Source organism: Aphelocoma coerulescens, chromosome 2 (genome assembly GCF_041296385.1).
Source record: "Aphelocoma coerulescens isolate FSJ_1873_10779 chromosome 2, UR_Acoe_1.0, whole genome shotgun sequence".
NCBI classification, from domain to species: domain Eukaryota; kingdom Metazoa; phylum Chordata; class Aves; order Passeriformes; family Corvidae; genus Aphelocoma; species Aphelocoma coerulescens.
In genome coordinates, this window is record NC_091015.1 from 112,891,104 (window position 1) to 113,359,719 (window position 468,616).

General features: G+C 40.1%; 4 protein-coding genes and 1 long non-coding RNA gene across 16 annotated transcripts; 1 reads left to right on the top strand and 4 right to left on the bottom strand.

The window, feature by feature from the left end:
* Positions 1–21,782: 21,782 nt before the first annotated feature.
* On the bottom strand, positions 21,783–36,886 carry RNMT (RNA guanine-7 methyltransferase). Of its 2 annotated transcripts, none has more exons than XM_069004373.1 (11): positions 36,813–36,886; positions 35,163–35,426; positions 32,822–32,954; positions 31,279–31,401; positions 30,139–30,254; positions 28,371–28,552; positions 27,632–27,796; positions 26,388–26,505; positions 24,629–24,730; positions 23,165–23,198; positions 21,783–21,921 (listed from the first exon to the last, which is right to left on the bottom strand). In XM_069004373.1, the coding sequence occupies exons 2-11, from the start codon at positions 35,394–35,396 to the stop codon at positions 21,884–21,886; spliced, it is 1,245 nt and encodes a 414-aa protein (XP_068860474.1). In that variant the 5' UTR covers positions 35,397–35,426; positions 36,813–36,886; the 3' UTR covers positions 21,783–21,883. The 2 variants fall into 2 exon arrangements, with proteins under 2 accessions (XP_068860474.1, XP_068860475.1); XM_069004374.1 differs by lacking the exon at positions 36,813–36,886 and adding an exon at positions 36,221–36,534.
* A 14-nt stretch (positions 36,887–36,900) lies between these two features.
* FAM210A (family with sequence similarity 210 member A) lies at positions 36,901–56,925 on the top strand. Of its 6 annotated transcripts, none has more exons than XM_069004383.1 (5): positions 36,901–36,978; positions 49,904–50,008; positions 51,227–51,699; positions 53,829–53,940; positions 54,985–56,925. In XM_069004383.1, exons 3-5 carry the CDS (start codon positions 51,251–51,253, stop codon positions 55,282–55,284), a joined length of 861 nt encoding a protein of 286 aa, XP_068860484.1. In that variant the 5' UTR covers positions 36,901–36,978; positions 49,904–50,008; positions 51,227–51,250; the 3' UTR covers positions 55,285–56,925. The 6 variants fall into 6 exon arrangements, with proteins under 6 accessions (XP_068860484.1, XP_068860483.1, XP_068860488.1 ...); XM_069004382.1 differs by having other exon boundaries at positions 36,906–36,978; positions 49,901–50,008; XM_069004387.1 differs by lacking the exon at positions 36,901–36,978 and adding an exon at positions 37,435–37,456 and having other exon boundaries at positions 49,901–50,008.
* Positions 56,926–76,620: 19,695 nt separating this feature from the next.
* Positions 76,621–353,190, bottom strand: LDLRAD4 (low density lipoprotein receptor class A domain containing 4). Of its 6 annotated transcripts, XM_069004375.1 has the most exons (7): positions 353,131–353,178; positions 306,943–307,073; positions 248,787–249,244; positions 215,545–215,685; positions 89,552–89,706; positions 79,551–79,604; positions 76,621–78,276 (listed from the first exon to the last, which is right to left on the bottom strand). In XM_069004375.1, exons 3-7 carry the CDS (start codon positions 248,824–248,826, stop codon positions 77,734–77,736), a joined length of 933 nt encoding a protein of 310 aa, XP_068860476.1. In that variant the 5' UTR covers positions 248,827–249,244; positions 306,943–307,073; positions 353,131–353,178; the 3' UTR covers positions 76,621–77,733. The 6 variants fall into 6 exon arrangements, with proteins under 6 accessions (XP_068860476.1, XP_068860477.1, XP_068860481.1 ...); XM_069004376.1 differs by lacking the exon at positions 79,551–79,604 and having other exon boundaries at positions 353,131–353,190; XM_069004380.1 differs by lacking the exons at positions 215,545–215,685; positions 248,787–249,244; positions 306,943–307,073; positions 353,131–353,178 and adding an exon at positions 147,694–147,712.
* Positions 353,191–368,100: 14,910 nt separating this feature from the next.
* On the bottom strand, positions 368,101–372,457 carry LOC138105873 (uncharacterized). The gene is made up of 3 exons (XR_011148756.1): positions 372,106–372,457; positions 368,575–368,719; positions 368,101–368,339 (listed from the first exon to the last, which is right to left on the bottom strand). It is a non-coding gene; the product is annotated as an uncharacterized lncRNA (long non-coding RNA).
* Positions 372,458–377,782: 5,325 nt separating this feature from the next.
* On the bottom strand, positions 377,783–448,763 carry CEP192 (centrosomal protein 192). Its single transcript, XM_069004980.1, has 54 exons — positions 448,611–448,763; positions 446,808–446,858; positions 445,638–445,784; positions 445,004–445,215; positions 444,233–444,331; positions 443,049–443,189; positions 442,604–442,761; positions 441,779–441,929; positions 438,069–438,252; positions 437,089–437,181; positions 434,331–434,698; positions 433,768–434,001; positions 432,843–432,965; positions 431,152–431,306; positions 429,622–429,668; positions 428,163–428,295; positions 426,930–427,084; positions 425,667–425,807; positions 425,078–425,414; positions 424,565–424,705; positions 421,698–421,762; positions 421,427–421,618; positions 419,752–419,875; positions 419,493–419,623; positions 416,859–417,882; positions 416,629–416,752; positions 415,354–415,525; positions 413,146–414,046; positions 411,915–412,063; positions 410,112–410,342; positions 408,528–408,653; positions 407,395–407,529; positions 407,128–407,191; positions 406,323–406,462; positions 406,103–406,195; positions 405,169–405,284; positions 403,471–403,647; positions 401,536–401,626; positions 400,647–400,823; positions 399,862–400,122; positions 399,540–399,649; positions 397,399–397,508; positions 396,056–396,197; positions 395,303–395,475; positions 394,873–394,996; positions 393,042–393,147; positions 391,468–391,672; positions 390,142–390,221; positions 389,181–389,276; positions 387,595–387,714; positions 383,691–383,812; positions 382,977–383,100; positions 382,520–382,578; positions 377,783–377,921 (listed from the first exon to the last, which is right to left on the bottom strand). Exons 1-54 carry the CDS (start codon positions 448,719–448,721, stop codon positions 377,783–377,785), a joined length of 9,384 nt encoding a protein of 3,127 aa, XP_068861081.1. The 5' UTR covers positions 448,722–448,763.
* Between the last annotated feature and the right edge of the window lie 19,853 nt (positions 448,764–468,616).

Below are 468,616 nucleotides of genomic sequence, written 5' to 3' on the forward strand. Positions count from 1 at the left end.
CTGATTTCCACAGCTCATGAGGATGGTAATAGAATACACTGCAACCCAGGACACTCTTTGAGCATGTTCAGTTAATTTGAGGTTTTCAATAACCTCAAATGTGATTTGGTAGATACAAAAAGCATTTGCTATGCATCTGTATTCCTGCAAACATGTAGTTTGTTAGCCAACACATCATCAACTAAGTGATGCTTTTGATGCTGAGTTAAAATTGTTACTAGTGCAGTGATCGCAGCCATGAGAAAACAAAACAGTAGCACATAGTCTTCTTTTTCAGATTTACAAAAGTCTATTTTCAGCAGACTAAGCAAGACTAGGAAAAAAATTGCAGTGCTTCTCAGTTATAAATAATACAAGTAATTAAAATACAAAGGCAAATGAAATTTTACTATTACAGAATTTATAAGAGAGATAATTTAATCAACTAATGAAATTTCCACCTCATCTTCATTAGTCCTTCTTAAAGGTAATAAATTTATCAGTAACTAGATGCAAGAAGAGTCTCTTTAAATTATTTTGAAATTATCACAGCAGGTTCATGAGGTGCCAGGGAATAACAAGAAGGCCATGGGAATTGTTTGAGAAGCAATATCCTCTACAAGTTAGAGGATGCAGTGAGAAGTTCAGGACTCCTGATTCTGTAGAAGAGATATATTTTTTTTTATCCTGATGGTTTGTGCTGGATTTAACACAGAGTGTAGAGTTTATGCCCTACAACTGGATGATCAGTGCCTGCCCTGTCACAGAGTTAGAATGGGGTGGACAAGCAATAAGCACTGCCCTAAAGCATGACACTGTCAGTTAAGCTATCAAAATTGTTTAGAGAAATTTGAACCAGCTGAATGAGCCTTATTGCATCAGAGCTTTGCATCACAGCCCGATTCCTAACAGAGGATCAGAACATTAACTTTACTGCCATTTCCAGCTGCAGCTCCTACATCCTTTCCAGCTGAGATTCTTGCCAATTTTAATGTTGCAGGCTAATGTGCCAACTACTTATAATTGTGTTAATAAGGCTTTTTCATGTGAATATGTGTTCACTACTCACAGCCAATAAAACCAAAATACACTGGATCTTTATCTTTTAGCCCTGTCCCAAATTTTTTTTCTATTCTGCAAGACCATTTTTTATTTTATTCTTAACTTTTGATTATTTGTGTGTCTTGAAGTGGACCTACAAAACCATTGAGGTTTTTTTTTCCAAATGATGCTTCAGAACAGATTTTCTTTAACAGTAGAATGATTATTAATTTTGAGATTTAGGACACATGTTTGGGTCATTAAGTATTGACTTAATGGCTAACTCCACCAAAGGAAATCTCTGCCAAACCACATCCTTAGACACCAAAACTACTCTGCTACCTTAAATGCTTCTCACAAACAAATAAAATGAATACAATTGACCTTACTTGATGATGTGTTGGCTAACAAACAACATGTTTGCAGGAATGCAGATGCATAGGAAATGCTTTTTGTATCTACCAAAGCACAGCCCGTTAATAAGGGAGAGCTCACTCAGACTAGCTGAGGGAGCCAATTAGCAGATGAGGACAATGAGGTGACAACCCCCAACAGAAGGATGACAATGATACCTGCATTCCTCCTCTCCTGACCCGGAACAAATCACAGCAGTTAGCTGCCTGAAAGACCATATACTTATTTAAGAGGAAGAAGAGTTGAGTGGTCTGAGGTTTGTTGCTGTTTCTAATCCAGTGCTGATAAAACACGTGGTCCAGGGAAGAAGGCCAATAATACCAGCTTCTCCCATCTCACAGGAGGGTCCTAATGACTGGCTGCTATTAAGAGATCATGACTTACACTTGTTTGATCCTCTTCCCTATCCAGAGAGCTCACTTTGGTGTAGCCTCAACTAAATAGCATCTCCTACAGCAGTCTCTTGGATGAACAACTCTTATTCCTTAGAAAGTGGGAGGCTTGGAGTTGAAGCTCCTGATTCCAAGGGAGCCTGCAATGGAGGCCCTAAGTGAGAGCTTGGGCCCCAAGGCAGTTCAGTGAGTGGTAGGCTTCTCCTTCACTGCTCAAGGCCATGTTTACAGGGCTCAAATGCAGCCTGATGCTGTATTTATTCTACTTACAATCCCAAACTCAGTGTAACCATGATAGAAAGCTTGTCAGACGGAGCACAAAGGTTAAAGAGACCAGCTCTAGCTTCTCTCCCTGTCCCAGGACACTTGCCAAGTAAGCAAAGCTGGCAGAGCAGGAGCGAGAGCTGGAACACCAAGCTGTAAATAATATTCCAAAGCCTTGAAGGCTGGGAATGCACACAGTCATGACAGGAAGATCAAATTCCATTTCAGCTTCCATCATCTATTTTAGAACTGAAATATCAATTAGAGATGTGACATCTTTCCAGGACAGTTTCACCTGGCACACCTAGTTGTACTTGAGCTGGTAGAGATGTTTCTGTGTATAATATCTGTCTTTCTGCATCTGTAAATGGTCTGAGCAGTACAACTACACCTCCAGCAAGAAGCTGTACCACTGTCATGTAACTGATGGCACAAACTGATGGATAAACATGTGTGTAAATGTAAGCCCAGGGTGAAATTGAGCACTTGGATCCTCACACACAGCCTCTTAGAGGAGAAATGACAGCAGACTTTTTTTATTTGCTGCCTCAAAAAAAAAGCAGGGCAATTATGTCAGCAAGACATTCTCTGCCCTTGTTGGGGGCTACAGAAACCTTCTTTTAGGACTGGTGCTGAAGTTTTTTTGCCTTTTTAGAAAAGGTGTGCTCTGGTATTTCCCCCTGAAAACAACAGTTACATATAAATACCTTTTCGTGTGAACTTTTTTCTTTTAGTACTAATGGTGCTTGGCTTATTTGCCCAAAAAAACCCCAATATTGTTATAAATTAATGCTTCTTTGAAGTACCTCATGCTGGCAGCCAAAGGGTTTGCTTATTCACATGAGATTAGGTTGCTATGTGAGACATGCAGGAGGTGAAGCCGAGGGAGGAGTCGATTTTCATGTCAGTGCCTGTCGAAAAACAGGACAGGGCAGAGGTGCAGCCAGGTTATATCACCCACTATAGCATCCAGTGCTGTGGGTGAGAAAGTGAGCATCAGTCTGTGGTTCTAGAGCAGAGGGGAAGAGCTGTGGCGAAAAAGTTTCTGCTACAATACAGTGCAGGCTTGCATCTGGGGAAAAAAAATTTCAAAAACAAACAAACATTACCACTGAATTTGAAAGTCAGAGTTCTGGAGTTAATGACAACAGCTTTTCACTAGGGCCTGACTGCTGCTACAGTAACTTTTTTCTATTTTTTTCAATTTATGCACCATATGTGAGTTGATACGAGGTAAAGTATTGTATCTATGCCAGGAGCAGACACATATGTTGAGGACTGATTATTGCAGGGGGCTGGAGAAAGTGCTCAGACAGTGGAACTGGAGCAGAAGGCAGGAAACCCCAGGTAGTACACAGTAAATAAAATGTTGCCTACCTTTCTCTGTCAGGGGTGAGAAGTTAAAGGAACCCATAGAAATACATTCCACTGCCCCCAGATTTCTTTTATTAGTCCAAGTTAAAATGTTACTTCATTAATTGTTTCTGTTTCAATTAGCATTTGGGAAGCCAGTACTCTCTGCTTGATCCACAAGATGTGTGGGTTTGTTTCTTAGTAATAGCATCAATAAACTAATAGTATTTTGGAAATTCCAGGTTTCCTATTAGATGAAATTCTCCTATTTGCTTTCAGTCAGGAGAAAAGTTTAAGTATACAAGATTGAAGTAATTTGTTACCTTTTAAAATCACAAAAGTCACACTGGGATTTTACTATTAAAATCCAATAAAAATATTTAGAAGATTTTAAGACAAAAATTTCTGAGCAATGGAAGATAGACATACCTCTTAACACATCTGCTTTAAGTTGGGAATTATTAGCATGTCTAGTTCAACTATTAGTGGCAGAGAAACCACAGTGATCTATCTTCACACACAGAAATACTGACCGATTTCAGAGAAAGCAGTGGGTGCTCTCAGAATATCAGCAAGGCACAGCTTTAATGAAAACTCCATCTTTCAGCTTTCATGGGAGCATTCTGCCCAATCTTTAAAGCAATAATGGTAAATTTGGCCATAAGTAGTTCAAGCCAATTTGTTTTCTAATATGACTTTTTCTCTTCAAGGGCATTTTGACCACAGATTAGGAAACAATAAGTTTCACGGAACAGATTCAAACAGATGGAAGCCAAATATTGCACTGAACAGGTTGCTGTGACTTTCAGGTCTGAGCAAAGCCTTGTCCAGAAATTCACCCCATTTGCCTCTCTCTGTTTCTTCACCATTATTAAAGGTCACCACAGCAGTATTTTACCCACAGAAGGTACTGGAAGTTGCCTTGGAAAAAGTCATGGAAAGTTACTCAAAACCAGAAGTTTTAGGTAAGGTTTGATATCCTTGAGTAAGTGTGGCTGCCATTATTACAGTGTAGAATTATACAATCAATTTTTCTCTTCAATTGTTGTTTGTTTTACTGGTGTTGAAGACGCAATACAGAACTACTTCCTCATCTTCATTTTAGATTATACAATTTTTGGGGTTTGGCTCCAGTTGGCCACTAAGCATCACACAGCTGCTTGCTCCCAGCAGGACGGGGAGAGAACCAAGAGAGTAAAAGTGAGAAAACTCATGGGTTGAGATAAAGACAGTTTAATAGGGAAAGCAAAATACACACACACAAGCAAAGCAGAACAAGGAATTCATTCACCACTTCCCAAGGTCATTCACCACATCCCTTTGGTCAGCTGTGGTCAGCTTTCCCAGCTGTGTCCCCTTACAGGTCCTTTTCCCCCCCATCCTCCTTGCTGGCAAGGTGGTCGGAGAAGCAGAAAAGGCCTTGACCCCATGCAAGTGCTGCTCAGCAACAATGAAAATGTCCCTGAGTTACCAGACTGTTTCAACATACATTCAAAACATGTCCCCATGCCTGCTACTATGAAGAAAATTAACTCTATTCCAGCCAAAACCAACACAACAATGCAGTGATTTTCTGCTCAGCAACTTCTGGTGAATATATAAATGTAAAAGAATACATAATTGGCTACTTCTTTTTTCTCTTAGTTGTCTTTGTTTCTTTCTGAACATGTAATAAAAAGTGATCCCAGTCTGGTCAAAAAACTGCTTCTTACAAAGTCAGCAGGGAAAAAAAGTCTATTCCTGAAGTTGGAACAGCAATGAGTAAAGAGGTATCATGGACAAATTTGCTACAGAACTGCCTACATCACTGAAGTTAGCATTGAACCTACATTACCAAACTGCCGAAAACACAATCTAGGTTCTTCTCTAAACTTACCAAAGGCGAGAAACTAAGTGGTACATTTCAGACAGCTACAGTAATTAGCACCTTTCCCATCCACTGTTAATTGCCTCCACAAAAACAAGAGTCATAATCATGCTGCGCTCCAACTTGTCACTTCATTACACTAATTGCACAGCCACCAAATTTTGAAACTTAAAGTAATGCACTTGTAAACAGAATCTTCACTATATGCCACAAGTGTTTAATTGGGTCTCCAGGAGGCAAAATCTTCTGCTGTGTAGCTGTGATGAAGTAGATCACTGTAATTATTACACATACTTGAGAGGAGACTGCAGAAGCTGTGAAAAGTCACGTATTACTACTCAGTGAGTGGAGCGCAAACACATAATATAAAGCTAGCCACCAGAAATCTCTTAGCTTTGTAACTTACAGACTTCCAGACTTGCTCAGCTTGCTATCAGGTTACTCTTGCTTCGTGGTAAACACTGCTGTTCAAATATCCATGTGCACAAATAAATTTAGCAGCTAACGGAAGTGGCTTTATATACTCATTATTTCTTGCAGGATTTTAAGAGGGTCCAATTTTCAAGGACTGCCGAATAGGTCATCTTTCAAAAATCAGACCTGTTAATACTCTTTTTAGTAAGGTGCCTTAAAACATCGTTTCTAAACTTAGTAACTTCTTAAAATTCAGTTTTGTTGTACTGTGGCGGGTTGGGCCTGACTAGCAACCAAAAATCCAGCCTGACACTTGCACTACACCCCTGTGCTGTGGTACGTGGACAAAATATCAGGAAGGTTAAAAGATTGGTTGATCAAGATAATGACATTTTAATAAGAAAAGAGAGAGTGTTGCCCACAGGCAAAGCAAAAAGAAGAATTCATTCATCACTCCCCATTGGCAGCCAGATGTTCAGCCCCTCACAGGAAAGGTGGGTCCCAGCATCCATGATGATTATTTGGGAAGTTAAGCACCATAATGATCAGGACAACCACAAATGTCTTCCTTTCTTCCTCCTTTCCCCCAGCTTGTACTGTCGAGCATGATATCGTATGGCATGGGACATCCCTTCGGTCAGCTGGGGTCAGCTCTCCCAGCTGTGTCCCCTCATACCCCTTGCCTATCCCCAGCCTACTGGCCTTTGCAGGAGTGGTTTGGAAAGAAAGCCCTGGTGCTGGGATAGCACTGCTCAGCTGTGGCCAGAACAATGGTGTATTATCAACACTGGTTTTGTCACAAGTGCAAAGCACAGCCTCACTGATATGAGCTCCATCCCAGTGTGACAGCAATGAAAGATGCTGAAGCATTTTTTTTGTCTCACACACACACACACACCCACAACCCCCCACACCCTTGCTGTCTCTGTCTCTGGTGGGCAGTGTGATGCCTCCTAAGAACATCAAGTGAGAAGGAACTGTCTGGATGGTTGCATAATGAAGGCATTCATTATGCATGGGGAGAGCATAAGGAATGAGAGATGGGGGAGCTGTGAGGATGGTGATTGACTTTGGTACACATCTGCCTGCAGATGTTATAAAGTGCTACTGGACACTGGGACAACTGGACAAACTGGTCTCCCAAGGTTGCAGGCAGCTTCTGGTGGATATTTCCCTCGACAGGGATGTCTGCAGGGTACATCCAGCCTGAAGGTGGGGAACACTCACTTTTGGATGAGTGAGTAAAAGTTCTGAGATCTGATCACATACAGAAAGAAAATCCTACAGTATCTCCATAGGTGCTTTGTTTGTGCATTCTGCAAGGCCAAAGACTGTAAAACTGTACATTTCCAGCCAAACCTGCTTATATTATAATCCTCTAGACCTGCTTGTATTAGATACTGCACTGAAGGTATTTAAATACTGTATTAGCAATAAACCTAATCATAATCATCCACATAATCAGCGTCATATTTCTCACACCTGACCAAGAGTCTTCCAGTCTGTCAAACCCACCAAGACCCTGTAAAAGTACTTTTCATATTTGATTTCTTCAGAATTCCTGTAGAATTTGGCAGTACTGATGTGTCTAGGTACTCTTTGTGCTATTCCATCTCTTATTTTGGCATGTATGCTGATTGCAAGCCCACTGGGCAATGCAACTAACTCTTTTATAATAAGTAGTAAGATAATGCCCTCTGAGTTCAGCCTGTGTAGAAGAGAGATTATAGTAAAATAATTTAGAATATTTAAAGCATTACAGCATTTACTTAGAAATACCCTCATCCAAACCTAGAATATGTATTATAATGCTTTAATACCACAGCCTAATTGTACAACCAGACACTGAATTTCTACCTTTAAGAAAAACCTGAACTATAAGGTTTTAGTACACTTTAATTAATCCTTTGTCCACCTTTCTCTATCATCTTTCAGGATAATAGCAACTCCATCCCAGCCAGACCCCATACCTGCACTTTCTCTTTCCTCTTTCTGGTAGCAAGGGACAGTTATACTTTTAAAGCTGTTCCTCAGCACTATTCAGTTTTAAGAGTGAGACTGCAGATGTCTAAAACTCTGTATTTGATTATGTAGTCAGCATCATAAAACACACACCTTCAGTTTTTTTAAAAAGTCCAATAAAAATATCAATTTCTGTGAATAATAGAGTGCCTAAATTTTACTAGGATAGGCATTACCAGCTCACAAGGCTACACACAGGTCACAAAGGACTTTTTCTCCCTCACTTAATAAACAATCTTGGAAAAGTATGCTCCACCTGTTAGTGCTCCAGATTGCTCAGTAGTTTTTGTGAGGGTGATCCTGGACACAAGAAAAAAATTACCCTGTCCTAGCAGAATGCAGCCTTGGATTCGAACTGTGTGGAACTCTGATGCAAAGCTGCTATGAGGAAACCTGGCCCTGGTCTTGGGCCGACAAAGAGGAGACTGAATGAAAAGAATACCTTATATCCTGGTGCCCCCATAACATCCTGATGCCCCCAAGTTAAGCATCACTGGTTTTTATCTCCACACATCTACAGACATGTGATACCACTTGGCAAAGAGACAAAGGTAAGTGCCAAAAGAGGACAAATTGTGTGTTCAACATTCACATCTGTGTAACCACCAGAATTAATGTGACCATATGATGAGCCTGCATTCGGATTACATCCCATCTGTGCAAAATCAACACTAAGGAACAAGTTGAACTGTGAACTAGCTTGATGGAATAATTGTGCAGGCTGATGGAAAAAAAACCCACAGTTACAAACCACTTCCTTGGATTGTTAACCTCCCTCCTGAAAGAAGGTATAGTGACTCCACCAACAAGCCAAACATACAGAGAGTAGCAAAAGTAGGCCACCTCCAGCGCAAGAAGTTGTGATTGCAGCAGTGTTTCACACGGGTTTCTTTGGTAGCATCAAAGACTGGAAAGGGCAATGATACCTCTAAACACAGCATACAATGAGTCCCAGTTGCCATCTACTCCTGCTTCCCAGAGGTCTGTAACAAAACTTTACTCTCTTCACAGTATTTTCCACCCTGGACCCTACTGAAAACAGTCAGAAGTCAAAATTTTAAAAGGAGCCTAGAAAGTCTAGAGACAAAAAAATCATCATTTCTTTTGAACCAAAGGCTCTCTGTAGCATCCTTGGAAATTCCCAGCCCCTGCTATTTTGGGAGGTGAAGACTGGTGTTAAAAAAGATAAGTATTCTTGCCTTAAAGAGTCTTTACGTTATTAGTTTTAAAACTACTCAACTCACAACACAACAGAGTAGACAAGCACAGCCTAAGTACACAGTACTCACAGTGCTGCTGTTGCTATGAAAGGGAAAGGGAAAACTCCAAATATGAGGCTCTGAAGCCTTTTGAGTTAAATATCCTCCTGAACAGAGGTTATATGATATACAGACCACCCTGATGATTTACACTTGAAAAATTATTAAAAGTTTTCAAGTAATGAGGGTCCACAAAAATAATTGTATCACCAGATGAGGATTGTTAATGCAAAAAGCAGAGTTTAAAGACATATTGTGCATGATTTTAAGGGCTGCAACAGCCTAATATGTCTTTTCCTAATAAAACCTTCTACCATGTTGTTATTGTGTCCTTCCAGTTGCATCAGCATTCTGATTTAAGGAAATATCTGTTATTTTATGCTTGACTCATTTTCCTCTGTCAGACTGTAATTTGTCTGTGTCACTAATGGGTTTATCTGTGAATAACAGCTCCTGGCAAATTCTGCTTCTGAATTTGCCTGAAATTCCCACATGATTCACGGAAACTGTTTCCAAGTGTTGAGGTATCATCTGGTTTCTAGCAATGGCAAGGAAAGTTAGTGTTGAAATCAGCAAGGCAAGAGACAAACTGACTTCTGAAAGAGGACAGCTAACAGTATAAAATGAACTTTCCAAAGTGTATGTTTTTAGTTTGGAATCAGGCACAGTGCACCCAATTGGACATATCCAGGTTCTCCTGCATAGCAAAATAGGGGCAAGTTATAGAACATCATTGGAAAACTCCCTCTGACTGCAGTGGAGGTCACACTGAAGCTTGGTCTTCGTTTCATGTGGCTTTTCATCCCAGCAGCATGTGCTAGACAAAGGTCTTCAGCAAGTGTGAGGGAGCTCAAGCTTAAACAGGCTCACGAAGTTTGGGAAAAGTAAGTTGTTGACAGATGTCACACTTTCAGAACTAAAAATAAATTGACTTCTATTTTGGCATAGATCTACTGCAAAAATACCTACAGGCTTACAGGCTCTTTCCCTCAATAAAACTGTAGCTTGACTACAATTTTCCATGGTGCTGAGTACTAGGCACAACAGTGACACTGAGCACGATGCCTTGAGGTGGAAACCTAAAACACAGAGACTAGACAAGAATAAGAGAATAAAGGTAGGTATTTATTTGAAGGACCTTCAGAGGTACACTCTGGGCAGTCAAAAAGGCTACACCCAAGATGGAACCTGGGTCATGGGTTCTTCACACTTTTATAAGTTTGATTCATTTGTGTATCAGGGTTAATTCTCCAATTATTACCTCAGTTCATTATGTAATTACCCCAAGTTTGCCCCTCCTTCAGAGCTTTTTAGTTTACACGTTTTGGGGCCTGGTGTCCTTGGAGAGCAAACCTAGAGAGGTTTGTTATGTCTAAGCAGCATGAGAAAACAGCAGCAAACAGGCCACACGGAACTTTAGAGTTACATACTAGGCAGTACAGGATTTGAAAAATATAAAATTTAAAACCTAAGGTATCAAGGACATTTATTTCAGCTCCACACAACTCTCATGATTGTCACTACTTGGCATAGGAAATGCTGCCTTCGAGCCTGAGACTACAGAAAAAGTCACATACCAAATCCTGTTGCCTTCACTTCTGCCATTTAAAGATGTCTTGCCTAAGTAAGGGAGTGTCTTTCTGAGTACCAGCAAGCCTGCAGCCAGAGAAGACTGCCCTGTTGCAGTTACTCCACTTTTCAGTACCAAGCTGGAGATCTGTGTATAAGCTTCAGCTGCAGACAAAGTAACTCGTGCTCCCTGAAGCATCTCTCCTGGATTTATTTTTTCCCAAGTAAAGTAAAAATTATAAATACCTTAAGTCTTTCATTTAATAAAATGTTCATCAACTAAATAATGATTCATAATTCATAACAAAATGTCATTTAAAATTACTGCTCATTTCCTCTTTGCTTTTCTGGCCTCTGGAAACAAATGAAAGGACTTAAGAAAAGGATTGAAAATAAAATTTTGTGAAAGTATGAAATAAATTTTTGGTGACTTCATTTCTCCCTTTCCCACCCTGCTCCTGTTTCTGACTATCAACAGAGAACATGGTTTGCCAGCACTTTTTAATGCAAGGAAGGCTCTGGTCAAAGGCTACAACATTTGGGCTGAAGAATGGCTCTCTTGGCCTGGCTCTCTGTACAGACATTGTCCAAAGAACTAAGTCAGAAACCTATGGCCTTGGGAAAATGAGAACAATGACATGCTGCAACTATATTCCATGGAGAACTGGATCTGAGAGAAACTCATAGCAAAGTAAGAGGAAATTTTAGAGATGCTATCAGATCAGTACTGTATATGAATGCAATTGATGCATAGGAATAGGACAGAAAGACAAGAAGCAACCTGGACTTACCAATGAGACAGTAACACCTACAGGCAGCAAAAAAATGTTATGTTATAAAAACATGTTTCCTGCTTTATGGTGCAGGCAGAAAAAAATGTTATGTTATATGCATAAAAGCCAACAACCAGCAGTTAAAGCTGAATCAAATGTCTTTTGAGTGATTCTCTGACAGTGCTAAAACACTGCAGAGTAGCCCTGTTGCTTTCTACAAACTCGTTTCTGGCTAAATCAGTAATCTTGGCAGGAAAGCAGAAATATTTTTGTGTGCAACACCACACAGAGCCTTTGCTGAGTCACTTTTTTCTGTCTCTATCAGCATATCAATAGATACCAGAATTCAATTACTTATTCATGTAGTTGTATTAACTCAGGATTTCCCAGACTCCTGAGCTCTTGCTGGTGGTCTGTATGTCTACCCTGCATTCATTCTGCTGCCTGCCATACGTCATTTTACAAATTGGTATAATTGCCCAGCAGAGCATTGCCTGGCATGTCTCATTAGTATTCTTCAATTACAGCAGGACTGAATGGCATGTCATTTACTTGTAAAAACTATTCACTGTATAATACAAAAGTGATTATAAGCTGATCTCTAAGCTCTGGCTTCCACTTGGACCTGACATTTTTATAGACATCTATACCTCTTTCTGGTAGTTCATTACAACATATCCCCTTGACAAAGCTGTTGCCTGTTAATAAGCAATTTGTTCTAATTCTCTATCTCACACTTTATTAAGCATAGGTAAACAAGGAGCTGGGAAATTCTTTTATTGCTTATTTGACTAGTAAGTAAATGCTCATGCTAATTTGAGCTACTCTCTTAGTTCCTACTTTCTGATTCCAATGACTAAAAGGAAGTTTGTATTTCAGCTGGAGTTAGGTAAGTTTTGTAGTACAAATAGAAACTAACATGTTCTGCCTCAGTGTTGGCCCCTTTACCCGAGCTCTCTTGCTGTCCCTTCTCCTTGCAGAAAGTGATGGCAATGAAGTAACTAAAAAAAAAAAAAATACTCTTTTAGACTATACTCACTCTGCTCAACATAGTCTGAGTAAACCCATGGGATCAGGCTTCTCAAGGAGTCAGCCACGGAAGGGGTAAAATTTGGGGAAAGCAAGAAAAATGGGAGAATTAAAAACAAGGAAGGGATTTCTATAAGAATTTGGAGTCTGCTGAGGAGGCGTGTGGGAATCAGAGCTTCAAATCCAAATACTTAGAACTCCTCCTCTGTCCAGTTTTAGATTTCTAAAACTTCTGTATTACCTGCCATTTGTATAATCCTGTGCCAAGCCAGCCAGATAACAGAACAAAGTTTTGCCTCACAGCACAAGGCTAAGTTGCAGAAACTCTTATTGGTCTCAGTGACTGATCTTCAAGCAACCCTGTCACTGCTGTCTACATAAATGTCACCACCTCACTTGATCAAAGCAAATTGTGTTTTTAGATCTAACATGCTTAAGTCTAAAAAGAGTTTCAAGGTGACAGAAGTAAAACAAATATTTTACTGTGTAAGTGCAAAGTCGAGATTAGCCAGGTTGGTTTGTTACTGAAAGAAAGAAAAATGACTACATCCTCCTGGGAATAAATGGCATTTTCCATTTAGTCTGAGGAGAAATGTGGTTAGCCCCACCAGCTGAATACAGAAATCCAGACTAGGAATTAGTTTTTCTCCACCACAGTGAGTACAGCCATCTTTATACTGGACAAAGTGGGCAACATTAACACCCTCAATCAGGATTTGGCTTCATGCCCACATAGGAAGTTCAGCACACCAAATGGCTGAAAGGTGACCTTGTGAAAGATTCTTTTCTTCTTTTTCTTTTTTTCTTTGTAAGCCATACTTTAGTGTATAACTGCTAGATTGCATCTAGAAAAGGCAGCTGTTAGAAGAGAAAAGATGATAAGCAAAATCACAGATACTGTCTGGAGAGAAATGCATCTTCAAGAAGGGAGGAAAGATAATATTCACCTGATTTAAGATGTTAATCTAAAGGGAAAATTACTACTCAAAGCACAATGAGGTAATGTTCTCTGTGCCATTAACTGCCTCTGGCCTTGAATCTGCAAGCAGAATGTCATATTTTTCCCACTGTAGGCAATTTATGGAAAATTCCTTGCCTGCTAGACCAAGAAGGTTTACATTGCTTTGTAATGCATATTCCCATCAATACCTTATTTGTACTGGAGGATCCATGGTACTTTCCCACATGAATTAGATGCATTTCATAAATAGTAATTGATTACTTAAGGCAGTGGCCAGCAAAGACTGAAACTCATTTCAAGGAAAACAGGAAATGGGCACTGGTTTTTGTGCATTACAATTTGAAGGAACTCCTGCAAAGCTGGAAAATGCATTTTATTAATAAATGTTTTTCTCCCCAAAATATTCTCACTGTAAATGTCTTAGTTACAATAATTAAACTGATCAATTCACAAAGGAAACTTGAAAAACATTCTTTCAGCATAGCACTTGAAAGAAGAATAGGGAACAATGCAGAAAAAGGAAACACAAAAAATTTCGAAAGAAGAAATTCTTTTTTGCTGCTCTTCAGTTTATTGTAAGGTGTACTTCCCTATCCTGCACAAGCCATTTTTAGGGCAAAACCTAATGAAAATAGTTGCTGAGACAAAAAAGTTCTACAGCAGGCTCCAGCTATGACTCATGCACAGGTGCATAGACACTGGGGATGTTCTTCATCAGTGCACCTAAGTCATCTTTGAAGTTAGCTAAAATTGACAACAGCAACAATGACTAAAATTAAAAGTTGTACTACAAAAGTAATGTTAGAATAGAAGAAAACTGTTTAAGACACTGACTTCTTCTGTCAGGCTGGTTGTAGATGAAAGTCAGCTAAGACACCAACATTTTGGACAGTTTTTTAAAAGTGGCATTGCTATCAAACTCCATTGTTTTTCCTTGAGATTCCTAAATAATGCCACAAGAAGGACAAGTTACAGTGCTGCAGAATTAAAGGACTTCTACCAGCAGGACATTCTTCCCTCTCTTCTCTTCACTCCTTAGAAAAGAGGGGCACAAAAATGCTTGGCATATGAAAATACTGGAGGCAGTGGACAAATTGCACATTTCATTCCCATTTATCTCAGGAGCTGACAGAGACCTGTGAAAAGGAAAACACAAAACTTGCTCTTTTTGCATTTTTTTTAATACATGTCTAGTGATCAGTAAAACAGCAACCCCATCTTCATCAGCAGAATAATTTCAAAAAGCAATGGTAATTTTTAATTTGTATTTCCATATATCCCTATTACCCTTCCCCCTGTACTGCTGGAGGGGAAGAGGTAGAGAATTCAGGAGTGAAGTTGAGCCCAGGAAGAAGGAAAGCGTTGAAGTTATTTAAAGATTCAGTTTTGCTCATTATCTGACACTGATTTCATTGATAATAAATTCAGTTAACTTCCTCAAGTCAAGTCTGGTTTGCCCATGAGTAACTGGTGACTGATCTCTCCCTGCACTTACCTTGAACCATAAGCCTTTCCCTGCATTTTCTCTCCCCTGCCCAGCTGAGGAGGGGGGTGATAGCAAGGCTTTGGTGGGTACCTGGCATCCAGTCAGGATCAACTCACCACAAACATACAATAAAATCTTGCTGCTTTGCTTGAAATCCTTTAGCCTGGAGAAGAGAATGCTCCAGGGAGATATTATTAGGTCTTTCAGTACTTAAACAGGGCTTACAAAATAGGTGGAATGAGTTTTTTATCAGGGCCTGTAGTGAAAGGACAAGGTGTAACAGTTTTAAACTAAAAGAGGGTAGGTTTGAATTAGGTGTAAGGAAGAAATTTTTTACTGTGGGGGTGGTAAGGCACTGGAAAAGGTTGTCCAGAGAAGTTGTGGATGTCACATGTCTGGGAGTATTCAAGACCTGGCTGGATGGGGCTTTGAGCAACCTGGTCAAGTGGAAGGTGTCCCTGCCCACAGCAGGAAGGTTGGACTAGGTGATCTTTATTGGTCCCTTCTAACATGAACCGATCTATGTATCTATGAAATAGCCAAAATATTCTCACAGAATTAAAACATCAATTCATCTTTATTCAGGCACAAAATCATAGTACTAGTGAAGGCAATGTCCATCCAGGAAGGGCAACATAGAAAAACATCATCTTCTGATTTAAGGACTGGTCTTCAGAGGATAATCCATTCTTCCACCTGTCTGTAAAGCATCAAACATGCAAGTGTTATCACACCACAAGCTAGTGATACAACTCACAAGCAAAAAAAACATATTTAATTTAATAATTGAGAGGCATTTAGGGCAGCTTAGGACTGTCTTCTCAAGTTGTGCTACATTTTGTATAAACCTTACCTCAAACGGGCATTAGAGGTTCCGTGGTTTTGCCTACAAGCCTCCTGTGGACTCAGACTCTTGGTAGCCAGCCCAGATCCCCCAGTTTGTACGAGATCCAACAGTACACCATTTTACTGAAGGTGCAGGGTGCCCTACACACTCGTACAGCAGCCCATTTCTTCCTTGAGGCTGTTGTTAAGAGGATGCAGTGATTTGCTTCTAGCTGAAGAAATACTTAATTAAATCTTTTATAAATTATACAAGAAAGCCAACAATTTCCAACCCTGTAATTATTGTTATTTGTTCAGCTCACAGCTCTTTTATAAAGAAGCAGGCTTCAGTTCCAGCTGTCTGTTGCAGAGATGTACACTGCAGGTGTCAAAGTGAACTAAAGAAAGAAAAGGACTACTTGAACCAAAGAATTCAGAATAATTCTGTTACCAGAAGATTACCGCTCCACAGAGAAGTTTCCTTGGACTATAAAAATTAAGAGACTCAAAAGCTGCATTTTATATATAAACAAAGACTTTCTTTGTGCTTATTTTTTCATGTACTTTTTTGTAGTTTAAAACCTACAAAGACTAGCCATGTGTCTAAAGTCAGAACAATTCCATCGCTGTCCAGTTAGAAGTGACTGCAAACTGAGAAGGAAGCTGTTACTAGTTGGGAGCTAGTAAGTCACCAGCTGAGTAGTCTTATTCCAAGACTGTGAAAGAGCCATAAAAGTGAAGAGCAAAGTGAGAAAGGACTCCAGTAATGTCAACCTTGTTACTCTAAATCCCATGGTGATGTTCATGCCACTACTAAGAGCAGTAAGTTTCTAGTTTAATCACAGTTAGTGATTAAAGCAGACTGTCAGAAACACAGCTTCAGTGAATTCATACAGGAGAGACCAACCCTTATGAAGCTGCCCATGGAAACAATATGGCCTATGAACTAAAATAGTATCCTTTCCTCAGGCTTAAACTAATAACAGCACAGATCAGTCGGGCCTTAAATGTTCAAACACCTTATCCTGCAAATGGACCTCATTTGCTGAAAGACACATTAACCCAAATAAAAAGACAGCAATGCTGAGAAGCAACTTTAATGAAATGAAGAAAGGATGACAGCTTCCATTAAAATGGCATTGGAAAACCTTCCAAACATAGCAAAGCCTAATTGATCAAGCTAACTTTGTTCTGCCTTACATCTGTTCTCTAAGTAGCAGAAACATTGAAGGCAGTACATAAATTTACGATGCGGTATGCTGTAAGGGAGGTTAGGGAAAGCCATTTCACCAGGACTAGGACATCCATGTAAATGAAGCTGCAAAAATCTGAACTGTACTAACAGTTGTTAGTTCGGTACATGGCATTCATAATGTCATCAGCACAAGGATTTCAGGCTCTTTTCTTTAAATCTCAAGTGAGGCTTCTTGTTCGAAAACCGCTGCAACGCTTGTCTTCGTCTTTTGGTACCTAAACAACCTGATTTTTGCACTTGAAACGCCTGAAAAATCGGGACACTTGTTTGCATTGACAAGTAACAATATAGATGTCCATTTCCTCACTTCCATATAGACAGAGGTTCTAATTTGTGGTGTACAAGGAACACTAGGGACTGAGATTACAAGATTACTATTAATCCTGCTTGATATTAGATATTAGATATAATCCTGCTGCCTCTAGAAGCATTATTACTTTGGCAATAAGTGGATTGCAAAAGTGGATTTATTATTAGCCCCTTGATTACCCTACAGATGTTTTAAACTTGTTGCTCACCAGCTTAATGTTCCCAAAATTAACAGTTTTCAAAGTCTTTAAAAATGCAGTTTAGCAATTAGAACACAGCATATAATTACTTTTCCATAAAAATAGATATTATACAAGTGAGCACTTTATTAAATAGACTGTGACTCAAAAGGAAAACACTCATAGTCAAAGGACTGAGATGTTCATTATGTAAATCAAACTACTCAAGTGTTGTAACAAGAGAACATGTGAGATTTGCAGCAGACATGAAGGATGGGATGCCATCCAGAGGAATCTGGAGAAGCTTGAGAAGTGGGCCCATGAGAAGCTCATGAAATTCAAGACCCAGTGCAAGGTCCTGCATCTGGGTCAGGATAAGCCCCAGTATCAATACAGACTGGGAGATGAACAAATCGAGAGCAGCCCTGCCAAGAAGGACTTAGGGATTCTGCTGGATGAGGGGTTCGGCATGAGCCAGCAATGTGCGCTTGGAGCCCAGAAAGCCAGTTGTGTCCTGGGATGCATCCAAACTGGTGTGGCCAGCAAGGCAAGGGAGGGGATTCTGTCCCTCTGCTCTGCTCTGGTGAGACCCCACCTGGAGTGCTGCATCCAGCTCTGGGATTCCCAGCACAGGAAGGACATGGACCTGTTGGAGTGAGTCCAGAGGAGAGCCACCAAGTTGACCACAGGGATGAAGAACCTCTCCTATGAGGAAAGGCTGAGAGAATTGGGATTGTTCAGCCTGGAAAAGAGGCTTTGGTGTGACCTCAGAGCAGCCTTCCAGTACCCAAAAGAAGCCTACAAGAAGGATGGAGAGGACTTTTTACAAGGGCATGTAGTGACATAACAAGGGGAAATGCCTTCAAACTGAGAGCAGATTTGAATTAGGTATTAGGAAGATATTCTTTACTTTGAGGGTGATGAGACACTGGAACAGGCTGCCCAAAGCATTTGTGGATGCCTCATCCCTGGAAGTGTTCAAGGCCACTTTGGATGGAGGTCTAAACAACCTGTTCTAGTGAAAGGTGTCCCTGCCCAGAGCAGGGGGGTTAGAACTAGATGATTTTTAAGGTCCCTTCCAACCCAAACCATTCTCTAAGTCTAGCTTCTTAAGTCAATCAAATACCTTTCACCAGGCAACACACTTCCTTAGGCATTTGCTTGAAACTTAAGCATGAAACACAGCACCTGCTTAAGTGTTTTGCAGCAATTTCTACCACGCTGGTGTGTAAGTCACAAAAACAAACTTCTACAAATACAGCACTGATATAACAGTAACATACAGAAGCACAACACATTTCCTCCACAAATACAATATCTCATTTCATTGGTTTTGCTGTAAGGTTGCAGAACACCTAAACAAGGAACAATTACCTCTTCTTTAATACAGGATTTTCATACACACACTTTCATGGCAAACTGAGGTGTTTCCTGTGGCAAGGAATCTACTCAACCTAAGCACAAAACAGTTTTCCAGCTCTGCTGGCTCCCCCCCAGCAACTACATGCTGAACCACTCAGTTCCACCACAGTTCTCAACTGTTTGCCATCATGGAAGAAACTAGAGGAAAAGGTTACATGTTTTCTAGCTCCTATTCCCAACTCATACATCTCACCACCTAACTGAGGGAGGACAAAATGACCCACAAAGTTCAGTTGCCATTTCTGATTTCCTTTATTGTGTAAAGTGAATTTGAAAATTGAACCATTTAATTGGTGCAGCACCAGGTATCACTTCCTCCATCCTTTCTTAATTCAGGGGATTATCAAAACTCCGTCCATTGCAAAAAAATCATCCAGCTCAGCTGACCTTAGCACTCCCCCATCTTCAAATTCTCATCGGCAGTCCTGAGAACCTAAATGCTCTGTTCACCTTTAATTGCTTTTCTAAAGTCACCCAGTTCTACTGGGAAGACATGTATTTATCAGGAAATATTGTAGGGCTATGATCTGGATGGGATCATGGAGAAATGGTGAGATGACCTGCATGACTGGAGAGCTGCAATGAAGAGATTGGATTCATCACATGGAAGTTGTGCTTAACCAACAGTACAAACTTCTGTGAGAAAATAAATGTCTGGCTTGATAGATGATGGAAAAGCAGTAGATAGTCTATTTTGATGTCAGAAAGGGTTTTTAACACCATCTTGGATGCAGAGGGAGGGGGCATTGCAAACTGGCTGAGTAGGCAATCCCAGAGAGAGGTGATCAGTGAAACAAAGTCTAGTTGGACGTCACCAACAGTGTATGCCACGAGTTGATACTGGGTCCAATTGCATTCAAAATCCTGGAAGATCTCTCGTACAAGGAAAGGCTGGGAGAGCTGGAGCCTGGAGAAGGCTCAGGGCAGTAATCTTACCAATGCATACAAATACCCAAAGGGAGCTTGTAAAGACAGGGCCAGGGTCTTTTCTGTGTGCCCAGTGACAGGGAAAGAGGCAATGGGCACACACTGAAACACAGGAAGCTCCCTCTGAACATAAGGAAGCATTTACTGTGAGAGTGACCAAGCACTGGCACAGGTTGCCCAATGAGATTGTGGAGTCCCCACTGTTGGAGCAGTTCAAAAGCTGCCTGAACAAGGTCCTGGGAACCAGCTCTGGGTGAACATGCTTGAGCAGAGGTGGGGGTTGGACCAAATGAGCTCCAGAGGTCCCTTCCAAACTCAACCATTATGTGATTATGTGACTGATATGTTAAGATCCACTTAAAAGAGGAAAGACACTCCACTGTATTCCCTCTTTTTATTATTATTTCTTCCAAAAATAGCATAACAATGTATTTTCGAATGAAATTTGATACAAGAAATCTAACAAAACTAGCCTTGACACACACAAATCTCAAAGAAACATTTCAGCACTTCTGAAGTGTCATCATTTTTAGCTAGTTCATGAGTACTAATTCTAGCAGACGAGAACATCTTGTTTTCATTTTAGCAGCAGACCTGATAGATTCTACTGCTTCAGTGAAGTTTACAGGTGTTCTTCTAGTCAATAAAAAAAATAGGAGTCATGGAGAAAAGACTATGACCTATTTATAGGGGGAAAGCAATACAACTACAAACTCATAAAATTTGAACATTTAAGTCTTAACAGAAATGTCCTCTTCTAGGTTTACTATACCTTTTCAAAATATTCATGTACCATCATCATTTCATCTCTATGTAAAATCTATTAGCCAACAGCAGCCATCAGCTATTGCTAGCCCAAGAATGGAGAGAAAAAACATGAAATATTTAGGCCTTCTCAGTAATGAGTGGCTACAAGCATGTGGAAAGTTGAGCAAACACCATCCCAGAAATCCCTAAGCCAGCTCTAAGAGACTAACAAGCAGTTATGATGGTAGTTAGGCACAGTTCTGCATATTGGTATCATTTGATTACATTCCCAAACAATATTTGACTCTAATTTGGGGATTGTTACCCATAGGTACCAGAGTGTGTATGCACATACACAGCCCTCTCTTCCAGAGGGAACTGCTGGTATCCTCAAATGTTACCCAGGCTCCCCTTTTGGTTTATGACCCATGACATGACCATGTTTTTAATGCCTTAAGACTGCAGTGAGGTCCCCATCACCACCAACAGCTCATCCTATTGCTGAGCCCATTTGGAATTTTATGAAACAAGAAAGAAAGGCATCCTCAGATCTGTCTAATAAGTTTCAAGAAACACTAAAACTATTGAAAAGTCAGGAGAGTCTTTAATACAATAAAAAATATTCAGTAATCGAAATTAAGCAGCTGCTAACGATTACTGCATAGCCATATTTGGAAAACAAAGCAGAGACTCAAAACATTAGAAATGGAGTACTTTTAGAGCAGTTTTGTACAGAACAAACTCATTTAATCTTGAAAGCACCATGAAGTGACACTACATATCAGCAAGCAGGAAAAACAAGAACATTGTGGGATTTTACCATGTAAACTACACCATGAACACCACTAAGGTAGATTTACACTGCAGGCTTGAGCACAGCACAGAGGTTCTCAAACTGACTCAGGTATTCTTTGCTCTGCATGCAATGTAGACATACCCTCTATGTCTGAATAGATCTTGTTATGAATTAACTGAGCTCTGCAGAACAGTATTTAGGCCCTCATTCTGCATTAGTGAAGTCAACAGTCATTCTTCCATCAACTTCAGAAAGTGCAGGGTCAGGCTCATAATCACAAGCATACTTCCACTAACAAAACATTTGTTTCTAACAAAGTTGTGTCAGTTCAAACACAGGTTTTGAGACCATGCAGATTGCTTACAAATGCTTAAAAAGACTGGTTCAGAATCTTTCTTATATATACACACACAAGTCCATCTGTCACAGACAGGCAATGTAATTCTGAATCATGAGCTTGCTCTAGTTTTTGGTAGTGTCCTGCACACGTCTGATAATTAAAAAATAAAAAATAAAAAAATAGTTGCCACAATGGATTTCTGATCATTCCAACTTGCACATGGATATGATCTCTTCTTGCTGCATCCAGTATGTGAAGTTTTACGGTTGCTTCTCAAATGCAAATACCAAGTAAATACCTAAAAAAGAAAATGGGAGTATTTAAAGTTTCAGCCTTCTTGGTGACTCAATTAAGTTTTCAAAATGTAACCAGTTTGATATTATGCCCAAACAACCTGTTAGCAGATTATTGAAATTACAAAAGATTTTACGATTTTCCAGTGAGCAACTCTAGCATTCTACTCCAGCATAGTTTTACATGTTTTCAGAAACGTGAATGAAATTCATAAATTACTGTGCCATTCTACATGTAATGAACATTCACTAGTGCATAAAAAGCCACATGCAAGTTAAGTTTAAAGACTCCTTCACACATGCAGTAATGGACAATCAGGGTTGAAATTATAAACTTCATTTTTATTTGAATAGTGAATGAACTCCTGATACTTATTACCAATTTTGCTCTTTTAAATTTTGATGGACAAAGAAGAAATTACAACATTTTTTCAGTCCAGAACAGTTCTATTAATGGATACTCATACAGTCCACACAGCACCCTTGGAAAACTCTTAGCTGGCATATAATCAATACCAGATGTTCCTGTGCTCCATACCAGACAGGTATGTTAAACCAGTTACTTGAGATCATGGGTCTAATTAAACATTTATGGATTTCCACTTTAATTCAATGTTTATTTTAATGAATGAGGTGCATAGCTACTGGCAAATTTTTCAAGACAAGCTTATCAGACATTCCTCAGCAACAATGCAAAGTTCCATGTAAGGAACAAGATGTGATTAGCCTCTTCTCAGAAGCTCAATTCTCCAAATGTTTCTGGAAAAAGAGACTACTTTGGAAACACAGTAACCACTGAACTTTTAAAGGTATAAAGCTTTTTTTAGGTATAAAAAGGTATAAAATAGTATAAAAAGCCCCTCTCAGATAATTGAGATAGTACTTCTAGATTGCTGGAATTGATGTCTACATTATAATTCATACATTCAAAAATTAGATCATAATTTAAGAAAGCAGAGTGAAGATGTTTCTCACCTGTGAAGTAAACAGCTTTTTTTTTTTAAACTACTAACACAACCAGGATAATGGCCTGCAAAAATGCAAATCCTGGTTGGCTACACTTAGGCATTTCCCTCCCAATTTCTTGAGATGTGCACACTACATAATCTACACACAGACATTTGAATTGCACAAAAAACAACATCTTATTATATTCAAAATCTGGATTTTCTTCCATGACTAACAGGCTATTTTATACACTTTCCAAAGCAGTCATTCAGGCAATATGTTTTCAAAACCATTACTTACTTGTTGCTTCCCATTCAGATTTACTCAAGGTTCCCTAGAAGGGGACAAAAAAACCCACAGTTTCAACAAAAATACGGAAACAGTAAAACACTGATTTAACTCCATCTTTCACTGACCAACATCTAACCACCCACACCAACTGGCTATTTAGGGGCAAGAAAGCATTACTTTAAACCACAGGCACTTAAAACTTCACTAACTATGATGGTAGGGAATTGGAAGACCCAGATAATGGAACACACCTAAATGAAACAGGTACAGAAGAATGGGCCAAGTCTCCAGGTCTGGATGCCTCTGCAATGCAGAGCATGCCTGGGTCCATCAGCACACCCCAGTGTGACCTGACCTGGCTCCAGCTGCTGTTCAGATCAAGATGCCCAACACTTGTGCAGAAGTCAAGAAAAGGCACCATAGTGAAGAAAAGGCCCTACACCATTGTGCTGCCACCTTCCTCAGGAACACTGCCTGCCTCCACCCAGCAACACCCCACAGCCCACAGAAACTCTATTTGCAAGAGACTAATTCTCAGCCTCACTCACGTATTCTGGAAAAACAGCCTGCTTTCCAGCCTAGGAAACTCCCAGCTCAGGTGATTAGATGAAAGCAGGGCAAGGAAAAAGCTGTTGCCATCTACCCCACCAATTAAGAAACATAAGGCGGCAACAACAACAAGCTGATTTTCTGCTCTGCCCATTCCATCCCCTTCCAAGGAGTCCTCACTGGGGCCATGATTTAGTCCATATGCTACCCACCAACCAAACCTGACCAAACGGTTCACCTTTTAAAACAGCACTTGGCAACAGAGGTCTGACTTGGACATTCTCATGTTCTTATGTCTATTTCTTAAAACAAGCATTTTCTTTTAAAATTTTTAGATTTCAAGTGTGGAGAGTAGGTTTCTTTTCCCTCTTGATTTATATATACAGTAAGAGGACTACACCTTCAAGAATTCAGAATGTAAACAGTAGATGAATCAATGATTAAAAGAAAAACCCAAACAACAGAACCAAGTGGAAAAACTTCAAGCTGACCACCCTCATGCTGTATTGATGAAAATGAAAAGAATGATTTCAAATATATACAGTATTATGAAGAAAGCTTTGAACTCTTCCATCAGAGGATTGGAAGTAACACTTTAAATCAGCAGTGTGAAGATTTGGAAACATAAGATTCCTCAAACTAAGAACAGGTAGAAAGAACAGCTGTCAAGTAAGATGGAAAAAACATCCTTTCCCTTCTGTATTATTACACATTTCTTAACAGCTACCAAATTAAGTGAATTCAGTTCTTTGAGTATGGGATATAGATTAGATGAACCTCTCAGCCCTGCAGCTCTACAACTTTTCACATGCAAAGAGAGACTCATGCCAACTTCAGCTGAAATGAAGAAGGCACCACAGTTTGAAATATCAGGACCTCAATTTTAAGACACCATTTGCTCTAGTGAAGTATGAAGGAACTTACCAGTGGTAATTTTGCCTTGCCATCTTTGATAAACTCTTTTGCATGCTCATAATCATCGGGTTTATCAGAAACAAGCCTGGAATCACCAAGTGTAGAATATGGCTGGAGAACATAGAAAAAAAATCATTGAGTAGTGAGACACAATTATCACATCAAGGGTTTGCCACAACACAGTCCAGGACAGAGGTCACTAATTCTTAAGAGGATTTTAAATTTAGGTCTATCCTTTACAGCACCCTCAGGAACAGGTTTGATGTTCCCTACATACCAGAAAATCTGACACCCCAGATTTATAAATTTTTATCCTTATGTCTCTAAAGCAGGGGAAACAGAATAACTATAAACACTCTCCTTCATGTACAGCTCATTATGAGCATTGCACAGATATACCTTCTTTTAGAACAGCAACCAAACAAACCAGTATCTCTTCAGCAGAAGTACTAAAAAATGGGCAACTAGAGTTTCAAGCCGAACAATTAAAATGCTTCAAGAGCACACAAGCTGTAACACAAGTATGCAATATATTCTTCAAAACTAAGATATACTTATTAAGGATCCCAGCTACTAATGATCTGTATGTAACAATTCAATCCTCAGTTGTTAAGTGGCCACTACCTTAGGACAACTCTCATTTTCCTAAGAAGGAAGATGGTAAGTCAAAGGCTGTGTCTCTGTGCTACTGCCGGTGTGAGCCCATACACAGCACCATCACTTTTAGAGTCAGCGAGGGCAGTCAAACTGCAGCCCACGTGACTCAGCCGAGTAAGTCACAGATACTTGACTTGGTTAAGTGCTGAAGGATTCTACTGTTTGAGGGAGGAGGGAGGCACAGAGAACTTCGGGTAAAACCAAAGCCTCAGAGGTGGCATGGAAAAGCTTCTCTGAAGCTGCTAAAGTTATCCAGGGTAAAAGCCTGAGGATAAAAAAAAATGTAAAAACATTGGGCAAAACCATAAGCTCAGTTACAGTTAAGTGCCATTTTCTTCTACAAACACAGCCTGTCCTTTTATTCCTACAAAGATTCCTTTATGTCTTTTTGCTCAATATTTCTTGTGCAAAGATCCAGCTTTCAGTCTCTGCTGAGGAAGAAATGGATTACAGTCACCACTATCTGACACTTGGCATGATTCTTGGGCTCCTGTTTCCTACTTCACATGAATGAAAATTTGCCTCAAAATTGAAATATTATCTTCAAAACTTGAATCATCTATTGGGTGGGACCTGTGCTGGACGAAGGGAAGAGTGTGAGGAGGAAGGAGGGGCAAAGTGTTACAGACTGCCCACAATCCCCATTCCCCTGCAGAGGAAGGGAGAGGAGGTCAGGAGCGAACAAGTGAAGCTGAGCCTGGGAACAAGCAGTGGTTGGGACAAAGATGGTTTTAGTTTGCATGCGTTTCTCATCTTTCTACTACTTTTTTTCAATAAATTAAATTAACCTTCTCCAGGTTCAGTCTGTTTTGTCTGTGACAGTAATTGCTAAGCAATCTCCTTGAATTTTATCTTGACCCACAAGTTTTCTTTCCTATTTTCTCCCCCCATCTTGTTGGGAAGAGGGAACAGGAGAGCAGGTCAGTGGGTGTCTGGCAGCCAGTCACGGTCAACAAACCAGAGTCACACTTTCAGCCCCAGGAACTAAATATTTTCTATTAGTAGCCCTTAATTAATTGCAAAATGTTCACAAAGGGAATTTCAATTATTGCACAAAAATTAACAAGACGTAAAATGCTATTAAAATTAAACAAGTCAACTCCAAATTTACCTCCAAGGCCTGCATTCTCCTTAACAGCATTTTATGCTCCTCGTTCTTGATTTTTTCTTCATAGAATTCCCGAAATGTCATTTTGTAGACTAATTTCATACCATGCTTCTTTGCCATTCTGTCAAAATAACAAGCTTAATTATGGAAGCTGCAAAATTGTTGTAGCTTTATTTTCAAAGGAACGACTTTAAGCCACAGTGACATCTTATGGTGTTCACTAGGATTACACGTTTTTTTGATTTTTTTTCTTAGTAAAGATATTTAGATGAAAAAAGCTGCAGTACCACCACAAACTGCACTTTTTAAAAAAAATTAAGACAACAAAAATCTACACAGAAGTAATTTACAAACATTTTAATAGAAAAAGTCTCTTCTCCCAAAACATAGAAGTTCCATGTGAACTTCCAGACAGACTACACTTTTCCCTGCAGTATCTATCATGTCAGATACTATAAATATATTTAGAGAACTTCTTTCTATTGTATTTAGTGCCTTACATCTCAATTATATGTAGACACTGTGGACATGCAACACTGAAGTTACAGCTGTCAGTGACAGATGCTGTTATTTTTCACAGACAACTACAAACGAAGTTCTTGAACAGACTCAACAGGAAAGCTTAACACTGTTTAATCATACTGAGCTTGAATGGCAGGAAAATACCCAGTATGGAAACATTTGTCTGTACCTCAGGATACAGCTGGGAAAAGCAAATCTGAGGTCACACAGAGAGAACAGCAAAATGCATGCTTACAGGTGAAGACCATATAGAGGAAAAAAAAATTAGACACAGCAAAAATCCTACGAACATCTAAAGAAAGGTGGAGAAGACAAGAAGGAGGTACTATGATGAAGAAGATATGCAACAAAGCTTGCTGAAAGACTAGAAAAGGGGGAGAAAGAAACCCCTCAAAAGGTTACAATTAGAGAAGAAAAAGCTGACAGTTCTAAAGGTTTGCTGACAGATCCAACATATCAGATACAGATGTTCTCTCGTGAGACACAGTTTAAGTTCTCACAGCTTCTGATCAGAGCACCTTCAACAGAGTCCAATGGACAGGTTATAGCTGTGGATGGAAATGCAAGAAACCTCTGAAGCAACAACAAAAATTCAGAACTGAAAAATACAGTAAGAAAGACAAAACGTAATTTTCTGCAAGCATTATGCAGTGACACATAAACTAAACAAACGTTTATTATGTTCTACAGCTTTCACTGTATCATGAATTTAGAAGTTAACTTACTCTTCCAGTAATGGAAAGTAAACCAAAAACTCAGGGACATCAACCACTTCTTCCAAGTGGAAATCATACTTGCAGCCAAATAAGGGATAGTCTCCCTTCTTTTCAAATTTTACGTTGTACACATCATTCCCAAATGAATTTGTTTCTGAAGCTTCGAGTCTCTTTCTATAAAATGAGATATAAACAAACATTTACTGACCAGTATTTAACAGGCAGAGAAAACTACACATAAGAGGCCTGAAAGTGTTTCTCCCAGTAATACTCAGTGATTTCTCTGGTTTCCCACTTCCCATATCTAATACAGCAATGAAACGAAGCAGCATACTGGATTTTAACAGTTTATCACTCCTATACAACATACCAAGGACTAAATGGACCTAGAAGATGAACTTTTAGTCCAGACACATGGACAATCTACATTGACAAAACAGGCTTCTTGAAGAAACAGCCACAAAACTCTGACAGTTTTTCCCCAGGCTGTGGCCATTTTGCCACTATTTAAGTCACAACAGAGGGCTGAAGTGTATGAAGATCTATATACCAGAAGAGCCATGAGGACAAGAGACAAGGGTTAGTATTGATTTACCTGTTTGAATCAAGTTCATGAGTGAGATTTTTTTTGACTAGAATCCAAAACTGTTGCAAAAAATTTGCTTTTGTTTGCACAGCACTGCAAGAACATCTATCACTTAACAATGCTCTTCTTTTTGGAACACTAATAGGACACAGAAGTACTTACACAAGTTCAAAGCTATTTGGAGTTGTGCCAATGAAATAACCTCCAGGAGAGAGGTTCCCACAAGCATTTTTGAGCATCATGTCAGCCTGCTCATACGTCTCAAATGAATAGTGGTAAACAAATTGACAACTGCAAATGTCAAAGCGCATATCTGGATCGCTGTACTTGGAAGACAAGAGATCCTGCAACAGATAAAAAGAAACAAAAACTACAGAAACAAGCACGATTCACTTAAATCTTCTAACAAATGCACTACTTCCATAATTCTTTGAATTCTCTGAAGTTTCTCCTTTCAGCCCCCGCTCCTTTGCAAGTTCAACAAAGACAAGATGAAAAAGGTAAGAGTATGAAAAAACTCTCCTGCACAGAAAACCATACACAACATTTAAAAACAACAAGAATACACACACATTTCAAAGTTCTAATGTCCTCAAATTCTTTTCAGTAACACTGCTACACCTGAAAGACTGAAACCCAAGGCTAGGTACCTTAATGGTTTCCAGAAGTACTTTATTGCTGGAGTTTTATCACTGGCCACAGTTTAGCCAGAAAAAAATACTGTAGAAAAATGAATTTCAGTTTACTAAGTCTCTGTAACGAGAACTTACCCATTAAACATGCACTTGAGAGAAGGGGTTGTTTTAAATATGGTAGTTTTCCCTGCCCAACGAGTTGTATTTGTCTGTATTCTCACCCATGTTCATCACCAATGTACTCCTCCCCATCCCAGACCAACTAACTAAAATCTGAAGAACTTGGAGCCCTTGAACTTTGTCAGGTTAAAGCTTGCTTTGACCCTGTACTCAGCAGACACAGAGAAAGACATAGAAAAATGAGAAACAGAGGTGGGAAGAATTAGACAAGCTGTGAGAATCCGATTTTTCAGGATATATAACATTCATGATAGAGATCCAAAGTCAGGGAAATTAACTTTTGTGTGCAAGGATAGACAGAACAAAGCATGCAACAGAAAATATGGATGCATCTAAGACTGAGCTGTAATAGCAACGTGAAAATAATCCCTTTCTTTCCTGGCCAAGTCTCTCTTCTCTCTCTCTCCCCCGACTGTAAGTTTGAGTTGAGAGAGAGGCCGTGAACCTGCAACAGGCTATTTCTCCAAAGAAGGAAAGGCAACCAAGAATTCAAGGAAACAACCTTTTACTCAAGGCTGAGAACAGATTCAGCTTATCCACAGATATGAGGATATGAGGTTCTGCCTCTCAGCCTCCATCAGCAGGGCACTCTCAGCCTGCCCTTCTAGGAAGCAAAAGCAGTTCTGGTTACAAGACTGTCTCCTAAGCCTCAGCCATGCATTCACCACTGCCTCCAGATAGTTTAAGAAACCTGCTCTACCACACAAGTTTTAAAGGTACAAATTATAGTAACCAAAACGCCACTAGAAAGAAAAAAATTAAAATAAAGTGTACAAGTCAAACCAGAAAACGTTCCTTATTTATTCCAGCATTCACTGAGACAGTTTTCCACACCTCATGCTGTCTCACAGAACTCCAAAGTTAAACAATCATTCCATTCCCCTTGTCAAGTAAAAGCCAGTGAAAGCACCAGATTTATTATCTGGAAAAGACATTCAGGCTTCAGGAATGCTACACTATACAACAGCAGCAAAATGCACCTTCTGCTAATCCCTGTGGCTGATTCTCCTGGTAGTACAATAATCCAACCTTAAAAGTACATATACCCCAAATGTTACAGCACTACCATAAAGGGCGTTAAATCTCCAAAATATTGCAAAGCATATGAACTGTACCTTGCTACTATCTGCTTGTATGAATTCTGCATCAAAAATACGTTCATTATACCGACATCGGGATTTCATTTCTTCATAGCGGTGCTTGCACTGCTGCACAGAAATGTCAGCAATGTCTAGATATGGAAACATAATAAAAATAATAAGTAAAATTTTTTTAAGTGTGAAAACTGCTCCCCAGACAAGAAAACTGAAATGAATACTGGAACACAGAAGGTACAATATGGCAGGATAAAAAACTGATCTTCCGTTCTGTTAAAACAACGCAGCTCCCTGGGATTCTTCATATTCTTAAAAATATAAAAGATGTTGAAATGCAATTATTTCTGATATGTCACATCATGGGAATTTTTTTAAATTCTAAGACTGTTTCTTTCTCAGTCATCAAGTTTCTGACAATATGAAATAAATTTACCTGAGAACTTTGTAAGTAATGAATTAAGTGTATTTGAGTACTACCCACTGAATAATGCAAGAAAGAACCGTAAAATGTGAAGTACCCAAAATAATTCCCTCTGAAATAATTTTAGTATTTAATTAAATTTAGAGTTAAGTAATACTTCCTCTGATTATCCTTGGGATACTTTTTGAGAAAAGGGAAGATGTATCTTCCTCCCAACATCTAAGCCAATTATTCAAATGAGATTTTTTTCACCATCCTTCAACTCTTCCCCCTTTCTGAGTATAAAAATCTTTAGTTGATTGTAACACCCAAGACCATTTTTTGTCACAACATTGGGGGGTTTATTTGGTTTTTTAAATGCAACTCTTCTGTATGTGCTTCAGAACAATTAAAAATACTACAAGAGATTAGATGTGGGAGAAAAGACTTAAAATACAAAACGTCAGTCTTTTCCCCAGGGCCACATTTTGCCTAAGGCAACCTGTGGCAATGGTGGTTTTCTTTATTTAGGAGTTGAACTGAAAGCTAAATACACAGAAAACCAGTGATTCTTATATTTCTTCTGGCAATCAAGTTGTATTTTCAGGTTAAAAGACAAAATACAATTTTTTGCACAAAAGGTGCTCATTACATTCTTTGACTTAGTGGAAAAAAAGAAATAATAAAATACTGGAAATGTGCTTGGTTTCCCATAAAAACTGATGTACTTTCCCTAGAAAGTTATCATGTCTTCTTACCAGTACAGACGAGTTTTTTAATTCTGCCTTTTTTCCATTTCAGTAAGTCTCCACCTTTTCCACATCCTAGATCCAAAACAGTTATATCACTCTTCTTCTGTCGTACCCGGTCTATAAATTCACCTAGAGAAATAAAAACAGGGAGCATATATACACATCTCTGCATTTCATTTGTATTGCACATAAAAGCCTAAAGAACCAAAAAGGTTTGGAATTTTAAAACATCTCAGACCTTACTTTGCCTGTAAGTTTTCTTAATATTACAAACTTACTCTTTTTTTTTTTTCCTAGAAGGATAAAAGGAACCACAAACTTTTAAAACTGCATGTAACTTGACTGAAGCTCTGAACTATTTCCCTGGCTAAGGCAAAAGTGCACATGGCTAAACAGTCCTGTACATGAGGAGGGAAACAGGGTTCCCTTTCATTAGCATGATAATGAAGGCAGAAGTTATTTGAAAGTATGAGAAAGCCTTTTCCAGAACGTAAAACCCAATTAAATGCATCAGCCACAACATCTCCTCCCCGTCACCTTACAAAAATGCATAATGTTTTCCACTCACTCTCCCAGGCCTTGCAATAACAGTAGCTTTGCTGTCTTTCTACCCTACATACACCAAGTACATTTTTTCTTCTCTCTGCACCCTGTCTAGATTCTCTCTGCTCTGACTGACGTTGGCGTATTATGTAAAACATATCAGCATGCTAGCAACTTTTCTTCACAGTAGGTGACATGAAATATGTTTTGATACAACTGCTATAAAGCCACACTGCTGAAATTCTTTATGACAGAAAGGCTTCAACACAGGCTTCAGGAACAGCTTTATAGAAATCTAAATATTGCTTTTAACTGCTCTGATACAACACAACAAAAAGCAGCATGCTAACACAAATGGTGCCAACATCTCCTGGCACAGATCCCTCTTCATGAACCTGTGGGGCTGTGCTGATGATTCTTTTCTTTGTTGGCAGATATCTGATGGTTTTGTTTCCTCAATTTGGAATTAATTTGTGGAACAGCAGACTTTGCCTTTTAATAAAAACCTGCTGATGCTTAAAAGAACTACATCCTTTAGCTTTCCATCTTTTAAACTGCTGACTATGGGTAATATAGAAAATATTTATGTGTTCAAGCTTCCTGCAGAATTGCTTAACCAGGATCTGAGCACAGACTGCTTTGGGAAAATGCCTAAGAAATTATTTGAGATAGATTGAGCTGTTCTTGTTTGAATCTAAGAACACTTAGATTCTTTATGATTTAAAGCTGTGTTTTTCTCTTTAAAAATGTCATGGAGAACAGTTTCCAGTATGAACTTTTTAAATCTTTAAAACCTAAGCATATGCTTGGCACTCCAACAATACAAAACACTGGTGCAGAGATTTGAATTAAATATAAACATAAGACATTTTATTGCAGTTGAAAAACTTACTATGTATTATGAGACAAAGTGTCACATGCAACATCAAAAAACAGAAAAGTACCTTTTGATACAAAAACTAGTTACATTTTAATCATGTCTGAGCAAGCAGTTAAGGAAGCTTACCAATGAGGACACTCTTTGTCCAATTATTAAAGTTTCGGAGGTAGAATATGCGAGACTGGCTCCGTTTGTCCAACCCAACTTCTTGAAGTTCATTATAATGTGCAGCTACTGCTTGCCCGTGGCCAATCACACGCTGCAGGAAGGAAATCACACCACAGAAGGAACAGACTCAAACAGGGAATTCTTTTTATTACTTGTCCATTTAATCAAAAGACACATGTGGTCACTTCAAGGATTTAAGAAAGCAAACAAGCAACACTATGAAGAGCACCATCATTATAAAGAGATTTCCCATATCTATCCTGATACTGATGTCAGTACTTCAATTATCAGATCAACACTCACAAATTTAATCCCCTTTGAAGTTGATTCAAGCAATTTTTGGATGACAGATATTGCCCAGCATCTTTCCTTCAGAGAAATACTTAACGTTCAGTTCTCTAATACTCTCACCACTCTCAAAGAACACATTTCATTTCTCTTAAGCATAGGACAGAAGAAGAGGATGTTCCTTCTCAAGGAACTTTCAGCCTCTTCAAGGAGCCTGTTTCAGAAATTCAGTGTTTTCATCTGACAGAAGTGTATAAACTGCCAGTTTAACCAAAATGCCAGCTAGCTGATGTCACATAAAGGCCCAAGTGGACAACCCCACTGCCAGAGCTTTAAACAGACCATGGTAAAGGAATGAGAGGAATCCAACATATTCCATCTAATACTTAAGAGTTACCTGTAGAAATGTCTCTGATTTAGCCTTAACTCAAAATACTCCAAGAGATTTCTCTGCAGCCTTAGCTTTAAGTACTACAAGACATTTCTGTCCCCTGTTACACAGAGAAGCAGTCTAGATCCAGATATTATGCTCCCAACATTTCTTCACCTTGAAAATAATCTTCAACTATGTACATGAAGTGAAAATAAATTGTAAATAAAATCCAAAGTGACAGAACACAGACAACCAACATGAATTCTGTGAGGTACAAAAGTACTTGAAATCACAGTACTAACCAGAATTAAGCCATTAAAAGCATTCCCAGCAGTTCACTACAGAAGTCAATATCCCTGCATCTCACTATTCAAATAGCAGTCCCTCAAGGGAAAAGAAGGTTTGGCTGATACATGTGAAATATGTGAATTCTTCAGTGTTTCATACACTTTTGGTAACATTCAGAATGAACACAGACTTACTTGTCTGAAATCTCTATAACCTCATCATCTGTTTATCACCACCCTGGGCTGACTGATACTAACAAATATTTTGACCACTTCTATTCTTTTTCAGGGTAAGCACAGATGGCTCTCTGAATGGCCACTGAAGGTGACAGAAGCTAGAACAGCTGACTCAGGCAAGTGTGGGGGACATACTCATACAAACCATTAACACATCTCAGCTGCAAAAAGCCATCAGCAACAACATCTAGAGGCTCGCAGCTATGTTCAATCATCTCTCTACACCCTTAAGCTACACGAACCCAGTGTGGTTCTTGTTCATCTAAGCCTCACCCCACCTTATTAAAAAGAGGAAAGGGTTAATAGTGTTTTTACCACAACAAAGGGAACCCTTTATTTTGCCAGACTGCTAAGCCATATATTAACATCCTGGGACAATTCTGGGCAGAGAAAGAAAACATTAGGTCAAAGATATTTTCAAATTATACTTAAACATCCGCAAAAGGATGAACTGGACTGGTATTAAAGCATCAGTTTCTACAAGCTCATACATAATAAAGGACAGCACCATGTAAAACATTACCCTTTTCAACCTCCCAGGTGGGCATATAAGAGGACATATATTTTCTGCTACTATTGTAGTCTTAAAAAAAAAACCAAACCACCTGTAAGTCTTTCACTACTTCGCTTTGCCAACAAATCATACTGAACTTCTATCACAGAGGATGCAGTCTGTAGAGTTTTGTAAACTATACAATACCTTACCAAGGAAATGAAAGGACAAAATTACCTTATGGAAGAACTTCCCAAGCACAGGTAACTACACTAACACACAGATAAACAACATACATGAGACCTGAGTTCAAGATATTGGACTTGGACTAATGCCAGTAAACCTTACACTACACTACCAGATTGCTACCACATGGATGATGGAACAACAGTATTAGAATTGGACTAACTATGTGCTGAGATTATCATTCTAATTACCAGTCCTCTTTCTCCTCTGTGAAGCCCAACATCACTTGTGCACCTGTTATTTCCCTAGGAAATATTTTGATATTTGGTGTTTTGTGCTGGCTCACACATGTCTAGCATAAATATTTTTAATCTTTTCTTGAGCTGAGGCTTCGAAACAAGGATTTGAAAACGGCTCAAAATAAATGATACTCACTACTTTCTTAGAAGGTTCATCTTCAGAATCTAAATTCTTCCTCTGTGCTCTGCCATCCTGATCACCACTATCAACCTCTTTTTCATTTTCAGTGGACTGCTCTGTACCTGAAGCAGAACTATTGCCTTCACACCCAAGACCTGAAGCTGACTCTAAAGCATGAGGTGTTTTCTCTGCTTCTTCATCCAAACTCTTCTCTACTTCCTCTTCTTCTGTCTTGGTTACATCAGCCATTTTGACTGGTCCACTGATTAGAATGGAAATCTATAGAGGGAAAAGAAACAAACCACCAATGATTTTCAGCACTGAATTTCATTTACTCGTGGTTATGACCATGACTTTCAAACATAACATTGGCATTTCACCCCAGGCAACATACAGACTTCAAATTTGGCCACCTATTTAATAAAGACAGCACAATAAAATATGTGGAACTTAAAAGTAATCATTAAATAGGATCAAATTAAGACAAATTGTTACTTTTCATTTTAGTCTTTCCTATGTATCTTTATTGATTCAACTTCGACATGTTACTGTTTTTTAAACTGTAATCTCCCTCTTTCCCTCCCCATAAAAGGTAACCTACAAATCACTCTATGTTTAGAAACACAGACAGGTTCTCTCAAATTAATAAACTTGTTATTTAAACTGATATGCTTTGAAATTGATGTCTTCAAATAAAATATCAAGATGGGTTTTTATGAGCAAATTTTCTTATCTGTTGTGGATTTTCCAGTTTGCCAAGAATATCCACTATATTTAGAGCTTAACTAAGGTGTGGAATATTCAGCTGCACCTGCATTTCCACACCTGCACTTCACAAATATCTACACAGGCTGCAGGACGGGAAACTACTGCCACAAAGCTCGTTTGGTCTCCAGCACAACCCAGCTTTCTTTACACCACCAGTGGGAAGCAGGGCATGTACGTTTTAATAAGCCACGGGAGAGAGCAATTTGGCAACTCCTTTTCTGAAACAGTGGTGTAAATCAGCAAAAAAAAAAAAAAAAAAAACCATACTCAAAAATCCTGTTCAAGTCCACCGTATCCAGGCTCACCTCCTAATGCGGGCCAGATCACATCCACTGAGCGGGCCACTACACAGAGACATCAGAGCAGCTTTCCTCAAAACAAATGGCCTCAAAATACGACTTATAAAAATAATTCTTCCACTACGACGCAGCACCTGACTTGGCTTGCGAAGCAGAAGCAGCAGCCTCTTCCTTACCCTCACCCAGCTATTCCAAGCAGATGTTGTGAAGGCCTACATTGTGAAACGGTACGACTTTCATAACTAGCGATGGCAACCAAGTGCCCAGAGGGAGCTGCAGCTCCTTCAGCCGGAGAGCTCAAAGCGCCTGGAGTGATGGGGGAATGAGCCCGCCGGCCTCGGGACGCGCCCGCCGGCCCCTTCCTTCCTTCCCTCCCTCCTTCCTTCCTTCCCTCCCTCCCGCCGTGACGCGGCTGGGAGGCCTCAGGGCCTGCTCTCCCGTTAACCGGGCGGCAGCGCCCGTCGCTTCTTTGCGGCCCCCCCGGCCCCGTCGCCCAGCGAGGCCGAGGGCCCCGGGCGCCCCCGCCGCCACCGGCCCGTCCGGGGGCAGGGAGGGAGGCAGGGAGGGCGGCCCAGCGCTGACCCGGCCCGGCACTCACCCGGCTCAGCGCTCCGCCATCCCTGTTTGCGGAAGTGACGGATCCCACAGCGGGCGTCACGTCCTGGGGATGGAGCGCAGGGAAAGAGGGCGGAGGGAAAACACGGCAGCGGGAGCGGGTAGTGCGTTGTGAGGAATACAGGTCTTGTGAGGAGCGGCTGAAGCAGGTGGGGTTGTTTAGCCTGGAGAAGAGGAGGCTCGGGGGGACCTCGTCGCTCTCTGCTACTGCCTGACAGGAGGTTGCAGTGAGCTGGAACCAGTTGCTTCCACCGTGCCTGTACTGAGAGGACCGGAGGAAATGGCCTTAACCTGAGGGGAGATTCAGATTAGATACTAGAACAACTTTTTCACTGTCAGAATGGTCGGGCGTTGGAATAGGTTGCCCAGGGAGATGGTGGAGACTCCCTCCCTAGAGTTGTTTAAGAGGTGTCTGGATCTGGCGCTGGGTGATTTGGTTTAGGGGTCACAGTGGTAGTGTCGGATTGACGATTGATCAGGGTGGTCATAAAGGTCACTTCCAACCTTGGTTCTATGAAAGGTGGCGGAGCCCGCGCCGGGGCAGAGAGACTACGAGTCCCAGGGGGCCGTGCGAGAAGGGGGCGGGGCTCGCGCCTGCGCAGGCGGTGGGCGCCGCCGGGCTTGAAGGTGATTGTGGGGACGGGCGCCGCCGCACGTTGCGCGGGGCGGGCGGGGAGGGGGCGGAAGGGGGAGCGGGAGCGGCCGAGACGGGAGCGGCCGCCGGTGACACCGGCGCGTGCCCGAGGCTCGCGGGGCCCCTGGGGAGCGGCGCGGGCCCTGCACGAGGTACCCGCGCGGCGGGGGCGGGAGCGGGGCGGGAGGGAGCGGAGGGACCCGCGGGATCGGGACGGATCTCCCACCGCCCCGGCTCGTGGGGGAATTCGGCTGCCCGCGCCTTCCTCCCGGCTGCCTTCCCTGTGGCGAGTCCGCCTTGTTCGGCGTTGAGGGATGTCGGCCGCGACACAAGAAAGTGCGGTGGGAGACTCGTTTCTTGGTGGGAGGATGAAGCTAGGTGGGCCTGGGTGTTCCGTGGAGGATTGCTGCTGCAGCATCTGGGTGAAAAGGAAGGGATTTGGGGATGGGATCTCAGGCTGTGGCTTCCTCACGAAGGGCAGCGCCGATCCCGGCTCTCTGGTGCCCAGTGGCAGACCCAAGGGAACGGCACGAAGCTGTGTCAGAGGAAGTTTAGGCTGGATATTAGGAAAAGGTTCTTCTCCCTGAGGGTGATTGGGCACTAGAATATGCTCCCCAGGGAAGTGGGAAGCCTGACAGAGCTCAAGAAGCGTTTGGCAATACTCTCAATCACAAGGTGTGATTCCTGGGGTGTCCTGTGCAGAGCCAGGAGTTGGACTCGGTGATCCTGATGGATCCCTTCCAAGTCAGGATATTGCATGGTTCTGTGTTACCACTGAAGGACTACGGGTGGCTTATGTTCCTTAAGGGGGTTCTCTCCCAGGACCTGCCTGTGTCTTGTCTTTTTAGAATGCCTGAAGTGGCTGTCCAAGTATTTTATTGTCTAATGTTATGTTTCTCATTAGTAATCTGCTCCTGTTAAGTATATCCAGAGAGTCAGACAGAGAAGTCATCAGAATTTTTGTTAAGGCTGTTAAAGTGAAACATGGGTCTGTGTCGGGTATTACAAACTATAGTTCTGCCTCACTAATGTCTATTTCTGAACCCCCCTCTACAAACTGTCCTGAAAGAGAAAACATTACTTTGGACTGTAGTACATAAAGTTTCCTAGAATTCCTTACCAAAGCCAGTTCTTAAACTGAAAGCGTTCCTCAGTTTACCTAATCCCAAGATGTCACTGCTGTTACAAGTATAAATGTAAAACCGTTTGCCAAAGTTTTGCTGCTTTGGGAAAAGATATGGAGCAGGTTCCTCATTTGGAATGTGTTTTGCTGCCTGTGCTTATTTGACTTGCAGCTGCTTCAGTGTGGGGATTGCATGTACAGAGGATAGTATGTCCCCACCATCCATCTCCTATGGGGGTGACAGCAGGTGTTTATCTCCTTTTCTGCTCAATGGCTGTTTGAGGTTAAGAGGGTATGACTGACCTCTATGGCAGCGTTATTGAATTGCACTCACTGCCTAAGAGGCACTTCCATGGGGGAATGAAAAAAAAAATCGTTTGATGATTTGGGTAGGTGGATATCAGGTGGCTTGCACATGGCAAAAACTGAGTAGGTAAATTCAGAATGTTAAGGAGAAGGTAAGGCATGTAAGAAGTTAAAGATTTGTCTAGTGTGACTGTCGCAGGTCTGCTTCACAGGCTGTAGCAGCTGTAAGAAAAGTTTTGATCTGGTTAGGTTTTTAAAAGATTCTGTGTAATTCTCCTGCTGTAGATGGTCTTTTCTCCAGGTAAACTGGCCCAGCTCTGTGTGTATGCTCGTAGGTATCACTTAGAAACTGAAGTCTGTTTTTGCAAGACAGGGAGTTCTTGATGTCCCCTAATCTCTGATAAGAGACCTCAGTTTGCATCTTGGCACATTTCTGGATCTGTAGGGCGTCTTGTCTAGTCTTGAAGAAAGGGCATGAGAAATTCAACAACAAGAGCAAGAAGGACACTGATTTTTTAAAAAATGTAAAACTGCTAATTGAATCCCAAAAAATTCCTTGTCGTCAATTTAGTCCTGCAGATTGGAAAGACAATTTAACACAGTTCTTTTTGGTGTTGAATCCAGATAGTTGAAGATGAACTTATTTTGAAAATTAGATGCTGAAGCAAATTCATCACCATCATCAATATTTCAATATTAGGAATGGAATAAAATCACTGAAAGGACTGAGACCTGGACCCAAAACCTTATTGAAATCTTCCTGGACAACCGGGTGTCATCAGAATAGATCATAAGGATTTTACCTTGATATTCTGATGGGTAATTACCTAGTTCCATCACTTTAGATCAAGGCTCAAACTCAGAGTCAGAGATTCTTAATGACCATTATATACCCCCAGTAGATTTTTTGACTTGGGATGAATGGATTGTGCAGTATGACAATAACAACAACAAAAAAGAGCTAATTTTTAAGTCTTGAATCATGACACCTCTAAAAAACACAGATTATTCATGTCACTGTTGCTATAATTAAATTTCAGTAAGAGGAAAGTATTATTATTCAATTAACAAATCCTTATGATCTATTGTGAGTCTGTTTTCCTAAATTTAGTTGAATCTTGAAGGTATCAGTACAGGTGTGCTAAGTCCAACATATTTTGTCCATATTAAATTTTGTCCAGAATATTATGATTTAAGCAGGTGCTGGCAGGCCAGAGTGGTGTGCCAACTTAGGACTTTTTGTCTGGTAAGGACAGAAGCCACATCTTGTTTTAGGCATTGGTGTTGTACAATAGGGTTTACTCTGGTTGGAATTTTGTGCTTTCTCTAAAAATCTCCAACCGTAACCCAGTGCCTCCCATCACTCAGTTTTCCTGTCATCCTCTTCAAACTAGCCACGTATTTTGTTATGTTTCCAGACATGTTATGTTTCCAGCCACATATTTTGTTATGTTTCCTGCCCCTTCTAAACAAATTCATCTGAATGGTAAAGCTCTGTGCACATCAGAAAATGAAAGTGACACTTAGCTGAGCTATGAATTTTAATTCCCTAGCTCTACTATTTTATCTTGTCCTAAGAACTGAACTTGACCCTGTGTAGCAGTTCTTGCGTAAACAAAACAAGAAGTTGTGTGGCTGTGATTGTGGCTTTGTAGAACGTTGCAGCAGATGATCCCCTGCAGCTCTTTAGGACTTGCCTAGTTTGTCCTTGAGGAGAGGGATGAGGGAAGGGAATGGTGGTTAATACACTCAGGTGCTCATGAACAAATTATAAAACAAATCATTAGCTTTTTTTCCAGTGGATGAATTTTATTGGTTGTTAATAAAAATACACAAGTGGCTTCACAAGAGTTCAGTGAATCTCTTCCAAGAGTGGTTGGTGAAAGACTTTAGTAAAACCTGACAGCACTTACCTTTAACTGCAGTGGTAGTGCTTAGCCCCAGCATGTTCTAGGCAGTTAACTATTCACTCTTTGTGGATTTAAAAACTGCCTTTGCTGATGTTAAAATTAGATAGCATCTTTTGCTTCCTGCTGTCTCAGGCCATAGGATCGTACTTTCTGATTAGGGGTGTTTCTGTGCTGAACCACAAGCCTTGGGCCTTGTTGATGACATCTGGCAGAAAGCAGTGTGCTTCCAAAGGTTGCAGTGTTGCAGTCACAGGATTCCTTTCTCAGTCTGAATACAGCAGTGTTGTAACACTGCTGCTTCAGACTGTGAATAGGAATGTTATTAGGGTTCTGATACTGAAGTCTCATCAGAGCTCCTTCTGGTGTAGGCACAGCTCTCTGAATCCAATGCACTTTCAGACACTTGTAGGTGGTGTCATTTTGTTGTTTGCATGTCCTCTGTGCAAAAGATGCTATGTAAGGCAGTAAATTCAACAGTGGGCAAGAAGGTTTAGCCACTCAGGTATTGAGACCTTAATAAAAATAATACTTCTTTTGTAAGAACTGTTCACATTTATTTGTAGAGATGTTGGGAATAGCATTTGCTGAAAATTAGATGAAGACTGTGGTTTTGAGTGTGTGTGTGTTCTGTAAATGTTATGATCAGCTTCTTCACACATAATTTTTCAAGATATTCTGATTGATACTGCACATATTTCTCCATATGGAGAAATTTGAATTCACAACAGAGAATTCAGCACTTACTTTGAATATTTAGAAAAGATTTGTACTGGAAGTGAATGTCTGCCAACAGTAATTCTGCTGAAAGATGAACGTTCTGTATTTTTTTCTGGGAAAAATGACAGCTTTTCAGTGTTTGAAAATGTGAAATAACTGTGGTAAGAGAATAAAAGAAAAAAATCTTGAACCCAATGCTTCCACTGTGAATTCTGTTCTTATGGAAGCTGGGATATTTTTTTTCCAGTTTCATGCTGCTTTACTTTTATTCCTACTTTGTTTCTAATTGTAAGGCTTCAGACTTCTTCCTTGAGAATGTTTTTTTGGACATCTTAGAAGCATTTTGAGTAAAGTTGATGAGCAAAAGACTTGGTACTTCAGGGTTGTTGTTTTAAGTGTTTTATAAAATGATTACATCATATATTTTGCACTTAATACATTATTAGAGATGGTACTGTTGATTGCTGTTGGGTTATGGAGAGAAGAAACACGAGACAAGACCTGTAAAGATAAAATGTGGCAAAAATGGCATTTTTCAGGGCTAGAAAGAAAACAGGTTTGGTAGTCACTGTGGAAGGTGAGGCAGAAGGCTGTATAAAGCTGATTCTAAGATCTAAGTTTAAGCGTATTCCTAATAAATGCCTTTTGTAATTAGTCACGATAAAGTATTTCAATACCTAGGCTCTAACTGTGGTTTGGTGTGGTGGTTTGACTCTGGCTGGATATCAGGTGCCCACGAAAGCTGCAGTATCCCTCCCCTCCTCAGCTGGTCAGGGAAGAGAAAATACAATGAAAGGCTCTTGAGTTGAGGTAAGGGCAGGGAGGGATCAGTCACCAACTGCTGTCATGGGCAAAACAGACTCAGTGTGGGGAAATTAATTGAATTTATTACCAATCAAATCAGAATATGGAAATGAGAGGTAAAACAAATCTTAGAAATATCTTCCTGACACTCCTTCCTCCTTACCAGGCTTAACTGTACTCCCAATTCTGTCCCTACTCTTCCTCTCAGTGGCGCAGGAGTTACAGTCAGTTCATCACACATTGTCTCTGCCACTGCTTCTTCCGCAGGGGGAGGACTCCTTCCCCTGCTGCAGCATGGGGTCCCTTCCATGGCAGGCAGTCTTCCACAAACTTCTCCAACATGAATCCTTCCCATGGGTTGCAGTTCTTCATGAACTGCTTCAGCATGGGTCCTTTTCCACTGGGTGCAGTCCTTCAGGAACAGCCTGCTCCAGCATGGATCCCCTATGGAATCACAAGTCCTCCCAGCAAACCTGCTGTAGCATGGACTCCTCTTGCCCCAAGTCCTTACAAGACCACCTCCAGTGTGGGCTTCCTACAAGGTCACAGCCTCCTCCTGGCATCTACCTGCTCTGGCATGGGGTCCTCCACAGGCTGCAGGTGGACCTCCATGGGCTGCAGGGACACAGCTGCCTCACCATGGTCTACACCACGGGCTGCTGGGTTGTCTCAGCTCCTGTGCCTGGAGCAGCTCCTGCCCCTCCTTAGTGACCTTGGTGTCTGCAGGGCCATTCCTCTCACATGTTTTCACTCTGCTCTTCCCTGGCCTCAATTGCATCTGTGCAACAATTTTTTTTCCTTCTTATCCCAGAGGCACTACCACCATCACTGATGGTCTTGGCCTTGGCCAGTGGTGTCTCTCTCTTGGAGCTGGCTGGCACTGGCTCTGTTAAACATGGGGGAAGCTTATGGCAGCTTCAAAAAGAAACCACCCCTACAGCCCACCCTCCACCAGAACCTTGCTGCACAAACCCAGTGCATCTGGGCAAAAAGGCTGAACGTTATTTGAGTTAGCACCATCTGTTTAAGTAAAAGTCACTGTGTCTGCAGTGTGTCTCTAATTATTAGTTTCATTACATTTTTCATTAATAAATATTTTATTATCATTTCAGAAACTTTTAAAATTAATTATTATAATCCACATTGTATATATCAGTGAAGTGCTGAGTGACTAGAAAAATTATGAATTAAAAAATGAGCTTGGCTACTAGACTGCAAGTTATGAGTAGCAGGAAGTCATGAGCAAAAGTTCAGGTTTTGGCAGCAACCTTTTGACTTTCATTGATGGCTCTATTAGTGAAAAGAGGTGTTCATTGCAGCTCTGAATTTCATCATGAAAGAAATATCTGAACTCTGAACATAGAATTAGTAACCATATTTCTAATGTGTTTCAGAATGTGTTAAAGTCTAGAATCAGAACGCTTGAGATGCTCAGTGAAAAGTTGAAAGAGGTGAGAAATTTGTCAAATAAAATACAGTGTACTATTAAGAGGGAAGATCCTAAGAGATTCTCAAACACTGTCTTGGTGAAGTGTAGAAAACTGATCTATGTATTTGTTTGTTCATGTTTTAGCATCTAACCCCTCATCAGTTCAGTTGTGGGTTGCTTTTTTTTCTGAGGGAGTTCAGAGTCATATGGAGGAAACTGCAGACCTGAAGCTTGCTTATGTGAAGTCCTTTTGCAGCCCCTTTTAGTTATTCAGCAGAAGCTTTCCACTGCTTTGTAAAACACACCACTACACACATGCCCCCACACCTGCCTGTCAAGGGCCCTGTGATTGAAAACCCTCTGACAGAAGTGTTTTGGGAGAAATGAACTAATGATACCTTGGGAGATACAAGGACAAAAGAAGCTGTTAGGATTCAGAAGGTTATTACCTAAGTGGACTAGAAAGAGATATCTTTTTGATCATTAGCCTAAAGTGGAAGGTAGTGTGAAGAAGCAGATTAATACAGTCCCTGCTTTGAACTAGCATAAGGCTTTTTTGACCTTTTTTTAGCATAGATATATAATATGCCTATTTTTAAGCTTAGTTAAAGTCTGTAGGCATAACTTCTCTACCTTGCTTATTGAAGACATGTCTACAGAGTGACAAATGGACAAAAAAACCACAGATAGCACTTTAAGAGCCAAATTTTTCCTTGATGCAAGCCTATAATCCGAGAGCCTCTGGAACTAATATAGAAGATGATCCAGCAGCACTTGTTGGAAGGAATCAGAGAGAGCAGAAACCTTTTGTAGTACTAGTATGAGTTGTACTTATGTAAAAATTCAGTAGAGGGCAGAACGAAACTGGTGAAAGAAGGAACCAGCGCTAACAGATGGAATAGCACCAGTTATTAAAAACAGTTCTGAAGAGCAGAATGCGCTACAACTGATTGTGATCCTTTCTTTTAGAAGCATTTGAGAGAGAACATTTACATTTTCATATAATGGTCAGCTACATGCAATCTTAAGATCCAGTACTTTCCATCACAGAGGAAAACGGAGTTACCATGGGCATATCGACTCTGTGCAGATCAGCTGTGAAGGCTCCTGTTTAGCATTCCAGATGTATAATTCAGTACACAGGCATTGCATTACCTTCTCCTGCTTTATTTGTCTTCTGAATCCAGTGTGGAGACTTTTTACATGTCTACAAGATCTTTTATTCTTCCTAAAGCTACTTCTTGTTGTCCTTTTTAATATTTGAGTATCAGAAGATTGTAGTAGTGAAAATTGCTCAGTGTATAAGGACCCTGGGAGAGTTTGTTTTACTTTCTTGATTTTGCTCAGGGTGTTTTAGCAAGAACAAGTGTAGTTTAGATAAAATAAGGGTAACAAAGTTGTTGGTTTATCTCCACTTAGCAGTATTGAATTGTAGTAATATGATCAATTTAAAAAATTATAGCATAGCATTTACTAAGTGAAGATAGTGTAGAGGTTAGATGTGATGGAGGTAGGGTTGTTTGTCTGCGAGGGTTTAGTCTTTCATTTGTTTTAACATGATTTTACCAAGTTTTAAATAAATTCCACTATGATTTATTTTGCATTACTCCCTTTAACCGAAATTGTAATGTTATATTTTTAGACAGTTCTGAATGGTAAACAAAACTACAAAGCTAATGATGCCCAAACTTCAAATTATAAGCAAGTTTCTTAATTTAGAATGAATAACAGATAGTTTGAGTGATGCTGCAAAAGTAGTAAAGGTCAAAATAGAAATTCTAAATTCATTCATGCACTCAAAGTATTAATACAAAGCATAAAAATTCCCTATGCACTGCCACTTTCCTATCTGTGGTTAGTGACTCCATGCTGTGCCAACCCTTTGCAGTTACCAAGAGGTTTATAGTTTTATTTTACATTGAATTTAAGAAAAACAATGCTTTGCATGTATTGCACCAGTCTTAACAATGATTTTAAAATGTGTTCCCAGATTTTTAGGCAACCTATATATGTTTTCAGTTCAGTTGTGTTTTTCTTATTCTCTTGTTTTGGTTTATAATCTTGGCAAAATCCTTTTTTTTTTTTTTAATACTGTCAATTAGTTCTTTAAAAGAACAATTTAAATCTGAAAACAAGCTTTGGGGTTTTTTTATTATATTTAGTAAAAATGTAAGCAATATGATGGTGTTATTTATTAAACTGAGCTGCTTGGATGAGATCTCGATATTTGCTTTTTATGCAATCTAAAAGATGAGTTGAAAAGGATTTCTGAAAAGTTGGTTTCAGAAACCTTTCAAAATTTTTCTCTGTCTGCCACACACAACCTTCAAAGTTTTCTTGATTTTACACTAAATATGACAAGAATGTAAATTAATTCTCTTTTTTTCATAGAAAGGTGCCTTGGGAGTGGAAAAAGCTCATGGATTTTCATTGGGAACTCTCCTGTGGTATAATTAATGTTCTTTTTTTAAACAGTAACAGAACAAGTGAAAATATTTTAAAGTCATCCATATTTACATATTATGTCCAGAATGTTTCTGCTATAACTGGGAAAATAAACCAGTGTTCTCTACATATACCATACCCTCAGTTCCCTCAGATGCTTTCTGACCTCTTTTACAAAAGAACACTAAAGGTTTTGCCATCTTATATCCACCCCCCCTTCTCATGTTTTAATTTCTCTGGTAACTCAAAAAACATTACTTGTAACAGGGTAACCATTTTTAAACAAATTATCCTGGCAAAAGTTTCATGTGACAGCATCTCTGGCATGTTTTCTCTTTCCAACAGCAAATATCCACAGCAGCCTTTGCCATACCTATATTGGCCAGGCTTGTTACTTCTGTGTTTTCCAGAAGAATTCTCTGGGGTCTTTTGGCATAGAATGTTAGCACACATCCAAAGCCAATGACTTTGTGGTAGTCACATAAACCAGCTCTGTGACATTTAAAATTCCTGAGCTTTTGCTGTCCTCAGGAACAAACAGCAAATCTAATACTTACTTCCTAATTATCACTGGAAAGTAGAGCGAATGCAAGAGCTAGGATGCTCCTGCAGTATATCAGATTTATGCCAAAGCTGATCTGAATTGTAACACAAGTACAGAAGTTTCCTAAACAAAAACTCCAGCACTGTAATGAGAAGCTGATCTATACTTTTCCTTAAGAGGCCCCTAGAGCACTCCCTTTATGTCAGAGGCCTTGTTAACAGCTCACCATGGCACCAGGGGTGCCTTCAGGAATTAAATGGATCTCCAGGAATCCCAACCAGGAGTTTGTCCTGAACAGCCAAGATCTCTACAGCTCAGTTTACAATCAGCTGGAGATACTACTAGTTAGCTGGGATGTGACCGTGCTGAAGAGACCTTATCACACGTGTTTGTATAGCATTTCATGGTTTGTGTAGCTAGTATCTATTCAGTCACTGACCACATGGGATTCTTGGAGCAGAGAACTTGGAGCTTTATTTGTCCTTAGACATAATCTTTTTTTTTTTCTGGGGCATTTTTAAGAGAAAACTAATATAGAAATCTAAGATGCTTTAAAACACTTTTCTCCTTACTCCCACCCACAGACAAGCTTTCCCACCTTGGTATCTGGAGCTTGTACCTTCTTGTCCAATGCAACAGCAGGAAAAAAAATGAAACACATTAAAATGAAGAAGCAACTTTCCAAAAGTCACTAGGTGAAATTTTGGGTAACATTCAGGTTACTGTCCCGACTTCCTTAGAATCTGAGTGGTTTTAACAACCTTAAGTTACAGAGACAATTGTATAACTTGTATAGCTCCAGTAATTTCTTTGAGAAGTATTATGCTTAGAGAAGAAAATTGTGTCTCAAGTCCATAGGCTGACACACTTCCAGCTGCCTGTTGAGTGCATAGGTACTAGGAGCTTCCTTTCACTAACTGTGAATTAAAGGACAAGTTTCTCTATATTCATCTTCTGTTTTAGAGAGATGAAACAATTAGTTTCATATTTATTTGGACCCCCAATTATAATTATTGTGCACTTTATCTGTCCTGTTAAAGATTTGTTTGCATTGTTGAGCCAAGTAACTAAAATACTACAACTGAGCAGCTGCACCCATCATCACTTTAAGAATATGTTTATTTAAAATGAATTTACAAAGTATATGCTGTATTAATCTGTTACTTTATTCATGTGCCCTTCCTACATCATGCTGTAACTGCTATAATACTTCCCTCGTCCCAGTGCTTCTGGATAGCAGTGTAATCCTCAATGTACCAATGCTTCAAAAGGTCTCTCCTTTGTTCATTTAGATAAGCAAAGCATGTGCCTGTGACAAACACTAAGGTCACTAGGAAAATTTGAAAACCTTGTTTCAAAAAACATGTTCTCTTTCATTCTCTCAAACATAAGCACTATCATATCTTAGTCTTTCCTTATATACCAAGCTATTGTGCTTCTCCACATTTTGAAGTGGAGAAAGAAAAAGTAAGCAGTTGTGCAGAATATTAGCTAGAACCATACTATCTGCTTACAAGGTGCAAAACCTTTTCAGGATCTACTGTAGATGTTTAGGGAACATTCCTTTTGACCTGCCAGGTCGTGCATCATGGAAAAAAAAGCCTTTAATTAATGACTTTCAGGTCCATCTGAGAATATAGGAACAAAGAGTGGCATGGCATGTCTTGTAGTAGCTCCAGAAATTACTCTGCTTTAAAGCCATTGGTGACATTCTCTTTTTAAGTCTTACATGGTGCATGCAACTCAGTGAGCAAAGACCTTGAAACTCATTTACTGATCACAGCGGTGTTATTGTGCTGCCGGATGACCATTGGACACAGTGGTGACCCACACTCAGGAGAATGGAGCTGTTTCCTGCCTCCGTGTTCTGCAGCCACTGCAGTGGGTCAGAGGTGTTTGGACAGTGCTGGAATGCAAAACATGGAGGTGGTGCTCTGAGAAGTGCCACTGTGTATGCATTACAAGAAATGGAAAAATTCAGAAATGCTTGTTCAGTTTCTTAGTCCTGCACCAAAGAATGATCTCTCCAAGACTGCTGGAATGCAGTGTCCTGCTAATAACATTAATGACTCAAAATCAGAGTGCTCACCATGGTTTCCCTCATGCTGTATGGTGGCAATTTGCAAAGCTTGTTTGGAACAAGTATTTTTCAGTAGGCTACTGGTGAACAGTAAAAGTCTGACTCAAGAGCTCCCAGATTCCCATAGATGGATGCCTTTTACCGCATCTGCTGGCTGGATATTGAGAAAATCTACTTATGGCAGATGCTCAATCTTATGTACTATTAGTGAAAGGGGAAAACAGTTCTCTGTGGAGAGTGTTATCCCTCAGGAAAGAACAGTAATTGGCAACAGGCAAGGAATGCAGTTGTCATGTTCCAAGTTTGTTGTTACAATTTCTATAAATCAGTTAAGTAGTTGGCATATGACAGAGTGCCATCTGAACACTTGAGTTTTTCTGAGTGTTTTCACTACTTCTTGTTTTGAGAAACAATTGCATTTGGATTTCAGAAAGCAGCAAGAATCTTGCTTCTTGTAAAACTAGAGAAACCACAAGCAGTTGCTGCTTCCAGTGAAGTCTTACAGAAAACTGAGTTGTGGAGAGCCACTACCTGTAGCTGATTTACTGCTCCATGAGCAGCAGCAGCACTTCTTGACTCCATCTGAGTTCATAACTCAATAGGATGGAGTAACTGCTTCCTTATATAGAGACACAAGTTCCTTTTTTCCCTGCTGATGCAGTACCTCCTGTTACTAGGAGTTTAGCAAAAGTGTATGTCTGTGCTTCACAATGTAGAGGTTCCCAGGGAGTCTGAAACCATTACTCTTTTCCCCACATCAAACACTGTAATTCTAGTAATTGCCAGTAATTCAAACACAACCATAGCATAAAACTACCTAGAAAACATACAGGCAGGAATGTTCCAACAGATGCATTTGGATTATGAAACTTTCCTCTCTTGAAGCAAAAAGTAATTCACAGTTGAGGAACTTCAAAAAATTACACAGGAAAAAAATCTCCCATAAGCATGTCAGTATTGGAAAGGGAATTTGCGCCAATAACTTCTTCAGTAGCAAGGTTTCAGGCTGCCCAAAAATCTTCATAGGATTAGTCTCCTGTTGTTGCTATTTCTCTAAATGTGCCTTTTTTTCACTTCAGCAGAGTCATCAATGTGTTCAAGATACATATTTGAAAGGTGGGGAACTAGTGGAAGAGTTGCAACTTTTTGAAGATACAAACCTTACCATATCTAGAAAGGAATAAAGGGTATGTATGGTTTCACTTTTTTTTTAACTTCTGCATATGTTAGGAAGTATTGATCATTTTCTGCAGCCTAGATAAATTCACTACTAAAGCATCTGACTGAAATATATCTAAGGCTGCAGATGAAGGGAAAGCAAAAATGAAGCTTCAATTAAATTTGAATGATTTCTAGTTTGGATAAAGAATTGTTATGACAATTAAAAATAGAAAAGCATTAGGAATATACAAAACTTGTAACTAACTTAAGTGGCATTTGTTACATCAATTTGCATCACCTTTTTTTTCCTTTCTGGAGGTAAGGAATATTAGTTCTGTAACTTGCAGGCATTGAATAAAGGAAAGGAGAGAGTATTTCATTCACAATTTCAAAGCATACATTGGGGGGGGGGAAATTATTTCTTGATGTCTATGCATGCAAAACAAAATTCCTTTCTTCTTTGTGGGGAAACTCTCAATAGTTATTTCAAACTTTCAGGAGTAACTGGTAAGTATTCAAAATCATAAAGTTAACTGGGTTATTCCACTGTTATAAAATATTCTTTGCATTGCAATATTTGGAAAATTGCAGTTCAGTTTTGCTCATGTTAATACATGACATTAAACAGTACCTTCCCCCTTCCTGACAGATGTTACTGGCAGGCTGCTACAGTTAGGTTTGTTACTATTTAGGCTATTGCTTGATTATTAATAATTATTTCTATTGGGTTTTTTTCAGTTGTATGAACTTTTACTGAAAATAGTATGGAACATGAAAAATTTTACCAAAACTAAGAATGCACTGACACCAGAAATACATTTTAATTGTATTTACTTCAGTGAATTTATAATGCATTTATGTAGGCTCAAAGTATCACTCAAACTATCAGTTGCTACTATAAGTGAAGGGTAGCTTTTCAGTGGCTGTGCCAGGTTGTGTAGATAAAAGCAGTAGATAGTACTAAACTCTTAAGGGTGTTTTTAGGGAGTAGAGTGATCATTTAGCAGTGAGGAGCAGAGTATGTTAAATGAAGGGGCTATTTTAGTTCAGAATACTGAAGAAATTAGATGGAAAATTATTTCCTTAATTCTAGAAGGTAACAATTTCTGCAAAGAAAGGTAAGGAAAACTTTTTTAAAGTAGAATAGAAAGCTGTTTTAAATTTGAGAATTTCAAGTGGCATTGGAGCAAATAGAAATCACATCATTAAAATGCAGTTTGTTTACTCTTGTTTCTTCTCTACAGAAACTTCATCCACACTTCATCAAAATGCAGCGGAGTCTGTTACATTCTGCATCTCAGCTGGCGCACGGGACGTGTTGGTTCTTCCCTCGCACCGGTGTCTTTCAGTGCTTAAAAGGACAGTCTGTGTTGTCTAATGTGGGATGCAAAGTGATTCTGGCACTGGACCCTCCTAAACGATGTCTTCATGCAGGTGCAGCTCACTTTGCCTCAGAGAAAACTGCTTTTTCATCACAACCAGCAGACTCTTCTCACAAAGTACCAGCAGAGAGAAATCCTTTGCATTCGGCCACTGATGCGCCCAAGCAGAGCCCTGCAGAGTCAGATTCTTCAGAACCCGATCCATTACAAGACAAATCCATTAGTCTCGTTCAGAGGTTCAAGAAAACTTTTAAGCAGTATGGAAAAGTCATGATTCCAGTGCACCTTCTGACTTCCACTGTATGGTTTGGATCCTTTTACTATGCAGCCATGAAGTAAGTTGTTATTTTGTTGCAGTGCTCAATACCGTAGTTGAATTGAGGCCTACTTTCACTAGTGAAAGGACATATAAATTATTATTGCATGTTAAAAAGTGCCTTTATATGTAAAAGAGAAATGTGGCTACATTTTTGACTAAAGCATAAGATTAATATGGAAAGCATATAGGATTCATGAGACTGTCATGTACATACTATTATCATGCAGTTATTGCTGTGTACCAGGTATGTTGCTAACATTTAAAGGAATGCTCATCTCCCCAAAACGATGCATGGATGTAAACAGCATTGAAATTATTAGTAACTTCTCAAAAGGTAAAGATAGGGATTTGGAATCCTGATTATGAATGGCCAGCTGAGATCTTTTATAGACCTTTTCTTCTTTTTTTGCCCTTGGACTTAAAGGTATTTTACCACTTCCTTTCCTCTTCATCCCCACTCCTCCCCCATAACTGGATTTTCATTTCATGGATTTACCTCACTTAGCTGTTCACGACCTATGTGTACCCTTTCCTTTTTTGTTTCTGTTTCCTGTCTTTCCTGCCATCCACTGAAAAAATTGCTTCTGTAGACCACACTTTTAATTGGAAATTAAATATTTGTGTGGTTAAAAAAAAGAGAGATAAACTAAGTATTCTAATTTTAGTTTATTTTAGTTATAGCATGTGCTAGATACCATTCTGGAAAATGGCACTTATTAGAAAAAAACTACGACATCAATTATGAGCTGCTAGTTTGCTAGTTCAGATGAAAGAGGCTTTATTTATCTGGAAATAGTTTGCTAAATATGAGCAAATGTTTATCTCTGGACTGCTGGTGTTGTATATTTAATAATAGAAAGCATGAAACAACGATGGTTTGTGGTAACAAGGATGGAACTCTGACATCAGAATGCCTTACTGCACAAGTGTTTGTTTTAGTTACTCTAACCAGCTGGCATAATTGGCCTTTCTGGGAGCTATAGATCCAAATGTCATTCTAAATTTAGCTCATGTCAGAGGAATAAAGGTCTTGAGCTATAAAAATATTTTGCTTTGGATGAATTCAGGTTGATGCTTACATCCAGACATTTCAGATTGAGTGAAGATTACTTTTCTTGAAACTCTAAAGCCTGCTGCTAAAGTAGGTATTTGGCAGAAAACAACTGAAATATTCAACCAGAAACTAATTATAACAAAGCTTCAGTTTGTTATGCCACAGGAGCAGCACCCTCCTGAAGTGGAAAAAAAACTTTCAGAATGACTGTTCATACGAGACTAAACAGTGGTGGTTTATGAAACAGCACAGTTAGCGTTGTCTTTCAGCTCTTACTAGGTCTCCATTTCCTACTCTGGTAACAGGCCCTCAGACTGTAGGTTCTAATAACTGTTGGTAGATTACTGCCTCTTCCTGTTCATTTAGATGCTAAAGTGATTGCATGCTCAGAAGAATGCTTAAAATACTAGATAGAAATGGATAACGGTACTAATAATACAAAATCTCTAAATATTGGAAACTCAGGTCTTCTATAACTGTGTGTAGCTTTCTCCTATAATATAAAGATGAGCTTTCTTTTCTCCTTCGGTGCTTCCCTGGATTTCAAATAGAAAGAAATTGTGATTGGAGCTCCCTCCACCCATCTTGACACCTTATATTGACACAGTAGAGCAACTGAGCACAAAGCCCCTGAAGTCTTGTCCATGTAACATGTTGCTTCCTTTTCTTTTGCCACATTCCATTTGTTTGATATATTTTAAAGTGAATAAAGAACATTGTCTGAAATTTTAAAAAGAAAAAATAGGTAATTTTGGGCAAAACAGAACATGAAATCAAATGTGCACCGCTGGAGCCTGAGTAGCTGTCTTACCACCATTAAATCTACTTACCTTCAAACATAAACTGGGACACAGGTAAGTTAGAAGCTATTCCCACCCAACAGGGATAATATAAATGGGTCACCTTTTGAAATGCTGAAAAGAACATTAATTTTCCTGTGGTCAGAAACATAAATCCTGCAAGTATATTGCTTAGATAAAAAAAAACATTTTGTTCTCAAATTACAAAGTTTGTGTAATATAGAATAAAAATAATACTCTAAATTTCTTTCAAATTCCAATTCAAGTTACCAATGTTTTTCTCTTTTATAGTGGAGTAAATGTTGTTCCATTCCTAGAGTTGATTGGCTTACCAGACAGCGTAGTAGACATCCTGAAAAATTCCCAGAGTGGAAATGCACTAACTGCATATGCATTGTATAAAGTAAGTATAATTATAGTTTGTAAATAAGCTCTAAGTCTTGCCTGGTGAACTAAACAGGGTTTACTTGTTTACAGCAGAAAGAATTAATTAGCTTTCTTCGATAGTTACATGTACTTGAGCATTCATTTTTGTGGTAAAAATAGTCCCATGCAAGTTGGTATGTGTTCTGTGTTCCTTCAAGGAGTCTATCTGTATTTCTAAAATAACTTCTTTGCTGCAGAACTATTGCAGCCCTCTGAGATTTAATGACAGTTAAGTTATTCTTCTGTATCCCTGACATAATTAGCAGGGACAAAGAGGTAAAGTCTAAACACCACACTGAATTCCAGCTAAAAGTACTGTTATTTTTATCCTAGATGATTTTTTTGTCTTCCCCTTAGCTGTCCATCACTCGCAAGCATTTTCATTGTCCATTTGAATCAGTTACTTACATTCAGATTTGGGCTTCCTTTTATTGCTTTATATGGGCAAAGTCTGTGTTTGGGAAACTTGAAACATGTCCGACCATGCAAAAACAAGGTACCGTATTTGCTGTACATGCCACTCATTTGTTTTGTTTCCAAATGTGATGTGCTTCCTGCCTGTTATTCAAAGGGGTTATTTTCCCAAACAAAATGTGAAAGTACCACTCTTTCCAATTTTTCCTGTGCCTGAAAGAGACGAATAAATAAATGTGGTTAAACATAAAGATGTTGTTATAGCTGAGAGATCTGGCAGTGTTGGAAGGAACTCAGTTTTCACATGCAGTCTGTTCTGAATTGTATTGAGATGCCTAATGCTTGTCCTACAGGCTGCACAGGGAGAGTTTGTGTGATGATCATTTTTTTTAAGGGAAATCTAAGGCCCTTGCTGGCTCTGACAAAATGATACTTTTAAGTTAAAGGTATGTATTTCTAAACTGGTAAACTGGCTTATTTCCTTATAAATTGAAGATACCTTTAGAATCTGAAACTGGTCAAAATAAATTTTCAACATTAAAAATACCTTTTGCTGGATGTTATTGTCCTGTTTTATTTATGTGGTATGTTCTCTGGTTTCTTTAAGATTGCAACTCCTGCCAGATACACTGTGACTTTGGGAGGAACATCCGTCACTGTTAAATATCTACGTAAGCATGGCTACATGTCCACACCACCACCAGTAAAGGAATACCTACAAGACAGGATGGAGGAAACAAAGGATAAAATTACGGAGAAGATGGAGGAAACAAAGGATAAAATTACGGAGAAGATGGAGGAAACAAAGGATAAAATAACGGAGAAGATGGAGGAAACAAAGGATAAAATTACAGGGAAGATACAAGAAACCAAAGATAAAGTTTCATTTAAAAAAATAAAGGAGTAGGAGAGATGCTTAATTTTTGGATATATCAAACTTAGCACTTTAACCCTTTCTGAGGCAGGATATGCAAAGTGCACTTCTGAGCTTCTTTTCTTTTTTTCTTTCTTTTCTTTTTCTTTGCCCCTTGTCTGGAGACTACAATTGCTGTGTGGATTTAAAGGTTGAAGTTCCCTGAGGTAGAGGTTGTGACTATGTTTCAATATACAGAAGGAAAAGTGAATCTCAGATTAGAAGTTAACATGTCCCTTGGTAATAATGTTAACAATTACTCTTCCCTCTTTTTTTTTCCACACCCTCCTCCTCAAAATGAAGGTGATTTCTGCAAAAAGCCACTACTCTGTTCTTCTTCCATCATAGTGCACAGCCATTGTTCCACTAAACCGAGCCTTCCATTAAATGAGAATGACAATTTCTCTGTTGGGAAGGGCAATGTGTAGGTTTTTAGAGTATGTGGACCCAAGCCTCTTCAACTGTGATCATCTCTCAACTTGGAGCAGACCATTGTCACTGATATTGCACATGAAGGAATTGATGGATCAGCTACTCAGCAGGAATTAATTACAATGGCTTCCTTGGCTTCAGCCAGGCTGCAGTGGTTTACAGGTTGAAACTATGAATCTTTCTTGAACACTGCATCTCTTCAGAAATCTCAACTGAAAGCTATAGGAAGATGAGTTAATCACAGTAGCCATACTGTCAACTATACTTTGTTTCCTGAAGTTCATTTACAGTAGAATGTCATTAAATGAAATTAATCAATAATTGTATATTAAACACTAGGATTTTTTTATTATGTTAAAGTTTACAAACCTGCTCTGTTTCATTTTTAAAACAAAAAAAATTTGAAAGAGAGGTTTTTTTGAGAAATTGCTATACTAAGGGGCTTTTTAAACACATGGAAAGTTAAACCCCAAAGTTCCTCCTGCTATTCAGAAATCCCTCAGACTTCAGTAGAACAATTTGACTAAAATAAGCATGATTTCTGAGACAGTGATCACAGTCTACCAAACTTTTTTTCCTCTAGATATTCTTAAGTCAAGCAAACACTTATTCATACCTGAAGGCTGAAATGCCGTCTCAGATGTCATAAAGGACTAAAGTTGAAACTGTTCTATTTGACTGGGCAGGCAAACTTCTCTCAGTTTTACTAAAATGTAGGCTAAATTGAAGTGTGTTTTTCCTATTTCTACTACAGATCTCACCTTGTAGCAACTCAGCATGTGTAAGTTGTTTAACAAAGGTGCTTTTTTGCAGGGGGATATGGGGAAAACAGAGTGAGACCCTGAGCATTGCAATTGACTGGAGTGAAAAAATATAGCTGATGAAGTATCAGCTCTGCCCCACTGTCCTGTTTACATTCAAGTCATTGGGGGCCTCTTGGTGTTTGAGTTGAACTTCATTAACCTAATTGTGCAGAATTGATTACATACTTCTCTGCCTCTGTCCACATGTAAAATAGTAACTGCAATCTAATGCCTACCTCACAGGGATGTTGTGAGGAATAATCATTGTATATTCAGTGACCTGAAGATGTAAAGTGCCATGTTTCTGATAAATATTATTAAAAAAAATATTTCTGTGAACTCTTATACTGCTAAGTACTACTGTAGGACTGAAGTTAATAGATGCTATTTTGTTTTTCTATTTTAGTGTGCTTTTCCTTACTGTCCCCATGCACACATTCTCCTGATGTTGGCATTTGTTCTGGTCATCCACTTTTGGGGGCAGTGTTACCCACATCCTGCATCACCTTGCAAAGCCCAAAGTGTGCCCCAGTAATATTGCATGTTCACTCTCAGTCTGGGGCCACATGTGAGACCCTTTCAATGCAACTCACAGGATCCATCTCTTTACACATGGCAGGGATTGCACAGGGGCACATTGGTGTCCTAGGATGAGTTCTTAGCCTTTACACACTTTAGAACTTGTTCATTACACCACCTCTTCTTGCCCTTTCCCTTGTCCAGCTGGCCTGTGACCACTCCAGTGTTTATATGATCCATCTCTACTACTGCTAAGTACAAAAGCTGTTTGATACGTTGACTGTCCTGTGTGATCATTTCTGCAGCTGCAGGAACAGCTCATAGTAATTCTCAGCAAGTGCCTACTCTGTGCCGTCAAGTTTGCAGCATGGAGACACTTGAGTTTCTGGGGCAGCCACATCCTCCATGCAGCATTTCAATTAACAAAGCACAGTTATGTGGATCTATTTGTACAAAGTGACGGGGAATCTTCAAGACTTTGGAAGTCTGACCTTGAGAGCTCTTGTGACAATCAGTTACATGGTTGTACTGGTGACTTAGGCCAGTTTGAGACACATATGGAACCAGGGTGCAGAGACCTCATTAGTGCAGAGACCACTTGGGGAGTTTCCTGGGCCATCCAGGGAATGAATGTAAGTCCACTGGGTGCCCAGTGGGTACCCAGCTACGCTGCAACTTCAATGAGGCTGAAGTTGACTTTCATCCTGTATCTCACTTACATGCGGTGCAGTTCTTGTCACTGTAGTGACAGTCAGACTTTGCATGAGTCTGCATGGCTGGAAGCCAGGGGCCACCACCCTTTGGAGAGGCAGTGTGCCCGCACTGTGCTGGCAGGCTGGGGCAAGCAAGGGGCACCTGGGGACAGCAAAGGGTCTCCTTTTGGTACCCAAGCCAGCACAGTTGGCACACTCATGTGGCAGCAGTGTCCCTTAAGGTGGAGCAGCATCAGTGAGTGCCTTCAGCAGCAGAGAAGGAATAGGGGAGCAGGTGCCCTGGCCTGGGAAAGCAGACAGTTTGGCCACAGCACCAAGAGCTGGCCCTGAGGCAGCCCACAAGTGACCCAAGCAAGGGAGTGCCCAGTGAGTGCCAGGAGTCCTTGGTGAGATGCAAAGCCCAGACAGAAGCTCAGCAGCACCTTCCATTGCCCGCAGGATTGTTCAGTCAGTGCTAACAGGGCTTGCCTTCTTACCCCTGGCAGCTCAGCATCCTCGTGGAAAAGGGCTGTCCCTTGAGCCCTTAGAGGGTTGCTGGGGGTGTGGGTCCCTTGACCTCAGCAGAGCTTCAGAAATCTCGTGAGACCAGGACTCAGACATCCGTCACTACGTGTATAGCAGGGAAATTGCTGCTTCGGCAACTTCCCCCACTCCTCTCTGCTCCCTGCCTCACACATAACACCACTGCACAGCATCACCTTGGCTGCCTCTGCTCTAGGCACAGGCACAAAGGCACTGAGTGTCTGCCAGGGCAGAAGCTGAAAACAAAGGCACAGTCCAAGTAGAAGCTGAAGTAGTGCCCAAGCAGGACCTGGAACCAAAGTTACAGCCTGAGAATTGACCAAGTCACAATCTGCGATGGGGCTGGACCTGAAACTGGGACAGTGTTCATCTGTAAGTCTGAGCAGGCTGGGCCTGCAATTAGGCAGCCCAAGATGAGTCCAGAGTACAGGCTGTGATCAAAGCAGGGAATCAGTGTCAAAACTGGGGCCCCAGGATGGAACTGGAGTAGATGTCCAGGTCCAAACGGGGCAGACCTGAAACCGCATCCCAAAATGGGACTGGAGCTGAAGTTGCAAACCAATGCAGAGCCAGAGCCAACATCACAACTCGCTACTTGACTGGAGCCTGAGCTGTGCCTCAGGATAGGGAAGAGACAAAATCAAAGCCCAAGCACTGTCCAGAGCCAAAATTGCAGCTGAAGGTGGGCCCAGAGTCAAGATAACATCCCTACAGGGACTGGAACAGAAATCATGGCCCAGTATAAGGCCAAAACAGCAGTCACCACCTGAGGTAGTGCCAGAGCCAAAAAATTCATAACCCAAGATGGGCTGGAACCAAAGCCATGGCCAGAGATGGTGCCAGAGCCTATATTGCTGCCCAGACTGCTGTGGCACTCACTGCCTGAGCATGAACCAGAGCCAAATTTGAGTTGGAGGCAAGTAGTGGCCCAAGATGGGGCAGGAACTGAAGTCACAGACAAGTATTGGGCCAGAGCTGAAATGATGCCCAGAAATGCCACTGAGATGAAGCCACAGACCAATGTGGGGCTACAGCCACAGCCACAACCTGCTATCCAGCCCTAGCCACAGTCTCAAACCAAACAGGCACTGAAGTAGCGATCTGCTATTAGGCCAGACCTGTCTCAAAGGCCCAAGATGTGTCTGGAGCTGAAATTGCAATGGAGCTAGAGTCACATCTACAGATGGGGCCAGAGCTGAAGCTATGGCCCGAGATTTCCTCTAGAGGCAAAGTAACAGCCCCAGGATATGACAAGGGACAAATTTGCAACCCAAATAGGGGCCAGAGCCACAGACATGTTCTGCAATTGAGCAAGAGCCAAAGATGTAGCAAAAACAGCACTGCCACTGATGTGACAGCTCAGGATGGGGTTGGAGCTGAAATCACAGCCTGATATGGGGCTGGAGCCAAACTTGTGCCTTGAAATGGGGCCAGAGCCAAAGTCACAGCTCAATATTGGACTGGAGCTGAAGTCATGATCCTTATAGGGGCTGGAGCAGGGACCACAGTCGAAGCCCTGATCCAAAAACTGAGCCAAAGTCATGGCCTCACACTGGACAGGAGCTGAAGGCGTGGCTCAAAAATAGCCACCACTCATTGAGCAGGGAACAGGGCTGAAATCACTGCCTGAGAAGCAAAAGTTGCAGCCTCTAAGGGGCTAAAGCAGAAGTCATGAACCAAGGAGGACCAAAGCCAAAGTTGCAACTGAGTATCAAAGCAAAGACAAAGATGTGGATGGCAAGGTGGCCAGAGTCAAAGTCATAGCTTGACACAGGACTGAAGCTGAAGCAGCCCAAATAAGAGCTGTAATAGCCTCCCAGTCAGGGCCAGAGCCAAAGCTGTGATCTGCTATCAAGCTGTTGGCAAAGCATCTGGACAGTATCAGACCAGAGATTAAGTCACAGCTTAACACCAATCCAGAACCAAAATTGCAATCAGAGATCAGGATGGAGCCAAAGCAGGAGCCCAAGATGGAAATGAAGCCAAATTTGTGGCCTGAGCAGTAGCTAGAGCCAAAGCTGCAGATGAAGATGTGGCTGGAGACAAAGTCACAAGCCAAGATGGGGCCAGAGCCAAAGGCATGGCCCAAACAGTGCCCAAGTCACAGCAGCCTCCTGAAGAGGGGTCAGACCCAAAGCCTGAGCAGACCCAAAGAAGCCACGTGAACAGTGGCCAGAGCAAAAGTTATGGCCGAAGATGGGGCTGAAGCCAAGTTTCAGTCCAAGATGAGGCCAAGCAAAAATCTTGGCCCAGTATTGAGCCAGAGCTGCAGTAGCAGCCTGAGGTGAGCCAGAGCTCAAATTGCTGCCATAGATGGGGCAGGAGATAAAGTCTCACTCCAGTATCTCTACAAAGCTCTAACAGTTCAATTCGGCACCTTGCTGAAGTCACAGCCCAAGCAGGGACCAGAGCCAAAGTTGCTGCCCAATATCAGGCAGGACCCAAAGTCACAGACTGAGAAAGGCAGAGCAGAGTCAAAGACCAAGCAGGGGCAGGGTAGACATGAGAGCCTGGGCCAGAGTTAGAGCCCTGTATCAGGCTGGGGACAAGTTCATGACCCAAGATGGGGCCAGAATCAAAGCTGTGGCTCAGGATGGGTCCTGGAGATGTGATCATTGCCAAAGATGGGGCTGGAGACATGATAGAGGCCCAAGATGGCTCCTGATCTCTACTCACAGCCTGAACAGAGGTCAGACCTGCAGTCACAGCCTGAAATGGGACCAGAACCAAAATCACAGCCCAGCCAGAAGCCAGAGCTGAAGTGACAGCCTGATACCAAGTTGGAGCTGAAGAGACAGAGCCAAGGAGCAGGGGCTGGAGCCCAACTCAAAGAGTGATACACAGCCAGAGCCAAACCTGTGATCAACGCTGGGCTGGCACCCAAGTATCCACCCTGAAACAGGCAGGATCCAAAGCTGCAGACCAAGATGGAGCTGAATGGAAACAGCAGCTCAATACTGGGCCAAAGCTGACTTTACAACCTGAGCAGGACCCAGAGTCAAAATCATGGCCCAAGATGGGCCCAGAACCCAAGTCAGAGGCTGCCAGGGGAATGGCTGAAGTCTCAGCCCAAAAGGAGCTGAAATCTTGGCCTGAGCAATGACTGGAGCTGAAGCAATAGTGAAAATGAGGCCAGTCAAAATAATGGCCTGAACAAGGACCAGAGCCAGTCACAATTGAAATTAGTGCCCAAGCTGAAGGTGCAGCCGAGCGTTCTGAGCAGGGCTGGAACCAAAGCTGTGACCTGGTAACAGGACAGAGCAAAAGTAGTGACCCAAGATGGTGCTGGAGCCAAAGTTGAAACAAATTCCTCTGATTGTGTCCCCTTCAGGGTGTCAGCTTAGGGCATTGCACCACATTAATCCTTGTTCACCACTTACCATCAGCAACAAAATAATTAGAGAATTGTAATTATCCCCTGGCAATTAGCTGCCTATTTTTATGATCTTCTTAAGTAGAAAGAATACATCTTGATTTCAAAAGCCCACAGGGTAACATGTAGTGTTAAGTTTGGGCTTGAGTTTGATGAATTGATTGGACAATCACAGGGGAGGGAACACAGGGGAGGATATTGAAGAATAAAAGGAAAATTCAGGAATAAAAAGAAAAAAAGAAAAGAAAAAACCCAACCAACCCAAACTTAATACAACAGGGGCACAGTTTCATAAAGAGATGTCATAAAGGAAGATTTCTAGCTGCTTCTGGGTCTGACCAAGTGGCCAGACTAAACTGCATGCAGAGGAGACCCTACCTCAATTCAATTCTCCAGCACTGTTTAAGAAAGTTCTTTAAAGTTTGTTTGGTTTGTGGGTTTTAAGGAACTGTTAAAAAAAAAAAAAAAAAAGTCTGAAAATCTGCTACTTTTTCTGTGCTGAATTGGTATAACTGAAACTTCTCTGTCTTGTTTGCTGCTGCCAGATAGAGGAGGGAGACATCCTCGTGACATGTCATGAGCTCCCCTGAGCTTTGTGATGCTCAGAGAGCGATTGCTCCTTACAGACACAGCAGCAAGTGCAGCTCTCACTGCCCAAGGACAGTGGTGGTTGTGACAATGGCCACCTCTGAAAGTGGAGCCCCACTCCTCTGAACCTTGTCCATTACCATTAAAGAAGAGTCCAATACAGGAAAATAAAGGTTCAGGCCATCCTGTGTCCCAGTGCTCTGAGAAAATGGTGCTGATGATGTCAGGGAGATATGGGTGATGCTGGCAAGATCTCATTTGCAACTTCATTGCAAGCATTCCCTAGGATAGATCAGGCTACGTAGGGAAGTGGTGGAGTCACCATTTCTGGAGGTATTTAAATGATGTGTAGATGTGGCCCTTAGGGACATGGTTTAGTGGTGGACTTGGCAGTGTTAGGTTAACAGTTGGACTTGATGACCCTAGAGGTCTTTTCCAAACTAAAGGATTCCACAATTCTGGGAGTAACGCAGAAATGGGCAGTGGTACTGCTGTGTTGGGTGGCTGGATGAGCTGAAGGGCTGGACTGCTGCCAAAACTGTCTTGATAATGTCGTCCTTTCTCCATTGGGTAAATCCAGTTTTAGCACACTTAGTACCAGATTACTCGTGCCATGGCTTCCTAACATGGACGATGCAATATGGCCTCATAATGCCCAAACACGCTACAGTTCCTGAGTCAACTCCATTGCCAGTCCGACTCATTACAGTATCAAATAGCCTGTGTCCTCCTCCCAAGCTCATGCTGAATCAAGAAGAATCTTATGTACTTTTGCAATCAGAATAAAGTCATAAAACTGATGTAATTTCCACTTGAGATGCTATGCTGAATCCACCAGAAATTTACTTGGGATTCTACATATAATATGAATCAAAACTATTCTGCTGGGGGGCTAGTACTGGAACAGATCCAGCACTCGTAATTTCAGTGGGCTGCCTTGGTGACCTAAAGCAGGCCCAGAGAGACAGCACAGGCTCCTTGTGAACACTGCCTTGACCTGGCCTTTGTGCTTACTGATGACCTCCCATCTGGGGTCACAAAGCAGGTGGGGACAAAATCCAGCTCCACCATTATGTTCTGAATACATAAGATGCAAGTTTAGCACACATCTCTTTTTTTGTTATAATTTCATATTGATTTGTTCATAGGTGCAAAAAGAATTGCCAGACCTGGTAAAGATGTGGATCCGAGAGAACATAAAAGAAGTTAGAGATGAGAAGTGGTGGTGTACTTGCCCTTCAGCTGAATAGACTCTGCGGTAAGTGGTGCCAAATACCTTCAGCTGGCACTGACAAGCATTTCCACCAGTGCATTTGCACCAACTCTTTATCCAGGCACTGCCTGAGAGCTGCCTTGGAGCACCTTTCCCCCAAAAACAGGTGCCTGCACACAGCCGTGGCCTCCAGCTACCACCCAGATGTGGCAGCTGTGTTTTAATGTGGAAGGAGACCTTTGGACGAATTTTAGTAGAGGAAGGGAAATTTCACAGCCTAGGCTGACTGATGACTGATTATATGGTCAGCCAAATACCTGAATTTAGTTTTTATCCTGGATTAGAAAAGCCATGAAAATAAAGATAACACAGTGTCATTTTATACAAGGAGTACTCAAAGTTCTGCCTAATGTACTAACAGCGTATTTTCTATTGCTGGATTGCTGTGCACTAGCCCTCTGTTTAAGCAGTTCACACACCTCTGCACAGCATGTACCCACATACAGCCAGTCTCCTTCAAAAAAAAGAAGTCAAAGTGCCAGTGCCCAAGCAGCACTCAAGCTACAGCTACACAGTTTACTCTCGAGTACAGTTTTACTGCAGACAGGCACTTTACTTCTGTGTCACTGTCAGATGGCGATTTCAGTGTACCTGATGCCATTTCCCTGACAGAGCACAATTTTATAGTAAAGTGCCTGTTTGCCCTAGCATATGGCTGGAGATAGCACACATATTATCTTATCTACAGGTGTAATATACAGCATGACTGTAGAAGGTGAGAGGGCTTGCATGCTGAGTAGTTAATGCAGTTATCACTCTGCCACAGGCCTTTTCATGTTTGCCAATGCACCTCTCACTGAAAAGCTGTGACACCCAGTACTGCCCCAGTAACCTCCCAAAACAAATACAGTCAGTCACTATCAGCACCTCTGATCTGCAGAAGGAGGGGGGTCAAAGAAAGCAGACTGACTCTGCAGTCCCTCAGTCAAGCCTTACCTGTTAGGCTTTTCCTGACAACACAGCAGTTGAAGTTACCAACTCATCAGCTTTTTCCCCAAGAGCTATAAAGTTTGCAGCATAAGCAAATTTTATACCATTTACAATCCTAACCCCATTGTCAGGAAAGGACTAGCTCCTATTCCTTTTGCTGTTGCCACAAACCCTGCTGAATGGCTATGCAAGCACATTTGTGCTTTTATATTTGACTTACATGTCTTCTTCACCAAGTAAAGCCAACCAGGGCAAGCTTGGCTCAGCTCATGAAATATTCACAGCACTCTAACACAATTACATGTGTATGCATATACACAGGGACGTGTAATAAGTGGGAATGTTCTCACTGCTTTGAGATGAAAACGACTTTTTTTCTTTTCCCCTAAGAGTTTCTTGCTGCCCAGGGTTAAATGTAGGTCAAGCTGTCTGAGCCCATGTCTGTGGCACACAGAGCAGGATTAAACTGGAATTTTCCACTCAACTCGACTGTCAATCACTGTAATGTCTGCAAATGTTAAATTAAGCTGGAATGATCTGGTGTTGGCATTGATGGGAGTTTCTGGGGCTCAAGGATGGCATTTTGGCCTCCATGAAAAAGATGGCCTCTTTCTCTGAACAAGGGGTGGCTATGTCCTGGCTGCTTGCTCAAAGCCCTGCCAAGCAGAGAAAATAGCTCTGTACAAGACAGTGGGATGTGCTGGAAGTGAGCAGAGGGGGACTATACCTCGCAAGTGGAGGGACTGGGAATGGTGGTGAGGGAAAGGTTATTCGAGCATTGCCATAGGCTGCGCTGAGACCTAGCACATACTTCATGTGTGTTTCCTCATCTTTAAAATACTTCTAGCACCTTTCTGCTGCTGTTCTACAACACACTTCATAGGGGAAACCATTAAAGGATACAAAATATTTTATCTGGTTTATAGATCAGCCCCCTTTATTAAGGAGAGCCAGCCTTTAAATGTCCCCCTCTAGCCATAGCAGAGCATCCACTGGCTGAGCATGTGGCAGCTATCCCTGGGATGGATCATGCAGTCCTGCCAAAATAAATTATGTATTTAAGGCAACTTGGAACACCTAAGGCAAGCAGAAATTTGCAGTTAAATAGTCGCAACTACAGCATACAGCTTCCCCCTTATGTCCCCATTCTGGGGACAAGTAGGGTCACTGACTATACAGGACACTGAGAAACTCAGCTCATCAATTTTACCACATGTAAAGAATTCAGTGTTTCAGCTCTAATCCCCATTCTCAGGCACTCAGGAGCAATCATTTGGCAGCCAGTCTGGAAGAAAATGTAGAAAACAGGCAAAAAAAAATCATGCCATTTTTTAGTTTTCTTAGTCAATGCTAGAGTTCTGCAAAAGCAGCACAATGCAAACTGCACAAAAAGCAGGGCATTGCTGCAGTAGAAGCGAGCTATTAGAAGAGGATTCAGCAGTAAGGGTTTTAAAATGTGCATTTTAATTAGAACTCATTTAAAGCACAACCGATCAAAACAGTGATAATGAGAGAAGCCTAATTAATTTTTGTCTAAGTAACGAAGTCTCATTACAGAGGGGTCTTTGGAAGAAAAGGGCTTGGGATGTTAAAAACAGGGTGTTTGTAATGAGACACAATACTGCTGGGAGCCTGGAAGCCAGACCTAGAGGTTTCACAGAACTGCTGCAGCCACTATATTAATCTTTTAGCAGAATAAAAGTAACCCTACTGAGATGAGACATCCCATTTATAGCTGAGCTCTGAGTTGCAACCATTGGCAGTGATATTAAAACACAATCAAACAGAATGGCATATTATAAACCAAATATAAATACAATTAAAACCAGATTAAGTAAAAGATCAAAGCAGGCTCAAAAAATGCAGTTTCCAGGGAGTTCAGGGTTCAGACAGTAGAGGAGGAGCAGAAGCTTGGAGATTTAGAGCACTTCTAAGGACTAAGGAACTAGCAATTTTCTGAAGAAAAATTAAAATGCTATAGATAGAGGAGAACAAACTCAGGGTGGTTATAGGAAAAAAATATGGTTACTTTTGACCCAAAAATAAGTACTGTAACATTTAAAGAACTAAGGTATTTGAAAAGAACAGCAGCAAGCAGAAACCGCGCAGTTGCTCTCTGAGTGGAATATAAAGGCAGCTCCATAGCAGGGTGTCAGAAGTGGGCTGGACCATGGCTCCCACAGCAGACCTCTTTCTGGAAAAGACCTGCAAGGTTTGAAGTACTCCTACTCAGCATCACATTGCAGCAACACAGACATCAAACTCCAGCAAGCACAGGTATAAAATACAAACCAAGATAACTATGTTATTATAATCATGCCAAATAAAGCATCACTTTATACACTTACGAACAGAAATTACCTGTTCTTTCCCAGTTTTGTTAAGCTTTATTATGGCAAAGTGGCAGGTACCAGCCAGGGATAATTCGATCTATGTTGCAAAGATCTGTATTACCAAAGACAAGTCTTTTGAGTGTTTCACAGGACCCTTTCATCCGGTTTCTTACTAACAGTATCATTCCTCTCTTCACCCCATTACTGGACCACAACTGCTCTCATCTTAAGCACTAGCCAAAGCATGTCCCAGCTTTCTTAAACCAGGCTGTGAATCCCCCTCCCACAAGCTATATTTTGCATCTTCATTTTTTAATGAATTTTTGCTACTCAACGCTTTGGGGTCACTGGTTATCCCCCAGCTGGTCAGTCAGCATTGCTGTGCCAGAGGCTGCCACCAACAGCCAGGGCTTTAAATGAGATTGAGGTGGGGTTGTTAATTTAAAGGAATTGGAATCACGAGCTGGCTTATATTAAATGCCTAGACTTAACTACAGCGGGTGACAGGCTGTCTCCTGCTACCGCCCATCCCATGGCAGAGGCAGGGCAGAATCGCCCAAAACCAACCCAGTGTTAATCACCAGAGTGTGAGGATCAGAACGCTGCTCTTAAACCCTCATCAGACATCCACTTCCCGGGGCCCTCACATGATGCTTCAAGGACTGAGTCCTCTCTGATTCCCTAATGATCTGCTACCTGGTTGCTAGCAGCTAACCAGCAAGGGAAAAAGACAAGTACTTATTTTACCAAGGCCACTCTACTGTTTCAAGCTTTTTTGGTTTTTTCACTTCAAAGGGAAAATAAATCCAACAGGAGACAAATGCATTTAATAATTTTTAATAATTTTGTGCCATGGTTTAACCACAGCATATTAAGAACAAGCATAAAATCTGTATTTAAAACTAACAACAGCACTTAGAGCAACATCTTCCTTTAAAAGTATTGCAATAAACAGACCTTAGGTCTAAAAACTAGGACATCACCATTTGCTCAATTAAAAGAGTCAGATACACAACAGTTGAAATCTTTTTCTGTATATAACTGGGAGTTACGGTGGAAAATAAGCAACAAATTAATTGTGTTAAACAGAAAATAAAATTTAAAAAAAAATAAAGCAAGCCAGGTTTGTCACAGCATCACATGAACAGCTATTGAGAAATTCCAATACAGTTGTAAAAAGACTTGTTTTTAATAGCTTTGTTTTACAACAATAAAATTTAAAAGAAAGATTAAATATTGTTGATAGTGCTGTACATATTTCAGAATAGCTTGAAAGAAAATGGACAAAAATAAGAGATGTGTTGAAAACGTGATCTTGAAAGCCACAATGTTGGAAATACAAAAAAAATATTAAAAATCCATACAGCAATAAAGCATTTTACACTGTAAATTAACTAGCAAGAAACAACAAAGAAAGGGTAACACTCTAAAACCAGGCATTTGATGGTTAATTTTGAGTGTAACAGCCTGACTGATGTACATACCATTGTGAAATGCTCTGAGCACAGCAGCATTGGGCAGTTGAGAGTTATACAAAGATAAAACCCTATCGACGCTTATGTAGTCTTTATACTATAAGTAGAAAAGCTTTGTTAAAGAATATTAAAGTGATTTTTAAAAAATTATTATTTTTGCTGTCCAGGTCTATGATGCCTGAGGCTCTCGTAACTTCTGCTTATAGTCCTTTTAAAATCTTGGCTGCCTGCTGTGCTTTGTGGTAAATGGAAAAGCATGAACACAGCTGTGAATACACTTAATAGATAGTCTGGTCTTTCCACTGCAGCTTCAAAGCAAATTAGTGCCTCTAAAAGGAGACATGCTCGTGTTTGGTCCACTCAATATGCATGTTTTGTTACGATAAATCCTACTCTAGATTCCTCCAGCAGGAGGTTTACTCTGTAGTCTTCCTAGTCAAGGCCCGGGGATTTTTGTTTGCTTTTCTTCTTTCATGCACAGAAGTGGTACTGCAGTGCAAACAGAAACGTGAAGGTGGCCAGGCAAGGCACACTTCCAAAACAATTACTCCATGCCTTGACAAACAAGAAATGAATTAACAAGTGACAATCACGAAATACACATATTTACCTATGGTACATGCTTACTGACAGAACAGCTCAACATATTGAAGGATGTGATGACACAAGCTATCTGTAAGGGTTTGATGATGCAGAACTGGCCATAAAAAACTTAACACACTTCTTTAAAACAAAAAAAAAACCCAAAACAACCATGATCAACATTCAGATAGATGACTCCTGTGAGGGCTTTTGAAAGATATTTACAGACAAAGGTGTAGATGATGCTTCAGGCTGACAGAGAAGCAGTGAAGGACCGTGCCCCAAGGCACCATCCTCCAGTGTGACGGACTGGGTTGAAAGCCCACTCAAACCAGAGGAAGCCCCACCACTAACTTCACTGGCCCCGGGTAAGGCCCCCTGAGTTTCAGCGCAGCGCTTTGCAAATCATCTGAAAAACCAAACCAAAACGCCATCCCAAACGTCTCCCAACACCTTGCTACCTTACATCTGTGGTTAAAGCCTGGCAAGTATAAAAAAGCTACATACAGACATGAGTATCTATGAAAGATTAGTCGGCATCCATCTGCGAGAGGACGAGCCTGTCTCGGACCGATAAACTTTTATGTCACCTACTGTCCTCAGATAGTTAGAACAAACAGTTTAGAAAAATAAGTACAGCATCTGCAAGTCCCTACACTAGAACTTCATGTTGAGTTTTCCTGAGGTATTTGCTTTACCGAAGAGCGTGCAGGGGCACAGGGATGGAGAGCCAAATGCAGGGAGACGCCGGGGGAGAACCAAACTGCCAAGGGAGCCTGGCAGGAAGCTGAAGTGTCAAATTACTTCCCACACCACTTCCCAGGTTGGGTCTGAACAGGTCTAAGCATTTCTCTGTAATCTTAAATATGAACCTGGGTTAAGCCATTGCTGTCAGAGGCCAACACAGCAGCAGAGCTGCCAACTCAAAGCTCCCACTCAAACCCTGCATTCAGCTCGCTACCAGCTGCGGCTGTTCTTGTCCACCCTGCAAGAGCACAGGTCACCAGTGAGTCCATCCACACCCCAAGCCCAAGGACAGTCTGTAGTGGCAGCATGGCACACCAGTTGTGGGCACAGAGCAAGGGCTGGCTGTTGTCACAGAACTCTCATTGGCCTAGTTTTGACTTTGCAGGGATGGTTTGGGTCAGCTCCCACTTGTCTGAGCTTCACTTCACATCGAGGATGTGATTAAAAAGGTTCAAAAAGTTCTAGCCCATTTTTAATTAAAAAAAAAAAAGGTAATCAAGGATAGTAATAAATAACGTATCTGCTGGAGAAGTAGTAACTAATACTGGTCCAACTCAGCAATAGCAAGGCAACAACCAATACGAGAAGCATCTAGTTGCAAGGTTAAAGCTGTGGAGGTTTTGTTTGTTTTGTTTTTTTCCTTTCTTTTTAAAGTGACACATTTAAAAAAAAAAAAAAGAAGGAATCTTCACAGCAAAGATGCATCAAACGACTAATTGCTATACACAGACAAGTCAAAAAGGATTTGTTTAACCTTTTTCCCTTATGATATTATATTGATATTTAATAGGAAAATAAAATACATAGACTTTTTGTCATTTGTATGCATTCATTTGCAAACTTTCTTACAAAAAAAGGACCAAGCACAGATTGGCATTCACAAAGTCTATGCCATTTTTTTGTGTTAAAATTGGTATAATCTGTACATTATCTTACAGTATTAACAACATCTATTTGTTTTTGTATGTTTGTTTGTTCTACCCATTGGGTAGGATATGTGCATAATATATTCAAGTTATACACAGCACCATACAAAGAAAAAAAAACAAACCAGAAAAAAAGACAAACAACTGAAAAAGCACCATTTTAAGTGAGGCACAACAAAGGTGGGAGTGTAAGGCCTGATGCAAAGCCCTCTGAAGTTGGCAAGAGTCTTCCTACCAACTTCAGCAGGCTTTGGATCAGGCCCTCTTGAGTGCAAGGGGATTCCTATCTGCTCAGACCTGGACATGAGGCACCTTAGTTGCTTACAAACTATGGACATGCAAACCTCCTCAAAATTATATCTAATAAGGATGTGTTTAATTTATTAACAAACCTACCACAGCAGACAGACAAGCACAAACCAAGGAGAGAAAGGAAGAAGAAAAGAGACAGCTTCATCACCCACGAGATCCTACACACACCATGTTGTTTCAGAAAGCTCACACACCAAACCACTTAAAACAGCAGCAGCAGCAACAGCAACATAGCAAAGAAATGACAGTGTCATCTCTGGCAGTAAATCACACGGCTGTCAGAGGGAAGGGGAAGTGCATCTAGGTTATGGTTTTGTTTTTTTATTGTTAATCAACATAAAAAGGTAAGCTCTTTTATAGCAAGAAAGCAATGCTAGCAATACCCAGGTTGCTTGTGTTCAGTCTGAAAACAGAAGAGACACCAGCAAGGCAGAAGTAAGAGCCAGGAGAGTTTGTGACACTTCTCAATACAAAATTGTCCTTGGTCTTCCCTTTCAAAAGCAGGAGAACTGTACTGGGTGGTTACAAAAACAGCATTAGCAGCCCTAAAATACATTTAATGCCAATGACAATTTCAAGGAAACATCAGTAGGCTCCTCCACTGCATGTCTGTGGGACTAAATAGTGTGGCAAAGCACTTCATTGAAACACCTACACTTCAGTTTGCTGGGAAGAGGCAGTGCAGGTCTGATGTTGGTTTTGGAGGATGAACTTAGTGGTGCAGCTTCTGTTAATTCCCCAGAGCTGTACCAAGAAAACTACTCTTTTTTTTGCTGGTGCAAGTGTGCATTGTTAGGGCTGGCAAAAGCCCCATTGGGCAATCAGAGGTGGGTCGAAAGGTAATTTTCATCCCTGATTACTGAGAACAGGCTGGCAAACAACATATTAACTATGAAAAAAATCTTACCAACATTTTCAGTCAGGACACTCTCAAACATTTAACTTGAATTTTGTAACAAAACATACAGAACAGTTTTTGGATGGGAAACCTCTCTAAGTTCAACACATCCCCACAAGGGACTTCTCCATGTTCTAAAAGGCATCAACAGGTCTGACAACTCAGTAAGACTGCCTCTTTCCAGGGATTGAAATGATTGACACATTTGGGGCTAGTGTAGGAGAAAAGTTATAATTGCACTGGTTGGCAAACAGGAAACACAGTGCAGGGAAAGACCAGATATGTGTAATTAAATTATGTGCAACAGCCTTTATCTAAAAAGCAAAGATGTAATCAAAAGCCAGCCCTCATCTGAACCCACTGCACAGAAGGATCACTTGGTTCTCATCATCAGCTAGGTCTGGAAAAACACGCTTATGAGATTTAGACTACACTAAGTGTATTTCCTTCCTGTACATCAATACATGAGGTCTGCATTGCAGTTATCCCAAAGCGCAAAGACTTTTCAAAGCTCACTCAAAAGGAGAGAGAGCTGTTGGATGGAAGATGCACAAGCATACCAGGTGACAGGCAAGAACTGGGGCAGCAAGAAACCCCCCTACTAATAAAAACATAGGTCATGACATTTACAGGACTGAGAAGCAAATATTCCTCAAGCTTCCAAATGACCTGCCATTGTTCCTGAGAGCACAACACACAGCCATTTAGCACTTCTGGAAGGTGATCATGGAATAGCAACTAGCACAGAGATAATCAAGGGGACAAGTTTGCATGCAGGTCTGTATGTGCACGGACATGACTTAACGGTAATGACCAGAGAGAACCTGTGAATAATCCTAAATACTTTCAAATGTGCCAGCAAGCCTTTTCTTTATCCTTGGGAAAAAAAAAAGGCAAAGAAAAATATTGACGTGTATCTGTTTTTCACCAGCATACTATTTTTTCTTTGCCTACGAAATCAGGTTACCTTAGCTACCATGAGGGTTCAGGGATAGAGTCAGAGAAAGGTTAGCAATCAATCTTCTCCACAACAGTCAACATTCCTTACAGATCAGAGCACCAGTTTTAAGGTCCAATATCTCACTACCTGGCAGGGTTAGAAACAACCGCCTCTGACAGCACTTTTCCAGACACGGGGCTCCCCAGCAGGACAAGGACTTCTTCTCTATTGCAAAGAAATGCATTCTTTAATAAGCAATGTAATTTTGCTCCTTACCCTTTCGTGCACCCCATTCACAGAAGAAAAAAAGAACTCTCAATGACACTTTTTAAAAAAATATATCTGCAACAAGAACATTCAGAGATTGGGCATAACTAAAGCAGCTTCCAGTTCGGACAAACTGGTAGAAGAAGTGGGCAAGCAGTAATAAAAAGCCAAAGGAAGCACAGCTTAACCCATGGTTCCTGCAGATTCCACAACTGCAGGAATGCAAACATCTTCCTCACTAGCTATCAAGAACTTGTACACGGGGCACATGCTTGAGTTTTCATACTTACAAGGGAAAATCATGCTGTAATAAAGTCCCATCAGCCCGAGACTGGGCTAAGTGCAGAGTTCATCAGTGACAAGACCAGGAGTAGCCTAATTAGATCCTCCATGATGAAAACATCATATTATGCAAAGTCCTGTGAATTCTGCACGTGCCACACATGCCAGGAAAGGGATCTGAACACTGCACTGTTGGCTGGGTAGCCCTCTTCTCATCCCTCATTCACATCTTTTAAGCAGCATCACACTCAGCCTGCTTGTCCAGCACTGAGAGGAGCCCAACAACTGTGCTAGACGTAGGTACAAAATTAGAGCTAAGTGCCAAGTGCTCCATTGGTAAACTGGGAGAGAAACCTTTTTTTTCTGTTGCTAAACCCACTGCCTTTTCTAGCCCTGAAAGATATGAAAACACCACAGATGGGGCATATTTAGCATCAAGAAGGGAGCCATGCCAAGCCACATAAGGGAAAAATTAATCTTTGCAGTAGGACAGAGGTCACAAAGCTTTATTTCATAAAGGACATTTAAAAGAAAAAATAATCTTTTAACCTGAAAATTTCTAAAGTAGGGACATCTCTATACTGAATTTTGGGAACACAGGTTACTGGGAAAAGTCAGAAGATGCAACGAGAATTCAGGCAAATATGATCCATCACATACGAAACACCATACACGTATGTGGGTTTTGTGCATGAGACACATAAACCAGAACACCAGTATGAAGGTAAAATCTACACAATTAATGCTACAATGTTTGCAGAAATCTTTTATAATTTATACAAAGTTTCATGGAGTGGCTCTGGAATACAATCTATCAGGTCTGGATATTTTCAAAGCTCATCTTCCATAAACGCTTCATAGAATTACCTATCTTCAGAGCTCACCAATTTCTAAGCCTGTAAAGACTGGTATGTTGGTATTTCTTTTACCATTCTGTTCTGCTATCAAGAGCAGATTCTCTACCACTTCAACAGAAGAAAAAACAGAAAAACAGTGTTTCAGCGTTACACTCTTGGCTGCCTTCCCATTGGAGAGCACTAATATCTGCCTGAAAATAGCCTATTTACTGCTAAAAGAGCCCCCAAAAGAGAAGGAGCAGATTGCAAGCTCACCTGTAGCAAGTAAACTAGTCACTGCACTCCCAGAGCTGAGAGGTTCTGTCTGCACATTACATTTGGAAAAGCAGAGAATGACATTAAGCCATTGGAGAGTGTCCAAAGGAGGGCCATGATGATGATGAAGGGCCCCAAGAGGAAACTGTATGAGGAGTGGATCAGGTTATTTTGTTTGTCCAGCCTGGAGGAGGCTGAGGGGAGATCTCATTGCAGTTACAACTTCCTCATGGGGGAAGGATGAGGGGCAGCTACCCATCTCCTCACTCTGGTGACCAGTGACAGGACCCAAGGAAATGGCTGGAAGCTGTGCCAGGGGAGGTTTAGGGTGGGTATTAGAAAAAGATTCTTTACCCAGAGCGTGGCTGGGCACTGGAACAGGCTCTCCAGGGAAGTGGTCACAGCAGCAAGCCTGAGAGAGTTCAAGAAGCGTTTGGACAATGCTCTCAGGCACATGGTGTGACTCCTGGGGGCAGTTCTGTGCAGGCCCATGAGTTGGACTCAAAGATCCTGATGGGACCCTTCCAACTCAGCACATTCTATGATTCTAGGATGAGAAGATGAAGATGCAAGAGGAGATGCAACTACCAGGTGAGCAAATACTAAGTTATTTTTAAACAAATCTTTCCTAATGAACTGGAAAAGGCTACATTTTCCATGCAGAAAAATTTTTCTCAGCCAAGGAAATTTAGGAGACAGCATAGTGGACAATGTTAATGGGAAGTGCATAAATCCACCAGCATGCAGGGAGGGCAAAAGATAGCAAAGGGCTGTTTTTAAAGTACATTCCCAAGAGGTGACTTTGAAGGCAACTTCAAGGCTCACTTTGCTGAGATCTGCACATGGGGAAAGTTGGTCTTCAACCAGCCCAAGCCAAGGGCCCAATCCAGGTGTGCTCTGCCATGACAACTGAGCTCCAGCTCTTCTCACCTGAAGGCTTCTCGGCTAACCAATCCTCATTTAGGCAACAGCACAATATCTGTGTAAGCACACACGTTCTCTGGCTTAAAGGCTCACTCCTGAAGAGACAAAAGTCACTGAAGACCAAAACCAACATTTGCTGGCTTTGTCTTCTGGTTGCGTTTTGGTTGTTTGTTGTTTTTAACTAAGAATTATGTTCATAGGTTGTTTGCAAAAATCTGATTTCACAGCTTTTATTCCCAGGAATCAGACAGTGATGAGAACCCCAGCTGACTGAAAGCCACCTAGTCATCTTCTAAACACCTGTCCTGTGGGTCTGAGAGTAAAAAAACCCAAGTGAATCCCACCACACAATCTCTATCTCTCTCTTCCAATTAATACATACGATAAAAGGCAGCTTTACTCTGCATTACCAGCATGACTCAGATCAAAGTAACAATTACAGAGACAAATGGGGCTGTGTATTCAGAGTAACAGTTATACAAAAGTTTTCTAAACTAGAATAAAATCAAACTACCTTATGAAGAAAACAAATCTACACTGAGGCCCAAAAGACACACACACACGAAGACACACACACACACACAGTTTTGGCATTAAAACTCTGCATAGATCAAAGATGCACTTCAGTTATCAGAGCCCCCCGTGTACAGAAGTCCTGCAGAAATCCAGCCTCTAGCCATGGGACCAGGGCATTGGTGCCCTTGGGGCACTCAGCGGCTGCTGCCCGCAACCAAGCACAAGGCTCAGGAAAATAGAAAAAAGTGAAAGATCTTAAAGGGTCTATGACACACTCATACACCTATATATTAGAAACTATCCAAGCTAAGACTCTAAAGATTCTTAAGTCCATTTCCAAAATGCATTTTAAGTGCAATTTGTGCTTTTTCATGTGCTTGTGATGCCACTATCACCCTTTGTCAACTGAGTTCCGGCACTGCGTGTGCTTCCACACAGGAACAGCCAGTGAAGAAACACCCCACATGCCACGACACAGGCAGATCACTTTGCAGCTACTCTCCAGGCCAGTATAGCAAAAGTCAGGGCTTACAGACGCTTGGTTAATACGCGAGCCACCTTTACCCATGAGCGCAGTCCCGCCGGCGTCACGCAGATGTCACTGCACCCACAAGGGTTTCCGCAACAGGGCCCAGAGCAAAAGGGTTTGCGGGGAGAATTCCCGGTGCTCCCACGTCCCTGCCAGGGATGCAGCAGGAGCCGGCACCACTGCCACAAGAGCTCTCAGTACTGCTGCAGAAACACCACGGGGGGGGTTTAGCCACAAGGGCCCCCTTTACTTCAACAGGATGGACCTCCAGGACTGAACTTCAGCATCTGAAAGGATGAAATGGAGAGCGAAAACCACAACAGTCTCACGTATCTGAACAGCGGTGCAGGGGAAAAAAATCCCACCCTGCATTTCCAAACAATTTATTGCATAACGTCATGATATGTGACTAAATACATTTCAGGCTACAGCGAGGACAAAAATCTCTGGAACGGTAAGTACTGGTGATACTGCATTATGAAAAGGAAAAGAATGGCAGCACTTAGAATTGATACAAATCAATACATCTGGGAATTTTTGTTTTGCCATTTATGAAAGAAATAGTCTATACTGCAAAACAGCTAAACTTTAAGTGATGGAAAATGCTGGGATTTCATATTTGCCTTCTTCCAGCCAAAAGTCTCCAAGACATTTCATTGATACACTGTTATCTGAATGCAAATTATTGCAAAGACAAGTGTCCCTGTATTTCTTGAATTGTAAAAGTCAAGAGATGTTAGGCTAAGTCCTGTCCCCATCTTCTAGCAAACCCGGGGGGAGGGGGCAAACTCCTCCAGATTACTTCTGGGGCTCTATCATTATTCCACAGGTGAAACGACAACATATAGAAGAACTTCACATAAAACAGTTCCCTCATATATATTTTTTTAAAACATTAAGATAGTGCAACTTTTTAAAACACATTTATCACAACACAAATTAATTCCTTGCATTCATCTAAGTTCTCAACTTTATACCTTGGCACACAGAACAGGAATTTTGTTTCATATTAAAAAAAAACTCACACCCTGGGAGAAAAAAAAAAGCAAACTGGCCAATTCTTCCCCCATTTATGTAGCAAAACCACCTTCTTCCTTCTGCCATTCAGTGAGTATAAAACAGGCTGCACAAGCCTCATTTCTGTGCTAAGTTAACTTTTAGAATTAAATAATTGAAATAGTTTATTAAAAAAAAATAATATATCCCCCCCCTCTCCCCTGAAACACTGCTCGTAGACAAACTGAATGGAAGTTTGTGTTTCTTTCAATTTGCTTTGCATGCAATTCCCCTGAAAGGAATCAGAAACAAAGAACTGGTTTGCACGTTTGGTTTTACTCAGTTGTACCACGTGAAACGTAACAACACTGTGCACCGGAGCACGGGGGTCTTCCTCCGCCGCCCTGCTTGGATCTCCCGTCTTCAGTCCAAATGCACCTGGGCAGGTAACTTAGACCAGGTTTCCTGGTTTCCGGTCTTGGCCTTTGCTGGGGACTATTGTGCTCTCTGAATTGTTCTGCTGAAACTGAAGTCTGCTCCCCCTCTGCGAGGAAGGAGGCATGTTGCTGTGCTGGTGATGGAAAAAAGAGGAGCCTGGGTAATGCCCCATGACCTCGCTGTACGTCGGGGGTGGTCCTTCCATCCTTCCATTACTGCTATAGTTGGTTGCACTTATGCCCGAATTGCTGCTGGGTGGGCAGGGACCCCCATTGTACATCGAGATGTCTATCAAGTCGCTATCAAAAATGGTTCGGTTGGGCGGCGCCCTGACGGATTCCCGGTTGAGCTCCATTTGCTGCTCGGGGTCCCGGAGCTGCAGGGTGCACGGGCCCTGGTACGGCGGTGGCTCTTCCCCGTCGGAGAGGGAGATGGTGGGAGGAAGGTCAATCTCATGCTGCATGTAAGGGTAAGTGGGCTGGAAGCGACTGAAACGGTCCCGCTGCATAAAAGATGGGGTGGTAAACCTGTCTCTGGACCTTGGGGCATACATGATCTGAAACGGGAAGAGAGACACGCGTGACTCCACATCTGCACAAAGCACTGTGGGTGCTCTGTATTTACAACAAACTCATAAAACATGGAATGCTGCTTTTTGCCACCTCTCTGAAGGGTAAACCCAGCAGATACCATGCACACGTGCTGCCGCATGCCTGCAACGTGAAGAGGCACGAGGTGCAGGAAGGATCCAGCACACCTGAGAACAGCTTCACAAAGGAAGACCAAGACCCCACACAGCTCCTTCTGACATTACAACATTCTGAGCAAAAGCAAATGATTCTGTTTCTGAAACCAGGAAACTAACTCTCTCTAGTCTCAGTAACTGACTAGCTCTACAACAGTGTCCCAATACTGAATTTCAGCTGCAGTCTGAGCTTCTCCCTCCTACTCAGAGCTAATGCATCGCCCAAGAATTCAGATGGTCATTTTAGTACATTTTGTAAAGGCTCGGCATATCTCACGCCTTCACTATCAGAGTGTATCAGGTGTCCTCCTCCCCCTCAGTTCTCAGCCAGAACTCAGCCTCGGGGGAGAACCTACAAAGCTTCTGCATTGTGATGGAAAATATGTCCCTGGTAAATTAAACCCTGGAGAAGGCCAGGCTTTAAAAAAGGAAGGGTTCAAGATACTCCGTGAGGTGCTACTGCTCCTCACTTGGTCTATCCCAGATCTGGACAGACACAGCAGCTTCTCAGACCTAGACTGATCGAACTGCTCTTCTCTTTTTTGGATCCCTGCAGGGTCTTCAACCCCTGACATTCACAAATACAAGGCCAACCACCTGGAAGTTCTGCTGCTTGTCACAGGACAGCTGGATCACTCAGAGCAATACACCCATAAATTATTACACAGACAAAGAGATGTGTGCTAGCTGGAAGATGAGAGACACTGGTGATAGGATACATGTTGTAAATCCAAGAAAAATTCAGAGACAAGAGGAACTGGTCTCCCAGCTTCCAATGAATACTCAAATTACTGAGCCACTGCATAAGAGACACACCTCCACCACTTACTTGTGAATGCCTACTATAACACAGGGAGTTGCTGATGGAGATGAGGTGTCAGGTAGGCAGAATTTCATTCTTTTAATGAAAAGGTCTCAGGCATTTATGAAATGCACATTAAGGCAGGCTTAGATGACCATGTGAACTACACTGAGAAAGCTTTCTTTACAAAAAATAGATGCATGTTTTTGAAAGGAACCAAATATAATAATTACAGGAAAAAAAAGAAAGCACTTGGTGAAGATAGTCAGAAATCTGTCAGTACCTCTGAAGCACCCTGGCGCGAAACTGAGCTTTCTGAAGGCCACAAGCACCCCTCCTGAAATGTGGAAGAAACAACAAAATAGAAAAAAATTAATAAATCTCATCACCATTCTGCCTCATTATTACAGCTCTTACCAGCAATCATCTTCTAAGGACTGGCTGTCTCCAGGAGCTAAACAAGCAACATCCCACCCCCTTCTTTCCAAAACACAAGCAAAGAGCAGCTCTGCTCCCCAAGCAAGTCAAGCTTGGTCCGTTTTGCAAGCGCCAAAATGTCATCCACAGCACCCAGCCCCACAGGCCATAAGGATACAGCAAGCTGGTGGTGGCTACGGGAGTGTGGCAACACGTGGAGATGACAGGAGACACCTGTGTGCTGAGCAGGTACCTGTCACCTCCCAAACCAGCAAGGGTGGAAGGTCTGACAAAGCTGCCAGTGAGGATCCCAATTAACACACCATGGGCAAAACAGTTCACAACAAAACCTGGTGGCTGTAATCTCAGTGAAGTGACAGACACGCTAAACCCAGGGATAATCTGGTCAAAACTGTCAGTTGCCCAATTCCCACCATAAACAGTAGTTAAAGCAGCTGAGGTTTCACTTCTCCAACCACCTTCTCAGGCTGAAATATTTCCCACGCCTTGAAATGCTGTTCTGACATTGTACCAGCACTCAGGGCAGAATAAAAGGGCGAAGAACAGTATGTCAATAAGAGAAAATAGCTTAAGGTGTACCATTATTTTCTCCTCAATTAATTGTTTAGAGTAGCAGTAACTCCCACAATGAACTTATTTCATTGGAAAATTGTGAAGCTGAAAAGGACATATCAGAGCAGATATAAAGCACAGAACTTCAATCTTGGTGCACAAAGAAAAAATCAAAATACTGTATGGTCATGACCATTTTCTTGATACTAATTCAAGTTTTACAGACATAAGAAATTTCAGGAACTGGAAGGAAAATGCATACTGTCCCCAAAAGCATTACCATGTATAGACTGCTTCCAAATCTTACTGTACTGCTTCTTCTCACCATAGCATCTTTCAGCATATTTCAGATGTAAAAATAGACCCAACTAGATGTTCATCATGACACTCAGAGACCAAAAGCCGTCTGTGATCCTGTCAGGAGAGTCCACCGCAGAGGAAAGCTGCTCTAAGAGTACTCTCCCACAGGATTCAGCTGCTAAGGGAAATGCTTTGAATAGCAAAGCTGGTACACTTCTCTTCTGTAGCTTTAGAGAGCAAAGACAGAGAGAGGCTGACAATTGCAATTATTTACAACTACCCCAAGTATTCCCCTTTGCAAAGGCATGAAAAACGAATCTTATAAAGATTCATGTATTTCAGTGCCTAGATAAAGTTCTGTCAATTGAAGGAATTGTAACTGTGTAACCGTACACATACATTTATGCACATACTTGTACACATATTCCTTTCCATTCCTTCAGCACCCAGGTGCCCTCATTTTGAAATATCTGAGGGGATGTTTGCACAATTAAAGGCAATCAGGTTATCCGCAGTTGACCCAACAGGCTCCAAACACATTACAACTGTTTGTAAAACATATTAGTCGAAGCTAAAGTTCTCAATTAACTGCCCCTGAGTTACAGGCTCAGAAGAGAAGAAAAAAGGCAAAACCAACAACACAACCCAGATAGGAATAAAATCTACCCCCACCACTCATATTACTTAAAACTCCCTTATGAAAGGGTGTTGATGACATGGAAGTGGAAACGACTCCCATCCTAGGGCCCATCTCCCCAAAAGCAAGAGAGTGAGATGAGCTCAGGAAGATGGTGCAGCATATGGAGAAAAATTTCCTGCATGGAGATGGAATGGGACCTGCTCACTAAGCCAAGACTCCCAGATCTGGTACCAGCCAGGCCTAACAGAAATAACATGTTAGAAGAGAGGAGTTGCCTGTTACTTCTACTGCTGATGCCTGAATCCCAGAAAAGTAAAAAGCCCTGCCTGGAGGTACCGCAGTTGCTACAGGGATCCCACCGAGTGTAACCAGGGCATTGGGATAGCCACACCAAGATAAAGCCAAAGGAGCCCAAGCCTCTCCCCACTCTGGGATAACTACTTGAGAAGGTAAACATCTTGGATGCAGTTGAACTCTGAGGCTGTGAGATCCTTAGGATGCAAGGATATGTAACAATACCGTTCCTGTGACAGTATGTCCTACAGTTTACCTGTAGCTCCTCCCTTTCCTGAGATTTCCCCCAGAGAGAGCAGCAGACTGAATAAATGATTTGGCAGCAGCCAACCCCCAGCAAGATCTCTATCCCAGGAGCCAGAAGAACTCCCCAAGCAGATGGCTGGGTAACATGTGCCCAGCATGCCCACACTTGGAAAATACCAGGCTCACACACGTGCAGACCAGCCTCACCATGGCTGGTCCAGTGACACAGCACAGAATTCTCCCCTCACCAAGTCCAGACTAACTGACCCAACATAGGAATTTGTGTCCTCCTGAAATCACTGCATCTACCACAGGAGATTTATTACCTACCTTTCTTGAGTCTTTACTTAAGGGAAGTTCTCCCTTCCCTGCACTGGGTAGATACAACCTAACCCAAGGGTTGGTTCCCACAGACTCCACTGCTCTTGCGGTGACAGTGAGGGCTTTAGACGCAAAGAAAGTGTTGCAGAAGAAAAATATCCCCATGACTACACCCCTCCACCCCGAGAGATACAGATTTAGGAAATAATGTGCTGGGACCACTGTGACCAATCCAAAGTGACTTACACTGAGGGAAAGTGTTATGTCTTGCTCTCTGCTTGTCCCTGTGCTTACAGACCTTCCTTTGAAAGCTCAAATGCTTCCCCTGTGCTCATATCAGTGAAAATCAGATGAGAACTGACAGCATTTGTATTTATATTAGGGATTTGTACAAGTAGTTATCAGGTATGTGCAAACAAGGCAAAACCTGAGCAAATGCAATGTACCCATATTTTGATGAGGGTAGTATCTCATTTACCTGCTTCTTATAGATTGTCAATAGCTAGGCCACCTCAACTTGCTCCTTGTTCAAGAGACTTCAGACACAAGCTTCAATACTTAAAAGTAACAGGGAGAGAAAGCTTATGCATTCACTCCCTATAGTGAGTTTTTAACATTGTTAGGCTTTGGAATGAAAATCCTAGCACCTACCCATAACACCAAGCAAGAAAAAATGTTAGGGATCCACCTATGTCTTTTGCTGACCATTGCCAGTTTTGAGTTTCACCATAATTTCCAGAAATTACTTCTGTGATTAGGTTTTGAAATAGCAGCATCATTTAATAAACCCAGCTCAGTGATTACTTAATTATCTCATGGTGATGATTATTTAACTCATTATTTAGAGCTTAGGAGACACCATAAGCCTAGGATAATTTGCTATTTCATACTTTACAAAGCTGTAGAGCCTCTAGAACTAAACAGTGTAGGAAGATGGCTTTTTGAGGACATTTTTAAAACACTGGAGCACACACTGTCATGCAACTGCCTCAGCTGAGCATCAGCCCATTGACAGCCAGCAGGAAAGACATTGACCAGAAGAACGATTTTTAACTCAGGAGAGATTATAGGCAAAAATCTACAGTCAGTAAAAAATTTTCCTCAAACTGTTAAAAAGCAAAAGGATCCCTGTGCTTGTTGTAGCTGGGATATAGTTAATTTTCTTCATAGTAGCAAGTATGGGACTATGTTTTGGATTTGTGAGGAAAACAGGGTTGATGACCCAGGGATATTCTCATTATCGGTGAGATACACAGAGTCATGGCCTTTTCTGCTCCTCACCTCACCTCACCAGTGAGGAGGCTGGGGATGCACAAGGAGCTGGGAGGGGACACAGCCAGGACAGCTGACCCCACTGACCAAAGGGACATTCCAGACCATACGGCATCACAGTCAGTATATAGAGCAAGGGGAAGAAGAAGGAAAGGGGGACTTTGGGAGCAAGAGCATTTGTCTTCGCAAGTCACTGTTACACACCATGGAGCAGCAATGTCCTGGAAATGGATGGACTCTTGCCTGTCCCTGGGAAGTGGTGAATGAATTCCTTGTTTTGCTTTTCCCTATTAAACTGTCTTGATCTCAGCCCATGAGTTCTCACTTTTTACCCTCTTGATTCTCTCCCCAGCCTGCTGGGAGCAAGTGGCTGTGGGGTGCTAAATTGCCAGCTGGGGTTAAACCATGACAATCCCATATAATCCAAACTTTTCTTTTTTTGCTGACTGTTAAGGAGATTTACAGGCTTTCTCCACTATTAAGTTTCTGCAAAATAAAACTCTGCCTGAAATGATGTTTTCTGAGAAACAAAAGCCAGTTTTTCACTTTCTAAAATGCATTACAATTATTAAGAAGGTCCCTCTTTTCCCCTTAACATAGGTTTTTATTTTATTTTTATACAAAAATGTACACAAGCATACACAAATATACACACTTCTTTTGCAAGTGAAATGTTCCAGATAGCAGTGTAGTTTCTGATTTTGGCCCTAGGTGGTACATTACACCACATTAGTGGCTTGCAGAAAACACTCCAGGAAGGCACAGGGGCTCATTCCTCCCGTCTCTTCCTGGGTGTTACAGATCACCATAGCTTTGAAGACAGCAAAACAAGCAAAACAAACTATTGTGTTGTCCCCAACAGAATGATGAATATACCAGCAGGACTGCTCATGCCTTTAAAAGCTATTCCTCAAGGGCAGGAAAGGTGACTGTCTAACAGAGCAGTGCATGATACCAAGGAGAAGTACTAGAGAATCATGGAGAGTGCCAGATCTCTCACATATAATCTGCCTCCCTACACTTACTGCAATTATTCCTGTTACTTAATGCTTTAAAACTTTTACTTCCCCAACTTCAGAGCACTTCATCACTTTAAGTAATCTTCATTTCATTCAGCTGAAGGGAGTAAGTACTATTATCCTTTCTCTTTTGTTTGGAGATGAAGCAAGTTGCCCAAGGTGACACACTGAGTCAGATGCCACCCAAAGCCAGCACTCCTTGCTTCTAGTCCTACCTGCAGATTTCCTGGACAATCCTGCCCTTATTAAAGATATAATGACTTTACTGTGGTAGACTTCAAAGAGCAGCAGCCATGCTCTCTGTCCCTCTTGGCAGCACTCCCTGAGGAGAGGCGAGCCCATGTCCCTCATGGAGACAGCAGGAGAATACAGTGCACATCAGCCCCTGCCAAATGATGACTGGTACAAACAAAAAGATTTGGCAAAGCAGGGTGGTCTACAGCACTCACACTCTCTCCTGTCTGTAGACCGGGTTCTTGTTCCCAGTGGGATTTTCTTTCTTTTGCATATGTCAGTAAGAAAATGAGAATGAGTGGCCCAGGGACACCAGCAGGGAACAGACAGAATAATGCCAATGCTAGTAGGAAATAATTTAAAAGACCAGCAGGAAAGACTAACATTTGAAATTACTGACAAATCCCTGAGCTGTCAATATTATTGAGTATTTTCTGCCATCTTCCTGACATTCCCCTTTTATTCTGAAATAGCTGGTACAGAGCAGAGGGGAGTAATTTTTACAGCTGTGCTCCGGGAGCTTGGCATCCAAAACTGGCATTACCAACACAGCTTCTAATGCAAGCTGACGAGCCCAAGCAGCAATGCTGCCCTCAGTGGTAGGAGGCACGGGCTGGTCAGTGTGAGCATCTTGTGTGATAGATGCAAGGATTTGCTGCCAGGAGTAGGCCTAGGGTGGTCCAAGAGTTCAGCACTCCTTCAACATCTACTTTATACAAGAAGACAACGTAAAGACATCAGGATGAGGAAAAGGAATGAAATTAGGAACATCAGAAGCTCATTAAGTACCTCCCTGTAAGTCACTTAGTTAATCTCTTTCCCCCCAATGTCCCCATGGAAATAACTGGTGATGACATTAGGAGTTAATCATCAGGAAACAAGATTTATCTTTGTTTTGTCCCAGCAAACAGCAGAGTGCCCCAGCTGCAGCTACCTACATTGCAGCAGGATGCTTTTGGTTACCAGCAATAGTGCCCTCCCAATACAAGGTCAACGCTTCAAAGGCACAGCCAGCAATGCTGTGACACGGATCTCCCCTTGGATATCAGACACACATACCCTGTGCACAGATGCGCCTTTCCAAGGCTGCCATGTGCCTCTGCCCCAAAATCCCCCAGCACTGCCAGTATCATCACTTGCTCCTATACAAGAGGTTCTGTTGTTTCAAAATGAAGCAGCCCTGGGCATGCTCCTGGTGTACTCTACACCCTATGGCTTTTGTGTCCCTCTCAGGTGTTCTGCAACCCTTGCCTTGCTCCCAGCTGTGAAGCCCAACACTGCTGATGGATAAGCCAGCAACAGGAAATGTTCAGTATTTTATCCATTGTGATGCAGACACTGTTCAGTACCTTGCAAGCTCACTCCAGGCTGCTGTTCATGCCAACATGGCTGTCACTCAGGATCACTCCACCTCTCACAATTATGACCCCATTAAAACATGGTTGTAATGTTTAATAGCCTCGCTAGGAGAAAGCAGGACTTGCCATGGGAGGGCAGGCAGCATCCTCAGCACTGCTGCAGAAGCACCCACTGCTCCTGAGCACTCAGTGTTTGTCGTGCCCATGGCTGTGATCTGCTTAAGGCCTTGGCCCAATAACCAAGGTAATAAAATCCCAAAGACTGGGGAAAGACTGGAAGATGATACTCCAAAGGGAAGAAAAGAAGAAAAAGAAAGAAAAAAGATGCCAAGAGATGAACTGGTGGTCACACAGAAAAGTGTATTTACAGAAGAGGCACATAACAACAACTCTTCAGTGTGCACTTGTTAGAGAGCAACCATTTTTTCCCCTCTATGACTGGTCTCTTTTCTGCCCTTCAAACATTACTTCAAATGTTAACACTTGTGATTGCAGTGAGTACATCTTTTTAATATTCTAATTTCCAGCTTGGCCTGGAAGTTGAAATTCTCATTATCATCCTATTTTATTTTTGTTTGTTTTATTTGAGGGTGTTTGTTTGGGGGGGTTTTTTTGTGGGTTGTTTGTTTGTCCAAACATGAAAAAGTTTAACCAGAAAAATAAATCCACTAGTATCTTTCATTTTCTTATTTCTGATGCCTGACCCATGAGTTTTAGAGGTGTGAGGCTGGTAATAAAGGCAGTAGATAATTTACCTGATCACTCCTATTACACTCTCTAGAAGAACCAGAGTGAGAGAGATCACTTGATCAGTAGTTGGTCTTTATGAGGCCAGAAACCTGGGCAGTTCAGCCACCACTTAGTTGGTGGAAGGCATGATTATCTAGAAATAGGATAGGCTTGAAGAAAAAGAAAACTGAAGGTAATAAAAGGACAAAAAAAAAAAAAAAGCCCCATTTGAACAGGAAGGGCTAGATTCTACATCTTGATATATCTCAGCTACATGAAAGGGTGTTCACTTCAGAGCTCACTACAGTACTAGCCAATAGTCAAATAATTTGCTTTACCATTTTCTTCCAAGAAACATGTCTGAATTTCCTCTATTTCCATTCACTATTTTTCTACCAAAAGAAGACTTGAGTCACAATAATATTTTCTTCAGGCATCAGCGGTTAATGAACATTAATATCCGTTTTCAGAGTCTATGTACCATTAAAAAAATACTCCCTTGCAAGAAAAATCTACTTGGATAGCAAGTGAACACAAAACAAGGCCTGCCTGGTACAAAAAATGAATTTTAGAAGTGTATAACCTGCATCTCATGACTCACTATCTATCATCTCATGTAACTCACTCCACTGTGGACAGCAAAAACAGACTGGTCATTTGCAGCTTCTCACCACAGAGCACTTACTTTGGTTTTCTGACCCTCATGCTCTGCACACTGCTTTTAAGGGTTGCACTGCACAGTCAGTTTCTATCAGAATTTCCTTCTAACACCTGAGACACAGGAAAATTCAAAGTTTTTGATATCTGAACTTGGAGACCTCTAAATCCCCCTTCCCCGCAAGTATGACCTTCTTGTAAGAAGAGCTGCAGCTTATCAGAAATTCAGATGAGTAATAGTGATGACAAACCCATACCAAAGGCTTTCAGAAGAATTAGTAACTGGTTCTTGCCATCCCATCATAAATTTCCATGAAGTGCTCACTTGGCTGTGATTATTGTTACTTATAATGGTGACAATCAAAGTGAAACTGAGTCTGTTTTAAAAATTATTTAAGATCAGTTCTGGGTAGTAAAGCAGCTCCCAAGCACCTGCTGCTAAACTGCATCTTCTTCTTCATGTGAAGGTGAAGTTTTCTCCCTTGTGCCCAAGAGAAAAAAAAAAAATACCATTGCCTCTGATAACAGACAATAGTAATGAACCATACAAAGGAAATAATGGGTTATTTCATGCATTTGACAGCTTACTACAATTTAAAAAGATTTGTGAAGATGAAAATACATTTCATTTATCTCAAACTATTTCATTTTAGGCATTTGTAGCAATTAAAGCTAACATTTTTCAGACAGAATTGTGGTTCTTGAATTACAGTGTCCATTTCAAAGCAACATTCAAATTAATCTAGTCAAGTTTTCCAGTCCTCAAGTCCACAAGGTTAAGGTTTGACAAGCTCCAGTTTCATCTGTAAGCAAATTAGAGCTAAGCATTCCTACACTACTGAAGTGCCAGGCAATGAGGCAGCCTCTCCTTGAGGAGGCAGCTCCTTTCCTCCCCCTGCAGCCTCCAAGGGAAGAGCAATGCCCCCCAGCAAGAGGGCCCAGGTGATGTACTAGGAGAGAGCTTTGGGAGCCCTGCACAGTCACACTGTACAGCTGACTTTCAGGAAGGAGCTGCCAATTACCAGGATTAACAGGGATGCAGCTCCACAGCACCCACAGTGGCATCTCTGCCTCCTTCCCTGTCAGTGCTGCCGCCCCTGCTGAAATCTAACTGTAAAAAAACAAGCAAAAGCAAGAAGCAAGCAATTAGTGTTCAGCCAGAGCAGTCCCCTGAGGCCTCTCACCATGACCTTGGCAGCTCCCTAAGGAGCACAAAGAGGGAAGAAATGTAAGACTGGGATGGATAAAAAGGTGAGACTGTGGAGTTAGAACTGGTGTAAACCATTATGAGATCACATCTCTCAGTTACAATCAGACGTTTTTTGACAGCAAAATGAAGCTGTGAACTCAACACTGTTACCAGGAATTCACTGCATCAAAAGACAACTTTACAAATGGCCACTTGGGCATCGCTGTCAGCAGCCAAGGGCACCACTCTGGGACACTGAAAAGCACATCAGAAGAAAGGACCTCCCTGCAACAACACAGGCCACTGCATGGCTTGTGGGGGATATCCCAAGGTCAGGGACACACTGTGGTTAACCCTCACAGGGGAGCAGAGCATCCCACCCAGCAAACTCCTCACAAGGCAAATTAGGTGCCCATTTACTGTTGGGTTGACTGAACACAGTCTTAACAAGTACTAAGATTACATCTTAAACCTTTGAATCTGTAACAACACCTCTTGAGCACTCCTTGGAGAGATCCTTTTTCTAGTCTCTTCTTGCTGTTTTAGTGAAACAAACGTTACATTTTCCTAGGCCCTTACTGGGACAGTGGTTTTGATCCAGCAAACAGCCATGGCAGCTTCACAAAACAGTAACAGAGATAAAACTCCAGGGTATCAGACAATATATGGAAAGTCATAACAACATGTATTTCAAATTTTTGTAACCCAGCTACTCTCCATTCACTCCCCTTCCACTCCCCTCTCAAATTACAGCAGCAGCAAACAATGTCACATCTAAGCCTCCAAATGCAAAATGAATATAAACTACATAAAACATAGCAGAATCTAAAAATAATCAAAGACCATGTATCTTAAATTCATGTTCCAAATTTGTTTTCTACTGATAAATACAACTTTGGCAAAAGACCTAATTATACAAGTATTAAAAATGGTATCAGAAGTTTTTCCAGCAGCTACCTGTACCAGATCTCTTTGGGAAGCTTTGCTGCAGACCTGTACAGGAAAAGGAGTTTGGTGTCAGGGGGTCACACTCACCGTCTGCAGAGTTTCTTCCTGTCTTCTGCTTTGGCTCTGTCGGTTGATAAAGGAGCGTGTCGAGAGTTTGTAATGGTTCAACAAGCAGATGATCACTACCACCATAACAGTTATAACCACGATTATAATGATGATTTGAACAAACTCCAGTTCAGCTAAAACAAAGAAAAAAAGAGGAAAACGTGTCATCAACACACAGAAGGTTAACCATCAAAGCAATAACCTGAAAAGGCCCTCAGTATTTCACTGAGATTGATCCAGCAAGAGATACTACTGCTGTCCATTCTGCAAAGTTGCATGAAGAAAACTATTCTAAAAAGCATGAAAATTATTTAATTTTTGTCAGAGTAAATCGATCAGCGTGAGTGGCTGCAGGTCAAAACTAAGTAGCTTCTTGGTGATGCTTCTTTGCAGCCTTCACAGGTAATAAACTCTTCAACATAAACACCACAGATGAGCCTTCTGGACAATATAACTTCACCGTGGGGGTAGGGGGGAAGAAAAAATTGAACAAAAAGCTGAAGGAACCACATACACACAAACCCCATTCTATTTTAATAGCCACCTGCAACACTAAGGGAGTCCAGAGGGCTCCATATGCTTCAAAGCCTGAGAGGAATCAGGACACTTTATCTAGTACACAACCCTTAATTTTTTATCAAGTAAATAGCATGAAAGCTATTTAACTAGAGTGGAAAACTTATCCTGCTGAATCTACAGGCAGTGTCTTTTTCAATTACTACCTTCTCTCCAACTAGTGTACTAGTTAACTTTTCTAGGACTTTCCCAGTCAGGTAAAAATCTAAAAAGAGATCTGGTACTCTAAAACAAGGTATGTTCCATCACGATTAAAAATGAAACCAGGGTCTTTCTTGTTGCAAGAGATACAATTACAATGAACTCTGTCAGAGCCCATCATCTTATCTGAAGCCCTGCCTATACCACAAATATTAAGTATAGTTAGAAATGAATCACTCTTGCACCCTTTTGGCTATACTGGAGCAGCAAGGATGAGCAATATAAGGGGAAAAATTGCCCTTTGGAGTTACCAAGTTGATGATATTTCTATGGAAACTGCATCGCTCACAGGGGATGCTCTCATCTTGAAAGACAACTCCAGTTAATGGGAGGAGGTCTTTGGTTGCTAGGCTGGTAGAAAAAGCAAAGAAGCAGCTCAAGTTGCTCAGTTTCAGTACTCTCCAAAAAGGGCACTACTTTTTGGATGGAAAAACATGAACTTTGTGGAACTGATATTAAATTTCTGTTTTATAAAGCTAATGAGGAAAGAGAGATGACATAGGAAAATGAAAGGACAGAATAAATATTAGAGAATAAGCCCCCTTCGCCCCCACCTCTAATTTGTAGCCACCTTCAGCCTTCTGTGTGACAGCAGTACACTTGTGCAGACACAACATAGCTGCGAAGCAGAGCTAGAAAAATGCCACTCACACAAAATCCAAGATGAACCTGCAGTGGAACTAAAGGAAACCCAAGGCTGTTTCATTATTCTAAGATCTCTTGTGAACAAAACGTCAGACTACAGGAGCTGCAAGTGTGCTGGTGTCCAGTGGAGGCTGGTGACAAGGTCCAGCTGTCAGTCACAAGCTACGGGCAGGCACAGCCGCACCACCAAAGTGCTGAGGGTCTACAATCGTGTCCTGAGGATTAACTAAGCCTACTTAAGACTAAGGAAAGAGTAAAGGGCAAAAATATGTCTATCACTTTATCACTCTTTGCTGTTAAGTACCTTCCACTCATCATTAAGACCAGCAACATTTTCAAAGAATTTGATTAGTCAGTGCTTTGTGCTCTGCTTTCGCTATCAATCCCACATGCAGGGCAGCAATCTTTCTTTTTCCCCTCTCTTGTGTCACTGGAAGCTAACAATGTCGGCACCAAAAGATCAAAAAGCAGGAAGCACAGAATTAATTAAAAAATAAACCCACCCAAACCACATTTAAGTTAAAAGTCAGTTTTTCTTGGCTCAGAAACACAGACTACAGACTTTACACAGTTGACAACTTCTGCAATTCACATTTTGTGGCTACTGAAGTACTAAAGTGTTTCTTCATCCAAACTTTTTTTGGGTCCATGTCACACTTTAGACTGGAAATTGAGAGACTGTTGCTAAAGGGCAACATGCAAAACAAGCAACGTTGATTTAGGCTTTCCTAGAATGCAGAGATCACTAGAATGACATGTTACTTCTCTATCTGCCAAGGGCAGAGTCTTCTAAATTTACCAAGGCCCCTGCATTTCAGTGGTAAGGGACAGTACCTCTCCCTTAGAGATGAGTGATTTGGTCTGTGAGCACTTCCCATGGGAGGGAATAATTTAAAAATTTTTGATTAAAACATGGCCATACAATAAAGAAAATAAAAACCACAGCACACGGGATTTCCTAAGTCCAGTTTACATTGTAAACACCAAACTGCAACAAAACACCTTACTGATGTTCAAGAGGATCTCCTCAACGGAAAGCACGGGGGAAAGAAAGATAATTTTAAATCTCTTCCTTCTGAGTGACATTCCTGCTACCCATTAGGTTATTAGCGGTAAAAAGCAAAGACAGACTGCAGCAGCAGTCTGTTCTGCTGGCACTGATCAAGGCCATTTAAATAGTTCCTAGCGGCTGCTGACAGGCACTGGGTCACCCCGGTCCCCACCACGTCCCCTGCCCAACACCTGCCAGCCGTGAAGGGCCACCGCCTTCCAGACAGGGATCTCCTCCTGCCCACTTTTCCTCTCAATTTACTGGGAAAGAGACCGGGGAGAGCTTCAGGAAGAGAAATGCTATGGTTTTACTACCCTGAGTCTGTCACACTCACATATACCCGTTTCTTTACGCGCAAGAAACAACATTTCTAATAAAAATTCTCCAGGTGAAAAAAACCCTAAAACCAAACACAACGTTTCATGGTAAACGCCCAACACGGAAAAGGCAACTAACTACATATTGAATTAAATCACCTTCTCAGAAGAGCTTGAAAAGAGAGACGTATTTTATAACCCTATCAGCAATGACACAAGACTGTCACCCCGAACCTCCCCCCGCACGCAGACCCCGCAGGCCGGGGGGAACCTGCCCGCGGCTCCGCCGGCGAGCGCTCCCGGCGGGCCGGGCTGTGCGGTGCCCGGGCCGCATCGCGCGGTTCCTGCCCCTGCCGACGCGCCGGTACCTCTTTCCAACAACAGGTCTTTTAACCGCGCATCCTTCACCGCTGTCTTGTTAAGCCGCTCACTGGACATGCTCGCCTCCGCCGGGCGGGGGGCTCAAGCCGCTCCGCCAGCCCCCGCGGAGGGCACCGCATCCCCGGTAGCCCCGGGCTCCATCCAGCGAGGGGACACGGTCAGGGAGGCTGCCAGGGAGCCTCCCGTCCGCGCCTCTGCCTGCGCTCGGAGCGCGGCTGCCGCCCCGCCGCCGCCGGAGCGGGCGGGCACGGCCGGCACCGGCCGCTCCCGCCCCGCCGTGCCCCGGCCGCGCGTGTGCGCGCACGCACGGACACCAGGGTCCCGCCGGGCTCCGCGCCCGGGGCGAAACAGATTAAAAAAAAAAAAAAAAAAAGAAAGAAAAAAAACCAACAAAACCACAACAGCAACAAAAAGAAAAAAACACCCAAAAAAAAAAAATTAAAAAAAACAGTCGACCGGCGAGAACAAAAAGAACGGAAAGGCGCTGCCCCGCTGCTGGGCGAGCCCCGCACGGAGGCCCGGAGCGCGGACAGGGAGAGAAGGAGGGATGGAGGAAGGTCCGTACCTGACCCGCGCCGCCGCCGCTCTTTAAGCCCGGCCCGGCGCGGCGCGCTCGGGGCGCCCCGGCTCCTCCGCCTGCCCCGGCCCGCCCGCGCCTGCGCCGCCGCCCGCGCCGCCCCCGCGCACGTGCCCGCGCCCCGCCCCGCCCCGCCCGCCGGAGCCGCGCGGGGCCCGCCGCGCTCCCGGCCCGGGGCGCCTCGGAGGGCAGCGGCGAGCGCGTCTCGTCCCCAGCGCCGCACCGCAGCGAGAGCGAGCCAGGGAGCCTGCCAGCTGCGCGGCCGCGGGTTCCTTATCCAGAGTTTCACGGGGAGCCGTGTATGTGCTTGTGCGTAAAATATTGGGGGGTCGCATCCTGGAGCTATACTGTGAAACCATAACCATCAGAAGGAACAACGCCTGTAACCTCAAGTTAAAAAAAAGACCAACAAAAACCTAAAGAAAGAGGGAAAAGAACACCGGGGATTTTGAGATGTTGGCTCCAGCCACATGTGTGTTCCTCTGGCAGAACTCCCAGCTCCAGCAGTGCCTTTCTTCCCCTGAAGCCCTATGCCTGCCAGTGAACCCCTCTGCTGTCCCTGAAGCCCTGTGCCTGCCCCTAAAACCGTCTGGCCCTCCTAAACCCCTATGCCTGCCCCAGCCCTGCCACTGAGCCAGCCTTTCTGATGCTTTTCTGGCTGATGAACACTGCCAGAGGGGTTCCTCATCCCAGTCTCCACCTGTATTCCCACTCAGAGCACCAGAGTGGAAGCCAGCAGCAGGGACTTCGGGCTGCCCGTGCTGCCACTGGGCATAGGAGCAGCACAGTCCCACAGTGTCTCTGCCATGTTAGGAAGCACCATCAGCACCATGACCCTCAGCTCCCAGGATGTTCCTCCTTTACTGGCTTCACCATCATGGCCAAGACTCTTCCCGTTCCTAGTTACTTCTCTGAATTATGGTGGCATCCCCAAAGCCTGAATAAGATCAGTGTGTGTCTATGTGAACAAGAAAAGACTGCTCACCCTCTGGCCCACACTTGGCCAGGGCCTTGGAGCTCCTGAAAGCAGAGAAGATGGGCTGCAGCACTAGTGAGGCTCCATGCCCCTCTCCCAGCAGGCTGTGGCTGGCTCAGCTCAGCTTCACACCAGCACTGCTCTCCCCTACACACCCCAGAACACTCTGGCACTGACCATGGAGGCAGACCCACTGCTGCCCATGCCTTTCATCTTTGTAAATCCCATGGACCAGCCTCAAATAATAAGATGCCCTAACTCAAAGTCAAAGAGCAAAAGCCAGGAGGGGAAAGAGGCTGAGAGGAGTGGGCCTGCTTGCAGTCACCTATCAAGCTAGCACTATGAAGAGCCAGGGGGTTAAAAATATTAGGGAGACATATCCTGCTATATATATGTGCACAGCAGGGCCCCTCTCCTGGTTACAGGCTATCCCCACTGTCTGGATTTATTAAACTCTTGTTGACATTTAGCTTGATACTGCAAGGTCTAAGGCCTCAATCCAAACACAACAGTCAGGCGGGGGGACAGTGATTGTGGACTGTAAATAAATATCCTTTGAGAGTTCCTAGAAGAGCAGAATGAGTTTAAATTATATGTCAATGAAATGCTTTTGTGCAAGTGGAGTATTAACCAAGTACAGCACTATTACCAGCAGAGAGAAGTAATTCAGTACAGATAGCAGCTGTGGAGCACCTTCAAAACTACAATCTGACTGTCCTTAAACTACTTTGAAAACAATTAATTCAACAGACCAGCCTTCTAAACATGGCTGTGGTGTGGGCATACCCACTCAATGTGTACAGAGCTACTGCTGAGGCCAATTACCTTCCTGTTGCAAACTCTTTGTTTTCAAGAACTTTGTAAGACAAAATTTCTGAGCCAAAGACTGACCTACATACATCATACCCCAACCTCATGTTTAAAATGAGAAGTTGAAAGAATGTTTCAGATGAGTGCAGTTTAAAGACTACAAAGAAAGCAGAAAACAAAACAAATTAATATATTGGTATTAATGCTTCTCCTTTACTTTGGTCTCCTAAAATTGAAGTGTGGATGTTTAGAGTCTTCAGTTCCTGAAGAGCGTTAACCTATGACATAAAACAATTGCTTTGGCAAGACTGGGGATTCGGCATATAGACTGATAACTAACACACTTTACTCCCTCTCTAGCCCAATACCCCCTTAGGCACCAAATAGTATTGTACAAGTGCAGGCACAATGACTGCAAAATGGTTACAGACTTCTGTATCCATAAGTAGTGCACCTGATAAGCATCCTCAAGAACGTCCTCAGAACAATATTTGGCTCATCACCTATCTATTAAGAATTTATCACAAACCTTTTAATGTGAATCAAGCCCTGTGCCAGAGGGCCCATATAAGCTTCTCTGTGAACAAGGATGGGGGCCCAGCTTTCTGCTAAAATTCCAAGTAGCAAGTTCCACCATGACCTCTGAGCAGGACGGCTGCTCTGGCATCAGGGTTGAAGCTCCTTAAGCAGGTTCTAGCACAGAGTCATAATGCTTCTCCACAGGCCATTACAAGTCTAGCATATTAATGATAAAACCAAGGGCTAGTTAAACTTGGTTACAGGTGAAATTTTATGAAGGACGTGTTCACTGATCTGTCTTCTCAGATCATTACTGGGAAAACAAAAGACTCATTCTGGAACCCACAAGAACAAATCTGAATTTTTTTTTTTTTTACTATTAGTAAAGATGTTAATCTCAAGTGTAAAGAAACAGTCATGCTTTGGTGACCAAAACTGGACTGATGCTGCTTTCTCAATATGAGTTTTGCATTTCTGCTACTTCTTCCTTTTTTTCTCTGATTCTCTAAAGACATTAGTGACTGTGGGCAGGTTCTTGGCCAGTCCTTACTTTGAAGAGTAAGAGAAAACCCATAGTCTTGAAACTGGACAGTAAGGGGGTGTTTCCTCCTGCCTGCAGCCAGCCTCTTGGGGTTACTCATTTGGGGAACCTGGACAGTGGGTGTGTGTGTGGAGGTGCTTCCCCCTCCCTGCACTGCTGGCCAGCCAGGCTGGGGGGCCCACACAGTAGCCCTGTGGGTCTTTGGGACAACCTGGACAATCGCTGCCTGATCCAGTCCCAGCCCTGTGTCAGGCTAGCAGATGGCCCCAGCTCCTTCTGACGCCCGTCTTGTGCCAGCCTAAGTGACATGAAAAAAGCAACCAGCTGAAGCACAGATGAGCCAGACCAGGCCTCTGCTCACAGGGGAAGAAGTCAAATTGCCTACTGGGTGAACACTGATGCCAACACAGAAAAAAAGGATGGGGGTAATGGTCAGGGAGGGGCACAGCAGGACACTGGGACCATCTCCATTTCTGGACCTGAATGGGCTTCAAGCAACTGCAGATGCACCCACTGAATGCCCCTTGACCCCACCTCTCAAACTGCCACCACCTGGGGGAAATTTTCACCTTTTTGGATAAATTCAGAGTTTATAGGTAAAGTTTGTCAGAAAAAGATACAGAGGAACGGTACCAACCGAGGGAAAGGAAAAGTGCATTTCTCATAGACAGTGAATTCAAGTAACTGATTTGCCAGCAGTACATATCCAGATGTATTATGTTGTGTTTAACGTGATTAGGTGCAAGGAACAAGCAGATGGGAGCACTGTGGAGAGATTAGCAACACAACCCAAAAGAAGTAAAGTTGGTGGAGAGAAGACAGTATTTAAGGCCTCTAAATTAACTCCCTGTTAAAGCTGTTCTTTACTCTGCAGGAATAGGAAGGATTAGGAAATTCAAGCAGTCCTTCACATGCATAGTCAGTTGCACAGCCTGAGTGGTCCCTGTGCTGACCACACGTGCGGTGGTTTGTTTTCCCATACTGGAAGGAGGGTTCAATCAGGGACACTGCATTATAACATGCTGATTTAAAAGTAATCACTGTTTCAGACCTGACTAGCACTGTCTCTGTTTACACTGGCGAGTGAGACAATCTACTTATGAATTATCCCTACTGCAGTTCTATTAGTCCTTGCATGTTGGCTCAACGTAGGCAATTTACAGTCGTCTCCTCCAGCAGGGTTAAATGGTACAGTGAGCATAATACCCTGGCCCTGTTTACCCTGGAGATTACACTGCTGGTAACTTCGATGCTCCCCTGCCACTGCTGAAAAACAGGTACAGGATTTCCTGGTGCTGATCCTTGAAGAATGAGAAACTCTGGGCAGGGTAAGGCAGCTGTAAATATGATAAAGATAATCAACCTGGGCTATTCAGACCAGGAAAACATCCCTAAGGGGACGAAGTAACCGGGTGTCTGAGAACCAAAATTTCCCACCATGAGGGTGAATATTGTGATACAGTGGCTTCCATGGGTTTTAGTTGTTGGCTACTTCAATCCTCCATTTAGTTGTTTCCAAAACTAGTTAACAAAATCAGCTGTCCTGAAAATACTGCACCTCCTTCTATCCTTAATTTTGATCACATTCCACAGCTTTTGTCACATTTTGAGCTCAAATCTACCAAGTGTAAAAATGAGCTATTTAAGTAAGAGAAAAGGCAAGAAAGGATCACAATATTGTTTGTTTGGGGTTCTTTTTATTCGGCTGTTATTCAGAGCTCTCCCAGCAGTACTTGCAATTAGTACCTGGTACTGGATTCTGTGGAGTCTCTGGTTGCAGCATGACTACCCTGCCTAAGCTCCCTGTGGTTTCCAGGCAATTCCCAGCAAGTACAGGAAAGAATCATCCCTCATTATTAATTTCTTTTTTCCTGTTCAAGCAGGAGCTAGAAGAGATGCACTAAGGACCACATTAAAAAGCTGAGAGATCACATCATGCATTATCCTGCCATAGGAATGGATGAAAGTTAAATGAGGGATAGAATTAGCATGGATGCTAGAATTATGCATATGTAAGAATCCACCTCCAGCACAAAACTGAAAGCCCTGTTGTAGAAGTATAGGTTGCTAAATAAGCTATTAGTGGTATTTTACACACACAAAGAACGTTCATTCTTCCACTAAAGAACGTACTTCAGTTACAGAGAGTCTCCTGCCAGGTGGATTATTCGCTCCATAAATCTCAATTGCCAACAAACTCCCTGGCAGCCAGGAAAACAAAACAACAGGCACTCGACTGCAGGTTAACAGACTATCAAATATTTTAGTACTTTGTGACTAAGGTGTATGCAAAGACTTCAAAAAGCTGGACAGTGCAGAAAGATCACAAGGAAACCCAGCAACCCTGGTCTAAAAAAAAAATCTAAGGGCAAGACAGAACAGAGATAAGAAGGGAAAGCAGAACCAGGATTACAATACTGTACTAAAAATACAAGTAGAATGTGAAGAGCTGTATTTTATTTCTGACATTAATATAATCAGCTAGTTTAGAGATACAAAGCTCTGCCTCACTGATGGTGCTGTCTTGTACCTGAAAGTAAGGGATGAAAAGAGAACCTGGAAAAAGTATCTGAAGAGATATGGGGAACAAAGAGAAACAACAGAATGCAGAATTTGGGGCCAGTGATGACATAAAGATAATCCTTTTAAAGAACTACAATGCCAATATAAGCTAGTATGAACATTTAAAAGTGAGCAAGGGAAAGACTTCAGTACTGGTAAATGGATCTACATGCAAAACAAAGGAATTTGTTTTCTTTCATCCTGCAGTTTTCTTATCATTTGTCTTGCAGCATTTACATACATGCTGTCTGGATGTGTAATCATAAGGGAAATTAACCCTGGATAACCCCATGCTGCAGCACGTTTACAGAAATTGCTCTAGAGAAAACAACTCTAGGAGTAAAATGAGGGATGTTCAAACCATTGGAAATCAAGTGAGTCACAGACACGATAGGTCTGAAGGATGGGAAAAATCTCTTTATGAGAACATGCCATTAAACATTACAATCAAGCATAAAATTGCTCTGCCACAGTATTTTGTTTTATTTGCATTGTTAAATTTCTTCTCCTAACAATAATGGATAGTTTATAGCACTAATGATTTATACAAAAGGAGCTGTGTAAATGCATCCCAAATGGGCGCCTTCTTTCTTAAGAACCAGAGACTCAGTTTCCTTCAGCTTGATCGCAAATCGGTGACTCACACAAATTTCACATCTGCCTCAGGATACAATGGCGCAGCTTCTAACGAGGATTCATGATGGATTAAGCTCCTATGGTGCAAGAGAGGTGTAAAAACTTATGCCAGCTTAAAAAAAGCACACTGCATTTCCACAAATTGCCATGGTGCAAGAACTATAGAGGCTCTGCCATTAACAACTGTTATCACATTACTAAGTTCATTACTTCTGACTTCTGCAGGCCCACTTAAAATAAAATACATGGCTTGCATACAATTCATGTATGTCCATGGACAGAAACGCAAATTTCCCCCAATAAACCAATGTAACTGATCTGGAGATGGGGACCACAGTGTACAAGTATTTAAATGTGTCTGCAAAACACATTCACCTCACTTGCAGTGCACCCCCAAAAGAGGTGAGGATTGAGATTTTTGATGGCCAAAATGATATAGATTTGCTATAGTTTATAACCCGCTTTATGATATAACAGAGTAATCTATTCCCAATCCATAGCATTCCAAAACTGTGTAGTCAGGCTCCCTCAAATCAGAAATCAGAAGAGTGACATAAAATAACCCTGTGGAATACACACAGACCTTACCCTCCCAGAGTGTCCTCAACCTTTCTGTCAAAATGAAGGTATAATTCATGCTTGATTCCAGCAGCTGAAGCATTAAGAAAATCACTTATTTTAAGGCAAAATCATGAGAAAGGACAACACTGGGAATAAGAACCAGAATCTAGTCAAGATTTCTTAGGCCAACAAGAATGAGAATAACTGCAGGTAAAAAGTACTCAGGTCATGGGGAAGTATCAGGAAGTTTGTAATGCACTTCTTTTCTGACTAATGGCCTAAGTGAGTGTGTGGACAATAATCCTCACACAGGAGATGTGAGGAGGAAATAGGAGAAAAAGTCCACAGGGAATGTCAGTTGTCAGATGCTTCCTGCAGGTTTTCCATAACCACTTATCGGGAGCCAGTTTTAACACATCATCACAGGCATTCCTCAGCAAGCAGCAGCGTTTCTGTCACTTCCTTCAGACTGGAAAAGGAGTAAGACTTCCCAAAAATACATCTTCTAGAAAAGAGGAAATTAGGCGAGCAAGCTCAGCACTCAATGGGAATGGGATACCTCACTGCTACTTGTGAAAAGCAGACCTCTGAGTAAACCACCAGCAAAACGACAACCACATTGCAGAAGCTACCAGGCTATTTTTACTAAAGCAGAATATGTTATCTTTTCATTTTGTAGAAAGGCAATAAAAATTCATAAGATTCATGCTCTGCATTTAAAGAGAAAAGCTTGGTAATACAGCATTCAGACCACATGGTTTTTAACATTACCATGAATGGTCTAAGTTCTTAAGTCTTCTGACATGTTCACAGGGATGGTGTTTACACTGACTTGTTCATAGTACATCATATCACATTTTAATGATTCAGTTTGCTCTGACAAAAGGAAACATCTGCCATAATTTTTTTCTTTCGTGAACTTTATCACAATTAAAAATCTGACGTTTCACCAGCCTGTGTGCCAACTGAGAAGAACGCCAAGTTCGGCACTTCCCGATACATACAAATGAGCGCGGCATGAACAGCTAGTACCAACAGCACCAAGCCATCACTGACTTGTCAGTTCTCACCACAAAAGAGAAGAAAGATCACAGTTTGTGGGCAATAATTTTATAATCTTGATCTGGTTTCCATATGACAGAGTGCAAGAGAGAGAAAGCAAAAAAAAAAAAAAAAAAACCATAAAAAGAACGCTTGGCAGCTCTGTGTGATGACAACATAAGATTTCTATGTCTTGCCCTATTGCAGCCAGAAAAATATTAAACCAGCATGTCAAAACTGGCATAGCTTCTAAAAAAATGATTTCCAAACATTGCTTGATGGACAGCACCCTAGCAACTTGATACAAAGCTTAAATCTACATCTATTTTACATAAAATGAGACCAATCCCACCCAATGCAAGGACAGTATTCTTGTTTTCAGCAGAATTAATTGTACCTACAAACTCAAGCCACTTCTGAGACACTACGCATGACAGTAAGGCAGCTTGATTATTTACCATGAAGATCACCAACCTCTTGTACTTTATGTAAGGCCAGGCTAACTTTTGTATTTCTAGGCAGTTTAAATGACACTGTCATTTCAGGGTGGAAGCCAAAAGCCAGGAACAAAACCAGCAGCCAAATGATACAGGCAATGCAGTGCTACGTGGAGCAGCAGAGTCCCACTCTACTCTGATGTTACTGAGCTCAGGCAGTCAGAGGGATGAATATTTCTGAACAGAATCCAGGACAGAGCTGGGGTCTCAGTAATGGCTGAGAGGTGTTTTCTAACACTGCTCCACAATCCATGTTTCCCCTGTAGCCTTAGCATAATACTGGATCAGGTAGGATACAATTAAACTTGAAGTGTCTCATAGGAGGATTTCAGGTACCAAGAAAGGGAAAATGACCCTGCATACAGAATATACAAGACTGCATACAAGGTATGGCACAGATGCTTAAGGAGATGCATGATCTACTAGCTACGAGATCAAACTGAGATTGAGCTTCTCCCCTTAGCTCTGTCACAGACCTGTTAAGTGACCTAAGGAAAGTCACTTCAGCTCTTTCTGCCTCTCATCTCCATTCTTCTCGCTTTCGGTACCAAAGGAACAGGTACACAGTGCTTCCACAGAGCATGGCCCCACTCACTTCAGCCTTCACACTCTGTCCACTACCAGCACCATATGTCATTTGGACTGCTAAGCTGCTTTTGAAGATGACATGTGAGCACCTAAATCACAAAGATGCGTTTTCAAAATCTGCCCAGTGGTAAGTGGATGGGTGCCTTTTCCCAATGAGCAAAAGGCTGGTCCCAAGGGGCTGCAATGGTATTTTCCTGTGTGTGACAGCAAAAAACCAAAATTTGCTTGAAATCTCACCAGACACACTGGGAAATGATAGCTAATGCATCTTACAGTTGGTTGGCTGGTATTTTTGGATGGGAGGCTGCATTTCAAACTACTTCATCCTGTATTCCCACTCTGTACAACTGCACATCCCATATTGTACTGATTCACTGGTAGAATTTTTGTGCAGCCCACTGAAGAGGTACCACTACACCCCATTTGGGTGGGGCAAGGCTTTCTGGGTGAACTGACTTGTTGGAGAGGAAGTTTTGAGAGTAAGATACTTGTTTTCAGGGTCAGAGAGAAACCGTGATCTCCTGTGCGTGCATGCAGAGCAGGAAAAACACATCCACTCCCTCTCACTTCTCCATGTTACCCCATTGGGGCAGCAAAACTACTGATGCTTCACATTTGGTGCAGTCCTAATTTTTAATATAAAACGTGGTTTTTCATTAGGATAAAGGGTAAAGGGTTAGGGTAAGGGTTAGGTTAGGTAAAGGGTTAAAACTAAATAAATCCAAGTTCTTATGCACCTCCAGGGAGAGGTCTAAGCTTTGTGCCCAGCCTAGGGGGGGACGCTGCCCACACAGCACACCTTCCAGACTGCCTCCAGGCAAACCCAGGGCAGACAAAGCCTTCTGGAGAAGCAAAGGGCAGAGAGATCTCTCCATCATCCCTTCCAGTCTGGGATCAGGGGTCTCTGCCACACTTCTGATCCGCTGAGTTTTAAGTCAAAGCTGCAGAGAATCAGCCTGAGCCAGGCAAGTGTTTTGCAGTGCTGCTCTGTGATCCCCTGCCACCGGCGCCGCTTCACGCATTCGTGCAATGATTGCAGAAACAGCCTTGACTGCTCACCCATTAACTGTGGGGTGTGAGGCAGGTTTGCACTGCTGGGAGACAGGCTATTTTTACCACACTTAGGATGTGCTGTCACAACGTTAAATCCCAGCTGCAGATTTACCAAAAGCGCTAAGGGGATTTGTCCGGGATTTCAGGATGCCGGCATCCTGATCTGCATACCAGCTCAGACCAGGCTTTCTGCCATTCATAAGTCCCAGACAAATGACTCGTGAGAGTGTGCAGCTTGCCAGCACAGTGCATATCCAGACAGCACGCGGGCTCTGGGATGCGTCTGACACCGGAGGCATGTGCTGGCCACCTGCACACGGCATCCCAGCCTGCCCCACACGCTGCGTGCCAGGCTTCACCGAACACCTGTGTGCATGTGTGCACCCTCCCTTCCGTGCACAATGCCTGGGCACACCACACCACAAGGACCACACATGTGGCATGTGGGAAAGGCCTGGCCACACAGTCCGGGCCCTCCAGCAGGGCAATATATATTCCCTGAACATCCCACGCCATTCCTGCTTTCTGTAGTCTCAACCAAGTGCAGCGCAAACTTGCAACTGCTTCCTTTATAAAGCTTACACCCTACAGCAAGAGCTTCCCAGCCACCTCTGCCCTCAGGGATCCAATCCCCTGGCTGTGGTAGGTACACAAAAGGGTCTCATGGGAGAGATTTCAGCGGACCTATCATTGATGGCTCATGGATAAAGTCCAAGAAATATTGCTGTATGACACTCAGGATGGTGAGGCTGAGGTGCTGCCAAGACCTTACCTGCCATATTTCCTGCCTTGAAAGCTGCATGTCATCATATTAGCACAGTTTTGCTAAATGAATTAGAAAAGGCACACCCTTTCCAGAAATTATCCTGGATTTTTTTTAGACACACTGAATACCTTGCTGTCAATGCATCTGGTTTCTGGTTTACACACCTAAGGCAGGAAGAAGGGAATTGCTCAAGCCAAGGTTGTGCATATAAGGAGCATGAATCTGTCATACAACCCAAACTGGCTCTCAGCTTGAATCTATCCTTTTTTGGGCAGAAACAGCTTAGACATTTTGAATTTAAAGAGACTCTGGTAATTTTTCCTTTATGTCTTCTTGTGTTTCTTGCTCTGAAAGCTCAGACTAAGACTTTTTGTTCATTGTAGGTGCCTTACCCAAAGCCAACTTAAACCTGAACACCTCTAAAAATTTTCAAGAAGGTGGTTTTCTATTTTGCTTTGGGGTTTTTTGTTGTTTTGCTTTCGGGGTTTGGGGGTTTTTTTAACTCTTAGAGTTAACACTTGTGGTTCCCAGTATTAGAGGTAAGAGTTGTGGTTCCCAGTGTTAAATCACAAAATTTTGAGGGTCTGTTCTTCTGCTAAAAAAAGAAAAAATTTTCTCTTTTTTCTTTCTGTTAGCACAGTGTGAATTTTTGTCACATAAAGAACTGAGTCCCAGTTTCCAAAATGTTCATATTTTATCTTTTCTGCTATATTCCGCTGTTTCTTCAGTTAATACTTTAACATCCTGCCTGAAACTGAAGCAGTTTTAGGTTCTCCATTGCCTACACATTTTGTCATTTCTAACACGACAGTTCTGTAACCCATTTGTTTTCTCAGTGCGTCTTTGAGCATCGCTTGTACTTCACAGTGCAGATGTCTAATGCAGATCAAGGCGGGCGCTGCAGCATATTCTGTTCCAAAAGATATCCCCACCTCCTCATTTGTTTTGCAACATGGCTATCAAAGCACTAAATAAATAACATAATAGTTAGCATATATCCATTGTCTTACATATTCTGTGTGGTTCATACATGATACCTAATTTCTTTACTCCTGTGGAATAGATACAGAGGTGATCTCTTTCTATAAATTGTGAATACAAAACAAGTTAATAGCTAAACTAAATAATCAGATCAAAGCCCTTTCTCAAATTTCTGAGGCTAAAATAAATCCCATTTATTAGTAAAAACACCAAAAAAAAATGTAGATCACCTCTTGCAAACAAATGAAATGTAGGCTAAAGTTCGATTGCAGCTTTTTCTCTGTGAGCCTCTAGCCCAAATCCAAAACCTGAGTTCTCTCCCTTAAAGCTCACACCCAGAGGCATGGCTCACTGGTCAATGCAATCTTCAAAGTTTCCCATCTTGAACAATTTATTTTCAGGAACAAAGCCTGGAAGAGATCCAAACCCCCAGTGTGGATTGGCAGCAGCTCAGGATGCTGTCTAGGTGTGTCTGGCTTGCCCAACTAACAACTCTTTCCAGTTCCTCCATGCAGAGCACACTTGTGTTTCACCATACTGCAAAAAGCCACCCATTAACTTCTATTCCCTCTTTTCTAAAAAGGACACCAGTTTCTCCCACTAGATCCCCAGCTTTTTGGGTCATCAGACACTTTGGGGTTTAGCTGGTGGCTTAGAATTCAACAGCAAATTTACAGTTTAGAATTTACAGCTGGGAAAACAATTTCCCAAAATATCTGTATGAATGCAATGCAGAAATATGCCACATTATAACAGTGAGTATTCTTTCTCAAAATGGAAGTGTTAAATTTCAAGCACAGCCCTATGCCTGAGATGAGCCAAGGAACTTCTGAAATGAGTAGCAGGCCATGCGCAGCACCGTGTGTGCAAAGCAGCCTCTTCCTTCCTGCTCCTCTTGCCCCTCCAGGTAACCCTGGCACAGCAGAGCAAAATTTCTCAGCTGTCCTGTTAAGCCAAACTCCCCTCAACATTGATGTCAGGACAGTGTTTCCCAGCTGCTACCATCAAACTGTTAAATCCTGAAATGGGTCCATCTGAAGGTTATTTGTATCATAGAATCATTTAGGTTTGAAAAGACCTTTAAGATTATTGATTCCAAACACAAACTAATTTTTCATGTGTAGAAACACACAGGGAAACAAACACTAATATTAATCTATTCAAACAGCAAGAAACCCTCCCCCTCTCCCCCCTGCCATGTGTAAAGCTGCAAAAATTAAATCCATAAGGGCATTTGCAAAGAATATCTTATTTTGGGGAGAAAACAAAAGTGACTGACACAGTTATTTGTCACCCCTGGTAAATAAATTTGCACGGCTTACAATGTTTACCCTGGAGTACAGCCGAAAGATCCATTTGTGCTGCATTAGAAACCCGCCTCAATGACAAACTTCAGCTCCCCGCTCTAGCAAAGCTGATGTATTGACTAGACAGGTAGATATTAGGTGCTCCGACTGTCTGGATGCTATGGAAATCATGCCGCATGCATCTGACCGTTGTCAGAGGCAGAAGACAAGCGCCGGCCTCATTCTTATTCTAGCCAGGAAAAAGGCCTCGTCTGCATTAGCCTTTTTACTGAAAGGCTGCCATATTTGTCAGTTCAGACGCATGTAAGATAAGCTCTTTCCCCGTTATCTAATATTTCACCAGGCAGTGGAAACGAAGGATAAGCAGAACCTAATAGTCTATGTGGGTAGGAGATCTTGAATGCTGTCAAGCTCAGCACAAGGCCTGGATGGCCTAGACAAGGGGAAGTTTACAGCAGAAGTTAATCACTTCATTTTGAAGAAAAACTCACAGGGATTTGGAGAAATGGCTAGGACTTATCCTGGCTATGCAGCAAGCAAGGAGACAAGCATAAAACCCTTAGTGCAGCATTATACTCAGTGCCACTCCCCTCTTGTAACATAGGTACTGCTTGGCTGAAATTCCAGCCCAGTCAAAGGGGATTAAAGAAGGCAGCTGGAAAACCGCTGCTTTTCCTAAGCAGGTGGACAAAACAGAAGGACAGGCAGGGAGAAGCAAAATGAAAAATGAAACTCTGCATTCTTGAAATGCACTGGGCTGATCAGTCTCTTGTACGACAGCTAACAAAGATCCCAAAAGTACTACTGCAGTCTGGTTTACCTGTACTTCTACACTCCAAAACTGCCCAAATCCCATGCAGAGTTGGCAGCAACCTGGCAAAGAGATCAGAACGGCTCTTGCTCAGTTGCAGGACTCCCTGGCAAGCACATATCTTAGCAGGCTTTCCTGCTGCATAATGTGAATACAACAGTGCTAACTGAATTCCGAATAAAATTAAGATAGCCTGTTTCAGAGCTCACAGAGTAAGTCTAGTTTTAACAGCATGTCTTCTTAAGAAATACACCATTTCAAAAAGTAGTGACTGTATGGTCACACTGCTCCCTTTTAATGCCCTGACATGAGAATCCAACCATATTTGGTGCAGCCCCAAGTATAAGCTTTACATATTGTTCTGGCCCACCCTGAATGGCCAAGCTATGCCCAAACATTTTGGTTTGTTTTTTTTTTTTTCTGGCAAAAGTGAATTTTTTGGGCATAACTGTTCAGAGGTGCCCTGCCAAAGCGTAAGCGACAGCCTTTAAAGGAAGGGTTACAACATGCATGTGGGATGTGGTATCCACCATCCCTCTGCTGCCTGTTCCAATCCACTGCCTACACTTTAAACCACCACATAAGCGACACGGTGAGTTGTGTTCTGTGCATGGACTCCTAACGTCAGCCCTGCACTTAATACCTCATGTGGTCACCAATAATAATTTTGACCCTCCCTGCAGTCAGCAACGCTTTGGCTGTCAACAGCAACAGTCCCAGGATAGCTGCTGTCAGCAGCGCCACACCGCGTGTGCCTGCACGTGACAGCAGCTCTGCTGTGTCGCCCACCTGCTCCCACCGTGTGATGATGGGGACTACACAAAGTCACAAGAAACCTATTCCCAGGGAGTCAAGTGCTCCTTGGCGTCAGCACTTGCCGTCCTCATGGAGCTGGCCAACTGGGGGAAGACACATGTGGCATGTGAGCCTGCAAGGAAAACAAAGCCTAGCCTGCGTCTAATTTTAGGCTTGGCAGGATGTTCTGGGCTGTCTTTATCTTTGGCTTTTCCAACTCCTCTTCCTTTAAGGTCATACTCTTAAAAGCTGTTGTGCTGCTTCTTGCCCCAGGTCTCTTTGCTTCCGCACATGAGCCCCATCAGAAGGTGCAGCAGCATGAAAGCCCTGACCTCCTGGAAAGCCTTCCTTTCAGCGAGCTGGCAGGACAGCCATCCAGGAAAAACCTTCCAGCCTGCTGGCTCATCTGGGATAGAGAAGGGACAATCCCTTGTGCTTTATTTCATCACCAGCTGGCTGCAAGGCTTTCTGAATCGCCCTTGTCCTCAAGTCAATCAAGAGTTTCTCTGCCTTTTCTAACGTGAACCTTGCAGTGTATTTTTTTGTTTTTCATTCAAGCACATTAGGCACTTCATTTAAGATGAATGAATCCCAGTTTCACATTAATGGGGAAGAAAAGGGAATGGGAAGGTACCAGGAGCTGATGCCACACGGCCAAGCTCCATTTCCCTTGGACTCCGTCAAACCCCAAAGCCTGTCCCACAGGACTCAGATTCACCCATTCCTCAGACAGGAGCAAGATGCCATAGGTTAGCTCTTTGCAGAAATTGCCAGGAGGTACAGGCTCGATAAAACCAAGTATTCTCCTGCTCTTTGCAAGCCACAAGCTCCTTGCTACAGCACACTGGGGGAGGAAAGTGATGCTGGACCACTGTCCCCACATGGAAAAAAGCTGCTCATCCCCCAGATGCCTCAGCCCAAGACTGATTCCACAATCTAGGCATGGGCCTGCTCCAAATGCCAGCTGCAAGGAGCATGCACACAGCAGCAATGCTGCCAAACCTGCACTGACAGCCCCAACATCCAGCAAAGCAGCGCTCCGTGTTTAGGGAGTCCAGAAATGCAAAACAGAGAAAAAGGCTAAGGTGCCTTTCCAAAATATTTTTTTTCACTCTTAATTCCCTAAAATTTAAAACCTGGAAGAAAAATATAATAGCCTAAAAGTAGCCCTTTATCCTTTACAGCACTCCACCTCTGGTGGTGTTTTCCACTTATGCCCAGAGAATGCAGCAGGTTACCCATCACGACACCAGCGCTGGGTCCCAGCCTCAGGGGCACTGTACAACCTCTGGTGGGGCTGAACAAAAATACCAGCTTCTGGAGGAAAGTGTCTATTGTGCAGCCATACACCATGACCTCTTACTTCACATTCCAGCTGCCACTCCAAAGCTTGCACAGAAATGAATAATCTTATTTTCTCTGCTTTTTTTTTTTTTTTCCAGAGGGAAAGGGGAAACCTTGATTAGATAGATGCGGCTACTTAAAAAGCAGTCTCTAGCAAGTCCACTCTCTGCTGAAACAACTGGGGCAGAATGGCTCTCTGTTAATGTTACATTTAGTCATTAAAAATGTGCATTTGTGATTCTAAAAGCTGCTAGAGGCAAAACACAAGAGAGAGATACATACTCAGATTTACATTCAGTTTCCAGCTGGGGAGACTCAGTGAAACTAAAATTAACATCTCTACCTTTCATATGCATTTCTGGACAAACATACATTGAGTAATAACCACCACTTCTGTACACATTTGAATCCTCTTTCAGCAAAGGCATAAATGCCTTTTGAAAAATCTAAATAATTTAGCATTGTGATAGTGTGAAGTGTGTTAAGACACTTTTATATACGACTGCATCTAGCTCTGGGGTACGGCACAGGAGATGTCATCTTAAAGGAGCAACACACAATGGCTTTGGGCAGAAAAACAGCTAACAGATAAAAGGAACAAAAATACTTGCACTGGATGGGGAAACATCACGCAGGAATAACAGATAATCAAATAAAAATAGTAACAGAACATAATACAAACTATACAGTGGAATCTTTAATTATGAGTCACTACAAAGACTTTGGTTTCACATTTCGCCCGTGCTGGTTAAACAACATCTTGGTAAAACCAGTGCATTTTCACCATTTATTTGTATTACAGGAAGATCCTTCAATCAAGAATCACAACTTCAGTGGCCTGAGCACTGCACAATTAAAAAAAAGAAAGCCCTAGGATTTTGAGTTCTGGAACTATGACAAGGAAGATGAATTGCTTATGAAAAAGGATGTGAGATTAAGGCGTAAAATGCTCACCTCAACTATAAAAAATTCTGGGTATTCTTAGCTCAACAGCTGCCTAGCCAAAAAACCCCTCAAAAGTGAGAAAAAACACTCCAAGGAAAGCCTTTGTAGGATTTTGACAACAAATAGTCTTTCCCATGGATCAGGGTAGGGGGCCATTTACTGAATCACCAAGACAGTTTTTTGTTGCACTGGGACAATCTCCCACGAAGCCACATGCAGTAAATGCACAGCCAGACTAAGGGCAGTAGAAGGTGAAATTGGCAACCATTGTATTTCTGTATTCCAAATGCTTTCTAATCTCTTTTTTTCTGAGCAGTAAAAGAAACTGTAAAAACAAGGTCCAGATACTACCCGAAATAAAGCTGTTTCCTATTGTCCTAATACCTAACTTTTAATAGTATTGCTGTCTCAAAAAAACAACACACACTAGGAAATAAGTGAAGGTTTAAAAAACCCGAAAAGACCAACTAAAAGTAAATTAACTAGATGGACACACAGTTCAAATTCTGCGGTGACAGGCTTTCCTTCACCACCAGCAACTGGAAAAAACAAATCTTAAAGTTGTTGCATTTTTGTTCTATCACCCAAATTTTGCTTTGTTTCTAGGTGATGGAGATCAGAAACAGAAAACTATACCTGGTTTTCCTGTAACAGAAAACTATACCTGCTTTTCCTGTAACAGTTTGTGAATTTCACAGCCCATTTCAAATAACTTCTGGCAGATTTTTTTTCCCCCCAGAGCTCCTTGGAGCAGGGAACCTTTAATAATTTGCTCATGCAGTGCCAAGCAGAATATGAAGATGAAAAAAGAAAGGAAAAAAAAAAAAAAGAAAAGAATCACCAACAAAGTAAGCTTCAATGTTAAACATAGGAAAAATAAATTAAGGTGAGGGACTATATGAAGGTAAGAGGGTGAGATGAAACCCGCACAGGTGCTCAGAAGCGATGATCCAACGGTCTCCCTCTGAGTTCACAGTTCAGGAGCTCCTGGCACACCACTGCCCTATCTGCAGCATCTCCATGCTGGAAAGAAAAGTCTCCATCTACAACTCATTTATTAAAAAGTGGCTCTTTAGGCTATCATAATACAATAATTTACAGTGCCTAGGTTTACTCTGTGCTTTGTTGCTGAGGAGAGCAGAAACAAACTTACTGTTCTTCTTCTTCTACAGTGGTTTAAAAGCACAGCGCAATTTCAAGGGCAGATCAAAGTTAGACTAATTATTTCCTTTCTGCATATCCCATAACTAAATGTAACAGGTCACCAGGGAAGGGTGAAACAAAAGATGAATGTATTTGCAACACACTAACAGCAAACACCAAGAAACAAGGACATTATTTATATAATAAAAAGATGCATAAGGGAAAACATCAAAGCCTGTATTAAATATACAAACCCACAAATATATCACCAATGGTGCCTAAATAACTAGGGAAATGAACTGGCTTCTCTCTTCTCCACACTTCACATTAAACATAACTGCTGAGATGGTTATATCCTTCAAGAGCCTTTAGCACTACTGATGAGGAAGGTTTGATAATTCTAGTATTGCCCACTTGATGTTAATCCCAAGCCTAAAAAAATACATTTCCATTGTTTTCTGTTGTTTAGAAACATTTGAGCTTGCTCAGGCCATACCCAAAAGACTTGAGCTGCAGTCAGGAAGACTAGCAACACGCTTTACTGTATTTTTTTTAATGAGACTTGACACTCTTATTATACAGTTCCAGGAATCAGAGTTTTAAAATACTCCAGCTATCATGAGAACTGAAGAGTGGTCAAGAATATAATTTGCCTGTAGAAACTTGCAGAAGCAAATAGCTTCTGCTCTGCACTAATTCCTCTCTAGGAAACTTTAACATGCATATTCTGCTTATGTCACTGTTCCTTTGTCCTTTTCCCAGGTTACTTCATCTGCTAGTTGAGAAATTGCAATCTTTGAGGCAAAAAACCCCAGTATGTAACTCCAGTGTTTTGTCTACTTGTCATCGACTGCAAAAGCAGTCTCCACGGCCTATCCTTAGCATTCCTACTTCCACCACAGCTTCAAAGTACCAAAAAAAGGCATGATGACCCCAGCATACAGTGATTCCTCCAGAAAGGACACAATACACAGTGGCATCTGTCAGGGGTCAGGCCACTGTCCAACTTCTGTAAAGACCCATTAAACTTTCCATGATTCAGGACAGCTTTTGGTATAGGAGCAGTACTGCTCCTTGTTTTGAGATCTTCCCATGAAAACCATGTTTTTAGACAGTATGTTTTTCAATGCTCAACAGGTGGAAGAGGTTCACTGGAATAGGAGGAGAAAATGATACAGGCCTTTTCAAGGCACGGAACTGGGGCTCTTCAGGGAAAGCTGTCTTGAACTGAAAGGTGGCACATAGGGAAGGTCCCTGAGCCAGACAGAGGTATGGTCACAGCTGCATGGAGCACAGGGCCGCCACCAGCAGAGAAGTGGCAGTGTGCAGTCCTGGAGGAATAGTACTTTGATATTTCTTGTTCTTTCCCTCCTGGAGCATCAGGAAAGTTGTTGCCTGACTCACCTTCAGAGAAGGTTGCATGGATCAGGCCAAATGCAGGCAGAGGACTACAGCCTGGTAACACAGAGGTCTGAGCGGCACACCTAAGTTTCTACAGTTGAAACCAGGAGCAACCCCGGACTCCTCCATCTCTACACACAAATAAAGGGCCTTTTATTTGCTTGACAGTGCTCATTATTTTTTCAGTGTGTGCCCTTTACTGTTCTTTGACTAAGAGTACAGATACAGGCATTTCTCACCCACACAGTACTCAAATGACTTTCAAACCTTTGTGTTAGCTTGTCGTTTTTTTGGTAGCTTTCACACCCCTATTGAAACAAAGCTTAGACAAACCCTGAAAACTAAGGATCTCGCCAGACATGTCTAGACTCTCAGTTCAACCAGGCACAATATTTCTGAACTCTCTAACCTTTATGGGAGGTGACCAAAGCCAGCTCAGACAGACTAAACTGACACACTGCCAGCTAATACCCTGAACACCTTAAAATGCAAATAGCTCTAATCTTATTAGAAATGATGCAATTCACCCTACTGCAACAGCAACAGGGGGCAGGGAAGCAAAAATACCATTCTTAGCACAGGCTACAGTCCTCATCAGACAAACAAAATGGTAAAATTTATGAATTACAGCCATTTGCAGTTAAAGGAGCCGAAGAATTAGGATTTATTTTTTTTTAAATCCATATCGAGCCTGGTAAAAGACTATATCTAGGCTACGTGTGGGAGGTGAAGAACTGCCACCATCTCCCAAAGACATGACTAATACAAGATTTGGTAAGTCAGGATGACAATGCCAAGTCTTTCCTCATACTGTACAACTTGGATGAAAGCAAGTATGTAGGAAGGTAGCTAGAACATGCCAGAGGAGGCTCATGCTGTACCCAGCCGCTATAAGACAGGTATCTCACTAACTCAGATGGAGCAAACAACGTACCAACAGCAAAAAAAGTATCTCTTTGCAAGGCAGAGCAGTCATGCTCTCCTCCCTCCTACCTCCATTGTGGGACAGCAGGAAACCTGCAGCATATAATGGAGGAGCTGGGCAGCTGTGAGTCAGTTCTACTTGGAAAGACGGATTATGCCACTGATGTGGTGAGCCTTGCACACCATGTGATTCAAATTGCCTAAACCCTGCTCATTTACAATCTGTTAAAGCACAGTCTTGATTTCTGAACATAAGGTAAATGACGATTGGTGAAAAGTTCCTTTTTCTGATGGGCTACTTGTATTCAGTACCCTGGAAAAGTAATGCTGCCTTGGATTTCCACATGCTCTTCCAGCAAAGAATTTCCAGATTTCTCCCAAAGACGTACAAGTCTTGAATCTCTCCCTCAGTGGAAATGCCTCAAGTGAGGCTGCCCAACTTCAAGTTCATGATGGATCACATTTTCAGATATTGAATTTACTCTTTTTCCAGGAGCAGAAATGTATGACCAGCCAGGACTATTAAAGTATCAAAAAGGACACTGATAATAAACTGGTTTCTATCATGCTGTATCAGCCGACAAGCTGTGCTGCAGAGCACAAAAGCTTTCAGCCATTCTAACAAGCAAAGGCACATGGGAGAAAGGACTGCTGGAGTTTTGGAAGCTATTTGCTGCGGTAATCTGCAACTGGTGTAGAGCAGCATCTACAGAAGGAGAGTGGCAACTTGACAGAAAGCAAGCAGCAAGCTGCTTCTCTTTTATTGAGGCTTTGCTCAGCTGGGTTGCCTTATGCAACCACCACAGGAGCAAATTCACCATGGGAGGCAAGAGGAAAAAGATTGATTTATCTTAAGCCCTGTAGAGCTTCATTCTCAGTTTTGCAAAGAGTGCAGCCCCAAAGCACAGATCCTATCACATGAAAGACCCGCCAAAAATAAAAAGCCTAATAATTCTATAAACTCTAGGGCATCATCAAACATCGTTTGTCTCCAGATCATGGATTACTGTTAAATTAGGACAAATCTCTTTTCAAGTGACAGCTCGAAGTAAAACAAAACAAGCCACACCACCGAAACCCACATGAACAGAAAGCCCTACAGCCTCCTCTTGCAACCATATGCATATATATCCATGTTTCTGTTCTGGATCATAAGAACCTAACTATGAACCTATTTGCAGACAAGCATTCCCACGGCATTAAAAAATTTGCTAACCAGTCTTCCCTACTGAAAATCCTGGTTTAATTCAGGTCACAGAAGAAAGGATGGAACAGTCTTTGTAAGCGAGCTGGATTTTGCTACTCCTTTGATGGATTTGAGATTAGGGATCTGGTGACAGTCTGGCAGTCATCAAATGAAAGGCCAGCAGGAATGTCAGCAATTAAGGGAGACCTGTGAGGAGCAGGCAGGATCTAGAAAAAATCCTCAGGAATGAGAGTAAAGTTTGCCTGTTCCATGCTAGCTGAAAAGCAGCTCTGTGTAGTGGCTGGTGATCTTGTAAAGGGAGTTTCAAAAACTGTGGACAGGACAACAAGCACTCTCTCTCAAGTTGCACTGGATCACAAAACTGATCAGTACCATTTAAGAGAAATGAAATTATGCCAATGTGAGGCACTTGGAGCAAACCCTACTCAATGGTTTATTATTCCTGCTTACATAAGGGTCCAGCTAACCAGAACTGCAGCTCTGCAGAGAACTTTGCATGGCTACTGCTAGTTCAGTGCTAGCAATCTCAGACTTCCATAGTCTCCAAATTACTGCTGAGTGTCATTGAAGTCCCAAAATAAGCCATCGTTCCTATTACCATTTGAATTGCTAAACTTTTTCCTACAGGATCTGAGCACTGACATGGAACATTTTGGGTCTCTGTGTTGGTTTCAGTCTCAGAATGAGCTGGCAAACAAAATGTGAAATCTGAGCAAACAGTGGATCACCGGGACAGCAAGACAGGAGTTCCAGGATTTTCTTCACAGCCTTGCAGACTCCACAGAATTCAAACCTGACTCAAATGGCAACAGTGTTGGAATAGGATAGCATAAAAGAGACGGGCAGGAGGGCTTCCAGTTACAAGCCCCACCTTCAAATTGCTAGAAAGACTTAGGTCAGTCATTCCAAGTCAATAACCTAAGACCCCTAGTGCAGAGCTTCTCCCAAGGAAAGCATTTTGCTCACGTCTTTGCTCCTGTTCTTTGGCTCTGGCCCCAGTACAGCGCTGCTGACTGTCTAACTCCCATAATCTGGCATGTAGAGACAGGAAATTGGAGAGGCACCACACTATTGGGAACAGAAGTGGTGCCAGCACAGCGACAAAGAAGTAGGAGATGAGAGATCTCTTCTGTAATGCCCCGTGACCATGCTCAGCAAATCCATGCAGACTAATACCTCTGTGCCACAGAGAAGGAAAAAATATCACCAAAAAAAAAAAAAAATCTGAACACTGAAAGAGGAATTGGGAAATTTTGTACCATTTTCCTTCATGCTGCTAGCCCATTGAGGTTCCTGAGTGCCAGGGAGGGATCAATCACAACTGTTCTGCATGGCATGCATTGCTGCATGTTAAAGACACAGCATCAGAAAACCAAGAGGAACCATAACAACCCTTAAGAACTTAACAGTGCTTCTACTGCTAGACCTCCACATTTGAAACCTGCCAGGGAAGGCAAAATGCAGAGGAACTGCAGTGATCACAACATGAAGCAGAAGAGAGATAGAGGCACTCAGAAAGCATCTGTGATACAAAATAACTTTTTTCATCCATTCAGGCAATTTTCTTGGCTCACCTTGCCAGCACCTATGAAAGCTATGTAAGTCATTCTGATGCGTACAGCACACACTGCAGCATTCACTGCCCCTGAACTGGCACAGCCCTGCCCAGAGCCACTGAATCCTTCAGGCTGAGGTGGCCCTGGGAGGTGCCTCATATGATGCTATGCCCAAAGCCAGGTCAGCACTAGTGTCCAGGCCAGGTTGCAATTTATATTCTGCTGATCAGATTGACTGTTAAAAACTACCCTTTAACTCCTCAGGACAAGAAGGGAACTCCACTAACTTAAATGAATTCACTTCTAAAAAGGCATTAAATTGGTATTGTTTGGGTCTAAGTAAGGCTGGCAAGGGTTTCTGAAAACAGGACATCTTGGTCGCTGAAAATACCTCTAGCATGAGGGCACTTTGACAGAGTTCATAAAGTTATGTGGGTAACTGTCTCTTACCCTTACAAAGACTACATGTGCAAAGAAGCCCTCAGACAGTACACTTTAGACCTGTCTCTTGGAAGGAACAAGCTACACCAGCAGAAATTTTTTTTTAAATAATTTCATTTATCTTCCAGTTTCTGCTGGCACAGCTGAATGTGCTAGGAGAGTGATTTACGCACAACCCTTGCTGATACACCATTTTCTAGTGCAGACTAAGCTGCAGTCATTAACTAAGAGAGAACTTCTGAGTACAAGTTTAAAGGAGCTTCCCAACCAGTTCAGAAAGACATGCCAAGCAATTAATTTTTAGAAGTATAGCAAACAAGTCACTGATAAACACACAGTGTGGGTATTATGACTACAAGCTGATGTGATACCTTAAAAACTCTCCAGGTAATATAAATGCATGTTTTCAAAGTGCCAGTGCTGTAACAGCTCTGCTTACAGCCCACAAGCTTCCAAAGCAGTAAATAAGAAAATTTTCTCTTAATTTAATTTAAACAGAAAAGTTCTGAAATCAGCCAATGAGTTATGTTTGTGCTACCAAGGTAAGTGACTCTCCAAACACACTAGGTTCAAAGCTGCAACTTCCTCCTACATGTGGGATTCCTGAAACCTCAGTGGAGTACTACATTTTTTTAGGAAATAATTACATATGCTTTCATTATTTTACTTACTCTGCTCTGTGTTCTGATTCCAGAGGGTTTGTTTTCCCTTGCCCTGAATGATCCATTGCCACTTACACAAGTTAAAATTACACATAGTTGGCACATACACTGAGAAATATGAAGAATAATTTTTAGAGTGATTTGCTTTTAAAGGCAAACCCACAGTTACTAATCGGTTGACCTATTTCTACTCTAATTTACCACACTTAAAACACACAACCCAAAAAACCTTCTACAGAAACCCAAAAAACCATCTCAAAACTTAACTGGGCTAGAGAAAGAGGTAAAGATGCCATTACCTACTAAATTCCCTGGGGGAAAGAAAATTGGTATTTAAAAATAAGATTAACTATAATAATGAAGAAGAAAATAAAAGCTTAGGGAAAAGATCCAGGTCACGAGGATGGTATTTCCAATTTTTTTAAAGCTGCAATGCAACATTCCCAAGCTGAGAAAAACATGCTCCCTGCCCTCATGGCAACCCCACCACAGAAATGCCAGTGGCCATCTATCTTCTGTTCCAGTTCTTCGTGTCCCACACCTTCAAACCCAGGGACTGACTCCTCCAACCAAGCACAAAGCTTCCCACATGTCTGAAGGAAGACTGGCAGGACCAAAGACATTGCTTACATAATATGTCCCCATGCGTATTAGCCAAAGAGTCTATTTTACTGGTATCATTTATTTTCACCTATTTGTGCCTTTCCTTCTGTTTGATTTTTTAAAAAATTCTTCCTCCTTGAGTAGGCCAAAGAAAAAGCCTGATCAGTTTCCCCCTTCTTTGCTGGCACAGATCTTGGTCCCAGTGCCAGGGCTGGCGAGATGCCTGTTCCTTTCAGTGGGAAGAGGATCAGGCCCAGTCCTGCAGATGTTACTCATGCAAGTACTCAGCTCCACCCTTCATTTCTCATATCTCCATGCTCTATTACTTAAAAAACAGGGACAAACTGGCCTCTTATGCCTTCTTGTCATTGTTATGTGATGCCCTTCAAAGCTCTCTGTCACTGCTGGTAACACCCAGCATTTCACACCTGGGACTGCCAACGTGAGGCCATTTGCAAGCAGATCTTGGTGGGAGCCGCGCACCATCATCTTTATTTGTCAAGGACCGTTGCTCTTCGGGTCTGTGGGGAAGTCAAAAGTCAAGAAAACCATCTCGAATACCGGGGCGTTTGCTCTTTCTTTTAGAAGTCCCAGTCCTGCAGTCGTGTTTCTTCTTGAGAAACTTGGCTTTCTTTTAAAAACTAAACATTCCGGGTTCCCATAATTGCAGAGAATAGCCTGAAAATCTGGCTTCAGAGTTTCCCAAGAGAAAATAAAAAGCCAGTAAACAAATAAAAAGAACTGGAAGTTTCTCTTGGTCAAATGTAATTTGTTGATTTTTCTCAACATCACTATTTTAAGCAATTCTCTTTTTTTTTTTTTATGTCTTGGCAAATTATTTTTGAACGCTTTAGAATGGCAATTTGCTCTGTATTAAATCCTGATTTAGACTGTCATCACTGAATAGTAAAAAAAAATGTTTCTTCCCCTGTTCGTCAGCATTATCCAACATTAATTAATTATATTTTATATATATTCTCTTATAGTAATGCTTTAAACTGCTTTATTGGATTAGAGACATACTTGGGAAACAAAGTCCATTCCCAATCTAGAAAACCCTCAAGGCAACTAAGAGACTTGGATCTTATTTTATGCTTATGAAGCTGGTGTAGGAATTGTAAATATATACCTGTGAGACACTCTAGATTGGGAAAGAAAAGCTGACTGCCGCCCCTTCACAATTGGACAGTCTACAAATCACTATGTAATTGGGCTTTAGTTGCTGACTTGTGAAATGTGCATTATTTCAGTATATCCAACTCAAATAAAATTATGCTCATTAGAAAAATGTTCAGTTTGCATTATTTCAATACTCGAAACTGCTCTTCCCTAAGCAGAACAAAAAAGCAAACAGGGATATATTTTATTTTCATGTATATGTTTACACATACAAGCAGGGATTTTTTTTACTAACCATACTTTGTGCCTTAGGAGAGCAAGAAATGCAGCTTGGACAACTGCAGATGTCTAAGAAACTCTTACAATGTGTAAAGAAAAGGAAAGAAAGAAGCTAATTGTATTTGCTTAATGTCTACGTATTTTATGCACGTGGGTGCAAGAACACATTAGCTGTAACCCCCACTTTGCATTGTTGACCTAAAAAAAAAAGAAAAATACAAAGAGAAGAATGAGACTTTCAGTGCAGCTGGGTCAGCCTGTACCATGGGACCCATATCTGGCACTGGCATGGCCCAGCTGCACAGAGTATCTCATGCCAGTGTCACAACCCAGCTGCTACAAACGAGGGCTGTTGTGCAGCGGTCGCAGTCTCGAGCAACAGCCTGTCGGGGCTGGAAACGCAGCTCTGTCCTGTCCCCGCCACCTGGAACCATGCCTGGCTGAGAAAACTTCCTGCTCGCAGACTGGCACCGACTAAAATGTCAATGCTCCCAGAATTTATGACCCTCTACACTCTGTCTGCTTACAGCAACCTTCCTCACACAGCAGCCCAAGAGGTGCTAGGCTGTCTGTGCTGGGCTCACCAGGGCAGAAATGCTTCCCCCACCCCTCAATAGAAACCCTCTGTGTTTTCTCCCGTATCCAGTCCTGACAGCCATCCTTCTCCATGACCCACCATCAAAAAACAAGCTGCCTCTCAAGAAATATTCACAAGGAGCTATTTCATATGATTTTTGTTTTTATCAGAATCTGAGCCTGGGGTTCCCAAAACACACCCATGAAGGTCTCTGGATTGGCCTCTTAACAAAGGATATCACCATAGCAAAATGAAAATGCCACTGATTTAATTTTTTGATGTCAGAAGTGAGAAGCAGGAGGTTGCAGAAAATATTTTCATCAGCAAGGAATTAAACAAAATAACAAAAAACACTAATAACAGTGCAGTAAGCTTTGAGACAACTTAAATATAACACATTTGACTCCAGACCTAGTCCTGTCAGGCAAACAGGAAAACTTGAAGCTACACTGGGAAAGTCAGGCTTGAAAAACTAAGCTGGACTGTTCTGTCCACCAAGCCTTCTGGGTTTTTGCTGTAACTCTCCATATTTTAAGGACAAAGTTAGGAAGTTGTTATCCTGGACCTTTACGCGAAAAGTAGTGATGCCTGAAGAAAACATACTTTGGCTTCGGTGTACACACAAGTGAGTGAGACTCAAGGACATATTTCTGAGAAAAATAATAGCAATGTGCACTGCTCTAGCCCATCAGGTGATGGAAAAAACAGCCAAGCGAGTTTAAGGAACTGCCACTGCCATGAAAATAATAAGCTGTTGCAGACAGGGGAAAAGATGGGACAAGATAAAAGTACCAGGAGAACATGGTGCTTTCAGGACTGACTCCAAGTTTCTACACCTGCAAAACATTCTCATGGATTAACACTAACACAGAGACTTTTATTTAGAGCAGGCAAACTCAAGAATAAGTCACGTAGAAAATAAAAGTTACCAAGGCCTTTCCTTCTCAATTCTCCCCCAGAGACTTCAGGTCTAATTTAAGCATAAAAGACATTTAATGCATTGAGAGTATTTCTTAATGGTGAACTGTAATTTGGGGGCAAAACAAAGACATTTGATTCTTCTGGAAAACACCTATTCCCTTTTAAAATGGCAGCAAAAGGCGCCTGTTTGGAGTGTGCACAGACTCAGAATACTGCTTGTGTTTACAGTGCAAAAAAGTAACATATCAATCCATGCTGAGATGTCAGGAACTGTCAATTGACCTCACCATGACTGCACATGGAGTATTTTTCCAAAGAAAAACTTCAAAGAATTTTCAGATACTGCATGTAAGGTGTAGTTTTGGATGGGTTTTTTGTCCGGGAAGATCCAAATTATCTTTTCTGGTTTGTTCCTGAATTTTAAATGAGATCAGTAAAAAAAAAAAATCAGTCATTTCTTCCCTTCCCACAGAGGACTTTTTTTAATGGGTTCTCTGAAAAATGCTTACATTTAATCAAGTGTAGCCTTTCAACCAAACAGTTCCTAGGATTAGGCCAGTATTTAAAACTACAGAGAGAAAATTTTGCAGTGCATACAAATCCTTCCTCCACTAAACTGCTCAGCCTTCAGTAGTAACAGTCTTGAGGAACTGCACAACTGTGCAGTTCTGTAAAAACCAGCAAAAAGCCCCAACCAAACACATGGTAAACTCTTTAAACCCATTCCCACATTTTGTTTTTCTCCTGTTATACATGTATGTTTCATACTATCTGAATTTTTTTATGCAGAGAAATCTGAGTGTGTTATTCCACACTTCCATATCTTCTTTCAGAATTTTTTTTTCTGCTTCTCTATCTTTTTCTGGGAATATCGGCTAAGGAGAGGAGAACTCTTTACATCCACATGGAAATTAGACTCCAATTTTGGTTTCTCCCATAATGGTTGGAATCAACGACAAGCTCAGTGAAAACAACTGAGTTATTCTGGTGGAAACTTCAGCAAAAAAAAAAAAAAAAGAACTAGGCTATTGCTTCACTACAGAAATAGATCAGTGATGTGTGCTTATGCAGTGGCATTTTTCAACCATGAACTAATAAGAACATTCAGCTTGAATATTCCACAAATTCCTTAAGATCCTGCTGCCTCTTCCTGGCACTAGCTCTTTGTTAAATTTAGTGACTCCTTAAAAGAGAAAAGAGAAAATGTCCATACCACCTGCTAGCATGAGTGAAAGCTACCTAGGTAGACCCGGTCAAAAAAATTATACTGGAAACTTCCATACATTCAGTGGGATAATGAGTATTTTCTTGCACACACGGGGAAAAAAAAAAAACCCAACCTGTTTAAAGACAAATTCCTGTCTTCTCCTTATAATCATCCCAACCCCCACCCCAACCCGAAAATGTGATTTACCAGAAGGAGCTCACAATGCTGCTCTGGCTGAGAAAGTACACTGAGAACTTCACAGGAAGCCCAAAATAGCCTGAAAAGAGGAAATGGGTGGGGGTGAGGTTCTTTCTTCTGCTCACAAAGGACTTCGCCAGCCGATATAGATCAAGTAAAAACAGTCCTGACATGCGGAGCACACTTGGTGACAGTCCTCCCCTCTTTTCCCAGTCTGGTCTATTTTAAGATCACATCACAGGAAACTTGGCAGCTACATGTTTCCGAAAGTTGCCCCTGCCACTTCCACACGTTCAAATCGTTTGTAAGGCCACAGCTCACAGCACAGAACATTCTGAGGGGACACAAAAGGTACTGTCGAGCTACCGAAGGCAGGTCATTCAAAGAAAGAAGGTAACAAATGACAATTAAATGAAGCTGCAAACACCCTTGCTTTTCTGTCCTGTATTACTGGTTTTCAAAGAGATACAACATTTACATGAGCCATCCAAGTGCCGGCAGTACTTGTGATGGATACTGTGTGTGTCTGTTCAAAGAAAGAAGTCCTCTGTATCAAGACATTCAGTTGTGTGGGCTGTGTCCCTGTCATTTTGTTAAGGACTTTCTCTCACCTTCTTATTGTTCTTCCAGAAAATTTTAACACTCTTAGTTGCAAATTTAAAAAGGACATGTGTGCGTATGTGTGTGCGAGTTACACATGGAGACACAGAACCAAAAACAAAGAACAATACGGTTGTTTCATGTCAAACTTCAAATCTGATTCCCATTAAGCATCGAGTAGGGGGAATGTTAATGGCATGGTCTGGTTGGAGAAACTGATGATAATTAAAATACTAACAAAAAATGTAAAAGCACATAAACATTGCCAGTGCCTTTACCCTACATGATAAAATCGTCCATATGTACAAAAGCAGCAATGGTAGATTTTCTGAAACTAGGAAAATGAACAGCAATTATAACTAATAATAAGCTCCTATGTGTCTATTGTTTTATAACCATACTTTTTACAAATACCAAAGTTTCCCAGTCACCCTTGTTCAGAGAGCTAAGTTTCTGAGTAAACAGAGCTTTAAAAAACTGTGGGAAAAAAATATTCTTCAGAAAAAGATATATTACTTAAGCTCAATGGGTTAAAAGAGTCAAATTGATGTTTATCTCCATTTCTCAAAGTAATTTATTTCTGGTTATGGGAAGAGCATTCTTATCCCCAAAAGTCAATTTTAAGATATCTGTAAATATAAAATACAGGTTCTCAAGTTCAGTCTGTACACTAACATTTGGAACACCATAAATCTTGAGTGGCAATCGAAATCTATTTTTTAAAAAAACCCTAATATCATCTATGAAGAAAGAGAACAAGCCCTTGCTGCTTTATGATGTGTAAGCTTACACAAAAGCTTTCAGGGAATTTCATGTGGTTGGTACTTTGTCTTTTAGTGACATCTGCTTCAAAAGGAAGGCCACCAGAGGACAGGAGTATTAGATCTCTTCTTGCAAAGCTCACTCACTGCTCCCATGCTGAATATCACTGCCCCCTCATGCGAGGGCTCTCTGCTCAGCTTCCACACACAGACAGATTAGCTTAAATTGCTGCAAATAACTCCTACTTGCTATTCTTGAGCCCTTTATTCCAGGCTACTCTATATTCTTAAACTGTACCTGAGTCACCTTCATGTGTTATCCTTGTTGCTCTGGGAAACTCGGGGTTTAGTAAACAAGTCAAGCAAATGAAAAGACTAGTCAGTATTGTGCTTCAAATGGATGCAAGATGAGATTACACTGAAAGCAAGTATATCAACAAAATTAACAAAGAAAGTTTTCTAGAATCTTTGCACTCATCTAAATAGCATGTACTGCACAAAAAGAAACCACCCACAAGTTTTATGCTTAAGCCTTCTTGACCCTGGTTTTGAAGACCATTACCAAACCTGCCAGCTTACGGCAAACTGGGATCTTTGGTTGCTATACAGACTAGATGACATGGGCGCTATGAGTTCCCTGTGATTGAAATGAAACAAATTGGAAGGAACTGAGATTAAGGTGGCAACTAGCTGATAATATTATTTATGGAAGACAGAATAGCACAGTGTACTTACATTTACTCCTCACCATGTGTTAATGTGTGTCGCTACATCAAACAGCATGAAATTCAATATACTGAAGTCCTCTTCACTAAACAAAAGAAGAGCTAAGGCAAGTTAAAGCAAGCTCATTTAAGAATGAATACTGACATTTAAGAAAGGCTTGAATTAACACTTCCTCATTCATTTTTTAGGTTTCCCTCCCCTCAAGCAAACACGCTAATGACACTAGGGCACGACAAGCCACCACCAGTTCAAACTCAAAGCTTACCAGGGACAAAAACATTAGGTGGGAAGCAACATGATCCAACCAGTATGGCAATGGACAGGAAATCTAGAGAGGCTTGGAAGCAATCCAGTCTCTTCCATTTTTCTCTGTACCTCTGTCACAATAAGTCCAACCCTCACATCTCCATCTTCCACTGGCCATGAGACAGGCCATAATAGTTATTTATCTATAAAAGCACTTTATAGACACTGTAGAAAAATTCTAAACAAGAGCTTTGTATTCTTATGTCCTAAAAATAACTCTTCACATGAGATGGCTTTACAGTCTTAGTTTCCCCATGTTATATGGTCTCTCAGCATGAACACATTCAGGTTCTCGTAATTACACCATCATCTCTATAAAGGGATCATCCATCATCTTGAACTGCTAACAAATCAGCATCCTCAAAATTGAGAAGGGCAAAGGAAAGGATAGAATGATTTCTCCCCTGAAAATTACCTGTTCTGAACAACAGAGAAAACAGCTTGGATGTGAAGCTGATCAAGCAGAACATAAACTGGCTAAGTTTTCAGACTGAGGAACTGCAAACTGACAGGAAATGTTTGGTGCCAATAACGCAGCCCTCTTAACAGCTTTCTGATGCAGTCCTTCAGCTGTGAGATAAGGTGACTATTACAATCACTCTTTACATATGCAGAACCCACACAGAGCTGAAGAAGGTTTTCCAATTCAGTGATATCAAAGAAAGGAAACCCCCACACTGACACCACTGCATGTAGCAGCACTGCACCCACGAGTCGCTGCGGTGCCACATGCAGCCCACGCACGTCGTGCGGCCATAACTAATTACAGTTTCGGTGGGTGATAAAGGCAAAGGCTAAGTTGAGAAATAGGCACAGCAAGATGAACCCACTGTCCCAAGCACCAGCTAAAGGCATATGGCAAAGCCAAGGAAAAAAAAATGGCCATGTCTATATAGTCGTAAAATCTGACTTGTGGAGAAGCCATAAGCATGACTCATTCCCTGCCTTCAATATACAACTCTCACTCCTTGTTTGTCCTTACTCCCATGCCATGCAGAACACCATCTTATCTTCTCAGTTATCTGGACTGACGCCTTTTTTTTTTTAAATGACATACAGTAATTTCATATAGCGGGCCATTTTCAGAAGTTCTCAGCATCCAGAAATGTTGAGCTTTAAAAGTGCTCAGCACACACGTTTTCTGAATATGTAATGACATATCTACAGATCTGTCTTATTCAAAAATCTAACCTTGGTAACCTCTCTGGAGATTACATCAATACACAATAAGAAGAGTTGCTGAAACACACACACACACACATATACACACACCCCCGTTAAAAAAGGAAAAAAAGAAGTTTAAAATTGTGTTCTGGTTTTTAATAACAACTAAAAGTTAAAACCCAAATCTCTCCTGGAACTCAACTGCCCCTTCACAGCAAATGCCAGTGAAATTCTTGCAGGGATGCCACCAGCTCTGTATAACAACTTTTATGGTGCCTCTAACCTTTTGAGCCTCTTGGTTAGCTCGAGGCACAGTTACAGCCATGTACCCTACCAGTCTAGTGTTCACACATGTATACTCATTTCTTAAAATAACTATTTTTCTATAGCACAAGGTTGCTTTTCAGAGATGCCCATCACTCTGTTACCTCTTAGCTACTCAAGAAACAGTGGATCCTCATAATCTCCAAAAACTAGGCCATAGAGACTTCAGCGCTGAGCCGATGCTCACTGGGGTGACATCTTCTGCTCAGTTACAAAAGTCAAAGTCTTCCAAAATGAAAGAATGGAACAGGGAAAGAACAGTTCTCAATGTTAAAACTGTGTAGACAGAGGTACCGTGTCTCCACAAAAACATTAAAACACAAAAAATCCTAAAAATCTGGCTAGTTTTAATATATTGGCAGTCGCATTTTAAAATGTGGCCTATCAGAGATATGTCTCAATGAAGTGAAGTATCTGTTCTGCAGCCAGGAAGGGTTTGTCAAGAAGAAAACAAGCCACCGTGGTAAATGCTAAGGAATGTAGCATTTGTCCCACTGGCTCAGCCCCAGGTGTGTTGGCAGGCTCAACAGAGGGGCTGTCAGCTGGGGAGGGGTGCCTGGGGCACCACTGAGAGAGGGGTAAACGCAGGTCCTGGGGGACACCTGCATGAGGAGTTCTTGGAAGGGATGAGAAGGTGCTCCAGGCAACCTTGTGAGCTGGAATTCACCACGCTGAGCAGGGACTGAAATGGTGACACATGATGCCAGCAGACAAGGAGTGAAGCAGAAAATCTGGCAAGCTAGGATAGATACCACCGGCATTTCAGATAGGTGACGTCTGTCCACTCCTCTTTAGCCTCCCCTGTTTGGATTACAGGATGTCCGTCTCCTGCTGACGGAAAATGGTTGGTGAAATCGGCTCCTCACTGCAGGCTCCACAGCTGGGGGCTTTCTCTACCATTTCCCCTCAAGTTCTCAGGGGGTGGGGGGGAGGAGCATGTCGGTTTAGACGGCTTTGAGGAGCTGGTCGAGAGCCTTCAAATGGGGTGGGACGGGGGGCAGAGACAGGGACTAAACAACCGTTTAGTTATGAAAGATCTACGTTTCAATCAAATTATTAATTATGAAGTAGTACGAGGAATTTGATTTATGCTTATTTATTGCCAATAGGTGACGGTTGAGGCTCGCCCCCCATCTCTTTCCCAGATCTCGGAAAACTGCTGTACTGCTTCCCGGCTGGATGAGGAGGGAGGGAGCCGAGGCGGGCCGGGGCGCGGGAGCCCCGCGGTGGCGAGAGCCGCTCCCGGCCGGCGCCGGGGACACCTGCCGGGCACGGGCAGCGCCCCGCAGCCCCGGGGCCGGCTTTTTCTGGAAACATGACAGCCGGCCTCTGGGAGCCGGGAAAGGGAGGGGGACGGGGCTGCCCGGCAGGACGCGAAGGCGCGACGTGGCGACGGTCGCTAAGGGAGTGACAACAGAGCGATCAACAGAGGGGCTGGAGCTCGGGGAGGCGCAGCCCCGGGCTCTGACAGCCCCGCGCTGTCCGCCAGCCCTGCGAGCCGGCCCCGCACGGAAATAGCTGTGCCCGGCGAACGCGGCCCCTCCGCTGGCAGCCCACCGCGCACGGGCTATTTTTGATCGGCCTGAGCAGGATAAAACTTGAATCGGGGAAGCGCGGCTGATTTACAGCCGCTTCAAGAGCTGCGCGCTTGGCTGCGGAGGAGTGAAAAGGCTCCCCAGCCTGCGCAGGAACACCTCCCCCGACGCCGCTGCCGGCAGAGGGGAGCGGGGTCTGGCTGCCCACCCGCCCGTCCCGGCCGCAGAGCAGCCCCGGCCATGCCCCGAGCTGGCCGTGAGTTTTTGCCCCACGGCCACGCTCTATCCCACAGCCTGCGCGGCCACCACGGCTTGCCAGCCCTCTTATGAGAGGAGCAGGTAGGCGTCTTGGGCCACAAAACTGGCTTTGGGATTTCCGTCCTCCCTCCTGCAATTCAGCGCTGCATCTGCTCCAAAAGCTGCTGAGCCTGTTCGAATCTAAGCCTCTGTACCTGGACAGTGGGGATGCGCAACTAAGCCCAGCTTGCTTAAGCTCATACTGCCGCACGGTACCTTAGAAAACAAGGAAGATGTGGAATCCTCTCATCACAAAATTAATGTTCTGAACTGCAGCAAATGCCTTGACAATCGAAGTTATGTTACAGCAAAGCGCTAACAATAATCTCCTACGCTGCTGTGGCAAGGCCCTGAGTCATGTTACATATACCTTTTTTTTTTTTTTTCCGTGTTGAAAAGGAGAGAAAATAATTAGGCTCATTTACTAAGCTTCCAGAAGTGCAAAAGATTAGGTACCTTTAAAAACTAACAGTATTTCAATGCAAATATAAACTTATCACAAGCTTCCTGAAGCACATGCAGCATTAAAGGCAGTATCACTGCAGCAAAGGTATCTGCTTTCAAGGGGATTTGCATTCTCATTGAATGCTGGACTAGGTCCAGACCAGCCGGAGGATAACCACCCTCTAACCTCCCTGCGGAGACTTACAGAGACGAGACTGAAGCAGTATCATTTCTGACAGAAATCAAATCCTGGCTACTGCACTGCTGGGAACACTACAGACAGGAAGAAAAAAAAAAATAGAGAGGAATTGGAATTAAAACAATTCTGTGAAGCTCATTTAGGTAATACCTTGTCAAAGGACCTGATATGGGAACACACTGCATATATTTACTGAATGAATGCAGAAGTTAAGTGTCTGCTAGCACAAAATACAATTTTAACAAATGGAACATACAAATGTTAAAGCTGACCAGTTATAGAACGCAAGCTCAGTTACATGCCTAGGTTAACCAAGCTAAATAATACATCTAGTTAAATCATACATGAAACCACAGAGAGCATTCAAAAACCACAATTTGTTCAAATTCCCATCAGTTCATATTGCAGCACTAGTATTTCAGGGGACAGGATAACTCCTAGTAATGTGTTTCCAAAGATTCAAAAACAAGTGACCTTAATGGAAGCTTAGGAATATGGAACCTTAATATGAATGTTAGGATATTGCACTACGGGTGCTGGGCACATATTCAGTACTTCCTTCTTGATGTAATGCACCCAGAGACATAGATAAGAAAATCCCAGGACAGACTGATAAGCAGCTTCCAGGTATTCCCTATCTTGCTGTACTCATTCTGATGTAGTGGTAAAAATCTTTGAGCAGCCACACAACAAACTGCATCATAAAAATGGTAAGCAATTTTGGAGTGCCAGCAAAACACAGGAGGCAGCACAGGAATGGGAGCAAATGACTGCACAAGGCAGCAAGCACTCAGTTCTGCCAATCTGGCCAATAAATGAGTAATTTTCATGTATTGTGTTCAGGGCCAGTGAGCTCGAAGATTGTCCCAAAAGAAGCAACATCTGAATTATATTAGACCTGCAGAGACCCTTAACTGTGGCTGGGCTGTCTGTGAAAATATGTCTAGACTACAAGAAAATGTAACGTTTTAGAATGTCCTAGCTGGCTTGTTTAAGCTGTAATGCTGGCAACCCAAATTATACATATGCCAAACCCAAAAGACAGATACAAAATCATTACAAAAACATTAGGTGCAATTTCTTTTTCAACTGATACTTAAATTTGCACTTCTTTAAGTCACAGTTTAAAATACTTCCCATTAGAATCTTGGTTTTTCAGTTTTATAGTATTTGTAGCAGAAATACTAATATTGATCTGAAGAATGCATGAACAGAAACATCCCTTAGTAAAAGCAACAGGAAGGGCAATAGAGCAAAATCATGGAAAAAAACCCAAGACATTTTGAGAACCATGGACACACCGACAGCAATCAAACAGAGAAGCACTGGAATGTGGTGTTTGCATCACCAGGAAGGTTGTGCCCTAGGAAGCCCACAGCATGGATTAGCAGAAGACCTCTGCCCTGACAGGAGGAGGAGACCAGTGAAGTTGCACCATGCTCTATGTGTCCCTTATTTTCCTGTTCACACAAAAGGGAAGATGACTGTACCCAGGAAGACACCCACAGCAGGCAAACCCAGGAAACAGCCTGCAAACTGATTCACCTAGGGTGAGGTAAGCAAGACTAAGAGGTGAAAGGACGGACCATATTAGTGTGCTTGATTACCAATGGGTAGAGCAGGCCTACACAAAAAACAAGGCATCACAGATGCACAAGTCAAGCAACGAGAACTTGGTGGGTGTCCCCCAGGGACACAACTGATCCCGGCCACATCAATTCTTGGGCACACATCTCTTAACCCCCTTCTTAAAAGCATGGGGGTTGTGAGAGTGGGAATGAAAATGGTAAGAAACAAGTGTGGGACAAACCAGTTTTGTTTAGAACAGATACCACCTTCTCTTTCCATAACGTGTCTCTGAGGGTTTTTTTGCATCACTTTTTTTGTGTTAACAAGTAACATGAGCTTCTCAGATAATCATTAGAACCTCAGAGTTGAAACCTGCAGAAAACTGTGGAATATACAATAAAATCACAAGAACTAGCGGGCAATACTGCAAACATTTTAACACACTAGCACATAAAAAGGGCAAGTGATGGAGAACCCCACTGTTGTTTATTTTACCTAGTTAATGATTTTTAAAGTACAATTGGCTCTATCAAAGTGTTTAAAGAATGTTTGCTTAGAAATACCTCCCTTTCATCCCTGTTTTTAAATCTCTCCTGGCACATTTAAATGGACTCCATGAAAACCTCCATCAGCAGTGCAAGTTAGACAAGGTTTAGGGTCTGACTGTATGTTAATTATTTGCATAGGGACAACGTTTTCTGAAGAGACAGGGGAAGGAATATAGAGTAATTGTGGCCTGCCTCTAAAAATGGGACAGATTTACCAGAGGGGACAGTACTTATAACATCAAGAGACCTGTCAGTGTTAGTGCTTTGCCATCACATGTCTGTGTGGGTTCTTTCTCTGCCTCCACATCCACAAAAATCTGGGTATGTTTGCCCAGGGAAAGCAGCTCTTCATCTGATACAGAATTAAGGAGCTAATGCAGTTTGCTATTACTATTTGAGCCAACCATAAGAAAGGCAAAAGAAAAATAGAAAGGATCAGGGCAGTCTTGTAGGAGAGAAAACCTGGAGCTATTCTAGATTAACAATTTCCTCACAGAATTAAAGCTGAGACTTACCTGAAAATAAATTGACTTTTATGCTGAAATTAATTGTTCTCACAGCTCTGGGAGGGGAGGGAGGGTGGGGAGGGTGAGTGCAACATCAATATAGCTACAGCTGGGTAACCACTTGAGTAACCACTCTGCTAATGCTGTAGTGCAGATCCTTACAGTACAAACTAGCTTTAAGAACTGGTCTCTTGTTTTCTGCACAAGAACACTTGGTTCATTTACAGGTGTGAGTCCTACCTAAACAGTTTACACCAACACACCAATAATACAGACACCTCTACAGTTGTATAGAAGTTTCTCTGTGATGCTGTACCTATTTCCATATGGGAATACTCTGATAGTGGACAGAGAGAATCAGTACAGAAATCAAACTCTTTCACATTATTTTCAAAACAATTCGGTGCTGCAGTGCTGCAGAGTACCTGCTTTCAGATGCTGGTTGCTCTTCAAGCATCAGCTGCTGTTTTCTGGGATTTATGACTGAAAGAATTAAAACCAAAGAAAACTAAAATAGATCTCCAAAGGACACTAATAGTTCCTTCAAGCTCTGCCCCATTCTAGATCTTATTATTATATTAAAATATTCTTAAGGTAGTAGATACGGCTTTCTAAATTTAAACATTTTTTACCAAAAAGTAAATTCTACCATATCCCAAACACAAGGATCCATGCAAATGATAACTAGGGGATCATTTGGCCCATTTGTACATATTTAAAGAGCAGCTGAAAATTTGGGCCATTGTAAATGTATGTGCATGCCATTGTTTTGCAAACATAGGACTAATGCCCTGGAAACTTTCAAATGCCCAGTGGCATCAGTGAGAATTGAGGGATTTCAGCATATGGCAGAACTGAGCCTTTTCTACATATGGGTATAAACACATTTGCTTGCACATAGAGAGGTTTTGAATGAAACGCAGATGGGGGACAATAATTTCCTATTTGTCTGGACATTCTTGGAGATGACATTCCTGACTATAGTTTTAGCGTTATAAATTAAGATTTGGTAGTTCCTTTAAACATAGTTCATTTCTTTTCTAAGGATTCTGGATTGTGGTTCTCAGCAAATCAAGAAAACATATTTCCAGCCAGCAGACCAATCATAATATTAACTCTCTCACGCTTGCCGATAACGCTTAAGGAAGCTCTACCTATTTATATCACAGCCATGAAAACATCCAAGAGGCACATTAATTAATAGTGATAATAAAAAATAAAGCCTTCAGTCATGTGTTCCACTCAGTCACTTGCACCCATATATTTTTAAAATGAACAAAATACATTCACAGTTTGACAGGGAATTATTTTAAGGCCCTAGTATCCCTTAGAATCTCTTCTCACGTCTTTAGATGTCTGCCTCTCGCTCGCGCGGGCAGAAATGTCTAGACATCCAAATTAAGGAGTGACCAATCACTGACAGCCTGATCTCTCTGCGTACAAGGTCAGCGCTACAGAGGCACACACGCGCACACGCACACATGCTGGCAGCAGGCCCCGCGCAGGAGACCTTTATTTGTGCACAGAAATATTGATGTTGCTAAGTGATACGCAGGCAGGCACCGGCCGTAAGTCTTTGTGTTTGTTTGTTTATCGCTGTGCCTTCTTTCCCGAGTAAACAATGCAACGGTGATGGAAGAACCCGTCTAAATTAAAACAGCCGTGGAACCTAATTTATTATGTCTGCATGGTATCAACCTATTGCTTCTTTTTTTAAAAAATTTATTTTATTTTGTTCTTTTAAGTCAGAAGGAAAAAATTTAAGAGGAACTTGAAAGGACACGTCCCGAATGGCCCCAATCATCCCACTTTTCTTCAGTTAAACAATGAAAACAACTTATTTGTAAAGGTCCCTCTGCATCTTAAGCTTGCTGACCAGACTTAAGGAAAATTTTTGATATTAAAATAAACGTCCTGTATTAAATTCATATGTATAGTCACTGGAATAAGGGGCAACCTGACAATAGTATCTCATCACACCACATAATGTGTGGGTATACTTTCCTTATCTAAAAATTCAGTCCAGTTCCATTCGATTCAATCCCCCCAAAACAAACACACAAAACTGTCTTGAGTGTTTTTCAAAACAAATTTGAAAAACTTTATCTTTTGTGGTACTAGGAGTACGTTTCTGGAAGCACAGCTGTCCATGACAGGGGTGCTGTTGAGAGTTTCCAAAATAAGTTGGGTTTCTTTACTTCAGGGGAGTCAGAGTAGGGAGAAGCTGGGTTTCCTTAATCACCTCCCCTGGCTGGCTTTCAAGGCTTCTGGGGTGCCCCAGCAGTGCTGCAGACCCCCAAGCTTGTGAGCCCCCTCATCCAAAGGGGAGGTGCCCAGGTAAGATCCTGGGGAGCTCTGCAAATGCCGGTCCCAGACTTCACTGCACTGTCTGCAAGCATGCTGGGAAGGAATTGGCCCAGTCTCTTGCTGGAAGTTTCCAGATTCCCAGGAATTTTTACAGTCAACATGGTAGACCATTAGATTGCAAATCCTTTTTCTCAACAGAAAAATATTTCACAGAGTTTTGCCATAACAGCAACACCACTGAAGTGAGGCCACTCTCCCTCTCACCTACAGGCAGTGCTTCAGACACCTGGAACTACACAGAATGTATTAGGAAAACAGTGAGTGTATTTTGACTCTGATTTTATTTTAGCAGCAAGTTACAAGGATGACTACCAATGGCAATTGGTTGTGGGAAGCACACCTTGAGGAACATTTCAAAACCTTTTACACCCTACTGGAACAGCAAAAGCCTGCCCAGCAATATAAAGATGAAAATGAGCCAAGAACTAACATAAAACAGTAATTCAGGTAACTCAGTTTGGTTTCACTCTAGGTCCCTACAAGTCCTGTAATAAATCACAAGACAGGCGTAAACTTCTGGGTTTAATTGTCGTGCACATACCAGTTCCTCCCAAACTCTCTTTCCCTCTCTCCCACTAAAGCAACAGCCAGTTCACAAACCCAGTATTCTGCCAAGTGACTACATTTTGGATGTCTTGATACATAACCATACCCAAAGCAGTGCTGCTCCAAACCATTCTTCCATTCAGCCAGCCAAACCAGACATGGCAGCCATCAGTCCAGCAGGGACAGGACAGCTCAGTCCCTTCTTCCCTACAATGGTAATTTCCCAGATGAGTCATCAGCCCTTCTCTGCCCCAGTTTGTCCATCTGTACAATATTAATTGTAACAATACCTTCCAAGCAAAAAGCACTGCTTTAGATTCCAGAGATCAAAGACCAGAAATGTCCCTGTTCTGGACAAAAGTAATTCTTTGCCTTATTCTTGAGCTGCTTGCATGGCCAGCACTGGGAGCAGACCATTCCTTCAGTAATCACGAGGTAAGTGTACTAATCCTTATTCAACCAATCAATACTTTCCATTAAAACATTATTTCTGAAGATGTATGCTGGACAAATACTTCAGTGGTGGGGTGACAAAAGAAGACGGAAATGAGGGGAATAAATAAAACATATTTTCCTCAGAAAAGCTGTATGTTAATTAGAAATGTTGTTTTCTAACAGACTTCTATTTGTGGGAAGAATGAGATGCTGCATAGAGCAGGCATTGAAGGATCTGACTTTCCTTCAACTACAACATGACCACTCAGGCAATCAACACAGACTGTGAAGAGCACATAATCACATATGAACTTATTTATGTTGCTCTTCTTCCTCTTTTCTCAAAAAGCGTTTTATGTCTCACTAAAATTCTAACTGTCCTACTGAAAGCTCATGCTTCTGATTTCGTGCAGAGGAGAAAGCTTATTCACAAATAAATCTTTCAGGTTGGAAAAGTGACAAGGAAGAAAAGATCAAGTCAGACAAGTATAACTGGAAACTCAGATGTAAAGATTTCAAATATTTCAAAAGATGTCTTGATAGGTATATTCCCACCTCATTCCAAGCAAATAAGATTAGCATGTATTACTGAGAATTTTATGCCTCAGTAGAAGGCCCTAATTATATTTCACACTGCTCTGAAGATTCCTGTAATATACACACATCTTTAATGTGGAATTTTATACCCTATTTATAGCATATAGGCTCTTTTTTATATTATTACTTTTCTATGAAAGTTCCTTTGAAGTCAGGTAATTACCTTAAGCGAAATATTTAGCCTGTTGTGAGAACTGAACCATAAGATTTGTGTAGAACAAGTAAGTCATCGTGTAGCTAAATATAAAGGTTTCTGAGCCACAAATGGGGATGGAAACATTAATTACGAAGACAAAGCCAAGCACGCATTTTAAAAGTAATTTAAAGTGAAAGCTGATAAATCTGTATGGTGCTGCACCGTGTTTCATTCATGTCCCTAAAAACTATTTGAGCTAAGCACTAAAGAGAGTAAAATCATTTTATTACTGGTTACTATCCTTAGTAAAGTCACAGACCTGGCCAGAGTCAGGCTGTAACTATGAAGAGCTCAGGAGGAGTGGCTAAGATGGCTAATAATGATCTGCAGGATCTTATCCCTAACCAGAAATGGTGCATCATTAAAGACTTGTAAATCTGGATTCTTCCATACTAGATGGACGTGTGTCTTTTCTCTGCAAAGCTATGAATCTCTTAATTGGGATAAATCATAGAATCAAATTACGTATGGCTACCATATATCAATACACAAAGTTATGTCATTTTTATATTGCATTTGATCTAGGACTGAACCATGACCATTTTTATTTGATAGCAGTGTTCTAAAGAAACGTCACTTGCAGTGAGAAGTCACCAGCAGATTTCCCTCTTCACCTCCTCAGGCACAGTTCCTTGAATATACCTAAAAGTACAGGATGCTAAAAAACGATGCCATATGGATCTGCAATTTGTCATGCAAACGTTGTCCCTCATAAGCAATGCATAGCATAACACATGATACCAAAACTTCAAGATGTAACAGAGCCATACGTACTGTGCATATACTCACACACACACACACACAAAAGACCAGTCAGGCAATGCAGGACCACAAAAACAATTTATTATCATTTTTCACAGAGGGAACAAATTCACCTAATCTACTGCATCCAGACAGGTTCTCCCAACTGCATGCACTTCAGTAATCTGAGAATTAAATCTGCTGTTTCTCTTATATTTTTTGCCTAAGCAAAAGTCTAGCTTCATATTAAGAATGCTTAATAAAACCAACACACATTAAAAACAGTCAGCAGGGAGTGCTGCAATTAGATGCTTGCACAGTGCTTCCCTCTGTGCCTACATGCAAATAATTTTCATCTTATATGGACTTTCAGAAACTTCATGCTGCAGGAAGAGAGACCTCCTCCCTTTTTGTTCATGTGAGAAGTAAATACAAAGCATTGATTGCTTATCACCATTAGTTTATAGAATAAAACAAAATTACTTGTAAATTGGCTAAAAATATAAAGCTCCCCACTCCACGTGGGATCGTATTATAGTCTAACTGAAGACACTGATACTGCTGTTTCATCCCCCAAAACTTAGGGGTGGAAGAAAGACTGGGACTAAAAAGGCAGATGAGATACGGGCCCATAAGGATACAAAATGCTGGAAGAAACATTTAAGATGACAGAAGTATCTACCTAGATTATATTAAACATCTGCCTTTACGGAATATAAAAATGCTATTGAGTATGTTCTTTTGGGGGGCTGGGAAGGGAATGTTTGGACTAATAAGGGCAATCATAAGGAAGACAGGTGTAGAATATCCTCTCTATTGAGTTAGTCAAATGCAAAATTCACTCTGATTGCTGTGGGATTCTCTATATAAAGCCAGAGTCTACTGAGCAAACAGAATGCTTCATGTGCTCAGCGTAATTCCTTCCATCTGAGCGAACAACACTCAGCATTTTATAGGAGGCACTCTTCCATCGTGTAAAATTGGCTGCACATAACTTGGTTACAACATCTGCAATTCTCTGTATTCATATTCTTCCTTCCCAGAGTAACCATCTGAAGGGACTGCAGCGTGTACATGAAAGAAACCAAACTGTCAGGAGGAAACTTTAGGAGGGAATAGGAGAAAGGCTCTGAACCGCAGGCTCAAGAAGAGTTGAGGGAAGGAGGGACCTCTGGAAGTCATCTTGTCCAACCTGCCCCTGCTCAAGTAGGGCCACCCAGAGCCAGTTACTCACAGCTGTGTCTGGCTTCTTCCAGCCTTGCTTTGGCAAATGAGAGGCTCACTCTGAGGAGAATAATTGCAGCTGTCTCACCTCACCCCAGGGATGCTACAGGACATAATCCTTTCCTAAACCACTTCCACACTGTATCTTTTGTGAAAAGTTCAACCTTTCTTTAAAAGCTTCCAGTCAGAGCCTGGTGGCATTTGACATCAGCTTTTCTGATGCCACAGTCTGACAAGGAGAATTCCATTTTGTCAGAGCTTTGTTCCCACTACCGTATCCTAGCCTGCAAACATAGCAAAATGTCTCTACCAGAAGAGAGTATGCAAACAAACAAGAAAATGCCGCAAAAATATTCAGTGTGAAGGAAAGCCACACCCACCATCTAGGTCTGTCCAAGTCCATCTTTTCAATATATTTATATCCTCACGTTGCAGGTTTGAGGGTTTATTAATTGAAAATTTGTCTGTGAGAGTCTCTTGCACATTCGTTACAGTCTTTATAAAGATATTCCTTGCAAATGCCTCGAGGTCACACTTAAAACCGTGGTGTGAACTATGCCAGACATCGAATTTGTGAAGGAGCTTCTCCCAGGCCCATGTGTGCTGTCTGCCTCTCTGCGCAGAGCAGTTCCGAGGGGAGGAGCAGCTACAGCAGGCCTTTCCCTGACGCCAAGCAGCCGCCGCGTCTCCTCTCGGTCACGGCTGATTCCCACGAGATGGCACGGCACAATTTAATCTGAGTTTAATCTGAGATTTTAAATGATGACTCCTTTACTGACGCAAAAGTCTGCCAGCACCCTGCCTCGCTGCACATCTCTCACAATTCACTTCTCTCACAGAGTGTCTCTGCAATTTTCCCTGGATCAAAACATTGCCGGTCTCTCCCTGCTGACAGCAGAGCACCTGTTTCTGTAGAGCTCTTCTGCAAAACAAACTTGCAGGAACTTGGAAATAAAGGTAGTTTTAGGTTGTGTGATCTACCTGAAACACCACTCAGGCAGTGAAACACTGAAATGGTAAGGAGTTGGAAATAAAAGGAAAAGAAAAAAAAAAGACATAAATGAAGAGTGTGATTTGGGTTTGGTTTAAGGTTTTTCAGCTTTGATTCTTGTCAGTGCTACTAGTGCTTTGATTTAGATCAGTTTTGAAACAGCCTTGAAATCTTTAGTAAGAAATTTAAACCGAAATGGAAAATTAACACTGGCTCGTCAGTACAGCCCCTCAGTTACACAAAATCTCCAATAACAAGTTGGAAAAAGAAGAATACAATGACATTTCTTGTAGCCATGCATGAAGTTGGAGAGGAAAACAACCTTTTGCCAAAAGCTAAGTAATGGTTTCCCCTTCTTTTCACTATCTTTATGGTTTCTGCCACCTTTTCTGCCTGAGCCAATATTTCAGCTGGCTATCCGGGAGCATTCTGCAGAGAAGCTCCCATGCTGCTGGATGTGTCCCTGCCTGTCCATGGCTGGGGAGAAAACAGTTAAGTTCAGCAGCAAAGTGACAAGAGAGGCAGCAGCCTCCGGCAGCCATGGGAACAACAATTTCTACAGACTAGAGGCTGAAATTTCAGAGGGAAATAATTCCAACTGTCACAGCCAGGTCAGAGAGCAGGGCCCCAATGGCACTGGCTTGAGTTTTAAGGCAAAATGTTACTGGAGACATGTGTGGACCTGACTTTACCACCCTCTGAAGGGCCATAATAATGACATCCACATACCTGCAAGAGGTAATAAAACAAAGAAGGAATTTTGCCTGCACAAAATGTAAACATCAAAACAGATGGCGCAGTTATGTTAATCAGTTAATGTTTGCAGAGCACTTTGAAGATGCAAAGCACTGTAAAGGTACTAAATACTTACAGTCTTGTCTAGACATCATCAAGCTCATTTTTAGATTGCAACCTTTTCAGGCCAAACAGAGCCTCTGTATATGGTTGCACTGTTCCTTCTGTAGCAGGCTCCAATCTCAGGATATATTTGCAAGAGAGGAATAACAGAAGAGCAGCTCCTGGAGATGGAAAGCTCAAGCCAACAGCTCCTGCTAAAGCAACATGAAGTAGCACAGCAGAGAGTAGGGCTAAATATCATCAGGGAATCAGATGGAAGTCAAAATGTACCAGATTTCACCAGACAAACAGGTAAAGGTTGAAGGCTGTCACAACAGATAATCCCTTAAAAACCAGTTTGCCATGCTGGTAAGAACTATTTACTTCCACTAACAAGTCCTGATGAGAAAAATCCATCTTTGACAGAAAAAACTATGTATTTAGACTTAACAGAGCTGTGAGAAGTGCAGTCTTCATCACCCATAGTCCAGGTATGGAATTTAACAAAATGAGTTATGAACAATGAGATCACAGATTTTGTTGAGGTTTGAGGAAAATCCATCTAAACCATTTCAAAACTCACACTTTTTATTTGCTCTAAGGAATGTGGAATGCAAATAAAATTCAACTCCAGGGACTTACTCTGCAATAAGCAAGCCTTCTGTGTCAGATTGCCTTGCAACCTAACCCAAACCTTACTGTTCTGACACTAAGAAACCACAGATCTCAGAAACCTTTTCCACTCACATTTCCTCATCAGCTCAGACTTTAAATGGGGAAAGAAGTCTGGTGTCACACAAAAGGTGCAGACAGCTGAAACACGTAATCCTTATTCATACCCTAAAAATAGACCCAAACTGACCACCCAGTGCATTATAACCAGTGCTACTGAGCATGGAATTGGAGATTTCAGTTCAGCTGGCAGTGTGGAGCTGGCATGTGCAGCCAACTTCCAGTCCCTCAGAAGCAGCCCCACTGACCCATTCTGAGGCAAAATGTATCAGACCCACAGGGAAATAGCACCCCTTTGCCTTGAACAGAAGCTCAGCTCTGGCCAGGGGTCTTGGAGTCAGGATAGAAAAGACTGAAGGAAGAAAGGTGTGTTTGTGTTTAGGAAATGGATCTTTTTTACCCTAAAAATAAAACTATTTTTTCTTTGTTTTTTTTTCCAGACTGGGAGAAAAGATGGCTTTATTTTTGTTTTTGGACCATCCCCCAAAATCTACCTTCTTACTGTGCTGGGAGAGCATGCCAGGGGTCTGCAACTAACTCACTATTCCCACAAACAGCTATATAACAAAGGTCCTGTGCTGTAGACTTGCTTGAATACTAATAACAGGTAAGGTTATTTTGCTGCTTTTGAGGTTTTTTCTTATTTCCCAGCCTCTTTACTTCAGTTGTTAAACATTAATTTCTAAGCAGAAGAAAAGCCTTAATATCATTACAGCTCTTATTTCTCAATTTGTTCTCAAATAATTTCTGTCACCTTCCCAAAAAGAAAACTTTAATTGGAAAAGGATTAAAATAATAAAAAAAACCCCTTGAGTCCTTTGTAGTGGCAGAGCACATTAAAGAGCAATGCCAACACCATATTGAATTCTTTCTTTCCAGGGAAAACATTGCCTCTCCCTCTTTGTTTCAAACAGCGTGTATAAATCACAAGTCAAATTTTCAGTCTCATCTTAACTGGGTTACCAACTTTCCTTGCCCGTAATTTTGTATATGCTCACATAATTATGTCCTGAAATTTGCAAATACAATTACTTGCTGACACACTTTGTTATCTGAATGATAAAATATTTGATTGTATCCAATGAAAATAATATTAAGATGGGGAAGCAAACGTGTTTTAGCAAACTTAATGCACTAACTTAAGCTTTTGTTTTTTTATGGAAACATGATCCTCTAACAGCCTGTCTACACCCTGCAGAGAAGTATTGTCTAGAGACCTTACATTAAAAGCAGGAAAGCCACATCGCTGCATTACCACGTTTGCACTTGCCTGGTAAGAAATACAGCTACTCAGGAACAATCACCTTTTCATTTTTTTAAAGCAGGGAAGTTGGCTTGCATAAAAATCATCAAGTTCATAATGGTATATTAATGGAGTCACAAAACAACTAACAAAAAGGTGCTGCCAAGTTAAACTAGTTTAGCATTCATATTGCATCTTGATATTTGTAGGTTCACTACATGTAATAGGACTTCTTGATTTCTCTCCCAAAGAGAAAATTTGCAGAAGTGTTAAATAACTCCTGATCAGAAGAGCAACTGTCAAGATACTGAGCTACAGTTGAGCAGAACTAAGAGGTTTTTGACTGAGTTTAGTTAGATTTGTCAGTAACTTCTGAAGCTACATTTATTTCTCGTTAGTTCAAATTTAGTAAATCTTCTATTATCGAAATTGAATAGGAAATCCTTAAAACTGCACATTGGGTCTCTTTGTGGCTGGTCCTCTCTCCCCACAGCTTCACAGAGTTCTCGTTGGATTTCCTAGCGCTCACCATAAATGCAAACAAGTAACTGGAAAATCCAGATGGGGTTCAACTGTATTTCAAGAACAGTTATGACATAAGACTTTCTTGATACAGAGCACAGATGTGATGGGGAGATTACACTAACAACTCATTTTGGTTAGCAACTTACAGGAGAGACTGCGAGGTAGGGGTAAGCAGCCTGTCAATTACATTTAAAGATATAATTAATAAAATCTGAGTAATTTCAAAGAAAAAATTACCAGTGTATTTACAGGCTTTATCAGTAAGATCATGAAGAAAAAAATTTTCATTAACAAGATTATTTTCTGTGTTTAAACATACTGTCATCAATGGAAAAAAATACTCGGAGCCTGGAGTCATTTGTTTTAGGTCTTGAAACTGGCACTGAATAAAAACACAGCCAAACACATAGAGAGATATTTAACAAATTAGTATTATATGGAATCAATCAACATAACATGAGTTAGCACTTCAAACTATTCAGAAATTATGGCACCACTTATATCAGGAGAGCTTAAATATTCTTTTTTCTTTAATTTTATCTCGTTTCAAAGCCTTCAGGGATCATGTGTTTAAGCTTTTCTTTGCAACTGAGAGAGCTGGAAATTAACCTTTTTTATAGTGAGACCAAAATTCTTAAGTATTTCTATAATCAGTAGCCTTGGAAGGCAGGTTTTGAAGAAAATGGCAGTCAATGTGCAACTGCAGAGGAAGGCTGTAACTATAATCCAGCAATGACAACGCACCATAAATAGGATATTAACTTCAGGAAGACTCAAAGGGCGAAATTTCAGTGAAGTCTTGAACAGTGTCAGCTTCCAGCTGTAATCCAGAGTGTCTGCACCATGCCAGCCAAACCATAGACAAAGCATCATAGCAGTGCATAGTTAGAGGACAGATAGCCACTGGAAGCAGCTCAGTATTTACAGCTGCATTTGAAACCACTGTTAATATAAGAGGGTCAACCTGACTGCTTTGCGTACCAAAACCCCTCGGTGACTGTACTCAGTCATCCACATCTAAATGCTCCAGCAGCTCAGGAGGAAGCCTACACTTCATCAGACCCATTCACAGGACACATCCTACCAGCACGCAGTCCTTGACACCAGGGACAAGCACAACACACTTCCCCATGGGCTGCCAAGTGTTGCTCCTAAAACCAACCTGAACTCGTGTTTGTATTCCAGACTTTTGTTCCCATTGCAGCTATGCAGGATCAAAAGCTGCTTACTCCTTTGCCTTAGTAGGTTCTACACCAACGGGATTTCAGGAAAATGTGCCAAGACCGCCAATCAGGGCTTTCATGCTGCCATTAGAGCCTAAGAAGGGATGACACAGTGTGTTTACAGCTCATGTGGCTCTGAACTCTCCAGTTCCCTGGGCAGAAGAAAGACAGCAATGATCACAGTCCCCTGATTATGGCTTGAATTTTGGAAATGTTCAAATCTTTGCAACCTTTCCATAGTATTCAATGCATTTTGACCGAAAACTGCTCCAGAGTGCAAAAACAGTTGGGAAAATATTAAGCCTCTCCTTATGCAGTGAGAATAAAAATAAGAAAGTACAGGCAACATTCAATATAATAAATGTCTAAGAAATTCCTCTCAGAGTTGATACTTTGACTCTACTAACTACATTCACAGGGGACAAATTATTTTGGCACATAGCGATAAAAAATTGTGTCAGCTCAAGTTAATGTTGTACCACAATTATCAGAAAATGTTATTTTGACCTTTAAAAAAAATACAGTATTTTCAGACTTTCACCCACTCTTAAAACTTAATTCTAATGGCTGTACAAAAGTTCTTGCAAGTTAGACAAATATTTTTATTTTGCAGACATGGAAACAAGATAAAAATTGTAAGTGACTTCTCCAAACCATTATTAGACCTTAGAAGAAAATTTCAGAAGACTTGATCCTGTGTCTTGTATTGTCCATTAATCAACATTCCTGACAGAGTATGTAAGTATAAACTATCACCCCTATAAATGTTTACATTATATCTACTGAATGGCTACATAAGTTGAATAAACTGCAGTAAACTAATCTCTTACTGGGTTGCTTTCCTGTTGGGTCAGCATTGCAGTCTAGGTCACCACACAGCTGTAGGAGAACTGTCACAAGGAAGTGGGCAAGAACATGTGGCCGGAGGTAGAGAGCAAGACCAAGCACAGACAGAGATAAAATTAGACACAGAGAACAGACAGTGATCTAACAAAGTCCTCTGGCTTAGCTACAGGGTGCTGTAGGGTTTTCTTATTCATGCATAAAAACATAGAAATATGGAGCTGAAGAATTCACATATTAACTAGCCCAACCCTTCTACTCTAAGGTAAGAACAAGCGCATGCACACTGCCCATGGCTGATGATTGTCTAAGCTGTTCTCAGTTCTTGCGAGGATACTGCATTGAGTAACCCTCAGGTAGCCACTGATGTTTTATCATCTCAGCAACGTAAAGATCTTACAGAATTTTAGCCGAAATCACCCCTGTGGCACATTAAATTGATTTCTTTGCTTCCTCTGGAAATTATGGCAAACCACTGATTACCGACACTTAAATACTGACATTTTGCATATCAAAGACTTATGTCCCTTCTGGTCTCCTATTTTCCAATCTTTTCTCTGTGGTTACCTATTTGAAATCTCTTATAATTCAGAACTTTCTCCAATTCAGTTTTGTCTCTTGAAGGGAGGGAACTAAAACCAAACACACTGGCCCGCTGATGAGGATCAGTACCAAACACTGCAGGAAAAGACTTCCATTGTCTGACAGTTGATTTATCCTTACATGCAACAGTAAATGCCAAGTGAATTCCAACAATATATTTTTATGTGGAGAATAAAATTAAACATGATGCAAGGAAAGTCCCTGCTCAACTTTTGAAACAACATAATTACACACACATTCTCACACACATTATAATCTGGCTAGCTGCTTGTATGACCTTCAAATTTCATTTCTTGTTATGTACTTTTATTTATTCAACATTCTTCATTGTTCAGAAATGTTGTGTGCCATGATTTTGTCACTACAGTCAGAAGACTGAGTAGGAACATCCTGGATGAGACAAAAGTTGCACTTGTCAATAACTGCAAGGACTGGCCTTTCAGATGTCGCCTCTCCAGCCACTTCAGAGGAAAGAAATGAAAAAGGAGAGCAAGGCTCCCAGCAGCACGGCTTCCAGTGAACAGAAAAGATGTGGACCAAGTGCCAAAGATTCACTGCTGCCATGAGCTAACATAAGCAGGTGTTTGGGAGCAGGTCTTTCTATTTTCATAGGGCTTCCCATACTGCACACTGCCAGTGGTCAGAGGGACTTGCATACACAGGATTTTTGCCAACTTCACCTCTTTCTGTCAAAGATGAACCTGAAAGAACTGAGAACCGCAAGCTGTCAGAAAAACAGGAATCTGGAGAAGTGTCTGCTTAAACTACTGGGTATGTGGACTGATCAGTACTGGCTCTAAAGCTCTTTGCTTTTTTCCCCAAATTATTTTTCTGCCAAATAAGTTCCCGGAAGTACTTCACAGTAGTGGAAAACACCTGCATTTGTGCAGCTCAGGACAGGAAAGAGTGGCTGGACAGCACGAGTCGAAGTCACCACCACTGACTCAAATGTGAAACCAGAGTCTTCAGTCCCTTTGGCCAGGCCTGAGAAATCCCAAAGAAAATCAAGAAATCAGTTCAAACAAAACTATTTTTATATCTTAAGAACCTGCAGATCAATTCATATTGATTATCTGAATATTGCAAACTACATGTTTTCTCATGACATTCTTAGGGCTTCACTCAAATTGCCTCTCACACCTCATCATAGCACAAGCAATCCATAATGTTTTTGCAGATCAAGGCAATGGATTTCCTTTAATTTTAACCAGCAGCTGTTGAAGCAGACCAATAAACAACAATAACGCAGTTCCCACTGAGCTCCAAAAAAAAGGCTGCAAATACATTTAACAACCTGCAGCATAAACACATCTTCTGCTTTTAACCACCACTGAGTACCTTTCAGAAAGTGTTTTTGTTACTTGTGTATTTGAAGAGGAGAAAGGCTTTAAAGGACACAACTGAAATGCCTCTTTTTCCAATGGACATATCCACACTCCCTGCTGCATTGCATCTCCCAAATGAATCAGCAATCCACAAATACCAGCAGCTAACCAACTTTCTGAAAATGAATTCAGTAATCAGTCTGATTAATTTAACATTTACATATTTTAACATGGAAACTTTAACTTGGGGAATATGTGACAACTGGTAGAAGTCACAGAAGCCTGTAATTGTGTCTTGGTTGGCTTAAGGTATTTCCATAACACACTCCCACTGTTAGTACTTAAACTAACTCAGATGTCTGAGCAGTGTGTGGCGTTTGACAGATTGCTGGCTATGGCACTGAGCTGAGGTTTAAAGGGTACCACTCACGTGGACTCACACCACAGCTAGCCACCACAACTCTTTGTGCCACCATCCTACAAAGCATCGTTGAGTTGATCCAGAATAACAATATCCAGCATGTTTTTTCCTGTAGAGTTGTTTTTCCACACAGATCTCTCCAGCAATGGCTCAGCAGTTTGGCCTTGCCAGCAGTGTCTTACTGCCAAACCCTCAGTGGTGGCAGGCAGATGCAGAGCCAGAAGGCTCTTGCACTGACTCCGCCAAGGAAGCCACTGTCTTACTGAGTTACGCTCTCAGGAGGCAGCAACCTCTAAAACTCCCCTTGAGCTTAGCTAAGAAATGCCACCACAGTAGCATATATAACATGCTGAGGCAGCTTCCAACTTAAAAAGCATACAAATAAAAAAAGACACAGAAAAATCAACCTGAAATATTTTAAAAGAATGAAACTTGAATTAAAAATTAAATTGTGTTTCGTTATGGTACTGAGGTACCTGGTGCTTCACCAAACTTGCAATTCATCCAAGTAGCACGGAATTTGTATAAAATGAAACCAATCTTTACTAAAAGTGATGGGCTTCAGTAAACCATAACCCGCTGCTAGGAAGAGTCCTTAAGGAGACATCTCTAGCCAAGAGGTGCAAGCTGAGAGCTGGTGATGCAAGCCCCACTGCCTCCTTGCCCCTGAGACCAGTCTATCGCAAAGTCTGGTTAAATTAAATCAAAGCCAAACCTTCCTCGTTGCTGGTGCAAAATGTCTCACATTCATCCCAAGTGACAACTGTGCCTTAGATTAAATCCCTGAAAAAACAGGATATGCCAGGGAAGAGCTGGTGTACATCTGCCTGCCATTTCAACTCCACCTCCAGCTAGGGTAAGCAGGAATCACTGGGAAGGTATTAACACTGTACTTCAGCCAGGACCATCCCACCAAAGATACATAAGAAATGACTAACAAAGGAGACATCTGTTTATGCGGTGTGGAATGTCACGGGGAGAATCATCGTTTTGGCTATGTACAAATCCACTTTTCAGTGTAAGTTTGCAGATCTTGGCATGGTGCTGGACTCGGGGCAGGGTTAAAGTCAGTGGTTAGATCAGGTGGGGTGATTCAGGCATCAATGGTCAGGCAGTTTGTGAGAAACTCAATTTGCTTTCTATCTCTGTTTCCCTCCCTCACTCTGTTCCTTGTGTTCTATTTTTGCTTTTGTTTTTTTTTTTTTCTATTTTCATTTCAACTCATTGAGGCAAAGATTGAAGACTTCTGTGCAGCTGTACAGCACACAGGTTCCCTGGCCATTTTATGATTTGTTTTCTGTTCTGCCTTGTCTGATTTCACAGTTTTTACTAGTGCACAGTACTCTAGAGTTTATGTCCCTGTTTCTAATTGCAGTGTATGTAAAGGTGCTAAGTTTTCAGTAAGAACAATAAATTACTATCAGACCCAGAAAAAAGAATTTGAAAATGTTTTTCCTTTAAGCAGAAATTAAATTATTCAAGTTTAATTGAAATGGGGGGGGGGGGGGGGGGGAGCAAGGAAAGGTTGATCAGAGAAAGCTTACAAAATGCCTTCCAGAACAGAGAGCACTTACCTGGGTAAGGAAAACTGCCTCTGCTGGCTCTAAAGAAAGCACTTGACCGTGGGCCTCCCCAAGCATCCCTGTCAGGCTAAAGAAGGGTCTCTGCTCACCTCTTCTGACACCTGCAAGTACCTGCTCAAAGTGGAAACTCCACCAAGCAAGAACAAGACATGCGATTTGAAGCAAGCAGTGACTCCTCATGTGAGGCTCTGCTGGAGTATGTAGGAGATTCAAGGAACTAGGAATAACCCAATTCATCTCCAGTTCCACCTCCATCTACGAAAAGATCTTCAGGTAGAGGCACTGCACTGCAACTCTTATGTTTCCTTGGTTTTCCTAAGAGCTTTCTGTAGGTTCAACTACCCTTGACTCCAACCCAGTCCACGGAAAGCACATGGTAACGAACCACAGCAGAATACCTTGTTCTATTGTAAATGTTTAACGTAGTCAGAAAACACCATGCAAAGAGTAATGAATCGTGCAGTCACTATTGTTACAGTGCAACTTGGAAAGGGAAAGATAGCTGGAAAGAAAGGATTTTACAACAGTTTGATAAGGGCAATGAGAAGTGCCTTAAAACAAGGCAGCATGATTTGAAATTGTATTTGTGCAGTAACTAACACTATTTGCAATGCAAGCGAGTGGAAACACAACCATGCTCAGCTGCAAAAAAAAAAAAAAAATAGTAATATGCTTTGCTGCTGTCAGAAAACCTTCAAGCAAAATCTTTGTACACTAGCAGGGAAGTCCTTTGGTTCTGCTTCAGTCAAAGGAAAAAGTCAGTTCTACACTGTGGAACAGCCCAAATTATTGCTCCTAAAGCAGTGACAGAAGGGAACATGGGGGGGGGGGGGGGGGAATGAGTTTGTGACAGTTTCTTGATTTTATTACCTTAGGCATTCAGCTTCTGGAAAAGATGTACAAATTACTATCTACAGTGGCATTACCTCAGCTACATATTTGTTAGAGAAGCAGAGCAGCAGAGTCTGGGAAAGTGTGAACTATTTCTCAAAGTAACCTCTTGTCCGTCTGGCACATTTCAGGGGACAGAATGTCTGGGTCACATAGGAAAGAAGCTGGAGTCTCTGTGAACCTTGACAGAGCCATGTTGCAAGCTGCATGAACTGCTTCAAATGAGGCAGCTGGGGGGGGAGGGGGAGTGCCACTCTAAATATCTCACAAAAGCAATTAAAATACTGTAAAGCTTCTAGAATAAGAGACTCAGCATTGCCAATCCTTGAAATTTTATTGCAAGTCTCATGATGCTCTATTTAAAGTCATAACTTTTGAAAACAACTGATTACCTTGGAATCAGCTGCCATTAAAGAAGGCCTCCAGCAGAGCTTACACAGAAGAGCCTGAAAAGCCTGAGTAGGCTGCAAAGCCTTAAGAAAATAACCTGTTTATTAAAGGCTCGTGATCTTTAAGCTGATCATGATTTTGACAGACTGGCTCATGACTTTAACAGTTGGTGTAAGCCATATCAGAGAGGTGAAAAAGCCCCAACAAACCCTGCCTAAAAACTAAGCCTAAATGAATTCCTCAACAGCATGAGAAAATTGGCAGCAAGAATGGAAAGCTATCTCTGCATTGGCTTGCCTTTGAATGTCTCTCAACCAAACAAAAGAACATAAATCTCATACTTCTCTAAATCAAAGGGTAATAACCAAAATCAGCAGAACTCCAGAACTACGTTGGGTTTATGGAGCCATTCCCAGAAGGAAAGGTAATAAAAACTGGGAGAGAATCTCTGGCTTGTTGATTCCAGCACGATAGCTGGAGCCTGGCAGTCAGCTGCCAAATAGGTGCAACAACTTCAGAAACAGGAGATGTGGGAGCTGGTGGAAAACAGATGGATGGTTTGCCTACTATGCCAGGGAAGGTTATTTTTTGCTGCTTCTACTTCCATCCACACAAATTATAATATACATCCTGTGGATGTTGACTGTGAGGGAAGTGGGGCGAGAGGATCAGGCTGCGGCCACAGCAGTGGGAGAGAACTATCAACACTCATCAAAGGAACCTGGTTGGGAAAAAAAACAGTCTTCAAGTAGGCCAGATCAAGATAACAGGGATGTAACGCCATGAATAAACTATCACTTCCACCTTTGCTACATTTATCTCTTCCTTCATCGTTATTTCTCCACTCCCCCCCACCACTCCTTCAGATTTCCAAGTAAGACAGAACATTGAGATGTGCACTTTAATTTAAAAGGGAAGGCAAAGAGGAAGACACAAAGAGATTAAAGCGATCAGACTTCTCACTTGAAAGTTTTGTTTTCACAAAAGGGAGGAGGCTGGTCTGATTTAAGTCAACAGTGTTTTGTCAAGGTATCATTGCCACAAGCACTGGAGCACATCTAGCCAAGAACAGCTGAGCCTGCTGGCGAGAGCCACACCAGAGACGAGAGCAAACAGGGCAGGGAAGTTCTTCCCATCCAGCCCATTTGGCAGATCACCACGGAAGAATAAGAACGGTGCTTTTCCCGCAGGAAAAGGATCTGTTTATCTCTATTAGACACAGATAGGTATATCCTTTTCATAGTCCTCCTCTCTGTAAAGCTGCTATCATGCCAAAATACAAAATAACAATAAAAAGCACTTTTTTTTCTAAGATGGAAATTAAAAATAGTTACAATCATACAAAGAATTCCTGGCAACTCTCAATGCCTGTTAGGTCTATCCCTGCTAAACTTTCTGCATGGAAATAATTTAGAGATGGAAAGCCAGCCAGGCAACTCACAGGCGACCTGTAGTCCATATTTTTCTAGATTTTGGTCAATGTCTTATTTCCCATTTGTTTTTAATATACCCAGGATTCCTCCCAGACCTGCTAAGCTCTGCACCGCGTTTGTTCATTCAGTTTAAAATCTGTTCCACAGATACCAGAAAGAAACAAACAGAAAAAAGCTTTGGGGAATGGAGCACAGCTGCCATTAAAACTGCATTAAGCTTTCCCAAAGCCAGTTTCCCTGGTCCAACACACCTCAAGATAATGACCACAAAGCAGAAGGTTAGCAAGCCTGGTCTTCCTCGTTTAAGTGACTGTGCATTTAAATGGTTAAAGGGAAACACAGATGTCCGTAAAATGAGCCCATGGACACATGTCAGCCCTGCACCCAACAGCAGGGCCCAGCTTCAGCAGGGAGAAGAGACTAGGAAGGAGCAGTGGGATCCAGTCCAACCTTTCATCCACCTGTTCTGCAATGAGCAAACCAGAGTGGCTCAGCTAAGAAGGGCTTGTGCCCCTACAAAAGCTGTGTGAGGCAACTACTGCCTTGTACTGGTGTTGATAACCTTTTGTGAAGCTCCGGCAGATGTTTTTACTTTGAACCATCCTTGTCACAGGTCCTGCCCCATCACCATCTGAGAGCTGAGCTGGTCAGGGCTGGAAGAAAGGATGCAGTGGTTTCCAGCAGCAGCTTCTGCAGCGCTGCCAGTTGGTTTGCCCCAGCTGCAGAGACAAGTCTGCTGTTCAAGCACAGCCTGGCAAAGCTTTTCAAAGATGTTTTTGCTTCACTAGCAACTGTTTGAGTCAGTCGCTGATCAGGCACAGAGAACTTTCCACTGTGGAGACACAAGATAAACTGTTAGTTTACTGGACCCTGTAACCATTTGGAAGAACTGGGATGGTGCCATTCCCAAGCTCCGAAGTCAGGCTGATGTGTTGCTTGCATAGTGTATGCTCATGAAATAACTCTGTATAGACTGATAAATCACTGCATGGAATCTATTTATATGTGCCTGGTGAGATATATACTACTAGGTCGAAGCCTCACATACAAATGTAAATATTTAACAGCAAAATGGGTAAGATCGTGCCTGTATCAAAATATTTTTCGCTCCAGGCCTTTACATAAAACTTATAACAGGCCAAATAAATGCTACTCCCTGCTTTACAGAATCTGCGGTCTGTTGGTGATTAGTATTTGTTTACTGAAAGACTCTATGTGCTATTTGAAGCTGACAGTTATCAACAACTCTCTCTACACAACAGTCCTCAGAGGAATGTGCTACCCTCTTTAATATTTCCTGAAGAGTCCCAGCTCTGCCCTGAGCTACAGAAGAGTGAAGACAAGGCAGAGGTAGGACAGAACATGGCGCTGTCACACACAGTACATACAGACATGTCATGCCCTACCGAGAACTGATAAGGCCAAAAACAATTTTCATGTAAGTAGCTCAATACTACAGATAAAAGTACACAAACGCATGTGTTGCATAAAACTTTTCAAAGACTGTGTGTAGCTAGATATGAAATCACATTAATGGCCAACATGATATTGTGTAAGAGTAATTATCAAGATGATGGGAGGTATTAAGATAATTGAAGGAATAGTAACAGGTTCGTAAATCTTGCCAGATATATTTATCAGATTGGAATATTTTGAAAACCTCACCAAACAAGCTCTGACTTTAGAAAGAGGAAGATTAGACTCTGTTGTTGCACATCTACAAAAACAAAACAGAAAGGTCAAAGCAGTGTGCCTGACATAAATTGCACTTGGAAATTTCATTACGGATTGGCACGCACTCTATTCACAGCATCACCTAAAGTTACCTTCAGCGAGGAAAACGAAAGATAAAAGCTTCCTCAATATTCAAGAAGTATCAGAAAAGGAAAACAGTATCTCAAGTGTAAAGCTGTCCAAAATGCTCAGTAGAACATGTTCTATCTATGAAAATTAGGCTCTAGTCAAAGGAATATTTAAGAACTATTCTGCTTTCTAGCCTTCCCACAGGACCCAGCCATGCTTCCCAGGCACAGATTGTGTCCCAACTCAGCACACAGCTTTAGCTCTAATAACACAACTGCAATTCCTTTTAGCCTGAGCTACACCAACAAAATTAAGCATGCCATAATTTAAGATTTAACAGTTTCAAATTAATTCTTTAGCATAATTGTAACTGTCGTTGATATGAGATTCAATTTTGTCCATAAAGTACCAAAGGAATTTTGGCATATCTTGGGCAATGATTCAATCACCTAGTAAGAAGAGAGCTTATGTCATGTATAGTTTAGGTTAACATCCAGACATACCATACTAGGACCTCTCTGATGTAACTGATTTTATTCCATTCCATGCTATGCTGTCAACAAAAATGTTTCAAGGCTTATTGTTTACAACATTTTAAGCCAAAAATAACTAAGTGCGTCATAATTGCTACAGAATCATGGAAGTTAGGAGGAATATCTACACCAATGCTTTTCTCCTCTAACAAAGCTGAAGAATGTGCCTTCTTCTGTGCTGATTAATGGGAAACAATAGGATGTCCATAACATCTTAAGTGTAACTTCTGCAGTCAGGGTTAGGGGCTTTCTCTTGATTTTATTTGTTGAATCAATTTTACTTCCAACCATGCACTTTTTTCTTATCTAAGATACTCCATAGATCACTAATAATTTTAGAAACAATCCTCTGTGCAATAGCTTAAGTCAGGTTTTTCACATGGTTTTAAAGAGTCCTCTGATTTGAAATCTGGCCACACCATTTAACAGACCACCAACTCTAGCTGAAAGGTGGAACTCTCTTCCAGGTTCTGCGAATTCCCCCCGCCCTTCCTCAGCTTCACAGATTCAAAACAGATGCCTTTCCATATGTTGTGAGGATTGGTATTTGTTTGCTATTTTGGGCATAAAAAATACCATAAAGCATGTGTCTTTATCCTAGGTGACAGAGCCATTCCAGGGCTCTGCAATCTCTACAAAGCCTGACACTTGGCAATCTACAACTTGATCAAATCTAAACTAAAACAAGGCTTATTGAGAAATACTATTGACCACTTTCATGAAAGGAAACACTTTTCCCTGCAATATGCTAATGATGGTAAAATTGGCTGATGAAGGCTGCTGAGGGTAAGAATTTCACAAAGTGTATGATGACATCTGTACAGATCAAAAGCCTGTCCAGAGTTGCAACAGTTAAAAATTCAGCAAGAATATTAAGTGTCTGACTTCTGGGTTTAAGCCAATCATGATGAGAAATCAAGCTGAAGCTCAATATGGAACATTTGTCTTTTTTTTTTTTTTTCCCCCTTAAACATTCCTCTAAAACCATAATGATTCACTTATGGACAATTAAGGGGGATTTTCATTAGAGGGGATTTTTATTCTCATCCAGCTGTTTTATTGAGCCAAGGGTGTTCCAGGAAGAGCATTCATCTCTGTAAGACCAATGCAGGACCAGTCCCAGCCATACTGAAGGAAAGCATGACAAGTTCTCAGTGGGAATATGACACCCTGTGGCCCTGGCACCCAATAAGGAGCCTCCCACTAATAGTGGGAAAAGGTGGAGCACAGCACACGGATCATGCTGGGCTGTCAGGGCTTATCAGCTCCTGCTCAGTGTAAGCTCTTTGGGACACTATGGTGCAAACTGAGGGAAAGGGCAGCCCGGTTCAGGCACAGAGGCCAGCCCTGAGCTGAGCTATCTGTGCCTTATGGCACCTAAGGCAGCAGAGCTTGAGGAGGTCAGTGCACTAACACCCATGTTCTTCTGCAAGGAGTCAGCCCAGTGGCCACCAGGCTGTACCTAGCTCAGTGCTGACGACAAGTGATGGCATTGCTGGAATAATCTGGAAAAGAGTTCAGCTAAAGAAATCCTTTCAGCCAGAAGGGGCTCTGCAGGGGGAAAAGGCTCTATTATTCCTCATTCCTCTTAATCTGCCACACAGGTACTTGAGATTGACTATCTGCGTGCAGGATTCCAGTGTTCCTTGTCCATAACCTATTCACTCTGCCTCGCCTCATAACATCTCCTCCTGCATCCACTGACTCTACTGTGCGCTGAAATCTCCATCTTTTGTCTTTCTTTATGCGCTCGTGAAAGAGCTGTACACAAGCAGTGCACTAAATGATTTACATGACTCACCAGGGATGAAGAGGGATTTGCAAGTAAAAAAGTATCATCAAACTAGGCAGATGGCTGTACTGCAGGGGTTATGGCTAAGGAAGAGGCTGCAGAGACTGATCAGAAAAGGGAGGTCCAGACCAACAAATTGCCAAGCACAGGCTTGGCAGGGACTGCTGGACTGGGGCAAGATTTATGTAGGAGGCCATCCAGGTAATTTTAAGGCTGGATCCCTAGGCAAATGCACAGGCAAAGGATTGGAGAGGCTGCTTGTTAGATAAGGGTTAAGTATGCCAGTTTTGCCAGTATGCAAAGTCTGATGAATAAGCCTTGTTGCAGAGAGGGTTGCGAGCAAAAACTCCTTTCTCCAGCTGCATGAGCCCTGCAGTCTCTGAGAAAGCATAAGATGAACATTAAAAGAGAGCAAGAGTGCAAGGAAACCATCCAGTGATGTCAATCAGAACATACCCTAACCTCATCACTGCCACGTTTCTGCAGACACAATGGCAAGGGAGACTTCTGAGAAGGATCCTGTGAGTGCCCAGAGGATGTGTCCCCAGAAAGGGGCTTTCAAGAAAGAGCACTGGTGCTGAAAGGGCAAACCTAAGAAAAGTTTGCTTATGTCACTCTTCTTCTAACCCTTCCACCAGTTCCTCTTCCTCCATAACAAAAACTCTAGCACCTAAATTGCTTGCTTTTGCTTTCAAGACCTATTCATTTCCTACCTATCACATCTCATTTCTCACTGAAATATCAGCTCCTGTCTCTGATCAACCAGTGATGCCAACATTCATCACCAACTTCAGTGACAAGCTGGGACAACAATCTTTGCAGGAGCATTTGCCATAGATGTGAGCAAGACTCTGTTTGTCAGGGCAAGAGAAAAGTACACAGCAGTAGTTGAAACATGAAAGTGAATTTTAGTTAGATGAGAAAGTGGATAGAAACAGAAAATGTTTTGAGAAAATTCTAATTTGTCTGAGACTCTTCTCAGAGTCTTCCTGCAGCTGTAATTCCACACACTATTTCAAAACCAAAACAAGGTTGTGTTCTGAGATTCTCATTACTTCTGCAGTCTTTCCTTGCTTTTGCCTTAATGCAAAAGAATTCCATTGTTTTCTAAAGGAAGACTCACCTATCCAATCAATTATAATGAAAGGCAGCAAAACAATCATAGACAAAACAGAGGCAGTAAAATTACTGCAGTAAATGCAGTACTGAATGAGCTATGGACAGACTGCATGGAAACAAACACCAGAAGACTTGTAGCTTTGGACTAAATTTCAGGTTTAAGTCCCAGCTTGAGTTGGAACTTGACAAATACTTGAGACATCCAGAGAGCATTTAATGTTAAAAAAGACAGGTGTCAAGTGCACTGCTGTAGCACTCTGCAAGGACTAAGTATTAATCTATCCTTTTTGCCAGAAAGTTCTAATTTACACTAAGAAGAGATAGTGTGAGGAGCAAGCAAAAAAATTATCATTGGCTCAGCACAAACCACACCAGGCCAACAAAAGTATTTCACTTGAAGATGAGAAATTATTTGCAGAAATTCTTCATACAGTTAGCACTTGACAGGGTTTTTTTTTGCCCCCGAAATCGTACACATCCGATGATAATTAATCTGCCAGCAGATCTGCCAGAATGGGCCTGACATAGCAGCTATTTCCAATGAAGTGCAAAGCCTTTTACAAGATGAGAACCAGCAAAGCTAACACGTCCTTCAGGACTGGCAAGAGGCCAGGTGATGATGAGTTGCCACCTAAGTACTGTGCAGCCCACCAAGACCATGTAGGTCCAATCTAACAGGCAGCATTTCAGCAAATAGAGCAAAATAAACTTTTGCAATCCATCTCATTAAAATATCAGTTCTTTGACGGGCAGAGACCCTCAGACAGGCAATGAGGTGCCAAGGATAATGGACACAATGCAAGAATTCAAGCAGACTAATCACTGCAAGAATGATCATCTAATTTTATAACCCAGTCTGTATTTGAGCACTGTGTTGAAGCACAAGAGAAGGCTTTAATACCACATTAACTGCAAGAAAGTAAATGTAAATGCAAAATAATGTCTTCTTTGGCAGAGGAAGTAGGGGATCTGTTCCACATCATGGAAGAGTTGCTGGTTACCAAAAGGGCTTTTGACTGTGTGGAGTGAAAGAACTTTTCAAAACTCCTGAAGGATATACACTCTTATTTAGCTGCGAGTATGCTTTTCTTCTGGATATACACATTTTTAAAAAAAAATCTTTTTGTGGCATAGTTCTATTTCTCTACCATTTGAAGTACTTGAAAATATTGCTCACTCTACTATTTCAACTTGAAATTTCTCCTGGGAGCAAATGAGAAGAACTATACAAAAAAAAAAAAAAAAAAAAGGCAGTAACATGAGCAATCAAGTCTATAAAAATTATACGATGCTGAAAGAATGCTGCAGCCCCTCCAACATTCTGTTATTGATATTTAGAGGTTGGTTTGCTGAATCGTAAGATATTCAAATTAACCAAGTATTTAATGTCACTACTCTGCATTCCTGGGTTAACCAAATCTGAATGATAATTTAAAGTGAACAAAATAAAGCATGACCTGATTAGGTAATGGATGATGAGGTACAATTAATGTCACTATTTAAAATAATGGTTCAGGTTCTCTTTGCTGTAGAATTTCTGCTTGGTTCAGCAGGAAGGAGCGTTAGAAAAACATTTACAGCTCCCTACTTATTTGTCCAGCCTTGAAACACAGACAAGCCTCAAGTTCGCTTTAACATGCAGCAGAAAGAAAAACCCAAAACATCCTCTCTAAGCTAAAGTGAGCTGAAGTACTTTAAACACAGCTTCTCCCTGTCTCTACCACGCTGCCTGAAAATACCCATGTCCTAGGATATGGTGAGGATGGCATCAAGACTAACTGCCTTAGAGCAAATCTCCAAGATGTATCTGGGCAGTGCCCAGTATAGGTAGCTGTGAGGACAGGTAAGATGAACAAATAGAAAAAATATAATGCATTACATAGACAAAAGCTATATTAACAGAAATAACTGGATTTTGTGGTGCTGCAACTACATTGCAGTGCAGCAGCAAAAAAAAAACCTGAAAGAAATATACAGAGATTAATAGGAAATAAAAATCCAAGTAGTTTAAATTTAATACAAAGTAAGTAGCTGCCTGAGAAAATATTAAAAGCAGGATTAAAAACATGAAACTGAAAGCTTTTATATATTTTGTCCTTTTTCTGCTTCCAAAACCAGACAGCATTACCCTTACAGAAAAGACAGACACATTAGGATAGAAGTATGCATTGCACCAGACAAAGTTCAGCTCTGGCTGCTAAATCAAAGAGGGCTCAACAGCCCATGGACAGGTAACACAGACCTGTGCTCCTTTCTTTCTCAACAGGTCTCCATATACCACCAGAATAGTTTTATCTGCTAAGCAACAAAACCCAAGATGTAGCTTTAATAAATCTTTTTCTGGTGTTTTTTTTTTTTTTTTCTTTCTCTCAGATATCAAACAAGCAGTGCCTTGCTTCTCAGTGATCTAATACAATGTACTGGGTACTTCTAATTTGTAAAGACAGCTTGTTTAAATGGAAGAAAAAATAATTAATACACACACACAAAGCTACTTTAGACTTCTTTTGGGAGTCTCTATTTGTACAGTAGAAAACATACAAGATAACATCTTGAAAAAAATCAAAGAAGACTACACAACCTGCATTTGAATAAGGTTTAGACTTTCAAAGCAGAGCATTTTGTAAATTATTGTAATGACATATATACACACACATTTTGCCCCTCTTCCTCTCCCTACCATTTAGCTTTCATGATATATACATCAGACACACTTCAAATATAGCACCATTGTCCAAACAAAAGGAAGGCATTTGACTTAGAGCTATGGTTGAGAGAACATAACCACAGTTTAGGAGAAGGAAAAAAAAAAGGATTCTGAGGCATTGTAAAAAGAAGCAGCTTGAGAAAGTAGTAAAATTCAGAGACCAAGCTTGACATGAAATCTGTGTTTAAAGTCTGGGGAGATGCACAGCTTACAGAATAGAAACACCTTAGCTCTGTTCTGTAGGGATGTCATTTATCCACCCCTTTCCCCTCTAAAAATCCCTACAGAAAGCATAACAACCTCAAGAAATTGTTACGGAGGGTGGAAGGTGGTAAAGCTACTTAATTCCTAGTAAATTCATGAAATTCTTTATAGGAAGAGGGCATATCAAGAAGGAAGTCACAAAAGTGGTCAAAAAACTGTTTGATGCTATCCCACTCCCCCTACTTTTAAAAAGCTGAGGCTCAATACCATATATAAGTAAGAGGTGGTAAAGTGTTGACCAGATGAGTACTTTGGTATCTACTGTTTTAGATGACAGAAAATAAATTGTGCCAATTATTTGCATTCATTCTCGGTACAGAGCTTCCCCTTACCAAAGACTCCACCTCAGAATTAAAGGTGGAGACATAAGATGCTGCAATTGCCACTCCTTCATACTTTCTTAGAGTACCCATTTTTAACACAAATGGTCTGTATGACACTGGAAAGCCATGAGGTTTTTTTAAAAAAAAAGTTTATCAGGCAGGATAACTGGGTAGAACTGCACTTCAATTACCTTCTTAGGGAGCAGTTAAAACCAAAAACAGGAAATCAACATTCCAAGAAATGTTTTGCATGCCCCAACTTAATACCGAACATTTTATTTGCTTACTAACAGGCACCATCTGAACAAAGCTGCAGTGCAGTAAGTTACAGGGGAAGCTTGATGAAGGTCAGGAGATTGCTTGATATTTCATTTATACTTGGCTATAACCAGAAGCTGCCTGGCTGCTCCTGGAAAAAAGTGCCCTGGAAGGGAACTCAGTGCTGAACTTCTTCTCAGCTTCCCCCGTTAATTTATACCTGAAAGGTCTTAACCAGTAGTTACTGAATTGTTCCTGATGTAATTTACTCCATTTCTCTTTTCTCAAATTTGTTTCCAGCACTATAATGAAGAATTTCAGCCCTTGATTTGATAACAGGAACTTGTACCTTTAAGGATTCACATATTAAGAACAATTCCAAAGAAAATCAACAAATATATTTCTAAACAACTCATCCATATCATACTGCGTATGGATGTAGATTTGCAAGTGCCTGTAACTCAGCAGGAATTTCAAATGCACAGGAACCAAGAGTGTTCCCATCAGCCTGCTGGTACCTACATATGTTGCTTCGGAAGAAGCTGATCATCCTGAACTGGCATCAAACACTTTTCTGGCAAAGAGCTATCATCCACGACATCAAATACCACCAACCATCCAGAGCTGCCTCATCATCACTCCTTACAGGAAATGTCTGGTCTCAGAAAAGGCCAGCAAGGCACTGGCACTACCCCTGCAGTGACTCAGGAGCGGTTATCAGCTGCTGGCTCCTTCGGAGGGACTTAATACAGCCTGAGCCATTCATCTGTAAATAACATTGATGTATATCAGTACCACCATCACGTAATTTCAAAATTTCATTTTGATGACTGTTTTTACTATCGTGTTCTCAGCAAATAAATAATTAACTAATAATTTTTTAAAAAATCAGGAAGATCCAGACACTGTTTATTTATGTGAAGAAACATTTCAAGCAAGAAAATCTCAGAAGAAATGTTTAGTCTTATCTGCTGTTTATAGACTCACATCTTGCCCTCTCTCTCCTGCTTTACTAATCTCCAGTGCACGTGCCACACCTCTGGACATGTGGTAACATGATCCTGACAATAATATGAACCTCTCTAAAGTCACGTGTCTTACTATGACTCAAAACCTGTTAGAACTACAAAATCTGGCAACAAAATTCCTTTCAGAGGCATTCTGTTCCCTTTCCTTCTGAGAAGAGAAACCCTTCCAGTCAGTCAGCAACAAAAGCACCTGAAATCGTCTCCACCATTCCCATTGCATCTAGCCCTCCTGGATTGCTTTCAGTGCTCAGGTGCTTTTTGCCCAGCCTGTAGTGATGGCAGAGATTGCATCATAGTGAGCAAAATGATGCATCACAGATTCCATGGGGACTGCAGACTAGTATGTGTGACACTGTGCCCAAGTGACGCAATCTTTGTGCAGTATTGCTTTGATAAGCAAATAAAAGAAAAAGACATAGGATATAAAGGTCTGCTAAACAATTTCAATCATGCCCTGGAACTTCAGCAATAAAGATAATTCACCATTTTACTGCTTTAGTCATCAAATTTTATTACACTTTTGCTAGCATGAATGTTTTCTTCTCTCTAACACTCTGGCACTCAGTGATTTGTAAGGTCTCCATGTTCAGCTTTGAGCAAAAAAAAGGTGCAAATGTTAATACCTGTTACAGTCATTTCTCTCTACTCCCTCTTTCCCTGTGCCTGAGACTTTCAGAGCCTAAAATACATTCAACAAACTGAAGAAAAAGCATTTGCAAAGCATGGGGTGCTCTGAACAGTCACACGCTAGAAACATCACATACATAAACTTGGAGCTACAGTCTCAACACTTTGCCTCTACAGTAATGGCACCAGTTTTCTGTTTTCAGAAACAGAGTATTTGTCTTTGGGGTTCATGTCCCTCCCCCGTCTGATGCTTCTTCTACTTGCACTTGAGTGGATACTTTCTTGCAGGTTTTTTGGTTTGTTTGTTTGTTTTTTTCCAGGAGACTTTTTTCACTTCCAGACAGCATCAGAAGAGGCATAAGATCTGGTATTCAAACCTGAAATTACTGAAGTGAAGGCAGTGTGAACTCAATTGCATACCCAGCCACACATTTTTAATTTTATATGTATGATCACACACCACTGTCTTTGTATAAAGCAGAGCACAGACATTTTGAGAGTAAATTTAAGATGTGGCCCTTCAGTTAAGTAGATGTGCCAAGCCAAAAGTCAGGTTGGAAAGTAGCGGGCCAATGTGATGTGACATTTCACCTTTCCCTCTATGCAATCTTCCCCTATTCATGCATTAAAGGTTTATGTAACTGGATTTCAACATTACATAACACATATGAACACATAATTCAGTGTTCACAGCTGAATCAAGTAAGTGCATGCACTACCAATGGTCTAACAGTAATTTTCAAATCATTTTAGATTTAAAAGCTCTGGAGTCCAACTTTAATGATGATTACCTGCAGAACACAGGAAAACACAACCTCTTTATGTGTCACTCCATCTGCCATTTAAAAAAGGGGGAGTGAAATGATGTCAACCCCACTTTAAGTGTTTTCATGGCAGTTAAATTGCTATTTGTGAATTATATTAAGAGCTTCAAGATAAGACCTTTCAATTAAACTTGTTAAACAGCCATATTCAACACATTATCATTTGTCTGTATATCTGCTCTGTTACTCATCCAAAGAGCAGTGATTTGCACAAGTTCACAGTGCATAAAAGCTCTTGGCATGAGATCCAAAAAACCTCAGAAGGCTGGAAGTGACTCTTGTTCAAGATACACCAAGTCTCAGGTGTGTATGACCACCAAAATACATCAAGCACATAGGTGTATCTATTCACATGTGCTTTTTACTACATTCCTAGCATCACACAAGCTCTCTTACCTACTCTCAAACACTGCACGATGCATAAAAAAATTACTACAGGAAGCAGCTTCATCTTCAACTGATGCTAAACTGTATCACCCTGGTCTTAGGGGAATTCATTAAATCTTGTTGTAAGCAAACACTGTTTTATTTGAGCAAGGGTAGTGATGGAGGGCATCCCACACACAGCTGTGTGTACATGGAGACAGATACACACTGTGAGTAGAGTGAGATCTGTGAACACTTTTAAGATTCTGAAAATTATTACTTATTAATTTTCCATAGATCAGAAGACTTTATGAAAAGTATGTTCTTCTCCTTAGCTAACCTCCTACTCAACATTCACCTCTTAATTCAATTTATACTCTTTTTAAGCATCTCTCAAGATACATTCCATGACATCTTGAAAGATCAGAAAATATAGACTAAATAATGTAATGAATCAACGGATTTGAAACAAGTCACTGAGAAAAACAAAATTTGGGGCAGCCTGCTAGCAAGGAAAGTTCCCTAAGGCTGATGCCTGTTCTTTCATACCACATTCTTACCACTTCTGAAAAATATTGCCCACCTTTGGTTACAGCCAAGGCTAACTCCTGTTTCAGTAACTAAACTGGGTTTTCAGAACTCTCTAATATGGCAACTAAAAAGAAAAACAGGTCCTAACCCCCCCCTAAATTCTTACTAACAACACCATCTTAATGATTAGTAAAAGCTAAAGTATTTAGTATCTATTTTTTGTCTCCTCTTTAGTCCATCTAAGTACATAGGATATTGCAAAACCATTTAAATTAAACTCTAGTTTCACTACCATAATATAATTTATTTAGCCATCCTTTCTGCCAATTTTTAAAGCTTAAGAAAAAGCTCCACTAATAAAACTTTAACCTATTGTCCTTCAGTATTTGAGATACTTAAAAATCCAATCTCTGTATTTAACTACAAGATAGAGAAATGTGAACAAAAAGAAAAACCTACAGTATATTTTGTGAATTGAAAACTAGTTAATCAGAGATGCACCTGAAGTGCGTAAGAAAAAAGGACCCTGGGACTCTCATATCACTCCCCCCTCCTTCTGCCTCCAAACCCAAAGTGGCCAGAACACAGTCTTCTGCTCCTAAATTGCCAATTCAAATCCATCTTTAATTGGTAATACCTGAAATGAACTGTCATCTTGAAGGCTTTTTTAGATTATGAAAAAGAAATCTGAGGTCCGGGACTAGCTCCTGGAGCAAAGGTGACCACAACATGCCCCTTGACAACTGATTCAACTTGGCAAGTTCCTTTCCTGGCTGATTCACAAATACAAGAATAAATGGATATGGAAGGAAAAGCACCTTCAAGCTTTTGCAGGCAGCAGCCACTGTGCGTTGCTGAAGAGCTCTGATGAAATGTGCAGGCAAGGCATGTAGGCTGTTACTCAAACTCCTTTGCTACTGGTGAACATGCAGCTCTGGAGATACCAACATGGCAATATTCATTCACCCTATGTGCTCTTCAAAAGAGATGTTAAAATCACACATGGGTCTGTGAACAGCTGAACTAATGACATCTGATTTGAGCCACAGCTTTCTAGTTCAGTAAGATGCAAGCACTAAAAAAGAATTCTTCCAGTTGCTGAAGCATCCATGGCATCCCCTTCTTGCCAACACTCTGGTGCTGATTAGGCATGGGGCTCTTCCTGCAGCTTTTCATTCAAGGGGCTCACTAGTAAGGACTCTCTTTCACCAGCTTCTCACTTTTGAAGAAACCACTCCATCTCTAAGACCTGTTCCTCTTTCAGGGAATTCTTGATTCCAAAATTGTTGTGAAGGGTGCAAAGCAGGCAAACACACAGGTAAATGAATGTCTACATAAGCATACACACGTGTGTACATATGCACACAGTGTTCACAGACTGTCACCAAAGCCTTATTTCTTTGGGAATTTAAAACAGTGAAGAAATGTTTTGCAGTGGGCTTAGTACATAATTTTCATTGACTTTTAAGTGTCTGGAACATTATCAGAAGAAAATATCCAGAGCTTAGCAGCATCTGCTAAACACCACACTGCATTAAAAAAGCAGTTTGAACTTTGTGAAGAGTGAAAGTCAGCCAGAGCTCCTGTCTCAGTGGAGATGAGTGTTCAGTTTCCCTATCCCCCAGGAGAGCAGCTGAGCATCTTTCCGTGCAGCTGCAGGAGCCTTCTGACACTTGCTCCCTGTCCACAGACAACACTGCTGAGCACAGAGTGCACCTTCCCACCACAACACCAAGACTGCAGCAGCTGTGAATCAGCTGAAAATTTAGGATGTTGAGGATACTGTCTCTTCCCACGCAGCCCTCTGAGAGGTCTGAATGCCACTGATAGAGTATGGTAAACAAAGACTCAATAGGCTCTTCTCAGATCTGGGCTCTGCCTATTCCACTTCTGTCTGCAAAACACATGACAGTATTTAAATTCCTGTCATTCAACTTTATGCAAAAAACCTCTTCTCTTACAAAAGGCGTGAAGGAAACTCTTTAGTTTTGTGTTCTAGTGCAGTGGGCCAAGAGTCTGTTTATTTGGAGTTGCAATTTTACCACTAAAACAATAAGGAACTGGCAAAATCAGATTATCAATATCCAAAGTAGTGTATGATCTGAACTGCTGATAAGTGGATGAAAACAGTAAGCTAAGGAATTGAAGTTACATTGCATATCCATTTGACAACTGCTAACAACACTGCTATTAGAAAAAAAATTAAGCTCTGTGTTTTATTTATTTGTTCCTTACTTATTGATTGATTGATTGACTGTATTTAACCTGTTTATGTAAGTTCAACAGGATAGGTGTTTTAATGGCATGATAGCCTAGGGTAAATATCACTACAGAATAAGCTCATAGCATTTGTAAGGAAGTGGTAAAATTAAACATTTAAGTCAAGAAAATGTAGGGAGATCACAGTTCAGGGTGGGGGTGGAGGCTCATGAGTTTATAATCATCAGGTGAAAGGATCCATCTGCTTAATGCAAAGATGCCACCATCCATTCAATGAATCTAGGAGTCCAAGGCCACGAAGGATACATATTGAAGAGGAAGTAACTTTATTTGCCACCAGGTATCCAGTGCCAGCCCTGTTTTGTCATATTGACGCAGGCAGAGATTGCTGATAACCATGCCATACTGTTGGCAACCTGCTACGTCTCCAATTTAGATGAAGATGTAAATTGTCAGGTCAAAAGATAAGCCACAGGACAACTTCTACACGCATCGAGTTTTTGAGTAGAAGCAAAAGTGCTTGCCAAAAAGAAATGTGTAACCAGTGCCTCACACATTTTTTTGTCTGAGCCCTGAAACTGAAAAGGAAACTTTCATTTGGATCATACCGAAAAAAAAATTTGTTCACTTTTGGACAATTGCTGGCCAAAAAGCAGCACAGGTTGTGCTGGCATTGCACATCACTACTGAAACAACATAATATTTTCTGTCACATCTTAAGCAATGGTGTTCTTTCTTTTGCCTTGAGTGAGGAAATATTCTGGAAAAAACCTAAGATTATGTTCCGCCTCTGTTTTCCCCTGAGAAAGATTTAGAGAGCAGTGTCATAACTCAATGTCCATTCTTCTGATCTGCAGATGACAAAATGGAAAATGCCACTTTACTTCAGAAATAAGCTACTTTTTTTGTCTTCTGTTAGTCATTCCTGCCTGCAGGCACAAGGGTTGTGGAAATGATGCCTTCAAACTCGTGTTTAGAGTACTACCGCTTTTCCCATCTGAAAAGATAATGCTTGTATACTTTGATAACATAGGCAGCTCAATCTTCCAACAAACTAGCTGGCCCCAATGCTGTGGAAGATTTAATTCTTAAATCAAGAAGCCAAATAACTTTTATAATTTAGGTACAAACTAACATCCAGAAATATCTTTGCAGCCTACTTGTACTTTCATAAAGAGGACAGTGTGACTTTGCCCATCTTTTACCACTTCAATAACCTCTCTGAAACGTGTTCGAGGTCTTCTGCCGACAACAAACTAGTTCAAATCACTAGTAACAGAAGAGTGCCCTTTGTTTGACTCTGAAGTATTGGAAATACAGGAATGATACAGACTTTGATTATCTTTCATATTGCAGAGGAAAGAAAAAAACAATTACATCAGAAACCTCCCTCAGATATTTTGGTGAAATGCAGAGCTTTGACATAATTTACTGAGATCAAGCAAACATCTTTTTCCTTCTCTGCTCCAGAGGGCTATAACCTCCCACTGTTCTCTTGAGGAATGTCAGGGCACAGCTCCCCTTTTGCTGATGGCATGTCCTTTATGCTGTCGCCTCTTAAACCCTCACTATAAGATGGTGCTGTTGTGTCAAGATGCTTAATGAAAACAATAACAAAATCCTCATAACCAAGGTTGAACATTTGGTTCCCTATTCTTTTGTGAGCTTTCTTTAATATTTCTGACAGAAATCTTAAATGCTGCTTAACCAAAATGATAGCATTACAAATTAAAACACTCAGCTTTACCAATAATTAGAGAGTGCAGAACCAGTGTCCACTTCGGTGTTTTTGTAGTGTTTTTAACCCTACAGTTGAAATACAAAGGATTTTTTTTTTAGGGTTTTTCTCCTCCTTTAAGACACTCAAGAGACAGCAACTTGCTGCTGTTTACCAACAAACTCCCCTCCTGAAAAACAACTTAGCCATTACATAGGCCTATTGGTCCTGGACTGTACACCTCCAGTCCCCATGCCATTTCCAGGAGAGTAATGCATGTTTTGGCATACAGTTTCTCAGAATTAGGGCTAGTAAGTGTGAAGGGGAAAGTTACTTCCAGAGTTTGGCCACCCAGTAGAGCAGGTCCAGGAGACGCCACGTGTTTTGGCAGGACAGAAGAAGGTAGAAGAGGCAAATCAGCCCAGGCCTTTTCTCCCTTAGGTAGTTCCTCATCATTTTCAACAGCTGAGTGGACTGAAATTTAGAAATACATCCAAAACAGATAAGCAATCTACTGTATAAATACTACCCTTGTGTGGAATGACTTCAGATTTATGAACATCAAACCAGAAGAACAAGAGGCTTTATTTCACTGTGACTTTGCTGCATGCTTTCTTGATAATGCAAGCAATGGAGCCAAGTGAAGAAAAAGCACAAAGGTAGTGGGGTGTCCAGCTTCACACAGGTTTGAAATGGAAATACAGGTATACATGGGAAAATACTAGCATGCCAACACCAAGGTAGAGGAGTGACCTATGGACATCTGCAGCTCTTGAATTCACAAAGGCATTACTGTGAGGACTTTGACAAATCAGTAACAGTGATACTGTATCCCAGAGTCCTTGAACCTTGCTATGGAAAAAAGGGTAGCAGTAGCCAAGCAGGTGGATGCAAGAGTATGATGCTCTTTTAAAGGTGTTGCAACAAAAGCAACTGTTGTTTTTGCTGGAGGTTTTTTATACTCCACTTCATTTTTTTCCTATTACTATTTTTATTACTACCTGTCAGACTACTTGTCTGAAATACATTATGAGGCTTAATTTTTTAAGGAATATACAGCATGCTGGGAGTCTGCGATAGAAGACACTCTACACAGGCCAACTATCATAATTATGCTATGATTTTACACCCAGCAGGAAACTTATGATTTACCACCCAGGAACAAAGCTGAAGAAATGATCTAAGGTAGCCAATTAAAGTTTTCATAAAGAAACCCTCATCTATTCTCAAAACCCCAAAATCTCCTTTTATAGCACAATCCTCTTAGCACTTATCTCTCTCTTCCTCATTAATCCAGTTTCACCTAGCTGGCACCGACACATGCAGAGACAGGGAGGGAGATACACACACACATATATACACACTTTTTTCCTTCTGTTCTTCTTGACCTTTCTGATTTGGTTCAGCATTTATACTAGCCCACCTGTCTGGCCAATCTCCCCTGCAATGTGCCCTTCAAGATGAAAAACATAGTTTGATAAGGCATGGTGACAAACCTTGCAGAGAGCAAGCATGCGAGCAAAAGGGAGAGAAAGCACTGAGGGAAATCGCTTCTAACCAGGATCTGCTGCTGCACAGCTAATCAGGCAGGTATTCAGTTGTTCACTCCTGCAGACTTGCTTAGCATAGAAATAGGCTGTCTGCCCAGGAAGATGAGGTAATGTCTAGGTTTAATGCCAATCTCTGTAACTGGCAGGACACATCGGGTAAATATTTCTGCTGCAGGAGACCACATTAATTTGATTTCGCTACCAATTTTCATTATTGTTATTATTTCTATTGCTATGAATATGCATGAGTTTACCTGCTAACGCAGAGGATGGAGGGGCACGGGGCTTCAGGTGAGGCAGCCTTCATGCTGCAGCACTGTTCTCCTTCCTCACACTCCTCCCCACACTCCTCTGAACACTGCTGAACACTTTGTCCTTTCATCTTCTTTATGAAGGACCAGGCATTTGTCTGCTCAGTTATCTCCTTTAGTCCGTTTATGTAGTATTAGATCCCCTTTTCCACTCAGAGCACATGTTTTTTCCCTCCTTATTGTACCACAGAACCCACCTTCCATTCAGTACTGCAATACTGTGGTCATCCACAAGTGCTTCTGATGCCGGCACTGCTCTACCTGCATATTAACACAGCCAGCTCTTCTCTCAAACTGTCAAAATGAACAAAAACCTCCATCAAACAAAACTTCTCACAGAAAACTGCCCAGCAAATAGGCAGAAAGATCTTTGCACCCTCTTTGCTCTCTTCCCAAGCAGAAAAGATGTTGACAGTTTAAAGTGAAAATATGAACAAGAAGTGAGGGTCAGTCTGTCCATCCCAGAGCTTCACAACATAGTCAGAGATCTCAAGAGATGTTTCAAGTAAGTCAGGAGCATGAAAGCCTGCAAACAGTAGCAAGAGAGAAGTGGAGCAGTCCTGCAGAAACAACATGAATGGATTCTCCATGACGTGGTGGCTCCAAAACGAGCAAAGAGTTCTGGGGGAAAGGTTTCATGATAAAGAGAACATCAACTTATGGTCTGAGCAGAGGGTTGCAAACTAAGAATTGCCCAAAGTGACTCATTCTTGGCCTTAATCATGCTCTCATTTCACTATCAGATAGACCAAAACCAACTATCTGTGCCTTAAAAAAATAAATTCTCCCAAACTCAATATATCCCAATATACCACATTTTCCATTTCTAGATCATTTGCTTTTGAGCTCTACAGTCTACTTGAAAACAATATCCTGAGGATACAACAGTGTATAGGCTCATATTTTCTTAGAAACAGAGACAAGGGCAAAAGTTTGGTTTTGGAAAATATAAAAATATTCAAAGTCTTAATGTTGCCTTTATTCAATTGTAAAAGCCTCAAATATAAATACAAGCAGGTATTTTCCTCCCTTTTCATGAGGTCTCTCCAGAGGAGCAAATTCCAACCACCTAAATACTCTCCATATCAATCTTAAATCAGCTTTGTCAGCATGATGGGTATGATCACAGTTTTGAAGCTATCACACTCCAAGACAGTTCCATGCAAACTTGGTCCAGCCTGGAGAGACTGTGACAGCATGGAGCTCAGGCAGAACACCCCTCTCCTCTAAGGGGGTCTGTCAGCCCTGGCTGCAGGACACACTCGCATTGTGTCCAGCTCCCTGGTCAGAACCAGTCTGCAAGTCCCCAGTTCAGACCCACCATGCAGACAGTTGCATCCCGCCTTTCAAAATACTCAGCTATGTTTGTATTTATAGTAATTGTTGTGCACAATTATATGAATGTTGGGTAAAATCAAACATGGTTATTTTCTTCTGTTCAGAAGTTAACTTTGTTTAGAACAATCTTCTCAGTATTAAAACTGACCAAAATCTTTGAAAACTGCTAGCAAATGTCTTGCATTAAAACTTCATTTTTCCCTTGTCCCACCTTTCATCTCTTGAATGTCAGCACATATTTTAAATCATATAACATCAAAGAAGGCTAGGATATGTTTGAGTTCATTCTTTTACCTTTGATACCTGTATATAGATGAGTGTTTCAGTTTAAAATCTGTTACCACTTGTGATCAGCATCCACATACTGAAAACAGTCCTCCAGCTCTTCCCTCCATTCCTTTGTGCTTCAGGACATGCCCTCTTTTCAAACCATGCTGTTCCATTTGGTTCTACCATAACCACTCCTTGCACCAGATTTTATTTAAAAATACATGCTCTACCAGATGAAAAGTAATATACTTGCTTCCTTGGGGTTCAGCCCATCTAGGGCAGATATAACAGAGCCTTACTCACTTTTACTGTATATACATATTTCAAACAAGTTCTTTGTAGCTTCTGCTGAAGAAACTGCTCAGGCATCACACTTGTATTACAAATTTATTTCTGGTTCATCACTACCAGCGATACAAAAACATGAACATTTTATGTAGAGAAAGACTAAAATGTGCATGAAGAGGAGAGGCAGGAAGTGTCACCATTTCTTCCAGACAACTTTTTGTGGCAAACAGCAAGGAGAACCGAAATGGAGGAAACTTAGGGAAATTGTCTGACCAAAGTGAGGCGTGTGTTCTTTCCTCTCACGTGTGCCAGATACCAGAGATATTTGCCAAACCTGAGACAGAGAATGAACCAGGGACCTTTGTCAGAACTAGAAAGGAATGTGACTCTGGCAAGAATGTGGTGACTATTCCCAAGCTGACTACAAGCCAGAGCATGAAGAAAGAAGCCCATTTTCAGCATTAGGGATGGGCAGACATAGAAATCCAGCTTGAAGGGAAAAATGTCTCCCCTCACTATGAAGCATAGCTAAAATGAAATCTGCAGGCTTGATGGTACTGGGACTAAGAGTCTTTGCCCAGCAAGCCTCAGCTACTTGAGCTGACAAGACAAAGGTAAAAGATGTGCCCTGCACTATTGCTTTTCCTGATAGGAATATGTTTTCATATTGCATATTCAACTGAGGCCATGCCCTGGGAAAAAAAAAAGACCAGCACGGATTTGACAGGTGACACATTAAAATAAATTTTCAATACTTTGTAGCAGAAAAATGTGTCTGTTTAGAGAAAGGCTGGATATGCTGGCTGCAAAACAGTAATGGTATCCAAGTTTTGGACATTACCAGATTGCACTGTACACCAAAGTGCTAACACACGTCCTCGCCTGCTTCTATTTGCTGCCAAAAACCCAACAAAATAGGCTCTCATCTCTAGGTCCCCCAAGGTAGCATGTTTTATATGGGACAATTTCATTTTAAAATACTGGAATTATTTTCCGCAACTCCAGTTTTAAGACATGATGTCACTGATAGACAGTAATCAAGGACAGCTGCTTTTGAGTGCCAGTACCCTGACAGGTTGATGATACCTCAGTTTTATGATGCCCTTAAGTCCCTCATTCTCTCCTTCTGTATGAAAGCTCCCTCAAGAGGTTCTTAGCAGAGATTTAGCCCCTTTCAGTTCCTATGCTAGAGACAAACTCCCATGATAAGATAAAAAAGAAGACACAAGTCTGACAAGATTCCTGTTGCAATACTTGGCCTTCCCAAGGATGCCCAGGCTCAATAAATTTTCATAATTATGTCAACAAGAAGAGCACGTTTCTATGAGTATTTCTGAATTTATTCTTTAATAAAATGATTGCAGCTTTGTACCACTTAAAAAAAAACCCAAAAAACAAGGAGAAAGCTGGAAAAATGAGTGTCCCAGCCAGAAACCAGCTCTGTGGTAAGTTAAAACTATGCACTGGAACAGGCCAGGTTTGAGACAAAACCCTGCCCCTGGGATGTCCTGCCAAGCCAAGGAAAGGGAGCAGGGCAGATCAGTGGGCATGACACATTCTCCATGACATTTTGTGGGTGCAAGAAGCCGGAGCAGGAAAGCCATGGTCAGGTCTCTGTGATCACTGGGGCAGCTGTGACAATCAGATGAGGTGGCAGACACCAGGGTACCTTTAGGATGTACCTAAAAAAACAAAAAGGGTCTCTTCTTTGGCACTACATGGGAACTCACAGCAGAGCTCCACAGCTGGAAAGTGGGGATTGGGCAACTTTACTGAGCAAAGGTTTTGATAACTGGAAAAGGAGGTATGGTGGATACAACAGGGGCACAAGGAGAATTTAGTCTATAAAAAAACCCCAAACAAACCAGAATCAAGAGGATTTTGATAACAGGGTGTACTAAGGGCATCTACCACCAAAGTAACTCAACAAATCTCACACATACCTCTAGGCTGATGTGAACTTTACACTCTTCCCTCCAATCTGCTGAAGAAATTCTCCCAAACCCCCTCAAGTGGTGACAAGTACTCTTATTCCTGCTGGCTGCCAAACTTCCTTCCTCCCCCAGCCTGTTAGAGTAGCAATGCAGGAAGAAGATAGAAGGGGAGGAAATAAAAGAGCCTCTAACATGGCTTTTCTGAATCAAAATCACTGAAGACCAGGTGGATGGATTTTTCCTGAGAAGCTTCTTATTTGCCATATTCTAATTGTGCATCATAACCATGGGACTACAAAAAATATTCAGCTTCCTTCAACTCAAACAGAAACCAGGCAGCTGAGGATAGTGAATTAAGTAAATAACAAACAAACAAAACAAGCTTTTTTTATTTAGTATTTAAATCTTTTCCAACATATGTTGTCTTGTAAAAAATATGTGAAATTTAAAACATAAAACCATTCTGAAATGAAACATTTTGACAACTTAAAAATTGAAATACTGGAATATTTCCCTAAAAAAATTATTTACCAAGTGTGGCAGAAATTTTTTACAGGATTGAGTTAGCTCTAAACTGTTTTTCTCAGCAAGCTTACACCTCACCTGTTCTGTGCTTGACACTCCTGTACAGTTTAGCTTCTCAGTCCATCTTCAAGAGCAATTTTGAACCAGCAGGTCAGACTACATAAAAGTCCGGAGATCCATGAGAAAACTTGTATTGAGATTGGCCTGTTGCCTTTCAGAGCATTAAGACATCATTCAATTCCCACTGGTGTTAGCACAAAAAGTTCAAAATTCACATTTTTTCTTAATTTGTTAACTAACTTTGTGACAATGTCCAATACCAAATACAAGATATTTCCTAAGTACTCCCTTCACATAAAGCCACACATTTTGTTTAATGCTGAGGTTTTGTGAAAGCAATCAAATGTTTTTCTACCCTTCTTAAAAATCCTACTATACCTGATCTATCACCACATATCCTTGATGACAAACTTGTGAGGGGGTTTCTCTGAGATGCCCCTGAATCAGGAGCAAGATTCTGATTTGAGAAGGCTTCTTCACATGTCTCTACCATGTGGATTTTCAGGACTTTCAGAATTACACATTACTTCTTTAAAAAAAAGCCTTGATTGCTTCCTTGCCTTGTACTCCCAGCCCCCCTTTTGTGTCCCTCTGTTGTACCCTCTGGGTAGCAGACAAGTAAGAAAAAGTATTGCAGACATTTTCACATAGCTAATCTTTATGAACCATCAGTGTTTCTGACAAGCCATTACCTACAAACTATGGCTATTACCAGAGGAAAGACATTTTTCAACTACTTATAAGAATACAGCAACAGCTTAAAAAAACCCTGACAAGAACATTTTATGCATCACTCCAAAACTTTACACAAGCTTGTATCATCCCCCAGCAATCTTAAATCTCTGGGGAATAATTTTTCTTTTTGTTCTGCATAAAGTCTTCTGGTTTGCACACAGGCGGTAAAACCAGGTTCTTGCCAGAAGGTGAACAAGTTAATTCATTGGAAGTAGCAAACCTGAAGTTGTTAGGCTGATGAATACAAGATATTTTTCTGAAACCAGTGAAAAACAGTAATTTTTTGTCAACATGGAGCTCTAATTTTCAAAAGGACGTTGATGGCTAGACCTCAAATTAATTATCTTTGCGCTAATGAATTAACTTAAAAGGTGTGATAGAAATGAATACTAGATTATTTTAGCCCTTTCTCCAATTCCTCTTGTCTTCCACTGATCTGTGTGCACCCCCTTGCCCACTGCCTGCAGGTAACATATGTAGCAAAGGATGGCCGCAGTGATGAGTTACCACCAGGAAAATAATGGCTTCAGGAGAACCAGCTCTGATTTGGCACCATTTCAGCTCAGAGAAGATCATATGAAGAAAAAAATGTGAATGATGATTTCAACCACCCACCCATGCCCACTCGTGACACTGTTTGCTCACACTACCCACGCCGCAGTGCGCGGATCGGTTCCAAATTACCACCTCTGAGACAGAGCGCCAAGTGGAAAGTTCCCCAACTGTTCCAGAGCAGTGTGGTTTAGCATCAAAATACCTCCGCATACAACAGTACCTTCCTCATTGCTGACCACATTTGTTTCCTATACGGTTATAGACTATCACATTTTATACTTCTATTTTCCATAACAGCTCATGATACCATGCCTTGTCTAGAGTCTTTAGTGGAACTCAGCATTTGACATGGGGATCACAGAGATCTGCTGCATTATGGCCTAACTGAGCCTCGTGAAGTTATTGCCACTGAGCTGAAATGGCTAAAGCAAAGTCAGGCTTTCATCTGGTGGAAATGCACCAAAATTTACTCTTTAAATACAGCACATTGTAGGCTGCTGTTAAGTCTCAGGTCTTTCACTACTACATTATCTGTTTGTTAAAACCATTTTTTAACACGGCGAGCTCATCAAAGTTTTCATTTAAAATAAAATGGTTTCCACTGAGAACAATCTACCGTGTATTCTTGACACTCAAACTGCTGTAGCCCTTAGGACCAGAATGGAAGTCTCTTCAGCCTCTCAGATTTGGAAGGCTACATCTGCAACATCCCCAAATATCAGATCACTGTTGTTGGGGGTTTTATTTCACTTTTAGATATCCAGGAAAACACAGATAAGGGGTTTTATTTCCCATTTTCACTGAATATACATTTTTGTGTCAGCCAAAGTGAAAGCTAACACAATTGGAATATACTAAATGTCAATATTTAATCTGGCCTTTCCTTTCCAATTTTTTAAACCACAATGCATCATCTCAGCATGATTAATAACAACTCTTCTGTTGCTTTCCCCGAACCAACCTGAGGCATTTTTGTTGCTAGGTAATGTTTTGTTGTGAGCTGTCCTCCCAACTGTAGGAAAGATTAAGAGATCTCAGATGGAACCAAAGACAGCATGCCAGTAATCACAGCTGAAAGGTGCTTGCACTTGACATCGTGAGATGGGAACAACATGTCTATTGTTTAGAGCCATCAGTCCTTTGCTATAATGCATGACAGACAAAACCACTTACCTTGTCAAGAATTGGGAACCTTGTCAAGAAGTCATTTGTACTGATTGGATAAACAAAAGGGGAATCTGGAGAAGCAGGCTCATAAAAGAAACAGAATGTCCTAGAAATGGCCCATATTCACCGTTACATTCCAGAGAATAAAGGAGCTCTCCATCTACTTTAACTGGTCCCAGGAGGATCCAATACTCATAACGAAATCTTGCATTGGCCTCAAGCTTCCACAGCAGCTTTTATAAGAATACAATGCTTTGCTGCCAAGGGAGTGGGTTTACCCAGAGAAAAGAGAGTTTTGGCCAAGACATTCCTCCATCTGACTAATCCTTGGCTTTCCAAGAGCCTGTTAGAGGCACTGGCAGCTGATTCAAAAAGCCTAACACCTTTTTAGTCCTAACCTATATGAGATAATATTTCAGCAGCTCCAAATCGGACAAACATGCAGTCATGCTGCATGCTTCCTCCAGACTTTAACTATTTCTTTGCCTTCAACTATTCCTTTACTCTAAAACACTTTTTTTTTTTTCAAGGATCAACATTCTTATTAGCATATTTACAAAAATACATAGTCATATCTCCGAGTTTCCCAGCAATACCCTTGGCAGAAATAAAGGAAGCCAGACTGATAGAAGAGTTATACTCCAAAATTACCGTGCCATATTCTTTGCCAAAGGGTAATTTGTCAATGCAGTTGACAAATTGAAAAAGGTGAGCATTTTTTGTGCCAGCCCCAGAAAACAGCAGAAGCGAAAAACAATGCTCAATCCCTCAGAAAATATCACCATATAGCCTATAAGAAAAGGAATGGAAATATAAGGGAAGGAATGACTGCACTGAGGAGCCAAATTCCCTAATCTTATATTCTTTAAGACTATCCAAGTGAAGAGAAACAGTTTGCTTTTTCCCAGTTAACAAGCTATTTGTGCATTCTGGTGGCACCAAGGCTCCCATCAGAGATCCTTTGTACTAGGCAATGTAAAAACACTTACTAAAAGGACAGACAGCCCCAATGGCTTTATTATCTAGAATAAATAAATTACCATGACTTACAAACTAATTTTCTAGTGGGGTAGGTAATTAAAACCTGAAACAGATTGCCAGGTGATACTCACCATCACACAGAGTCTTGAAGATTGTATTTCTCTCTAAAAAATATGCTTTCAACTAACTTACAGGAAAAGCGAAATGCTTATCTCTTAACAGGGAAGGTCAAGCTGAATAATTACAGAGATCAGTTCTGCCCCTTGAACCCATGAACCCCCAGATTCAATCTCTTACTGTATTGCAGCAAAGGCAGATAATTAATAGTACCACACTCAGCTGCTACTTACCCACTATTCTGCATAAGGCAACAATGACAAACACAGTTCAGACCTTTGGCCACCAGGCAGGAGATTCCCTCTGGGTGTGCATCCCAGTTTTATTTTCTTCTGCAAACTGGAGCAGTCCTCCAAAGTGCAATGCCACAGCAGGAGTTACTGGGTAGGATGGAACAATATTCCACAGTAACACAGATAATTTTACTTCTTTGGTGCTTAGTCTCATGGGTGTTATGGCTATACCTGGTTATGTTGGCAGCATCTCCCCAGATCTGGAACACTACAGGAATTTTCCTGCAGTGGTCTAATGACACGTTCATTTCCTTTTTTAGCAAAGTCTGTGAATCACTGGGTTCAAGCCTGTATCTCAACTTATCCAGATGGGCATATGAAAGTTTTGATGTGATCTCTGTTCTGACTTGTTTTCTGAGTGTAACACCTCTGGTGTCAATATTATGAACACCATATACATGAAATTTCACAGCCTTCTACATCCTCAAACTAGTCAATCTAGTGTAGTCCTTCTGGCTCTAAACTATGTGAGGTCAATAAAAGGGCTTCTCCATGGGCAAAGACCACCAAACCCATTCTCTTCTACCATACATAACTCTTACTTTCAGTTTAATTAATACTAAACCACTTAATCTTCATTATATATCTCACTGCGTCTATGCAACTGCCTTGGCTACTTGGAAGCGTTAAGCTACTTGTCCCCAGTGGCTTCTTAATGAACTGCATTCTCCTACTGCACGTCTGAGGACTTCTCTCCCTTTATTCTCTCCCTTTATTATTTACAGACCCGCATGCACAGGTGGTCATAAACAATGTGCTACATCTAAACATTATTCAAATGATGACACCATATTAACCAAACTCATAAATGCAGAGCAGCCTTAAAATAAAATGGATTTCTTCAAAACAGTGTTCTCATGAATTAATACAAATCTCTGTGAGACATTTCACTCCCTTAGGCCCCCAAAACATTCCTGGACCATAGAAGAGGAAAAGCTGCAATGTGACCTTCAAGATTATGCTGGGTTTTGTTATTGCAGCTTTAAGAAAGCTGGCAGACTTGCTTGCCACATCCCACACCCTTCCCACATCCCTGCCAGTTGTCTTGAAGAGTGAAGTCAAATTAACCTTAAAAACCTGAAACCTGAAGTAGTTGGCCAGCAGCTGTGGAAATACTAAAAACAAGGAATGGTTGAGCCAGCCAAATCACTTCATTTCCTCAGGCAACAGCGAAGAGAAAATGGAATAGGTAAAAAACCTTTTGGACCCGGGGACTTTGCGTATATATGTTTGTGCTCGAGGGTGAAGTACTCCCTTCCTGAATCAGAGAAGGGAAACAGATAAGAGAAGTTGGTGTTTCAGGTTCAAAGAACGTCAAAACCCCAAGAAAACCCACCACACTCAAAATTCAGCAGTTTTTCCTTCTTTGCTTCAAAGTCATTGACTGAGTATGACTTTTATTATGTTCCTATTCTAGTTTGATTTCCAGACACAATACAAAGCACAGAGGGAACAAACTCACTCCCCTCAAAGAAAAACAAAACCAAAACCTGACAATTCACATAACCACCACCTTTTAAAACAGATATGCTTATAAAACATTAAGAGAAGAATCATTTGTGTCCAAATGCCAGTTGAACTGGCATCACCACCCAGAAACACTGCCCAGTATAATCAATGAGACAGATTCTAACCTTCAGGGATACTTTAATCATCACAACCATCCACAGTTATCAGCTCAAATTATGTGTCCACCCCTAAAACGTTCTTTGAGGAGAGTTCAGTGCTCTGGCACTAGTTTTAGGGCATGTATTTTATGACATAACAAGTAAATACAAGTCTAAGAGGACCACATTACCAAAATGGCATAAGCATGCCACTCTCCTATAAAATATAATAAAAATCTACATCAGATCAGTGCAGGGGCTGAAGTTTTATGCAGAGCAGACATCTGCTGGCAATCACCATCAGCACAGATCCTGGTTGAACACTGCAGCAGGAACATCTTAGGTGCTATTTGTCCAACAGAGTTTATGCTGGTTTCAAGCCTGAGTAAGCTCCATCAGGGCAAATAGGCAGCTCTCCCTCAAAACCAAAAAACCAACCCAAACCAGTCCACCCTACAGTGTTGCTCAGGACATCTACACCTGAGTTATTCAGCCTCCCTCGCTGGTCCAGAGAGAAGGAGCAAGACCAGACAGCTCTAGAGAGGGAATGTTCAGGACAGCCCAGGCACTCTCTACAGGAGAGTGCAATTATCCAGATCTGACTCATCTCATGTCTGCACCTCAGCCGCTTGCACTGCACTTTACTGTAACTGCCATCTTAAAAAAACCCACCAAACCAAACCAAACCAAACCAACCCCCTTTCAGCTGCAGATAGGCATCATCTGCTTAATATAATCATATCACTCCTTTCCAAACTCTAGAGATGAAAAGCTTCTCTTTCCAAAAGCTGTGAGACAGCAAATTAAACACTGTGATAAAAGAAGTTTCCGATCAGCAGGTGCCTCCTGTGCTGGCAGCAGGCAAAGATACTCCTGTCTGTCAGCAAACACGGCGGCCCCCAGACAATGAGGGCTCCCACCTTGGGGCCTCTGCCAGAAACACTATCACTGCCAGCATCAAGTAGCTGACAGCACACAGTGTTATGTGTGCACAGATTGCCCAAAGGTCACCTAACATTTACCTCATGGTTAAAAGCCAAAATGAGATTATCCCCATGGATGCCACCTAATAAACACACACCCCAAGCTGTAAGGGATGCCAACGTGTCTGGAGCGATAACCACCCACAGTGCTTGCATAGGCTGGCAGGAGGGAAGCACAAAAGAAGAAGCCTGCCATGCCTGCACAGCCCCCTTTGGGAGGAACTCTAGACACCCCCACTGCACACTTTATGGCCCATGCATTGTGCTTTGCTTTTTAAAGCCTTGCCCTGTGCACAGGCCAAGGGGCATTGCCTGAACTGTCTCAGTGTACCCGAAGCAGTGCTGCTGCGTCTCAGCAGGAACTTTGTTAGGGGTGTATTTCAGCCGAGGTCTACAGATTGGCACAAGAGTTATTACACAGAAAACCTATGCAGCAGACACCTAAAATGTGGGCAGTCCTCAAAAAACAACTCTGCTGTCAGAATGAGCACTGCAGAAAAGCTCACTTCGCACAGGCTCCAAAGGTATTTTTTTTTAAAAATAAAGAGAAAGGAAAAAATAGTTGATCAAACTAAGAGGTAGAGCATACAGAAACTATGGAGAAAGGGCTGAAATGAGATTGTTTGGCATTTTTTTTATTTTGCATTTGCAAATATAATTTCTACAATGATGCATGTATGTAAATAAATAAAAAGTGGATGCCATGCCAGGAAGAGATATTACTTCACAGAAATTCAATAAGTTACTGTCATAGGCAAAACTATCCAGCACGGATCAGGTGCTCAAAAAGTCCAGATCACAAAATCTCCCAATTTCTGAATAAAGCACCATTTTGTCCTGAAACCTCTTCTGCCATCCCAGTGTGTTGACAACTGAAATTCACAGGTAGCTCCACTGCCTACAAGGAGCAGAGTTTACAGCTTGCCCTCTGCCAGCTCCTCTCACTGCCCCTTCCCATCTCCTCAGGAATGGCCGACACTGGCACCCCCATCTGCTGCATCCCTGTTGGTAGGTGGGACCCCAGCAGCACACATCGCACACATCTAACAACTTCTACAGCCAGTCTGGGGAAGCACTGCCAGAAATATAAATAATCCTGCTCTGGGAGCTCAGGATCAGGTCAGTTAAACATGTCAAACTGCCCCTGGGAAACGCTCTCTCTCTGAATTATTGAGAGGTAGGTTCTGAGTTGTCTAAATAATTTTAGGTGCAGCCTCTCAGGTTCTCAGCAGCAATCAAAGGCAGACAGTACTGGTCAAAAAAAAAAAAGGCTAAAACTTTTTAGGATCATGCCCACACTATTAGCAAATGCCTTTTTAAAACAATTGGCAGTTTGAGTTTGTTGCCTCACAACATCAGGAAAACAAACGTCACACCTCACACCACCTAATAATGAGCTGACTTCACCTAGTCAGTGGACAGACATTTGTGTGGTCCCAGGAATATCCCACTGTTCACCCTACACCAGCAAAAAGCACCATATGGCCTACTATATTGGTGTCATATCTAATTTCTGAAATTATGTAGGGCACTCTTTCAGAGAAGTAGGTCGCTGTGATATTTTGGATGCAAAGGTCTTCCACTCTTGGAGACCTGAATCAAACTTTCATGTAAGCACAGTGCTTGTTGCTATGACATAATTGCAGGCTTGTTTATGTTATGAATACTGTGTAATGAAGTCTGCATGCAGTCTCCTCTATTCTTGGATTGAAAGTACTTTGACTTATGAATTATGGCAAACATTTTCAGTCTGGGTATCTGCTGTCACAGGAACTATTTAGAAGGCAGTGGGGCAGAAAGGCGTGCACAAGGGGAAGGTGCTCAAGGACGTGATCAAAGGAACAAGAGTACTACTCAAAAAGCAAACCCACCAAAATAAAAAAGTGCATGAGGTAGTATGTTCCTTACATTCCTCTCTGCTTAAGCCAGGGCTATTCCTAGTAGCCCCCTGCCCCTCTCCAAACTAAACTGCCTTAGAGTTACTGATCTGACTCAGTGCATATATCAGTCTCTGAATACACATTAATTTAATCTGAGACAATACACCAAGTCATCACTATTACTTCCCTTCCCTACAGCTGGCACAGCCCTCTAGTCCTCCCAAAGGAGCGGGGTATTACCAGAAAAGGAAACATTGGCATAACCTTTCACAGTTAATTTGCTCTTAGACCTCAGTGCAGGAAAGAAATATTTAGGCACATATCATAACCATAATTTCCCCACCTGAGGTGGCAAAGGGAGCAGCTCTGCTCTACGCAAATGCTTTAGAGTACTGATTTGAAGCTTAGAGACATTAAGATAGGTTAACATTTTCTTTTCCAATTTGCATGCTCCCATTCCCAGAACATATACGTGGAAAAGCGTAATTGTCCTTTTCCAGCTGACTCCCTCACAAGGGCAGCAAATACGTCAACAGGGTAGCTTCACCTGCAGAGTCATGAGGGAGTCTTGGCACTGTCAGTATCTTCCTCTGGCCAAGCCAGTATTTTTACTCTTCACAGAGATGTCTGCAACTTTATTTTAAATGAAGTTTCAAAAATTGTGAACTATTTCAAGTGAGTAATGGAGAAAAGGGAAAAAAAAAAGGAAAAAAAGAGACAGACCAAGATAAAGGCTATTTAAATATCATTCTATAGCTTTAAGAAATAATTCTTCAGGAACATGGAAAGAACATCACTTTGGAGTGGAGTATTCAACATCACAGCATTTATTGCTCTGCCTGAGAGCATAAAAAATAATTTAGCCAGACTTCTGCTCTCAGAGCGGAGCCAAAAAAATTGATTTCGTAAAACTGAGCCATGGTAAAAATTTCTTTTCACAAGGAAAAAGTACTAATTTTCTTTTCCTCCAGAGCTTCAGAAAGGAATTTTTTTTCCTCATATTTTCCCTGAGTTTTTAATAAAAGGCAGTGGAACTAAATATCTAGTCTGTCTAGGAAAAAAAGCCAGGTGTCGGAAAGGCCACAAAACTATATAAAATAATTTTCAAAAAGGAAGTTACAAAGAGATTAACTACATGACGTGGTCTAGTAGGGAAAAATAATGGAGGGATTAAAGCTACATTGAACGAGGAAAGAAAAAAAAAGTCAGAATATCTAAGGGCAATCCATCACTCAGACGTACTTCAGGGTTTGGAAACCAGATTCAAACACTGCTAAAGGACTCTTTCCCAGGTGCAGACAACACCACTGAACAGCCAAACTCCAGTCACTACTTTCTCTCTCACATTACACACAACCACACATGTCCCAGCACTGCCTGCATCTCCGTAAGCCAACCTTCCCAAGGACGCTTTTTCAGGAGAAACCTGTCTGTGCTTCTGGGCATTTAAAGGAGGGAGCCAAAATGCTGGGAAGGCTTTGAAGGACCATTGACTCTCAAGTTACTCGGCTGGTGTCCCCACAGCAAGGTGGCTATAATACAGGCCTTGGTGAACAGGAGCCGAGCTCTTGGCTCTCAACCCTGCCTCCAAGAAATTAGTCCGCCTGAGGACAAAGCACCAACAAACTACATCGAGAAAATTTTATGCATAGATAAGAGCAAAGCTAAGGGCAACACCCCAGAAACCAAGTTAAGCCAGAACATGGAGTGCTGAAGAGCTTGCATCCAAATCAAAAGGAAAAAACATTTCCTCCTGCTATTCACATTTTTATAGCAGAAATAAACACACAGAGCACCTTTAACAATAGCTCCAAAATCAAGAGAGAATTGTTATGAGAGGCTGAGTAAACCAGAAAGCACTCACTGGCAGAGATTTGCATTCAGCCGGAGGAAAATCAAAACAAAATGTAGGTGCAGGGTAAGTTGAGCGCTAGAGAGGTGCCAGAGGTCCCCATAAGGTACTGAGGTACACTGACTGAAGTACTTAAGAGGATACCACGAGCTTAACATTACACTATCACACTTTTTCAAAGTCAAACTAGAAAGCTACCTTACAGAAGAATTTATCTTCATGAACAAGACTCTGTGCCACATCTAGTGATTTGCATATTGTCTGCATTGTTTGCCAAATGCCATCAACAACCTCTCAAGGCCATTTAAAATTGGTAACTTGCTATATCTGTTTAAAATTAGCTGTGCAGGTGTATATGGGTTCTTTGGAAAAGTGGTTCAGCTTAACGGGGAAGAGTAAAACCTTTAGTAAAGTCGTAATAAGTGGAAGATAGACATGCATTTGAAAAAAACACCAAAGCTAGAGAATGACCTCGAGCTACAAGTCAGAGCAAGCTAAGTAAAAAAAGCACCAAAGTGCATTTTGCTGTCAGCCTCTGTGGGCCAAATCATGAGAGGTACTGTAGCGAGTGTTTATTTGCCAGGGACAGCAGTTACACAAGGCCCCCTTCCTCTCCTGCTGCCTTACGTAAGCTTCCCTGTCTAGACACAAGCTTGACTTTGACAGAACATGCTGGTCCTACATTTTTCCCGGGACTTTCCTCACCATCTGGAAGCTACAGGGGAACAACAATGCACTCAACAGCTACTCTGCCTCTCCTCAGCTGTTATATAAAAAGTCCGGGCTTTTAAAGCACTCAGTGGAGGATGGAGAGAGTAAAAATCTAACTGCTTGGATTTAATCTCTTACTTCAGTGATATTTCTAAGAGGTTGAGCTGTTATGCCAACATAGACAAGAATCAATATTGCTCAGTTACTTCTGCAAATAAAAAACAAAGTCTGGATCAGCCTAGAAACACAGAGCAAGGGAAAAAAGGAAAAGAGGGGTAATAAAGGACAAGGAAACTACACATAAGCAGTTTATATATAAGCTGTTTTATATAAAACACCTTCTATACCCCACACACTTTTTCAGTGCTTCCTGGCAATAACAAATGGCATTTTGTTCTCTGGAAAATAACATAGCCTAAATCAATGACATGTTGAACTCTAATACAAGAATGCACTGAATGTAACATACAGGTTTGGTTGAGGTCACAATAATACCTTTGCTATACAAGCTAAAATACCATCTTTTACTGCAGTTCTGAGAGAATCTGGCATCTTAATAACTCTTAAGGCAAAATAGGGGCAGAAGAGCATCTATTAGACATCAGGCATTGGTAGGAGTTCATGTCCCAAGTTCTGTTTTCCTTTGGCACAGATAGACAAAAACAAAAAACGGCACAGCCAATGTTCACAGCCACTGAAAATTTGTCTTCTGATAGAAAACAAACAAGAACAAAGGATAACAAAGTTGATCTCTTAGTTGAAAACACTTGGGCATCCATTCAACTTTTGTCTGGGCATTGTTTGACCAATATTTGCCCATCTTGGTCCAGTGGTCTGACATGAGCTAGCCTGTGCTCAAACAGGTGCAGCAGGACTACCAATAGAAGACACAACTTTACATACCTTAACATATTTCTAGATGCTAGCCAAAAACTCAAATCCAAATAGGATTCTGGAAATTATCCTCTGGAGCCTGTGCAAAGCAAGGCAAATATCACTTGAGACAGGTGATAAAATAAAATTTAAAAATAAATAAATAAATAATTTTTTAAAAGCTGTGGTTGTAAGTGTCTTGTTAGTGGAGTTCAGCAGCAATGAGGAATTGATCAAGTTGGCTGTCACCAGTGGGAACCACTATAAAGGTTTTTGGCAAAGGGACTAGGATGGGATGATGAAGTATTTGCTCAACAAAGGAAAAAAAAATAGTAATGTTTAATAAAATATATATTAGAAGATATTCACAAACATGATTCATGGCAACCCTATAAACTGAAGAATTTTCTGCTGTGACACAGGAAGACTGAAGGAGCTGATGAAAGGTGGAACAAAATGCATTTTATTCTTATGCATATAGAATAAATAACACCCTTGGCTTTTGTAAGAAGCCAGTTAAAAATTGTTTGGCATCTCCCAAGATTCCTCTTCTTTGATCTCTCTGCCAACATGATCCATACTAAATGAAGAAGCAGAACTTACACTATATATCTGTCAGTAAGATTCAGGAGAGGCGTTGGGAGAGGCATGAGGAAGGCACATCATGACATTTTCACCTATGTCATTTTTGCAAATTAAGGCAGAGCTTGCTATGCAAGGAAGAGGAGGACAAAAAGCCATCACCTCTGTGAAAGAGCTGTTAAGTAATGAATGAATAATGCAGAACAACACGACTAAACAAAATACCATTGTTCACTACATATGTGGAAGAAGAGGGTATATACACACATGAACACATTTATGCAACTGTCTTTGTTACCAAGAAAAAGAAAAGGGTGAAAGTGCTTTGACTGCCAACATGAAACTTCCATCATCCACCTCAAACTGACAGTGTTCATATCAGATATGATTCTGGGTTCTTATACCCCATCCATTAAAGACAGAGTCATAGTCTCAGCACAGCAGTCTCAGGAGAATAAGGAAATCAAGGAAAGAAAAGTACAAGGGACCCTATAACATGGAATGTAAACCAGCCAGCTGTGGACACACTGGCCCATTTATTCTCACTGGCAACTTCACAGCTCTACAGTGGACAGGGACAGTCGGTACCTGCTACCATAAGGAAATATAGAGAAACTTATTTAAGGAAAAACAAAACTGAAGTTAAATAAATGATGGACAGACCTTAATTATTCTGCATATAGCCAAAGAAAACGTCTGGCCATATAGCTGTTAAAAAAAAAGTGATGAACTAGCGAGATCTGAATGTTCATAAGAATTAGGAGAAGGAAGTGAAAAGCCAAATATATCCTGTATCAGCATCAGCTTGAACAGTGTTAAAATTGTTGCAAGAGGATAGCTTTTGAACAGCCTGCATGAGATCTCACCTCTCCATGTATTGTACAAGTGTCCACACTACAAAGCCATCAGCCCAGCTGGCACTCTGACTGTTACAGCAAAGAAGTCAATAGTTCTACCTGACCCAAAGACCAAAGACATAAAAGGTATTTGCTGCTGAAACACTAATGCTGGGCGAGCTCATAGTAGCAGTGTCCATATGTTCTACCCATTGAAGTACTGCCAGAAACAAATACTCAAGAATATGAGTCAGATGCCATAAAATTTCACATTTGGCATAAAACCAGACATTTCTTTTAACAAATAATGGACTTCAACATTTTACTTCCTTCTAATTTCTGAGCACTTACAGCTTCTAAGCATTTTTTAGGAATGTTAGGAATGCGCTCTTCAAATGCAAGAGCTGAAATCTTCCTGAAATCCCAGAATGCTAGCAGACAGGCTTTCCAATAGAAAAGGAACATAGACCATGAGACGAGATCAAAATCAGAAAGTTAGCAACACTTTTGCATAAGCAACATCAAGATCATCATCCACAAAAAGTCAAAAAAGACAGGAATGTATATCCTTCTTGCCCAGAGTCCAGAGCCAATAACCCATTTTAAGTAAGGCTATTTCAGTTCTTGTACAAGAAGTGATTTACTTGCACTTCTTGAACAGTATGTGATTTTGACACTAAAATTTCACATTGCCATTGCAGGTTTAGAAGGAGGATTGCAGTTCTGCATGCAATCACACAAGTGAGTTAGACTTACCGGCTCTCACTGAGCGAAAAGGTGTTTTTGTTTTCAAGGGAACTGTAGCTCAAACAGACTTTTAGTTTTGGAAACACATTTCTTATGAAAGCACTAAATGATCAGAAAGCAGCATACCACAGTCAGGTGAGCATCACAGTCTGGGATCAGCAGATCTCTCTCTGCCAGCCCCACTGCAGAAACCCCAGCTTTCCTTGGTGGACCAAAAGCAGTTCATTCTTCACTCTCAACACTTCCTCAGTCTGACAAACTCAAAACATGTAAAACTCAATTAACTAGCCTGTTATTGCAGAGAGCTGATGTCTCTCCTGAAGTGAAGATGTGCTACGACTCGGCTACCTTAGATCTCTGTGACTCAGCGTTGAGAAATCTGCAGCTTCACAGGGTAGTGTCCCTTTAAATAACTGTTTTTCTCGGTTTCATTAAGTCGTGTATTTACTTTAAGGAACATTTCTTCACTTCATAGTCAACAGAATACTGTGAATTATTCCTCAGTGATTTCTCATCATACAGTCAGAAGTGCTTCCACGAAGAGGCAGTGGGTGGGCAGCAAGTCATAACCCAGCTGATTATCACCCTCCCGCGGGAGCTGCTCTCCTGAAAGCTCCCCGCCCAGCAGAGCGGACACTGAGGACCTCCCAAGCAGTGACCCAGGGGCTCTCTGTTGCTCAACTGTTGATGCCACCGACTTAATTCACAAAGAGATTCACTGAGACAGAACAATTTAGTTCTCATCCTTTTATGAGCAGTGTTAGCACTGTGTAGTGAACAAAAGCCAAACTATGATTATGTCTGATCAGTTATTAGCAAGTCCACTTCTCCCCTCCTCTCCTCGCCCAACACAAGCTATTTCCTCTATTATTCATTACCCTCATTCTCTGTGATCAGGCCCAGACACAGAAGAGACAGAAGGAGAGAATAAACAAACTTGGAGAAAAGCAATGGTAAGAATGGTCACTTGTGGACTATATAAAAGCCTGAGGGGCTGGCAGGGTCCAGCTACTCTGTGCTTGCTGCCTCTTAAAGATCACCTTGAGGGCACTTCCCATTCACCACCATGAGCTTCCCCCCTAGTGCTGCCCACCTCAGCACCCACCAGCTGCAGGAGCATGAACATCCTGAGCCTTCTCTGGTGGCCAGCTACCCCTGGCAGCTTGGGATCTGCAGTGATGGCTACGGGTGTGACCGCAGCACACCCTTGCAAGCTGCAACCCCATGGATCTGAGCTTTAACATGACTGCAGCCACAGAAATAGGTCTGAGTCTGAGCTGGATTCACATCTTCAAGCAGCTGGGCTGAAGCTCAGCTTCTCCAATCTCCTCTTCTTCCAGAGCCTCAGCCCACGCAGGTATCTCTGTGCCCGTCGCAATTAGAACTCCAAATTGCCAGGCAGGCATCGCAGTGACAAATCTCTCTCCGTGCCTTTACACTCCCCTCAGCCTTTGCCAGATCCAGCAGAGCCTGTGAGATGCAAATGCTTTCACACCTACGTGTTTTGTTTAATCAACCACAGATGCTCAGATTGATTGAGCAGTGATTTGCATAGATTAGCGTGATGTCAGTATTTATAATACAGCAGCAGTATCATGCCAAAATCCACCCCTGAGGAGGTATCTACTCACAAACTAAACTAACAATTGGATGGAGTTTATATCAGAAAAAGAGACCAAAATTAAAAACTGGGGATCTTCAAGGCAGATTGATCCAATTTCCTCAATCTTCTTCCCTCTTGTGGGTTTCTCTCTTGTCTGTCTGGTGACACTGGAGATTTTCCTCCACACCTTCCCTAGAACAATTACAACAGCTGTCAAGGTTGTCACTGTGACCAGATCTACCTTAAGTAAAGCAGATATACAGTGCAAAGTAGGTGTTTCGACACTTTGTAATTAGTACCTTCCTGGAAGCTAGTTGTGGGTGAAGATCATAATTTTTCCTATTAAAGTCTTCATGTTTTAACAAGAGTGAAAAATAAAGTGGAAATTATTTCCAAAATTCAGTTTAAAATCAGCAAGAATTGTCCAGAAGAGGTCTCAAATCTGTAAGAGTTTTTTGCAAATAAAAACTCAGTTTTTAAACAAGATTTAATTAAAAAATAATAGAAATTGTTAGCACTTCTAAGTAGCACTAATAATTTTTCTCCTTGCCTAAAATACAGACAGCTACAAGATTCACTTCTTTATTTCAGTAATTTGCATGGTAACTACCTTTATTTAAAAAAAAAAAAATACCCAGAATATATAACTCAAGAGGATGAACAGGAGAATTAGATTAAGTGCTGCATGCTTTTCTGGCATTCAAGTTACACATTTTGTTGAAATATAGTGATAACAGCGAGTACAGATTACTCTAGACAGGTGATAATCCCCATTTTGTCATATAAGAAATTAATATCTATTTAACAGCCAGCCCTAGTAAACATCTATCAAAACAGCAGGGTAGAGAACTCCACAACGAACTTTGCAATGTGAAGCAGTTACCATGACCAAAGGAGGCAAGTATAATCAGCTGTCAGGAGATGCAAGTTCTACAAACAACAACACGAACCCCAGGTACTTCAAAGAATAAATCAGGTGTCTTTTTGCAGAGCTTCAGAGCAACTGGCAACATTACTACCACTGTACTGACATAGAAGACTAAATGGTTTTGTTCCCCCCAGAGTTTCAAAATAAGATTTGGCACTGACTTATCTATTTTACTGCCAGTTGCCAATGACCAATCTATTTTTTTTTTTCATTCTCACACCCCCACCCGCAAAGGACAGTCCAGGAGCACGTTCCAAGCATCATATCACCAAAATCCAGAACCACACAGTGTAGCTCAGGCATTACTGTCATGGCACATTACCTACAATTTCTTTTCATCCTTGGTTTACCTTCTCAGAGGATGACAAATGGTTTCCAGAACACTGAAAACTAGCTTGGGGTTGAAAAACCCATGTAACTTGTTTTGAAACCCAAATGTAACCTGTCTTCTGGTAAGGCTGAACAGGATTCTTGATTTTGCATCTGAAGGTTCTTGTAACACTAAGAGTAATACAGAGACATTTTGTTTTCTAAACTGTTCTTTCTTTTATGTATTTTAACTGGTAAACATAGTGAATCAAGAGTTAATTCAGAGTGTATTTTAATCTACGCCTATTTGGGTTTTACGGGAAGAAGCTGCCCAGTTCAGTGCCCTAGCACTCACCTAACCTAACCATTCCTGGCAGTAACAGATATTACTGACTGATTTTATTGCCCTTTTGCAGAGGCTTTGTGCCAAGATGTTTGTTTTTCCCTTGCTTTTACACAAAAATTGTAATATTTCTAAGAGTAGCAAATTTTTAAAATGTGATTTTAGCTGGCAATTCAAATGTACCTTTTGCTCCCATTAATTTTCAGGGAGCATCTGCATGCATTGATGAATCTCCCCATACTTCCACTAAAGAAAGCAAAATTATTAATCAACTAAAAGTGAAGGATATATGACCAAAAAAAATTAAAATTAAAAAAAAATCCCCAAATACACACACCTGTCCCCAAACATCAGGATAACATTTAGAAGGTGCACAAATTCTTGAGGAAAACAGCCAGGGTAGGAAAGCACTCTGAGTACAATGATGCCAGCACAAAAAGCATGCATTCACTCACTGTTTCTAAAGTACATGAATATGCACTTTCCTGTCTATAAATTGACCAATTTACCATTTGGAAAAAAGTGCAAAGTGATAATTAATGTACAAGGTTAAAGAGGAAGGAAAAGAAAAACTCTTTCAAGAATGCAGCAAGAGAATTTTCCGCCTGCGGCTACATTAGCCAAAATAAGAACGTCCACTGTACAAGATCTCATTTCATGCATGAATGCAGCTCTGGGTCACAGCTCTATGCTCTCTCCCTCTGAAGCTTCCCCTTTCACGCCTCTACCCCAGCCTAAAATACTGCTATTTATAAATTGCTTGGAAAACTGGTATCCCATCAGCCTCATAGGTTTTATAAACAAATGTGTCTGTCTAATCTGATACTGAATTTGTAACATTTTTCAACCAGGAGCAGTAAACAAGATGATGCAGAAGGCCATTACTTCCAAATTCAGGCAGAATGTTATTGACAGATGAAAAATTGCTCCTATTTTTGCCTGCAGAATTAAGAACTCTGCTGGAACAAAATGAAAACTCCTTTCAATTTCCATTAACTTTTTTTTTTTCCTTTAATGACAGAACTCAGGTTCATTTTTGGGAAACCATCCTCCTCAAGGCCAATTAAGATATGTTTTATCACAACAAACAGTGTTATTTTTTCTATTTCTGTTTCAGAATAGCAAAATTTTTCAAATACACCCTACATTACATCCAGGGGGGTTGAAGTCTGTTGAAATAAAATGAGGGCAGATACCAAACTCCAAAACAACAACTTTAGTGCTGACTTACACAGGACAGCATAGTAACATACATGAGCAGTTAATTACCTTGGACATTTTATCCACATTAGCACAGCATTTTCCTACACTAATGCAATTATGCTTCTGATACTCAACAAGTTTTCTGAGGTATCTCAGCAATCTTGACTGTGTCCACATGGACACATCTTCTGATGTTAGGTTGTATAAACACACTGATTCACAAGTTTCAGCCATCAGTGGACAGTCTGCATATGCAAATCAGGCACAAGCCAAGAGGGAAGGCAAAATAAATCCAGTATGAACTTGCTCTATGCACCTGTGGAATTGCTATGACAGCAAGTCAGATAAGCTGCAAATAACAGTTTTATCTGTCTAGACTAAAGGTTTAGATTGGCTTGCAATCAACTGCTTCAAATAAGGCAAATCTTTGGAAAAGAAAGATGAAAAAGAAGAGAGTAAAATTAGTATACAAGAACTCCTTTAAAGATATGGCATAGCTGCATGGAATCACAGAATGGCTGAGGTTGGAAGCAACCTCTGGAGGTCTTCTGGTCCAAACTACCCTGTTAAGCATGGCCACCCAGAGCTAGTGGCCTGGGCTGTATCCAGGCAGCTTCTGAATAATCCCAAAGACAGGAACTCCCCAGCCTCCCCAGACAGCCTGTGCCAGTGCTCAGTCACAGTGAAAAAATGCATTTTTTACTGTTCAGGGGGAATCTCCTTTGTTTCAGCGTGTGCCCACTGCTTCTGGTCCTGTCACTGGGAAGCTCTGGAAAGAGCCTGACTGCATCTCCTGTACACCCTTCCTTCAATGTATTAATATAGATGCCTTGAGAGGCCTCCTAGAAACAGAGACTAGACAGGAGTAAGGGAATAAGGTAGGTATTTATTTGAAAGGCCTTCAAAGGTACCCCCTGGGGAGCCAGAGGCTATTGCCAAGATGGACCCCAAGATCACAAGTTCTTCACACTTTTATAGGTTTGGTTCATTTGCATATCAGGGTTAATTCTCCAATTAAAGCTTCAGTTTCATGATGTAATTCCCCTTAGCTTGCTCCTCTCTCAAAGGCTTTTGGTTTATACTTTTTGGGCCTAGGATGGTCTGAGTGTCCTTGAAGAGCAGGCCTGGAGAGGCTTTGTTATGTCTACCTAGCACAAGAGAGCAGAAGTTACCAGGCTACAAGAAACTTCAGAGTTACACACTGAGCAGTACAGGATTTGAAAAATATAAAAGTTAAAACCTAAGGCATCAATATACACTGATGACACCCCCTGAGCCTTCTCCTCTCCAGGCTGAGCAGTCCCAGCTCTCCCAGACTTTCCTCATAGGAGAGATGCTCATCGTCATCTGCACCGTCCTTGGCTGGATTCTGCCTGGTAGCTCCAGATCTCTCTTCTGCTGGGGACCACTAAAAGACACTTCCCAAAAGAGACTTTTTCCTAAAGACACTTTTCTCAAAAGACATTTCTTTCAGCCTGAAAGTAGTAGATTTCTCCAAATTCAAACCAGCAAAGAGAAAAGATTCTTTCACTTTCTCTCCCAAAGATACTAAGCGTTTTTGTTTTAAGGGGTCAGTACTACTATTAGACCTACAAAAGCCACAGAAGACTCTAAACAAAACTGTTGATGCATACCAGAGACATAATTTATACATATCTTTTTCACACAATTTATAGCTGTCTTCTAGAAAAGGCTTGAAAATGACTAAAAAGGAAAGTTTATTAAATTGTTTACTGTTCAAATACATTCTGAGGCAAAAATAAATGCCTTGCCAGCTGGTGTTCCTGTGCTCTGTGCAAAGAAGCAGTGTTCAACACTTATCTCATAGGACCCAAAATTCTTCTTTCTGACTTTTTTCCCCCTATACTGTCAGTTGTTTTTTCCTTACATTTCCTCTTTTAAAAAGCAAGATCAATAAATAAATTCTTGATGTAGCTGTTTGCATAATGCCATCAGCATTCTGCAAGAGCACAAAGTGATCCTTGAACTTGGGCTGGGAGCAGTGCCACGGGAGGGAGCAGACCATTGCAGGGCGCTGCTCAGTGACCCTGCTCTGTCCCAGACCTGAAGCCTTAGGTGCCCAATCTCTTTAAATGGGAAGCTTCCCTAACCCTTCAAAAGTCCTGATTTCTGAAGCTTGAAAGGAGAGGGGAAATAGAAGGAAAACCACATATGCTTGAGTCCTCTATCTGAAAGGAAGTAACTTGATAAAGGATTGTTCAAAAACCAACATTTTAATGAAACCACAGACAGGATATCAACTTTTAAACTACTCCCGTGCACAAACTTTTCCAGTCTATGTTGGGGAAAAGTAACAGCAAGAACATGCTAATCTTGTTCTGGCTTACTAGGAAGTTATTTATAACACACTTCAAAATTTTGGAAGGTTATGTTATGGAGCAGGAGTTGTATTGTCTATTGTTTTACAAGCAGGTGCAGGAAACTCAAGTAGAGCCAACATGCTTACTAAAAAAACTCAGAACAACCAAAAACCAGAAACCTGTGGATTGCTGAACTTGCTTTTTGTACTTATTCTCACATATTTAGCAAATGTAGATATGCCATAAATTAATATTTACTAAGCATAAATGGAGACACCATTCCATTACCCTTATGTTTGTTGGGAAACTCCAAACTTACCTGAAAATTGTTCTTTCTAGATGATTTAAGATGATTGAAGATGCGTAATTTAAAGCAACTTTGACAGGCAAGGGCAGGTTTTTTTGCAATAGTCTGGTCTCTATACATCAAAGCAGAGACCAGAAGTCTTCTTGACTTTCTGAACAGACAAGCAATAGAAAATTGTGGGCGTTCTTTTTTTCTTACTCGCTTCTTGCTACCCAGAAATAGGAGTCACCTATTGAACACACCTCATCTCACTGGGGAGGGTATTCCCCAGGTCTTATAAAGCAGAGAAATCCAAGCACAAACAATCCAACAGTACAAACACTATGAACAAGAAAGGAGTCTGTATTTTAGTCTAGGTGAGAAAACACTGACTTCAACAAACAGATGCTCAACAACCACAACATAATTATCAGACAGCTGCCAATTCTGAATGGGATGCTTTTCTGATCTTGCACTCTAACAGCCAAAAATTTGCTTAATTTTAGCTTTAGGTCAGGTAGTCCAACACAAAGCCTGTCTGGAGAAGCTATATTTATGCACCACTTATCTGTTCTTCCCCTCAGAAAATTCATTACCCAGTCTTCCTTCCTGCTTAACCTTAACCTCGACTTCCAAAAAAGTACCAAATTCCGCTTACACAGTGCTCTTTATAATTAGACACAAATTGTTGAAGACACTCAATTATAACATTTTCTGCTCTAGCATCTAAAAATGCTGGATATTAATAAAAGCTTTAATCATCCTGAAAAAAATACTATGCTATCACAATTCTATTCTGTTTTTTAAATTCCTCTGAGCAGACAGAAATATAAAGACCGATATATTAATTATTACTACTCACATAGCCATCATTCTGTGAATTTTAGAAGTTGGATTACAACAGTCTTACAATGTTTAGAATAAGTTTTCATCTATGATGTTGGATACAGTGAAGCTTATTTTACAATATACTATTTTTATATAATTTTATATATTAATTAAAAAATTAAATAGTTATAACTATATTGCATTATTTTATGTTGATATTACTTTTTTGTACACATATATTATGAAACACAATACAATAAACACATGCATATGTGAATGTACACACCATCCCAGTGAAGTTCCTTAAACTATCCAGCCTAAGTGTTTAGGTACCAGGCTGACAACAACATATTGCAGCACAAATATACCAATTACCACGTAAAGCTAAAACAACCTACCAAACCACTGGCTGTGGCTGGCAGAGATTGTAAGACATGCAAAGTGTCCCAAAACTGTTCTTTAATTTCTGAAGATTTTTTCATATTAATATACATTTTCAACCCAATATAGGCATTGAGGGAGTTTGTTACCTTTATGTTTCAAGTACACGTTGTCTTGGTTTTCTCTCTCTATTGTCTCAAACCTCTCTCCCCTAATTCTGCTCTCTGCCAGCAGATCAGCCTCCCAATCTCATTTTCCACATTTTACGTATTTCCTTCTTTGGTCATTCACTGGCACTCATCAACAAAATTTACCCACTAACCTGCTTGCTGATGTTGACCTTTTCCAGGAATATGTGTGTCCATGTACAAGGAACTTAAATAAAATGGAAAAAAAAAAAAGCAGATTTCCTGGAAGATGCTAAATTAGTAAGTCCCTTATGCAAAGCCCCTTCAGTTACACAAAGACTGGGCACCCAGGGTAAAGTCCTGCCAGATAAATGCAACCTCTGCCCTTTACTCTTTCACATCAAGTGGCTTTTTCCCTCACCAGCTTCTGTTTCCACAGGCCTGGGCTTGGGAGCTATCTATGGCGCTGATGGTATTCAGGAGGATGTTTTGGTTTGGTAAGCAGTTATGATGGGTAAATACAGGAATGGATCACTGTATGATGGAGAACCCTCTTCTTCCCTATTAAGGGAAGCCTTGCTCCCTGTTTTTTTTTAAATTTACTTCAGGAGCTTCTGGGTTTTTTCCTCTTTTATTTCTCTTCTGAACAGCTGGCTCTGATCATTAACAAGGGTGGACAGTAGCAGCTGTTCAAGAGCCACCTATGTTTTCCTGCTTTTCAACATACCTCTCTGTAATTTTCCTCCTACCTATGTATTTTAGGTTGGAGAAAACTGTTTTCATGATGGCTTCCCTAGGAGACTATTCCAACCCTAAACCAGAAGGTTTCTAATTGAAGATATGCTCTTTGATTCCTTTCAATGGGAAAAAAAAAAGGTTTTAGACCTACAACTGGACAGTCACTGGTGGATGAGGGGTAGGATATTCACAGATCCAGGAGACTGAAGGCCACTTTCCCAGGCACGAAGAACATCACACCCAATCTGAAGATACTCAGTGTTTCTGAAAATAGTTGGAACACATGCATGACCCAATGAAAATGAGGGGTACAGTGACATCATGTGACTGGACACACTTCTACTTCCAGCAAAGAACTTTACATTCCAACTAGCACTGTTGCACTCACTCTACAGATCATAATCACATCTCCAACATGAAAACATTTTCACTGCTATGTGATGAACATATCAGAATTTACCATTTCAGATAATTTGGATATTTTTATGTAAATACAGGCTTCAAAATTTCAATCAAAAAGTTTTTAGTCTCCCTGTTTAGCTCAGAATACATACAGATTTAAAAACAACAAGCCAACAAGAATTTTGGGGCACTTCACATGGAAGGCTCTTTGGGAGAAGATGAGTTTCATTATAATCATTCTTTGTTCCAAATGCGCTTTTTTTTTTTTCCCCAGTACTCTTGTACACAAATAGTTTTGTTCTAAAGTGTAAAATTAGCCTTCTTAAAGTCAGTAATGAAAAATAAAACAACAAAACCAAAACAAACCCACAGAAGAAAATATAACCTGTAAATACTGAAGTGCAGCTATACCAGCAAGAGGTGAAAGATGACACTTTTCTCAGGCAGCAAAACTAGTCTGTGCTAAGTCGACTTAGCAAAAAAATACTTTGCCATATCTCCTGCTAATCAGCTGAAGGAGGCAGATCTAAAGAGATAACTGAAATCCAAACAACACAGATGCAATGGAGTTTTCCAAGAAAAAAAAAAAAAAGAGAGGAAGAAATCGACTGTGCTCATTTTATTGAAAAAAATCAAGAAGTATTCAAAGAAGCCAATTCCCAGGTTGTTTTTTGTCTGGACTGAATGACTAAAACTACCAAACAGGAACACTCTGATGGGGGCATGGTGTAGACAGTATAAACCCACTTCTTCACGAGCAATGAGGAGGACCTAAATCCAATCACACTTAATTTTAATTAAAATTAGTTTATTCATTTGTTTATAGTAGTATTTAGTTTATCTTGATTGCGTTGTCCTTTTGTGAAAATGAACTTCATCTGACATGCTCTAAATTTTTTTTATTACTCTTTTCCTGTCGTGCCCTTTTCAACTTAGCCATTTAGTTAATATCTATTTCTAGGAATAAGTGCCATCTTTGAGAATTTAACTAAACCTACTGAATGAAGCCTGTTTCTGAGAAGATCTTTAACAATACACCAAGCTTCAGTGGAGTTTCATTTCCCAGAGTACAAATCTCTCCTTGAGGTTGCTGTAACATCTGACTTATCACTGGGAAGGTACAAAGTTTACATTATGTTTTGTGGAAAAAAATATAGAACTCAGCTGAAGGTAATATAGACCCAAATTACCTCCTCAAAAAAAAAAAACAACTTCTTAAGCTTCCAGAAAATAGCTCTTTGTGATGAACTGGGTATTTTTTCAGCAGATTCTAGCTCTGTAGAGACTTTCAGTAAACACTGAACACTCTGCAGTCCCTTCCAGCACACTGTGGAGACTACCTCTTACTAAGGACATAGTATACATGAGTTTAAATAACATAAATATATTTATAAATAAGATATAAATCTTTAAAAGTTGGAACTGCTCATTAGACAGTGGCAAATTCATGCAAAGCACCCCTGTGATCAGACATGGGTCTATGAAATCCAGATTTTGATCCTGAACTGGTTTCTGAAAACTGCTCCTACAGCAGTCATGTGGGATGATTTTGAAGAACAGGACAGTGGAAAAGGAAGAAAGAAAGGAGAATGGAGAAGGGAGCCAAACTCACAGATCATTTTTTTCATTAAAATCCACATGGTTCAAAAACCTGTTGTACAACACAGGACAGGATTACAATTCAGTAGATACAGTATGAATACTTCTTTGTTCGCTTCATTCTTATATATTTTGCCCCAAAGAACAGAAGCAATACTGTTAGACTGGAATATGTCACCACACTTGATTCTTTCATCTGAAACTGAAGTCTAAATGACTCCTTTTATCTTCCTTGCTGCCTCCAAGTGCCTGAATGAAAGCAAGGAAGCTCAAAGCTGTCAGTGGACACTGTAACACCCACACTTTGACCAGGAGGAGGTGGATTGATTTGGCAAAAAGGATTTTAGGAGGCAAAACATCAAAGGATGGCAGGATGCAAGAAGGAGAGCAGATCACTGGCCAGTTCCATCCTTGGCATCAACTGAATCAAAGGGAGACGAAGCCAGATTTAATGAGCCCCTTTCACTGCTTTCCTCAGCAACGGGCAGCTGAAAAAAGTAGGTATGATTCAGTGAAAGGAAGCATTTGACTTAAGTTTAGTATTTTTACTTACAAGCATGAATTCAAGTCCTCATGACCAGTACCACCATACTATGTACCACCATACTATGTACCACCATACATGTTTTCTACATGTTTGTTTTCAGCATCAGTTCAAGTTGGCAGTGTATCTGTTCACTAAGAGAATCATTGTCCTACAATCAGCAAGTCCTCACACCCTTTTCTTCCAACCCAGAATTTGCTGAAGCTTACCCAAGATATAAATTTCCTGTGACATGGATTAACTACATCAAGAAACACTTCAAAATATCCCCCTCTGCCACCAGGTTCCAATTTTGCTACTCTGTATGTCCATATTAAATAGGCCTCCCAGGATGTGTTCTGTGTGTCTAGCTCCCAACTTCCTTTGAAATTAAAATGAAAAAGTAGTAAGCCCTTGTACTATATTTGCTGAAGTAACTGAAGACATGAAGGAATTTACACTACAAACACAAATACTATTAAAACACATCTTCCTCCACATTCATGCTATTTAACCTTCCTCACCACCAATGGTGGCAACCTCAAATTTTGTCTTTCTCCTAACCCTTAGGCCCATCAGTTTGGTCAAAGGAACTGCAGCTAAACCAGAGTCATGCACACACTGCCAGGTCCCTGGTATTTAATGTTCCAGTTATCCATAGGTCTGAAATACATTCAACACTTGAAACATTTAAATTTTTTTCTTTTCTTTTTTAATTTAAGCATATTTACAGCATTTAGTACATATGAAATTAACAGACAGGATGAATCATTAGCTATCCAGCAGAGCTAAATTAACCAAGCTTCTTTCAATGCGAGGTTCTTCCTACCCAGCCCTATCAAAGGGCTCCAGACAACTCCAGTTTAGATCTTTTTAATCACTGCCTAATTTAGGAGTGAAAGGAACAATGCCATGTAAGAAAGAACAAGGTCTATTTTCACCACTAACCGAAGCTGAGACACTATATATGAGCAATTAGGACCCTAATCCTGTAGCATTTAATTTCCCAATTGCTTTTACAGGGCGTTTAAAATGATGGATTATTGCTTCTTGTTTTCTTCATGAAACACAGACAGTACAATTAGGTGTTCCAAATGCCCTGTATCTGAACAACTGAGGATTTGCAGTGCTCCACCTGAAGCAATATCCTCACTACCAACACTCTCCTACAGAGCAGCTGACTGCAAACACAGGACCGTGAGCCCCAGAGCTGCCTGCTAGGGTTCCTGCAGAAGCAGTAGGAACCAAAAACCCAGGGAGTTACAATAAATTGACTTCAGGACAAGCAGCAGGAAGGGCAGCTGGCACACGTGCACACACAGTGAGTTTCGGATGGCAATAGCTACGCAAGGCAGGGCGATGTCTTTGGGAACTCCAGCAACTTTTTCTTCCCACAACCTGCCACACCTCCTGCTTTCTTCCCACCTACTGACTCGTCAGGCAGCCTCACTCTGCCTACCACGAGTTATCCATCTTCTGGTCTCCCTACCAAATCTCACCCAATCTGTTCACTCTCAGGCTAGTACTGTCCCTGTTTCTCCATCCTTCATGGACACACCTAGAAAGCCCAGGTGTTTTTTTCTAAGGATTGTCACTGCTTGAACACATCAATGTAGCATTTTGTAGACGTCTCAGCTCTTTTAAGGGACCTCCTCCAGGCAATGTACACTACAGACATGTAATGTAACAAATTAAAAGCTCTTTCAGAATACAATTACTCCTATAAGCAGTGGAAATACTGTGCAAAACTGCAGTGCATAGTAAGGGCTTCATATCCATGAAACATGTTTTATCCATGCCTAACTTCAACACAATGCCAAGGGCCAGCAATTAGCCTGTGAAATCAAATGGAGGCTACAAAGTCAAGGTGGGGCTTAAATTCCTGTTGAAAACATAAAATATTGACATGATTCAAAGGCCAGCAGTAGGATTTAGAGACCAGGGGTGATACCTTCAGGAGAGCAAGTGATTCAGTCACATAGAAAACAAACACCTCTGCAAGTGAAAGGATTAGATGCTTGCTCCTATTTGTATTCAAGAACCTTTAAAAGACTGTCTTCTACCCCAGCCCTCTACCAAAGACAGCAAAAAGTCTCAAAGCACTATTCTACCATCTTCAAACACTTGTGTATTTGTAGCTGTTTTCGTTTCTATTTCCCAGTGATTGTGGTCAGCCAGCTCTCACTCAAAAACACTGTACTTCATCAGAGAGTGAGGCACTGTTGGCAAGGAAATATTATACCATGTGAAATAGAAGGGGTTTTTATAAAGATTAACAATTTAGGAATGCAAGTGATGTGGTATCATCACCACTACCTGTCCATTTGGAACTAGCACTTTAAACCCTGGTTTCCAACACACAGTGCCCTGCCTTCACCTCATTTCCCTCAGAGTAATGTTCAATCACTGTGGATCATGCATAGATGCAGCTTCCTGCACAACATGAGGCAGAAAAACTGAAGTATTTTTCCGACATTTTCTTTTAAGTAGATCACTAAGAAAATCCCAATAACTGCATTTCTTTTTCAGATTCACGTGATGATCATAGATTTTTAAACCTCAAAAACCTATTTCACATCTGCAGATTTCTAGCAGTTGGTGGACCCACTCTGGAATCAGATTTTCTCTGGAAAATCACCTCTGGAGTTGGTTTTTTTTTTCCTCCCCCACTGGTCTACAGCTATAATTAATTAGAAGAGAGGTGAGTGTGTGTCTGTCTGTCTGTCTGAATAATGGAATGAGACACAGCTGGTAAAACTAGCAAAGCATAAATGTAATGTCTTGACCACTTGTCGCTATTACAAAATCCTATGGCATTTTTCCCTTGTGTATTAGTCTTGCAATGGGGATAATTACATTCTGTCTGCTTAAATCCTTAGCTTAAATAGCTGCTATGGTCACATATAGAACACATTTGTGTGCCTAGCTCCTACTTAAATGACTTAACTGCCGTTGAAATCAGAAACAAATACACCTTTTGACTGTGGCTTACATATGACATAATTAAAGAAAATAATTTCTATAAAAAGCCTATGAAGTCTGCAGTTTACTAATGTAGTTTTTCTATTTAGCTAAAAAAAAACCCAAAACAACACATTCCCTGTAATAACCAGTTATCCATCTAGCTAAAAATATGCTATAAAGACTGTGATTGCTCTTTTTCAGTCAGAGACCACCAGTGTAATGAAAACATGCTGTGAGCAAGATTTTGATATTGAAATAATACTTCACCTTCTTCACTAGAGAGGCCAAAAATTAGAAATATTTTTAAAAAAGAAAATCTAACTGGTATGCTTCAAAGCACGAAGTTCAGTTAGCCCCGCGGAATGGAGAAAGAAACCCTATTTATTATTACTATCACTGAATCCAGCTCAGTATATTGAAAAGTACTGCAAAATTTTGTATCTGTGGGTGCAGTTCACTGGAATCCATTTTTATTGTCCATAAACATTTTTGTACACAATTATTAGCTTGACAAATGATGTCTTTACAGAATCCATACCAGAAAGTGTGGCCAAGTATATAACTGAAGTGTTCCAGGCAATATGGAGAAACAGTTGTGCTCACATAGAAATTAGGCTCTCCAACAGAGATCTCTAAAGCCCCATTTGTACTTGAAAGACATGTCTCTTGTTTCACTTTATTCTTTGCTAGCCAACAAATATCTCATCTGTATTCTGCAAAATACACCTTTCAACTGTGGGAGGAAAAACAATGTTTTATCCTTCTGTGGGGAGGGAAGATAAGCAGGGGGAGAAGGGGAGGAGGGAAAGAGGGATTATTTCCCCAGTTACCTGGAAGATTAGAAGCACTCTTCTAATTCACAGGCTTTTTCACGTGGATAAAGAAGGAAGTTGTTCCAGGAAAGCGTGAGAAACATTTTACAAATGCAGAAACTGGATCAGAGAAAAATCACCTCTGCATTTATGTTCTGGCATCAAATTCAGAGTCGGTCTTTCTGATCTATAGATGTGCCTTTTACCTGGAATACAGCACAGTATAGAGCAGTAGATAATTTATAACCCCAGTGTGACAACACCAATTGTGCTGTCTGCTACTGCCTGTACCTATAATGATGTGCAGGACTGAAATGCATCACAGATCTGGACTTCACAAAAGAAAGAAGTCTGTTCTAAGAATATATGCTCATGGGTGTGCATGCATGCATGCTTTTTTTAGGATGTATAGCAATTGGAAATACTAATACTTTGAATCAAAATTCTTAGAGATAATACAGCGAAATGCAAACTTTAGATAAATTGGAATATTTTTCCTAAGGAGACGCTTGTCATACAGGTAAAATTATCATGTAATTCCCCCAGCTATGGCAGCTCAGAAATTGGCTTCTCTTTGCTGACTTGTCGCTGAAAGAGGTACAGTGAGAATCACCAAGGGGGTAGTTTAAAGTTGAGATGGCACACACTGGGTTCATTAGTATGACAAGAAGCAAAATGGATGAGTCAGATTTCCTCTCCAGTGTTAACCCAAATGCTGGCCCTTCAAGGGTACAGAAAGCTGATGGCCCTATACTTACAGCAGTCTACACCAAGAAATTAATCTGTTGCAACAAGGAAGTTCTAGATACATCACTTTCAAAACAATTTTAATTGAAGCAGTTCCTTACGGTACTGTGTAGCAATTGAGACAAGTGTGAAAACCAGATGCAGGACTGCACTCAAGCAATCTCACAAACACCAACATTATTGAACATTCCAGGCACTAATTAGCAGGTGGATGGTATCTGAGTAATAGCTGGCTGGTGCATATATGACCACACATCTGTTTCCCACCTCTCTGCATCACTCTGCATGTTCACAGCCTACACACATTTCTCTCTGAAAGTCCTAATTAATTGAGAGCTTGTGTTGCAATAGGCAAAGAAACTGTTATCACCTCCTACAAGAAGAGAAGATGTACAAGTGCTGTCCACTACTGTTGGGTATTTACATATGAAGTTCAGTACATCATGTTTAAGGAGTAGACATTTCTGAAGTTGACTAACTACATGAGTTGAATCGACAGAAGAGCTGCAGAAAACTTCAAAGAATCAAACACCAATCCATATTGCAACACATTTAATTCTAATCTTTGCTTGCTTAAACTGGCTTCCTTTGCAATTCCTAGCAAACTTTTCCCGTCAGCATGCTCTCCTGTGCTGGAGATGTGCTCAACACCCCTCCCAGGGCTACAGCATGGTGTGCAATAGGTAATCCAGCACGGGCTGGCAGAGATACCACAGTTTTCACTTGTTGAGCAACTCAGTGTACCAGCCTCACTAGTTAACCACCTTCTATGAAAGACATATACAAGACAGTCCAGATTTCTGCTTTGTAAGATATGACAGAGGGTTGTTGCATGCAATATCAGTAATTACTTAAGCCAGGGAAACTGCACATAAGGACTTTGATCATAGCTACCATGAGCAGTATTACAAGCCACTTACTATGGGCTTCAGTTTCACGCCACACTTAGGAACCCACGTGCAGTCTTCCTGGATAAGGATGTTCAGTTCTCCAGAAGAATGAGAAAATGTCCTCCCAAGCTCTCAACATGATCTTGTAGCTAGAAATTAATGGAATGCCTGAAACTTCAGCCTTATACATTTCTTAACTACTACCCTCTGGACAGATTACACACAAGTGGACTCAGTGTTGAGAGGCTTCCTTTCTTTAAGTATTGCTAAATCCTGGCCTCAAAAGCATTGCATGGTAATGACGTACACAACCTAAAGACAGAAAGGGTGAAAAAATTTCTTTTGTATCAGCTTTGGACTGTATGGAGTGATCTTCTAATCTTACCACACAACCTAAGTGCCTGAGCCACCTCTGTTCCACGCCCATAGCTCTGTGTACCTTTTTATTTCCCCATCCTTTACCTAGACTCAAAAGCAAATGATTCCAAACTTTTTGGGCTCTATACATATCCAGGTCTGTTCACAGCTTCTTTCCTCATTTTTGCTATGTTTTCTACACATACAGTATGTTTCTCTGCTGCAGCAACACAGCATTCTAAATAAAGGTTACATGTTGATTTATGTAGCAGCATCATAACATTTCACATCCTATTTTTATTGACTCAAAATACTTTATCTGACCACAACTTAATTCTCTAAAGAGGTCTTCATTCAGTCTTTCATAGTGATGCTTTTTAGTGGTCCTTTTCCTTAAATTACACAATTAATTAGGACCTAATAAAATGTATTAATACTTTGCCCTCTAGTATGAATTACTTGCATTAATCAAGACTGAATTTCATCCATCATTCTGTTGACTGCTGACCTCCTTTGATTAAATCCTTCCAAAGTTCTTTTCCAAACTTCACTAGCACACCACCAAGCATCATTACATTGCATCACATTCACCACGTTGTAGGATACTCTGCTTCAATTGTGAAAGTATAGTTGACTGCTGAAACTCTCTCCTCTTGTCTCTACTCACACTTTAATGCAAATTATGTATCCACTTTTTATATACCTACTTAGAAACTATCTAGCATATCAGTTTCCTTGTTGACATACAAGTGAAAAATTAAATATACTTGTATTACTATTGGATGGTACTTGTATTAACGTGTACATTAATGTACAACACAAAGCACATACTTTCAGGTTTTTTTAATTCTCTCTGCCAGTTTATAACTGCACTTTTTTCCAGAGCATAATACCCATTCCCTGAGATTATTACAGTTTAACATCCCTTTTCATGTTTTTCAGCCACATAAAAATTTCATCTTCTTTTATTATTTGCAAAGCAGAAGAACATCATTATCTCCATTTTTTAAATAAGGAAATTAAGAAAGAAAACAAAGAATTATCTCATCAGGATTGCATAGGAAGTTGGTGGCAGAAACATCAAGCAAACTTGGAACTGGTGGCAAGACCTATTCACTAATAGACAAATCTTCCGTTCCTCACATAATTTCAGTCCTTCCTTTAGCTTTGTAACATCAGTGAAATTTATTTTCTTTGCACATTATCTAAGATGTTTGTCAAAAGGGGACATGGCTTGAAACCTGTGTTCTATAGCGCAGCCAATTTATTTGCTGGAGGAGCACCACCAGCCCCAAATACTCAGGGCCAAGTTGACTGATCACCTACATTGTAACAGCCTATCAAAAGTGACAGGTATTCACAGTGAGAGCTGCAGCTTATTACAAACAAAAGCCACATGCACTTCTCCTGCTGCTAATTAAAACAAACAACCCAGTACCTTTGTTAGGGAGAGTCAAAAAAAAAAGGAGAGGTTTGCAACGTAAATGATCACCATCAATGTCTAGCAAATCTCTGACAGGTACAAAAGGTAATTTCTTCAGGAATATCCGAATCTGCTGGAAGTAAGTCAAGATCATTTCCTATTGAAAGAGCTGAAAGGTTCCACGAGATAGCAGTATCATTCTCGGCATTAGCTGCAAAGCACTGAACACAAAGGAAGAGTGTGACCATGTGAAATGCCATGAGGTTGGTGGTTAGGCTGAGGCACTGGAGTGGAATACAGGCCATTGTGACTGTTCTCCAGGAGACTACTGACTCTTCTCTGGAAAAGACAGGGATTTGAGCTTTATGTCAGACCATGGCTCTACAGATTCTTAAAGCAAATGGTTTATCTGCTGGCCAGATGAGCTCCATTTTGAAACCAACAACAATAAAACTATCTGAAATTTAGTAGGAGATGTGGAGCATGAACTATCCAAGAACTGGAACACCAATCCCCATCACCAAACAGAGCAGTACACGGATTCTTACAGAATCCCTATTTGAATAAAGATAGCCCTAGCCCAACCAGCCTTAGTCATACCAATTTGTTTATACATTTGTTATCTTAGACCACAGAAAAGAACATTCTAACTCTTAGTAAAATATCAAAGAAAGGAAGATTGTTTTGGAGGACTGTGCTGCCAAGAACACAATAACATCACCATCAGCCCCCCCACCCCCCCATGTTTGTTATTGCATTCAGCACAAGTGCTGGATGAACATCTGCACTGTAAAAATTAAGCCCATTAGCTCCTTCAGCTTGTTAGCATATTTTAATACTGTGATCACAGCTTTCTATTTCTATCAAGGTGCTACTAGGTGTCAGACTCAGTATTCACGTAGTGCGTCACTATTATCTCTACCCCCCCAGATCCTTCGTGTGTCTTGCTTTCATGAAACTACCACAGTGGTGCTGAACAGAAGGAATGAAGGAGAAAACTGAGAAGGAAGGAAGGAAGAAGCTATCAGTGTAGCAATACTGCTGGAAAGATAAGTAGACCTGGGATCTTATCATGTATGGTTGGACAATGCTGTGTTCGATACATCTGTGGCCCCTTGGACTGTATCGTTAAGTTAGAAAAGTCATCTAACACACGAAACACAATTGATTTAACAACTCACTGTCCTGATCTGTTTTCTGTTTGCTCCTAACAGTAACTCAGTATGAAAACTTGGTTCCACTGTCTCATTTGTGTCTAAGTAGAATGTGAAATACTGGTTTAGTCTTGATTTTAAGCCTTAACCTGTAATTAAAAGAACAGTTGTTTTTAAACAAAGATAGAAATACCAATTTGTGTTTTCATAGAAGCTGAGTATAGATATTTCTATATTGCTGGTATTTTACTTAACTCTAACCAGTCTGTATTCACTCCTTAGGTTTGCATACAACATGCATGAATATAAAACAAAAATAAGCACAAGTCTGCTCTAAGATACACACGTACTCCCACGGTATCTGATGCCTGTGTGCTAACACAGTCACAGGTGACAACTGTGTTTTCTACGTGCAGTAGGCTTTGTGAGTGCATTTGTTTTCTTAAACAGCCAAGACAAATTCAAGCCTGCAAGGTGAATTTGGTTCACCATTAAATATAAAGCTGTCACACAGTCCACAAATCCTGACTAAAAACCCACAACATCACTCAGAAAAAAACAGTAAACTTGGAGAAATTAAAAATCCCTGTTCCTCACAAAGTAAGTCAAAAGACCCAGGCAAATAGTCTTTCCAGCTGACATGAATTCAGCACCTTCTAGCTCGTGTCCTACATTCAGAATGCCTCAACATGAAAAGTATGTGCTGCATATAGAAGAGCCAACAGTGCCCACACATCTACTGGTTAGTGAAGGGTTGGTGGATCTTCGCTCATTCTCACACTTCTGAAATGAGGCGTTTTCTCTTTAACCCAATTCCTGCCCTTTCTAAATGCTAAATTCTCTCCAGGGGACATAAACCCCGTGCTCTCTGTGCAAAGCAGTGCAGCATTCCTCCAAGGAATCAGGTTTACTGGGAAAAGCAGAACTATTTATCTAATTTGCTTTTACTCTTTCACTCAGCATCTGCAGCTGGCTAGTGCTAGATGTGATACTGAGCTAGCTGGGCCTTTGATCTGACCCAGGAGAGCTGTTCCTATGTAGTAATTTAACTAGCTGACATAATTCCAACAAAGCCCCATGACTTAAGCCAAACTGGACTTGGTTATCAAAATGGTATATTACATTGTACTAGCCTGGGTTCAGTACAAAAGAACCCAAGCCCATGGATGGTCCCGAGACACCCATTCTGATGCTTCACCCTTCTGTTTCAATTTGCTATTACAAAAAGTGACGGATAATGAGATTTTCAGAATTAGGGAAAAGGGGCAAAGTAACTGTTAGTTCTTAATTCCCAAAATCTTATGTATTCAGGGAAAGGTCTATTAGCATATACTTTAGAGAGGCAGGGACTAAGGCACAGAAACCTTAAACCAGTCAATGATAAGCCACCACTGAACAGAGACACTTGTACGTCCCTCTGCTTTTGCACAGGCACAAGAGTTTGCACAGTTGAGCTGAGAACAGAATCAAGGACATGACACTGGCCTAAACAAAGTGGACGTTTCCAAGAGTTCATCAGAACCAGACCAGTCTCCACCCCAGCTCCTATGTGCCTGCACAAACACTTGCACAGGAGCAAGTGAGGGAGCAACCACAACAGGCAACAGTGGCTTGAGCCAGTCTCAAGCACTCGCAAAACTGTGAAGAGCATAAGGGTTTCTCAGGCTTTCCAGTCTGAGAAAAATAGCTACACACTAATGACCAAAGCAACGTGCTTTGGTTAAACACTACATGATATGGAAAAACATCATTTCACTCACAATACAGACAACTACAGAGATCACCGAAAAGCATGGATTTCTTTGAGCATGAGCATGATGCTGTATGTTAATCTACACAAAAACTTCAGAAAGAAAAATTTCAGTGTGCATGTCTTCATACCAGAACTTACAAGCAAACCCCCAATTCCCCTTCAGTTGTTATTTTAAAGCAGAAGTAGAAGATGAGACTGCTTAAGAAAAATTAAGGTGGTTCATTTCATCAGGGAGATGAAGTGGTTTTGGAAATAAATGGTCAGAAACACATCTGCAGAATGAAAAGCAATCAAACATCACAGTCTGCAGCATTCTTAGAGAAGGAAGGTGATCTAGTCTGACTTTATGTCCCTTTCTTGTGAGGATTTTTTAAAACATTTTTTATTAAACCCTCACAAAACATTTTAAACTATAAGAAAATATAAGTTATCTTCATACTGCCTAAGCACCTGAACAGCTTCCAATGCTGTACAGAAGAAATAGTTCCCAATGGCTCCTCCAGGCTTATAGCAGCCAAGTGCAAACAGTACAATGCAGTGCTCCTCCTAATGAGTATTTACCATCAATAACCAACATGAATTGAATGAATGATGGTGAAAGTTGTGGCTGTAAAATTCACACAGCAGGATTTCAGAACTGCACCTAAAACTTACAGAGATTTAGCTATGCCGTGTCCTAGTGCACAGTACAGTGTGACCCCTGCAAATGAAAATGTAGTGAGGAAGGGCAGCACTGGACAATATTTACTAATATGGGCTGAAAAGAAAAGTTGCAAAAGTTGCTCAGTTACATTCTATATGATTTCTGATGTCACGTTCAAGCACCTGTTAGGTGTGTGTGAAATAAGGTCTGAAAACAATTGTCTCACAGTTTATTCTCTTCCTCTGTCCAAGGGGAGGATCTTGCCTGTGGTATGAGACTGCACTGTGGTTTTCATACTTGAGTTTTACGCCTGCATTGATGAAATGTTTATGCTACTGTGCACTTCTGGTAGAGAAACGGTGTGTACAAAGGGTGCCCTCAGAGTCTGTGGGAGGTCATTTCCCTGCCTCACATTGGTCCAGGAAGAGCTCTGGTGTCTTGAGGGGGCCAAGTATAGCTGTAAGATACAAAGTCCCATTGTGCCTGGTAGTACTGCTCTGAGATTTCCAACCTGAAGATTAATCACTTTCTAAGATACATAAAAATCAGTCTTTGAATGAAGATTTTATTCCACAGCACACCTGGAGCACTTCAAATTCCCTTTTGCATCTGTAAGAAATCAGTAGCCAAAAAAGGGAACAGGAGCAAGCACAAAGATTACCCAACATAATCGGACTGAGCAGCAACATTTAGTATTGGATGAAGTTTCCTGAAAGTTAACAGGAATTGAAGGAAGGATGAATGAAATGTGTATGAAGAGCAAACACAAACAGATGTAAGGAACATTTTTTCTAGATCTTGATTACATGTGATACAACTGACTTACATACTTTGAGAATTAATAAAATAGCATTTCACAGCTACTGAGATTCCAGCATTTTCATCTGCACAGTATTGTGAGTTTTTCTTTCTTTTCTCATTAACCGTAAATATATGATTAATGTTCAGCTGGAGACTTTGTGAAATGGAAATTCCTTACCAGGAGCCAAGTTCAGCCCTGTTTGTAAGCAGATGCAAATACCTAATTTTGTACCAGCACATTTCGTGGTTGTTATTGGCCACATACATGTGTCTGGCTTGTCCATGTCACTCATAGCATAAGGCTCCAGAAGAAGAATAGGTGAACTCTAGCATTACTGAATTCCATTGCCGTGTTGTTAGAGCATTCATGGGACCAGGATTCCATTTCATTTATTAAAAGCCAGGGAATAAAGTATTTTTTAAAAATATGTACAAAGTTTTAAGAAAAAAATATACAAAAATCACTTTAATGTTTTGTTTCTTTTTCAAATTTTCAAGATCATGTTAATTGCTAACATTCCATAATGTGCTTTAAAAAACTGCAAAGATTAAATTATTTCAAAACAAAGCACAGAACCTGATTATAGCACTTCAAGAAATGACTCCACTATAGGCTGAAAGCCAACTGGATTTTCTAAATAAAAATAGCTATCTAGTATTTAGTTACATATACACAGAACTAAAATCCAGTGTGCTATGGTTTATTCTGTAATCTGAACCCCAGAGAACTTCCTGCGTTTTAAATAAGTTAGCATATGTATCAAATTGAGTTTTTGTTAAAACTCCACCGGTCAAAAAATACTTATTGCTCCATCTACAGTAGAAACTTCCTTATCATTAATTGTGCTTAGTGACAGAGAAGGGACAAGTAACAGCATGAGAGATCACTAAATAGCACAAGATCTGCCCTAGGCTATAGGTCTCACCTGGTTACCACAGCTTCTCCTTTCCAAAGGCAGCCTCATGTGACCTCAACAGCCGGGGACATAGGGAGCCCCGGGTAGGGAAACAGGTGAATCCTTCTGAACAAGTGGCCAAATAAAGAAAACATAAGCCAGTAAGTAAGTATTTTCCAGCATATACTGTGACTAAAGCAACTGATAAATACAGGTGAGTGCGTAGTTTTTTAAAGCATGTGCTTTATGGCCAGATGATGACTCTCCCAATCCACCCCCTCCCGCGATCTATATTCCCAGCTAAATCACCCCACAGTCCCTGGGCAGATGCAGCTGAAATCAATACTGTCGTTACAACATCCCTCTCCTTTCCCCCCCAAAGCCCCATAATAGCCAAGTTTCAGCTAAGCTCGGTATTGACCGGCTCCCAGCACCGCCGGGCAGGATCAGCCCGGATCGCTATCTGGTGAGAGGGGAGCACGTCCTGACTTTCCCCAGTCACTTAAGCCGGCGTCTCACTGCTTGTCCTTAGAGACCACAGCTCCACTCAGGCAGAGAGCGTCTAGACAGTATTCATGATCCATCTGTCTGGCACAGCCAGGCTGATGACAAACTCTATTAGAGCCGAAACAATTTTTTTTTTTCTGCTCTTCCCTCCTCCCATCTCCCTTTTCCTCCGAGAAGCAGTAATCTGACACTGAAAATTACTATCATTGTTGCAATGCTCAAAATAGCAGTGCCAGACTTTCATTAACATCAACGCTAGACTGCTAAATATTTAAAGAAATGGATAAATTTCACCTGAAGTGGGACAGCCCGGCACACATGAAAGCAGAAGCACAATCAAAATGTAAATCTAAGCGGTTGTTTTTATCTGCACAAATTCGGTGTCACAGTCAGAGGGGGATGCCAAAGGTCTCTTTAAACAAAATATTTTCCTTTGATTGAGCTTTTTGTTTTTAAAACAGAATCATTCTCCAACCCCCTGCAGATCCCTACAAAGCTCAGAGCTGACAGCAGTAGGTGGGGGTGGTGAAAGGGAGAGCTATATATTTGATTTGTTTGGGTTTTTTACCTTGCAGAGGAAAATGAACTCCTACAGCAAACTCTTCTATGCCAAAACAGCCATGACACATCACCTCCATCAATGCTGACAGCTTGAAATTTGATGTAGACATAATTTGCACATGACAAGAAGGATTTGTTCTCACTTATTTTATTCTTCTGTAAATTCTCAAGCATGTCAATATTTGTGTTTGAAATGCCCACAAACACATACAGATCACAGAAAAGTCAACTACCTGTAATGTTTTCCACCAAACAATTAAAAAAACCTAAAATCTCCACCACCACAACCCTTCTTAGTAAGATGTAACTTGGACGCTGCAGTCTGCAGACAACAGACTACACTTCCCATTTCAAAATCTAATTTACTTTTAGCAGGACAAGGCAGGCTGATCGTTTGTTGTGAAACAAAGGGAAATGCTCAAACAAATGAACTGTGTCCTTCTAGAGGCAGGCACATTGTTCTTTGGAGTCCGAATTCTCCAGGTCACATGAAGTGGCAAGCTGCTACCAAGGCCAAGTCTGCAATGTTTAAAATCCTACTTTTTCCTTTATTTTTCCTATCATGGCTTTGTGCTGTTAAATACACCCATGACCTCCAAGTAGTCTTAAAAGAACAGTCATCTCCAATATCTCAATCAATAAGTCTTTACAGCTGATGAAAACAAAAACAAGTAGCCCTACTGAAAGCTGACGTGGGCTATGCACAAGGCGACCTGCAGGGAGAGATGCAGTAGCACTGGGGTGTCCTCACCGAGGAGGGGAAGTGTGCTTCAACATGCATCATCAAATCTGCATCCCAGTGTAAACCAAGCAAACTGTTACTTTAACATGTTCAATTTCAATGCCTTAGCATGTATTTTGACCAACTTGCTGGACTGCAGCTTGTGTCATCTAAAATCAGACTCTAACACACCTTGGATTTTCCCAGCTGCCCTCCTATTTCTCTGTGCTACAGAGTGAACTGCCCATGCAGCAGCATAAGGCAGACCTACCTATAAGTCAGCAAAGGAAAATTAATACAACCAAAGGGCTGCAGAGATACACATTTTGTTTTCCTTCACACATGTGAGACACTGAGTTCAGTAGCAACATTTTTACAAGGACATGTAATGATAGCGCAAGGGGGAATGGCCTGAAAGAGAATAGGTTTAGATCAGGTAGTAGGAAGAAATCTTTTACTGTGAGAGTGGTAAGACACTGGAAAAGGTTGCCCTGAGAAATTGTGGGTGCCTCATCCATAGGAGTGTTCAAGGCCAGGTTGGATGGGGCTTTAAAGCAACCTGTTCTAGTGGAAGGTGTCCCTGCCCACAGCAGGGGGATTGGAACTAGATGATCTTCAGGGTCCCTTCCAACCCCAACCATTCTATGATTTAAAAGACTGAATTAACAATTAGCACACTGGAGCCATATAAAAATGGCAAGGAGAGAGGAACACCAGATCTGGGAGATGTGAACTCCTCTAACATAGGAATATCTGTGTTAAGGAAGGATCTCTTATAATTACGAGATCCAGGGAGCAGGTCACCCACAAAAAAAATCTTTCTATGCCATTGCCCATGGAACTTAACTAAACTGAACGAGAAGCTCCAACAAGACATTCTGAATTTGGCTGCTGGCAAGAACACAAATGAGAAATGTTTCAGCAGCTGGGGAATATGGGCTACCACTATTATGGCACATACTGCTTAAATAAACTAAAGTAGAACTTTTGTATGAAAATTTATTTATTTAGACATTGTTTGGGGGCAGTCTGTGTATAACTCTGAAATAAGATTAATATTTTTTCCATCACAGAAGGATAGAAGGTTTGAATACAGCATGAAAAAGGGATTCTTTAAACAAACAGCAGAGGGGAAGGCATACTGTTGTAGTGACAATGTGCTGTAGGTAAAGATAAGGACAGTCCCAGGGAGAAACAGGACACCGTGCTTGAATGTAGACCAGCACAAACTAATAAGTGGCTCCTTTCAACACTTTCCTTCCCATTCATCAACTGCACACAAACAAGAAGATGCAAGAACAGAGCTGATATGCAACGCTGACCAGAAAGAAATACCTGGTTTAAGATTCCTCAAGTGATTTTTTTTTTTTTTTTTTAATAGGCATTTTCTTCTTATTGAGCTGTATTACTGTCTTGTTACTAATCAGAGGGCAATGAATGTATGTACTTCTGTGTTGAAAGGCAGCCTGCTCAGCTGGGACATTTCAAGAGCATACTCTCTGGTGTACTCTGGTAGGGATCCCTATTAAAATCATTGAGCAAAAGCAAGCATACATTTCTTAATTCAATGTGTCATCCCTCTAAGGCCTGGGGACCTCACTTCAGCAAGTACTCTAAAAACATTTTTTCAAAGCTGGAATAAGCCAACACAACTAACTGACATGTCCATAACAGTGTTGTTTCCTATTACCAACTGGCACTGATTTCTACCATGTAGTAGTCCGTTTAATGGACAGAACATGATAAATACAATTTAAATACAGTTTATGGTTGTATTCCTTCTCTGTCTTTGATATTTTTTTTCTAAAGCCAAGGTTATGGGCAAACGTGACCTTTTGGTTTAGACACATCACCAAAGCCTATGTCTTGTCCTCAGACTCGGGAGAGAGTTCCACTCAAAACCAAACAAATTTAAAAAAAAATAAATAAAAATGAAATAGCCTAAAAGAATATATAGGTCATTATTATTTCAAAGCCACTGAAATCACTGCAGAGGTACCAAAGTAATACAAAGCACAAGATTTAAACGATTTAGAGTATAGCACTTAGGAACATGTTCACTTAGAGGTTAGAGGGTAGAAGAGGACAGGTGTATAACCAACACCTGACTTCAACCTCTGTCCTGCTTATAGCCCCATTCATTAATCACAAAAATTACAGATACGTGCTGCTCATAGTTACTATTACTAATAACATCATAACAAAACAGATAATCCTAAGACATAGTCACAATCAGAAGTTAAATAGAATACTGAGGGATGTCACTATGGGCAGAACCAAACCATTTGGAAAGCAGAAGTAACATAATATGACTTCTATTGTACCTGTATCTCAGCAACCTTATCGGAAATTTTATCCCCCATCCAGAAAGCTGAATTGTGATTTAAAAATAAATTATTGCAGAACAAACAAAAGCAAAAGCAGAGTTTGATATCAGTGTATATCACTGAGGGCAAAGCACTAAGAAAGCAATTCTAGTGATAAACTCTGGCACTGTGTGTGCAATATTTATGCACCAAAGAATAGCAACTAAAGCTATTTTAAATATATACCTACAAAGGTCAGTAACCTACCAAATGATGCTGATCTCAGCACCAATAAACCTAATAGGAATGATTAATAGAAAGATTATAATTTTCTTGATACTCTTATTAGCATATAAAGACTCTTACACAGACAGAGCATAGAATATTTTGTAGAACCTTTGTAGAACAAATATTTAATTACACTTTCTCAGAGGCCCCATATGATCCATATGATTATAACCTCAATGTCCATAGGACAAACTCCCTTTGAATAACTACAAATGTTCATGTTTAGAATCCTAGGGAAAATGTGTCACACATCCCTTCTAGTTCAGAGAAAAGTAGTATTTACTTCCTCTGTCTCATAATCCCTTGATCTCATACTGCAGACCAAGTTTCCAAAAAGACTGATTTCTGAGGTAAACAGACATATCTGACATACATACATGGATGCACACAAGGAGCCAATACTCACAGCTAAAGATGCCTGGAGGTGGATGCTCTGTTACAAGCAGGCAGTTCTCTTCATCACTGTTATCCCCACAGTCATTCTGTTGGTTACAAATCAGTGAACCAAGATACAAGCATTTACCACTGGCGCAGGTGAATTTGCACTCTGAAAGGCAAAAAAGAAACCAAATCAAAAATTTGTGAGAAAATTGATGCCTACCCTTCTTCAGGGCTAAAATGACAATATATTTCAAGTAGATGCTGTAATGGTGGATGGCTCTTTGGCATTCCAACACCAAAACAAACAATACTGTACTTACAGCATTGCACGTATAAATACATATGTGACACATTCCTGATCACCAGAATGAAACCACTAGAAAACCAGATTTGCCATCTGGGAAAATTCACCTTTTTTAATAATAAGCAGTATTTTTTGCAGTTCATGTTGATTATAGCTCACTTCGGACAAAGACCATGTTCTCATACATGTTTGTGTGGCACCTTGCATATTTGGGGCAAGACAGCACTATTAATAAAAATAATAATTGTCCCACATTAAAAAAAGTCTTGCATCAGCTGTAAGGCAACAGTATAGTTTGTAACCAGGAACAATCCTGTCCAGACACAGACAATTATTCCTTAACTACCTTCCCAAAGCCAATTTGCCAGTCTCCCACCTAATTACAATCAGGCAGTTGGTGTCTGCACATCAAAATCCCACATGCTAGTGTTCTCTAAAAGTTAGTAAACTTCTAAAACTCCTATAAGGTGTCTGAATGCTAAATGCAGGCATGCTGTAGTTTTTACATTTTGTTTTTACCAAAAAAAAAGGGGACAGTTTCCCCTAAATATGATTCTGTCATGAGAACAATGCCTATGAGACCACGTATACTTTATAGCAAGTACTGGAGATGTAATTATGAAATGTTCACAAAAATATACACACAATTACAAAAAGCTTTCTCACTAGGCTTGTTACAAAGTTAAATGCACTACACATATAGAACAGAGAACACATTATATCTAGACAAATTAAAATTTAATGATTACACTACCAGCATGTTGACAAATTCGGGTGATTGTCATTCACAAGCAGAGGCAAACCAGACGGAATTAGAAACACTCACAAGTAGTTTATTAAAGGAGTGCCATTTCCCTGAACCCTGGGCTTCCCTAAGCCTGCAGTATGGGTTGGCTGATTCTGCTTCTGAGAGATGATTTCTGATCCTTCCCAGCAAAGAGACATAATTTGTTCATCTTCAACAGTATCAGCAAAAGACTTTGCTTTAATCTCAACTTACTCTGAACTGAGACAACAGGACCTCCAATTCTAAAAAGTCCCTAAATCAGTTACCGAGGTGGGACTCTTACTCTCGTGTGTCTGTTGTGTAAAGCAAGAGTGGTAATAGCAAAGGAGAGGAAAAAGAAATTGAGAAAGGGAGCAAATTAATTTTCATTTTTCATTTGCTTTATAGATAAAGCAATTTGAAGACTTCACTCCAAACACTTTCCAAGAGTATTAATGATATTTTGGTACACGTACCAGCAAGAACCTGCTGCAACAAAAATTTGTATGCATCAATATGTGTAACATATAAAATGTTACTTAGGAATATAGACAGAAGGCATGATATGCAAGGAGAGCAAGCATTTCCTGTGGGGAAAACAATGGGATCTATTTCACTTGGTGAAAGTGCACTTATAAAATTAGTATTTGCCTAAATGAGGTCTGAAGTTTAGGCTTTTTCAGTCCAACCCTGCAGTCCCTGACCTATTAAAATTGTAGAATAAAATACTGTACAAACAAATTATTCTGTTTGTTGCCTTGTCCTTCTCTGCTACAACAAAGAACTGAAGACGCATTGAAGGGCTTAGATTTTTTTTGAGTATAGACTATTAAAAAAATCATAACCAAATGAAGTAAGCCTTTGAAACCCCTGGAATTGAAAAGGTCATTAACAATTACTTTTGGAAAGGAGGCTCAGTATTAGCAATCTGATAATTACAATGCTTTAGGACTCTCTCCATAATTTCATGAAGAAATTGGAACAAGAAATGAACAAAGCTGTCTTGGAAGTTGCCTTGACAGGACTCAAACTTTCCAGATACCTTAAATGAAGACTGTAACACAGCATTAAATTAGAGTGGTAAAGAACATAATGCTTCTACTATTAGAAAGAATCAATCACCATATTGCTTCCAGTTAGAATATGTGGCATGCTACATTGGCTAACCATTTACTGCTTTCCTGTGCCTTTGTGTTGAGTCCTAATGTAATGCTTTCCGTGCTTCCCTCATGGCTCATATGAAATGCTCAAGCAAGATGTCAAGTCAAAAGCAGTTAAAGCTAAGAACAAGATTATTCCTAGACAAAGCATTACACTTTTTGTAGCTGTATTAAAGTTCTGGGGTTTAACTAACATTATCATAAGACGACTAACCAGAAGAAAGAATTTTTGATTTAAGGTGTGGGGTTTTTTTGTCATAGGTAACAGACCACATTGAAATTTGGAATCAAAAAGAAGACTCAATCAACTTTTCTTGTAAAATATTATGGCTACTTCCTCATTCCCTCACACACATGAAAATTGCCATTGTGAAGGTGCATTAAAAAAAAGTCATCAGCCCTCTTGTCCTCTTTTTGATGTGCCCACATTAACTGGAAGGTTGCTCAAAATACCACAGGAATTCTGTGTTGATTTGAAAATGGGACGTGTTGTCAAAAATCATGTTGCCTTCTGGTCTCCCACCAAATCTATTTGCCAAGGAAGCAGTCATCCTCTACTGGGCCTGGCTGGGATAGAGTTAAGTTCCTTCACAAGAGACTCTGTGGTGGCTATTTGGATTTATGGTCCAAATAGCCAGTGCTGGACAGTGCTGTAGGACAGTGTTGATGTCACACCAGTGTTTTGGTTAATGCTGAGCAGTGCCTGCATAGCATTGAAGCTTCTTCTTTTTCTCACACATGCATGAGTAAAAGTAAGGTCTAAATCTAACAAAATGTAATATCAAATGGAGGATACAAAATTGCAAAACTTAGTCCACATAATTCACATTCTGGTGAAGTCTCAGGGAAATACTTGAAGGAAAAATGGATTGTAGGAACAGAATAAATTAATTAAACAGATTATTTAATGAATGTACAGATACTTCTGAACATAGAATATACTTAGGATCTGGTATTTGCAACTTGTGAACAAAAATTCAGTACTTTAATTAGTTTGCTTAGTGAATGCATTTAAACAGTGCATGCTTTTACTGAAACTAGCAAAGAACCCTTTCTTGTAAAGCAAGATGGATCAAAGTCAGGTTGACAGGGGTAGTAGAAAGCAAATATTAGAGTATTGTGAAACTGAAACAAACCTGCAGAAGTCTGTACCAAAATACAAGCAGTGACCTCAAAACACACTGGCCAGGGAATCCAGACCAGTCCAGACGAGATCAATAAGCCTAATGACACACCAGAGAGCCCTTTTCAGTACAAAGTCTTGTACTTGGCCTGTCTAGACGAGACAGGAGGAAAAGATCCTGTTCTGAAAACAAGCCAACATGATCCTTCTTTCATGAATAATGTTCCAAAGCTAGACAGTTTCCCTTTCCATTTTCAAGTGGCAATTAGTGAAACATCAGTAGGTTGGTCAGCAAGGCTCTGAGTAGAGTTAAACCTGAAGCAAGATGACAGCTACTGGAGGTTGAAAAATATCAACCCTTCTTATAATTATGCTTTACTATGTTCATAATTATGTCTGGAGCATAATTTTTAAAACTATCTTTATGATACAGTGGTTCTTCAACATAAAATTTTAATGAACATACTTCCAGGTAGAACTTGACTGTCTTGAAAAAAAAGGAATACTAAGAATACTGTTATGAACGTTTTCTATTTTTAGAAACTGAGTGCTAGTAGTACAAATAAGTATACTGCACACATGTTCAAGGTAGATGCTTGTATGCATAAAACTCTCTACAATTACCAATTAATGCACAACTGCATTTCAAATAGTTCCAAATAGTTAATTGAAGGTTATGTTTCTGTTGCTACAGCAAAGTATGGATTTGCCTCATGATACAAAAAACCTACCCTGATCAGATTTTTTGCTGTTAAATGCAAGATCTGATGTATTGGGTAGGCTTATTTTATACTTTCTGTGCCTAGCCAACACGATAATTTTATCCTTGCATTCAACTTAATTCTTTTAGACTTCATTTACACTTGACTTCATCCATATGAACAGCATTCCCATTGTTTTGTCATCCCACTTACCGTAGGGCATTTTTAATTATAGCTAAGTGCTGTTTGTTTTTCTAATGTAAGCCCATCCACAGGCCAAGGAAAAAAAGCAACAAAGTGTCATATTGAAAAAATATGGTGGTTTAGGCCACTGTTATGATGCATGTCACAGCTACTTATTTAACAGGTCTGAGATGATTATCTGACCCAGGGGCAGAATTCTCTTCCATCCATTCAAATAAAAAATAAAAACCCATATACGCAGCCAGTGATTTCAAACTGTTGTGACTAAACTGCAGTAACACGGTCCAAATGCACAAAATGAAATCCTAAGTGATGTCTGGGACTTAACCGGAGCGGAAAGGCACTAGCCCAAAATCCAACAGACTGGCAGCTGCCTGGGCAGCTCAGCCAGCAGAGGGTGATCAAATACCCTACCGAAGTCATGCAAGTGGAAGGTAAGAATCTCTTTGCCTCCAGGTGGGCAGATCTAGACCTCCAGAATAAAGGCCTAATTTCTAATTTCTTACATAAAGACGCCATTTTAAGTACATCATCATACTTCTTCATACTCCTGCTCATATTGCAGCACATAACAGCCTGAAAGAAAATGTGTTTAAAGGGCATCATCACCTGTTATAAGGATAATAACAGGCAGAAGCAGTAAATTGGGGAGGGTGGGAGGAACCACACTTCACTAGAGATTAAAGAAATATAAACCACAAATACCAGAGTCAGTACAATAAAACCCTGTTCAGCCTCTCATAAACATCTGTCTGTGTATTATTTTTAATATTGAAGATTGTAGCTTTATAATGGGAAGTAAATCATAAACAGGAGACATGCACACAAGGAGCATGTTTATTTGGGAAAAAGCTTGGTTAATAAGGAAGATGGCAGGCTGCCATGCGATCTAATAAACCTCCACTGGAGCAGGGAAGGGAGGGATAAGTAGGTCTCTACAAAACAAAAAAGCACTTCACGAAAAGAATGCCAAGCAGAATACCAACAAAAATGAAAGCGGATCAGCTTATGCAGGGTAAGAAGCAGAGCTGTAAGCCACAGTCAAAGGCCTGTCCTCAGTGCCCACGGCCTCACGAGGGACCAAGAAGCGAGGCTGCTCTCGGAGCCACGCAACGTGGAGACAGAGACCTTCTCTGCCCAGGGGAGATTACAGCCTTAAAACCAGGCTGATTGAAAGAAGATTGCTACTGGTTCACAACCAGTCTCATTTGCTCTTACAGTGCCCCATGCTCGCTTGCTTATCCAGCAATTATCTTTTCATCTACTTCTTAAGGCAAAGCCTGGAGCTATGCCCTTTAACAAGTTACTATTTATGTCAGTAGCTAAAAGAAGCAAACACAATATTCTTGCACACAGGTAGCAAAATCCACTGCTCAGTTCACCACTTTGGGGCATTAGGACATTTCACCAAGCTTACCTTAATTAACAGCCTGAATGAAATTACCCCAGACATCGTGGGGGCAACCGAAAGAGCTCCTTTATTTTGAGATTGGCCAGTGAGGTTAGTTTTTCCCTGTGATCTTTCTTTACCATATATATTTCTCTGGTGTGAAAAGAAAGAGAAAAATCTCTTCCTCAGGGGCACTGGGGCACTAAAAAAAGAGTTTTCATCAACACTGGGAATTAAATTCAGGAGATTCGCTATCACTGAGCCACCATCCTGCCCACACAGCAAGTCTCCTCAGCTTCACATTGGGGACCAGCAGCAACCCTGAGCATGTCTCCTCAGGTACGAGACAACAGCTCCCACCACAGCACTCATCACTAATGGACAAGCCTCTCCAAGGTGATCTCAAAAACCGTCAGGCTCACTCAAATTGCCAGTTTTGCCAGCATAGAGAAAGGCCAATAAAGGAAAACCTCTTCTACTGCCAACTTCATAAATGATTTGTTCTATTTATCACTTACCTTCCCATAAAACAGCAAGGTAGTATAAGTACGGGGGTCCATTTTCTGCCCTTCTACCCATTTGCTTTTCCTGGCCTGGCAGTGCCCAAAGAGAACTGGAATGCCAGGACTTCTCAACAAAAGTCAAGAACTGTGTCTCCTTCTCCTTGTTCACGTGAAGATCCTTCACACCCCCACTAAAGCACCCTGACACCTTCTCCAGCCACGAAGCGTCTGCAGAAACATCTTTCCAGCAGCGTGTGCCTGGTGATCCCCAGCACAGGGACTTGGGTCTGTGCCAACAACTCAACAAAGTCACAGTCTTGACACTGACCCGGGGATTCAGTTGGTTCAGAGCCCACAGAGAGAAGGATACAGCACCATGGCAGACCCTCACTCCATCTTATGGGAAGAAACGACCTGTGAGGAGGGATGGGTTTCCAGGAGCCATGGGAAGGCCTCGTGTCTGCCCTGACAGACCCCACAGGAGCCCCTCTGCTCCCATACATTTCTATACATACTAGCAAATTTTTCCAAGACAAGTATGGGGAAGGGGGGAAAGAGCACTGGTGACTCAACTAATAACACTCTCATTTTCAGTTGAAAAATTACATAAGGAGACGATTAAAGATACGTTAAGCGCGTACCTTATAATTTTTGTCAAGCAAAATGTCATTATCATGGGCAAGTGCAGGTAAGAAGGGTATGTGCAAATGAGATCTTTTTAACATCTCATTCTCCTTAATCATAATTCAAAGAATTCTTGAATTATGGTAAATATTTTAAAATTATCTTAGTTGGTGTTCATCTTAAGAAATCTTTAATAATCACAAGCAGTGCCACTTACCAGGTTTGTAGAGTACTGCATATGTAGAGGAATATAAAATTTAAAAATCACATTACTGTAGCAGTTTCTTGTTTTTTCTTTGGAATATTGTTTACTTAACAAACAGCTCAAGACAAGATCATTTTAGCAGGCAAAATCATAACCTTTGAATCCAGAGAAATACAAACTAAACCATGTCCCTTCACAGATGCCTTGCTAAGTTTTGACTGCAGGCCAGATGAGGACACAACAGTTACTGCAACACCCAAGGGTTATCTGGGGTTGGGGAATATGGGTTGATTGGTGGGGAAAGGTACTGTCTTTATGTTTTCTGATGTTAAATTAGGTCAGATTAAGACTGTGACCCTTGTAGGGCAGGAACTGTTTCAACCTAGCTCTCCTAGGAGTTACTGAAGTACAGAACAAATACCATTCTCATCTGAAATGGTGTAATGGCACTGAAGCAAGAAAGGGTCTGAGAATAGACCCAAGAAGTGGACTTTTCATAAAAGTAATGTATAATGCAGGTAAGAGTATACTGTGTTTCAGGTGGCTGTTCAGATGTCAGCCTAATACTGATGACAGTACTTTATTTTTCATACATCTTCCTGAGCACAATGTGCAGAAAATGTAAGAGAAATTAATGTATTTACTATGTGTCAGGATGCAGGACAGATATGGAGCTTCCACTGCAACGTGAGTTCCAGATTTCAATGGACAACAGCGTTCTTGTTTCATTTCTCGATGGCATTTAAATTGTGCAATGCACACTAATGTGAGTAATGAAAAGTCTGTTATCATCTGGATCATGTTCTCTGATCCACACCTGCAAAGATTTGCATGTTCCTGCAGTAAATACCTTGTCACTGTTAGATTTTGTACTTTAAGAGCAATTTCACGTTAAGTCCAATTATCTAAGAAGTGTCTAACTCAGTTCACTGTGCCTCAGCGTTCACATAAAAAATATTATTAAATAATACCTAGCTTACAGGGAAACAGATTGCTCTCAGTGGTTTGCACCATACAGCATAGACAAAGTTTTTACAAACTAGTACTGTCTTGTAGTAATTGTTACTAAACTCTCTTATTCATCTCTATCTAAAAAACGAGTCACACATTCTCTTCACCTTAGTATCTTTGCCAGAAGGCTGGGGGTTTTTGGGTAAGCCTTTTGAACAAAATAAACAAAATAATTCCTTTCTACCTTTCTTCAATTCTTCCTTTCTAACAGTTTCCATGAACACTTCCTCTCAGGTATATGTTGCACTGCAAATGTATACAGAGTCCCACATATATACATTTCGAAATAGTGGAGCTGGTGGTCATTTGGTTTGACTAATATTTTCCACTACAAACACCTTGGAGAATCCCTTCCATGTTTGCTGCATGCCGCAGGTCTGTGATGTTGAGCTGGCAGAACACCCACAGCCTACAGAAGTGCCTCTTCTATGTCCCAAGAAATTCTCTTCTGCTTTTATGGAAATAAAAACTGTTTTAAAAAAAAAGCAGCTATCTTCCCATTGTCTGCATCAGGGGAGTCTCTGGCAGCCCTCCCAAATAACTAAAAGGCGCAGACACTGCAAGGCTCCAGCAATACCACTGGCAGAGCAGCAGCCCAAGCCATACTGGGACAGGGGAAGAGGCAGATTAACTGCAGTGGGGGAAGGAGGTGAGCTCTGCTTCCCCTCACTTTCACACAAGATTTCCATTTCACTTCCAGGTACTGCCAAGTACAGCCATTACTACAACCACCAGGTGCTCCTCTTCTGTCCACAAGTGCTCCCAGCACCAAATGCATGAGACATACAGGCACAAAGAAGAAATGTGAACACAGAGCCAGTATTTTATGCATTGAGAATGCCTCATTTAGCAACCTAAGCAGCATAGTTTCAATAAAGATTATTTCAAACTACAATTATACGATTTTTTTAAGCATCAGCAACATATTTGACCATGTAGCAGGTATTTAACCAAGATTATTTAACTATTTCCATGGCCAAAGTGCTTACAAAGCAGACTGTGCAGAAAACACTGATACGGGCATCCCAAGGAAATCTCTACCACTTAGATCTTTCTGTTGTTGCAACAGTATCATTTAAAAATGGACAGTGTGTTTAGGACTGTGCATTTCAGGCTGTGAACATGAACATACTACTAACAAGATGCTCGACGGTGCTGAGTCTATGCTTGCACTATGCATTATCTTGGGAAACTTTATGGTAGAGAAAACCAAAGTAAATTACTTCCCTTCCCCAATCCACACTCAACTTTACAGATATACTGAGTGTTAAAGTGAAGAAGTACCTAAGAAGTAGGCACAAGCCTAACACAATGCAAAACTTGAGTATAAACAGAGCCTCTAGTTCACAAGCTCAGGCCATGATTACTCTGCATGTGAGAACCAACAAAAACAAAAACAAGGCAGAGCACTGTGTCCCCGTAAGTGAGCGCTTTTGGCTGGCACTGCTGCCCAGGGACAGCTGGCTGGGGCATGGCACAGCCTTCCTCTGACATCAGCTGCAGTTCACATCCATGTGCAGCCGCTCCTCCAGAAAGAGACAGAGAAACTAAGGAGGTTTTTGACAGGTCTGCTTGAATCAGAGGGACCATCTGACCCAAGCTAAGTGTTGGGGTGGTGAGGATGAAAAGATCAGAGTGGGGCATTGAGGGAGGCTTGATGGTGCCTGGGTGTCCAGGTGTGATGGTAAGGGCTTGTCTTCACAGGTCACATCTAGATATCTGACTTGGGTGAAGCCACACAGCCTGGCACCCTCCTGGCAAAGCTGGCTTTGAGAAGTTAACCATGCTTGTCCTTTCCTAAACACAGTTTTGCAAAAGGAGATCAGTCTAGTGGCCACCTGGTGTGCACTGTACCAACACACCTGAGCAGTGCCCACCTGCCAGGCACACATCCAGGTGACCTGGGCTTGAGGTACCACTGATGGTCGAAGCCGGCTTTTCTGACAAAATCTGCTTTGCGTTTGAGACCCAAGTCGCACTCAATCTACAAACCACACCCCAAAACCCTGACACATTACCTCATGCCTACAGCTGTTCTGGACATGATTTTTGTCTGTGGTTTATCTTAATACGCTGGACTGGAAACTACTGTGGCTGACATACAGATCAGTCATGCCAGCCTTGAGACAGCAACGTCTGTCAGAGAGGCAGTATAGGCAGCCAACAGCAAAAACTATTTCAGACATCTAATTTAAACCTGCCACTGTATATCTGTCAAAAGCCTCACAGAATTTTTTGGGTGGGCACAAGAGAGGGGACTAGGATAAATCTCCAGTTACAGCTCAAGCTATCAGTGTATCGATGACAAGTTAAAGCACATTAAAAATTGTAAAAATTATGTGCTGAACAGTGAGAACCTCCCAAAATCCTGCCAGTCATCAAAGGAATAAACAGCCAGAGCATTGGAAACTCAAAAGCAACTAATTGTGGTTTAGGCAAGCTGGTTTGTACCAGCTCATTATTAATAATCTGTTCAAAGATGGTGATAATTTTCTGCATTTTTATAAGTCAAGATAATTGAATGGAGGTCAATTTTATAGCACTGGTCCCTCCTCAGAATACTTCAAATAGGAAGCTCATAGTAAAGCAAAAATCCAGTTAATACACCATGCTGCTCATTTTCAAGCAAAAACAAAGGAACAAAGCATTTGTTAGAGCTTCCTAATAACCCTCTAATTTAGGGTCCTTATGCTTAAAAAATTATTGAGACACTAAGAAACACCATCTAAATAGATTCATTTTCCTTGTCACTAGGTTGTATTTCTTTAAAACATATCTTACTATTGAATGTTACATTAACATATAGAAAATACTTCTCCAGAGAAGAAATCAGTCTAAAATCCAGGATGCAGATGAAGAATATTTTATAATTTGCAGGCACTGTGTTCAGATAAATGAATATAAAAAGAATGATCCTCAAGAAAGAAAATAGAAGTCCAACAGGTACCAATACTAAGTAAGGAGCAATCTAGCACACGAATCCTCAGAAATCAAATTCAAAGGTGGGTGAAATTCTACAGCAGTGTAATATAGGACTCCCTGATTTTTTTCTTAGCCCAGTTCTCAGCTACTTACTAAGACATAAGAAAGGCTACAATTAAATTAACACTGTGAAGACATTTGTACATTCTAATGTTTGTGCATTGAATCTGTTGTTTGTAAGGTCTGATCTGAGATGTGGCTTCCAGTGTGCAAACATCATCTATCCTATGCAATATTAAACAAAAAGCATTCACCTGAAGTACTTCAGCAATATCTTAAGCAAACCTTTTGTACTTTGTGTTACAGTGAATTAGGAACAAACTACCTAGAGAAGTTGTAATTAACAACAGTGAAGAAATAACTGAAATAATGTCTTTTTATACTTCATGCAATAACTGAGTTGACAGTAAATTATTTAAAGGTGCTCTCCTACCTAAGAGACATAAGCAGTGATGGCAGGACAACAAATCCTGATAAAAGGTCATTTGAAAGAGTAGGAAGTCCCCTTCATAATGGATCAGGGTTATAAAAAATGTAAGAAAAATTTCCTGAAATGACCTATGTGTAAAGTGATTTTGTGAAGTTTACCTATTTTAAATAGCAAACACACACTTTAATACTTATTGATATATGGTATGCAGTCATCAAAGCCTTCAAAATGGGATTAACCATTTTAAAAAGATGAGCATGTTTGTAACAGATATGCATGGGTAACAGTAATAACTTACAGTCTTCAGAACATATTGCTGTTGTTAAACTCATAGCTGAAATGGTAGCACGTTTGAGAGAAGGATACAGTTTGGGTTTAGAGTTCCAAATATGACCTCACACACTCAGTTTTATTTTTGTCAAAGCTTTAAATATTGAATGAAAAAACCTTATTCTGCAAGCACGTACTAAGCAGACCATTAATAAAAGAAAAATTAGATTCTCTTGTAACTAAAACATCAACATTCACATGATATCACATGGCAGAGTACCTAACTACTTTTCTTCAAAGGCAAAATTCTGGCAGAGCTGCTGGTAGCTGAGATGGATGCCATTTGCTTTGAGGAACACTGTTCCTCAATGCTATTCCTCAGGATGCTATTTTTTATTTCCATGGCAATTTCTTGGGAATACAGCTGTAGGGTGTTGTTTTTTGAAGAACTTAAATAACTAAGTTAGGGCAAACATCCTAAATGCTAGGTGTTTGAGAGACACTCACAAAAGAATAGCTGAGGAAAAGAATTCACTCTATTTCAGATTTCCGAATAGAACATCAGGGTCTTTCAGAGAATCACCAGCCTACAGCTTTCTAGAAGCGTAATTCCATCAGACAAAAATTGGGTAAAAATTAATTCTATTTGATGACATCAATGATGGAAGGAATTCACATACCTAGCCTGTCTACAAAGCTAGCATTAAAACTGTAAGCATCAAAGAAATGGGCAGTGGATATGGAAGGCTAGGCATCTGTCTAATAATATGCTGATGTTTAGTAGCTCTGTCTCATTTTGACATTTTGGGGGCTAATCACATGTATTTTAATGATAACTCACTTCACTGCATTCAACTCCTAAACATGTATTTTAAATAACTTGCTCACTATTTTCTTTGACACTAAAGGTGGCCTATATATATTAAGATTGTGGAAAGATACTGTGAATATAGAGAGAGAGGTATAGGAACATGGAAAAGGAAGACTAAAAAAAGAGAGGAATGTTTTGCCCCTTCTTATTTTTTTTTGAACATTAATTATTTCATTCTCTCATATTACAAGTACCTAAAGATGAGAGAGGACTACTCCTTAAATCACTTTAAAACTCTCTAGATAATATCTTCAACCTTAATGGGGCTTCACATATTTATTTCACTTAAAGCTCATTTATATCACATGCCTAGCAATCAGCAGCCTACATCTTGTCTTTTGCATAAAGATTTCTCCAAGTGTCTTCTAAATATTTTTTCTCTCTCAAGCCACATATCAACAGCAAAACAAGGAAAGAATAACCTGATTTTAAAAATAATCTTACCAGTGTTCTTTTCTTATAAAATAATTTCTTTTTTACAACATATAGGCAAGTATCTTGCAAAGAAATAAAATCAAAGAACAAAAAAATCCAATCTTTCCATATTTTTTCCTTACGAAGTTGAACTTTGATTCATGTGCCATTACATAAAGAGACATGTAATTTCACATGAATATATCTAACAGCAAACACAAAGCATAGGCATTGCAGGCCAAGGTTTGAAACTAAATCTGGCCTAAGATGTATTGACCCAGGGACTCCTTCACAAAGTACTCAGCCTGTGAATTATTTCATACTTCTTAAACACAAGGACAACGCAGAGTTCAAAATCTCAATGCAGAAACATCATAAAAAAGCATTGGCTTGTTTTATATGGAAATTTCCACGAGTCAATAGGAAACACATTTTTTATTTTAAACACAGTATCATGTGATTTAGAATCCATGTATCAACAATATATTATATAACGTATGATGTGATTAAACAATGCAGGTTGCAAAAGCACATTCCAAAAACACATGGAATAGTCCTGCCAGACTGTACTTCAATTTTCCAGCTTCCGTTTTAATACTTGATGTCTGCATACAAAACCAGCAGGCCAAACAAGAAGACTGGCCTGAATTATTTTCATATAATATTCAGGAGAAAAGAGATTTGCTGGCTGCTGTACAAGGGAGCTGCCTGCAGTACTGCACTATTACATTTGCAAAGTATGCAAGACTTAAGTCCTGTAAAGAACACAACATGGAGCAGCAGGAAAGGAATGCATAACGTTGTGTACCAAAAGATCCAGGGGGAAAAGCTATTATGCTGTCTTAAGTAATAGCTCTAGAAAATTTCCTTCCAGGAAAGTCACAGAAGGTTTTGTAAGATCTTGAAACAAAACTATTACAATTCTTTTCTTAGCTGCAGTTCTCCCACAGTCTATATGATGCTGGGCAAGCTATTTGGATCTTCCCAGCATACCTAGAGCTGTAACAATAACAATAACAATAATAATAATAATAATAATAATAATAATAATGATGCCACTACTGCTGCTCTGCTGCTGTGAAATGATGTAGACACGTAAAGCTCATGATGACTGTAAGAAGGAAGGTATTGAGGCAAACTGAGCAACACTACCATGTATCCCAGTGCAAAGGAGAACCTCTATTGATTAATAATTTTAACAATTTTCTAGTTCTATTCGTTTTTTTAAATCTCATCAACTATTAATTCATGTCTGTTATCTGCACAGATTTTCTCAATGGAAACTGTGTTTCAACTGGGCCACCCAGACAGCTATCAGATGAGATATAATGCTCTTGCTCACTTCCATTTAATCCAAAAATTTATCTCTAAAGAAAAAGTAAACCCAAACAGGTTTATGTCTCATCTTGCATAACAAGCCCCTTTTTATTGTTCAGACATGGTTTCAAGTGTCTCTTTTCAGCCATCTACAGAGAACAATTAAATCAGTACATAACTAGCACTGCTGCAGTGGTCAGTGGAGCTTTACCTTGTTTATCTTTCATTTCCTGAGGCAGATACATCACCTGAAGAAGAAACCCTGAGCAATATTCTCTTAGAAGACTAATCCATATTCTTGCTTCCCAGAACCTAATCTCTGTTGTCAGTGAAGTCAGTAATAAAGAGGATCTTTACTACAAGATTGAAAAGATCAGGACTTCAAGGAAAATCCTGAGGAAGAATGATTATAAATTTCTTGCACCGATATACAATGATGTCTTTGTCCCTGATGACACTTCCCCTAAATATTTCAAATTAAAGTAGTCAGAAATATGAAAATGCTTTATCTCTGTATGAAGGAAAAGAATACTAGCAGGGTATATGAGGCATCCTAAGGATGGAAAGCTGCCATGAGCTCTGTCTAAAATACTATGCATCACGGTCCATGTCAATTGTCCATGACCCTGTCACCTCTCCACCCTGAAGGCCATGAAATTGGGCCTGTCTGAGACAGCCATCATTTCATGATGGCTCTGGGACAGTTCAGAACATAAAAAATTATTGCAACGTTAAATTACTAATTTATGAGAAAGGTGTGAAGGTTTGAAAAAACTGCTCAGAGATTTCTGCTGAACCTGAGAAAGGTTTTGAAGAGGAATAAAAATAAAAGCACAATTAGTGGATGACTGAATCTAGCTACACATTGCCTTTGGTTTATTATTCCACTCCCCACTATGTTAGAGAAGGATAATTTTAAGAAGAACTACACATGAACAGAGACCAGTAACTCTTGTCTTAACTGCTACTAAAACCTGAACAGCCATTTTATTTTATTGCCAGTTCAGCCACTAGTACCAATGGGTCAAGGGCTCAAGTTCACTTCCCTTTGACACTGTGTCTTCAGTCACAAACTCAGTCATGATAATATGTCTCTCAAGAGTCCAATTTCAATTGGACCACAATAGGATCATAAGAGGAACTTCTACAGGATATAGGGCTACACCTCAAAACAGGGACCATGCTTTTCTGTGACTGCATGCAGCCTTACACCCCACTGATGCTCCCCAACTCCAGTGAACAAGCAGTGCCCAATGCTGATGGAAAGGAGTCTCCTCTGCAATAGCAGTCATAATTGTGCAGATGTACTTGCAGCACATGACAGATCCAGGTGCTCCTCCCAGTTCTGCTATTCCAGAAAAATGAACAGCATAATTAAGCATGTTTGGATTTACTGAGCTGGCAGATTTAGTACTGAAGGAGAACACCTTGTGCAGTAAGCACAGTCCTGATGCATGCTACATTACCTGCAGGGTAAAAGGAGACAGCTTTATTTGCATGTCAGCTTCCCCTCCATCTTGCATGAAGTGATTTCCCTGCTTTCTCCTGCCATGCAGAAAATATCCTTATAATAAACAAGTTTTCAGTCCAAACTAATACTGATAAGCTCACAGTTTTCCTGGCAATGCCAGTTAGCTTCTGAAAGTGAGCTTCATGTATGCTTTTTTCCTTCTTTCTTACCACAGACAGCCAACAGACACTGGTCCTCCAGAATTAAAACTAATTCAATCTTTAAAATATTCACAACTGGTTTTTTAAGGAATCACATGCACACACAGATTAGTGCCAAACGTAATGAAAAGGGGAAAGTCAGAAGATTTTGTGAGCTGTGGAACTGCCATAGCCGTTTATTTGCCATGATAAAAATAATGCATGTTACATACAAATGTCATAGAGAAATTGCCTCTGCTGCACTCAGTGTGAAAAGCAAACATTTTAAAAATTGATGAAAAGTCTATCATTGATACTAACATATTATTTGACAATGTCATAAATTATTAGATATAAAATTACACAGAAAGTTGAATTTTAAGTTTCTTAGAAGTCCTCACTCTAGCTGCACTTAGCACCTTAGCTGTATCTTCCTTATAATTGATATTTCTAGATTTTTCATAGGTATCTCCTTCCTTCCTCATGAAATGTGCAATTTGCCATATGCTTGCTGAAAACTCTTGTTTCAGAAAATTTTCCAAGGTTTTAGGCTACTGCTTCAATAACAAACGAAAAAAATTACTACAGAAACAAAAAAAAAAGCTATTTTAGCATTAAAAATTTCTTTCTTAGAAAAATTTACAGTTTTATGGGGCAGTAGTGAGAAAATTTTAAATGCCAAATGTGCTTAAGTAGTTGCAAAAAGCTATCACCAACAAAACCCTCTTACATGATGGTTCGTGCAAGTTCTTCATGTACTCTTTATAAAAAAAAAAAAAAATTAAATTAAAGAGTAACACATGATGTCAAAGCCCAGAATCTAGGATTTCAAGAACCACAGCCCATTTCTGCTCCTACTGGTGCTAAGTTTTCATCACTTTACACATATTTGAATCACAAATACTTGCATACCTTGCTGCTACACAAGGAAAAGTGTTAGGTGGCATAAGCAGAGCCCGTTTAGACTGTCTGATGGCAGTAAGTTTCTAACTAAAGCTTATAAATTCCAATTTTGTAATAAGGCTCCTTACACATGATCATCTCTCCTGGAGGAAGAGAAACAGTGGTCTTAAAAAAATATAAAAATTTTGCTCTTCTTCAAAATGTATGTAACTCAAAACACACACACACACACACACACACACACACACATATCCCCCACACACACCAGTCCATGCACTGCTAGAAAGGATCTCTCAGTCACTTACTCCTTAGCATAGCTCATCCCCAGAAACCACTACAGTTGGCTTGGTCAGGTCTTGGCAGGACCACTGAAGCCAGCAGAAGCCAATCTCTCTGGCTGTAAGCTGGAACAAGAGGGTCGTGACAGCTTCCAGGGCAGCCTCCTGTTTGACCGCTGCTCCCTCTCCATGGGGAAGAGGGAAAAACCCACACAGTCCAGCTCCCAAGCTACCAGCTGGACCACAACCCCTGAGAGGAGATGGTGAGTCTTATACAAAGGCTCTTTTCTTTTAGAGTGATCACCAGCAAGAGGTGAGAAACGTGGCACATGCACAGGTCAGCTGCCAGGAAACTTGTGGTCCATGTATTGAATTCATTGTGTGCACTGCTGTTGGTCCCAAAAAGCCTCCTGTGGCAAATTTACAAGTGGAGCAGAGCTCGAGAGGAGCCGGGGATCAGAAAGTAGGAGGAACATTCAAACTGACAGAAAACTGCAAATGCTACAAAGAAGAAAGTGACTTACCTGCTCTAGGAAAATTCCCCTTGCAAGGATAAAAAGCTGTGTGGTCTGTCCCTGAAGCCAAGGTGATTTGACTGAGGAACATGAAACCATGCTTTAAATAGATTGCTTGCATCACATATGACAGGCCACAAAATAAATACTTTGGCTACCAATAAGGTTGGTAGTGAAGTCTCAGGAATGGGAACAACATAAAAAACTGAAAAGCAAATCACAGGCTCAGCTGCTTCATCGGGTTTTTAGCACAACTTGATTTGAGCTTAGGTAGAAGAGTCAGCCCTCCTGGCTACACCCAGAGTGGGAAAATGTGAAGGGAGAACAAAGCGAAATGGCTGAAAGTAACTTTAATTCAGGCACTTCAAAGAAAATAAGGATATGTGTGTCCTGAATGTCAAAGGCTGAAATTACTAAGCTGTGGTTTATTGTAGACATGGCAGTTTAATCAAGGTAAGCTTTATAAAGAGACAGGTTATCTTTTAATTGATCAACAGATACAAGTGGAAAAAACAGGCAATGTTTGGAGCATGCAGACCTGTCATTCAGGATCTTTCTCAAAAACCAGAAGAAGGAGTTGCAATGCAAACAGATTGTCTATTTTCTCCAACTAAATCAGATGGTCTAATAAAAGAAACTACCACCTCCTATAATTTATGCCTTGTAGAAAGTACTGATACAGGGATGTATAGCTCCTCCTGACATATTTCACAGCAAATAGAACAGCTCTTCTCAGTAACAAGAGTACCCATGAGATCATCAGACTTGCAATGTCTTCCAAAGTCAGCATAAGTCATTAAGGGGAAACTGAGTCTCCAGATATCTAACAATAAAGTCCAGCAGAATAAATCTAAGGATAAATCTAAGAATAAATCTAAGGATGAACATTCATTTGACACACTATGCAGCCACACACCTGCTAATATCAATATCTAAACTCTAAACCATATGCAGTTTACTCTTTTTGACATCTACAACAGTTGGTCAGGAGAAGACATGGCCTTTAAAGAAGTAACCATTGCAAATTTCAATTACACTATCATAGGACATAAAAAGCAGTCACCTTTTTTTCCCAGAGATTCATACTGAAACAAAGCAACTGTTATTACTACTGAGAAACAAAAACCGAAGTTACATCCTGTCTTTAGTATGACAATTGTCATAGCTTTTCCGATCACCTTTATTTTAGCCTTTGTTCCTTCAATTTTTATTCTTTTCATTTCTTGTTCGAATAGAAAACTATTTGCTATTTTAAGGATGTGGTTTCAGTTCTCCATAATTCTTTCTAATATAAAAACTCAGCTAAACTTGGCTGATTGTTACATGTTTAGAATACAGAAATCTAGTAAGAAGGATTACAACCCAAATAACTTCTTGTGGAGACTGCTTCTGCTGTAGAACTTGACAGAAGAAAAAAAAAAAATCCTAACACTATTACTTTCAACCAAGCTGCAGAACAAACTGAAAGTAGGGAGAGAAGGGAAGAGTTATTGTCTCACTTCACACTAAACTATTTAGTCATTCTTAATCAACAACAGTAACAGCGGCATCTAACATATTCTCAATATGTTAGAACATCTGCACAATGATGAGAGAATGCATTTCCACAGTGGACCAGAGCAGTAATGTCTCTTCCTCTATATATTTGAATCTTTTTAATATTATGAGACTTGAAATACTCCTTTCTAAATGGACACATTATTCAATTTTGTCCCTTCTGGTAGATAAATTTAGAAAAACTAATTGTTCTTAACAACTGTTCAAGTGTTATTAAAATGAGATCTCTTGTACTGTTTACACAAAGACTACCTTGTTCTTTATTTCATTTCTAGTTTCCAAAGAACGGTCTTGAAAGATTCAAGTAAAATAAAGGCACGATGGTCTGCAGATATTCTACACACTACCCTCAAAGTTCAAGTTGCACTTCTGAAACCTCGTAACAGTCATAAGAAATTGACAATATTACATAACACTGATCAGTAAAAGAATTCACTTTGGAATGCCTTTGTAAAATTATTTCTATTTTTATATCTCAAGGATTACTGCTCCACTCCATTTAATGATTCATTAATACCACAAGAGTAAAATGAATATGTGAGGTTAACACTATAGCTATTAGCTGTAACCTAACCAGTGTTATACTGCATAATCAATCTATTTTCTTCAAGAATAATATTCAGGAAAAGGGAATTACTACTACCATCTCTATAAAAAGTACAGAAAGCCTGGGGCAAGTGCGTGGGATAATAGCAAAGACAAGAGAAAGGAAAATGGGAGCGCACCAAGAGTTTATTTATAAATATCTGGGAACTCATTGCTTGGCATCGTGTAATGTCTACACAGTCTCACATTGATCTAACTTTTAGACTGTGGCTCTATATTTAAGAACATAAAAACTAAGAATGAGCACACTAGACTTCTGACACTCTTCCCAAAAATGAACGTAGCTCTTTCCCAGTTGAAACTGTTTCAAGACTGTCACTACAGGGATAAGATTTCCAGAGTTTGTTCCCTGTACAAGTATTTTTCTAATCCAGTGTTGGCAGAACTTCAGTGTGGTTGAAATGACAGCAATCACTGTTAAAAAATCGTGTTAACCACTGTATGCACATCTAATTTTTTCTTCAGCTTTACCCTCTGCAACCATCACAAGTCAGGCTTTGATGTTCTCCTGTCTCTCCAGGAACACTCTATCCAGGTGGCAGGCTCAAGCACATATTTCTTTCAGGATGCAATTCCACAAGTCCAGCTCAGTTTTAGATATTGTCCCTAGGTCTCATTTCTCTTTCCTTCTATTTTGCATTAACATATCCAGCATCCCATGGCCTCTTCATTTGGTCACAGGTACTGAACAGCTGGGAAAAAGCAATTTCACTTTCTCTAACCTCCTGTTAGCAGGAGGCTACTAGCTACTCTGGTAACAACAAATCTATCTTGTGACCTGAACCACAGTGCCATGAATGGGGACAACTGGGGGATTTTGTTCACAACCACAATAGTAATTGAAAGCAAAATGCTAATATGGCAACAGCCAATTTTACTTGCATGAGAATTTTCTTCTTGTTGGTTGTCCAGGTCTGGTTTCAATGCTGTTTTGCTTAAGTAGCAGAAGATGGCCCTTAGCAAACTGAAGAATCTTGACTACTTATTTAGAGATTTCCTGGAGATGAAGAGCTCATATGCCTGAATACTTGTGGGATTTGGCATCTTGTTTGTTTGCCTTCCAAACAGACCACTAGTTATAGTATGAAATAGGATCTTTCCACAAAACTTGCTTTATCTGAAGGACAAAAAGGCAAGTCACATAAAACCCAGGACTTCCTGAAGCTCTTCAAATTATGTCTTAAGATACCACATCAAGTCTGATCCATACGTGTATAAAGCAACAAACCCATGAGCCTGCCTGCATTACATTAATGAAATTATATTTTGCATTTAAAGACCTTTGAAGAAGAAGTGACACTAATATGGACACCCTTATTTGTATTCATCTCACTAAATTTTGTTCTCACAAATTTCAATAATCCTTCTCTGTAGCTGGCAATTCAATGACAGATTTTTTTCAAGCCTTTAAGTAATACCCCATATCCTTTGAGCAGTCTGGTATCCCAGCACCCCCTTCTTCCAAAAGCACAATTAATACTTGCAGATGAGAAGGGTTGTTTGTGTCACATATTTCATGGGCAGCTGTAATTCTTCTCCAGAGAAATTCTTTCCAGCACTGCTGGGTTAAAGGAAGCCTGCAGTTTCCACAAGAAATCCTACTGACTTACCTTTTCTCCTCATGGCAGCAAGTAAAAAGTACAAAGATACAACAGAGAAAATATAATAAAATAGTGCATTAGGTACATCACTACTTCTGGTTATAACCTCACCCTTCACACTGGGTTTAAGTTCAGAGGCTGTAGCTTTAGTCCTCAGGTCTGCCAAGCTCCCAACTCACTCCACATCAATACTCCATCTGTGTCTCAGTTACCTATCTGTAAACACTGGAAAGCAATACTTTTCTTTTCTGCTTCTAGTTTGTCTTTTTTAGATGCTGGTGTTTTAAATGGAGCTCTCCTTCACTGTTTTGGCACAGCAGGGTCCTCATCTCAGTTGAAGGTTCTCTGGTGCAACACTGATCACTATGAGCAGGAGTCATATGCCTGAGAGAACATTATCTTGTTTATATCAAACAGTAGAATAGCATGGTTTTAAAGCAGTGACATACTTGAAAGATTGTACAAAAGCCAATAAGTAAATGCTATGACACTTTTTTCATGCATACACTAGAGAAGCCATTGAATAAAAACATCTTCAAGAACCATACTTGTTGCCTTTCTTGTTTGGGCTTATCCCTATTTCTTTTATTACACAGAAACTCTCCAAAAATTTGTATTTTTGGTTTGGGCACAAAGGTTATGATGGCTACAGAAAAGAAAGGAGAAGTATCTTCAGTTTACAGATGTCACCTACTTCCTGAGTTAAGAAGAGTGAGGCTTTTCTGAACTTACTCTTGCATTGTCATGGCAGGTCATGTGTCTCTTCAAATTCTTGCTCTGAGTAACTGGAAGCAGATATTATCCTGAAAGTATTTCTTTTGAGATAAACAAATCAAGAATAATAAAGATCAGAAAAAGGAAAAATGGAGACTCATGCCCAAATTCCAATTTTTTCGTTTAAATCAAGGACTGACTGAGTGCACAGCCAGGCTGTGAATCCATCTTCAGCCAGTATAAATTACTGGTTTGTATAGTCTGAGCCTCCAGGATAAACAGACAATTGTTGAACAATTCATACACAAGCCAGTCTTCCAGGCTTTTCTGAAGCCATTACCTTGTCCTGAGTTTACCCACCACCACCTCAGCATATGTACACCTGTAACACAGGCATCCAGCACTGTCAGCTATCAAACAGCACTGAATGAAGTTATTTCACCCACTAGCAACAGAGACAAATTTATCCTCAGAGGCATGGATTGAAGGTGCTGCTTAGATGCTGGCTGTGGAGTAGGATTCTTTTGGGGTGTTTTCATCATGAAAACTCTTCATTGTTAACTCCTCACTCCTCAAACAAAGCTTCCTCTATTCTTGCCCTTAAATCAGAAGGGAGGGGCTTTCTATTGAAGAAAGAAAGCAAGCTAAGAACACAACAGGATGGAAATTGTTAAGAAAAAAAATCAAACCCCACAATATATGAAAGACATCCTGCTCAGTCTGTTCTCCATTGCTAACAGATTGTTAATCCTGGCAGGAGAGAGCATGGAGATAGATCTGTGGCTGTGAAGAACAGGGAGAGTGTCCCAGCTTGCCATCCATGCACCAATACATCTGCTTAAACCCCTGGGAAACTCATCTTCATGGCTTTCAAAGTTTAAGGATTCAGCAGGCCAATCTACTGGGTAAGTTTTATAGGCAAATGATAGTGGGATGATCATAATAAATTATAGTGGAAAGGATTCAAACATGATACAGAGGAATTCTGGTTTGCTATCAAACTCCAAGTCTCTGGGCTCCAGATACTGTCAAAGCCTACCTGCTTGAAGCCCTCTTGGTTGAGAAATCAGCACAAGCACAGCCTTGGAAAAGATGGGTCTCAGAAAGCAGTAGTGTTGTTACATCTATATGAGAGTGTTGTGACATATTCTCATGGGAAAAGAGTGTCTTTGGGTGTTTGTAAGGGGCTGGAAGGGCTTGAAGGCTACACCATCTTAGCAAGAAATGATCTTACTAGAAACTGAACATTATGGTTATTCACTGTTGCCAAGGGCTGAGTAGAAATTAAAAAGGGTGTGAATATCCCTCTAGAAAGGGTTTGGAGCAGAGGCTGGGCAGCCTCCAGGGAGAAAACCTGGGAGGGGCATGGCGTGGGGTGCATGCCTGGGTGGATCCGTATTGCTCCCTAATGAAGTGCTTCTGTTAAGAAAGCCAAGCCCCAGGATGAGAGCTGTAGCCAATACAGGCACCGGAACACACACGTTCATAGAAAGGCTCAGAGGAAGGACTGTGTCCACCCATAAAACCCAAACCAAACAGCAACAAAAAAGGGCTTAGCAACTTAGCTAATACCCATGCCTCCTGGCCTCTTTTGCTAAAAAGCAAAAGGTTGTAAATATCAGAGAAGTAAATGGAGCCTTTAATCTGTATATATGGTATTACCTTCTCCTCAGTAACTTTTAGGCTTTTCCATCACATTTATCCTATAATGTCAAATACTTTCACTTCTCTGTTTACCCAGACTGTAGTCTCTGATTTGTAAAGGCATCACATAGAGCAAAGAAACATAACATTAATCCATACTATTTATTTTATGGTAAAAGAAAATTGAGAGAATATCAAGTCAAATGGGCCTGTCTGACATTATAGAAAAACCAAACAGCAAAACATTAGACCAAAACTTCACCTTACCTCAAGACAAGTGCATGGGAATATCCTGCATCATTTTTACATGAATAAAATTAGGTTTTTTCTAACAACACTTATGTTTCTACTTGGCCACTGTACCTCTTCAGCTACCAAAAGGGCCCAGTCAAGTGCTTCAGTAGCTTTGCATTGATTTGGGATTTAGGTTTCCTCTTTTAGCACTTTTAAGTTCGTAACAAAATGCATTTCCAGTCTGCCTCACACTGGTGCTCCAACACGAAGCAGCCCCCTCCCACTGCAAAAGGTAAATGGCCTTTTCAGGAGTAAAACTACCCTCAGCCACCCATGGGCACAGACAGACTGCCTATTTTCCCTTTAAAACAAACCAAACAGACAAACAAACAAACAACAAAAAAAAAAAGACAAAACAAAACCAGGCAGCCCACCAAATTAATTAGAAGGAATTAACAGAAAGCATATACTGCCAATTTAACAATCAATTTTCACCACTTTTTATTTTCTGAGTTTTACTTGAGGGATTATGCATGCATTTTGTCCTTTCAAAAGGTCTGCCTTTTTATTATGATTAAACACTGAAACATAGCATATTTACAGCTAAATTTATTGTCATTGTCAGTCTGAAATTGGCCATTTGGCTGATTAAGTTGTACCACGCAAAGGCACCGTGACATGTACTATTAAGACATGAGAAATGGCAGATGGGCATTTCCAAAGAACCGTCAGCTTTGCAAATGGCAATGTTACAGCTGAATATCATCTGTTAAAAATTATTATCAAAGGTGAGAATCCAGGCTTAACATCCTCTCTGAACATGCTGGAGCATTTCCTCCCACTTTGGGAAGAAGTTTGCCATTTGCAGCAACACACTACTTCATAAAATAATTTTAATAGCAGTGGCCATGATGTTTCTCTCAATTCTCTCAATTTGAACCTTCTTTTGCCCTGGTGTGCCCAATCCACTGCTTTTCATTTGATTCCAAAGATTTCATTTGATTTTCAGAAGAACAAGCAGCCACACACATGTACCCAAAACTACACCTAGACTGAAAATTAAAGGACGTCTAAATGGAATTTAAATTAAATCACATATGAACGAAAATTTAATTTAAAATAATTTCAAAAAGTATTCCCAGATCAGAGTAAGAAGGATGTTGCTTGATATGAATGGTGTTATATGATGCAGTAGTCTGCAATTCCAGGTCTGCGGAGGATCCTTTTCCAAGTCCAGTGACCCTCAAGTTGCTTCAGAGGGCACCACACCACTGCATTTCCTCAGGAGTCTTATCAGCTTCTTTTCTGCCTTTCTTTGACTGCCATTCATTGGGCTCCAGGTGTCTTCACATGGCAAAGCCATCTTCTGGTAGTGACTGCCACCCAAACCGTTCCCCTTAGCAAGTGGAAAAGGATGTAGTACTTCACTGAAACAAGCAAACAGGGAAGGAGGTCTTGCACCCCAGTTAAATATAAATTTGAAAGGAGAAGCATTTAAAATGTGAAATCCTTGGCCTGTGTGACATGCCCCTCTATTTCCATAAGTACTGCCACAGTTCAAGCAGCAAAGGCAGTACCCGGCCAGTTGCAGGTTAAACAGTCCTCCAACCATTTTGAGGAGAACTACCCATTTTCTTGAGGTGAAAGGAAACAAAGAAGAAAACACAATGTCTCACCTACATAAAGTTAGGGATCAAAACTTAAAAGCCAACCTTCTAGGTTTGAAGAAAAAACCTAAACCAGAAAGCATTCTTGTTCTAATCACTGATTGTGAGGACAAGGGAAGAACTAGGTTGTGACCAAGAGCTATCAATCTCAGGTGGCAACAGTGCTCTCAAATTCATTTTCACACTTTCACACTCTTCTGTAATTCTATTAAAGTTTTTAACCCTGAAGAGGAGACTTCCAATCAATGCAATACTATACTTAAAACAGTACTGCTGAATGCTACTGAATGTAACATATTTAGATAGCAAACTCTTTAGAGACTAAGGTTATATCTTCTTCCATGTATTTTTGCTGAGAATACTGTCTGTACTCCAAAAATTGCTTACTCTAAATAAAATATCTGAGGAATACAATGGAATGTGATCTGTTACTATCTGTGTGCTGAGTAAGGGGCATTGCAAAAACCAATCTGTTTCTCCCAAGAACTAAGAGACAGTCAGAGTTGTCTGCCAGTGACACAGTAACCTTGAAAATTCATAAAACAAGAATGCAATTCTTAAGAAAAGTGCAGAGATTTTAGTAAGGCCAGACCAGTTTCATGAAGCAGATGAAAACAAAACTGGAACAGAGGGGGGTGAGAATTCTCTGCTACATATTCAAGCTGCATTTTTAAATGAAATGTTTATCTGTACTTGAAAATCATGCTAATAATGACAGCAGCAATGTGGGAGATCTGTATTAATGTATAAATTAATTTTCAACTGTTTTCAATATTAATTACACTACAGACTTAATAGAAGACATTTCAAACCTGTTTTTCTATTTTACATTGAGCCTCAATTATAATTCTGAGGAAGAAGGCTACCTTCAGCAGCAGATATACCAGTTACATATCAGTTTTGCTCACAATAAAGAAAACAACCTCAGGGGATTGTTGATTTGGCTTTGCCCTATTTTTGGCTATTCTTAAAAATTACCTTTTGAATATGCTTACTATCTAAGAGTGGCAAAAGTGTTTCTTAAAATACTTGCATACTGTGAAACAGAAGAATGGATGCAGTATTTCTGTAACATTAAAATATTTCTATACAAGTTGCACAGACATAGAAACATGTCACACCTCCCCAAAATAAGATGTCTAAAGAAGGCCAAGCTATAATGAAAGCAAGAGAGTACTACTCCAGCAAAATGAGAGTTAATACTTTAAACACCCACGACTCCTAATCTATTTTTTATCAATTATTCCAAGAGCTCAACAGAATCTACTTAAACACTGAGATGAGAGAGTGGACAGGTGGGTTACTAACTTTAAAAATGTACATTTATTATCCAGGGAACCAGCAATAATAGCATCACAGAAAAGTAAGGCTGGAAGTGCTCACATGAAGTCCATTCCCCTGCCCCAGGGCAAAATCAACTATACATAAACCATTCCTGACAGATATTTGTCTAACTTGTTCTTAAAAACCTTCAGTGACAGAGACTTTGCAACCTCCCTAGGCAATTGGCTGCAGTCCTTAACTATCCTTACCATTACAAAGATTTTCCTAATGTCTAACCTCAATCTCTCCACTACAGTAAGCTTGACTTCATGCTCTATCCCCAGCAGAACTGGAAAACAGTTTCTATTACTTTACTCTTTACATGAAATTTCCATGTATTTTTAAATGGTTATCACATCTTCCCTCACTCTCCCCATTCTGTAAATGCATAATGGCCAACTAGGTCATATGCAACCTGCTGGAGCAATTTATCTGGTCTCCCTGTAATCCCCTCAAGGAGCCTCCCTATTCGGGCACTACCACCTCTGTACCAGAGACATCTCCACCCAAAATGCCAGCAGTTAAGCAAAACAAGGTGCAGAGAGAGAAGCCAAACTGGATGGCAGCCTCTCAGATTGCCTTCCTGCAAAGAAAGGTCTCACACAAACCAGCAGAAGCCACTGTGGAAGATGTGTGAAGTGGGGAAATCTACTCACCGCAGAGAAGGGCAGAGGAAGAGACAAAGGGTCAACTCTAGAAAAGAGGGGGACAGGCTCTTACACAACCTGGAATTAGGTTGCAGTTAGTTGGTCTGGAAGTGGGAGACGTCTGGAAACAAAGTAAGGTGAAGGAAAGCAGTGAAAAGAAGGAAGATTATCAGAAGGGTAGGGAATTTGGAAGGGAAGTGAAACCAAATGTACAAATGGGGAGGGATGAAGGAGCCTCAATACAGAGAGAGTGGATGTGGGCACTGATGGGAGAAGAGCCAAAGAGAGGTTGTGACAGCATGAAACGCAGGACAAGAAATGCAGCAGAAGTTCTGCATGCCAGGAAATATTGCACAGAGGTGGGGACACTGGAGAAGCTCCACCAAGTTGTGTTTCTATGAGCATGAGGATCTTCTAACAGATGAATTCTGTTTCCCTGCTAAAGCAGGGCCTGTGGGAGTACCAGCCAAGCTGAGGAGTTGCTCCTTGGGAGGAACCTGGTCTCTCTGGATATGGCCCAAGGTCAAGCTTCAGTGACAATGACTTTCAGACATAAGGTTGCGAGGGATTATGGAAAGATTTGAGGGTGCCATCACTTTCACAGGGAAAGGTGTGAAGGATAAGATATACAGCTATGACAGAATGAGATCAGGAGATGACAGGAAAAGACGGAGGGGCAGGGGCCCACTGCACAGAGTAACCTCTTACTATTTATTCTAGTTTCTGTAGTGCCAGAGCTAATAACCCCTCTAGCAGTGCTGAGGGTCACAGGGCAGGAACGCCTCTGAGTCAGTCCAGGTCTGACAGAGCTTGTGCTGAGACGGAGTTAATAAAATGCTGATAAACCTAAGCTGACCTTGCAAGGTCAGGAGACTTCATACACTGATCCTAATCCATCCCATAGTGTTCTCCTTATCCTTTGATCATCCTGGATGTCCCTGTGCCACACACTCCCCAGTGATGGAGAGCTGACTTCAGAATCACACTGTTCTCCTAAACCAGCACTCAAAACACTAGTGAAGGAAGTGGCTGATTTTAAAAACAGGCCTTGGCTGTCCAGAATCCCCACCACTGTTATCCCAGCACTGGCATGGCACTGAGTGGCCCATGCAGAAGGTGGAGAACTTCATGTGCAAGCGAGGAGGTCCTTCTGACCATCACACCAAAGCACTGCTGCATCACGGCCACATCTTGTCCTGTAGCTCAGTGCAGCAGACATGCCCTGACACAAATCTGCACTGCTTCTGGGAACCTAGGAAAAAAAATCTTTAGAAAGTTTGAGAGTTACTGCTCTGCTCTGAAAAAGACCCTTTTTTCAGTTCCCAAGGGTCACGTTGTCTAGACCTCTGGCCATCCATTCTGCTCTTCTCTGGACGCTTCCAATGGGCCCACTGAGCGCTGCCCAGAGCAGAAATAGTACACCAGCCACACAAATGCCAAGTAGAGTGGAAAAATTATTTTACAGGCAGACTCCTGTCCATATATTCTAGCATAATATTCATGGCATAGTATTGTTGATTCATAGCCATTTTCTGAACCCCTGCAACTGCCCATCTGTTTTCTGCAGACCTGGTGTCTCACCAGTTATTCTGCATTTTGATTTGCACAGCTGATTATTCCTGTCAAACCACAATTTAGAACTTGTCCTTGACGAACTGCATCATATTTACTTCAGATCAGTTCTCCAATATACCACATTAATTTGGAATTCTAATCCTGTGCTCAGAGGGTTTACATCCTTCCCCTGGTTGGTGTCATCTGGAAATTTTGCATGCAGATTCTCACATCTAAATCATTAATTAAAATATTGAATATTTTCTGGCAATCCAGGGCAGAATCCCACTTGACAGATCCTTCTAGTTTGACTGTGAATCACTAGTAATTATTCTGAGAACAGCTTTCCAGCCAACTGTGTACCCACCTTGTAGCCCATTGTACCACCTTGTTTATGCAAAGGTGAAAGATTTCCAAAAATCAAAATATATTATTTCTCTACTTACAGGAAAATTAAGCTCCACTGACAAGGTACCTTCCGGGAAAAAAAACCCATGCAAATTCATTTATCATATTATTATCTACAGGCTAGTTATTAAAAAATTCAGTTGACTATTTGATTCAAACTTTTTTCCCCAAGAATTTAAGATAAGATAGCTACTCCAAAGGGGACAGGGAAGGACCCAGGAAAGTTTACATGTAGGTGCAGCATTCACCCTTTCACAGATCTTGTGAACCTAAACTGTCCTCCAAATGTTCTCCAGGGTAGCCACTAATTGTTCAGGCATAGCTTCAGCTATTTCACCCTATGTTGAAGAGAAAATTTAATAAGTTCTAAAACACCCATTATCCTATCTCATTAGTTTATAATCTGTTCTTTTCCTGCTCTAGTTGGAATTCTTACTGTTCTCAAGGTGGCAGTTCTTTTCCTGCCAGTTGATTATAGATCCCCCTTTTAGGCAAAGAATTATGCAAAAAATTACATTAATTACTCGATGCTCTCTGCACCATCAGATCATGACTTTTGCAATTCCCTCTCAACTAGTAGCCTGGAAACTCGGTCTTCCTCTTATTACTACTGAGAACATAGTATGCTTCTTTGTTACCATTCCCTTCATTAGTTGTACCTTGTTCTGTGAACTGGCCTACCTGATTTTACCCTTGCATTTTTCTCGTCTTCTTTTATGCTCATCTCCAGTACCACATCGAGCTTCCACCTTCTGTATGAGTCCTCAGTTATCAGATCATACAATTTTGTCTCTTCTCATGCTTTTTTTACCGGAATGCCTTTCACTTGGGATTTTAATACTCTTTATTGTGACTGGGAAAAAGTTATTCCCTTTAAAAATTGCCAGAATTTCTCAGGTTTGTATCCCAAGAAATATTACCTATCAGTTCTATGAGCTCAATGCAATCTACTTTCTTGCATTCTATTGCTTTTATTCTTCAGTTCTCTCTTCTCACCTTCTGAAGAATGACAGGCTCACTCTTTCCTGATTGCTACCACTCAAATTGCATTTTACCATCATAGGTTCAGCCATCTCTTTCATAATCAAGCCTAGGAGCACCTCCCTTCCACTGCTCTTTCTACATTCTGTAATCATGAACTTATTATACTCACATGATCTACGGAATTTAGTATTTAGTCCATAAAGTGAAAAGACGCTAAACATTTGCTATTGTTTGGTAATACATGATAAAATGATTGGGTGAGCCCATCTCTTGGGACAAGAGCCATCTGCAAAAAAGGGAATCTTTGGCATCAGTGCCAGTAAAATGAGCGTACAGACAGGATCAAAATATCTCCTAGCCATAATTGTAAGCCTTTCCAGGTCACAGCAGTTAGCAAAGTGGAAAGGAGGTTTAGGAAATACTCTGAGAGTGGCTACACAGAGGCACTGTCCTCCCAGGCTTCTTTTGCCAGCATTCTGGTTAGCTGTAAATTGAAATGATTTCTATGATTGTTGCAATAGCTGCAATCCCTTAACATGTCTAGATTCAGTGTTGACACCACACAGGCTTCAGATATCAAGCCTTTTTTGTACAAATTAGCTCCCTTCTCATGTGGCCATGCCCCCTCTGCTGCTAGCAGATATTGTTCTCTCCTACAGCTAAACTGGCACTCCAATAAAACAAAAGGAGCACTACAGCAAGGATCAGAGGAGCGACCATATGCACCTGCCATTACGCTTTTATTGCTACTCTTGAATTAGCATAACACAGTCCAACGGATTTCTCTGAGAAATACACACTGTTTATTATTGCTGAGTGCATCATATAAATCTAACAAGGAACAAGAAAGATCTCCACAAAGCGAATATGGATATCACTTTGATACAAGTTGGAAGTTTTCTCCTCATTCAAAGAAAATATAATTCAACCTGTTTCCTTAACGAGTCTCCTGAACGCATGGTGCACCTTAATGTTTAATAATTCTTTAGTACAGCTGCCAAGATTTGAGTATGTTTATTAACAACTTTACCTAAGGGCAATGCCAAAGGAATATAAGAATTTCTTACAGGAGACCAAGCAACCTTCATGCCATTAAGTCTCCAGAATAGGTCTGAATCTGCTGGGTTGCCATCACAGTCTGACTGTTGTCCTGGGCTTCCAGGGACCCCAGATTCATCTCTCTGAATTTAATGCAGTACTATTTGCCAGGTCTTTTCCATCCAGCAGCAGTCATGAGGTTACCAGCTTTCTGACACACCCCTGCCCAAGCACCCTGATCACAGTGCCAACTTGTGGGCTCTAAGGCATAGCAGACACAGGGGCAGAAGAGTAAAAATGGACAGAAAATAATGTTATATTGCAAGGGTATTAGAAGTAATAGGGTTTCCAGCAAAGGAGAGAGCCTGGGTAAGGAAGAAAGCAGATATCCTCACAGTTGGAATTTTGGTGGAAAGCAAAAGAGTGACAAAAACTCCTAGGAAAGAGCTGAGGACTGGCGGAGAGCAGCGAGGACAAACAGGACAAGAACAGCAGTGGGGAGCTTTAGGAGTGTGCTGCTGGCTAGACAGAGGAGGGAGAGCCCTGCAGCTGTCCCAGACTTCCCATCGCCCATCAGCACTGGCGCACATGTGGAGGAGAGCTTCCTGTTTCCTCTCCTTCAGGACGCGTCTCACTGACACGCACAGAAACCATGCTGTAAATCAAAGCAGCGCAAGGCAACAGAGACAGTTCAGAGCTGCACTACCACTCCAAACTGCTGTGCTGGTGCAGACAGCTGGACACAGAATCACACCCCACTGCAGCCAAAACTCCTTCTAAAGGCAAACATTTTATATTAGAAAAATAAATGTTTTGCACATCACCAGTTTACACTGTGATACTAATCCATTCTCTAGACGTATCAAAACAAGAGCACTATCCAGTTGATTTTCTTTGCATTTCTTGCTGCATTGCAGCTGGCTGGCAGACATGGAAACAAAGCAGCAGGATCTGCTGTTTTCCCCCTCCTGCCTCTCAAATCAGAAACCATCCCAGACAGGGAAAGCACTGTATGAACTCCAGCAGACTTTACACTAGAGGGAGCTTTCCTCAGAAAGTCACACCACTGTGGCATCCTCTTTCTCATTACATTATTTTCAGTCCATCTACACAGAAATACACCAGACTGAGGTGAAACAGTCTGCCATTTAAACCCTCCAGTTTAGCCAGTTCAAGCATTGCAGCAGGTCAGTGGTGCAGGGGGGAGTACAAAGAGAGGGTACCTGGCAAGTTCTGCCCAGAGATGTGGTCCGGCGAACGAGATAAGGCTCAACACTGACATGTTGCTGAGAAGCCTCCTCATACGAACCATGTATGCAGCCTCACCAAACTCCTGTGTTGAGCACAGGAGCAACTTTACAGACTATATTTTATACTGACCCAAGAGACCACTCATGGTTAAGCTGTTAATGAGTACTTTAACGAGGAAAGCTGAGATCAACGTTCCCCAAGGTTCGTGGGCATCCATTTCTGAAGGCTGAAACATGGATAACTGTGTTCCTCACTGCCAATACAAGTGTTGAACTGGTCTTCAAGTGAATTATTTTAAAATACTATTTAAACTCAAAGAACTACAAGATTGACAACAGTCAGGACTAATTCAATTTATTTTCTGAACTCCAGTAAACTGTCCCAAGACTATGAGTGGAACTAGAACAGAAATTCTTACCTGTGAAAGCATTTGTGGCCTGAAAACCAGCTTCCTGCATACTGCTCTTCCAGAGAAGCTTGAGATTCCTGTCTCAACCTGTCCTTACTGGAGACAACTGCTGAGCTTGTTGCTGTCAAGTCACTTCCATCTTAGCTCGTCAGAGTCCATTTCTCTTTCCATTCCTGTATTTGGCACCATCCAGTTCCCACCTGTTCCCAGGTCTTTTAATGTGTAGGCAGAAGGGATCTGCACTGAATCTAAGCAGAAGTGTTGGACAGTCCCATCAACCAGCCAGCCAGAGGATTTGTGCCATGATGAATGTGAAAATGAAGCAAATTGCCTGTCAAGACCTCCTTTCTCTTTTACAATTAAGTTCTAATCCTGCGTTCATCCAGCACCATTTTTTCAGGTCTCGGCCAATGGTGATGTTCAATTGTCTCTCCTCTCTTGTGTTCCTCTCCCTTCAGGCACGCTCACTGAGAAATTAAAGAAGAAGAGATTATGTTTCCTGATGACCTGTAGCAACACTAAAATTAACAGACTCCAGGGAACAAAAAACCCAAAATACATTATCAGGGATTGATTGTACACATTAAAGGAGATCTTCAGAAGGCAAATCTTGCAATTTTGCTGAGATGCAAAGTGTGACCACACAGCTCTTTGAAGTGCAAAGAGGAACAGTGCTGAGGGTGTCATATGCATCTTTGAGAACATGATATGATTTACATTTCAAAAGCCATATTTAGCAGAGATGGGGGCAGCAATACAATAACAAAATTGCAGTTAAAAGAGAAAAGGAAAAATACTCAAGGCTCTCAAGTCTAGTCTATTCAAAAACATAGTGAAATTATTCGCATTTCATCTAGCTGCTTCCCTCCTTCTCTGGAGTGTGCCAGCACTATATATGCCATTCTTACAGTCTTCTGTGGTTAAAAACCTTTGTATTTCTTCCTGTTGATTACCAAACTTTGTATGTCTTGCTGTTGATTAACACAGACGACGCAATTCAGATGCCTTCAGACATGTGGTGAGGTTAAAAACACCCACAGGCTACACAACAGAAAGGTGGTTACATTTTTCTTGATACTGCTACTTCTACATAGCATGGATACTTGCAGCTCACTGAAAACCACAGTTGTTCCAAGTCCAGCTTTTAAAAACTAGGATACAATTACTTTGATGGGGTGAAGGCAAACAGTAGACAGGCACATGTTTAAGGAGAAGACTATTTTAGAAAACAAGGAAGAAAGAAAAGAGGACTTGGAGGAGAACCCACTCACTCCCCAGCCATCCTGTTCCCTCATGTAATGATGCTTGGCTCACTATCTCCCAGCTCAGCAGCATAGGCAGGTTGAAACTCTATCTGTGATGATCTTATGACCTACTAATGGATTTTAGATGATGAATCCAGCCAGGGCTTGCAGTACTGGATTGGACCCAAGGTCCACCTGCTGGAGCAGCCCATACCAGAGTATGGCAGTCCCAGCAGCCGCTGCTCTGGAGAACAGTGCAAGACCCAGCTCAGGGAGCAGGCAGGAATAACGCACCGCTTGCTCCGCTGCTCCACTTCACCCTGACCTGCAAGATCTAGAGATGAGCTTACACCTGAAGCACAAGTCTGAATATCCCAGATAGTCCAAAACTGCAGAGAAGATTCTCATGCTGCTTGGTGTACAGTCAGCCAGGCCTTTAGGGTTTCATTTGGGACCCACCTTGGGGGACAAAAAGGATCTCAAGTGTGCCACTGAAACCAAGTGAGCCTGACACCTGATGAATATCATTTTCCTTGGAACACAGTGAATGAAAGCTAGCTGCTGGCAAAGATGAATTTTAGTGGTATTGCTTTTTTTTCCCCTGATTTTGTTATGCCACTATTACTGAAGAACACGTTTTTGTCTCAACACACAGCACAGGAATGACTGATTAGTTACTTGTATTCAAATCTAATAATTTGCATTCAAATCAAATAAGGTTACAGAACAGAATTAAGATGCTTTCCCCATTTCTTACCCAAACATCTCAACCTAATAGAGAAGAAAGTGGAAATTAAAAGGGAGAAAGAAAAAAAAAATATGTGTAGTATCTTTTATCAGAAAATGCTGCATACAAGATTTTAGAATAGTGTTTAAAAAGCCATTATTCCTGAATATTATATAGGTCCCTGAGATGCTTTTTCAACCCTTTGAAGTGCTCTATGCAACTAATAACCATTTCATATGAGGTTATTTTATTCTAAAATATATACTACTGAGCAAGTATAACATATATATACACAGCAGCACATAGTTCTTTTGGGTCTTAATGTTGTGCTAATTATCCTGTAATGACTATAGGTGGATGCTGCACTCATTTCCCAAGCTTTTTCTCTAGAGGCCTGAGTTTCCTCTATATTTATAAGAGCGGGTCCATATTTGCATTCACATTTTCAGTCTTATAACTTTGGATTTTGGTTTATAAATCCAAAATTTTAATGCCTCTATTTTCAAAATTTTTATTTCTCATCTTAGAGTTGCTCAAGAGATGTGCAGTAATACCCTAGCATCCAGGGAAATTTTCCTATTGTTATATCTATGTATTAGATATTATAAACTTCTAATTCTTAAAAGAATAAAATATTTTCACTTTACTGAAAATTAATATTTTATTAAAAGAATAATTATTCTCCACATCTTCAGCGGTTCTGCTGAACTAGTTAAGAACACAATAGTGCTGAAGAAATGCTACAACACAGGCACTTTCAGTAACCACTGCTTCTTCAGATAGAAAGATGTAATTTTAACAACATTACAGACACTGAAACATTTAGAGAGCTCATTCAGACCTTAACATTTAAAGGATAGTGCACTGCATCAGGTTGAAGTCCTTCCGTAAGGACTCGTGAGAAAGTACATGCTGGCATCTCTTGATTGCCCTCAGTGAGCATTTTCTGTCACTGCAAAAGTGCTCATCTCCCATGCCAGATAACGAACTTGGAGGTGGCTGGCAGGATGTAAGGAACTGGAGCAGGCTGTTGGGGCAAGACTGCGCAGTCCTCAGCGCCTGCTGGGCCTTGTCACAATTCAAAACCAAGTTCAGTACTTATAAAACGCTTCTAGGGTACAGCTACATGGGCTATTAATGATCATTTTCATTAGGCAGACTTTAATTAGTCACATTTGCACCATTTCAGGTTTCTCAGATTACAAATTCATCCAAGTGAAGATGACAAAGCAGCTCAAATGATACCACAGCAAATCAGGAAAACTGCAAATTCCACTTAAAACAGCATGTAGAGCTATGACCTTTCTATTGTACTTCACATTATCCAGAAATTTTCCATTAAAGCTGAGCCTGTGTTTAAAAGGAGGAGGTTGGTGTTTGTTTCCCAACAGACTGGCATGTTTGCATGCATGGAAAGGGTCAGGACCTCTGCTGACACGTTTCAGTATGGCTCAGCCAACTCCAGTGAAGACATGTGTTTATCCTTTTGTACCAGCATGGTGCAGAAATGCTGAACCAACCTGCTGAAGGGCCCAAAGAGTGAAAATGCGTATCTGAAAAAGAGAGTAGAAAATAAACAATACTGATAGAACTATAAGAAGGTGTGATCTTTGATGTAATTTTTTCACAACCTGCAGAGACCCCAATGGGAACCGATTAGATGGCAAGAGAAAATGTGGACTAGAAAGACTAGAGATTTTCTCTTTGCTCCTTCTGTTGCCTCCTTTCCAACAGCAACAAGAACTCTGCTTCCACTTCTGCTTTCATTCATCTACTGCAGTGTTGAGTCTCAGAAGCAAACCAGAGCAAACCATTGTGTTGTATAAATATGTAGCTGTGCTATAAAGATTTTCAGCTACCATGCACTTACACGATGGAATACCTGGCAGAAAAATCAAATCCATTTGTTTTCATCCTCTCCGCTTTTCTCAGATTTGGTCCTGGGAAAGACACCATCATACGAGCCTCACATAAATTGCAAACAGAAAGTATTTTGACTATTTAACACCTTATGTGACTCGCATGTTCTCACAGTATATTTAGCTAGTAAACATGTTATTTCCCTTTTCTAAACATTCGAAGATGCAAAAGGGTCACTGTAAAAAAGAATCTGAGAGAGAAAAGTAAGCAAAGAGTATAATTAAATTCTGCATTAATATCTACATTTTATGCAGTATTATGCAATCATCAGCCAGGACAAGACTGGAGGAACTTGTTCTGAAAGAAGAAGTGAAATACTGCTTTTTCCAAGACTGATATTTCTGTAACATCTTGAAAAACTCAAAAGCACTGGCTGACATGTAAATGCTGCAAATTGGTTTTTTTGTTTGGAGGGGGGATTTTTCCATTTCCTTTCACTATATAAAGTCTGCTTCTCTGGCCCCATGCTTTGGTTCCCACACAGGCATTAAGAACTCACTCAATATGTCGCCAGAAGGGCTACGGCCATGGGAAGCATTTCCTGTGATAGCTCTCGGCATCCTTTAGGAAGCTAAAGGACAGCATTGCACTAAGGTGTATAACACATTTCCTAACAGGAATATCTGTACAGGAAGCCCACACATTTACATTTTTAAGAAAGTTGCTGAACAGCTTGTGAGCTGTGCTTTAAATTAAATTAATCAAGGGAGGACTCATGCTTGGATTTCTTGCTTTCAGGTGAACAAGTGTAAAAGGGGAGAGAGCTGAGGCTACCCTGCCCTGCTCTCACTGTGGTCCCTGCGGGCGCCGACAGGGGCAGACGCCAGCGGGAGCTCGGATGTTGCCGGCACTGACCCGCTCCATGGATGAAAGGAGGAGAGAAGCACGGCGGGCTGAGCTGGCAGCAGGACTCCAGCACAACGGGAGATTTAAGCACATCTCCAAGGAAAAAAGTCTTCTGACTGAAACCCAGACAAGTACTGAACCAGCCACATACTTAAACACTTGGCTGAAGTAAGGCCCATACTTCCCTTACGTTAAGGCAGCATAGACTTGGATATATTTTTAAGAAGCTTCTTAAAACACTTCCAACATTTTGTTTTTATAAAATTGAGTTTTTCAAAATACCTTTTCAATTTTGCTAAAGCCATTTAAAACGAGGCTTTTGTGCACACATATAGCTCACCTCTCCAGCTCCTTTTGGATTTATCATGTCTTCCAGGCTTTGGTTTTGCTTCTCATAGATTCTAAACTAGATAAATTAATACCTACCAATTTTACCCAATCTTTTTCAGTGGAAAGGCCCGTGTTTTACTCTGTGATCCTCATTTATTTTATTTCCTCCTAACTATAATTTGTCTTCCTTCTAAGATATCATTGTACCAGTGCTAAGTGAATCCTGGTTCTTGGAAAATACTGTGCTCCACAACTCAAAGACCACTTAAAAAACTCAAGGGGACTCTCACAGGAGACCATACACAAATCAAACAGAAACCCAGATGTTCAAAATATGTTTATCTAAGTAAATCTTTCTCTCACATGCATACATACATATAATTTGTTTTTACTTTCAGTCTTCAATATTTGCATAGGTCAGCTGTGACTTTTTAAACAGCTGCTGTATTTTACTTTTTTTGGTGCATTTCAGTGACATACAATATGAGTTTGTATGTTAAGTTACATTATACACATTTATATTCCTACAGATATTTTCAGATACTCTTAATCTTTTCAGGAAATTGTGTCCAAGCTTCTTTACTTCGTTTTTGTTACAGCACTCCCTGAATTGGGGCAGATGGAGGACAACTAAAGTAAGGTGTGGTCTTTCTTTATTAGCTTAAGCAGGAAACAGGTCTTGAGAAAAGGGCACATGGCCAAACCCCAGCAGTGTTTTTTCTAGCCTGCTAAGAAAATGTTCTGTAAAGCAAAATATATCCCAAACATCAGCACACACTGCAAAAAATCACTGTAGACAAGATCCAGTTTAAAAGAAAAAGGATGAGCATTTCAGTACAGACATCCTTTCCTCCTCTTCCTCCTCCTGTTTATTTCTTTCTGGAGTGAAGCAACAAACTGAAGCAAGTAAAAAATTGGTCTGTCTGGTAGCTTCATGCCAAAGTAAATAGCCTCTGGTAACCATATAGAAAGTAGTATTTCACAGAATCACAGAATATGCCAAGTTGGAGGAAGAATTATCAAGTCTAACTCATAGCCCTGCACAGCACCATCCCCAAGAGTCACACCATGTGTCCAAGAGCATTGTCCAAACACTTCTTGAACTCAGGCAGGCTTGGTGCTGTGACCACTTCCCTGGGAAGCCCTTTCACATAGAAATCCTATAAATAACTGATAACACAAATGAACATGCCACATTCCCTTCCATTAATTTTGTTAAATGAAAGAATTAATTTGGGTCCTCTATTTTATATCTCTGCAAACAAACAAAGGAGCCATACATTTTACCATAGCTCTGCTAACAGAATGCAGTCAGTGGAAAACTTTACTAAGATCTCCATGACAAGCTACTGGATTTGGATGAGATAATTATTGGGAGAAATTGTACAAGCTGTGTTACGCAGTCCAAGTAAGAAGATTGCATTATTTTTGGAACTTAATAAAACTATAATTACCAGAATCTGTCAAGAGAAATCATTAATCATGCTGCTCTATTAACCTGACCAGTCAAAGAAAAACCTGAGCTCTGAATTTTATTTGCCAAAATAACAAAAAGGTTGCAAGTAAAGCAAAAATTACACTAGGCAGAATGAAAAAAAGATGACAAGTTTTTGACTGGTTTTTCTGTGACTTGAGAAATGAGCAGTAGACAGAAACCATGGGAATTCTGCATATCTCAAGACTTGTGAGTATCCAGCATCCAGCTACAATCCAAAGAGCATTTAGCAACCCTGCACACCACTGGAAAAACTGTTGCTGTGAGTCACAGCTGCAGAACCTCACCACCCTGACAAGCAGCAGCAGGAGAGGGAAGTTACTCATTTAACCTTGCTGTGCCACAATGGATGTGTGAGCAAGGAGGGGACACCTTAGGAGAACACAACATGGCCACTGCTGATCTGCTGTTAGACCATCATCAATGTGGAGCTGAGCATAAGATGAGACACATTTCTCTCCTTCTCCACTCCAACAGAGTCCCACTGCTGCTTCCACAAAATGTCTCTTCTGGCTCCCTTTCACCTCATCCTGAGAACCCACCACATAGACACACATTCTGTATGTTGTTTACAAGCTCTCCATTTCCCAGGTTCCTGGCTTTTCTCATCAGCCAACACAAGCTGCCCAAGCTCTTTATCTAGGTTTTTAGGTATAACAGGAGCACATGGTTATTTGCCATCTCCGTGCATTTCTCTTGCATAACAAAAGCAAACAGGCAGTGCTTCTCTTCTGGAGCAAATTACAATTATATACATGCTCATCATCCACAGAAGATCCAATGGCAGGCTGCCCCTCTCCACTGACAGCATCTTCTGGGCAAGGGGATCACATCCACCGAAGAAAGGGTGCACAGATGATACCAGCTTCTCCCACTGCATTGATTAGAGCAGCCAAAACTCCTATTATACACAATAAAGATACAGACACACATACCTACTTGGCTTAGAAAAGTCAAGCTTGTGTGGGTCTAGCCAAGCTGCACTATGTTTCTGAAGGCAGAAATATCTGCACTCTGACTGTTCTGGAAAGAAAATGTAGAAAACAGCATCTCTCAGGTGAAAATCTCAAGCATCTTATTGACACAGACTGGCAGAGTCCTCCCACAGTACAGGTGACCATAGAAGTAAACATATACAGGACTCTAAACATTCAGGGGTTAATAGGAGTTACCCCAAATTATTCCAATTTCTGTCAAAACACTTGGTACAATCGAAAAAGCACAAAACAGTGCTCATTTTGACAAATACAAAATGCAGAGGAGAAAATACAATGAAAAAATGAACTGATGCTGAAGAGACGCTCAAGGGGCAAGGAAGCTGCTGGAGAATGAAACAACTGTCTTGGAGTATAAGACTGCCACCTGCACAGCACCTCAGCTTGCTATGCACAACTCTGGGAAGTGAGTGTGCTCAGCCAGTCTCAAGATGGACATGGCCTCATGTGCACCTGGGCCATGACCAAAGAAAATCCTCTTCTGCTAAAGAGTAAAACATTAATTATACAATTGAATTAGCATAAACTGACACCATATTATTTGAAGAAGCACTGATATGAATGTCCTAACTTTCTGGAATGCTGCATCAGTCAGTGCAATTAATGCCCATCTGCTGTGAGCAGCAGCTGCTCAGGAGAGCAAGGAAAGTAAGAGAAAAGTCCACTAGCATTTTATGCACATTGCTACGCAAAGCTAGTTCCAGCTTCCTGTGAATCAAGCCACACCACAAACTGCATTTGGTTTATTGACAGTGTCTCAGGAGCCAACATGGTCTGCATGCTGCGTGAAGAAAAGCAAATGGAACATTATCCAGACAAGAAAAACCCAGTTTGAAGAAAATGTTAACAGCACTGAGCACATCAGCTGCAGGGTGTTCCTAGCACTACTTGGAGCAGCACAGCAGACACAGGCATTCTGCAATTTAACTGCAGTCTGTGCAATGCAGTCTCGTGTGTATGCCTAGATAAGGTGTGCAACTATTTCTGACTGCACAGATGCACTTTACTTCCAGTACCATAGAAAACTTAAAAAGATATATGACTATATCTGGAAGGGATCCTTGTTATAACAGATACCTAAAACTTCTCCTATAGAATGGCACCAGATTTTAGATAACTGAAAAATCCTGAGGTTTGCTGATGCATACTTTACCAGTTTTGATTTTCACACTAAACTGCAACAATCTACATGAAGTAATAAGAGTTTTAAAATCCTGTTTGCCTCCACTGAGACCAGGTCTCCATTTTGACCAATTTCTAACAAAACTGGTATGTTTAAATTGCATCTCCATCATTATATTATGGCTGAGCTCTGAACTCAATGGAAGAATCCAGAGATGCAAACCATTGCTTCAACATGGTCTCCCACTGCTCTGCTTTCCAGACCATCCACTTGAATGCTATCCTCTGAATCACACTAGATAACAACAAGATTAATATGTAACAGAACCATATCCAAGCAAAACTTTCTCCTACGTCCATGGTGGTTTTGTCCATGCCAGACTAAGGAAAATGAACTCTGCCTTATTATTCAATAATCCAGATAATACTGAAGGAAGTGCTCTCTCTGCATTTAAACGTGTGCTTTTGAGCCCCACAGTCAACAGGGCATAAGTACTTGCCTCAGCAAGTCTTAGCTACAACTAATGACACAATTTTACTCCAACTTTCAACATATAAATGAGAAAAGGAACAAAATAATGAGTTAACATTTCTTGTATTTTTCTTGGACTTGGTACATTGGACTTCATATTTCTGGGCATGTTATCTGATCTCTCTGGGCTTTGGATCCAGTCACTAAAGTACATATAACTTCTACCTGTGGATTAAGGAGCTATAAAATGCTTAGGGAACAGAAGTGCTGCTGGTAAAACAGACAGAAAATGCTAAAGCAAAACTTTGATTAATTTGGTTTTGTTCTCAGAAGAGTGTATCATTCTGCCAAGATCCAAACCAACTCTATTAGCACTGTAAAATCACGCCAAACAAACACTTTTAACTAAGTTAGAGGTCAATGATTCTTTATTTCCAGGTAATACCAACAATACATACTCTGCTTTAAGTCTGGCCTCCTTCAAAAAATCTATTGGAAAGCTGCTCACAAAACACACAAAAATTCACGTGAAAAGCACATCTGGGAAGCAGTATCCTGAGGTGATCAGCTAAATCTCATGTCCCAGAAACGCACATTCTCTCCAATACTTCATTACTCAACATACAAAAAGCAAAGAAGTTATTTTTTCCTGTGCTTGAAGAACAGCTTTTTACATAAACAAACTGCATAAAGGCATGGGAAGCAATGCTGTTAGCAGTTAAATCTGTGACACTTCCCAAGTTGAGAAGTTCTTGCTTAGCACAAATATAAGAGAATTTCAACTCACTCACTTAGCTCCAATTCATGAAGCATTCCTAATCCTAACTGGCAAAACCAGACAACTCATTAAGAACACCATACTTGTGTTTGTGTAAGCTAGTGCCCTACCTATTTTCTACCAATGTTTTTTAATAATAGATACAATTTAACGTACCCTTGTTGTACTTTAAAATCATTCTCGCTATGTTCATGTACAGTGTCTGGATGCAACTGAGGCCTGAAACTGCATGGAAATGAAGAAGTATGTTACTAACACAACACTGGCAGCACCTTCTTTAATAAGAGGGAGGGAAGGTTGACCAAGCAACTCAAAAATTGGTATTTTTATGAAGGAAAATTGGGCTGATTTGTTTTTCTCAAGCAAACATCCCATTTATCTGTTCTCATACTATCCATGCATACCATACCTTAGCTTTGAGCTTTACAATATCCTTTTAAGTATAAACCCACAACTTTTACTTTCAAATGTCCATGAGATTACACGTGTAGTATTTCAAGCCTACCTGCCAGTCCTCTCCCCCACCACCACAACCCTCTGCAATAAAGACAGATTCCTATAGGAAGGGCCTACAGTCGTAATTTATAAATAATTACATACTGTAATTAAAGCTTCACAGCCACAAACGGAAACACTGCAATCTCATATTAGAAGAAAATAATGATCTCTGCAGATGAACAATCATTATCTTCCTTGTTCAGTCATGGAGTTGCAGCTTTGCTTTCCCAGCTGTTAACCTATCATCAGTCTTACCATAAAAACAAAGAATACTTTTTGCCTTTCTACCCCACCACCACCCCCCCTTTAAAACAAGTGGAAAATGTAATGAGAGTCTTTGTGCCTTTGATAATTAAGCTTCCAATATCATGGAATTTGCTCTAACAGGAGCATCTGCTTGCTGCATTGCAGCCCTACAGCTAAGAAAGCACTGGACTTATTAATAAAATACAATAAAGAACTGAACATCTGGGCGGGAAAGATTCACAGAAAGGGAGAAGCTTGTTTTCCTCTCAAAATATTCAGGAGATAGCAAAACTCATCCAAATAAAATGTAATTTTTCTGTTGAGGAAGCAGCTGGAATCAATGATGCTGGTTATTCTTATTGCACTATATCCTGCTGTAAGAAACAAACCCATTTAGAGGAAACAGAGGGGAAAGCAGGAAAATCCCTCCTATAATAATCTACCACATAGTTAAAAGCTCCTGATAGTGCAACCCATTCCCATGCCCAAGGAACAGGCAGATGGGTATACATAAGTTCTTTCTGCTAACAGCGCTGGCAGAAAAGGGCTTCGTATCAACACTTCAAATACTGAAAAGAGAAAACAGGACAAAAATAAAACAAGAAACACTAAGATCCCAGAAGAGTTAAATAGCTAGAATTTTGGATCAACAATTTGAGCATCTTATATAACACAGTTCATCATATGGTACCCAGTCACTCATGCATCAAGAGCAGAAACTGGGTTAACTACAAAATTTCTCAGAAACAAATTGAAACCTTGATTTTAAAACACTTCTAAATGTGCCAGATACTTCAGTACACTGTTCAGAGTTAATTACCATCAAACTAAATATCTGTGCTTCACATTCTTTTTAAATGCAAAATCCGTGGGGCTGTATGCAGATCCTGCAAATGGCACTTGATTTCTGTAAGGCTATACAGCATTTCTTCACACCCCTGAGCTAAGGAAACATAAAGGGGTCAAAAAACGTTTCTGAAGGAGGATGGTCATCCTAAAACCTGCAGGTAAACCAGAATCTTCCATTCGGCAATGACACACAGGCTTGACTGCATCACCCCACCTCTGGCTGAAAGGGACGCACCCCATGGCCTGGGGACCCCTGCCTGCCCTCCTATCTTCTGGGACAACAGACAAACATTAAAGGCTACTGTCACTGCAGGGACAACCCCAGAGGATCTGCATCAGGTCGGCCTTCCTATGATCTACTTAAGAAGATTTACTTACTTCTGAGTCCCATTTTTTGGAAGGAGTAGGTTGCTACCCGATACATGCATAAGCTAGCAAGACTGATCCTGATTTATCTAGATGTTTTTCTGACTCTTCTTATCTCTTCTAGCTTAAAACTCCTTGTCTTGTGTTTGTTGGTGTTCTTTGTTCTTAAACAAGATGCAAGAAAAAGCAACCAAAATGATGTGTAATATCTGCTCCCTACCACGATGACAGAACTAAAACCAAACCGACCGACCCTGGTATGTTAATTCAGTACACATTATGTATTGGTGAAGGGCCATTTTTAGTCACATATATCTTCACAATTTTAAAAGTCAAAGGTTTTGCTACTGTTTGCATCATGTTATACACCAAAACACGTCGACGTAAACCCTATTTTCTATCTGTTGAGACTTCATGATATGACTGAAGCTCCACATTTATTTTAGAGTTCAAAAAAGGCTCCGGGCTTTTTTTTATTAAAATCATACAGAACTCACAAGGAAAAAAATTTATCAAATATGCATTTGCAGAGAGAGCTATGTGGATTTTTAACAAATAACCAAACAAAATTTACACTGTAGCCAGAAGCAAACATCAAAAACTCCAGTTCAGAGGGGTACTTTTTTAGTAACACAATCACTTCGGGAAACTATTAAAATAGCACAAACTTAAAAGCAGCATTGGCAAAAACTGAATGTAGTTCAATTCCAGTTTCCAACTCAATGCCTTTTTTGCACACATATGCTTTGCCTTCCATACTCAGCTGCATAATATAAACCACCAAACTGCACTTATAACAAATCTGAACTGACAATGCCAAATTTTAATTGAAACAAACGAGAGAAGTTGGGCAACGCATAAGCATTTTATAGGGAAGTTAGCAGCACTCACAGCTGGCATAAACCTCCACCCCTACAAGTGAGAAAGGGATCTAGTTTCCTCCTTTTATTTTAATCCTTCCTTCAAAAAACCAGACAAATCTGCTAAATTAAAAAAGCAAAAAACACTGCAAATGAACAGTCTGACAAGTGGTGACTTCAGGAAAAAAAGTTATTTTCTCCCTCTTAATGAATGAAAATGCATTCCGTCTCCCAATTCAGAGGAGCTTTCTTGCAGCCTTTTTTTATGTCAGCAACTTGCAGCAACCTCTCGTCATTGTAAGTGCTATGTAAAATGTCTCTGAAAATTGTCAGTGTATTTGTGTTGTCACACTTGTTTGTAAATTTCTTTGTACAAAGCCCTAGATGCAAGCCATGTTGCAGTAAATGCTCTTTTAGAGCACTTCATGGCATCAATGCTATCATTTTTCTGCTTAAAGAGAAAACTAATTCACACTAAAAGAAAAGATCACCTCACAGGGATATGAGGCAGCACTCCTCCAGGTGGTTTTGCTGCAATTAATAAATCAATTTTGTCATGAAAGTGAATGAAATAGAGGCAAAAGAGACCTAAAAAAATATCAGGAAATAAACACACAGCATTCAAATTAAAATCTATTAGCAGTATCTCAAATCTAACTTATAAAATCCAGACTTTTCTCTGTTATTCCAGTCAGCTGGATAAAAAATTCCCTACTTCACTGTTACACCTGTTCCTTAGGAATGCATGGCCATGGATGTTAAGGCTGGGTGGAGACAGCACAAGGCTGTCAGCCACACTACTGTCAAAAACTGTTTACTTATACTTGGTTTTGGGAAAGCAAAAAGATCATCTGGGATGGAGGAGGGTAAATCTGTCTCTATTTCCAACTGGTTCTTGACTCCTTATATGAGCTCATCAGTAAAAAATCACTACTTATAATAGTCATGCAGTCCACAGAGAACTACATTATGATTATGGATGTCACTAAAAAGTCACAGCCCTAAACTATTTTTCAAATGTATTATGCAAATGTAAGTAAATGTATTTATTTCTGCAACCAGCTGAATCATAGCAGAAGTAAACTTCCAGTTTTGTTTCCTTACTGAAGTTTTTAACTTCAAGTCTTGCTTACAATCTATGAAGTACACCATAATACAGCTGCACAAAAACATACCTCTGTGACAGTGAAACCGTAAAATGTAAGTGTTGCACCTATTCCCCTTGGGAATGCTGAAGATGCTGGGCAAATGCCCTCTGTTCACATCATTAAAACAAACAAAGCCATCGTCATGAAATCATTCACTGTGCAGAAACTTTATAAGCTCTTCTATTATCCTTTATAGCTTAATTTGAGCACTAAGAATCTCTAGAGTGCTTTGCAGCACATTAATAAGAGACACTTGCTTTATAAAGTTTATCATTATTACTGTATTGCCTACATCAGCTCATTACATTCAAGTTTGAGGGTTTTGTTTTTAAAAATTTTCCTCAGTCCAGAACTTGACTTTTTCAGTGAATGATAAAGGTGGTGGTAGTTCTTGAGGTCTCTTTCACAGAACTGCTGCTAGTTAATTTTCCATAGCGCTTTAAGAGCCCATTATTAATAAAGCTGCTGAAAGAATCTCCTCTGAAGTCATGAGGCACCAGAGCTTGACTGCACTACTATTTCCCCCACTAAAATCAGGGGCTACTAGAAGTGCTATTAGAAACTAAGAAAACAATACTGGAAGTGGCAGCTGGCAAACAAGGAAACGTTTCAGCTTTTAAACAAACTCCAGTGTTTCATACAGTACTCTGGCTACTTAAATACTTTAGAGCTTATATCAATCTTTGTCTTTATCTTTATCCCGACTGGATTCAGTCATTTGAGGAGTTTGAAGACAGACATGGAGGAACACACAGGCAGCAGAGGCCAGACCAGTACCAGCAGCTTTCACTGGCACCACAACAATCCTTCAGGGTACGGTCCCTTTCCACTTCTCTAATAAAATCTCTGTGCAGGTGAGTGCACTAACACAGCAGTAACAGTGTAAAGGTCCACAACTGGGATGCCTTGGACCACTTTGCCTGGAGTCAATTCCGTGTCGGCTTTCCCAAGGCCGGTGCAGCTAGGCTGTACTAGTGAGCCCTTCCTGGGCCTCAGTGCCCACATGGGAAACACAGATGAGACCCAGTGTTGGGTCCCCAACTGCACCCAGCTCCCACCGGGAAGGACCCATGGGGGTGTCATCAGTGGGGACCTGGTGTTTCTGGAGCCCTCCCCAAAGATGTCCACCTAGATGTGGAGCACAACCTGTAATACAGCACAAGGCACTTAGTCAAGCCCTCACGTGATGGCGACAGCACTTCAGAAGCAACACTGCAATGCTTTTGGCAGAATTTTCCCAGTGTCTGATGCTGTGCATGGGTGGTGCTCCTGTAGGATGCCCAACAGTCAGATCTTGGCCTAAATCTGCAAACAAACTGTTTCAAGTAAATCAAGCACACAAAGCGTTTTTCAAATCATGCTTCATTTTTTTAACAAATACTGGCTGTCCACAATCTTCCATGGGTTTTTTTTTTTTTTTCCCCCTTAATGCTGCATCCGAACATATTAACCACATTGGATTTCTCCCAAAATGGGTACAAGAAGGGACAGAAAGCACATGCAGGTTTGCTGGACCATCAAAGGCATATAACATTTTTCATTTATCTTGGACAGTAAAAAGCATCATTTAAACTTCCATTTCTTCATAGAACTTCTTTGAACAGAATTTATTTACTCAATTAGTTCTAAAACCCAACTCCCTAAGCAAATAAATGATTGCTTAAGTATGATTATGTGTAATTAATATTCTCCATTTAGTTGCCAGAATATTAACTCCTTTATAACTATAAAATCTCACTAAATCATTTTAGAGATAGACAAATGCAAAGAAATTATCCCTCTATTTCTACAGAGATCCTTGCATACTCAAGAGTGCAGTTTAATTTATCTAAAATGTGACTAAAAATAATACACACACAATCAAGAAATACAAACAAAAGCTAAAAAGGTTGTCTTTTTCTAGTTTGAGTCTAATAAGGCTTGCAAAATTTCTCCATGGGCTCAGATACTCTCAAACAGTAGAGTCACATCAGTCTCATGTTGATAAAAACGTGATGAAATATTTCTCTTTCTGACCAAATTTTTGAAGGCACAGTACAGAGAACATTATTAAGATGTTCAAATCATGTTCCTAAAAATGATCATGTCGTCCCCAGTCTATTTGGGAACATGCACTAAGCTAATCAAACTGACAGGTGTTGCAACAGAATTCAAGACAACCCAAGTCCTGCTGTTCCTGGAGCCCAGCAGTCCAGGAGCTCAGACCTCTTCATATTGACTATGTCTTCCCAGTACTCCCCAGCACAGCATTTATTTTATGCAATTTTTGCTTTTCTCAGAGTCCAGGATAAAAATGCTTTCAGAAATGAAATATGAGTGTCTGATATCGCTCTTTTTCCTCGTCCTCAGAATACAGCCTCAATCTTAGTTAACAACTCTGTTCAAATCCTGCTTTGACAGGAGAACCATGTACCCCCTTAGGAGCTTTTAATAGAGTTCTTTATTGCATCAGTTAGATGTGGGTACACTTAGGTGAGACAACGAACACTTTACTAGTATGTATTGGTAGCACTGGAAAGTTAAGAAGCAAAAATCAAATTTCTGCCCAATTTCTAAATAAGCAAGGGCCATAAGCTCCTCAAGAAAAGTTTGCTAGAGTATTTCCTTTCCTCAAATGCAAAACATGCTTTATATTAATCCCATTATTGTAAACCATGAAGCCATTTTGACTAAAATAAAACACACCGGAATGCAAGCAGCATGGAAAACTTCAGTCCCAAAGTTAAAGACATGTGAAATGATACACAGCTGAAAACAATCATACAATAGCAAATATTTAATAAAGAGCAGTAGTTAGATTACACACAGTTGTTTTACAGTATGTGCATGTGTATAGTTCACACACATTCCCTTCTCATTTTTGGAAGCCTGAAGATTAGCAAAGCTTTCCTGGAAAACTTCTACAAGATATATTTCCCCTAATAGCTAAAACTTTCATTAATAATACAGAAAAAGGAATGCCAAGAATATGAGTGTAAATCCTCAGGCAGTAAGCAAGGTAGTTACCAAGACATTATTCTTATATGAACACACACAACCCATCCAAACACGCAGCGAGAGTCCATGATCTGTTTACAATTAAATCTGATGCATTTCCTTGTACGTGTAAAATATGTATGTGAAAGACCTGGAATCTCCGAGTTTAAAAGCCTGTTCCTGTCTAGTTGGGACAGTCAAGGAGATCTTCAAATCTCAGAGGAGGAGGCTTCCCCAAAGATGCTTCCCAGAAAAAAAAAAGCCATACAAGGAACAACACTAACATATTGTAACACTAACGTAATCTATTACAGGGCTATGCAAAAGAATTTTAAAAACTAATTTAATGTGCTAAGAGCATAGTTCTTTGCTCCCAATGGATGTGGATGTAAAACAATCTCTAGAGTACCCTCAGAGCACTTTCAGGAGCTATCACCAATACCACCATGGTTACCAACCACCTTGCAAGCACTTCCACTCTCCCAGAACAGGAGTAGGAGACAATGGAGGCTTGACAGCTTCTGCCTGCTTGTAGGGTGAAGGCAGACATAGATGTTGTCATGATTCCATGGTGTCGGCATGACAACAAAATTACTGCAGAGTCCATTAACCAAAGACAACAAATTTTAAAATTTCAGCATGTGAATTCATTCTAGCTAGAAAAAGTGGGGGGACAGGATCCTCCGCAGCTTGTCAAAAGAAAGGGCAAATACTTTTCTGTCTCCTCAAGCTGTCTTCTCACAAGGTTAGTCATAAGAGAGCTCTGCTATAGCAGACAGAATTTCACCTAAAGAACAGGTGAAAAACCGACCAAAGCCAGTCACCTACAGTGACTCTGCCTTGTATTGCACTGCCCACTCCAGCCAAACCAGGAGAAGGGAGTGTGGGCAGGACACGGGCTGGAGCAAAAGTATTTCTTAAACCTCTTATGGTCTGCCAGAAACACAAAATAGGAGGACGCTGAAATGCAGAAGTTGCCTTGCTAGCCCTCTTTGCTCCTAACACAAGTCCAAAAATAAATTTTAGGATACAGAAACAAAAATCACAATCTTATTAGGCATATTTTTAATGGATTGATCAGGCTTTTAGAATTCATAGCTAAGCAATTCTTAGCAAATGTGAGGAATAAAAACTAAAGAATCCTAAACAAATCAATTTATCAACCAGGAAAGTCATAACCCAAACATTCAATAGCAGACTGCACTAAGTCCAGTTGCCAACTACTTAATGCTACCACCTAAATTTGACTTGTTCATCGTGCCCTTCTTGTTTTAAACCAGAGGTCTGATTAACAGCTTTCAGGTTAGTGTTTAAGCTCACAACATTAAGTCAAATGAAGTTAATGGAGCAAGTTCCTTCTTGTTAAGGGGGATGAGAATATTTTTCTTACAGAAGGTACAGCCTCGGGCTATCTCCAAATTATAGCAAAACTACAAATAACAAAATAAAACATACTAGTGAGTATGTTACTAAAGATCCAGTAGAGACAATGTGAAATCGCCTAGAGGAAAAATGCTTAACTAAAAATACTTGCTGAGGTGAAACAAGCCATCTTTGCTCCAAATGTAAAACCACCTCCTGACAGCTCTCCAGGCAGAGTAGGAGAGTTAAGAAATACAATTCAGCTTTGAAGGGTATGATCTCTCAGGGTTTGTGAAAAGCTGTTTTAGATCAATTATGAAAGAAATGAGTAGTAGAGATGAAGGTAAGGCAAGAATAGAGAGAAAGAACCAAGCCAAAATGGTTTGTAACAGCCAAGGAAAATGCCATTTATCAAAAACTACAGGACAGTCCCCAGTAAGAACTACTTCCCCAAGCAGCGATGAACAGCAGAAATGATCGTAATGAGCACTGCTTCCTAACCTTGTTAGCTGACCAAGCTGCTGCATTTTCCTCAGAAAGCTTCAGCCTCTCTAGTTTCTCCTTACAGGATGATAAATGGTTTTAAGCCTTTCATTGAGAAGACAGAGGGAAAATCTGTGCAGACTTTTCTTGCCCTGCCCTCGCAGCAGCTGTGCACTCAGCAGAGGGGACAGGGAGTCAGGGCCTCATTCCACCCCCACCATCCACAGAGTGGGTTTGTGCCCTTCACTCCTCTTCATGGACTCACACAGGTATCTCTGCAGATTTGGTCCAGATACCACTGGGACCACTTTTGGGACAGTAGCTCCTTTCCCCAGCATGTGTTCCAGCTGTACTAGTAACTGAGTCCCAGCTGGACACAGCACTCCCCACTGCTCTGTCGTCCTTAAGAGCAATAAGGATTAATGATTCTCAGCTCGAAGCACGTCTCCCTCAGGTAGTGGTGACTGTGAAGGTGAAGGTCCCACAAGCAAACTACTCCTCCCTGCCTTGCCAGGGCCAACTGGTGGCAGGGCTTGCATTTTGTCCCAGGGAGTGTTTAAGTCCAGAGCTTAGGAACAAGCTGTAAGGGATTTCTTCCAGTGCTGCAGTCTTAATGACAGGTTGGGTTACACTCCTCGATAACCCCTCTATACAAAGTATGAGAGCTGATAGCTCTGCCTTCATCAAAACAAGAAAACAACGAAGGCAGCACCTCCACTTTGGTTTTAAAAGTCTTTTTATGAGTCACCATATAGCATGAACTAAAACCAAAAATCTATGTTGCCAAGTCACCTCAAGACTAAACACAAGAAAGGCCTTTGTTTTACAAAATGTGGTTACTTGAATGTGGATAATATGAAGAGCTCATCTATTTAGGATTAACACTCTTAATACTTTGTGCCAAGAGACTGATTATATCCTTTTAAAGGAAAAGTAAATGGACATAGAAAGGTTGTCAAACTGGAGGGGTGTTTATTAGTGCATCATCAATAAAAACAATTGATAATTGAACACAGTGAGCATTCACTTCTATAAAACTCACTCTGATTTAACTTAGTATTGTCTGAAGAGAGATGTGACTTAGTTTGAAGAAGGGTAAATACATTTTACTTCAATAAGGATGCAAAGTTTACAAGAGAGACATACTATATACTTTTCAAATATTAATATGGGGTTTGGTTTATTTTTTAACCTTGCACTGGATTTTAGGTGTCCCGTGTGTCAGTGAAATTCTGCCCTCACCTCATTCAATGGGAATTTTACTAATAACTTCACTCTGAGCAGAATTTTACCTAGGGGACCCACATTCATTTCACAATTTTATAGGTAAACCCAAGAGCATTATGCCTTATACAATGAGGACAGAGCTTGAAGAAATCAGTAGATCTTCCATTTTATGCATTTTCCAAGCACAGATACTTAAATACACTAAGACTTAGGGTAGCACTATGTATATTTACTTTAGTTTTCAGCCAAGGATCACAACGAACTCCTAAGCTTTACTTTCTCATAATCAAATGCAAACCTTTCTAAAACATTTGGTATGTTTCATCTGAGCATAAAAAGGTTTGCACAACTATATTACCTCAAACTCCTATCACAAATTACAACTTCATATTCACTATGGAAAGAGACTTCAAGTTCACTTGAGAAATAACTAAGTCATGAGGATTTAACTCCCCTTGCTGTTCATTAAAAATAATTATTCGCTGCATAAAGGCTTGGTGCTGAGCGAGTGAATGGTCAGGCTGCAGAATTCCCTTTAGCCGTGGAACAGACATCTCAGATGCACCAAAGATGCCTTTCCTCACGCAGCCCCCTTTACTGCTCAGCTGAAAAGACTATCTGTAGAATAAGATGAGACTTCAGACACCCATTTAGTTCCCCACTCCTATATTGGCTTTTCCGACAGGGGCACTGATTACCGGTAGACAATAATGATTTTTGTAATGCGAACATCTGTGCAACAGAAAACAGACTGAGATCAAATTAATGGCATGTATCTCACTATTAAGCAGGTACCAAATAGTAAAGATTCTTTTAATTGCCAGTAACCCTGAATTCTTACTAAAGATTTAGCAAATAGAAACACTAAAACCTTTATAAATCCACAAGTGAGGTGCTCTTCAATACCACTCTGAAATAGAAGAAAAACTTTTTTTTAAAATTAAATAATCTAACTACTCTTAAGCAAAGCTCTAACTAAGGTCTGAACATATAGAACTCCAAATTATGTTAGTTATTGGTCTCACTGCAACAATAACTCAGCCATATTGCCCACAAGCAGCAATTAATTAAATTTAATAAGGAATGCTACGAGTTGTTCCTGTTTTTAAAATCCCAGCCAGGGCCCTAAACAATGCTGCCTTTCTTATTCCAATTTTCAAATGTTTAAAAATCCAATTGAACAAAATCATCTTCAATGTTGGAGAAAATCCCAATGCATAAAAAGTCACTTAAGTGCTCTATTAAACAAACCAACCAAATCTACGTGGCAGAGGAAATGTCAGTTTTTAACAGGCTACTGAATACCTCCTTCCTAGGAACAGAAATATAATTTATCTTTAATAATGCACACAGAAGTTTTTTCCCATCACTAAACTCTGAATCGGGAATTCACTGAGGATTAAAAAGCAAACATTAGAAAATATGAACTTGGTGTGCTGAAAATTCTCTATTCACTTTTATGCATGCAGAAGATTTTCCCTTTCTCTTTCCAGTGAACAGGAGGGTGATCTTAAAAAGCCTCGAATTATTTTCCTCTCTTTAGTATTTGAATATGAAACATCATCATACAACAGAAAGCCAAGGAAAAAAATCAAGCATAATACAAGTCCATAGTACCCATCTAATTTCCTGGCAACTACAGCACAAGTGATAAATGGGAAACTAGCAAAAATTTTCCAACTGCCTTTTAGAAAACCACATTACCTGAAAAGACATTACAAAAAATAGTGCCAAATGCTCTCAGAAAACGAGATGAGAGACAACCTTTAAAGGAGTAACATTACAAATTACTGCCTCCTGAGTAAAAAGGTAACAAGTAACTGATCTGTAAAACTGTAAAACTACCAAGACAGGGACCAGGGTATCCCACCTACATGTGGAAGACAGGTTAATGCAATCAGCACAAAAAATCCATCACACTGGAAAACCATTTGATTAATCCAGTGTATTACATGTTTACATTGTGATTTCTATAACCTGATGCTTTAAAACTCTCATCTGCTTCCTCATTTATGCTTATTATCAATGCCATCAACATTATGCTAAGACAGAAAAGTTTAATTAGCTTTGCAGAATTAGTACAGAAAGCACTATAGCAGCATAAATTCCATTGGTCTACTCCAGATTGGGAAAAAAAATCAGAAATAAATGGGAAAAAATGGCAAACAACAAGCACTTTGAGAGCTGGATTTGTAAGTACTGACAACTATTTCTCCTGAGCAATTTCTGGGTTTGCTACAAATTGGGCCCAAATCCTGAGGATTTTCAAGCCATATTCCACCAGGAAATTCTACACTAGATTGAGTCTCTTTTTCAAATTCCAGGTCCAGCTTTAGCACTTTTTACTTGTTCTTTGAGGAAAAATGTCTACAATGCTGGCTAGGACCTATATTTCCAAAATCTGCTTATGAAGGCAATCATTCCTATTCAAGACTATGGCAGAGTTCCAGATCCTTGGAGTATAAAACAGGGACTCCACCGAAATGGAAGGTCAACGAGCCCTGCATTCCCACCAGGAACCAAACACTGGAAGGGCTTTATAGCAGCAAGTACCTCAGGAAGGATGCTCTTGCTGTCAAATGCCTTTGCACATGCCCTTGGTGAACTCCTCTTCTCCCAGCACTGTCAAGGGCCACAGGTTCCTTGAGACTCTGAGTTCCCCTGCCACACCACCAAACAAGGATGCTTACCCTAAAGGAATTACTTGTTAAAGAAAGCACCTCATACACAATCTCTTCCAACCAGAAAGGCTGAGAAGCAAGAGAAAGAAGGCAGATGAGTATTTCTCGGCCATTTTTCCCTTTGTTGGAAGCCTGTGTGCTCCCCTCAGTGCAGACCCTCTCTTGCCTATTCAGCTTGGGGATCAGCATGCCAGCAGCAATCAGTAAATAAAAAAAACTGACTCCAAACTGCACATGTTATTTGCAGCTCAATAAAAAATAATGCTGGGTCTTTGACATGTGTTTATATAACACCTAATATAAAAGGCTTGTTTCTCATGAATAAATATGTGGTGCAGGCCAAAGTCTGGAAGCATTTTCTAAGTAAGAAAATAAAATCTGTGAAGTCTAAACTCCAATTCAAATTTCTCCTAAGGTTTTTAGACCTAGGGTTCAAGTTTGAGACCATATGCAATTAAAACGAAGTAGACTTGCCAAAATAAAGCATGTTTTGTGATGCAGTGGTCTTGACTAATTGGGTTTGTTTACTTATGCTTACACAGAATTTGGTAAACTGCGACAAGTGTCTCAGCTAATGCAAGACAGATTCATCCACCTGGAAACAAAAAGTATTTTAGTATATATTAATGAAAATGCTCTAACAGTAAACAGTAGCATTTCCTACTGGTTGCACTAGTTATTGAAGAGCTTTATAAGGCTTAATCTCATCATGCAGCTTCTTCTTATCACATACTACAGTGCTTACACTTGGAAAATTAATATTATAGCACTTTGTTTTCTTTATTATTCTCTACAGTTTGGAGCGACCTGTCTCTTCAACTTTATAAATAACCCAAATACTCTGTACACTTAATTTGCAATCACCATAGTAATTTTTTCAAAGGATGACTCAAATTCTTACACCAAAATTAAATGCATTTTTTCAATCAAGTCTCTTCTTGCGGCACTAAAGCACTGGACAAAGTTTTTATTCAAAAATTCCTTTCTTCTTCATGAAAACATCATTACAGCAATCATAATAATCCTTTCTTTAACATGAAACACTAAGTCTTATATAAGGTGTGTTTACAACATTTACTACCTTGTTAATTCTTTTGTTCATGGAGCAGGCATTTGCTATGACACAGAGTCTGTCATTCTCATGAACTCAGTGATTCATCTGCCTTTCCTACACTTATCTTCCAACCTGTCTTTCCTAATTTTTTGTTTAGCTTATCACTGTTTTGGTACTGCCCTCCCCCTTTAGGTTCTGAACCAGGCTTTTTCCTTTTTAGTATATAAGGTCTAATGTTTGAAAAGCTTTTGAGCACTGCCATTTGTGGTACTGTGACTCATTTCTGTAATGACTACTGTTTCATACAAAAGAAAACTAGTGTTACTTGTCAAATAATCATAAAGAGTTAATTTATCCAGGTGTTAGAATGTAGGATGCAGGGAAACAGACACATAGGAGCAGTGGTTAGCACTTATGGGAAGGCAGGGTAGTCTCTGGTGCCCGTGTCATGCTCTGCTGCTTTCCTTACAACCAGCAAAAATACCCAGTCAAGAATTGCAACAAATATTTTTTCAGATGGATAAAGGCACATCCTTGAAGATCCAGTCATGAAAGACTCACACCATGCAGCCCCCAGGATGTCTGTGCTAATGTGGGTTTTGGCAGGACTAACAGGCATGTAAAATCCTGTTCAGCTGGCTTCTGTCTTTTCAGGACAACATCCTGTCTCGGAAGAAGTTGCTTGGGTCACTGTAGTCACTGGAAGTCACAGCTACCAAGGCAAAGATACATGCAACTAAAACCCAGGTCTGGAACAGGGTGAATTCCCTGATACAAGGGAAGGAACTCTAGAAAGTTAAGTTACATCTGACCTCATCCTGAACATTTTAGACAAACACCAATACACTGGTTTAATTAACCATCCTTATACAGGCTACCCGGTGTTTGCTTTGTTCAGCTGCTAGACGCTCTCTATAATAAACATTCCTTCTTTTACAGAAATTTGGATTTTTTCATGGTTGCTATTCTTACATGAGATCAAAATGGAGAGCTGTAGAAGCCACATTATTTTCTTTCTTCTCCCCTTCACAGACATTGATGAACTTCCAACATTCATAAACTACTGTAATAATGAGTTTCCAGTCTCAAATTAATTTTCACGTGCTAACATAAAAACAATACCATGCCACTGCTCTCACTCTGCCATTGTGTATGGTCCCATTTTTTTTTAGTTTTAAATTAAAAGATCTCTGACAGACAACACCCATAGCTCTAAGTTTTCAAACCCCAAAACACTTTAGAAACATTTCCCACGTGGCTGGCTAGCACTCCTGATCCATGTGGCAAACTGATGATTGCACAAAAAGTCAGTTGCAGGACACTTTATTTTTCTTTAAAATAATCCTGGCATCACAGAATCTCACACCCTTCAGACATATTTGACATCCAAAACCCAATGGACAAGCATACACTCCCTTCAGCTTCATTACTTTTTCAATTTGAAATGCAGGCTCACAGACATACTTAACTAAAGACACTGCTGCAGATTATCTCATTAAAAGTAATACTATACTTATTTTATCTTACCCTTTTTTATTGAGACAATTTATCTACAAGACTATCTTTGCTTTATCAAACAGTATTTTTTAGAAGTTCAGAATCAGTTCACTAGGATTCTGTCTTGCACTGAATTCACTCAATTTATGTCTGCTCAAAAAACTACTGTCAGAAAACAGAGCAGTTACTTGCAGAGCATCTACTCTGTCAACCACAGAACAATCCAGGCTCTATCCCAGAAACACAAGCACCTTCACACAGTTAAGTTTTACTGCACTAAACCCCCATCTAATACTCACTAAATTCCCAGGGCTAAGGTCAATCAGAGAACTACAGAGGAACTGAAGTCTCAAGACTTTTAGAGAACATCACAGTGGTTTGCATCACTTTTTACTAGCCATCATGAAATCAGAAGAGACTTTCTACTTTCCACACAGACAAGTGCTACTAGATTTTCAACTGTATTATGGATTACAAAGCAATGAATCTTGACACTTTTGAAGTTAAATTTCAAAGATAACAGTTAAAATACCAAAGATAATTGTTTGCATCTTTGATACTTTCAATAAACATTTTGCAAAGAAAGCTATGAGCACTGAATCCTCTGAACATGTTACTACTTTTTTCCTTTCTAATATTAAAGCTATTGAAAGAGTTGGGAGTGAGGAAGAAAACAAAAAATACATCTCTGTTTCATAAATTGTGGCTAAAACAGACCTTAGGAGGATACAGTCTTGGCACAATATAAAAATGATTGGAGAGCTCAGGAGAAAAGTCAAAATTATCCAAATGCCTGAGGCTGTAAGGTGCTCTGCAGTAGAAGTAATACCATCAAAAGCCACAACTAATATTACCTTGGTAGTCACAGAAGATTTTTTGCTATTCTTTTGTCTCCTGAAATGACAACTGAGAGCCACAAACTTTCTGGCAAAGAACACAACAGAGATAACTGTAACAACATGAGAAGAGCTTCAGAAGGCAGATGAAAAGAAGGAACAGATGTAGAGCAGGTGTCTGCTCCCCGCTTATAAAATGATGGCTTTTGGGGGTCAGCACTGAAATAACAGAAACCTGAAGCAGAATGCAAATCCTGAGAAGGTCCCCCTCAAGCTTTCAGACATCAAATTTAAGATTTCAAGCATTCACTGTTACTAGGTAAAGCCCAAGGGCCAATGATTTTCTTACTAATTCAGGGAATGACCAAAAATAGAAGACCGCTTGTGGCATTCTTGTCAGAGCCGACCTATGGAGATCACAAATCCCAAGAAGGGTTGTTGCTTCTTCTCTCACTGAAGAGTGTCTGATGTGACAATTCCCTACAACTCCTACCAGGCACCACAATCCCATGAAAGACCACCACCAAACTCTGAGCCATAGGCTGTCCTGACTCAGATGTGCTCAGTAACAATTGTACTGATTAGAAACTAACAGGGATTGAGCCACCTGACACATCTTCATCACAAAATCTTGGTTCAACACCTTCACGTGCCCATTAATGATTTGCCTCATATTTGAGTTTCTCTAAACCACGAGGTGCTTTATGCTGCATGAGAGGACAAGCGAAGAAGCAGAATGGCCCTTGTTCCCATCAACTCTGCAAAGACATTCCCTTCAGATGAAGTTTGTGTCATGAAAGCAACTGTTCTGAGGGTCTGGGATCTAATTTAGACATTATGTTAATGACTCTGTCTCTGGTCTGTCCAAGAAAGCTGGTAGAGTTCCATCTCCTGAAGAAACACAGACCATCTACTGGCACCCTGCACCTATCACTAAGTGTTGCAGTTGATGCACCTCTTGACTAGCTACACAGTGCAGGACAAAAAACATCACAGCTGTGGCTGTAATGCTTGCCCCATCGCCCAGGGTCATGAGATGTTGTAACATGTTATTAGATGCTGCCTAGTCTTGAAATGAAAATACTGGGGCTAACGCAGTCATTGTACACTGACCCATAGAAACATCACATGGTCCTGCTAGAAACCTTTTTTTTTAACATTAGTTTTTCTGATAGGTCATCTCTAAATGTACATGCATAAATCCACTTATTCTTCAACTTTCTTCAGCTGATATGCAAGAAGGAAACCTCCAGCACCCCTGGCAGAAGTTGCCAAGCAGAGAATCCCCACAAGCTTTTAGCAGCCTCTTTAACCTGCTGAAAAGATCGTTTCCTCCCTGAACTGACACCAGGCTACCAGAGGACAAAAATCTTTAAAGTCTTCAACAGCTGCTTTTCACTGTAAGTCAACAGGGGAAATTTATAAACAAGGGAGAGAGTTTTTAAAAGAAATTGATACTATTTTATGATACTTTGCAGTCAGTGGTGGTAAGAATGACTAACAACTTCCCGACGCTTAAACAAAACCTATGTTTCACCTGGATTTTCCCCAGCACTAAGTTGTGTTCTTACACACATGGCAGAAGTGCATGGTGAGATCCTGAGCTCTGATGACTAAGAACAACAATACCCCAGTCAAGGAGCAGAGAAGTATTTTTTGGAGCTGAAAGCTTATGCAGAGAAGTTTCAGCAGCTCAGCAACTTCCTAGTAGCTGGCCTGCCTCACTGAGCACAGCAAGATAAATCACCCTGTTCTGCAGAAGAGATCTTTATCCCCTCCACAGACAAGATTAAGACCTTTCTCTAGATAAGTCTTTTTTAGAGGAATGTGTTGTGTGGCAATATAGAGCTGGCTGCCTGTAACTTTACACAACTACTATTGGCAAAAAGGGAGAATCACTTGTATCAATGTACAAGTGGCATAGAAACACATGCATAGAATGATATCCACTAGCAAATATGCCTACAGAATCATAGTATCAGAGAATATCCTGAGTTGGAAGGGACCCAAAAGAATCATCCAGTCCAACTCCTAGCCCTGCACAGGACAGCCCCAAAAATCACACTATAAGCCTGAAAGCATGATATATCTTGGCTGTGAAAGGTATTCTTAAAGGCAGTCATAAAACATTCATCTCTGCAAATATTTCTGCATAAAAAACTTGTGGATACCTATGGGTGATGTGATTAAAGGGTTTCAAGAGAAGTTGTTTGTGAGCAGAAAATCATCACAGCCAACATCTAACCAGCCAACTGCTTGAATAACACTGACCTCAAACACTCATGCAACCACATACAGCAATACCTAATTTTCCACGTTTCCTCCTGTTATTTTTCTCCCTGCTAAAACATCAGCTCTATTCCTGCAGCAAACAGCAAGAGCAAACAACTGGCCTCTTCATCAAAACACAACAGTGCCAGGTAAGTAAAAGCACCCACATTTCACATTTTCAGACTGCAATAATAAAACTGTACTTGACTGTTACCTGCTGTCAGAATTCAAGCTTACAACACAACACACAGTCACATACCCATTAGTTTAAGCACAGAACATGCTTTTTTCTTTTAATCTTGCTATCTATTTGCTAGTAATGTCCCCACTTCCCAGGTCATGTCTCCTTATCATGACTACAACAACAAAAAAAGCTGGCAGCAAACAAGTACAAAGATTTTAAAGCTAAAACAGACTATGGGAAGTGCAAGCTTCCTGCAGCTGCTTAAATAAGGTTTTGTTTCACAGTGTGGTCTTAACGGGACACTGTCATCTCAACTCTGCTAAATCCAGTAATTTGAAGTCGATTTTTTTGGTCTCTTTGTTTTAAAAGCCACCCCCAGTCCAACTAATTTTCAGTTGTAACTTGTCAGGAACAAAGAGTTTAGTCACATGTGAATGGAAAAGCATCTAGCAACTGAGAACAAATCAACCTATTTCCAACTGTGCCTAAGTTGTATTACTTCATTTTCATAGAAAATCTCTACAATAAGCACAGAAATCCCAGTAACATTTACGGCAGGGATGGGAGAACAGAAGTGGGTAAAGGTTTTACATCACTTGGCTGCTGTGCTTAGGTAGGTTGACATCAACAATTTCCAGGACAGGTGAGCAGGCAGTTAATTCCTAACAGTGAGCAGAAATGTTGTGTGCAGAGGAAAATAGTTTCATACACTTGGAGGACTGACATTTGAAATATCTACCTTTCCCTTGAGAATAACATAGCTGGGTTTTGCTGGCATTGCAACTTCCTTGAGCAATTATCTGATCAGGGATTAACAAAGAAAAAAATTAAGCAGGCTGATCAGTCGCTGCTCTCCATTACCTTGTAATGGAAACAGTTGCATTCAGCTTCATGAAAGTATCATCCACTTCATAGGTGTACCGTGGAAGTACATCAGCTGTCCTGTGAACTCAGTAACCCTGAGTTATTCCTCCCTTATGATAGAAACAATTTATTAGTGATACATTGGCATTAACATGTAATCATGGCTACAAAATTATCCATGTTTTGTAAGTGTTTTTCCTCCTTATTTTTCAAATGCTAACTTGGGTTGAATAAACGAGACCAAAAAAAAAAAAAAAGAAAGGCAGTAAATTTAAGAAACCCATGTATGAAAAACAGTATTTAAAGATTACTGTTAGTCTGGAAAGCATTAAAAAGGGGGACATAAACGTTTAGTTCAGGTCTGGTTAAAAGATTTCCTGGCTTGTCATTAAAGAAGAGATTTTCTGAGAGGACCAAGAAGACAGTCTTGAAAGTTAAGCACAAAACAGGGCATTCAGACAAGTCTTTTTCTTGCCTGATTCTGGGTGGGTTCTTTTGACCTCTGGCAGCCCATATAAGTCAGTTTATCAAAAAGAGTAACTAAATTGGGGTACTCGGTCTGAAAGATTTAAAGCCTGACAGAGGTGCTGAATCCTGTAGTTCAAACCTGAGTGAGCACAAGGTAAGAGCACAGGATTTCTCTTTAAGTCAAAGCCTCTCTCTGAAGCTTGGCACCCAGAGCTGATGCCCAAAATAGCTTCTGTGAAAAATGTTAGCCTGAATTTCCCTTTCCCTCAGCCTGAGATCTTCAAACTGTCATCTGATGTGAAGTAAAAACGAAAATTATAAAGTGTATTATTAAATACTTTAGATGTTGCTTGGAAAGAAGGAAGTTTTATTTTTTGAAAAGCTATAGCTCCTATACCAGTGTGGCTGCAGAGGCTGGATAGTTAAATGAAGCAAAAAATAAACTGACTTTCCGCAGAAACAGAAGTAGGGGAACATCCTGACCATTTGCACTGGGGTCCATCTATTCCGGAAGAGATAGACAGACAGACAGCTTTTCACCACTGTATGATATGTCTGGTAAGTTGAATGTGCCAATAATGTTTATTAGGGGAGTCAGGCAACAATGTAGAGAATCATCTAAACCAAGCCATTTTTCTTTTGTTTACTTCCCTTTACATTCTTGCTCAAAACAAATTGAGAACAAATTAATGATTCCTACTTTTAATAAGGAATTTTCATTTTTCCTTATAGCATGGGTTCTCAATTCAGACAATAACTTCACTAAATCAGTGGTCATTCAGAAATGGTACAAATAGCTCTGAGTACTAACACGCGGCTTAAGAATAACTCCACACGAATTTAAAAAAACTGTATTGCCATATTCATACACGTTCAAGATAATTCAACTTTACAGTTTTGACATCTGTAGCTTATTAGTCTCTTAAGTATGTAAAAACACCATTGGCATTTTTCATATTGCAAGTGTCTGGAGATAATGGCCGTGCAGATTTTATACAGAACGGTGCAAGTAAACTTGCCAAACTTTCATCATCACTCCTTCGGAAACTCTGAGGGGGCCGATTAAATTGGCATTTTGTTTGACATGTACACAGAATGTGCTTAGCATGCAGAACAAGTATGGCAATAAACCTTGTCTTAACAGCTGTGTTATTTTAGCTAATGATAAACATGTATCTAAAGCCACATATCACCACAACTTAAATTGGTGAGAGAAGCTTAGTCACCCCATGGAAAGAGAGGCCATCACAACAGAGGAAGTTGTTTATTTATTCCTTACTATGCAATTAATTGTCTCACCAATAAACACAAACAAATACACAAACAGTTGTTCTAAGCTGAGTAAAATTCATTATCATTGTAGCTTATATTCTGTCTCAGACCTTGCTACATCTATTCTTTACCGACTCGCTCCTACCCACAGGCACATGTGTGCAATCACCACCAATCTCAGTGGAAGCTGTGATTGCATAACTGAGCAAAGTTTATTTTCTGGAAAGTTTCCTTACAGTCAGAGGGTTTTGGAGGGCCAAAAGGCTCTTTTTGCAATCATTGTGGCTCATTCCAGTGTGACTGCATTCAAAATGCAAAGTATCTTGACACGCAAAATGCGGATGTTACCGAGCAAGACAGCGTATTGATTTGGTTAAGGCATTTAATCCTGACAAACTGCCAAAACAACAATAAAAGAATGGCAAACGTGAAATATTGGAGATTTCAGCAGCAGCCTATAATGAACAGGGAGACAATGAGTCCCCAGCAACCTCTAGGAAGGGATCAATGCTCTCCATGGAACTGCAGTGACTGGGAATTTCAGAGAGTACCCTTCGATTTTCTCTGAAATCTTATCTTTACAAAGTAAACAAACAGGAGATAATAACCTTTAAACTTTCCACAGCCATTCATAAGGGGATTCGTTACTACAGAGCAGCAGCAGACATTCAACATCAGCCTCTGTTCAATACATGGTACCCCATGTATCACAAAACTCTATCTTTTAAAAGGCACAGGTTGCAATTCCCAAAATCATGACACTTAAGAAAATAATAAAATTAGCAGAGGGCCTCAGAATCATTTTCCAGCTTTTCTCTGGATCAGCAAGGCTGTACACACCCCACCTTTCCAGAGAAAACTAAATTTATCATATAACGCACTGAGTCTGCAAGTTGAAGTCTTAAAAAAACACTAAATACTACCGAAAACACTGCAAAAAACAATATCTAAGTTTTGAAATGGGAAAAATTACCATTATTTTCATGATTTTTTGTGAAAAAAACCCTAAACTTGGATCAAATTTTAATGTACTTTATTTTTTAATTGCAATCAATCTAATTTTGGTTCCTGTGTTCATAAATACCTAAAGCAAACTATGACACAGCTTTTAAAGCACATGTGCTGAAACATTACTGGCCTCTATATTCATCTTCACAGAATCAGAAAAAAAAAAGATATTTTACTTTAAAGGTTTGGCAAATGGCTTCTAATTCCTTGGAAATAACAGCATTTAGACTATATTATCTCCATATCTTCTTCAATCAAAATCATATAATTTTATTACACTGGATATAGAAAAAGACTAAGAGGTAAAAGAGGTAAGTGCTGCTACATTACTCCCTGTATTATTTTTAACAGCAATTTGCAGGACATCAAGAGTAAACACAGCACTTTACAAACCACATAAGAAAGGTCATTACTCCAGAGAGCTTACGACTACAGCAAACAAATCAAGTACAACAACCTTTCCATTCAAAGGAGATATGAGGACATTCCTCTTTAACATACTAGTGTATCATCATTAAAGGGATCCCCAAGTCAAGCAGCACCAAAACAGCACCCAAAGTTGACAAAAAGGGGCACATTTTTCTCCTTGCCCTTCCTTAATGACAATGTGGATCTTGTAAACAGCAGGCAGTTGCACATTAACTCTCTTCTCCATCACAGGCACAGAAGGGAAGGCATGAAAACACATTGTGCCAGAGACACAAGGGACACCTGTCAAAAAAAGTCCTTTTTTTAAAATTTCTTTGATTAAAAACGTCTAGTCCTTAATGCTCTCTGCTGAGGTGTGCACTCCTTTCAGTTGAAAGAATCTGTGCCTCCGTAACCCAGGAAATTTCCTTTCTGGCTTATGCAGCATCATCAAACTCTTCCTGCTACTTTTGAGTGAGATGCTTCATAAATCCATCACCTGCTACTGTCTACATGTTACCAGAACTTCCCCCACATCTAAGAAAGCAAGGAAGCTTGAAAAAAACTGTGAGGGGACAAATACAACTTTCCGTAGGTAGGACATATTTAAACCTCTAGGTGTGAGTGGTAGCTGAGAGGTCAGTGGTGAAGGGTGGTCAGGGAAGTTGTCTTGGCCTCAAGCAGAGCCCTCCAGGAAGAAAAAGGATGGGAAAAGTAGGTGCAGCAGAGTAGGTGCAGCAGCTTAACATGAGACAAAATAATGTTCAGTCTAGAAATAAAATACCTCCTCAAAATTATGTTTCTTTCCACCACCACCCCCAATCTCAACCCTACTTTCCACCCAAAAAACCACTGGAGAAGTCTACAATTTAGCTAAGAGAGAAAAAGGAAAAAGGGGAAAAAAAAGGCAGAGCAAACACCAGTAAAGGGAAGGTAAAAATGGTCAATTCCCAACAGTAAGGTTTAGGAAAAAATTATTACTCAAAGAGATGTTCCTTTCAGAAATTATTTCTAGAGATCACTGTCAGACTTACCAAATATTAAGGTTTCATTTATAATTCATTAACATAGATAATCTCTTTCTATACCCACTGCAGACAATTAATTTTGCCTTACTAATCATTATGAACCAAAGGTGTCTATCAATTAGCATGGTGTTTTCCTTGACAGATGTACAGCTGATAATTAACAAGGTATCAGTACAACAAGGTATCAATTGTAACTGCCAATTGCTAGCCCATTCACTAAAAAATCATTCCTGTGTTACTTGTGCATGACTATAAACCTGAATATAAAGTGGCACATTATTGTCTGACCTTCTGCCGATCCAACTGCCCAGCCTGCACTGCTAGAAGAAAATTACTGAAGATGTTTTCTGTGGCTAACTCAGAAAAATGTCTGGAAAAGTTAATACTGAGGTTGGCTTTTGTTTAACAAAAGCAAATAGAGATGTACTGCATTTCCCTAGCAACTCCAAATCCTGATGCTTAGAGAAGAGGGAAGATAATTTACCAGGTGTGCACATAGTCTTTGCTGAATTACAAAAACACTGGAATGGAAAGAGGAATCTGCTGAAATGCCAGGGAAAAAAATCAACCCACACATCGGTGAAAGAATCAAATAGCTTAGCTTGATAGTATGGCAGACCAATTAAGAGCCTGGATCAGTCAATTACTGGAGGAGTAAAGTTTTGCTGGACTACATTCAAGCTGGCCAAATGGTCTATGCTAGGTAGAAGTGTCTTACTTTCAGTACACCCAAATATTCTTTTTTGGACTTGCTATCTAGTCAAGTGGACACCCATCACAGTAACTTCACTTCATATTTACCCACACTACTTTAGATTTTATTTGCAATTTACTTCTGTAAATTCAAACCATTTTCAGAATCCTTGTCCTATTATTAAGTCTGTACTACTCTTGTGAGTTTTTTTGGGTTTAAATCAAATTTATTCCCATTAGACAGCATTCTTCAAACACTGAGCAAGTGAAACAAAGTGGCATGGTTTATTGAGTTTTCCAGTGAAGCATTTAACAAGAATTTCAGAACAAAATTTTATACCTAGCCACACTGGATACTGTTAGGAAGATACTTTATTTACTTTTACTACAAACCAATGCCAGGTTTTATTTTGCTGCTGTCCTAAATTTGTAAATATTTTTAAATGTCATGTTTAACAAATTGTCATGTGATTAAAATCTATGGTCAAACATAGTCATGTGTGATACACCATTCTTGGTGTACCAAGCAATGAGTAATGTGAATTATCTGTCTTTATGTATCAATGCACTCAATGAGACATATAGTCCTAGGAGAAAGAGGGGGTTTGGTTCTATTTGATCCTTAAGTTGTATTCTTACACAAAAAAAGAAAATTTGAAAAGCTGACAAAATCAAGCCTTTCCCTTGGCTTCAGAGTCTGGACCCTTCAGAAAGGTTGAGGCTGGATGATGCCCAAGCCATCCATAACCCAGCATTGCTCACAACACATGCCAGAGAACAGACATTTCAGAGCAGTGGAAAATGAGAGCACTGGAGATGCTGGTGGCTCTTCCACTGGGTTTTCTAATAACAGAAGACTTCAAAGAGATTTCAGGGAGCATGAAAGTGCATTGGAAACAACATTTGGCAGCTGAAGCTAGACAAATCTCATAGGAATGACCTTGTGTAGCACAGACATAACAGAACTGCAAGGTGCTGCAAGGTTAAGCAGTTGCACCAGAGAAGGTTTCAATTGGGTATTAGGAAAAATTTCTTCCCTGAAAGGGTGGCCAGGCACTGGAACAGGCTCCCCAGGGAAGTGGCTGTATCACCATCCCAGGAAGTATTCAAAGAACGTGTAGATGTGGTGCTTAGGGATATGGTTTAGTGGGGGACTTGTCAGTGCTGGGTTAATGGTTGAATTAGATGATCTTAGAGGTCTTTCCCAACCTTAACAAGTCTCTTCTATGGAGGGAGATCCCTACACTTTATTTACACACACAAGGAAGGACTGTCCTATAGGAAGCCAGGCACCTTGCAGTTTGCACAGTACCTAAATCATCCAGTACCTTCTTTCTGTGTGTTTGAGAATAAACTTACTTTCAACAGTGAAGCAGCAGCAGTGACCGCAACCAGAGCGCCTCAAAGAGAAACAGACAAGAAAATGTAAAGGTAAGATGCCAAACTTGGAATTATCCAAGTCTTCAACAGACATCAGGAATGGAAAAAATCAAAGCCAAACAAAACACTCTGACACTGGGCAGTGGCTTTCCTAACTTAAATAAGCAACAACCGTGGTGCATAGAAACAACCAGCGAAGTATTTGCTTAACAGATGAGCTCTCATCTATCCTTTAAATGCTTAGCAATGAGAACACTGGTTGAACAAAAGAACAAACATTACTTAAACATACTCATAAAAGCAGACTCAGAATGCTTTTCCTTTTTAAGCAAACATTTAGAGAACAGACCGTTCTGGTGAAATAGAACTTCTAAACTAACCAAGTGGGGTGAAGGAAAGTTATCATGGAGAATTAAAATAGGAAACAAAAGGGGGAAGAGCATTTCCTCTTTGCAGAGCTCCAGTTCAGACTTGCAGTCCCATAACTATCTCTTGGTGAAGAGACAAACCTTTTCCTCACTAATTAGGAAACATCTCTTCCTCACAGTAGAAAAATGCCAGATTATCTAGAATTCAGAGATTTAGGTCTGAAATGACACAGTCTGCATGATGTACACATGCTTTTGTAAACAATTAAGTCCAGGATGAGAGGTTATCTATGAACACAAATGTCCTGCAAGACACTAGAAATAGTTGACAAGTCTGATATATTGCATTATGGCTAAAAGTTATTTGAAGATTTTTTTTAAGCGATAGTAACACGTGTAAGAGTTACATATACATGTTTTATGGGAAGTGTTTAAGAATAACCAGGTCCCAAATAAAATTGCAAGAGCATAATTGAAATTATACTTTTGTTGTACCTGTTTTATTATTTAATGTTACGTACACAAATTATACACCACGCTCACAGTATTTTATGAATCATATTAAATATTAGAAGCCTTAGAGGAAAAAAAGGCATGAAGCTTTAAATAGGAGGGGAGAGTAAAATGCTACTGTAAAATATAATATTAAAAAAAATTATAAGGTAGCTGTTTTTTTGTTTTGTTTTTAATGTGTTCATCCACTAGTGAGAATAACTACTAAATTTGCTTGGCAAATGGTCCTATGTAACTACCAGGAATCATTGCAAGTAGAAGAGTTTTTCTCATTAGAAGGTAAAGAAACACAGGAAGCCTGGAAATGAGAATAAGGCAATTCCCAGAACAGGTAACACACTTTGCAGTAGGCAAGACTTGAAATCAGACAACCATCCTAACTCAAAGAGCCAGTTAAGTAAGGCTTTAAAGCTTTCAATATTTGCTTTTCTCTCCCAATGTCTAATTTATGACACTTTATCAGCCCTATTGATTCTACCCATTAAGCTGTGGATTTTGAGACTGCAAAGAACAGCAGAACTTTTCAGAGTGGACTCAAGCCCCATGCAAGAAGGACACAGTAGCTAACTTCAGCAGACATGACCTTTACAAAGCAGTATTATTCACCCTCTGCTCGCGGGCGCTTTGACACATTAGCACTTTGCGAGATCTCCAGGCGGTATTTTATCAGCAGGGCCCATCCAGGCATGATGTGCACTTTCACAGTGCATTAGCATATCCAGAGGAGGAACATTGCAGACTGCAATGGCCTTTCCTTGTAGGACAGAGTTGAAGTGTGGAACAACATTACCAACATTCTCACTGACACCCAGGAGCTCCTCTGCATATCCAAAATTCATAAGCGTGTAAAACCTAGCACTGTATAGGGAAGAGACTAATTTCTAGAGAAGCTTACCTGTTAGTACATTAATCTTTGACCTGCTCATAGTCTTATACTCTGAAGAGTTCACCATCTTAACTTTTTCTTACCTTGCAAGTTAAGAAAATACTGGTCTATATTCTACGTACAAGCTGAATGCTGAAATTTTAAAAGAAATCTAATGTCTTTGACAATGTAAACAGAAACCTTGCTTCTCACCTTACATCTGTACTGACCAGAAGTAACCCCAGTGAAATAAGTCAGCACAGGTATAAAAAGAGAGGGAATCTGGTCCAAAGAGTAACATAACCCTTTGCACACAGACACAACCCAGCAAAGAAAGAGTCAATGAACTGATCTGAGGTCACACAGAAAGATGGCAGAGCAGTCAGTAAGAGATTTCTGTTCCTTAATCAATGACCAGTTCTGCACTCAATGTTTCTGGTGGCCACTGAATCCTGGTCACCTGAGCAGGGGATTCCCACAATGCAAAAATTCCCCACATTGCTCAAATCGCAAACAGCAATCTACAGTTACTCTAAACCACTTGGTAGCACAAGAGCTTGGGGTGTAAAACTAGACTCAGATCTAGCTCATCATTATTAAAAACATTTCAAGCTGCTTCAAAAAACAACTTTCAAATTTTTGTAATGAAAAATTGTCTTTTCTCTTTCCTATTTGAGGAAACACAGCAAATGAGCAGAAACTTGGGCCACAAGCCCTTGGATCTGAGCACTTTTGCCAATGTCTGACTGCCTTCACCACTTTCTGAAACACACTGGAGGCACTCCTGAGGAAAGACTGGTTTTGACTTCACTGGCACACTTTTATTAACTCCAAGATACAACACAGCTCACTGCTTGAAAAGGCAGGACAATGGGCATTCTTTAAAGTACTAGGATAAGAAATTTGGTTTAACGGTTACGATATTGAGACACACTCTTTTGGATCTGGATGTGACTATTTCAGGAATATGCATTAGTAGCAACCCAAGAGGTTCTTCTTAAATAATAGATGCTAAACAAGGCAGAAGAATTTCATTTACAAACAGAGGCAAACTGACTGTATCCCAAGTTAACTCTGCTTCCCAAAGGATTTGCACCAAGACTTTACCTTTTTAGTTGAACATTTTTATAACCAACCCTCCTATTAAAAAATCTAACTTTTCTTAAAAGGCATTTATATCACCATATCCCAGTATGATACATTTCACTCAATTCTGCAGTCATAAAGAATCATCTTGATATTATAAAATTTTGGCTTATGTTACACAGAGAAACCAACTTTAATCTGCATAAATCAATTTCAAAATAAATATTGCAAGCTAATGTTCCATTTTCTTTGTTCTGCATCTTTGTCTTTAGGCTTGAGCACTAAGTGATGGAGAAGTTTATCTCATACATAAGACATGCCACTAACACTAATCTACTCCCTCCCGAAAACATCAAAAAAAGGAGCTATGAGTCATTGAGCCAAAAAATTAAATGCTGAAATGTACATCCAACATTATTAACCTTCACTAGCAGATATCCTGTGGAGAAAAAAAGTCAAACAAATACAATTCAAATGTCTAGCCAAAAGAAAACATTCAGAAAAGAACAAGCTGAAATTCAGTCCCACTCTTCAGAAGGAAAGGTATCTTGTTACAGCTCCAAATCTTCCATATCGTCTGCTTAAGCACAGCTAGAACATGTGGAGAAAATTTATGGTATTTTATCATGGTTGGCTTGGGGGAAGGAAGAGGTTTCTCTGCGAGGTCAGGCACAGGAAATTATTAGCTTTTCTCCTTCAGCTTTTCAACACACATTCTCTTCTGCTGCTAACAGGGCAGTCATTTTGCCCATAGAACACTAACTGGCCAAAGCAGTACTAAATTAAGGTTAGCCCACACTATAAAAAGGCTTCCACTTCAGTGAAAGGTACACTATTTTCCACTCAAATTCCAGTCCATATTTGAGCTGTAGGTTTGCATCTGATGAACTTCAAGCACCATATATACGAGAAAGTGCTGTAGTCTAAAGAAAAATTACATTTACAAATATTTTGTCTGTGTTACCCCCTACTACTATTTTACTTTACAGGCCCTCTCCTTAAGCGGGAGAGGGGAGACTGGGACACAGAGGAAAAAGCCTAATCAAATAATATAAAAATAAATAATTCTTCCAATCAAATTCATTATGATTTTATCAATGGAGAAGAGATAGAATTTTAAAAATATGTATTTTCTAAAAGCTGTGTCTGCAGTGTTCTCAGTTCAGCAGTTATTCATCCAGCAACTCAAGTCAAAGCTCAAGACAGCAAGCTAAGAACAGGACATCACCAACCTCACAGGAAAATAGGATTGGAAAACATTTTGAGGAAACATTGGGGAAAAAAAAAATAACACTTACTAACTAAAATGAAAACAGAAAGATCAAACACAGCCATCATATAGTCCATCCTTTTCTAAGCCCAATGGGAATTTGAAAGAATTTAAAAGAATTCCTTCATACTGAACTGGCCAAAACTGTGAGCAACTTCATCCTAGTTTGAAGTGGATTTAGGATAATTGCTGTTAAGAAAGTTGATAGTTGGAATGGCTCTAAGCACAAAACCCCAAGTGTCCTGTAGTCATTGAATAGGAAAGAGCTGGAAAACATCACATGACATTTCAGGTAGCTACAGAGAACGAGAGGAAAAATATATACAAATGCTTGTAACTAAAATACATTTACTAAAAAAAATATATATATCCAGGCCTGGAGTCATTAACAGGATGCATTAATGAGAATATTTATAATATATTAAAACGACTTTCAGGTAATGCACTGAAGAAGACCAGAGAACAATAATCAAGGAACGATGAAAGAAAACACACATATACTCAGCATCATTTAAATAGCTATGATAAATGAAATAAAATTTAGCTAGGCAATACTGCAAGATATGGTATCAAACTTACAGTTCTACCACCCAAGCTGGAATATTTTTAATCACTAGAAGGACAAATCCTGGGCACAACATAGGAAAAGAGAAAGCAGAAGATTCAACATTTGAAATGAAAAAAATTTTATCATCCAGTCTGTTTTCTTAATTAGTATTTCAATATCTTAAGTTCAGACTGGAGACAAGCCATTCTCGTTGCCTGCCCTCCAAGAGCATCAGATCTGTACATTCCCTTTTCTAAGAATTCCCTTTTAAATATAAATTCCTTGTGATATATTTCTCCTAGTACATAGTAATATAGCAATGTGCTTCTATACACTGTCTTTGATCTACAAGTTAGACATGAATTCTTTAAATTAGAGTAGTATTTTAGAAAAAAAAAAACAGCTTTGAAAGATGCATCATTTTTCCAGAGAATTCCAACAGATACAAACTTTGGACCTCATGATGAACAAGACCAAACTTCAGCTGTATTAGGATGAAATCCAAACCTAGTATTTCACATTTCATCAAGAAGATGGAACGGAAGAGGACCACTAGAAACAACCCTCTGCATGTATGAAAGCCACCCCACCACCACTACCAATCTCCTTTGGTCACCTTACTACTGCCAAACACCCCACACACACACAAAATCCAAGCCAGACTGATCTCAGTTTACTAGAATTTTTCAGAGGACAAGGTCTTTGGCAGCAGTCTGTCATAGCTCATACAAATACTTCCATTTTCCAAAAGAAAAGGAAAATGAAGCATCTCTCTGGCAATTAGTAAACAGTTTAATATAAAATATTAATGCACCATCAGAATTATTCAGAATTCTTCTTTGTAAGCACTTTGAAATTTGAAGTTCATTTTTCACTAAATGTGCTTATTTCAGTTTAAGCAAGAAGACTGGTTATAAGCCAGCAACAGAAATGTTAAATGAAATTAAACCAAAAAATTGTAATAAATTTTTTTTAAGTCCTATATTTTAAGGGTCTCTCTCTCTCACTCTCTTTAATTGAATCCTCAATATTATAATTGGAAATTTTAGAACAAAGACCTTGTGCTGAAACACAAATTCTTCATCTTCCAAGGTTGTTCCTTGGCGTCACTTTTTATAAATACTGTTAGTGTCACACACTGTCAGTGCATGGCAAAGGCTGCTATTACAGCCTGGAACACTTCACCAGTGAGTGCAAACCCAGTGAGCCCCCAAGAACTGCCCAGTAGCTATGGTTTAATAAAACAAGATTCATGCCCTGATGACCAAGGCTTCACTTAAGAAACAGTAAAACACACGAGCATGAGTTTCTCTGAGTTTTGGGTTAAGGGAAAAAAACAAACTCTTTCTTTTGAAAAGCAAGTAAGTCTAAAGCACAAATAAAAACTAGAAAGTTGGCAACAGAGTAAGTTTTTATAACAGAAGTGTAGAATTAAAGCAAGAGCATTCAAATTTACCTACATCTCCAAGAGCCTCCTCAGAACCATGAAAACTCTATCAAGTGATAATTTGTTGAGTGTGCTTTAGCACTGCAATTTGTATTTAATTACAGTTCCACAGTTATTCCTTATTTAAGCTGTAATGCTCTCTAGGCAGAATGCATCTCACAAGGTTTATTGCATACCAAGGGAAGAAAACCTTGCTTCTTCAATCACCAGAAGGGCAGCAAAATTTCCCATGCAGTCACTACTACATTACAGAAATGGCATTTTTAAATATTACTTTCATATACTTCGGCTGAAATTCATACATCACATAAAATCAATGAAGATTTAATCAAAAGTTCAATTTGCATCCAGAGTCTAAGACTGCAATAATAATTTAATATCACTGAAAATGTAATCAATTTCATAGGTGATAAACAAGGGGGCAAAGGGTAACATTATCATAAAAACAGGGCAACTGCCGTATTCAATCCTTCAGGACTCTTTAGATCCTGCTATCCTAGACACTTATGGCTTATTTAATCAAATAACTTCAGACAACAGCCATAACTGTATGTTTCAGAAACAAATTAAAGCCCATCAGTCTGCACATGTATAAAAACTTTCCCCACTTCACTGATCTGTGTCTTAGGCATTTGTTAAGCCTTGAAGCACAAGATTTTGCGTCTCTTCCAATGAAAACTCTCAGCATTTTTGCAGTAATTGACATTATTGTTAATATTTCCTATTCCAATGAAGTTTCTTATTTGTTAGTAAGGAGAACATGATCCACACAGCAGGTACGGAAGATACACAGTGTTCACACAAACACATTCTACTGGTGAGCTGCCCAAAAATTAAAACAACTATTAACAATGAGGAAAAGTTCCAAGTTGAGAAAAATCTCAAATTACATTTTTCAGTTCTGCAAGACTGCAATTCCTTCCAAATAACAAAAAATGCTAATGAATATGCACTGAGCTGAATTTAACACAAAACCACCACTCTGAACTTAGGAAGTGAAGCACATCTTCAGTAATACAGAGAAAAACAGACAGATAAAACCAAGAAAAATTAGGGAAAGCATAAGGTCTCCTAACAACACAGGAGAAATATCCCCTGTTCCTTCACCACACTTCCTTTACAAGGCCACATCAGTCCTTCCTGCTCTAAACCAAACCCCATTTCAAACTAAACTTTTCTATCATTAGTCTATTGTCAGTCAAGCTGTGCTCTGCTACAAAGAGCACTGTGTTTAAAAAAAATTGAAGCCAAAATACCAGGTCCTGTGGATTTTCTTAAGAAAGGAGAACAAACTCATGAGGTCTTAACAAAGCCACATCACCAAACAAAACAAAACCTAAAACAGGTGAAAGAGACAACTAGTTCATGAGAGAATAATAAATTACTAAAAGCACACTAGGTGCAGATCTGTGCCTGTAAATAGGTGACGGCTACAGGATTTCCATTTAGTCCTGAAGTTCCAAACAGAACTTCGCTGATCTGTGTGCCAAGTTGTAGAGGAAAGCCAGAAAGCTTTGGCTGTCTCTAATATACATCTGCCATAACTAAAAATTTATGCTGCCAAAATATTACAGATGCCACAACGAAGTTGTTTTTCATGCGTAGGCAGTGAGGGTCTAGCCATGTTGATACCTCTACCCACCTGCATTTGGGAGACCTCTTAGCATTCCTAGAGGAGATGCCATCATGCCTAACATTCAGGCTATATGGATGGCCTTGGACAGGTCTAATCACTGTGTTGGCTGTATGGTTGAGGAGCTGTAAAATGAGGTCAAAATTAAAGGTAAACAGGATAGATTTACTATTCTTTCATATTTAAAGTGATTTTTTTAAACTGAAGTCTTTGTAAGATTTGGCTGCTAAGCCTCAAAAATCTCACCACTCCATGACACTGCTGACCCACTGTGGAACCAGTTCAAATATGTCCAACCACTTATGTAAGAAATCCTTCCTTTTACCACGTTTTGGATATTGGCTTTCCTCACATGTGTGTAAACACATGTTCTTCTGAATTAGCTTAGACAAAAAGGCAGACCAGCTTGCAAGTGAAGGAATCTAAGGGGTGCTGAATTTTTCACATTTCAAATGCAAATTATTTATCCAACTACACAATGCCAAGTCATTAAAAAAAAAAACCCTACAAAACACATTCCCACAGCTAACCCTTTAGCAAGTACAGAATGGAGCAACTAAATTAAAAGGCTACCTAAAAATGTTATTCTCTTAGTACTGAAGGCAAGTAAAATAAGGTTTATAAAAGGTCCTTCACATAATAAATACAAAACCAGTATTAAATAGCAATAGTTTATTCTAAAATGGTTTGTGACGCCTCTTCTTCTGATTCAATGAACAGCATACAAATACATGCACATAATTCTAAAGTTATAAAGTCCTAAACACTTTTTCCATCACAATAGTCTCCATAATTCTGCTAAACTATTAAGACATTTATGAAGCAATAATAATACATACAGAACCTGTGCTTATCTATATTTTCTAAGCTTTTATATTAAGATTTGACCGAAAACTTACATCAATTAAGACAATAGATATTTAAATGCTTACTATAAACAACAAAAGCAGCGTCACGTCCAGATTTTGGAAAGAAAACAGAAATTATCATTATGTAGGAGAGACAAGCTGGATGCAGTAGTCTAACACACACCTTCAATAAACAGTAGAGAGGAGGAGACTAGAACATCCCAAATTATCACAGCCTATCTGAAAATATTATATAGCTTTTGCTTTATATAGCCATTGCTTTATAAGCAAATAAACTGCATTTCCAAAGACAGAACAAAACCTACACAAACTTTATCAGAAGTTATTAAATGACAACACAACACAGTGAGTTAGTTAAGCTTCGTGACATCATGAATCTTCAGTATTTTGTCCCTGCTGCTTTTCCTCTCCCCAGAACCAAGCTGAGAAATGTGTGGATATGAATGAATAGTTCATGTTTTCATATCTGTTACCTGAGGACCAAATATTCAAGAGCGCCTGCAATTTGCTGGGACAACTGCAGGAAATGGTTTTTTTCAGCCACCCATATTCAAACCACTACTTACTTTATAAACATTAAATAGAAGTGTTGATGCTTCTAAGACCTTTGCACAAAAAATTACAAGCTGACAGCAATAGCAAAAGGTCTAGCCAGATATATGGCTATACAGAGGTATGGCTGGTATTAGAAACATGGATGTGAATTTGATTTTTCAAGATGATCCTTTGTGAAAAGCCAATTTCAGTTTTGCAATCCAGCAGGGAACATCAGACCTCATACCAAATGCAGGGGATAAGCTCTGCAATACAGCTAAACAACATTTGTCTTCCGTAATCATGATGCCTTGTGCTTTTAAGATTTACACTAATTAAACCAGAAAAGGTCACACAACTGAAAATGTTCACAATTTGGGCAAGACTTAATAACAAAATCTTTCCTGTCTATCACTAATCTTTTATACACAATAACTGTCACTTTGACAAAGTGTGTCTGTCAGCTTGCTTGTGATTATACACAAGAAGCTTCAGCCTTTATCCACTAGAAGAGTTCATGAGCTTTTTCTTGCAAACCTCAGTGAGACAGAGCCACAAAAGAGCGGAAGAGGAAGCAAAACCCAGCATTCCTCAGGATTACTCTGTCATCTGTTCAGGAAACAATTTCTTTGTGGATTAAGAACTTCAGATTTAACTTAAGAATTTCAGTATTGAAATTCCAGAATAAAAATATGTCTATATTTACACATATAGGAAAAAGAGGAGACAGAAAAAAACACCTTAGTTCTAATCCCAATCTTTGAAGATTATCTGCAGTTCTTAAGACTCTCTTTCCTCATGGGTTATCTGATAACATTGTTATTCTTCCAATTTTGGAAACCTTAAGACCCATTATAAAGGGTCTACTCCTTCCTCATCCTATATAGCACCTCAAAAAAAATGGGACCAGAAAGCATTAATTATGTCTTCAGACTCTGACAATAGCCAGTGAAACAGCCCTTCAAATGCTTCCACATTTATAGATAATTGATGAGAAATTGATCTGTCTTTAGTTTAGTTAGGAATTTGAAAAGATGTTGAGGTTGTTTTGAAGTGTTTCCTGAATCTGAATAATCCTCCAGGCATAACCTAGAAAGCTGCTCCCTCTTTGAATCTCTTCTTCTCCAACTTTTCTTATTAGGTAGAAAACCTTTTCCCCCAACAGCCTGCTTTCTCTCAGGTATTTATTGGGTGATTTGAAAGAAATAAAAGGATGAGGAGAAAAAGGTTCCTTCCCTTCACATCACAGTGACTGCACAGGATCAGGAGGAAAGCTCACATTGCAGCACAATTCTATCAAACCTTTGGGCCTTTCAAAGGCTGCAGTAATGCCTAGCTATTGGAGGAGGTGAAAAAAAAAATAATAAAAATCACACAATCTAACCAGTCTGAGAACAATGGGCTTAAGAGTAAATGTTCATTCAGCAAAGATTCTGACAGATCAGGTGAAAATAAAATGCTTTCAGAACCTTTCACAATCTATTTCTGGATCAAGTTCTCAGCTTCATATGGTTTTCTGCCACTTTGAACTACACCTTAATGTAGCTACCTCTTCAAACAGCATTCAATATAGCAGACACAAACTACAGAAAGTATCCAAAAAAACCCCACAACTACATATGAACCCAAGTACATGTGTTGTTGCCATTCAGCCCAGACCCAGGAAGTTTTTCCCATGGAAACAAACTTTAACTTAAACAGCTCTTACCTGCTGCACAATGTAAACAGGAAACCCTCACAATCTAGCACCTTGTGTAAGGAAATCATATCCAAAAGTGAAGTAACTAAGAGACATACATCAGTATATACCAGAAATCTCCAATAAACTCACTTCCAAGACAGCCCTGCCATAGCTCTCTTTCAACAAAACCCAACAATCAGACTCAGCTACATTCATTTCCCTTCTCATATGCAGGCTTTCAGGATATATTCCTCTTTTGTCCCAATCCTCATCTTTTCCTTTTTCCATTAGGACACTACAGATTGCAAAGGCTAAGAGGAAGCATGCCTGAGCCAAAAGAATTTTCAGTCTGAAGAAAACTGGTACAAAATGAACTTCAGAAGTGCAAGTTAAGAGGAAGCTGGTCAAATTCAGTCTTCAGAAAATAGAGCATAAGCTTTTCTGTGGGAAAGCTTCTCCATAGTAACTAAAACTGCAATCTGAGCATTGACTCCCTGTCAAAAATACCCTCAACATAAAAACAAAGTACAAAAGCTTCTCAAAAGAAGAGATTTCAATGACCCAAAAAAGAGGACAAGACGAGGATCCTCTAAGTATATACAACTTCTCTGCTGCTGATCTATTTTACTAGTAAGGAAATATAAGGACAAAAATATAACAAAATATTAAACAGCTATTTAACATGTACCAGGTAGCATTATTATGGCAATTAGTAAATTGTTTCTCCAGCAAGAGGTAGGATCAATGCAGCTGACTCTCAGCATTACAATTAAGAATGAAAGAACTGTTCATCCCTTAAAACTGCTAAGCTTTAAAAACTGGTCTGTATTTTTTCATGCTGAGTCTCTGCCTTGTCTTAATTTTTAAAGTATTTTAACTTCAGTCAGAACAACTCAGTTGTTTCACGAAGGAAGAAAGAAAAATATCTTGTTCAGTCCATGTTAAAAAGACAGACTTTATAAGAAAAGTTTCAAAGACCAGTGTTTCCTAGAAGGGGACTGTGGTCGTTTGGGATAAAGAAAATACCTTCTGTGACCCTCAGGATAATTTCTAAATACATCTCACACACCTTTCCAAAGACACAGATTGCTCATATTCTTTAAAACACAGCTGAGTTCCCAAGAGGTCTGATCTGACCAAACATTCCTTCTTTCCCACACCACAAGGAAGAACCACTAACGAAACACAGACCACCACAGAGGGCAAAGTAGTCCAAGGAAGCAGTCATTGTCACAACTATGGCTGTCTCCCATAAGCATCAGGACAAGGTATCATTAGAACTTAAATTTTTGCAAATATACATAGTAAGGAATCTGCTTTTAAAGAAGGTGAGAGTGTTCCTAACACTGGAGACCAAAATTCTAGTTGAACAATATTTCAAAGATTTATGTGTGCGAACAGTTTCAGGCACTGAAGCCTTGTACCCTGATATCAAGAGTGATCACATTTGCAGCTTTTCTGAGGATTCACAGCATAAAAGAAACACCACACATGTGCCAGTCACCAGGCCACCACAAGAATAAGAGGCACAGCCACTACCAATAACCTGGCACATCCTACAGAACACTGCACAGTAACAAGGACAGTAGGGAGAGTAAGCTTACTGCACCTCCAGCTTGCCTTTGCCTCCCTTCTGTAGGGAGTCGATAAGCATGAAAAACCATGTGACTGTCATTTTCCCTACCATAAAAACCATAGTAAAAAGCATAGCAAATGATAGGGACAGAGGGACTATGGCCAAGAACACTCCATTAAGTCAGCACTCTGAAAGTCTCGTGGTTTCCTTTTGCTTAATATTTTGTACATTACAGAAAGTTTCCTTAATAACATACAGCTCACATTCCCCCATTTCCAACGGCTTATTAAATTAGCACAGGTAAATGTGAACATTTTCCTATGGAATAAAAGACAAATATTCAGAATCACAAGTGAAAATAAAATAACATCTGACCCAGTACTTAAAATACAAGGTATAATAATCTTGATTAATTTATATCACTGAAAAATAAATTGGATGCTCATAAATTAGATATCTCCTGAACAATCAGGAATTTTCATCCAAAACATTGGGGGATAATGTGGAAAGAAATTCTTTCCATTTATTATGAAATTGAAAACAAGCAAAAAAAAAAAAACCAAACCCCCCACACCACAGGCCACTGTATTTTTCCCAAGATCATTAAATACAATCTTGAAACAAGTACTCAGCCTTCAAAGAATTTCTCTACCCTAGCTGAAACCAGGACAGAAACTTTCCTATTTTTTCTTGAAGTAATTTTTGCAACTTATTTCTTTTGGAAACTTCCTAATTGAAAACATTAGTGGAGCCAAGACGAAAATGTGATGCAGCATAAAATCATGCAAAATCAATTAAATTGCATGTAATTGTCACACATCCATTTTTGAACAATAATCTTCCCCATATCCATAAACTACAAAATAAAACCTTGATGAATTTTCCTTCAAAATCCATGATCTTTTCCTGCTCTGTACAATTTGTAATAAATTATCCTCAGCTTCAAAATAGTTCGTTCTTGTGAGACTGGTTTCAGTTTCAGGATTGCAACTGTGTGGTAACTGCTTCTCTTTCTGTTGTTTTCCATTTCTAAACGTAGGCTTTGATCCCCTCGATCTTGCTGGTAGAGCAGTCACCTCACACACACAGTCTCTCTTTGAAGCCTTCCAACAGTGCCAAGAAAGAAGCAGGCTATGGCAGCAGGCTCTGTATTCTCTGGTTATGCAACAGATTAGATCATTATCAACAAAACTGGATGCCTCCAGCAGAGAACAGAAATGGGGAATTTGAGAGCAAGGTTTTCTTTACTTTTTGAATTAAGGATGGTCAGTTTGAAAGCAGGAAAAAGTTACCTGCAATTAAGAGCTGGTCATATCAGAGAAGATTACACGTCAGTGAAAAGCTCCATAATAAATATTCTTGTCACATTTATCATTCAGTTCTATTCCTTCCTTGGCACAAAAGTTTTCCCATTTGTTGTGTAATGTGAAAGAAATATTTGGCTCAAACTAACACCAATAATTTAAGAAGTCTGATTGAGTCACATGGATTTCATTCCCCAAAGATGAATGACCATGTGCCAACAGGACGCAGGAGAAGAGTCTGGATTCTCACGTACCTGCCGAGAGAATCTGCGCTTCTTACCTACAGTATATTCATTTGCCCACAGACTGTGCATGTGAATATCCTACACATCTGTCACATTTCTGTCTTCTCTAGTTGCTCCAACAACCTTTAAGTCATCAATTAAAGATATTTCAGTTCAGAATTCCACTCCACTCAAAGGATAAAGTACCTACTGATTGGGCACAGAGTGAAGGTAGGGATTTTCAGTCTTCATATACAGCAGAAAAGTACATACTTTAATTTCTTAAGGGAATGCCTTGCATAGCTTCATCTTACAGATAATTTGGGGAAGAAGTGCTACACTGCATGAAACAAATCCCTCAAGTCAAGTTCTGACAATGAATATATAGTGAGGAAGAGAGATTAGAGAATATCGAACAGATTAAACAATTTACTGTTTGTATGTAAGAATTCAGACACTGAAGCTAACAAATGCATGCAAATAAAACCAAAAAGGCTTTGAGAATCCTAACTAAAAGCTTTTATAGTTTCTACAAAAGACATTAAGACTATTTAGATATTGGTTACAGGAAAAAAGTAAGTACAAAGCAGTTTGATATAGAAAACAACTATATAGTTGTTCTTAATAAGAGAGAATATTCTTATTGTGTTTCAATGTGTTAAGTCTAGATTACTATAAACTTGTAAACTTAGAAAGCACTACAGAAGGTGAGTTTTGCTTTTCAAATTCCCACAAAATTAGCACTGGAAGTATTGTGCGTCTGGTTATATTACAAGATGAATGTAACACCAAAAATAACATTACCAATAAAAGAAGAATTATTAAGAATGGCAGAAGTTACATGACCAGTGAAATCTGCATACTATCATGAGATCATCAGTAGCTTAAAGAAAATCTAAAAATCAAAAGCTCTGTGTTTTGGGCTTTATTTGCAGGAGATACTTTCCAGACAAGACATGAGATTACTTTTTTTTTTAATATATCTTATACATCTGGAAAATATTAGGTCAAAGAAATTATGAGCATAATAATGAGCTTTTAGTACTCACTTGTTACTGTTCTTGTTTGATATTAACACTGAAGAATCAGAAAGCTGCGCCCCCCTGTCTCTCTTAAGCGATCATATAATACTTTCTTATATGACAGGACTCTTTAGAAGTACAGACCTAAATAAAATCAGGTGTTTAGCTGGACTGTCTTCAGCTCTATTTTTATCCCACAGTCAATAATAATTAAAAACTACATATGAAAAAAATAACTGGCATTCCCCCCAAATCATGCCTGAAGAAAAATCACTGATGAGTCAAGCTCGTCTGTAAGTGGGACAGAAAGTATGATTCATAAGTCATTGCTTCGGGTTTAATTCTTGCGAGAGAAAAAGCTCCATCAATAATATAAGACAGAAACTCAAACTCTCATTACAAAAGCATAACATTAAATTCCCTGTGTCTCTTCATTCTGAGTATTTCTGTTGTGTGTGCTCACCACAAGGGTTTGAAGCCACAACCAGTAACCTTCAGCAGCTCCTGCAGGCAGTGAAATCTTGCAGAGGACAGTGAATGTGTTGGGATGCATTCCTGAGTTGTCTTCTACACAGCTGCGAGGCACAAGCTCTGTGTCCACCACTGGGGCAAAGGGAACAGGACCTTTCTGACTGAAACCACAACAGAAGACTAACTGGGGCTTAACTTGGTCATTGCCAGCATCAAATTTATCAAAGCAGACGATATTCAATAAAGCTGCTTAATTTGCCCCTTTTTTTCTTGAAATGTAATATTTAGATAAACTGCACTACAACACTATAAAAAGACGAGTCCAATGAGAGGAACCAAGGCAGAGGAACCAAGAGGAGCAAGAAGGATCACCACTACTACTTTCAGTCAACAGATCAGATACTAAGCACTATGTCAAAAATGACCTCTGGGCCACAGCTTTTGTAGCAAATTGGGTTTTCAAGGGCATTCCTCCTCCTCTGCACTGCATATTTATCTCATGTCTCCCTTTCCAGCCCACATCCAAAAACAGTGGCTTTGTGCAGTAATTCCATTTTAGGCCCAAAGGACATTTACAAGAATATTTTTAATACTTAAAGTATAGTAGAAAAAACACCTATAAAATAGTAGAAAAAACCTATAAAGAAACAAAAAATAAAGACCAGGGAACCCTTTTCATTAAGGAGGTAATAAAATAGTAAAAAGATGTAAAAAAACCCTCTTTCAAAACCCTGTATGACCTTGCTCTTCACTCACATCCTTCAAGCTGACCACTGAAGGAAATATAAAGGAATATTCATTTTCCCACATGTTCATTGCAGTCCAAACGACAGCTCTGACACTGGAAACAGACTGGCAAAATACTTCATTTATCTTTAACCTCAGCTATGAAAAATGTGAGAAATAATAAAAAAAAAATTTTAAAAAGCCATGCTGCCGTTGCACATTTCACAATTTAATCATACATCATACCTGGACTGCAGAAAACATGCAACAAGACTAAACTTCTAAAATGTAGCTGGATTTAAATGTATGCTGCTTCCCCTATACTGTCAGTTAGCAGGCATTTAAAGGAAGATTATCAAAGGCACTCCAGTCACTGTGATGTGAAGACAGAATAAGTGAGCATGACCTTGAGTTCTCCCTTCGTATTTCATGGCGTTTTTTCTTTAGTATTTTTACATCATCCAAACAGTAAGTACTAGCATGGACTCTACTGAATACACATGCTTTTGAACAGGATGATGAAAATTACTTGAATGAATGTCTTTTGGCTTATGTGCTCATTTACATTCCCCTCAGGAATAATATCTTAGCAATGTCACTGCTATGAACAAGTAGGTGACATATCAATAACTACCATTTATTAATAAATACTTCACTCATTCCATGAGGTTAATCTTTATATGCACCCACGAGGCAGGAAATTATAGTCAGTATTTCCCATGGGGAAGCTAAAGTCATGTTATAGACTGTCCTAGTCCATGCAGTGATTCAGGTGTCAAAGCCATAGGTAACAAACTGTCAGAGACCTTGCCTCCTAATCCTCCTTTCTAATCACTGAATTTTGCCCATCTGATGAAGGAAACTATAAGAATCATGCTGCCTCATCATAACCGAAATGTAAAATTGAGATTTATTAAAAGCTGCTGGAAGCTTAAAGATAAACTTGCCATTAAAAGGGGAAACAATAAAACCCCCATGATTTATCAGCTGGTCTCTCCTTCATCTTCCAAGGACGTATGTGTGATAACTGCTACATAGTTACTGCTCCCTCAGATTAATGCATTATTTGGAATAAATGTCTTTTATAAGGAACTTGAGAATGTTGTATCTGTCTAAATTTATTTATTGACTTCTCTTTACCTGGCTCGTAGTCCTCAGATACTCCCTGGAATGTGAACAGAGCACTTATGATATGAGATACTACTACTGCTGCCAAGAAAAGCAGGAGAAATACTGAGTTAAAAAAAAAGAGAGAAATGTTCTGCTGCACAACACAAATTCACTGCTCGTTTCCCTAGTTTGTTTCTAATAAAATTAATAAAGCAATGAGTAGGTAGGCACTCCACTACTTCTACAAGAGTGTAGTGATTGCCTTCAGAAAGGGAAAGTTGCAAGAGCATTATGAAAGATTCTACCCATATGTTAAATCCTTATTTCCAGCACACCTGTCTTAGCTCAGTAAATGTTCTTAAGCTCACCAGGACACTGACTTGGAGAACTCCCTATAAAACTAGTAGGAACTGTATGAACAAATCCCTTAGCAAGCCTTCAGATCTCTACCCATGACTGAAAAGAAAAATTAGGTTGCAAATCATGCAAGATTTCAAGGAATCTGGAATTTCACTTGTCCAAAACCCCCCATAACATCTACCTTTAATGTGTGCGGCAATGCTTTTCTGTTATCACCCAGAATCCAGGAGGTGAGAATGTGAGAAATAGTGAAGTTCTAATGAATTTTTAAAAATTGGTTAAGAGTTCAGCATGGAGATTTGAATGGGTTCAGGGGGTTCTGAAGATTTCTTTCATCTCAGTTGTCAACTGCTCACTCGTGTTCAACGTACTGATGAGGAAATCCTCAGAGCATGCAGCAGCAGCCCACTGCAGGGACGTCATTAGGAATGTTCCAAATAAATCTGTGGTGCCTGAAGAGTTCTTTCCTTTCCACAAGTTCCTTAAGATAAAAGGAAATTAATGTGACAGCTTCTGATAAGCACAGACAATGAGACCTTTCTGTATTACCTCACCCACGAACACCCATTTGCTCATTTCTCAGCTGACTGAAGACCAGCTTCTTCTAGTACAGCTGTTTCCTCCTACAGGGAACACTCACTTCCACTGTTGCTCTAACAATTAGAAGACAATACTAATCACTGCAAGTACTGCAGGCCTATATACCACAGCACGAACACACCAAACACTGCTCATTTCTACCATGAATTTCCAGCTTAAAGGGGAGTAGAGAGATCAATTTTCACAAAGTCTTGAACACAGCTTTCACAGTATATTCTTCCATGAGAGCTGGGCCAATACAAATGTTATTAAAAGCAAAGGGAAGGGGCTGGATTAGCAATGGAATCATATAAGTTATGAAAACATACAAGCAAATGTCAGTCTTGAAACAAAATACTAATTTAACTGTCCTCCATGTAGGCAAAAAAGCAACAAGTAACACATTCCTTGAGGAAAAACACTCCTTGCAAGCCTGAAAGCAAGACTAAACTGAAAATACAAGATTAAGCACTTCACCTTGTTTTGTGGGGAGTTTCAGTGACCACAACAGGAATATTCCTGTGTGCTTTATGCAAGGGTGTTTACAGGACAAGACTGAATTGCTGAGCCATTATTTTACTTGCGGCTCAGGAATCATTCCAAAGCAAACACGGGAGAGAATACAGCAACACATATTTTCAAAATTAATCAAATGCATAATAAAGTTTAAGCAATGAAATTTTGAACTTCATTGAAGTCACCGAAGTTCAACTCTAGCCCTTCAGTTGATCACCAAGATTTACTACTGCCTCTCTACTGGTCAGTCCTGCCAGACAGGTAACCTCAAAGTCACTATCACACAGCTCAAGAGCTAAATGCTTCTTCCAAAAGTAAATATTTCCAGAACGAAAACAAAATTCAGTATATTGCTGATAGTACAAATAAGCAAACAATACAGGAAGTCCATGCTTTTCTGTTCTAAATACATTTTTCCAAAAAGGGATACGTTTGCTCATATGTGAGAAAGGAGTATGAAAGTAGAGGTCCCTTATCTCTATTTCCACTGGGTACCACATGGTGGTAGCCAATCCAGTGTATACGACAAAATAGGATCCAACAAATCTTATCTCCTAAAGTGAATGTTCTGGAATCTCACATTCATTCCCTTATCTCAGGATTCAAAATTATTTTTATTTTCTAAGCAAAAAATTATTCTATGCTTATGAGTGCGCACAACACTTTTTTAAGACTGTGTCTCCTCATCTTTTAAATTCTTGCTTAAAAACTACCTCTTAAAATTTTCAATAGTACTTCTTGCTATGTAAATAAACAATTTCTCTTGTGTCAATGTCAATAGGGCATTTTTTCTATTACTTTCCCCAAAAATCAGCCAATCACAAAAAACTATATAATATTTACAAGATGCATGTATTCATGATGCTTTATCTTTGCTTCATTTATGAGAAATTCTGAAATTTGAGCCATCCACTATAAGAAAAGAAACAACCTCCAACAACAAGAATTTAATCCACCCAACATCCTCCTCGAGGGTCTCTGGAGAACCAGAACAACCCAGTGTTTCATGGCACAGACTCCAAACCACTGAAGCAAGCACAAGCTAGATCGGAAGAGTTAAATAAAGCAGCTAAAATTCAGCAGCATCGCAGGCTATTCCAGACTACAGTTACTATAACCTACACTGGGTGTCCTCTGCATAAGCACCAGTGTGACTTTGCGGACTGCTGAGACTCAGTCTGTTGCAACTGGCATAAGTTGCCACAGGCGAGCAATCACAAGAAACTGACCTTGGCAAAAGCACATTTTACACTTCACTGCTGTTCAACTGTGTTATACTAAAGAGAGAGCAAGTGAGCACAAGCAGAAGGGGGAGGGAGAGAGAACAAAGGGGGATAGACAGCATAAAAGTGAATGTAGCCATTTTCAGCTTTACCTGCTTTTAAGATTTTAAGAGGTACATCACACCTCCAATGCACATCACAACCTACACACAGTTATATCAATCCTGCATGGTATCATTTTTAAACCATCAGGGTCTGAGGAGATTTTTTGGGGGGGAGGAGAAAGAAAGGAGACTAAGTACTAAATTAGAAATTAATATCTAAAAAAAATTTCTCCCAACAAAAAGGAGAGCAAGTATAGAAGAAAATTACAACTTTGCATTTTCCTACCACTGGATTAATGCATAAATGAGGATTTTTAAATTGTTCTTTCCTCCTGTTTGGCTACACTTGTTGAGAGTACATTTCTGAATCAGCTGCAGCTAATAAAGCCTAAAGTATTCCATGAGGTCTGCAGCAAGATATCTTAGTCCTAATTTTTAATGTTTCAGCTCAACCTTAACTTCAGCTCTCAACAACCTGGCAGCAATTTGCAGGAGCTAGTATGGTAAAATCCCCACTGCTGCACATACAGTTGTGTCTGCTGCTTTTCTCAACCATCTTTGGTCTCTGATGGCTTGAATCAGTTATTTCCTGTCAAATAATTTTCTTAGTTTCTGCATTACTTTTCTTTGGTATTGATTACTGTATCTCCAAAGAAATAGGACCTGGCAGACCAAGATGGCACAGGATCCCATCATTAGTGCTAACCCACATCCTGCCCAAATTTTACCGCCAGTTTAACACAAGGATCTAACCTTGAGGGTATGCTGGGTTTCCAGGACATTCACTGGTTGAAGCAAAACATGCAGAAGCTTTGTATGAGTTCCAAAATACCAAATCGCTCTCCACTTGGGAAGAGTACAAAGTATGCAAGTCTAGACAAAATAAAACAAGACCACATGCATTTTGTATCTGCTTCCTTACCACTCTCAGGTCAGTGACCTAAGGACTTGATGCCGCTTCTCTTCCAGATCTTGAAGTCTACTTTTCCTGTGTAGACAGTTTCTCTATTCCTTATCTGGTTCCACAAATAACTCAAAACCCTGCTACAAAAGCCAGCCTTTGTTCCTCTCAAACATGCAAACCCTTCACACCTCTGTCTTCACAAAGTCTCCATTCCTCTATTAAAACTCCTCATTCTCCACCTCAGTCCTCTAAATGTCATTTACGCAGAAGTGGCTTTTATTTTGGACACAGCCATGGTGTTACCTTGAACCATTCCCATCTGACAGAGTCTTGTCATGGTATAATGACCTCCCCTGTCACTGGCCAGGGAGATACAAGACTCAGCCCTGACAGCAGATGGCTGATTCACACACATTGACGCTCAGCGACTCAACAATGATATGATCACACTTAGCCTATAAATTATGAAAACAGCAATTCTATGAAGCGTGACCTAAAATTTCAAGGGACTGAAGTATTTCCAAGTCTGAACTTCAGATCTGGGTAAAAAAGGTGTCAGCTATGGATATGCAAAATTTTAAACATCTCATTGGACTGTAGCTCTCTCTCTCACAGATATATGGTGTTTGTAAGGCCCACAGGCCTGCTTCCTGACACTGAGGCAGGACTCAGAGGGCTGGATGGGCCACAAAAATATTCACTGCTTCTGTGAAGTGTGTGAGAAACTCTTGTAGGGTCAAGACATAGAGTAAATTGATGTCTGTCATATTTTTCTGACTGTGTGCTTGGGCCTAAAATAGACTTATTAAAATTTTTATTTATTTAGTCCTATAGTAATTGGTTATAGTAGATAAAAAAGATAAAATGGAAAGAGCACACTAGTTCTGCAACAATTACTGTGGGCCTTCAGGCTTGGCTATCTATGGTCAGCATTTGTCACAATGACACGCAGCAAAAGAAAGAAAAGGGTGACAAAAAATACCTGACAGGTATTCAAACCCACAGGAAGAGCAAATCTTTGTCTATACTAGCCCAAAAGTAAGCAGATCTTTATATTACACAAGAGCACCCTCAGCTCAGTAAGGATTTGATATCTCTTACTTCTTCAATGCATATCCTAAACAACAGGTTATTGAATTGGTCTCTCCCTTTGCAGCTCCCTCTGGGTCTCTCAAACCACACCATATTTTAAATGTATGTGTCAATCAATGCTGCTTGAGTCATTTGACTTTATAGTTCACTAGCTAGGATCTCATTTTCAAGTAATTTTACTCATTAGGCAGAACAAAAACATTAACTGGGTCTTCCACATCCATGCAAGTAATTACCAATATGCTGTCTACTGTGGGAATCTCCCTTCTATTTCCTCTTCCTTCCCCACCTCTTTCACCTGAAAACTAGTACATTTCCACGAAATATACAAGGGCTGACAAATCAAAATCTTTTAACATCTAAAAATTACTAGTAAGGTTTAGCTATAGAAATATATATGGATATGTATCTATACAAACACATCAACACCTAAAATACGTATCCAAAAGATGACGATGTGGTGCAGTATGGTTGAAATGTTACCAGAATGTGATTCATTTGACCAACCTATTCCTTGACTGGAAAAAGATTGGTTTGTTTGAATTACATTTACCTTTCTCAAAGTGTTTTAGAAAGAAGTCTTGTCTAGCTTAAGCTCATCCAATACAACATGATGATATCCTTGAAGTCCAGAGAGTCAGAAGAGTCTTCCTTTTCCTCCCAGTTGTGAATGTTGAATGCGATCTACAAGAAAAAGAAAGTGGGGGGAAAAACGCTTGGCAGGCAATCCTTTATCTTCTCAATGGGTCAGTATTTTCAAAGTCCTTAAAGAAAACGGCCCTGACTCCAGAAGTTCAATCAATCAAGCAAGCAAGCAAATAATTGCTACTTGGCAGATTTCTTTTTCTACATCAAATATTCTGTCTCTCTCTTCACTGTCTTAAACATGAAGATATTAGAGTGAAAGGCATGATTTCCTCTCCTTATTTAAAAAAAACCAAAAATACTTGCAATGTACAGTTTGCATTTTCTGGTATAAATTTAAACTCACCATCAGGGAATTTGTAACTTTTTGTTAGAACCTACCAAAAAGAAAGGTTACAGTTTCTCTGCTATGAAGTGCTAATACACTTCACAAAGACAGCAGCAACTCCTGAAACAGAACTAAAACCACAAAAAACATAAAATACCCTTTTCTCCTACTAGACACTTCAACTAATCAACAGCTATTGGTGAGTAAGTTCTCAGCAGCTTTGTTGAATAACCATGTTTTTGTCTAGAAAGAGCTGTGAGCAGTTCACCAAATTTTATTCTCTGCATTGTTCTGCTATCTCTGGAGTTGCCACTTTTCTAGGGAACATCACTTTTTCTGGATAGCATATTGAGGCCATAATTTTGCAGATACTCGTTGGGTATAGTATCAGCCCAATCTTTCTAGTTCTTCCAGTAACAGCAAGCAAACTCACAAAAGCTTTGCCTCAGATTTCACAGGCATGTGTGTGCCTCTCTCTCAGTACCCAGGCCGACGTGCCAATATGTAGGATTAAACTTTTTCCAAGGTTGAATAAGCCACCATCTGTCTATCTTGTGTGGTGCTGTGCGCCATCCGGGAGACTTGTCCCTTAGAGCATGTTTCTACCATATGTCACTCCTGAGTGATCAGTTATGCCAAGACATTTGGGAAAAAATGACTAAGTCGAGCTGGAAAACCCTTTCCGAATTCCAGAGGAGGTTTGCCAAGCCTGTATTTGCAAATAACTTTGCATCCATTGGTTTTTGCATATTACTGTAAGTAACAATAAATAATAACCTTTACCCAAACAGACATGAGGTACCTGCCCTCCATCATCCAGAACTCACAGACTTTTTAATAAGCCAAGAGATTCAAGTATGACACATCTCCAGGAAAAATACAAGAAACTTTTACAGCGACTTTTACAATCGCTAACTTAATAAAGGAAAAAAAAGCCGGATGTAAAGAACACCTTTCAAGAAAGACTCCGCTTGTTATTTTAAAACCACAACAAACCAGTAATTTCTTTCAGAATACTCAACTAAAAATACCTAAGGCAACTGAATCAAGGCTTTTTCCTAATAGTAACCATCTAACAATGACCATCTAAAGTGCTCACCTGCACACAAAGTGATCACCTAAACTAAATGTTAAACTGCTGATACAGTTCATGCAATTAGAATTTGTCTAATAAAGAATATGACTCTATCCTATTTTAGATTTAAAGAACCATTTTATGTTCCAATTCCTCAATTATTAAATTAAAACTCAAGCCAACATCATTCTTATGGCCAGCTCAAGGCTGCTCATTTACATAACTGACTTTCAAGGGCACTTCGTTACCCAGCAATTAATACCAGCAAAAAATCTACCAGACCTGCTACCTAATGTTAAGGAAGACATTCTTGAGAACATTAAAAGAAGACAGAAATTAGGAAATCGTGATTACAGCCTCCCTGAGTAAGATTAACATTGAAAGGAAATCTATTCCTAAGGGCAACAGGAGAAATACTAACTACCAGAAGACAAATTATAGGAATTATTACATTTAGTGACAAAAGTGAAATGAGGAGCAGTACTGAAGTCCAAGAGAGAACATGGCCTTTGTGTTTTGCCTTCAGAATTTGGACAATCATTGAAAAAAAGAGATGTGAAACAAGGATTCACTACAGCCCACTGAGATTTGTAGAACAAAATGAAAAAAAAAAAAAAAAGCATTAAAAGCTTATAAGTTCATAACCTTACTGAAAAAATACTATTATTAATGGAAAATGAGGTAAATTATCACGTCAGAATTTATTATGGGGTTTTTTTTAATGTATCTAATTTAAACTGTCTACTTATGCACAAAGAGTGGAACTTGCAAAGGTGAGGATGTTGGTAACAAATTAGACTATGAAGGAAAGAAAGCCTCCTACTGCAACATGGACTTGCTGAATGGAAAGAAGAGAGGAAAATAAATACAGAACAGCTAGGCAAATCTGGACTACTTGCCTACGTAACACACCTAATGATTTTGAAGCCAGCATATTTTTTTAAAGGCTCAGCTCCTTCCTGGCCCACTCCGACAGCCTGAGGCATTCACACTCTTCAGACAAGAGAGACTGGAGATGCTGGTTCTACAGCAGCAACTTTCTGCTAACCCTTCTTATTCCAACGAGAAATCTTTAGGGTAATATGCACCTGCTCTAATGTCCTCCTTGCTTCTTGCATCCACTCACAGGCCCAAATAATCTTCCCGTCAGGATGAAACATGATTTAGGTATAAGACTGACCTCAGAGGGTTGCAAATGGCAACAAGAGGGGAGGAGGGAAATTCATCAAAGCTGCCAATTAAGAAAATTCTTATTCTGGATAAGAATTTGCGCTATGAAGCTGGTCAACAGCTTCCTCACAGAAGAAGCAGCCATGCAGCTTCTGCACTGTCATCTCTTGCCAGAACTACAGCAGAAACAAGAGTTTCTCCTACAACAGGCATCATGGAGATCCATGCATATCTGTAAGGAAAAACTATGGAGCAACATAAAGGGAGAAATCATTGAAACACGGAGAAAGATTAAAATTTTTCTTTTCCTTTATGTTCAGCTTGAGGAGGCTCAGGATCCATCACCCATTTGTCCCACACCAGTGCAGATATACAAACAGGAATCTTATCAATCTTTGGAAATATGATGCTTTTTAAATTGGTTTAATCACTAGGAGTTCCATGGAAATTCTTGGCACACACAGGCAGTTTTCTTTTGTGTTCCACTTCAAGCATGTACTACGCCTCAACACTCTCTGTTGTTCTCACAAACTTTTTAGGGAACTCTCAATTTCCCTGGAATTCAAAAGCTCAGGATTCCAACAATCACATGCAAACCCATTCCTCTAGGAATAAATTCAGTCTGTGGCACAACTAAATTTTCTGTTTCATAAATGCAAAACTAAATTGAAACTTCTGCTGATAAATACAAGACTAGGACACCTCAAAGGCAGAACAGTGAAATTTATTTCCACAGGAAACCTCACTTAGAGGGTATGACTACAGAGACAGTGTTTAAAGATAAGAAGGGCTCTTCAAGCACAAGGCCAAACCCAAAGAGTTGTTATGTCCTCTGAGCCACCCATCTGCAGGGTATTTCATACATTCCCACAATTCATTCCCCAGTGGAGACTGGGCCCTACTTGGCAAGACTATTTTTTTTCAGAGCCCACAACATAAGGGAGAAAATACAGGTTGATGGGAAGCTATGAAATGTCACTAAAAAGCAGCCTCCTCTAATACAGCGTCCTCTAATATAAAGACCATTCTGCAAGGGCTATGATACTGCAACATAAAACAAGTTTGTTTTTCAAAAATGTTAATGCAATATTAAAACAATACACAGTCTCTTTTCCTATGAATAATCAGTACTCATGAAGTAACTCAAACAAAGAGAATCTCTACATGCCATGTGAAAGTAGCTTGGAGTTACCTTTGCTAGGGGTGCAAAAAGAGGGATTGTTAAGGTGGGGATAAGGCTTGCTTTTTCCAATCACAGAGATAAAGCAGTTTTCCTCACGTAGCTTTCCTCTTCCTCACTTCCCCCCTCCTCCACACAAAACCCAAGAAAAGCTGCCGTTCCTTTAGGTCAAAGGAAAAACAGGCCCAGCTGCCGTAAGCCAAACAACGTACAGGTTTGCTATCACCCCTGCTGTTTTGGCTCGAGCTCTTCAGACTGGAAAATTCAGAAGCACGATCTCCCAAGCTCTATAAATGCCAGAACCATCTAAGAGGAAAATAGGACAAGGCCACCCCCAGGCAAGTTTGTACTAAAATCTGCTGGCTGCAAGGCAAAAATACAGTAAACATCGCATAGGGACAGACTGCTCCTCAGAAAATATTCCACAAGAACAATATAGCTTCCAAAGAAAGGCTGCGCTAAGGGGACTTCTGGAGGGAAAAAAAATGCAATGTTTTAAAATCCTTGTGAGGAGTTAGCAAGCTAATGGCACACTCAACGACAAATTGTTTGACAGGCAATATGCTTTTGACATTAATCCAATGAAGAAATGTAAAAGCGACATTGAATGTTCTCTACAAAGTGGCAACAAATTCGGTATCCTAGAATAGTTCTACAGTTCACTAAGGAAATTTTGCTTCTGTCTTAACAATTGATTACATGGAATAAAACAAGTAATAATAAGCAATTAATCATCAGTATCACCACTCTGTCTGTTCAGGAAGGACAATTTAAGTTAAATTTTTGCAGTCCTTGAGAGCTGAACTTTGCAACTGAATACAGTATGTTTTAACGTGCTCTACACTGACTCAACCTTGAAAAACAAGCCAAAAACAGAAGTTGAAACATCCTTTTTCCTGTGTAGCTCCAATTTGCAGTAGCAAGAAGCTAAACAACATGCTCTCCACCAGATGGCTGAAATAAAAAGAACACTCCTTCTGATTAATTAGGAAACAAATGAATCTGCTGTTAGCACAACAAGTTACCATCAGGAAACCTGGGTTCCCATTAAACTTTGATATTTGTGATTTCTCTTCAACTGTGTTCGAGACCAACCTCAGATTTGTCTCTCATTTCAGAAGCAAAACATTACACACCAGCCCATCATGCACAGGTACCACACCAGCCACTGCACAACCAAAAGGGGTACTGGCCCTTTTCACAGACAAATAACACCACAGTTTTTCTAAAAGAGAGAGCATCCATCACAGTAGAAACAAATTAAGGTCTCCTAGTGTTGTGAGAAAATTTGATGGGTAAAACCACACGTCCCTTGTCAGGGTTCAGTGAGCAGTGGAGGCTCATGCATGCACACCCAAGCTCTCCAGCTGGTCCAGGAAATGGAGATCCCCAGAGCAGATATAGTACAAGGAGTAAGGATGTGACAGCCCAAGCAGCAGAGGCCAGCCCATGGTTCCCTGCCAAGGGAGGCTGCCAAGGATGACTGTCAGCATCTCAAGTGAAGGGGTTCAGGATACAGTGCAGGCACTGGGGATGGAGCGGGGTGAAGGCATAAAATACATGGAACTTGCACAAAAGGTGTGCAAGTGCATGCACTGAGAACAAAAATAAACATTTGCTGCCACTGAGATGAGTGACTTTGGGAAGAAGGAAACAGAGCTTACCTGACCCAGGAAGGTGCAGGTAAAAGCTCTTTGTATTGTCATTATTCCTCTGCTTCCTTTGCAGGAACAACTGCTTTATTGCACCAAACCTTAAAGAAGGACCATTTCAGAAGCTGGCTATGGGAAAGAATCCACAATGTTTGAGGTATAAAGGACAATTTTGCCTTCTTTACTGACAACATGTGTGCCTAAAGAGCCTTAGTGAGAATCCAGAACTGCCAACTAACCCACACCTCTGTAATTTAGCGTATTCTTCCTATGTGCACAACTGAAGTTCTCAAACATGTTGAGAGAGTTATTTTCTAAGGCTAAAGGGAATGGTGGAGACATTTTTTAAAAACTAAATCTAAGACTCCTTTTTAAAATCCAAGTAATGGTACTATATCTTATTAAGTAATTAAGAAAGCTCGAAGACTTGAATAAGAAAACCCAAAAAAACTTCCCCACACATTAAAAAAGGGTTTCATAAATTTTATGTGTATGGGAAGGCCATTTAATTCAGCTAAATGAATGTATCTCACTTCTCCTTAAAGGATGGTGATAGGTAAGTACTGTAGGAAATAAAAGCACAAAACTGCAAAACTACAAAAAACCTAATATTTCTAACACTAATATTTCAAAGTGCACCTATCCATTACCTCACGCATACAATTATAGGTGGGAAAATTACTATTTTTTTGAGCCTTTACAGCCAGAAAATGAACCCATGTAAAATTTCAGCAATACAATATTTTTTGTCACTCTGTTTTTAGAAGACCCACTTTTGTTTGCTACTTGATGCCTCCTCTAAGACTCACGTTGGAAGAGACAGCGAACAATTAAACCTGTGTACCCTCTCCCCACCACTCACAACACTGAAGACCACAAGAATATCCTCCGAGGTCTCTTCTTCTCAGGATAAAGAATCCCTGTTTCCTGTGGACATAAGCCTTTCCACATCTCTTAAAAATGATGCTTTTCCCAAATTTTCCTCATCCTGCTATATTGTTTCTGAGCTGAGGGACCTGAACTGCACATGATACAAGATGCTGGTGAGCCATGAACATACACAGTGGCAACAAGGACGCCATCTCTTTAATTCTCTATTCCTTTATTAATATGTCCTAGTATTTGATTTGCTTTTCTGATCAGTGTAGAGTAGTGAGCTCCTGTTTTACACTGCTGTTTGTCATAACCTGGTAACTGACTCACACATGGTAACAGTCAGGTCATAACTCACCATTTTTAGTGGAATCACAGTTATTTTTTCCTTATGTAGACCACTTTTCATTTATCTGCACTGAATTTTACCTGCATTTGCACTACTCAGTCACACAGCCATGTCAGACACTCCTCCAGTTCTTTATGGTTCACGTCAACCTTACTACTATGAGCAAGTTACTACCATCAGCACACTTTCTCACTTCATCAACAAGCTCCTTTCCAGTGTATAATTTATGGGTTGAATGCATCAACCAGTCCAACTACCCTGGTGACTGAGAACCACTTATTCCTACCTTATTCCTCCCATCTTCTACCCACGTATCAGTCCATGACATGACCCTCCTTTATGCACTGCTGCTGGCTTCCATCTGGCACAGAACATTGTCAAATACCTCTGAATGCCATCCAGATCTTTCTTATTCACCCCCTCAGAGGGCTTCAGTTACTTTGAAAGGTGGTATTTCCCTTCACAAAAGAAAAGTTGACTCTTCCCACAGAGCTGGTATTCATCTTGGTAACATGTTTGTAAATACTGCATTATGAAGGAGATAGTGTCCTTATTATTGACAAATTCTACATCTTTCCAGACAAGATGTAAGGGAACAGAGTAATGTCATTTTCTGCCTCTTGATTTAAAAAAAGAAAAAAATCCATAAGCATTTGCTTATTTTGAACCCAAATATCCAGGGAATTTAAAGTAACACCTATCTCTCTCTCCATTATACATGGCTATGACTAAGAAGTGGCACAAGCACAACAACAGCAATTTCTCCTCTTGTAACTCTTCAGCGAAGACAAGACTTGATTCAATTTTCTAACAATTTTTAACCTGAGGATCAAAAAGAAAGCAAATAATTAAAATATTTCCCCGCTGTCTGCCAGATGCGTAGGACTGCCAGCAACTGTATAGCAACAGAAAATTTTCGGAGTCAGCAATTTACAGCTTCTCCCAAGTTTTTCCTTGATCTTACACAAATTGCTACTATTCTTTAGTAGATTAATTGACTAATATTCATCCCCCTATTGGCCCATTTTTGCTGATCATTAAGTTAATGGTGCAGGGAATAGTGTCTTTCCAGACTCCCAACCCGGCTGTTTCCTGCTAGCCTACCACAGAGGGCATAGGTACACCCACCTGAATTCTGAAAAGCTATGACAATGATTTGTAGGAGTTAGCCATGGGAAACTGATTCCACTTACTCCTATGTGTTCCTGCATTAACAGCAGCCCTTACATTAACAGCCCTTACATTAACAGCCCAACCCTTACTTAAATTATTGTCTGAAACCTGCAATGACTCCTCTCATAAAAGTTCTCTCCTAACATTTATCCTAGCACTATTTGTGACAGCCTCAGCTTCTTTGATATCATCAATTCCAGACCCTTTGTACCTGGCTCGTTAGTGTGAAGAGTGTCCAGAAGCTCTGAAGAGCACAGGACACAGGATGGGTGCTGGGACCCTCAATTTACATTACACCTCACACCAAATAATTATGTCATCACCAAGCTAAAAAGACCAAGAAAACAGCACAATGGAAAATTTCAACAAAGTGTGGCTTCATCATTAAAATCTCTATTTGAGCTTTTTTGTTGGTTTCATTAGACAGAGAGCTAGAGAGCTCTGTAAACAGATTTGCTTAGTTTCCGTGTCTGTTGCCAAATTTCCATCCTGCGGAACCAATTTTAAATAGAAAAAAGTGTCTCCTTCCCATCCTCTGCTCCTTGGTGTCATTCTTATTAAGGATACAGGGTAAAAAATGAATGGAAATGAACTAGTCACAGTGGGGTTCAAATCCAAATGTTAACTTTTTTAATTGCCAAAAAAAATTCAGATCACTTTGATCCGTAAGTCTGTCTTTCTTGCAGCTATGGAAAGTTTTTAAACGGAAGGCTGCCAACAATGACTTTGTTATAAACTAGAGTTCACAGTTATTTTTATGGAATTTTGTCTCAGTAACTTTTAGCTCAGCAGTTCTCATGAAAATATTTCCAAACCACCAACTTGGCTAAATATTTCCAGTAAAGCAAAATAATCCCTTGCTCCTAAATACAACTCTACTTCTTTTTTTAACTTCACTTTATCCTTCAGAAAACTAGTACAACTTTAAAAATGGGAATGACAGGGGAGAAAGGAGACAAAAAAATCTAAGAACTTCAAGCAGCCTCTCATATCTCTGGGTCATAGCAGATGCAGAATTGGAAATGGAGATGAGATATCGGAAATAATGTCCCACATATACCCAGGTATTAATAGCAATAGCGAATAAAACCAGAATGAACACTGCAATTTGAAATAGTGCAGTATTTGCCTAGCAGAAAGCTCTCAAATAGATTCAGCCATTGTTAGCCCATGCTCACTGCCCAAATTTCCACACTAACATAAAGAACATCATAAATGGGAAAGAAAATCTGATGGGCTTTGTTTACCATTTTGTTTAGCTTTTTTGAAGAGGGAGTGTAAAGGAATCATTTATTATACCCCTTTTTGAATCTGTCAGATGTTGCATGTTTTATGTAACTATAACACATTTGGCAAACTCTTCCTACCTACCCATATGCTAGGGAAAAACTCAAACTGTGCAAGAGAAACCTTTCTTCACAAAGTAAATTTCCTTGTAGAGAGGAACTGTGAGTAAGACCCGAGGCTCCAAGATCTCTAGGCCCTCCTCTCTCCACAAGGACTGATACTTCCACACAACTTAGAACTCGCGTATCTGCCTCCCTGGGAAGCAGAACTATCCGTCCTGTGCTCTACTCATGCCAAACAGTGGCTGCACTGGATCATTCCACGCACCAGGCCACAACACAGCTGCAGTACAACCAAGGCAAGCCCTCATCCAAGCCCCTACAATGGCTCTTTCAGAATGCAAGTGCCAGATGTGTTGGCACAACTGGCCAGTGCCTTCCAACACCAGTGCCCATTCCCCAAAGCAGAATAAAAGGACCCTGACACCCACGACTCCACCACAGACTCCAGGCCAGCCAGCTGGACATGAGAGTTGACCCCAGGGGCCAGTCCACATGGGATGCACTGCTCTGCATGCGACAACTCTTGGTCTTTCACCTCAAGCACAAGAGGCCCCTACCTCTGATTGAGTAGAATTGAACTGTTGAACTCAAACCTCATTCATCATATGTATGAGACCAAAATTTGCAAGCTCCATGGGTAGTCCTGAAACTGGTATCTTCCAGCTTTTTCTTGCAGTACGTAGGGAAAATGGCAGCAGCTGTGATGAGTGGGAGCTGCCACCAGAATATCCCAGCAGAGGAAGGAGAGGAGTGTATGGAGAACATGTAGGAAGCTATGGAGAAACAGAAGAGAGTATGCCACAAAGCACTTACAGCACAACTTGAGAGAAAAACAAACCATCCTCAAACAATGGGGATAAAAAAAGAAATAACAGTGAGGAAGAAGATGATTAGAAGAGTCCAGGTGCAGAAGAATGGGAGAGGCTGTTCCAGACAACCAAAATAGATCTTGCTTCTTGGTTCATCCTTAAAACATATTTAAAATTCAGAATTTTAGAAACAGATTTGTGGAGCAAATTGATAATGCATTTCACTCATCTGAGCTTTCACCTGCAATCTATCTACGCAATTTAAAAATGTTTTCAACTAAAAACATTTGCTAATTAAATACTTCACACAAATGTCAAACAGTTGTATTATCTTGGCAAATATGTGCCACAAAAAAGCAACCTCACTATAAGATTTACATTCTTTACTAGGTTCAACAGCAAGACTAAGCAGGAAATACCCTTTGCCTTCAAACTTGCGTGGGACTTTTCAAACTGCAGATAGATCAATTACTTTATCTACTAGGATCATCCAGTCAAGCTTTGTTGCTGGCGTTGTTTGGAAAGCTGCTTCACTATCCTTTAGAGACTCTTGAGTTGCTGAAAAAAAGTCTGTAACTCAAACATACAGACACAGTTTGAAACTGTGATGCACTTGTGTTAACAAGAAGTCAGGCAGCCTTTGATTGCAGCAATCATGGCAGGGTTTCTGCAAGAGAAGAGGCAAAATTGAGCTGTCAAGTGACCAAAGAGGGAGGCTGCAACAGGGTGTTTCACTGCATCTGTAGGAAATAGTGCTAAGCCCATCTATTAAACAAGAACAGAAAAGGGATTTAAGAGATTAAAAGATATAGCACTTGTTTCTTAATCTAGAAAATGAACCCTGCAAGGAAGTATGATAGAAGCAGGGTGGGACAGACAGAAGGGTAAGACTAGGCTGCACAAGAGACCTGCAGGACACAAGTTGCCCTGACTGAATAGGTTTTGACCAGTCTTACCAGTGCCTTACATTGTCACTGCAAAGCAAATGGGAAGCAAATCCTTGTACCATCCCGTCTGGCCCACCTGAATGGAGCTGCAGCACTAGATCTGAACCTGATGGGCAAAAGAAATCTTCTGTGGACAGGACAGGGAGTAATACATTCATTTGTCCAGTAAAAAAGGACTGCAAGTGCCTATTACCTTGAACTCTTGCCTGCTATTTCTAAGAAGGTACCGAGGCACTGGATATTAGTATTTAGAAATCAAACCAGGTAGACAAGCTCCCAGGAAGGAAGATTAAATTTCATGAGTAATATGCCATACTAAGTAAGAAACACAGGTTTTATTTTACAAAATGTAAATTTACATATGAACTTGTTTCACACATCTAATAAATGCCTCCAGAAGCACAGAGTGGCTTATACACCTGAAAATTACGGATATTAATAGACACTTCTGGATATCAATTTTTTGAGATTCCGTTTTTTGGCCCAGTGCTATACAAACAGAATGCACATTGATAGAAAGGCACAGATGGACAAAAATACTCCTGCTTCACAAATATACCAGTACACTAGATGGATTACATAAAATCCTCCAACTTCCAAGATCTCTCAAGTACACTGCGTGTATTCTGCTCACATAGAACAGTGATAGTGCAACAAGTAACTCCAGTGTTGTCTTATACATGCACAGAAAACAAAGGTATCAACTCACCACCGATTTTCAAACAGACTACTGTTTAATCCTTGCTAAAGTAAGCATGAAGAATATAAATTAAGGTATCTTTACACATACATTGAGTCTCTTCTCCTACTAGTTTATGATCCTGTTTCCAGTTAGGCTTAAAGCTACTGATTTTTTTAAGGTCTGCTTTGGGTTTCTGTGGCAAGATTTTGGTAGCATAGGGGCTACAGGGGTGGTTTCTCTGAGAAGCTGACAGAAGCTTCCCCTGTGTCTGACAGAACCATTGCCAGCTGGCTCCGAGACAGACCCACCACTGGCCAAGGCCGAGCTCAGCAGTGATGGTGTAGCACCTCTGTGACAATGTATTAAAGAAGGGGGGAAAACTGTGCAATTTCAGCCTGAGTGAGTGAGAATATGTGAGAGAAGCATTCCTGCAGATGCCAAGGTCAGAGGAGAAGGAGGGGGAGGAGCTGATCCAGGCACCAGAGCTGAGATTGTGCTGCAGGCCGTGGTGCAGACATGGCGAGACAGATGTGCCCCTGCAGCCCATGGAGGACCATGATGGAGCAAAAAGCCATCTGCAGCCCATGGTGGAACCTCAGCCCAGAGCAGGCAGATGCCTGAAAGAAGAAGGGAAGCTGTGAGAAGCCCACTCTGGAGCAGGCTCCTGGCAGGACCAGTGGATGCATGGACAGAGAAGCCTACACTGGAGGAGCAGGGGAAGAGTGAGAGGAGCTCTCCCCCTGAGGAGGAAGGAGCAGTAGAAATAACATGTGATGAACGGACCACAACCCCCATTCCCTGTCCTCCTGCGCCACTGAGGAGGAGGTAGAGAATACAAGAGTGAAGTTGAGCCTAGAAGAAGGGAGGGGTAAGGGTGGAAGTGTTTAAGATTCAGTTTTTATTTCTCATTACCCTGCTCTGATTTGATTGGTAATAAATTACTTCCCCCAAGTCAGGTTTGTTTTGCCCCTGAGGGCAGTTGCTGAAGGATATCTCCCTGCCCATATATCTCAACCCATGAGCGTTTCACCATATTTTCTATCCCCTCTCCAGCCAAGGAGGGGAGTGGCAAAGCAGCTTTGTGGGCACCTGGCATCCAGCCAGGGCCAATCCACCTCAAAAAGTCCAAAATTCTTTCCGAAACAAAGGTCTCAGCCCTATAGACTGAAGCCAGCCCTAATGGGAATCACATTCTCCAGGGTCTTGACCAGGCTGGATGGGGTTTTGAGCAACCTGGTCTAGCAACAGGTGTCCCTGCCCACAGCAGGGGGGTCAGAACTAGAGGACCTTCAAGGTCCTTTCCAACCCAAATCATTCCATGATTCTATGACTTAACAAGCTTTTCTTTCAAGGGTCCTCATTGTAGATATGTAGGACTCTGTGCTTTGAACATCTTCTAAAAGGAGCCAACTTTACCAAAAAGAACTCAGACTATGTTCAAGAGCTACACAATGCACTCTGGGATAGAAACAGTGAGAACAAATCAGTTCACATGTGTATTGTACACTTTTAACTAAATATCGCTAAATAAAAAGGCAAAAGCAAAGAAAGCAACATACTCAACCAAAAATATTTTAAAATAAAGTGGTGAAAAAAACTATATCTACTTGCCAAACTGTCTGCAGTAACTCTAGATTTTTCCCATGTGCACCTATTATGCAAATTTCTAACACAACTGTATCTCAGCACATAAAAAATACTCCCATTACACTGTACACTTGGCATACTATATTAATTATTTGATATGCATATATTACCAATATTCTGCATAGTACATCATATATATTGTACACTTCCTCCTACTCTGCTCCCAAATACCTTTTCCAATCAGGCTGTCACAGCACCATCTCATGACTTATACATTTTACTCATCTGGAGTGGAACAAGCTGAATGCAAACGCAATCATTTCAACTGTCCACATTTCTACACTTTTGACAGCATGTGTCCTAATTTGACTCCATGCACCCCTTTAATTAAAAGTGTATTCATGCTTCTTAAAAACCTATGTGTCAGGTCTTTTTGGTTATGGTATTCGATATATAGGTAATGGCACACATGCATATAGAATGGCACACATGACTAGCAGAGACTGTCAAGTGTCACACGTTGCGACTTCCACCTTCCAAGGAAGAAAGGAGCATGTATTTACAGTTGTGTCCAGAGCTAAACTCTTCTTTGAGACAGAGAAGAAAAGTTACACAGTTCACTAAAAAAGTAAAATAAAAGGAATTTACCAATTATGTGCCTAATCTTCCCCTGTGTAGCTGCATTAAGGCAGTTTCAGGCACAGAGAGCACAGCGTGCTGTGACAACCCCATCCACTATGTCACAATACTTCACCACGTTTCTGAGTTCTGCAGCTTATGCAAGCTCCCAAATCTTCCGCATAATACTTACTCATCCAGCTGGAGCAAACACAAATAATCTAAAGAACCAATAATATACATGATTTACATAACACACCCTGCAAAATAGAACTGTGGAACCAGCCTAACGAATCACAGCAAGGCTGAGGCTGCGAGGGGCCTGAGTCCCCAGTTGGCTGCACAGGGCACTTTGCATCGCGTGTGCTCGTGGATCAATCGCTCCTCTGAGACATGGACAGGGCATCTGCACAGGCAGCACTTGCTCAACTTGTTAGGGCTCAGACTTAGTTAACGTCACACAATTTACACTGTTTTCTAGTATTTGCCTCACAGCAGATGCTATCACAAGAAAAACCTACAACCTATTGCCACTGACTGCTGGGAGAATGGTAACTCCATTGGACTGAGAGACAGTGAGTGAACCAACTCAACAGAGTCGCCTCTGACAATGAGGCTGTGACAATCACTGGGAATAGAGGGAATCAAACCACATGGGTGAAAATAAGTAGTTTTATGTACATGGAGTATCTTCTCTTAAGTGGCTTCATCTTAAAGAGCTTTACTTTTAAAACCACCTAAATATGAAATGTGATACACTGGTAACCGCATCTGAATTCTTCAGTATGTGTCAAAAATCTAAACCAGAGATCTTAAAATGATACCAGTTTGTAGAAGATCCGAGTTCCATCTGAATTGTTTTAACCTACTAGTAAGACTTTATTTTCTCTTATCACATCATTTTCATATTTGCCTCTTCTGATGTTCATTTAACAACTTGCATTTTTTTGATGTTCATTTAACAAACAGGTCCAGACAGCTACTTTCCTTTTCCTGTCACCAGTCTTCTGTTAAGCAGCAGGGGAAAAATCATTACAATACAATAAGGAAACAGAAGTTACGAGACAGATTTCAGCAGCTTTAGTATATGGAACTGCTTGCATTTTAGTCAGTAGTAAGGACTGATTATGATAATTTAACTGCTGCTGTTATACCAACACAACTCCCCGTGATAGAAACATCTATGACATGGAGAGTCAAGTGAGGGAGAAGGGGCAAGAACAGAAGAAATGTGAAAATCCCAAGAAAAAGGGAAAATAGCAGATTCAAAAAGCTTTGGAAACTGCAAATGCAGGCAGTGAGCTGAAAATGTACTTTATAAAAACACAGACTGTTTTTCCAGACAGCTAAATATTTTTGTTAATAGATAACACTTCCTCAATATCTAATTTCTACATGGTAACACTGAAAGAAGGAAATGGGAGGGAAAAAAAAGTAAGCATCATATACAAAAATTGTCAGTTTCTGTCCACAGCCATCTTTTCCTTCTCTAGTCTGTTTTGGAGCATCCACAGCATTAAACAGAAAGAAGGCTGTAACTAGAAGCTTAAATATGACAGGATACAGACACTTGCCTTCCATGCACACTGTCATTGTGAATTAGGCATGAGTTGACAAGCTAAAGACCTGGCTTGCAGTCTCATCATTCAATCATCCATCCAATCTCATCAATTGAGCAAGGCAGTAACACATGTCCCCTCCAGCTTAAATGACAGCAAAACTGTGGGTTGTAATCACAGGTCATCTTCCAACGGCATTTATCATTAAGGACGGTTTTGTTCCGAATCAATTTTTATTGAGAATTACTCTAATACAATACTTCCCTTTGCTACTTTTAGCTCTTGCATTTAATACTGTTTAGAAGATCATTTCAAAATTATAATTTCATCATTTTCTAGGAATAAGATAACAGCAAATGACATTGTGTGGAAGTCAAAATTAGCCATTTGCAGTCCAAAAACTCTGACAAAAATAAGGTCACCTAGATGAACTTCCACAACTGAATCTTTAGCCAGTACTAATCTATGGTGTCTTAGTTACAGTCTAGACTATTTTAACCATGTAGAAGCTGTCTCAAATTGCCTGGACATAAAAACTTGAAAAATAAATAAAAATGTAAATGACAACAGTAAGTATCCTTAAAAAAAAATTCCACGTTTACATGTAGCATCTAATGTTTTCCTAACAAGTAAAACACATCCTTTTTCTAAATTTGTCAAATAGTGATTTTGTTTTTTATTTCCCTTCTACAAAAGAGTTGTCTTCTCTTTTTATGGACCTTGAGCAGCAATTCTGGACCAAGTCAGCTGAGTGTGACCTTAAAAGATAAACCAATGGAAAAACAACAAGAACGAGAAGAAAAGTTTTATTTCTGTACAGGGTATAGAAAAGGTAGAAGTAAAGTGAGAATCACCACTTCAGTGAGAGAATACGCTCATCTACCAGTTCTTAAACACCAAGAATTCCTTAATAAAAAAGGGATTAGATCAGACACCACAGCAGCATCTCTGATTTTCAACTAGTTAGAGAAATAAAATCAAATCTCTATTAACATCATTTGCTTTGTGACAGTTTACAACAGCTGAGGATCTGCCTTGAGGATTACTGGAAATTTATTTATTTGTTCTCTCACATCACTAGATAGGATGCACATATTTCCCAAATTTTACGAAGCTTAAACTAAATTCTAACCACGTGGCACAGATACTTCATCACAAGTTTATTTTTCTCTATGGCACCCTCAGCACCTTCCCAAGCATATCAATCTCAAACATTTGATAACAGCTACAGAAAATATGGGAATAGACTTCTGTGGCAGCATATAAACACCACCAAAAATACACTTTATTATCAGAAAATGTATTTTAAAATTTGCACCCAGTGAATGGTTAAACATACCATTTTTCCATCACTCTCACAGAAATGTGGATATATCATAGGCTCATAGAATAGCTCTGTATTGGGAGGGACCTTTAGAGGTCATCTAGTCCAATTCCCCTGCCATAGGCAGGGACATCTTCAGCCAGATCAGGTTGCTCAGAATCCCATCCAATCTGACCTTGGATGTTTTAAGGGCTGGAGCATCTGCCACCTCTCTCAGCAACCTCTCCCAGTGTTTTACCACCCTCACTGTAAAAAACTTCTTTCTTATATCTTATCTAAACTGTCTCTCGTTCCGTGTAAAGCCATTCCCCCTCATCCTGTCACTACAGGCCCTCATAAAAAGCCCCTCTCCAGCTCTCTTGCAGGCCCCCTTCAAGTACTGGAAGGTGCTCTAAGGTCTTCCTGAAGTCTTCTCTTCTCCAGGCTGAACAGCCCCAGCTCTCTCAGCCTGTCTCCACAGGACAGGTGCTCCAGTCCTCTGACCATCTTTGTGGCCTCCCCTGGACTCACTCCAACAGGTCCATGTTCTTATGCTGGGGACCCCAAAGCTAAACCCAGTACTCCAGGCAGGGTCTCACAAGAGCAGAGTAGAGTACATGCATGTAACTATGTGTATAAAGACACACACAGAGTTTTCCAAATAACTGCACTCTCAAAAAGATTGCTATTATATTTTAAACAATTCACATTTTCACCTCAGTGACATTATAACATGATCATATGTTTCCCAAAAATTGGAGTACCAGAACTGATTGAGATCCTGAACTGATCATGCAATCTGTCCCCTCTGCTAGTTCTCCCATCCAGCCTGGATGCATCCCCTGTAGCTGATCTTTGAGCAAAAGGCCTAAATTTCAACGAATTATCAACAAAATATTTTTGTTGTTTCCAAAACCGAGTGTTGGGAGATGCAACATACAGGTAATTATTTACTCTCTCTAGGTTTATATCAAGTAAAGTTAGTATCAGCTTGTGCAAAAAGATTAGTGTGGCAAACAGTGTAGTCAAGGAAAAGTTCTTATACCAAAAATCACACTAAAAATTATTTTAAATATTAAAAGTTAGAAGCTAAGGGTCAGTTTAAAGCTCAACTTCCTTTCTATTAGAAGAGTTTTAACCTTAAGAAGAAATATTAGTAAGGCTGCAACTTGATTATTCCAAAAACTTAAAAAAAAAAAAAAAAAAGGCTAAGTTCATACAGAACAAATCAAGTATTTTGAGATAGGCACAACAGACTTGGTCATTTGTATTTATTTTTCTTCAAGCTCTAATTTGTACTACATATCCTCAAAGTTACCTTTTTATTTAATCTTTGGCCAAATACACTTTCTTTCCTCACAGAGATAAAATATTTTCATTACAGTTCTCAAGTTGGGGAAAAAGAGTACTAAAACTTATTGATATTATCAAAAAAGGAGACTACTAATACAAGACTTACAAAACAACTTGGAAAATTAATACAGATGTCCAAGAAGAATAGTAAAACTAACACAGGAGTCCCTGAAAAATGAACAATCAGAGAAATACTACCTTTGGCATATTCTTGATGACAACAAGCTTCATGAAAGCCCTGAGGAATGGCAGATATTCTGTAATTTCTTTCCAGTCACTTCTTTATAATTAACTTCAAATGTGAATGGGAAGCTTCCACTGTCAGAGCTGCATTGCTCCTGTGTAAAGGCCACATATCCAACCAAGGATACTAGAAATGGTTGTGTTCCCTTGTCAGGGTCTCCCCCTCCACACACCACCCCCCCCCCCCCCCGCCATGTATCCCTGGGAGAGGGGCCCTGGGGGGAGGCACGGGGTTTCCCTGCCCCTGGTCAGCCTCATTCCCCATTGGTTGTTTTGTGTTCCCCTGCGCGGGCAAAGGAGCTCGGGTCCCGTGATTGCCTCAGTTCCTCGGCAGAGCCCCGGCCATGCGGCTGGAGAAATAAACATCTCTGAAACATCTACCAAGAATCAATCCATAGATATTTCTTTTCCACGGGCCTTGTTGTCTGATACACGTGTTGCAGTATCCGCACTGTAACGAATGGTGGTGAATTGCAAGCAGAACGATCCCCGATCCCTAAGGACAGCGACTGATTTGTGAGTAAACTCTGGATTTCTCTTCTTGTTTTTGTTTTGCTGTTCCATCTCTAAATTATGGAGGAACCATGGAATGACTCTTGGCTCTCAGAGCTGCATATGGACATTTATCTTATACTTGAAAAGATTCTTGAACAACGATTTGTAAATTTTAGCTTAATTCAAGCTCAAAAGGAACTGAAACACTTCCTGCCATGGTTGTTTAAGAACTTTTTCTACGTTTCTTGGGATCTGATTCTTACCAAAGACTTTTGGAACACTGTTTGGACACAGTTAATTTCCGAGTCAAAATATACGCCGATGGAAGAATATTTTCATGAATATTATTTAATTACTGAGACTGTTGAACAATGTCAGCTGTGTCCTGGCAAAGGGAAGCCTGGCTCAGGGACCGCGCGACCCAGGCCACGTGGACTGAGCCCTCTGCGAGCAGCAGTGAGGCAATTCCCGCCCGCGGACGGAGCGATGCGAGCTGCACTGTCGGCAGCAGAGCGAGGCGTGGCGGGAGCAGCGTGACCCGGCGGTGCCCGCCCGGCCCCACGCAGCGCGTGGTGGAGCGAGCCCCGTGAGAGGAGCGGCACGGCCGGCGGCAGCCGGTGGCAGTGGTGGTGGAGCAGAGCCGAGCCCAGCCAAGACGCGCGCTGGAGCAGGGCACGGGGGGGTCATCGCTCGGGGGCCCAGCCGAGACGTGGGCGCAGCCCCAGGAAGCGGCAGCGGAGCTGAGAGCAGAGGCGGCAGCACGTGGGGAGCTGAGCGGCACAGCCCGACCCAGCCCGACCCGGCCTGGCCGGCCCCGAATGCGACCCCGGGAAGAGCGCACAGGCACAAGCAGCCCTGACAGCCCCAGCAGCACTGACAACCCTGGCAATTCCAACACGGGAATGAGCGAAAAAGAAAGCAAAAACTCAGTGAGACAGAAAACAGCAGCCACTCGGAAAAAGGAAAAAATCATTGTAGCCAAGGTTTTAGGAATAGTAAAATGGTATAATATTAAACAAAATTATGGTTTTATAACAAGATGTGACAATCAAGAAGACATATTCGTTCCTAGAACTGCTATTAAAAAGAATAACCCTAAAAATTACCTGCAAAGTGTAGGAGATGGGGAAGTTGTACAATTTGATATAGTGCAAGGAAAGAAGGGTTTACAAGCGGCAAATGTTACTGGGCCTGGGGGTATTCCCGTCAAAGGCAGCCGTTATGCACAAAATTATAAACAATATCCATCCCAGCAGCTTCCCTACCCACAGCCTACTTTCCCCTTTTACCCTATACCCAATATGAACCCTTTCCTAAATTTACCCCATCCCCAGTTTATTCCTAATCTGTTTTTCACCCCATACAATTCCCTTTCCCTACAACTCCTCTCCAATGCCGAGGGAGGGATGAAAAGGCGAAGGGAAGAAATTAACTATTTTTGTTTAGTGTTCCAACAGGTACAAATGGAAGAAACCTTCTCCTGCCTCAGTTTCCCCACAAAGCATGGAGAGTCCTGTCTCCCTTCTGTCAGCCTTAAGATGTTCCAGAGAATCTGTTCGGACATTTAAAGACTCAGGAGGGTGGCTTGTTTTGATTTGAAACTGTCTTTGTTATCTCATGTTTATCCAGTTGTTTTCAATGTTAAGTTTTAAATCTCTTTTTGTTAAAAATAAACAGGTGAAATGTCAGGGTCCCTTCCCCTCTGCCATGTAGCCCTGGGAAAGGGGCCCTGGGGGGGAGGCACGGGGTTTCCCTGCCCCTGGTCAGCCTCGTTCTCCATTGGTTGTTTTGTGTTCCCCTGTGTGGGGAAGGACCCTCGGGTCCCGTGATTAAACAGTTCCTCGGCAGAGCCCCGGCCATGCAGCTGGAGAAATAAACATCTCTGAAACATCTATCAAGGATCAGTCCATAGATATTTCTTTTCCACGGGCCTCGTTGTTTGATACGCGTGTTGCAGTTTCCCCGCTGTAACATTCCCTGAAGTTTAATATAATCACCACCTTGTGACACTGGTATGGACACTGGTGGTTCTTGTGGTGTAACACTTCTTGTAAGTAGCAAAAGATCTGCTGAGTGTCTGATAAAAAGAAGAATTTTACCCATAACAGTTCCAGCCACACGTGAAACACAGTGTCCCCATATGGCAAAGCAAATCCAAAAGTTAGAAGGCAGACAAAATATGACAGTGGGCAGGTCTTTGTATGACCTTCCCACTAGTGAGGATCCCGTATTAAAAAAGAAAGGAACTCAACTTTGCAACTGGCTAAAGAAAGAGTAACCTTGAACCTACATACCATACCCAATAACTTTTTTTTCTGAAACAGTGCTTAGTTAGAAGGAATTCATGTTCAAGGTGACAGACTGGCAGTAATGAAATGTGAGCTTTTCCATTTCTCTTCAAAATTGCAAGCAACAACACAAGGAACTTCTCACACTGTCCAGTTCAATTTCCTTCTCACTTAATTATAGATCAGGAGTAATTCCACTACAATTAATTAAGTTACATCAGAGGCTGACAAGAGAAGTAGCAGTCTGTCTACAGCATGACACGGGAAAGACGGCTGTTCTCCCACCACAGCCATTCATTTTTAGCCTCAAAGAACATTAGCCCATTACAATTGCACTAATGACCAGAGCCATTCAATCAAAGAGCAATTAAAGTTCTGCAAAATTAAAGTCCTGAAGTCCAATCCTACTTTTTAGGAAAATACCTTAATGAACAATGCAAAGACAAGCCTCAGAGAAGAGTTCTCCAGCCTTCCTGTTGAAACTGACACAATAGCCACAAGCAGAGGAAAGGAGGGACAGCCTGCAAGGACACCATCACTGGAGAAGACTACCCCAGTGTGGTCCTTCTCACCAGGGCTCCTGCTTTCAGCATTGCATTTGGCAAACACCCAACACTTGCTGGACAAAATGAAAATACCCTTTTTTTTTTAATTTGCTCCTCCACAGCCATAGTACTCACTTCATATTTAATTCTCCATTTTCATTGCAGAAGGAACAAAATGCTCTGGTGAACTAAGACCAGGGTACAACATCTATGCCAGAATCAAGCAAGACATCAGACATAAGGTGAGAGTTTCCAGGCCTGGACTGAGTGTGAATATCTACAGGTGAAAGTCACCTACAACCAAGGTTCCTTCATTTCTGGATATTTTTTAATAGTATCTCCACTTTTTCAGTCATAATTCGCCTCTCCTGTCTTCAAGTTTTGGTTTATCCATCAGTTTCTCCACATCCACCTCACACCTCCAGCATTCTCTCAGCCAATCTCTTCCCTACTCTGCTCTGTTCACTCTCCTTTCATTTACTGCTTCTCTCTAGTTCTTCACTACACAGAGCAGCTCCATAGTCTCTCTCTCTAGAGTCATCACCTCGCTCACATTTTACTAACAGCAGAATGAACCTGACTAATTCTTACCCAGTCATGGACCAGTCACTGCAGAGTATCTCAGAGCCTGATTCCAGTTTTACAAGCAGAGTGCAAACTGGCACTAGGACGACCGACCTGAAGCACAGGAGGAAAAGAGAAGTAAGCCAAGACAAGCAGGGAGGCAGACACAACCTGTATTCTTTTGGGGGCTCTCTCTGTAACTGCACAGATGTTGCCTTACACAGCTCATCATGGGAAGCAGAGTGTGATCAAGAATCCTGGTGCTTCAGAGGCTTTCAGGGAAAGGCTACCCAACTACTGGAATGCAGCAGAATGAAAAAACAGAATGCACAGGAGAAATAATTTCTAATGGAAATATAGATTAGCTATCAGAGGGTTATGAAAATGCCATAGGCTGCATAACAGCAGATATCGTTTTAATACTTAAAAATTAGTGTACTTTTACTGTCATTGGGAAAAATAAATTTGAAGTGACCAGCACATGACTAAGTATGATTAAAGACAAAAAGTTGAACTGTGCAAATTCGAACGAGTCATCTTAACAGACTGGTGGCTGCTGCAAACCTGAGCTGCAGGATGGGTTGGCACTTTCCAAGGAAACTCAGGGACGGCCAGTTCCTCCCTGCATTGCATTTACCTCAAAAAGTCATGACCTCAACATGAAACTGTAAGTCAGTACCCAAAAGGCACTGTGGAACCTTCTGTTTGCACTTCAGTATTCCTTCTCCCTTTGTTACAATCATAGAAGATGGAGACACACCCCTGGATCTGATCCATCCAAAACCACAGGGGTACTCAATATTCCTAACAATGTTTATTGACATTTTGATGGGGCCACCCTTAATAAACACAAGAACAAAGACAAATTACTTATTAGCCCATGTGACAGATGCACAGAAGTCTGCTTTAACCAGCCATTCCAGATCCATTTCTACTTTTTACATGACAGCATGTGTTGTTATTTACTGGGAGTAATGACACAGGTTACTGGGTAACTTAACAGCAACATGTTTGTGTTTCTTCTTTCTTGGTCTAACTCTCAGGCAATGTTTCTTTCTGAACTTATCCTGATGAGTTACAGTGAAATAATTCTACTAGCTTAGCCATTTCCTCTGTTAAACAGCAGAAATTTAAGGATTTCTGGATTCAGCAGTCTGAAAACCACTGGCATTGGCAAATCACAGCTCCCTGCAGCATAAAGTTGATAAATAGCATGGGAGGAAGAGTTAGAAGCTATGTATCTTTTCAGCTGCATCCCAAGTATCTTACATGGAAGCCTGGCCTCACTGAACTCACTGATCAGCACCTTATAGATGAACTCAAACAAAAGGGGATGTTTTTACATCTGCTTTAAGTCAGTTATAAAAAAATGTCATCCACTGCTGTCATGCAGCATGGTAGGGAAAGTTACTTTTCCATAGTTATTCTTCACATCACTCTTCCCTCAACTTACTCCCAAACCCAGGTACTCACAGTTGTTGACACAATTAAACAGCCATTTTTATAGTACTGGTCCCATAGTGGGTAATCTATAAAGGCTCCTTGTTTCTAAATAGGGGGTTTTTATTGTTATTTTTCTTATAAATTCCTCCTGCTACCTCCTGCAGGTTTTTTACATGCAGACAGGACCTAGGACCCTCAGAGAGGCATTTTCCCCAAACAACTGAGAGCTCTGTGCTCGCGTCCATCTGGGGCAGATCGAGATCACAGAACACATACATGTGTGCTCACAAAGGGCCAACAGTGAGATTCAACTGTTGAGAAACCATCCCTTAAGTACAGTTTATTCTCTTTAACAAGATGCTTCCAAGTGAATCATGCTGTGGGGTAGCCCAGCTGGATGAAAGACTGGCTTCAGCAGCAGAGCTTGTTTGAGAGATTCCCACCCCAGCTGGCCACTCCATTCCCAGCCCACAGACTGCTGACCGTTCCTCTTCTTCCTGCACTCCAGACGTGCCTCCACAACCGCTTGCAGGGCTGCAGTCAAACTGCATGGCTGAAATGATCTGCATTAACAGTAACTCCCCTCCTATTCCCACTGGGAGGTTTAGTCTAAATCCAGACCCTTTCAGTAACCCACTTTGAAGCACAGCACTGCAACATCTGTCCTGGCACAGCCCCAGCAATGGCCAACCACCACATGTCAACCCTTCCCTCTAAGATAGGCACGAATGGGTGAGACCTCACCACTGAGACAACAGTGATCATCTTATTTCCTAAATTCATGCTCAGAAATACTTCCAACTGGTTTGCTGCATCTGAAAAGCTTTCCAGCCCAAATAACCAGTCCAAAGCAGATAACCAGCATGGAAAATTTCCTGTCCAATTTCCAGCTCATACTTGAGAAAGCTACAAACAACTCTAATAGTCTTAATTAACTGAAAACAACAGGCAACCTCAGCTACAGATGCTCAGTCTTTTATAATTTGAACATATTATACTAATTTTATGCAACAGCATTCTAATTTTGGGGGGTTTTTTCTCTTAAAAATCACTAGAAAGTGTTTTGTGCAGGTTAATATCATAGAAACCTTTTATCTAAAAAGTATTCTCTCAAACTGATTGATACTAATCCTAATGGTGTATAAACTATAGTACTAAGCATAACCAGAAGACTCAAGAACTTTTTCCATACAACCTATTTTTATTAAGGCACTTAGGTCTTGTGTATCCTGACAGTCCAAAGAGTCACCTACAAAAATGAAAGATGAGAAATTCTATTCAAGAGACAAACTTGTTGCCCTTGTTGAATGCATACTTTTGTATCTGTTCAAACAAAAGGGAAAGCAACCATAGAAATCATCTTTCCTCGTTCATTCCAAATCTTTTGCAAGGGAGAAATAAATTACATTATTGTTACCCTCCAGAAATAAAAGAATGGAAACCCAAAACCTCCACCTCTTACCATCAGCTTCACGGTCTTGACTACTGCCTTTCTCTTCACAACATCACCAGATTTAAGACAGACATTTCAAGAAATTTGAAGAAAATCTGCTGCCTTTCTACCACAAATTTAAATGAGAGGGCATCACAGTCTGAGCAGAACATCCCCAAAGCACCTCCTGCCTCTGCAAATTTATGCAAAATAATTTGCAGGGATTACTCATATTGCTGTAGATTAGAACACTGGCACTAATATGCTTTTGGACTACTTCTCTGGACAACAGTGGTTTTGCAGAAGAGTCCTCCATTCCACGTTCAAAAGAACACACCACAAAAAGAGGGTTTATCAGATTGCATCCAAGGTTTCAATTAGCTATTCAACAGTAGAAAGCAAACAGGGATACAGAGCAAGTGGGGGCTGCCAGTCTGAGACAAACACCAGTAGTGTCAGACCACACCCCAATCACCTCCAGTGCTACATGGTAGATGAATGATGTCTGGGCAAAGGCATTCTGCAATGAAAGGGACTCTCTCAGAGCTCGTCTTTCACAGTTCCAGCAGACAGTGATGTTACCAGCATATGTGATTTTAAATACAATGTCCATTCTTTCATGAATAGTTAAAAAAATAGAACTCACTGTTAAATCTTTCCTTTAAAACCACAGATGGAATCACAAGAAGTGAGCTTGTCCAAGATCATTTACACTAACTCCCTCTCCACTCCAAAATGCAGTCCCACAGAGGATGTCTTTAATGCTGTGCAACAGTTCCTTCTTTCCACTCCAGAAAAGTTCTGCAGGTAACTGAAGAGCCTTCCTGGGCTTTTGTGCCTTAACTGAACATGACGTTTACACACAATTTCTGCTACAAATTCTTCATGCTACCTCCTCTAAAGTACCCTATATGTAGAGGAACGACTTAATACTGAGCCAGAATTGCTGTTCCTCTTCAGAATGAGGATCAGAACTTAAGTTCCATGTTTTGAGGTCTATTCACACCCTGCTCTGGTAAGAAGCATTAGCACGGCAGAAATGCTGGGGAGTTAACCTGGCTCTCCTGGGGAAAAAAAAAAAAAACACACAGAAAAAGAAAAAATAGATATAAAAACCTAATATTCTGTATAATAAAAGTCTGTATACTGTTCATATTGTTGTCACATATTACAGTGCAAATAAAGAGCCATCTTTGCAGCAAACTAGCACAAAAACCCCACATTTTTATCACAGAAAAAAGTAGCATCTAAAATAGATACAGATGAAGCCTATTGTAAAATTGTTGTGCCACAGTGAAGTCTGAGGTCCTCATGCTAGAGATTTAAAACACCAACATATTTGTGTTTGAGGTCAGCTCTCAAACTCAAGAATAAGTTTGAATTTTGTAAGAATTATTATGTATTTGGACTTTTGGATTCTTTAGTTATCTATTATTAGCTGAAGTTTAGTTGTCAAGACAACAGTTTCCACTTCTACGAAATGCTTGAACTGTCAGCAAAATGTAACAGTCAATATCAAAAGGTCACCAGATTGGTCATGTCTACAGCCAGGAAATAAGAATATCCCCTGAGGGTAAGGCCAGGCTGCCACCAGAGCAATGGCAATCAACACAAGGAGACTGGATATTTCTGAATGATCCACCCAGTAGAAACAGAAAAATTCAAGGAGCAATCCACCTCACACAAGATCTCCTGCCCTGCTGGGATTCCGTGCAGTGCATTAATACAATGGCCACCCCAAAGCAGAGTATGGCCTGGGTAACATAATCCATGAAAGTACATGTTTCAATAGAGAAAAATTGCATTTTATGTATCAGAGATATCTTAGGATACAGCAAAAAACACTCCAGAAACATCATAATGCAATGAATTCCTCTTATCCAAGAACTGACAGTCAAAGGAACACAGCAGTTAGGCACTGAACATAATTCCATGCAGAAATGTGGGAGAGAAAGGAACATGCTCCCAAAACTATCAAGCCTGATATCAAGAAACAATGTGAATAGACACTAAGAATTCCTGTATTTTGACTATGTGATGTAAGCATGATAGCAATAAACATATTGCAACATGAGTTACACCCAAAATGTATAACTCAGAAGGTACCTGTATGCCCACAAGTCACCACCGGGAAACCCTGCCTATATGCAGTTTAGTTTTTGTAAAACCAAGTACCTTAGAATCACATCTATTTTCCTTATACGTTATTTTTTCCCTCAAAACAAGTATTTTGTATCAAGAAAAAAAAAAACAAAAAACCAGACACAGCAGACCAACATAATGGAATAATGTGATATCCTCTTAAAAGTCCCAGGCTCGGACTCTTCACTGTGTGACTGTTTGTGTGTGCACAGACAAAACAACACACAACTCCTGGGCAGGCAAGTGTAACGTGCTCCCTCTTACTCATCACATTCAGCTTTACATGAGCCATAGGTTGAGACAACAGCATAACCATCTTCCCAAAGCATTTTTGCCACCCAACTCATTCAGCACAGCAGGAAAGGACAGAGGGAACGATACTCAAGGGCAACAGTGCACAGTATATTCTAAAGGACTGAGAGTCAGCTAGCATTATTCTCTTCAAAGATCCATGTGACTAATTCTTTTCTTTATATATAATGTACATCTCCATGCATACACAGCTCCCCTACGCAGTCATCTTCTGCCTTTTATCTCCTTGTCTCTCTAAATAGACACTTGCTTTAACTCAGGAGAAAGCAACTATACCCTAACCCCAACACCAGAAGCAATCCTTCCCCTCTGATGGAATGCTTCATAAATACTTGCAGTACTTACCCAGAACATTTATTTTGTTGCAAGAACAGCTGGGAATAAACTACCTGAAAGTATCAATATTAGCTCTTGTTAAGGCAGCTTGCAGGGAAGCAGAATAGCTCACTGGCAGCAAAACCCAGTGGAGAAGGAAAAGCAAGGAGGGAAAGAAGGAACAGAACATCAATGTACAAATAACCTCCTCAGTACGTCATCCTGAGGGATACATGGGGAAGTTATCCGGCAAATTGGAAACAGTCCTCTTGGACAACAGGCACTTTCGTCAAATTATCATTTCCTGGGATGTGAGAGTATTGTTGCCTACATACCTACGTTGGAACAGCTCCTCAGCTCAGTGAAGGCATCAGACACTCCTTTGCCAGATTTAAATTTTCTGACCTCTCTTTTTTAGGCACTATGCTTTTATTTTTATCTCACAGGTTATTTTCAACATATGGAAAAGAAACCTCTCTAATTTCTGAACCAGTCATGTCTTTGCATTAAACTGGGCCAGTGATAATCTACTCAGAAATGTTTCTTTTCCTTTAGGTTTCTATATTTACTTCCAACCATAGGTTGAAACCTACACATCATAAGGAAGGTTACAGTCACCTGAGTTGTTGTTCTTAAATATCATTTCATATTAAGACTTAAAGAATATATTTTTCCTTTTTATTGTTGTTAATGGTCATTGCTTCTTTCAATATCTTCGCTAATACATTGTAAGCATCATACAAAAATTCAGCATTTCAACAGTTGACATTGCATTGTTTTTGATCCCTAACAATAAAACAAGGTTCTTAGATTGCTCAAAATACACCAATTCCAACGTTTGAGCAGTAAACAATATTGTCACATTGTATTAATGTCCCTGTGGTCCTGGTTTTAGAAGAGAAGATTGTTTCCTCCTGAAAAGTTAATCATCTTGTTCTGTATCTGGCATAACATATAAGAAAATCACCAAGGTCTGTGAACACTGCTAAAATTACACTGCTAACATTTCCCTTTCAAATAGCCACAATCCAAAGACTACCCAGCTGCTGGGATCCTTCTACTAACCTTAAGTTAAAGCAGATTTTTTTTCTCACACACACCCCAAATCCTAAAGTACCGAGATGAGCATTCCTAAAGCTTTGTACAGCGCAAATCTTGATGTGTTCAATAGCTCTCCTCACATCAAGAGGACCTATATTTGCACAGACACAATATGCAGTCACTTAAAACATAAGGACATTTTCCCCCTCACAGACATGAACAGAAGTTCAAATTTGAATATATCCCACACTTTCAGTTACAAACACAGACTTGGGTATAAAAGGAGAATCTGTATTGAGAGTAGTCAACACGTTTTCTTGGCTATAATCTCACTTGAGAACCGTTCTCTTGCCAATGAACAGAGCCAGCCATCAATATCAGCACAGGGCTCCTGCAGAGTTAGTACCAGTAAATTTGCTTTCCTGAAAATCATATCTAGGAAGCACTTAATTTAACCTCAGTCATCTGGTAAGCTGAAAAGAACTGAGAAGGGAGGAAATTTATGTTTTATAAAAAAATAAAATAAAACACCTAAAAAGTACTGATCAGGGAAAACACTTTACTGTGTATTGGTTGATAATCACATTTCCATCTCTTCTACTCTCCCTGTTTTCTTTACAAGTATTAACCTGGAGTTAGGAACAGGAAGAGGCCATTGTGGAGTTTTATGTTCTCTTTTTTAATGTGGAATTCAAACCACAGGACCAAACTATCCTCTTGCAATGAAACAAGTATTGCCTGTTAACAATTTATGTCTGACTCCTACTGCAGTTTTTACTGAAAGTGAGAGCAAAGTTGGTAGCAAACAAGTCACAAAGTTTGCCACTTTCTGCCATCATGACAAAATTTCTTGCAGTGGCAGGATGACATAAAACCTGCATCCCATACAGAGCCCATAAATTACCTACTCAAGAAGGTTTCTTAAATATTCACAAAGTCAAATTCAGACCTGGTACCCAGGAAACTCTTACTAAGCTAAGATTCCCAAAATTTGTGGAAACGGATTTAGAAATAGCCTGAACAACAGTGACAGGAAAATCTAGAAGTCATCTTGGTGGTTCTAGGTGATAGATGACAGTCAAGACCAGTGTGCTGGCTGCAGCTGGGGCAGAGTTAATTTTCTTCACAGTGGCTGGTATGGGGCTGTGTTTAGGATTTGTGATGAACACAGCTGATAATATAGAGATGTTTTTGTTACTGCAGAGCAGGGCTTGCACAGAGCCAAGGCCTTTTCTGCTTTTTGTACTTCCACACTGGTGAGGAACCTGGGGGTACATGGGAAACTGGGAGGAGACACATCTGGGGCAGCTGACCCCAACTGACCAAAGGGATGTTCCAGACCATATGACATCATGCTCAATATTAAAAGTGGGGAAATAAGGCAGAAGGGGGGGATGTTTGGAGTAATGGAGTTTGTCTTCCCAAGTCCTTGTTACACATGAGGGGGCCCTGCTCTCCCAGGGATGGCTGAACACCTGCCTGCCCATGGGAACCAGTGAATTAATTCCCCTTTTTGCTTTGCTTGCATGTGCAGCTTTTGCTTTGCCTATTAAATGGTCTTAATGTGAACTCATGCATTTTCCAGCTTTTACCCTCCTGATTCTCTCCCCAGTCCCACTGGTGGGGGAGTGAGCGAGTGGCAGCCTGGGGCTTGGTTGCTGGCTGGGGTTAAACAGTGACAACCAGCCAGTTTAATTAAATAATAATGGACAGGAAATGGAACCCTATTCCTTCCTGAAACTTTTGAGATAGCATGAATCTAACAGCTGCTCATGCAAAAAGAAGAGCACCAACTAATTTTTTTGAAAAATTATTAGAAGCCTCTGCAATATATACTTCATGTTGGGTTGTTTGTTGAGGGTTTTTTAAGTCCTTACCACAGTTCATAGTGGATTTCAAGTATTCATGAACTTGCACTTAAACTCTTCTATACTCTAATTAAGATAATTATATGTATCATAAGCATGTTTGGGTTTTGCATTATCTGTATTTCTCTACCCCATTTTATCAGTAATTTTCAGTTATATGGGATATTGTATTTGTACCATCTTCTAAAAAGAAGATGGAAAACAGGAATAAAACCTGTAAGTTTTTTATTTAACGTTAACAGATAAAACTGTTTTCAGACAGGTATCATCATGAATAATTGCTCAACAATTATTCTTAATTACAAAAAATGCAAAAAAAATATATTTAATGACCAGCTCCTTGCAGGACCATTTGACACTACAAAGGGAATACAGTTTTCACAGCATAGGCACAAAACCAGTACAGAGGAGGCTGCACAATGGTACTCACTCCCCTTTAATCAAAACTCTAATCTGATGGTTTTACATGCTGACATAGTTTTGGTGAACACAGACATACCTAATTACAACATGACTTGTTTACCCAGCAGCACATAAGGTTTTGACTGTAAAAGTGATGTTCACAAAACAAATGCACCCTGTAGTATGTAATTTGCTTTGATATGAAAAACCTTGAACAAAAAAATTATACTGTGCCAGCAATCAGACAGCTAAAATGAAATGTAAAAGGTGGCTAATTGCTTCAGCAATAAATAGCAAGTACTTGAAAATAAAGTCAGTGTTTTGGTATCATCTACCATGTCTAGTAGGTCAGACTTTGCTGTGATAAGCCACTACTGAAGCGAGACATTGCGTCCATCCTTAACTGTGTATTTGAGGTTTAGCCCCTGCTGATCCAAGTTGAAATGAGCCTGCTGGATTTTACAGCATTTAGGCCTATCACACCAAAGCAAAAAGGCAAAAGTTAAAGTCAGTCTTTTCCACTTCTTTTCTAAGCCTTTTTTTTTTTTTTTTTTAGTTTAAGTAGCATAAAGGCTATACCACAAAACAGTGCCGAACAGAAACTACTCAGCATAAGACATAAGGACTTTCAGGTATCTATGCAGATCCCTTTTTTTTTCCTTATTCTGAGTATCCAAATACAAAGACAGGATGTAAAACTCTACCAATGTGAGATCCAAGCAACAGGCATTCCAGAAATTATTCCAGAAAGATGTACATTCCCTTTTTTATCATTATGTGTTAAAACACTACCTTAGTATACATAAACTAAATTGGAGAAGACAGTCCAATTTTTTGCTAATTACTTCAGTAGCTGTCAAGCACATAATCTGCTTCTGAAACACAGCACTTCTGCATCACAGCACAGGAACATTTAACGACAAGGAAAACATACTCATCCACATATATGAAGTGCTGGAAGAAGGAAAACACTTGGCTAGTGGGACAAAGACCTGACATAGCCAGTGCCATGCTCTTCAGAAGCAAAACCTCATTTGGGTTTCTATTAGTCTCAATTCTAAGTGAACAGAAACAAAGTGGGTTCAAAACGATTCTGTATAAATCTCTTTCCATTAAACTACGTGGGATTAGCAGCAGGTAAACACAACTGGGAAATCAGCAGTAGAAGATACAAAAAAAAATAGTTAAGGGCTTGCACATGAAAGTATCTTGCACATGAAAGTATGCACATGAAAGAAGATTAATATTTCTAGTGATAGAGTCAGACAAAACATATCCATCACATGAGATAAATCAGGAAGATGCCCCATCATTTCTATACATTAATATATTCTCTTACATGGTAAAACAAATACGAAGAGGAGTGAAGCAATGGAACAGAATGAAGCTTCAAAACAACTGAGTTTTAATAATATCCCTAATCATTCAAGTTCAAAATTTGCAGTGGAAATGCAAAGAAAGTTAAGGCACTTTAAAAAATTCAAACCCAAAACAAATAAATGTAACTAAGACAAAGTAAAGAAGTTCTTCCCAAACAAGAAGTTATTGATTCTTCTCAGAAATACTCCTGCAGATCTGTTTTCCATCAGAAAATCCAGTGCATCAAAACAAGAAATATTTCCTGTAAAGTACCCTTTTGATCAAACTAAAGCAGGCATTTTAAAAGGTAGAAATTTACAAAATGTCATAGCTTTATGACTTCTAATTCTTTTTTAAATTTTATTATGCATGGTATCATACAAGACTAAAGAATGCATCAATCCAATGCAAATGTAATTTTTGTGGAAAACTACAAAAATGCTTTTTTCATTCTGTTTTAAAACAATCAAGTTTTGATCCTGTAAGCTTTACAGCAAGATGTAAAATCCCTCTCTCTCCAAAAGCTTAATCAATGTTACTCTGACCAATCATAGCTACCTCTGAGAGGACTTCTATGTTTTTATAAGGTGATAGGGAAAAGATGCTTTTATTTTATTTAACTATGAATAGTAGCCCTGTGACAAAAGAAATACAAATAAATATATATAAGTTCATATCAGTGAAGAATTGTCAGCTGTTTCCCTTGTCAGAAGGGAAACTATAACATTCTTTAATTATTTAGAACATCTCAAGGAAATTAAAATGTTGCTTGCTTTAAACACATGCAACAGTTTTCAGATACTCTTAAGATGGTCACTCCTTCCCACTTGCAAGTAGAGTTGTGTCAACTTTGCTCTTTCTTGTCACTTACTTAGCATTCTTAGAATTAAGATTCTGTTTTTTCATACTTTCTTTTCTTCCACTTGACCTTTACTGCATTTCTGCCCGAACAGAAGCAATTCAGAACACATGAAAAACCACCAAGTTTTGAAAATTAAGATGTAAATAACAATTTCTAGATTCAAAAGTGTTTCTTCAGAAAAGCCTTAGTCATGTTACTGCAGATTGGACTAGAACTCCAGAAGATTCCTTCTGACCTGAATTATTCTAGAATTCTCTTTCTAGCATTAGAGGATGAAGCAAAAGTGAGTACAGTTCACCTCTTCCATCTCTACACTCCTCCATGGAATTGTCCTGATTTCATTTTCACCTACTTTTTCAGCTTAGGACTGCTAATATGCTCACACACACAAAAAAAAAAAAAAAAAAGTTTTACACCTGTAAGAAGAGAGGCCTCTAGTGTGCAAGATAGCAAATTTTTTTCTATGCCTTACTTATGATCTGTTTCCCACCTGTATTTAGGGCTGGCATTGACTACTGGCTTTTTTTTTTTTCCCCTTGAAGTTCCCTAAGAATTTGCATCCGTCTGTTACTTTAAACAACATCTGTCAGGTAAAATCTACCAAACTCAGTAGATAGCACCATCAATCCATATTCAGAAAAAGCTACGACAGTGTCTTGATCCCCACTGAAATTCATGTGAAGCTGCATGTAAACTCCCTTGCAAGACATGGATGAAGATTTACTGATGGATCCAACTGTACAGTGGTTGGTCTGAATACACATTTGCATTTTTTCACATTAAATTCACTAGATTGCCTCAACACAGATTAATATAATTGCCATTAACACAAAACATTCTTTTCATCTAAATTTGCATTTCTCCTGTTGTTTTGTCCCCTTCTCAAGTCTGACTCACAGACAGATAAGAAATTAGATCAACCTAGAATTTACAACAGTGACTTGGCCTGTTCGGACCACGAAAAAAGACCAAAACAGTGGGATAGAGTGACTGGAAAATCAAGAAATCAATGACAGTCAGTGTCAGTGTGCTCTATTTTACCTCAGTAAGAATTGGAGTTCCTGAAGTTTACAGAGTGGGTCTTCCCACAGTATATTTCCAGCATAATTCCTGGAACTCTGACTTTTTGCAGGGCCATCTGAGATTACAAATATCTAGAACGTGTATGTTGAAGACTGTGAACATCTTAGTCCCAAATAAACATTTCCATTAAAGTCACTGAGTGCAACAATCACCTGGTTTGTTCCATGTAGCCAGGTAAAATGTTTACTGTGACAGCTCCAGCTCTGACCACTGCAGGAGGAAATCCTCGCACAGCCCCGTGTGCTAAAATAATACCCTAAAGCAGGAGCAGCATGATTGGATTTCTCCATGCAGCTCAGGTCACCCTGGCCTTGCCAGTGTGCTGATCCCTCTGCCACCAGACACCTGCCCTGCACGGGCTCCCCACACAGGAAGGCCGGAGCGGCCTCCCAACAATGCGCTCACTCGGAATTTGGGAGTGCAGCATCCTGAGGGAGACAAAGAGATCAAACCCACCGAGCCACAAACTTCCTGACATTCTCCAGAGTGGGCAGGTTTTTTTTTTTTCTCCAGAGCAGGGAGGTTTTGGTATTAATTTGAACAGGGAGGAAAGCTGGAGTCTGCTCCGCAGAAACATCTAGTCAAATAAATACGTCATTAAGCTAACTAGCTACAGGATTGTCTAGCAGATGGATGACATCCTGGTTGCTAGTGGAACACTTTTCTATAGCCTTGTTTGAGGCAGACACATATGGCTCTCCCAAGCATTGATGCAAGCTCCCAGATGGACTAGATCATTGCTGACACCTTATTATAAATCCTAGAGATGAAAGAAGGGAGCACAATTTTTGAATCACAACACAGGACTCTAAAATATTCAGACTTCCTAAAAATCAAACTTACAACAGAATATCTTAACTTCTTTATGTTGAAAGAAGCTATTTCTAACCAGGAACAGAAAATAGGGCAAAATTCTGCATCAAGAAAGACTAGAAGAGCCTTGAGGAAGCTTAAAAGACCAGAAGATCCCTAATGTAAATGTATATCATAACTACATATATGGAGTTACAAATATTACAGCTCTAAGGATGCAAAAAATTATCTGCTGTGCAGCTGTTACTGATACCAAAGAGTTACCACCTGGAATTTCTTGACTGGGGTGGAAGGGGAAAGGAAAGAAAAGGAAGCCACTTAGACATTACAGACACATCTCTGAAATGTCTGTACCCTAAAGGACTACAAAAAACAAAACAAGACCAAAAAAAAAAAAAAAAAAAAAAAAAAAAAAAAAAAAAACAGAGAGGGGGAGACAGATTGAGAGAGAGAAGTCTAGCCACAGGAGCAACAGGAAAACTAGCAGAACTATGTGGGAGATTGGGAAACAACAGAACCAGTTGCACACAGCATTTGGCTTTTTGTAGGTGTCAGGGACACCTGAGAACATCTCAAGTACACAAGGGTACTACAGTGCATTTTACACATCAAGGTCAGAGACAGGAAAAATATTCTTTTGACAGGTTTACACTGTGAAAAGAGACTATCCTTAGCACCCATAAGAATTTGACTCTTCAACTTACCCAAATGGAAGACTCAAGGTGTGAGGAAGACGACTTGCTATATATTTTCTCTTCTCTCCAATGTCTGCTATACAATGTAAACTAAGGAAGTTACATCTGGAGACTGTTATAACTCTGTGACAAAACTTTTCCATTTCAAAACCAAATCAACTCACTGACTCTAGGAGTATGTCAAGAACTCCGTACATTCATGAGTGAGAGAGATGCTTAAGCTGCCAGAATTTATTTGCCTCCACTGCAGTGGCCATAATTTTAACAAGCACGCAAACATCTTGGACCAATGTGGGGCAGCTAATAGAGCATAACATCACCTCTTATTTTTTCAAACAGACAACTGTACTTTCAGTATATTCACCCATAAAAGAATTTCAGTGTATTGAAGACAGAGTGGCTCCCAAGTTTTCCTTCACAGCTTTTAGTGTGGCTGTTACTTTTTCGACCAACTGAAAGTTCAGAAGATTTTTCTTACAGGGAGAATACAGCAATCCTTGAATTGCCTTATAAAACATAATATTTAATTTAAAAAGAGACAAGGGTAACCTTTTCCTAATCTCTACCTCCATCACATCATGCAGCTCAAGAGAAATGCCCAGGAAAAGTCTTGATTTTTTAAGGGTCACTTACACAAGAGTGTGGGAAGAACGGAATGTCCAGCTATGTACACTGCAGCTGCAACTACTTCAACTGGATGGTTCCTCTTCCCTGCAACACAGCTCCTTCTTGGAGGCAAGTTCAGCTCCCTACTTTCTCAGAGCCCTGAAGAATATGTGCTTCACTGTTCACTTCAATATTTTGGAATAGAAAAGCTTCAGGAGATTCTTTCCTGTATGTAAATCTTCCTAAGCAAGACACAGGAACTGCAGTCTGCAAACCTCTGTGGTCAAGGCTGACATGAAAAGGGGTTAATTAAAGACCTTAGGCAACAGAGGTTTAGGTTCTCCTGAGGTGCTCCGTCAGATGAACTCCAGTTTGAAAAGAAAGGGGAACAGAGATAGTAATTGGCATCCACAAAAGCATGAAACAGCTCCAACTAGAACCAGACAGTTTCTGGGCTCTCAAAGCAGACAAACCCCATAAAACTCCAAATTTCCGACCAACTGAAGGCTTCCATTTTAAAACTGTCACATAGAACATACTTTTTTCCTAGTTTTAATATTTCAAAGACTGACAGTTTCAAAAGATAGATACAGAAGATTACTGCAGGTCCCCAAATATGATGAGGCAAGTCCATGAAGGATTTCTTCAACTCCTGACTTTGCAGCAGACTTCTCTTGCAGGTTATTCAAAGAAACCCCACGTTCCTAGAAACACAGCATCATCCCTGGTCACAAAGTGGGACCCTTGGCAGTTCAGCTCTGTGATGAGGACCCTGAAAACACCAGGACTCTGGCCAAAACAAGTTTACCAGGAATCAAAGAGAAGTTGCATCTTATTTTGATTTCGATCAAAGTCTGTCAAATCTAAAATACTTGCAATGAAACATCCCAATTCAATGAATTACCATTTTCTGTGTAAATTACATCCACTTGAAAGTTTGCAATGAGGTCCACCTAAAATGCCTCTTAAAAGCAGCATCCTGAAAACCAATCAATAACAAGCAACATAGAGGAAAGTTCAGATAAATGAAGTACAGTGTAAAACACTGAAGTTACAGCACAGTAAACATCTATGCCAAGAGCCTCTCAGTCGTACACAGATGGGTTTAGATCATTGTAGTTCAACTTATGTTCTGAATTACGTTCTCCATCAGATGTAAAATGACCTTTGATTGATTCAAGTTAAATATATAAGGCTGATCTGTATTCAGCACAGTATTCACACACAAGTTTAACATACTTTAACATACACATCCTGACTTGACACTTCGAGTGATTTGCTCTGGTGTCTCCATGTAGACATGATTAAAGGCTTTTATCTTGAACCGCTAACAATACCCAGGAGAGAACAGGGAATGGGAAAAGGCAGAGTCTGTTGCTGGTTGCATATTCAGCTGAAGAAAGAACTCAATGTTTCAAAAGACACTTTCAGAATACTTTGCACAACTAACTCCCACTCTGCAAACTAAAGAGGTCCTCTTATTCCTCTCTATACTTCTTTTAATTCCTTTTGGTTTGCTATCGTTTTAGGTCATTTCAAACAAAATTATGAATCATTAACCAAATGCTTTTTAACTCACTACTGTGCATTATCAGCACTAACACACATCAGCACTGTGGTATTTCTTTCTTGAAATTTACCTATTTGCCCAGCCACTACCTATGAGAAAAAGGAGACCAGGCTACATAGGTTGTCGGAGCTTTCTGCTGTAGAAACTTTACATTATTCCAGCTGTTTTCTTCAGAAGGCTGTAAAGATCATTGGAACAGGACAGTGATTTTCACCTACAGCTGCAAGTTAAAATCATCATCTCTGTAGCCACTGCAGGTGACTTCCTCTTGCAACTGAAGAGAGGTTTATCTCCCTAATCCTTGGTACATTAAACCCTATACTAAAAAGTTAGACCACTGTTGTTATCAATCTAATAAGGCACTGTAAGAATAAAAATATTTGTAAAATGCTTTGATGAGAAAGCTTTGCCATAAGGTGCTAAGTAGAACAGGTCAGATAAGGCACACATTTGACAAACACTGGCAGTATTTCTGTTCATCAACAGATGGTTGCTTTTAAAAAAAGTTCATTATTATAAGCTATGTGAAAATAGCCACCAAACAGTACCTGTATTCAACATTATGTGAGCTGCTTTAATTGGACAGATGGATCACATGTTAGAGGCTTCCCAATTAAATAAGGATAACTCATACTTTAAGACATATTAAGTGAAAATAGGGTACTTGCAACAAGTTAAATCTCAAACGTGCTGTTTCTAAAAGCCTGCTAGAAAGGTTATTACAACAGTAAGAGGAATGTGAGAGGGTCACAAAACCAGAAAACATCTCAGTTGGAAATATCCATAGAACTCCCTTCTACCTCACTTCTAATACCTATATAAGTCTGATGAGGAATTATAGTCAAAACAAACCTTTTGTAAAACAAAACATCTACACATGAACTGCACTGGCCAACAGATGCCAGTCAGCCCAAGTCTAACTTTTATATGGCCAGGTGCAATCTTTAATTTAGGAGTACTGAACCTTACCTTCATACATTTCTACAAAGGTTCCATTTAATTTTGCTTGGCTCTTGTTAAGCAAAACCGACAGAACCAGTCATCCATTGAGGTGAAATTGTAAAGGAAGAGCACGCACCAATGTGGTATCTCACAGAAGGCGCCAGTTCAACAGCTATGGAGATTAAGTTGGGTTATTTATAAGCGTTCCTCACATTTTCTCTCCCACACCTTCTGCAGTGGTCCTCAACTCTGACCCATAGGGCAGAAGCCAGGGAACTCACTTTTGTCTTTTGAAAATCCCAAGAAACCATGGCAAACCTCCAGCTGACATTCTGTATAGCACAGGCCCAAATACGCATTAGCACCACTTCACTCAATAACTAATGGTTGAGCAGAAGCAGAAAGTGAAGCACCACTTACACCCAACAGTTTAAGAAATACTGCTACATTCAGGCAATTACTTATACTAAGTACGTCCCTACTAGACAGAAGACTAACAGACTCATATTAATTCTTGCTTCATGTGTCATTAACACCTAATGGAACGTTCAGAGGTGTTTACAAGTCCAAAGTAATAATGGATCACTCTTAATCAATGCACAGGAAAAACTTCATGAAAGTCTCAGTGGAAGAAGGCAGCTGTTAAAGAGATTGCTTCATAACTCAGTCACAGACTGCCCCCCCCTTTCCCTCTATGAAATGGAGAATAAGTAGGTTACAGGTGTGAGAAACCAAAATAATGGACTCAGCCACACAACACAAAGAGATAATTAAAAGAGTCACACATTTTCCTTCCAATAATCTTTGAAAACAAGAAGAGTGGACAGACATTGTGTTTAAAAAACAGAGTACTGTTTGAAGATACTTCAAGTACTGGTGCTGAAAATTGAAGACAGAAGACAGTACCCTTACAGTGGCACATGCTAGATATATGAGTCAACACTTGACACTTATTTTAGAATTCTAAGTACATTTCAGGGTTTATCCAGAAGAAAACTCTATTTTCCAGTCTCTTCTCAATATGGGAGAGGAGATTCTAGATCTTATTTTATTAAGTATTAACACTTGTTCTAACAGAAACCCTAAGAGAATTCTGTACTGTCCTCAAAAATCAAAACTTAAATACACCCAGTGGTCCAAGGTTATGACAGAATCATTCAAATCTCAAGGTATTTCTCATACAAATATGCAAAAAACCCACATCTTCCCCCAAAGGTCAGTCCATCTTTTACAACTTCAGAACACAGAAACTAAATTAAATACTGAATAAAAAAGAATTGAAATCTCCAAACTCATCTTTTACAGGCAATACAAGTTCACTATCATGACTACATTTTTTCAGAAGCAGATTTATTATCAGTTTTAAACCAAAAGGGTACCAGGGTGTTTAGCATGCAAGAAATCAAGAACACCAGGAGATGGAAAGATAAGGACATTCCAGCAGATACTTCATCAACCTGCTCCATTCTCATGTGCAGCATTTCAGCAGTGTATCTTTTCTAGGCAATACTGTCCTGCCTTTTAGAATTAATCCTAAACATATCCTGGATTAAAAATGTGGTTACAATGTCCAACACTCTCTTTGCTTGTTTTCCCTGTCCTATAGACGGCCAGGAGTCAGTGTCAACACAGATAAAACTTTGCAAAGATCCCCACACAACTGGCAAAATACACTTGTCCTTTTATCCACTGCAACCAGCACTGAAGTCCAACGAAGTCAAGTATTTTCATTCCTCAACTCACCTTAGTGAAACCAAACAAAATCAAACAGGAGCATCTGGATTTCGATTTAGTCCTATGCAACAGTACTCATCAAGGAGGTGCCATTACTCTAATGAGTAGAATTCCTCTAAAGAGGAACAGTTCTCCAAAATGGTGAAATACACAACTGAAACCTGCACTGAAAAGCAGGTAATAAGCATTCATGTTTCCAAATTCAGCCATGTGCAAAAAAACCCTCCTATTAGAATTATTTTGGATTAAAAAATATTTTCAGTCATGCCTACCAACCAAATGTCTATTTATAAATTTGTCTATAGAGGACTAATTCTTTTTTGGGTGGGTAAGGGAGAGACTAAAGCCTGGGAAAAAATGCTGAAAACGTTCATGCTTTAAATGTCTGAAATAACGTTCAGTTCAGAATATAACCAAGTTTGCTCAGCCAACCTTTAAGACTAAACATCTGATTCAACACAGACCAATATATTCTGGTTTTAATGGCACTCTTATGGAAACATACCTCATCTGGGTGAGTAACTGATTCTTCTAACAGTTATCTAGCCATCAGAGGGTCTATTACACCTGCAGTTCTAGTTAACATGTAGCAAAACATAAGCTCAGCAGCATCAGGCAGAGCCCCCACCACAGGTTTACACTGAGCAGAGGTGTTCCAGCAGCAGATGTTTATCTACCCCTGCCTCGTAACTTTAACAGCCTTTCTGTGTGGATGCTGGCAATCACTAGCTTCCATTGTCCCCCAAATTGTCTTAACAACATTTTCAAATGCTTTTCAGTTTTAGCAGATAATAAAATGTAAAATCACTATCATTTCTATCCTCTTTTGGTGCTCTCCTCAAAAAACTAACCCCCCTAACTCATAAACTGCTCTCCTAGTAAAACTGTGTTTCTGTGAGAACACAGCTCTCTCAATTTGAAGCATCCAGACTCCTGCTCCCAGTAAGTTTTCAAAATCCTGTGGTAAGGATTTCTGATCAGTTTCTCTGCAAAACGCAGACATTAAAAATAAATTATGGGTGTGGATGTGCTGCCTTCCCAGCCCTCTCCCCACCTCATGCACTTCCACCCCCAGCTCCTTTGCTGGTTTTCATGCAGATTTGTGCCAGACATTCGGCATCCTCATTAAGTGGTGTCTGGCAACCTGCCTAAGCTTTAGTGGGTTCTGGGAATGCCAATATATTAACCAGAGGACTTTTTGCATACCCTGGAGAGATTTTTCTTCTAGAAAAGTCAATCATTTGGCACTAAGAAAACTTACTTCAAATCTAGGAAAGCTCTCCATTGGCAATAAGAAGAAAAAATGCATTTACATTTCTTCTTAATTTCTGTCTCCTACCTGAAAGAAAAGTTTGATGTAGAGCAAGATCATTCAAACACAGTTTAAAAGGTCAGAGTATTCTCTGTAGTAAGATTTTAGAGAAAAGAACAACAGATATGAACAACACACACAGCACAACATGGAGAAAATTATTCATTTTCAGTGCCTTGTCTCCTGTGACCAAAATAATCTTAATCAGGATGATTAAATTTACCCATTATTATGATGAGTGATAATGAATGGTGATACGGGTGCTTGAAAATTTCCATTGCTTAACTAAACAATAAGAAAAAGCATTTTGTAAAATGCATCTACATTTAGCATACTCCAAATAGCTTAAATCAAAGCATACACTACAGAAATGCATATATTAAATAAATATAGATGATGAATACCAAGGCATTCTGCCAGAATGAAATACAGGACACACTGTAATGTCATGCTCTTATTCACCTGCAAGCATTCTTTCTACTGCTGTCCCCTTAGAGTTATTATTATTCAACTGACAGACTCAGAAGTAAGCAAATAATACTCCTCTCTAAGAGTAAAAAAAATTAAAATTCTTTTTCAAATACAAGGTTCAAAAGAACACAATGAAAAAAATAAAAAGGCCCATGGCTTTCCTTCACTTGAATATTCTGCCTGTGCAGCACATAAAAAAAGTTGAAGTACACTGGACAAACATATCATTTCAAGACCATTCCTTCAGGCTTGTGTACCCAGAGATTCCAATTCATTTCAATAAGTGATTCAGGTAATCTGCTACCACATAGATATCACTACCCATTATTCTTATAAATTTCTTCAAAGTGACATTTACTTCAAACTCATCATCTTTCTTTGTGCAAAAAATTGCCAACTTCCTGACATCAGCTTCAAAACACCGTGGTCCCTTTATAATGGCCAATTAGAACCAGAGATTCAGCAAGAATCAATTAAAATCAATTCCATTTAAATGTTTTAGTGTACTAAGATTATGTTTGGTGTGAAAGAAATTTTTAGCTATCTAGGCTGCCTTTGCTTAGATATCAACCTTCTAGGCAAGACAGCTATTCTTAAAAATAGCTGTCAACTGAGAAAAGAAAATGTATATGTATGAATCATTTCACTACAGGCTTGGATTCCCAGCAACTGATGCACCACTGTTCTGGCATCAGTGCCTTTAACGAGCAGCTGATACTAGATTGGTGCCATTGAAGAATTTCACGGTTACCACAGAACCAATCTGCAGAAAAATTCATCTCCAAACTCCTAGAAGTATTTGCATTCCATAACTGGCAATTCACTTGCAGGGAGCTGTTTTGAACCATTAAAAACCAGACAGAAAAAAAACTTTTCCAAGACCACTCACAAGTTAAATGCAATAACCATGACTCCTGATGCAAGAGTTGTTGGACAGGCACGCACCTTTTAACACTTCATTTCTCTTAGAGACTGTGCTAACTTAAAATACTTTTAAGGTATTTCTCTATTATTTCAATAATTATTTACTTCTTTCTGGCACATCATATCCACATTTGGAAAGTATTCCAAATTATTTCAGATGGTGTCATTGACATGAAATTAGTTCTTGGTGGAAGGGCAGCACTAGGCAAGGTACTGCAGGGCAGCTGAAAGAGAACTAAATTTTGGTCAAGATAATCAGAGAGAACTTTCCATCCCCTCTTCCCCACCACCCCATGCGCCTTCAATGCAGGGAAAACCAACAGCTCTTCATTTCAAGTCTCACTTTAATGTCCTATGCAAAGAAAATAGCATTTTCTCTACTTAAAAATAACAAAAGGCCAGGTCAGTTCTAAATTCCTAGGTTAAGCTACTGCTCAGTGGCTGTAATCTTACCACATTTAATACAACTGTGCCTCAATCTTGAATCTCCATTTCCTTCTACTTCCACAAGTTTTCTTGTAACAAGTTTAGGGTGTTGAAGACTGAATAGAAAACCTCATCAGTCAAATGCTGCCGGGTGCCTGTAATGTTTCAGTTAACAAAAATCAATGGTGCGAAATATTGTGTCTCACATTGTTAACTCATTCTGTGTTACACACTGATCACCACTTAGGCCCACTCTGGTATCTGAATTTACTGAAGAATATTGATATGCCTTATGTGTATGCAACAATGATCTTCACAGACCCAAGTCTGAACTAACTATGCCGGTATAAACACTGATTATACAAAAAGATGTGTTTCTACTTCTACACATAACTGTAGAGAGCTGACACATTCCAATTTGAGTTCTCCTCATGCTGGTCACTTTGTGTATCACAGTAACTTAATACCTGGTGCTAAAACACCAGTACAGATATAGATGTTCCGATTATCATCTCTACCTCAGCTAATATGGACAAGGGGATGTTTTCCAGCAGAACTTCCCCTTTCATTCACAGCCACGAAGCCATAATATTTGTACTTTCATTAGTGGAACCAAACACATGTGCACCATGCACAGTAATTTAATCTACTCAAGGGTGCATCGTATGTTATTTAGAGAGCTCTGGATCGTTGCAAAGAATAGGTTTCCCAAAACTTTTTCGAAGAAAAGCAATTGTAAGGCAGAATCGAAGTTTTGTCTAACCAACATACCCAGGTGTTGAAGGACCAGCAAGAACACTGCCCATACTTAGGCAGCTTCTATGTTCTTACCTCATCTATGACTACCAGTACCTGCCTCTTGGGCTTTCTTACTGGCAAAAACTCTCTCTCTTTTTGGCCAGCTTCAGATTTATGATGCTGCAGACACTTCATCCTTCGTGCTACGTGATGAACCTTTCCAGTCGACAAATATTTTAATGCAGGATTTTTTTTTTGTTTGGAAGCACAGACAAACCTCTTAACGGAGCTCTCCATCCTGACAAGATGTCCATGTTTTTAGATGAACAAACTTTTATAACACCAAACAGTATTTCTAACACCATATAAAATTATTCACCAGAATTTTGTTCTCCTGCACAAACACCATTTGCCATTCAGAAAAGCTTCTGAATCTCACTAAAATCTGTATCATTCTAGGTGTTAAGATCTCCTAAGAAAACAGAAGTTACTTTTGCATTTTGCCTGCTTCCTGTTTGTTCATTACTGAACTTAAACCTACACACAACGGTGTGTTTGCCTCCTCAGCAAGCATCAAACCACAGCCTACGCATAACTACCTACCCACCTTCATGATAGAAAACCTGGCACACCATTCAAAAATTTGGGATGCACATATTCACTGCAAACAATGCAGGCAGGCGTCTGATACAGGCAGGTAAAGCTAGACTTCTGCTAATAAACTTTTTTTTTTTTTTTTTTTTTTTTTTTAAAGAAAGGCACTTCATCAAATATAGGTCACTGGTGCGCCAGCCCGGCAGCCGCACGGCTGCTTCGCCTTCCTGCGAAAGTTGCCCGCCCGGCGCTGGGCGCGCACCGCGGCCGGGCATCCCCGCGCGGGTCCCCCCGCGGGGCCGGGCATGTTCCCGGCAGCCGGGCTGTGACACCAGCCCTGAGCCGAGCGGCCGCACGCAGCTCCGGCATTTACTCCGGAGCAGCCGGAGAGGACGTGCCGCGCACTCCGTGCTCCCCAGCGCCCTGCCTGCCGCCGCGGCTCCGCAGCCCCGCTCGCCTCCGCCTCTCCTGCGGAGCCCCGGGAGTCTCCCGTCCGGACTGCGGCTCCGGCTGCTTCCCGGGCCAGCCGGGGCAGGACGGCGGCGGGCGACAGCAGGGTTCCCTGGAACCCCAGCCGGCCCTGGCTATCAGCGGTACCTGTCAGGCTGCCCTCGCCCCGGCCAGCACCCCCACCTGCCCCCCAGGTGCCGCGGAGGGACGCGCTCAGCCCGGCCCGGGCAGCGGGGCGCCGGGCACCGTCCCCGCCGCGGCAGGAGGGTGGGCGAGCGCCGCCGGAGCCCCCCGGCAGCCGCCGCCTCGTCCCCCGCACGCTCCCAGACCTTCAACTCGGGCCTCCCCGCACTTTCTCCGGCACTTTCCGCCGCGGCGGCCCCCGGCCGCCCCCGTCCCCGCCGCGGCGGCAGCACTCACCTCCCGCCGGCCCCCGCCGCTCGCCCCCGCGCCGCGCTGGCCTCCTCCGGAGCGCCTCGCCGCCTCCCCCTGCCTGTCTCCAGCAGCCGCTCTCCCTGCGCTGAGGTTGTGCCTGCCTCCAACTCATCCCCAGCCTCTCCTCCTCCTTCTCCTCCCCCCCCGCCCTGCCCGCCCCGCTGGCTGCCGCCTGTCTGCAGCGAGTCTGGCTCCGGCGGGCGGGCGGGCGCGGGGGCCGCCGGCGGGGGGGCGGGCGGAGCGGGGGAGGGGAGGCGGCGCTCCCGCCCGGCCCCGCAGCCCACACTGACACCTGCCGGGTGGATGTGCGCGGCTCCGGCTCCGCGGGACCGGCCCCAGACAGCGGCGGGGGGCGCCCGAAGTGCCGGCCACGACTCGCCTTCGAGGAGAGAAACCTAGTGAGGTTCAACAAGAGCAAGTGTAGGCTCCTGCACCTGGGGAGGAATAGCCGCAAGTACCAGCACAAGTTCGGGACTGACCTTCTGAGAGTGTCTCTGCAAAAAAGGACCTGGGAGTTGTGGTGGATGACAAGTTGACCATGAGCCAGCAGTGCCCTTGCAGCCAAGAGAGCCAGTGTTATCTGGGGTGCATCAGGAAGAGTGTGGCCAGCAGGTCAAGGGAGGTGATCCTCCCCCTGTACTCGGCCCTAGTGAGGCCACCTCTGGAGTGCTGTGTCCAGTTCTGGGCTCCTCGATGTAAGAAAGACAAGGAGCTGCTGCAGAGGGTCCAGCAGAGGCTACAAAGATGGATCATCTCTCTTATGAGGAGAGACTGTGCGAGCTGGGCCTGTTTAGGCTGGAGAAGACTGAGAGAGGATCTCATTAATGTGTAAATATCTCAAAGGCAGGTGCCAAGTGGATGTTGCCAGGCTCTTTTCAGTGGTGCCCAGCGCCAGGACAAGGAGCAATGGCTATCAATTAAAAAAGAAGTTTCACCTCAACATGAGGAAGAATTTCTTTACCTTGAGGGTGGCAGAGAACTGGAACAGGCTGCCCAGGGAGGCCATAGTCTCCCTCTCTGGAGACATTGAAAACCCACCTGGATGTGTTCTTGTGTCACCTGCTCTAGGTGACCCTGCCTTGGCAGGGGGGTTGGACCAGACAATTTCCAGAGGTCCCTTCCAACCCGAACTATTCTGGGAGCTGCTCCGTTAGTGTGGGAATGGCCCAGCTCAGACTTGTGGCGAGGGGCAGCCGTAGCGTCCCTGGGGCAGCCCCACCACACGCCTACCAGCCCTCGGGCACCCCCTGACCCTGCACTTCTGTAAAGGTCAGGACCGGCACGGGGTGGGGGAAGCAAAAAAAGTACACTTTGTCGCATGCAGAATGAGAAATTTTTTAACTTTTCAAAAAATGTTGCAAGGCAGGAAAACCCAGTTCACACTGTGGCCCAGTAGGCACAAACCCAAGGCAGCTTCTGTCTTGCCTGTGTTCACTTGCAGGCACTGTCCATTCCAGGCTCAGTAATGCAGTCCCATATAGAACTGTCAAGCATTCCCTAGCCCTTGGCCTCCCCCTATCCCTGTTAATATCCTTTGGGATGCAGGCCTGTGGTATAGATTATCTAGTAAAATGGCCACGTTAATCTCAACTATGCCCAAACCCCTTGGGAACAAGTATAGCAACCAAAGTTGCTATTACATGTTTGAATGCAGGAATATTTATGCACACCATTCTCACAGAAATAAAGAAATCCCTGTTTCTGGGAGCACTGGAACAGATGACCCAGAGAGGTTGTGGAGTCTCCCTCACTAGAGATATTCACAATACGATACGATATTCTGGACACAGTCCTGTGCAACGTGCTCTGGGATGACCCTTCTTGAGCAGGGAGGCTGGACCAGATGACCCACCGTGGTCCCTTCCAACCTGACCCATTCTGTGATTTCTGTTAATTTAGAGCATCAGCCTCAGTTCATATTCCAATCCACAATGCACTCTGAAGACTTTTCCCTTCCCAGTTATACCTGTGACCCTAAGAATGACGAGGAGAAATAGCAGGGATGAGGTAACATGAAGAAGTGTAAATGTTGCTAACTTTAAGCATGTGCATGTTTGATTCAAATGAGCTTGTTTGCCTTCTTGCCTCACCTCTCCCAAATTGCAGGTTGGAAGGAAGATGTAAGTGTGGTTGAAGGAGCCAGGAATCTGCCAACCCAGAATCCAGAGCACCAAGCTATGAAGATTGTGGAGGTGATGGCCTGAAGTTGGTGGTGTGGGTCACCATGTTACTGGAAAAGGGGGAACTACTAGATTCCTTCCAAAACAGAGAAACAGTCAGAACAGCAGAGAAAGATGATTTTAGCGAACATAGTTTGGATTAAGCCACAAGGAGCCAAAGGAACATCAACACCACAAAGAGGAGGAGCTTCCAGTAATATGGATAATTATTGGGGCTATTTGCCCTGAAAGTTTCAAAAATCATCAGGAAGTTACAGGGTTAATCCATAACTTGGTATTTATAATTTATTTATTTATAAATGAACAAATTGGGAGAACCTTTATTTTAAGTTTACTCTGTAGTTAGCCACCAAGAGTCAAGTGCTCCCTTTCCAAAAGTGCCCTGGTAATCTGTATACACTTCATAACAAATTAGTCTGACATGCTTCAGCTGTATTCCCTTCAATGGCTTCTCAAGGAATACTAATCATTCACTTCCATCAAGAGAGACTTCCCATGTGCAAAGGAATATCCTAACCCATGGAAAACCTTGGAAAGCATAACAAAATCACCTACCAAGTAACAAATTATTTCTATACAATAGCTCTTGAGTGAAAAGACTTGCATGGCAGCAGTTTGGGATATTTTGGGCACATAGGAGGAGGACAGCAAAAACCGATGAAAATGCATAGACATGCTCAGAAAGCATTGTGATGGATGCATGCCTGGAAAGTGAAATGCCAAGAACACTCTATGCTGCTGATATGCTTGTTCCTATCCAAGATGTCTCTGGTAGAGACAACCTGCAACCTCATATACTGGCACCGGCCAGGGGACAGTATTTCCTCAGGTATACAAATTCCTTTACCTTTTAATCACCAAAATTTCCATTAAAAGTTCTGTGCAGTGCCTTGCTCCACTTAAACACGTCTGAAGAATGTCAATATTTCTGAAGCTTAAAGAGACAATTAAAGGGGAGTGCTAACATTTTTTTCCCTGGCAGAGTTTTAAGTCATAGGAGACCTTGGAGTTGTGTAGAGGTTTCACTATAAAGAGAATTCCAGGGGGAGTTTGGTTATGTGAAGAAACTTAGCTTAAAAAATCAAAAAAGAAAACCCCAATATCTCTTCAGTGAAAGCCATACTCACAGTATCGTGATATTGGGTTCTCATCTCCATAAGGTTGCACAGACATCCTGACCGTTTGTTTCCTGGATAAAAAAGTGAAAATTCTTATAATTGATTTAAGGTGTAGGCAGATCTGTGTATGATTTTCATTCTTTTCTTTATCTTCCTCTCTAAACATAGCAATGGCATAGTTAGTTAATATTCAGACTGTTAGGGGTTTTGTTGGGGTTTTTTGCTACTTTATCATTCATCTGATAGTAAAAGTGACTTCAATGTTACTGGCAGACAGCAAGGTGCAGTGTTCCTATGGGTGAAGCTTAACAATAGAAGCACCACTTACCCCGGCCGTGTCCAGAACCCAAATGCAAGAACCCAGGAAACCTGGCAGACAGGATCTCTGCTATTCTATAATAAATACTTTGGCTCAATCATGCTATTAGATATGGTAGGAGATACACAGTCTGGTGAAGCACTTAGGTCTGAGTGTCCATATCCATCCCTGGTGGGCCCCTTTTCTGGGCTTGTTACATATGCTGTAACTGCTATCACTTCTTCCTTCTCAGTCTGGCAGTCTGCAAGATGTGCTGCACTGCTAGGGAGGAAGTCAGTGGGGAAAGCAAGTATTTGAACAATTATACTGAGAAGAACAAATTTGAATCCAGGGACATAAAGTCTATTGGTTTTAGTTACTGGTGACTCATCTTGTTTCCCACCAGGAAGCCACAGATCAGTGTATTTCAAGTATTGCTGATTCCTATTATCTGTTACGCTGAGAGAACAAGGAGGAAGAAATTAAAAACACTCAAACCACAGTAAGAACACAGCTAAATAACATATGGGCACATGTCATAAACCAGCCTTGCTCAACTACACATAAAAGCATGCTACAAATCAAACACCTAAAACTAGTCAGAAGAGTATTTGGTAGGGTTTGTTACAGGTCATCCAGATTCCTCTCCCAGTTGTCCACCATGGGCAGATAAGCACTGGTCATAATTCTAAACCTGGGGCTGTTTCACAAAAAAAAAGACTGCAGCCTTACTGGAGCCCTGCACAGGAACAGAAACACCTTCAATATTCCAGCTTCCAAAAATCCCCACTAAAACTAGCCTCTGGAGTGTGGGGCAGAGCTTGGTTTTGGTGGTTTGGTAGTTTTTTTGGTGGTGGTGGTTTATTATCATGGCAGAGTCTAGTGAGGGAAGCTTTACAACAAAGAAAAACATGACAATTGTCTCTCATTAAAGCCAGGAAGTTATATTCTTTCTCTTGGATGATTCCTAAAAAGGTCATTCATTCCAAGGGTTTCCACTCTCCTTCCTGATTAGACTAACCAGAGTATACCAGGAGACAAAATTTCTATATTAGGCAATTTATGGAACTAATGGCAAGCAATCAAATCTGCTCAGAATTTTAAAAATCAGTAACATATTAAAAAAACATGCCACAGGCTTGCCATTATGGTTTTGGCCATTTTGAAGGAAAAAGGTCTGTTAAATGTTTTAGGAAAGAAATTTTCCAAAATGGTTCAAGATCTTAATTCAAATTTGAGTGTTTCAGTCACAGAGGGATGGAGGCCTCAATCTGCACTGGGCTGCAGAGAGGTGCAAGGCCTTGACACACACCTCAGTGCCCCGGCAGATGTGTGCAGATGGTCTTAATCTAAGGCCCCTTGACCAGACACAGGACCCAGGCTGTACTTCCAACATGTTACAGTGGTGGGAAATTGTGTCACTCCAGTGACTGCACCATCCACCTTGTATGCCTTGTTAAGTAGGTGGTAGGCATGAAAGCAATGACGGGGAAAAACGTATGTGAGGATGTAAGGAAGGCAGCACAAGAAAGATTACTTATAATATTACCCTGTTGTAGAAAATTCTCTGCCTGTTCTAGTCATTCACTGAAGTCAGACTCTAGCTCGTTTGTTGTTCCTGGGTGCACAAAGCTACACATGCTCATTCTGCAACGTGTCGTTCATCTGCCAATTCCACCCACACACCTGCAGACCCCATCACTAGATGTCAATCTCAGTTTTACATAATCCCACATTTCTTAAGAGATGTTTTGGTTTTCTTGGGATGGACATAACTAAAAAAGGTTTTCATGCTAAATAAAATGTAATGTCAGACTGTAAACTTAGTGAGCACTATGCATATCAGAAGCACCCCAAGACTCCCCAAACTGTGACAGCAGCAACACTGCCCTCTTTTTCCTAAAAGGAGGCCTAAAACAAAAAAAGTTCACGAGTGCAGATCAGGTTGCCAGGTCTACCTTCAGCTTCTGATGTATTAGCCAAGAAAGCTATGATGTCACATCTCCCTGCAAGGAACCAAGCAAAAGGGACTGGAATCAAATTGTATCTCATAAGCTAATACCATGTACATCACCATAACAAACAGAGAAATTACACGCCCTGTTAAGAGGGGCTGGACTACATCTTATTATACAGAGTCAAAAATGTATGTAGCAATTAGACCATATTTCATCATCAAATAAGAAACAAATTCTTGTCTTACCCTGGCTGTTCTACAGGATGTACTCTGTAGTCATCAATTTACAAACAATTTACAGATAGGTATGTTTTCAGCTTCACAAAACAAAGTCTTGGCCACGTGAAAGGTACCAGATTTTTGTTTATAATACAATTTCCCAAATATATTTTTAATATCTTTTGCAAGTCTCAGACTGATTTGTGGTGGAGGACAAGCCTTAATTTCCCATGATATAGATACAGAATTTAAGTTATAAAAGAAATATTATTTGCCTTAAGAATGTACTGTGAGAACAGGCATAATTGGGAACTGATCCAAATTCTCCTGGTTTATTCTATGGCATTCTGTCTACTGGATCACAAAGCAGCTATTCACTGCTTGTTATTCTACACTTTTTGATTTAATGTACTACCAAACCCCCTTTTTCTCCAAAAACATTTTCCAGAATTACTTTCTTAGCTACCAGTCCTACCGTACTGGCTTATGTCAGTTGTGAGGTAAGTAATTAGTTTGCAAAGCACTTTTAAATTAAAGAATTGACAAATATTGTTGGAAAAGATCCTCGTTTCAGACCCACATCAGAAATCCCACAGACTTCAGTAGAACCATGATCAGACTGATTTTACACAGACAGAAAACCTACAGAAAATGTATTCATTAAAAAAAATGTCTTGCCCACCTACTACATCAAATGAAGCCGTGACTCAAAAACTCCAAAACGTTGGAAAGTCTTCCATGAAGAAAGGGATATCATATGAGAGGAATGCATAAAAGATCTGATAATCAAGAAGAGCATCATCATCATCATCTTATGTTTAACTGTAATGGTAAAATCAGTATTACAATCCATAACCTAGGTTTATGTTCACTACTATCATAACTCCTATTCAGCTGCCCATCTTCCTACCTTTCAAAACCTTCCCAATAACGGGACACATCCACATATGTTTAAAAGCCACTCTATTCTTCTTCTTCCCGTCCTCTTAGAATATTTCTATCCTTCTATTTAAGCACCAAAAAAAAAAAAAGCCTCCTTTTTTGCAATAAGGACCATTTTCATTGTTTCCCTGGTACAGTACAGAGGCATCAGTGCTCAAACTTTAAAATATAATTGCCTTCATTTTAAGAATGCTCCCTTTCCAATAAAGTTCTGGTTCTGCCTGCCCTTCAACTCTCCCAAAAGATAAAGCTCCAGAGCTCTGAGAAGTTCCCAGTGTCCACTTACTACAACTCCTCCTTTTCTCTTCCTTGTTTTTTCCCCCCCCTCTGCTTTTGGACTTCTTTTAAATTGAAGCCTTTGTATTAATGCATCTGAAGGTTTCACCATCAGAGAAGACAATTAAATTGAAGCAAATAGGCTGGGCAGAGGACACTAGTCAAATTGCATATATTGTCCTATAGTATCATAGTTGAGTGTTTTTCATGCCTAATAGGAACTCTACATCACCTTCAGGGACCCCAGGCTGACACTGACCACTGAATCAGATATCTATATTGTCCAGAATGAGCACAAGTGGAACCTGCTGCTGACCACGTGCCTGCTTTGCTTCATCTGCTGCTCTAAGCAAATGCATTTTTTCATGTTTGGAAAAATGCTTTCACAATTGCTTACAGAAATACTGCAAATAAGACTGTTATTCCCTTCTAGGTAACTCCTCCCAAAGGGATCTTAGGAACTGTTCTCTATGCTCTTCCTTGTTAATTAATCCCAGTGACTTTTTTTAACCTCCCCACTGTTTTTGCATGTCACCTATAATATATTTTTAATATTGAAAATCTGCATAGCATGCAGTTGTTTAATGCCTTCCATTAAAGGCTCTCAAAGCATTTTGTTGTCACTAATCAGTTCAATCTCACCAACCCAGGCATACACAAGCATTATTCCTGTTCTATAGACAAGAAAACAACTACAGAGAGGGCTGAGTGGCAGAATTCATTCCTGCATTCAAACTCCAACCACTAGATCACAAACCACTTGCAAAAAGACAAACCGTTCTCTAACGCTCAGATCTGTAGGACTTCATTAACAGGAGTTCCTCCAGTAACTTGCTGTGTCTTCTCTCAGATACTTCCTGAGACACTGATTTATTGGCTGGTTACCTACAGATGCTAATATAGCATACAGACACCAAGAAGAGAGGCCAATAAAAAATAAGCTATTAAAAATACTTCTTCCCCGTTATTTTAGCACCACTTTAACAAGTTGCAAAAGTGCAAAATACATAAAAACTACAGATTTTTACATGCTTTTCCTTTACCACACTGTTTACTCCTTGGGCCACCATCTTCAGCACTCTTCCCTGTCAGCTGAATCACTTTAAACAAGACACTACTGGGAAAAAATATTCAAAACATGTGAAAGGAAAAAAGAGTTTCTACATCTCAAAATTTTAACTTCAAAGCTCTATTTTATCTTTATAGGTACCATCCTAACAGGTCATACATACATCTCTCAAGTGACTGTTAGAAGTACTGAGATGTGCCCTGTCATGTTGTGAAAGTAATACCTCAATTCAGGTGTTTAACATAATGAGATGCACAAAAGCCCCCTGTATTTCTCTCGCAAATCTAAGGAGTGGGAAACTACTATGTTCCAAGATAGTCTTCTGCAACTGATTAGAAATGGTACAGCTTATGCACAATGTAATACAGACTTTCACAAGTGAACCAGTTTTCCTAGGTTGGGAATTTACACAATAGGCAGTGATGCCATATACTAGAGGTTTAGAGGTTTTTTTAAAAGTTAAGTGACATGATGGATTGTAATCCTAACACTGAAAAAAAAATCCTGCTACAGAGTAATGCAACTCTGTAAATTCTTCTGATGCAATATTAACATTTGCAGAAATACGAGTCAACTTACACTGTGAAATTAACCTCTACTTTTGTTTATTGTCTATTATTGTGTTCCCATTTCTAGAGTAGTTTTTTCCTTCATTGCATAGAATGGAAACTGCTTAAAGGATGAATCAGCAATACATATGGAAAGAAGTTCCCCTTGGTAGAAACTTAGCCTCACTTGTGCAGATTGACATCTTGCTCTTGTTTAGTATCATATTCACTACACCACAGTCTAACAGTAGGAATTCATGAACAAATTGTCACAATTTAAGCTAGGACGTCAAATTTACTATAAATCAGTTCATCTTCAGTTGTTTTCTATAAAATGTATACTCTGCCCCAGCAGTGCATGCAAAAGAAGTTGGTCCTTAACCAAGAAAATAAACGGCATGGAATTGGCTCATATTGACCTGACAATAACAATTTGCATGCAGGCAGTTAATGCAAAACAGCTGACTTGGAGTAATTTCCTTAGAATGAGAAGACCAAGCAGGTTATTTGTGTATGTATACTCTCAATATACATGCCCTTACATTATGTCAGACAGTCTGGCAACATTTTGATAAAATACAGCTACACCTGGAGCTTATGCCAATCTAAGTTAGGTTGTTTCCAGAAAATTTCAGTTCTTCAAGATATGTCTTTCTGGCAAGGTGAAAATGTGTGAAATAATGTCTCTGTTCCTCAAACTTGAGACTTTCCACCATTGTGCAAACAAGGGCATATAAATACCTGCTTATGGTTTATTTGTGGCTATGCCATTCACAGTCTTTTAGCACATAACTATCCCAAACTTCAAACCTCGATAACTCTAAGACAATAAAGTCTGTTCCTGCTCTCCGGTTTTAGAACTAACTTCTTAATGGTTTTTTTTTGTTTAATCTTTATAGCTTTTACAGTGCTATTTATTTCTCTGCTGTACTCAGTTTGTTACTCTGAAAGCATGAAAGATGAGCAACATCAAAACTTGAATTACACCCCATGCAGTGAGGCCACGCAGTGACCTCAGAGCCTCCCCAGGCAAACAGGCATGATGTTATCTCCAAGCCCTTTCTCCCTCCAAATATCTGCCCTTCTGCTCGGGGCAAGGCAGCAGAGCAAAGAAGATATTGTTCTGTTCAACCCCATTCCTGGCACCACAGCCCAACAGCAGCATGGAAATCTTGGCAGGGAACACCAGAGCCTGGACCACTTGAACAGTTGCATGGGGCACGAAGCCAGAGGCTGCCCAGCTGCTGCTGGAAGGGGCTTCAAGTCACCCTCTCACCTACTGGGCCTCTCTGGTTCCACAAACCACTCACCCATACAGTGAAAACTGGAGCGATATCGAAGAGGCTCCTCCCCATCCACACGTTCTTCTGTTAACTGGTATAGGCTCTACTTGGTAGGTAACTGCAATGATCCAGGCACAGGCTAGATGCTGAATTAATTTTAAAAGGCCTCAGAATCACATCTGCTACCAGAAATAAAACCAAAACCATTTTGGAGTCAGTAGAGCTGTGATTTGTCTGTTCTTAAAGAGCATAGGAATTTATTTGTCAGTGGGCAGTCTCAGCTTTGTACTAGACATATGATTTTATATGAAATCCAGATGTCATTTAGAACAGTGTCAAAAGTCAGACTAAAATTAGTATTCACTGAATGATTTTTTTAAAGAAAAAATATGCTCTGCAGCTTAAAGAAAGAATTGTAAAAATATCTCAGACTCGTGTATTTCTCTTAGCAATGTCAATGGGGTTTCTCTTGTACAAATATATGTCTAAAGAATCAAGAATACTTTCCATGTTTCAAATATGGCTCATAACTTGGGATCAAATTATCACAGTAGTCACAGTAGTTCCCCCAGAGTACAGAACTGTCCACCACTACACTTTAATTTACATGCACAAAATCTACCTACATGTAAAGTCTTGAAAAGACCAAGATGGGTTTACTTAGGGAATACCAGAACTCTCTGCACACTAGTCTACAAGTCAGTGTAAGCAGGGAAAAAAGCCCAAAATATTGCTGATTTTGTTTTGAGACAGCCACCCCAAAGCTCTACCTACCACTCTACAGAGTGAGTTCACCTTCATGCCAAGCTGTGCCTACCCAAATTGTAGCAGTCACCCACTTTCACTGAATAAAATGGTGCTTTATTTGCAAAGATGTAAATAAAGCTCTCTTTGTTCATGAAAGATCCCTATTCTTTTCAGCACAAGGCATGATCTCATCATTCTGATATAATTGTCCCATTAATTGCATGAAAAGAAACTTTGCATTGCCACAGCTGAGACAGATCACTCTAGCAGGTGAATTTGAGAGTCTAGAGGGATGTTTACACTTTACCTCATCAGCAGGAAGAAGAATGTGTGTCATTTAGCTACTCCCTAAGAAATAGAAAGAAAGCAAAATCAGCATGGGGCTAGGCTGACATCGAGATGCCATTCAAAGAGTATCCAGACCCAACAATGTCTCAGCCTCATAATAAGCCCTTTACGATCAGTTGGCCGTCAGCTGCATTGCAAAATTCCATTTCAGAAGGGGATTAAAGATATCTTTTAGTCAGGAACATTCCATTGCACCTTCAGGAACACCCATTTACATTAATGGCTGGTGTTGATATTTTCTGCTGCATGATCCTCTTTAAGTTCTGCAAAGACATACCTTATGTAGGTTTTTGATCAATTGCACGTTTCTGGTTAAAAAATGTTTAGATTTGTAAATCACAGCAAGGACAATTTCAGGAAGAAAATATTATTATAGTTTAGGGTTTGGGGTTTCTTTAAAAAGAAAGCATGATGGTAATGCAATAAATAAATTTCTCTGTTGTAATAGATAGTACCATTCAATACAGACTTTGAGCTACAGACTTTCTTTCAAATCACTTTTCCTTCCAGAGTTCTAAACAAAGTGAATTAGAGATGATCAGACACAATAGTTGTAAGAAAGAAAAATCCTTTCTTTCAGATTCATCTCAGTAAATAGTTTCAGCAACTTAACACTCACTCTTGAACTGACAGAGTACTTGAGTCGTTTCTAAAACAAACATCACGGGAGTCAGTTACAACAGACACAGTGTTACCCTTCAGTGCTTTGAGAGTTTCAATTTACAGAGACTGACAATTACAGAAGCTTGATGCTGAAATAGCAGTACTGATCTGGACGCAAGAATTCTGCATTAAGCAGCCAGCATGTTCTCTAAGTGCCACTAGGAAGGCCGAAGTCCTCGTAAGAATACGTCGTTCTTGGTGAATAAAGCCAGAAATTCAGGAATGTGGAGTTACAAGATTAGATCTGTACCCTAAGCACTACAGAAGGCAAGACCAAGTAAAACGATCTCCACCACAGGTCCTTCTACATCTCCCAGTTGGATGTAGTGGTGCACATCGACACTATGCCACCACAGGTCAACAGACTTTTCACCTTTCCTCCAGTTCATCCTCTCATGGCCCTAGGATTGTAGTCCCACCCTTGCACTCACATCACTTCTACTTGGATTTCACTTAAAATATTCAGTTTGCCTTTTTTGTTTCAGAGTTTGTGTCTGACACACCTAACTCCACATGTATAGCTGTTCTATCTGCTTTTTCTGACATGACCTCTTGGACTTTGGGACTGAGTACAATTATATCTTCATCTTCAAACAGGAAGATCCATTTGAGAGACCATTTATTAGTCCGACCTGCTAGAGCTGAGGCCTATCATATTAACATAGAACATGGACCTCATCCTATACCCAGATAAATAAGTAGGGCAAATTCTTGGCAAGGGGAACCATAAATTGCCTTCTTTAGATATCAATATTTATGAAGTTTCATATCCTGAGATACATTAACTAGGCTGAGCACTGTGGAGGTCTTCCTCTGCAGAGAGGAAGTACGGCCTCCCACACTAATAAGTCCTCAACTCATGCATCTCAAAGAACAAATGCTTTAGCAACCCCCACATTACCAAATTAACTCAAAAGCATCTTAGGACAACCTTCATGTTAGCACTTCAGTATATATGAATTGGATTCCTGAGAAAGCAGGTTTTCAAGAACTGCAGTGCACTCCAGGGCATTAACAGACCCTCACAATCTCTGCTGTTGCTCCTGCAGCAGCTGTTCCCCATTTTGTTGCAGTTATGGGCTGAGAGCATCTGGATTTCAACCCAATTTCATCAAAAAATGGCACCTGTCGGTGGGCTGGTCCTTAGTCAAGCTGACAAAGGCATCCTCATACTCAGCATCACTGTCACAAGCTGGCCTGTTTTCCACTCCAGCATGTCTTTCTGACTCGAACAGGCTCTAAATACTGACACCCTGCTCTAAGTCACATGCCTATAGAAGGGAGCAGATCAGCAGCATGGGTGGCTGCTGGCTGTGGAAGTGTCAGAAGCAGCTTTGCAGGGTGAGGGGTGTCTACAAGACCCCCGCCCCTGCAGCAGATATGCTTGCTTCCACCCAAGTTTTGGAATAACTAATTTATCTCAAGAAACTCCTCCAGCTCAGAAGAGGTTACAACCTCCAGCCGCCTGTCATCACCCTTCTGCTTGAGATTATCTGCTGGAGGGGCTCTTATTACAAATGTTCCACAATCTGTTGCCTTCGAAGAGAACCAAGTTAACTTAAAAAAAAAAAAAGTCTTTTCAACCTAACTCACTTTGACAGACAAGTTAGAAAATGACAACATGCACAGCAAATAGATCTGAGACGATGATAATCACCAGCAGAAAAGACGGTGACAAGCAGCTGAGGGGCAGTTACCTCTTCTGCAAACATAGCAAGATCCAGGCAGTAACTTCTGCCCACGACTTCATTAAACTGCAGTTTCATCTTATAAAAGACAGCTTATTTTCTATACATTGCTAGAATAAAGAAAAATGATTTCTCATTTGTTAGCTAAAGCTAACATCTTCTACTTAATCCACCAACAACAATCCTGCATGGCCAAGTGTTAAAGTATATGAAGTCCCTTCCCAAAATACTTTTTTAAAGACCTCTTAACTTCCTTCCTTCAATGAGTCAACATTTTTCTCCTATTTGTCTCATTCTATACCACACCAAAAATAAAAAGCTGGTTTAAATTATTTTTCATGTTACAAATGCAAGCTCCATGTTAGTATATGAATTTCCCTTTCATTCTACACTCACATGTGCTTTTGCAATTACACAACATAAATTTAATCTTTCTACAAAAGTGTTCATAAGGAACTCCATGCCATAAAAAAAACCCCACGATAATCTCCTTACTGAAGCAGTGCAGGAGAATCTCACCTAGACCCTTCCTAAGAGGGTAGCATCATACTGCAGCATAGCTGTTTTCATGTCTGGTGATGCCAGTGATTATTCTTCTTGTGAGTAATCCTGTATTGTTATAGCAGCTCTGGGAAGCCTCAGTTCTTCTGGGGGAGGGTCCTGTTTGTTTGGTTTGGAGTATGGTGGAGATTTTTTTTAAACTCAAACATCTCTTCATGTTTGCAGCAGTACTGAAAATGCTAACAGACTAGTTCCATACAGGCCACACAGGGATGCCTGGAGCTTTGGCAGTAATTCCTCTGAGGACTCCAGGGGTGATCACAATGGAGAGGGGTACACAAACTATAGAGACTATGCAAGAAATAGGTAGCATATGCAAGAGGCTTTGAAATAACTTCCTAACATACACCAGCTGCCTAACATAGATTGACTGACCCCATAAAAAGCTATGCAGTTGTGAAGGGGCAGCAAATTAGTTTTAGGGAATCAAAAAATTTGCCTGCATTAAATGGTTTATACAAGTAAATGGTGAGATTAAGCACCAGCTGTTGCTTTAGGTATGCAAGTCCTTTCAAAATTTCATTCCATCATTTAATTTACTTGATTTCTAAGAATACCAAACCTCTTCAATTAGTACTCAACTATGCAATGGTTTGCTAGTGTGTAAGTCAGCATTATTTCCAGATGTAAATTTTAGGGTCATGGTCATATTTTCACAGTTAAAACCAAGTAAGAATCTTTTTCTCATGATCTCAGGTTATATTCATATCCTGTTCACACACATCTTGCTTTCTGTTTTGTCACAAAGACAATACAGCTCAGACACTTTTTACTACCACTTCTGTAGTTTCATTTAATTCTTTTAGTTCTTTAATTCTTGTAATATTTATCTCATTTTCAGCTATTCTCAACAACCAAGTGCATGAAAATTGTTCTTTCTTCTTTTTGATTCCCTAGAGAAAAACCTAAGGGGCTGGTGGATATGTAGTTTTAAAATTAAAAACTAAAACCATGGAAAGCTCCTCCATAGTTATTCATACCAAATATGCCACATTTACAAGACCATGAAGTATGTAAGGTAAGCCTTTAAAAGGCATGATTTTGTCAGAGATTCTTAGAGGTAACATCTGTTTAAACCATTAGAAAATTAACTTAAACAGTTCACTGAAGTTTGTTTTGTCAAGTCATCTCTAGAGTTCATTAAATGAATCTTTCCAAACAATTTCTTTCCCTAACACTCAGCAATACAATTTAGAAAGGAAAGTACATTTGTTCAAGAGAGGCTTAGAACAGAACACAAGCTCCCAATATTCTTGAATTTTGGAAAGTCTACTCCAAGCTGTTGTCTTTATTTACACTGGAAGAGAAAGAGAAAAAAAAACTGTGAGAAGCTGTAGCAATATCAAAATGAGGAGAACATTTTAATACCTTGCCTTTGGGCCAGTGTTTCCCATACAGAAAATAAATCAAAAAACCACTCGAATACCAAACACTGCAATGAAAACGTAAAACCTACAATGCAATACTAAAATTTCCCAAAACCTACAGTACAGACTGTCAGACGATCCACAGGGTGACATACCATGATTTACCTGAAAGGTGGGTTAAATTACAAGCCTTCATTGCTTTGGCATTGCCTTCCCTCTCTGTGGAAGTCCTGGTCTCCAAACGTTGATAGATGGTATCTACAGGAACAAACTGAAGTTCTGAGCTGATTTTCACACTGTTGCTGAAAACCTGTAAGATAAAGGTGAAGAACTACTGAAGAACAGATTACTGAGACAGAAAAAAATATCTGCAATATGAGAACACAAGGTATTTCTTTCTGAATACAGAAATTCCACTTGCCTAGCTATCATCCTTTACTATGAACCAACTTTCAAAGACTATTTCTCTCTCGTACTCATGAGTCATTTTCTAACAGCGCGTCTTTGGCAGCTTGAAGCATTTTGAAACTGGAAAGCAAACAAAATTGCTTTTAATGCACTCATAAGAGGGTACTTCAGGTTTTTTAAAAGCCATTTTTTCCCTATCTTTTAGCTGCTAGGAGGCTTTAAATGGGACCCCTGTAGGTTTTTGTCTGTAAACCATACGAGAGCATAAAAGCTTGGAAAACTTGCAGAGATTCTGAAGCAGGTTCACACAGCTTCATTGAAACTGTGTGTGGTTTTGAAGCTCACCAGGGCTCTACTCACCAGGAACCATTTAAAATTGCCAACTTATAAAGTAGATTTAAAACTCATAAAGGATTATGATGAAAACCTAAGACTTATTTTGTAGGCTTCCAGCTTGAAAGAAAAAATACCATTCTGTAAATAGGGAGGAATGGGTTTTCATTCTCTAAAGGTTTTGGGGTATTGTTTCTTTGAAAACACATACAGGAGCCTGAAAAAGGGATCAGAATAACCTCTGTAAACACAGCCTGAATTAACCTGCATCAAAGTGATTTACCTGTATAAAAGAATCAAACTGATCAATCCATTATACCAACACATGGTGGCTCAACTATCCTAAAAGCACTTGTAGGATGGTTACAATGGAAATGCGTCAAATCTTTCCGTCTTTGGAGGTGACTCTTCTCAACCCACTTCACTATCAATCAGAACAGCCAGCAAGAAAAGAAAGCTTGAAAAACCACCATAAATACCATGAGAAATGTGAAAGTACTTCCATTTATATGAAGAATCAAGATTTCCTGACTCATACTGTTCTCTCCCTATTTTGTATTGTAAGGTTTATTAGAACTTAGTGCTGCAAAAGAAAATGGAAAAGTGTTGGTTTGAATGGCAGGGGAGACATGAAAATTTATCACAATAGGGCCTAATATAGTATTTTCTTCTTTCTGTACATATACAGCCATCTTTGAAGGCTCTGAAAGTTCTATGAGCAAAGATTGCCAGATTGGGTTTTTACTTCAGTCAACACAGAAACTCTAGCAAGATGCCAAGAAATTAATGGAGGCAAATGAAACTGCTTTTCATGTTTTCTGGTGGCAAGCAGTACAGTGGATGATGTTTGATATTATTTTTTGTTGCGGGACTGATTTTGTCACTAGTGGTTGCTTTTGGCTTTTATACTCATTACTTATCAATTTTATACTCATTGATAATAAAGAATACTCAGCAGTCCTGTTGATTTCAGATTAAACATCCAACACAACAGCAGCTGTGCAGTGCCAGGAAATCAATGTAGCTGTTCACCAGGGTCATAAAGAACATGGGGTTGGTCACAGAAGCTTATTTTTCCACAGTCACAACCAGCCATGGAATTAATTCCTAACTTGGGAAGGTCTACATAACAAGTCTTCTGTTAATATATAATACTCCAAAAGCTGTTGACATTTTTTTCCCTATTTGACTCGGAATCCATTGGCCCGCACCAAATGACCAAAATCTGTAATATGTGAGCCCTTGCACAAGAGCAGGAGGGAGTAAAGATCAGCAGTTTCCTTAGTCCTTACACTAGCTGAGGTTTTTAAGAGCTTCCAGAGGTACAAAGGACAATGTTCAAACCCCGAAGAGGATGACAAAACATTTATCCCTGCCTATTTGGAGGGGACAGAGGACCTGACCTCAATTGTAGGGACAGAAAACAAGACACACTGACCAGGTGCTTAGAAGACTTTGCCAAAGGAAGTTCCAGTACACACCTTGTGTGTACAGTTCTAGCAACCCTCAGTGCTTCAAAAGGTAGAGGAAAACAAGGAGGAAAAAGACGGGACGGGACGGGACGGGACGGGACGGGACGGGACGGGACGGGACGGGAAGGGACGGGAAGGGAAGGGAAGGGAAGGGAAGGGAAGGGAAGGGAAGGGAAGGGAAGGGAAGGGAAGGGAAGGGAAGGGAAGGGAAGGGAAGGGAAGGGAAGGGAAGGGAAGGGAAGGGAAGGGAAGGGACGGGAAGGGAAGGGAAGGGAAGGGAAGGGAAGGGAAGGGAAGGGAAGGGAAGGGAAGGGAAGGGAAGGGAAGGGAAGGGAAGGGAAGGGAAGGGAAGGGAAGGGAAGGGAAGGGAAGGGAAGGGAAGGGAAGGGAAGGGAAGGGAAGGGAAGGGAAGGGAAGGGAAGGGAAGGGAAGGGAAGGGAAGGGAAGGGAAGGGAAGGGAAGGGAAGGGAAGGGAAGGGAAGGGAAGGGAAGGGAAGGGAAGGGAAGGGAACTTCTTCCTGGATCTTAAGGGTAAGTGGCAGTTCTGAAGCATGGCATCAATACAGCAAAAGTGTAATGTAAACAGATACTCAAGTAGTCTGTTAAGAAAAAAACCAAAGTGAGAGAGAGGAGGAGAGGAGGGGGAGAGGTACTATTCAAGTACTACTCAAAGAGAGCAAAGTCTGGAAGAGCACAGCCCATGGCTGGCATCTCAGTATTTCTTTTCCACCACTTAGACCAATTTGAAGAAAATCTCTGCAAAGAAGCTTACATAAGATGGCATTTTTGTGATTCAGTATAGCACCAATATTCCTTTTGAGTTTTATAACTGTTCCTAGAACATTCTTGGCAATGAATTTAAACTTTTTGAAAGAGGTCGCATTTCACTGTAAATGGTTATCTGGTATTCACAACACAAAATAAGCATTTGAATATTTATTGTGAGCACATTGCATTTTAGGGAGAACACACAAAGATTCTTACCACAATTATCTTGTTCCAGCTTTAATATATTAGCTGTCACCTCTTTAATGGATCTTGTGAGAAAGGAAAGTTTCTTTCTTTAACTCTCTTTTCCCCCTGAACGCAATTACCACCTCATTCAGAGCTCTTTGTGTCCACCTAATCTCTCTGATTATGTCTCTGACACCACCACAATACTACATGACTGACATACCTGACAGCTGTGACTAGTGACAGAACACTCACAATGCAAACCAGCTCTATGCAGGATGAGTATTACCTACCGCCAGCCTCCCAGAACAAACATGGAAGGAAGGTAAAAGGGGTGGGGGCATTTCACGACCAGCCTAACCCCTACCGATTTTGCCTCCTTTTAGAGCCAAACAGCATTGACAAGCAGAGCCTCTTTGTACATACCTACCTAATGAACCAATTGTTGGATGAATACAAAAGAACACCCATTAGTATTTTAATTTTTAATTTATAGAGTGGAAAATGCATGTTTGGAGACCTGACTTACAAGCAGGACTTGATGGATCATTTTGTCTCGCTCCAGCCCTTTTATGCTTCTCCGGGTCATAACTCCCAGCTGGTGCTCAACTGTCAGATTTAGGCAGGTGGCTATAGATGAGAGTCTGTGAGGAAAGACGTACCTGAAAATGTCATTCCCAGACAACAAACTGCCCCTGGAATCAAGGACAAACTGTGTCAGAATTCAGCATTTTGAGGGATAAAGAAATGAATTTGTACTACAAATAATGGCCAAGTACAATGGCAGTAGTGAATACACTAATCTGGAAAAATATTACAGTGCTTTACAAAGAGTCTTATACTTAAAAATTCCATGGTTTTAAGTGGTATTTATACTTCTAAAGCTTCAGCTTGTCCACACTGACTACCTTTTTCTTCCCTCCATGGAAAAAAAAAAAACAATGAGAATTTTGAGACTAGGGATAAAGCTGATTCTTCAGAACAAACAATTTAGTTGCATCTTTCTGAGCTTTTGAGCAGCTCTAGAAAATATCCATTCCTAGAATCAGAGAGAAGGTGCAAAAATCAAACCAACATTTTCATGTAGGAAATCTCTAGAGCCAAGAAGTGCCACCCAAGCATCCGGTATTCAAAGATTATCAGATAATATTTACAGGAAATTAATCCAAGGGCATTATATCCATCTAATTTTACATCTAAAAACTGCTCATGTAAGACTGTCCTCCAACAATAATACAGCAAAAATAAAACATCCAGGATTGAGGAATATGCTAAGCAAAGCTCTGTGGTCAAACAGTATGTTATTGAAAGCAGAATTTCCATCTTCTATCTCAACTTTCTTATGCTGCAAGTTAGGTGTTTATGCTATTAGCATTGATTTAGCACATTGCATTAAGTTTGAAAATATTTCAGGAACAGTTTTAGCAAATTAATAAAATGTCTAAAGAAAATCCTCTTTTCAATCCACCATGTTCCAGCTTGCAATACTTGTTTATTCTGCACTTGAAGTTACCACTCCATAGGAACCCATAAGGTAGATTCCACATTACATGATGTATCAGTGAACTAACACAGTGCTGTAAAGGCAAAAAATCATTACTGTTATAAGAACATTGAGAAAAATCTTTTCTACTGTTAATGCCAACTCAAATTTTTCAAATGGGAAGCTAGAATCAATATCCTACTTAACTGGCAAATTTGGGGAGAAAATTGGTATAATGCAAACATTACCACTTAAAAAATTATTAACAGTCACCTTTCTTATTGAATATGAGGCATCACGGCAGACAGGTGGATTCTTCACTTAAATATTTCATGTTTGTCATTCTGATAAAAAGATGCATATCCTTCATTTCTGCTATACAATGAAAGCAGTAAGGCATGAACTTCTGTTATCTAGGGTTTTTTTTGAAAAAGGTAGAACAAGACAGCTGTGACTAAAAGTCAGGATACTCAATTACAGTACCAGGGACGACTGATCTTATGTCACCTGCCCACTCCCTCACTGGCTTCCAAGGACTTTTGTTCCCAGAATGCCTTTTCTCATTTCCAAAGATGCTGCAATATAGAAAGCTAACATGCTTCACATACAGAAGATATATAACCTACTAACCTCATGATGAACTTTGTTACCCCCCAACTCCTCCACAAATCATAGGAGCAAGAATATACTAGCATCTTTCCTATCAGGCATTCCTACAACAGAAATGTCCAGAGTATTTAGTGTTCTATTTCAAAAAAACACCACTACCCTCAGTAACTTACTTTATACATCAAAAAACATTCACAAAATTCTCTTTACCATTTTAAGCTTTTATATAATCAAAATAATCTTCTAGACAGCCAGGCCTTGATATGCACCTACACAAGGTTTTCTGAATGCTAATTAGTTTCAGATGCCAGGGCAACAATCTCCAAAACACACTGAAGCACGTGTACAGAATGTATTATAACTCCATTTGTAGTCAATGATGTGAAAACTTTACAAAGCTGTTGAATAATTATGATTACTAATATCCCAATTAGGCTGAACAGGTACACAGACATTCTCAGTGCTAGACACTTAATGAATTTTTAAAAATAATTTATTTCAGAATTTGCTCTCTGGTCTTAAAATCAACTAGTAACATGACTAATTAAAAAGACATCGTTCCAGGTTTGTTTGGGATTTTTTCAAGTTTGCTGCTTGGGATGCTTGAGTCAATCTTGCCAGTCTGGGACAAAAGATTGCACCCAACAACACAAGAAAATTGAAAAAAGTTTCAAAGCTATCAAAGATCAAAATGAGTAAAGAATTATACCTAAAGTTAATTCTGCTTACTTTATCAAAAGTAATAATCAAATAATCAAATCAAACTCTGGGCAGAATTGTTCTATTTTTCTGTATCCCTAAAAGAAGTAAAGACAGAAATCAGGACTTCTTCACAGTAAACAGTGGACAAATCAAAGTAAGATTGTCTTGACTACAAAAGTTTAAAATATAAGTAAAGCAGTCGTGGGGAAAGGAAGCAGTCTCATTTTGTGGAATAGGAATGGAACCAGTTTGAAGTGACTGCAAAGAAAGCTGTTATTATGAGTGAAACAAGAACAGTGGGCTGCAAACAGATACCAAAATAATTAACATCACCTGCAAATCAGGATTGCCTTGGATAATGAGGACAGGTAATTTGCTCATACTTAGATATGTTTCACCCATGTATATATTTACACATTTATGCACACAAACATGGTTCATCAGAGTATCCACAGCAGCACATTCTGCATCCTTTTCCTCCCTTACATCCAATCCAGGTGGAAACATAGGAAAAAATGAATAGCCATTCCTCCCATTTTCTCCTCTCAAGAACCCAGGAAAAGCCCCTAACAGAAGTATGAACAGTCGCAGACAGCTGGCCCACCACAGGAACAGAACACAAAGACAATTCTGAATTTACACCAAATACTTAAGTATCCAAAGGCAGGGCTTCTTATTGAAATTCAAAGGCAGCTTAGACTTTTTTCCAGCTTTGGAAGTAACTTCCAATTGTGCTTCTAAAACTGAACAGACATAGGCTTGTGTACACTAAGGCCCTTCTCAAACAAAGCTGCCAAACCTGTTGAGGTAAGGCAGCAGACAGAAGATTCCCTCTATTCCAATTCTGTATTCAGAAGTATACAGGCATCACATCAATTAAGGAAACATGCAACACCTGGCAGAAAAGAGGGCAAAAGAAGCATGGTCACCGTATCTCACAGACAGGAACTTACATGTTGGGAGAATAACGAGCTGACAAGACTTCTCATCCCTGGTTTAATTTCTTTTAATAAATTTTCCCCTCCTGGTTTCCAGACTGCTGAGAAACAGCAGCTTTAGTATACTTTTACTTAACACTGATGGCATATACCAAAGGCAGTGCAGAGGGTACTTCAAGTTTTTCCTCCCTGTTTTTTCACATTTCAATTGTTTGAAAATGCTGCTAAACAAACAATCTCCTACTAAAATGAATTTTGCTCACACTCCTACCAACCTGAAGAAAGGAATAATGTACAATGCTATTAAAAACCTGCATCTCTAGCTTAAAGCAACTTCAGGCATACAGCTCCAAGCTAAAAGAATAAAATAGCAGACAGAGCCAAAGGCTACCAACAACATATTTGAAAAATCATGATGGTTAAGTCCCAGGTGACCGAAAAAAGGGAAACATTACACCCATTTTTTTAAAAGGGTAGAAAGGAGGACCCCAGGAACTACTGACCCATCAGCCTCATGTCTGTGCCTGGGAAAACCATGGAACAGCTCCTCCTAGAAGCTATGCTAAAGTACATGGAGGATAGGGACTTGAGACAGGCAGCACCCTTCACCGAAGAGAAGTCTTGTCTGACCAACCTGATGGCCTTCTACAGTGGAGTGACTACATCAGTGAACAAGGGAAAAGTTACAAATGTCATTTATCTGGAGTCTTTAAAGCCTTTGACACAGTCCTCCACAACATCCTTCTCTCTAAACTGGAGAGAGATAGAGTTGATGGGTGGACTGTTATTGGTTGGATAAGAAATTGGTTGGTCACATCCAGAGGGTAGTGGTCAATGGCTCAGAGTCCCAGTGGGCACCAGTGACAAGTGGTATTCCTCAAAGATCCATATTGGGACCAGTGTTATTAAATAGCTGCATTAATGACACAGAAGGGATCGAGTGCACCCTCAGCAATTTGGCAGATGGCACTGAGCTGAGCAGTGCAGCTGACACACCTGAAGGATGGGATGCCATCCAGAGGGACCTGGACAAGCTCGAGAAGTGGGCCCATGGGAGTCTCTTGAGGTTTAACACCACCAAATGCAAGGGGCTGCATCTGGGTCAGGGCAACCCCCAGCATCATTCACAGGAACGAACAGATCGAGAGCAGCCCTGCCAAGGCCAGCCTGGGGATGCTGGTGGATGAGAGACTGCACATGAGCTGGCAATGTGCTCTTGCAGCCCAGAAAGCCAATCATATCCTGGGAACAGGTTGCCCAGAGCACTGGAAGATGTCCTACCCATGGAAACAAAATTTCAGGTCAGATTGGACTGGGCTCTGAACAACCTGGTCTAGCTGAAGTTGTTCCTGTTCATGGCAGGGGCAGTAGACAAGATGACCTTTAAAGGTCCATCCCAACCCAAACTATGATTTTATGACATGGTAACAATGGGTAAGGTGATGCTGGAACTGTTGTTCAATGACTCCTACAATATAAGAACTGGAGAGTGCTCAACTAAATCAGAAATAATCCAGTTTATCACAGAAAAAACATATTTTGTTAAAAGAATATACAGGTAACTTTTGGAGCTTGCTGCCTCATGGAGCTGTGGAAACAAGGTGTCAAAAGAGTCAAAAAATGTGAACAGGTGAATTCACAAACAGGCCAATAAATGGAAAAAAAGGCATAGGTGGGATTCTACCTCCCATCCTTATTCATCTGGTGGCAGATGCTGAGGAAATGGAACTGAACCAGTAAGCAGCCAGGCTTAGGTCATTACTCTAAGTAACATCTTTGTGTGACTTTCAGAGGCAGAATACTGGGTGAGATGCATAATTGTGGAGGACTGAAGGCACTATTGCTCATATTAAAATTTACATTGTTTTCACATTGTGAGAGTTAAAAACAATGCCTACGCCTGCCACTGAACTGTGTAAAAAGGTAGGGGCTGATTGCCAGACCCCAGCATTACCTCATGGAAATGTGATATTAACAAGTCAGCTTCTGGACTGCAATGCCTCCCCCTGTTCCCTCAAAGCCCCACAGAAATTTAGCATTGTCTAAGAGAAGGCAGCTTGATTCCTTACCTACAGCAAAGAATTCTCTAACAGAGACAGAAATCAGGTAGAATCAACTGTTTACACATAGATTTTATTTCTGTATTTACAATGCTTAAAATAAAATATATCAGTATCTAGCTATTTTTAATAAATGCAAAAATAGAAAACTTCCATTTTCATCAAAAGTGCAGAAACATAAATTAGAAAATGACAACTTTAAAACATACAACGTTATTTCTCAATGTTTTTACTATCAAAACAGATTTGTAAAACAAGCACCGTAATTTATCTTACAGAAGACTTTTCATCAAAGCAGCATCACAGGGCAAAACAAGTAGGACATTAGTATGGAAATGTAGTAGCAAATCTTTGAATATTTTAAATGGTATGAACTGTTATAAATTCTTATAAACAGTTATAAAACTGTTCTGACTATTTTTTTGCAATAGCTTTACCCCATAGCCGAATGTTAATTGGGCCATATTTGGCTGTCAGCACAACGAAGACATCTTCAAACATTCCTTCTGCCTTTGGCTTGAACTGGACTGGCACATTGATGAAATGACAGGATCTAAAATGGCAATTATGGGCATAATCATTGTTAATAAACAAGTAAATACTACCAGATAGACAAATTCTTGTCTACTTTTGATTTTCATGAAAATGGTATACTGGATGTGTGCTGGATCATCAAGTTTATTTTTATAGATTTGATTATCTGTTTTTCTTCTGAAGGATTTTGATCATTAAGGTAATTTTTTTCCTTCTGATTATACAAAGTAATACAATACTTTATTGCTGCTAGTTTACCTTCATAAGGCTGGTATGCCTCTTGGCAATACTGACAGTGCATAAACTTCATTTAGAGCAAAATTGCTATATTTCTTCCCTTCAAACATCACACAAATACACTAAAATTTTAATTCTTTTTTGAAATTCATGCATTTGAAGCTACTAAAGTAATTTCCATGACTTCTAATTGCTTCCACATTAAGAAATATTTTTCTGAATTATTGCAAATCAATATGTCCCATCCTCAAACAGCATTTTAGAAATTTTACACCGTTTTAGGTTACATAATTCCTCCTCTGTTTGGATTACATAAAAACATACCAAATGTAATGGGTGGCTGTGTTAATTGTCAAAAGCCTAGGCTGAATTATTAGAAATTATAAGCTGTACAAGCAAAATCTGAAAATTTTGCGTGGCAGTCTATTGGATTCTGTGGCATCCAATAGAAATATCCAGCACTGAAGCAGGTAGCAGTAACAGGCACATACTGAAATAAGGAATTATGAACAGCATCACTTAGTAGAAAAAGAAAAGATAGCTTTGTTTGCTTTTACTGTAGCTTCAATTTTCTCTCCTTGTATAGTATTATCCAAAGCCCTCTGCAATGTGCTTCCTTCCCCTACTTTTTCTCACTATGTTCCTACCTTTTCATACTCCTTTTCTCTACACTAATCCAACCTATTGTAATCAATCTGTGCTTTGACCCTTCTACTCCACCTCTCATCTACATTTGAAATGATAATACCAGCCTTACATACAATTCACATTTGCTAGTATCATCCTTAGTGCTGAAGTAGTCACACCAGCAAATTTTCTTTTTTTAACAACATCCCGGTCAATCAAATAAGAGTACACACATTCAGAATAAAGACTGGGATGGTACTGTATTTTTAAAATCAGGTTAATACAAAAATAAAGAAATAATTATACCGTAGTGAACTACAATCAACAGTGCACCAAAGGAGTACAACCAAATCAGTTTCATGTCTCATTCATCCTCGACTGCCAAGTGTTGTATAACAAATGTGGCAGTGTTTGTCTTTTTAACCATCTATGATATACAGGCTGAAGATGTTTACTCAGATTATGTTTTTAAAAATCCTTTTTTTTAAGTGAAGGACATCAGTATGATTATTTAATCTGTAACATGCATTATGTTAGAAAACATAAATTTTAGTAGGAATAGAGTGTGAAGCTACATATAACTAGGCCACCTGAGAATGTACAAAAGTAAAAGTAAATTCAGTAGAAAGCCAGAAGAGATGCAGAAGTCTGTATCATCCCCAAAATAATACATGTATGCTTCCTGACATATTATATAACACTTACTCAAAAAGAACCAAAATCAAACTTACACCATATCAAAAACTTAACAGTAAGTTAAGTACTGCTCTTTCAGAAAGATGGCCACATCTGGCTGTCAAGTATTAATTTCCAGAGTATGAACCATGTGACCTCAACAGTACTGAGGCAGAGCAGTTTCTTAGCATATGACAGCTACATTAAATTCTGCTTGATCTCTAAATTCAGGTGTCCATTTGCTGGGTGCTAAACACATTATTGTTCTTCCCTAAAAGCCAAATAAGTCAGAAATTACATAGTCTCTTTTGTAGGGGTCACTTGATTTCTCACAATTGAGATAAGGCTCATCACACTTGCTTCCTAACCCAAAGGAAAAGATGCTATTTTCATTTTCTCAGCTAACAAAACTGGAAAGTTCAGACTCCAGATATAACAGCTCTTTGGGCTACTCCATAACATAAATGTTCTCAGAAATGAAGCAACCTGGAAGATTTTTCTCCAGTACAGTAATCAGAAACTCGTCAAGAAGGATAGTGTCAGGACAAGTAGAATTCTGCTGCAATTAACTCTTTTTCTCTTAAAAAAAACCCCTTTTATTTCAAACTTTCCACTATGCCTGCCCCTCAGTTAGTCTCTGAATAGTGTATGGCCTTTACAGGTTGTTGTACCAGTTTCAAGTGGTATTTCTGAAAAGTCAGGCATGTCTGAAGCCTGCTTCATAGACAAACTAATCCTCTATTCCTCAAAACACAACACTGCAATAGGCATGTTGAAAAAGAAGAGTATGGGCAAAAAGTGCTATTTAAACTATAGTAACCAGATGGTTCATCAATGAACAGTGAGCACTGACAGAAGGGTGGCTACTGGAAACAAAAATAATTAGTGAAGGGAACAACCCAACGAAACAGCTTTACCTTTTACTAGTATGCAGAATATAAACTACCCTGTAATCAGATAGCTTCTGAAAGCAATAAAATTGGGACATTTTTGTTCTCAAACATTTTTAAGTAGGCATAGCAACCTGATAGTACTTCCAGAAACAGAAACTTGCCATTTTTTTAAATGTTTAATTCATACATTTGTATCACTTAAGAGCCATATTATTAAAAGTATTATCTTTGCAGTAAAAAAAATTCTACTCTGTCAACAAATAGAACTCTTTTGGGTGTAAGTTGCAGACAGAATTCCACAGCAGTGGTATGTACTGGTACTGGGGATGGCATAACCAACTGAAGAACTGGCAAAGCCACTATACCAAATTCAGAAGGTCAGACTCTTGATATTGGATACAAACTTTCCCTTTCTTTATCCAGATTTAAAACTTGATTATACAGGATTACTTTCAAATTTGGCCCTCAAAATTAAGACCATACAATAGACCATTTTTAAAACATCATACTTTTTTGGTAAAAAACATATAGGTAAATGGTACTTTCCATTCTTATACTTATTTAAAGACTAATATTCCAAGTTCCTGTGAAGAGTCTTCTCGTCCAATTAGTTTTGAGCATTACTTCCAAAGACAGCCAAGTTTAGAAGGAAACAGCCGCCAGTGGCTTTATTGATACCCTCCTTGATGCTATTCTCAAATAAAAGCCATTAAAACCACTTTTAACACTTTTTTAAAAGCATCTATCCAAGTCAAGTAAATCTGTGTTTTATGCTCATAAATGGGAGAGCACTATGTCGACTTCAGAGAAATTATTTTTTAAAAAGATACGAAAAACTGGTATTTACAGCCAAAGAAAAGACTGCCAAAGTTACTAGAAAAAAAAAAGACTGACTTTTAAACTTGTTAAATCTACTTTAGATAAATGCAGTAGGAGTTCATAATCTCTTGCAGAAAATATACCAAATAGTTTTTTCAGCATTCCTCAACAATATTTTTGAAATATCAAAGTGTCTTCCAGTGAAGTTACTCATTTTTTTGTCAAGGATGACAAAATCAAGTCATCCTGTCCTCTGTATGCTGCTGTACAGCCTCAGACAGATCTAGCTGGTCGTCTTTATGTGGATAGATTTTATCCTGGTCACTACCCCCATAAAAAACCCTCTGTTGCCATCTCATGTGAAATATTTAATAAAAAGATGACAGTTAAATTGAAGCACTATAACACATGCCTAGGTGGAGTTATAACACTTGGCACTGAAAAGTGGCCTTAAGAACACCTTGAATACCTCTGGCTAACACCACCACAGCCCTATCTTTGTGATGAATGTGGAGCAGATTAGGAGGCAGAATATCTAACTCCATTTACAATTTGCTCACAATTTCTGCTCTCTATACCCTTAGCTTCCCTGTGTTTAAAATGGGAACCTGTTTAAACACTGAGAATGTATGCTGTACCACTTCTAATGAAATGGTTGCATTTCTGCTTCCTGACAATCCTACTGCTGCAGATGAGCATGTGAGATGCTGTACTTCTTGAAGAGATGACTAATACTACTGTCACATACTTGTTGTAATGAACTCCACAGATGACTGGGTTTATTTTCAGGACTGTTATCACCAACTTAAAAATTTCTTCTATGCAGGTAAAATGCTGAAATACTTGGTATGACCAGACAATTCCACTAGCTGCTCAAACCTTGTATTTGCAGAGAATCTTTGATGCAGCTCTGCAGGTTTGTCAAATTAGAAGCATGATGAAGGCAATTTGCTTGGTCTGTTGTGCAGAAAGTATAAATGGAAGGAATGACTTGATTGTGCACAGCATGCCAAATGGTTACATGAAGCATTAGGCTTAACACTAAAAGCACTGTTAGAAACAATTTGCAGGGAAGAAATTGGCAGATGCAGAAATAACTGTGTGGGCTCATTCTGCTTAGAACAGAGATTAGAGAGTACAGCTTAGGGAAAAAAAAAAAAGAAACCCAACCAAAAAAACCTCACAATCCCCCCCAAACCCTTAACTATGAACAAAAGCAACAAAACACCTCCCAGCCCTTTAGTCAGACATCCAGAATATTTATATCTACATTTTAGCACTCTACATATACAGAAGATATTTATCTTACTGAATTACTTGGTTAATTTTATTATTAGGAGAGAATGTTAGCATATGCATTACTCACCTTAGAGAGTATTTCAAGTGCTTGATGTAGAAAGGCTCCCTGGGACTTACAAATTTCAGCTGTAATTTAATACAAAATGCTCAAAAGTGCACTATATTTAAGCCCATCATATTCAATTTATGACATGTTTAAGATAAATCAGGTCACTTACAAATACAGCTTTACACAGACCCAAGGTTTAAAAATAAAGAATGCCCACATTTGTGAACAACAAACCTGTGCAAATTTTGATTTACTATATTTTCATATTAATATATTACAAACACACACAGTTATTCAGTCAGACAAAAGAGAAAAATTACACATCAAAATTCTTCCAATATAGACTTTTGGAACTAGCAAACTAAGACTTGTACTATTGTAATCTTTGTCAATAGTAAAAGAGAAAAAAACAGTGCAGGTGAACAATTGAAAGGACTTACAAGTATCTGTTTAAGATAAAGTCAGTCAAACTTACCACGTGTGTTGTAAAGGAGTTATTCCTCAAGTTGACCTTTAATGTGCATGTTTCCCCAACTCTGGTTAGAGGAAAAACGTAGAAGTCTTCTGGTGCATATACCCCTTGAATGACCTCTTTTTGTCTGATTTGAAAAAGGGATTTAAGATATTAACATTTCTGACCTATATGATCCGTGTGTATTGATTGCATACTTGAAGTAACAGGTGTATTTTATGAGAATAAATCAGGAAAAATTGAAAGATCCAGAAAACATCGACTTTGAATATACAAAAAGCATACACAAAATTCTACTGCCAATACCAGTTCATTTACCACAGCACATCATGGTTAGACAACTTAGAAACTCAACCGAAAAGAAAAAGCATGGAAGACTGAACAATACAAAGCCACTAAGAGGTATTGGCAAGTCTGTTTTTTACAGCTGCTTACTCTTTAACATAGAATCATAGGATCATTCAGGTCAGAAGATACTCAGATGGTCTCTAGTCCAACCTCTGGCTCCAGTCAGGGTCAGATGTGAGGTCAGAGCAAGCTGCCCAGTTAGATCCCAAAAACCTTTGAGACTGAGACTGCACAGACTCTCTGTGAAGCCTGTTCCACCACACAGAGGTCCCAATAGTAAAAAAAGTTTTGGTTGTGGGGTTGTGTTCTACCCCCACACCCTTTTACCCAGCTGCAGACACACTCCTTTCAAGTTCTGTCCATACATACCTTATTCTTTTTGGTTGTCCTTCAGAGTCAACTTTCATTTCTGGTGTAACTGGAACCTCAGTTTTTGTAAGGCCACTTGCAGAAGCTTTCACAATTGGTGTCTCGTTTTCTGTTTTAGCACTCTATTGGCAAAACCAGAGAAGACTGTAAACTTTGCATTCAAAAGTACTTAAGTATTCAGGTACATAAGTCATTCCCCTTACCCAATCCAAGACTTCTTATTTAAAAAATAATCTTTCAGGAGCATGAGAGTCTGGATCATTGAGATGGAAGCAATTATTTAGGAGGAATACATCAACAGGCTTCTGTGCTTTACGAATACTTAGTTATTACAAGACAGTTCACAACAAACTAGCAGCGCAGGTGGAATCTCAAAAAGGCTGCAAGCAACCAAGATTTTACTAAAAGCCAGAAAACCCCTCACTTCCTCGGCAGATATTATGCCCATGTGCCTCAAGAACAACCAAGTTGGCTAAACAACTGCTCAGAAAGAAGGAAGAGATAAATCAGCATTATAATCTGAATTCTCAAAACAGCAAAAAGCTTTGTAATAAATCTGTATTATGAACAAAGAAAGGTCTCTCCAGAGAGACAGAATCAGATAATGCACTATATGGTATTTTCTGCATTCAGAAATTAGGCCAAAATATTTACCATCACCAAGAACCCCATTTAGGGTATTCTAACACATGGAGACCAGATCACCCAATGAGAATAATTTGAAAAATAACCAATTGCAAATTCTGTGTTGCTTAATGAATCTTGCCAGATACTCTTTGGAGTCCCCTTGGGTCACAACATCTTAAACAAAGTTAAAGAACCAAAAGAACCTCCTACACTTATGGTTGTACAACATTATGTCAATTTTTGAAATGGTGCTGACGTTTTAGACAAGCAGTTGATTCCCTGACGCAGGGAAGATGAAAAAAATAGATTCATCTTCAATAGAGCTGCTATGACAAACTTGTCTTTTAGACAGTCATTTCTTCTATTGAAAGAGCTGCTAATCAGTCTGTCAGAAATAGCAGCAGCCATAAAAAAAAATCTTCATTTTAAAGAATATATTTTTCAGTTGCAAATAACCCATGAACCCCAGTAGAACCCAATACATAAAGACAAGAAGGGATTTGCAAATGTGTCTTGTTTCAAGAGCTTTTATTTTTCCACATAGTGAAAAACAATGGGTGGCATGCCTCTGTTATCATTCAAATTCTAATTTATCAAAAGGCAAGTTGACTGCATGAGAATAAGGTACATTATGGAAAATGATCAGAAGTTACCCCAGTCTTTATAAGGGCATCTTGAAATACTGCATGCTTTACCACAGCCTGTACTGACTTCTGCTGTTTCAAATGAGAGCAGTACATTAACACTCCAAATGGTTACAGTTGAATGCTGCTGTTCCAGACACCTCAGGAACACAGAAATTTGTATAGCTTGAAAATTGGAATTATTTTGCTCACAGAGTTTAAAAACGTTTTCCCTCCTCTCACTTCTGGGATACACAAAGATGATGAAGCTTTGTGCTGCTGATAATAATCAGATCAGACCGCTAAGTTAGCAGTAAGTCTTCTGTGTTAAGAATGAAAGAATTCATCTCAGTTTGCTGAAAAATGATCCATAAACTGTCTAGCTACCTACCTTTTTAAAGTATGTAAACCATGTAAATTAAAAAGTGGCATGCATTTAACATTTGTAGTATCTTCAAAAAATAGCAGGGGTTCTTTACAAAGTCCTCAACTTTCTACATGCTAAAGGAGCAGTCAGGACTTTGGTGCTATCCCAACCTTGTGGCAGGTGCTTGCTAGTTCACCCAGGAGGGACCAATAGTTAGACCCGAATACCAGTCCAAGACTCGTGCACACAATACTCATTCTTAACTCAATGATCTTAGAACAGCCCCCAGCAGCAGGAACAAATGTTCCTCAGGTAAAGAAAAAACTTAAGTTTGAATGACCAGCACCGAGAGGCTGGGGCTGCAAAACATGTCAAATCCCTCTTTTCTTTGTCTCTGGGACTGGGTTTGGAGACATGCTGATCTGAACTCCTGACTATAGTTTCCAGTGGTGAGGACTGCAAACACATGCAGAGCATAATCAGAATTACAGTTAATTAATTTGTTAGGAAAAAAATTAAAGTGGTATGTGCCATTGATTTTCCTAACTTAATGTTGTTCTTGCAGTTCTTTCCTGAGTTCTTCCAAATTTTTCATTTCTTCTGAAGTGGTGCTATAAATAAATACCACTCAGTCACTCTGAATGACAGTCACTCTTCCCACTTCATTCTATCAAAAGTCACATTAACCACAGCTGTAACCCCCTACCTCAGAAAGACCATCAGATTCCAAGTCCTTTTCAAAGTTTTAGTAACACTGCCTAAACTCTTGATCCCTAGAACATAACACGTCTTTTCAACTAAAAGCTGCAAGTCTCTAAGTAAATGTTCTGTGTTGATCCCTCTTCTGAACAGATGCATGGTTCCCTACCTAGTTGATAAATACAGTACTTCCTTTTCAAATCTTTCTGAAAATGATCGTGACAAGCATTTCAAGTATTTTTAATGAACTTTTTTCCCATGTGCAGAGATGCTATAAAGATCTAATTGTTAACAGCTTTGAAAAAAATCAAGAACAAATCTGACACAGTAGTTCAAAAACATTAATATCAAGTTATGCCGCTCAAAGATTTACACAACTCTGACAACTAGTCACGTTTTAAGAAGAGAATTCTTTAAAACTCTACAGTTCTGTTAATCTTGTCCCCATTTCAAGTAGCTTTAAACAGACAAATGATTTAAATAATCTCCTCACTTTCAGGAAAATTATGACCAAAGAATTTGATGAAAGCTGAATAAAAAGCCCTCTAAAACCAAACATTATACAGGACTCTCGTGCCAAAAATCAGAAGTTACTTAACATAAACTTTTTTACAAATACTCTTTCAACACAATTAATTTGGAAAGAACAAGGAACCTGCAAAAAAAATGTAAGGTACCTCAGCAAGAAGGATAAGTAGGGTTCCTACTACTACTGCTACTTGGTTCTCTACAGAAAGATCCCAAATCTTAGTGTGGACTTCTTAGAAAAATCAAGTCAAACCTTCTGAAGAGGACAACAAATCATATATAGCAATCATGCCATACTGAATGCACAAAGCTCTTCACATTCAGCTTATTTAATTAATCATTAGAATGAATTCTTCCTTACAGTAATAAATCCTCTGTCCTATGTAAATTCCTCTTGTATGGATGGTAAGGTAGGGATAAAAAGCAAGGTAAGGAGTGAGAGCACAGAAAACCAGTTTTAACTCCCAACCCACTTCTTCCAAGCCTTACCATAAAGTTTGAGCTGAGGAACAACAGGGAAGCAAAGAAGAACCCAAACCCAATCACTCCCATGTATAACTTTCACAATTATCCACTCTGCCACTTATGCCACTCTGATAAAATACTGAAGCAGCTTTTATTAGAGACACAAATATCCAACTCTAAGATGGATACTTGAAAATTCCAAAACTGCACTGAGTTATGTATTACAGCAAAGGTCAGTTACTTCACTATTTATTTACAAAAATAAAACCAACATACAAAAACCAAACAAAACTGATAAAAACACCTTTACCTACAGAAACAATTCCCCTAGAATGTGTATCTCTACTTTCTCTGAGCAAACTAAAGTTTTATATCAAAAATGGCAAAAGATAATGCATTATCACATAAGGAAGAGGAAGAAAGTATTTTTGTAACATAAGAAAAAAAATACAATTTAGTCCAGCAAAAATTCTAGCAGGGTTGAGGTTTTTTCCAGAATATACCAGTGTATATAAGAAAGAGTACTGTATAGTAAAATCAAGATGTTATCAAAAATTTGTGCTCAAGACAGTGTTTATAGCTTTTCTATACTCACTTTTCCAGAAAGCTGAAATTTTAATTTGTGTTTCCTACTTGGATTTTCAACTGGGTAATACTCAAGGTCCCAGAACTGGGAGTAGTCTCCTTTATCTCTAGGTAAAAAGATTACAGCAACCTACAAAAAAAAGAGAAAAATTTTGCAGAACATCACTAATCTTCACACCTTCACAATTTTACCTGTACAAAGTTATGGTTCAGCCAGCACAAACTTTACACACTACAGAACACACATGGAACACACAGGTGATCTTGAAGAAAACTGTACAAATAGCTAGCCCTCCTTTGCTCACAAGTGGAAAATACTGGATGAAATATGTCGTGCAAGCAATTTTGAACAAAATTTGAGTTCAGATAATCTGCTTTAAGCGAAGTCAGCAAGTGCTGGCACAATTACTTCTGTTAGTAAAATGGAGAGAAAAGGGACCAGAAAGGGAAATATGTGCACCTGAAAAAACCATCCTTCATCTGGCAACTAAGCTGTGAACAACTCAGCTCCTCCAGCTCCAAATCTGTAAGCACACTATGCTAAAATTACTAGAAGGCCTTAAATTTAAACCAACGTGCAAGCCATGAATTTGATCATCCTTAAAGGTCAGCTATGTAACAAAGGCTTGTCTCCATATAGTGCTGTACCAGGTAATTCAAGAAGAGACTTGCATTGTCTTCAGAATTGAGGTTGAGGGAAGAAGAGAGAGAGCAGCAGATTAGAGTAGACCACTACAATTATATCTAAGTAGCCAAACATCATATCCACTGCAAAAAACCAGCCAATCGCTGTACCTTATCAGCTCCAGCCCACAGCCTGGCATGCCAGTGATGTAAATCTTATTCAAATAGGCCTGAACTAGGATTGCTAAGGCAAATACAATTGTTTAAATTCAAATAACGGCTTGCAATATTATGAAATTACCAGAAACTGGACAGGAATACGTTTTTTATTCTTCTAAATAGATGACAAATTGCATCTCTATAGAAATAATGTCATAATAATCCATAACAATTAAAAGATAGGTGTTCATGAAAATGAAAAGATAAAACTCAAGTAGCATTGTGAGAGAACATGAGGGAGGAAAGACCCTTACAAACCCATCCAGTCTGTCCTTGGATGTGCTTTATAATTGTGGTTATGAAACCCTCTACTGGCCAGAAGATAAAATTGTAAGTCAATGAAACCAAGTTTAGGAACAGACAAGAGTTCTTGAACAAGTATGTCAAGAATGCTTCAAGGAAGGGAATCAGGTTCTCACACTAGGTTTGTAAGAACCCAGTATTATTTGCCATTTTCTCCTGAAATTTTACAAAACGTTTAACATAGTTTTCTATTCTAAAATAATTTGTCCTTAAAAACCCCCAACGCGTAACACAAACATGCCACCCCTTTGAAATCAAACTACTTTGACTGCATGACTTCTTAGAAGCAACTCAGCTGAATTAAACTGATATAGACTAGCTGATACACTCCAGGACCCAATACTGAAAGGCCAACATTTTATCATCATCAGATAAAATTTATTTCTCATTTAAGATCATATTTTACAATTGAGATACACTAATATGGCTGAAAGATTTATAAATGCTTACCTTCTCTTGTCCATGAGCTTCAAGAGTACCAGAAACATGGGAAAATCTGAAAACGGAGTAAGTAACCCTATAAACACAGCCACTTCCATCCACATCCTGCAAATACATTTATGAGTCAGATTCAGAAGGGAAAGGAAAAAAAAAACCTGAAACCACACAATACACCCACATACACACCACCCTTGCAGAGGACTGAGGAAAATACACCCAATCGAGCTGCTTTTAAGTGAAGAATTGATATTGACTCCCTAAAAGAAAATTAATAACGACTGAAACTACTAAATCCAGTCACCACAACTACCGACTTCCAGTTCAGAGCTGGTGCACTGGCAGGAACATGACATACTCCATCCCATGGGGTACTGGTAAGAGTGCTACATAACCATTTTTCATCATTTCCCAACAATGGACCATAATAATTCTAGGACAAAATCAAAATTATCATCACAGCATTTCAGACTATCAAAAAAATAGGGAAGCATTTACAAATATCAACAGCTAGGCACAGGAACAGCACTGTAATTAAAATATCCTTGACCTAACTCAAATTTCTACAGATACCACGTACAGTGCAATTTCAGCAGCACAAGTCTGAAACAAGACAAGTCTGGCATTATGGAGCCAAAAAGAGACACCGATCTTTCATTTATGCTTGATTACTTAATGCAATCTGGATGATGATACTGTATGAGCACAAGCAAACTCAGTAAAGCAGTAAGTGAACCAGAAACTGTCCCACAGAGCACTGATTCATTCACAGTCAGGGAGCACATTAAAGATGAAAAAAAGGAGCAAAACATTTCCCTGATACGGATAGTGAAAAAAAACTTTGTAGCTGAGGTCATGCTCAAATATATACTCTTTCTTGAGAGGCAGCAGGGGGAGAGAGCACAGCAGAAAGAGAGAAGCTAAAATAAACCCAGGGATTTGCATAAAATTCCCCATGCAAGCATTCACTCACTTTAACATAGGGTGGTGCAAAAGATGACAAACTCCACTTTAGATTTTCATTCCCTTCATTCTCCATTTCCAGGTAACTCTCTAAAAGAGAAATATCAGACTAGTATATACTAAATGTCTTTGTTCAAGTATCTCTGGTGTAAAGAGTTAAGCAGAAACTGTTTCTAGATGAACAGAAGTTTAATGGAAACAGTTTTCATTATAACAAATCTCCAGAGTAGACTCAAACAAAGCACAGTAATAAACTTTATAAAAGCTTATACACAAGAAATTTAGACCTCACCAAAAAAACCCCAAAAGATATCCAACTCCTTCCCTTATTTGATCACTCAGAGACAAAACACTGAGAGTATTCCAGTCTGGGACCAAATAAAGTTGTATCAAAAGATCTGTTTTGTTACTCAGCATACATATAAATACATGTGTCTTGGCAAGAATTAATAGGACAAGATCATCTCAGTCTAGAATAGCACTTTAAAAAGTTTAGCTGCATATAAACATTATACAGGACATTTATAAACAATGGAGTAGTATATTACAATCCTATTTCATAATTTTAGCAACAAAAACCCAGATATAATTGATAAAATTAAGCCTTGAAAGTCGTCAAGTCTGATGGAGAAAAAAATTGATGTCAATGAATCATTAAAAAAACCCTCACTACCTAAAAAAGTAAGTACTACCAAAAAAAAACCAAACCAGTATCTAGGTAACAGAATGAGAGTTCCATAGAGTTACTTTGAGAATTTTAAGCATTACTGAAATTAAAAGTACAGACCAAGCATTTCAGACTGCACTACCAACACTGTCCTCCTCAATCACTATGTACCAAGACAAGGACAGCCAGCCTCATAGCTGATACTCCTACTGTCTTAAGGAAGAGTATTTATTTCCCTGTTAAACACAGATTTATCTCATATCCTATGGGCATAAGCACAGATGAGAATGGATCTACTGCAAAGGTGCACTGAGCCAAAACAGTTTCAACTAGACACAGTAACCTTGTAACTCTCTTTTCCCAGGCACAGTGTAGTTGCATTCATCAAAGTGGCTTAAAAACCCAGCAACTGATTTGCCTGTATGCAAACCTGTCCGTGGAAAAAAAGATATACTGTATCAGTAGAACTCAAAGGAAAAAAAAGAGGAAAAGAAAAGAATAGCCTTTCAAACCAAAGGCAGAAGTGGGGAACTGGTCAGTCACACTTATCCGACTAAGAGAACAAAACCAAAGTCAAGGCACTAAAGTTCCCAAACATGCAATACAGTAAACAAAGCCTCTGAACACAAGATACTACGGATTCTATATTTAATAAATAAGCCCTCTTACCTGAGCTTTGACCAAGCCTTGTTTTAGGAAAAACAATGTTACTGTTCTTTATCTCCATTTTTGTTAGAGGGAGCCTGGGGAGAGACTTTGCCACATCAACAGTAGGATTTTCAGACTGTGGAGGAATTACATCACATCTTCTGCATGGAAAATCTGCTCCAGACACACTCTGTGCGACAGTCTCTTGAATAAGCACTTTAATAAACTTTCGCACGATTTGGAGAAAAGCAAAGTTTTAAACAGTGAATATTGATATATTAATAAGTCAAACTATTTAGCTCTATTTCTTTGAGCTGCAAGAGCTTATGTTCAGCTTTACAACAGAGGAAAGCTCTCATATATTAAATCCCCAGGTCTACTCCAACCTCAAAAGTTTGAAGATTCTAGGACAAGTTTAATTTAGGAGAAAAGGAATATTCATTCAAAATTTGCTAGATAGGTATTTTAATTTAACAGGAATAGTCATTTCAGCTAGTTTAACTGACAATTCCTACAACATTCTCTGTTGCAGATACTGGAAACAGAACTGCCTCATTCAGAAGGAGCTTTGTGTTCACTTTTGCTACATAATTAGAAATTTCAAAAGTTTCAGTTAATGCTAGTAAAATCTTAGCATACTTTTTGCTGATTTGGAGGTAGCAAATAAATGACAAAAGCATTATAAACTACCAGATTTCCTATCATTGATGGGTTTTGCTACATTCTCTACACTTGTCCTAGTAGATTTCTTAAATCCTTTTCTCATGTTGTAGAACATAACATGGTTAACTATGTGCACAATCATCACTTCCTTCTCAACAACTTCCCTGTTTGGGTTTTTTGAAGGCAGTTTCCAATTCTGTATCATACCTCACACTTCCTTCCATGCAGAAGGAAAGTAGATACAGTTTTACCGTTTCAGTGTCTATTTCTCTCTCCATGCATTGTTACAAATAACCCAAAACACACACTGTCTGTAAAAGTTTTTTTAAAAGTCTCTTTGGGAGAGATTACCAAGGAGCCCTTTGCTATTACACTGACAAGAGAAAAACTGTTGGCTTCATAAATTTTATTTCTATGCTTCACCTTAATCAGGGAAAAATCTTGGATTAAAATCCATGGGGAGCCAAAACCTGTTCTAGACATTCTTTGTCACAGACCTGTCATCCAGAAGGTCAAGTTTACCTTAAGGGAGCTCAAAAGGAGCTATGATGACTTGTCCAATAACCTCTTCTAACTTCTTTTATTTTAAAATATGATGCAGATATGATACAGACTACTTTTGTGCGTGCACATCTACTTATATGTATGTAGCATTTTAGAAAATTATGCATAAGGCAGTGGTGAGTACAATTTTGTTGGCAATTCAGTTTAAGTGTTCACATCGTAGTATTTCTTCAGAGATGAATGAACTAAAAATCTCACTTTACAAAATGGCATCTCAACTACTTTTTTTAAGAGAACTTTAAAAATTAAGAAGAATAATGGAAGTTGACAAAGCTGCTGACTCAAATCTAAAAGGTTTTAGCAACTTTATTAGAACTGACAAAGTAAAATAAAAAGTTGCAATCTCAAATCTCAAGTAAACCACGTACCTTTAGCCCGTTATCACAACGGATATAGATCAGGCCACTCCAGGGAATTAATGTAGGTCTTGTGGCAAGTGCTGGATTAGGACTCACCAGAATTAGTGTACTGCCCCTAATAAAAAAAAGAAACAAATTCAACTAGAACGATTCTCATATTAGAATAAATATCTACCACAATTGTCACTAGCCCCCCCAAAAAAGGATGCACTTTTAAGATAGCATGTAAGTGAAGATACGCTACAGATAGTTAAATTTAAGGTATTCAGATATTCAATATGTTAAGCTTTAATAGCCATGATCCCAGGGCCTTCTTTCACCATCACTGAGAAATCAGACCACCTCTTTTCGTGGCCTAACTCAGTTCAAGAATTCTGTGGGCTCCAGCCATCACAGTGCAGAGCATAAAATATTCTGGCTGGCTCCTGTCCTGACAGGATGACTGCCCTTGGCACTGCAGGAAGATGGTCATGAAAAAGAGAAAACTGGGCAAGTGTAGCTCGCTGTGCTTAAGTTAGCTGTTCCCACAGGTCTGCTTCCTACTTGCAGACCTCTGTTCCTGATCCAAACTATTTACCTGGACCCAAAATGTGAGGATTCTGCCCACTCTTTTCCAGTGAACACATTTTAAAATTCTACACTGCAAGAAAATTCCTTGCAGAAGGCCTTCAATACTCTCTTTTCAAGAAATCATCCAGCCAATCCTGAATTTAGGGTATGAGACACTCAGTATGTCTTTACTTTCACAGCTACTGGAAAGTCATTCATAGTTACTGCTTTTTGAGACTATTTTTCTTAACCCTTCCATGAAACTCTATTTTGTTCTCACTAGTGATGAAAGTTTCCCAGCAATTTACATTTACATGAATATGAAATTAAGTGTTTAAATGTTATCGACAACGCGGGACTGAAGAGAAAGGATATTTGGGCAAACATCCTCAAGGTTAAAGCAACTACTGAAATACAATCCTGAAAGCAAAACCTATTTTTTGGTGGGAGACTTTTTTTTTGGTAAGATGAAAATAGTTTAATAACAGGGTCTTAGAGCTATTCTGAACTGAACCTTTAAAAAAACCCAGAAATTTAGAAGGGAGAGGTGGGCAGACCTTTCAAGCATAAATTGCGAAAGTCTTTGCTGCCATGGGTGAAAAGTCTCATATATACACACAGTGATATTATGACTGCTGTTCCAAAAAAATGCCAATTAAGGCACAGGCAAGCTGACACTGGCTTGTCATTATTTTCATACCTACAGATACTGAGAAGACAAAGGTTGAATAGCAAAATCCAGTTTTCTCAAAATAAAAAAAAACACAATCAAGTTGTGAGGAGTATCAGCACATTTGCTAAAGAAAAAACTAAGTCCCCAGAAGAAGCCTTCTATAAGAACTGTTATCTTGAGGGTTGTTTGTTGGTTATGGGAAGGGAGGAACTGTTCTTTGTTTTTAAATACACAGCTAAATTTTAAACAAAACACTACTGCAAAAGGAGATTTTTAAAGCTTCAGCTTCACTGGCCATCCAGCTCCTTGAAAAATATGCAATAATAATAGTACTTCCAGGCACAGAAAATTCCTGGCATCCAGATAATTATGTAGGTGACAGAAGAACATTCCCATTATACAGAACAGATAAGGTCCTAAAAAAAGCTAGATTTGCATGTTAATTGACAAAAAGTCTATACCCTGGAAGTGGAACTAAAATAGTTTCAGGGTACAGTCTAAGCAAATTCCTAAAAAACAGCTAAAATTCATAAATTAGTTACACACTTAAACTAACTAAACTCCGCCAAGACCTCACCACACTTTCTCACATAAAGGAACTTATGGAAAGAAACTTACTCTGGTTCAACAGCTCCATGTTGTGGGGTTATAGTAAGGCAGTGAGCTGGCCATGAAAGTTCAAAGGTCAACATTCTATTGGAATTGTTGACAATTTGTACATGTCTAGTGTCTGCTGTTCCACCTGTAACAGAAAAAAAAAGCTAACATGTAAAAAAATTCACAAAAATGCCCAAGATACAGAGATGCACCAATGAAAAAGTATTTTCTGCCCTAATTTTACCTTCACAATACTTTAAAATCTTCATAGGTATGCAGTGTATACTGTATGTATACACACAGCACATCATCTCTGACAATTTATCCAAGAACTGTGTTCAAATCAAGTCTGCATGAAGATTACTGGCCAAGCCACACTTACAAACATATTATGCAGTACACTTATCTTAATGCTAAAGTGGCTATTTCATTAACTTCAAAAAATACTTACCAATAGAAGGAGATGCCAAAGTCAAATACTCAGGTGTAACAGCCCAAGTCTGCTGAGCATCTGATTTATTCTGAACCAGAACATTAGTTTTTGCAGATAATGAAGGACCCTGAGGTCCTTTAACAGGAAGAACATCCAAAGTTGCAGTGGTATGTCTGACAAAGTTCTCAAACCTGAAACAAAGACTGCATTAAGCAAAAGCAGTAGAAAAAAATCTCACGAGTAATTATAACAGCCTACTTTTAGTATTTACCAAAATTTTATTATTAAAGTAGTGTTTTTTACATGGACTCTCAATTTAATTCAATTCTCCATTAAGTAAAAGACAATTCAGCAGCTGTATCAGGACACAGCTTTTTCACAGAATGTTTGGAAGTGGGAGGTACCATTTAGAATGGAAGAAACTAAAATGAACAATTATCTTCAGAAGACAGTAATATAAAATAACTTGAATAAAACATATACAGAGGAAATAAGTACTGCAGAGAGAAATAAGGCAATGCATGTCGTTTCACAGCATGCTGTGCAACACATGCTGGAAGCCAGGAGTGACCTCTGGAGATCACCCAGTCCAACACCCCCAAGGAAGGTCAGCTCCAGCAGGTTATTAAGGACATTGACCAGCCAGGTTTTTAATTTCTTCATGGATGAAAACTTCACAGCCACTCTGGGCAACCTGTTCCAGTGTCTAACCAACCTCACCAGAAAAAACCATAATTAAATACATATAATTACTAATCACAGTTACAGTACCTGTCCAATTCCAAACAGTGTCCAGGAGGCTGCTGAAAGCCATCCTGATCACAAGTGGAATATCCAACCACAGAAAGGATAACCCTTTGCATATTTGCATAGAAAAGATGAATATCATTTGTCCCTCGTAGAACATCACACACTAAACATGAGAGTAATAGAGAATTCTAGTAAGAAAAATTCTATAATACTCAGAAATCACACCACAGAGATTTAGGACATAGACCTAGTCAATAATCCATCAGCTAAGAAATCCTAGATCATTCCAAAACTACTTCCTGCAAGTTTAGTTATCAGGCATAGCTCAACACTAACATCAAATATAATATATAAATCTAAATACACACCAATTCTAAACCAATTCTAAGTTATAATAAATGTTATATATTAAAAATAAATATAAAAATATTATAATAGATTTTCCACCTTTATACAAATGCTATATACTAATTTGATTCTATGCCAAATTAGTTAGGTTTTACTTTTTTCCTCTAACACTGGCTTAACAACTTCAAAGGATACTCCAGAACCCAAGTATCTAATGTTCACTAGGATTTCACTCTAACTAAAATGAATGATAAAAAAAAATCTTTATTTCTCCAAGTAAAGAAAATATACAATTCATAGGGAAAGAATCAGACCACATTTATTCAGGTGCAGTAGCCTTAGAACAGTGAGTAATTCCTATGTGAATATAACTATTTCAAGAACAGGATTTGGCAGTAAATTTGTTCATTACACTATGGGATTGAACAGTGGGGGGGGGGGGGGGGAGGGTGCTTTAAGGACCCCTTTAAAATATATTGTATTCTTATTAATGAATTCCTTACTAGCAAGCAGAAGAAAAAGTTATTAAATTTAGGAAGGAAAATAAATTTATATTTTGGTGTCATCCAAGTTGTCTGCCTCTCACTTTTCAAATATATCTGTGTACAACAAACTGAATCTTTCTCAATAGGTAATAAGGCAAATACTTTCCAAATAAACTCAGCATTTTTAATGCTATAGTATTTACAGACTGGGGTTTCATGTTGCTAGGAGAAAAAAAACAGAAAATCATTTAAATAAATACGTACTGAATGAAAAAAGGCAAATTCTGTTGTGATGGGTTAACCCTAGCTGGATGACAGGTGCCCACCAAAGCCATTCTATGACACCCTTCCTCAGCAGGACTGAGGAAAGAAAATACAACAAAGCTTTGCCCAATACAACTGTCCAAATTCAGAATTTTTCTTCTACATTTATAAAAAAATAGTGAAAAAGTAACTAGGATTCCAGCCAAAAGCACATTTGCCCCACAAAAACAAGTATTAGATTTTTCTTTTAAAAAGTCATAGTCTTACCTTCTGTCACAAGTTGCTCCCCTTGAAATTCTTCATCAAATACAGTGTGTCTCAACAAGTTGTTTTCTGGGATTATGCGTTTTTCTACCCCGGGTTTATACATCACAGCTCTATTAAAGAGGCAACATTAAATTGAACACAGTACTAGAAACAACTAATTGAAAAGATTGATAAGACTCATAAGTTTCCAGCATAATTTTCACTTCATCTTTTCTTGACTACACCAAGCTCAAATCTGGAAGCATTTATTTAAAACTGAAGTCTTTTCACAGTCTTAAAATGGTTAAAGAAATACCTGCTCTATTGCTGCAGAGTAAAAGGAAACACTGAAATAATGGTTACCATATGTTTGTCTTTCCATACTTGTTCTCTGCTGTCAGTCACACCTACCTAGATTTCTGATAAGTACATCAGGCATCTGAGTGATGTTTCAATCACCACAGGAAGCAGGAGAATGCTATTTTGGTTACAAGTGAAAGCCTTTTGAGAGGAAAAATTGACTAGTCAATGTCAGAGCAGCAGCAGGTGCCAGCCAACAGCAGGAACACAGAGCCAAGGAGCATGACTGCCAACAGAATAGAAAAGACTGGGAGGCACAGGCATACAAATAGTCCTGGGTAAAATGGGAAGCTACAGGTCAGCAAGAGGAAATCTGGCACACAGAAAAGGTCAGAGCCATGGAGGAGGAAAGAATACTTCAGCACTACTAACTCTCAGGTCTAAGCTACTTACCAGGCTGCTGACTATAAATAATTTTGGAGTAAGGAACTTGAGGCACAAGTTGGCAGATGAGGCAGAGTACTCATTTCACAGTCCTGCCCCTAAGTCTCAAATCATGTTCTCATTCTAATACACAATTACAGAATGGGGTTGGACTGGCTTAGAGAACTCAGTCACTGCAAGAAATACACATCTCTTTCAAGTTATCAAGGGGTTTTCAGAGAACCTCCCACCAAGAAACAATCAGCTAGACCACTATTTTCAAGAACCATATGCCAGCCTGCTGGCTAATAAAATCAACAAGTCATTTCGCTCACATCATCCAGAATCTGAATTTTAAAAATTTCCAATAATACCTATGTAGTTGTATTGAGCTTCCAGATGGGTTTTCTGTTGATCTGTAGACCAAAACTGTTCCCTAAGTTTTGAAGTCAGCCCTTTAAGGAGGATTCCATGATAGTGAGCATTGCCTCACACAAAACAATTCATACAAAAATCAGGAACAAGCACCTTCTAAGATATCTAAAAGAAGCCAGTTGGGAACTCAGCTATTCCATGAGCTTTTCATTCAAAGTCATGCAGTCAAATTCAGCTGTGTTTAATACTTCTTTTGGATAAGAATATACACAATGACTTTCACACATTGTCAGGCAATGACATTTAAAAGCAATGATGAAATAATGCTGTTTTGAAGTTTTGCACTGAATTATGATCATCAGCACCTTAGAGCTCTACCTAGTCTTAATATTCTGCATTACGCTGTACCCCATAGACAGCACAAGTGTCACTTATGTCAATGCAAGCAGAGTATGTCATTTCTGTGTGTTTGAGTTATACAAACTGAAATGCAGAATAACATGGCTGCTATTTAAGATCAGCAAGGTATTTTCAGTAAGTTTCCTTAGTGTGCCATAAGCATATGTGGATTTTATTTTTCCCATATACACATCTACTCAAAGCCATTCTTTGTCAACAGAATTCAGCAAATCAAGACATGAACCTTGTTCAAAACTTAACGCTCCTGGATTTCAGTACTATTCTTTTCATGAGCCTTTTCTTTAAAAATTAAAGTTACATACTCATTAGAAAGAGAGATACCAACACAGAACACAGATCTCTTTCGACATAAAAAAGAAAACATTTCCTCAAAACCCAACACACTTGAATTTAAGAAAGTTAAAATAGAATAAAATCCTTAACTAGGATTGTAGGTACAGTATGTAAGCAAAGCCATAAATGAACAAACCCCCATCAACAACTTACAGATGCAAGACTTAATAGATTTCTACCTATCATCACCGTCTTTTAGTTTGTTCTTGCTGGTTTTGGAAGTGTGTTAAACCATACCTGTGGCACCACATACCTCTAGTTTTGACTTCTTGTTAAACATCAGTCTGTTACAATAGCAAAGCACATCTTACCTGCGATACTGCTGCCTCGAAACTTCATCTCCCCAAAAGAACCATACTGTCGATACCAACATGCTTGTATTGAAGTGCTTTTCCATCGGATTCCATGTTACAGTAATCACCTGTAAATAAATAAATAGACAACACACTGAGGAAAAAGAAATCTTACTGTTTGTATTAATGTTTGGACTATGAGTCAACAGATTACTGCAATACAAGTGAAACAGGACATAAAAATTAGGTGAGATTTTAATAAGGAACTAGTCAGACATTTTCTTTGATGACATGTAATTTAAATTCATAAAAATTGCTCAGAATAAAGCACTGTACTTACTTCATGTGTTCCTTCTCTTAGTACAAACTTGTCTGGAGACACCGTCATAACCTGAGGATCCATCACTGTTTTTGTCTGCAGGTTTGCCAAGCACAGCACTTTAACATAGGCAGCCCGGGAACCTGTGTTTCTCACGTGGAAGGAAGCTTTCTGTGATCTTGCAGACAATGATCTTTCCAGTGTAAGCATGCAGCTATCTGACAACTTTTTAACATTTTCTAAAATTATATTGCTTGTTCCTCCATATCCAGATAATGGTATCTGTGAGAGAAAAAAAAACCCACCACCAAAAAACCAGTACTTCAAATGAAAAAAGATTCTTAATAAATAAAATTTATGCGTAACTATGGCAAACTATATAAAGACTTACAGAAAAACAAATGAAAATGTTAAAAATGTGAACTGAAAACCCCTTGCAAGAAATAGAAAAGTCTAAATTTATTCAATCATTTTCAAGTCCTACTTCCAAGTTTGTTTAAGACCTACCTATAGAACAAGACAAGTTCAGATTTTTTAACACTTCTACAGTTAAAACCTTAGGCTATTTTTAATATAGTACATAAAATATTTCGTCCTTCACAAAGGAAAAAATTGCATGCAAAATTGATACTAATGTTCAAAGCATAAAATTTAGTGCCCGTATGATTTTAACAAGTGTAAAGATACCCATAGTATATATCTTGAATTTTCAGGTTTTTTACAGAAACAGCTATTCAGTGCTAGATTTTTAATAATTATGAAAAAAGTACATTTAAAATTATTAGAAGCTATGTTGGGACTCTTACAGTAAACTTAATTCCTGGCTTTGATCGTATCCCCAGCTGTTTGATTTCCAGCTTTGCAAAGCAGCAAGTTACTCGAGTAGGTGTAAACATCAGGTAGATGTTAGTATCTTCTTTGGGGCGGATTTTGAGTTCCCAATTACTGGCTAAGCGTCCTTCTGACCCAAATATACTTTGCAGCTATAAAAACAAAGACATCAGAACTGAGTGACTATAATAGGAAAAAAATACAGCAGTAAAACTTACTACACTTGGAAGGAGGAATTAACTTCTTCAAATTCCACATTAACTCCGTTGACAGTGGCATATTTAAAGTTGCAATGCTTAATATGCAATGAAAAAGACAGAGTCCAAGATAGTTTATATTCCCACTATGAACATTCCAAGCCTCTCAGTTTATACAGGTTTTTGTCCTCAGTTCCCAACCCGTCAAGGCTGAATTTTACTACCACTACGTTAATTCCATCTCAGTGTAAGACTTTAGATTAAAAAATCTGAACATTTGAGGGGAAAAAGGGGATATAAGTCAATGCAGGTTACATAACAAAAAGACCCATAAGCCATGGTAATTCCTAAAGGCTGATTCTAGTTTTTCTATGCTCCTCTAGATTCCCTCCTGCAAGAAGGGTGACTGATGGATCACTCCACCAAGTACTGACTCTGTTGTGATACAGCAGCTTAGAGACCTGTAAACTGAGCTCCAGTTTGCTGCAGCATTTTTATTTCAGCTGCGCCCGAGGTTGCCAGTGAAGCTGAAGCTCTGCTACCACATTCACCTTGGCAGTCTTAAAAGAAATACAACCTGCTAACACTTCAGGGCAGAAACATTTTCATTATAAACATAGTCTGGTAACTGTCATAAACACTAAAGAAAAATTTTAATGACAGCCACCTGAAAGGAGTCTTGATCCTGGCCTCTTATCAACAATCTTAAATGCTGGGTCACAGATGGAGAGTCATTTCTTAGAGTTAACTTCTTCTCTCTGAAAAATATGTTTGGTTAGATTTTACAGCAAATATAAATTAACTGCACATATTTATTCATGGAAACAATGGAACTGGACAGTCATTTTTGAAGTAATTTAATGGAAAAAAAATCACCTCTTGGAACAATAGAATATGTTAGACAAAGTTATTTCTATATTGTCAGACTTATACACCCTACACTGTCATACACCACAACACACGAATGCTCATATAGCAAAACAATTCCCATATAAAAAAAAACAAAAAAACCTGTATCTGTCTTTTTTGAAGTTCAAATACTGTACTTAACAGCCTGAACTTTGAAAGCAACCAGCAACTGTATCAATACAGCCTGAACTTTGAAAGTAACCAGCAACTGTCCCACTTAAGGACACAGTTATGATGAGAATATCCAGAGACACTTAGTTATGCGGAAACAAAGTCTTGAGAGTAGTCTGGCCCAGATTCACTGGAACAGTAGTAAAGAACTAAGTTCAGGATAACCTTTCCTTTTCATGTACTTCTCAATGTAATAACAACATCGAAAGTTATGGTCACTTGACAGAATCAAGTTGACCAAAAAATAAGTTTCTTTTCTCTGTGATACATCCCAGCATTGACCAGGCTTCTGGTACTCAGAGGTTTCCTCAGCAGAGGTAGGAAACATCTCCAGCAAGAGCAAGCGCCTTTGTCATTTTAAACATTGACATTTTAAACATTTAAACATTTGTCAAAAAACATTGACAGATGAATTTGACAAGCCCTAAAACTGCTAAAACATAGGAGAATAGATCATGCAGTTAGAATCAAAGAAGAGGACAGAGAGAGCAAAGCATCTCCCTATCAACACTGGCAGACACTCTTTTGTACTTTGTCGAAACCATAATTAGAGAAGTAATTTCAGCTTCCTAAAAACAAGGGTTCATCAAAACTGTTTTACAGGAGGAACAGCAAATAAAAAGATAGCAGCATACAGGAAAGAAGCAGTAATTCCCAAAAACCAAATAACCAGAACTACTGTAAGAATCACACTACCTTAACAAACCAGGAAAACAGAAATACAGCTATCAGAAACAGTTCTTGGCTACAAACATGGACTGCTTTTAAACCACTGGGAACATCATTAGATTCCTCAAAAAGTTTAGTATCAACTAACAGTGGATTAGTCCCTCAAGTAATAATTACTAGAAGTTCAGAGATCTGCAAAACTTGCAGACTTTACATATAAAAGAAACAAAGAATATCCTAACAATTATGAACAGTTTCATTAAAGCATAGAATATTGAGCCTATAAACATGAAACTAAAAAAGCGCAGACAAGAAGTCTGAAGGATAAAGCAATTCATAATTACGGACAAAATAGATTCTCCATCACTCTAAGTTTTAACACTGAAACACATTCAAATCAATTGAGGGATATTCAACAGGTTATGCTATTCAGATGGTCAAATTACATTACACAGACTGGATTCTGTTAGTTGTAATGGATGAGATGAAGCATAATTTATATCTCTAGCAAGAGATAGGTATCAAAAGAACCAACAGAATTTTTCTATCAGTTTAGCTGAAAAATACTTTCCTCCTCATTTCTACTTACACAACATGCTAAACTTACAGAACCAGATATTCCAATGATATTCTAATGAGTCCTTGAGAATACACAAAGCTCAACCAAGATCAGTTTGTTTCCAAAACTTTCTTGCACAAGAAAAAAAATTGTAATATACTGCTTCTTTCACTTGAGGCATAGAACAAATCACTGTGAATTATCAATGTCAACAGGAAATTTTACTTCAAATAAGTGCAATATAAAATACTTGACTTGATATTCTATATGAACAACTGTCCAACTTATACTTACACTGATGATCCAAGTGCTACTGCTCCCCAGGCAATGAACTGCTTGTTGGAAAGGATGGGTGGAATGTCTGAGAGCCCAGCAGCTGTAGCCACAGGTCTGTTTTTCCCATATTCCACCTCACCTTTTATCATTACTTCATACTGAGGCCCAGATGGCAGCACAAGGATTTTCAAAGTACTTTAAAAATAAATAAAGAAATTTAAATCCCACAACAGAACAAGATTAGCTGATGAAATCAAAACATAACTGAAAAACTTAGGTGTTTTTAAAACTACCTTCTTAAGGGGAAAATACAAATACTTCTTTTTATTTTATGACAAAGACCAGCTTTAGGCATAGCAAAATTTAATCCTTTGGGCTGTAAATACACATGCCACATGTACCTTACACAGTCTTCTGAAGTATTTCATCTGGAAATGATTCAGATAAATATTTCAGAGACTACAGCTCAGCAAATTATTTTTTGTTCCTACTAATATCTAATTATTTTGACAGACTAATTTTAGAAAGAAGCAAAGTCTGGCTGTAGATTAAAGAGATGCCTTTTGAATGCCTTTAGAAACTTCATTGAATTTTTACAAGTATGAGGTACTCAGGAGCATCAAGGAAGGAAATCTAGCTTTTAAGTTATAGGCTGAAGCATTTGCTATAGCACAGACACACTTCAAGTCAGGAACAAAACTCAAGAACCACCATTCTAGCTGTCAGTGAATCCCTATGAGGCTTGCAGACAAAGCCCTGAATCCCATCAGCAGGGAACACGGACCCTCGTTACTGCCTCAGTTAGTTTATTAGTCTTTTGGCAGCACTTTGACATAGACTACAAAGTTTCCAATCCTCCTGAGTACCTCAAGCTTGTAAAAATTCAATCTATCCAATAGGATCATACTGTCACTAGCACAGAACTTCTCACTGTTTAATTTAAATGCACTGGAGAGGCCTGGTTAAGCTAGATACTGAAGTTGAACATATTTTGAAGATACTCCTTTGTCCATTCTTGCTCTATCACAGCAGAAACTGGAAAACATGTAACAAGAGAGGAAAGGCTGCTCTGAAGAAATGAGTCAGACCCCTGCCATTGCCAAAACCTCTCACATGACATCTTAATGATCACTTGAACCAATCAAGTTTATTTTGCAGAATGAAGTTCAACAGGTGCTAATAAGCAAAACTATGAATGCTTCTCCCATCTGAAAAAGGAACATGTGCATTAGTGTTGTACAGAACAAACTTTTATCTGATTACAGCAGACAAAAGAATACTTATGATCCCGATCTGTTCTTGAGTTTTTTCACATGTACAACAGAAATAACATTTCCCTTGCCTCAGCAGAGAGAGAAAGAGGGAAGCAACTGAAGGAGCTGCTGACGGTAGGTATTTTGAAGCTTTGATGTACTTCAGAAATAACTACCATATAAAGGGCTTCAGGGACTTACACCATTTGTTTACACTAAATAAGTCTTAGAATATTTCTTGATGGGAAATATTACCTATTCCTTCAGCTATACACACCTGAAGAGGCAGATAATCTATAGAAAAGGTGAACTTTAACAAAAATCCTTTTGTACTGGATGAGAACTCTCATGAAAACAACTGAAGACAAAGTCTATCATACGGGTAAAACTTTCAATTTGTTCATTACTTCAAGGTCAAAAGTAGTTCAGTTTAACATATGCAGCACAAAATCAGTTATATTACCTTTCTGTAGTTGTTACGCTTTTTGGAAAAAACTGGACAGTCACTACTTGTTCTTCTCCCGGAAAAAGGAAAAGGCCCTCAGGTTCAACAGCAAAGCAGCTGTCCTGTTCTGATGTCTGAAAGTAGGCAAGGGCAAAAGGGAGGCTTAGTTATCTATTTTAAGGGATTAAACATTTCTACAACATGTAATACAATTTGGTTGTGCACCTGTTGTACATGCAGTGCAGACAATTTGAATACACCTGGAGTCTTCAAAATTTTATCAACTAGCACCCAGTATCATCACTTAATGTGGCATTTGTGATAGGAGTCACATATCCTATTTCCATGGCCTCTGGTAGTAGAAATTATGGGCTAACAAACCTCTTTTTATAAAATGGAACCAACTGCTCCTTCTGTTGACTTTGAAATGCTAGTTGCAAATGTGTTTAGTTATCTTTCAGTTTGGAACCATATTTTCCACGGATTTGTAAAAAGGTCAAGTAAGGATATTGCATATCTGAAAAGAACTCAGGTTGTATTTGAGTTGGCAAGATGTACACTGAAAACTAATGCAGTTTTGTTAGAAAATATAGATGTTTCCCAATGCTAATATTCATCTTTGCCCTAAGCAGTCTTTACCAGCTAACTAACACCTGCTGTGCAGCACAGGCTTCACTACTTCTACATATAACAAATATTTTTGTTAAAATTTAGTAAAAATCATAAAGGTATGTTTGCTAAAACAAATATAACTGAAGTTGAGCAAAAGAACACCCATATACTTTTCCCAAAAGTGTAAGCCAATCACTACCATCTTTCATTCCCTTTACATAAACTTGTAAAGCTTTTGTCAAACCACAGAGCTGAGCTAAAATCCCGAGGCTCAGCTCTAGCTTCAATACAATATAAACAGCACAAAAACCATGATTTCAAGAGGGAAAAACCAACCTACCTCAACTTTCAAATATACACAAATGTTTCCAGCGTTTTTCAATGACAGCTGCTGCTTGACTGTTGAACCCACACTAGCAGACAGATGTATTTTCTGTAAAAATTAGGTAAGTGTGTATGCATGTATATATATATACACATTATAAAATCAAACATTACAAAAGTAGAAGGCTAGGAGAGGCAAACTATTCTTGAAACATACTTTGTAAATATACACAAACCTGTAAGTCCTTCGGAACATGTATCCTTGCTGTTCCAGCTCTTGCTCGGAGAGAAATACTTTTAATGACAGTGCTAGGTCCTGGACTATCCACTTCCACGTCCACTCTCGCCAAGAACTCATCTGCTGGACCCAAGGAATCTAGGAACAATTTCACGAGTAACAAAAACAAGCAAGTCATCCAGCAGCAAAGGCCATTCCTATGGATGCATGTCTCACTTCAGCCACTCTTCAATCTTAGCATATTCATGTGGAGATAATAAACAGAAGCTCACTCATTACTCCTGCAACACCTTTTTCCTCTTTTAAATAAAGTCTCACAGGACCTTATTTACGATTTTTACCTTTCCATCAAATGTGACTGAAATTGTCGCTAATGCAAACAAAGAAAACCATTCTACCACACTAGCCAAACAAGGTGATATATGTACTATTTTCTATTCAGGAAGCCAGAACAATTCAGAGGTTTCTTCAAATTTATTATCTATTTTGCAACTAATGCAATGTTTTCTTAAGTGATGGTTTAATTCCCTCAGTAAAAGTAGTAACACAAATTTCATGCATCTTGCAGTACAAATTTTTTACAGCTTCATACTGAAGTATAAGTGTCCCTGGTAACACATAAAGGCTTAAGACATAGAGGCATTCTGTCTCCTACAGTTACTAAAAATTAATGTGATACCTGAAATATTAGAGCACACAAACCAAATATGGTTTTAAGTTTGCAGTCTGTCCCGCAATTCTAACACATGTATACGTTAAAAGTCAAATCTGTTTCAGTTGAAACGAAAATCAAATTACTATACCTGAACCAGAAATTTGTTTCTTAGGTGCATGGAACAGAACCCAAACTGTTACAGCTTCAGGATCCTGAAAAAGAAATTTGTTGACTCATCTTATGGGGAGGGAGAGAATTATTAAGAGGAAGCAACAAACAAAACACCCACATAACCCAAACAAAACTGCTCAAAAAGGTACACTCACCAAAAATCATTACTATGAACTCAAATATTCAGCACTGTCATTTCAGACAGCAAGTAAAAAGAAGAATCAGCCAACTACGAACTACTCACTTGGCCATCATAGCTTGCATGTATCACATGATTTACAACTGATGGAGCTGCTGTCTGAGAAACTGCATCCATTTGTTCATTAGAAGTGTTAACTGGTTCCTTGGAAAAGGTGAAGCACCGCCAGGCTACTGCATTCTGTCAAAAAGAAAGAGAAGTATTACAAGTATTAAATCTCTTATGGTCACTAACAGCAATGCTGACAAAATCGAGAAATGCAAGACAAGTTTTGAATGACCCAAGTAGTTTGGAAAAAAATAATCAAGAATTAGCCTACAGTTTTGGTAAGTATATGTTAGTCCAGCAAGCCCTCCAAAAACCATAGAAAAACCTTTTGCAGCAAAAGGGGATAAGCAGAGTCTGGTTAGCTTAAGCCTTCAAGAAGTTTGGCTGTTCAAGACCAAACATTACTAGTCCTTAACATAACCTGATCCACCTTAACATAAGGCCAGTCCTTTCTTGTTCCCCTGTATAAGGAAACCAGGCCAGCTCTTCCCACAGCACAAATCAGCAGTCAGCCCAGCCTAGCCAAAAACCTGAAAACTGCATTGCTAGAGATGCAGAGAGGACAACACTGTAGCCTCTCAGACAGGCTATCATATAGTGTGAGGCAAAGCAGATAGAGAGAAGAGTCCTGTTCTTGCTCCTGCAGAGGAGGAAGGAATATGTTAAACTTGCTAGTAGCAAGCTTGGCTGCTTGTGTGAACAGTCAGCTGTTCCATTTGAATAGTGGAATATGTCTCCAGCTTCTCAGAGAGAAGAGGGAAGCTTCCAGCTTCTCCAGCTTCTCAGAGGAAGGTTTAGGCAAAACAACCTTTATCCTATTTGCTGCCCTGTGCTATCAAAGCAAGCATCAGAGCTGGAATCCCATGGCTAAGCTATAAAAAGTAACAAACAGATATGAAACAAAACACCACACCTATCCCAGAAGCATTTTTGTCGGTACCATTACAGCAGACTCAGATTACCACCCTGCAAAAACTATTTATTCCCTGACTAATAAAAGAGTTCTTGGGAACCTTACATCTACTGTCCAAGATATATTTCTCAATGACATGTAACATAAAGTACTTGGGTATTAAAATTCAGTATCACAAGATGTTAACTCTCACATACAGGAAGTTTACTGTACTTACTGCATTAATAATAAGTCTAATTGGCACAAAAGCATGGGTTTTGTTGATAAGTTTTAGGGGAAGAGCCTTCCAACTGCCAGAAGTCAAGTCACCAAAATCCAGGCAATCTCCTTTTCCGGTTTCCACCTGGTTTTAAGACAAAGCAGAACTTAGAAGAAAGGAAAACCTTCAAAACACACTACCCTACAAATGCAAAGAAATTATGTTATTCACCTATTCCATCCTCTTATGCTATATCCACATATAATACAAACCTCCTATCAGGGATAGGAGGAGTCTAGAATCATGTTTTCTTTGATATTAGAAGGGGTTACAGCCAATTGGCTATCTCCCATGCATTTTGCCTCAATCAATGAAGCCAATCTTAGCACAGTGTTTATCCACCACAATCCAGCACACAATCCAATTATTTTGGATAATTCAAATTAAAAGTAAGTTTAAACCATGATTATTGCTAGCAAGTAAGAAATGTCAGTTTTGGATAGTTAAAAAGTAATTTTAGCAAGTTAAAAGTTGAGAAAATAACTAAGGGGCTGTTAATTTTTGCTAAAAAATTAAAATTAAAAAATTAAAAACGTTTAAGTGTCATGATCTGCAGCAAAATACAGCTTTTATTTGGTACTTTTTCCAGTCTCAAGAATATAACAAGACATGCAGAGATTTAGCATAGGGTTTAATTTTAGTTTGAGTATAACACAAGTTTGAACTATATACTATGAAGAACATGGAGAATGGACTACATGTAAAAGAATAAAAAATGCATTAAAAAGAAATAAAAATTATGGAAGAAGCATTAAAAATTATATCCATTCATGTGCATTCATTACTTCAAAACACATACTTAGCCCAAAGCAAGTTAAAAGACCACCTTAAATGAAAAAAATACATGTATTAGCTGTGGCTGATGACTGAGAATTTTATCAATGATGTCACAAATTACCATGTAATTTGTTCAGGCCCCTCCAAAAGTATCATCAAGCCTTTTTCTGCCTGTCCACACTCTTAAATCTAGGACTACATGAAGCCAGATTTAATTCTTAATGTAACACTGCCTCCCACCTGGTTGTTCTTCATGAAAAGACACAAGACAAAAGCATTTTACACATCCACTTACATTTAATTTTTAATTAGTTGAAAATAAGAAAATATTCTCTACAATCATAAACAACCTAGAGGTAGTAAGAAACCAAGACAAAGTCTACTTGGTGTAAAAAAAAAAAAAAAATCCTTACAATTGGAAACAAATGCTTTTTGTTACACTTAATGCCCAATCCAACACAGCAGATACCTAGAAAGCATTAGACATTTAAGGTCTCATCCAGTCTTTCAACAATGAAAAAGTAATGCATTTTAACTTATTCTTTCCACACAGAATCCTTCATTTCCAGCTAGGTGCTTTTCCACAAATGGAACTCCCCAGACAGCAATAAGCTTCTCAAAATTTTTCTTATATTCCCACTTAAAACATATGAAATTCCAGGTTTCTCTGAGGAACAACTTTGCAATCCTATTATTTTCCAGTGTCATTAAATTATTCATAAAATTGCAACAACAACAAAAGACCCACAATAAGCAGATACTTACTTCTAAATTGGGATTTTCAGCGACTGCTGTCAGAACTACCCTGCTTGCCAAAGCTTCTGACTGAACGATTGTCTCAGCATCTGCAGCAACTGGCCAAGATGAAACATTGAGGATACACTGGAAGATCCCCGCATGGGAAGGTAAGAAAAGTATTTTCAGGTCGTTGGTAGAGTAGGATCCTACAATGGTTTTGTTCTTGAAAACCAGACATTGATATTTCATAGGATCCATCTAAAAAACAAAATACCTGTCATTTTCAACAGACCTTTTACCAGAAGACATTTCCTTTTCAAATACCACATTTATCCAGCACCACTGCTTAACACAGAAGTTTTGTACATATTTTTCCTCTATTTAATTAATGCATCTTCATATTCATGGCCTATTTCCATCCCACTCAACTGCGGGCCTTTTAATTTAAAAAGACAGCCTGAAAATTGCTGAGGTTTCTTTCTACCATCTAGTGAAAGATCGACACTGGGAAAATTAATTAATAAGTAAAACCCTGACTTTGGAGAAAGAACAACAGTGTCTCTAAGAGCTGACCGAATAAAATTGGTTTTAATCACACTGTGCAAACAAATGCATATACATGGAAACAACTGTAAAGCAATTTCATTTAAAAAATCACCTCTCGATACAACAGAATTGCTGGTTACAGGAGCTGCATAAAAGCACCATGACATTGATTAGAAAATTATGCAAGAAATCATTATTCTCATATACACACACACATCATATATATATGTATACACACAAACATGAACACACAGAATTGTGGCTTGATGTTCTTTAAAAAGGAAACATTCTGAGAAAACAAGATCAAAACCAGAAATCATACTCCTGGAAAGACATGTGCTACATCTGCTGGAAAAATATACCTAAGGAGGGATGTGATCAGGATTTCTAAGACTTACAAGCTGCAATATTTAAAGTGAATCATTGTCTGCTGTTCCTCAGTAATATGGACCAAATAAAAACAGCAAGAACCATATTTAAAAAAGAAAAAAGCAATACTTAATCTACAACTGAACTGAACTGTGGACAACACTACATAATTTCAACAGATTAGCTAGATAAAGAGCAGTCTACAAAAAACTAGTAAGAACAGAAATAACATCTAACACAGAAGTTACCAAGTACGAAGCTGCCAGAAGCTCGGAGTATCCTGTTCTGTTGTTACATTCTTCTCTACTAAGTGTATTCCTCAATAAAAAAATAAATCATTCTGATGGACCTTGAATCTAACTCATTCTCACGTTCTCAAGTATCATGTTACCATGATAACAGAAGTATATAGAATTTAACAAAATTGAAGTGCAAGACAGCTGATTTATGGCCTACAAGCTACCTGCAACTCACAGAACAACCCATCTAGCTTGAAGCCTGCTCCAAATATTTCTCATTCTCCACCACTCAAGATCTTCTGATTTCAAGAAAAACAGGAGCAAACTGCCAAGAATGTTTTAGCAATAACAGTGCCCAGCATGGATGTCTTCTGGCCTAGGACTGACTTTTCTTGCATACACAAAGGTGGAATGAATAACCCATAAACTCAACCCTTCCACACTTCATGCACACAATACAATTCTACAGATCAATCGCCTCGTGTGGCATTTACCTCACACAGTCTACTTGTTGGAGGAAGCCAGGTGGCCTGGCTAAAGACAGTAGCATTGGTTTGTGCATATTAACTATAAAATAGGGAAAAAATCACAAATCTGTAGAGAGGGGCATAATTTTACAAATGATACCTGGCAAGATTACAGTATTATTCAGCTTTATTTAAAAAAAGCCTCTTACCTTTTCCCCATTAATTGAAACACTGAGTATTCCAATGCTGACCTGCAACCACCGATCAGTTGGATTATAAATGCTAAGAACCGTCTGTGATGCAATTCCCACACAACAGGCATTAGGGAACTTCAGTTCTTCTGGTACTTTTATATGCCCTTTGGAAGAAAATATGCTCCTGTTAGTTACAAGTCCTCAGAAGCAATCAGAACTCAGGCAGCTACCAAGTTTATGAACTCATCTGACAAATGCTTCATTACAGCAAGGAAACGTTTGACTCCTACAGTTCTCATAAGAATGTTTTCCACAAGCATGAAATTCGAAATTTCCATCACTTCTAATTTACAACTTTAAGTTCCTGTCACAAAAATACATACCTATGGAAATGGCATATTCCATGCAGACCCACAAAGTATATAAAACATAAAACACATAAAACACTCAGTGGTCACAATTTAATCAGTACTAGCCCAACTCAGAAAATTTGAACATTAGTATTACAACATCCTGTTAGTATAAAAATCAGCAAGGAGTATTTCACTATTTTGAAACACACTAACAAGATCAATGATGTGGAAAAATCAATAAACAAGCTCTAAACTGTCACAGATTCAAATCTTCAACCCCGCTAAGTTTGTCATTCAGACTGAAAGAATTAGCCAGAAAAAAAAAGTATAGCAAAAAACAACTTACAAGATTATAGGTTAAAAGAACTTTTTAAAATTAAATAGTAATTTGTGTTGCTTACATTTAGAGCTAAGTCTAGATACAGAGTAATAGCAGAAGGGACAGAAGACACTTGGCAGCCTGTCCTTCCCTTGATAACCAGCAAATAGTTTGAGCCCTCCATCTGCCTTCTTAGGAGTTTTGGCCTTCACTAAATAATACCAAATTAGGCTGGAAATAGAAATGTCCTCTACTTTCCAGATAAAATACAATGGAATTTCAAGAGCATGACTTGTCTTGCCTAGTTTGAACTGAAGCTGATATTGAAGACTGCTGAAATTCTTCTAAATTATGAGAAATGTTTTTTTAAGACCATTAGGGGAGTTATAAGAATAGACACTGAATTCAGAGAACATGATTAAACAAGAAAAACTAGTAATAGGGTTTGCATAAACAGTAATTGCAGTTACATTTAGTGCCATCTTAATTTTATTTACTATAACATAAGCAACATGACTATCACCATTCCTGTCCACAGCTGTATTTCAAACACACTGTAAAAAAACACACTTACCAATACCAGGTGACTTTGACAACTCCCACTCACTTCTGCCAACTCCAAGAGGTTGCTGAGAACATGGTTTCATATTTAAGATATTATTATTCCATGAAGTAGGGTGTGGATTATAAAGTGAAACTGCACCCAAAGAGCCAGGATGAATATTTGGACCTAAAGGAATTCCTAACATAAGTGGATTCTCAACATGTCCTGCTGGGACACCAGAACAAGGAAGCCCTGCTGGAAGGCCAAACCCTGCAGAGCTGCAGCCATGAAACTGAGACAGAACTGCATTTCCTGTAGGTTGTATAGTTCCCAGATGCTGCTGTGCAAATGGAGTTGTTGCAAGAGAATGCCCTGTAAGCAAGGTGGGAACAGAAGAAGAAATTGCTGGACTCTCAGAGGTAGTGACATGGGATTTAACAGTTGATAAAGGAACATACTGTTCACCAGATGAGTTTTGATTGCATGTTAAACAGGTGTTTAACCCAGAATAAAGAGGTAATATATTCAGAGATGGTAATCCTTGTCTCTGTGCTTTGACTGTTTGATCCTGACACACTTCTTGTGCATCAGCGTTGACAGAAAGTGGTTGAAAGGTGCAGAGTTTACTTGGTAAAGCAGATTTAACATGATCTAGCTCTTCCTGATTTGCTGGTACATTTGATGAAACAGATGGAAGCTGCTTTTCATTCTTCAGAAAACCTTCTTTGGGCAGCTCTTGGTCCAGTACGTTACCAAGTTTTCTTTGAAGACCAGCAAGTTCATTTTCTTCTCGTTTCTGGTCCATACTAAGTACTGCTTCTTTTCTATTTCTTTGACATGAGTGGTCTTCTAGATTTTCCTTTGTATGTTCCTGAGGAGGAGTTGGGCTGGCCTGAATTATTGTTGTGCTCAGTTCACCAGCATTTTCGTCCTAGTAAACAAATATAACATGCAGTATTACGTATTTTAGAAAAGCAATAGGGTATGTAAGACAGACCTTAATGCTGGTACTGCCTGTTCAGAAAACTTTCCTGTCTGATCCTTACTGGTATTGCCATCCCATATAAATAATCAAGTTTGTCTTGTCTGAAGTTTTACTTTTGTAACTGTGGCTCTTCACAATGAAAAAGGAAAAACCTGCAACTTCAACCTGTCTAATATCCTAAAGACACATTGTACTGGGTCTGGCCAAGATAAGAGTGGATTTTCTTCACAGCAGTCTCTATGGTGCTGTATTTTTAGATTTGTATTCCAAACAACACTGATAACACACCAGACATACTTACAAGATTTAAAAAAAAAATAATAACTGAATGGCCTTGAACCAAATCACCAACCAAAAAGGATTCAAGATGTGTGAAAATGCATTGACACAAACACTTTCTTTGTGCACTCACACAAAGAAATCGTTCAAGCCCAGAGACCTGCCATTTTGACAGGTATGGTGTAGCTGGAATGAGCACTCCTATTTACACAGACATGCATGTAAGTCAGAAAGGTTCTTCAGGTTTTGTCTGCCTGTTTTTTAAAGTTCCATCCACAATTAACACACTTTGGAAGCGGGGAGACATAACACAAATTCCAGATTCCAAGGAATGCGTAAATTCAGATAAAGATTGTCAATTATTTTAATCAGCTTAAGATTGCAAGTCTGAACACAAATTTCACCCTCAATGTACATTCTTTTCTAAAGCAATAAAAGCCATCAGAATGACTGTCAGAGGTAGAAAATTATAGTTTCAGTCCTGAAAAAAGTAGTACAAGCTATATTATGTATTTATAAACATTTCTCCAGAAAAAAAACAAACCAGGGAAAGTATTCTCCTAACAGTTGAAGCTGAACAGCAAGGGAGCCTCAGGTGCAATGAAAGCAGATACAGATCCTGCAAAATACTACTGGAACACCGCACCATATTCCAAGAACAGAATGACTTAATGAGAAATTATGAAAAAAAATGGAAGAAAAAAATACATCAACTCTAACATTTTCAAAAGTTCCTAGTTCTTTGATTGTTTTATTATTGTTGTATTTATTAGAATGTGTGCATTTAGTGCAGTTGATACCAAAATTCAAGTTTCTGAATAACTCAGAAGCTGGAAAGAAGCAGAATACCTTTTCCCTATGCACAGCATATCCTAAACTGTTTCAAAACCCTTAAGGCTTTTCTAATTTAGAAGTACTTTGACCTGTAAGTTTTAGTTTAGGGCAAAGCAGAGACGCTGTTTTGTGTTTCTCACCCAGTATGTCTCTGGATTATGTATCACTGCTGTGTTTTTATGGGTACTGCCAGGTGCAGAGACATAGGTTAACCTGCTCATGCTTGGACTCGAGTAAACAGACTGAGGTAGTACACTCTCTTTGCAAGGAGATTCCTGACAATGTGACGGGCAAGTAAAGTCCTTTTCAGATCTGAAAGAGATTCAAAGTATGCCAGTATTAAAATAAATATTTTTAATGCTGCCCTCAAGAAAATCAATGTTACACATTACATATACTACTCTAGAAGTCAACTTACTTAGCTGTTCTGTTAAATGCAGTCAGTAGAAATGAGAAATCAGCTCTCAACCTTTACAAATTCTGGCTTTGGTGTACATAAAACTCATTTTCATTCTATATAAATCCATACAGGTAAAGCATCAGAGTTCCACAACTGAACTCAGATGCTAAGGCCACAGAAACAACACAACTTATTGAAAGAAAAAGAGGTGAATCAATATACTTGTATCTAACTAGATTAAAAAGTCAAATGAAATCATTCAACCTCCCAGGCATCACATATTAGTTTCCTATTCACTGCTGAGATTCTCTTCATTTCAAACACCTGAAAACACAGAATCTCTCACCACTTTGTTCAAAAAGACAAGCTAACATGACAACAATCAAAATCACTGACAATTTTAACTGGAAATCCTAATATCTATACAACATGCCTGTGAAAATACATCTACTCCCGCACATATTAATTTCTGAGAAATGCCAGACAGCCTGTAATTCTAATAACACATATAAACACAAACTGTAGTTCAATACCAAACAATGAACTTAAAAGTTCAGAGAAATCAGGTGCCTCATCTTTTTATAAGACTGCACACAATCATTAGCTAGTGGCCATGTTCATGACTATTGAATTAATTTAGTTGTAATCTTATGACACATTGTTATGGGAGCTCATTTAAGAAACATTGTTCTTTCAGTTGCTAAGAAAACCTTAAACCTTGGACACAAGTATGTATCAAAATACAAAACAGTCAAAAGCAATACAAATATTTCTACTCGTCCTCTCCCATAACAAGCAATGATACATATCAGAGAACCAAATGGAGTGAAATACTTGTAAGTTCAAAAAACATATATTCATTGATCTCTACAATGTCCAGCTTAGTGTATAATGAAGTCTTAGCCTAATAAAGGTCTTCTATAAACCTAGATCACAGTCAACATTCAAACGAAAATATGATCCTTCAACAAACTTATGAAGCACTAATTCTTATAACCTGCACCAAGAAATTTACCCTGAAAATGCTGTTCCAGAAGTCTCACTAGGAGAAGAATGAATCAGAGGTGAAGTTGAAGGTCTGAAGCTATACTGCTCATCCTCCAGAGGTAAGTCACATTCAGGTAGAATGGGTTTATGCTCTGGCAAACAAACAGAATTTAGTAACAGTATTTATGGACAGGAAACAAGTTTACTGTCAAGAAAAGCCTTTTCAACAACTAATTGCATTTATATAGGGTTACTTACCAGTACTGTTCTGGGAAGATAGGGAGAGCTTCTCAAAAGTTACATGTTTTGCATTCCCACCACATGGAGTACTGGCATCCTTGTTTCTCTTCTCTATATTGGCATTTTGCTTCCTCTCATCATTGTTCAATTTCTGCATAGGTTTGGCTGTTGAAGAACTTACTGAGACATATTTACCAGATTGCTTGGCAGGTTTTAAGTCACTGAGGGATGGAGTGTTTCCTGCACTTCCCTCCACCGAATCATTACGTGGTTCAGGAACAGCATTTGCTGCTTGATCTACTGTTTCTCTGTCTTCCCCTACACAGCATGTACTAGTGAGATGGCTGTTCTGGTAAGCAAGCAGATTTTGCTGTGCCACTTCCATTTCTGCTGCTAAGGGAATTCCACATGTGTGGGCCTCACTTCCATGAAGTGTCTCTGATCTAACATCAGCACCCATTGACTGTAAATGTTTACTATTCACCAAATCTGACAACTTTTCTGAATATTGAACATTATCTGCAATTACGTCTTCATGGCTGGGAATACCAGACAGACTAGAAAAATTCTGACTGTCACTTTCTTCAATAAGATAATCCAGCAAGCGCTTCTCTACTCCTTGCTGTTTGCTATGATTATTCATCAAGTCTTCTGCAAGAGCATCCTTATGTCTATCTTTACCCAGTAAAAAGGTATCAGATGTAAGGTTCTGGACAGATGCTTCGTGTTTCACAACACTCTCGTAGACACTTTCATGTCTGTTCTCATCTGTTTTTTTGAGGTATTTTTCCATGTCAAATGCACTATTTTCCTCATTGCTGGATAATACCTCATTAGCAGACAGTTCAGCCTCTTTAACAACTCCAGGAAGGACATGTGTTCTTTTACTTTTATTGGAGAGTGCCATCATCATAGCAGCTAGCTGGGAAGGTTCAGCACTGGTGGAAGCATTAGCAATAGCATTTGCAATTGTGGTGATACTCAAGACAGAGTCAGAATGATTAGATAAGTCATCCTCAAATTTGTCTTTATGAATCCCATCCTACAACAAAACAAGTTAAGCACCACAGTAAGAAAATTTTTGTTTAGTGTTTTGTTTCTTGTTTGCATTTCAGGATATGGCAACGTATTAACATTCTTCATTCATGCATTTTTAAACAGCTGTCAAGAAGGAACGCTGCCATAGACATAATTCTCATTCTCCAGATTTTTTAAGTCTACTCCACAAAGGCTTTTTTAGATTAAATAAGTATTGCCTGCTAGGAAGCCTTAGATCCTGTGAAACTTTTAAAATCCTAAAATGCTTTAGTTCAGTTGAAAGAATTGGGAGTAAAATCCTATCAAGGACAAACAGCAGAGAAGTTACCATGACCAAATAGACCGTAACTTCCCAATTAACTTTAAATCATCTGCCTCTACAGAGAGAAGACAAAGCTATTCCTACAGCTTTCTCTATCACTCAAGTCTGATTTCTTCTTTAGTTTTCACACTGGCTATTCTTAGCAAAGGGTATGGAGTAGGTAGACAGTTATGTCCAGAGCCCAGTTTCTTTCTGTCTCTCTCAGATGGACACAGACTCAGGAAGAATTGAAAACACCTGTCCTCCTGTAGCTATGCATGCATGACTTCACAACATCCGCATTAGAAGACAGACAAAGCACTGAGCAGACAAGTACACCATGACTGGACTGAACACCAGCTGAACTGCCAGGCTCAAAGGGTAGCTCAGCAGCACCAAGTCCATCAGGAGGACAGTCACTCACTGGTAGACTATCCTGGGGATCAAGACAGGGGCCAGTACTGTTCAACAACTTCATTAATGATGTGGATGATGGGGCAGAGTGCACCTTCAGTAAGTCCCATCATCATACAAAATTGGGAAGTATGGCTGATATGCCAGGAGAGTCAGCTGTCATTCAGAGGGACAGGAAAGAAAAATGGGCTGAGAAGTTCAAAGGGAAATGCTAAGAGCAGCACTTAAGGAGCAATAACCCCCATACAGGCTCTGGGCCAACCAGCTGAAAATCAGCTTGGCAGCAATGGGCTTGAGGGTCCTGGTAGACAGGAAGTCGCCCACAAGCCAGGTGAAGAAGGTCAACAGCATCCTGGCCTGCATTAGGAGGAGTGTTGCCAGCAAGCTTAGGGAGGTGACACACTCAGGCAAAGAAGGTAGATATCTAGGACTACCAAATTGAAAAGACACCTTTTTTCAGACTTGCACCATGTTCATATTCTTAAATTCTAGCAACTAAAAGATTTTATTCCCATGCTAAAGATAAGTTGTTTCATTAAAAAAATAGAAGGGGAAGACACAATTGGAATTGAGAAACTTGATCACAGAACATCAACAGACTACAAGTCTCTGAAAAACTATGGGCTGACAGACTGAGCAATTCCAAAAGTGAAGTTAGAAGAAAAAGGAAAATGAGATGGTGATAGTAACATCTGACTTACTACAGCATCATGCCATTCTAATGAAACTATATTAAGAAACAGGGGCACCTACTAGGATTCAAATGATCAATATAAAAAGCAGTGAGCTGAAACGAACATCCAAATTTAGCTGTATTCAAAGAAACAATAATTATTGGAGTAATTCTAATTTTGTTTCAATTCATAGTTGCACCTTAAAGAAAAACACAAGAGAAATACCTTTGCTTTACTTTTGGTAGCAGCTTCTGTATTAATGTTTTCATGTATTCCAGCAGCAGTATCCACCCTATGCCCTGAATCTTCAGAGCTGGTAAAATTTGCATGTTCTTTTGTTTGTGCTTCTAAGTCATCTAAGAAAAAAACAAACAAACAAACATGGACTTTATTTACAGTAAGGAAATTGTCTAAAAACCTGCATTCTTGGGATATACATGCTCCCTTAATGCCCCATAGAAAAAAAAAGCTGTTCCATAGCTACCTGAAAACACCTCAGACAACTGTGAAATCTCTTGGCCGATGTCACCTCCTGATGAATCAGATTGCCTTAGCAAAGCAACAGGCTGCCTTTTCTTCGGGGATGTAATATAGTAACCAAAAGATGGCTATAAAAAAATTCCCAGAATACAGCATGAGTAAATTTAATAATTAATAAATAGGTTCAATGGGCTTGCAAAGCAGTTTTGGCCCACAGTGCCTGCTCAGTATATCTCTCACACCACTGAGATGTGCCTCCTAGCATTACAAATGCCTAATCTAAATACATACACTACACTTCCCAAACACACATAAAAGAAACTAGCAACTGGCATGGCTGAACCCCAGCTAGTGACTAAGCACCATGCAGCTGTTTGGTCACTTCCCACCTCCTCCCAACAGAAAGAATTGGAAAGAACAGGTAAACCTTGTGGGTTGAGATAAGAACAGTTTAATAACTGACACAAGATATAAATGATAATACTGGTAATGAAAAGGAAGGAGAGGGGAATAACACACAAGAGAAACAACTGGTTCACAATACAATTGCTCCCTGCCCCCAGACCAATACCCAGTCTGTCCCTGAACAGTGATCCATGGCTGTCAGCCAACTCCCCCCAGTTCACAGACTGAGCAGGATGTTCTATGATACAGAACACCCCTTTGGTCAGTTTGGGTCAGCTGTCCTGGCCATGCGCCCTCCCAGCTTCTTGTGCACCTGCTTCACTGGCAGAGCATGGGACTCTCAAAAGTCCTTGATTTAGAGTAAGTACTACTTAGCAACAACCAAAACATCAGTGTGTTATCAACATTATTCTCAATCCAAAACACAGCACTGCACCAACTGCTACAAAGAAAACTAACTCTATCCCAACTGAAACCAGGACACAATTTACTTTTACCAGTTACTCAAAATAAAGAAATAAAGTACATATGCTCACATCATCTCTGCCTGGAGGCATGGTCTGCCACTTGGAATGCTCCTGTCTTTAACATTCCTAAGCCTTGGAATGCTTAGGACAGAACATGCCAACTCTAACAATTCCTCATGACACACATGAATTACACAAGCATGTGTGACTTCTTCTTCTGATTGTATACACTTCCCCACCTTTTTTTTTTGTCTGAAACACAGATGAGATCCTGTCTACTGACAGCAGATGAGAGAAGCACCAGGTATCCAATAGATGCAAGAAGCATACAGATGTTGGTAAGCCAGAATCTAGACAATTATTTTTACTAAAGTTGGGCATTGCCCAGATAAGCACATCAACTCTCAACAATCATTCAGAGATGCCCTCACTGTTCAAATATCCCTGTATGAGCAGCATTTCACTCAACTATGTGGATAATTTGCTGGGACCTCCAACAAGCCTCCTGTATATGATGTACTTTTCTCCCTCTAATCCTACATATATACATATCCTTACATATAATTAGTTCCTGACCAAAAGGTGAAGATCAACACTCATCAGTAACACCAGCCAGCACTTCACATCAGAAATTCCAGTGGGAAACCAGTCAACAGACAACTGTCACAGACACAGAGAATTTCCTTCCAAAATCAACTTAGAAAATTAGATCTGAAAAAGAGCTGGTTACAAAATAACAAAACTAGTGCTACTTGTTGTTTATCTTGTCTTTTCCTTGTGTTTCAATATTAACATTTAGATACCTACCCGCTTCACATCACTGCCTCCACCAAGACAACCAAGAGCTTCAGATCTCTGACCGAAGAACTCCCCCAAAGACAAACGTAAATAGCTGGCATCTTTATGAAGATCAGATGTTCTCGGCAGAAAGCAGCTATTAGCAGATTTCCATGAAATATTTGCTAATTCAGACGCATTTGGACTGCCTACCTTTCCTGCCTGCAGACAGAGATTTCAGAAGTTGCAACTTGTAAATAAATTAGAAAACTATTCTGTTTGCATTGAGATCATTAGTTACCTGCACAAGCCTGTGTGCTTTCTCAAATTCTTCCTGGTCTTGTGCAATCATAGCTGCTGCTTCAGCTTAAAACCAAAGAGAACATTTATTAAAATAAGGCATAAGCTACTAAGTACTGTCATTACCATTTGTCATCATTAAACTCAATTTGATGGAAAGTTATTGCATATATAATTCCAGACCTGAGACAGTCTGGGACACACTAGGAATTATTCCATCCCATTTTGGTGAGAAAAGTTATATGAAATTAGTTTTAAAGAAGTATTTGTGGGTTCTTTAGAAGCCAAAGTAAAATCAGCGTTTAGCTAATTAACTTAGTGGCCAATAAAGAATGTTTCTAACAGCCTTAGCCCCAAGCTAAACTACAACTTTTTATAGGTTATGGTACCCATACTAGCTAGAACCAAGCATGATATGGCTAACTCTGATCAAACCTCTACTACATTTGGGGTTGAAAATTTTTTACATTAAGGTAGTACTTTCAAATTGCAGCAAAAGAAAGATACTGGCTTGTACCAGTTCATGAAAAACCCATGCAAATTAACAGCCCAAATAACTCAATCTTACTTTTGAATTCAAATGCCTGTATTATTTTCACAGTTACCATCTACAGAACAACTTACTCTTAAAAGTCTCTTCACCAAAATGATGGGGAAAACTGATCAAGAAATACTGCTCTACCACCTGATCACAATGTAAATGTATCATTAAACTCATCAAAACTTCAAAAATACATGGCCTTGTACACAGAGGCATAGAGACACAGGGCAAAAGCCAAGAATGGATGCAAACTTGTAAGGTGAATACAGCTGTTGTCCATAAAATTACTCACGGGAAGTCACAATACATACTCTAAGGAAAGAATTGAGCAATCCAACTTCATCTCCTAAAGGCAATCTGGCACTATCAATGACACATTGTTCTATCCAGTTGAACTCTCAGGCAGTAGCAGTTCTTTATCTTCTATATGAGCCCTACAGCGTCCAGAGACTTTCTGAAGCACCCAACACTGTCAATTGAGCACTCCTGCACTATTCCATACAAGAACCCACTTTGAGCACAGTTTGCTGACAGAGAGACATGTCATAAATGAGACTCCAAAGAATCAGATGTAACATTTCCTTTCTGTCCTTACAAATACAGTTTCTTCAGCTGTCAAACACCACTGCAGACAGACAAGCAGACTAGCAGCCAGAAAAATGCTAACCACATGGAATCTGTCAGTGTGTTATCCTCTACCATGAAAAGAGGTAAGTAAGCCCATTGACTTGAAAGCAGAAGTGTTTAAAAACCCATCAGGTGGGAAAAACCTAAGTAGCCTTGGAAAAATTTCCAACAGTCAAATATTCTAATCACTCAACAACTCAAGTCTAAGATTCAGGAAGGTGTCTGAAATATAATGGCATTTGAAAAATAGTGGAAGAGTTCTACATTACTGACAGAGAAGATGGGGAAGTGTCTCCCAAATGGGATGATATTGACTTGAACCATCAGAAAACTACTACAGTGTTGACCAACATTATTTCAACCAATCAGCCCTGTCTGATCATTCAATCAAAATGAACAGTGTTACACAACATTCTCTTTGAAAGAAAGAAGAACCTTGAGTGGACCATGGACATTTTGAGAATACATTAGCCCATCCACATGTCAGCTTTAAAAACTAGAATAGATTAGGAGAAATGCTGTTCCACACATTGCTTGAATCTGCTATAAAACAGATGAGCAGATGACACTTTAGTGCTAAGGAATCAACTTGTCTATGGGACTACACGTGTATTATCCAAGCCTGTGTGACAAATATACAGACTCTCATGAAGATCAGTCTGACACAGCTTAAGGATAAAAACCAACTTTTTACGTAAACAGAGGTTCAAAAAGCCTGGAATTCAAGAGAAGATGAGAGTCCCATAAATGTTGCTGTTGCCCCCAGGGACGGCGAGAATCACAACACAGAATTCCAGGATAAATGGCATTATTTAATTAATTACCACCTCGTTTATATAACTTGATTCGCAGTAGAGAAATGACATTATTGGGTGCTTGACCATACACCTCCCAGAGTGACTGGCTGAATGCTACGATGCCTATTTCAAAGTATTTTCTTCAGTGAACCAAAACAATATCCACTGCATTCTCACAACACCCTGCACCTGCAAATAGTTTACAAAATAGCAAACCGTCTCTGAGCTTAGTTTGCATGAGAACAGAGACTTTCACAGAAGACTGTAAAAAGTGGAAAATTTCTCTGCTAACTTTTTTAGCATCCATACATAATGTTCCTCAATAAGCTCCAAAATTTTTCCATACCAGTACCATTCTTCAGCATCAAGACATTCCCAAGGGACTTCACAAAAAAACCAGCAGCTAGCCAATTCAACACTTTCAAGACACTCAAATTTTGACACTGTATTCACATTCTAGTTGATTTTGTAGTAATTCCTCTGTTACAGTTATTTCCTGTCTTATAAGCATCATGCCATACAAAACTACTCTTCTTCTTTTCTTGCAAGAAAGGATAACAATAATTAAAGTCCAAAGGAAAAACTGTGGAAGTGAGAGAAGTTGCTTTAGCTCATACAATAGGTACCAATGGCAAACGTTAGAATGCTTTTTCTTTTGTTTTAAAGCATGCTTCATGGGAAGAGCAGGAAACACAGAAAGAAGCTATGAACTACAAATAATGATATCACTACAGACCACTATCAACATCAGCTTTCAAATAATTTGCAGTATCTAAACCTGGAGGCTTTGCCACACCAAATACTGCTTTGTTGAAGTGAAACAAAAAAAAAAAAAAGGAAGAAAGTTTACTTAACATTATTACAGACAACAAGAGTTAACTAAAAAAGAAGAAAATTACATACAGCCAGTAATGAACTCCTCATTTAGTTTATCATATTCAGACATATTTAAATCTTGTTCTTCATCAAATGCAGTATAATATGCAAGATCAGTCACCCATTTGCCCTCCTCATTTTGATAGACAATGCTGTGTGGTAAAACACCTGAAAGATACAGCAAATGCTACATTATGGATTAAAATAAAAAGGGACACAGCAAAATGTCTTAATTTTGGATTAAGTTCCCTTGCCAGAAGTCTGCAACAAGTTCAAAAAACAGAGCTCAAGTTGCTGCAACTGCAAGCTTAAGTTCATTTCATCAGCAAATAAGTAACAGTTAAGTGCAACATACAACAATCACAGTTTCTTAAAACAAAAGCAAGTCAGAATTAATTCATGCTACACTGGTTTTTATTACCAAATCCTACAACTAAACAAAAATGCCTAGCTTACAATTTTATTTCTTTTTCCATGCAATAGAATACCGGCACAAATGCATAGGTTTAATGTAAAGAGTTTGTATGTAAAACATCCTACCTTTGTCTGTTGTAGCTAAACTTAAGTTCTCACAGCTATCCCCAGCTGGAGACAGGTAAGTATCAGGAAGACCAACTTTACATTCAGTTGCATCTGTCTGAGGTGCATTTGCACTAAGAACTTCAGGAGTGGTGTCACGTCTCAAAAATCCTCTTGCTGTGGGTAGCTCTTCTGCATTAGAAGAAGCAGCCTGACAGACTGAGGACTCTACTTCTTGCTTTGGAAGGACTTCTGAGACATCAGCTTTATGGCTGTCTATGAACTGGAAATACAGGGAATCTAATCGCAACTCATCAGCTGCACAGGAATCCACCACATCCCCAGCAGTCATGGAATTCTTCGAAAACAATCATTTGAAAAGTGTCAGAAGCACAGTTATTAACTGCATGTACTAAAAGTTCTAGATACAAAACAGACCGAGTCCACTATGTTTGAAAAACACACCTAAAATCGAAGTGGTATTATTAATTTTTTGTAAAGAAAGGTTGGGTGGTTAGCTGAAGATCTAACAAGTTTTCAAACACACTGCCATCTCCTACTACAGTCTTACTCTCCATGATTAATAGGAATTTAAATGGCAATTTCATACCATTTGCTGTACTGCTCTGGGCAGCATTTCTCTTTTCACAGGATACCCAGTTATCCCTTCATTTTGTGAATCTTCATCACTAGCATTTCCAGAGTCTACTCCAGCCACAGCCCTGTAACTGGCAGAATCCTGAAAGTTCTCCTTTAAATAAAAAATATAAAATATTTAGGTTCCACTAGAATATGCATACAAAAGGAAAAAAGAAGTAACACTACAGGGTGTTTTAGTTAAAAAATTCTCTAGTAGAAAAGAGACTAACAATACTTTGTTCACTCGTACAACACTGCCATAGCCAGCACCTCTAGTTTGCCTCTACCACCAAGGACAATAGTTCCTGGCTATGCCAATCCATGCATGTGCCTACAAGAGCATACACAGCAAGAAGATGGGAGGATCTTTTCTTATTCCTACTACATCCTCTCATTCCCTTTAACGTGGGTACTGTGTTATTCCTCTTTCCCTTCTGGCTGACCCATTGTTGGATGAGAGCTCCAAATCAGACTCAGAGCCATTTGTATCTACCCTACTGTATATCTACAAGGCAGGGAAGCAGGGACATCTTTCACAAATAGAGAGGACCTGAGATCAGAGAGCAGAGCTCTGTTATTCTCACTCCTAAAACCACGCATCCCTTCCTTCATGTACTGCAGCCTATCCAGACTGTACTGTACTTGTACAGGGTTAACATCACTTCCCACACAGCTTGGAAACTCTGATGTCAGTTGGGAAATTTCTGAAATTTCAGAAGCTGTGGTTTAACTGTTTAAATCAATCACACTTTTCCACTCTGGTCAAGCATGAGACTGCCAGGATCATATCCATTGTTGCAAAGCCAAGAAAATGGAAAGGCATTTAATCCCTGGCAACCTGTTTGGAATGGAGCTAACTGTTGCTGAAAGGCAAACCACAAGCCAGCCTGTTGCTGCCCTACATTTAACTTCCACACACTTACCAATTACTTAAGAGAATGATTGACTCTCCTGGAAACAAAAGTCTCTGTGTTGCTATACCCTTAATAATGCCTTGGACGTTGCTATCCAAGATAGAAAAAAAAAGTGATCAAAAAGACTATTTATAAACTTGTTGTATGATAAAAGAGAAGTGCCAGCATGTTGCCTTAATAGCTATAGAAACAAAAAAATAAAACAAAAAAAAACAGTTAAAACGAATTCTGTTTAAGAATCTAATTAATATAACCACTGAAACTTCATTTAATATGTTTAAAAGCCATTGGGCATGCTGAGCTTTGAACTTTAAACCTACTTGCAGTAAGCCATCTTCAGAAAGCTTCAGTGCTGCATAGCATTCTGAGAGTTTCTGCAGGTTGGTGTCTCCTCTTATAATTTCTGGTTTTATCAGCTGCTCAAAATATGCTTCTAGTTGGTTATCTAAGAATTCTTCATCATCAATATCATCATCTATGGAAAGAGAAGAAAACCTCCTTTTCACTTTTAACTGACATTTTATATCACCTGACATACTGTCAAAACAACTCCATAATTTACACTAAATACTAAATTGCATGATAAAAATAAAAAGACCAGTTAGCTTCACCAGTACTGGAGCCCTGAATAGGCAAGTATTTCCAGCTAACAGCTACCAACTCCTCAGGAGGGCAATTAAAAGTAACTTCATCCTCTTGAGTGAAAAAAGAAACAACAGTAATTTTACTCAGCAAACTATTAACATAATTCTTATATGCTTAACACTCAAGTGAAGTTATGCAACAAGAAAGAACAGAACTTCAAAAGACAGTCATGACATACGTAGATGCCATGGGAGAAATGCATAGCCCTACTTGACTGCAAGGCTACTTGATCTCACAACAATAAACCTATTGATCACTCTGCCTTCCTCATTGACACATCTAACATGCCCTGTCATCCTTCATGTCACAGGCAGAGTCAGCTGCATTAATGAAGAAGAGCATGTTTGCCCTTCTGCAGCAGCCACTGGAAGGGCACAGAAGTTCAAAACTCTTGCTTAGTGATACAGAACTCAAGCTCTCACTTTTATGCCTGCAGGTAAACTAGACTTCCAACTTGGATGTCACCCCACACATGCAGTACCTAACAAGAGCTGAACTCAAAACTCAAGCAAAAGTCCTTTTTTAACTGCATGTGGTGTGCTCTTCACCACAGAATTTTATCTCTGCTAATCTGAAAATGTAGCTGGAGTTACCACTTCATTAAATCAATGCCCACATTGTCACCTGTATCTTTGATTCACAGTAACTGAGAACTGTTGTTTAATTTTTTAGATTAAAATTCCAAATGTGACCTTCTCTGACAAATTCAATAGCTGCCTACTCCTGTTACTATTTAAAAATAGTCGGCTTTCCAAAGAACAGTTTTCTTTAATATTGTTATACTACTTTTTTATCAAGCACAATCCAATATGAAATACTTAAGTAAAACAGAATCTTTCTTCTCAAGTATGCAATAACATTGAGTCAGAATTACAGACTCAGCTACCAAGAGTTATAAACACACCTACCAGTGGAATCTTCATCTGAGCTTAGAAGAGATGAGAGTTTCTCATTCTCCAAAAAACTTGAAAGGCTATTGCTAAGATGAACACTTGAGATAGCACCTTTTATCAGCTTTTCAGAGGGTTCAGATGGACCAACCTGCAAAAAGCACCCATAAAGAAATGTTTCTAGAAATTACAAACTCTTGTATTAATTCAGTTAATAATAAACAATCAATGAGGTTAATAATATTGCAAAACTCCACACACCCTTTTTTTACTTATCCCAGGAAACACTCTAGTTCCAATGGACTTTACCTGCTAGCTTCCAGAATGGATGCACACAAGAAACACGGGGATCATTAAAGGGGATGAGCAAAAAAGCATCTGAAGGACACCAAAGTCAAGAGACCTCAAAATAAAGAACTGAAACGTTGCATTAAAGAGTTTACACTTGAAAAAACTGCCTTCCATCATTCATTGAGCTGCAATCCCAACTTAAATGCACAAAGACATCTCTCAATTGTTTCCTATGCTGATAAAACAGTGCTTCTTCGGAAATTGTATACACAGATCCAACCTTTGTTGGAAATTTCTCTAAACGAGCACACTGAATTACTCAAAAAGTAGTATTTCAGCTGAATCTAGCTAACAGCAAATATTCTATCTTTTCTATAGCTGACTGATTTTTAAAAACAGCATGATGTAATGTGTGGTACAGATTCAGTCTCAGATTCTTTGTGATGAACAGATCATGTTTGACACAAAGCAAAAAAAGTCAAAGTTCAGAAAGTAAAGAATTTGAAAGGAAAATTAATTATGGTTTTCGGAAGGCAGCCTGCAAGCATTCAACTGCAACTCACTGAGCACTGTGGCCCCTACAAAAATCAAATGACAGAAAACTAAATCAAAATACTAGCTGACACATTAAGGAGTATGTATTGGACAGCATTTGGCTGCAACCTGATACATGTTTTCCACAAGGAACAGGAGACCTCCCATTCCTGTCTGTATTGTATCTCTCTGCCCAAAACTGTCAGCATCTCTAACACAGTACATAAAAACAGGTGAAGCACAACCCTACCTGTCAATACCTGCAGCTATTGCTAGCTCTGGTGTTGTCTACTTCAATTTCCAAAAGCACTACAAAAAATTTCTCAAAAGACACTTCATTAAGGTAGACTACAACTGGGATAAAATGCAAAGTCCTTACACTGACACAGAACTACAAGACATCAGAGGCTAGGAGCAAACAACCATTTTCACAACTGAGAAAGATTAGATGGAGTCATGCTCCCATGGTACTAATTAACTGATCTACAAAATGGAGGCAAAGTGAGGCATGCCAGTACCTTTACTCACTTAAGGTATACATAAGACAATAAACATAGTTCAACTCCCTCCCTCCTCCTCTCACAGAATTAAGTCTATTAAAATATTAGTATCAGAAACCACTTAATTTCACTGTATTTGGAAAAGCTTTTACCTTGCTCTCCTTAATGTCTGGAAGAAAACATATTCCAGTTGGCAAATCTGAAACACAAGAAAGTGGCATAAGCAGTATTTTAGTAGTGTAACATGAGGACATAGTAAGTGCTACCTGTTCTCTAAGGTAGTAAACAGAGTCTCTGGAAGGTCTTGATGTACACCATAGAAAGAACCCAAACATACACATTACCCCAGCACCAAACCTTGTATGTTCTTATGACAATGATCTAAAGGATCTTGTTAAAATGGCAGGGCTTCATCAGGGCTAGAACTCTAAAAATGATGAAAGATATTTACTGCCTTAAGGATTTCCACAGGCAGTGCAAGAAAGTAAGGAGCCACAGTTTGTACTAGCAGAAGGAGGGATAAGTGTTCTGTTCCACTGTTGCATTTCACCTACTGGACCAATTCTTTTTATGGATCATTATAAGCAGCTTCCACTTGTCCATGTGTTGTATCCACATATAATTCAGTTCCAAGTCCCACAAGACAGAGAGCACTTTAGACTTGCACACAGAGATTTTAGCAGAAAAGCTTCATAATTCTTAAGTAATAGATGAGAATAAAAGGCAATTTCCAAACATCAAGTTAAAATCAAGCAACTAAACCTGATTGGCCACTATCAAGTCCAAACACTGGGCAGTCTCAGCTTTCCAAAGCATCATCATTTTGTTGCCAGTTACTGCCACTTCTGCAAGACTACAGTAACAAATGACTGAAGTCAACACTTCCCTGTTAGAACTTGTTTTTTAATAAGGGTCTATTTATATTACAGGCCACAGTACTTTTTAATTGAACATGTTATCTGTCAAAATTATTAATACTTCACAAAAACCTATACAAATACTCAAAGCTTGGAAAAGGATAATGTCTAAAAGTATATATTTACTAACTATATTTACTGAATTTTAAGGGACAAGTAGAATTTAATCACAGAACTGGCATTAGCAAAAACCTCAGGCAAGCTTTGTATCAGTCACCATGCTTTTAAAATAAGTTTGGGAATATTATTTTGCTTCCACTACTCTATCCATACTTCAAAAAAAGCATAGTTTTCACAGCAAGTATTCAAAACTATTTTTTCATGTACAACCTCCTACAAAGACAATGAAAGACATCTATTACAAGTTGGAATAGGGCAAGAGAAGAGATGCTAGTTAAAATATAACCTTGCAGCCTTACACCTACTGAAATAGAAGAGGTAGAGAACAAGTTACATGCACTTCTTCCACCAAGTTCCTGGAACTAAGACAGATTACTACTGGCATTCTAATTATGGTACTATGTAACAAACATTGTTTTCACGAACTTCCTGTATAGCTTTGTACTTTGAGGAAAAGTCCAAGAACATGTCAACCACTCAACAACAGCTCTCTCTGTTTTCAGTTTGCTCAAATCCAAGAGATTGCTTTTCAAAACTCATTTATGATCTGCCATAAAACAGTGAAAGGGTCAAAAAAAGACATCTGTAGCATAAAAAGTTCATTACACTGAAAATAAGTACACCATTTTTCTCAAAATTTAATACCTTCCAAGCGCTCAATTGGCAAAACGTCATGTAAGGTACCTTGACTGCAATTTGAATGCTCAATGACATTCTGAGCTTGCTCTCCGTATATTGAGTGGGGCTCTTTCAAACTAACACAAGTTGTCTGAAGCTCTTCAATTTGTGTAGCCATTTCCCTAGAAAGAGAATTATTTCAATAAAAAATCAGTGAGGTACACAGACCATCATCTCTCAAGATAAAGATTTGATAAAGTCTCCAACTGCTTTGTCTCAGTCAGTTGTTTCCAGTATAGGATAGACTCCAGAGACCTGTCATTTTACAATAAAAGAATACAAATCAAAATTACAAGGACTTCAGTTTCACAATCTAAACTGTGAAACAAATAGTGAAATTTCATGCAACATATGCCTCTCTACCTATTTGCACCTCTCTTTCATTTCCATAAAAAGAGAGACAAGTATAAGGACAAAAGGATCTACTCTGGCCGAGTTCCATAATCCACTTGAGACCAAGTCAAACACTTGACAAGATTTCACCAAGTCCACAATATCACCAAGCCTTTTGTTACACTAGATAAGGGACCAAATGATAAAGAACATGAGTTACTGAAATTGCACATAGTTAAATAACAGCTTTTGTAATTATGCAGGAAACTTATCCTTCACTTCTGGTTTTACAGAACTTTCACACAGGCTGATCAGCTAATCACGCCAGATATTAAAATTTCCATACTTTTGCTTCGATATTTCAGATAAATAAATGAAACTTACATTTGAAAATCTAAAACACAACTATTCCATGTTCTGTATTTTCTTTTCTTAAGTACTTGAGTACAATCAAGACACTGACTTCCTCTCAAATCTTATATTCTTTGTTTTGATAGGGACATACTGCCTAGAGTATGTCCAATAAAGTGAGAAAGACACACATTGCAGTTTCTGTCACAACAGGAACAAATTTGACCTTGGTTAGAATAACCTATGCAACAGCTTCCAACACTTCCACCACTCAGCAATGCTTTCTCAAGTGTATCACTAACTATTTCCTAAGAAACACCAATCACTGATGCTACAAGGAAGGCAAATTTAATAGAAATTGTTGCTCCTTTCTGTACACAAACTGCTTGATACTTACCCAAAACATACTTAAATCAGTGCAAAATGCTATTCACACACATGACATGAACCAGAAACATCAGCTTAATTCTAGATTATGTAAACTAGGTAAATACAGGCTACATTCAGATAAGTCAATGAAATAATCATGCTGAGGACATTTTTAATTTGTGTGACTACAAAACAAAACCTCACAGTCTAGAAAACATTACTTCTGAAGATTCATTCCTGTCATGTACATGAAGTCCAATTAGTCAATCAAAGAGCAGAATGCTGCTCATGTAGGGCTGCACAGGCTAAGTGGCACCACTGCAGAGGGTGCTTCCACAAGGCCTGGCACTACCCCTCTTCAGAAAACATGGAGAAGCTGTTTTAGTAGGAAAAGCTGCCAGGCTGCCAAATACTGTAAGCTAACAGGCTAAAGCACAGCTGAGCTCTCCAGTTACTGCAGGCCAGTAGTAAAACCTGCTGTTTTCAACTCTGCAATTCAGTTCTGAAGTAGCCCATAATTAGCCATATAGTACATATAAATCTACATACTAACTTACTGGTATTTGCATTTTAGGAGAGAATTAGATTTTAACTACCTCACTTACATGTCATCACGAAAGGAGAGGGCAAATCTTTCCACTGGCTCAGGATCTGACTGACTGCTGTGAGGAGATCCTGATAGAGGTGAATGTTTCCCTTCTAAATAGGATGCACAGTCATCAGAAAGCCTGTAAATGTGGAAAGGAAAAACACACATCAGAGTCATTCTAATGCACTGTTCCTGTTTTCCAAACAGTTGGGGGAAAAAAAAACATATTAATGACCACTTATTTCCTGAAAGTTATTTCAATATTTTAGCATTTTTTAGCTAATCTGTATTTACAGATACACATGTGTATCCTGAATGATCCTCTCCAGTCTTCTGTAGCTCCTTAGAGAAATACCACGTTATAGTTTTTAGTGGCTAGTGGTGTCCTTCTGGAGCACACACTTCTGGAAAGACAGGGTATTAAAGTCTCACTTTACTTGTTGTTAAGTAACAGGACAGCAGTTAAGTGCAAAGGCTTGTTACTCTTCGCTCTATTTCTTGCTGAGCAAGTTTTAATTCTTATACATAACACTAGCTCTTACACTTTCTAAAAGGAGGCAGATTCAGGTAAATTCAGTGAGCAGTTAACAGAGTTAAGAGAACGCATGTGTAAAAAACATATTATCCTCTACCAACTTTAAACTCGAGTATACTAAGCTGAAGAGCTGAGTTAAAAGAAACTTGAAGGTTACCAGTCTAAAAATTAAATTACTCTTAAAGGGCAATTTTTGTAAATGTTAAGTATTTTACTTGTTACAAATTAAATGCAGATTTTTCACTGGTAATACAGACAAACCTATGGTTGCTGATTACTGACATACTGACTGGTAAATAGTTTTATCACCGACCAAGTAATCTGTGAAATTATTTTTTACTCTCCAGAGTTAAATGCTTCAACTGTTTTTTTTATATTACTGAGTGGCACTTACTGACACCCTCACCTGTTGTCACCGCCCGCTTGGCTCCTGGCAACAGTGGAGGCCGCCACAGGTAACCCCGGGTTGGAGGAGACAGTGACATTCTCAAAGACGACACTCGCGCTGCTGTTGAAGGAATGGCCCAACAAGCTCGGGAACGTTTCGTCGGCAATCTTCCTGAAGTCTTCCATCACCCTGCACACGCTGCCTGGAACAGCACTCGGCCCGGCAACACGATCAGCCCCGGTCCGGCAGCATCTGCAAGCAGGATCCGAACAAGTTTCACACTTACACAAGGCAACGCGCTTTACTCACACATCACTGCCAGTACTCCTGGGCAACCCCGCTCTATCCACAAATGTGCTTAAGAACTATTCCCAGTCCTCTCCCGCCAAGACTTTCGGGGGACACACTTTCACAGCTTTCCTGGACCGCCTAAAAAGAGCGGTGCTCCTGCGAGTCACAGAAGCGCCGCCGCGAGACGTGCCAGCCTATATTTAGCCTGTAAAGCCGCCCGGACCGAGGCAGTCCGAGCCTGCCTTCCTCCCTCCCCGGCCCCTCCAGGGAGCACCTGAGGCGATACCAACTCTGTGCGACCACGGGCAGCGGAGGGAAGGCTGCGGCTGCTCACCGGCCACGCTCCGCCGCGCAGGCCGGAGACGGGGGAGCGGGTGGAAGCCGACGACCCCCTTTTTGCCCAAACAGAGGGGGAGACGAGCTCTGCCCTTCCGGAGGGTCCCAGGAGGAGCGGGAGCGCCCACAGACAGACGGACGGACCGCCAAAACTCGGGATCCGCCCCGCGCCGGCGCCGCAGCGCCCCCCAGCGGCCGGGCGGGCAAAGTTCCCTCCCCTGGCGCGCAACGGAAACGGCCGCGAGCCCGAGCCGCCCCCTCCGACGCGGGCGGGTGCGCATGCGCAGCGGCGCCGCGCGCGCCTCCCACTTTGGCGGTCCCTCTCGCGCAGCCAATGGCGGAGCCCCACGGGGAGCGGGCGATTGGCCGGGCGCGGCCCGCGGCGGGAGGCGGGCGCCGAGACAGATCGGCGAGGGGCGGCGGGGACGCTGATTGGGCGCGGCGCGCGCGGCACCGCCCAGCCCCGCCCCCCGGCGGTGTCCGGCGTCCGTTAGGCGGGAACGGGCGGTGGGCGCGTCCCGGGGCACGGGCACGCGGGGCCGCGCGCGGGGAAGGGGATGATGTCATAGGTGTACTTGGTCTCAGGTATTTGCTTTCAGACCGGCCAGGTTTGGATCCCGGTACCAGTGAGTAGCTCGGCGTCTTCCAGGGAAAGGGCTGCTGAACATCCCGCCGGACCCTGCTGTCCCCGTCCTACCTAAAAATGAAAAAGCTTCAGTCGGATTAACCCATGTGACGTTGTTCATATTCCCGGCTTTGTTTTCTGTCCCGTTCTTGCCATCTGAATCAGTTAGATGAGGCTGAGCAACAGAATCGTTAGGGTTGGAAGGGACCTCTGGAGATCACCCAGTCCCACTCCCCTGCCAAGGCAGGGTCACCTAAAGCAGGTGACCCACTCCGGGTGGGTTTTGAATGTCTCCAGACAGGGAGACTCCACGACTTCCCTGGGCAGGCTGTTCCAGTGCTCTGCCACGCTCAGCGTAAAGAAGTTCTTCCTCATGTTGCGGTGGAATTCGTTGTGTCTTAGGTTACGTACGGACCATGGAAAATTTCATTTCCGTGCTGAAGCGTACATGTCACTTTTTTTTTTTTTAAGTAGAGGATGAGATCAGATGCCTTCCAAACATACTTATGCGTGTGTGTGTGTGCACATGACAACTTCAACAGATCTACATCAAAATCAGTGCTGTGCAAGGTGTTTTCAAAATGCACTTCTACAGTTGTATTCCTGGTACGGAGAGTACAGAAATCTGCAACAGTGAAAATCCACATTTATCATAATCAGAAATTCATATGGATTCAAATATGTTCAAAACAAAACCAAACAACAACAAAAGGAAAAGCACCACACACACCAAAGGAAAACAAAGAAAACCACCAAAGCCATCTCATGGCTACTACAAGACCCAAAAACTTCTAATCCTGGAAGTTCAAGCTGAGATGTGCTCCAAGCACAGAAACAGTAGAAAGGCTATTGTGGGTATTCTTTCAGAAGAAAAGGGAGAGCAGCCTTACAAAGTGCTGGATAAATTTAAAATATTGCAAGTACCTGCTGTAATTATCTCTTTCAAAGCCTTTCTATAATCTTCCCTCCTAGAGTTCTGCTGCGTATGCCGAAGGGTCCAGATCCTGCACAGAAGCACAGTTCACAGTCAAGGGAATAGAGGGAAGCACGAGTTTGAGGAAGTGCAGGTGGAAAGTCAAGGATACGGATTGAAGGGTCCTGGTCTGGAGAGAGGTCATACAAAATAGCAGGCAGGGGGCAAGGCAGGCATCAGCCACAAAACCAGCCCGAGTTCATTTGCTGAGGTTAAACTTGGCCACTGTGTTCTAACATGACTTGTTTGTTTACACTGAAACTAACAGCACGTTTCCATTAGTAAGAAGTGTGACTGGAATTAGGATATCTAATAATAATATGTGTTCATCACAGAGGAAAATAATGTGACCATGCTGAATAAACAATGCAGTACTAGAAGCTGCAAAAAAATGTCATTACTGTAACTGGTTATTCTGTGACCTCTTCAAGGATTAAGATGGAAATTACTCAAGTGGCTTAACACTTCAAAAATATGTTCCTTTGCTTGCATACCCAGAAACAGTTTGTTCTGGTTTAGGAATGGATCCCAGTATCATAGTGTTGGTAATTTTTGTTTTTAATTATTCATTCTCCCTCAGAGGAATAGTTACTTTCTACCCCCATTGAAGCCTTATCGTTTAATCATGTAACATTTCTGTTTACCATACACAGTTGGAATGGTTTTGTGTTAACTTTTTCTGGTAAAAGGTGTGTAACTTTTTTTTTTCTTCCACACTTCTGTTCCTGCTGGCTGGAAAGTATCAGCAGCCACCCTCCACGCATGTTCAGCAAGCACCCCCTAACACTGGTGTACCTCGTGGGTTTTTAAATTAAAACTCAATTCCTCAGAGAGAAATAAAGAAACACATCTGGTGGATCTGAGCAAATGAAGTTTTCAGTAAAACTTCACAGCAACTTGTCACTTTGGAAAAATGCATGTTACCCTCTTCCTTACCTCATAGTAGTGGTCTAGTCCAGGAAATAGGATAAGTCCATTTTGAAGCACACTGAAATACACTATTACACTTTGGGTTTCTGTTGCACAGAGGTCTCCTCTTTCCTTCCTCCCCCCAGGGTATGTCCAACAAACTCAGCAGTCACATCCTGTGCAATAATGCTACTCCTGGGAATACCATGTACTCTTTATCCAGCATTATCTTCCTGCCTGTCTGGCACCAGTCTGAGTCAGTGCCAACACGCTGATCCACAGCAGTGATGCTCCTGTGCTGACATCAGAAAAGACAATTGACATTTTTCAAGCCAGCACTCTTTCTTCAAAATGTCCTGATTTAATTCAATCACTGGAAAAAAACTGAGAGAGAATGTGAAATCCAACAGCTCTAGCAGTCTCTGCAGACCTTCAGCACACCCATGGGAAAAGTCAGAGCACACCCTCCGGCACAGACCTGGAATATGCAGCTGCACATCCAGAATGGCACAAAAGCAGAGCTAGAAGAATGGACACCTGAATCAAAAAACCTCCTTCATCAGGAACCTATTAAAAAAGAAAAAAGCCTATTACAAGGAAAAGCATACAAATACAGACCTTTCAGAACAAATTTATTAGTCAACCACAATTATAAAATTTAAATATTTATACAGCAAGATGAAAAATTCTTAAGTAACCAAACACTTCAAATTATTTTGCTGCAGTATACACAGGAATGGTTTAGTTTCTTTAACAAGCTGATCCAATATCATTCTTCACTCACAAGTGTGTTGAAGGCATGTCTAATTTTGAGAATGTGTTTCACATGTAAATGCAGTATACAAAAAGAAAAAATTAAAGACCATACTAAACTGATTTCAAAAAGCAGGGGGGAAAAAGATAAAAGGGACAGGCACATTGAAGTCAGCTACTCCATAAAGAGCTCGTGGCTAATACTGTTTATAGGTGGTGCCATAGTTCAAAGGGTACAAATTAAAATGCTCCTTTGATACACAAATAGCATGTTCTATATGATGTTGGTTTTGCAAAACATGCATGAAGTTTCCACATCTTAAAAAAAAGTCTTCAGTACCAGAGAAGGAATACAAAGGTAGCTGGAAATGGAAGCATTCACAAACACCAGAATAAGGCCCTTCAGAATTTATTTAAAGTAACACATTAAACCCCTTCATTCTCAGGTAAAAGATTAAGAGGCCGAGATACACATCGTCTGCGAGGGTGAGGATACTGGAGGTTGGCAGTGTCAGCATCACAAGACTGCTCTATCAGAGGAGGAGGAGGAAGGAGCTGGGCATGACTGGACCATCTCGATCCAGCCCGTGGGGAATCCAGAGGGGGAAAGAAATACCTGAAACAATTAAGAAAGGAACAAAACACCAAAACAAAAAACCAAACAAAACAAAAAACAAAACAAGAAAAGAAGAGAAAGGTAGTAAATACAAGGAGAACCAAAGGGGAGAAAAGACATGCTGGAAAAAAAAAAAAGGCTTTAGTATATCCATGCCAAAACCAATAGAACATAATAGCAGAAATCAAGGCTTGTAATTCAAAACAAGACAAATCTGGAAACTGTCCTTTAGAACAATATAATACAGTCTTTTCCACTGAAATTCATTGAAAATAATACCATAGTCACAGCATACATTTTTACAAAAGAATGGATTGCTTTGGAAATCAAAAGGATGGTGTAGTACAGCTATTAACAGGCTTTCATTCTCCCAGAATTTGTGTGGTTTGTTAACAGCCTTCAGTAATGCTTTCTTTGTGACACAAAATATACATTAAATATTATCAAAGTACATTTTCTGTATATGAATCTAACTCAGATTAATTTCACAGCATTTCTAGAATAGACGTAAAAACATAATTGTTTTTACATTAGTAATATACATTTACAGACAAAAACTACTTTGAATGAAATACAGTATCTATTTGTATCTATTTACACATTTCTGCAAAATCCTCAGTGTAAATTCAAGATTCCTGGTGAACGCAAGATTCAGAATTATGCCACTCCATGTCATTTTGCTGCTGTTTTTATTAGAACTTACCCGTAACACTTATTCATTTTAGTGTAACTATATTATGTCTTGTTTACAATTCTGTGGACTTACATCAAGGAACAGCTATCAGTTAATTAATGAAATTATGGGACAATTAACAACAAGCTGCATTTTGGTTTATATCTTTGTATGGCTAAAGTGTTTGCATTTTTTAAGGATACTATGTTTAGAGAATTTAAGTACTCCACGTAATTGTAATTACTACCCTAGGAATGTACAAATACATATCAGAAAAAGTACTTCTCTTAGGATGAAGAAAGTATGACAGTACTTAAAAAACATTTATTTGAAGTCATACTAAAGAATATAAATGGAACAATACCGAACTACTAAAAGCCATCATCTGTACAATTGTCAAAACAGTTTTCTTATTCCTTTAGAACTAACAGTTGAATATATTACAAAGCAGTTACAACCTTGTAATGTTTAGGAATCTTAATCAAATGCTGAACACTCTGAAATGCAAAACAAATTGGTTCTCAAAACAATTTTAATGAAAGTTATTGTAATAGTCATTTCCCTCCTCCCATCCCAATCAAGGACAAAAATTCTTGTTTTAAATCATGAACTATCTTTTAATTTGACAAGCTTTCAAAAATACGTTCTGATGGAAGTTTTGGGGGTTGGGTGGGTTGTTTATGTTTTTTTCCAAACAAGATGCCTCTCCAAATATTTTTCTATCAGGCATTCCATCACTATCAAACTGTGCAGGCTAGTACAAAAAACGCACACAACATGTTTTAAAAAGGCTTTTTGAACAGCATTTAGTAGTTAGCAGGCTGCTGGTGTCTTGGGAGAGGTCAAACGGCGTTGGGGAAGGGAAAAAGGAGTTCGTTTTCCATTCCTGTGTGCATGCAACAAGCAGCAAAACACCAAAGTTACTCCAGTTAGCTTGGTATCAGCTCTGCTTTCTGTTAAAAAGGACATAATACAAATGGAGAATGGAAATTGTATCATAAATCTAGACACACAATTACATCAACATAATAATACAGCCCTGCTGGTTTATTTCCTAACAGTCTATATCACCTGTTCTGAAATTTATTTTGAGTACAAATCTACTTTGGTCATTGTGCTTTTACAATCTTTTTTCAGATCTGCCTGTGCTAGAGCTGTTCTAAGTGTTTAAATGTATAGACATGAAATGGAGCATGTACAGTCAGAGACAAAGTAAGTTATGTGTAGAATACCCGTTTAGTCAAATGTCAATGCATAAATCTTTATCAGCATGTTAATAGTAACACAGAAATTAGCAACTGTGCTTACACCATTCGAGCCAACATCATTACAAAAGAAAACATATAGTTAAGTGTGTATCTTTTATAATAAGGCTCAATCCTAGGACAAGACACAATATGTCTGGAAATTCCACAGCCGCTGACTTAATTCTGGAATTAACAGTTTGTTACATATTGGAGGCAAGAATAATTTATTAAAAACCAAAACAAAACACCTTCCAAAATACAGAGCTATGAAGGGAGTCTAAAATAATGCCAGAAATTTCAGTTTCACAATGGCTTAGTACCAAGGTCAGGGACAGAAGAGCCACCAGTGGGGTGGGGACAGCTAGTCTTGCCAGCAGCACAGTCTTAGATAAGGAGACTGCGAAACCACACCCTATGCTCAAGAGGTGTAAAACAGCCTGCATTTCCCACAGGAGCCCAAGCAAATACAGCTACACAGCTCTGGATATACAGTTTCCAAGGCAGGGCTGCATTTCATTTGCTACACTGCAAGTAGAACCTGGAACCATGACCAACATCATTCTGCTGCCCTTTCTTGTAGGGACCAGGCCATTACCACTTCCTGTCCTCCCGTTTATCTTGTGAGGAAAATGTGAAACCTCTTCTCTGTTCAACAAGATTAGGGATCTTGAACTGCCATTCAGGATTGACTGCTGAAAGGGAAGGAGGGGGCAGGCTGGTGCTACTCTCCAAAAGTAAACTTTACTGATAAGCATTCCAAACTGTAAAACAACCCACATGAGTAGCACATGGATGGAAAGGGAAGCTATCCCAAGGCATCTGAAACAAAGGTGGCCACAAAACTTGGAAACTGCTGCTGTAGAATCTGGCGACATCTCATCCTTACACAGGACTTACAATCCTGTAAAGCTGATGGTACACACTGCACCATACAGATGGAGAACTCAGTGTATTTCTACATTTCAAGGTGCACAAATTAAAATGTTTTTTCAGAAGAGGCAGTAAAATTTACCCACTAAACAGCAATTATTACAGAATAAAAACCTAACAGAGATTAAGGCAAATTATATGTATTATGAATACCATACGAAGATTAAAAAAAACACAAAACTTTTATTCAATCAATGCTACACACCTCCAAAACCAAGTAAACTAAGACTAACATTTGATTGTTGAAACCGTATGTTATGAAGGAGCTTTTCCTCCTTCCCTTCTGCTACATTATCCCAGAGGAAAACAGAATTTGTTGCTGGTACTTTTGCTTCACTTTTAAACATGTATCTAAAGCAAAAGGGCAGTTACACACCAGTAGGACGAAGCTTCTCCTTCTTTGAAACTATTTCAGAAATGTTGTTTTTAATAATGTGAAAGGACTAAAAATGAAATAGTTGTTCACATTGCTTGTTTATGCAGACTGATTCAGTATGACTCCTGTTTGGTTCATTTTCCTCTTAACATGGCATAACAGACAATACCACAGAGCAAACCAGAAGAGCTTGTAGAAGTATTCATGCCATAAATGACAATTATGAGAGCTAAATGAAATTAGGAAGATTCAGAGAAAAAGCTATTTACTGAAAATCAGTCTCTCTACTAATTAACCTACCTGCTGGCAGATGATCCATTTAGTGAATTCTGTAGACTTGTATTGGCTGAACCTAGAGAGGCATTAAAAATTCCCTGCTGAGAACTACCATTCACCGGACTCCCGTTACCTTTCAGTATACCAGTACACTTCCAGTTGTCCATGTAATTAGCTGCAAACACAGATATACAGAAACTGTTACATTTCTCTTCTAAAGCTCAGCTTTCCCAACAAATATGTTTCAACTGACACACACCTGGTGTGAATCAGAACTGAACTTCAGTATCAATATATAAATTCCAAACAGCTGAGGATCTGGCCCCTTAGCTGCCTAATATTCTCTGTCTATGCATACTTTAAAACTGTTTCCACTATTACAATACTGAGGAACAGATGAGAATGTGTAAGGAAACCACCAGTGGGTTTTTGTTGTTGCTGTGGGGATTATGGGGGGATTTTTTTAGTTTGGTTCATGGAGGGAGGTGCATCTATTTGGTTATTTTCTTTTGTTTTCTTTCAAAAATGTAAACAGAAAAAAGCCACTTTGCCTGGACATTGTGACTGAATGTAGATTTTCTGCGTTTAGGAGCAGGAAAAGTTCTATCTTACTTTTTTAAATGACAGTTTTATATAGCTCTAGTCTGGTGAAACAATTTCAGGGTACAGTAACAACTATTCACAGCAGCCTAAATCACACAAGTATTGCAGCACAGAAAGTTATTTCTGAATTCTGTTTTTCTTAAACATCAACAGAAATATAGAAAAAATATCTATCTTTCACAAATCTAAAATGGACACTGACTCTTAAGACTAAAAAGTTAGTGTGTTTCAGGTAGGTGACCTTACCCTTCCAGAGCCTAACACAGCCATCATCACCAGAGGAGGCAAGCACTGTCCCTGTAATATTCCAGCTCACTCGCCACACCTGGGAGTTGTGATTATCGAACTGTGCCACAATATGGATTTCAAATTTTGTTAATCCTCCTGATGAAGTCAATTCTTTCCTGTTTAAGAGAAAAGTGACAGTTCTGCACACAACTGTTCAAAGGTCTAAGCTTGAGCATTATGTTAGAGAGGACTACATCTTTCAAGCAGTTCACATAACAACCGTTATTAGATAGGTATTCGGACAAAATTAAAGCCTTGCTCACAATCTCGTCACCTTAAAAATCAGGTTGCTAAAAACAATCCTGCATACATTAAGTTATCACTTTTGCTTTGCAGAGACTATTTAAACAAGACTGTATAGTATGCATCACATCACACCAAACCATCTTCATTTTAAGCTCACCTTAGAGGTTTTAGTGTGAAAATTCGTACGTCTTTGGTTGCTACAGCCAAGATGTGGAAGGATCTTCCCAGATTTGGAGCAAATGCAATATCATGTACAGGATCCGTGACTGTCATCAGAGCTTCTGCTTTTGCATATTTCCTGTACAGCGCAAGAAATTAATCTTTAATGCCATGAAAATCACCAGTGATGCAAATTATATAAACCAGATATAGTGGACATAGGAAAAAGGGTTAAGTATACACAGTAAGACTTGTAAAAATAAAAGTATTTTTTAACATAAATTTAGGCAATAATTTCAAGCAGATTTCTTCAGAAATTGAACATATCAGATACAGTAGCCACTAAGTACAGTATGCTACATTATTGTAAGTCATACAACAAAAGCAAGAATTGCAGTACAAAGAACATTTTTGTCTACAACTGGAAAAGGGAAATAAAAAGAAACATTCCATTCACAAATCTAAAGGGAATTTACATCTCAGTAACTTACTAAATTTTCCATGCTTTAAAGTAGACCATTGTCTGCCTCCTCTGCTGTATGATAAACACGTATTTCATTTTCTTAGTAAGTTATAGTAACTTCATTGTTAATGCATGGAGAGCATTGCCTGAAGCTGGGCATAAAATCCACAGAACACTTTGGCTCCTTTCCCACATCGATCACTCCCAATCAAACACAATTCCACTGTTACCATTTAATTGGAAGTGGTGATGCACAAACTTCCCAGCCTTTCCGGGTTCTGTGAACTCTTGACTGTACAAACTGAACTTCGACAGAACACGAGCAATTCACGAGCACTTTCTGTCATTATAATCACGCCTTTAAAATCATTGTAAGGGGGCTTTGAACAAAACAGAGCCTGCTGCAACACAACTCAAATTTCAGCTGCTAATTCCTTGTGCAAAATTAAACATATAATTTAGTAGACACAGGAACAACTCTCCCTTTAAAATGTAAGAACACTGGCATTTCTGCAGTGACAGAGAATAAAATTATCAATATAATTTCTGTTAACATCAGTTACCATTCTGAGGTGCCCCTCTCTTTTCCCATCCAAAGGCTCAGAGACAAAATTAAGATATTAATATTTACTACTCCACATCTGATGACAGGAAAAAAGGCCATATACTATAAACAACTTTATGATCCCACAAATGTTATATATTGTTATTTAGCATACCTGGTATTTTCATTATATTCATAAATTTGAACCTTAGCCAGTATATTTGGACTGTTGTCATCACTTCCTACAGCTATCATTGGAGAATGTGCTCGAGAGCTAAAAGGTGAAAACAAATACTGTTGTATTTACAAAAGATCCCACAGAAAGTACAACAAGCCATTTTTAAAATTTCAAATACGTTATCTATATAGGAAACAAAACACTACAAAATATCACAAGAAAAAAATCACAAAGAAACAGGAGTTAAATGCTATTCACAGTTACCACTATCTTCATTCTGTTGTTTAGAAAGCCCACTTTATACACTCACTAAGGTGAAATCATTAAGCAACATTATTTAGCAATTCGAGATGATGTTCCCAGAGAGAAGAATTGACTTTCCATAATAGACTGCATCTGTAGTCTAGTATTTGCCACAACTTTCACGGCAGATTCTGCATTCTTTGCAGTGCTTTTAATGATTGATTTACTGATATTTCATTCAGGTTTTGGAAGACAAATCACATAAGCTAAATGTAGATCAATTCTAGTTTTTAAATCAATTTTATCCTATCCCATGCATTAAAGTGAATGCCTGTACTCTGAACCTTCAGCACAGACTACTGCTAATGAATAGAAGACTAACTGGATCAGCAGGACACAGCATTAGGTCTACAGGGAAAGCCATTAAGTGCTTCTGCACAAACAGAATTCAAAGCAGTTCAGCCTTGAATGATTTTTCTCTTCCTGTTACAGTCATAAAGCAAACCCTACATTTTAATAACATACCTTGAAGGATTCCAAGAAATACAACTGCAGCTTAGCTTACATGAGATTTCATGCTGTAGTGACCACTGGCTGAGATTCATCACATCTGGAGCTTCATAGATCCTTACAACTCCATCTGCTGAACAGGTTGCTAACATAAGACCCATGTGCTTGGGAGCAAACTTCACATCTGTAACCGATGTCCTGCTGTCTACTAGAGTGGTCCTCTTGACCTGCAAAGAAATTCCCATCAGAAATTTATTCCCTACGGAAGGCTAATCAAAGTCTGACAACACCATTTCATAGGATTGCTTACATCTTCCACCAAAAAAATTCCCCTCCCCCAAACTTTTCTATTGTTTGAAAGATGAGCAAAAACAGTCAGTGTTGTTTTGAATGATCTCTTGTCCAAGAAAAACCCCACAACTGTAATTCTTCTGTAGATGGAAATTCATGTCTTCAAGTTTTTTGCCAGGGAACATCTTATTATGAAATAGTGATAATAAGTGACACTAACTGTCCTGAATGTGCTATTTAGCTGTTTTTCTTAAATGTTTTAAAAATACTAACTTTGTGTTGAAATGAACAAATTGCCACGAATGAACAAAACATAGCCAAAATCAGGAACTTCATAGTAACAGAAAAGAAGTCTCACCCAGTGACTCTGGCCTCGGAGTTTATCATTTGACTCTCCCACTATTTCTTCCCATACAGCTGCTGTTCTATCAAATGAGCAGGAAGCCAGGACCTGCCCAAATTCAGGATGGGCCCATGTCACACGCCACACGGATCCACTATGTGTCTGCAAGATAACATCAAAACACTGTAGAGAAGCATACTTCCCACGTTAGTCCAAGGGACCCTGTATTTTCATTACTTTCTGCAGAAGAGGATTCTAGGAAGGTAGTAACACTGCTCCTTTGAAACCTATGTTCTTTTATACAAAGTTACATAGCAGCTTTGTAGCTGCAATTCTTTATTTGAACCAGCACTGCAAAGTTTTGTTGCTATTAGTGTTTAAAAGGCAATTATTACAAGTGTATTTCAAGGCATTATTTATTACTACTTCAAGTTCCAAACTATGATTCTGCCTTGATGCAAAAAGTATAGCTTTGCTCTCAATCAAATTTCAGCCACTACCATGCTCACTTCTAGCTTGCTGTACTTTTCAAAAGCACATGCAGAGCATTACTAATCTTCTTTTTAATATGAAGCTCCTCTTTCACACCTAGTCAACATTCCTTTCTTACAGAAGGGGAATTCAAAAGCTTCCCTTGCATTTCCATTTACAGGGATGAACGCATTGTGGTCCTATTAAATACAAGTTTAAGAAGAATTCAGAAGCTGAATGCACTAATTATCCAGATGAAGCAGAGCCTCTACACGACACAGTTCTCAGAAAAGTTTTGGAGAACAGTAAACAGAGGTCGGATGCTGTAACATTAATAGCCAAACGTCTTCCTTTTAATTTTTCCACCTTTTATTTTTTTTAAGTCTTACTACATGCAAAAGGAAATATTCAATTAAAAATTAAGGTACTGTTTTCAACTCCCTAAACACCAGCCACTGATATGTTTACTGATACCAGAGTCTGCCAACATAAGCAAGTATTAACCAGAGCAGACCGCATGTTAGCCTCTGCTTTAAATGACAGGCACTAGAGATGGTCTATAAAAGCAAAGAAAAAGTATTTCACACAAGACATACAGAATCTACATCTAACCAAAAGCATTTCTACTCTAAAATTCAGCCGAAATGAAGCATGTTTCTTCAAAAACAAAGGAGAAATGATGGTTATGTCTGTGTAATTTTTACAAATACAAACCTTCCAGCTGGCAGTGCAATGCCAATCTCCATTTTCACTTTTGTCCCAGACCTGTTGAGAAATCAAAATACAATCATACAATTTGTAAATAAATCTTACTGAGTAGTACATTAAAGACACAGCCGTTCATATACATATATATATATATATATATATATAAATAATATATATATATAAAAATATACACACACACCCCACTAAACATTTTCATCTAGGACACTGTACATGGTTCAGTAAAAAATTGCACTTCACTCAACCTTGAAAATATGCCTATTACAAGTAGGGAGAAGAGGTCCTGCCTGCAAAATTCACTATTGTTTGACTTGATCTCTTTTTAAACAGTAAATTACATAGATGATAAATTATTACAATTCCCAATACTTCAATCATTTTGTTCCAAGACTACACTATTCTGTTTCATTCTAGAGGCCCCAGCATCGCCACATGCTCAGCTCTGGTTGCAAAACCCTAATGCAGCTCCCAGCACTCATCCCAAAAGCAGAGCAGGACAGCAAAATAGACATCAGGGTAGTGGGGGAACAGATCTTGTTTCTCTTTGAGATTTCTGCCTTGATTTTTAACCATGTGCAAGTCACTGAACCTTCCCCTCTCTTGATTTCCCAAACATCTTCATATTTATGACTTTTTTACTGAAAAATTATGTAGAAAGTCATGAACGTAACCAAACAAAAGACACCATCTGACATCAACTCCTGATTGTCACTCGTTCACTTTAAAGCTTTACTGAGTCACCTCACTTCTGCCACTCTGGACCTCTAGTACAACCTGGGTCATGTTGTCCCTCCGGTTGGAGGAAAACTTCTGAACAATCTCATAAAGGTTGGAGGAAAACTTCTGAACAATCTCTGAAAGGATTCAGTTATGATTGGAAAGTAACACCACACTGCTGAAGAACGTAGTTTCTGTGTTCAACCTACCTCCTGGTATCTTTTTTAAGAACTGCAAACTCTAGGTAGTGAGTCCAAACCAGAGTTCCCCATGGCTTTGGCCTACTTTCTGGGGGACCGTTTTATTGTGGCTGGTTATTTGCTTTTTAGTCTGTGGTCAGGGAGAAGAGGCTGCTCTCCCCTTGTTCTCAAGCCTAATATACATATGACACAGCTTTCTACGAAAAAAGCGACTTTCTCAACCATTTATCTGGACTTAATAAAAAACACGACTACTCTCTGCAAATTACATTTCTTAAAACTATGACTCCTGAATTTTTTCCCATCCTCTCGCTATGCACAAGAAAGAGGAAAAGCAATCAACTTTTCGTTTAAGTAAATACAAAGTGATACTTTATTTCCTCTAAAGGAATGTAAAAATTAATGCTTCTAGTATTTCACACTTTCCCTAAGCTGGCAGAGCACACACAGAACGGTCCGGCTTTTGGCTTACTGGCACTTCAACAGCAGCTTTTTCCCATAATAAATACAGAGTACTGGCACTACGCTACGAAACAGTAGTTTCTTTCGTAAATATTCTTTAACAAATACAGATTTTCAGCTGAATAAACAAAACAAGCTGCAGGCAGAGCAGTCGGTAATGTTTTCCCCGCTGCAGCAATAGGTGGGAAGCGGAGTTCCCGTGTTTACACGCGTTCGCGCACACATAAACACAACGCGCATTATGTGCCAAAGCCTTCCGCCCCCCACGTTCCGACACAGCACCGGGACCTCCCGCGGAACGAGCCCGAGGCAGCGCCCTGGCCCGGCCCGACCGGACCCGCAGCCCGGTAGGCCGCGCACGGCCGGTGCCGCGACACTCGCCCAGCACCAGGCCCGGCGGCTCCCTGCTCACCTTGACGCTCTGGTCGCTGGAGCAGGTGGCCATGCGGCGCCCGTGGAAGTCGAAGGACACATCGTGGATGAGGTCGCGGTGATCCGCTGCGATGCTGCGCGCCACGAACATCCCGCCGCGGCCGCCACACGCGCGCGCGCCTCACGCGGCGGGGCGGGGGGGCGGGGGGCGGGGCCGGGGCCGCGCGCGCAGCCGCCAGAGCCCGCCGCGCTCGCGGGGGCTGCTCCGCGCGTGCGCGCTCCTTCCCGCCGCCGGGAAACGGGGCAAGGGCGGGGGCGGCGGCGGGACCGGACGGGACGGCAGTGGGCAGTGGGCCGTGGGCCGCGGGCCGTGGGCCGTGGGCCGCCGGGGGTCGGGGCAGTGCATGCGTCCGCGGGAAGTTACCCTGCCGCCGCGTCCGACTGCGACGTATACCTTCCCTTGACCAGAGGACGAGAGGACGTAACCTCAAGCTGCACCAGGGGAGGTTTAGGTTGGACACGAGGAGGAATTTCTTCTCCGGAAAAGTGATTAGATATTGAAATGGGCTGCCCGGAGGAATGGTGGAGTCACCGTCCCTGGAGGTCTTTAAGGAAGGATTGGACGTGGCACTTGGTGCCGTGGTGGTGTTCTGTCACAGTTGGGACTCGAAGATCTCGCAGGTCTTTTCCAGCCGAACTGGTTCTGGGATTCTGCGTGGCTGCCAGCCCGGGGCGTGCGGGCCGCTCCGCGCTCGGGCTGTGCCCACAGCGCCCTGCGTGCGGCGCTCTCGGAGCGCGCCGAAATCGCATTCCATAGCGGATCTGAAAAGCTGAGGCGCTCGCCGTGATAATGCAGATCGATAAACGAACACTTAACGCGGCGCTGTGTGATATACTGCATTTGCTTCGTTAATGATTTACTGTATTAATGAGCTCTGTCAGATGAGCCCTATGGTGCGAAAAAATGTAAGATCTGCTTCTGTGTCGGGGAAAGGCTTGGGAGGATGAAGTGCGTGACCGACAGTGCAGGCGGGGGAGGAATCCGCGGACAGGTTGGAAACTCCTATGAGGAAAGGCTGGGAGAATTGGGATTGTTCAGCCTGGAAAAGATATGGATAGGGGCGACCTAATTGTGGCCTTCCAGTACCTGAAGGGAGCCTACAAGAAAGATGGAGAGACACCTTTTATAAAGGCGTGCAGTGACAGAACAAGGGGGAATGGATTCAAACTGAGAATAGGTTTAGATTAGATAGTAGGAATAAATTCTTTACTGTGAGGCTGGTGAGGCACTGGAACAGGTTGCCCAGGGAAGCTGTAGATTCCCCATCCCTGGAAGTGTTCAAGACCAGGCTGGATGGGGCTTTGAACGACCGGGTCTAGGAAAGATGTCCCTGTCCATGGCAGGGGAGTTGGAAGTAGATGGTCTTTAAGGTCCTTTCCAGTCCAGGCTATCCAATGATCCTAAGTGAGACAAGGGGGGTGTTGGGTAAGATCCAGATTATGAAGTAGAAGAAGCAAAACAGAGCCTGGCATGTGATGGAAAACACGTCACGATAGACTGAGCTCTGGGCGGGAGCTCTAGACCAATGATGACTGGTCTGTAGTCAGAGGGCTGTGCAAAATAAATTAACCACAGCAGCTGGAGACTCTTGAGGGCTCAAATACTCTCACCCCTGATCTACCACCTTCCAGGGAGCTCCTCACTAGAAGAAGCACTTTCTTCCAGTTTGTATCCTGCAGTATCAGCTCGGATCATGCAGCTCATAGTGTCAATATTTTTTCAATACCGTTAATTTGTTGTGTCACTGAGCACAAGACCGTTAGAGCATCTTGTTTTTAAGGAATGTTTCATCTGTAAGCTGTGTTACTTACTAAGTATTCTGAAGATAACTGCAATAGCTGATGTGTTAACAAAGAGAAAATAGTTCGTGCACTGTATTCCAAATAGGAATAATGCAGTCAGTAGATTTAAGAGAAAAAAATAATAATAACCTTATGATCATGGTAATAAACACCAAAATCAAATACACTTGTACTTAACTGGTTTATATTTCAGGTCCAAAACAGTACTGAAGTCATCAGAATACCTTCAGTGCCTTATAGCTATGATCCCATTTTCCAATCATGTATTAAGGGAAAAGGATGAAGTTCCCTGAAACCAGATATATTCCAATTCCATGGATTCAAGTCAGATTCAGACTTTTCTAGAAGATTTTTGGTATCTGCAGCTTTAACAGAAAATTTGTTTTAACATTTTCAAAAAGGCTTTTGCTTCTCACCACCTCATTTAAAATTTTCATGTTCATGGCAATGAGGAGTCAGATTCTGGTCACTCGGTAAATAGAATTTGTTCAGAGATTTGTTAATCTCTTTATAATTCTTCACAGAATTATAAAGAAACTGTTAACTGCTTGTGAAATAAACCTGTCAGTTCGACATTTAATGCATTTAATTTTGCAAACTGTAAACTATATTCAGTAGGGACTGATGGAGGTGCTGTTATCACGTGCCAGAGGGATCCCTTCACTCTTTCTGTGTAACCTGCATGCATAATCTGCAAGTATTTAGCACCCTAATGCATGTGTTTCATTGATAGACCTTATTTTCAGAGTAGATATGGTGGTAAATGTGATAAGGAATTACAATAGATAAAAAATAATAGATTGAGATAAATTACAACAAACTTGGATTTGAAGGGACACCATGGCTTTAAAATGCTAGGATTCTATTATTTTAGTGATACTGGGTAAGGAAAAGTTAACATGTTGAAAAATATTTTTTTTTCCAAGTACAGCAAATATGATTAAAAATGTTTTCCATTACAGAGGATTGAAAATGTGGAAGAACTTAGAAGACAAATCACCAGCTGGTTTTACATTCTTGTCCAAGTTGGTCAATGATAGTTTTAAAATTACATTTTTTAAATACGACAGAGCTGAACCTCAGTGGAGAACAACAGCTGGAGCTGAAAAGAGGAATTTGCAAGAAAACTGTCAAGAAAATTTAGAAATCTAAGTTTTACCTGTTTATACTAGTGGAGAAATTAAGCTGGCATTTGTAAATAAGAGAAAACTTGCAAAGCATTTTAAAATATGAGGAGCTAATGAAAGGAAGAGGTTAGTATTTTCTCATTTCTGAAGATGAACTGATATTGCACAATTCCTCTCCAAGAGAGAACCTCACTCTGGGCTCTAGGGCTATAGTACAAGTACCCATTTTTTCCACCTGCAATCACATGCAATCACTTTGGAAGTTGAAATTTCAATATTTTCTAAATAATAGCTACAATTTAAGTAATACTATAGGAGAAGCCAGCAAATGTGAGTATTTGTGATGGTTCCTGTGCTGTAATTAGAGTGGAGGTAAGATTTTCATGCTATTCTTATATGTAAGAAAAACAAACAAGAAAAAGGCAAAAAATCCCCCCAACAAATAATAGTAATGCACGTATTCAGATTGCTAAGGAGGAAGATTGGTTTTTAACCTTTCAGCATAATTAGGGACATGTGTACTTTGAAACTTCAGTTATTGCTTCATTCAAACAGCTGGAGACACAGTGCCTAATAAAAACATTAAAGCTGACTTATAAGTTCTTTAGTTTGTGGCAGCGTATCTGAATGGTTGATTTTTCAGCTATTTTGGGGAAATGTCTTTTACTGTAAACCACTGACTATGTTTATAAAAAAATTGCTTTTTTTTTTCAGAACAATTGTTTCCAGTCAGTGATTCAGCTGTCAAGACCCAATTCTTTTGCAATTTTAGTAATGTAATGATTTTGTTGGGACTTGAGGATGTTACAACTAGCAAATGAATATTTTTCACCTGCTGAAATTTAGTTTATTTCTTCAGCCAGTAATATCAGTATAGTTGGAGCAGGACAAAATTGTCAGATTCACAAATAATTGGCATCAATCATTTTCATTTGAACAATATATAAATATGTGTGACACAAATGCATATTTTGACCTAAAGTGTTTGTTTTCTCTGACAAGAAACAAAAATTGTACACTTCAAGTCAAGATTAGGCTTTATTTCTAGCATTTTAGTTTGGTCAGTGGGCAAAAAAATAAAAAAACAACCAAACACCTGGAATATTTTTTTTTATACATGTACATATACACAACTATTTGTCCATTTTTAAATACAAAATACAATGAGGCCCCTGACCTCATTCCCTAGATTCAAAGCAAGTTATGTTGGTTTAGATTTATTTAGAAACTGGGTCCAAAATCTTCACTTACTTTAAAAAATCCAGGAAATGTGGGTGATTGTCATCCCAGACTCTTAGTTTACTGTGGTGTCTGGTTTCAGTCAGTACCGAGGAATGAGATAAATACATTTACCTCATGGAGACAATTGTATCAGGTGTTTTTTGTTAGTAGAAAGACTGCCACAGAATGGACATTCAATAGAGGAACCACTTCATAGTGAAACATCATAATTAGCAAAGGGGTGAGAGGACAAGATGCAGCTTTTGTTAAGGCAAACAGTCATTAAATAGACAGCCAATTAGGATGGAAGGCATCCAGTCTGATGAAGAGTCATTCACATTTTCTGGGAAATGAAACAACAGCTGTTTAAATTCTTTTAAATGGCCAGAATATCTCCTGCATTAAAAGTAAGACAAAATTTGTTGAGTAAGATCGAATATCTCTGGACTTCTTCAGGAAGATTTCAAATGTTACCAAAAAATTGACTATAAAAGCCAACACACTACATCAAAAGAGGGATTTTCCAGTGATGTAACGTGAACACAAGATATCTTGAACCACAGAAGTCTTGACATCTGAGGTAGTATGGTAAATCAGATGGAAATAATATGAATAGTATGTGAGCATTTTCCTTTTGCTTCCTCACCCAGGTCTAATATAAACCTTTGCTATGAATAAATACTTCAATTTCTTTTTATCTTAATCTAGGTGAAATTAATAACAAATTCAAGACTGCCTAGGGAGACATTCCCCTTTGAATGGTGTAACAAATCCAGAAGCAAGGCACTGAGTGCTGAAAAGTGCAGCAGCTCCCTGCTGCCCTTCCAGAGTAACCAGAGGATTGTAAAGTTGGTTCACAATGGGCCAATTCCCACTGCACAGCAGTGGTTGGCAGCCGCCATGGCCAGGTCAGGGGGCTACAAGCATCTGCTGCTGATGGTAACCAGAACACTCCGTGCCACATAGCAAGATAACGGGAAGCATGCTGGAACTCACAGAAAACACAGGAAGTTTGCAGTTTCCAGTTAACTGAGCCGTGAATTAGGATTCAACTACCAGCTAACCTTGGAGACTTCCTCTAACAGCTGAATAGTAAGGAAAAACATTCTGTTTGTGGTGATGGTGTGCATGAGGTGGAAAAGACAGTTGTATTTTAGCATTACCATTTGCATAATGCTGTGCAGAGGAAGATCACACAGAGCTATAACAATCCTGATACATATTTTTTAACATTTTGATTCAATATTATATTTTGATTAAATTAAATTGAACCACAGCATAGAAGAAGAAATAAAAGCATCTATAATAAGGTTAGTTTTTCACTTTCGATGCAGTAGGCCAATTTTGTTCTCAAATGGACTGTATAAAACTGCATAACTTAATTTATTTCTGCTGGAAGTCCACTCAGTGTAAGTGTATTAGCATTGGTAGAGATATTCTCATTCAAAATGACTATAACTGGCATTGCTTTGAATTAAAAGAAATACAGTTAGTACTTTCCTTTTTTCCCTTTTGACTATCTTCTTTAAGTAAAAGATGCTTTTGCCAGTAGAGAGAGATTTTATAAAATGCAAAGGCCTATCAAAAAGAAAGTAAATAATGAGCTGTGCTCATTAAGGATGTTTGTATCAGCATAGGATAGAGGGGGAGGAAGCCTGCTTTTAATGGCTACGACTGTTACATGCTTCAGTCATGTCTGCACTAGAAGCTGGTCTGTTACAGACAATCATGGATTATCATGCCAACAGCAAACAGCTTTCAGCAGAGTTAAAGGTTCCATTCCTGACAGCCTTTTAAAAACATTATTTTTGGCAAGGAAGACCTGCCTGACCCTGTGAAATCCAGACAGTTTTCTGTACCATGTTTTCCTTAATTTAAAAACTGGCTTCACAACAATTCATATTATTTCACAGGGAGTAAAATGATATCTATTATTATATATCCTGGATTAAGGCACTGTAGAAATATGAAGTGGTATTATTGAGCAATTAGATTCAGGGGGAAAAAATTTCTGGCAAACCCAGTCATTTAGGAGATTGCTTAGATTTGAGAATCTGAGGCTTAAAACTTGGAAAGAGATTGAAAATGTTAGCAAGGGGTCTTGTATGTGTAACACAGAGTGTCACAGAAACTGGAAATCTAAAGGCGGATGTTTCAGAGGAAAGCAAGCTTAATCACAGCAGTGTGTGAAAGATGTGGGATGAATTCCTGTTCAGGAAAAAGAATACCAGCAATTACTGTTATGAGGAGTAAAACAAATTAAGGGGATCACTCACCAGGCATGACTGGCCAATCATGGCAAGAAATAAATAGCAAAATTTCATTTTGTGGGCAAAAATGAGGGAAAGCCCCAAGCCTTTATGTGAGTAACCTGAGAATAAATTAGGCACTTAAAGAAAGCAGAACGGTGAACCTTTATGTGTCACTCTGCTTTGTTGCTGCTGCAATCAGAGTTCCACTTACAACCTGTTACAGTTTATTTTGCTAGGAACTCAACAGAATGTCCCAAACTGGATTTAAAACTTATTGTTTTATCTAAAAAGAAGAAGAAAAAAAGACTATTACAAAGATGCAAGAAAAAAAGATAAGCTCCAACTCTGTGAAATTGTTTTACCACATAACGTAAGAAAGAGTAGAGGAAGACAAAATAGGCAAAATAATAACTATTAGAAATGACAGCTGAGCAAAACAGTTACCCAGTTATGATCAAGTATAGCTGTGGCAGCATATAAAGTTGAGATAAGGAGAAACAGAAGTGATGTTATATATAAGTGGCTTATGGACGGGAAACTATTCTGAGTCATATGAATGTGCAAAGAAATGTAAGGGAAAATTGGAATGACAAGTTGACAAGCAACATAACTGACAGCTAGGGAGGGAATACTGATGGCTTCATAACAGATGAATATGAAGGTTGATCTCAGATGGTATAATTACATCAGAGCTATCTTTAAACTAGTGAGCTTAAGTTGGGAAATAGAAACAGCTTGTAGGAGAAAAAGTAGAAAATAGCTGGCACTGAGAGTTTTCACAGTAAGAACAGACAGAAAAGTCTAAACTTAGCAGCAGTGGCTTTCCTTCATCTGTTTTGGAGTGTGGGAAGAAACATCAGAACTAGAAGACAGGGTATAAATGCTGACAAAGTTACAATGACAAAAAATCATTTTTGCAGACTACAAGTATGATAGAATATCAAAAGCATTATTATAGCTGTTGCTAACAGAAAGGTTGTGTATGCTTTTTTATAAGCTAAGGAAGCCTTTAATGCCTTTATTGTTGGATGGTAACACAAATCTTTCACTACCTTATAAAAATATTTCACTGCACCACCAGTTACCACAGTAATATTTAGTGATCTGGACAGTGGGGTCAGGCAGGGTTTGGTGAACTGTGTTTGAAGAAGGACTTCTGCCTTCTAGATTCCATAGCCTCTCAGTGACCTCACAGATGAACCAACTCCCATTTCCTTCAGCAGTTTGCTCATGGAGGGGGGAGCAGTGCTGAGGGAAGGAGCATTTGCTGCAGCCTTTCCTCTTCAGCCTCTCACCATGGATGGAGCTGCAGGATGGCAGTCCTCCTGCTCTGTGGGGACAGAGGCAGAGGCACAGCCGTGGTGGGCCACAGAAAGCAGGGCTGTGCCACGGCACACGTGGTACTGTTTGATGCCAGATACACATCATGATGCCATCCATTCCAAATGCAACTTAATGTCATTTACCATAGGTATATCTTTAGATTATTTTTTCCTTCATTTGGAGTTTTTCTTTCTCACATATTTGAAGTGAGCATAAAACTTGATGTGATCTGCTTAACAGATTGGAAAATTTCAAGTGGTTTGTTCCTGGAGCTGACTCAAGGCTTCTCCATATACAGGAATATTTGAATTTTGTAGCAGTACTAGAGTCTATACAAAAGAACATGGACGTTGTAGAAGGTGGATATGCATGAATAAGAGCATGGAAGAAAGAGGAGGTGCAGGGAGATCCATTGTCAAGACCATTCAGTGAGGTTTGGGATGACCAGGAGTAGAATTAAGACACCTACTTCATCAATCACTGGATCCCAGCCCTCCAGTCTCTAGTTTCAGAAGATTGTTCCTCTCCTTGCCCACACTCCTTACCTCTCAAGCAGCAAACATCTCATAATTTACACCTCCTCCACTGCTGCCCGGGCTCAGCTGCTCTGGCAAAGGAAGGGGCAGAAATAGGACAGGTTTGCTTGTGTCGCTGATGCATACTCAGAGTGAGTATAAAACATGCACACATACAATGCAACACATGTGTCCTTACAGTATAAAAGTATAAATTACTTGGGCTGAGAGAGTTTGCTGTCAGAAGGTAGAGATCAGTTGCTCACATGGTACGAACAGCTCAAATGCATGGTCTTCCTGTCCACAGAAAAATGGCCTTGACAGAGGAAAGAGCAGAACTTGGTTGCTCTTTACCGGGGCCATTGTGCCACCCTGAATATCTGCATCCATAGGCAACCTGCTTACATTGCCTATACCTGCAGCTGGCCCTACTGTTGTGTGTTCAAATAAAATAAAAAGTCTAAAGTTAAAATGGAAACCTCAGCAATAAATGCCTTTAAGAATTTCTTTTTCATTTGGAAAAAGAAGAATAAAGATTTATATTAGAGCATAAAATCTAAAGGTTTGTCTGATACCAGTCTGAATTTATAGTGCAGCAGAGCTGGTACAATGCAGTTTGAAGAATAATAACAACACGGTGTAGTATTTACTATGGAAGTAACTTGTTTATTACTCATTACAGGATCAATACTTTTGTTGTTGTTAAGTGTAACAAACATGCTTCATTAAAATGCTATTTAGCTATAACAGGCTAAAGAGCTTTTGAAATTAGTGTTTTAGGAAAACCACATATTCCCCAAACACAACAGGATTACCCATTCTAAAAAAAAATTACTTAAGCAGCTGTTCAGGAACATTAACATACCTCTGCTACAAGCAGAGCAGCTTAACAAACTCAGGCTCAGTCCCAAAACCAGCCTTATACTTCTGTCTTTCAGCAAAACAATAATCCTTGGAGCCATTTTCACGTATCTAAAAGTAGGTGCATAAGAAATAAGGGCCTATTATGTGCTCTGGAGGTAACAGGGCAAGTGGCTCAGGCAGCTTCAGACTTCAAGGAATATTTTTGAAAGGGCATACCCAAGATTTTCAAACTGTTAGGTGATATTTCAGTCTCTTCTTATGGAGAATAGACTCTGTCTCTCCATCTCAGATTTCAAACTAAATTTCCACAAGGTGTATGGGGAGATTATGTTATAGATTTGGAATCGCCTATTTAGGAATGTAATCTGCTATATATAGTTTATATATAATCATTGTGAGGCATACCAAGACAGAGTAAATTTAACTAAGGAACAGTCTGGGGACATAGTCCAGATAATATATATCAGCATATGTTAAATGGGCAGTGCTAGAGTAATTTTCTGCTTTGACCTCCATTAGGAGAAGCTAAACCTATCTTTCTAGGGAGGCTTCAGACTCCAGTAGAGAGAGCACCAAACAGCTCCCTAGAGATGTGCTAAGCACTCCTCCTCCCTCTGACATTTCTAAAAGGAAATGTGATGAATTTATTCTGACAATAATTATAGTTCATTGTTTCCAAAGCATTTGAAACATCTGGATTAAGAACATGTAATGAAATCCCAGACAAAATTCCAGGGGAAGCAGACTTGAATTTCTGGAAGACACATGACTACAGAAGCTAATTTGCCATTCACTGGAAATTTTGTAAATGTTTTGTTGTGCTCACTTAAGGCTTCTCCTCTGCCTGTGAAATTCTCGCTAACAAAAATGCTACCTTACTGTCAGATGTGAGAGTGACTCCCTTTAAAGAGAAAATGTACTGTGCCTTCATACTAATCACCACCCACTTTATTCATCTTATATCTCAACTCAACAATGCTGTTAGATCAGAATCATAACAAGGAGAAATTCCCAACAGGAACTGCTGATGAGGACAGATTACTCAAGGGAATCATTAGATGCAGTAAAGAATTTACATTATTTTAAACTGTTACTGTGTAAACTGTGTGGTCATAGTTTACATTAACATATTTTCAATTAAATTATTTCTAACTCTTGAAATTTCAAGATCTGTTGCAAGAGAAGAATCAAGTCTGCATGTTGTTAAATCTCTTTTCTACAGACTTGTACAAATTGGCATGGTTAGTTGGCCTTACAGGAATAAGAGATGTTTCTGTTGTGATAGATATTTAAACTGCAAACTCAAGGCACATGCCAAAGCAAACACAGCCCAAAGCTGAGAGAGCATCCACCATATGAACATGCTGAAAAGAGCACTTGAGTATTTTAAGAAATGACGTCATGCCTTAGGATTAATGGCACTTTGAACATTCCCACACAGCTCTATTATGGAGGCTTATTAGCAACTGCTGTACAGGGGATGCTCCTTTCAACCAAGGTCAGATAAGTGACACTAATTGACAGCAACTGCTTTCTGCCCAAGGTAAGCCATTGCTATGTTGGGGAGGAAACAATGTATGCCTAAAAGACATAATTCCTACCCACGCAGCTTATTCAACATTTCCCCTACCATTACACCTTTGAACAAGCTGAAATAGAATTATTTCAGATGTGTGTATCTTTGCTGAGCGGTTTATGTACCATCGCTAAGTGCTGAGCATCTCTTTTGAGCCCCTGCCCATGAGATGTCTGAAATACAAAGAAAATACACAGTACATTTAAGTGCTCTGTGGGAGGACAGCAGGAGCAGATGATATTTATATACACAAGTATTATGCACAGAGTATAAGGACTCAAATGAAACACTGAACAGTGCCCAGAGACTACTTAGCCACCATCTGCTGACTTGCACTGATTAGTGAAAGCAAAAATGTCATTTCCATTTTTCCCCCAATAATGCTATATTCTGATATTGAAAGAAGTAAACTTCCAAGAGTTAATCATGCAGTTATCTGCATGATCATTAAAAATATCTACCTTACTTTTTATAGAAATATTTTTAAATTATCAAGAAAAATATAATTCAGCACTTGGTAATGCTATCTAATTTAATTTTTATCGAATTGTGTTAGAATGGTATGTGTAAAGGTATACAGCTAGGAAATTCCTATTAGAAAAACAATTGTATAAAATGCTGTGCATGTAAGTTTCCAGTTAGAGTAACCAGAGGGCTATAACTTGCAGCATAGATTTCATTAATCTAATTAATTATCAGGCCTATTAATGACTCACTCCTCTGTGTGAGCAAAGCACCCCCACCTTCTTCCTCTCTCAGGAAAGTGAGAGGTAAAAAAAAGAGAAGGGAAAGTTTCAATGTCACCCTGAAAGGCATATATATTTATGTTTTAGAAACATAATCCTTGCATTTTTTCATTGGAACCTCCAGTCCAAAGATATTCAGGATTTATTCCACTTATTGTGGCAGAATTGTGTAAATTCAGTAGTAATATTGCACACTGTTGATGCATATTTGACAGCAGAATTAACTGTAATGACTGATGCAGTTACCTCCTTCAGTTGTCTGTCTCATCCTGCTTTCCAAGGTTGCTGAAACTCTGGAAATTAGGTGAGAGCTATCCTTACCAGTTCTTCTGAGACAAAGAAATGCTGTCATCACATGATTTGTGATGTTCCCCAGAGAAAACCCTAGGACAAAGACCATGCATGTGGCAGAGTTTCACAAATAATACATCCCACTTCTCGTTCACCATTGCTGCCAGCATATTATTCCTCATATGGCATTTACCAGCCAAAATACATTCTGAATCTAGAAATTAGATTGTGCATTTCTAAGTTCTGATAATAGTATGTATAAGGTATTACCAATGTGTTGAGAAGCAATGGGAAATCTGGACTGTTCTGGTTATGATATAAATGTAATGTAACAAATTCTTAGGGACTGCAGATATGGGCTTACAGCAGTCCTATCTCCTAATCCCCTCTCCACAATATCATTTTCAGGAATCTGGTCACCAGATTCAATTAAATATTCTTTCTTAAGTAAGAAAAACAAAACAGGAAACGGAGGTGATCTTTCTTGAGCACAAAATAAAAAACTCAAACATCTTTGTTTTTGCTCTGCACCTTACCTTTCCTGCTCAGGGCTTCCAGAGGGCTGGTATGAAGAAAACAGCCATCTTGGACAATGAAAATTAATGTCAAGTGAACAGAGCTTCCAAAATTAGTGTAAGGGAATGGGAGCTAGAAGCTACCTGAGATGCAGAAGTGACCCTGTAGGGTATTTTTTGACGAATACAATTTTAATAACATACTTTGTTTCTTTATCTCTTTGTAACATTGTTTCCTTACTGGAAATCTGTCTTAGAAAGTCTGCCACTAAAGAACTTGCAGAGGTCTGCTTGAGGAGTGGTACCATAAGGTTTTTAAAAGGAAAATAGTGCCTTTCAGTGATGTCTCTTTGGACACAGTGAGAGAGTAGGAGAAAAAAAGAAAAAAAAAAAGAAGTATAAAATTCAAAAGATCCAGAGAGTTTCATACACCCATTTCGATACTGGACACGTTCTGCACAAGGGCACTTTTCTCCCTGGGTTGTTAATTCCAGTAAGTGGTCATGTCATGACTTGAACTGCTGGAACTGTTCCATTGACTAAAATAAGATGTTAAAGACCTTGACAGCATTCCAATTGGAAAACGTGTGTTATAGATCCTTCTTTCAAGTACATTACATTCAGTTTTTCTTTTCTTTGAGAAAACAAACAAATTGGCTTAGCAGTTACAGCCCATTTATATGCCACAAGGGTATGAATTAGAGGTTTGAAATGTCTGGACCAAAGGCAACATAGCATACATTCAAAAGCTCTGTTATACTTGCTATGCAAAGCAGATTTTTAAGACTCCTTACTTTAGTAGATTAGTTTTAAAGACATTCTTATAAGAGACATTATCAAATTTAAAAAGGAAAGATAAATTTTACATGCGCTACTAATTTGTTTTTGTTAGGAAATCACACTGCCTGAAAAATTAACAATTTCTTCATGGCTCTTTGCCACCTACAGGCAAAATCTATTTTCCTCCTTGCTTTTTGATTTACTTTGAAGGTAAAAAGAGAGGTGCATTGATTAATGCAGTCCTGCTTTGCCAAGTAAGTGTAGCAATGCAAATTCTGATGTAGAGTTCCACAGCCCTTACAAGATCCAGTGCCTTTCCACAGTGACACAAGTGTGAACACCTTGTTCTTTATAGCATACTGAAGGACATCTCAGCAGGCAAAATGAGCCTCACACTCATGGAACTCTGCCATCAAAACAGTGACTCAGAGAATGTGGCTCCTACAGGGCTGCTCATTATCTCAACAGGACAAGCTTCTCCGGGAAATAGTATGAAATTTGATATATTAATGTCAACTTAAAACCAGGCAAAGATATCACAAATCTTGCACAGACCTACCTCTGCTATCACTGGAAAGACAGAAGTACTTATTGTAATATATGTTAAAGGCTTACCACCACATGGTAAATTTAAGTATCTATGAAGTTTGTAACAATAAGATATTTTAAATCAGTATTACAGCAAGTAGTACAAGAAAATCCTTTCCTGTTTTTGGCACTTCAGGTTGTCTAACAGAAGCATGAATTACAAACATGGATTACAATCTGAAGACTCTTATTTTGAACTATTGGGGCCACTAAAAAAAGGCAAAAGCAATTTGGATATTATTACACCCATGAAAATAGTCATAATTGCTTTGTTCTGATGCTGGGAAACCAAAAGAAAAAACGGAACATAAAACTGAGAATACAAATTTATAATAGAAACATTTACTGTTACTCCTCAGGAGAAAGTCTTCTTCTGCTAAAACAGTGCTTTCTTACCAGAACTTCTTCTAGCAAATAACAGTGGTCTGGTGCATCACAATCTTTCCAGTTGTAATTCAGAAAATGCCCTCAATTTTGTAATTTGGAAGATAAGCTTGAATATAGATGAAGATACATATAATCAAGCTTGGAAACCACTAAAATACAGAATCTGTGCTACAGACAAGTTACAAGATCATGATACTATGACTTCAAAATTGTAAGAGAACTTGAATGGAAGGCTCACTGGCCAGCATAAAGGTGTTTTCAGAACTTCTCCTTAACCATTATGCCATCATGTAAAGTAATGCTTTGAAATGCTTCTCTAACTGTGAGATTAGAAAGAGTCTAAGCATGGAACAGCCCTATTCAGTCTTTGAGGCAATTTTAAAGTCTAATAAACCTATGATCTTCAAACAAACTTTCAACATGAAAACTCTATGTCAGCTGTAGGCAGTTACTATAGATGCCATTTCTAGCAAAAAATGACCTCCTGACCAGGATCATGGAATGACACCAAGCCACACTCAGTGAATTAGAGTTTCTCACTTGCAAACAATGATTTCAGTAAATGTCACTGTAGCTAGGGGTGGAAAGGAAAGAGAGACAGAAAGTCAAGTAATGTAGAAAAACCATCCCCAGCAAGCAAGATCCTCTCTACAAGTGAGGAAAATAATAACTCAGAGTCGTCTTTCTCTTGGCAACTGGCTCTTTTCTTCTTCCCATAGCCATACCCAACTCCCCCTGCACTGACTCACAGGCATTAGGCTTTGTGGCTGACTGCACACCCCAGCTTAGTTTGCTGGAAGGGCTGTTTCACAAAGCCACAGCAGACCCTAAAGTTGTTTTATCCCCCAGACATCCTGACCAGCTGCCTTTTCTGCTAGTTGGTGTGTCCATTCACTCATGACAGCACTTCTGCCAGTTACCCTTTTCTTTTCATACTCCACAATTATTTCAGCTTCACCATGGGAGTCCAGTGCCGTACACCCTGGCACAAATCTCTAGACTATGAAACAGACTTCCTTAATAGTTCTTATTATTTCCTTTCGTCCCTGGCCATGAATTTCTCCTACTACACAGAACTCCAGGCAACAGTTTGGGCAGTTCTGTAGTCTGGGCAGAGCTGTATTGTCCTCCTCTTCCATAATCCCATCACCTTTACTACAGAGAGGTTTTTTATCAGGTATTGCACATTAGGATCCCACTGCTGTGAATTTCTGACTGATGTGAAAGACTTCCTTGCCTGAAAACAAACCTGTTTGAGGCCCTTGTACTTATGCTTTTATTGCCGCTACAAGGATTTGCATTTTGCTACATATATTTTGAAGGGTTTGCTATGGGGTTTTGGGGTGTTTTCTTTTTTTTCCCCCCCCTCTTATTGTATGCCACAAAACAATTTTGGGCAGGGGAAGGAAAGCAATAATATAGTTGAGGAAAGGTATTTGCGCTGACACCCCCTTTCAGTAATGGGAATTTTAGCATTCACTTGAACAAGGAATACAGCTTCCAAAAGTCTGAAATACAAAGACTGCACTGTAAATGTACACCATAAATGAAACCTGCTTTATCCTCACCACTGGACCTTTCCATTCAGCTTCTCCTACTCCCTACCAGATGCCAGAAGAGTGGCCAGTCCTTCTGGGTTTCAAGTCCTATCCAGTTCATCAGGGAAGGGAGAATCCTCTTCTCTTTTAGGCCTTGGGCTATAAGGCTAAAATCAGGAATTATATGTTCTCCTTTCACATCGTGGGAAGATTAAGCACATTATAGCTCTCTTCCTCAACAGAAAAAAATTGATGTGGAGTATATTTGTGAATAAAACAACCTCAGGGAAGAATTTGTTCTTCATCTCCCAATATCTAAAATGGTTCTCAGAAAAGCAGCACAAACCAGACCATTTCCAATAAATGGTACTTAAGTAGTTCCAGTGAATGACCCAAAAAAGTACACATGGAGGAACAAACATTTAGTCTGTTCCAGACTGGTACTAGAATAATTGTTCAACCAAGGTCACTGGACAAAAAACATTTAAAATTAACTCGATCGGTGTTCATGGGCACCAAAGTCAATTTTGAAATCAGAACTGCTATGGATACCAAACTACTTTGGGGTGACTGTTCTGTCAGTACAGAAATGGGCTTCTCAAACTATCAGAGATTTTAATTAAAAAAAAGTTGCTTGTTTATGTTTATATTAAGACAGAAAACACTACAATATACCAGACTGTCCAGCAACTATGTTATCCCACTTTGTGTATGTCTCACACAGTCTCAAGGGCTTAAGACTTTATGTAGTAGTTCATCTGGGTTTGTCTGCACAGCTAATACAGGATGAGAGTATACTACTGGCAACAGAATAAAGTTTTCTAATGAGTGTATTTGGTTTATGTTGTATATACAGTTCTCTTTCACAGACCATTAGAAATGTAGTCTTGGGCCTATCCTGGGCTCAGATACTAAAAACCAGAGAGCTGGTGTTGCATTTTCAGCAGTAAAAAAACAACCCAAAACTGGACAACAGCAATTTCTTCAGAAATCCCTGGTTTACAAGTTTTTGCTTTTCTAAGCCAGCTCTAAATCACAATTAATAAATATTTTTAGCTTTCCATGAGATATCTCTGGGCACTGATCTGTGTTAGAGATTCTAAACGTAGCTGCTACCACAAAACTCCCTTTTCTAACAACACAATTATATTGCTGTCCCAGTATGGATTACCCAAATATCCCCAAATATCACAAGCACAAGTGACAAGCACAAGCTTCTCATGTCATAAATGCTATAAATACAGATCAGTCAGCAAGCTTATATACAGGGAAAAAGCCTACCAAATACTAAAATCAGTGAGGAAGGTGTCTATTTTCATTTCTTTAATAATATGTTATTTGTTTCTATGTATCTATTTACTTTCTTGCCCCAGCTTGTGCAAGGGAAGTTTTCTGAGGTAAAGAACAATTTTATTCATTGAAACATGAAATAAAAGAAACCTATTTCAAATGAAACCCAATCATTACCTTGAGGATGGACACTTGGATTCTTTTCTGTACTCCTAAATCATAAACATAATTCACAAACGTTGTCCTATTTTCTTGTTTCATAACTGATCACACATAGAACACTCTTTAACTAGAGAGCACCTGCAGAACTACAGACATGACCTGTGCTTCAGTCTTGCAGGCAGAAAAATCCAAGAATGCAATTCCCTATATAGATTTCAAAGCTTGAACCCATAGTTCAAGAAAATTTTGTGCAACATTTCCTCGAGTTACTTGGAAAAACTTGTTATGAACTTATTGATCCATACTGTCCCATCAGCTGTGCTTCAGAGGCATCACACAGTCCCATGGTGTCTAGGACACCAGCTTTTCTTCCAGGACTTGGGGGAGCACGTGAGCCAGTGGACTTGGAGCACAGTATAGCAGAAAGGAAATGCAGATATTTGGATGTCAGAATCAAAAGTCTGTTTCAAAAATATTAGTTGTTGTTGTGCTTAAACATCAGGTGAGGCCCACAGGGGGCAGGGGGGCTGCACCATGACAGCATGTGGGGAACCACAGCGATGGCACAGCCAGCATTGTGATGTTCATTACCACAGGGGCTATAGAGCATAGAATCATGATCTGAAAGGGATCTTAAAGATCATCTGCGTTGGGCAGGGATACATTCCAGCTCAAAGCCCCATCCAATCTGGCTGTGAACACTTCCAGGGATGGGGCATCCACAACTTCTCTGGGCAACCTGTTCCAGTGTCTCATCACCCTCTGAGCAAAGAACTTCCTCCTAATACCTAATTTAAATCTACTCTCAGTTTAAGGCCATTCACCCTTGTCCTATCACTACATGCCCTTGTAAAAAGTGTCTCTCCACCTTTCTTGTAGGCTTCCTCCAGGTACTGGAAGGCCACAATTAGGTCAATCCTGAGCCTTCTCTTTTTCAGGCTGAACAATCCCAATTCTCTCAGCCCTTCCTCATAAGAGAGGTCCTCCATCCATCTGATCAACTTGGTGGCCCTCCTCTGGACTCACTCCAACAGGTCAATGTCCTTCCTGTGCTGGGGATTCCAGAGCTGGATGCAGCACTCCAGGTGGGGTCTCACCAGTAGAGTAAAGGGGCAGAATCCCAGGATGTGGTTGGCTTTCTGGGCTGCAAGTTCGCACTGCCTACTCATGCCCAGCCTCCCACCCACCAGCGCTTCTTGGCAGGGCTGCTTTCCATCTGTTCAGACCCCAGTCTATATTGATACTGGAGTTTGACCTGACCACTGGGTCTTGTTAAACCGCATGAGGTTCCCATGGGCCCACTTCTCGAGCTTGTCCAGGTCCATGCCATCCCTGTGGATGGCATCATGTCATTCAGCTGTCAGTCACACCACAGTTGACACGCCCAGCCCCTGCCCGTGTGTACGTGCCTGAGGTCGGGCACGCTGAGGAGCCCAGGGCAGCGGGAACCGGTGGTGGCAGAGCAGGGAAGCCGAAGGGAGAGGCTGGGGTGCAGGGCAGGGCGGAGGCCCCTCCGCCGTGGGAGAGAGCGGATACAAATGTTTCCACGGAATCCTCCCAGTCCGTGAGGGGCCGCGTTGATGGTGGGGGAGAGCCTGCGGCAGGCAAAGGGTGTGCCAGGAGCTAAGGCTCAGGACAGGAACCCGCGGGAGAGGAGGCGGCGGCGGTGCCGAAGGCAGCACTGTCACCGGGGTGCGGGGAGGCACTGTAATCTCTCACAAAATGGGGAAGATTGGAAGGGATCATCTGATCCAGTCTGCCTGCTCCAGCAGGGTCATTCTAGAACACATTGCACAGATTTGCGTCCAAACGGTTCTTGAATATCTCCAATGAGGGAAACTCCACAAGCTCTCTGGACAATCTGTTTCAGTGCGCGGGCACCCGCACAATAAAGAAGTTCTTCCTCATATCCACGTGGAACTTACTGTGCATCAATTTTTTGCCGTGGCCTCTTGTCCTGTTGCTCGGTACCACCGAGAAGAGACTGGACCCATCCTCTTGGCACCCTCCCTTCAGATACTTATACACGCTAACGCTACACAGTTCCCCTTTGTGGTGCTAATTTACACATTTTTAAGGCGCCGGGCATTACCCAGCGACCTGTGCTGAGCCATGAGGCGTCGCCCGCCTGCCCGGGGCCTCAGGCGCTGTCCGCAGCAGCCCGCGCAGCGCAGCCCTCTCTGACCCGGCCCGACCCTTGGCTTTGCCCAGCGTCTGCCGAGCCTCCTCCTAAGGGACTTTCTGTCCCAGTGAGGCAATCGAGGCGTTTCTGCTTTCGGGACGGCGAGCCCCGCCGGGATTTGTCTGTTCGACACGTCTGTGTCTCCGCACTTCTGCTTTTCGGAACCAGCGGCTGCCGGCGGGGCACAGCGCGGCGGGGGCGACGCTCAGCCGAGCTGGGTCTCGCCGGCGGCTGGAAGCGCTCATGCCCTCTTCGGGGTCTGTGACCGCTCCGTGACATCGGGACAGCGATGCAGCACTGCAGGCTGTGGCCAGAGTGGCTGCAAAGTGGCCCAGTAGAAAAGGACCAGTGGTCAACAGCAGCTGAACGTGAGCCAGCAGAGTGCGGAGGTGGCCAAGAAGGCAAATGGCATCCTGGCTCTTATCAGCAATAGTGTGGTCAGCAGGACCAGGGCAGTGATTGTCCCCCTGCACGCACTTTGGTGAGGCTGCACCTCGAATATTGAGTTCAGTTCTGAGCCCCTCAGTTCAGGAAGGACATGAAGCTTCTGGAGCGTCTCCAGAGCAAGGCAATGAAGCTGGTGAAGGGTGTGGAGCACACGTCCTGTGAGGACATGCGGCTGAGGGAGCTGAGGGTGTTTAGCCTGGAGAAGAGGCGGCTCAGGGGTGACCTTATCGCTCTCTACAACTGCCTGAAAGGAGGCTGTGCCCAGCTGGGGGTCGGTCTCTTCTCTCAGGCAACCAGCGATAGGACGAGAGGACATAACCTCAAGCTGTGCCAGGCAAGGTTCAAGTTGGACATTAGGAAGAAATTCTTCACAGAAAGA

Excerpts from the sequence above, each read along its gene's own strand:
- RNMT (XM_069004373.1), bottom strand. The coding sequence starts at position 35,396 with ATGGCTGATGTAACCAAGACAGAAGAAGAGGAAGTAGAGAAGAGTTTG. Across the intron at positions 32,955-35,162 it reads ATGAACCTTCTAAGAAAGTA|CGTGTGATTGGCCACGGGCA; the intron begins GTGAGTATCATT and ends TCCTTCCTGCAG. Across the intron at positions 24,731-26,387 it reads GGAGAATGCAGGCCTTGGAG|CCATATTCTACACTTGGTGA; the intron begins GTAAATTTGGAG and ends TATGTTCTCCAG.
- FAM210A (XM_069004383.1), top strand. The coding sequence starts at position 51,251 with ATGCAGCGGAGTCTGTTACATTCTGCATCTCAGCTGGCGCACGGGACG. Across the intron at positions 51,700-53,828 it reads TTTTACTATGCAGCCATGAA|TGGAGTAAATGTTGTTCCAT; the intron begins GTAAGTTGTTAT and ends TCTCTTTTATAG. Across the intron at positions 53,941-54,984 it reads CTGCATATGCATTGTATAAA|ATTGCAACTCCTGCCAGATA; the intron begins GTAAGTATAATT and ends GGTTTCTTTAAG.
- LDLRAD4 (XM_069004375.1), bottom strand. The coding sequence starts at position 248,826 with ATGCAGGAAGCTGGTTTTCAGGCCACAAATGCTTTCACAG. Across the intron at positions 215,686-248,786 it reads GGCCACAAATGCTTTCACAG|AGTGCAAATTCACCTGCGCC; the intron begins GTAAGAATTTCT and ends TTTGCCTTTCAG. Across the intron at positions 79,605-89,551 it reads AGGAAGAAACTCTGCAGACG|GAGGGGTGCTTGTGGCCTTC; the intron begins GTGAGTGTGACC and ends TCCACATTTCAG.
- CEP192 (XM_069004980.1), bottom strand. The coding sequence starts at position 448,721 with ATGTTCGTGGCGCGCAGCATCGCAGCGGATCACCGCGACCTCATCCAC. Across the intron at positions 429,669-431,151 it reads GCCAATTGAGCGCTTGGAAG|ATTTGCCAACTGGAATATGT; the intron begins GTATTAAATTTT and ends CTTGTGTTTCAG. Across the intron at positions 401,627-403,470 it reads GTAGCACTTGGATCATCAGT|AGAGAAGAAGTTAACTCTAA; the intron begins GTAAGTATAAGT and ends CATATTTTTCAG.